The sequence below is a fragment of the Bufo bufo genome, chromosome 4, assembly GCF_905171765.1.
Source record: "Bufo bufo chromosome 4, aBufBuf1.1, whole genome shotgun sequence".
Taxonomy (NCBI): domain Eukaryota; kingdom Metazoa; phylum Chordata; class Amphibia; order Anura; family Bufonidae; genus Bufo; species Bufo bufo.
Genome location: NC_053392.1, coordinates 580,229,469 through 580,777,721, shown reverse-complemented (window position 1 = coordinate 580,777,721; position 548,253 = coordinate 580,229,469). Strand labels below are relative to the sequence as shown.

Here is a 548,253-nt window from a genome sequence, read left to right as displayed (position 1 = left end):
ATGGCAAACTTGACTTAGATTTTTTTTTCATTTTTCATGTCCGTGGATCCTCCAAAAATCAACGAAGACCCACGGAAGAAAAAACGGTCACGGATCACGGACCAACGGAACCCCGTTTTGCGGACCGTGAAAAAATACTGTCGTGTGCAGGAGGCCTTATACTGATGACCTATCCTCAGGATAGGTCATAAGATCTGATTGTGGGGTCCGACACTCAGAACTAGCTGTCTGAGGAGGCGGGAGCGCCGCAGCCTCCTTACAGTTTACCATGCGCAACGCCGTACATTGTATAGCGGATGTGCTTGGTATTGCAGCTCTGCCGCATTTATTTAGGTGGGTCTGAGCTGCGCCAAGGCCATGTGTCTGATTAATTTGACGTCATTGGCCTAGGGTAAGCTGCAAGAAGGCTGCAGTGCTCACAGCAGTATCGCGGCCTCCTCATACAGGGGTGGAGTGGCCATAGACCCTACATGAAAATTTCCTGGTGGGCCGAAGCACCAGGGGGCCGCCTAAATCCTCCTCTCTGCCGCTGGCTGGGTACATAATGAGCTCTCAAAAGTAATTAACGCGTTGAGAATCAGGTACCCAGTCAGCGATGGCGCATGCCCTCCTGAATTCAACTGCTGTGTCCCACATCTCACCTCCTAAGCCTCTTGCTCCATAGACAACTGGAGGAGGACAGAAGATGGCAGCTATTGATGGCCACCACAGAGGGACAGCTTTTGGGGCAGTATATTGTGCTACACTGTGTTATTTGGTTCTGCTGGGACGGTATTTTGCGCTATGGTATTGTTGATCCCGCCTACTTGTGTTGCCCCGCCTTCTGTTAATTTGGACCTTTCTACAAAATCGGGCCACTTTTATTTTTATTTTTTTTTCCAGGGCAACTTTAGGTTCCCAGTCCGCCCCTATCCTCAAACATCTGTTTACTGGGAATGTCGGACCCCTACTGATCAGATACTGATGACCTATCCAGAGGATATAAGGTCATCAGTATAAGGCCTCATTCACACATAGGTCCTGCCGAGTGCACAATCGCTCGGTGTCATTGGTTGCTATGACGCAGTGCGCTTCCTGCCGCCGCCGCTGTACAGTAATACACTGGTATGATCTATACGAGTGTATTACTGTGCGGCGGTGGCACGAAGTGCGCGGCATCATAGCAACCAATGACGCCGTGGACTCGTGCACTCAGCTGGACGGCAGGCTGGGTTGTCACGGACCGTGGTCCGTGAAAATCCACGTTTGTGTGAATGAGGCCTAAGGGCTCATGCACACGACCGTATGACGTCCACGTGCATTCCGTATTTTGCGGAAAGGAACAGCTGTCCCCTAATAGAACAGTCCTATCCTTGTCCATAATGCGGACGATAATAGGACTTGTTCTAATTTTTGCGGAACGGACATGTGGACATATGGAAATGGAATGCACACGGAGGAGCTTCCGTTTTTTTGGGGGGACCCATTGAAATGAAAGGTTCCGCATACGGTCCGCAAAAAAAAAAGGGAACGGACACGGAAAGAAAATATGTTTGTGTGCATGAGCCCTAAAACTGTTGAAAACCCCATATCTGAATCAGGGCCCCCACTGATTTGCCTGTATCAGAGCATCATATCACTGGGGATGGATGCTTTATCCCATGAAAAATATTCTACATTTTTCAAACCAGCACCTGGATGAATGCATTTTGAGCCATTGAGTTATTTTTTTATAAAAGGTATCTGTATAGCGCCACCTGTTGCTCGTTCTTTTCCTTATTTCTCTGTCCACTTCATTAAAATGGCTGAACGCACATGCTCAGTTCTGTCCTTCAGGTGCCATCAGCCAGATCTTCTTTAAGAAGCTGCAGCAAAAACAACACACACCCTGGATTGTGATAGGATGAGAGCTGCAGCAAGAAGGACACGCCTACTGAGAGGTTCCGCCCCCTGAGCTGTGATAGGGAGAAAGCTGTAGCAGAGAGGACACGCCCCCTGAGCTGCCAGCTTGAAATAAATCTAAACAAGCAATTGGAGCAATGAATGGGGAGATCTCTGGATCCATGTGAGGTACAGGGCTGGTTCTAGCTTTCTTAGAAAGAGATTGTTATATACTATATGATGGCTGATTTAAGTTTTTTTGGAACCCATTTAAGGGGAGGTTAGAACTACTACCTTGTAGCATAGCCATTTTCAGAACCATTGCAGTTCATCGGGCTATTCACACAGCCTTTTTTTAATTAAATAAAAAAAAAAAAAATTTAAGTAATTATGTCACAGCACTGGGAGCGTCACGTTCTGCAGCCTCCGGTGTGCAGCAATTATTCCCAGCAAGTGTTTATGGTGAGGTCTTTTTTTTTACTATCTATACTGGGAGCAGTAATGAAGGGCAATATCTGTACTAAGGGCCTTATACTGGAGGCACTGGGAGGGCATTTTATGTCATGGGAGCACTATAAGGGGCATTATATACTGTATACAGAGGGCACTGCAGGGGTTGGAGTAAAAAAACAAACAAACAAAAAAAATGAATACAATGAAATTCATCCATTTTTAACAGACGGGCGAGATTTCCGCGCGGGTGCAATGCGGTAGGTGAACGCATTGCACCCGCACTGAATCCGGATCCATTCATTTCAATGGGGCTGTTCAGATGAGCGATGATTTTCACGCATCACTTGTGCGTTGCGTGAAAATCGCAGCATGCTCTATATTCTGCGTTTTTCACGCAACGCAGGCCCCATAGAAGTGAATGGGGTTGCGTGAAAATCGCAAGCATCCGCAAGCAAGTGCGGATGCGGTGCGATTTTCACGCACGGTTGCTAGGTGACAGTCTATTCACTGTATTATTTTCCCTTATAACATGGTTATAAGGGAAAATAATAGCATTCTGACTACAGAATGCTTAGTAAAATAGCACTGGAGGGGTTAAAAAAATAAACAAATTAACTCACCTTCTCCTCTTGTTCGCGAAGTTCCCGGTATGATGAGTTGTGGGCTAAAGGACCTTTGGTGACGTCAGATCACATGCTCCAATCACATGGTCCATCACCACGGTGATGTACCATGTGATTGGAGCATGTGATCTGACGTCACCAAAGGTCCTTTAGCCCACAACTCATCATACCGGGAACTTCGCGAACAAGAGGAGAAGGTGAGTTAATTTGTTTATTTTTTTAACCCCTCCAGCGCTATTTTACTAAGCATTCTGTATTCAGAATGCTATTATTTTCCCTTATAACCATGTTATAAGGGAAAATAATACAATCTACACTACAACTAACCCAAACCTGAACTTCTGTGAAGAAGTTCGGGTCTGGGTACCACAGTCGGTTTTTTATCACGCGCATGCAGAACACATTGCACCCGCGCGATAAAAACTGAACATCGGAACGCAATCGCAGTCAAAACTGACTGCAATTGCATTCCTACTCGCGCGGGTTTGCCGCAACACACCGGGACGCATCCGGACCTAATCCGGACACGCTCGTGTGAACCCAGCCTAAATTGCTCAGCATGGAGTCAGCATCCACCCTTTTCCCCAGTTAGCATGCACAATGACAGAGTGGGATATATACAAATATCCCAAAGGAGTAGCCAGAGATAAGTTCAAGTCATACCAGTAAGAGTCAGGTGTGTGTAAGCTCCTCGACGTACGTTTCGCCGTTCTGCGTCCTTCTTCACAGAAGTACGGGCTTGGGATCGGTGTTCTGTAGATTATATTATTTCCCCTTATAACATGGTTATAAGGGAAAATAATAGCATTCTGAATACAGAATGCATAGTAAACTAGCGCTGGAGGGGTTAAAAAAAATAAAAAATAATTTATCTCACCTAAGTCCACTTGATCGCAGCCCGGCATCTCCTTCTGTCTCCTTTGCTGAACAGGACCTGTGGTGAGCATTAATTACAGGTAAAGGACCTTTGGTGACGTCACTCCGGTCATCACATGATCCATCACATGATCTTTTACCATGGTGATGGATCATGTGATGACCGGAGTGACGTCACCATAGGTCCTTTACCTGTAATTAATGCTCACCACAGGTCCTGTTCAGCAAAGGAGACAGAAGGAGATGCCGGGCCGCGATCAAGTGGACTAAGGTGAGTTAAATATATATAATTTTTTTTTAACCCCTCCAGCGCTGTTTTACTATAAAGGGAAAATAATAATGATCGGGTCTCCATCCCGATTGTCTCCTAGCAACCGTGCGTGAAAATCGCACCGCATCCGCACTTGCTTGCGGATGCTTGCGATTTTCACGCAGCCCCATTCACTTCTATGGGGCCTGCATTGCGTGAAAAACGCAGAATATACAGCATGCTGCGATTTTCACGCAACACACAAGTGATGAGTGAAAATGACCGCTCATGTGAACAGCCCCATAGAAATGAATGGGTCGGTATTCAGTGCGGGTGCAATGCGTTCACCTCACGCATCGCATCCGCGCGGAATACTCGCCCGTGTGAAAGGGGCCTTACAGTTTAGCTCCCAGCTCCTGACGTGACTGCCTCCTCCCATGGTCGATATGGCAGTGGCATACATGGGAAATTCTGTTCTTTTAAAATTGGCGCTCCTCAGGTACTTCCAGCCCGTGGAACGCACGCCGCGGCCTTACTTCCGGTCTGGTGGAACGCAAACGTCACTTCCGGTTTCGCGATTGACCAGGACACCGGCCTCTAGCGATTGGTAGAGGTAGGGAGACATGATAGCACTTCTTTCAAGCCAAGCAGTGAACAGTTTAACCCCTAATACGCCTCCTACATGGGGGGAGTGGTCCCCCAGTGACTTCTGATGCTATAATTCTATTTATTTATCCAATGATTAGGACATAGGGGGATCCTTGGATCCAGATCCAGATTCATAACAGATCACAATCATCACTCTGGTGACGTCATCTTGTATTTATTTGAGTACTTCCCGCACTCATGACCAATTTTTGAACTATGATTAATGCCTTAAACAGAAGCTTAGGGGGCTTAATCCTCTTTTCAGGGTGATCTTTTGGTTAAGAAATCTTTCTCTAAATTTTTTATATATTATTATTAGCCAATTCCATAGCGTCCATCTAGAATACGGTCCAAAACCTTCAGTCCGACCAATTTCTCTTTTTCACCTGTGGGATTATTTTTATAGACCAAACCTATACTATTCAATAAAGAAGGTAAAAGATAGTCTCTCGTTTAGGCCTAGGGGTGCTTGAGACTTACATCTAAAGATCCAATCCGCTTCTCTTTGGAGGATTTTTTTTATTCCAGTCTCCCTTTCTAGGGGACATGGGTACACACTCCAAAGCAGAACATTTTAGAGCCTTAGCACTTCCTCCATGGAATTTTCCTACACCAACCATCTACCTTCCAATTCCCATTATACACTGTGTAAGGCCTCATGCACACGACCGTTGTGTTCACCCGTGGCCGTTGTTCCGTTTTTCGTGATTTTCTGCGGACCCATTGACTTTCAATGGGTCCATTGAAAACTCGGAAAATGCACCGTTTGTCATCCGCCTCCGTGATCCGTGTATCCTGTCCGTCAAAAAAATATGACCTGTCCTATTTTTTTGACGGACAACGGTTCATGGACCCATTCAAGTCAATGGGTCCGTGAAGAAACACGGATGCACACAAGATTGGCATCCGTGTCCGTGATCCGTGTCCGTAGGCTACTTTCATACAGACGGATCCGAAGATCCGTCTGCATAAAAGCTTTTTCAGAGCTGAGTTTTCACTTCGTGAAAACTCAAATCCGACAGTATATTCTAACACAGAGGCGTTCCCATAGTGATGGGGACGCTTCTAGTTAGAATATACTACGAACTGTGTACATGACTGCCCCCTGCTGCCTGGCAGCACCAGATCTCTTACAGGGGGCTGTGATCCGCACAATTAACCCCTCAGGTGCCGCACCTGAAGGGGTTAATTGTGCATATCATAGCCCCCTGTAAGAGATCAGGGGCTGCCAGGCAGCAGGGGGCAGACCCCCCTCCCCAGCTTTAATTTCACTGGTGGCCAGTGCGGCCCCCCCCCCGGCACCCCCTCCCTCTATTGTATTAATATCATTGGTGGCCAGTGCGGCCCCCCCCCTCCCTTTATTGTATTATCATTGGTAGCCAGTGTGCGGCCCCCTCCCTCCCTCTATTGTATTATCATTGGTGGCCAGTGTGCGCCCCCCCCCGGCCCCCCCTCTATTGTATTAATATCATTGGTGGCCAGTGTGCGGCCAGGTAAGTGACAGATCATTTAGCAATGCGCCGCACAGACCTGTCACTTACCAGTAGGAGGAGCTCCCGGCCGGTCACAGACAGCGCAGCAGGTAAGTATGATGCTTCTAATATTGCTAAGTAACCATGGCAACCAGGACTGCAGTAGCGTCCTGGTTGCCATGGTTACCGATCGGAGCCCCAGCGATTAAACTGGGACTCCGATCGGAACTCTCCGCTGCCACCAAAGATCGGGGGGGGGGGGGAGAGAGGGGAGGCCGCACACTGGCCACCAATGATATTAATACAATAGAGGGGGGGCCAGGGGGGTGCGCACACTGGGCACCAATGATAATACAATAGAGGGAGGGAGGGGGAGCCGCACACTGGCCACCAATGATATTCAAACTGGGGAGGGAGGAGGGTCTGCCCCCTGCTGCCTGGCAGCCCCTGATCTCTTACAGGGGGCTATGATACGCACAATTAACCCCTTCAGGTGCGGCAGACCCACGGACGAAAAAACGGTCACGGATCACGGACCAACGGAACCCCGTTTTGCGGACCGTGAAAAAATACTGTCGTGTGCATGAGGCCTAAGTCTGTATTGTCTGTATGTCATAACTGTGGCGGATGCTATCATACAATAAGAGTAGCCGGCTAGAGGCCTGTACTTTATGTATGACATCAAGCCACCACTAAGGGGCATTTATTTTAAGTATTAACAATAAAAAGTATATTTTAAAAGGGGTCTGCAAATTAACTTTAGAGAGAAAAATATTCCTGAGCAGAACCTGTCCCACTCTGTCTGTGATCTGAGGCTAGGACGGAGGTTCACCTTCCAGCAGGACAATGACCTCAAACACACACGGCTAAAGCAACATTTGAGTGGTTTAAGGGGAAACATGTAAATGTGTTGGAATGGCCGAGTCACAGTCCAGATCTCAATCCAATAGAAAATCTGTGGTCAGACTTAAAGATTGCTGTTCACAAGCGCAAACTTCCAACGTGAAGGAGCTGGAGCAGTTTTGCAAGGAGGAATGGGCAGAAATCCCAGTGGTAAGATGTGGCAAGCTCATAGAGACTTATCCAAAGCGACTTGGAGCTGTGATTGCCGCAAAAGGTGGCTCTACAAAGTATTGACTTTAGGGGGTGAATAGTTATGCACATTGACTTTCTCTGTTATTTTCTCCTATTTGTTGTTTGCTTCACAATAAATAAAAAAACATCTTCCAAGTTGTGGCCATGTTCTGTAAATTAAATGATGCAAATCCTCAAATAATCCATGTTAATTCCAGGTTGTGAGGCACCAAAATGCGAAAAAAGTCAAGAGGGGGGGGGCGGTGAATACTTTTGCAAGGCACTGTACCTGCTCTGCTCCTTCTTCTCCAGGCCTGAGATGCTCTGCTGGGCTCCGTCGATGTCAACATCCAGTTTGATATCGCCGCAGCCAATCACTGGCCATGGTGGATAGCGGATCATCTTGTCATTATGTAAGGGGAGACGTGGACAGTGACTGGCTGCACTGTTTTCAGTCTGTCAATCAATGTGCAGTGGGTGCGGCAGTTGCAGAGAGAGCAGAGCCACTCGGTGTAACTGCAACGCCCCCGTTGCTCCTAGAGGTTCATTTGCATATAGTAAAACCCCATTTTTCTCAGCAATGCGGCACATATGAACATGGACCAACACAGATACCTTCAGCTGCCAAGCGCACATGTAACAGGTCAGCCAGTGTCATAGGGACAAATCTGCCCTTTAATACTTCAGACATTTTGAGATGCCTATGATCTTTATTTTTTATTGTTTATTTTTAATATGGGGAAAGGGGGGGGGATTTGAATTTTGACATTTTTCAAATATTTAAAAAAACAACTTTATTTTTCACTTTTTTTTTTAAAGTCCCCCCTTGAACATGTCTTCTAGGGAATATGTCCCATAGGGGATTTGAACACCTGATGGCGCCATAGCAGGACTCTATAGGAACATCTTTCAATCTCGGCGCCAGTAGCGTGTTCAGGACCAGTGATGGCCAGTTCGCATTGTTCGCCTGCGAACACATGCGTCCTGCCATCTTTTTTCACAAATCCTGCCAGGCACTGGTAAGCCCTTACCTGTGCCTGTGCCGCGAGCCGGTCTGAAAACAAGTGCGGTCAGCGGGAGCAGGCAGTTTCGAGAACAGCCCGATGAAGGCCCCCGGTGGCTGTTCTCGGAACTGCCTGCTCCCGCTGACCGCATTTGTTTTCAGACCGGCTCGCGCACAGACTTGTGAAAAAAGATAGCAGCCCGCATATGTTCGCAGGTGAACAATGCGAACTGGCCATCACTGTTCAGGACCCTGAAGGACAGCGCTCCCAGGGTTTCACTGCACAAAAGCTATGGTCACTATTGACCACAGAATCTAAGGGTTAAATGTACATAATTGGCGGACATTGCCTCTGGGTATCTGATGTGTAAAACAGCAGGCGCCCGGGGCTTCTAAGCAGGAGCCATGTTTAAACCCCGGGCTCCCACCACATATGTATGTCGGTTGTCCTTAAGTGGTTAAAAACTGATGCGAAATGGATGCACGGACAAAAAAAGGATGATGCTAAATGGTCATGGAAAATTGACAGTTTATCCGTCTTTAACAGCCTTTTTTTTTTCCGTGTGAATGTAACCTCAGCGTGTACTTCTAAGTACTACAATCAAGAAGGACATCTGGGCCAAATAGCAGCTTGATTCTGTTCATGTAAGGGTTAAGCCTCATGCACACGACCGTTGTGGTGTTCCGTTCCGCAAAATGGGGTTCCGTTGTTCCGTGATCCGTTTTTGTTTCCGTGTGTCTTCCTTTATTTTTGGAGGATCACCGGACATGTAGGAAAGTAAAAAAAAGTCTAAGTCAAGTTTGCCATGCAAATGATAGGAAAAAAACGGACGCGGACGCGGATGACAATCTTGTGTGCCTCCGCGTTTTTTCACGGTCCCATTGACTTGAATGGGTCCGCGAACCGTTTTCCGTGAAAAAAATAGGACAGGTTATATTTTTTTGACGGACTGGAACCACGGATCACGGACGCGGCTGACAAAGTCAATGGGTCCGCAGAAAATCACGAAAAACTGAGCAACGGACACGGAACACAACAACGGTCGTGTGCATGAGGCCTTAGTGTTGAGCGGGAGGTGCCATACTCGATTTCGACGAAATTCGCGAATATTTGCTACAATATTCGTCTCATATTCGTCGAAATCGAATATTCGTCATTATTCTAGTTATCGCGATTAATATGCGATTTAAATAATCGCGTATTGCGATTTTAACTTTATGCAACTTTCCTATTGGTTTGATGTCTAGAATTAGTGAAGATGACGAATATGGCGAATGTATTCGTCATATTCCTCAAAACGAAGATAACGAAGTATTCTCCATCTTCGTTTTAGCTCCATATTCGTCAACTTTGCTAATTCTAGCAATCAAATAGGAGACAGCTAAGTCTAGCAATGACTATAGAGACAGCTACGTTTTTAATTCGCTATGCGATTATATTACTTTGCTTTTTTTTATAAATAAAATAATTATAATAATTCTATTTATTTTTTAAAAAAAGCAGCAAAGTAATATAATCGCATAGCGAATTAAAAACGTAGCTGTCTCTATAGTCATTGCTAGACTTAGCTGTCTCCTATTTGATTGCTAGAATTAGCGAAGTTGACGAATATGGAGCAAAAACGAAGATGGAGAATACTTCGTTATCTTTGTTTTGAGGAATATGACGAATACATTCGTCATAGTCGTCATCTTCGCTAATTCTACCAAGCCAACCATAGTAAACCAGGTCCAAGTTGAAATCACAATGCGATTAATTCAATTTATATTAATCGCATTGCGATTTCAACGTAATTCTCAAATCCGACAGTACATTCTAGTATGGAGGCAGAAGCGGCAACGGGCACTGACTGGAGCAGCCAGAAATCCTGAGGACAGGTAAGAACTACTTTTGGGAAGTGGGAAAGAAAAAAATATAACAATAAAAAAAAAAAAGAATATTCGAAATATTCGCTAAAAATATTCGCTATTCGAATATTCGCGCTCAACACTAGTAAGGGTACTTTCACACTTGCGTTAAACTTTTACGGTATTGAGTTCCGTCCTAGGGGCACAATCCAGGAAAAGAACTGATCAGTTTTATCCTAATGCATTCTGAATGGAGAGCGATCCGTTCAGGATACATCAGTTCAGTCCCTTTTAAGTTTTTTGGACAGAGAAAATACCGCAGCATGCTGCGGTATTTTCTCCGTATAAAATTCTGGAACACTTGGAACACTTATTTTCCATTGAAATGCATTAATGCCGGCCCCAAGTGTTCCGGAAAAACAAATCCGGTTTTGCGATCTGCGCATGCGCAGACCTTTAAAAATGTGAAAAAGATAAATACCGGATCCGTTTTTTCCGGATGAGAACCGGAGAGATGGATCATTATTTCTTAAGGCCCCTTTCACACGAGCGACTTTTCCGCGCGGGTGCAATGCGCAAAGTGAACGCATTGCACCTGGCACTGAATCCTGACCCATTCATTTCAATGTGTCTGTGTACATGAGCTATTTTTTTCACGCATGAGTTCTGCGTTACGCGAGAATCGCAGCATGTTCTATATTATGCGTTTTTCACGCAGCCCTGGCCCCATAGAAGTGAATGGGGCTTCAGTGAAAAAACGGATGCAATGCTCTTTTCACTGATGGTTGCTAAGAGATGTTGTTTGTAAATCTTCAGGGTTTTTTTTTCACTTGTGAAAAACGCATCATAACTGATTGCACTCGCGTGGAAAGAACTGAAACACTCAACGCAATCGCAGACAAAACTGACTGAACTCGCTTGCAAAATTATATTTTTTTAAACCAATCTGAGTCTGTATTTTGTATTTTTTTTTATACATTGCTTGCCAGAAACCCCCTTTAATTACTGTATAAATGAACAGTTCTACAAGTTTCTAATATACTTTACATTTCATTCCTCACCATTTTCAAAATTGCTGTTTGCTGTCAGTGAATGAGAACACTTTCCTTTAAAGCAGCGGTTCTCAACCTAGGGGTCGCGACCCCTTTGGGGGTCGATCGTCCCTTTCCGGGGGGTCGCCTGAGGCTTCCTATTGTGGGTCGCCCGTACAACGGCAGCGGCCCCTTATCCTCGCGCACAGGAAGTGATGTCCTATCACTGCCTGTGCTTGAAGGAGCCTGACGTCTGGACGGGTAAGTCGGGCCGCCTGTCTGCTGAGGTCCGAGTTTTTTCGTTAATGACACCGCCGCTGAGCACCACTGCCACCAATGATTTAATTGAGCCTGGCTAATTTTATTTTAATTATTTGGCTGAGCAAGGCTTAATTTATTTGGGGGGACATGAAGCACCGCTGATTTATTTATTTGGGGGACCCTGAGCACTTCTGATTTATTTATTTGGGGGTGACTTGAAGCACCACTGATTTATACACCATGCTTTAATACAAAATTTCATTTATTTGTAATTAGAAATAAATATTTGACAATATATAACATTTTGTCTTTGTGATTAATTACTCTGCTTTAATTATGTTCAATTTGTAGCAATAAAAATACATCCTGCATATCAGATATTTACATTACAATTCATAACAGTAGCAAAATTAGTTATGACGTAGCAAGGAAAAAAATGTAATGGTTGGGGGTCACCACAACATGAGGAACTGTATTAAGGGGTCACGGCTTTAGAAAGGTTGAGAACCACTGCTTTAAAGGGAACCTGTCACCAGGATTTTGTGTCTAGAGCTGAGGACATGGGTTGCTAGATGGCCGCTAGCACATCTGCAATACCCAGTCCCCATAGCTCTCTGCGCTTTTATTGTGTAAAAAAACGTTTTGATCCATATGTAAATGACCTGATATGTGTCCTGTGTCCGGAGATGAGTCCAGCGGAAAGGAGCCCAGCACCGCCCCGCGTCCTCCGAATCTCCTCCTTGCCGGCTGACGTCACAAAGCTGGAGCGCCGAAATCTTGCGATGCGCGAGCTAGCGCATGCGCAGTGTCGGCATCATGTTCATTCCCTGTACTGGCATCAGCACAGGGAACGAACTAAGCATGCGCTAGCTCGCGCATCGCGAGATTTCGGCGCTCCAGCTCTGTGACGTCAGCCGGCAAGGAGGAGATTCGGAGGACGCGGGGCGGTGCTGGGCTCCTTTCCGCTGGACTCATCTCCGGATCAGGTCATTTGCATATGGATCAAAACGTTTTTTTTCCACAATAAAAGCACACAGAGCTATGGGGACTGGGTATTGCGGATGTGCTAGTGGCCATCTAGCAGCCCATGTCCCCAGCTCTATGCACAAAATCCCGGTCACAGGTTCCCTTTAAAGGAAAGTGTTCTCATTCACTGACAGCAAACAGCAATTTTGAAAATGGTGAGGAATGAAATGTAAAGTATATTAGAAACTTGTAGAACTGTTCATTTATACAGTAATTAAAGGGGGTTTCTGGCAAACAATGTATAAAAAAAAATGCAAAATACAGATTTAGATTGGTTTAAAAAAATATAATTTTGCAAGCGAGTTCAGTCAGTTTTGTCTGCGATTGCGTTGAGTGTTTCAGTTCTTTCCACGCGGGTGCAATCAGTTATGATGCGTTTTTCACAAGTGAAAAAAAAACCCTGAAGATTTACAAACAACATCTCTTAGCAACCATCAGTGAAAAGAGCATTGCATCCGTGTCCAGTCTAGAAAATACTCTGTGGTCTCCAGACTGATACATTGTAGCGACACTGTAGCTGTGTTTAGCTTGCAGAGCATTGTCCACACTGGATGCACTAATCAGCTGAGAGCAGGACTAGCTATGGACAGGTTTACTGCCTCTGAATAGAAACAGGAGTGTTCTCATTCACTGACAGCAAACTAATATACTGAAAATGGTGAAACCAATAGAATGTTTTCATTTAGGATGAATTCACACAGCCATGACTGTTTTGCGGTCTGCAAACCGTGGATGCGCAAAACACGGATACCGGCTGCGTGCAATCTGCATCATGGTGCGGACCTGTTGACTTCAATGGGTCCCTGATCCGCACGTTGTGACGAACTTTAGGACATGTCCTACCTTTTGTGGAGTGGCCGCAGCATGTTCTATGCCTCACCGCCACCTGCAGACCATGGAACCAGTGAAGTCAGTGGGTCCACATCGTGATGCAGATTTCACACGGCCTTTATCCGTGTTTTGCGGATCCGCGGTTTGCAGACCGCAAAACACTTACGGTCGTGTGAATTCGCCCTTCGACAATAAAAAACAAAAAAGCCCTTTGAAAGGGTTATATCACATGACATCCCCTTTCCACACACCCGATTAGGGCACATGGACGAGCCATGTACATGTGTCAGTTTGACATGAGATCAAATTATGGATGGTGACAAGCATGTTTCCATTGGCTGACAGCAAGCAGAGATGGCGAGGAATTCTAACCACAAGTGAAATCACTGAAACGAACGCTCTTTGTTTCCTGCAGAAACGCTCTGACCGCTGACGCCTTCGCGCTCACGTCTGCCGTTCATTAACTCTGTTTCATGTGTTCTACGGGAAAGCAACAAGAAGTATAAAGAACAAGCGCAAATAACCACATGAAACGCTTTCTGGAAGCTTTCCTTCTCCGGTTGGCACAGATCAAAGCGGAGACCCGGTGCTGTGCCAGGCGTGAGATCAATGCTTCCAGTCTTGACAGTTCTGAAGAAAGTTTGGATGTTTTTAGGGAAAGCTCACGGTATTTGACACGGTGAGCAGAGACAGCCACAGCCGCCCCGCATCCATCGCTTTACAGCACTGACAGCGCAGAAAGTGGTTTTATTCCAGCAAGACAGACAGGCTGGCAAGCTGACAGCACACCGCAGATTAACCGCGGAAGTCTATAGCCCAGTGCACAATAGTAAGAGCGAGGAGGATCAATATAGTCTAAACCAGTCGTATCCCCTAGTGACAATTAGTCGGGTCCCCCGCGGAGCGATCATTGAGAAATGTTGACAAACTATGGCTATTCTCATGTCTCACGTCAGCAGTTCCTTCAGATTTAAGGCTCATGCACACAACCGTTTTTATTTTGCGGTCCGCAAAAAATACAAATGACTTCCGTGTGCCTTCCGTATTTTGCGGAACGGAACAGCTGACCCCTAATAGAACAGTTCTATCATTGTCGTTCCACATACAGTCCTCAAAAAAACGGAACGGACATGTTCGTATGCATGAGCCATTATTGGAAAGAATATTGCAGCATCCAGCGCTAATCTTCCTGCCAAAATGACGAATGCCGCATTTCGACCCATGGTGGATGGCTATCACTTTTAAATTACATACCAAACATACAGGAGAATACAGCACTACATACCTCTTACATCCAGTGATTGTAAACATTCTCTTTCTTCATCTTCTCCATTCAGCCCAGACAGCCATGACAACACCTTTCAGCCACTTTTCTTTTCTCTCCATGCTCCCCACTTTTCCATCATCCACCCCACCTTCTCAACACAAATTTCCCATCCTGATGCCCTCATAGTGTCATCCTGCTGCCCCCCCCCCAATACTGTGCCCGTTGTGCTCCCCGATGCCACCAAATACTATAGAAACAGATAGTCCCCTGAAAATGCTAGTATCACACAGATAGTGTCCTCTTGCCACACAGAGCCTTAGTAGTGTGCCCCATTAGTAGTAGTGTGTTCAATAATAATGCCCCATAATGTAGTAGTAATAATGTTCCCCCAGAATGCCCCATTAGAAGTAGTGCCCTCCATAGTGTGTTCAATAATGATGTCCCCTGTTGTGTCCCAGTAGTAATAATCCTCCTCTAGAATACTTGAATACATTAAAGAAAATCTGTCAATCTCAGGATCACAATCCAGTAGTCTAAGCCTCATGCACATAGAATCCCATGCGGCTAGTACTTTACTTTTGTGGGTCTTTCATTTGGCGCCATCTGGAGGTTTCCCATACAGATTCCGTATAAATCCATGGGAATACTTATTGTGGCATGTCAATCATTTACGTTGGCATTCTCCCCAGTAATTTGCTGTTAACTGATACTCCATGTGAGTCTGCCCCTGAATGTAACTCTGCCATCACCAATAAAGAAGCGTGAACACGGATGGTGAGTGCGATACATCTTTTCAATCTAGTTTTCATTCTCCCCAGTATGGCAGCACATGGAGTGACTGCGACTACGTAATATGCACCTGTAGGTCCACATTACATACTATATATATTACTTAAAGGGGCAGTCCCATGAAGAATATTCTACATTTTTCAAACCAGCACCTGGATCTGAATACTTTTGTAATTGAATTTAATTAAAAATTTATTCCAGCTACTGAGTTATTCACTGAAATCTATCTGTATAGCGCCACCTGCTGTTTGTTCTTTTTCTAATTTCTCTGTCCTGCTCTCTGAGATGGACGTACATGCTCAGTTCCATCCTTCAACTGCCACCAGCTGCAGCAGAAAGGACACACCCCCTGAGAAAAGACACACCTTCTAAGCTGGCAGCTTGAAATAAATCTAGCAGAACAATTGAAGCATTGAATGAGGAGACCTCTGGATCCATGTGAGGTGCTGGGCTGGTTCTAGCTTTGTTAGAAAGAGATTGTCATGGACTAAATTATGTAGGATTTTAATTTTTTACATGAATCATGGGATAACCCCTTTAAAGCCTGCAGACAAGAGTGGCACTGTTTCTGTAAATAAATAATATAGATCCTTTTCACATTTTTTTTTACAATCCCTTTAGAGAGGAAATGGTATTCCCCATCTATTCTGATGACTCTATGCTGTGCCATTCTTTTATTATTCCTACCAGAAGTCATGAATAAAATGCTAGCAGTTGCACAATCTGACACTGGCATCACTGATTGCATAGCGTCAGACTGTGCAGGGACACCCCCCCCCCCCTAACTGGTAACACCCATCTGGACCTTCATTGCAAACTGCTGGGAATTCATTTCTAAAATTCTAGCAGGAATAATGAAGGGATGGCACTACATAGAGTCTTAGGAATAGATGCTCCAGAATTGTTATTACATGAAGAATGCAAGTAGTTACTACAACCAGCCATGTCAGGAGAGGGGACGGGTACTCTTTAACTCTTTCAGGAGGTCTACCCGCAGTCCTCAGGACTGCTATCACCATGACGTGCCGTTTTCTTCCAGGTATTGTTTTCCTGAAGATCCTGGATGTTGGTAAGAGCGTCTTATCTCTCGCTTTGTTTCTGTGATGTTCAGGTATAAGATGCTCCTACTTCTGCCTATTGTGCAAGGCGGCTTAGTGATTGTCTCACCGAGGAGGACGCACTAAGCCTAATGAATGGGAAGGAGAGCGCTGATAACAGCGCAGCCGCCTCCTGGGGACTCAAATCCTCGATTCTATTTACTCAAGAAAAGCCGCCTTCCGTCAAGGCTGGGATTCTACTTTCCGTCTCAGCCGGAGCCTTGTCGGCAGCAGAAGGATGTCACTCCTTTATGTTCTGCATGTAATGAGTGAGGGGGTGGTCTCACCATATGGTTACCCCATGTAACCTCCAGTAGAGGACAGAGTCGGATGGCAGATACACAGGGGAACAATACACAACATTTATTGTATTGTTGTGTCTTTTAGACAGTTTTTATGGCTCAACAGACAATATAAAAAAAGGGCGTGTCCCCTCTCCTGACATGTCTGTGTTAGTATCTACTTGCATTCCATATGTAATAACAATTCTATAGCATCTGTTCCTATTGCTCTATGTTGTGAAATTCCTCTATTATTCCTACTAAGGCCCCTTTCTTCACGAGCGAGTTTTCCGCGCGGATGCGTTGCGGGAGGTGAACGCATTGCATCCGCACGGAATCCTGACCCATTCATTTCTATGGGGCTGTTCACATGAGCGGTGATTTTCACGCATCACTTGTGCGTTGCATGAAAATCGCAGCATGCTCCTCTTTGTGCGTTTTTCACGTAACGCAGGCCCCATAGAAGTGAATGGGGTTGCATGAAAATCGCAAGCATCCACAAGCAAGTGCGGATGCGGTGCGATTTTCACGCACGGTTGCTAGGGGACGATCGGGATGGAGACCCGATCATTATTATTTTCCCTTATAACATGGTTATAAGGGAAAATAATAGCATTCTGAATACAGAATGCAAAGTGAAAAAGCGCTGGAGGGGTTAAAAAAATAAAAAATAAAAATTTAACTCACCTTAATCCACTTGATCGCGGCCCGGCATCTCCTTCTGTCTCCTTTGTTGAACAGGACCTGTGGTGAGCATTAAATACAGTTACAGGACCTTTGATGACGTCACTCCGGTCATCACATGGTACGTCACATGATCTTTTACCATGGTGATGGATCATGTGATGACTGTAGTGACGTCATCAAAGGTCCTTTACCCAGGTCCTAAAGAAAGAATACAGAAGGAGATGCCGGCTGCGCTATCAAGTGGACTAAGGTGAGTTAAAAATGTTTTTAATTTTTTTTAACCCCTCCAGCGCTATTTTACTTTGCATTCTGTATTCAGAATACTATTATTTTCCCTTATAACTATGTTATAAGGGAAAATAATACAATCTACAGAACACCGATCCCATGCCCGAACTTCTGTGAAGAAGTTCGGGTTTGGGTACCAAACATGCGTGATTTTTCTCACGCGAGTGCAAAACGCATTACAATGTTTTGCACTCGCGTGGAAAAATCGCGGGTGTTCCCGCAACGCAGCCGCACATTTTCCCGCAACGCCCGTGTGAAAGAGGCCTAAAAGGATAACTGAGTATTACCAGTTTGGAGTGTGTCTCTTCACAGTTTGACACTGGCAGCACTGACTGGATAGTGTCTGACGGTGACACGCCCTTTCCCAAGCCCCTTGGGCCCATCAGAGGAAATGATTCTGAGGGCCCACGCTGTTTTATTAGGAGTTCATTATTATCAGAGCTTGAGCCCACCGGAGGATCCAGTCCGACACTGCCCCCAAAGCACTCCCCCCTCCCCATCAACCCGCTGCCTTCTGTAGGTAAACCTGGCAGTGAGTATTTAGCTTCTCTGCATCGCCACCACAGGCCAAAAAATGAATTACACTGCTCCCACTCAAGTGAACGGGAGCTTGTCCGCGTAATGCAGGACAAGACAGGTCCTCCAAAGCGAGGGACGCTCTTTGTGATCACTCTGGTCAAGAGATGGAGAACGGAGGCCGCCTCTATTAAAGTGGTAGCTGGGTGTCAGTGATGTGACCACCATTATTCATCACTATGTCCAGCTCCAAAGTCTAAGAGCACTAAAGTTTTTACGACTTACCAGTACCGGGCGGCTTTATTTTCTGGTGAGTTTTATGAGGAAATGTATGAAAAATGTTGACTCTCAGTATTTCTGACATAACACATTTTTACTATGTTACTATGCTTCAGCATGAAAATCTACTTTTGCAATTTACTTTCTGTTACAAAAATGCTCCAGCTGTGAGATATTCTCTCTACTTTCTTTATTATTGGCGCCCCCTGTTGTTTAATCTGTATAGTAATGTGCATGTCCACCTACTGCCCAGACAGAAGAGGGTGCAGAACATCTGGAGTCTTGCCAGGACCAAGGGGTTTGAGGCCGTTTTTCTAACCACCCGGGCATACTTTTTACATCCGCACATTTTACACATTAACGCCAGGACTTAAATGCATCATTGACTATAAAGATTATACCGTCTAGAGCGCTGCATCGTCTGTATCTCCTTAATGTCAGAATGGCAGTACCACAGGCATACCACAAAGTCCATTCCAATACATCTAGATACAAGTCGCCCCTTCTATAAATAATCTAAAGTTCCATTCACTTCCATACAGCATAATAGAATATCAGCAACTGATTATTAAAAAAAGCTATATAGGATTATCTTCCTGAGCTGTGATAGGGAGAGAACTGCAACAGGAAGGACACCCCCCAACCTGTGATCGGGGAAAGGGCTGCAGCAAGGACACACTCCCAGGCAGGTGATAGGAAGAGAGCTGCAGCAGAAAGGCCATGCCTACTGAGCTGCCATCTTGAAATAAATACTGTTAGACACTGTGACTGTTACAGGTAAAAATCTGCAAGTCATAAAGGACCCCCCCCCCCCCCCCCCCCGAGCAGTGATAGGGAGAGAACTGCAGCAGAAAGAACACACACAGAAAGGACATAATCCCTGAGCTGTGATAGGGAGAGAACTGCAGCAGAAAGAACACACCCCCTGAGAAAGGACATACACACTGAGCTGTGATAGGGGAGAGAACTGCAGCAGGAAGGACACCCCCCCTGACCTGTGATAGGGAAAGAGCTGCAGCAGAAAGGACACCCCCCCAGACATGTGCTATGAAGAGTGCTGCTGCAGAAAGGACATGCCTGCCGAGAAAGGACATGCTTACTGAGCTGCCAGCTTGAAACTGTGACAGTTACAGGGAAAAATCTGTAAGCCATAAGGACACCCCCCCGAGCAGTGATAGTGAGAGAAGTGCAGCAGAAAGAACACACCCTCTGAGAAAGGACACGACCCCTGGGCTGTGATAGGGAGATAACTGTAGCAGAAAGGACCCCCCCCATATTGTGATAGAGAAAGAGCTGCAGCAGAAAGTACACGCCCGCCGAGAAAGTACATGCCTACTGAGCTGCCAGCTTGAAATAAATTTAGCCAAGCAATGAATGGGAAGACCTCTAGATCCATGTGAAGTACAGGGCTGGTTCTAGCTTTTTTTAGACATTGTCATTTACTATGTGATGACTGATTTGTTTTTATTTGACATTAATCATGGCATAACCCCTTTAACTTAGAATTCCCTAGTAGGGTGTTTTATATGGGACAGTGTTGTGGTTCTCCGCACAGTGGGTGGCTAGGAGAAATGCTGAAGGGATCTTTCTTCCTGGATTTGCAGGGTCGGACCCCCTCTGATCACCACGCTGTGACCTATCCTATGGATATGTTATATTATTATATGGAAATGCACCTTTACGGTAAACAGATTTCGAGCAGACCTGGATCCATGGCGTTCTAGTCCGGTCCACGGCGTGTAGATTACATACTAAGGACAAGATATAAATGTTGCATCTCCTATTTATAATTTATTGCATTTCTTGCATTTCTGGATTCTTCTACGTTCCGGAAGTGAAATACGAAGATTCAGCAGAAATCACCAGGAGAACAAATGAAGCCGTTCATTATGTAAATGTTGGCGAGGCGGACAGGTCTCCTAGAAAATGAGCGCTGCAGCATTATAGGGGAAATTTTTGCTATACGTTCCACATGGAGTCATCCATTGATACAGCAAATCACGATGGGTGGTGCTGACTGCATAGCATTACACTGGCCATGTCACTATTGGAACATGGGGGGGGGGGGGGGGGGGGTGACAAATGCCTGTGGGCTTGTTAAGTCGAATTCTTAAATGGAACTGGCTAGTAAATTTCCAGTCGGTTTGTAGGACAAGACTGTATGATTCTGTTAAACTGCTGACAACACTTGGTAGGGTCTGGGGAAACCAGTAGAAGCATACTTTTTGTGGAGCTTTTATTATCAGGTGTAGTGTGAATATGAAGTTTTATTCTGCAAGATTTTGCTGCTGCAAGTGCCCAGAGCAAGTCTTTATTATGAAGTGCTCTCTGCAGCTGTTCCACGGCTCCTCCTCTCTACTCTGAGTGACAGCTGTAGCATCCAACCACTACAGCTGTCACTCAAAGCAGAGGGGAGAGACCGTGGAACAACAGCTCACTGCAGAGGGCACTTGCAGGAGCGTAATCTGGCAGAATAAAACTTCATATTGACACTACTCCTGATAATAAAAGCTATTTTTATTCTGCTCTACCGGCAGTCCCATAGAGCAGTAGTGCACATGAGATTGGGAGAAAAGAATGCCCATTCTCGTGATTGGTGAGGTTCTCAGAGGTCGTACCCAGTGGCGTATCTGCAATATAGGCAGACCACGCAACTGCTATGGACCCCGGGGGGGCCCCACACGTAACTTGCGGTTTTCCTCCATGTGTGAAAACACTGCATTTTCACACAGTCACCACTAGCACCTAGATGTATAAATTCCTATTCACTGAGCTCCCCCTAGTGGTGACTGCAGGCAGCTAGCTTTGTAATAGAAGCAGGAGATTGATCAGTGTATTTAGGGCAGTTTTCTGGTGTAAATACATTGATAAATACACTGTTCCGGATCAGCGCCAGATATTTGAAGCGTTTGTTCCACTTTTTCCGACATAAAAGTGGGCAAGGCCAAAGACAACTTTTTTTTTTATTACAGTTTGTATTTAATTAAAATTTCTTCCATTTGATTTGAAAAAACAACAACAACAACAAAAAAAAACTAACATAAATTGGTCATAAATCTGGGGTGTTGCACATTGCATTGCCTGGGGGTGATTGACACATGTTCACTGGGAAACTAGTTGCAGGGGGCAGATACTAAGTTTTGCTATTGGGCGCTATGAGATCTGTGTAAGCCCCTGGTCGGATCCCCAGTGATCATTTAGTTATCCCCTCTGTGCTGTGGATAGGGGGTAACTTCTAAACTTGGCACAACCCCTTTAAACTCTCATTTTACACTTAGCAATGTTTCTAGTTGACACTACATCCATACATAGACAGGGGTGTGGAATTCCTATCGCCCGACGCCCGGGACATGCAGTTCCGGGCGCCGGGCAAGTAGTTTGAACAGTTGTTTAGCCCTGTGCGGGCAAGTAGCAGGGACATGTCGGTTGGGCAGTAATAGGAGCGGTCATATGCTAGCCGCGAGCCGACCGCTCCTACATCTATGTCAGCCTGCCCCTGCATCGTGCATATGAGTACTGTACATACAGGGGCAGACTGACCGGTCGGGCACTTCGGACATGGTCCGAGGGCCCGGCCGGGATGGGGGCCCGCCCCAGAATAACATAACACCGGGCCCCGCTCACTGTAATAGTAATATTCCTATGCAAACAACTTGAAATCCCCTGCGATCCTCTCCCTCTCTGTACTCACAACCTCAGCAGCAGGCAGTGTAATAGGAGCCGACAGTGGAAGCTAGCCCCGCCCCTCCCCGCCCTCCAACCAATCAGAGGCAACCAGCAGTCCAGCACTGACTCACAGCACAGGGGGAGTCGCAGGGAGTCTATTAGTTAAAAGAATCGAATGAGTCAGAGACTGAGTCACCGAGTCCCTGCCAGGCTTCCTGCTCTGCGGCTCCCTGTCTCCTGACAAGGCCGTCGGGGGGGGGGGTGGTATAGTATTGCATGTAGCAGAGCTGTGTGTGTACAGTGTGCTTGCAGCAATGTAGCAGAGCTGTGTGTGTACAGGGTGCTTGCAGCAATGTAGCAGAGCTGTGTGTGTACAGGGTGCTTGCAGCAATGTAGCAGAGCTGTGTGTGTACAGGGTGCTTGCAGCAATGTAGCAGAGCTGTGTGTGTACAGGGTGCTTGCAGCAATGTAGCAGAGCTGTGTGTGTACAGGGTGCTTGCAGCAATGTAGCAGAGCTGTGTGTGTACAGGGTGCTTGCAGCAATGTAGCAGAGCTGTGTGTGTACAGGGTGCTTGCAGCAATGTAGCAGAGCTGTGTGTGTACAGGGTGCTTGCAGCAATGTAGCAGAGCTGTGTGTGTACAGGGTGCTTGCAGCAATGTAGCAGAGCTGTGTGTGTACAGGGTGCTTGCAGCAATGTAGCAGAGCAGGAAGCCTGGCAGGGACTCGGTGACAGGATTATTTTAACTCAAAGAATCAAATAAGTCTCTGACTCATTTGATTCTTTTAACTAATAAACTCTTAGACCATTATCTAAATCCCTGCAATAACTATACAGTGTAATTACATCAGTCTGCTCCACTGCAGCAGAGCTGTGTTTGCCAGGAGCGAGTACCTCCTGACCTTCGGTTCACTTGAGAGCCGACTCAGCAAGTGAACCGAAGATTCGATGAGCTGAGCATGCGCATTGATCTTTAGTTCACTTGCTTCTGCCGGCTCAGGAAGTGAACCGAAGATCCGATTCATGAAAAAGATCCGAACTTCCCATCTCTAAAACTCAGTAGCAGGCAGGTCGGGCGGCAGCGCAACTCACTGACATCACGCGCCTGCTCCGCCTGCTCCACTCATAAAGTGAGTTGCGCTGCCGCCCGGCCTGCTACTGAGGTTGTGAGTACAGAGAGGGAGAGGATCGCAGAGGATTTCAAGTTGTTCACATCGGAATATTAGTATTACAGTGAGCGGGGCCCGGTGTAATAGAATACAGTGACTGCACCGGGCCCCGCTGCCATTACAACACCAGATGCCGGTGTTCCGTTTACTTGACAGTATTATGTCAGTGTTATCCAATACATTCCAGAACTGTAAGGGTTACATAGCATCATAAATCAGTATAATGCTATGTGACCCCAGTCAGCGCTTGCAGGTCAGGCCGGGAGCTGCGATGTGGACAGGCTCCGGGAGGAACGCTCATCTGCAGGGGTGTCAGAAATAAAGGTTGTGCTGTCTGTCTTCTGAGGCTCTGGCCCTGCCTGCAATCTGCACTGCACGTGGCACTTGATAAACTATAACGTCTCCCTGTTGCCCCCATACAGTATAACGTCTCCCTCTTGCCCCCATACAGTATAACGTCACCTTGGGGCTGCCCTAGTGCCCCATACAGTATAACATCACCAAGCGGCTGCCCCCGCACAGTATAACGTCACCCTGTGGCCCCTGCCCCCATACAATATAACGTCTCCCTGTGGCCCCCACCCCCATACAGTATAACATCTCCCTGTGGCCCCCGCCCGATACAGCATAACGTCTCCTTGTGGCCCTGCCCCCATACAGCATAACGTCTCCTTGTGGCCCCCGCCCCATACAGCATAATGTCTCCTTGTGGCCCCCGCCCCATACAGCATAACATTGCCTTGTGGCCCCCGCCCCATACAGTATAACATCGCCTTGTGGCCCCCGCCCCCATACAGTATAACGTTAGTATAAGTTCAGGACAAGTAGATTGAGCCCCCACTTTAGTCCTTCGACAAGTACTTTTTTTTTTATTTCCACACCCCTGCATAGAGAATGGACTAGGGCGTGCCATTCCGCCGTATGCATCCATATGAGATGTACAGAGATCGTGCACCTTTATGGTAGTTTTATTTTGCCTCTGTACAAAGCGGAGCCGTGATATGGCTGTGTGCATGATCCCTCTGGGGTACGCTATCCAGGTGAATATTAGTGAATACTTCAGTATTGAGAGCGATCATCAGATCTTTTCCAGCCGGTTCTTTGTTTCCAGCTTCGTGTGACACTTTCCCGCCGTGTTCTTTACTTAAACAGCCATAAGCCCGTTTTTAATCTCAAGAAACCCCTGATGATTCGGCTTCTGGTGACAGCTGGCGGCAGAATCCGCGCTCAACCTACAGACGTTGTGCGAATGCTAATACCAGTCACTTATGTGTAATCACAGGTCAGGCGCAGAATGCTCAGTGAATATTGTTACCGAATGGAGAAGAACAACACATCGCACACAGCTGCTCCCTTAAAGGGATTGTCCCACGAAAAATATTTTACAGTTTCAAAACCATCAGATGGATCTGAATATTTTGGTAATTGCATGTAACTAAAAATGTTTTATAGTTACTGAGTTATTCAATGAAATCTATCTGTATAGCGCCACCTACTGTTTGTTCTTTTTCTAATTTCTCTGTCCTGCTCACTGAGACGGAAGCACATGCCCAGTTCCATCCTTCAACTGCCACCAACTATAGCAGAAAGGACACGCCCCCTGAGAAAAGGAACATGTCCCTCTCCTAAACTGACAGATTGAACTAAATCTAGCAGAATAATTGGACCAATGAATGGGGAGATGTACTAGATTATAATTTTAATTTTTTACATGAATCCTGGGATAACCTCTTTAAAGTAAGCCTGTCAGCTGAATGTAATGATACCTTTCACTTAGCGATTTGTTGCTTCAGTACTTTTCATTCATTTGCCAATGAGCAGTTAAGTGCACTGAGGGCGGGCCCAAGACACTCTGTGCACCCTTGCTCTTCCTGCTTCCTCTGCCAGCCCCCCCCCCTTTCCTTCATTGGCAGGGCCAGGTTGCCGGGGCCCCTCACAAAGGTTGTACTTACCTTGCTCCCCGGCACCCGCGTCGCTTTCCATACCGGCACAGCGCGGTCGCGCAGATGAAAACATTCAGCATTTGGGGGGCCGGCCAATACGGAGGCTCGTTCCCGTCGCAGCCTGCTATTGGCTCCCCTCCCCTCCTGATGCCGGATATTTTCATCCGCGCGACAGGAAGATGCAGATCGAAAGCGATGCGGGTGTTGGGGAGAGAGGTAAGTACAACCCCTGTGAGGGGCCCGGGCATATGGGGGCGCATTATAGAACTTGGATAACCATTTTGGGAATTTATGGGGTGGTTTCATTGCAGACCAGCTCTTTATTATGAGAGTGGCTGTGAAGGAGAGCTGATCTTGTTTCCAAGATCCCCAGTGATCAACTGATTATGCCGGAGTATATTACAGGTACCTGCTCGTTTTTCCTGCAGCGGCGCCTACAGGTGAAATGTAGTATTACATGCCATATGGCCTTTGAGTTGTAATACATGGATAGACCCGTTCCTTTGTGGCTCATGTAGGGTATAATATGGAAGGGGTTGTCATTGCAAAATAACCTATTTAATGACCAGATATCGTTTGGCCATTTTCTGCTCTTGCTTGTTAAACCGCTATAACCTGCTTTTACTGTACCTTTTAGGCTTTACAACCCTTTTCATGACAGATAGGATTTTATATTTATTTATTTTACATTTTTTACAAATACAATATATGCCTTGGGTGTTGGTGTATTAAAAATAGTAAAACATAATAATAATAATAATAATAAAATGTTTAAAAAAAAAATAGATGCCATTAGATGTGGAGAGATAAAACCACAGACTGGGCGGTACGCTAGATAAATCAATCATACGATGGCCAGTGAGTATCGTGCATGGCTCCCAATAATTAGAATAGGATCTGCTCACAGTACTCTAGGGAGAATATCTCCTTACCTTTAATTTGAGGTCCTGATACTGTGCCTTAATAATATTGCTATGTAATTTATGTATTGTATTTCATGCACTGTGCCTGGTTGTCCAGCAGATGGCAGTGTATCTGGCAGAGAGAGATCTTTAGATAGAATGGAACTTACCATTCCATTCCCCCCCCCCCCCCCCCTTTTGGGCAGAAGTGGGCTAGTCCTGCTTCCTACCAGGGGAGGGGTTGCAGGAAGCGAGTGAGTTGAGTTTTAGAGTCCTAAGGGACCAGACATGGAGGAGTGAGATGCTGCAACTGTAGTAAAGGCTCCAGGCTCGTGTGTATGAGTCCTATAGCTGGGTGTCAATCATATTACCGCCATTATTCATCACTATGTGCTATTCGAAAGTCTAAGAACTCTAAAGGCTGTCATATAACTTTCCAGTACAGGGCGGCTTAATTTCATGATGAAATACATGAAAAAAGATGATTTCGCAGCGGTGTTCTCACAGTATTTCTATGACATAAGACATTTTTCTTTAAATGGGTTGTGCCACCATTAACTTTTATTTTAATATGCTTCAGCATGAAAAACTACCTTTGTAATTTACTTTCTGCTACAAAAATGCTCTAGTTGTGAGATATTCTCTTTGCTTCATTATAATGGTGCACCCTGGTGTCTAGTCTGTACACTAATGTGCATATCCATCTAGTGAGGTGGTCGCACATGCTCAGTTCCATTGTACAACTGCCACCAGCCATATCTGCAGTTAGAAGCTGTGGCAGTTACAAGGAGAGAGCTGCAACAGAAAGGACACACCCCTGAGCTGTGATAAGGATAGAGGTACAGCAGAATGGACACACCCTGTGAGCTGTGATAGTGAGATGTGACAACCCCCTGACATGTGACAGGAAGAGAGCTGAAATAGAGAGGACAAGTCCCCTGAGAAAGGACACACCCCTGATAGCTGCTGCAGAATGGACATGCCCCTGAGCTGCCACTTTTAAATAACAGGAAAATTGGAGCGTTGAATCGAGATTGCTCTGGATTCAATTGAGGTATAGGACTGAGCAGCGAGGCCCTGAGGAGCCAGTGCAGAAGATGGGAGTGGTAGTGGCCCTAATGTGATGTTGTGTCATGGTGTACTCCCTGAGGTCATTGATCACTTGGGTTTGGTGCAATGAAAGGTGATATCAAGGAATCAGGCAGGCATAGGAGAACATCAAATGTTTATCCTTACTGAGTGCAAAAGATAACTTGTGGCACATCCAGCAATAGTACAAGGTGCAGTTTCTGTCACCAGATGATGAGGTATGGTGGATGGTTAGATGGCAATTGATGGCTCTCAGAAGAAAACTAGCTGATAACGTCTCCCTCTCCTAATTCACCTTCACTATGGCTATAAAGCTGGCACCTGTGGCCACTATATAAAGCAGGCTTTCAGGTTTTCATGTCCTGTCCTATGGTGATGGGTGTCTTAACTTGTTATCCCTCACCTTGTAGCTGGTCACTGCTGACTTGCATGGTTTCTACAGCCCTTGGACCTTCCTGGGAAAACATTACAGTAGCATTACAAACCAAACAACTTGCAGATACCCTATCTGGAGTATTGCAGCTGGTTCTAGCTTTGTTAGATAGAGATTGCCATTTACTATATGATGTCTGATTTTCAGTTGTTACATCAGTTATGGCATAACCCCTTTAAAGGGGTTTTTCAGGGCCCAGCAACCCACCTTTATTAAACATAACACAAACATGCAGAAGAAAGTTTGTAATATACTTAACGTTTTGAAGTTTCATGGATCGGCCTCTCTGGTCACATAGCACTCCTTTTCTGACAATCCAGCTTCCGCCGACATTGCATCCATTCCCGGGTTTCCGTTCTGGGCTATGGATGGGACATCTTTTCCACTGAGGAGAGATCCAGAACTTTTCCTCTCCTGGCACTTGCGCAGATCAGGTGGATTTAGGAGTCTGAGCATGCGCCAGGGAGAGAAATAGTTCTGGACCCGTCCACAGCAGAAGGGACGTCCCACCCATGGCCCAGGCCAGAAACCTGGTAAATGATGTAATGCCGGTGGAAGCTGGATTTTCAGAAAAGGAGCCTCATGTGATCGTGATCCTGGCTGATCCAAACAGCCTTAGAATATTAAGTATATTACAAACTTTCTCCTAAAAGTGTGTTCTCTGTAATTAAGGTGGGTTCTGGAAAAATCCTTTAAGGGCCTAATTTGGTAATAAAATACAGCATGAACACAATGCATTAAAATAAGACAAACACAGTATCACATCTATATTCTGTAAAGGTCTGAAAAGGAAATGTTGAAACATTCATCCTATCCCCATGGACAGTATGTATCATCTAGAATATTCATGTGGCTTCTCTATACCTATAAGAGGTGTAAGTAACAGATATATCACATAAGGGAATTAAGTGCATTAGGCCGTGAAATTAAATTTTTCAGGGCAGGACTGATGCAGTGCGACATGCCACCAAAAAATCATGTAATAATCATACCAGGGGCTACAGTAGGATAGGAACATCTGAAGAACGGATGACGTAGGGCTGAATAATGGGAAACTCAGAGGAGAGGGATAGGGAGAGAGCAGTGGTGTAACATGGGGGCCAGACTGCAAGGGGTCTGCCGGCTACAAACTGGATGTTACACATCCCGCCATCACTACTCAATGAATGATTTACTGAATGGCAAGGGCGGGATGCGCGCAGGCTGGCTATGGCCCATGGCCGGCATGTGTGCCACTATCTCAAGGCTTAAAGGGAACCTGTCGTCAACTTTATGCTGCCCGTACTAACAGCAGAATAAAGTAGAGACAGGTGAGATGATTTCAGGGGTCTGTCATTTAAAAGTTAAAAGTAAGTGGTTGCCGAGAACCAACATCACAATTATTGCAGAATTGGCCTGGAAAAGAGTCACGGCCACCTGAGAAGAGTCATGGGTATTCCTGCCCACCTGCTGATGACTGACAGTCTTCTACCTAGTTTTCTCCCTCTCTCTCTTGTAGAGAACTGCCAATCATCAGCATATGGGGAGAGAGCAGGAGATTAGGAATAACCAGGACTCTTCTCAGCTAGATGTGACTCTTTCCAGGCTCAGTCTGCAATGATTATGATGCTGGTTCTCGGCAACCACTTACTTTTAGCTCATGAGTGACACACCGCTGACATCAGCATTTCTGTCACTACTTTATTATGCCCTCAGTGAGATCAGCGTATAGTTGATGACAGGTTCCCTTTAAACCAGGCTGAGAGAAAAAGCGGGATCACACAGTCTCCAAGCACCGGTAAGGGACCTATATAGGGATTGTGACAGACTTAATAATGGAGGATTATTACTGTGGGGGCTTAAGTGCAGCAGCAAGTAGTGCTAGTAAAATCCCGATGGGCCTGCCATGCAGACAGCACTTAGGCCCCCACAGTAAGGGCTGTTTCACATGAGCGAGTACTTTGAGGGAATTGCGCTCCGTGTGTGAGCGTCATCCTCCGTTCTGGACTTGCAGGAGAGCAGGGCATTATCATGATTTATAATACTGTGTGCCTCTACTTGACCTTACTTTATGGGTTATCTGTTCTTTTGAGATGTGGGGGACACTGCGGTAGGACCCCCACTGATCTAATAGTTATCCCCTATCCTGTGTATAGTGGATAACTTTTAACAACCAGAATACCCCTTTAAGCCATTCCGAATCACCATTTAGGCTCCATGCCCCCAGCTAGCCCCCTGGCCGCTGGGAATTTTACTAGTAATATTTTCAGTAAAGCTGGTCAGGTGCATGGAGCCCCAACCAGGTGATGGCGGAATATCCAGTAGCGTGCCCAGGGTGTTTGTCACCCGGGGCGGGTCCTTTCTCTGGCACCGAACCCCCCTCCCCAATACTTGACCACATACCTCTTACATCCAGGGACATCTCCTGTCATGTAGACCTTCTCTTTCCTCTTCTCCTCCGTTAGACCGCCATGACAAATTCTTTCAGCCGCATCTCGTCTCTACTGAGTTTGTAACACAGACACTTTAGATTTCTCAATGTTTCCATCAACCTCCCTATCCTGGTGTCCCCACAGTGTCATCCTGCTGCCACCCCCAATACTGTGCCCATTGTGCCCCCTAATGCCCCAGGTACTATACTGCTGAAAAAATAGCGACATAATTGGGGTCATTTATCTAACTGGTGTAAAGTAGAACTGGATTTCAAAAAGAGCTGTCAAAAATGAAAGGAGGAATCTGATTGGTTACTATGGGCAACTAAGCCAGTTCTACTTTACACCAGTTTGATAAATTACCCCAAATATCCCTCAGGGTGGACATATCGCCGGTGAAGCCGGTTCAGCTGCACAGGGCCCGGCGTGTGAGGGGGCCCATTCATACTAGTGAGCGCTTCTGAAAGCGCTCACTAGTATCATACTGCGGTACGCAGGCCTGCAGGGTATAGCGATGTGAGGTTACGGTTACTTAGGCAAACGAGGGTTGCTATGGGTTACTCACAGTTTGTAGGATGACCCTGGGCAGCGTACAGCAGTGATGGAGAGGCTGGCACAGTAGTCCTCTGGGGCACTCTCTGTATATAGGGACCAGGCCTGATGGTGGATGAGGTGCCCTGGATGTTGCAGATGTTTAATGCGCCTAGGGCAAGGTCCCTTTAGGGTTCGTGACGCCAGTGCCTGTAACGGTGGCACACCAATTTATAGTTGTAATAAGTGAGGAACACAGTGTTGTGGTGAACCAAACTTTTCTTTACTGAAAACAGTTCAAACTTTATACAATTTAGGTTCAGTTCCACTTTGCAGCATTAATCAGTAGCAGGCTCTTACAACAATGGCAGGTAATGTTCTTTGCAAGATACTCAGAGGGTAAAATCAACACTCACAGACCAGGCTGCACTATTTCCTCAGATATCCTGGCTGTCTGTATCCCAAGGCCCGTATGCCCTAACTGCTGGCTTTTATCCTTGGTAGCAATCTTCCTCAGGTATACAGTGGCGTAACTACCGGGGAAGCAGGGGAAGCGGCTGCTTCGGGGCCCGGGCTGACAAGGGGCCCGGCACCCGGGAGCATGCCCCGTCTATCCCTGCAGAGCTCAACATTCACAGACAACATATGGGGGTCCCTCAGCTCCGCACCCCCCCTCCCAGTATACCAGACATAGGGGCTACGTGGCCGTGGCCGTGCCCTGCCGCTCAGTGTAGATGCTAGATCCTTCTAAGCTACAGGACCTTTGATGATGTCATGACCATGTGATAAGTCATGTGGGTGGGAGGAGCCAGGCTGTGGGCTGGTAGCGCCTTTATGATCCATTTCTCATCCGCTCCTGACTTAGGCTTGAACATATGAGGTTAGCACCCTAGGACTTAGAATTCCGGATCCTTAGAGGTTAATGCCGGGTTGTGTAGGTAGAGGACTGTATGGCCTCATTCACACATTGCAGATTTAGTCAAATCTGCAAACAAGATGTACAGCGTATAGCATAGCTGTGTGTGTCTGCCTACCCAGAGCAGCTGTGTGTGGGGTGCATGCAGCAGAGCTGAGGTTGCTTCATGTGTATAATGCAGCAAAGATAGGTGTATAGTGTGAATCCAGCACAGTAGTGTGTGTGGTGTATGTAGCAGAGCTGTATGCGACAGAGGAATGTATAATGTGCACAGCACAGCTGTGTATGTAAAATGTGCAACACAGTGATATATAATGTGCCACTCAGAGCTGTGTGTGTAGCAGAGCTGTGTATGTAAAATGTGCAACACAGTGATATATAATGTGCCACTCAGAGCTGTGTGTGTAGCAGAGCTGTGTATGTAAAATGTGCAACACAGTGATATATAATGTGGCACCCAGAGCGGTGTATGTAAAATGTGCAACACAGTTATATATAATGTGCCACCCAAAGCTATGTGTGTGTGCGCATGTAGCAGAGTTGTGTATGTAAAATGTGCAAAAACCCTGATGCTCTCAAAAAGAGCAAGCAATATAAAACATTGTAGTTTGATACCTTTTACCCCTTAAAGACCGGGCGCATTTTCATTTTAACATTAGCCATAACCTTTTTATTTTTTCATTCACATTTTTTAAATGTCGCCACTTAATTTACCATGTCTTGTATCAGAAAGAAGGAAAAAAAAAAAATCTTTGTGGGTTAAAAAAATAAAATAAAAAACACACACAATTCCGCCAAGGGTTTTGAGGTTTTAACATCACGGCGTTCACTAAAAATGACGTCTTTATTCTGCGGCTCAATACGATACAAAACTTGTATAGTTTTTATTTGGTTTAATTACTTTAAAAAATTACTTTTCTATATTTCGGTCTATGTGAGGGCTTGTTTTTGTGTAACGATTAGTAGTTTTCTTGGGGGGGAGGGGGCCCCATACCAAAATTTTCTGTGGGGCCCAGTCACTTCTAGTTACGCCCCTGCAGGTATATATCCCTTGCTTTAGGTTAATGATCCTTCTGCCCTTCAGCTTACTTGACTAGCTGGAACACTGGCTCTGCTCTGCTCTGGTTAGGGAACTGCAGGTTTCTCCCAGGAGGCAAACTATTCTCTTGGGGTGAATCTTCTGAGGTAACGGAGGCTCAGGAACTTCAGGCAGGCTAGACTCCTTCACTAGCCTCCTGGTGGCAACTAGAAGCCTGGGCTGTCTAGCTGCATGTCAGGAGGAGGCCCTCAGCTTGTCTCTGGCTGGTGCCCTCTCACTTCTGTCTCTCCACAGACTCCTGACTACAGACCAACTCCTCCCTGTCTGGGTCTAAATATATATACAGGGTGTTCTCTAGCTCCCTCTAGTGTCTAGGATGTTAAATTACACCACAATAGGCCTGCTGCACATATCACAGGGAAAATACACATTAAAATGCATTAAAATGTACTGTGAAATACACTGCCACTGTTCCACAGGAGGTGGAGTACGACGTGGCCCAGTTGACCCTTGTGTAGTGCTCATATTTACCTAGTGGGACACTACATAACCCGTTGCTGTGACGTTGCCCGTCCTCGGCGCAACATAAGGGGCCCTGCTTAGCTGGAAACTGCACCTGAAAGACAAAAATACTGCAAAGCAGGAACACACATCTACATTTGCAAATACACCTTTATATATATATCAGGCAGCACCGCTGGCTAAGGAACAAGTCCGGTGAAAAGGGGCGTCGTTCTCTTCTCTCAGGATAGTATAAGGGAACAGGGGGCGCTGACATGGTGCAGCGTATCAGTAATACCAGGATAGTCTATAATAAGATTGAAGCACAGTTGTCCATAATAAAACAGCATCTCAGAGGCCCACATAAATTAGAGTCATCTCTGGGCACATTTTCTTGAAGTATGAGTTGAATATAAAAGTCACAGCACATAAAAAGTCCACATTATTTTAAATGTCGTATAAAATAAGTGCTGTAATGTCCCTTAATCAACCTGAAAAGGGGGTTAAAAGGGTTAAGATGCAAAATCAAAAGGCACAACTTGGCTTTAAGTTCTTGAAGCAGGCAGGAGGTCCTGTAAACAGTATGGCCTTGTAGCATTTGGTATTTTCAGTGGCCTACCACCACCACTGAGCCGTGGGAAACTGGCAGCAGCAACATAGGGCCAAAAACAAAGGACTCCTGTCCTGGAAGGGTTAAATCCTCTTCAATAGGGTCCCTTGGCAAAAGCAATCAGCATGATGGCCTGGCAGGCCTACTCACAGGTGTGTATCAGTTCCACTTTGCACATCAGTGGCACATCCCGGTTCTGCTTGCAAACTGGGCTGGACACGAGGGTCCACATAAGGATGGGCCCACAAAATAGTATTGGGCGGCAGCTGAAGCATGAATGGTCCCTTACTGGTATAGGCCCCATAGGCCTAGGGGTAATTATGGTCGGTGGCTGCATGCGCCTAGGCATGGTTACAGTTGGAGACCCCGCTGGTCTAGGTACAACCGCAGCAGGAGGCTCTGTGGGTTCAGGTGTCACCGATTGCACGCGATGGTGTCTGGCATAGGTAAGTCTCCTTGGCGCCGCAACCGCAGCGGCGGTCACAAAGGATAACCGGCTGGTAGGGATAGGCACCCTTACCTCTGGCTCAGAGATGTCTGAGTCCTTAGTTGCACTTTTTATTTCAAGTGGCGGAGACGGTATCCTGGCGGTGGCAAGCTGGCGCAGGCCTCTCAGTTGGAGCTCAAGTCGCACGATCTGGTCCTCCAGGCTTTCGGACGCTGCGTCGCTGCTGGAATCCTCCGTCGTCACTGCAGGATCAGGTAAGGACTCTGGACTGTCGGGCACGGCCGCTGCAGGTTCCGGCGCCGCGTCTGCCCTCTTTACCTTACGAATATTGTCCAGTGCAGCGTGAAACCGCTCCAGGTTTTCGAGTTCCTTTATGGTCTTCTTGATAGCGGCCTCCCGTACCTCTGCCATCAGTGCCGACCATTGCATAGAGGGCCTGGCAAAATCCTTTCACGAGCCGAAGTAAGGCTCAGGCTGTACTCCTGGCGGCAGGCAGGTGGGTCTCTCCGATCCCGGAGAGTAGGCCGGTGGAGCGTCCTCTTGCTCCATTTTAGCAGAATTCATTTTTAATCCAACAGGTGCGGCCATAAAATTAGAGCAGTCCTCACTCTCCAACATGCTCGATCCTTCTCTGGAGAGCTACAGGGCGGCACTCAGTATCTCGCCTGCGACCTTCCACTGCTCCGGGAGGCCGCCCCCCGGGTACTCCAACATGGGGGAGGCGGAGTCCGTCATAGCAGACATGTAAATTCGTATACAGGCCGGTGGCACGGACATACAGCCTTTCCCGCTCTTTTAGCAGAAGGCGCCAATTTTTCCCGCCAGCAAAGTACAAAGATGACGCAGCAAATAAATCCAGTCAGGTTAAGCGGCCATCTTTGAGCACAAACGCTGTTCATTCACTGACAGCAAGCGGTGGCTTTAAAACAGCAAAACAGTCCATGCAATACAGTTTCACACCGCAAATTTTACAATTCTTTGGCCCAGCAATTTTTCTTCAATAAACAAGTAGGGCTTAGTCACTTTTTGGGCATACAATGGCACACAGTTTTAAATTCCGCAATGGCGTAGGAATAGTCCGTAGATCCTGTTCGTGACGCCAAAATATGCGGTACGCAGGCCTGCAGGGTATAGCGATGTGAGGTCACGGTTACTTAGGCAAACGAGGGTTGCTATAGGTTACTCACAGTTTGTAGGATGACCCTGGGCAGCGTACAGCAGTGATGGAGAGGCTGGCACAGTAGTCCTCTGGTGCACTCTCTGTATATAGGGACCAGGCCTGATGGTGGATGAGGTGCCCTGGATGTTGCAGATGTTTAATGTGCCTAGGGCAAGGTCCCTTTAAGGTTCGTGACGCCAGTGCCTGTAACGGTGGCACACCAATTTATAGTTGTAATAAGTGAGGAACACAGTGTTGTGGTGAACCAAACTTTTCTTTACTGGAAACAGTTCAAACTTTATACAATTTAGGTTCAGTTCCACTTTGCAGCATTAATCAGTAGCAGGCTCTTACAACAATGGCAGGTAATGTTCTTTGCAAGATACTCAGAGGGTAAAATCAACACTCACAGACCAGGCTGCACTATTCCTCAGATATCCTGTCTGTCTGTATCCCAAGGCCCGTATGCCCTAATGCTGGCTTTTATCTTTGGTAGCAATCCTCCTCAGGTATATATCCCTTGCTTTAGGTTAATGATCCTTCTGCCCTTCAGCTTACTTGACTAGCTGGAACACTGGCTCTGCTCTGCTCTGGTTAGGGAACTGCAGGTTTCTCCCAGGAGGCAAACTCTTCTCTTGGGGTGAATCTTCTGAGCTAACAGAGCCTCAGGAACTTCAGGCAGGCTAGACTCCTTCACTAGCCTCCTGGTGGCAACTAGAAGCCTGGGCTGTCTAGCTGCATGTCAGGAGGAGGCCCTCAGCTTGTCTCTGGCTGGTGCCCTCTCACTTCTGTCTCTCCACAGACTCCTGACTACAGACCAACTCCTCCCTGTCTGGGTCTAAATATATATACAGGGTGTTCTCTAGCTCCCTCTAGTGTCTAGGATGTTAAATTACACCACAATAGGCCTGCTGCACATATCACAGGGAAAATACACATTAAAATGCATTAAAATGTACTGTGAAATACACTGCCACTGTTCCACAGGAGGTGGAGTACGATGTGGCCCAGTTGACCCTTGTGTAGTGCCCACATTTAACTAGTGGGACACTACAATACTAGTAAGCACATCCAGAAGCGCTCACTAGTATGCAAGAGATCGGTGCTTGCTTACTTACCCCTCTGGCGCTGGTCTTCTCGAGCCTGACTGCGTACAGCGCGCACTATGACCTGACGATGTACGCAGTTTTTTTAATTTAACATCTTTATTATTGTACAAACAGTACACAAAAATGTAATTAAAAATTGGTATACATTTTTAAAACCCCCCCATTCCCCCCCCCCCCCCCTGAGCCTGATGCATGCACCCCCGCCTCCCCATCCAGCCCCCCTTGAATAAATAGGGAGAAGGGAGGAGAGAAAAGGGGGCAAAAAAATAAAAAAAATTATAATAATAACAATTAGGATAAATTACAGTTGTACAGTCCTAACAGAATTACCAACCGTCCCATATCTTAACCCATTTCTCAATTCCACCCCTCTGCTTATAGAGAATCCGCTCATAATTTTTCACCTTATTCACCAGATTTATCCATTTGTTTACTTCTGGGGCCTGTCGTGCAAACCAACTCCGACTAATCAGGACCCTGGCCAATCGTTAATTTCTAACGATAATTTGTTTTCCCTTAGTCCTAACAGCAGCACAGATGGGGGGGTTAACTGCCCCCCCCCTTCCCCGTGGACTGGTAGGACCGGCAGAATTTTTAATGAGCCCAAAGAATAACCAATAGAAGAACTCCAGCTCCCTTAAACGGAGGGGTTCGCCCCCCAGCCCACCGTGTCTATAACAAGAAAGTACTTTTAGGGTGGGAAATTTGTGTGCTGCTGTTAGGACTAAGGGAAAACAAATTATCGTTAGAAATTAACGATTCCCTTACGTCCTACCAGCAGCACAGATGGGGAGATAGCAAGAAGAATCCCCTAGGGAGGGTCCTCATGCCCGGCAGAAGTAAGAACTGTCTGCCCAAAGGCCGAAAACTCTGATACCTTAGCATCTATCCTATAATGGGAGATGAAGGTGGATTCAGAGCTCCAGGAAGCTGCCTTACAGATCAACTCTAGGGGGAGAAGATCTAAGGATTGGGAGGTGAAAGCTTCCCTAATGGCTTCCTTGACCCAGCGACTAATAGTAGTTTTAGACGCCTTGCGGCCTTTAGACTTACCGGCAAACAGGATAAAGAGATTCTCATCTATCCTGAATTCTTTGGATCTATCCACATAGATCTGGAGGCATCTCGATATATCCAGTGGATGTCGGACTGGAACATCAGAGGAGGAGGTAGAGAATAATACAGGTAGAGAGATTACCTGATTGATATTTTGAAAGGTTGGAACTTTAGGCCTAAAATAAGGTAGAAATTTTAGAAGGACCCTATTCTGTAAGAACATGGTGTATGGGTGTAAAGCGGAGAAAGCTTGCAGCTCCGAAATTCTTTTGGCCGAGGTTATGGCCAGAAGAAAGACCACCTTAAGTGTTAGAAATTTAAAGCTTGCCTCCTCCAAGGGTTCAAAGGGGGGAGATGCTAACTCCCTGAAAACAACTGACAAATCCCATAGAGGAACGGGTTTCAGTATTGTAGGCTTCAATCTTTCCGCTCCCTTAAGGAAGCGTTTGATGAGCGGGTCCCGAGAATATGGCCTGTTGAGACAGGCCGAGATGGCAAAAACTTGGACCTTCAGGGTAGATGGGGAGAGACCTCTGTCTATCCCATCCTGAAGGAATTGTAAGATCGCTGAGAGGGGCGGATCTGCAGACGCCACCTGGTTGGAGCTACACCAAGAGGTGAAGATCCTCATGATCCGGGAGTAGGCCTTCTTGGTAGACTCTGCTCTGGAATGCGACAAAGTTCTCAGGACCGACTCAGAGAGCCCATCCACTCTGGGAAGGGACTGATCAACCTCCAGGCTGTCAGGTTGAATTTGTGCAGATCTGGGCAGAAATGAGTGTCCCACGACACCAGGGTCTGCTCCGGGGGGAGTCTCCAATATGTCCCCGACTCATCTGAATGAGCTGGGTAAACCAGGATCTCCTGGGCCAAAATGGTATGATGGCTATTACCGAGGCCTGATCCTGATGGATTTTCATCAATACCCTCGGAATCATGGAAAAAGGAGGGAAGATGTACGCCAGCCTGAACCTCCACGGTATTGTCAGAGCATCTATCGCCAGGGGGTTGTCCTCCCTGTATAGGGAACAGAACCTCTGTACCTTGGCGTTAAACCTGGCTGCCATGAGATCCACCTCTGGCATACCCCATCTGAGGACTAGCTGTTTGAAGATCTCCAGATGCAGTGACCATTCCATGGTCGGTAAGCCGCGACTTAGGCGGTCCGCGATGATGTTGAGGGAGCCTCGGATGTGAGTGGCGGATAGATGAGATAGGTTCAGCTCTGCCCACCGCAGAATTACCCCAATCTCTGAAAGAAGGGGTAAGGATCTTGTGCCTCCCTGCTTGTTTATGTAAAGCACGGCAGTCATGTTGTCTGACTGGACTTTCACTGCTTTGCCCCGAATCTGAGTGGCGAAGTGAAGGAGGGCTAGCCGGATAGCACGCATCTCGCGGAGATTCGAAGAAAGATGCCGCTCCTGAGGAGACCAAGATCCCCGAACTGGGGATCTGTCTAAATGGGCGCCCCAGCCTACAATGGACGCGTCCGTAGTCAATATGAGCCAAACTGGTTGGGTCATAGACTTCCCTTCTGGTTGATGGAACCACCACCTGAGGGAATTTCGGGTTTGGTTGGATAGGGAGCACAGGGAATCTAGCCCCATAGGGCTGCCGTTCCATTTGTTTAAGACCTCCGACTGAAGAGGTCGGAGGTGCCATAAAGCCCAAGGGACTGCATCCGCAGCCACTGACATGAGCCCCAACATCTTCATGAGGGTCCGTATAGAGACTCGTCGTGGTACGTAAAGGAACCTTGCCAGGTCCTGAATCCGCGTTCTTCTTTCTGGCGTCAACTGGAGGGACATCTCCAGAGAGTCGATTATGAATCCTAGATAATGGATAGAAGTTGAAGGGCTCACGTTCGACTTCTGCCAGTTGATAATCCAGCCTAGGCGGAGCAGAAAGGAAATTGCGACATGAAGATGATGGAAAAGTAGAGGGACTGAAGGGGCTAGAAGAAGCCAGTCGTCCAGGTAAGGGACAATGGTCAGACCCTGGAGTCTCAAAGCTGCTACCACCGATACTACCACTTTGGTGAAGATAAGGGGGGCAGATGAGATTCCGAAGGGAAGGCGGCAAACTGGAAATGCCTGCACACTCCTAAAATCTGGACCGCGATCCTGAGAAATTTCCGGGAGGAAGGATGGATCGGGATGTGGGGGTAAGCATCCTTGAGGTCCAGAGTAGCCATCACATCCCCAGGGCTGAGGAGGTGGCTGACTGACCTTATGGTTTCTATGCGGAACCTGGTTCTCCTTACGAAACGATTGAGAAATCTCAAATCTATGATCATCCGAAGATCTCCTGTCTTTTTGGGTACCAGAAATACTTGAGAATAAATCCCTAGACCCTTCTCCCCTGCCGGTACCTCCTCCAGGGCTCCCTTGGAAAGGTGGATATAGGACTCTATGATCCTTTGCCTGGCCGGCGAAAAACTGTGCATAGCAATGAATCTTCCTGGGGGGAGAGAAACAAGGTCTATTAGATAGCCCGTGGCTACTATACTTTGGACCCAGGGATCTAAGACTTCCTGGGCCCATACGTGTTTGAAAAAGGAAAGACACCCCCATGCAGGGAGGTGAGGGAGGGGTACAGGAAAATCTTCTAGAGGCGTAACGACAGGGGTAGCAGGGTTTATCCAAGAGCCTCTGGGAGGCCCATAGTCAGGAGGGCTTTGCCTCCCTAGTGGGTTTACGGGAGCGTCTAGAGAACTTTCTTGATGGCCCCCCCAGTCCCCACGTCCAGCCTGCTGTCTTGGTCGGCCCCCGCGAGCTTGTCTACCCCTGCCCCGAAAGGGCTGTTGGGGGAGACTCTTTCCCTTTTTATCTGAGAGACCCTCCATGATGGTGTCTAATTCTGATCCGAATAGACGGTTTGGTTTAAAGGGAAGCCCACAGAGGTTGTACTTGGATGCATTATCTGCATTCCAGGGCTTTAGCCACAGAGGTCTCCTAGCTGCAGACACTAGAGCCATTGTTTTGGCCGCCAATTTCAGCTGTAGCTGGGATGTGTCACACAGGAAATCCATGGCCAAATTGACGGATTTGAAGGCGGCAAGGATATCGTCCCGAGACACACTTTGGTCGACATCCGTCTGGATCTGATTCAATCTAGACCTAAGAAAAGAAGAGACCTCTGTGGCTGCAATGGATGTTGAGGCCGCCTAGTAACCCCTTCTTAGGGTACATTCTGCCCTCCTATCTAGAGGGTCCTGCAGACTAGACCCATCGTCTGCAGGAACCAGAGTGCGCCTGGACAACTTGGCTATCGCCATGTCCACCTTAGGAATGGAACCCCATGATTCCACTAAGGGTTTAGCCATCGGAAACATTAACTTAAATTTCCGGGTAAGGACTGGACCTTTCTCCGGCTTTTTCCACTCTGTGCGCATGACAGAGAGAAGGGTCTCATCTGCCTTAAAGACCCGCTGGGTCCGGCAGGCGGGATCGGAAGACTCCCCTACGTCAACATCATGGTCCCCCGACCTGATGGACTTTAGTAGCTTCTGTGTCTTTTCGGGTGGAAAGAAACATGAAGTTGACTCTTCCTCATCAGAGGAAGACGACCCCACAGAAAGGGGCATCGGTCTATCAGTGGGGGCGACCACCTCCATCGGAGTTTGAGAGGGAATCAGTAACCTCTCATTTAGAAGGCGTACGACCCCCTTAATGGAGTCGTCTACGTAAGTCTTGGCCCACTGGTACATGTCTTGCATAGTAGGTTCTGTAGCAGTGGCGGAACGGCAGCTGTCGCACCTGGAAAAGGGGCAACTCTCGTCAAGAGGCATGTGGCACTCGTAACAGGCCAGGTGTTTCCTCTTGGCCGCTGACTTCCGTTGCTGGTCTGACTCTCTAGGAGAAGCCATAGCTGAAACGAAAGAAGAAAAATTAAAAGCATCCCTAAAAGTAAGGGAGAAACATCCATTAATTAGCGGCACGAACCAGAGGAGAAGTCAAGCACAATGATAAAGCTGAAAATAGAATAGCAATCGGATGATAGCAATATCTCTCACTAAACGCAGGAGACTCTGGAGCTAGCTTGTTAAAGCAGCACAGCCAGAGACAGAATGAAGCTATCATGGAGCTTATGTAGGTGAACTGCTCCACCCAGGGGAGGGGGCCTGTTACCAGCCCTCCCCCAGGAGTCCTTGTAAAGCTACTTGTTTTAAAACCTTACAGTGGTAAAGAAAGGCATTTAATTTGCCCTTGTATGGCCCCCACCCCCTGTGGGAACAAACCCTCCGGCTGCCTGACTGATTTGCTTCAAGAAAAAAGAAGCAACAAAATCGGGACCAACCGAAAAACCGGAAGTGACGCCGCCAGTAACCGCGCATCACTTCCGGTCATGGCGGCGCCCATACCACGCCGGATCGGAGAACCGATGCATTCAGGAGGGGAGCCAGTGCACCAAAAGGAACACATCGCCCCCAGGTATCGCTTAGGTAGCTGACTGGGGGAAAAATGGAAAAAAATAAGCGCAGAGACATAAGCGCTAGATGAAAAGTGACAAAAGAAAAAGAGACCAAACAGACATAGTTGATAATGGTCTCCAAATCCCCAAAAAGGGAGAGCTCCGCCAGTCCACCTGTCCAAAGGACAGAAAAAAACACGGTGGGCTGGGGGGCGAACCCCTCCCTTTAAGGGAGCTGGAGTCCACGGGGGGCAGTTAACCCCCCCATCTGTGCTGCTGGTAGGACGTAAGGGAATAGTAATATTCTGCCTATTAGAATCTTTTGGGGTTTATGACTAGTTAGTATCGAGAGATCGTTCAGTAAAAACAATTGTGGCTCAAGAGGAATCTATGTTTTTAGTTTGTATATAAGAACCTTGTTAATATCACTCCAGTATGCCCCGAGTTCTGGGCATGCCCAGATCATATGTATGTAATCCGCACCGGCAGTATCACATCGAGGACAGTTGGAGGAATCTCTTAATCCACACCTATTAAGCCAAGTAGGGGTAACGTATAATCTATGATAAATATTGAACTGTATTAGGACGTGATTAAAGTTGTGAGATAGTACATCTAGGTTAGTAAAAATACTCCCCCACCCTACACTTTGTATATTTGGGCAATCCCTCACCCAAGCCTTTTGCCCTGGTGATTGTGTCTCAGAAAACCGTGAATTAATTAATAATCTATATATATTGGAAATCTTCACTCTTACTGGTGCCTTCTCAAACCTCTCATTAAGCGGGGAGGAATTATCTATTTCTAACAGTGATTTATCATCTAAACTAGCAAGTGCCGAACGAAGCTGAAAATACCTAAACCATGACAAATTCTCTATACTATGTGATAATTCCACAAACGGCATAATTTCTCCATTATTAAAGGGCTTCTGTCACCCCACTAAAGTGATTATTTTTTTTTGGGCTAGTTAAATTAGTTATATTGCGATATATGAAAATATAATGGTGTTACTTACTTTGATCCAGCAGTTTCTTCCAAAAACGACGTTTTATAATATGTAAATTAGGTCTCTACCAGCAAGTAGGGCGTCTACTTGCTGGTAGCAGCTGCAGAAAACCGCCCCCTCGTCGTGTTGATTGACAGGGCCAGCCGGGATCTCCTCCTCCGGCCAGCCCTGTCGGCATTTCAAAAAATCGCGCGCCTGTGTTCATTCGGCGCAGGCGCTCTGAGATGAGGAGGCTCGTCTCCTCAGCACTCCCTCAGTGCGCCTGCGCCGATGACGTCTTCTATTTCGGTGATGTCATCGGTGCAGGTGCACTGAGGGAGTTCTGAGGAGACGAGCCTCCTCATCTCAGAGCGCCTGCGCCGAATGAACACAGGCGTGCGATTTTTGAAACGACGAGGGGGCGTTTTTCTGCAGCAGCTACCAGCAAGTAGCCGCCCTACTTGCTGGTAGAGACCTAATTTACATATTATAAAACTTCGTTTTTGGAAGAAACTGCTAGATCAAAGTAAGTAACACCATTATATTTTCATATATCGCAATATAACTAATTTAACTAGCCCAAAAAAAAAATATCACTTTAGTGGGGTGACAGAAGCCCTTTAACAACCTGTGCCAGGAAAAGAATCCCATTCTTTTGCCAGAATTGATCCTGTGCTATACCATCTAATATCTGTAAGTGAGTGTTGTGCCAAAGAGGCGAGAATGTGAGTGATCCTTTTACTCCCAACCATTCTCTAGTAACAGCCCACATTTTCATTAATAGTTTTATAGTCCCTTTATGCGCCCGGTCCCTATTAGTCAACAACCCCGATTCCAAAAGCGTAAATATATTATTATGTGGAGAGCTTCTTACTAGGCTACTTAAGAAAGTGTTATTTGGCCACTCACTGCACGTCCATAACTGGGCGGCAATGAAATAGCCTTTGAAACATGGGAGGTTTAGACCCCCATGGTCCAAAGGCTTATAAAAGTATTCCAATTTGAGTCTCACACGTTTTCTTCCCCAAATTAAATCGTTGATTATTCTTTCCATTAATTTGAAATATTTTTCCTCTATCCAAATAGGTAAATTCCTAAGAAGATAGAGGAATTAGGGTAGAATTACCATTTTAACTAGTGAAAGTCGATCCGCTCTGGATAAGGGAAGTCTTAGCCAAATCCCTATTTTTGCTCTTATTTTGGTTATCAATGGGGTCAGGTTAAGATGTACCGAGTCTTCCACCTTGGGAGATATCGTCATACCCAGGTATTGAAAGGTGTCAACCCTATCTAGCTGGGTTATCAAGGATTCCTCTTGAGGCACTGAGTCTATTGGCATCAGAATAGTCTTTGACCAGTTTATATCTAGGCCTGATACCCCACCAAATAGTTTAACATTATGAATAATTCTTGGGACGGTTATCTCTGTGTTATCTGCAAAAAAAAGAACATCGTCTGCATATAAGGAAATGCGATCTTCCTCTCCCAGTATTCCAAAGCCTTTAATTTGAGGATCCTGCCTAACAGCCAGAGCCAAGGGCTCAATGTAGATATCGAATAGGAGTGGAGATAATGGGCAACCCTGACGGGTACCTCTGTTTAGATCAAAGCTCAAAGTAAGACTCCCATTGAGACTCAGCCTGGCCGTAGGGGACTTATAAAGTGTGTTAATCATATCTATAAATCTCTCCCCGAAGCCCATCCTCGCCAAAACCTTCCAGAGAAACCGCCACTCCACCCTGTCAAAAGCCTTTGAGGCATCTAGAGACAGGATGGAGCGAGCAGACCCACCGGGGGCCTGTATATTGGCAAAAAGCCGGTGGAGATTATGATGGGTACCTTTGTTTGGAATGAAACCGTTCTGGTCCGGGTGGACAACAGAGGCGATCACCCCAGAAAGCCTTGTGGCCAGAATCCTCACCGGGAGCTTTACATCGGCGTTCAACAGCGAGATCGGTCTGTAGGATCCCATATCTACGGGGTCCTTACCTTTTTTGGGAATTAATATTATTACCGCTTCCATCATTGAACCCGGCAGGTTCCCCTCCTCCACTGATTCAGCAAGGACCTCCAACAATCTAGGAAAAACATCCTCTTTATATCGAACGTAGAATTCGTATGGAAGTCCGTCCGAGCCGGGGGTGGAGTTACCCGCACATAATTCAATTGCGCCCTCCAGCTCCTGGATAGAGAGATCGGCCTCAAGTACCTTCCTTTGGGCTAAAGTAATAGTGGGAAAAGCTATACCATCAAGATAGGAGTCCATCAATTCATCCGTGATCTCACAATCGGCTCTATAAAGGTCTGAGAAGTAATCGAGGAAGGCCCTCTCTATGGAATCATGTCCCCTAACCATCCTCCCATGGGTCAGTCGTATATTATCTATATTTTTTGGGGATTCCTGACTAGAGATCACCCTAGATAAAATTTTCCCTGGGCGGCCTGTTTCAGTAAAGTATTTTTGCCCTTTGAAAAATAGGCTCTGTTGTGCCTTATCCAACAAGAGGTCGGAGTATGCTTGTACACTCTTCTGCATATTTTCCCTATTTTCCTCTGTCCTATTTTTAAAAAAAGATTGCGTAGCTGAGGACGCTTGTTCTTTTAATTTTTTCTCGTTTTTCCCATACTCCTTTCTCAAGTTTGCAATATGACTGACCATTATTCCCCTCATATAGGCCTTAAAAGTGTCCTAAACCACTTGGATTCTAGCTGACCCATAATTAGCTAGCCAAAATTGGTTTATTTCCTTTTGTATTATTTCATGGTCCTTTATTAATGAAAGCCAATAGGGATTTAGTCTAAAAAGAGACCTCCCTATTTGTTTATCCTGGGCCGGGCAGAATTCAAGGAGTATCGGTAGATGATCCGAGAGTGACCTAGACTCATACTTCATTCGTGTTACGTGTCGTACATATTTTTTATTGATCAGTGCATGGTCTATTCTAGACATAGATCTACCTGATTTACTAATACATGAAAAGACCCTTCTCCCTTGGCCCAGACCTTCCCAAACATCCTCAAAACCGGCCTCAAAGCAGAAGTGAGCCAGAGGGGACCCCTGAACAGGGACATCTCCCTCCACGCGCAAAACGACCCTGTCTACTATCGGATTCATAACACAATTGAAATCCCCAATAATCAATGTGGGGCATTCTGGCCATTTGTCAATAAATACTAGCAAGGAATTCAGCACTGAAAACGGGAATGGAGGTGGAATATAAACAAATGCCAGAATGCACATCCTTCAGGCCAACTTGCAGTATAGAAAAACAAATCTTCCCTGGTTGTCAACAGAGGACGCCTCGCAAAGAAATTCAATTGCTTTATGAATAAAAACTGTCACTCCCCTGGAATGACTAGAGAGGGTCGAATGGTAAGTGTGCGTCGCCCATCCCCTGGTGACCATCCTCGAGGTCTCCCCAGTAAGGTGTGTTTCTATCAAGCATACAATTGCTGGAAGATGTGTACGCATCATGTCAAAAACCGCTTGTCTCTTTCTTTTGTCCCCCAGACCCCTAACATTCCAGGTTAAAATTCTGATGGACATTGTCAACTATAGTAAGGAAGAAAAAAAACAAAAAAAAAAACGCATCAGAGCCCGTCCCCCACCCCGCCATACTAGTAATCCACCAGCACAAATTGCAGCAGATTTCTCACCTGTGGCCCTTGCTCCCAACCTCCCCCCCCCCCCTGCTCGGACCTCCCTACTAGGATAGGAAAGAGAAACTATAAACTAACTCTAATAATTATTATTCATCCCAGCCACTCCCTCTATATTTAGATCACATATTATTATGTTCAAGCCAGTCCGCGGCTTTTTCCGAGGTGTCAAAAAACAGAGTGGTATCTGGAAAAATAAGTGAATATTTAATGTCCTTTTCTCTTAGCCTCTTTTTAACAGCCATAAACGAACGTCTCTTTTCCTGAATATCCTTTGAGAAATCAGGAAAGAAAGCCAGTCTATTCCCATCATATAGAACGGGCGAGCATTCCCGCGCCCTTCTTAGTACCATATCTCTGTCCCTTGAGACGAGCATCTTAGCAAGGAGTGTTCGCGGTTGTTGCCCAGGGATTGGTTTCCCACCCGGGACGCGATGGGCTCTTTCCACCATAAACATTGGAGAAAAAAGTCCTTTCCAAAGTTCTCCAAAATCAAGGACTGTATAAATTGGATAGGGTTCTTATCTTCCGCACCTTCTGGGACCCCCAATATTCTCACATTGTATCTTCGTGACCGATCTTCAAGATCCACTACCTTTCTTTTAAGAAGGTTGATATCTAGCTTCAGGGTGGAAACCTCAGTGTTTATTTTTTGGGATTCATTTTGCATTGTTACCAGAGAGCTCTCCACATTAGTAACTCTATCACTGATTTTTTTCAGATCGTCTCTAATCAGTCCCACCTCGGCATGGATTGACCCGAGTTGAGTTGTAATGCCTTGTATTAAGTCCCCATTCTGTTTCACTGCCATTAATATTTATTTTAGTGAAATGGGATCACCCTTAATCGTGTCTTCTCCCTCTGCCACCCCTTCCCCTTGGGGGTACCCAGAGGGTTTTTGTGGTTCTGCCTCCATTACCTCAGTGTTGTCAGTCCTTTTTGAACTAATGTCCTTTTGACCACCTCTGGTGTTGACCCTTGGGGACTTTAGAAATTGGTCTATTTTTATCCCTTCAAAGGGTTTAGTGGCCGGTTTCTGAGCAGAGAGGTCTGTCGACCGCCTGCTAGTTTTTGGAGCCATTCCATATGCCTCTTTTTCTTGCCTGCTTCCCTCTTCTTCTTTTTTTATCCTCTTTCCCCCTTCTTTATTCCCCCCCCCTCTCCTTTATCTCCTTCTTTCTCCCCTCCCCCTTTCCTTCTATTAATTTCTCGTTTATTCTTTTAATTTTATTCTTCAGATTTTTCTTGCTTCTTTTCTTTCCTTTTCTTTTTTCCTTCTTTTTTTTTCTTTTTCTCTCTCCCCCTCTCTTTCTTTCCCCTCTCTTTTCTTTTTTTATCTTTAGATCCTTATCTTCCCTTAGTACTGCTCCATATAGGATATAACTTGGGAGTTCGTTGGTGCCCTTTCAGTTAGCTTTTAATTGCCTTGTTAGCCTTTTTAGCTGCCAGCATAGAGGGAGACCAACCGTGTACAACAGGGGAAAAAAAAGGAACCATCTCACCCGTTTCCACGTGGGGCCAGGAAATCACGGATGCCAGGAGAGGAGCCAGGGGCCGAGGGGAGCCACCAGGAAGCCGGCCAGCCACTCCGGAGACGCCAGCCGAGGATCCCGCCACAGGAAAGTGAAACCGGAGACCCAAGACACAGCCGGAGCAGACCCCACCACAGAGAACAGAGCCGGAGACAGCGGACTCAGCCGGAGCAGACCGCAAGGAGAGAGAGCCAGTCCAAGTACCCAGATGCAGGGTACAGAGAGGATCCAACGAAAGGAGCGCCACACCGGCAGAAGAGAAACGCTCGGAGCGAGCCGATGCCGGAGTTCAGTAGAAGATCCAGGCGGGGGACAAACTTTGAGAGAAGGAGGCTGGAGGTCCGCAACTTACGTGGGGTAAGTGGAGAGGGAGAAGAGGGAGCAGGCTTTGAGGCAGGGGCAGAGGTGAAGTATCAGCGGGGATCGGGCTACGAAGCGGACTCCCCAGATCTAGGTGGAGAGAAGCCGCGGACCGCAGAAACCCTCAGGGAGAGCGGAGGAGGCCAAGCCCCAGGAGGAGGAGGGGAGAGCGTAAGTTTTAATTATTTATTTTAGTCTGATCTGAGGTCTAATATCATGGGGCCTTGGGGTCTGTCACATCATGGGGGGCCTGAAATAAGCATATGGGGGTGCCTGACTCTGGGGGTCCGACTCCTGACTGAGCAAGGGAGAGCCTGAATGAGCATATGGGGGGGGGGGGGGGGGCTGAGCAACTGACATATGGGGGGCTGAATAATTAAATAACTGATATTAGGGGGCCTGAGCAACTGATATATGGAGGGCTGAATAAATAAATAACTGATATTGGGGGGGGGCTGAGCAACTGACATGGGGGGGGGCTGAATAAATAAACAACTGATATTTTGGGGGGTCCCCCTGAGTAACTGATATGGGGAGGGTGTCCTGGGAAACTGACATATGAGGGGGGGGGGGGGGCTGAATAAATAAACAACTGATATTGGGGGGTTCCTCCTGAGTTACTGATATGGGGGGGGGGGGGGTCCTGGGCAACTGGCATATAGGGGGGGTCTGAGCAACTGATATGAGGGCCTATCTGAGCAAGTGACATATGGGGGGCCTGCCTATTTTATATACTGTAATATGCGAAATAACTGTTTTATATACTGGCAGACATGGGGGGCACTATGGAGGGGGAGGAGCACTATGGGGGCCCTTTCTTGTATACTGGCACACATAGGGGGCACTATGGAGGGGGGAGCAATATGGGGGCCCTATCTTATATACTGGAACACATGGGGGGCACTATGGAGAGGGAGGAGCATTATGGGGACCCTATCTTATATACTGGCACACATGGGGGGCACTATGGAGAAGGGGGGAAAGGAGCAATATGGGGGCATCTTCTGGGGCCCTATCTTATATACTGGCAGACATGGGGGGCACAATGGAGGGGAGGAGCACTTTGAGGGTCCTATCTTATATACTGGCACACATGGGGGGCACTATGGAGAAGGGAGGAGAGGAGCACTATTGGGGTCATTATATAGGGAAACTATACTGGCACACATTATATCAGGCACCATGGGGATAAGGGGAGCCAGACTATTGGGGCACGATATAGGAGTATTTTATACTGGCACAAATTATAGGGCACTATGGGGACCTTGTTTCAACTGGGGGCACTAAAAGTTTTTTTGGGCACACAGTAAGGGGCATTGGCACACATTATAAGGGTAATATGGAGACATTGGCTCTACAGGGGGCACGAAGAGGAGGTATTTTTTATACTGCCACACAACAGGGCACTTTTATTTTTACTGTAACACATTATAAAGAGAATTATTACTACCGGGGGCATTATGGTGGGCTTTATTACAGTTGAGGGACTATGAGGAACTTGAATACTAGTATGAGCACTATGGGAGCATTATTACTTCTGGGACACAGTGGGGAAATTATTACTGTAGGGGCACTATTATTACTATGTGCTGTCTGGTCGATAATTATTTCTATTGGTGGGTGGGTATTACTGTGGGGGCACCCTGGCACGGTATCAGCTTAGCACAATTAGTTTTGGGGAACATTATGTTTACACTATTAGTGTCAGGGACTCTGTTTCCTGGGCACAGTTATTTTTTAGGACACTGTGTGCCAATAATTATTGAAGGGGAACTATCTGTGTGTAACCTGTATAGGGAGCACAGCGGGCACAGTATTGGGGGTGGCAGGATGGGGTGTTCAGAAGATGGGAGTATTATGGAAAAGTAGGGAACTAAGATGTCTGTCTTTCAAATTCTGCAGAGAGAAGAGATGGCTGAAAAATCATCATGGTGGTCTGGTCTGAAAGGAGAAGATGAGAACAGAGAACATCTACATCAAAGGAGACGTCACTGGATGGAAGAGGTATGTGGACCTGTATTAGGCTATTTTCACATCTGCGTTAGTGATTCTGGCAGAGAACAGCCTGCTGGAATTCACTGGATCCGGCACTGCCGGATGCAGACAGAATGCCCTCCGGCCCCATTGACTATAATAGGGTACGGCAGAGATCTGGCCAAAATCTGGCAAAAAAATGCAGAGAATAGGCGGGACCGCATGCTGCGGTTTGTGTCCGGCCGATTCCTTGCATTTTCAGCCGGATCAGGTGGCCGGAGCGTAGTGTCGCAGGTGTGAAAGTACCCTTACCCTGTATGTTTTGTATTGCTCTAAGTAATGTTAGGACGGAATAGGTTAAGTTGCGAATTTGGCTTGGGGGGGGGGGGGGGCAGGCACATTCTTTGCACAGGGGCCCTCTGCTGTCTGTGTCCGCCCCTGATGTCCCTATAGTGTCTACAGCAGCTATAATGTCCCCTAGGTAGTCCCCAGTAATAATAACACCCTGTATTGTGCTCCAGGTAATAATGCCTGTATAGTGTCCCCAGAAATAATAGAATTTCCCCTACAGTGCTTCCCCAATAACAACACCCCCCACACTACCCCCATACAGTAGTTTCCCCCACATTGCCCCCCACACAGTAATTTCCCCCACACTGCCCCCACACAGAAAATTCCCCCACACAGTAATTTCCCCCACAATGCCCCCATACAGTAATTTCCCCCACACTGCTCCACACAGTAATTTCCCCCACACTGCTCCATACAGTAATTTCCCCCACACTGCCCCCACAGTAGTTTCCCCCATACAGTAATTTCCCCGACAATGCCCCCACACAGTAATTTCCCCCACACTTCCCCATACAGTAATTTCCCCCCACTGCCCCCAACAGTAATTTCCCCCACTGCCCCCACACAGTAATTTCCCCCACACTGCCCCCATACAGTAGTGTCCCCCACGCAGTAGTTTGCCCTACATTGCCCATATAGTAATTTCCCCCCCACATAGTAATCCCTCCCATAATTATTGCCCCACATAGTAATCCCTCCCATAATTATTGCCCCCACATAGTAATCCCTCCCATGATAATTTGCCCCCACACAGTCTCCCACCATATTTTCCCCCACATGTCCTCCTGTGTGCACCCCCTCATCTCCCCCAAAATTGGCACATAAAATAAAAAAATGTGCCCCCACACAGTGTCCCACCATATTTCCCCCCCTCATGTCCCCCAAAGTTGGCACATAAAATAAAAATAAAAAGCTAAATACTTACCTGCGCTTGCTCGCAGAGTCCCGGCACTGTGCTGCTGACGTCATCGCGTGCGCCTGCGCCAGGATTTCACTACCGCATAGGCCTCAGGCCTACTAGGCCTGAAGCCTATGGCGGTGATCAGCGGCAGGGCAGGGAACTATGCGCTCCGCTCCCGTGCCCCGCCGCAGTATGTGGGTGTCAGCGCTTCAGCAATGAGCGCTTCCATCTGTATTGATGGAAGCGCTCATTGCTTCTGGGCCCTTCAGTGGCTCCCCCGTGAGAGCCGGCACCCGGGGTGGACCGCCCCTCCCCCTGGGCACGTCACTGGGAATATCTAGGAGGGAAGACATTTCATGAAGTGACTTGTGGCCGCAGTGACATCTTATTACAGGACCACACTGGAATTCAGTGAGCTCTTTACAACGAGCCATTCTATCATAAATGTCTGTAAAGGCAGACTGCATGGCTGGATTTTATACAACTGTGGTAATGGCAGACTGCATAGCTTGGGACTAGATTTTATACACCTGCGGTAATGGCAGACTGCATGGCTAGGACCTTGATTTTATACACCTGTGGTAATAGAAGACTGCATGGCTAGGACCTGGATTTTATACACCTGTGTTAATGGAACTAGATGAAACACCTGAATACAAAGATTAAGAGCTGGGGCTCAATCCTTTTTTCCATATAGTGTATCTTGCAAACCTAGAGGTTTAGTTTAGGTAACTGCTCTGAATATTTCGGAACTCCTCATATGGTAAATGTGCTCCGGGAAATGCTGTTAGGATTGATTAATGACGCAATAATGGCTCTTCATCTCTAACAGAGATCTATCAGTGGAGATGTCGCTGCTTTCTGCTGCCAAGTCACTTTATGTTTGCGCCATTAATACTGTGCCTGGCGTTGGTTCAGGAAATAAAATGAAAAGCCGCGGCTCTAGACCTGCTCCGTAGCGGGCCATACAATCAATAATACCGATTCCTGCGCTCGTTGTATTTGTATCTGAGGAATGAAAACATCTGTTCACCTTTGGGATTTGTTTTTAAAATAGGTGAAATGTCCATTAATTCCCTACAGATCTTGTATCTGACTGGAAGAGGATTTTTTTGGAATAGCTTACAGCTTTACGATCTTGGTTATTTCATTCCCATAGGAGAAGTGAAAATAGTGTAGAAGCAGGAATAGGCCAAACTTTCAGCATGGTCTGTTCAGTACGGTAGCTGTCAGGTCCGCCATCAGTCCTGATTCCCCCAGTAATTTCGCACGTCTGGCTCTGCTTTGTAATATCCAATTTATCGTCCAAAGAGAAAAAATGCAGAGCGTTTACTTTCCTTGACATCCATACATTTATCTTCCTCCTTTCCTCAATGGTGCCCTAGGTGGCTGACTTTTCTGCCTATCCCTCAACCCAGGTCTGGTGATCAATATGGCCAGTGTTTGAGTGCATTGGGCACATCCAGGGGAATGATTCTGGGGGCCCACCTTCCATCTATTCCACAGATTTAATGCAAGTGCAGTACCCCAGACCTGGAGGTATCTGCCATGTTTGGTTTGTAAAGCAATGATATGTGTTGCCGTGCTATGTAATGTTTGCACCGTACACCAACAGATGAGGTATGGGTGGCATCAGATATGGGGCTTAACACTCCATTCCTCCCCTCATGGTAGGAGTGGGTTGGTCCTGCTTCCTGTCAAGAGGGGGACTATTGCTATTGCTCCTGTTCATAGGGCCTTAGGGACCAGAGAACCAACTCATCTGTGAGACCACTACTCCAGAGAGACTGAAGGATCCAAAAACTACAGATATCTGAAACACTTCAGCGTATACAGTCAGCAGAGTGACCAGCTATACAAACCCTGCTGCAGGTGAGGGACTACAGCTCAGACAACCATCACCTAGATCACATCCAGGCCGGCTCATAAAAGCCTGTATTTTCACCAAGTGGACTCCTACAGCCACAAATGCCAGCTTACAGCTTTTAGCCAGAAGTTCAGGAGAGAGACATCAGCATGATAGCATACCAGAGGTGCCATTATCTGCTACTTTGCCAGCCACCATACCTCATCACTTGGGGAGAGAAATTGCACTGTATTTAACTACTGCTGGATGTACTACAACTTCTATTTTGCACTAAGTAAAGAGACACTTTGATTCTTCTACATCTGGCCTGATTCCTTATACCACCTTTTCACTGCACCGATCTCCAGGGAGCAACGGCCTGAAGGAGTACACAGTGGTACATCCTCTCATGGCCACCACCACTCCCATCCTCTGCTCTGACTCCTCATGGGCTTGCTGCACAACTACAAGCAAGCCGACTTATAAGTAGCCATCGGTCAGACCGGAAAGTCATAAGGCAGCAGTACCAGGAGGCAGACAAGACAAAGTCACAGACAAAGCCAAAGGATGAGGTCAGTCAACGAAATACAGGAACAGGAACCAAGCCTGCAGATCAGGATTCTGGACCACCAGCAGACACACAGGTAGAGAGTTCTACGAAAAAATTCATAACCTGGTAATCCTATAATAATATATATTCCCAAAGAAATACACAAATCCCAGCACAATCCCATTAATCACCTGGTCGGTGATATTTACAGTGTATGAACACAATCATTTATGGAGACTCCGTCTATAATAACTTTCCTTGTGGTTGATGCATCCCTAAAGAAATCAGCCGAGAATCTTACAGATAAATAATTCATCGGCCACTAATAGACTCTTCACAGCTGGAATTTCTGTTACGTGATTAGATGTTTCCCCAAGAAATTAATATTTCCATAGCTATAGTGAACTAAATTAGAAATTGTGTCTAGTGCAGATATCAGTACCACAGCATGGTGTAACCACGAGGTCTACTAGACATCTATCAACAAGTACTTGTACAGTATTATAGGTAGGAACTACTTGTGCTGATGTATGGGGTCCAAGTACATGGTTTTCTGGAGTCATATAAAATGGTAAAGGGGTTTTTCAGTAAAGACATTGATGGCCTATGCTTAGGTCATTATTATCAGATGGGTGAGGGTCTGATACCACCACCGATTAGCTATTCTGGACAGCCAGAGACACCAAGAACTAGACTGCTGGACAGAAGGCTCCATTCATCATGTCCGGTACTTTCCAGTGGCGTCATACTGCAGCACAGCTTTCTTTCATTCCTTCCACGTAAAGCTTCTGAGACTGATGGCTGCCCGAAACAGCTAATAGGTGGGGGTGTCAGATCTGATATTGATGACCTCTCCTGAGGATAGGCCATTTATATCCAAGTACTGGAAAACCACTTTAAGTACTGTACTTTGGAATCATAGGATCAATAGAGCATAGGTGACTCATCTTAAGTCAAAGAACCATTTCCAGACTGAAAATCTGCAAATTCCAAGCCGGCTGCCTGGTCTGCCGCTTAGGAATATGGCCTACCCTTTCACAACATGCCCCTGTATAACAGTGTACAGTAGTCACACTGCACCATACAGGGCCTGCGGTGACTGGTTGCATTCTCTCAAGGGGTTTCGGGGACACAGGGTCCTGGTGCTAGTGCTAGGTGAAGAGGGGTGAGGTGAGCAGGTATATTAAACACTCTCTGGGGTCTAAAGTTTCTTGTTTTTCTTTGGCCTAAAGTATGAGGAATTAGTGGTCGGGTTTGATGAGCTCAGAGGTCGGTTTTCTAAGGGGTTAGGTCTGTGGTCTGAGGAATTTAGGGGTCTGAGGACCTAAGAGTCTAGTCTGAGAGATTAGGGATATGGTCTAGAACAGGGTTGGACAACCTGTGGCCCTTGATACCATTTTGTGCGGTCCTCAACCATCTGGTAAACAGACATGTATGTCTATGTCTTGTGGCTGCTCACATGTATGTTTCATGTATTCTCTCATTAAATGGGAGTTCTGGGAGTGTAGACATTAATGATATGTACTGTAAGTTCAATATGCCATAAATACAGTATTTCAGTTGGTAACACCATTTTGTTTTATTTTCGGCCCTTGGAATTGGTTTAGTCTGACAATGTGGACCCCAAACAGTAAAAGTTGTGCAACCCTGGTCTAGAGTCTGAGGAAGTTAGGGGACCAGTCTGGGGTTCTGAAGAATTAGGAGTGTGGTCTGTATAAAACTGGTGTCTGACCACTATTTGGTCAATGTATGGTGGTACTATTGATTATATTGGTGATTATATAGTGGTAGCATACACTTGACCACACAGGTGTGCACCCCATCCCTGATCATGTGATTTGGTGTTTCTACACGCCTCAACTTTGAAATTACAACACCAAGAAGGATAAACTGTAAGATTATTGAAATTTAAGAAGTAGCAGGTGTTGCTAAAATCTGCAGATTATAAAATTTTCAAGCACCTAGCTCCATTCTGTGGCATGTGGGAGGGGCATAAAAGCCAGACTCAAAGCAAGTTCTTTAGCCACACGAAACCTTAAAAACTGGATTAAGTTGTGTGGGATGATTGTGTGATGTCTTCTGTTCATTGAAGTGCCAGTTATCACCACTTGTCACAAAATGAGAGGGACAGAATGCATAAACTGAGAGACCTTGGTTTATCACTTCAGCAGATAGTTACCTGCCTAGGCCGAGATGTCAGGACTGTTCAACATTGTGTGTTCTTGTGATTGGGAGAATGATGATCAACTGGAATGACAGCAAGAAGTGCACAGAGGAGAACCTTTGCACGGACGGTTTGTCTGATCAGAAGAAAGGCGCGTAGTGATCCATTCTGTACTGCAAGTGAAACTGGACATCACATCCCAATCCTAGGGCGGCAAACAGTGTCTACACAACCATCAGAAGGCATCTGCACAACACTGGCAGCTACAAGTGTTCCATCGACCTCACTCCACCGCTCTCAAAGACTATCACATTGCACAGCAAGACAGCAGTAGAGGCTGAAATGGAGGTCTATCCTCTTCAGCAATGAGTCCTGCTTTTGTCTTAGACGCAATGATAGCTGTAGATTGGTCTGAAGACCACATGGGAAACTCCATGAAGAGGCCTTCACAAGGAAACATCACACCGGTCCTTCTCCTGGAATTAAAGTGTGGATTGGCATAATGTATGGCAGTTGAACCCCTCTAGTCTTTATTTCAGGTACCCAACAGCTCGCAATTACATTGTTTTAGTTGTGGAACCAGTGGTACGGCCATTTCTCCAAAGTGTCCCAGGAACCGTTTTTTAACAGGACAATGCCAGGCTGCATATTGCTTGTGCTACTGTGAGCAGCCTGCGTGGCCTAAATGTACTACCATGGCCTGCATTTGTCCACCCTTGTCTCCCATCAAGGATGTCATTGGTCGGCAATTGCAAAGGGCTGCCGGCAGAAGATCTTGATGATTTGTGTACTCAAGTGCATTCAACAGGGCAGAACATTCCTCATAAAACCATCAATAACCTCACCGACAGCATGCCAAGGTCTGTAAGTATGTGTATTTCTACACGTGGAGCTCATACACGATACTGAATAAACTGGCTTTCAATATTTTGTTTCCATTTATTTTATCATTTCCATATAATTAGCATTTCTATTGATGTGATTTCCATAATTGCACAACTTTTCCTTCTTGGCGATGGAATTTCAATGTTGAGGCGTATATAGTATGTTCCACTATTAATTTCCTTCTCATGTTTATAGTGTAGTGATGTGACCAAGTAAAGCAATGCTCACCTACGTGTGTGCCACTATTTTCCCGCAATATTAGGGGGAGGCATTGTAGGTGGTCTGGCGTCGTTTTAGTCCTGGTCCGGCCTTGCAACGAACCGAGACGAACCAAGTACATTCTATTTATTTAGTACAAGACTGAACACAAAGTCTATTCTTAGGGAGAAAGAGTACAGCTCCATTTATATCATAAGCCTTTGCAGATTATCTGCTGTGTACCTGGAGCTCGTTATCTGCCAATTACAAGGTCGCTGGAGGCCTCTTCATAGAACATCTACTTCTCAAATATATATACATTGTTTTCATAGAGTCAATGTATGTAAATGTCAGAGATGCAGTCACCAGATTATTGCCTTTTATCACCAACATAAATGTTTCCTGCGCCGCTCGCTGGTTTCTAAAGACTTTTAATAATGGAGGCTTTTCTTGATGGTACTTAATAGAAGAGGCATTTTGCTGATATCTGGAATACTTTGCCTGGTATTGTTAGTAACCTTCATATAATATTCTGCAGCTAATTTTCTGAATGCAATAGAATATTATCTCCTCAGAGGCATTGGTTATGAATCCTGGACGACCCTACTGTATACACATCAGATCTCAATTTACTAAAGGTAATAATTATAACGCATTAACAATATTTATTAATAAAATTTAATTCAATGTTACCACCTTTTAAAATATGTTTAGTAACAAACAATCATTAAAGTGTAAAGGCCATTGAATTTTTTGTTTGTTTTGTAGGGTTCCACATTGGGGCTCTGATCTGAGGTCTGATATACATTGGGTTGCTATCTGAGGTCTAATGAAAAAAAATATGTTTTTCTTATTCTCCTCCTCTAAAACCTAGGTGCGTCTTATGGGCAGATGCGTCTTATATGGTGAAAAATATGGTATATAGACTATACATATATATATATATACAGGTGAAACTCGAAAAATTTGAATATTGTGCAAAGTTCATTTATTTCAGTAATGCTACGTAAAAGGTGAAACTAACATATGAGATGCTGATTACATGCAAAGCGAGATATTTCAAGCCTTTATTTGTTATAATTTGGATGATTATGGTTTACAGCTTATGAAACCCCAAAGTCACAATCTCAGGTCCTCTTTGCTCAAGGGGTATGGATTAATTAGCTGACTAGAGAGTGACACTTTGAGCCTAGAATATTAAACCTTTTCACTAAATTCTAATTTTAAGCTGCATTAATGCAATTCCTTTTAATTTGCATTACTGAAATAAATGGACTTTTGCATGATATTAAAAATTTTCGAGTTTCACCTGTATATATACAGTACAGGCCAAAAGTTTGGACACACCTTCTCATTCAAAGAGTTTTCTTTATTTTCATGACTATGAAAATTGTAGATTCACACTGAAGGCATCAAAACTATGAATTAACACGTGGAATTATATACATAACAAACAAGTGTGAAACAACTGAAAATATGTCATATTCTAGGTTCTTCAAAGTAGCCACCTTTTGCTTTGATTACTGCTTTGCACACTCTTGGCATTCTCTTGATGAGCTTCAAGAGGTAGTCCCCTGAAATGGTTTTCACTTCATAGGTGTGCCCTGTCAGGTTTAATAAGTGGGATTTCTTGCCTTATAAATGGGGTTGGGACCATCAGTGGCGTTGAGGAGAAGTGAGGTGGATACACAGCTGATAGTCCTACTGAATAGACTGTTAGAATTTGTATTATGGCAAGAAAAAAGCAGCTAAGTAAAGAAAAACGAGTGGCCATCATTACTTTAAGAAATAAAGGTCAGTCAGTCAGCCGAAAAATTGGGAAAACTTTGAAAGTAAGGGCTATTTGACCATGAAGGAGAGTGATGGGGTGCTGCGCCAGATGACCTGGCCTCCACAGTCACCGGACCTGAACCCAATAGTGATGGTTTGGGGTGAGCTGGACCGCAGAGTGAAGACAAATGGGCCAACAAGTGCTAAGCATCTCTGGGAACTCCTTCAAGACTGTTGGAAGACCATTTCAGGGGACTACCTCTTGAAGCTCATCAAGAGAATGCCAAGAGTGTGCAAAGCAGTAATCAAAGCAAAAGGTGGCTACTTTGAAGAACCTAGAATATGACATATTTTCAGTTGTTTCACACTTGTTTGTTATGTATATAATTCCACATGTGTTAATTCATAGTTTTGATGCCTTCATAGTCATGAAAATAAAGAAAACTCTTTGAATGAGAAGGTGTGTCCAAACTTTTGGTCTGTACTGTATATATATATATATATATATATATATATATTATATAAGGCCAGTTGTAGGGCTATATAGCATAGGAGAGATCCAGTGGGGGCAGCAGCAGTTCAGTAAACCAAAGATGGGAAGCCCAATGGGCCACTTCAGAGCTATTTTTCTAAAAGAAATGGACTTCAACTACAGGGTGGGCCATTTATATGGATACACCTTTATAAAATGGGAATGGTTGGTGATATTAACTTCCTGTTTGTGGCACATTAGTATATGTGAGGGGGCAGGTTGGTATTAGCAGGAGGTGCTCAAACCCACATGCAGTTGTGCATATATATAGGGGAGCAAATCCTGCACTTGTGGCCCGTTGCTAATGGCAATCCCCAGCAAAATGCATACGGTGGAGGATGCCCGCGGCGAACCACAAGTACCACAATAGACATCCTACACAAGGTAACAAGTGCGGATGTCATAATTAATATAACAATATAACAAAACAATAACAAAAACAGGTGCACTCTGCAGTCTCACTAAACCCTCAAACTGATTTTAAAATTGAGAGATTAGTCAACATGTTCTACGGTGTAGAACATGTCTAAGCCCGGGCACCACGCCAAGGTTTCTCAAGTAGCCAGGGACCTAACACTCTCCTACCTGAGCCGTATGGGCAATACCAGGAGCCAGTGGGCAAATTACAGGAGCATAAGGCCGACTCACAAACAGCTCACCAGTTACCTCCAGCATGTAACCATGCTTGCAATGAAAGGAGGGAGGAGTCTGCGAGTCCCACTCAAGACTGGCTGATATGTCCCAGGCCTCACAGGTGCACCTAAATGTGGCCTGTAGATGGAAAACAGGCACATTTAAATTGGAGTTTATACACTTCCAGGAATCTATAATATATACAAACTAAGAAGACAGGTTGGTATTAGCAGGAGGTGCTCAAACCCACATGCAGTGGTGCATATATATAGGGGAGCAAATCCTGCACTTGTGGCCCGTTGCTAATGGCAATCCCCAGCAAAATGCATACGGTGGAGGATGCCCGCGGCGAACCACAAGTACCACAATAGACATCCTACACAAGGTAACAAGTGCGGATGTCATAATTATTATAACAATATAACAAATCAATAACAAAAACAGGTGCACTCTGCAGTCTCTCTAAACCCTCAAACTGATTTTAAAATTGAGAGATTAGTCAACATGTCCTACGGTGTAGAACATGTCTAAGCCCGGGCACCACGCCAAGGTTTCTCAAGTAGCCCGGGATCTAACACTCTCCTACCTGAGCCGTATGGGCAATACCAGGAGCCAGTGGGCAAATTACAGGAGCATAAGGCCGACTCACAAACAGCTCACCAGTTACCTCCAGCATGTAACCATGCTTGCAATGGGAGGAGGGAGGAGTCTGCGAGTCCCACTCAAGACTGGCTGATATGTCCCAGGCCTCACAGGTGCACCTAAATGTGGCCTGTAGATGGAAAACAGGCACATTTAAATTGGAGTTTATACACCTCCAGGAATATATATATACAAACTAAGAAGACAGGTTGGCATTAGCAGGAGGTGCTCATACCCACATGCAGTTGTGCATATATATAGGGGAGCAAATCCTGCACTTGTGGCCCGTTGCTAATGGCAATCCCCAGCAAAATGCATACGGTGGAGGATGCCCGCGGCGAACCACAAGTGACATCCCACACAAGGTAACAAGTGCGGATGTCATAATTAATATAACAATATAACAAAACAATAACAAAAAAAAAAAAAAAAAAAAAAAACTTGGCGTGGTGCCCGGGCTTAGACATGTTCTACACCGTAGGACATGTTGACTAATCTCTCAATTTTAAAATCTGTTTGAGGGTTTAGTGAGACTGCAGAGTGCACCTGTTTTTGTTATTGTTTTGTTATATTGTTATATGTGAGGGGGGAAACTTTTCAAGATGGGTGGTGACCATGGCGGTCATTTTGAAGTCGGCCATTTTGAATCCAACTTTTGTTTTTTCAATAGGAAGAGGGTCATGTGACACATCAAACTTATTCGGAATTGCACAATAAAAACAATGGTGTGCTTGGTTTTAACGTAACTTTATTCTTTCATGAGTTATTTACAAGTCTCTGACCACTTATAAAATGTGTTCAATGTCCTGCCCATTGTGTTGGATTGTCAATGCAACCCTCTTCTCCCACTCTTCACACACTGATAGCAACACCGCAGGAGAAATGCTAGCACAGGCTTCCAGTATCCGTAGTGCACTTCTCGTATCTTCACAGCATAGACGATTGCCTTCAGATGATACGAGATGTGCAGCACCTGAAACTACGGATACTGGAAGCCTGTGCTAGCATTTCTCCTGCGGTGTTGCTATCAGTGTGTGAAGAGTGGGAGAAGAGGGTTGCATTGACAATCCAACACAATGGGCAGCACATTGAACACATTTTATAAGTGGTCAGAAACTTGTAAATAACTCATGAAAGAATAAAGTTATGTTAAAACCAAGCACACCATTGTTTTTCTTGTGAAATTCCCAATAAGTTTGATGTGTCACATGACCCTCTTCCTACTGAAAAAACAAAAGTTGGATTCAAAATGTCCGACTTCAAAATGGCCGCCATGGTCACCACCCATCTTGAAAAGTTTCCCCCCTCACATATACTAATGTGCCACAAACAGGAAGTTAATATCACCAACCATTCCCATTTTATTAAGGTGTATCCATATAAATGGCCCACCCTGTATATTACAAAAAATGGTCATTATCACTGCCCTTACACATTACAAAAAAATAAATAAATGAATAGCAGCTAGATTTTAAGAACAAGTTAAAAAGATACCAGAGATATTGAGTAGTAATGCAAACCTTTGCTTAAAGGGGTATTCCAGGATTTGGATATTGTTGGCCTGGCCATGAATATCTGATTGGACCACAGCCGATCAGCTCTTTGGTAGTAGCTTTGGAAATATGCATCTTTGTCTATTCTATAGTGGATTCAGTGGGCGCAGCACCAGCTCAGTCTACTACACAATGGATGGAGCGGTAAAAGTTCCGGCACCAACACTTCTACAGTGGGGGTGCAGGGTGTTTGACCCCTGCCAATCCCATATGGATGTTCAATCCTGATGGTAGGTCATCAATATAAAAATCATGGAAACCCTTTTAAGTGCTATATATACCACAGTACTGGCAGGTTAGTGATGCCAATACAATACATAACCACAACGATACTACAATCAAGTAAAAGAGTTCTCTGACTTTTGATATTGATGGTCTATCCTCAGGATTGGTCAACAATATCATATCGGGGGTGGTCTGACAGATACAGTAGTTTTAATGTATTTAAATGGCGATATATTTCTTTTTTCCTGGGGACGTTTTACACTTATTGTAAGTAAGTATCCAGGGACGTACATAGAAGCGACTGGGCCAAAAAGCAAGAACAAATGGCACCTTCTGGTGGAGCCGGTTCATGTCCCTGTCTGGATCTTGTATGTTCCACTTACTCACCTCTTCCAGAACCTCAGGGACTTGCGGTCCAGCGGTCCCACTCCTTTATTTGCTTCAGCAGACTAGAGATGAGCGAAGTTTGCAAAAATTTGATTTCAGCTGCTTCGCCGAAGTTCACAAAGAAATTTGATTAGTGATGAATTACTTTGTCATAAATTGCATTCCATTATATGTAGCGGGCACGGGGGAACGGCAATCGCTCAACTGCCCATCATTGAACCCCTCATATGCCGCATTCAACGCTAATCGCAGCATCTGACTTTCAGAGATTAATCAGGGGTTAACAAAAACAAAAAAACATACCTCATTCATTTGCTCACGGAGAGGCCGCCGCCGCCATTTTGATTGAAGAAAACACGGCTTCAGTGCGAAACGATTTGTTCCTGAAATTCGGAACTAAGTCAATTCGTTTTACTTTGCTTCGCTCAACACTATTCACGACAATAAGAAAATCTTCGTGTGATGGCCGTTTTTTAATGGCCGTTTTCAGAACCACTACAGTCTATGGGGCTATTCACATGACAGTTTTTTTATGTTAAGTGAATAGCGGCCATCAAAAAACAGACCTTTCTTATTTTTCTGGTTTTGTAGCCAAATGTACCCCAATGAAATAAATGGAACTTTAAAAAAAAAAAAAAAAAATCAACCACCTGCACGGTCAGGGACACATCACTGGATGCAGCAGGACCTGCACTTCCAGCCTGACGACGTCACATGATCACGCAGGTCCTGCTGCCTCCAGTGAAGAGTGAGTGTCCCCATTTGTGCAAGTGATTATTTTCTATTTAATCGTTGGCAATCGCTGGGGGCCATTATAATTACTAAAGACACTATGGGGACATATATGCTTCTGGGGGCACAATGGGAGGCCATCATATGTACTGAGGGCACTGCAGGGATAGGGATTTAAAAAAAAGCCAATAAAATTCCTCAGCTAAAAACAGATTCAAAATGGACATAAAAACGAATGCACACACTGATGCAGAATGGCCTTGAAAAGATGACAGCGCATCCGTCTTTAATGGCCGTTTTTTCCCCCGTTGTGTGAATGTATCCACTGTGGAGAGGTTCACATTACCCATGGAGAAGAAGTGGTTTCCAGCCCTCTTCCTTCCTGGGTCCCACAGCAGCTGTCGGCTGCCAAGGCTTGTATGCGCTTGCAATTATAAAACCTTATTACCTTTAATATGGCTTTTTGGGCTACTTTAGGAAATTACCTAGAATTGTATACTGGGTGGGACATACACTATGAGCGCCAAGGTCAACTGGGGGCATTTCTCCAAATTTTTCAGTGTAACCACGAAATATGCAATCACTATTAATGACCCCCAATTACACAGATTCTATACTCCATCACTAGATGGCTGAACACTGGGACCAGGACAATAATACTTCGTTCATCGGGCAATTGCGCTTGGCGGCAGGAGATCGTGCTGTCTAATTACATGGCAAACCACTAGACAGTATGAGGATGATCGATGGCATAGCGATCGCTCCTACCCATGCTGCGGAGGAAATCGCTGCATATAATAGCAGAGGTATCCTCCGTTAGCTAGCAAGCGATTGCGGGACAGAACGCTTCCCTCCAGGCAATCGCTTGCTGATCTGCCTTTCTAATACAGGCTTTAGTAGATGAGACCATAGACTGGAAAACGTAGTACTATAAGCTTTACAACCATCATTACAGCCATGTGGCATGATAGTTGAGGAACATTACATAACTTTATATACTGGAATATTAAAAAGAATATATCATAAACCAGATACTGAAAATATTTTTCCAATCTGTTTTTAGTTTTTGATTGTAGATTTTTTTTTTTATTCTACAGTATTTTATGTATACAATTATGGAGGTTGCCATTTTGCCTGAGCTGCTGCTCTTCTCACAGCGGGTCAGATGTATATACCGCACTTTACACCAACCACATGGACATAATAAACTGGTATCTGGAGATATCTCACTAAATTCTACAGGAGAGTGTTGTGGGCATGCTCTGTGTAGAGGCGGAGGAGGTGCGCTGTGAAGGGTGGATCCCAACAGTCGCGAATTGGACAGAATTGTTCCAAATTTGACAATCCAGACTAATTTGACCTGTCGGATCTGAGATTGGATGGGGCTTATCTGAACCCCACCCAAATGTAGACATTCCGGTGCTGGTTTGAGGGCGTGCCTGTGTGGTGGGGCTTAAATATCCCGAATGTACCAATACAAATGATGTTACCTTTCATTGCAATCATGCCTTTGATGATAATGAGATGTTGCTGAGGAAGTGTCAGAGTATTATGAGGCTCAGTGGTCCGAGTATGCAAGTTTTCTGGATGTGTATGCTGGTGGCTGTTGGGACTTTTACTGGTATTTAAAAAAATAAAAAACAGAATGTACAAAAGCCAAAGCCAATCTAGAAGAAACTTTTAAAACTAATAAAAATGAAATTATTTTATTATAAAAAATAAGAAAAATAAATGCTGTACATCAGTTCAATACTGGTCCCTTGGCCCATCTCCGTCTCTTTGAATATCCAGTGACTTGCACGAGTTATGAAATCCTCACTTGACTGGCGTGGTTCTTGAGCAAAGAGGAAACTTCCCTTTGTATTTAGGGTACAAAAACAGACTCCATTCAATCCCCACCTGGGCGAAGCAGTAAAGGCAGCCAAACATCACGAGCGGGATCCAGGGCCAACCTGCAAAAATCACCGGAGGAGAACTCATCACAATCTGTCAAGTTTCGTTTATCACCAGACTTTTGGAAGAAAAAAGCAGCAACCTGAGTGGCGGCCATAAGCAAGTTCTCATTTTCCCTAATTTTGATAAATCTCCTGCAATGTGTGTTTTTGTTTGTGGATTTTTTGCAGAACACAGCACAGTGGCGGTGTCACTATGTATCAGTGATTTGGGGGGAGGCAAGATCACTGACAGATTCCCTTTAAAAAAGGTTTTATTGTATGTAATAGAACTTGAACTCAGGAACCAGAGTTTACAGGTGATGCACATACCGGCTTACCACTTCACTACACAGCTTTATCTTTTCATTGCTGCAGTTGAAGAGTTGTATTTTTCTGTCCATCAGGGAACTTCAACATTCACTATTCTACTCTCGTATTGCAATGTATTCTGCGCTGACAGGCAGTTTATTAGACCCTGAGTTGAAGGGGGTCACCCCATGATTATTGTAAGAAAAAAATCACAATCAGACATCCTATAGTACATGGCAATCTCTTTCTAACAAAGCTAGAACCGGACCTGTACCTAAGGATCCCTTTACACAGGACGATATTACAGCAGATTGTTCCTTCCTGAGCAGTAGCGGAGGAGACCGCTGCATTTACATGAAGCGATCTCCTCCAGAGTATGGGGGGAGCGATCACTAATACCATCACTTCCCCATAACGACTCGTTTCCCGGCAGCAGATCTTGTCTACACAGCACAATCTGCTGTCGGGAAATTAGGATTTTTGTGTTCCAATTACCAGATGAATGAGTGTTTCGCTCGTTCATAAGGTAATCGGTGGTACATTTACACCGCCCAATCATCGCGTTACTATGAACACTCGTTATCGATGATCTATGCGATTGAGATGCATCCAGAGATTTCCCCATTCATTGCTCTAGTTATCCAGCTAGATTTTTTTCAAGCTGGCAGCTCAGAGAGCGTGTCCTGTCTGCTGCAGCTGATGCAGGATGGAACTGAGCATGTGCTTCCATCTCAGCAAGCAGGACAGAGAAATTAGAAAAATGGCAAACAGCAGGTGGCGCTATACAGATAGATTTCATTGAATAACTCAATAGCTATAATACATTTTTAATTACAAAAGTATTCAAATCCAGGTCCTGGAATATTAGGCTAGTTTCACACTGTCGGCAAGAGATCCGGCAGGCTGTTCCAGCAGAGAACAGCCTGCTTGGGCTCTCTGGATCTGGTACTAGAAGGCCGTTACTGGTCACTACCTGGCAAATGTGCAGAGAATCGGTCAGACAAAAACCGCAGATTTTTTTTATATTTGATCAAAACTTTTAAAAATAAAAGCAGTCATCATCTTTAACTCCCCTGTGGCACGAGTCCGGAGACAAATATATATAAAACTATAATAAATATTTGATGGAGAGTCTCAGGTACATTCAGCCGCGCTCACATTTGTTATAATAATTAAAGATAAATTAATATATGTATTCCCTTGACTTGCACACTATCTTGCATACAAATATCCAGCCCGGGATGGAACGTGACCTCATTTCCACTTGCCCAATATTAAACCTTAATCCTTAAATTGAAATGCAGGTTTTCTTTAACAGTCGTCTCGGAGCTAAGCGCGAGTTACATTATTTAACAGGTTGGTTAAGCTCATTACTCCGTCTTCCCTAAGCAGATGAAAAGTACAAGATTCGGATCCTCCGCCGTCTCAAGGTGACTTCTATGACGAATATCATCGAGTGGCGTAATGTTCGGTATGAATGACTTTCTCCTCCCGGATTAGAATTGATGTCATGGTGCTTAATTATAGAAATTCTGTCCAGATCTGTAGATCATTTCTTTTATTCTGAGAGCGATAATAAAATAAAATCTGACAACTGGAATTTTAGTCTAGTCCAGAGATATCACGTATAAGAGAAGACTAGAATGTATGACCGTCAGTGTTGTATCTGTAGAGGTCATAATGGTTGGAGTTATCAGACTCCACCACCACCACCACCACATAAGGTCCTTCAGGATTTTACCCAGAAGGTCCTCACTAGGCTGGCACCAGAAGCTAGAGGAGCCAGGAGACGTATGCCTATTTTAGTTGAGATTTTTTTCTCTAATCTGGGGTTTGATTTAGAGGTATGGTCTGCAGTAAGGTGTCTATACACTTTCAATAGTTGTCGCTTGCTTAGCCAACACCTATTTGTCTTGATATCTCCATACACATGTACACTTGTCTTAATCAAGTATACATATGTTGTCAATGGTGAGAACGGAGTAAGTCACTGGAAGGGGTTTACCCCAGAAACAGAGGGATCAGGCATATATGAAAATAAAGAAATAGTCGGGAGGCTCCATACATAAGATAGCTGGCTGGTCTCTTTTGAGGTCTGATTTGTGGAAGGGAGGACCTGCTCAGCACTGTCTAGTTATGCCCCGGATGCCCACCCACGAGAACCATAGGACAGTATACACTGATCAGACAGAAGTTGAAATCAACTGACAAGAAAACATTGTCTTGTGACATTGGCACCCATCAAGGGGTGGGATATATTAAGGAGGGTTTACACTGCATGATGTTACAGCCGATTGTCGGGAAGGACGCATTCCTTCCTGACAGTTGGCTGCTCGTTCAGTGATGGAGACCGTGGTATTTACATGCAGCGATCTCCTTCACAGTATCTGGACAAGCGATCGTTATTGCGATCCCATTCTGGGCAGGAGATCGTTATTTAGACGGCACGATCTGCTGCCCAGAAACGATGAAACTACAGGATCACCCGATGAACGAGTGTTTCGCTCGTTCATCGGGTGATCGGAGGCACATTTAGATGGGTGTTTGCAACAATGGCTGTTTCCGAAAATCGGGCAGTCTAAATCCAACTTTAGACACCAAGTGAACACATCATTATGGCAGTGCTCAGGGCCCACCACCGTTCCAACATTCTGGCAGGCAGGGGCGTTGCTAGGTCAAAACATTCGGGGCCTGGGCCCCTGATGTTTTGTCCCAGGCCCCGAATGTACTGCCTGCCTGTTAGATATAACTGTATTGCCATCCTCAGGACGGCAATACAATTGAATATAATGCACTGCAAGAGCTGAAGGACCTGTGATGACCTCACAGGTCATGTGATCAATTCTAAATGCAGTAGCTGAAAAGGACCTGGGATGATGTCATCATCAAGTGACCAGTGCAGGACAGGACGGCTCAGCAGTGAAGAGAAGCCCTGGGAAGAGGCTGAAGTGAGATCTGCTACATGAGGAGAGGTGGGTGAAGATTACTCAGTGTTAGAGGCAGAGCAATGTTGAGAGTTGTAGTTATTTAACTGGGACTGTATGTTAGGGCTTAAGGGGTGGAAGTTATTTACATGCGACAGTGAGGTGGAGTGATGTTAATTATATGGGACTGAAATCTGGAAGTGGCTGGGGTAGGGTGATGTTATTTACATGGGACTGTATGTTGAGGGGTAATGTTATTTATATGGGACTGCATGTTGAAGGCAGCTGTGGGAGGGAGTGATATTATTTACATGGGATTGAATGTTATGGGGTAATGTTATTTACATGGGACTGCATGTTCGAGGTGGCTGGGGAGGGGGTGATTTTATATACATGGGACTATGTTGAAGATGTCTGGGGGAGGGAGTGATGTTATTTATATGGGACTGAATATTAAGGAGGTGATGTTATTTACATGGGACTGTATGTTGAAGACGGCTTGGGAGGGGGTGATGTTATTTACATGGGACTGTATTTTGGAGGGGGCTGTAGATAGAGAGGCATGTTATCTACATGGGACTGTATATTGGAGGGGGTTGGAGAGATGGTGTGATGGTATTTATATGGGACTCTATGGCGGAGGGAGGGAAATAGTGTTATTTACATTGGACTGTATGGCGGAAGTGCTGAGAAATTATAATTTCTGAGGACACTAAAAGGAGGAATATAACTACAGGGGCCACTGCAGGCGGCATTATAAATATTGGGGGCACTTCAGGGCCAGCATTATAACAGTAGGGGGGGGATATAACTACAGGGAGCACTGCAGGCGGCATTATAAATACTTGGGGCGCTTCAGGACGAGCATTATAACAGAAGGGGGCAGTATAAATACTGGGGGCACTGTAGGGGAATTTTAAATCCAGGGGACATTAGGCGTTCTTATTACTACTGGGGGCTCTATAGGAGGGATCCGCATTATTTGTACTAAGAGCACTATGGGGGCCTTATTACTACTGAGGGGTCTGTAGAGAGCTTTATTACCACTGGGGGGAAAATAGGGGGCCTTATTTCTACGGGGGGCTCTGTGAGGGCATTATTAATAATGGAGGGCTCTTCTACTAATGGAGGCACTCTTGTCGTGCGTTATCACTGTTGGGTCCAGTAGGGGGCAGTATCACTAATGGGGGCATTCTAGAAGGGAATTACTATTGGTGGGACTATGAGGAGTACTGTTACTATGGGGGACACTCATTTTTCTTCAGGATAGTATTTGGGGGCACAGAAAAGTAAGGAAGCTAAGATGTCTGTGCGTCACACTCTGCAGAGACGAGGCGGCAGAGAGAAGTGTCCGGACCAAATGGAGAAGATGATGACAGAGAAGATCTACATCAGAGGAGATGTCACCTGGGAGGCCCTGGATGTGACAGATATAGCAAATACAGTAAAATGTCTTCAGTTATAGTGTTTGCGGGGGGGGAATTGAGGTTGTTCAACTTAGGCCTCTTTCACACTTGCGTTGTCCGGATCCGGCGTGTACTCCACTTGCCGGAATTACACGCCAGATCCGGAAAAACGCAAGTGTACTGAAAGCATTTGAAGACGGATCCGTCTTCAAAATGCTTTCAGTGTTACTATGGCAGCCAGGACGCTATTAAAGTCCTGGTTGCCATAGTAGGAGCGGGGAGCGGTATACTTACAGTCCGCGCAGCTCCCGGGGTGCTCCAGAATGACGTCAGAGCGCCCCATGCGCATGTATGACGTGCCATGCGATCACGTGATCCATGCGCTTGGGGCGCCCTGACGTCACTCTGGAGCGCCCCGGGAGCCGCACGGACGGTAAGTATGCTGCTCCCCCGCTCCCCACTACACTTACCATGGCTGCCAGGACTTTAGCGTCCCGGCAGCCATGGTAACCATTCAGAAAAAGCTAAATGTCGGATCCGGCAATGCGCCGAAACGACGTTTAGCTTAAGGCCGGATCCGGATCAATGCCTTTCAATGGGCATTAATTCCGGATCCGGCCTTGTGGCAAGTCTTCAGGATTTTTGGCCGGAGCAAAAAGCGCAGCATGCTGCAGTATTTTCTCCGGCCAAAAAACGTTCCGTTCTGGAACTGAAGACATCCTGATGCATCCTGAACGGATTTCACTCCATTCAGAATGCATTAGGATAAAACTGATCAGGATTCTTCCGGCATAGAGCCCCGACGACGGAACTCTATGCCGGAAGAAAAGAACGCAGGTGTGAAAGAGCCCTTAGAGAATTGGGCCATATGCATTGGTGCTTGGGCCCTGAATCTTTTGAGAACCTAGCAACGCCCCTGCTGGCAGGCATGGGTGCCGCTTTTCTCACTCTCCTGCTGCTGGGGTCCTGAGGGTCCATACCTGCAAGTCCTCCGTAGCTTCCTCTCCCACACAAGGTCCTTCCTGCTGACAAGGTCTCTCCTCACTCTGTGCTTAGCACCCTGATCTGTTCCAGCCTATGGCTTGTCATCTGTGGGTATTTAAGGCACCTTCTCCTGGGTAAGGGTACCTGAGCAATAGGTTGTTCTAGCTGGCTACTTTCTTGCGAAGGTGTGCTATTCTGTGTGTCTATCCGCGTACCGACCTCTGCCTTTTTAGCGACTCTGAACCTCCGCTGTCTGACCTGACTACAGCCTGTTTACCGTATTGACCCTTAGCTGCCTGTCCTCACAGCGGACTTTTTTAATGGATTTGTATAAACTCTGCCTGCCCTGACCTCGGTCTGTTACTAATTATGACTATTGCCTGACCCCCCAGTGCTTTGCACCGGTGCCTCTGAACCCCATGGGTCAGCTGAAGTACTCCAAAAGGTAGCTCCCCTACAGCAAAGTCCAGATTCCTGTATTGGAGTTAACGGGTGAATATCAGGAGACTGCCAAGATAATGTCCTTAGGATTAGTCCTAAGATAAAACGGTTGACGCAGTGGTTCCACACCCACTGCTTGTGACACTGATGTGTTGAAAGCAGGAAATGTGAACAAGCGTAAGGACCTGATCCTGCCACTATTTTACCAGAGCTGCATTCACAATTCTGCAAGCATCAGAGCAGATGGCCGGCTTTAGAGTCAGTCGCACTGCAAATGTTTTTAGAATAAAAAATACTTGATGCTCACTCAATGGTGTCTTCTGATCAAACTGCACAGTACCATATCATCTGTGAAATATTCCATATAGCTTTCTATGGGAGAATAAACAGGGACTTAAGGCTGCTCTGCCACTGCAAGCAAAAGCAAGCACAAAGAGTCAATTGCAGAAGGTAAAAATTTACTACTGTATCATCGCAAATGTACTTCTAATGAACAGATTATTTGGTTATTCTGCACTTTAGAGCTATATAAAGTAAGACTGGACAATAGGGGCGGTGGAGTCAGTAATACAGTTCCGAGTCTGACTCCACAATTTTTCCACACTCTAGCCCAGTTCCAAGTCTAGAGATTGCTGTTAGATATTTATGGCGCCCCCTGGTGTTCTCCTTTAATTTCATATGATAGACTACCTATATACAGTATTATGGCCCTGCCATTCAATAAGACGCAATGTCACCATACGGCGACTATTACATAATGTGTGAAGAAATCACTCCGCTGCCTGCGTACAAGAAGATCCAGGAGGTGGGACTCAGCTTATAAGGGTGAGAGAATCACAGGAAGAGCAGGAGGCGCAATATTTAGACATACAGGCAATTGATAAAATGATTTCTGTGCAAATAAATGTTATGTGTTATGTGACCTAAGGGACAAAGGTAATATTTAACCGCCTCCGGACCGCCTAACGCAGGATCGCGTTCCGGAGGCGGCAGCCCTGCGCACAGTCACGCATATACGCGTCATCTCGCGAGACGCGAGATTTCCTGTGAACGCGCGCACACAGGCGCGCGCGTTCACAGGATCGGAAGGTAAGCGAGTGGATCTCCAGCCTGCCAGTGGCGATCGTTCGCTGGCAGGCTGGAGATGTGATTTTTTTAACCTCTAACAGGTATATTAGACGCTGTTTTGATAACAGCGTCTAATATACCTGCTACCTGGTCCTCTGGTGGTCCCTTTTGTTTGGATCGACCACCAGAGGACACAGGTAGCTCAGTAAAGTAGCACCAAACACCACTACACTACACTACACCCCCCCTGTCACTTATGAACCCCTTATGAACCCCTGATCACCCCATATAGACTCCCTGATCACCCCCCTGTCATTGATCACCCCCCTGTAAGGCTCCATTCAGATGTCCGTATGATTTTTACGGATCCACTGATACATGGATCGGATCCGCAAAACGCATACGGACGTCTGAATGGAGCCTTACAGGGGGGTGATCAATGACGGGGGTGATCACCCCATATAGACTCCCTGATCACCCCCCTGTCATTGATCACTCCCCTGTCATTGATCACCCCCCTGTAAGGCTGCATTCAGATGTCCGTATGTTTTTTACGGATCCACGGATACATGGATCGGATCCGCAAAACACATACAGGCGTCTGAATGGAGCCTTACAGGGGGGTGATCACCCCATATAGACTCCCTGATCACCCCCCTGTCATTGATCACCCCCTTGTAAGGCTGCATTCAGACGTCCATATGATTTTTTCGGATCCACTGATACATGGATCGGATCCGCAAAACACATACGGACATCTGAATGGAGCCTTACAGGGGGGTGATCACCCCATATAGACTCCCTGATCACCCCCCTGTCATTGATCACCCCCCTGTCATTGATCACCCCCCTGTAAGGCTGCATTCAGATGTCCGTATGATTTTTACGGATCCACTGATACATGGATCGGATCCGCAAAACACATACGGACATCTGAATGGAGCCTTATAGGGGGGTGATCAATGACAGGGGGGTGATCACCCCATATAGACTCCCTGATCACCCCCCTGTCATTGATCACCCCCCTGTAAGGCTGCATTCAGATGTCCGTATGATTTTTACGGATCCACTGATACATGGATCGGATCCGCAAAAAACATACGGACATCTGAATCACCCCATATAGACTCCCTGATCACCCCCCTGTCATTGATGACCCCCCTGTCATTGATCACCCCCCTGTCATTGATCACGCCCCTGTCATTGATCACCCCCCTGTCATTGATCACCCCCCTGTAAGGCTGCATTCAGATGTCCGTATGATTTTTAGGGATCCACTGATACATGGATCGGATCCGCAAAACACATACGGACGTCTGAATGGAGCCTTACAGGGGGGTGATCACCCCATATAGACTCCCTCATCACCCCCCTGTCATTGATCACCCCCCTGTCATTGATGACCCCCCTGTAAGGCTCCATTCAGACATTTTTTTGGCCCAAGTTAGCGGAATTTTTTTTTTTTTTTCTTACAAAGTCTCATATTCCACTAACTTGTGTCAAAAAATAAAATCTCACATGAACTCACCATACCCCTCACGGAATCCAAATGCGTAAAAACTTTTAGACATTTATATTCCAGACTGCTTCTCACGCTTTAGGGCCCCTAGAATGCCAGGGCAGTATAAATACCCCACATGTAACCCCATTTCGGAAAGAAGACACCCCAAGGTATTCCGTGAGGGGCATATTGAGTCCATGAAAGATTGAAATTTTTGTCCCAAGTTAGCGGAAAGGGGGACTTTGTGAGAAAAAAAAAAAAAAAACAATTTCCGCTAACTTGTGCCAAAAAAAAAAAAAAATTCTATGAACTCGCCATGCCCCTCATTGAATACCTTGGGGTGTCTTCTTTCCAAAATGGGGTCACATGTGGGGTATTTATACTGCCCTGGCATTCTAGGGGCCCTAAAGCGTGAGAAGAAGTCTGGGATCCAAATGTCTAAAAATGCCCTCATAAAAGGAATGTGGGCCCCTTTGCGCATCTAGGCTGCAAAAAAGTGTCACACATCTGGTATCGCCGTACTCAGGAGAAGTTGGGCAATGTGTTTTGGGGTGTCATTTTACATATACCCATGCTGGGTGAGATAAATATCTTGGTCAAATGCCAACTTTGTATAAAAAATGGGAAAAGTTGTCTTTTGCCGAGATATTTCTCTCACCCAGCATGAGTATATGTAAAAAGACACCCCAAAACACATTGCCCAACTTCTCCTGAATACGGCGATACCACATGTGTGACACTTTTTTGCAGCCTAGGTGGGCAAAGGGGCCCACATTCCAAAGAGCACCTTTCGGATTTCACCGGCCATTTTTTACACATTTTGATTTCAAACTACTTACCACACATTTGGGCCCCTAGAATGCCAGGGCAGTATAACTACCCCACAAGTGACCCCATTTTGGAAAGAAGACACCCCAAGGTATTCGCTGATGGGCATAGAAGTTTTTATTTTTTGTCACAAGTTAGTGGAATATGAGACTTTGTAAGAAAAAAAAAAAATCACCATTTTCCACTAACTTGTGACAAAAAATAAAAAGTTCTATGAACCCACTATGCCCATCAGCGAATACCTTAGGGTGTCTACTTTCCGAAATGGGGTAATTTGTGGGGTGTTTGTACTGTCTGGGCATTGTAGGACCTCAGGAAACATGACAGGTGCTCAGAAAGTCAGAGCTGCTTCAAAAAGTGGAAATTCACATTTTTGTACCATAGTTTGTAAACGCTATAACTTTTACCCAAACCATTTTTTTTTTACCCAAACATTTTTTTTTATCAAAGACATGTAGAACAATAAATTTAGAGAAAAATTTATATATGGATGTTGGTTTTTTTTGCTAAATTTTACACCTGAAAGTGAAAAATGTCATTTTTTTGCAAAAAAATCGTTAAATTTCGATTAATAACAAAAAAAGTAAAAATGTCAGCAGCAATGAAATACCACCAAATGAAAGCTCTATTAGTGAGAAGAAAAGGAGGTAAAATTCATTTGGGTGGTAAGTTGCATGACCGAGCAATAAACGGTGAAAGTACTGTAGGTCAGAAGTGTAAAAAGTGGCCTGGTCATTAAGGGTGTTTAAGCTATAGGGGCTGAGGTGGTTAAAGAGGACGTTTCACCACTCCTGACATGTCTGTTTTAATAGCTACATGCATTCCCCATGTGAAAACAAATCTGGAACATCTATTCTGATGACTCTATGCTGTGCCATTCCTTTATTATTTCTACTAGAAGTTATGAATGAATTGCTAGCAGTCTGCAGTAACGGTACAGAGGGGGAGGTAACCAGTTGGGGGGGGGGGGGGGTGTACCTGCACAGACTTACTCTATTCAATCAGTGTTGCCATTTTCAGACTGTGCAGATACATCCCCCAACTGTTTACCACTCCTCTGTACCCTTACTGCAGACTGCTAGAAATTAATTCATAACTTCTAGTTGAAATAATAAAGAAATGGCACAACAAAGTGCCATGAGAATAGATGATCCAGAATTGTTGTTAAATGGGGAATGCATGAAGCTATTACATACATGTTGTCACGGGTAATGGGGAAGGGGAAAACACCAGATACACATAAAAGAAATAGACAACAGTCTAGGCCTCAAAAGCTAAGGAAGAGGGATGGTGACCTCCAAGTAATCCCTAGGCCTTTCCCTAACTCCTGCCAGTATGAGCAGATCCTGATGGTGAAAATGCCAGATACCTATGCCCTGCTAAAACTGATGATCTCTAGGATAGGTAGCAGGAGACGAGACAGCTGGTTCCTTCGCAGATGAAGAAACCCGCGTCTCCATGAGGTCTAGAACAAAAACACACCAGAGAACAACAAACAGAACAGGCAGCTTGTACTTCGCTTTGAGATGAATGGAGAAGCAGGAGATCCAAGACAAACAAGCTCTAGCAACTCCCAGAGGAAATATCAACCGCATGGTCAGCAGTGTGAGGCGGACCTAAATAGAGCCTCATCACTGATAACAAGCAGAACCTGAGGAGAGGTGAGATCCTGCCAAACAACAACATAGAGGAAAACAGAGAGACCTGTCAGATAGCCTCACGTGCAGCAAGTCTATCTGATCTTCTCACCTCTGTCAGTGGAGGGACCATGACAGTACCCCCCTTTTACGGGTGACCTCCGGACACCCAGGAACGACCTTATCAGGATGCGCCCTGTGAAAGACCTTCACAAGGCGACTGGCATTCGCGTTGGTCGCTGGAACCCACATTCTTTCCTCTGGACCGTAACCCTTCCAGTGTACGAGACATTGAAGAGATCCACGAAGAATACGTGAGTTCACTATCCTGGCAATCTGAAACTCAAGATTACCATCCACCATGATGGGAGGGGGTGGCAGGGAAGACGGTTCAGCAGGTTTGACATATCTTTTAAGCAATGACTTGTGAAACACATTATGAATTTTCAAAGCCTGCGGAAGTTCAAGACGAAAAGCCACCGGATTAATAATGGTAGAGATCTTGCTTGGCCCAATAAACCTTGGCCCCAACTTCCAAGAGGGTACCTTCAACTTAATGTTTCTTGTGGACAGCCACACAGAATCACCCACTCTCAGGTCCGGACCACTCATACGTCTCGTCGGCCATTTGTTTATACTTTTTGCCCATTTTATTTAGATTGTTTTGAATCTTCCGGCAAATAGATGACAACGAAGAGGAGAATCTTTCCTCTTCAGGTATACCAGAAGTCTCAGTACAAGAAAATGTGCCAAACTGCGGATGGAACTCACATGCACCGAAAAACGGCGACTTATCAGTGGACTCCTGTCTACGGTTATTTATGGCAAACTCGGCCAACGACAAAAATGAAGACCACTCTTCTTGATTTTCAGAGACAAAACATCTAAAATAAGTCTCCAGATTCTGTTTAGTGCGCTCAGTCTGTCCGTCCGACTGACGATGAAAGGCAGAAGAGAAGGACATTTGTACCCCCAGACGAGTACAAAACGCCTTCCAGAATCTGCAAACAAATTGAGTCCCTCTATCAGACACCACATCAGAGGGAATGCCGTGTAGTTTCACGATGTTATCGACAAACATTTAAGCGAGAGTTTTGGCATTAGGTAAACCTAATAATGGTATAAATTGCGCCATCTTGCTGAAGCGGTCAACAACCACCAGAATCAAAGCTTTTCCAGAGGAATTAGGCAAATCTGTGATAAAGTCCATGGACAAATGAGTCAAGGGTCGGGATGGGATAGACAAAGGAAGTAGAGATCCTGAAGGCCGAGTATGAGTCACCTTAGCACACGCACAAGTCTTACAGGCTGCCACATAGCCCTCAACACATTTATGTAACCCTGGCCACTAGAATCTCTGGGAAATGGGATCCACTCCCACTGGGATCTACTCCCAAGGTGTCCTGTAAGAACAGTATTGTGATGTTCCTTAAACACCTTGTGTCGTAGTTCCGAAGGGACAAACAACTTCCCTGGAGGACAGGAATCAGGTGCCTCTCCCTCGGCATCCAACACCTCTGCCTCAAGTTCAGGATAAAGGGTGGATACAACCACCCCATCAGCCAATATTGGAGCAGGATCCTCCGAATCAAAGCTAACCAACAAGGCATCCGCTTTGACGTTTTTAATCCCAGGGCGATAAATGACAATGAAATTAAATCTAGTAAGAAACGACCATCTGGCCTGTTTAGCCGACTCCAGGTAAGCCAGATCTTTGTGATCAGTAATTACCGTAATGGGATGAATCGCTCCTTCCAACCAATGACGCCATTCCTTAAAAGCCAATTACCTACATCATCATTTATTTTGGCAGAAGAGAGTTTTTTAGAGAAAAAAGCACAATGGCGCCATTTGCTAGGAGAAGGACCCTGCGACAAGACTGCTCCAACCCCTCAACTTCCACAATGAATGGTTGTGACACATCAGGTTGCACCAGAATAGGAGGAGAAGCAAAACATTTCTTTAACGCTGAAAAAGCATGTAATGCTTCTTCAGACCAAACTGAGAAATCCGCGCCTTTCTTAGTCATATCAGTTAAAGGTTTAACAACAGTTGAGTAAAGTAAGATAAATTTACGGTAGTAGTTGGTGAACCCCAAAAATCGCATGAGAGCCTTCAGATCTTCGGGTCGATCCCAGTCCAACACAGCACAGACTTTTTCCTGATCCATACGAAAACCCAAAGATGAGAGTAGGTACCCCAGAAATTGCAGTTCTGGGACCGCAAACACACACTTCTCCATCTTAGCATACAATTTATTCTCTCTTAGGATCTGTAAGACCTGTCTCACATGATCCTCATGCGTCTCCATATCAGGGAAATAAATTAAAATATCATCCAGATAAACCACCACAAACCTGCCCACCAGATGATGAAAGATATAATTGATGAAGTGTTGAAAAACAGCAGGAGCATTGGTCAAACCAAAAGGTATGATCAGATTCTCAAAATGACCCTTGGGAGTATTAAAGGCCGTTTTCCATTTGTCCCCTTCCTTGACTCTTATCAGATTATATGCCCCCCTCAAATCCAATTTAGAGAACACACCTTGGCGCCGACAATCTGATTTAAAAAATCTAGGATCAAAGGAAGGGGATACAGATCATGGATAGTGATGCGATTAAGCTCACGGAAATCCAGACATGGCCTAATAGTTCCATCCTTTTTTTTTTAACAAAGAAGAACCCTGCAGCCACTGGTGATTTGGATGGTCTTATATGACCTTTAGCCAAACTCTCGGTGATATACTCTCGCATGGCTACTCTGTTGGGTTCAGAAAGATTATACAACCGAGACTTTGGCAATCTAGCTCCAGGAATAAGGTTGAAGGGGCAATCATACTCCTGATGTGGACGTAACTGCTGGTCTCCACTCTTAGAGAATACATCAGAAAAATCCAAAAGTATAGAAGGTAACATTTTAGTAGTTACAACAGAAAGCGACGTGCTGAGACAGTTGTCAATGCAGTAATCACTCCAATCGAGAATCTGTCTCGCTTGCCAATCGATGGTAGGGTTAAGTTTGGTTAATAATGGTACACCTAGCACCTAGCAAGCCCTTCAGCACAAAACATGAAATGGATTCAATATGAGAATCTCCCACCTTTAGGTGAATGTCCTGCACCATTTGAGACAGACACGTTTGAGAGAGAGGGGCAGAATCAATTGCAAACACAGAAATATTTTTGTCTAATGCGCTTGTTGTCAAACCATGCATATGGACAAACTGGCCATCCACTAGATTAACCCCTGCCCCAATGTAAATAAATACTTCCATTTTCACAGTTTTGGAGTCTAGCGTCACCTTGGCAGGCAGGAGAAATTGGGTACTACCGGTAAATGACAAAAGTACATTCTCAGATTCCCCACTGAACTACCAAGAGTGAGAAGAGGACTAAACACATTTGTTTGTTTTTTCTTTTCACCTTGATGTTTAACAAAAGGACATACGTTAACAAAATGTCCTCCTTTACCACAGAAAAACAAAGTCTTTTCTTAACCCTAAAGTTTTTCTCACCTGGTTCAGGAGTGACTTGCCCCAATTGCATTGGCTCCTCACCAGACACGAGCTCGAGTATCTCTTTACCCAGAGTGTTAAAAGAGGCCGCTTCCCCATATGATACTACGTCCCGGGCGAGAGGAACTTTAGATCTCTCCCTCAGGCGTCAATCAATACGCACCGCTAGAGACATCACCGCCTCCAATGATTCTGGATTTTTGTGAAATGCCAAGGCGTCCTTCAGGTTCTCAGACAGCCCTTGACAGAATTGAGTACGCAAGTCTATCCGATTTTCTCACCTCTGTCACGGGAGGGACCGTGACACATGTCAGGAGTGGTGAAAGGTCCTCTTAATTTGTGGGACAATCCATTTACTATTAAAAGGAAACTCTTCATACTTTAAAAAGGCTGCATTTTGAAGGAATTCTAAATTAATAGGACATTAATAGGTTCCTCATTTGAGACTTCTATTAATTAGCAGAAACCCGCACAATTACAGAGTCTCTCTGTCACAGGTGAAGTTGCAGATAGCTGGAACATATAAATAAATGACCGACTGGCTTGATCCCAAACTAAGGAGCATATGGGTGAGCCCTTTAAAACCCTAAGAGCTCTCCCTGACTGCTATGCACATGCAAGGGTCTCAATGGTAGACGATTGCATGCCCACGTACCTAAGACTGTGTGACACCTGAAAACCCTATAATAGTGAGGGGACACGACCACCGGCTCCCTGCACTTAATACGGACGGAGTCAGGGTCACCTAGAATCAAGCCAGCAAGGAAACACAATAAAGGAAAAGACTTATCTGAGCAAACACCAGCAGCAGCCTCCAGCAGTGAACACTTCAGCCAGGAAGTAGTATAAACTGCAAAGTGAGGCAGTATGGGAGGTAATATAAAGGAAGACGACTAGTCTAAATAAGTGACACCTGGCAGAAGAAAAGGAGATGACAAAGTGAAACCGAAACAAAGAACGTCATACAAGAGGTAGAGAAGAACGTCTGTCAGACCTTCTCACAGAACTGGCGGTGACACTCTCTCTCTCTCTTTGGAGGACCCAGCATGCCCATGCTTTATAAATCCATTTTAACAGGCACCATGCAATACTTTGCTTCTCCTGAGGTGGAGCTGCAGGAAAGCTGAACAGTTGCAGTCAGGTTCCTACAGCAATTACAGCTGATCAATGGGGGTCCCAGCAGCAGGAGAACTGTGATTAGTTTATTTTCAACTGACCTTTCTAAGAACTCATGCACACGGCCGTTGTGCGGCCGTTCTGTGCATTGGGGACCGCAATTTGCGGTCCCCAATGCATGGGCAACTTCCGTGTGGCGGTCAGGACGGATCGAGACCCATTCAATTTTTATTGGTCCGTGATCTGTCCGCACTGTAAAAAATAGAACATGTTCAAGTGTTCATGCCGTGTGCATGAGGCCTAACAAAAAGGGATTGTAAAAGGGGCAACCTGTTTTAATTGAAACCTGTCACCTAGTTTGGGGCTACTAAACAACCGGCATGCTGTTACACAGCTGGGATTCAGGTTCCCAAACCAATTCATTCCTGCAAAAGAAAGTGAATGAAATTCAAAAAACATAGAGGTGAATGGAGAGGTACCTGCGCTTGCGCAGTGCACTCTACATTCACTTCTATGGGATCTCCGAAAATAGCCAAGCACTTTCTCTCAGCTCTTTTTGGGACTGCCATAGAAGTGAATGGAGAGCATGCTGCGCATGAGCGGTGTACTCTGCTTCATTTTGGGGGCTCCGTTCGAGAGATAAGTGCAGGTCCCAGAGGAGGGCCCGAATCTCTCTGACATTGATGACATATCCTAGCGATATAGTACAATATTGATGACCTACCCTCAGCACAGGTCATTAAAGGGGTTATCCAACCCCTATGATGCCCCCCAAAATGCCCGTCACCCGCTATGCTAGGGAAGCTCATTCCAGTCGCGGCCTGCTACTGGCTGCGTCCCGTCGCCAGATGTTTTGAGCTGCACGACGGGGAGCTGCAGCGGCGGGCATCAGGAGCGAAGTGGATGTCGGAGAGCAACGTAGGTATAACCTGTGTCTGCCCGGGCATTATAGGGGTTGGATAACCCCTTTAGTATCAGATCGGTATGGGACCGACTCCCATGATGAGCTATTTGAAGAGGCCACGGCTCTCCGTTGAGCGCTGCTGTGTCTTCCTAGGCCAGTGACGTCATGTTCATCGATCACATGACCTATGTGCAGCTCAGGCCCATTCAAGTGAATGGACCTGGGCTGCAGTACAAAGCACGGCCACTATACAATGTACGGCGCCGTACATAGTAAGCTGTGAGGAGGCCGCAGCACTCACCGGAGCACCGCAGCCTTTTCAAATAGGTGATCGTGCGGGGTGCCTTGAGTTGGATACCTACCAATTAGATATTGATGACCTGTCCTGAGGATCGGTCATCAATATTGTACTCCTAGAAAACCCCTTATAGAATTGAGGAATGCCGCTATAACATAGGCAGACCATGCTGACAGTACAGCATAATCTCTTTAGCGGAGTTAATCTGATTTACTGAAAAGACTTATTACGGCTGCGATGTGGACAGCACAGATAAATAGGCTTGGAGTCAGTCAGTTTGATCACCTTGTTTGTGCTCGTGAAGTGACATTTATAGGGGGATAAATCTACTTATTTCTTGATAGGATTAAATCACAAAGTCTAAAGCCTTAGAAAAAAAAGAGATGATTTATTCTGACACCGAATCACGGCCGCGTGGCAACCCGCGGGAGCTCCGGCGGTCAAGTCTGCACCTTCCCGAAGATCTCTCTGTAGTGATGACGAAGACTACGGAGGAAAAAATCCTTCAAGCCTCGTGGAATGATAAATGAGATGCACGGCGTCAAGCAGGATTTAAGATGATCTACTTTAATGAATTCTGAATGAGAACTGACACAGGTCACCATGAGACAGTGATACAAGGCTGAAAGTGAAGACGGTGGTTTAGTTTTGAGATCTAAAGTCAATTTAAGAGCAATTTCCGCCTAGGAACTGCAGGCAAGAACAGAAGGAATGGTCTACAAGAAGTGACAACCGCTCTAGTCGTCACAATTGTCCAGGAGGAGTCAGTTGTCACTGTGTGAGCTCAGCAGGAACGATTTCTTAGGCCACATTCAGAATCGTATGGAGTCGGATTGTGCTGCCGAAGTCATATGGATGATGAATGTGAGGACAATATAATTGTTAATCATTTATATGCCACCATCTTATTCTGTGGCACATAGTACTAGATGGTCCAACAGCAATTCCTAACTGCCCGGCTTTCACATGTGGCTTATCTCTCCTGAGAACAAAGGATCGGGCATGCTGAAACTCAACATACCCAATACTTTCTTCCCCCAAACTATAAATAAATTTTGGGTGAGCAGCTCGGATAAATTAGATGGTTGGCTGGTCAGCAGGTTCAGATGATTTAAGTCTAAAGTGTACGACCAGTATACATACGTGAGTATGGGGGTCTATCCTTACTCTCCCCGCGAGAGGCAGATGTAGGGGGAGATAAGGAGGATCAGTTGAGCATCACCCTTCCAATTCTTTTGCTCTCGAGAAGCCCTTACAGCGGCCTTCTCCCCTCTCCCCATTCACAACAGGCACATGGTGTCAGGCATGTGTATGGGTGGATCAGAAGACATAGCTGTCAACCAAACGAGTATTCTGGAACATTCCGACTAGAAATATCTCATAGGTGCGGTCACCCTTACAAAGAGCCATGCCCATATGAGCTTAAAATCTAAGGCATGGAGCTGTCTGCAATTTATCATACTGAGTTTATTTAACAATTTCTGCCAATGAAGTAATTGGGAAGTCCTATATGGAACTCCACATTTTTTTCAAACAGCCATATAGTTCGATGCTAACATTCTGGTTGTCTGCAGCCTCCACTAGGGGGAGCTTGGGTTATTTCATATGAATTTATGCATTTCCCTTTGAACCTAATTTTAAAGGGGCTCTGTTACCAGAATCAACCCGATTTAACCAGGTGCTGCTTAAAACAATGCCTTTCTTTTGCCTTATGCTAAATAGCTGCAGAGATATCTGCGTTTGTATTCCTATGAAAATGAGAAGTTTGAGCACCAGGAGGCAGGGCTGAATCCTTGGAGCACTGCTTTGTAACAACCCTATGCTCTGCACACTCCCCCCCCTCCCATTGATTGACAGGGCTAGACATGCTGAGGTCAGAGCTGTGTCCTAGCATCTACATATCATATACTCTATGTACTATAGCTTCACCACACTGCTCAGAAAGCTAAAAAAACATATTACTGCTTTATTCACAAGCACAATATATGATTATAAAGACACCAGTAATATGTGTTAGCTGATAAGCATAGAAAAAAAAAACACCTTCTCTATGTGCAAAGGCTACAGCTCAGTGAAAAGTGTTTGGTTTTGCGTGTAGAGACCCTAGAGTCCTGGGAGAAACTTCAAGTTTTTTTTTCCTTCAGATATTATTTTTCTTTCACATTTAATCCATAATAAAAGTCTGCATCCTTATATTGAGAATAATGTTTTTAGGCTTAAAAAGCTAATAAATATTGCTGGTTTCTTTATAATCATATATTGTTCCTGTGAATAAACCAGTAATAGGTTTTGGGTTTCTAAGCAAAAAAACAACAACACAATTCTTGATATAGTAAGGCCTTTTATTGTTATTATATGATTATATACTACACTGAACAAAAATATAAACGCAACACTATTGGTTTTGCTCCCATTTTGCTTGAGCTTAACTCAAATATCTGAAACATTTTCTACATACACAAAAGACCCATTACTCTCAAATATTGTTCACAAATCTGTGCAAATCTGTGTTAGTGAGCGCTTCTCCTTTGCCGAGATAATCCATCCCACCTCACAGGTGTGGCATATCAAGGTGCTGATTAGACAGCATGAATATTGCACAGGTGTGCCTTAGGCTACTTTCACACTAGCGTTCGGGTGTCCGCTCGTGCGCTCCGTTTGAAGGGGCTCACGAGCGGCCCCGAACGCATCTGTCTGGCCCTAATGCATTCTCAGTGGAGGCGGATCCACTGAGAATGCATCCGCCTGCCAGCGTTCAGCCTCCACTCCGCTCAGTGAGCGGACACCTGAACGCTGCTTGCAGCGTTCGGGTGTCCGCCTGGCCGTGCGGAGGCGATCGGATCCGTCCACACTTACAATGTAAGTCAATGGGGACGGATCCGCTTGAAGATGACACTATATGGCTCAATCTTCAAGCGGATCCGTTCCCCATTGACTTTCAATGTAAAGTCTGAACGGATCCGCTCAGACAACTTTCACACTTAGAAAATTTTCTAAGTTTTAATGCAGACGGATCCGTTCTGAACGGATGCGAACGTCTGCATTATCGGAGCGGATCCGTCTGATGAAACATCAGACGGATCCGCTCCGAACGCAAGTGTGAAAGTAGCCTTAGACTGCCCACAATAAAAGACCACTCTGAAATGTGCAGTTTGATCACACAGCACAATGCCACAGATGTCGCAACGTTTGAGGGAGCGTGCAATTGGCATGCTGACTGCAGGAATGTCTACTGTTGCCCGTGCAATGAATGTTCATGTCTCTACCATAAGCCGTCTCCAAAGTTGTTTCAGAGAATTTGGCAGTACATCCAACCGGCCTCACAACCGCAGACCGTCTGTTACAAGTTGTGGCAGTTGCAGAGAGAGAGAGCTGCAGCAGAAAGGATGCGCCCCCTCCCCGAGAAAGAACATGCCCTCTGAGCTGCCAGCCTGAAATAAATCTAGCAGTTGGAGCAATGAGTGTGGAGATCTCTGGATCCTTTGTTAGCTTTGTTACAAAGAGACTTTCATGTAGGTATTATATGATGTCTTATTTTATTTTATTTTTATAAAAGGGGACAGTAACTGTGCATACAGACACATAGAGTGTCAGTTATTAAAACCGGCATTTTAGACGACAGTTTTAATAAGCCCCTGTGCTGGCGGTGGATCTGCCGAAGTTATGTAGAGGCGCCGGCCTCTACCTTACTTCGGCGCATCCACCTTCTAAATCTACGGCAGCTCCCTTGCTGGCGCAGATTTAGACCACTTTCTACGCCTGAAACAGGCATAAAAAATGATGAATGAGATGGGCCTGCCGGCCCATCCCCTTCCCCACCTATGCCATGCCCACTTTCTCAGACCTGGTGTGAGCGGGAAAAGTTGCTGATTGCGACGCAAAGAATCTGCGCCAGAAATACACCTAAGGCTACTTTCACACTAGCGGTTTTTGCGGATCCATAATGGATCTACAAAAACATTTCCGTTACAATAATACAACCGCATGCATGAACGGATCCGTTTGTATTATGTCTTCTATAGCCATGACGGATCCGTCTTGAACACCATTGAAAGTCAAAGGGGGACGGATACATTTTCTATTGTGCCAGATTGTGTCAGAGAAAACGGATCCGTCCCCATTGACTTACATTGTGTGCGGTTTGGCTCCGCTTCATCAGACGGACAGCAAAATGCTGCAGGCAGCGTCTTGGTGTCCGCCTCCAGAGCGGAATGGAGACTGATCGGAGGCAAACTGATGCATTCTGAGCGGATCCTTTTCCATTCAGAATGCATTAGGGCAAAACTGATCCGTTTTGGACCGCTTGTGAGAGCCCTGAATGGATCATACAAACAGAAAGCCAAAACGCTAATGTGAAAGTAGCCTAATATAGACATATTTCTGTTATTAAATAACCCCCATAATGGCTATCAGTTTTTGAATAGTAGGAACACACCTGGTGTGCTTGCTGGCAGCTGCGGCATGTGTGATCTCAGCTCGACAATTGGAGCTCAATGATCACTTAATGACGTAGAAAAGCTCAGCGTCTGGTAGTTGTCCGCGTCATTACTCCTATCCTGTCGTGAAATGGTTATCTCCTTGTACATGGAACTCACCTCTTAAACTAGCTATACGCTGTGATAGATTCTGCATTTACAGCTCTGCAGTGCTATGTATTGCAGCAGGGCTCACAGACCTTGTAAAAGGCAATGACCAAACCGCCAATATATACAGAGGATCCCTGCTATCTTCATCATAGGGCGCAGCGCACTCTGCAGCAAAAGTCTGTACTGATGAAGTGCCTAAAACGATTTCATGGTCAGAGCTCCTCGTCTGTTACAGAGCTCCAAAACCACTGCACAGAAACAGATTGAAAACATATAAGGCTGTCTGCTTACTGCCACCACTAGAGGGAGCTTACTGCATACTGTGCTATAGTTGAGTTCAATGTATAAACTGTATGCAGTTAGCTCCTAAGCTCCCTCTACTGGTGGAACCACAAGAATGCCACCGGCAAGGCATTTTTAGAAGTTGGAAATGAAAGCAGTAAATTAAGTGTTTCAGTTCATCTGCTATTAGCTTTGAGATCCTATATCTTATAAGATAATACATATAAAAACATTTTTAAAAATTATTTTTAATACAAATCTACTGCCTCTTCACAATATGGCTGCACCTATACGGCCTCCATCCTCCCGACACAGCTTCATATAGTAGCCACTAAACCTGCTCATATCGGAGTTTTAAAGGGAAAAATAGTGTACATTTTACAAACCAGCCCCTGGATCTGAATACTTTTGTAATTGCATGTAATTAAACATTTTGTATAGCTACTGAGTTATTCAATAAAATGTATCTGTATAGCGCCACCTACTGTTTGTTCTTTTCCTTCTATTTCTCTCCACCTCAGCAACATTGTAGGGGTTGTCACACATGCTCAGGTCTATCCTGCCAATCCTGTTGCCAGCTGTGTCTACTGCAGAAGCTGTGACATTTACAGGGAGAGAGCTGCAGCAGAAAGAAAACACCCCCTGAGAAAAAAAACATACCCCCTGAGCTGTGATAGGTAGAGAGTCGCAGCTTATAGGACACACCTCCTGAGCTGTGATAGGGAGAGAGCTTCAGCAGAAAGGAAACATCCCTGAAAAAAGACACACCGCCTGAACCGTGATAGGTAGAAAGTTGCATCAGACAGTACACGCCTCCTGAGCTGTTATAGGGAGAGAGCTGCAGCAGAAATGAAACATCCCTGAGAAAAGACATACCCCCTGAGCTGTGATAGGTAGAGAGTTGCAGCTTATAGGACACACCTCCTGAGCGGTGAAAGGGAGAGAGCTGCAGCAGAAAGGACATGCCTGGGAGCTGCCAGACAGAAGTAAATGTAGCACTTGGAGCAATGAATGGGGAGATCTCTGTATCCATTGAGGTACAGGGCTGGTTCTAGCTTTGTTAGAGATTGTCAAATACTGTACTATGTCATAATTTTTTTTCCATTAATCATAGGATAACCCCTTTAATCTAGTAAGCTGTGAACCTAGCCTATGAGGTCATGTGACCACTCTACGGTGCGGTGTAGGATAAAGGGAAGTGAATGTACTGGCGCAGCCGCGTCTTCAGTTTCCTAAGGGTCTTAATTTTGAATGTCAAGATGGGAGGTTTGGTCCTCATAATGTCAGCTGGGCCCAATCTCTCTGCCACTGTCAGTACCATATCCATGGATAAAACCTACCCCTATCCGCATAAAAACGGAAGACCCCCTGGAAATGAAGGGTTGGAGTCCAGGCAACGGATTGGACGGCTGATTAAATAATTTAATATTATCTTGCAGAATTTACTTTTTTAGACATTTCAGTGTCATAAAAATAATGTATAGAAAAGTTGAGCCTCGCGGTAATTAGAAATACATTATTTATTCAACTGTGAGTTATTGCTGCTGAAGCCAGCGCCAAGGATTTATCCTGGACACCGGCCATGAGACAACCTCTGGCCTAGAAGACTTAAAGACTCAAGTTCAATTCTTTAGAAAAGCGTCATAAAACCCCATAAATGGCTAAGAACAATTCACAGCTCCTTCTAATAAAGACAAATATGTAACATGCCCGCAAAAACGAACCCAGTGATAGAAAAATAAATCCGCCGTGCCGAGCGCTAACATCACATTTCAGACCTGTCAATACGGACTCTCATCATTCATAATTGTGTTAATCAAGACAATTAAGCACTCCTTGTCCTAATTAAAACTAAGCAACTCATTACATTTTAATTGAAATAAAGATGTTTGCCAACCTTGTCATCTGCTGCCAGGGAGCAAAGACAAGCTCAAATTTGGATAAATATAGGTAATAAATTGATATTTTCATGTTCAAATATTCAAATATATTATTTTATCACATTTTAAGGGAGCCTGTTGCCAGAAAATTCACTGATAAACCAGGAACGTTGTCTTGTAGGGCTAGCTGACAACTTTCACTTAGCAATCCATTGCTTCATTCTGGAGAAAAAGTACTTTTAATCCATATGCTAATGAGCAGTTAAGTGCACTGAGGGCGGACCCAAGCCACTCTGTGCACTCTTGCTCCTCAAGCTTTCTCTGCCAGCCCCATACGAAATAACCATGCAGGAAACTAGCTCCGCTTCCCAGCAGTGCTGATGACTACTGTGCATGCCCCAGGGGCGTTGCTAGGGTCTCAAAAGATCCAGGGCCCAAGCCCCAATACATATGCGCCATATTCTCAAAGTATCTGCACATATTTTACTTGCAGCATAGGCGCTAACAAACATACAGCGCTATATACCTCTCACATCCAGGGCCTCCCAGGTGATGTCTCCTCTGATGTAGACGTTTTATTTCCCTATCTTCTCCATTCGGGCCAGACAACCTCTTTCAACCGCATCTAGTCTCTGCAGAGTTTACCAAACAGTCATCTTAGGTTCCTCATTTTTCTAATATCATCATCCTCCCCACCCTACTACCCCAACAGTATTATCCTGGTGCTGCCCAGAATACTGTGCCTACTGTGCTCCCCAATGCCCCTAAATACTATACCACAGAAATTATACTGCCATACAGATTAGTCCACCTATAGTAATATAAAAGTCCTACTTATAGCAATAATTCCCTCCCAGAGTGCCCTTCTTAGTAATACTGACCCCCATAATGATACTACTCCCCAAGGGTGCCCTTGTTAGTGATAGTGCCCTCCATATTGTGCCTAATAATAATGGCCACCATAGTGCATCCAGCAGTAATAAGACCCCCCTGTAGTACTTATCCACCATTATAGTGTCCCCAATAGTTATAATGTCCCCTATAAGACCCCCAGTGCTAACTGTTTAATGCCCTCCTGTGGCCAGCCAATAGGTATAATACCCTCCTGTAGTGCCCTAGCAGTAAGAAGGGCCTCCTGGTGCCTCTATAGGAAAAATGCCCTTCTGCAGTGCCCCAGTACTAGTAATGCCCTCCTGTGGTGCCCGCAATAGGTATAATATCCTCCTGTAGTGCCCCAGTAGTAATAAGGCTTTTCTGTGGTGCCCCGTATAGGTATAATCCCCTCCGGTAGTGCCCCAGAAGGTATAATGCCCTTCTGTAGTGCTCTAGTAGTAATAAGTCCCTCCTGTGGTGCCCCCAATAGGTATAATATCCTCCTGTAGTGCCCCGTATAGGTATAATGCCCTCCTGTAGTGCCCTAGTAGTAATAAGTCCCTCCTGTGGTGCCCCCAATAGGTATAATATCCTCCTGTGGTGCCTCATATAGGTATAATGCCCTCCTGTAATGCCCCAGAAGGTATAATGCCCTAGTAGTAATAGGTCCCTCCTGTGGTGCCCCCAATAGGTATAATATCCTCCTGTAGTGCCCCAGTAGTAATAAGGCTTTTCTGTGGTGCCCCGTATAGGTATAATGCCCTCCTGTAGTGCCCCAGAAGTTATAATGCCCCCTGTAGTTCCAGCAATACTTATAGTGCCCCCCAACAGTTATAATGGCCCCCACATAGTGCTCCCATGCAAAATGACCTCTTCAGTGTCCCCAGTACTTGCAAAGGCCCCTTGTAGTTATAACCAATCTCTCAGTGGCTCCAGTAGGTATAATGGCAACATTTAGTGCCCATAGCATTCACAAAGCCCCCACTGTGGACAAGATATAAAAAAATACTCACCTGATTTCCCACCGCCGGAGGTCCAAGTTGCAGGCTTCTGGATTCAGACGAGCATGTTGAAGTCACCTTGCTGTCTGTGTCTTGGCGCAGGCGTGCGCAATGACATCACACCGCCTGAGACCCGACACAGGCAGTTGGTTGGCAACCACCCGCGCCTTTCTACAAGCAAGCGGCCACAGTAATTCAACTGTATCGCCATCCTTAGGTCGGCAAAGCAGAAACTATTGAATCCAACCTCCATAAATGGGAGTCCCTATAATTATCTTGGTTTGGTAGAATCAATAGCCCAAAAATGGAAATTCTCCCTAGACTCTTGTATTTATTTCAAACAATTCCGTGCCAGATTCCTGTCTCAATTTTTACCCGCCTTAGAAGAATCACCACGCGATTTGTTTGGAAGGGCATGAGACCAAGGCTTAGTTATGATCTGCTGACACGCTCTAGGTCCTCAGGAGGAGCAGGCCTACCAAATTTTCTTACTTATTACAGGGCATCTATCACGAATTGCGTCTTTGACCTAGTTCATAACTCTGCCTCGAAGCTCTGGGTGGAAATTGAAAGAGATGTATCTCCTCACTTAATGCCCGGACTCTTTTGGCTTCCGGCAGATTCGCGTAGCCAGATTCCACATTTACATTTATCTCCACTGCTGTCCTCCTTAGCCACACTATGGTATAGATTTGCTCACAAGTTAAAATTGGTCTCAAGGCCTGCACCTCTCATGGTATTGGACATCAGGCACTTCCTGACTCCCTTAAAAATCTGACGAGCTTCGTAACCTCAGCTGTCCACTCGATTACTGTCAAAAATCTTCAAAACGACAGGGGCTTGCTCCCCCTGAATGATTTGTCTCACCTCCTCCCAAACATGCCAGGTAGATGGTTCCTTTATTTTCAACTATGAAATTTCATATGGTCCTTGACACCTGGGTCTCAGTCTAGTACACGACTGACCACATTTGAGAAATTATGTGTCTCTGAGTCAGCCCCAGGTCATGCGGTCTCCTTGATTTATAGTATGATTAATGATGGAGAGATTGAGGATAAGGATCATGGGATACATCCCCAAGGTCTAAAATTGGCTAGGGCTTGGCAGGAAGAAATGGGAGTTACTATTTCCCCAGATCAATGGAAAAGATCTTTATTATTCACACATAAGTCCTCCATATCAATTGGCCTCCAAGAGATTAATTACAAAATCTGGACCAGGTGGTATAGGTCTCCGGTAAAACTACACATGCACTTTGTAATTCACTTGGCTTGAGAAAGGTTCCGTAAGGGGACCGAAACGTCGCTGTGAGATATGTGTGAATAAATACACTTTTTTTCACCATCTACAGAGGAGTGCAGTGGATTATTTTGCATATATACATATTTATATAGCCATTAGGATATATATATATATATATATACACTGCCTGGCCAAAAAAAAAGCCACCTGGATTTAACTAAGCAAATACTGTATATTCCTGCGTATAGACTACTTTTTAACACATGAAAATCTTCTCAAAAGTCGGGGGTCGTCTTATACGCCAGGTATGGCGGGCGCTGCAGTGCCGGGACGCCCGAATTATCAACAGAGAGAGCCCGGGCTATTGCATTGTATCCCCAGCAGCTGAGAGCTGCGATGTAACCCACGGCATATGCCCCCCCGCGCTGTACCTTGTATACCGCCCCCTGCTCTGTACCTTGTATGCTCCTTGTACCGCCATCCTCCCGGCCGCTCGCATCTCGCTCCTACGCATGTGCGAGATTTCATGCGGCGAGCGTGGATACACGGGATCCTCACGGCCGCTCGTATCTCGCTCCTGCGCATGTGCGAGATCTCCGTGCGGCGTATCTAAGTGCGGCGCAGATGTGCATATGTGAATCTGAATATGAAGAATAACATAACAAAAACATGTTCAGGGTATAGGTGGCACATGTTTAGGGTCTGGGAGGCAGGGAGAGAGGACAAGGAAGGTGGTGGGATGCAGGGATGGTGGTGATACCATGGGATGGCGGTGGTACCTAGGGATGGTGGTGGGATGCAGGGATGGCAGTGGTATCTAGGGATGGTGGTGGGATGCAGGGATGGTGGTGGGATGCAGGGATGGCAGTGGTACCAAGGGATAGTGGTGGGATTCAGGGATGGCAGAGGTACCCAGGGATGGTGGTGGGATGCAGTAATGTACTGCTGTGTGTTGAAAAAGGGGTAGTCTTATACGGCGAGTATATCCCAAACTCTATATTTTCAGTGTAAAAGTTGGGGGTCGTCTTATACGCCCAGTCGTCTTATACGCCGGCATATACGGTAGTTATGAACCTCCTGTTGGATAATTACTGCATGGACGATTATCTTTCAGCAGGCAACAAGTTATTTAACCCCAACTGGTGCAATGAGTTGCTTCTGATTTCTTAAACAACCATGTCGAAAGACACATCTCGTGGTCGTGGAAAAGATGTTAGTCTGTTTGAGAAGGGTCAAATCATTGGCAGCATCAAGCAGAGAAAACATCTAAGGAGATTGCAGAAACTACTAAAGTTGGGGACCCATCGTATTCGAATATGTGGCGGGGAAAAAAATCCTGAATAATCGTGATCGCGATCACTTAAACGTTTGGTGAAATAAAATCGAAGAAAAACAACTGTACAACTCAGGGCTATGTTTAATAGTGAAAGTAAGAGCATTTCCACACGCACAATGCGAAGGGAACTTAAGGGATTGGGACTGAACAGCTGTGTAGCCGTAAGAAAACCACTAATCAGTGAGGCAAACCAGAAGGGTAAGAAGAGAGGCAGATGAAGTGATGCACCCATCATGCCTAGTGCCTACTGTACCAGCCTGTGGGGGCAGTGCTATGATCTGGGGTTGCTGCAGTTGGTCAGGTCTAGGTTCAGCAACAGTATGTGCTCCAAGAATGAGGTCAGCCGACTACCTGAACATACTGAATGACCAGGTTATTCCATCAATGGATTTTTTCTTCCCTGATGGCACGGGCATATGATGACAATGCCAGGATTCATCGGGCTCAAATTGTGAAAGAGTGGTTCAGGGAGCATGAGACATCATTTCCACACATGGATTGGCCACCACAGAGTCCAGACTTAACCCCATTGAGAATCTTTGGGATGTGCTGGAGAAGGCTTTGCGCAGCGGTCAGACTCTACCATCATCAATGCAAGATCTTGGTGAAAAATGTATGCAACACTGGATGGAAATAAATCTTGTGACATTGTAGAAGCTTATCGAAACAATGCCACAGCGAATGCGTGTCGTAATCAAAGCTAAAGGCGGTCCAACTAAATATTTTTGTTGGCGACTTTTTTTTTGGAAGGGCAGTGTATATAGCAGTAATAATTGACGGTGAACTGTATACTTGTTTTAATAAATATAGTTTATTGTTAAGATACAGTACATAGAGTCTTTTGTCGCCGCCGTAGTCCAGTGCACGCAGTTCAGGAAAGGTAGAGAAACAGGCAAAGCTAGGAAATAGGCGGAGCCAACAGTAGTTGGTTACACCTATTTATTAATATTAATCTCAAATATTAATAATTAATATTTCCTTTAACACAGCCATTCTGAGCTATTATGTACAACTCTAAGGCCACCCGCACATGATGCAGATTACGTGCGTTTTTTTTCTACGCAGATTATCATGCAGAAAAATTTTGTGGTCCACAAAAAACGGATCCGCTAAAACTACGGATGACGTCCGTGGGCATTCCGTATCTTGCAGAACAGAAGAGCTGGCCCCTAATAGAACAGTACGAACCTTGTCCGTAATGCGGACAATAATAGGACATCTTCTATTTTTTGGCAGAATGGAAATATGGACATACGGAAACGGAACAGTAATAATGTCCCCCATAATGACCCCTGCAGTAATAATGCCCTGCATAGTGGCCCATAATGTTTCCCATAGTGGCCCTCAGAAGGAATAATGTCTCCCATAGTGGCCCCCAACAGTAGTAATGCCCCCACTGGAGGCCCATAATGTGCCCCATAGTGACCCCTGCAATAATAATGCCTCCCATAGTGGCTCCCAGATGTAATGTTTCTATTTAGAAAAAAGAAAAACCTCATCCACTTGCATTCACAGAGGCAGTTGCTCCTCTTGATTAAAAAGGACCTGCGCTCAGTGTGATGAAGTCATTGCGCGCCCAGCATGATCGCGTGGTGACGTGATTGCGATGTTGCGATGAGTACAGGTCCTTCGCCAGGTTCATTTCAGTCAAGAGAGGAGCGACTACCTCTGTGCATGCAAGTGGATGAGGTATTTTTTTTTTTACTTTTTAAACCCCTAAAATGCCATATTGTCTTAGTGTACTTATTTTTAATGGCTGTTAGACGGATGCACTCCTGTCTAAGCGGCCGTTAAAAAATGGTCCCATTGGCTGTGAAAACATGTCCTATTTTTTGACGTCTGCTATTCACTAGCCGCTAAAAAAAAAACAGCTACAGTATGTGAATAGGCTCATAGACTGCAATGATTCTGAAAAAGCCAGTTTTCACTGTCGTGTGCATGTAGCCTCACTCCAAAGCTGATTTGGGTCTACTAAGACCCAGCAGCTCAAGCAGATATACGGTCCCCAGCGTTCACATGGTCGCTAGGAAAAGAGCAGGTGGTGGTATTGCCGCTTCCCGGCCTGTATATACAGCCACCCTCTCATACTGAAAGTTCTTCCAGTAAGGCTGACTGTTTTGTTGTAAGACAACTGTCCCTGTGCCATCTAACTTTTGCAACTCCACATTACAATACTCAGTTAGGAAGATCGGCCTTGGTGGGCTTACAACACAAATGGGGTACCTCATGATTATTTTAAAAATGAAAATCAACAAACAAAACTACAACCAGCCCTGTACCTCACAAGGATCCTGAGATCTCCCCATTCATTGCTCCATTTGTTCTGTTAGATTAATTTCAAGATGGCAGCCCAATGGACATGACCCTTCTCAGGGGGTGTTTCCTTTCTGCTGCATCTCATTCCCTATAACAGTTCAGAGGGCATGTCCTTTCTGCTACAACTCTCCATATCACATCTTCCTGTGTTGCAGTAAGATGTGCCCAATATATTAAGAGGCAAAGACCTCTTAATCAATTAGACGCACCTCTGGCCCGCCATGTGCCAGAAACTTAAATCTATTCCAGCCAGAGGGCTGGCGTAGACTTGAGCTTTAACTTACGCCAGGTTCTGGAGACAGGTTTAAAAGAATCCCAGCTGCTGTGTCTTTGTGAATAAGCTTCTTTTTTATTTTCTCATAAATGTGAAGAGTCCTACAACCAGGACGCGTTTCGGCATGCAAGCCTTTCTCAACAGGTACATCCAAAAAGAAAAATCAAATCATATATAGCATATAGTACCGCCCATCTAGGGACGTCTCCTCCCATTCAACTGGGTGGTATTCAATCAGTAATCAATCAACTAATTAAACAAGGTGAGACAAAGTAACACATAACAGAAAATTTGTATTCGACCTTCTTGAAGAAGCTAAATGTTCTTTTGCCATCATAAGGCTGAGGTCTAGAAAAATGCATAAAAATGCATAAAAAGTTGTATATCAATCATTCATATTAAACGTATTGATCTGTTTATAAGAATCTTACAAATGTGTGACTTCATAGTCCCTGTTTAGACCCCTTGGATGCAGTGTGTCCAAGGTATGTATCCAAAAGGCCTCTCTTCTAAGGAGAAGTCTTTTGACATCACCTCCTCTCCTAGGTCTCTTTATTTGTTCCAACACTTGAAAGCGCAACTGTATGCTTAAATTTTTCAAAGTGATATGGGACCGGTAACATTTTTGTCCTTATATCGGATTTATGTTTACTAATACGATCCCTCACTGCCTGCATCGTCTCGCCCACATAATAAAGGCCACAAGGACATTTGATGAGATATATCACGTTTGCTGAGTCACAGGTAAAAAAAACTTTTACTCCAAAACTTTTCCCAGTATGTGGATGGTGAAATGAGGGGCCTTTGATTATGTGGGAGCACTGTAGACAATGCAGGCAGGGGGATGTACCCATCCGTGGCGTGCATAACCATTGTTGTTTTAATGTAGCTTTAGTACTACCCAAATCCGCTTGTACTATTTTGTCACGATAACTAGGGTTCTTTTTATTACAAATAAGAGGGGGTTGTTTGAATTCATCAACCTGCGGATATGATTTAATTAGCAAATGCCAATGTTTCCTGACTATGTTGTCGATGCCCACATTAAATGGATGGTATTTATGTATCAAAGCAATTCTGGACATTTTAACCCCATCTTTTAGTGTCCTATCTATTTGTATCCCTTCTTTAGCTTCATTGAGAACGGTCAGTGGATAACCACGTTCCTGAAATCTTTCTGTCATTTCTGCTATTCTTGTATTTTGCGTAATAGGATCTGAGACTATTCGTTTAACTCTTTGATATTGGGACCTAGGGAACGCTTTCTTTAGGGATACAGACCTGTCATACATTGGAGGTTGCTCCTTTCCCGTGCAGCATGCAATACCAAGGTGAAGTGCTGACCTGTTTCTTCTATCAGGTTCTGGAGACAGTTATAGTAATTCAGGTGGGTTGAGAAAGGCTCTGTCCCTCCCTCTAAGCCCTGACTCTTTCTCCACCACTTTAGAAAAGTGTCGAGAACCTGGAAAAGTCTTTTTAATTCCACAATGGTGGTGTAAACATAATGTATTTATCCTTTGTCAGAAGGTTAAGAAGTTTTTATCTCGTCTAAGTTTAATGTATGTTTTTATGGAAATATCTCTCTCTCGATAGTTAACATAATGAGTGGACATAAATGGGGGCGGCCGTCGCCCAGTTTTATCTTCATCGGATGTATCCTGCTTGAGCAATAAAGACAGAATTTTAAAGGGGTTTTCAGAGATTTTTTAACTGATGACCTATTCTCAGGATAGGCCATCAGTATGTGATGGTTGGGGGGTCCGACACCTGGGACTCCTGCCAATCAGCTGTTTGAGAAGGTACCGATGCTCAAAATAGCACGCAGCCTTCTCACAGCTTTCCCTAGACCATGTGACATCACGTTCATCGGTCACATGACCTAGGCGCAGCTCAGCCCCATTGGAGTGAATGGGGCTGAGCTGTGATACCAAGCACAACCGCTATACAATGTACGGCGCTGTTCTTGGTGAGCTGAGAGAAGTCTGCGACACTACTGCAAGCACCACTGCCTTCTCAAACAGCTGATCGGTGGGGGTCCCAAGTGCTAAGGTACTTTCACATTAGCGGCAGGGGAGTCCGGCAGGCTGTTCCGGCGGGTGAACAGCCTGTCTGATCCGTCCTGCCGCTAGTTCACGAGTGCCCCCGGACTGCCAATCCGTCCCCATTGACTATAATGGGGGCAGGGGCGGAGTTCCGGCGGCAGCACGGCAGGTCAATGGGGACGGAGCGGCAGTCCGGAGGCACACGGTCACCAGCGGCAGGACGGATCTGCCGGACTCCCCTGCCGCTAGTGTGAAACTAGCCTTAGACCCCCACCAATGAGATACTTATGACCTATCCAGAGGATAGGTCATCAGTTTTAAAATCTTGGAAAAACCCATGTAGCCAGAGGTGAGTGCCATATTTTTTCTTATTATTATTCATCAGGGGATGGAACTGAGCATGTACAACTACCTCAGTGATGTTACTGAAGTGGAGAGAAATAAGGAAAAGAACAAACAGCAGGTGGCGCTATACAGATATGTATTATTGAATAACTCAAAAAGTACAAAACTATTCAGATCCACCGAAGAATATTTTTCAAAGGGGCAACACTACGCAGTTATATAGCAGTTTCCACAAAGATATTTTTTTCTATAGGTCATTTACACAACCAGTACTGAAAATGAAATAAATACTGTATACAAATATTTTAAAACTTCAAGCGCTGCAGACTGGAGTAACCAGACAAATTTATTACTCACTTAAGAAGGGGGAAAAAAATTTAGTTGTAAAACGTAAAAAAAAGGAAAAAGTTAAATGTGGGAAAGTGAAATGACATGTATGAAACATTCTGAGCAGTAGCAGATGTTTCACAGAAGATAAGAATATTTTCAAAACATATCCTGCGTATCAGGTTCTTGATTTGCATGCGAGCAATTGGTGGGTTTAATGAATATATCCAATTTCAATGGAGGAAATCTGGAAAAGGAAAATATTGTTACAGAGGCTGTAAAGCAGAGGTAGATCGAGAGGAAGCTGGAAGAACCAAACACAGAAGGCTGTGTATATACTTCAATGGGATGTAAAAGTGTCTTTATTGATCAGAAGACCCCATCTGTAATAGTCAAAGATATCAGAAATATTAAAGGGATTGTCTTATGGGCAGGTCACGTAATACGACATTTCCCAACGGAACTGCCTGTCTGGTCTCATCAGCTTCTTCTTGCAAAATCAGCTCTTTGCTGAGACAGAAACTGATTGCCCCAGTGACTCTGATGTAACATTCCCTAATTAATTCATCATGAATCTTAGGTATACCCAGCCCAATCTGCCCAATCATATTCTTCTCACTTGGTGGCCCAATCTCATTGTGAAGGCTTGGAACTGCAGGGAGAGTGTATCGCCATGTACATCAAGTGCGGCAAGATTCATAGCTAATCCCTTCTGTTAGCTGTAGATTTACTGTGCGTTAGTATTACAGGTCACTGTTACCGTCAGGTCTAATTGATCACCATGGACTTAATTGTGCAGTGCACGAAGATTCAAGTAGTGGCTCCATGATAGAGTGGGGAGGGTGGCAGCAGCAGTGACAGTAGTGGCTCCATGACAGAGTGGGGAGGGTGGCAGCAGCAGTGACAGTGGTGGCTCTATGACAGAGTGGGGAGGATGGCAGCAGCAGTGACAGTGGTGGCTCTATGACAGAGTGGGGAGGGTGGCAGCAGCAGTGACAGTGGTGGCTCTATGACAGAGTGGGGAGGGTGGCAGCAGTAAGGCTGTGTTCACATCACCGTTTATTTTTCCCTACTTCTGATCTGTCAGAAAAAAATAAAAATAAATGGATCCTGTATTTTGAGCATCCGTAAGGCCTCTATCTCATGGTCAGAATTTCGTCAGTATTTTGCATCAGGATTTGATCAGTATATGTAAGCCAAAAACAGGAGTGGGTCCAAAACAGGGATAGGCCCCATTCACATGTCCGCAATTTTGTTCCTCACTTTGCGCAACGGAATTGTGGACCCATTTATTTCTATGGGGCCGCACAATGTGCGACCCGGATCCGGAAATGCGGACCCGCACTTCCGGGTCTGCATTTCCGTTCCTGAAAAAAATAGAACATGTCCTATACTTGTCTGCAATTGCGGCCAAGAATAGGCATATTCTATTATAGTGCTGGCGATGTGTGGTCCGCAAAATGCGGAACGCACATTGCCGGTGTCTGTGTTTTGCAGATCCGCGTATCCGCAAAACACACACGAATGTGTGAATGGACCCATAAAATGTAATGGAAATATTTGCATGTCTTCTGTGTTTTGGACCCACTCCTGCTTTTGGCTTACAAATATAGATCAAATACTGACCAAATACTAACAGTGTGAAAGCGGTCTTACGAATGCTCAAAATAAAGACAACAGAACGGATTAGCTATGATAAATTTTGCTCCTCTGCAGTTATGTATAGGGCCTTAAATTACACCTATTCGTAATACGGCCTTAGCGTAATGCTACAGCTAACAGAAGAGATTAGCTATGAATGTTGGTGCACTGCACAGTGATGCACACGGCGATATACTGGCTGCACGGCATTATGGGTGATCTTGCGTTCCCTGGCATTTTACTTTTACTTTGTAACACGTGCAGCCGCCATTTTAGGAAAACCTGATTCGTTACCACGAAGCATGAGGACATTCGGCTTCATTGCGAACCAAAGTTTTCCTAAACTTCGGACTGAATTCTGCTTCGAATGCTTTGCTTTGATCAACACTACTTAGGATAGGTCATTCACAGGGCCGTCTTTACCAAGGGGCAAAATGGGCAGCTGCCCCGGGCCCAGTTGCTCCTGGGGGGCCCAAGGCAGTTGCCTCTTGAGCCCTACTAGCCACTGCCCCGGGTGTCAGGCTGTCAGCTACACAGGAGGTGCTGCCATGCCATGCCTGCCGGCACTGAGTCCAGCCAGCGCGTACTGTGAGAGCTCAGCTGTGACAGCCAGCGCGTACTGTGAGAGCACATGGTGACCTTAGATGACATCATCACCATGTGACCAGTAACCTAGCAATATTACTGGTCACATGGCTATGAGGTCATCACAGGTCCTATCAGGAGTGTTGCATCAGAAAAAAGGTGACAGGGCCTGTTATACTAATATACTGTAAACTACTGTATAGTGGGGTGCTGTATAGTGTGGGGGCCTGTATACTGTGGGGGGGCCTGTATACTGTGGGGGCATGTATACTGTGGGGGGGCTGTATACTGTGGGGGGGCTGTATACTGTGGGTGGCCTGTATACTGTGTGGGGGGCTGTATAGTGTGGGGGGCCTGTATAGTGTGGGGGGCCTGTATACTGTGGTGGCCTGTATACTGTGGGGGGCCTGTATACTGTGGGGGCCTGTATACTGTGGGGGTCTGTATACTGTGTGGGGGTCTGTATACTGTGTGGGGGGCTGTATACTGTGTGGGGGGCTGTATACTGTGTGGGGGCCTGTATACTGTGGGGGGCTTGTATACTGTGTGAGGGGCTGTATACTGTGTGGGGGCCTGTATACTGTGAGGGGCTGTATACTGTGTGGGAGCCTGTATACTGTGTGGGGGGCCTGTATAGTGTGGGGGGCCTGTATAGTGTGGAGTGCTATACTGCTGTACTGTATAGTGTGGGGTGCTGTATCGTGTATAGTTTGGGGTGCTGTATACGGTGAGGTGCTATACTGCTCTACTGTATACTGTGAGGTGTTGTATACTGTGGGGTGCTGTATACTGTGGGCTGCTATACTGCTCTACTATATACTGTGGGGTACTGTATAGTGTGGGGTGCTATACTGCATACTGTGTGGTGCTGTATACTATAGGGTGCTATACTGCATACTGTGGGTTGCTGTATACTATAGGGTGCTATACTGCATACTGTGGGGTGCTGGGGTTCACTGTAACACTAAGGTAAGCTGAGCCCTGGTCTCCTTCCTGCAGAGCGGTGCCCACTTCTAGCCTGAGCCCAGCTGCCCAGAGCACTGATCCTGAGCCGCTGGAGTCTTCAGAACTGGAAGTATTTACAGTCATTCACTGTACTCTACCAGGTGTGTGGATTTTTTGTGTGCGTGTTGTGGTGGAGGTGATTGCCTGCTAAGGTGTGGGAAGGCGGGATCCAGGGGGCTCAAGTAAATTTTTGCCGAATGTCCAATCAATATTAAAGACGGCCCTGGTCATTCATTTCAGATCGGCGGGGGTCTGAACTTTGGCACCCCTGCTGATCAACTCTGTTCTCATTTACCTTATCATTGCTTACCTGCCCACCATCAACATTACAGCGGCTGCACAGTGTAACTACAATGGTTCTGACCCATTCTAGTGAAGGTGACAAGGAGGTGAATGGAGAGTGCACCGCCTATACACAACGACCTCTCTATTCACCACTATGGGACTGCTGGAAATTGTGGACATATCCTTAAAAGGGTTGTCCCATGACTAATGTAAATAATGAAAATCAGACATCATATAGTACATGACAATCTCCTTCTAACAAAGCTAGAACCAGCCCTGGACCTCACATGGATCCAGAGATCTCCACATTCATTGCTCTACTAGATTTATATCAAGCTGACCGCTCAAGGGTATTTTTTTGCTGCAGCTAAGGGGGCGTGTCCCAGCTCTCCCTATCACAGCTCAGGAGGCAAGGGCCCTGGTACGGATGGAGATAGCTTCCCCAACGCGTTTCGCTGGCCTTGGGCCAACTCATCAGGGGACTCGCAACAATATATGTCAGCAGTACAATATATGTACCCAAAAATGGTTCCTAAAAAAGATGTTACTGGTGCTTAAAGGCTATGTACACCTTTGGGGGCATTTTTTTTATGATTGCATTTTATTCATTTTAGGATAAAAATCTTTTTTTCAGTTTGTCTTTCTTAAAAATATCAAGCCGTTCTGTCCCAAAGGGTTAACTGCTTTTCTAATTGTGTGTATCCTACTTTCACTTTGTGCTGGTCATCTAATAACCCTTATCTGTAATTTACTAAGAGGTCATAAACACTCATTTAAGCCAAATTGTTATCAGTAAGATAAGAACTGAGCTATAATGGGAGCAGAAATAAGGAGCCTGTCAGCTCCCCAACCGACAGAAAAGACAGAAAATAAAGCATCTCAGCCCTTCGATAAAACAACACACAAACAAAGGGTTTTTCTCCAGTTCCACCCGCACTTACATGGTATGAGTCCTTACGAAATACAAACCGGATTCCAAAAAAGTTGGGACACTATACAAATCGTGAATAAAAACTGAATGCAATGATGTGGAGGTGCCAACTTCTAATATTTTATTCAGAATAGAACATAAATCACGGAACAAAAGTTTAAACTGAGAAAATTTACCATTTTAAGGGAAAAATATGTTGAATCAGAATTTCATGGTGTCAACAAATCCCCAAAAAGTTGGGACAAGGCCATTTTCACCACTGTGTGGCATCTTCCCTTCTTCTTACAACACTCAACAGACGTCTGGGGACCGAGGAGACCAGTTTCTCAAGTTTAGAAATAGGAATGCTCTCCCATTCTTGTCTAATACAGGCCTCTAACTGTTCAATCGTCTTGGGCCTTCTTTGTTGCACCTTCCTCTTTATGATGCGCCAAATGTTCTCTATAGGTGAAAGATCTGGACTGCAGACTGGCCATTTCAGTACCCGGATCCTTCTCCTACGCAGCCATGATGTTGTGATTGATGCAGAATGTGGTCTGGCATTATCTTGTTGAAAAATGCAGGGTCTTCCCTGAAAGAGATGACGTCTGGATGGGAGCATATGTTGTTCTAGAACCTGAATATATTTTTCTGCATTGATGGTGCCTTTCCAGACATGCAAGCTGCCCATGCCACACGCACTCATGCAACCCCATACCATCAGAGATGCAGGCTTCTGAACTGAGCGTTGATAACAACTTGGGTTGTCCTTGTCCTCTTTGGTCCGGATGACATGGCGTCCCAGATTTCCAAAAAGAACTTCGAATCGTGACTCGTCTGACCACAGAACAGTCTTCCATTTTGCCACACTCCATTTTAAATGATCCCTGGCCCAGTGAAAACGCCTGAGCTTGTGGATCTTGCTTAGAAATGGCTTCTTCTTTGCACTGCAGAGTTTCAGCTGGCAACGGCGGATGGCACGGTGGATTGTGTTCACTGACAATGGTTTCTGGAAGTATTCCTGAGCCCATTCTGTGATTTCCTTTACAGTAGCATTCCTGTTTGTGGTGCAGTGTCGTTTAAGGGCCCGGAGATCACGGGCATCCAGTATGGTTTTACGGCCTTGACCCTTACGCACAGAGATTGTTCCAGATTCTCTGAATCTTCGGATGATGTTATGCACAGTTGATGATGATAGATGCAAAGTCTTTGCAATTTTTCACTGGGTAACACCTTTCTGATATTGCTCCACTATCTTTCTGCGCAACATTGTGGGAATTGGTGATCCTCTACCCATCTTGGCTTCTGAGAGACACTGCCACTCTGAGAAGCTCTTTTTATACCCAATCATGTTGCCAATTGACCTAATTAGTGTTAATTGGTCTTCCAGCTCTTCGTTATGCTCAAATTTACTTTTTCCAGCCTCTTATTGCTACTTGTCCCAACTTTTTGGGGATTTGTTGACACCGTGAAAATTGGAATCAACGTATTTTTCCTTTAAAATGATACATTTACTCAGATTAAACGTTTGATCTGTCATCTACGTTCTATTACAAATAAAATATTGACATTTGCCATCTCCACATCATTGCATTCAGTTTTTATTCACAATTTGTTTAGTGTCCCAACTTTTTTGGAATCCAGTTTGTACATCAGTGCCGTGAGAAACCAAAAGTAGGTATATTGGAAATTATGTAACTTTTATGTGTTAATGTTTTTGAAAAGAACCTTGATACTTCAATGCAATACCCAAAAAGTTAAGGACTTTGAGGATGGTCTCAACCCATTCCTGACATATGACGTACTATTACGTCATGGAAGTCAGTGACTTCCCGCATCTTGACGTAATAGCACGTCATGGTGATCGGGCGAGCACCTGAGCGATGTGCGCCCGATCACTGCAGGGGTCCGGCAGTCCCTGATAGCCAGGCCTCTGCTGTATCCTCCGGTATCGCTGTAAAAGCCGATGCCGGCAGATTAACCCCTTCTATGCGGCAGTCAGTGCTGACCGCGACATAGAAGGGGTTTGCTACGGGTGAGGCAGCCCATAGGGTCCCCGCGCTGCTGTGGCGGGGACCCGATGGGTGACAAGGCAACCCGATGCCGTGCAGAGGCTGCCCAATGCCTTGCATGGCATCGAGACCTGCCTTCTACGGGTGTCCAGGAGATCCAGCCTCTGTGTAATACACTAACAAGCAATGCATTACAATACAGATGTATTGTAATGCATTGCAGAGGGGATCAGACCCCCAAAAGTTTAAGTGCCAGAGTGGGACAGAAAAAAAGTAAAAAAAAGTTTTTAATAAAAAAATTTAGTTTCAAGTAAAAAAAGAAAAAAAAGCCCCTTTCCCCAGATTTTATAATAAGAAAAATAGAATAAAAAAAAGAAAAAACACATATTAGATATCATCGCGTTATTAGATATCGTCGCGTCCGTAACGACTGGCTCTATTAATATATCACATGATCCACCCCGTTTGATAAACACCACAAAAAAAAAAAATACAAACTGCTATTGTGCTAAAGAGAAATAAATAAATAAAAAAGTTGACATATTAGGTATTGCCGCATTCATAACAACCTGCTCTATAAAAATATCACATGACCTAACCCCTCAGGTGAACACCGCAAAAAATAAATAAATATAAAAACAGTGCCAAAAAAGCCATTTTTTGTCACCTTACATCACAAAAATTGCAACACCAAGTGATCAAAAAGGCATATGCCCTCTAAAATAGTACCAATCAAACTGTGACCTCATCCCGCAAAAAATGAGAACCTACCTGAGACAATCAGTCAAAAAATTAAAAAAAACTATGACTCTAAGGCAATGGAGACACTAAAATATGTTTTTTTTTTTGCTTCAAAACTGCTATTATTGTGCTAAAGTGAAATAAATAAATAAAAAAGTTTACATATTAGGTATTGCCGCATTCATAACAACCTGCTCTATAAAAATATCACATGACTTAACCCTTCAGGTGAACACCGTAAAAAATAAAAACAGTGCCAAAAAAGCAATTTTTGGTCACCGTACATTACAAAAATTACAACACCAAGCGATCAAAAAGGTGTATGCCCCCCATAATTGTACCAATCAAACTGTCACCTCATCCTGCAAGAAATAAGATCCTACCTGAGACAATCAGTCAAAAAAAAAACTATTACTCTCAGACAATGGAGACACTAAAATATGATTTTTTTTGCTTCAAAACTGCTATTATTGTACTGAAGTGAAATAAATAAATAAGTATATATTAGGTATTGCCGCCTCCGTAACAACCTGTGATCAAAAAGGCCCATGCCCCCCCCCCCCCCAAATAGTACCAATCAAACCGTAACCTCATCCTGCAAAAAATGAGACCCTACCTAAGACAATTGGTCAAAAAATAAAAAAAAGCTATGGCTCTGAGACCATGGAGACACTAAAACATCCTTTCTTTGGTTTCAAAAATGCTATTATTGTGTAAAACTTAAATAAATAAGAAAAAGTATACATATTAGGTATTGCCACATCCGTAAAAATCTGCCCTATAAAAATGTCACATGACCTAACCCCTCAGGTGAACGCTGTAAAAATAAATAAATAAAAACGGTGCCAAAATTACCACTTTTTTGGTCACCTTGCCGCATAAAGTGTAATAATGAATGATCAAAAAATCATATGTACCCAAAAACATCAACTCTTCCTTCAAAAAATGAGCTCTGCATAAGACGATCGAGAGGGAAATAAAAAAAATAAGGCGTTCAGAAAATGCCTTATTATGTAAAACTGAAACAAAGTAAAGTAGACATATTTGATATAATTGCGTCCTTAACAACCTGCTCTATAAAAATAGCACATGATCTACCCTGTCAGATAATTGTTGTAAAAAATAAAAACTGTGCCAAAACCTTGGTTACCTTGCCTCACAAAATACGTAATATAGAGCAATTAAAAATCATATGTACCCCAAAATAGTACCAATAAAACTGGCAACTTATCCCCTAGTTTCCAAAATGGTGTCACTTTTTGGGAGTTTCTACTGTAGGGTGCATGAGGGGGGCTTCAAATGGGACATGGCATCTAAAAACCAGTCCAGCAAAATCTGCCTTCCAAAAACCATATGGCGCTCCTTTTCTTCTGAGCCCTGCCGTATGCCTTTACATTAGTTTACGACCACGTGCGGTGTTTCTGTAAACCGCAGAATCAGGGTAATAAATATTGAGTTTTGTTTGGCTGTTAACCCTCCATGTGTTGAAGAAAAAAATTGATTAAAATGGAAAATCTGACAAAAAAAGTTAAATTTAATCTCCATTTTTCTTTCATTCCTGTGGAACACCTAAAGGGTAAACATAGTTTGTAAAATCAGTTTTGAGTAACTTAAGGGGTGTAGTTTCTACAATGGTGTCATTTATGGAGGTTCCCACTATGTAAGCCCCACAAAGTGACTTCAGAACTAAACTGGTCCTTAAAAAGTGGGTTTTGGATATTTTCTTAAAAATTTCAAAAATTGCTTCTAAAATTCTAAGCCTTCTAATGTCCTAAAAAAATAAAATGACATTTACAAAATGATGCCAACATAAAGTAGACATATTGGGAAATGTTAAGTAATAAATATTTTATGAGGTATCACTTTCTGTTTTAAAAGCAGAGAAATAAAAATGTTGAAAATTTCGAATTTTTCTAAATGTTTGGTAAATTTGGGATTTTTTCATAAATAAAGGTGAAATATATTGATTCAAATGTATGAATATCATGAAGTACAATGTGTCACGAGAAAACAATCTCAGAATGGCTTGGATAAATAAAAGTGTTCCAAAGCTATTACCACATAAAGTGACACATGTCAGATTTGCAAAAAATGGCCTGGGCAGAAGGGCGAAAACTGGCCCTGGGTAGAAGAGGTTAATTAAAAAATCTACTATCGTTTTGTATCTAAATCTCTTATGCAGACCTACTGTATGTGTCTCCATGGTTACAGACTACAAACAAACCTTGTGTACTCAGACCCTGCAGTCATACTCCTTTACATTGGTCTGCTACCAAATGCATGTTACCTAAAAGCAGGGGATCAGCTAGAAGAGAATATAACTGCAGCATCAGACTACACAAGACTTGTTTGCAGTCTGTCACCATGGAGACACAGTTCTGTTTGATCAATATACAGTCAGGTTTATAAATATTGGGACATCAACACAATTCTAACATTTTTGGCTCTATACACCACCACAATGGATTTTTAATGAAACAAACAAGATGTGCTTTAACTGCAGACTGTCAGCTTTAATTTGAGGGTATTTACATCCAAATCAGGTGAACGGTGCAGGAATTACAACAGTTTGCATATGTGCCTCCCACTTGTTAAGGAACCAAAAGTAATGGGACAATTGGCTTCTCAGCTGTTCCATGGCCAGCTGTGTGTTATTCCCCCATTATCCCAATTACAATGAGCAGATAAAAGGTCCAGAGTTCATTTCAAGTGTGCTATTTGCATTTGGAATCTGTAGCTGTCAACTCTCAAGATGAGATCCAAAGAGCTGTCACTATCAGTGAAGCAAGCCATCATTAGGCTGAAAAAACAAAACAAACCCATCACAGAGATAGCAAAAACATTAGGCATGGACAAAACAACTGTTTGGAACATTGTTAAAAAAAAAGGAACGCACCGGTGAGCTCAGCAACATCAAAAGACCCGGGAGACCACGGAAAACAACTATGGTGGATGACCGAAGAATTCTTTCCCTGATGAAGAAAACACCCTTCACAACAGTTGGCCAGATCAAGAACACTCTCCAGGAGGTAGGTGTATGTTTGTCAAAGTCAACAATCAAGAGAAGACTTCACCAGAGTGAATACAGAGGGTTCACCACAAGATGTAAACCATTGGTGAGCCTCAAGAACAGTAAGGCCAGATTAGAGTTTGCCAAACAACATCTAAAAAAGCCTTCACAGTTCTGGAACAACATCCTATGGACAGATGAGACCAAGATCAACTTGTACCAGAGTGATGGGAAGAGAAGATTATGGAGAAGGAAAGGAACTGCTCATGATCCTAAGCATACCACCTCATCAGTGAAGCATGGTGGTGGTAGTGTCATGGCATGGGCATGTATGGCTCCCAATGGAACTGGTTCTCTTGTATTTATTGATGATGTGACTGCTGACAAAAGCAGCAGGATGAATTCTGAAGTGTTTTGGGCAATATTATCTGCTCATATTCAGCCAAATGCTTTAGAACTCATTGGACGGCGCTTCACAGTGCAGATGGACAATGACCCAAGGCATACTGCAAAAGCAACCAAAGAGTTTTTTTAAGGGAAAGAAGTGGAATGTTATGCAATGGCCAAGTCAATCACCTGACCTGAATCCGATTAAGCATGCATTTCACTTGCTGAAGACACAACTGAAGGGAAAATGCCCCAAGAACAAGCAGAAACTAAAGACAGTTGCAGCAGAGGCCTGGCAGAGCATCACCAGGGATGAAACCCAGCGTCTGGTGATGTCTATGCGTTCCAGACTTCAGGCTGTAATTGACTGCAAAGGATTTGCAACCAAGTATTAAAAAGTGAAAGTTAGATTTATGATTATTATTCTGTCCCATTACTTTTGGTTCCTTAACAAGTGGGAGGCACATATGCAAACTGTTGTAATTCCTACACCGTTCACCTGATTTGGATGTAAATACCCTCAAATTAAAGCTGACAGTCTGCAGTTAAAGCACATCTTGTTTGTTTCATTTAAAATCCATTATGGTGGTGTATAGAGCCAAAGATGTTAGAATTGTGTCGATGTCCCAATATTTTTGGACCTGACTGTATATATAACAGTAGAAGATTTTTAATTAAGATTATATGCAAAGTTGTTATGTTTTGTTGTTTTTTTTATATGCATTGGAGCAATAAAAATGGCTGAAAGTAATATTTTGATTGATATTATTATAAAAAATAACATGAACCATACTGACTTTATATACATGAATAGATCTCAGCATAACAGTGTATAAAAAGAAGAAGCAAATGTCAATAACTCATTTCTAGATTTCTATAGGTCTCTGTCTTGGCCGCGTGTTAGAGGTCTCCAGAAAATATGCTATCTTTGTCCCAATAAGCCTTTTCATGACTATTCATCTGCTCGAGAAATTTAATAATTGACGAGTGAAGCCATAAAATGAGATAACAAACCTTGACCTCAACCATCAACTGAGACCAATGAAGGGAGCATAGCTAGAATACCCATAAGGCATTTCTTCTATAGATTCTTATATATATATATATATATATGTGAGGGGTAGTCCGGCTTTATAGTCTCCTATATGGCGGACAGGACAGGCTGAGCCCACATCTAGGATGACGTGATTCATAAATCAAATAACGTCCGCCTATATCAACACGACTGGACAGACGATTACAGAACGAGACCGAAACAGAAAAGATTAATTAGGCGACAGTGGTTAATTACTCATCAACCCAGACAAGTAAATGCAGATTATAATGAGGTTGGGGGATGGGCAAAGAGGTTCTATGTAAAGTAATTTCTTCTCATTTGTAGATTTTTCTGAACTAATTAGGAAAATAACATGAGGATAAATGTGTCAGATCTGAATGGACTTTGTATGTGTGACTGCTGTATCCATACCGCCTGGTGACCCTCGAAGAGAGATTTAAAGGGCGGTTTAAGGGTCAAGTGGTTACAAAAAGTATTCAACCATTTCTCAATTATATCTGTTTATGGAAAAGTTGGAAGTGAACAAATATGGCCCCCGGGCAAAAAACTCACAGCGTATTACAGTACCAGTTATAGGGGTTTCCCAGGCTCTTGATATTGATGGCTTATCCTCAGGATAGGTCATTAATATCCAATCAGTGAGGGTCCGACACCCCACTCCCTTACCAAGAAGCTATTCTTTGCAGCCTCCGATGCTGGAACTAGCACTGTGAATGTAACAGGAAGCACAGCTCCATTCAAAGTGTAGTGGCCGTGCTAGGTACTGCAATTAATTTCCCATAGAAATGAATGGGTGCTAAGCTGCAGTACCCCTGCACAGCCACTACACTTTGAACAGAGCTGTGCTTCCTGTTCCATTCACGGCATTGGAGGCTGCAAGGAACAGATAATTGTGGGGGAGCAGGCTATTGGACCCTCCCTGATCAGATATTAAAGATCTATCTCACCACTTTACGTATGCTATTCCATAAGAAAACTAGGTGGCAGCTCTGATGAGAAGGGATGTCACCCTTAATACAAGAAATTCATGAAATCTGATATATCCATAACGTATTCTGCTGTCTTCACTAGAAGACACAGTACAGCAGGTGTATGAACATGGCAGACCTCATGAGACCAGATAAAAAGAAAGCTAGGCTGCACAGGAACAATGTGCTGTTTTGTGTCATGGTCCCTTTAATATTCCATTAAAGGGGTTGTCCTACATTTTGATATTTACAGATTATCCTCAGGATAGGTCATCAATATCTGAGCAGTGGGGGTGCGACCCCTGGGACTCCCCCGGATCAGCTGTTAGAAGAGGCTGCGGGGCACCCATGAGTGCTGCAACCACCTCACAGCTTACCAAGCATAGCGCCGTACATTGTATAGTGGCTGTGCTTGGTATTGCAGCTCAGGCCCATTCACTTGAATAGGAATGAGCTGGGCATAGGCCACGTGACTGATGTGCGTAATGTTACTGGTCTTCAAATAGCTGATAGACGGGGGTGCCTGGAGTCGGTCCCCCATCAATCAGATATTGATGACCTATCAAAAACTCAGACAACCCCTTTAACCCCATGCATTCCACGTTGTCTTCTACTACAATTTATAAATGGTCTTTTCTTGCCATTCCAGTAAGGGGATCCTATAGCTCCTACAGCCTGATATTGAGTTTTCAGTCTGACTGCTCGTTCCATTAAAATAAACTGAAATCCTAAAATTGCCCTTCCCTTTGAGCTAGTATGCAGAGTAATGAGTGCTGAAGAAAAATGCATACATGGATAAGTTCTGACATGGTTTAGAGAGTCAAGAAGGAATCAAATTGTCCATCTGTGGTGGAGTCATGGAGTCCTGCTGGACATGGCTGAAAGAGGAGAGCAGATAGATGCTGGTAGGAGCAGGATAGCAGTTCTAGACCATGGCAAGGTAATAATTATGAAGGTAATAAATAAATCAAGTTTTTATGTTAAATGTATTTTTTTTTACTATTTTTGATGCTGTCTTTTTCAATTTTTCATATCGTAATAAAAAACCTAAAATCTTGCAGTTTTCCCTGTGACCACAGCCAGGGTTGCAATGACAGCTAACACCTCTATATACACTGTGTGCAGAATTATTAGGCAAACTAGTATTTTGACCACATCATCCTCTTTATGCATGTTGTCTTACTCCAAGCTGTATAGGCTCGAAAGCCTACTACCAATTAAGCATATTAGGTGATGTGCATCTCTGTAATGAGAAGGGGTGTGGTCTAATGACATCAACACCCTATATCAGGTGTGCATAATTATTAGGCAACTTCCTTTCCTTTGGCAAAATGGGTCAAAAGAAGGACTTGACAGGCTCAGAAAAGACAAAAATAGTGAGATATCTTGCAGAGGGATGCAGCACTCTTAAAATTGCAAAGCTTCTGAAGCGTGATCATCGAACAATCAAGCGTTTCATTCAAAATAGTCAACAGGGTCGCAAGAAGCGTGTGGAAAAACCAAGGCGCAAAATAACTGCCCATGAACTGAGAAAAGTCAAGCGTGCAGCTGCCAAGATGCCACTTGCCACCAGTTTGGCCATATTTCAGAGCTGCAACATCACTGGAGTGCCCAAAAGCACAAGGTGTGCAATACTCAGAGACATGGCCAAGGTAAGAAAGGCTGAAAGACGACCACCACTGAACAAGACACACAAGCTGAAACGTCAAGACTGGGCCAAGAAATATCTCAAGACTGATTTTTCTAAGGTTTTATGGACTGATGAAATGACAGTGAGTCTTGATGGGCCAGATGGATGGGCCCGTGGCTGGATTGGTAAAGGGCAGAGAGCTCCAGTCCGACTCAGACGCCAGCAAGGTGGAGGTGGAGTACTGGTTTGGGCTGGTATCATCAAAGATGAGCTTGTGGGGCCTTTTCGGGTTGAGGATGGAGTCAAGCTCAACTCCCAGTCCTACTGCCAGTTTCTGGAAGACACCTTCTTCAAGCAGTGGTACAAGAAGAAGTCTGCATCCTTCAAGAAAAACATGATTTTCATGCAGGACAATGCTCCATCACACGCGTCCAAGTACTCCACAGCGTGGCTGGCAAGAAAGGGTATAAAAGAAGAAAATCTAATGACATGGCCTCCTTGTTCACCTGATCTGAACCCCATTGAGAACCTGTGGTCCATCATCAAATGTGAGATTTACAAGGAGGGAAAACAGTACACCTCTCTGAACAGTGTCTGGGAGGTTGTGGTTGCTGCTGCACGCAATGTTGATGGTGAACAGATCAAAACACTGACAGAATCCATGGATGGCAGGCTTTTGAGTGTCCTTGCAAAGAAAGGTGGCTATATTGGTCACTGATTTGTTTTTGTTTTGTTTTTGAATGTCAGAAATGTATATTTGTGAATGTTGAGATGTTATATTGGTTTCACTGGTAAAAATAAATAATTGAAATGGGTATATATTAGTTTTTTGTTAAGTTGCCTAATAATTATGCACAGTAATAGTCACCTGCACACACAGATATCCCCCTAAAATAGCTAAAACTAAAAACAAACTAAAAACTACTTCCAAAAATATTCAGCTTTGATATTAATGAGTTTTTTGGGTTCATTGAGAACATGGTTGTTGTTCAATAATAAAATTAATCCTCAAAAATACAACTTGCCTAATAATTCTGCACTCCCTGTATAGATAACATAGGATCCACGATTCACAGCAGGTGATGGTCACAGTTCACCTCCTCCCCCTCCCTGCACAATGACTTCTGCACGGATGACAGAGCATGCTCACAACACTTTCCCATAGATATCAATAAACATGTCTAGTCCGGCGGTTGCTATTGTCCATGTGGCGGTTATAAAGCATATTTCTTTTAAAGGGGTATTCCAGGTTTAAATATTGATGGCCTATCCTTGGTGGGGGTCCCACTCCTGGCACCCCCACCGATCAGCTGTGAGAAATGACACTTGGATGAGTGCTGAGACCCTCTTCCTAGGCCAGTGACATCGGGCCACGCGACATCCAGGGGTGACATGGCCTTTGTGCGGCTAAGTCCTATTTAAGTGAAGGGGATTGAGTTGCAATTCCAGGCACAGCCGTTATGCAATGTATGGTTGGTATACTATGAAGAGGCTGCAGTGCTCGTCCACATCTCCGATCAGTGACTTCTCTCCATATCCAGAGCTATTGTAAACCATGGCAGATTGCTCTCCTTGGAAACTGGCTGACCTGTTACATGTGCGCTTGGCAGCTGAAGGCAATTGTGTTGGTCCCATGTTCATATGTGCCCGCATTGCTGAGAATAATTATGGTTTAATATATGCAAATGAGCCTCTAGGAGCAACGGGGGCGTTGCTGTTACACCTAGAGCCTCAGATCTTTCTGCAACTGCTGCGCTCTCTCCACTTTCACTGATAGGGCCAGGTGTTATGATGTTTTCACTGCCTGGCCCTGTCAATTAAAGTGCAGAGGGGGCGGTAGTTGCAGTGAGAGCAGAGCCTCTAGGTATAACGGTAACGCCCCCCCCCCCCGTTGCTCCTAGAGGCTCATTTGCACATATTAAAACATTATTTTTCTCGGCAATGTGGGCACATATGAACATGGGACCAACACAGATGCCTTCAGTTGGCAAGTGCACATGTAACAGGTCAGCCAGTGTCATAGGTACCCTGCCGAGGAGAACAATCTGCCGCGGCCTACGAAAGCTCTGGATATGGAGGGGACACGGTACAATTACATTAGCGCAATCACGCTGATTCAGACAATGTGGTTAAAAAACATAATTAGCTAATCCTTTGTACGATGCGGAAAAAAAAGCTGCTTATCAGAGATGTGGAGAGAATGACAAGTCGCTGCCCGCATTGAAGGTTATCCTTTGCCTTTGTCAAGAGACAGAGATGAAATTGTCCAATGGATATCATATGGGAGATGATTGTCGTCTGGATCACACGCGAGTACTTAACATGCACAGAGTCTCCCGCTGTAAAGCTTTATTCATGCAGTGATTAATTGCAATAAGCAGGCTGATAAAGATATTTCTAAACCAATGGGGTCTCCTGGGGGTAGTAGTAATGATTATTAGCTGATTAGGTGCACCCTCAGGGTTAGCTTTAAGACTTTGAGAATTCCATCAGAAAGGGGTATATTTTTGAAACATTTTTTTTGGGCTGTTTTTCTCTTTTATTTCGGCTGTACTATGCTACTGAAAATGAAACAAAAATAGCGCCCTTCTGCAGGAAAGCACAAATGACCAGACCCCCTATAGAGATAGGTAATGCGATGTCAGCTTACTGCTGCTGTGAGAGGAAGATGTTATCTGAAGGATAATCTTCCTGATAATAGTAGATGTAAAATTGCATTAACAGTATCACAGCTCTAGTGTTTTGTTAATAAGCCTAGATGAAGATGTCCACAGAAGCGCACTGCATTGATTAGTGTAATGTGTGATGCTCTATCTTTCTGGTCTTAGTGATGGTCTGACTGAGAGAGTTAAGACAGGAAGTTAAAGAACCAGGACAGGAAGTAGAATACATGGAGTGATTTGAAAAAATATTATATCCAGAAAACTATCCATCCATTATTTGTAGAAAAAACAACAACATATAATATTCACATATAGGCTGTTAATAAAAATTTGACAAGAGGACTTGTCACCATATCTTCCCCTACTAAGTAAATAAAATATACATGTCCTTTGAGCCAGACAAGATCTTTTCCTTGTTGCCATAGATTGCTGATTGCAGATAGGGGTGTAATTTGAAGTTCCTGGGCATCTACTATATGATCTGTACTCAGATAGATCACTGTGTTATCTGTGGTGTTACATAGGACTGCAGGTTACATCTACTACGTGATCTGTACTCAGAGAGTTATCACTGTGTTATCTATGGTGTTACGTAGGGCTGCAGGTTACCTCTACTACATGATCTGTACTCAGATCGCTGTGTTATCTGTGGTGTTACATAGGACTGCAAGTAACCTCTACTACATTATCTGTACTCAGATAGATCACTGTGTTATCTGTTGTGTTATATAGGGCTGCAGGTTACATCTACTATATGATCTGTACTCAGATAGATCACTGTGTTATCTGTGGTGTTACATAGGACTGCAGGTTACATCTACTACGTGATCTGTACTCAGAGAGTTATCACTGTGTTATCTATGGTGTTACGTAGGGCTGCAGGTTACCTCTACTACATGATCTGTACTCAGATCGCTGTGTTATCTGTGGTGTTACATAGGACTGCAAGTAACCTCTACTACATTATCTGTACTCAGATAGATCACTGTGTTATCTGTTGTGTTATATAGGGCTGCAGGTTACATCTACTATATGATCTGTACTCAGATAGATCACTGTGTTATCTGTGGTGTTACATAGGACTGCAGGTTACATCTACTACGTGATCTGTACTCAGAGAGTTATCACTGTGTTATCTATGGTGTTACGTAGGGCTGCAGGTTACCTCTACTACATGATCTGTACTCAGATCGCTGTGTTATCTGTGGTGTTACATAGGACTGCAAGTAACCTCTACTACATTATCTGTACTCAGATAGATCACTGTGTTATCTGTTGTGTTATATAGGGCTGCAGGTTACATCTACTATATGATCTGTACTCAGATAGATCACTGTGTTATCTGTGGTGTTACATAGGACTGCAGGTTACATCTACTACGTGATCTGTACTCAGAGAGTTATCACTGTGTTATCTATGGTGTTACGTAGGGCTGCAGGTTACCTCTACTACATGATCTGTACTCAGATCGCTGTGTTATCTGTGGTGTTACATAGGACTGCAAGTAACCTCTACTACATTATCTGTACTCAGATAGATCACTGTGTTATCTGTTGTGTTATATAGGGCTGCAGGTTACATCTACTATATGATCTGTACTCAGATAGATCACTGTGTTATCTGTGGTGTTACATAGGACTGCAGGTTACCTCTACTACACTATCTGTAACCATAAAGTTATCATGCATTATTTTTGGTGTTACATAGGAATGGAGGAGATATCTACTACATTGTCTGTACTCATAGAGGTATTGCTGTGTTATCTGTGGTTTTACATAGGACTGCAGGTGACATCTACTACATGATGTGTACTCAGAGAGATCACTGTATTATCTGTGGTGTTACATAGGACTGCAAGTAACCTCTACTACATTATCTGTACTCAGATAGATCACTGTGTTATCTGTTGTGTTATATAGGGCTGCAGGTTACATCTACTATATGATCTGTACTCAGATAGATCACTGTGTTATCTGTGGTGTTACATAGGACTGCAGGTTACCTCTACTACACTATCTGTAACCATAAAGTTATCATGCATTATTTTTGGTGTTACATAGGAATGGAGGAGATATCTACTACATTGTCTGTACTCATAGAGGTATTGCTGTGTTATCTGTGGTTTTACATAGGACTGCAGGTGACATCTACTACATGATGTGTACTCAGAGAGATCACTGTATTATCTGTGGTGTTACATAGGAATGCAGGTAACAACTACACTCACATAGAAGCACTGTTGCATCATGGGGTAGTAGTGCTTGAATTGAACTCCAGCACCTGTGGAAGAGACTGGGATAATACAGGTTGGCCTGATCCTAGGTACCTGTGGCATTGTTATTAGGAGATCGGATGAAGGACCTTTTGTGATTGTGATTGATGGTCATGTCATCCTGATGTCATCAAAAGTCCTTGATTCCTCCTAGCTGTGGAAACTGCACTGATAATGCAGGAATGACATTGTTACTGCAGTTTCTTCTTTGTGTGATGCCCTGAACTGGTGGTGATGACCCACATCTCCTCATACCACACTATTGCAAAATGTGGCCCACTGGGAATCTGCTCGGTAAGGCACATTACCAGTCTGGGCCTGGTCTGACCACAACTCTCTGTCCTTAGGACATAGCTACAACTAAAAGTTGTGGTGTAGTCTGACCTGCCTGTCGGGGAAGGGGGGGGGGGGGGGGGGTGCTCCTCGCAATTTGCATGGTGGTAAAGAGCATCACTGCATGTCCGATAGAACAAAGATAGCTTCCGTGTGCTGTCCATTTTTTTCGAACAAGACTAGACAAGAGAAGAAGCTGCAGCGAGTTTTGTTTTGTTTTGCATCAGGCACACAGATCTGTGAAAAGTGTGTGCATGGCCCTTCTGAGGTGTATAGGTCAATGTGCTATTTTAAAATGGTCGTGTGAGTACCCACTTTGTTTATACCAGAGGTATGACGGATGGGATCAAGGGAAAACCGTAAAAATATCCCAAAATGAACCTTGTTCTTAAAGAGTTAAGCGCTATGACCACCTTTCAAATTATCGTTCCAATGCATCTAAAATACAACTTACACAATTCTGCAAACTGTCTTGATTAAAACTCTTCTACCGTTTTGTGCATACAGGTCCTATGCGTACCTGTGTGTCTCCATGGTTACAGACTACAGACTACAAAGGCTGCAAAATCTGCTTTTTAGATGCACTGCAGCAATAAGAAATTTAATCGCATAGGTGGCTCTTACTTTTTCTCTATGGTGGTGAGATCTGCAGTGAAACATTTTAAATCTGACTGTACTAAGACACTTTTAATATGCAGTAGACACATTCGGCGCGCCGGGGTCAGCTAGTCCTAGTCTGTCATCTCTACTTAGGCCAGAAGATGTAACCGATACGTTTCTCGTGATAGCTTAAATACAAATGTAATTATATGTTGTACATCATGCTGGAAGTCATACAGATCCCGAGGCCACAAATAGACAGTCCCAGCCAGACACCACTGACGGCCATGACCAGTAAATCTTGTCCTTCAGAGAGGCTCTGATTGCTCTCGGCGGTTCAGCTGCATTTACATTGGAGCTTATGAGGTATAATCAGAGATTAATTGAAAAGAGTTGTATATGTAATAGGTGATAATAAACCTTCTGTTTTAATACAATCAACTCTGAGGCTCAGGTTTTAGATGCAGATTTTGAAGCTAAAATCTGGAGTCGATTGAAAAAAAAAAGAGGAGATTTTATATCTGTCCTTTATAAGTTCTCTCCCTTTATGATCCATACAAGGTTTTGGCTTCAAAATGAATCTAAAACCCAATTTTTTAAACCCAGCCTAAAGGGGGTGTACAGGATCAGAAAAAACATGGCTGCCTTCCTTTAAAAACTGTGCCACACCTGTCTACATGCTGTGAGTGGTATATTGCTGATTTGCTCCATTCACTTAAAGTGCCTGTCATTTCATTATTTTTTTTCCGTAAATCAGAAGTACGAAATAAACTAAGAAAAAAACTTTGTAATATATATTATTACAGAAAAATGCCTCTTTTTCCACTTATCAGACTCTCCTGTCTCCCCCCTGCATTGCTTCCTACATTGATCATTCACACTCAATGCACTGCTCAAATCTTTCTCCAGTAAATGTGGGTTAGCAGCTCACTGAGAGGTCAAGTTACATAAAAGTCTGGAGATGGAAGGGGAAGGAGGAGGAGCTTCTGGAGAAAGACAGAGACACACACAAAGATGATGCTACTGCTGGTTAGCAAGTGAATTATTATCTTATGTCACTGTTCAGTTTTCATTTAAACTGCTCAGTACTGCTGTATAATGTCCTCCATGCCATTGCTACTTTTGAGAATGTGCTACATAGAGACAGGGGAGGAGAATCTCCTGTTTTCCATGTGTGTTGTGTATGGGAGATATCATAGCAGCTAGTCCAAAGAAATCTGACAATTAGAGATGAAAATTGCATGGTTATCATATGTTTTTATGTGAAACTGTTCTTTCTGTGGAAATTACTAGAAAAACAGAAAAGTAAGGGGCCACAGGCAGGGTTGGACTGGGATTTCTTGGGCCCACATATAAAAAAGATTCTCAGGACCCAACCCCCATGTAATCAATAACGTTAAATAGGTTTAGAGTCAAAGAAATAGATCCTAGTGGGAAGTTACTGGCTCCAAAGGCAGCTCCAATTTTTTTTCTCAAGACTTTTGAGGTCCACCATGGTATCAAAGCCTGGGCCCACAGGAAGAGCCTCTGGTGGGTCAGTCCGACGCTGGTTACAGAAGTGGCGTTTCATTGTGTGCTACATGCAGAAGTAAGTGTGTAGGCTTTTTTTTAATGCATGCTTGATGAAAAACTCCTGGATCATTGCTTAAAATTGATGGATTTTTGCTTAAAAAGATATTTATTAGGCGCTCAAAACTCAACGCGTTACAAGACTGTAGCAATGTATTCCTCAGGACAATACACTGTACCCTTGTATGTTAGGCATGGTAGGTGGAGGACAGGGTAACGGTTATGGAGTAAAATATATAATATTAAAGAAGGAAAGAATGGAGTGGAAGGACACATCGGAGAGCGGGTAATAAACCTGCATGCAGGTGGGTGAGAGTAGTTGGCTGGCAATAGTTGAAGCTGTATCTGGAGCATATACTGCAATAGAAAGTGTAGCATTCATTATATCTATGCAACTGTATAGTTATCAGGACTCAGTAGTGCGCAGTAGTGTTGAAGAATTGTGTGATTCTCCATTTCCCCTCTGGGGGTGCTGCAGAGAAACTGAACACTGGGTTGCTCCACAGATTAAAGGTGATTGTTGGGGGTCTCTGGAGTGGGACATCTTGTGACCATTTTAATGTCTAGGGAGAATTCTAATAAAAAAGGACTGTCAAAAGCTGACCACCCCTTTGAGGACAAATCTATACATTCGGTTTAGGACTTTAGATGATCTTGTCCCTCAACCCCTTGAAATTTGTTTCCCTAGGATTCTATGAAGTGAAGATATCAGGAGTTCTTCCAGTCTTCCTTTTTTGGGCTACATTTACCAATTAATACACTATATATCATGGAATTATTGTAGGCTCCAGAGTTAATGGGAAACAACGAGACACCTCTCAATTTAATATATTCCACGTACATAAAGTCAAAAAGGATTCACAATGACCATACTTGTCAAAAGTCCAATATTTCATGGAACTGTCCCATAAACTGGACCACAAAAGTGTGATCCAATGTAAGCTGTTGTAATGTCATCAAAGCATGGATGTTGTGTAATGGTAAGACTATAACAACTTATCCCCCTTTTTTTTTTATATCCTCTAAACAAGATGAAGGCTTGGCAATAAAATAAAGTGAAAAAGGCCCGCGAATGTTAATGCGCAGGAGCCAAACAATTCTCAGTCCTCGCTAAAAGCTGGCTGTACACATTTTATTAAAGTCATCCGAACCTACTCATTTTGGTGGGACCAGTTGAGGGGTGGCTTCCTGAATCTCCCCGACGGCAGATGTCAGGGGAAAGAAAGGTCAGGCATGTTGGACGTTAACATACCAAATCCATTTGTTCCCAAGGTAGATAATCCACTAAGGTGACGTGCAGTGGCTTATTGCTCTTTCACCATTAAAAACAAGCACACTCAGCCGAGCCTAGTGTAAATGTGAATGGCAGGGTGAATAGCTTTAGGCCAAATGACAGAAATCTGAAGTATATGTCCATCTAAAGACCAGAGCTCTGATTAGAGGTTGGGGAGAGTCTAGTCTTGGTTACACAGCTTAGCCACATAAGTCTAGTGCAGTCTAGTGCAGACTCTATTGGCATCTGCTGGTTCCACAGGGATCTATGGACCTCTTCTGTCTATGGCAGTGGGAAAAATGTGAAAAATTGCTTGTAATACATGGAAGTGTGCAGGGGCGGACTGTGAACTTAAAGTGGCACTGGAAAAAAAAAATGGCCACATTTTGAAAGTGGGACTAAGTTGATAGAAGACAGGCCAACACAAGTAGGCAGGGACAACAGAAAGTACCGCCCCAGCAGAACCAAATACCACAGGGCAGCACAAAAATACTGCTGTCCTCTCCACAGTATTCAAATGTATCACCGTCATGAGGATGGTAATACAGTTGAGTTCAGGAGGGCAACTGCCGCCGTTGAGCATCAGATCATTATGTACCTGGCCTGTGGCCATCAGAAGAGCTTGGTTGGCCCCCTGGCCATCAACCCACTGGAATTTTCCCTGTAGGGTCTATGGCCAATCCACCACTGTAAGTGTGATACTATGAGCTGCTACTGCATGTGACATCAGCTCCACAATCTGTGTGTGTTCCTCTGTATTCTACTCTCTGGTCCACCAACCAGCATAATGTGACCACAAAAGCCTTGTATATTTCACTGTTTTCTGAGAATTATTCTCACTAAGGTTCGGTTAAAAAGGTGTAAACATAGAGAAATGAATTATTACGAAGGAGCTGCTTGTAAGGTTGTAGGCATCAGAGCCACAGGAGGCGATTTGCATTCATTTCTTGATCAATGTTGCAGGAGCGGGGCTGTGTTTGCAGAGTAAATTTAGCATGCTACACTGCAGGCAATCTCTTATTCTTAGATAAAGCTATGGGCTGTTTTCAGAAGGGTCTTAAAAGCAGCAGAGATCAGCGTTCCACACTGAGCGTCTCTTTTGCAACAATCATATCGACTCTACTACACATGAATTCTTCCAAAATGGAAATTAATCTATACACTGACCAGTACATACGGCGGTTTTCATGCTTGTCATCATTATTCACTGAGAGACTGTAGTAACAGAACATTTTTATGATTGTAATACACAATTATCTATGTCTCCCCACAATGTCCTCAGAAAATAGGAAGCGTGGTGACGTAAACTAACAAAATCTAAGAGTAATGAGTTGTCCTGTTGTTCAATATTTGTCGTGGACTATTGTTGTTGTCTATTTGGGAGGGACGTCCAGGTGAAACGAGGTATGTATTATCAGAAAACGTCAATTTAAAAAAAATATTTGGCAGCGTTTTGGAAAAAAAATTGTGACTATACAGATAAAAATCTAAACGGGCAATAATGCACACACAATGAGATGATATTTCCTGTTTTCTGTAGATTACTTGTTAGCTTTGCTGTATAGACTGGGAGAAGATAAGCAGAGTCATCTCATTAATACTTGAGGGGGGGGAGATTTAATGACAGCTCATTGTGTTGCTGGAAGGCCTAGATAAAGCAGGAATGGAAAGAGGGACTAGAACAGTTCAGAAGGAAAGGTGTAGGGTAAAAAATATACATAAACCTCTTAATTGTATGTATACTAATGCCAGAAGCCTGACTAAAACTGGGAAACTGGAATTAGTGATGTGTGAGGAGGACTATAACATAGTGGGAATAACTGAGACATGGCTGGATGATAGCTATGACTGGGCAGTTCATGTACAAGGTTGCAGTCTGTTTAGAAAGGATCGTCAAAACCGGAGAGGGGGAGGGGTCTGCCTTTATGTAAAGTCTAAAGCCCACACTCCGTGAAGATATAAGTGAGGGACATGAACATGTGGAGTCACTGTGGGTAGAAATACATTGAGGCAAAAACAATAATAAAATACTAATAGGAGTTTATTATAAACCACCTAATATACCAAGTTCTTCAGAAATCCAGCACCAGCGCCGTTCACAAGATTCGCCGGGCTTGCACACTTCATTCCCCATTATGGGCAGAGGCACAAGGCCGGCTAGATATACTGGCTGGCACATGCGCATTAAAGGCTCTTGTGCCTCTGCCCATAATGGGGAATGAAGTGCGCAGGTGTGGCAAATCTTGTGAACGGTGCTGGTGCTGGATTTCCGATGAACCTAGGGTGGGCCAGAGGGGTGAAAGGGGAGGGGTTTCATATGAAAAGCGACGAGGGGCCTGGGCACCGGCCGCTTGATCGCCACCCCTGAGCACCTTCAGAACCTAATTAACATATTGAATAAAAGTGTTTTTTAGCGAAAATAAGCGACGGACAGCTATACGGTAAGTAGCATTCCAATATGGGGACTATAATGCAGATCATGGTGTTAGTGTTCTCTAATGGCCAGTTTAGGTGAAAGACTCCCTTTAAAAGCATCCTAAAATCTAATTGTGAGAGATACATACCTTATGGGAATAAAAGATTAAGGAACAAGAAAAAAACAACGTGGATAAATAGAAATGTAAAAAAAGCAATAAATTACAAAAAGAAAGCAGTTTAAATCACTAAAACAGGAGGGTAGCGAGGAAGCACTGAAAAACTATAAGAAAAAAAATAAGAAATGTAAAAAACGAATAAAAGCAGCCAAACTAGAGACCGAGAGATTAATTGCCAAAGAGAGCAAAACTAACCCTAAAATGTTCTTTCATTATATAAATTGTAAAAAGTATAAATCTAAAAGGTGTCGTCCCTCTACACAGTAATGAGGGGGGAGTCGCAGAGAGAGATGAGGAGAAAGCAAAGCTGTTAAATATTTTTTTCTCCACTAAATTTACTAAGGAAAAAAAACTGCCAGATGATATGCAGAATGTAAAAGTAAATTCCCCATTCCCCCAATCTGTCGTGGGTAAACTGATTGAAGGATTTCTAAGAGATGCTAACGCCATATCAGCATGACTTCATGAGGGATCGGTCATGTCAAACTAATTTAATCAGTTTCTATGAGGAGGCAAGTTCTAGACTTGACAGCAGTGAATCAATGGATGTCGTATATCTGGACTTCTCCAAAGCATTTGACACTGTACCACATACAAGGTTAGTATATAAAATGAAAATGCTCGGACTGGGGGAAAACGTCTGTATGTGGGTAAGTAACTGGCTCAGTGATAGAAAACAGAGGGTGGTTATTATTGGTACACACTCAGATTGGGTCACTGTCACTAGTGGGGTACCTCAGGGGTCAGTATTGGGCCCTATTCTCTTCAATATATTTATTAATGATCTTGTAGAAGGCTTGCACAGTAAAGTATCAATTTTTGCAGAGGACACTAAAAACTGTGTAAAGTAATTTACACTGAAGAGGACAGTATACTACTACAGAGGGATCTGGATAGATTGGAGGCTTGGGCAGATAAGTGGCAGATGAGGTTTAACACTGACAAATGTAAAGTTATGCACATGGGAAGGAATAATGCAAGTCACCCGTACATACTAAATGGTAAAACACTCGGTAACACTGACATGGAAAAGGATCTAGGAATTTTGGTGAACAGCAAACTAAGCTGCAGAAACCAGTGTCAGGCAGCTGCTGCCAAGGCCAAAAAGATAATGGGTTGCATCAAAAGGGGCATAAAAGACGACTGAGGAGAGATCTAATAACTATGTATAAATGTCACGGCCATAGTCATGGTCGTGACTCCTGTAACCGCATGCAGTTGCCTGCGGTCTTGGTGTTGTTGTCAATTACAGGTGAGGGCTATAGTATGTTGCCTCACCTGTGGTTGCCGCTGGCAACATTGTGTATGTGGCAGAAGAGCAGCCTGAGCGGTGCTAGGCAGCTTGCTTCAGTAGGCATGCGGTTGCACCTGGCAACCTCTCTTTATAGGTGTGCCTTTTATCGGTGTGCACGGGGTGTTATATGTGTTGTGTGCACTTCCCCTTTAAGTTGTTGTTTTCCCTTCCCTGGTGTTGGAAGGGTTAACTTCCTTCCTAGTGTGTGTGTGCACTGGGTGTGTCTGACTGTGGGTGTGGCTACTTGGCCCTATAAAGCCTCAGTGGAAGGCAGTAGTCAGAGAGGGTGCTTCAGCCATGCTTGCTGGAGACATCCTCCTGCTTATTTACCATCTGCCAGTGAGGGCCACCCTGGTTGTCATAAACGTTATGTCTGGTGTTAGTTTATGGTTTATCTGTTATTGCAGCATATGGTTTACTGGGTTCCCGTGTGATGTCTGTTGTGTGCTGTGTCCTTTATGTTGGTTGTTGATAGCAGCACTTGCACGTGGGATCCAGGTTGTGTGTCTGTGGCAGGTAAGTGTGGAACTAGTCTCACTTACCTGTCATTGCCATATGTCTGTTTATGTTTCCCCTTTCTATGTAGCTTGGCCAGTGAGACTCCTGTTCCTCCGTGTCTAGGAGGAACGGGTCGTCTTACCCTGCTCCTAGTCCAGGGCCACCCTGAGGGCGAGCAGGAATATCAGGTTCCGGAGTATGAGCCCTCCTACCTTCAGGGTTGGCTCATACGGATAGGAGACAGGGTCAGAGTTAGGGATGTGTAGGTGACCAGCTCCCTAATTCTCTGTCCTGGCCTTGCAGCGACTCCATCTGCTGATACCGCACGGCTGAGGGTTTTCCCCATCCTCAGCCGTGACAATAAATATATCAGGGGTCAGTACAGAGAGCTATCCCATCATCTATTTATCTATCCCCAGGACTGTGACGAGGGGACATCCTCTGCGTCTGGAAGAAAGAAGGTTTGTACACAGACATAGAAGAGGATTCTTTACGGGAAGAGCAGTGAGACTATGGAACTCTCTGCCTGAGGAGGTGGTGATGGTGAGTTCACTAAAACAGCGGTCCCCAATCGCCGGGCCGCGGCCCAGGACCGGGCCGTGGAGGATTGTTAGCCGGGCCGCGGCGATCAGGGCCGTCTTTAACTCTGTACTAATGAAGCGCTTCCATTATGGAAGCGCTTCATTAGTACAGAAGGACCAGGAAGCGGTGAAGGATCTGTACTCACCACTTCCTGGTGCTCGGCTCGGCTATCGGCTGTGCAGGGCTGCACACAGTGTGAGGTCTCTCTGTGACCTCACGCTGTGCGCCGCTATACACAGCCAGCCGACAGCAGAATGAAGAGGATTGTGATGGTGAGGGTGAACAGGAGCAGGAGAGGTAAGTGTTTTTTTTATTTTATTTTATTTGCACTGGGGGCTGATGGCTGACATGGAGCTGACATGAGGGACATGGGGCTGGCATGAGGGACATGGGGCTGACATGAGGGACATGGGGCTGGCATGAGGGACATGGGGCTGGCATGAGGGGGTAATGGGGGGCTTATGGCTGGCATGAGGGGCTAATGGGGGGCTTATGGCTGACATGAAGGGCTAATGGGGGGGGGCTTATGGCTGACATGAGGGGCTAATGGCTGACATGAGGGGCTAATGGGGGGCTTATGGCTGACATGAGGGGCCAATGGGGGGCTTATGGCTGACATGAGGGGCTAATGGGGGCTTATGGCTGACATGAGGGGCTAATGGGGGGCTTATGGCTGACATGAGGGGCTAATAGGGGGCTTATGGCTGAGATGAGGGGCTAATGGGGGGCTTATGGCTAACATGAGGGGCTAATGGGGGCTTATGGCTGACATGAGGGGCTTATGGCTGACATGAAGGGCTAATGGGGGGCTTATGGCTGACATGAGGGGCTAATGGCTGACATGAGGGGCTAATGGGGGCTTATGGCTGACATGAGGGGCTAATAGGGGGCTTATGGCTGACATGAGGGGCTAATGGGGGCTTATGGCTGACATGAGGGGCTAATAGGGGGCTTATGGCTGACATGAGGGGCTAATGGGGGGCTTATGGCTGACATGAGGGGCTAATGGGGGCTTATGGCTGAGATGAAGGGCTAATGGGGGGCTTATGGCTGACATGAGGGGCTAATGGGGGCTTATGGCTGACATGAGGGGCTAATGGGCTTATGGGTGACATTGGGGGCTTATGGCTGACATTGGGGGGCTTATGGCTGACATTGGGGGGCTTATGGCTGACATTGGGGGGGTTTATGGCTTACATTGGGGGGGTTTATGGCTGACATTGGGGGGGTTATGGCTGACATTGGGGGGGGGGTATGGCTGACATTGGGGGCTGATAGATGGCTAAAGATTTGGGGGTTGATCTGAGCCATTGGGGGTCTGATCTGAGGTCTGATTGCTGGTCTGACCTGAGGTGTAATGAAAAATATTTTTTTCTTATTGTTCTCCTCTAAAACTAGGTGCATCTTATAGGGCGAAAAATAAGGACCAGTGCAGCAGAGACCAGTGCAGCAGAGACCATAGTCAGTTTATATAGTCATTATATAGTGTTATATATTTTAATATGCACCTTGTGTTTTGTTATGCGCGTGAATCAGTCAGCCCCGCCCCCCCCCATAAGCCCCGCCCCAAAACCCCCCCCCCCCCCCCCCCCCCCCCCCCCCCCCGGTCCCTGGGAAATTTGTCTTGCATGAAACCGGTCCTTGGTGCAAAAAAGGTTGGGGACCACTGCACTAAAAGAGTCCAAGAGGGGCCTGGATGTATTTCTGGAGTGTAATAATATTACAGGCTATAGCTACTAGAGAGGGGTCGCTGATCCAGGGAGTTATTCTGATTGCCTGATTGGAGTCGGGAAGCAATTTTTTCCCCTTAAGTGGAGAAAATTGGCTTCTACCTCACAGTTTTTTTTTTTTTTGCCTTCCTCTGGATCAACTTGCAGGATAACAGACCGAACTGGATGGACAAATGTCTTTTTTTCAGCCTTATAAACTATGTTGCTACGTTACTATCTTAATAATGCTACACAGATAAGGCTCTGTATGCATCTTCTCTGCTCTCCAGGAGAGGGGACTATGCTCCATTACATTTCTCAGTTTACGGACTCCCATTTATATATTTTTTTTTGCTGTGCTGCCTATACAGACAATGCAGGAAGGAAGTGTGTGCCTCCAATATGGCTGCCTGAGAAAAGTTTTAAAAAATTAAAAATACTTTGACATCAAGTCTATGTCCATAGGTGTGTTTACAATTTACAACATTCGTATAAAGGATTTACATGCTCTGAGGAGCAGCCACTTCCTTCCCGGCAGTCGGCTGCTCATCCAGTAGCGAAGCGCTGCATTTACATACATGCAGTGATCACCTCTGCAGTATAAGGGCTCAAGCACATGAAGTGGCACCGTCCGTGTGCACGCCATTTGAATGAGTCAGCGTTTCACAAGGGATAGTCCACACCACAAAAAAACAGACATCGAATCCGTGTCTCCACTCCACACCGCTCCGTATCTTGCAGATTGCGGACCCATTTAAGTCAATGATACGGAGTGCATAGGGCCGGTGCCCGTATATTGCGAACTCACTGTTTGCGGACCGCAATACAGGTACGGGGCACAAACGTTCATGTGCATGAGGCCTAAGGACGAGCGATCGTTATTGTGACCGCTGGTCATCATACAGCTACACTGTTTCTGGGAATGATCATTTACTTGCCTGCACGAAGGACTGTTTCAACTGATGAATGAGCATATTGCTGGTTTATCAGGTCATCTATGTCACCTTTAGACAGGCAGATTATTGGAATTGAGCATAGGAACATTTACCTCCGATAATCTGCCCGACAATAGGGCAGCGTAAACCCGCCAATACAAATGCTCCCAAAATTGTCACAACCATATGATGAATGTTTACACCTTTTCAATTATCATGTGTCACTCCTTCACCTCTTCCTCCCCTCTCACAGCCTGCCATCTAGCATACACACTGAGAGTTACTGCAGCTGCATTTCCCTCCTCCCCCTCATTTATTCATTGTTTTATATTTGGCATTTTTTTTATTGAGGAGGTATCTAAACTACAGGATGATGGAAAGTAAGAAGGATGCCACTTTCCTCTATAAAGGTGTATATATACAGTAGCATAAATACATTTTTATCTATTCACTTACACTGACATACAAAAAAATAGGTATGAATCTACAAGTGCCTGTTAGGCTCCCTTTAATTTAAACAACATTTTTTATTATTTTACTCACTTATATAGCGCTGGCCAGGGGTGTAGCTAAAGGCTCATGGGCCTTCGTGCAAGAGTTCAGCTTGGGCCCCCCTTCCCTCAGTGTTTGTGGCCAGGGAGCACATAGCCTTCCTGCTGCCTGAGGCGAAACGGCACCTCCTCATGCCCAATTCTTGACCTAACCCCTTCCCTCCAACCAGAGGTGTAACTTGACCAGCACACACTTTCTATAATACCAGTGTCTTATGTGGCACAAGGGTCTTTGGGCCCCATCAGGATCCTGGGCCCATAGCTACGCTCCTTGCGCTGACATATTCCGCATCGCTTTACAAACATTATCGCCACGCTGTCTCCGATGGAGCTCACAGTCTAAGTTCCCTATCAGTATGTGTTCGGAGTATGGGAGGAAATTGGAGACAACCCACACAAACACAGGGAGAATAGGCAAACTCCTTGCAGATGTTGTCCTTGGTTGGATTTGAATCTAGGACCTCAGTGCTGTAAGGCACCAGTGCTACCCATCGTCCGAAGGGTATGAAGTATGATACGGCTTTATTTAAGCCTGATTACAGCTCTGAGGAACGACACCTATGAGCCAATTTAACTAGAGCGTCTTTATTTACCCGAGCGTACTTACTTGTATTTAGATACCGGCTTACGCTAATCTACTTTGCCTCCTTGCTAATTTCAATTAAGATAACACGAATGATAGGAGCTAAATAAACAGTTTACCAGAATGCTCTTATTTGCGTCTTATTAAAACTCCTTGGCAACAGCTCAGAGTCTGCAGTAAGAAATACAGGTGGGATATGTTAAGCTGCCCGTACACAATGCACCCCGGGAGCGGGATCCACGGGCAGATTGTTTCAAACAGCATATACAGGCGTGGCCCGGCAATTCACGGGGATCCACATGTAGAATCTCATGCTGGTGTCACGACTATGGTCATGGTCGTGACTCCTATCCGCATGCTGTTGCCTGCGGTTTGGTTTGGTTGTTTCAACCACAGGTGAGGGCCGCTAGTATGTTGCCTCACTTGTGGTTGCCGCTGGCAACATGTAGTTAGTTTGCAGTTTAGCAGCCTGAGCTGATGCTGGGCAGCTTGCTGCAATGTGCATGCGGTTGCACCTGGCAACCTGTCTTTTAGGTGTGCCTTGTGTTTGTCTGGTGTGCACAGGGTTTTAGTTATATGTGCACTTTCTCCTTTAAGTGGCTGTCTTCCCTTCCCTGGTGTGTGAAGGGTTAATTCCCTTCTGTGTGTGTGTGGCTACTTGGGCCTATATAGCCTCAGTGGAGACCTGAAGCTGAGGGGTACTCCAGCCTTGTTTGTAAGCTGGAGGCACCCTCCTGGTTTATACCATCTGCCACTGAGAGCCACCCTTGTGGTCATAAAACTTATGTTAGACATTATTGTTCTTTTATATTATATGTCTAGTGGTGTCTTTATGTTTATTGCAGCGTATGGTTCCTGGGTTCCTGTGTGATTTTTGGTGTGTGCTGTGTCCGTCTATGTGGTTGTGGACTGCCGCACTTGTGCACGGGTTCCAGGCTGTGTGTCTGTGGCAGGTAGGTGTGATACTAGTTTCAACTACCTGCCATTGCCATATGTCTGTATATGTTTCCCTTCTCCCTTATAGCTTGGCCAGTGAGACTCCTGTTGCTCCGTGTCTAGGAGGAACAGGTCGTCTTACCCTGCTCCTAGTCCAGGGCCACCCTGAGGGCTAGTAGGAATTACAGGTTCCAGTGTATGAGCCCTCCCACCATCAGGGTCGGCTCATACGGCTAGGAGACAGGGTCAGAATTAGGGATGTGATAGGAGGTGACCTGCTCCCTGTCCTGGCCTAACAGCTATGCCTCAGAGAGACATCGCATGGCTGAGGGTTTCCCCCATCCTCAGCCGGGACAGCTGGACCAAATGTTGTATAGGCAGTAAGTAAATAGCCAGTCCTTAAAGTTGATGTGCTGGAAGCAAAATCTGTGCAAATCTAAAAAAAGGGCCACATGGTGATGGCTCTGAAATGGCAGGTCTTGTGGGGTGTTCCCAGTATGTAGTGGGTACAATCTACCAAAAGTGTTCCAAACAAAGACAACCAATCAACCGGGGTCATGAATGAAAAGTTTAAGATGGTTGTGATGGAAAGGTATCAGAATACATAGGGCATTGTAGCTTGCATCATAGCCACAGACCAGTCCAAGTGACCATGCTGACCCCTGTCCACCACCAAAAGTGAACACGTGAGCATCAGAGCTGGCCTATGGTCTAGTGCAGTGGTCGGCAAGCCGCGGCTCGCGAGCCACATGCGGCTCTTTTGATCCTTCACTGCGGCTCTTTGGTTCGGGCTGGCGGGTGGGCGGCCGCGCAGCCATATCGCGCCGCTCAAGCTGCTTGTAAATTGTCCGTCATGCGCCTGCTGCCCCGTCTGTCTGCTCCTTCCACTTTATGAATGAAGCAGGCAGGCGGGGCAGGAGGCGCATGACGGAGGGAGAGATGTCACGCTGCGCACAGCAGCAGAAGGGCGGGCAGCGCGGCTCTAGTTCGGCTGCCCACTGTGAGGAGGGGTGGAGTGGTGAAGAGGTCGCCGCTCAGGAGGAACGAAATGTCCTGCAGCAGAAAGGTAGGAGCTGCCCCCGGTGTGTGCACTGCACCGGCCCCGCCGCAAGTGTCCCTGCCCCCTTCCTTCCCCCCACTAATACATTACTTACTGGAAGGCACTTATGGGGGATATCTGTGGAGGGCACTTATGGGGGATATCTGTGGAGGGCACTTATGGAGGATATCTGTGGAGGGCACTTATGGGGGATATCTGTGGATGACACATATATAGTCGCAAGTGGAGGGCACTTATGGGGAATATCTGTGGAGGGCACTTATGGGGGATATCTGTGGATGACACATATATAGCATCTTATAGCAATGCACGGACACAGACCATGGGGCAGCTGCATGAGGATCGCGGACCCATTCACTTGAATGGGGTTCGCGATCCGCATCCGACTGCCCGCACCGCAAAAAAGTAGCACATGCTGAAGTGAATGGGTCCATGATGCGGGCTGCACACGGTCGTGTGCAGCCCGCATCATGACCCATTCACTTCAATGGGTCCAGGATCCGGGATATGAGTGCTACAGTGTGCTTCCGTGGTGCTTCTGGCTGTGCCTCCGCACCGCAAAAAAGTAGTGCAGTGCATGCGCCCGGATCCTGGACCCATTGAAGTGAATGGGTCCTTGATGCGGGCTGCACACGGCCGTGTGCAGCACGCATCATGGACCCATTCACTTCAGCATGCGCTACTTTTTTGCGGGCACACGGTCGTGTGCATGAGCCTAATAGTCCTCACTGGTACTGTTGATGCAATATTTTAGGTTTTAAAAATGTGGCTCTCGAAAGAAATTCCAATCGTGGTTTTGGCGATATTTGGCTCAGTTGAAAAAAAAGGTTGCCCACCACTGGTCTAGTGGAAGGTCTGATGAGCCATGTTTACATTATGTGGATCGCCGGGTGTGCGCACGTTACTTACCGGGTTAAGAGATGGCACCGGGATGCACTATGGAAAGCTCACAAACAGGTGGAGGCAGTGGGATGCTCTGGGCAATGTTCTGCTGGGAATCCTTGGATGCTGGCATCTTTTATTGGGAAAATTCCCGGCCATGCTGCAAAAATTGTCCAAGAATGGGTTGAGGAACATGATAAATAGTTAATAGTTGACCTGGCCTCCAAATTATCCAGATCTCAATCCATTTGTGGACGCTGCACCGCATAACCTACACTCAGGACTTAAAGGATCTGCTGCTAATGTCTTGGTCGCCCTTGTCTCCATACTGTAGCACCCAATCATTTCTATGAAAGGTTTTTCTTTGGGAATTTTGAATAAAAAAGAAGTTGAGTACATATATGTGGAAGACCCGGTCATCTCTATATTTCACTCTTTACCCAAAATACACAAGGGGGGGGGGGGGGTTTCCACCCTCCATGAGACCTATTGTTGCGGGAATTGGCTCCTATTCCGAAAGACTGTCGGAGTGGGTGGATTCCCTTCTTCAACCCCTAGTTCCTTCCATCCCAGGTTATATTAAGGATACCAGACGAGTCCTGCAGTCATTTACAGATTTTTAATGGAATAGTAACTATATATGGATAACTGCAGATGTGGTGTCCTTGTATACAAATATACCTCATCATCGGGCACTGAAAGCTCTACAATGGTTTCTATTGAAGTACAGTGAATACTCATCGGCTCTCCAGGAGTTTATCTGTCAGTCAGTTGATTTTTTTGTTAAAACACAATTTTTTTTATGTTTAATGGGCAATTTGGTCTACAGATATCTGGAATGTCGATGGGTGCTAAATTTTCTCCGTCCATAGCTAATATTTTTATGGCGTGGTGGGAGAAATATTTTGTGTTGACTGACTCCAATCCATTATTTCAGGACATTAAATGGTATGGGCGTTATATAGCCGACTTGTTGTTTGTTTTGACAGGAGATATAGAACAGATATCCCATTTTTATACTTACATCAATAGTCATCTAGATTCTATCTCCTTCAGCTTACATCATGATACGAGGTCTATTTTTTTTCTGGATTTAAGGTTAGAGGGAGATGCACTAGCTTCGAAAGTGTGTACTTCTACGTACAGGAAAGAAACAGCAGGGAACACCATATTATTGGCAACTTCATGCCATCCGTCACGTCATTCATAATATACCCAAAGGGGAATTAGTGAGAGCCAGACGCAACTGCTCCAGCATGGAAGGTTTCTTGCAGGAAACAGAACAAATTAGCAGCAGATAGCATCAGAGATTTTATGCTGCACAATGTGTACAGGGAGCTAAGAAATGGGCTCGCTCCCTAGATAGGATTTCCCTAGTATTCCCTAATAAGTTTTGTTCAAAAAACAAGAAAGCCATAGCGATCAGGCCTAAAAGTAGGCAGGTCACCTTTTCTACAGGATACAGTGAAGAATATCAAGAAATCTGCAAAATAGTAAAGCGTCATCTGCCGGTACTTGATTTTGACAGAGGGTGGAGTGGAATAGTGACCGCTGGTATTCGATGCATGGCTCGTAGAGCACCTACTTTGGGTCAAATAATTAGTCCTAGTTTATTCCAGGAACATCCAAAAGTTAAACCCCATATGGCTTACATGTAAAGGCAGCTATAAGTGTGGCCACACAAAGTGTATTTGTTGTAATAATATGGTAGTCAGTAAAACTTTTCATTCTTTTGCAAATGACAGAGATTATGATATCAAGAAATATCTGAATTGCAACACAGATCACGTAGTGTATTCAATTACCTGCACGATCTGTCATTTGCAGTATGTAGGCTGCACAACGAACTCTATTAAAACCAGAGTTCGGAAACATCTATCTGATGTGCCGCATTACCGACCCCGTAATGTTTCTGCGGCGAGTTTGCATTTTGCAGTAGTGCACCAAGAGAACACTTCTTCGTTCTCTGTACAGGGAATCGAAAGGGTGTCTCCTCCTGTCAGAGGGGGTGATCATAGACGTAAGCTTCTCAGTCTAGCTTCTCGACTGAGAAGCTTACGTCTATGATCACCCCCTCTGACAGGTAGAGACACCCTTTCGATTCCCTGTACAGAGAACGAAGAAGTGTTCCCTTGGTGCACTACTGCAAAATGCTGGATGTTTGAGCTAGGTACGTGTTTCCCCACAGGACTTAATAAAAAGTATGATCTTATTTTGCAATACCATTGATATGTTGAAGGGAAAGATGTGATATATGCTTCTTGTCTTTATAGTTTACTGTTTTTATAATGGGATAAGATCACAGTGTTTTGTATTTTTTGGCACATGAGGTGTTCATTTTAAGGGAATTTTATCCCAGGTTTTCTCCTGATCCGTGTGAGTCACGTGACTCCGTACTCCTATTGGATTGGCGGGGCGGGGACTCATAAGGTTCAGGAGTTTATGGTAGCATTGTCATGAGTAAGGACCGTGATTGATAGGTCTGAAACGCGCAGACCGCATACCAGTCTTGTTTTTACCGCATGAAATAAAGCACAACTTTTTTAGAAGCTGGACTACAACCCCCTTTTTTTCTACATTTTAAACAGTCGAGTCCAGGCCGTGTTCGCGCTTCTCAAGATGCTGGAAGCGGGTGAGCGCTGCTTTGTTTTCTTCAAGTTGTTAACAGAACCAGCATTGTACAGCCTGCACAGCTGTTTCTGTAACCCCTGCCAGCCAACCATTTAATGTGTATGGGGGTGTCCCAGCTTTCACCCGATGGCTGATGTCAGGGGAATGAAAGATTGGGCTGTTGGCTTCAACATTTCCAATCCTTTTCATCCCAATGGAGATAAGCCACTGCCAGATGTGTCCCCATGTATTTGCCACTCAGAAACCATACATATACATTCTCTGCCAAGGTAAGTGTGCATGTGGGGGGAGAAGTGCATGTGCAGGAAGAAATTATGGACCAAATTGTAACCTGTTAGACTCAAAAAAGGGGTTTTCTGAGATTTTTACAGTGGGAGTCCGACCCATCGGACCCCTGCCGATCAGCTATTTGAGAAGGCACCGGTGCTCCTGTGAGTGCTGCGGCCTTCTTCGTGCTTACCAAGCTCAGCGCCGTACATTGAATAGTGGCTGTACATTCACTTCTATGGGGCTGAGCTGTGTCTAGGCCATGTGACTGATGAACTTGTCATCACCGCGAGCGCCGTGGTCTTCTCGAACAGCTGATCGGCCGGGGTTCCAGGTGTCGGTCCACCAGATGATAGGTCATCAGAATTTAAATCTCGGAAAACTTCTTTAAAGTATTCAAAAGCATCCCCTGGTGAAATGCTCAGCGGACAGCAGTAACGGAGTGTGAACCCAGCCTAAGTTTCAATTTGGTAAATCTCATTATCAAAGTCATTGGGCGCTATGCATAACGTGGAAGCCGCGGATGACTGACTCATTTGAAGAATTGTTCACCTGTATCGTCTCAATCAACGACACACAGGTTTTATGTTTTAAATAGGGCAGAGCGCGCACGTGCCCCTGCTGCTCCGATCGAGAGCGGCTGCAAAAGCAGAGCGGCGGACGAAACGGTTTCACTTGAAGACCTTTACACTGGAGAAACAAGCTGAATAATTAAATAACTTACTGCCGAGTCACCGAAGACAAAGGGAGACGCTTCAACGTGCTGCATTTTACCCTGAAGTAAGCAAATGTTAGGCTTCACGTCCCCCAGTGAACATGGCCGTGATTTGTACGCGGTTCGTTTATAATGTGGAGCTAACAAAAAGTGAGAGAAGGCATAAAACAGATAATTAGATGATTGGTGAAACCGCGAGTGATGACACAGGCGCATTTACTGTATAAAGTCTGGAAATGGCAGGAACAAATGGGAGACAATTACATTTATACTATATTTTGGAAACACACAGATCCTTGGCCTTTGGCAGTAGGCACTTAAAGTATTAGTCCAGAAAGATCTTATGTGGCAGCGGTTGCCATGGAAACATCCCATTAAACTTTTCTAACAACGGCATTTATCGCCAACTACACAAAATTCAAGTAAGGGTTGTGTTAAACTCACGTTATTTTTTTTCCTCCAGTTACTATTTGCAGAAAACTCATAGGCCTAAAGGGTAATGTCCACCTCAGAACAAATTTGGTATTTTTTCATGTAAATGGGTTTAAAATTCTCTGCTGATTATCTTTTTAATATATTTTTATAGGAGCTGAGGCTTTGATTTTCTAATACAGAGCACCAAATCCTCTTCACAGATATAAAGTTAAAAGATGATATGGAGGATCTCTGCAGCTTCCACTAGAGGGAGCTCCGGAGCTTATAAACCAGTCATCAGTAAGCTCCCTTGCTCCCTCTAGTGGTGGCGGCAGGTAATCAGCAGGTTATTTTTTAAATGTCTATGCATAAATGTTGTTCATGTTTTCACAGGACACTGACATTTGTTTTTCTTTTCTATAAAGGGGTTCTCTCAAGACTAATGTAAAAAATGGATACAGTACATGACAACCTCTTTCTAACAAAGCTAGAACCAGCCAAGTACCTCAGATGGATCCAGAGATCTGCTTCAAAAACCTTAAGCTGAAAATTCAGCATTGTATTGAACCCATTGGTTTAAAAAAAAGACACTTAAAAAAATATATATCAAAAACGCATTAAAAAATAAAAAAAAGCATGTTTTTTTTAGAGCTGAAAAAAGACAGGTGGATTCCGCGCTGATTTTTTAAGGGTGTTTTTCAAAATTCAGTTGTGCAAACTGACCCTAAAAGTATGTATATGGCTCGTGGCAGCTGAAGGGTAGAACTGAGCATGTGCAACCACCTCAGTGAGGTGGACAGAGAAATAAGGAAAAGAACAAACAGCAGGAAACTAGCATGCTAGAAATGCTACTGCTCAGGCACCTTCCCACAGCGGACGGTGGTACCCCAAGGTTTCCAGCTTTTGGTGAACTGGTGAGTATTAGGGCCCTTTAAGAGCCAGAGCCAGCAAGCAGGCGGCTAACTGTGTGGAGGGACAGAGCAAACCCAGTGGGTGGGAAGAGGAGGACAGCAGAAGGCAAGTCTAGGCTGCTGGGACAGGTGAGCAGAGCAGCGGAGGCTGCGATCTGCTATGGTAACAGATTGTCTCTAAGCAATGAAGTCCATGGAACAAACCAGCCCATTTTATCAGAACTTGGGTCCATTGGAGGATCTTCTAGTATGTCAACAGGTCAATTTAACCGTGGACTACAGAAGGAGATGTTGAGGGGATCTCGAAATTAGGTAAATACCAAGGCACCAGAATTTGTGAGATGCTTACAATGGAGAGAAAGTCTTGTTTGAATACTTCCAAATAAAAAAAATGTGTTCTTAGAACTAAATGTAAGAAGTTGGAGATGCTGATTAGAATGATCCTACTTTTTAGTAACTTCGAATTGGCTTACCAGATCATCTGCGGCGTCACCACCAGTTCTGTGCACAATACTCCGCTCTGTGTGGGGGAGGCAGTGATTACATGGACAGGATGATAAGGGAATGCAGGGTGTCTATAAAATACACACCATGACCATCGTGACCTTTATTTCTTCCAAGGACAAAATGGTTATTGGCAGAAAAAGCTAATGTCTAGGGCAATAGGAAGACTCTGCCTGATTTGAGGATTGCGAGTCTGTATCTGGAAGCATCACCTACGCAGTTTCTTACTTTTGCATCCAGGTACCTCTCAGTGTGAAGCATCTCTCAATCTGTTTTCTGAAATAAGTTCTGCTTCAAATGTTCCAAACTAACCAAGCATTTTATGACAACTGGTAAGTCAAAGAGAAGGAAAAACACCTTTCTGCCAAGCGCATGATTTAAAGCCCTTGAAATGTGAGAACAGGCACAACTAAAACGAGAAGAGTGTTGTTCCCGAGCCGTAGGAGATATAATGGAAAAAATCAACTTAATGTCTTTGAATCAAAGCCTCGAAGACTCTTGATGAAATTGCTCAATTTAATTCTCGAAGAAGAAAGAAAACTATTGCAAAGACACTTTCGCTTATAAACAGATGAAACGTTGGCTTTTCTGTGGACGCCTGTATTGCACACAAGGGCCGGGGCAATTTTCTGGGGTAAATACCTTGAGAAATATGGTCCAAATGCCAGAGAGGGGTTTTCCGTGACTTAGACATTGATGACCTATCCTCACAATAGGTTATCAATATAGGATCGGTGGGCTCATGCTCAGCACACCCACTGATAAGCTGTTTTGGGCAACCGGTGAATATTACACATGGAATGGAAGGCTTGGTCCACTGTGTAGTTTCCCACACCGTTGTACTGCAATTCAGCTCCCAAAACCCCGGCATGGTCACTACACAGTGGACAGAACATTCTGCTTCGGGCTCCGTTCGCTGTATAGTTTCTGGTGCTGTGAGCTTCCAAAAACTGCAGCACTGTGGGGGCGTTGGGTGCTTAACCCTTACTGATCTAATATTGATGACCTATCTTGAGGATAGATCATAAATATCTACATCCCAGAAAACTCCTTTACTGATGCCTTGTGCAAATTTTTCCAGGAGAATATGGATGTATCAGGCAGAGGCGTAACCTAAAGTCCTAATGAAACAAGGTGTACTCACATAATAAAGAGGATTTTTTGGGCCACTCAGGCTCCAGGGACCAGGTGCAACTGCTACCTCTGCACCCTCTATAGCTAGTCCTTGTGTGGGAAAAAGTGAGAAGGCCTCATTTCGTAATATATTTTGCCACTTTTCTATTCCATCTTGGTCCCCAAGAACTCATGTCCATGCTATGTGTCTCTGCAATATCAAGCACAGTCTGTAGACAATGGTGGCATTTTTTCTAGACAAAAGAAGCAGAACTTTTTTTTTATCTCATACACCCTTTTTAACACACAGTGTATTGATTATTCTCTATGTAATTGACTGTATTATTATTCCCCCCTCACTATTCTGAACACAGGCATGCACGACCGAGCAGAGAGTGCATTTGTATGGGGTTGGATTTAGGCTACTTTCACATCTGCATTTTTGCTGGATCCGTCATGAGTTCAGCAAAAAAGTATCCGGTATATAATACAACCATTTGCATCTGTTCAGAAAGGATCCGGTTGTATTATAACCCAAATGAGCAAGACGGATCCCATCACTAAATTCATTGATGTGTCTGAAAAAACTGATCCGACACCATGGACTTACATTGTGTTGTGTTTCATCAGTAGCGCTTTTGTGTGCGTAATGGGAATGCAACGAAATGGACGCGAATGCATTCTGGTGCACTCCATTTTGTTCAGTTCAGTTTTAACAATTGACAATGAAGGAGAACAAAACTGAAGCGTTTTCCTCCGCTTTTGAGATCCTATGATGGATCTCAATAGCTGAAAGGAAAACGCTGATGTGAAAGTAGCCTTATAGCTGTCAACCAAGTGTTGGACTGAAGTGTACTGCCATATTTAGAGGAAGAAAGGATTCCTGCTCATAAGCTGCTAGCTGAATAAGCAGAATGCAGTGAAATGGAATCTAAGCGTTAAAAAAGGAATAATAAAGCAACCCAAATTCTACGTAAAAGCCAAAGAAACTATATCATTAGATAGGAGGTATAGACTTCTGAAGCTGCTGGCACTTAGATAGGACATCCCTAGGGTATTTTTGAAGGACACAGGCTGCCTGTATGAATGGGATAACCCTGGTAACTGGGTCATCAGGGCTGCATTTTCTTGTATTTATCATTATTACAAACACATAATGTAACTTTGGACTATAAGACACTCTTTTTTAAAAATCACTCTACCGCCAACGACAATTTCCTTAAACTGGTTGTCCAGGATTTTTATATTGATAGCCGCTCCCCATCAATATCTACTCAACAGGGGTCCGACACCTCACCACTGCAGATCCCCTACTGTTTGAGCTGTGTAGTTTTGGCACAGCAGCTACTTCAAGACAAGTGACTGGCAGGCGCGTCGGCTGTCGGATCCTCAACGATTACATATGGTTGGCCTATGCTGAGACTAGGCCATAAATATGAAAATGCTGGATGACCCCTTAATAATCACACTCGCACTCAAATGTAGAAGTGAACTGTATGGCTCTCTGAGGTGTGTGTGCAGTGCAAGAATGGAAGGTGAGTGCAACGCACACTGGGGCAGATTTACTAAAGTGTCTAAAAGAAAAATTGCCTTGTTGTTCATAGCAACCAAATGCAGTGCAGCTTGCAATTTTCAAGAAAAGGATACAAACTGAAAGCTGTGTGAATTGGCTGCTATGGGAAACAAAGACAGCTAAAAAAAACTGTAACTCTACTTCTATCTTAGACCACCATAAAATGTTAACCACTGTTCTACCTACATGAAAACGATTTCACCAAGAAAGGAAGCATTCCCCCAGACCATCATGGAATCAAATATTCATCACCCCAGTAGACTACAGGAGCTGAAGACATTAACTGCTCAACTACCCTAGATCACCAGGGAAGTCTTAGAAATAGATATAGCATGCAATACTGCAGAAGAACCTGATAATAACCAATTGTAATAATTATGGTGGGCCATGGAGTAGGGATAAAGCCTTCTAGTTTCAGCATTTACAGATGAGCAACAGAATAATTACCTGCTGACCTCCTTTTCGTCTTTCAGTTGCAGATCTATGGATTCTCAGGCTCTTCTTCTGTCATTCAAGATGGCAACACTGCTTCTCAGACTACCGAATGCTACTGCGCATTTGGTAGCTACTTTAACGTGAATTCAAAAGATTTGAGAATAAATAGGCTCACACAGGCTAAGTGATAAAAATATTTACTAAGTATGATTAAATCTAAGGTAAAACAAACAAATTTCATACAGAATAAATAATCAATCACCTGGCCTACACAATGGGGGAGCTCCAGTCGCCATGCTACCACACATGGCCAACAAGAGAGAAATCGTGACCTACAACATCCAACCTGGATGATGTTCTCAGCGGAGCTCGGTTATTTTTTCTTTGTGCACAAAGGTTTATACCATTCAGCCTCTCTTCCTAAGGAATGTCCAGTGTGCAGTACCCATGTCTCTGAGATAATCCCTCAGGAATGCAGCCTTCTCAGCACAATGGGGGTTTTGGTATAGGTTATCTAACTATCCTTAACTCACTAAATTAAAGAATATTATTACAAGGAATATAGGAGGTGATATGATAATTAAAGGGGACAGAACAAATCAGTACCAAATTAAGTATTTAAAATACCCTTACAACACAGTAACTTCCTGCTTGTTCAGCCCTGTTCTTTGATTGGCCGACACTGCTCACATGAGGTCAATCTAATGGCAGCAGGAAGTGTCTCTGGCTACCAAAATCACAGTATTTACAGGGTAGTCTGAGAAGGACTGTGGCCATCATGGATAGCAGAAGAGAAGTGTCACGGTGGGGAGTGGGGGGAAACTCCACACCGTACAATATAGGTTGGTGGGATATGCCACTAGGCCTGGAAACAGGAATAAAGGGAGCAGGTCACTTTTAACATATCCTTTAATCTTAGCCCTGACCTCCTAACTGTATGAGCGAACCCTAATGGTGGGACGGCTCATACCTGGAACCTCGGGCCCTACTAACCCTAGAGATCCCTATTAATAATGTCAGGGCTAGGAGATGACCTGTTCATCCACGACACGGATGAACCGGAGTCTCCAGCAGGCCTAGCAACAAGGAAAGGGACAGACAGTAGCATAAACCAGATTGGCAGGTAAGCACCCAGCGCAAACAACACACACTGGAACAACAGCACTCACCTGCCACAACAACTGGATGAAACAACAACTGCTACTGACTAGTGGTTTCCCCTCCGGGAAACCCTGGAGTCCACTTCCGCAGGCAGGTGGTCAACGCTGTTCACCCTCCGAGGAACCCAGGAGCCCTCTCCCAAGAGGCACAACACACAGGGAAACGCCTTGCATACATGCTCGACGAACAACACCAAAACACCAGACATGAAACTACAACAAGACATACACCACACCCTGAACATAAACCCACACCAAACATCAACACAGGTAAGGTAGGGAACATGGAGGATACATAAGGGATGACAATCTATGTCCAACAATGTGGCCCTTAAACTGGACAGATGGTAAGGTCCAGGATGGCAGCATAACTCCAGCTCCACAAGAAGCTGAAGTCCCACTAACCTCAGGATCCAAGTCCAAGTACTATAAGAGCCCACACCCAGCTCCACCTTGCTCACACTTTAACCCCATACCCACCAGAATGGGAAGGGACAACAACCTTAAAGGGAAAGTGTGTAAATATGCTGAAAACTTGCACGGCTAAAGTGTCACGGTCCACTACCACCAGACCATGACACAGCCGTGACAAGAAGCCTTGGAATCAGTGGGTCTACAGCTGAAGAGATGAAACGGAGGGTATCAAGTATAAATTCTATTGACTCCCCAGTTAATGTGGATATTTTTTCTTGTGTGAAATCTTCTCAAGTGGAAGACGTAGGAATATTCAGAAATTGCAGAATAAGAGGAACGTGATGAACCCGTGGTGGGCAGCGACCACACCTCATGTGCGATTTTGTCACAAGTTGGGTGGGGATAATACACCAGGTAGCCAATCAATTGAAGGCAATAAAATCAGCAGTGTGAACTGATCTTGTGATGTCACTCCCCCATCTTTGGTTTAGGACATTCACAGATTTTACAATACTTTCAGAAAAATAAACTTTTAAGTGTTCACCCAGCTCTGATCAATCAAAATCTACATTAACATCAGCTTTCCTCTTGTAATCGCCTTCATTTCTAATTATTTTTATCTTTCAGAATAGATGGCTCCTGTCAGATTTATCTGTCATCTTGTAAGATAACCGATACAGACTCTCCATTATCCCTGCTCTGTACAAAACCTTATGATTTCCCTGTATGTAGTAGTAAAAAGTAGGAGAAGCACTGATTTTAGGACATCATAGGATTTGATATGGGAAGGTGATCACTGAATTAGGATCGGCAAATGTTGGTTTCCACCTTACAGCCTGGCAGCTGCCACAAGACCAAGTTGTCCCAATACAATGGTGAAATCACCACAAGTCATTTATGGTGCCGTCTTTGGGTTATATGAGATGGATCTTCAGTGAAAAAATTATTTTACTAAAGGCCCCCATAACACTAGTGTATTATCGGCTGACCCGCCGTTTTAGATGGGACTGTCCAACAATCTGAAGTGTATGGAGAGCTCCCATTTCTCCAACAACAGATGATGTCGGGAATAAGAAGGATCGAGGGAACTGAACTTTTTTGCCCGATCCTTTTGTTCTCCCGGGAAATAAGCCACCACCAGAGGTGTGAGGCAGTAGCTTTCTCCCTACTAAAAAAATATACGTCTGGCCAAAACGAGAGTGTAAGTGTATGGGGGAGTTGGGAGAGAAATCCTTAAGCCAAACAAGCAGACAGCTATTAAAGGAGTATTGGCACCTTTTAAGTCCCTTTAAGTACAATCTCCAGCCAGTTCTGACATTGGGAGTGGAGAGGAGCTGGTGCATGCTGGGCGGCGCTTAATAGGAGTCCACAATACTTTTCATGCATCATATGGTTGGCTCGACAACTTTACCACCCAGAATGCACTAGTTTTTTTTATTAGCAAGCCCAATTTTAGTAATTGAAGGCACCTTTTTACTAATGCTCACAGAGAATAAGGATAAATAAAGAAGGGGAAAAATCCAGAAAAAATCACAGAAAAGAAATACCCCTAAAATGTAACTTTTACTCGATATGTTTAAGATTAGAACAAAAAACAAAACAAAATCAATTGTAAATGTTTCATCTAAAATCATTAAATCGTGCCCACACTGGGATATAAATGGTGCACGTATGTATCAACAGATGAGCGGAACAACCAGGCGACAGTATCAAGGTAGAAGATACTTAAAACAAAACAGAGCAACAGCATTAGTTGATATCCAGAACTCATGGTTACTTGATATTAAAAGCTACGATCAGCCGGTCTTCAGGGGTAACAGCCAAGATGAGGGGGTAGGGAGGATCATCTGTCCCTAAGGTAACCCTGCCACTTTCCCTGCCTAGACGGGGAGCAGCCACCCAAAGGGGCAACCCCACCTATAGGTAGCTGACACCTGAAGTACCCTGGTTATCCCTCCTGAAATCTTCACTTCCGACGCGTTTCCCCAGGTGGCGGTATCCACGTGGTTCATCAGGGGAATAAGGAAGCAGCAAAGGAGGATACCCAATGCTGCTCACACAGCATACTCTCCCTATCTAGGTGCCCACAATGTAATGTGCTTCTCATCTGATTCTAATGGATTTTTTCACCTTTTTAGTAACTTGCACATAGGAGTCTTCAGAGGACCTGCACTGTACTAGTACAGCACTCTGATTATGCAGATACAATGGCAGTGCCCGAATGATGGAGAGCAAGCTAGCAGCTATTGTCATGCTCTAACAATGGAGATATAAATGAATATAAATGAATCATATACTTGTACACAAAAAATGATGCCAAAAGAAAGAATAACTTTTCCTGCAAAAAACAAAACCTCATTCAAGTACATTGACCTAAAAGAAAAAAAGTTCTGAATGCTGCAATTATCAGGAGCAGTGTCAAAATTAACTTTTATTCTGCTAGGTTCTGCTCCTGTAAGTGCACTGGAGAAGGAACTTCACTGGGAAGTGCTCTCTGTATTAAGCTGCTTGACAGCCCCTTCCCACTGATCTGAATGAGAGATGTAGCATCCAACAGGGATACTACTATAGATGTATCTCCGAGCAGAGGGGAGGGTCTGTGAAGCATCTCAATACAGAGAGCACTTCATGGAGAAGTTCCTTCTCCGATGCACTTGAAGGAGCAGAACCTGGCAGAATAAAGGTTCATTTTCACAGTGTGTGTATGGCGTCCCCATTCAATTCTATGGGACGGCTCTGTCTGTTCAAGTGAATAGGACAGAGCTGTGCCATAGAAGTGAATGGGAATGCCATACTTGTAATTACACCTACTCACCACTGCAATTGCTGCGGCGAGCAGGTAAACAGAGCAGAGAAAGCAGCTCTCATACAAGCACTGCCTTCTCTTCAAACAGCTGATCGGCGGGGGTGCCGGGTATCGGATTGCCGCCAAACTGATATTTATGATCTATCCTAAGGATAGGACATTAATATAAAAAAGCAGCCAACCCCCTTTAATCTGTTAGACCCAAGGTTTTCAACTTCTCATATGTGTACCCCCAAGGCCATGTCATGGCTAGGGAGGTACTCACACTGTGCTTTAAAAAGGCAGCACAATGCATGATCATAAGCTTAGGGATCGTTAAAGAGCAAATGCCAGCAGGATCAACCCCATTAGGCCAGACAGACTGTCCGATAAGGTTCATCCTGCTGGTTAAAATAGTGTTCCTGAGGAAAAAAACATATTAAGCTTTATGTAAATTAGGTCTTCAGGGCCCAGTACTGAAAAGCTGAGATGCATCAAAGCCACCATATGTATAAAGAATAAAATGAATAAAAGTATTTTTTCTTGGAAATGTCGCAACCGATTTTCACAAGACGTGTACAAATTTAATCGGCAGGGTCAACCCTACCTGGCAGTTTGACTGGTTTAATAGGGATGATCCTGCTGATCGATGCTATTCAAGGATGCCCTGGAAACGAAGTGCTTTGTGCCATGCAGGCCTCTGCTGCCCAGACAAAAGCTGCGGCAATTCACAGGAAAACCATGTGCGGTTATCGCCAGCACCACCGCTACATGTACAGGCAGCCGTAGACACTGTGTAAAGCCTCATGCAGACGTCCGTGGAACACGGTCTGTGAGATACCGGACTGGCATTGCATGAGAGCAACCAATGACGCCGTGTGCTCCTGCAATGCCAGTCCGGTATCTCACGGACCGTGTTCCACGGACGTCTGCATGAGGCTTAAGACAATACAGACCAGATGTCACATTGCATTATTTTACTGAAAGTGAAAATCAGCGACGATGTGACGTCAAAATGCTAATCCCAGGCCAGGTCAATGAGTAATTTTTATGAATTGTAACGATTTTGATGCTACCAGCATATGGGAGGTGGATAGTGATCATGTATTGCTGGAGATGAGTAGACAGGATCAGGCATCATTCATTTTAAGTGCATGGATGAAAAAAAAAACTTCCTAATAATCCGGTCCTATAAAGGTGTCTCTGTTAATTCCTGCTGGTGTGGTAATGTAGGACTGGCATAGCACAAGACGGGTCTGAGCCGCGCCATGGGCTCCCCCTCCTGAAGAGTGCGAGGCTGGAAACAGGAGAGATGGTGGGTGAACAGAGAACATCAGAGCAGGAGAGAAACAGATCTGGTAGAATAAGAAGACCTATAAAAAGATGGACCGTAGGACATTACTGGTGAATTAAGGGGGTGGTCTCACTTCCGCAAACGCACCACCGCTACAAGCAGCAGGGTCTCGGTATAAAATAAAGTATGCGCTACATATCGCTGTTAAGGTCAAGGAGAGTATTACAGGTATAGGCATGCTCAACTGCAGCTTCACTCATATGAGGAGACATATCACTCCCATTCTCAAGATCAATGGATATCCCAGCTATCGGACTCCCAACAAAAAGAGTTGTATCCCCTAACCTGTGTATAGAGGATGTTTAACATTTTTCATGAACCCTTTGGCACTAGCACACCGACATGATTAGGCTTCCGTCTCTCTGTGTTATATCAGGGACCCTTCTGCTCGCAGTAGGCATGGCCACCAGGTCACTCACCCACTTCCTGATGCACCTCTGGCGGTCTGTGTCCTCCACTTTTACCACGGCAAGCATGGCGCCGGAGTGCTCTGTCTGGGGTCCTGCCAGGCCTGTACATCCCGTCAGCAGCATCACCAGGTCTTCCTAGAAGGTCTCTTAAAGGGCGAGTGCACACACACCTCCTGTTGCTCCCAGCCTACGGCAGCCTTCCCCAGGGTATTTAAAGGGAATCTGTCAGCTCCGAAACCCCCCCCCCAAACTACAGTAAGAGGTACATAGTGTCAATGAGTCCAATTATGTAATTTTTATCTTTGTAATCACTTGCATTCCGAGACTGTGCTCCCACAAACCAGCAATAAAATGCATGAAGAAGACTCCTGAGCTCTTGCATATCATGGACATGACTCAAGGAGGAGTCCTCTCAATGCACTTTACTGCTGGTTTGTGGGAGCACAGCATCAGAATGCGAGTATGAAGATTAAAATTCCATAATTGGACTCACATACAGTATACACTACTTGCACTTGTTTGGGGGTGTTTTGGAGCTGACAGATTCCGTTTAAGGCATCCCCCCCAATAGAGAAGGTGACTGACCAATAGGCTATAATTTGCTAGAGTTAGCTTCTTTGCCTGCCTGTGCACCGATCTCTGCCTGTTTCTGGATTTGACCTGACCTCTGTCTGTTCCTCGTTTTGACTCTGAGCTGCTCACCCTGACCTTTGGACTGTTAACTGGATTGCATGAACTCTTTCTGCCCTGATCTCACTCAGCCTGTCCCTGACTATGGTTTTGCCTGACCTTTTACTGCTCCGCTATGGTGTCTCTTCACCCCTATGGGCCAGTAGCCACGGAACAGAAACTGCTCAAAGAGGTAGTAAACTGGTGGTTCCCCTGCAGCAAAGTCTAGATCCCTTTACAGAGGTTAAAGGGTGAATACCTGGGGAAGCCACTCAGATAAAGCCCTAAGGAGTAGCCCCTAGTCAAATCTGTTCAGTGGCACAGCAGATCCACATCATCAACACTCGGTACCAATGGTTCTGATAGTTGGACTGGTAATTGCTAATGACTGAGCCGGTGTTACCAGACAAACCTGTGATATTTAAATGCCCTATTGTAACCAATTATACGTACTAGAATTTACATGATAAAGTACATTTGTTTTGATGGCAATATGTCTATGAATGTTCAGAATATTTAGTCATTGCCTCTGGCACAGTAGCTGCCTTTTGGGACTGCGCTGACCTATTATTTTGTTGGTTTTAAAAGCCTTTTTTTGTACTTTTGTGAAAAAGAACAATTTAAGAGTCAAATCTCCAACACAAAAAAGCATTTTATTCTCCTGAAACTCAATCAAATAACTCTTTCTTTCAAGTGACCTGCTTTTAAAAATAGGTTTGCATTATGCGTGGAATTAAGCGCCCTTTATCAATAGTAATCACTATAATGTAGGAGAGAAGGAGCTGAAATGTTCTGCTTTTCTCCTCGGGACCGCAGCACATTTTGTTCTATTTTTGTTCCAAATAAAAAAAAATCCAATTTAAACTACAGTTTGGGCAACTGGAGGCAAAAAGATAATTGCTCTATTTCATCGACAATTAGAAATATATTAAAACATGAAAATGGGACTCTGTTTAGCTGGTAAATTTTCATTACTGAATGACGCAATTTCTTTTTTTTATTTTTTTATTTCAGAATTAACTAGAGTTTAACAAATGACCAGGGTCGTAATGCTGTAATGAATCACTGATCTCCAAAGGGAGTAAACTGCGCATAATTCTTGATGTAATGAAGATCATTACATTATATGCAGTTTAGGCTACTTTCACATCAGCATTTTCCTTTCCGCTATTGAGATCCATCAGAGGATCTCAAAAGCGGAGGAAAACGCTTCCGTTTTGTCCCCCTTCATTGTCAAGGGGGAAAAAACTGAACTGAACAGAACGGAGTCACCAGAAGGCATTCCGTTCCGTTTCGTTCCCATGACGCAAGCAGCGTGTTTGAGTACATCATGAGATACTGATCAAGGTGGATCTGTCATGACTCACAATGTAAGTCAATGGTGACGTATCTGTTTTTTCGGACACAAAGAAAACGGATCCAGTGCCCATTGACTTACAATGGATTTAGTGACGGATCTGTCTTGTTCATTTAGGATATAATACAACCGGATCTGTACTGAACGGATGCAGACGGTTGTATTATATACCGGAAGCGTTTTTTCGGAACCCATGACGCATCCAGCAGATGTGAAAGCATCCTTACTCCCTTTGGAGATCAATGATCTGTTATTTTGTAAAAGATATGATCACGATCAGTGATTTGTAATGCTGTAATGTCCAGCCGACATCGATTATGGAGAGAGGGAAGGTGATTATCTTCTGTGGGGGAAATGATCAGGTATTTTGAAATTTAACACACCCCATCCTTCTTTCCCCCCAACGTGTGCAGTTGGGGAAGACAACACATAAGATACATTCTGTTGGGGATCTTGGGGATTTAGAGGTAAATGCAGGATCGGTACAGGGGTTTTCAAGCATGTTTGTTCCCACATAAAATATGGTAACAAACTGCTGGTAACTCAAAACAGGACATGCACAAGAGATGAGTGTGGTAGGTTGTCTCATGCATCTCTCCATGTATCAGGCAACTATGCTGTTCTGCAGGAGCTCTGGCACCAAAACTACACATCCACTACACAGTTTAGTTACTATAGTATTCAATTGAATAGGAGCAGCACTGCAGTAACCAGCTCTGTCCACTACACAGTAGATGGAGCCGTGTGGTTCCAGAGCCAGAGGTACTATAGAACAGCGGAGCGGCAGAGGTGGCGGGAGTCGGGCCACTATCACTCTGTCAATACTGATGACTAATCCTAAGGAAAAGCCATGGATATAAAAAGTCCCAGAGGACCCCTTTACAACATCTCATGTAACACAATTGCTGTATTTTCTGTGATGCCTCCTTCTGCCCAAAATGATGTCCTCCTGTCTGCATCTGTCAATAAAATGTCCATCTCGGTGACCTGTGAGCCCCGTCTTTCTACATACCTAACTGTAGGGGTCTCAGACAAATTTCAATAACTTAAAAGCTGACCTGGGAGAGAACATGATGTGGAGTCTTCATTTACAAGGCCAGAAACAAAAGAAGTTATGGAAGACGGTTGCTAATCCTGGCAGAGATGGAGAGGCGCTATCCTGGCAGAGATCGAGACGCACTATTCTGGCAGAGATGGAGAGGCGCTATTCTGGCAGAGATGGAGAGGCGCTATCCTGACAGAGATCGAGAGGCGCTATCCTGGCAGAGATCGAGAGGCACTATTCTGGCAGAGATCGAGACGCACTATTCTGGCAGAGATGGAGAGGTGCTGTCCTGGCAGAGATGGAGAGGCGCTATCCTGGCAGAGATCGAGAGGCGTTATTCTGGCGGGGATGGAGAGGTGCTATTCTGGCAGAGATGGAGAGGTGCTATTCTGGAAGAGATGGAGAGGCGCTATTCAGGCAGAGACGGAGAGGCGTTATTCTGGCAGAGATGAAGAGGTGCTATTCTGGCAGAGATGGAGAGGCGCTATCCTGGCAGAGATGGAGAGGCGCTATCCTGTCAGAGAAGGTGAGGCGCTATCCTGGCAGAGATGGAGAGGAGTTATCACTTTTTTTTTAAGGGAGAACACCTTTATGTTTGTTCAGATTATTTGAATCAAGGGATCTCCTTATTAGCAGTAGCAAATTTGAATTATTGGCTTGTAAATCATTTTTACTCCCATCTTCTTTGGTTAAAAATCTCCTACTGTTTTGTGCGTATATAGCTGCTATGTAGATCTATGGGTCTCCATGGTTACAGACTACAAACAAATCCAGTGTAGTCTTGTAGTTATACCCTTTTCATCTGTCCACTAATTATTGCTAACAAAAGGTTTTCCCTGGGTTCTTCAGTATGATGTTAGCCACAGTGTAATAGGGATTATGAACCCCACTAGGGACAAGGACTAATGCGAGAGATGAAGATCTTTGTACAGAGCCTAGGAATGGGTTAGTGCTTGGTGCTATATAGGCAAAAGGAAATAAATACATTGAAATAACTGGGGAAGATTTCCTAAGCAAAATGCACAAGATTCCTTATTGTGCCAAAAAAGTGCCTGTGCAACATATTTATTAGCTACTAGAAGAAGGACCCGGCTTCGCACGGGTATTTCATCAATTTCATTTAATGTTTGTGTGTGTCGTTAAAAGATATCCACAGTATCCACTATAACAGTGACATCTACAGTACTCCGCCCCTTTAACAGTGACCTCCACAGTGGCCTGCCCCCTTAACAGTAACATCCACAGTGCCCTCCCCTTTATTAGTGACCTCCACAGTACCCCGTTTCGTTAACAGTGATTTCCACAATAACCCGCCCCCTTAACAGTGACCTCTACAGAGCTCTGTTCCCTTAAAATGTGACCTCCACAACAACACGCCCCCTTAACAGTGACCTTTACAGCACCCCACCCCTTTACACTGACCCCCATAGCAGACCGTCCCATTAAATGTGACCTCCACAGTTCCCTGTCCCCTTAACAGAGACCTCCACAGTGCCCGCCCCTTTACTAGTGACCTTGACAGCATCCCGCCCCCTTAACAGTGACCTTGACAGCAACCTGCCCCTTTAACAGTGACCTCCACAGCAGCCTGCCCCTTTAACAGTGATCTCCACAGCGGCCGCCCCTTTATTAGTGACCTCCACAGTACCCCATCTCCTTAACAGTGATTTCAACAACACCCCGTCCCCTCTACAGCAATCTGCCCCTTAAAGGGGTTGTCCAGGTTCAGAGCTGAACCCGGACATACGCATATTTTCACCCAGGCAGCCTACCTGATGTTAGCATTGGAGCATCTCATGCTCCGATGCACTCCCTTGCCCTGCACTAGATCGCGCAGGGCAAGGGCTCTTTTGTTTACAATAACACACTGCCGGGCGGAGGCTTCCACCCGGCAGTGTGTTCGGTGATGTCACCGGCTCTGATGGTGGTGCTTTAGCGCTGCCTTAGTCGTTTTACTGGCTACGGCAGCGCTAAAGCCCGCCCATCAGTGCCAGTGACGTCACCGGGCTTCCTGGCAGCCCCATGGAGATCCCGGTTCGTCACCGGAACTCCTAAAAATGCCTTTGGCCGGCGCGATTTAGCGCAGGGCAAAGGAGAGCATCGGAGCATAAACTGCTCTGATGCTCAGGTCAGGTGTGCTGCCTGGGTGAAAATGGAGGTATGTCTGGGTTCAGCTCTTAACCCGGAGAACCCCTTTAACACTGACCTCCATAGCAGACCGTCCCCTTAACTGTGACCTCCACAGCAGCCTGCCCCTAGGGTGGCCAGAGGTCCGGTTTTAGGCCGGACAGTCCGGCTTTCAGACTCCCTGTCCTCACAGGGATGACACAGGGATGTTCTTTTGAACAGCTCACTCTCAGACAGCAGCACTGTGCTGTCTGAGCGTGAGCTGCAGGGAGAAAGTCACCCTCCCTCCTACCCCTGCAGCTGACAGAAGTTGATTTTTACCTTCATTTTTTCAATCCCCGTCGGCTGCGGAGTGGGTGTGGATTAGCGGGGCCTGGGGTGGGATTTTTAAGTCCGTCTTTTGAGGGTGTCCTGAATGGCCACCCTACTTGCCCCTGAACTGTGACCTCCACAGTACTCCGCTCCCTTAACAGTGTCATCCACAGCCCCCTGCCCCTTTAAAGCTGACCTACAGCAGTGAAGAAAAATAGCTGGGTTGTTATGGAAACCTGGTGTAAAATTGTGTGTATGTGTAGACTAAGGACAGGCGAGCTTCTACTGGCTGATAAGGGACATGTGACCGTGAATATGGCAGTTGGGCAATGAAGAGAAAGACCTGCCGGCTTTTATTGGCTAATGTAGGTCATGTGATGTGCCATATTTGCATTTTTTGGGAATATCTCAGGAACAGTACATCCTACAGAGCTGAGACTCTTACTAATTGTAAATACGACGGCGGTGTAGATTCCTTTAGCGGACACACACACATACTGTACATACACTCAGCTTTATATATTTTATATATTAGATTTAAATAATTTTTCTGCCTCACTGACCAGTTGGGGTGTGGCTAAAAGGTGGGGTAAAATGTGCTTATTAATGGCGTTTGCCATCATTTTGGCACAAAATATTGTTCCAATGTAACCCAGCCAGCCAAGAGATGGTGTAAGGAAAAAAACAATAGGGCAGCTGTACTTATCCAGTAGAGTGCATAAACAAGGACAGGCAGTTCAAAGCTACGCCAAATTTATCACAGTGGCTCATTCTGATAATTTTCCCACATATCTAGTGCCTAACCAGTGCACGGCTGTTCAAGGTGGGTTACAATGCCGGCCAGCTAAGCCCAGGCTGGTCAATGTGTCTGCAAGCCTGGACACCAAGCCAATTGGATTTCTAGCTCCCCCTTTCCTGTTTAGCTATGCCCCTTAGCAAGCTATATGCAGTGAATTTTGTAAAATTAGATGCACCAAACTGCACTAAGTACTAAGTTTCGGAACATTTTACCAAAATGTCTAGGGGCAAAATCACATTAGTAAATTTAGGCCAGTGTGTAACCTGTCTACCACGATGTGCATCATTATGGCATGGTTTTTGGCTGCCTGGTGTGATTATGAAATCACTTTCATAGATCAAATTTCCCATATAACTTTGTTTTGCTTTTTTTTGATGGTCTGGAAATCTTCTTTAACTATTTACTGTATTTTTCAGACTATAACACACACTTTTTCCCCCGAAAAAAATGGAAAGTGGTCATTAGCATGCGGGAGGCTCTGCAGTGGCTGTACTTACCTCCCCTTTTTTTTTTTAAATGTCTGATCTGAGGTCTGATGGGGGCTGGGGGGTGTGATCTGAGGCTGAGTGGGGCTGGGGGGTCCAATCAGAGGTTGATATGATCTGATTGGAGATCTGATCTGAGTCTGTAGGAGGTTGGGGGGGGGGTCTGAGGGTGGCTGGGGGTCTGATTTAAGGCTGAGTGGGGCTGGGGGGGGTCTGATCTGAGGCTGATAGGGTCTGATTGGGGGTCTGATCTGAGGCTGATGGTGGCTGTGGGTTCATCTAAGGCTGATTGGGGCTGGGGGCCCGATCTGAGGCTGATTAGGGGTCTGATCTGAATCTGATGGGGGCTGAGAGGTCTGATCTGAGGCTGATAGAGGCTGGGGGGTCTGATGGGAGGTTGATCTGAGGCTAATAGAGGCTGGGTGGTCTGATGGGAGTCTGATGAAGGCTGGGGGGGACTGATCTGAGGCTGATGGAGGTGGAGGGGTCTGACTGAGGCTGATGGAGCTTGGGGGTATGATTTTGTGGTCTGCTCTGAGGTCTGATGGAAAATATTTTTTATTCTGCTCTAAATCCTCAGTGCGTCTTATAGTCCAAAAAATACAGCAATTCTGCTTTTGGTTTCACGTTAACCAACATAATCAGCCTCTCCATGCCAAGCGCAAAGATGTGCACAAGATGGCAAAGACGCCTGCATGCATGTACCTTTCTAAACTGTGGCTCACAATGGCCCAAAAAAAATTGGATTTTTAACTTCCAACCTAATGCAATGAGGCGCACAATGTGTGCAGGAAACCAAGCGTTTAATCCCTTACAGCGATCACATAATGGGCTTTCTGTCTGAAAATAAACATTAGAGAAACACATAAAGAGAGTATGCGCTTCCTAAGACTCCCATAAAAGACAAAATTGGAAGATGAAGCACAAAAGAAGCAGTGTCATATGTTTGCCAATCTCATGCAATATGCTTAGCTGTAAATAAAATCTGGCTGAGAAAACAGCTTTATAATTCCTTTTGCTGTATTAATACGGCTGATGAGGGGTTTAAATGTGAGCCAAGTAAACTAACTTTAATAGGTTTTAATTAGTTTTCTCCAAGAAAAACATAAAGAAATGATAAACTGAGAAGTGATTCATATTATGTAAATGCCATACAGTAGAAATTGATTTAGGAAATCCATTAACACATACCATTTTGGGTAATTCTAAGTTCACAGAGTGGATGGTTCCCATTTAGGACCCTTGTATATAATTTACAGTAGCTACAAAGAGCATCTCTCACCCTGGATGACCCAGCTCATCCATACATTAAACAGACTACCCTTTCATTTCAATGTTAGCAGTACAACGTTTCATTTCTCCTGTAGTGGCGCCACAGGGAAATTAAACACTTGGTGATGGATTTTACCACATACCGTGAACAACTGATCAGTGAAAGATTATCCAAAGTGGTCATCCAATTTAAAAGAAGACTCGCTATATTCTATATCTTTGCCTTCTGTAGTGGAGCCTAGCCGTTTCACAACTGTGTGAATCTGCAACACGCTACTTAGGTAATGATGGGAAAATAACATAAGGGGTTGAATGTGACTCATATTTGGTCAGCAGGAAAATAGAAGTCAAAGTGAAACAGCTAAAAGCTAGTACAATGTAATAGAAGTGTAACAGAATACAAGAAACACAAAGACTTTGTAGTTTCTATATCTCATGCATAAAACACTATCTTGCAGCTTGATAATCATAAGGTAACTCGTGTAGGTGTGATATATAGACCACCTAGCCAAGTCAAAGAATTAGATGATCTACTAGTTGAGGAAATAGCTAAAATTACATTGAAGGGGGAAGTTATCATTATGGGAGACTTCAATCTTCCTGATGTAAACTGGAAAACCAAAATAGCTAGTTCTGCCAGGAGTACAGATATTCTAAATTCCCTACTGGGATTATCCCTACAGGAAGTAGTTGAGGAGCCAACCCGGAAGGAGGCCATTTTAGATTTAGTATTCACAAATGGGAATTTGGTATATGATATTACTGTAGGGGAAAGCTTGGGATCTAGTGATCACCAGTCAGTGTGGTTCACTATAAGTACAGTGACTGAGTCACACCACACAAAAACAAAAGTTTGAGATTTTAGAAAAACTGACTTTTCAAAAATTAGATTAGTGGTATACAAGTCCCTATCAGATTGGAACAGTTTCATTGGAGTCCAGGAGAAATGGGACTACTTAAAAGTGGCACTATTGAAGGCAACAGAAAATTGCATTAGGCTTGTCAGTAAAAGCAAAAAAAGGAAGAGACCACTGTGGTACTCAGCAGAAGTGGCCAAAATCATTAAAAACAAAAAGATAGCATTTAGGAATTATAAAAAAAAAAATGAAAAAAAAAAGAGGATGACAGGCAAATTTATAAGATTAGGCAGAGAGAGGCTAAACAAGTTATAAGAGCTTCCAAAGCACAGGCAGAAGAGAAATTAGCTCAGTCAGGGAAAAAAGGCGATAAGACATTCTTCAGATACATAAATGAAAAAAGGAAACTAAAACAAGGAATTACAAAATTAAAAACAAAAGAAGGAAGGTATATGGAAGAAGATAAAGAACTAGCTGACTGCCTCAATGAATACTTCTGTTCAGTTTTTACAAAGGAAAATGAAGGGAAAGGACCTCAGTTAGGAAAGAAGACTAATGAATCTTTTGATGCATGTGTCTTTACAGAGGAAGAGGTTCTAAGTCAGCTGTCTAAAATTAATACAAATAAGTCACAGGGGCCTGATGGGATACACCCAAAGCTATTAAAAGAGCTCAGCGGTGAACTAGCAAAACCATTAACAGATTTTTTTAACCAATCACTGGCAACAGGAGTCGTCCCAGAAGATTGGAAATTGGCAAATGTTGTGCCCATTCACAAGAAAGGTAGTAGGGAGGAATCGGGCAACTATAGACCAGTAAGCCTGACATCAATAGTGGGGAAATTAATGGAAACCATACTTAAGGAGAGGATTGTGGAACATCTAAAATCCCATGGATTGAAAGATGAAAAACAGCATGGGTTTACTTCAGGGAGATCATGTCAAACTAATCTTATTGATTTTTTTGATTGGGTGACTAAAATAATAGATGGCGGAGGTGCAGTAGACATTGCTTATCTAGACTTTGGTAAGGCTTTTTATACTGTCCCACATAGAAGGCTTATCTATAAATTGCAGTCTTTGGGCTTGGACTCCCATATTGTTGAATGGATTAGGCAGTGGCTGAGGGACAGACAACAGAGGCTTGTAGTCAATGGAGTATATTCAGACCATGGTCTTGTTACTAGTGGGGTACCTCAGGGATCTGTTCTGGGACCCATATTGTTTAATATCTTTATCAACGAAATTGCAGAAGGCCTCGATGGTAAGGTGTGTCTTTTTGCTGATGACACAAAGATTTGTAACAGGGTTGATGTTCCTGGAGGGATACACCAAATGGAAAAGGGTTTAGGAAAACTAGAGGAATGGTCAAAAATCTGGCAACTAAAATTTTATGTTGATAAGTGCAAGATAATGCACCTGGGGCGTAAAAACCCAAGAGCAGAATATAAAATCAGTGATACAGTCCTAACCTCAGTATCTGAGGAAAGGGATTTAGGGGTCATTATTTCAGAAGACTTAAAGGTAGGCAGACAATGTCATAGAGCAGCAGGAAATGCTAGCAGAATGCTTGGGTGTATAGGGAGAGGCATTACCAGTAGAAAGAGGGAGGTGCTCATGCCGCTCTACAGAGCACTAGTGAGACCTCATCTGGAGTATTGTGCGCAGTACTGGAGACCATATCTCCAGAAGGATATTGATACTTTGGAGAGAGTTCAGAGAAGAGCTACTAAACTAGTACATGGATTGCAGGATAAAACTTACCAGGAAAGATTAAAGGACCTTAACATGTATAGCTTGGAAGAAAGACGAGACAGAGGGGATATGATAGAAACTGCTAAATACATAAAGGGAATCAACAAGGTAAAAGAGGAAAGAATATTTAAAAGAAGAAAAACTGCTACAAGAGGACATCGTTTTAAATTAGAGGGGCAAAGGTTTAAAAGTAATATCAGGAAGTATTACTTTACTGAGAGAGTAGTGGATGCATAGAATAGCCTTCCTGCAGAAGTGGTAGCTGCAAATACAGTGAAGGAGTTTAAGCATGCATGGGATAGGCATAAGGCCATCCTTTATATAAGATAGGGCCAGGGGCTATCCATAGTACTCAGTATATTGGGCAGACTAGATGGGCCAAATGGTTCTTATCTGCCGACACATTCTGTGTTTCTATGAAATTTTAGATCTGAGAAATAATTAAAAGAGGCTCTGATAGGTCTCTCTGAATAGGGCAGCATATGATAGAGGAGGAAAGGCTGACCCCAGGGTTATAACATATACAGTTTTATAAGATCTAATTCCATAATATAATGTAAAAAGCTGTTTAATTTCTCCCAGGACTCTGAAAAAGCCTGCAAGTTCAGTTTCCCCAGCCCACTCATAAAGAAAGTCTATGAGTCCTGCTTCTTCATTTATACAGAAATCCTGTGAGTTCAGCTCCTCCAGCCAACTGGAGAAAGCCTGTGTGTCCTGCTCCTCCAGCCAACTATAGAGAAAGCCTGTGTGTCCTGCTCCTCCAGCCAACTATAGAGAAAGCCTGTGTGTCCTGTTCCTCCAGCCAAGTATAGAGAAAGCCTGTGTGTCCTGCTCTTCCAGCCAACTATAGAAAAAGCCTGTGTGTCCTGCTCCTCCAGCCAACTGGAGAAAGCCTGTGTGTCCTGCTCCTCCAGCCAACTATAGAGAAAGCCTGTGTGTCCTGCTCCTCCAGCCAACTATAGAGAAAGCCTGTGTGTCCTGCTCCTCCAGCCAACTATAGAGAAAGCCTGTGTGTCCTGCTCCTCCAGCCAACTATAGAGAAAGCCTGTGTGTCCTGCTCCTCCAGCCAACTTCTTCAACCCACTCATACCGAAATCCCGAGAGTCCTGCTTCTTTCACCACCTCATAGAGAAAGCCTGTGAGTCCCGCTTCTTCCACCCACTCATAGAGAAATATTTTCAGTCCTGATTTCCCTCCCACTCATAGAGAAAGACTGAGTCCTATTCCTCCAGCCAAGCATAAAAAAAAACTGTGACTTCTGCTCCTCCACCCATAAAGAGTGAGTTTGTTTGCAGGGAAAGCTGTCCATCATACAGTAAGGGTGGGAATTACAGACCTACAGGCTTTTCAATAGTTGGGCATGGAAAGAAAGACTCACAGGCTTTCACTATTAGCCCTGGATGCATTATAAAGCTTTATACATAAAAATACTGAATCAAATACTAGAAAACTACTTATCCCCAACCTCAGTGCCCCCCCCCCCCCCACCTTCCCCTCAGATAGGTCTACTGAATAGTTTGCAAATATAAATAAGCTGAATGAAGGAAAGCCAAGTAATGATATAACTAGTGATACCCTCGGGAAGACCTAAGTTATTATTACAATTATCTCATATTTCTAAACTCCCAACATGTTACAGTTTTAATTAAATACTTGGAATAACCCCGCACCAAAAGCCCATTGGCTCTGTACCAAGGAATAAGCCAGACAAAAGTAGGGCAGTCTGTATCGCCTGGGGTGGAACAAATATAATCATGTAAAGTGACTTCCCTTTCAAATAGCAACTTTCCTCAGAGTGAAAAACAACCCTAGAAACGTGGTTTTTACTTTTGAGAATCCTAAAGCCTTGAAATATTCATACTGCTAATCCTGATGTTCCAGGAAAAGTAGGAAAACTGACCAAATATGTGCAGGCAGGTGTAACTAACTGATTGTAACATGAACAAGGGTATACACAGATCTCGTAGGGCCCCATAGCAAAACTTAGTATGGACCCTCCTGCACCACTAATTTCCCAGTATGCTTGCATCAAACATTCCCAGGTAATGCAGAAGGCAACATGCAATGCCCCAAATTTCAGATAAATTTAAGATCTTCTTTATAAAGTAGAAGAAATTTAATTATAAAAATGTTAACAAAAAAAGTTGCCCTCGGTCTCCCCCACTTCTATGTAGGAAAAAGTGTAACGGGTGCTTCAAAACTATAGCTCTCATTCTGAACACCACTTTTCAATGTATTTATACCAGACAACTGATATAATAATACACTGATAAATCTACTTCACTTCACATATTACAAAGCTGTCTGCCTGCAGGCACCACTAGGGGGAGCTCTGGTACCACTGTCTGTAATGGAAGCTGTAATCAACTCTTCGCACTGAGCTTCCCTTGGTGGCCCCTACATGAATACACATTTTTTTTCTAATCAGGGACAGAAAAAGGAGTTCAGTCCTGGACCCCTCCTCGTCCGGGCCCCATAGAGGGGGAAGTACCTTTATTGAAGGTATGCCACTGCGCAGGAATAACTATTCACGACTTAAAATGAATTTGTCACCTGCAAAATCAATTTCAATGTAAACCTACTGCCACGTGCCCCTAAACATAACCATACCCTTCCAGTGAAAATTTTGTCTCGAAAATGGGTCCACCGTAGGTAGCTGCTGTGGTTCCATTATGGAAAGAAGCCATGATGTTACCTGGGTTCTACATATGCATGAGCACAGAGAACCAACAATTAAGCACAACATATTAGTTTTTTCTTAGCAACAATGTTTTCCACGTAAGATCTGTGTCATATCTCGAGTCTTAAACCTAATGGAACAAAGCTTTAAACCACCTGGCCTTCATCAAGACAAAGTATCAACTTCAAGACCATTCTGAAATCCCTAAAGCCACAAAGCTATAAAAGAATAAACATTTGTGCTCATTCGATCGGCTGTAGCTTTTTTTTTTCTTTTAAGTGTCATAAATTGCAGTATTCCAAAGCTTTAAATGAAGTCAATCCAGCACAAGTTGACGGTAGGCCGGCCGTCACTGAAGGCAGCCATTAGATATTACTAAAACCTGCTCTGACCAATGGCTCCTAGCCTGCTGGGGCCACCGCACTACAGGAAAATAGGGAGATAAAAATAACAGAAAATCCAAGTATACTGTATATTGAGAACTCAGACTCATAAAAAAATAGGAAAAGATTCCAAATGCATCATTGTGCCGGCTTTATAGTTCTTCATAAATATTCAACATAAGCACTGAGGGGGTCATTTATTAACCTGAAATAAGCCTATATTAATCGTATCTCAGGCGCCGTAATCTGTGACTTTTCCCCGCTCACACCAGGTTTAAAAAGTGGCCATAAAGTGGGCAGGGAGGCGGACAGGCTGGCAGGCCCGTCTGATTCATTAATTTCGAAAACGCCGGTCTTAATAAATAACCCCCTGAGTGTCATACTGGACAGCCCAGAACTAACAATAATCACTCAATTATCAGGTTTTATATATACAAAATATATTTAAATAAAAATATGAAAACACCAGTTCATGTTTCCAAATTGTTACCAAAAAAAAATAAAGTTTGCACACTGTGTACTCATAAATTGGTATAGGTAAGTTCGACTTTCGAGGTGGATGACTACCAATGAAATAGCGCATCAATATTCACCACCTTATTAGCTACTGATACAAAGTGCACAGAATAAAGTCCTGAGTATTATACGGTACATCACAAGCACCAGCGCAGGTGAAGAATCAGCAGCTTTGAATCTATGCCATAGATTGATGCACTCTCCCAGGGAATGTCAGCAGAAAATGACATATTGTTTAAATCACATTTCTATGTCAATCATATTTTGAAAGAATTTTTGATGATGTTATGTTTAATTTTCCATGTCAATAACTGTATGTAAACAAAAACCATAGTTTTTACACTGGTCACTAAGCCTAAAAAACAGGCATCACTTCTTGGTCTGTAGAGATCACTTTACTGCAGTTATCTGCTCATCTGTCATTCTAATCCTGCATGTAATGATATCACCTCTGTGTATAGATAAGACAGGATCCAGCATTCACAATACGGGATTGTCAAATCTATTCTTCCTTGTACAATAACCTCTGCACAGGTCACAGAGCATGCCTAGAAGACTTTCCTATGTAAGTCAATAAGGTCCTCTCCTCACCATTGTGTCTATGGCCCATGGGGCTGCCGTAAAGCAATTTTCTCAAGGTTTTGTAAAGGCAGTTAAGAACAGTTCAGACAAAATGGCCGCCCCCATAATCATGTTCAAGAAATAAAATAAAAAAATTCTACAACCAGAAAATAAAAACAGATTAGAAAAAAAGGAGATGTGTTACTAGCTGCATTTCATTTAGGGTTCATGCACAGGGCCGTGCCTATATTGCGGCCCGCAAACAGCAGGTCCGAAATATACAGGCCCCGGCCGTTTGCACCCCGCATCACTCATGTGGACCCATTCACTTGAATGGGTGCGCAATCCAGAAGGTGCGGTGCGGACGGATGATGGACCCATTCAAGTTGAATGGGTCTGGATCCGTCTGTGGAATCCGCATCGATGTTGCCCATGCATTGTGGTCTTCAATGCAAAGAACAGCTAAGCAACGGCAGTGTGCATGAGCTCCTAAAGGCAGTGTGCCACGAGGAAATTCACTAATAAACCGGGAGCGATACCTTGTAGGGCTAGAACAGCTGAATGTAATGATACCTTTCACTTAGTGATCCATTGCTTCATTCTATGCACTCTTGCTCCTCCTGTATATTTGCCAGCCCCCACACTCTACTTCTTGATTGACAGGGCCAGGTTCTTGCATAGTCATCCTGCCTGGCCGTGTCACTCAAGAAGAAGAGCTGATTAGATGTTTGAAGAGGCCATGGTGCTTCGATGAGTGCTCCACCCTCTTCCTAGACCAGTGATGTCATGATCATCAGTCTCGTGACCAAGATGCAGTTTAGCTGCATTCAAGTGAATGGGCCTGAACTGCAATATCAAGTACAGCCACTATACAATGGATGGCGCTGCGCTTGGTAAGCTGTGAGAAGGCCACGGCGCTCACTGGAGCACCACAACCTCTTCAAACTGCTAATCGATGGTGGTACCGGTTGTCGGACCCTCACCAATCAGATATTGATGACCTATTCTGAGAACAGGTCAACAATAATCTACTCCCAGAAAACCCCTTCAAGTCACTGGAATAAAAGTCATGTAAAAAAATGCATATATATATTTATTTCATTTATTGTATATACAGTGATCCCTCAAGATACAATATTTTCAACTTACAATGGTCTTTCCTGGGCCATCATAACTTGAAACTAGACCCAACATACAATGCCCCAGGCTAAAACCCAACCAATCAATATAGCCATTTCCCCGGTACAGTACGGTACTACATGTCCTGTACTGCCCTCTGTCTGTACCAGGATTAGCGCCTTCTTTGGACATCAGGTGATGGTGGCTCCGTTTTATTTTTCTGGTACCGTGTGTGCTATACAGGTCCCTGAAGAAGCTCCTGTCCTCATCATAGAAAGTTATTTACAGCTTCCAGCATCTATTCCTGACTGTACAATGTAAGAACTTGCTTTATCTGTCTTAGTTATCTGCTTATTTTTCTTAAATTTTCATTTTCTCTTATCTTGGGATGACCTATTGGGGCTTTGGAACCAATTACTTGTTTTCCATAGAGTTATGGACTCAAGTTACAATGGTTTCAACATACAAAGATCGCCTTTGAACCAATTATTATTGAAGGTTGAGGGGCCACTATATACCAGTTGAACAGCCATTCATGTGAATGTACAGGATCAATCGCTGGTTTGCCGTTGATCACATCTTTGATTTGAACATATAAAATATGTATTTGGTTGGTAGAACTTGGCACCAAGTTCTCGTTACGAGAAGATTATCTGCCTGTGTAAATAGGGTCTTAGTAGCTTTAAAAAAAACTATGGAGCATATCCTCTTCACATACTATAGTATTATGTCATTTCCCATTTTAGCTGAAAAGACACCCGGCTGGCCCCTACAAAAGTACCTCTTTATAAACAATGAAATTATTCTAAAAACTGATTTCGGATGGTTTGCTGGTCATTTTTGTAGGCTTGGCAACCCTGTATATCCCTGATAAACATTCTCTCAGGTATCAGTTTAACTTTAAAAGTTAAACTCCACTTTTGGCAATTTTTTTTTTATTTGACTTTGTTGCCACTGGTTTATTTAGTCTGCATTGTTGACGGCATTATTTATACAATGCATTCGGGAAGGCATCAGACCCTTTCACTTTTTTTTTTTACATTTCATAATAAAATAAAACAATTAAAAATGAATAAAAAAGTGGAAAAAAAACAAAAACAGAAAATAAGACAAAAATTTGGTATGGGCATAAGTATGTTGTTATCACACTTTAAATTTAGCTCTATGTGCCTACCATTTCTCTTGATCATCTTTGAGAAGTTTCTACACCTTGATTAGAGTCCACCTGTGGTAAATTCAGTGGATAGGACATGATTTGGAAGGACACAGCCCTGTTATATAAGGTCTCACAGCTGACAATGCACATCAGAGCAAAAGCCAAGCTGTGAGGAGGAAAGAACTGCCTGTAGAGCTTATAGACAGGATTGTGTGGAGGCACAGATCTGGAGAAGTAGACCAAAAAAATCCAGCTTCACTGAATATTCCCGAGATCACAATAGCCTCCATAATTCTTAAATGGAAGAGGTTTGGGAAAAAGAGGACTCTTCCTCAAGTAGGCCGCCCACCAAACTAAGCAATCGGGAGAAATGGGCCTTGGTAAGAGAGGTGACCAAGAATCCAATGTCTGAGCTCCAGATGAGAGAAATTTCCAGAAGGTCAACCGTTACTGTAGCACTCCACCAATCTGGGATTTATGGCAGACTGGCCATGAAGAAGCCTCTCTTTAGTAAAAGACACATGAAAGCCACCTGTAGTTTGAAAAAAAGCACCTAAAGGACTCTCAGACAGTGAGAAACAAGATTCTCTAGTTTGATGAAACCAAGATTGAAGTTTTCAGTCTTAATTCTAAGTGCCATATCTGGAGGAAACCAGACACTGCTCATCACTTGCCCAATACCACCCCTACAGTGAAGCATGGTGTTGGAAGCATCATGCTGTGGGGGTGTTTTTCAGCAGCTGGGACAGTCTGATCAGGGTTGAGGGAAAGCTGAAAAGAGCAAAGTACAGAGATATCCTTAATTAAAACCCGATTCAGAGTGCTCTGGACCTCAGACTGGGACAACAGTTCACCTTCTAACAAGACAATGACCCTTAAGCACACACCCAAGACAACACAGGAGTGGTTTAGGGACATGTCCTTGAGTGGCCCAGCCAGAACCCTAACTCGAACATCTCTGGAGAGACTTGAAAATGGCTGTCCACTGACCATGTCCATCCAACCTGACAGAGCTTGAGAGTAAAAATCCCAGCACCACCACCGATCATTTGTTCTTCAGTAACTCCAACGCTGGAACTACACGGCTCCGGAGCTGAAGTTCTGATCTGATACTGATGATCTATCCTAAGCATAAGCTATCAATGTAAAAGTCCTGGACAAACCCTTAAAGATGCTTGGGGAAAGCAAAGCAGACAAAAATCTGTTTTACATGCCCTACACAAAGATTTTTTTCTGAGGCTGAAACAGGAACCAGGGTTCCTTTGGAATTGGATCTGAACCGTATTTCAGGGGGTTCTGCATGGTAATAAGGTTGATAATCACTACCATGTGGTATGTATACCCATTATAATTCAGAATCAATAGCTACAAACCACCCCAAAAATGAGAAAGATGTTGGAAATTTTTGGCCAACATGATTACACCACAATGTTTTTCTACATGTTCCTGTGTGCACAGAAAAGGCAACGGGCGATGACGGGTATCTCTTATCAAGAACAAAACCTTCTGAAACAAAAGTAATTCACGCATGAGTTGCCGCCGCTGAACCAGCACTGATGCCCTTTCATTTATATTTCCGTTTGTTTCCAATACTGATCTGCAATTATAGAAAATGAGCCACATGGTAGGAAATGTGCTCTCTTTTCTTCTTCTTCCCAAAACAAACACATCTAAGATCCTCAAACAACCCAGCTGTCCCCATCTTCTGAGAATTACATAAAACAAGCGATGGCGAGCGCGAGGTCTGTGTTGCGGTGATAAGTCCCTGTCTGTCGAGCGCTGACTTATGTTCTCTATCACAGAACATTTCGACTGTGGCCTTCATTCATCTTCTCCCATTTATCAGTGTTAACCTGGCCTGTGCTTTTGGGAGGTTATTTCAGCTGTTTTATAAAAATTCTGACTAGTTTGACATGTAAACATGATGCGCATCCTTAGCCGCTGCAAAGTCTGTAAATGTGTTGGGCAACACAGCTCGGTTGTAATGACCCTTTGTCCCAAAATGGGCAAGCGGCCTAGCCCATCACTTTGACAGTCCGCTAAAAAAATGATGTTGCGAGAACAGCGCCACTAAATGCCCACAGGCTGCATCTGGCATTGCAGCTCAGGCCAATTCACTAAAACCTAGCAGCCTACAGCAAGTCACAAGAAGAATACATTGTAGATTAAACATTTTATATTTTGCAATATAATGATTTCTGTTGCCCTATCTGAGAAAGGGAAGCTGAACTGTCATATATAGGTGCATATGATTTGCAGCCGAATTTATGAGTAAAAAGCTAAGAAAATCCCGTCAGGACTAGAAGACAGAAAGAGTCCAGATAACTTCACCCACTCACGACGATTGAATGTTTTTAACAATGTTTTAAACAGACTTCCCAGTCCTTCTGATGTTAATCTATCCCAGTTTTATTGTATTTTGATAAATGGAGCAGCTTTTGTGCAAATTTCCCTTGCCCCTTTTTGGGTGTGTTTGGCGCAAATTTTAAAAACATAATACATGTATATAGATGCGTTTGATCCCCGCTACAAGTATGCCCTGTATTTGAGAAAAGAGCAGGTCCCCGAAACGCGTCATTTGGACATTTCACTCTGTCTTTTGCACCAATAAAAGAAGTTTGAATAGGAAAGTGCTGGTCCAGGATCCTTTTTTGTTTTCTTCACTCATGATGACTGACAGCAGAGGTGAGCGAATTTGATTTGGCTGCATTTCTTTGTAAGTAGCGGGTGCAATGACAGGGATCGGCGATTGCACCGCTCTCCGTCATTGTACCCTCTCAGATGCCGCGTTCAAAGCTGATCGTGGCATCTGATATAAATACAAGTCTGTAAGATTTAAAAAATAAAATATTATAAATTATACTTACCTGATCGATTTGCTTGCGACGGGCCGGCCGGGGCCATCTTGCTTGAAAATTTGGCTGGTTACGTCATAAATCACTGTGCATAGGATTTCGTGTGCAATCTTCAAGTAAGATGGTGGTGGCCGGCCCACTGCAAGCAAATTGATCAAGTACAGTCATGTGAAAAAATTAGGACACCCTTTGAAAGCATGTGGTTTTTTGTAACATTTTTAATAAATGGTTATTTCATCTCCGTTTCAACAATACAGAGAGATTAAAGTAATCCAACTAAACAAAGAAAACTGAAGAAAAGTCTTTTCAAGATCTTCTGTAAATGTCATTCTACAAAAATGCCTATTCTAACTGAGGAAAAAGATAGGACACCCTCACATGTATTCCCTCTTAAATTGGCTCAGATCTCACACAGGTATATCACACCAGGTGCACATAATTAGTAGATCGTTACTCTGCATGTTGAATGAGGCTTGCCCTATTTAAACCTCAGACATTTAGTTTGGTGTGCTCCTGACTGTTGAAGTGAGAGTGAGCACCATGGTGAGAGCAAAAGAGCTGTCAGAGGACTTCAGAAAAAAGATTGTAGCAGCCTATGAGTCTGGGAAGGGATTTAAAAAGATCTCAAAAGATTTTGAAATCAGCCATTCCACTGTCCGGAAGATAGTCTACAAGTGGAGGGCTTTCAAAACAACTGCCAACATGCCCAGGACTGGTCGCCCCAGCAAGTTCACCCCAAGAGCAGACCGCAAGATGCTAAAAGAGGTATCAAAAAACCCTAAAGTGTCATCTCGAGAACTACAGCAGGCTCTGGCTACTGTTGATGTAGAAGTACATGCCTCTACAATCAGAAAGAGACTGTACAAGTTTAACTTGCATGGGAGGTGTGCAAGGAGGAAACCTTTGCTTTCCAAGAGAAACATCGAGGCCAGACTGACATTTGCCAGCGATAAAGTTGACAAAGACCAGGACTTCTGGAATAATGTTCTTTGGACAGATGAGTCCAAAATTGAATTATTTGGACACAACAGCAGAGGACATGTTTGGCGTAAACCAAACACAGCATTCCAAGAAAAGAACCTCATACCAACTGTGAAGCATGGAGGTGGAAGTGTCATGGTTTGGGGCTGCTTTGCTGCAGCAGGACCTGGTCAGCTCACCATCATAGAATCCACGATGAATTCTACTGTGTATCAGAAGGTGCTTGAAGAACATGTGAGACCATCAGTTAGAAAATTAAAGCTGAAGCGGAACTGGACCATGCAACATGACAATGACCCAAAACATACTAGTAAATCAACCAAAGATTGGCTGAAAAAGAAGAAATGGAGAGTCCTGGAATGGCCAAGTCAAAGTCCAGATTTGAATCCCATTGAGATGCTGTGGGGTGACTTGAAAAGGGCTGTACGTGCAAGAAACCCCTCAAACATCTCACAGCTGAAAAAGTTCTGCATTGAGGAGTGGGGTAAAATTTCCTCAGACCGATGTCGAAGACTGGTAGATGGCTACAAGAACCGTCTCACTGCAGTTATTTCAGCCAAAGGAGGTAACACTCGCTATTAGGGGCAAGGGTGTCCTATCTTTTTCCTCAGTTAGAATAGGCATTTTTGTAGAATGACATTTACAGAAGATCTTGAAAAGACTTTTCTTCAGTTTTCTTTGTTTAGTCGGATTACTTTAATCTCTCTGTATTGTTGAAACGGAGATGAAATAACCATTTATTAAAAATGTGAACAGAACAAGACAAAGAAATACCATACAATGGCCGCACCTCAAAAATACAATTTATTGAAATATATAAAGATTAAAAACAAACAACATGTACATGGGGCAAACCCCAAGGATGGTACAATTGGAGTATGACAGTATATATATCTTTGTGGTGATGTGCCACAGAGAGAGCTATGCAAGAACGGGTGAACAATGTAATCCCTGAAACAACTCCCTCAGTCCTGTAGTGGTGGCACAAACATAATGGTATCACACAAGGCATACAAAACCCATCCAAGAGGAGTGCACTTGAAGCCTGACGCGTATCGCTAGTGCCTCGACTAGCTTCCTCAGAGGTCCATGTGCATTTGAGTCCTAGGAACTCATCCTATATAGTCAGTAAAGTCAGATATCACAATTAATATATAAGCATCAGCTGTGGTCATACCTATTAAAAACTCATTTGGTGAAGAGGTCAGGCGAGAAAACGTAGATAGGTATCACCTGGATGTGTCCCAGTGCATGGTCCGTGCGCCCCTGCAGACGCCAGCGAACCGGCGTGTTGACTAAGCAGGCGCGCATGCGCAAGATGGCTCCCGGAACAGACATCGACGCCACGATGCGTTCCAAACAGCGGAAGCACAGTGGAGCGTCAGACGTCATATCCGGGAGCCACACTGCAGCTGAATCCCGGTGGAGCGCAAAATGTAAATAAATGTGAATACAAGCGGGCACACCAAAATTAGATATTTGATCATAGGATACGCATGGTTATGCATAGTCAATTACATGACTATTGCATACCACAAAAAATACAAAAAATACATACATACACAGTTATACAATTACAATATAGTGCAGTTGCAAATACAATAAAACCTCTTGAACACACAGTTCATCTCCAATATGCAATATAGTTTATAAATCCTACGAATAAACCTTCTCATGCATGATCAAGGGGGAATCAAGATTCATATGCATAATAGCAATAATAGTGTACATGATTATTGCATACCACAATAAAATAATGAAAAATAATAATGAAAAATATATGTATATATATACACATTACAGTGTCATACAATTGCGGATACAATATAACCTCTTAAACACAAAATTCATGTCTGCTGTACAATGGAATTAAAAATGTGCCCTCACATACATGATCAAAAAGGGATCAAAAAGCACATAGCGTAATATCCCTTGACATAGTCTACTAAAGTGCTAGATCAGTGCTTTCTTGAAAAATGAAAATAATACATAATAATAATATATGCGAATAAAGTATACCATAGTAAAAAAGACAATAAATTTGTTTCAATAACACCTAAAAAGTCCTCCACTCACCACTTAACATGGTGAATGCATAGACAATCTTATACTAGAAAAGTGGTCACATATACATTTTGCAAACCACGGGATGTGGACCATGCACCGGGACAGGCGACCAGAGAGCGCAGGCGCAAATTCAAAGAAGAGAACGTCCAAGAATACATACTTGATTAGAGATTATTAGATCCTATATTTGTCCATGAAAACCATTCTCAGACAAACAGTGATCTAGCAAGAGTGAACCAAAACATACATATAAATAAATGGTTAAGTGATGGTACGGTGAACTCCTCAGAAGAGGGGAATGTGAGGTAAGCCAGAGGAAAGGGCCATGAGAAAAGAAGGTGCTATAAGTATTCATATTCATGACCCGGGGTCATTGGAGTCACATGATCAAAGTCATACCAAGTCCAATCACCCGAGGTCAGTGAAGGTACAGAAAGTGCCAATAAATTATTCCTATGCTTATAGTAGTGAAGACGAAAAGGATCCAGGAGGGGGAGATCCGTGATGCGGTAGGTCCTGTATCCCAGTGGACAACATTCCTGTGATCCTAAAAAATATAAAAATGCGATAAGCATGTGCTAATGTGGAGAAAAAAGGAAAACAAAAAAGGTGAGGAAAAACAAACAGTGTAATACATAGGCGCATGGAATTAGCAATGGGCCTACATATAGAAACCAGTGAAAGTGAGTTCCTCATTCAGACCCCCTGGGGATTGTGAACCAAGATTGAATATCCATCTTGATTCAGAACGGAGCAAGCACCTGGAGATATGCATGCCCCTGATGTTGCTCCGGACCAAATCCAATCCAACCACCCTTAGGTCATCGTACCTGCCATTATGATAATCCAAAAAATGAACTGCCACTGATGTAAGTGGTTTTTCCTTGCTTCTATCTCTTGCTGCCAACCGAATGTTTGATGTATGCTGCTGGACTCTCTTCCTCAGCTCCTGCATGGTCTGGCCCACATAGATCTTCTCACAGGGGCACAGAAGGGCATATACTACATTCCTGGAACGGCAGTTAATGTAGTGTTTTAAGTACAATCTAGAATTCTCACCATGCGAGAAAGTGTTGGAATTCAACATAAATTGACATATGTTGCAGTCCCCACAAGAATATGTACCTTTAAGGGCCACGCCCCTGCCCGTAGATGTACCCGGGCGTTGAAAATGACTGCATACTAAGGTATCTTTTAGGTTAGTTGCCCTTCGTGCTATAATCTTGGGTTTGTTATCAACGTATGCTACCAATTTGCCATCTGATTGAAGTAAAAACCAGTGGGTATTCAAGATTTTATAAAGATCCGGCCATTGGTTATTGTATTTGGTAATCAACCGTACTTTAGTATCCCTTGGTTTGGGCCTGGGTACAAATAAATCATCCCGTATGGATTCCTTCGCATTCTCAAACGCCCGTGATATGACTTTTTTAGGGTAGCCCCTCTCATGCAGTCTCGTTGATAAATCTTCTGAGGCCGCCCTAAAGTCACACATTTCCGTACAGTTGCGTCGTAGCCGCAGGAACTGGCCTCTGGGTATGCCCGTCTTCAGATGTTTTGGATGGAAACTTGAAAAATGAAGTATGTTATTAGTTGCTGTGTGTTTTCGGAAAAGGGATGTCACTAACCTGCCGTTATTTACCTTGATTTTGAGATCCAGGAAATCAACCTCCGAATCGGAGATGTTAGATGTCAAGGTTATGTTATGTTGGTTCTGATTAAGCTGACTGATGAAATCTTCACATTCTTGTCTCGAGCCCTGCCAAAAAAAACAAAATATCGTCTATAAAACGGTACCAACCCACCACATGGTCCCTAAAGCAGTCCAATGGGTGCACCCGTGTGGCCTCCCACCAACCTAAGAATAGGTTGGCGTAAGAGGGCGCACACCGTGCCCCCATGGCTGTGCCCGAGACCTGCCTGTAAAAGATGCGATCGAAAACAAAATAATTGTGTGAGAGGACAAATTCCAGTAAACTCACCAGGAAAGTGTGGTGGGCTGGATCACCTGCAGTAGAACCGGACAGGAAGAACTCAACAGCAATAATCCCATGATTATGGGCAATGTTGGAGTATAATGACTCGACATCACATGTGACCAATAATGTGTCAGGTGGCAAGGTGATATCCTTAAGTTGTTGAATGAGGTGCATGGAATCACGAATGTAAGATTCTAGGCCCAAAACGAACGGCTGTAAAAAGAAATCTAAATAAATGCATGCCTGTTCGCAAAGGCCCCCTATCCCAGCCACAATTGGCCGACCTGGTGGATCCTCCAAGTTTTTATGCACCTTCGGTAGCATGTAAAAAGTTGGTGTAATAGGGCAACTCACCTCCAAAAATTGGAGTTCCCGTTTCGTGATGATCCTCAAATTAAGGGCCCTTTTCAGGAGTTGGTCCAATTTTTTCTTGAAAGTGGTTGTGTGGGATCTGCTGGAATTGGAGTGTAAAAGATCTTATTGCCTAACTGTCGTTTGGCCTCATTTAAATATTTTCCCATGTCCCACAACACTACATTCCCACCTTTGTCGGCTTCCTTTATGACAAAGGAGCTGTTTTGTTGCAATTGTTTGATGATGATGGATTCAGTTGCGGCCATATTTCTTCCCCTGGTGGTATTCCTTTGGAGTTTCCGGACTTCTTGGAGAACAGCTTGAAAAAACAAATTAATATTAGGAAAGAGACTTAATGATGGTGTAATTGTGGATGGTTTCGATAAATTAAAGGGTCTCCTACCTAGGTCACTCTCGCTCTCCTTCAAGAGATCCATTAAGTCAAGAAAGACACCACGTTCATCCTCCATGAGTTCTGTCACAAGTGTTGGTTGAGCATAAAGTAGTTTGAAACATAACTGTCTGCAAAATAAATAAATATCTTTCACAAACTCAAACTTATCCAGTGTATTCATGGGGGAGAAGGACAGTCCCTTTTGCAGGACAAGTCTTTCTTGCTCAGATAATATATGAGAGGAAAGATTAATGACCTGTAGAGACCCACTAGCCTGTAAATGACTAGTTTCTACATCCGTTTCTTGTATGGTTGACTGTTGCCCCTGCGTAACTGAGGTCCCTTTCTTCTGGGATTTTCGTAGTCCCCTCCGAGTTCGCTGTCTTCGCTGTTTTCGGATAAAAAATCCGCTTCACTATGCGTTCCAGGGGTCGCTTGTTTAACAATTGCATTATTTGTTTGATAACCCCTAGAGGGTGCCCGTGTGTTACCATTATGTTTCCACCTAAAGGCCTGTTTCCTCTCAAAATCACCTTTGTCACGTTGGAATTTTGTTTTTTTACCTATCATAATCTCTTTATCAAAGCTTTCCAATATTTCTTTCAGTCTCACCTGAAATGACGCAACCTTATCCTTGTCATGTTGGTCCAATTTAGATTCTAACTCCATAAGCCTTAATCTAGTCCGTTGTAACAATTCCTTATCATGTGTAATCAACATGTCCATCAAAATTTTGGAACATTGTAGGAGTCCCTGTTCCCAGGTCTCCTTAAATTCCACAGTGACCTCCCATGCGGGAAATTTTTGCACCCTCAGGCCCCTAGGGATGATGGAGCACTTGAGGTATTCCTCAAGGCTTTTGATATTCCACCAAACCCTTGTATAGAGCTTATGGGTGTCAATGATCTCAGACGTTAATGTTCTGAGGTCACCCCCTGTGTCGGTGACCCCATCTTCGTGGAACAACGCAGAAGCCTGCGAAGTCCATGCTGCTTCCCTCGCCTCCAAATTAAATGCCATGATATGACCACAGTATAGGGTGCCACAACCCCAGAAAAGGCAAGAGGGAACCCGTCCCTAGCCGTACACACAAATCTACAATACTAAAACACGGGGGGCACACCAATAATGATAAAGCAGAGTGCTGGCCTGGTATATGTAGCAAGTATGAACAGAACAAGACAAAGAAATACCATACAATGGCCGCACCTCAAAAATACAATTTATTGAAATATATAAAGATTAAAAACAAACAACATGTACATGGGGCAAACCCCAAGGATGGTACAATTGGAGTATGACAGTATATATATCTTTGTGGTGATGTGCCACAGAGAGAGCTATGCAAGAGCGGGTGAACAATGTAATCCCTGAAACAACTCCCTCAGTCCTGTAGTGGTGGCACAAACATAATGGTATCACACAAGGCATACAAAACCCATCCAAGAGGAGTGCACTTGAAGCCTGACGCGTATCGCTAGTGCCTCGACTAGCTTCCTCAGAGGTCCATGTGCATTTGAGTCCTAGGAACTCATCCTATATAGTCAGTAAAGTCAGATATCACAATTAATATATAAGCATCAGCTGTGGTCATACCTATTAAAAACTCATTTGGTGAAGAGGTCAGGCGAGAAAACGTAGATAGGTATCACCTGGATGTGTCCCAGTGCATGGTCCGTGCGCCCCTGCAGACGCCAGCGAACCGGCGTGTTGACTAAGCAGGCGCGCATGCGCAAGATGGCTCCCGGAACAGACATCGACGCCACGATGCGTTCCAAACAGCGGAAGCACAGTGGAGCGTCAGACGTCATATCCGGGAGCCACACTGCAGCTGAATCCCGGTGGAGCGCAAAATGTAAATAAATGTGAATACAAGCGGGCACACCAAAATTAGATATTTGATCATAGGATACGCATGGTTATGCATAGTCAATTACATGACTATTGCATACCACAAAAAATACAAAAAATACATACATACACAGTTATACAATTACAATATAGTGCAGTTGCAAATACAATAAAACCTCTTGAACACACAGTTCATCTCCAATATGCAATATAGTTTATAAATCCTACGAATAAACCTTCTCATGCATGATCAAGGGGGAATCAAGATTCATATGCATAATAGCAATAATAGTGTACATGATTATTGCATACCACAATAAAATAATGAAAAATAATAATGAAAAATATATGTATATATATACACATTACAGTGTCATACAATTGCGGATACAATATAACCTCTTAAACACAAAATTCATGTCTGCTGTACAATGGAATTAAAAATGTGCCCTCACATACATGATCAAAAAGGGATCAAAAAGCACATAGCGTAATATCCCTTGACATAGTCTACTAAAGTGCTAGATCAGTGCTTTCTTGAAAAATGAAAATAATACATAATAATAATATATGCGAATAAAGTATACCATAGTAAAAAAGACAATAAATTTGTTTCAATAACACCTAAAAAGTCCTCCACTCACCACTTAACATGGTGAATGCATAGACAATCTTATACTAGAAAAGTGGTCACATATACATTTTGCAAACCACGGGATGTGGACCATGCACCGGGACAGGCGACCAGAGAGCGCAGGCGCAAATTCAAAGAAGAGAACGTCCAAGAATACATACTTGATTAGAGATTATTAGATCCTATATTTGTCCATGAAAACCATTCTCAGACAAACAGTGATCTAGCAAGAGTGAACCAAAACATACATATAAATAAATGGTTAAGTGATGGTACGGTGAACTCCTCAGAAGAGGGGAATGTGAGGTAAGCCAGAGGAAAGGGCCATGAGAAAAGAAGGTGCTATAAGTATTCATATTCATGACCCGGGGTCATTGGAGTCACATGATCAAAGTCATACCAAGTCCAATCACCCGAGGTCAGTGAAGGTACAGAAAGTGCCAATAAATTATTCCTATGCTTATAGTAGTGAAGACGAAAAGGATCCAGGAGGGGGAGATCCGTGATGCGGTAGGTCCTGTATCCCAGTGGACAACATTCCTGTGATCCTAAAAAATATATAAAAATGCGATAAGCATGTGCTAATGTGGAGAAAAAAGGAAAACAAAAAAGGTGAGGAAAAACAAACAGTGTAATACATAGGCGCATGGAATTAGCAATGGGCCTACATATAGAAACCAGTGAAAGTGAGTTCCTCATTCAGACCCCCTGGGGATTGTGAACCAAGATTGAATATCCATCTTGATTCAGAACGGAGCAAGCACCTGGAGATATGCATGCCCCTGATGTTGCTCCGGACCAAATCCAATCCAACCACCCTTAGGTCATCGTACCTGCCATTATGATAATCCAAAAAATGAACTGCCACTGATGTAAGTGGTTTTTCCTTGCTTCTATCTCTTGCTGCCAACCGAATGTTTGATGTATGCTGCTGGACTCTCTTCCTCAGCTCCTGCATGGTCTGGCCCACATAGATCTTCTCACAGGGGCACAGAAGGGCATACACTACATTCCTGGAACGGCAGTTAATGTAGTGTTTTAAGTACAATCTAGAATTCTCACCATGCGAGAAAGTGTTGGAATTCAACATAAATTGACATATGTTGCAGTCCCCACAAGAATATGTACCTTTAAGGGCCACGCCCCTGCCCGTAGATGTACCCGGGCGTTGAAAATGACTGCATACTAAGGTATCTTTTAGGTTAGTTGCCCTTCGTGCTATAATCTTGGGTTTGTTATCAACGTATGCTGCCAATTTGCCATCTGATTGAAGTAAAAACCAGTGGGTATTCAAGATTTTATAAAGATCCGGCCATTGGTTATTGTATTTGGTAATCAACCGTACTTTAGTATCCCTTGGTTTGGGCCTGGGTACAAATAAATCATCCCGTATGGATTCCTTCGCATTCTCAAACGCCCGTGATATGACTTTTTTAGGGTAGCCCCTCTCATGCAGTCTCGTTGATAAATCTTCTGAGGCCGCCCTAAAGTCACACATTTCCGTACAGTTGCGTCGTAGCCGCAGGAACTGGCCTCTGGGTATGCCCGTCTTCAGATGTTTTGGATGGAAACTTGAAAAATGAAGTATGTTATTAGTTGCTGTGTGTTTTCGGAAAAGGGATGTCACTAACCTGCCGTTATTTACCTTGATTTTGAGATCCAGGAAATCAACCTCCGAATCGGAGATGTTAGATGTCAAGGTTATGTTATGTTGGTTCTGATTAAGCTGACTGATGAAATCTTCACATTCTTGTCTCGAGCCCTGCCAAAAAACTTTCCTGGGCTCGAGACAAGAATGTGAAGATTTCATCAGTCAGCTTAATCAGAACCAACATAACATAACCTTGACATCTAACATCTCCGATTCGGAGGTTGATTTCCTGGATCTCAAAATCAAGGTAAATAACGGCAGGTTAGTGACATCCCTTTTCCGAAAACACACAGCAACTAATAACATACTTCATTTTTCAAGTTTCCATCCAAAACATCTGAAGACGGGCATACCCAGAGGCCAGTTCCTGCGGCTACGACGCAACTGTACGGAAATGTGTGACTTTAGGGCGGCCTCAGAAGATTTATCAACGAGACTGCATGAGAGGGGCTACCCTAAAAAAGTCATATCACGGGCGTTTGAGAATGCGAAGGAATCCATACGGGATGATTTATTTGTACCCAGGCCCAAACCAAGGGATACTAAAGTACGGTTGATTACCAAATACAATAACCAATGGCCGGATCTTTATAAAATCTTGAATACCCACTGGTTTTTACTTCAATCAGATGGCAAATTGGCAGCATACGTTGATAACAAACCCAAGATTATAGCACGAAGGGCAACTAACCTAAAAGATACCTTAGTATGCAGTCATTTTCAACGCCCGGGTACATCTACGGGCAGGGGCGTGGCCCTTAAAGGTACATATTCTTGTGGGGACTGCAACATATGTCAATTTATGTTGAATTCCAACACTTTCTCGCATGGTGAGAATTCTAGATTGTACTTAAAACACTACATTAACTGCCGTTCCAGGAATGTAGTATATGCCCTTCTGTGCCCCTGTGAGAAGATCTATGTGGGCCAGACCATGCAGGAGCTGAGGAAGAGAGTCCAGCAGCATACATCAAACATTCGGTTGGCAGCAAGAGATAGAAGCAAGGAAAAACCACTTACATCAGTGGCAGTTCATTTTTTGGATTATCATAATGGCAGGTACGATGACCTAAGGGTGGTTGGATTGGATTTGGTCCGGAGCAACATCAGGGGCATGCATATCTCCAGGTGCTTGCTCCGTTCTGAATCAAGATGGATATTCAATCTTGGTTCACAATCCCCAGGGGGTCTGAATGAGGAACTCACTTTCACTGGTTTCTATATGTAGGCCCATTGCTAATTCCATGCGCCTATGTATTACACTGTTTGTTTTTCCTCACCTTTTTTGTTTTCCTTTTTTCTCCACATTAGCACATGCTTATCGCATTTTTATATTTTTTAGGATCACAGGAATGTTGTCCACTGGGATACAGGACCTACCGCATCACGGATCTCCCCCTCCTGGATCCTTTTCGTCTTCACTACTATAAGCATAGGAATAATTTATTGGCACTTTCTGTACCTTCACTGACCTCGGGTGATTGGACTTGGTATGACTTTGATCATGTGACTCCAATGACCCCGGGTCATGAATATGAATACTTATAGCACCTTCTTTTCTCATGGCCCTTTCCTCTGGCTTACCTCACATTCCCCTCTTCTGAGGAGTTCACCGTACCATCACTTAACCATTTATTTATATGTATGTTTTGGTTCACTCTTGCTAGATCACTGTTTGTCTGAGAATGGTTTTCATGGACAAATATAGGATCTAATAATCTCTAATCAAGTATGTATTCTTGGACGTTCTCTTCTTTGAATTTGCGCCTGCGCTCTCTGGTCGCCTGTCCCGGTGCATGGTCCACATCCCGTGGTTTGCAAAATGTATATGTGACCACTTTTCTAGTATAAGATTGTCTATGCATTCACCATGTTAAGTGGTGAGTGGAGGACTTTTTAGGTGTTATTGAAACAAATTTATTGTCTTTTTTACTATGGTATACTTTATTCGCATATATTATTATTATGTATTATTTTCATTTTTCAAGAAAGCACTGATCTAGCACTTTAGTAGACTATGTCAAGGGATATTACGCTATGTGCTTTTTGATCCCTTTTTGATCATGTATGTGAGGGCACATTTTTAATTCCATTGTACAGCAGACATGAATTTTGTGTTTAAGAGGTTATATTGTATCCGCAATTGTATGACACTGTAATGTGTATATATATACATATATTTTTCATTATTATTTTTCATTATTTTATTGTGGTATGCAATAATCATGTACACTATTATTGCTATTATGCATATGAATCTTGATTCCCCCTTGATCATGCATGAGAAGGTTTATTCGTAGGATTTATAAACTATATTGCATATTGGAGATGAACTGTGTGTTCAAGAGGTTTTATTGTATTTGCAACTGCACTATATTGTAATTGTATAACTGTGTATGTATGTATTTTTTGTATTTTTTGTGGTATGCAATAGTCATGTAATTGACTATGCATAACCATGCGTATCCTATGATCAAATATCTAATTTTGGTGTGCCCGCTTGTATTCACATTTATTTACATTTTGCGCTCCACCGGGATTCAGCTGCAGTGTGGCTCCCGGATATGACGTCTGACGCTCCACTGTGCTTCCGCTGTTTGGAACGCATCGTGGCGTCGATGTCTGTTCCGGGAGCCATCTTGCGCATGCGCGCCTGCTTAGTCAACACGCCGGTTCGCTGGCGTCTGCAGGGGCGCACGGACCATGCACTGGGACACATCCAGGTGATACCTATCTACGTTTTCTCGCCTGACCTCTTCACCAAATGAGTTTTTAATAGGTATGACCACAGCTGATGCTTATATATTAATTGTGATATCTGACTTTACTGACTATATAGGATGAGTTCCTAGGACTCAAATGCACATGGACCTCTGAGGAAGCTAGTCGAGGCACTAGCGATACGCGTCAGGCTTCAAGTGCACTCCTCTTGGATGGGTTTTGTATGCCTTGTGTGATACCATTATGTTTGTGCCACCACTACAGGACTGAGGGAGTTGTTTCAGGGATTACATTGTTCACCCGCTCTTGCATAGCTCTCTCTGTGGCACATCACCACAAAGATATATATACTGTCATACTCCAATTGTACCATCCTTGGGGTTTGCCCCATGTACATGTTGTTTGTTTTTAATCTTTATATATTTCAATAAATTGTATTTTTGAGGTGCGGCCATTGTATGGTATTTCTTTGTCTTGTTCTGTTCATACTTGCTACATATACCAGGCCAGCACTCTGCTTTATCATTATTGGTGTGCCCCCCGTGTTTTAGTATTGTAGATTTGTGTGTACGGCTAGGGACGGGTTCCCTCTTGCCTTTTCTGGGGTTGTGGCACCCTATACTGTGGTCATATCATGGCATTTAATTTGGAGGCGAGGGAAGCAGCATGGACTTCGCAGGCTTCTGCGTTGTTCCACGAAGATGGGGTCACCGACACAGGGGGTGACCTCAGAACATTAACGTCTGAGATCATTGACACCCATAAGCTCTATACAAGGGTTTGGTGGAATATCAAAAGCCTTGAGGAATACCTCAAGTGCTCCATCATCCCTAGGGGCCTGAGGGTGCAAAAATTTCCCGCATGGGAGGTCACTGTGGAATTTAAGGAGACCTGGGAACAGGGACTCCTACAATGTTCCAAAATTTTGATGGACATGTTGATTACACATGATAAGGAATTGTTACAACGGACTAGATTAAGGCTTATGGAGTTAGAATCTAAATTGGACCAACATGACAAGGATAAGGTTGCGTCATTTCAGGTGAGACTGAAAGAAATATTGGAAAGCTTTGATAAAGAGATTATGATAGGTAAAAAAACAAAATTCCAACGTGACAAAGGTGATTTTGAGAGGAAACAGGCCTTTAGGTGGAAACATAATGGTAACACACGGGCACCCTCTAGGGGTTATCAAACAAATAATGCAATTGTTAAACAAGCGACCCCTGGAACGCATAGTGAAGCGGATTTTTTATCCGAAAACAGCGAAGACAGCGAACTCGGAGGGGACTACGAAAATCCCAGAAGAAAGGGACCTCAGTTACGCAGGGGCAACAGTCAACCATACAAGAAACGGATGTAGAAACTAGTCATTTACAGGCTAGTGGGTCTCTACAGGTCATTAATCTTTCCTCTCATATATTATCTGAGCAAGAAAGACTTGTCCTGCAAAAGGGACTGTCCTTCTCCCCCATGAATACACTGGATAAGTTTGAGTTTGTGAAAGATATTTATTTATTTTGCAGACAGTTATGTTTCAAACTACTTTATGCTCAACCAACACTTGTGACAGAACTCATGGAGGATGAACGTGGTGTCTTTCTTGACTTAATGGATCTCTTGAAGGAGAGCGAGAGTGACCTAGGTAGGAGACCCTTTAATTTATCGAAACCATCCACAATTACACCATCATTAAGTCTCTTTCCTAATATTAATTTGTTTTTTCAAGCTGTTCTCCAAGAAGTCCGGAAACTCCAAAGGAATACCACCAGGGGAAGAAATATGGCCGCAACTGAATCCATCATCATCAAACAATTGCAACAAAACAGCTCCTTTGTCATAAAGGAAGCCGACAAAGGTGGGAATGTAGTGTTGTGGGACATGGGAAAATATTTAAATGAGGCCAAACGACAGTTAGGCAATAAGATCTTTTACACTCCAATTCCAGCAGATCCCACACAACCACTTTCAAGAAAAAATTGGACCAACTCCTGAAAAGGGCCCTTAATTTGAGGATCATCACGAAACGGGAACTCCAATTTTTGGAGGTGAGTTGCCCTATTACACCAACTTTTTACATGCTACCGAAGGTGCATAAAAACTTGGAGGATCCACCAGGTCGGCCAATTGTGGCTGGGATAGGGGGCCTTTGCGAACAGGCATGCATTTATTTAGATTTCTTTTTACAGCCGTTCGTTTTGGGCCTAGAATCTTACATTCGTGATTCCATGCACCTCATTCAACAACTTAAGGATATCACCTTGCCACCTGACACATTATTGGTCACATGTGATGTCGAGTCATTATACTCCAACATTGCCCATAATCATGGGATTATTGCTGTTGAGTTCTTCCTGTCCGGTTCTACTGCAGGTGATCCAGCCCACCACACTTTCCTGGTGAGTTTACTGGAATTTGTCCTCTCACACAATTATTTTGTTTTCGATCGCATCTTTTACAGGCAGGTCTCGGGCACAGCCATGGGGGCACGGTGTGCGCCCTCTTACGCCAACCTATTCTTAGGTTGGTGGGAGGCCACACGGGTGCACCCATTGGACTGCTTTAGGGACCATGTGGTGGGTTGGTACCGTTTTATAGACGATATTTTGTTTTTTTTGGCAGGGCTCGAGACAAGAATGTGAAGATTTCATCAGTCAGCTTAATCAGAACCAACATAACATAACCTTGACATCTAACATCTCCGATTCGGAGGTTGATTTCCTGGATCTCAAAATCAAGGTAAATAACGGCAGGTTAGTGACATCCCTTTTCCGAAAACACACAGCAACTAATAACATACTTCATTTTTCAAGTTTCCATCCAAAACATCTGAAGACGGGCATACCCAGAGGCCAGTTCCTGCGGCTACGACGCAACTGTACGGAAATGTGTGACTTTAGGGCGGCCTCAGAAGATTTATCAACGAGACTGCATGAGAGGGGCTACCCTAAAAAAGTCATATCACGGGCGTTTGAGAATGCGAAGGAATCCATACGGGATGATTTATTTGTACCCAGGCCCAAACCAAGGGATACTAAAGTACGGTTGATTACCAAATACAATAACCAATGGCCGGATCTTTATAAAATCTTGAATACCCACTGGTTTTTACTTCAATCAGATGGCAAATTGGCAGCATACGTTGATAACAAACCCAAGATTATAGCACGAAGGGCAACTAACCTAAAAGATACCTTAGTATGCAGTCATTTTCAACGCCCGGGTACATCTACGGGCAGGGGCGTGGCCCTTAAAGGTACATATTCTTGTGGGGACTGCAACATATGTCAATTTATGTTGAATTCCAACACTTTCTCGCATGGTGAGAATTCTAGATTGTACTTAAAACACTACATTAACTGCCGTTCCAGGAATGTAGTATATGCCCTTCTGTGCCCCTGTGAGAAGATCTATGTGGGCCAGACCATGCAGGAGCTGAGGAAGAGAGTCCAGCAGCATACATCAAACATTCGGTTGGCAGCAAGAGATAGAAGCAAGGAAAAACCACTTACATCAGTGGCAGTTCATTTTTTGGATTATCATAATGGCAGGTACGATGACCTAAGGGTGGTTGGATTGGATTTGGTCCGGAGCAACATCAGGGGCATGCATATCTCCAGGTGCTTGCTCCGTTCTGAATCAAGATGGATATTCAATCTTGGTTCACAATCCCCAGGGGGTCTGAATGAGGAACTCACTTTCACTGGTTTCTATATGTAGGCCCATTGCTAATTCCATGCGCCTATGTATTACACTGTTTGTTTTTCCTCACCTTTTTTGTTTTCCTTTTTTCTCCACATTAGCACATGCTTATCGCATTTTTATATTTTTTAGGATCACAGGAATGTTGTCCACTGGGATACAGGACCTACCGCATCACGGATCTCCCCCTCCTGGATCCTTTTCGTCTTCACTACTATAAGCATAGGAATAATTTATTGGCACTTTCTGTACCTTCACTGACCTCGGGTGATTGGACTTGGTATGACTTTGATCATGTGACTCCAATGACCCCGGGTCATGAATATGAATACTTATAGCACCTTCTTTTCTCATGGCCCTTTCCTCTGGCTTACCTCACATTCCCCTCTTCTGAGGAGTTCACCGTACCATCACTTAACCATTTATTTATATGTATGTTTTGGTTCACTCTTGCTAGATCACTGTTTGTCTGAGAATGGTTTTCATGGACAAATATAGGATCTAATAATCTCTAATCAAGTATGTATTCTTGGACGTTCTCTTCTTTGAATTTGCGCCTGCGCTCTCTGGTCGCCTGTCCCGGTGCATGGTCCACATCCCGTGGTTTGCAAAATGTATATGTGACCACTTTTCTAGTATAAGATTGTCTATGCATTCACCATGTTAAGTGGTGAGTGGAGGACTTTTTAGGTGTTATTGAAACAAATTTATTGTCTTTTTTACTATGGTATACTTTATTCGCATATATTATTATTATGTATTATTTTCATTTTTCAAGAAAGCACTGATCTAGCACTTTAGTAGACTATGTCAAGGGATATTACGCTATGTGCTTTTTGATCCCTTTTTGATCATGTATGTGAGGGCACATTTTTAATTCCATTGTACAGCAGACATGAATTTTGTGTTTAAGAGGTTATATTGTATCCGCAATTGTATGACACTGTAATGTGTATATATATACATATATTTTTCATTATTATTTTTCATTATTTTATTGTGGTATGCAATAATCATGTACACTATTATTGCTATTATGCATATGAATCTTGATTCCCCCTTGATCATGCATGAGAAGGTTTATTCGTAGGATTTATAAACTATATTGCATATTGGAGATGAACTGTGTGTTCAAGAGGTTTTATTGTATTTGCAACTGCACTATATTGTAATTGTATAACTGTGTATGTATGTATTTTTTGTGGTATGCAATAGTCATGTAATTGACTATGCATAACCATGCGTATCCTATGATCAAATATCTAATTTTGGTGTGCCCGCTTGTATTCACATTTATTTACATTTTGCGCTCCACCGGGATTCAGCTGCAGTGTGGCTCCCGGATATGACGTCTGACGCTCCACTGTGCTTCCGCTGTTTGGAACGCATCGTGGCGTCGATGTCTGTTCCGGGAGCCATCTTGCGCATGCGCGCCTGCTTAGTCAACACGCCGGTTCGCTGGCGTCTGCAGGGGCGCACGGACCATGCACTGGGACACATCCAGGTGATACCTATCTACGTTTTCTCGCCTGACCTCTTCACCAAATGAGTTTTTAATAGGTATGACCACAGCTGATGCTTATATATTAATTGTGATATCTGACTTTACTGACTATATAGGATGAGTTCCTAGGACTCAAATGCACATGGACCTCTGAGGAAGCTAGTCGAGGCACTAGCGATACGCGTCAGGCTTCAAGTGCACTCCTCTTGGATGGGTTTTGTATGCCTTGTGTGATACCATTATGTTTGTGCCACCACTACAGGACTGAGGGAGTTGTTTCAGGGATTACATTGTTCACCCGTTCTTGCATAGCTCTCTCTGTGGCACATCACCACAAAGATATATATACTGTCATACTCCAATTGTACCATCCTTGGGGTTTGCCCCATGTACATGTTGTTTGTTTTTAATCTTTATATATTTCAATAAATTGTATTTTTGAGGTGCGGCCATTGTATGGTATTTCTTTGTCTTGTTCTGTTCATACTTGCTACATATACCAGGCCAGCACTCTGCTTTATCATTATTGGTGTGCCCCCCGTGTTTTAGTATTGTACATTTATTAAAAATGTTACAAAAAACCACATGCTTTCAAAGGGTGTCCTAATTTTTTCACATGACTGTAAGTATGATTTTTTTTTTTTTTTTTAAACTATTTCAGGTTAAATCGATTCGCTACCATAAAGCACGAGGAAATTCAGCTTCGCGGCAAATCAAATTTATCCTGAAATTCGGATTGAAGTTCACTTCATGGACTTTGTTTTGCTCAACGCTAATTGACAGCCTTCTGTGTACACACATGGATGCAGGAAAAAATATCAATCATCTTGTGTGGGTGGGGTAATCAGAAATCTCACTGTCTCTCTGTGCTGATAAATCTTTTAACATATCTTTAAAGGGTTCAGAGCTCAGTTTTAGTTTTTTATACAGCATTCCAAATCCAGTCCATATGACCTATTAGGGTATATGGAACATCACTGTGTAAGAATAGATACCATATAACACTATACTTTCGTAGCAATGGCTGCTGCAGGAGAAATTACTGCTTAGATGTATTCTCCCCCAGTAGAATCAGCTGTTTATGTGGGATGCTGTGATAAGAAAACCTCTTTTAATAATGAAATTTTGACTGCCTGCAGCCACCACTAGAGGGAGTGTAAGAGCTGTCTGCATACTGTGTTATTATGGAACTCAATGTATAAACAGTTTGCAGTTAGCTCACATGCTCCCCCTAGTGGTGGCAGCAGTCAAGCTGAATTTTATGAGTTGACTATAGCTATACTGGGGATTTGAAGATCTGCATGAGAAAAATGAAGCTCTGACTGATATATTATAAAAACAACAAAGAATTGTGAACCTATTTAGGGAGACTAGCTGAACAGTCAATTTAAAGTTTTCAGTACTTGGTTTATTTATCCAACAATTACATTAAGGGTCCATTCACACGTCCGTAGGTGTTTTGCGGATCTGCAAAACATGGACACCGGCAATGTGCGTTCCACATTTCGCAGACTGCACATCGCCGGCACTATAATAGAAAATGCCTTTTCTTGTCTGCAGTTGCGGACAAGAAAAGGAGTTGTTCTATTTTTTTTTCCGGAACGGATCCGGAAAGGCGGATGCGGACAGCACAAAGCATCCGTTCCGGCCCCATTAAAAATGAATGGGTCTGCAAAATCCGGAACGGATCCGGAAAAAAATTGCAGACATGTGAATGGTCCCTAAACTTGCAGCAATTTTGCGGCTTCAAGTTCTACAAGAGTAAATAAACAGTTTCTAAGATTCCCACTTCTGTCTCGTCTACTCACACGAACAAAAAAGCTGATTAAATACAACAAAAAAAGACTGTAAAAGTGCACATGAAGAAGTACGACTGTCAAACCAAAGAAACTTTTGCTTTTGAAAGTCGTAATTATGATGTTGAGCTCACATTAAGGTGACAAAAGTGTTAACAATTGCTAAATTATAGCTTGAGTAACACTGGCAGTCATCCGCCCAGGAAAAAGACCACAAAGAGAGTCCAAATAAACAAGAACAAGAGTTGATCTGGCACAATCCGCTGGAACAACAGTTAGCACTTGCTGAGCCCTGATTTTGCAAAGTGGCTCAGAAGCTTGCCAAGACTGCACCTGGCAGGAGCTGACGACGCACTGGAAACCGGCAGCAACAAAGCAAAGAAAGTGAGGCGTGCAGAGTGATAAGGAACATTTTTTAACCTGGATAATATAATATAATAAGATTGTTGACCTGGTCTACTCCTATGATAAATCAACTGTCCAAGAACTGAGATTTCAAGCAGCATGTATGAACCATTTGTGATGCTAAGCCTGCAAGGCCAGCCAGGATAAGTATTGTTTGGTCTGATAAGGATTTAAGATACTAAAACTTTTTGAAAACAAATTATTTGTATTTCTCATGGATGAAAATAGTCAACCGAGCCAACGGTGTTCCAAAATCGATCATTTCAGAGTAAGGTTCCTTGGGATCATCAGAGAAAGTGATCCTGAGCCTCCATCTATACAGAACCTGGGCAATTCCATGTTTAGTTGCAGTTATCTTTGTACACACAAGACATCTCGTTCATAAGATCTAATAGGTTATTTGTGACTCATCCCATGAAAAAAATGCTCTAGTGGTCAAAGAAAGCAATGTCAATAATGGCCTACGAAATGCAGCAAGAAGGCCACGGTGCTCATAGGAGAGCTGCTGCCTTCTCGAAGAGCTGATTGGAGTATGTCTTGTGTGTCAGACCCCCACCGATCAGATACTGATGACCTATCCTGAGGATAGGTTATCAGCAAATGTCGTACTACATTTTTTCAAAGAAGAGTAAAAATACTTCTCTTACAATTATGAAGAGTATTTTTAGCCGAGGAGTATGAATTTTGCAGTAATTCATATATATAAAACATAGGCCCACATAATGTTATGAGGCTGCTATTTATTACCAGTCACCTCTATAATGTCTTCTGTGCAGAAACAGCAAATGTAAAAATTTCACATTTATCCAACATCATACACTAAATATAATACCACTGCCGTCATAATGCTGCCATATACAGTGCCTCCATAACGCTGCCATATACAGTGCCTCCATAATGCTGCCATATACAGTGCCTCCATAATGCTGCCATATACAGTGCCTCCATAATGCTGCCATATACAGTGCTGCCATAATGCTGCCATACACAGTGTCCACATACACAGTGCTTCCATATGCAGTTGCTCCATGTGATGATTTCGTATGTAGTGCCATAAACAGCGTTCCCAAGACTATTCTGTAATTATTTGGCTATAACTGCCCAGGTACTATAACAGACCCAGTCACCCCACCAGGGCTTATAAATCTACCAGTACCCACACTGCCCACAGTACCTGTGGCTGCTTACCACACCAGACTGCCACTCCACTAACAGTATTGGTGAAGATGGCGGCGCCACTTCACACTCCATAGAGTGGCACAGCAAATGGCCTGGCAGCCCACCCAAATTGACAAATCAGCAGCCTCCTTACCAATAACAAGGTTCAATGTGTAGCTCTGCTACATATCGAGCATATACAGAGTTCTACTACATGATTATGACACACAGAGCTCTGCCACATGGTGCCCATGGCACATACAGCGCTGCCGCATGGTGCTCATTGCACACATAGCTGTGCCACATTGTGCTCATTGCACACACAGTTTTGCCACATGGTGCCCATTGCACACACAGCTCTGCCACATGGTGCCCATTGCACACACAGCTCTGCCACATGGTGCCCATTGGACGCACAGCTCTGCCAAATGGAGCACACTGCACACACAGCTCTGCCACATGGTGCCCATTGCACACACAGAGTCTTTTTTCAGGGAGTAAAATAGCCTGAACAGGCATCTATGACGCTTGTACAGGCGTTACTGCGACCTCTAATTATCAGTAAAAAAAATCTCGGAAAACCCCTTTAATAAGATCATTTACAGCAATAAAATAGTTGGTACATGTAGCCTTGCATTTATAAACCGATATCATTTTTTCTTTCCCTTATTCAAAACCAGGCAAGAGAGGAGAGGTATCATACAGAAAACAGGAAGAGCAAAATATCTGCACAATACAAGAATCTAAAGCTTCAGACAAAAGTGAATTTTGAAGGACCCTGTACACGGGGGTTGAGCGTGCTGTCAATGGACTTATTTGAGGCCAGATAGCACAAGGAGAGGTATCATACAGGGTAGGTTCCTATCTAAAAGAGGTCACCTTGCCGTGGTGGATGGGCACAAATTATTTTTATCAAAATATATTTGCTAAGTACTTTATATTCATTTTAAATAGTTATATTGCATTAGCCCATATATTCTATGTTTTCAGAGTGCTGTTGCATTGTGTTTGCTTTTAATATTGTTGTTTCAGCCATGGCGAAGCACACCTGCGCATTTACTTCATTTTGCTGGAGGTGCAGACTAAGTTTTGTCTTTGCAATATGCATCTGGATCTGTGGCTGTCTCCATTTTAGTGGTGCACTCCTAACTAACCCATCCTTTCCACAGGCTGTTTTTAATTAGTACAGTATATATAGCTGTAGTCTTCTTTCCCTAAATTGAGAGGCCTGCTGGCACAGAGAGAGGTAACAAATGGAGCAGACATAGTATACATGTGCAGCCTGCTTACCCTGAATTAAGGCTGGCACAGAGAGAGTATCGTGGAGTAGGTTCCCATCCAGACTGAGGTCACTTTGCTGTGGTGGGTGGGCACAAATGATTTTGATCAAAATATATTTGATAACTACCGCATATTTATTTTATATAGTGAATATACCATTACTTCATATATTCCATGTTGGCAGAGTGCTGTTGTATTGTGTTTGCTTTTACTTTTGTTCTTTTAGCCATGGTGATGCGCATTTGGTGAATTGTGACTCACGCGTTCTAAATATCGTTTAAATGTACTATATGGTTCCTGCTAGTTTGGGTACAGAATTAGTGGAGCAAGATGACCAGCTTTAAAAAAGCTGATCATCTCGCAATAGTCATCTCAGGATATCTTGAGCCATATGTAGATACCCAGTTACCCAAATATCTTCTACCTTATAGTTTAGAATGCTTAGGGTCAAGATTGGAACAGTTTCTGAGAGCCCACCATCAGTGTATTCAGACATGGGCATGTAAACGGTTATCTCCATCCCAAATAACATTGTTGATGGTTTAGGTTTCAAATCTAAAATTGAAAAGAGTTGGGGGGTACTATCTCTCCTTGGGAAGACTAAGGAGACTTATAGGTCATACATGCTCCTCTCAAATTCTGGAAAGAAAGGGATGCAAATGAGCTTTTAACAAGCTCTGCCTTTAATACCACCAGATGTAAGGCAGCTATCCTATAAGTCAATGTTCGACCCTTTAAATAGGCCTTGAGACATGAAGAGCTCATTGGCATCTTTTTCTTCCTAAAATGGAAAAGACACAGTTCTTCAGCCAGCGTACTTCCTTGGAATAATATTTTTGAATGATATATAATAATGCGTTTCAGGACCAATTGACCTGATGAAAGGACAGGGAGGCTCCTAAAAAGCACAGTCACATCTCAATAACAAAAATATTATGTCTTTGTCTTTTCCATGTTCAAGTTGGTGTCCAGATGACCTATAATTATCCAACATAAATGATAGTTGTAGTCCAGATACTAGTGATCAAACATCGGTCCACAGTTGCAGTCCAGCAGAGAGAGCCATCCACACAATTGTGCTCATACCTGTATCTATAACAGCGTTGTGCCTATTCATGCACAACAATGTGAGCTGATATCTTTTGGTACCTGAGTAGATATCGAAGAGTTGTGCCATTTTTTTCTCTTTTCTATAATAATTTATGCCATTAACATTGTGTGCACAGGTCACAGTAATAAATTATAACAGGTTACTTGTGAATCCATATGAAATAGACCCTAGTGGCAAGCGATTGGCTCCAAATCAGCTTCAAACAAGGTTGTCTTCTGATGGACCTTTTGGTCCATCTTCTTATTAATGGCTGGGCACCCTGGATGATACTCTAGTGGGGAATCTGACCCTGTTTTTGGATCCTTAGTTAAATTCTTAACACCTTGAAGCTTTCATAACATGTTCATAACCTGTTCATGTCAAGCCTTAGCACCTATTATAATAGAAAGAACGCATAAAAGAAATATAACCGGAAATGTTGAAATCAGTCCTGAAATAACGACAAAGGGTCTCGTCTACACTGGGCTTTAAATCTGCAGGTTAACTAGTAACAAATAACCTGTTTCTGGCTCCTAAGTGATGGATAAAAACTAATTACAAGAAGGCAATAAGAGTATTCTGGCTGATGATACTTATTACAAAAGCGTTGGCAGATGTCTCCTGGAATTGGCTTTGCACATGTTTGTTTATCTGGATTTGCCGGGATTTAGGAGTCATCTAGCAGCTGTCTGATGAATAATGTGTAGAGTGTATTAGACATGAGTGTAAATATGGGCGACTTCTGGAGTCTGGAGGTAAAACACTAGCGTTAAACAATGAGTACTTAATACAGCACCGAGTATACATTATTGTCAATCGAATGTGCCAATTTTGGTGGGACTGGCCACCATCTAATGTGCATGGGGGTGTCCTGACTTTCCCAAGACAGCACATGTTGGACAAGTAAGGCCTCTTTCACACGAGCATGTCCGGATTAGGTCTGGATGCGTCCCGGTGCATTGCGGCAAACCCGCGCGAGTAGGTACGCAATTGCAGTCAGTTTTTATCTCGCGGGTGCAATGTGTTTTGCACGCGCGTGATAAAAAACCGTCTGTGGTACCCAGACCTGAACTTCTTCACAGAAGTTCAGGTTTGGGTTCAAGGTTGTGTAGATTGTATTATTTTCCCTTATAACATGGTTATAAGAGATAATAATATTATTCTGAATACAGAATGCTTAGTAAAATAGGGCTGGAGGGGTTAAAAAAATAAAAAATATTTTAACTCACCTTAATCCACTTGTTCGCGCAGCCGGCATCTCTTCTGTCTCCTTTCTTCAGGACCTGGGTAAAGGACCTGTGGTAACGTCACTACGCTCATCACATGGTCATTCACATGATCCATCACCATGGTGATGGATGATGTGATGGACCATTTGATGAGCGCAGTGACGTCACCACAGGTCCTTTACCCAGGTACTGAAGAAAAAAGACAGAAGAGATGCCGGCTGCGCGAACAAGTGGATTAAGGTGAGTTAAAATATATATATATTTTTTAACCCCTCCAGCCCTATTTTACTAAGCATTATGTATTCAGAATGCTATTATTTTCCCTTATAACCATGTTATAAGGGAAAATAATAATGATCGGGTCCCCATCCCGATCGTCACCTAGCAACTGTGCGTGAAAATCGCACCGCATTCGCACTTGCTTGCGGATGCTTGCGATTTTCACGCAACCCCATTTATTTCTATGGGGCCTGCGTTGCGTGAAAAACGCACAAAGAGGCTCTATTCACACATCCGCAATTCCATTCCGCATTTTGCGGAACGGAATTGTGGACCCATACATTTCTATGGGGCCGCATGACGTGCGGCCCCGATCTGGAATTGCGGACCCGCACTTCCAGGTCCGCAATTCCGATCCTGAAAAAAATAGAACATGTCCTATTCTTGTCCGCAATAGCGGACAAGAATAGGCATATTCTCTTAGTGCCGGCAATGTGCGGTCCGCAAAATAAGGAACGCACATTGCCGCTGTCCGTGTTTTGCGGATCCGCAAAACACACACGGATGCGTGAATGGACCCAGAGGAGCATGCTGCGATTTTCACGCAACGCAACAAGTGATGCGTGAAAATCACCGCTCATGTGCACAGCCCCATAGAAATGAATGGGTTCGGATTCAGTGCGGGTGCAATGCGTTCACCTCACGCATTGCACCCGCGCGGAAATCTCGCCCGTGTGAAAGAGGCCTAAGAGTCAGGCAGTTGGGTTTCCACTTTCAAGAAGTGTCTGGCAGCGGCTTTGTCCCCTCTTAGCCGAGCTCTGCTTGCATGTATGTGTTATGGATAGCTGTCGATAGCTGTTGGAAGTATATGGCCAGATTCAATTTAAAGGATAATCGCATTTTTTGTGTTTCGTTGCACTCTACATTACCTATACAGCTGGTATATATGGACATATACATATAACATATACTACAGAAACAGATTTTCCAAGTACTGCATAAATGGTGACAACCAGTTCATTCCAGGAATAGGTCGTTGACACACCCCATGACCCCGTTCATTCATTTGAAGAGCAGCTGTCACAGATGGACAATGTGCAGGTAGGTTCACATGAAGAACTTTGACCGCGGCAAAATCTGCCGTGTATCCCACGGTAGAAACCACTGTGCTGTGCTGTAGGTTCTGCCGTGGGTTTTCATGCATACCTGCTATAGGTTTAGCTCCACTGAATGCAGCTAAACCATGCTGTGGCTTTATGAGGTGTCAGCGCAGTAACGGCACCACAAATGGATCAGTACATTCTTGGCATAGCCTTGAAAAATGCGTGGCAAAAACCCTCGGCTGCATGAAGTGCAAAGTCTGAAAATAGCCTAAGACAGAGCTTCCTTATCCAATCACAGTAAGTGATTGGCACCAAAGTCGGCACCAAATGTCTGCTGGACCTTAAAGAGCAGCTGGGTCAAACCTATTAAACCAGGCGTACTGCCAGTTAGGGTTGATGCTGCTGATTAAAATGAAATCCGTTTTATGAAAATCATCGGTTGCGGTGTTCCTAAGGAAAAAGTCTTTTATTCTCTATGCAAATGAGGGCCTCGGTGCACCGAAGGGCAGAGCCTAGCCCTTATGTGCTCCTCAGTTTTCCAGTGATGGCCACGCCCCCTCAGTACACTGAAACCCTAATTTGCGCAAAGAATAAAGATCTTTTTACTCTGTAACTCTGCAACCGATTTTCACAAGACAGGTATCATTTTAATCAGCATGATCAACCCTACCAGTGATTGGTTGCTATCATTTAACATGGGGGGGGGAGAATTGTGAGAAGATGAAATAAACCCACATATCAATAGGTAGAACATCCAATCTTGATAACTTGTGCTTTGGCTAGAATCAAACCCTGGACCCTAGAGTTGTAAGGCAGTAGTGGTATTAGCAAAATGACAGCTCATCACCTATCTCTAGGATAGAAGACTAGACGTGTCTGATCTGAGGTGTCCTGACTGCTGGGATGTCCACTGACCACAGGAACGGGTCACCCATTCGAGTGGACAAGCTATTTATTTTTCACTCCCAAAATCTTACCTCCTTCTGGCCACCAATGCCCGATTCTTGACCATCTAACGCCTAATCATGAGCTTCAACAGACAAACAGACCTGGAGCTTTTACATGAATATTACCCAGAATATTTTCTAATCTTATTGCTTGAAAAATCAATGGACTATGAAGAATTAATACAAAGGAAATTTATGTTTCGCTCTCTGTTCTTTATTGGCTTTTGTGAAATAAAAATGTTCTAACCTTTAACAGATTAGTGAGCGTAGCTCAAGGATAAAAACTGAATGTGAATGAGTAGCTACCACATTGTGAATATTTTAGATTTTAATTGGCGTCATGTCCGTTACTCACTAAGTATAGGAGAAGGAAAGAATGCATTTTAACATAAACCCTGGTAATTAAGTCATGCCTTATTACACAACTGAAGCTGATTTTGTGCTATAAATGTGACATCTAAGCAAACGAGTGTGTTATCAAAGCCGCTAGTAAATGAGTGTCATGAAAGAAGTCACATTCAGGTTCAAGAAGTCAACGTCTACCTGAAGCACCAGGTTCTCAAGATTATGACTATACTGCAGGAAAATTTTAGTTCACACAAGAATATTTACTGGAAAAACTGTACTGGTTTTCAGTAACATTTAACTTATGTTTGTCAAGTCTCCTGAAACGTTTAGGAGGGTCCCAGAAAAAGGAGACACCTCCCGGACTACTAGAAGACTTGGAAATTCTCCCAGGCGCTGAATGGAGGGCTGCTTTCTCTTGCAAAGCAGCCCTCCAAGAAGTTCAATTATCATCAGACTCAGTCCTGGTGCTCAAACAGTGCATCAAAGTGTCTGAGGTACGGCATAGAGAGGAGGGTGGCCACCTATAAAGAGGCATGGTGGTGGTGGGGAGAATGTATCATGTTCTGCACTCCAGAATTCTGGCTCAGAAAAGTCACAACCTAGGGGCTTTGGGACTTTTTGGGTCCATTGTGCAAAAATTTAGCAACTTTTTAGATTTATATACCCCTCACTCCAGTTTTGAAAAGTGGGTGGTAAAGTTGTTAATGTGTTTTACTACAGATTTATCCATGAGACTTTCTAAAAAAAAAAAAAAAAAAAACAACGGCACAAACACACTCCAGTACAAGGGTGGTGTAGGGCAACTGGAGTAATATTTCTAGACAGAAGATGCACCAGATTCAGATTTAACAAACACCATGTGACATTTGATAAATTTGGTACAAAGTACTCCAACGCAGAACTCAAGAAAAACTGAAAAATATTACCCTCATGATCAATTCCCCCCATAGTCTGCTGAAAAGGGACATCTGGAAGACATTCTGGAGAAGTATGGCAAGAATGATCTAACTTTCCATTGCAGAGTCAGCCCACCATACTACAATAGTTATAACTGGTACCAGAGAAGAACATTATCTACATTGTTACATACACTATTGTCACCGCCAGATCTCTGAGAAGTTCTGACAGACGTTCTTCAGTACCTCTTGCATGATGTTCTTTTGTTTTGGTTTTGTTTTGTCTTCTCTCCTCCCTCTCCCAGCTGTCATCTATTAGCAGTGATCACCTCCCTTTATATCCCCTCCCATACTGCTTCAATTTTTGCAGTTTATACCACTTCCTGGATTGTGCTCACTGCTAGATGATGCAACTGCTGGTTCCTCAGATAAGTCTATTCCTTTATTTGTGTTTTCCTGTTGGCTTGATTCTAGGTGACCCTGACTCCCTCCGTATTGAGTGCAGGGAGCCGGTGGTCGTGTCCGCTCACTATTATAGGGTTTTCCGGTGTCACTCAGTCTAGGTACGGGGCAAATTTCTATCATAAAGATCTTTGCATGGGCTGAGCAATCAGGGAGAGCTCTAGGGCTTTTGTAGGGCTCACCCATTTGTTCCTTAGTTTGGGATCAAGTCAGTTGGATCTTTATTTGTGACTTCTAGTTTTCTGCATAACCATCCGTGACAACTATATGGACAAAAGTATTGGGTTCCAATACGCTTTAATGACATTATTATGGAGTTGGTCTCCCCTTTGGTCTTCTGGGAAGGCTTTCTACAAGATTTTGGAGGGTGTCTGTGGGAATTTTTGCCCATTCATCCACAAAAGAATTTGTGAGGTCAGAAACTGATGTAGGATGAGAGGGACTGGCCCACAATCTCTGTTCTAATTGATCCTAAAGGTTTCGGATGGGGTTGAGGTTAGGACTTTGGGCGACAAGTTAGGTTCTTCCACACCAGACTCTCCCAAGCATGCCTTTATGGACCTTGCTTTGTGCACTGGAACAGAAAAGTGCCTTCCTCAAACTGTTTCCACAAAGCTGAAAGCCTACAATTGTCCATAATGTCTCGGTATGCTGAACCATTAAGATTTCCCTTCACTGGAGGTAAGGGGCCAAGGCCAACCCATGAAAAACAACCACATAAAAATATCCCTTCTCCACCAGACTTTACAGTTGGCACCAAACAGTCAGGCAGGTGATGTTCTCCAAGTATTCACCAAACCCAGACTCACCAAATCGGACCGCCAGATAGAGAAGCGTAATTTCTCACATGTTTCCACTAATCCAAGTTCTAGTGGCAGCCTGCGTTACCTCACTCCATCCAAAGCTTGGCATTGTGTTTGGTGATGTAAAACTTCCATGCAGTCGATCGGCCATGGAAGATCCTGGTGGGTCGTTCTGTCAGGGGGGCCACCGTACATAATTAGACATGAACTGCACTAATGGTTCAGTATGCATCAGGATGTCTTCAGTTCAGTCACTGTACAGTTGCTGCGGTATTTTCTCTGTCCAAAATTCCAGAACACTTGCCGGAATGCCGAATCCGGCATCATTTTACATTAAAATGCATTAATGCCGGATCTGGCCCTAAGTGTTCCGGTATAAACGGATCCGGTTTTGTGGTCTGCGCATGTGCAAACCTTTAAAAATGTAAAAAAAGATAAATACCGGATCCGTTTTTCTGGATGACAACCGGAGAGACGGACCCGGTATTGCAATACATTTGTGAGACGGATCCGCATCAGTCTACAAATGATATCCGTTTGCATACAGATTGACGCTGGTGTGAAAGTACCCTAAAGCCTCATGCACACGTCCGTGGAACACGGACCGTGAGATACCGGCCTGGATTCCTGCTCAGTGCAGGAGCGCACGGCATCATTGGTTGCTATGACGCCGTGCGCTTCGTGCCGCTGCTGCTGTACAGTAATTAGTTTAGATCATATGAGTGTATGAACAGCAGCGGCGGCACGAAGCGCACAGCGTCATAGCAACCAAAGACGCCGTACGCTCCTGCACTCAGCAGGAATCCAGGCCAGTATCTCACGGTCTGTGTTCCAAGGAAGTGTGCATGAGGCTTAACTAAGATAGTTTTTCTTTGCACCAGTTTTGATAAATCAGGGCCAATATCTTGTAAGCTTTAGATGCAGCTGACTGGCACTGTATGGTAAATGTCTGCTTCTGGCTGCTAATCACATCTTCAGTTCTTCTCCGTCTAAGTTACACAGTACAGCGCTGTGAAAAATACACATTTCCCTTGATTTCTGCATAGTTGTCACACTTTGGCTTCCCTCACATATAGGAGGAGATTTATCAAACTGGTGTGACGTAGAATTGGCTGAGTTGCCCATAGCAACCAATCAGATTCCACCTTTCATTTTCATAAGGAGCTCTGAAAAATGAAAGGTGGAATCTGATTGGTTGCGATGGACAACTAAGCCAGTTCTACTTTACACCCGTTTTGATACTGTAAATCTAACCCATAGTTCTTTTTATTGAAGTTTTTAGGCTTTTTAAAACCTTTACTACCCCTTAAATAATATTATAAATGTACAAACCGGATTCCAAAAAAGTTGGGACACTAAACAAATTGTGAATAAAAACTGAATGCAATGATGTGGAGATGGCAAATGTCAATATTTTATTTGTAATAGAACGTAGATGACAGATCAAACGTTTAATCTGAGTAAATGTATCATTTTAAAGGAAAAATACGTTGATTCAAAATTTCACGGTGTCAACAAATCCCCAAAAAGTTGGGACAAGTAGCAATAAGAGGCTGGAAAAAGTAAACGAAGAGCTGGAAGACCAATTAACACTAATTAGGTCAATTGGCAACATGATTGGGTATAAAAAGAGCTTCTCAGAGTGGCAGTGTCTCTCAGAAGCCAAGATGGGTAGAGGATCACCAATTCCCACAATGTTGCGCAGAAAGATAGTGGAGCAATATCAGAAAGGTGTTACCCAGCGAAAAATTGCAAAGACTTTGCATCTATCATCATCAACTGTGCATAACATCATCCGAAGATTCAGAGAATCTGGAACAATCTCTGTGCGTAAGGGTCAAGGCCGTAAAACCATACTGGATGCCCGTGATCTCCGGGCCCTTAAACGACACTGCACCACAAACAGGAATGCTACTGTAAAGGAAATCACAGAATGGGCTCAGGAATACTTCCAGAAACCATTGTCAGTGAACACAATCCACCGTGCCATCCGCCGTTGCCAGCTGAAACTCTACAGTGCAAAGAAGAAGCCATTTCTAAGCAAGATCCACAAGCTCAGGCGTTTTCACTGGGCCAGGGATCATTTAAAATGGAGTGTGGCAAAATGGAAGTTCTTTTTGGAAATCTGGGACGCCATGTCATCCGGACCAAAGAGGACAAGGACAACCCAAGTTGTTATCAACGCTCAGTTCAGAAGCCGGCATCTCTGATGGTATGGGGTTGCATGAATGCGTGTGGCATGGGCAGCTTGCATGTCTGGAAAGGCACCATCAATGCAGAAAAATATATTCAGGTTCTAGAACAACATATGCTACCATCCAGACGTCATCTCTTTCAGGGAAGACCCTGCATTTTTCAACAAGATAATGCCAGACCACATTCTGCATCAATCACAACATCATGGCTGCGTAGGAGAAGGATCCGGGTACTGAAATGGCTAGTCTGCAGTCCAGATCTTTCACCTATAGAGAACATTTGGCGCATCATAAAGAGGAAGGTGCAACAAAGAAGGCCCAAGACGATTGAACAGTTAGAGGCCTGTATTAGACAAGAATGGGAGAGCATTCCTATTTCTAAACTTGAGAAACTGGTCTCCTCGGTCCCCAGACGTCTGTTGAGTGTTGTAGGAAGAAGGGGAGATGCCACACAGTGGTGAAAATGGCCTTGTCCCAACTTTTTGGGGATTTGTTGACACCATGAAATTCTGATTCAACATATTTTCCCCTTAAAATGGTACATTTTCTCAGTTTAAACTTTTGTTCCGTGATTTATGTTCTATTCTGAATAAAATATTAGAAGTTGGCACCTCCACATCATTGCATTCAGTTTTTATTCACGATTTGTATAGTGTCCCAACTTTTTTGGAATCCGGTTTGTAATATAAGACAACCTGAGAAATCACAAAATCGAGAGAAGGGCGAATACCTTTTTGGCGGTAAAACTATACATAACCTTACTTTTCTCAAGGCTGAACGCCATCCATCTGCCAGCTTTCTGCCCATTCAGCCAGTTTATCCACCGCTCATGCTGTCTTTTATGCAAATCAGGGCACAGCTAACGATTATGTCAGCAAAACAAAGGGCAACCAAGCAATGTATAACAGTAATGTATTCACAGGAGTCAATGCAGAGTCCTGTCCCAAATGTATGAAATGCCAGCAACCATCATAAATAAGAAAACCTAAGCGTTACCATGAAATACGGACGCTGCCTTTACATGAGCTATAAAGGTTTAGTAAGATGGTAACAGACTACAAACAAAACGTGTCCTGCAGTCATACTCCATACTTCAACCCTTTATTAAAGGGGTCCTCTCAATTCAGCAAAAGGCATTTATCATGTAGAGAAAATTAACACAAGGCACTTACTAATGTATAGTGATTGTCCATGTTGCTTCCTTTGCTGGCTGGATTCATTTTTCCATCACATTATACACTGCTTGTTTCCATGGTTACGACCACCCTGCAATCCATCAGTGTTGGTCGTGCTTGCACACCAGAGGAAAAAAATGCCGGCTTCTCTAGTGGCTGGGACCGTGGGAGCGCACATAGGCTGGTGCTTTTTTTCTATGGTGTGCAAACACGACCGCCGCTGCTGGATTGCAGGGTGGTCGTAACCATGGAAACGAGCAGTGTATAATGGGATGGAAAAATAAATCCAGCCAGCAAAGGAGGCAACATGGACAATCACAATACATTAGTAAGTGCCTTGTATTAACTTTCTCTACATGATAAAGGCCATTTGCTGAAGTGAGAGGACCCCTTTAACATTTGGTCAGTTAGCAAGAAGTAGAGGACTGATAAAAGTGCATAGGACGGCAAAATCAGACTACACAGGGTTTGTAAGAAGTCTGTTACCATGGAAAGGCTTGGTTTGCACTGGAGCTGTCTACAGAAGACGGTAGGAGACTTTAATGGATGAGGTATTTTATTTTTATTTTTTATGACAGCACTAGCAGGGATCGGAGGGGGGCATTATATATGGAGACACAACTGGGGGCCATTTTATTTATATATATATATATATATATATATATATATATATATATATAGGGTACAAAGAGGTGCATTATTTATACTGAGGCACTATGAGGGGGCATTATATATACTGAGTACACTGCAGGGGTTGGAGCAAAACCCAATGAAAATCATCCGTTTTTAATAGCCTTTTTTCACAGTCGTTAAAAATGGATGCAGAAAGGCCATTAATGACGGCCAGAAAACGGATGCACAAATGGTTGAAAAATGGCCATGAAAAACTGTAGCCTGTGGGGGATTAGGTCAGCACAACCTGTATGTAGGTGCACATCATGCACAACATGTGTGTGGCTGTCATGGCCCATAAACAGGTAGGAACTAGTGTTAGGGACCACTCAATAGAGGCGACCTTGACGTGGTGAGTGGCTTATTACGCTTTGGCCAAAATGTACACCAATGCCTCATCCAGCATGGAGGCAGGGCAGAATGCTGGATGTAGAGTGCTATCACATTTGTATTTTCCGTTAAAAACTGTAGCCTGACTGTCAGTAATGTATCGAGGCTTCTTTTATAATATCGTTACAGAGTGGAAGAGAAGCCCATGAAATAAAACTCCTATAAAAACTCTGTTAAACTATTTTTTACAGGTAAGAAAATGCAAGAGGGCTTTTATCACAGTCCAGTACCCGACTGATTTATTGGAAATGTCAGCTGATGCGACTCGCGCTAGTCCTGACATTGTAACGTGGTTAGAAAAGACATTGCTCAGGATAGTAAGAAAACGTATGCGCAGCCATTCCTAAAACTGCTTAGACAGCGATTCTGCTCATTTCCTGCACTGAGAGAAGCATCTGAATAGAAATGATTACAGTTATGAGCCACTTACCTTGTACAAACAGTCGTTCCCAGTATATCTTTCCAACCTGCTCCCCTCCAAGGAACACGAGGTTGGTAAGAATCAGCAGAGCGGTGGAAACAGATGCCAGAGCAGCGTGAAGTCGGCGATACGTCTTCGGTGACAAACCTTGATCCTGTTAATACATAGGAAGGATGAAGCAGGATACGAGCTGTTATCTGGAGCCGTGGCTTTTTTACGTCTCGAGAGGTAAATAGACGGGATAGGATCTGTGCGATAATGCATGAGGCATGCAGGAAATGGTTGAAAAACTGGATAGAGAGCTATGACGAGTGAATAACGGTTAGTGCAACATGGCTGCAGCGGGCTTAAAGTGAGTCTTCACCATTAACACCGTGCCATCTTATAGCAGTTGGAGTTCTCCGATACAGAGCTCCAGATCCTTTACATAGATATAATGAAAAAGTAATCTGACTGTCACCACTAGGGGGAGCTTACTGCAGACTGTTCTATTCCGTTCAATGTATAACAGTGTGCAGCTCATAAGCTCCCCCTAGAGGTCACTGCAGGCAACATGTTACCATTTAGCCCTATATCTATGCAGTGGATTTGGAGCTCTGTATCAGAATAAAAGAGTTCTGCTAGCTACTCTCTGACTATATATGAAGAATTTTTAAACCATTTACTTTGAAAAAAAATAAAAATATGAAGCTAGACATCCACATAAGCTCATACAGTTTTCAAATTTTTCCTTGCATATCTAGCTGTGCAATTTGTTATTTATGAAGGAGTCACTTAAATCATCGACTATTGCTCCACCTGTAGTATACCGCGACCTGATTCAGAACCGCACTCAGGCTCCACAATTATATCCACATAATCCATTCAGTCCTATTAGTCTTATTCAAAAAGTTATTCTTGAGGTATAAAGAATACTCACTCTTTTGAAGCTTTAAATAAATCACTATAATGCATAGTAGTCCTGAGAGCGCTGAACTGATTGCTACACCATGCTGCGCTCTCGGCTCTGTCCACTGTTTACTTGTCATTGCTGGTGGCTGCCAAAAACAGCTGATCGGTGTGCCAGGTGTCGGACCCTCACTGATCTGATATTGATGGAATATCCTGAAGATACCGTATTTTTCGGCTCATAAGATGCACTTTTTTTACCCCCAAACTGGGGGGGAAATGCCCCTGCGTCTTATGGGGCGAATACTAATGAGCGCTTCTATTATGGAAGCGCTCATTAGTACCGGAGGACCAGGAATCGGTGAAGGCTCTGTACTCACTGCTTCCTGGTCCTCGGCTGTCGGCTGTGCAGTGGCTGCGCACAGCGTGAGGGCGCTCTGTGACCTCACGCTGTGCGCGCCAGTTCACAGCACAGCCGAAAACAGGAGGAAGAGGATCGCGCTGGAGGAGAGGAGCGGCGGCGTCCAGGAGCAGGAGAGGTAAGTGGTTTATTTATTTTGTGATCTGAGGCTGGGGGCTGCTGAATAATGGCTGGGGGCTGATTATATGACTGGGGGCTGATTACATATGGCTGGGGGCTGATTACATATGGCTGAGTGCTGATTACATATGGCTATGGGCTGATCACATATGGTTGGTGGCTGATATGAGGCATGGAGGACTGTGAGCTGAGGTCTGATTAATATTGGGGGTCTGATTGGTGGTCTAACCTGAGGTGTAATGAAAAATATTTATTTCTTATTGTCCTCCTCTAAAACCTCAATGCGTCTTATGGGCCGGTGTGTCTAATAGGGCGAAAAATATGGTGTGGAAGATCCCTTTAAGGGACTATATGGGTATGGCATCTGGAAAAATGCAGCATTTCACTTTAAAGGGGTTGTCTCATCTCAGATAATGGGGGCATATTGCTAGGATATGTTCCCATTGTCTTATAGGTGGAGGGCACACTGCGCAACCACAGCCGCCCTCCATTCATTTTCTATGGGGCTGCCGAAAATAGACGAGCGCTGGCTCTGCAATTTCCGTCGGGCCCATAGAAGTAAATGGGAGCGGTGGCCGGTCACGCGCAATGTGCTCCCATTCACTTCTATGGGGAGAGCGCTTGGTGGTGGCCGGACCAGAGTCCTCCAGCCCCCACCTTGCGGGGCTCAGTTGCCAATATAGGTGCATTTCCCAGCAGTGGGACCCACACCTATAAGGCAATGGGGGCATATCCTAGCAAAATACCCCCATTGTCTGAGATTAGACAACCCCCTTAACATTCATAAGATATCTTAAAGGGGTTGTCCTTATTTATTTATTTTTTATTCCTCTCCCCAGCTCAGCAGAGCCTATGAAGAGATCTATACTAACCTAGCAGGTAAGTATATCGTACTGTTGGGGAAGAGAGGAATAAAAAAATAAAATAAAACATCTTGGACAACGCCTTTAAGAATAGATTGCGATGCTGCTCCTTCAAGTAAATTATAAACATATTTACTTTATATTACGGATAATTTATATCCATTCCATCTTTATTGTTGCTTCTTTATATGGCCAGAAACTCTAGTTGGTTCCTTCATTCTTATTCTTATGCTTTTAGTTGAACGATGGAACTGAGCATGTTCGTCCACCTCAGCCAGGTGGATAGCAAAATAGGAAAAAGAACAAACAGCAGATGGCGCTATTCAGATACATTTTATTAAATAAGTCAGTGGCTATACTAAATTTTTAATTACATGCAATTACAAAAGTATTCAGATCCTGGTGCTGGTTTGAAAAGTGGCGAATATTTTTTGTGGGACAACCCCTTTAATGAGGCAATTTCATCACAGCTTCAATACTGTAAACAGGCCACGTGAAGAAAGTAAGTGTATTATATTATCATGCTAATGTCTTTATCCCGCTGACCTGGGAATGTACAATTTGTCTCTGCACTACTCAGGAAGTGTCTTATCTGTACGGTGATTATGAAGTCAGGCAGATCTGACCGGTCTCTCCTGTACTCTACATAAAGAAGCTAATTAAACACTTTTTATTGGGACGGTGAGTGACGTGCATGGAACAAACAGCCATAATCAGACAGGGGCTGCTAAGCCACAAGATAATTGAACACCACCTCTACATACAATATGGAGTAAGGCCCCTTTCACACGAGCGATACGGATTGGCTCCGGATGCGTTCAGTGAAACTCGCACCATTTTGCAAGCAAGTTCAGTCAGTTTTGTCTGCGATCGCGCTCAGTTGTTCCGTTTTTTTCCGCGCGGGTGCAATGCGTTTTGATGCGTTTTTCACGCGCGTGATAAAAAAACTGAAGGTTTACAAACAACATCTCTTAGCAACCATCAGTGAAAAACGCATTGTATACACGCTTGCGGATGCAATGCGTTTTTCACTGAAGCCCCATTCACTTCTATGGGGCCAGGGCTGCGTGAAAAACGCAGAATATAAAACATGCTGCGTTTTTCAGGCAACGCAGAACTCATGCGTGAAAAAAAAAAACGCTCATGTACACAGCCCCATTGAAATGAATGGGTTCGGATTCAGTGCGGGTGCTATGCGTTCACATCACACATTGCACCCGCGTGGAAAACTCGCTTGTGTGAAAGGGGCCTAAGGCCTCTTTCACACGGGCGAGATTTCTGCGCGGGTGCAATGCGTGAGGTAAACGCATTGCAACCGCACTGAATACGGACCCATTAATTTCGATGGGGCTGTGCACATGAGCAGTGATTTTCACGCATCACTTTTGCGTTGCATGAAAATCGCTGCATTTTCTATATTGTGCGTATTTCACGCAACGCAGGTCCCATAGAAGTGAATGGGGCTGCGTGAAAATCACAAGCATCCGCAAGCAAGTGCGGATGTGGTGCGATTTTCCCACACGGTTGCTAGGAGACGATCGGGATGGGGACCCGATCTTTATTATTTTCCCTTATAACATGGTTAGAAGGGAAAATAATAGCATTCTGAATACAGAATGCATAGTACAATAGGGCTGGAGGGGTTAAAAAAAATAAAGAAATAATTTTACTCACCTTAATCCACTTGTTCGCGCAGCCGGCATCTCTTCTGTTTTCTTCTTTGAAGAATAGGACCTTTGATGACGTCACTACGCACATGACATGGTCCGTCACATGATCCATCACCATGGTAAAAGATCATGTGATGGACCATGTGACGAGCGCAGTGACGTCATCAAAGGTCCTATTCCTCAAAGAAGAAGACAGAAGAGATGCCGGCTGCGCGAACAAGTGGATTAAGGTGAGTTAAATTAGTTTTTATTTATTTTTTAACCCCTCCAGCCCTATTTTACTATGCATTCTGTATTCAGAATGCTATTATTTTCCCTTATAACCATGTTATAAGGGGAAATAATACAATCTACACAACACCGATCTCAAACCCGAACTTCTGTGAAGAAGTTCGGGTCTGGGTACCACATTCAGTTTTTTATCACGCGCGTGCAAAACACATTGCACCCGCGCGATAAAAACTGAACAACGGCATGCAATCGCAGTCAAAACTGACTGCAATTGGGTACCTACTCGCGCGGGTTTGCCGCAATGCATCCGGACCTTATCCGGACACGCTCGTGTGAAAGAGGCCTATGGGTGCAAGTATTAGTCTTGACTTATCTTCCACTGATCTTGGCTTATATCGAGTCTGATTATCGAGTCACATCCAGAGAAGCCGGCTTCCCAAGATACAGAACCTAATGTTTCCTGGACACCCCCTGCTGATTTAATGTCTGCAGAGTTGTTTTCCTTCACCCAAGGCAATGAATGATCAGAGAGGTGTAACTTGAAGTTCCTGGGCCCTAATGTAAAATCTATAACACCTATTGCATGCCATTTATTATCCAGGTGCCTTCTTATGTGGTAGAGGGGTCTCAAGTCCCCTGTTGCACCAAGCCTATGGCACCCATGCCACCTACTGCTCCACTATCTATCACTACTTCTATAGTTTTCCCCTGGAAAAAATGACATTTGTTTCTCTAGTCCTGACTGCAGGAGAGTGGCTTGTTAGTGTCCCTCTGGCACCCAACATCCGGGACACCAGCACCCCTAGCTATGATCTTGAGTATTTGCACCCGAGTGGTACACTTTGGAAAATATGGGAGAGAATTCTTGATTTCGTTAGCATTGATGTCAGATTATTAAGAGGTGAACGTTTCTTCATAATTCTGGCAGGCCTGTCTTTGTACCACAATCTGAAATCTGCACCAGCTAGGAGCTGGCAGAAAACTGGCGCAAGTAATGGTCAATGTATCAGGCTGCTAAAGTCCCACCCCTTTGCAAAAGTCGCAAATGTTTGCTCGAAACAGGGCTTGCACAAAAATGTGAGACATTTTGATGCCACAAGTCAGGCACTGGGGCTGGATAAATCTCCCAGACTGTGTCAAAAACGAACGAATTTGAGAGTAAAAAAAAAAAGGGTTTGCCTACTTTCCTGAAACAGTGCCACCCTTATCCAAGGGCTGTATCTGGTACTGCAGTTATGCCCAGTTTGAATTTGAAGCCCATTGCCAAAAGTAGTGCTGTCACTTTTTTTTATAATCTCAGACAACCCTTTGAAAGTAGAGGATGCACTTGAAGTCACATTTAGATGAGCACCAGCTGGCACTGGCACAGCATGGCACGATTATGGAGGATGCAAAGAAAAAAAATGCAGCACAGACTGCACAGGGACCTCTAGAGATTGGATCCAGCTCTCATGTTAATGTCTTACAACATACAGCAAACATTTCTCGAGGCCCCAGATCAATAGCAAATGTTTGATCTCCAATGTTAACCTTAGAAAGTCCATTTGTAGCCTCGCTGGCCTGCTGCCTTTATATGTCACTCTGCTGCTACAGAAAACAATTACAAGATCTTTCATCTGTAGTCTTACAGCTACAATATACATCAGAAAGATGTCTAAACCCCCACAACAAGAAGCGGCAGTATATTGAACGTGGTCGGTTGTACGTTCACTGGTTCGTGACTTCACCCATCTTCTGCACAACTATCAATAACCAAGACAAATTCTAAGTAATCCTCCACTTCTTGTACCAGGAGATTATGTGGCTCCAGTAAATACGAGGATTCATTTACAAATCAATAGGATTTACAAATGTACATTCAATTCTACTCATTCTCATTGAAGAGCTCCAAAAGTGTATGGAGACGTAGAAGCAATGCTCCTTGGGGAAAAAAAAGTATGCAAATTAACTCTCCTCCAGAAGGGAGAATATTAACTCCTCCCAGCCAAACGAAAAACTCCTGGTACTGCTCAGTGAATGTGGACACCCTCTACAAACTAACTGCTTTGGATTGGGCTAAACCGTAAGGGTGTTATTCCGGCACTCCCCTGGTATTCACCATTTAAAGCAGAGATGCTCAACCTGCGGCCCTCCAGCTGTTGCAAAACTACAACTCCCAGCATGTCTTAATATCTGATCCAGGCATGCTGGGAGTTGTAGTTTTTCAACAGCTGGAGGGCAGAAGGTTTGGCAAGCCAGCTTTAAAGGCTATGTACTGTACACCCTTGGGGCAATTTTTTTTTTATTATTGCATTGTAATCATTTTGAACTAAAAAACATTTTTTCAATTGGCCTTTAAAAATGTTGAGCCCCTTTCTCTGTACAGCCTTGAGATTCCCTAGTAGCCTTCTATAGATTTTCTCTCTTTTCCGTCAATTGGGGAGCTGAGGGGCTCCTTATCTCTGCTTTCTGACATCACAAACACTCATTATAGCTCCGGTCTTATCTTACTAATAGGAATGTGGCTTAAATAAGTGCTTATGACTCCTCAGCAGTTTAGAGATAAGGTTTAATAGATGATTAGAGATGAGTGAATTTCAAATTCCGTTATGCATTCCGTCATAGAATTGCGTTATGGTCCGTGGTAACGGAATCCATAACGCATTTCACCTTTTACCAACAAACGAAGTGTGAACGAATTTCATAAGCGGAAATTCGCTCATCTCTATAGATGATGGCACAAAGTGCAAGTACTAGTCACACAGTTAAAAAAACAGTTTACCCTTTGTGACAGAACGGTTAAATATTTTTAATAAAGGCCAACTGAAAATATGATTTTTTAGCCATAAATGAGTAAAATGCAATCATAAACAAAAATTGCCTCCGAAGGTGTACATAGCCTTTAATCTCTGTACAGGGATCTGGACTTTATTGCAGAGGAGCAATTAGACCGCTACCACTTGTGATAGTCCCAGTTATAGTTGGCAGCTGAACCACTGGGGTCAGAGACTATGTTGCAAGCACCAGAAGCTCTAGGCACAAAAAACGCACCAAAACACTTACACTGATTATGTGGTTTTTGACAGAGCCTGATTGTAGGACACTTGGCTGGATGGAAGACTTAGGGAAATCGAAAATTTCAGGAAAGACCAACTAGAGCAGCTGAACTTTATTTGGGGTTAATCAGAGGCACTTTACATGATGGCCGGTGTATGCTGACTCCTATTTAACAGGATTGTGAATGTGATTGCTTAATTCTGAACACAGCTACATCCCCAGTTATAAGAGGGTGTGCACACTTATGCAACCACTTTATTTTATTTTATTTTTTTCTTCCCTCTACCTAAAAGATTTCAGTTTGTTTTTCAATTGAGTTGTACAGTTTATAGGTCACATTAAAGGTGGAAAAAGTTCTGAAATGATTTATCTTTGTCAAATTTTTTTTACATTACAGAAACCTGACATTTTAACAGGGGTGTGTAGACTTTTTATATCTACTGTATATTAGAGCCCACAGGTGCTGCGGCATCTTTCCGTTTGCTTGCTTTTGCAAACAAGCTCCCCCTGGTGGTGGCTGCAGGAAGCCAGAATTTCATCATTCAACTCTCTCTCTCTGTGCAGAAGTTTTGGAGCTCTGTAGGAGCTGTATGAGATGTATTAAGAAACTAATCGGCACAAAGTTTTACAATCCTGGAGTGGAGCCTTACACACCAGGTGTTTCGCAGGCGAAAGGCTCAGAGCTATAAACCTGTTACTGCCTGGAATATCAACGTGATACAAATCCTATCTGCTGTCTCAATATCATTTACACTTACCTGAGTGACAGCTTTAATATTCTTCTGCTTTGTCTACTAGAAGTCTTCCATCAAATGCATCATTTCCATTTTAACAACTCTCAGAAGAAGCAGCGATGCATAGAAAGCTGACTAAGTTTGTAGTGTATTCTTTCTATAGTTTTATATATTACTCAGACTTTTCAGTTACAAGGGTTCTACAGGATTTTTATGTTGATGGCCTATCCTCAGAATAGGTCATCAATATGAGAACGATGGGAATCCAACACCTGGCATCCTGGCCGAGGAAGCTACTGCCCTCATCAGAGCGACGTGATCTCCTGACAGCTTACCAAGCACAACGCCAAACATTGGATAGTAGTAGTGCTTGGTGTTGCAGACCCATTCACTTGGATGGAACTCAGTTGCTCCTGTGATTAATGAACGTGATGTCATCAGCCTAGGGTGGGGTTGATGACATCACGTTAGCACAGAGGCATCTCCATACAGCTGATCAGCAGTGATGCTGGGAGTTGGACCTCACCAATCTGATATCAATGAACAATCCTGAGGATAGGGCAACAGTATCAAAATCCCAGAGAACCCCTTTAATAAACATTATAATCATGTTATACATGAAATAATATACTAAACAATGAAAAGTAACAAGGAGACTATTTAAAGGGTTTGTGTGGTTTTTGTACATCTTCCAAATGTGTGGCCGTCGGAAGGTGCCGCATCTTTACATACATTCGTCTATACGGATGTGGCACACCCCACCCACTTCAAGGACAGACCTCCAACAATGGTGGCCAAAGCTTGGCCACGTGCGTTCGTCAGCACCGTGTTGTCCTCCCCTAACGGAATTTATAACTCACTGGCATCTCAATAAGTCTGTATACAGTGAGCTCCCCCTAGTGGGGGAGAGGCCAGGAAATATCTGGAATCCCTCTCACTACGCATAGTCCACTGCTCCGATGGATGCAGCCCTGACCTTCACTCCCAGTTCTCTAATACTTACAATTCTGCCTTGAAGAGATGGTAAAGCAAGGAGCTTTTTCAGTCCATATTCCACAGTGATTCCAGTCCAGTTGAGTACTGCCCAGTACCAGAGATATTCATGGCCTCCATGCCAGTAGCTTACAAATATAAAGGTAGATGCAGTGGAGAGCAGCATTCCTCCAAGCCCTGAGTGGGAGCCTCCCATTGGGATGTAAATGTACCTGCCGAAAGACATGATGGGGTCATTCCTTCTAGTAAGACAAATTCAAATTTCAGGTTTTAAAAAAATCTTTTTATTCCTGAATTCAGTGCAGCAGGTCTGAAAAGGGAACCTGTCGCACTGAACATGGAGTCTGAGCTGCGGGCAGCATGTTATAGACCCGGAGGAGCTGAGCAGATTGATATTTTGTTTTATAGGAAATGATTCCGTAGAACTTTTTATTCATAAATTTTTTTTATTTTTTAAATATTTTATTTTCTTCAATAATAATTACAAAAAAGCTATTAGACAGAGCGGAAAAATAAGCCAAAAACACAAAAAAACGAAAAACTTATACAAATATGACAGAGATAATGATATAATTTCAACATTATCATAGACAATAACGTTCAATTCAACACTGTAAACTCAAGCCTAATATCTTTAAGCCCCGCTATTCCCTTAGCTGCTGTCGCTGATAGCCCGAACCCCGTACCCCCCCCCGTACCCGTCCATATAGTCCACCCTTCAAGCTGAGCTAGTCAGTTCACCTCACTTCTGCAGAGCAGCATAATAACGCGTACCTCACCTACTTCGCCTCTCAACCTCCTCATACAGCTTTATTTGGGACATGATCCGTCTCCACTCCTCAAGTAACGGGGAAATGGGGGAACCCCATCTCTTGACTATCAGAACCTTTGCTATCAAACAGCCCTTCAGCCAGGCTAATTGATGTACGGAAGGGTTAGGACTGTCAGGTATATAAGAGCCCAAAATTACAGAAATCATATCTGGTACACAAGATTGGGGAAAATCCCCCCGCAGTGCTATAAATACCTGCTCCCAAAAGCGCTTTATCGCACTGCATTCCCATAAAAGATGGATATATCCAACATTGGGTCTGCCTCGGTTATTAGCAAACTTAGCCTGCATTTGCAGTGTATAGCATAGCCTATGTAAAATCTTAAACTGGATCAATCTATAGCTGGCTGCCAATACTACCTTTTTTATATTTTTAAAAATCCGTGGCCAGGGAAGGGGGGAGATTTTAAATTCCTGCTCCCATTTAAGTATACTTTTAAGAGGAAACACCGTGGACAGTGAATCTTGCATTTTTCGAGGAAATCTGTGCCATTTTAATCTTTTTCCCTGCGTGAGAAAAACAATAAACCAAAAAATAAATGTTGTTCAGTAATCATATATGTTTTATTAAGTCTAACGTCGCAGGCGTGTTTTAAGCGTGCGTACATAAATTGATCCAAAAAAGTGTTTGTGAAGTTAAAGTCCCCTATAACTTTAAAATGATCTGCAACAAACAAATGGGCCACTCTAGCGATGCCCCTACAACTCCAGTAAGTGTAATCAGTTATTTTCAAAAATTCCCCTAAATTCCGATTCTCCCACAACGGGGTAAAATGAAAAACGTGTGTCACCTGCAAAATCGTTTCCAATGTGTCCCAGACCCTCTGTAGTGTTCTCGCAATTGAACATCTAGTGTCCAAAGTGCCAAAATGTGCAAATTCGAAGTGCGTAAAAATATTATCAAATGACCTACCTGATACCCTAATTAAGTACTGCCCTAGTGCATTCTCGCCGGCATTACAGCATCTTTGTATCTGCGCAGAAAAAAAATAGCCTTGAAAGAAAGGGAGTGATAGTCCCCCATCTGACTCAGCCAGCCACAGATACCTCTGCTTTATGCGGACCCTCTTCCTCCCCCAAATTAGGTCATTTATTAAAACTTCCAATCTATAGAAAAAGGCATCCTCTATCCAGATGGGGGAAGCACAGATCGGACAAAGAACCAGCGGTAATATGATCATTTTTACTAATGTCAGACGATCAGTTTGCGATATTACCAATTTTTGCCAGGCTCTAATTTTCCCCTTTTATTGATTTAAATTGCTGCTCATTCTGGGCTTAAGGGGTCCAGTGGGCGGTCCTACCAGTGACTGACAGCTGTCAATCACTGATAGGCCCACCTCTTTGAGGCATGTAAATGAATATAATACAGGTTCTACTGAGTCTTTTCCCATAAAACTATATATCAGGCTGCTCAGCTCCTCCTGCTCTATAACATGCTGCAGGTGCCAGGTCCCCATACACTTTAAGGATGCTGGATGGACCGCTATTCTGCCCGATTCCCTCATACACAAGGGCCCTCATCTCACCAAAGTGTGTATGAGTAATGGTAGAAGTCTCTGGCAGCAGCTTATGTTCCTTGAGTACAAAAAAATTGGGTGTTGACATGTAGCATGCCCACATGATGTCCGGAGAGAGTTGGCACACCGCCATGACAGTCATCCAGTTCCTGCAAAACTGTCGTATTTGGCTGACTTTTCTCTTACGTTTATAGGCACCTCTAGCCAAGCTGTAAGGGTCGTGTCTGTCACCACTGCGCTGACTGATACCAAGTAGCAACCAGACAAAGTACTTTGAAAGAGAAGAAATGGAGAGTAAGGCCCCATGAACACAACCGCATCCGTTTTGCAATCCGTAAATTGCAGACCCACAAAATACAGATGTGGTCCATGTGCCGTCCGTACTTTATTCGAGGACCTATTGTTTTCAATGTTTGTGTTCCACATAATCATCTTTATGCAGAACGGACATATGGATGCAGAAAACAAATGGATGATCCATGTGCAGTCCGCATCTGTATGTCCATGCCGCAAAAAGATAAAACAAGTCTTGTACTTGTCCATTGGGTCTGCAAAAAACGCGGATGCAACACGAACCGCATCTGTATTTTGCGGATCATGAAAACGCTTTGTATCCGGCCATAAAAACTGAAGAAAACGGATTCGGCACTGAAAATATTGAGAAATCAGTTTTTTTAGGAGCCTAAGAAACCCGTCACCCATTGACTTTCAATGTATTTAGTGATTGATCCGATTTTTCTATTTTGATTTCACACAACCGCATCCTAATGGAACGAATGCATCCTGATGTGCAAAATCAAAACAGCTTAGTTTAATTCCGGTATTGAGATCCTCTGCCGGATATCAATACCGGAATTAACAACGCAAGTGTGAAAGTAGCCTAACGCTAACATAAAGTGCCCATATAATACTACCATGTAGTGCTTACATATTTTTGAATCTGCTCTAACACCTCTGGCACGTCGCGTGCCATGATTTGTATGTTTGCTTTACAATTCTGAACCTGGAGAGTAGTGTTGATCGAGCATGCTCGGCCGAATACCGCATGTGTTCGAGCACAATGCTCGAGTCTCCTCCCCGCACGTTTGCTGGCTGCTACGCAGGTAAGTACTGCCCTTCACTGTAATGCCGTAGCCATGTTGGTTACTGGCATTACAGTGATTGGCTGGCCGGAACACGTCATCGGGTGCTATATAGACAGGGAGAGCTGTGCTGAAGAAGGGAAAGATAGTGTAGGGAGTGAAATTATTATTATTTTTTCAGTAGAAAAACTTATCAGAGACCCAAAAGTCCTTTTAAGGACTATTGTTGTGTGTGGCAGCAGCAATATATATTTTTAGCGCAACCTGCGCTTAATAGTGTGCAATAGTTAGGCCGCTGCAGACAGCGACATTATCTGCGCTACATCTCCTGTGTAACGTGTGCGCATCCAAAAAAACTATGCCGACTATGCCATACCTAGCACTGGGCCCCACCAACCCGCCAGAAAAACAGCACAGTGGCATCTACTGTGTAACGTGTGCACAACTGCACATCCAAAAAATATCTGTGACATCCAGTGTACTTTTTCCGTAGACGGTGTCCGCTACGGACAGTGACATTAGCTGCGCTACATCTCATGTGTAACATAGGTGCATCCCAAAAATATCTGTGACATCCAGTGTACTTTTTCCGTAGACGGTGTCCGCTACGGACAGTGACATTAGCTGCGCTACATCCCATGTGTAACGTGTGCACATCCAAAAAATATGAGTGACATCCAGTGTACTTTTTCTGTAGACGGTGTAAGCTGCGGACAGTGACATTATCTGCGGTATTTCTCCTGTGTAACGTTTCCACATCCAAAATACCTGTGACATTCCCTGTAATTTTATATTAGCTGCTGCTGACATCAGCGACATTATCTGCGGTATTTCTCCTGTGTAACATGTGCGCATCACAAATACCTTTTTTTAATTTTTTTGCGCATACACTTACAAATCCTACGCTACTGTACGTATGACATACTTTCAAGCATACAGTATATAACATTTAATATGAAGAAGGTGAGCAGTAAGGGACAGGGAAGTGATGCTGATGGTGCACGCAGAGGCCGTGGCCCTGGGCGCATTGAAACTGTGCCTGCTGCCAGAGCACAAGAAAAACAATCATCCACGATACCTAGCTTCATGTCCCAGTTTGCAGGGTAGCGCAGGACAACGCTCTCGAAGTCAGACCAGTGCGACCAGGTGGTCGGTTGGATTGCAGCAGATAATGCTTCCAGTCGGTTAAGCACCACCCTGTCTTCCACCAAGTCCAGTCTCAGTAGCCAAGAGTCTGGTCAGCACAATCCTCACCCTGATCCTACTTCCTTCCACCATGGAGAGTCTTGCCAAACAAGTGATCCCACACTCGGAAATTCCAAGGAGCTCTTTTCAGCGCCATTTCTTTCATTTGGGCCACTCAACGTGCCCGCTTGAAGAGGGACATGAGATCTTGTGCCCTGATTCCCAAACTCTTGAGCATCCACAGTCACAAGAAGATGACGGTGGGGAAAGGCAATTAGTTTTTTTTTTACGAGGTGGATGCTGATGATGAGACACAGTTGCCAATAATTCATCGGCAATTAGTGCCTCAAGAGGCTGATGATGAGGATGAAACATAGTTGTCAATAACTGAGGTTGTTGTTAGGTCAACAAGTCAGGAGGATGAGCAGATTGAGGTAGGGGAAGAGGAGGTGGTTGACGATGAAGTCACTGACCCAATCTGGGAAGATGGCAAGCCGAGCGAGGACAGCAGTACAGAGGGGGAGGGATCCACAGCACCGCTACAGGCTGGAAGAGGCAGTGGGGTGGCAAAAGGGAGAAGGCAGGCCACACCAAACAGGCCCACAACTGTTCCCCAGAGCACACCCTTGCGGAAATCTACCTTGCCAAAGGGTAGGTGTTCTGCAGTCTGGCGCTTTTTTGAGGAAGGTGCAGACGACAAAAGAATTGTAATTTGCAACCTGTGCCATACAAAAATGAGCAGGGGCGTGAACACTAGCAACCTCACCATCACCAGTATGATCCACCACATGGCATCAAAGTACTGTATTAGGTGGGCCGAACGACTGGGTCCACAATCTGTGTTTGCGGGTCACACCACTGCCTCCTCTTCCCCTGTGTTACGTGCTGGCCAATCCCCTGTCGAAGGCGCTGGCCCGGATGCCTCCCGCCCTGCACCTGGACCTTCGCAAGCACCATCAGCGACCAAATCCACTTCCGTGTCCCAGCGCAGCGTACAAATGTCCTTACCCAAGGCATGTGAACGCAAGCGCAAATACCCAGCCACCCACCCACAGGCCATAGCACTAAATGCACAACTTTCCAAATTACTGGCCCTGGAAATGTTGCCATTTAGGCTTGTGGACACTGAGGCCTTCCGCAGCCTGATGTCGGCGGCCTTCCCTCGTTACACAGTCCCCAGCCGCCACTATTTTTATCAGTGTACCGTGCCCGCCTTAAACCAGCATGTGTCCTATAACATCAACAGTGCCCTGACCAACGCAGTTACTGGGAAGGTCCACTTAACCACTGACACATGGACAAGTGCTTGTGGCCAGGGACGCTACACACTGGGTGAACGTTGTAGAGGCCGGCAGCGAGTCGTACCCTGGGATGGCACAGGTGCTACCGACGCCAAGCATTGCGGGCCCTAATTCCATCAGGGTTTCCGCCACCACCTACGTTAATGGCTCCTCCACTTCTCCTCCTCCTCCACTTCCACCTCAGAATTATCCTCTTGCAGCACCAGTCAGCCATCAGTCGTTAGCTGGAAGCAGTAACATGCTGTGCTTAAACTGATCTGCTTAGGTGACAAACAGCACACCACCGCAGAGCTGTGGCAGGGGATAAGGGACCAGACTGAGCTGTGGCTCTCGCCACTCAACCTAGAACCAGGCATGGTTTTGTCTGATAATGGCCGTAACTTTGTGGCGGCTTTGGAGCTCGGGAAGCTCCCACACATCCCATGCCTTGCCCACGTCTTCAACTTAGTGGTTCAGCAGTTTCTCAAAACCTACCCTAATTTGCCTGAGCTACTGCTGAAGGTGCACCGCGTGTGTGCCCATTCCGCAAGTCATCGCAGCAGTGCTTACAATTGCCAGCTCACCGACTGTTGTGCGACGTGAGCATGCGCTGGAACTCGACGTTCCACATGTTGGCCAGGCTTTGTGAGCAGCAGTAGTGAAATACCAGCTGCAACATGGTCGTCTCCTTTGCAGTCAGCTTTCGCTGTTTACAAGTGAGGAGTGGGCATGGATTTATGACCTCTGTGAGGTTTTAATAAACTTTGAGTAATCAACACAGATGGTGAGCGGCGATAACGCTATTATCAGCGTCTACTCAAACGCTCGCTGGTCACAATTAAGGCCAACACTTTGCATGTGGAAGAGGTAGAAATGGGGGAAGACATTACACAGGGTGATAGCAAGAGCACCCTCAGTTCGTCTTCTCAGCGCAAATTCGATGATGAGGAAGAGGAGCAGGAGACGGTTGCCTCCGCTACAGAGGGTAGTACCCATGGAAGTTTAATTCCATCTGTTCAGAGTGGATGGGCAGAAGAGGAGGAAGAGGATGAGGAGATTGAGAGTCATCCTCCTGATGACGACAGCGAACTCTTGCCTACTGGGACTTTGGCACACATGGCTGACTTTATGTTAGGCTACCTTTCCCATGACCCATGCGTTTTACAAGAGAACTTCTCATCTCTTATTCCTGTGGTGGAGAGGACGAGCAAAATGGTGCAATACCAGAAGGTCCTTGTGGAAAAATTGCTCCAGAAATTTCCAGCTGACAACGCTGGCAGCAGAGTACGTAGTACCTTGGGCAACAGAGGAGGGGAGACGAGGGGAGCACACAGTAGTTCCAACAGAGGCAAGGCAACAATCTCGAAGGCCCGGAACAGTTTCATGACACCCCGCCAGCACCCTCACCCTAATGCCCGGCCTAGTGTCACAAGGAGAGAAAAGTTTTGAAAGATAGTGAAGGAGTACGTAGAAGACCGTGTCCAAGCTGGACACGTGGCACAAACTGTCTCTCTACGCCTTAAAGGTGCTGGCCTGCCCTGCCGCCAGCGTTTTGTCAGAGCAGGTATTTAGTGCTGTTGGGGGAATAATAACTGATAAGAGCATCCGCCTGTCAACTGAAAATGCTGACAGGTTGGCTCTTATAAAAATGAACAAGGCCTGGATTGCCCCTGACTTCTCTACTCCACCAGAGGAAAGCGGCTGAACATAAAGGCACTTTAACTGTGTTTTTTATAATGTACTGAATACACTGTATTCCCATGCACCCCATCCACCACAAAAAAGGGTATATGGTTCAATCTTCCTTTTCTCGTCCTCCTACTCTTCCATCATATCAACATGGTTATTAGTCTGCCCTCGCTTCTAATGTTGTAGAGGGTCAGCTCACCAACAGGCTCTCGCATATAACGTTTTAGAGGGTCAGCTCACCAGCAGGCCCTCGCATATAATGTTTTACAGGGTCAGCTCACCAGCTATGCCCTCACCTACAATCTTTTAGAGGGTCAGCTCACCTGCAGGCCCTTGCATGTAATGCTTTAGAGGGTCAGCTCACCAGCAGGCCATCGCATGTAATGTTTTAGAGGGTCAACTCACCAGCAGGCCCTCAACGATAATGTTTTACAGGGTCAGCTCACCAGCAGGCCCTCGCCCATAATTTTTTCAATGGTCAGCTCACCTGCAGGTCCTCTCGTGTAATGTTTTAGAGGGTCAGCTCACCTGCAGGCCCTCACAAATAATGTTTTAGAGGGTCAGCTCACCAGCAGGCTCTCACCTACAATCTTTTAGAGGGTCATCTCACCTGCAGGCCCTCGAATATAATGTTTTAGAGGGTCAGCTCACCAGCAGGCCCTCGCATATAATGGTTTAGAGGGTCAGCTCACCAGCGTGCCCTCACCTACATTCTTTTAGAGGGTCATCTCACCTGCAGGCCCTCGCATGTAATGTTTTAGAGGGTCAGCTCACCAGCGTGCCCTCACCTACAATCTTTTAGAGGGTCAGCTCACCTGTAGGCCTTCGCATGTAATGTTTTAGATGATCAGCTCACCAGCAGGCCCTCACCTACAATCTTTTAGAGCGTCAGCTCACCTGCAGGCCCTCGCATATAATGTTTTAGAGGGTCAGCTCACCAGCAGGCCCTCACCTACAATCTTTTAGATGGTCAGCTCACCTGTAGGCCCTCGCATGTAATGTTTTAGATGATCAGCTCACCAGCAGGCCCTCATCTACAATCTTTTAGAGGGTCAGCTCACCTGCAGGCCCTCGCATATAATGTTTTAGATGATCAGCTCACCAGCAGGCCCTCACCTACAATCCTTTAGAGGGTCAGCTCACCAGCAGGCCCTCACCTACAATCTTTTAGAGGGTCAGCTCACCTGTAGGCCCTCGCATGTAATGTTTTAGATGATCAGCTCACCAGCAGGCCCTCACCTACAATCTTTTAGAGGGTCAGCTCACCTGCAGGCCCTCGCATATAATGTTTTAGATGATCAGCTCACCAGCAGGCCCTCACCTACAATCTTTTAGAGGGTCAGCTCACCTGCAGGTCCTCACATGTAATGTTTTAGAGGGTCAGCTCACCAGTGTGCCCTCACCTATAATCTTTTAGAGAGTCAGATCACCTGCAGGCCCTCGCATATAATGTTTTAGAGGGTCAGCTCACCGGAAGGCCCTCGTATACAGGGAGTGCAGAATTATTAGGCAAGTTGTATTTTTGAGGATTAATTTTATTATTGAACAACAACCATGTTCTCAATGAACCCAAAAAACTCATTAATATCAAAGCTGAATATTTTTGGAAGTAGTTTTTAGTTTGTTTTTAGTTTTAGCTATTTTAGGGGGATATCTGTGTGTGCAGGTGACTATTACTGTGCATAATTATTAGGCAACTTAACAAAAAACAAATATATACCCATTTCAATTATTTATTTTTACCAGTGAAACCAATATAACATCTCAACATTCACAAATATACATTTCTGACATTCAAAAACAAAACAAAAACAAATCAGTGACCAATATAGCCACCTTTCTTTGCAAGGACACTCAAAAGCCTGCCATCCATGGATTCTGTCAGTGTTTTGATCTGTTCACCATCAACATTGCGTGCAGCAGCAACCACAGCCTCCCAGACACTGTTCAGAGAGGTGTACTGTTTTCCCTCCTTGTAAATCTCACATTTGATGATGGACCACAGGTTCTCAATGGGGTTCAGATCAGGTGAACAAGGAGGCCATGTCATTAGATTTTCTTCTTTTATACCCTTTCTTGCCAGCCACGCTGTGGAGTACTTGGACGCGTGTGATGGAGCATTGTCCTGCATGAAAATCATATTTTTCTTGAAGGATGCAGACTTCTTCCTGTACCACTGCTTTAAGAAGGTGTCTTCCAGAAACTGGCAGTAGGACTGGGAGTTGAGCTTGACTCCATCCTCAACCCGAAAAGGCCCCACAAGCTCATCTTTGATGATACCAGCCCAAACCAGTACTCCACCTCCACCTTGCTGGCGTCTGAGTCGGACTGGAGCTCTCTGCCCTTTACCAATCCAGCCACGGGCCCATCCATCTGGCCCATCAAGACTCACTCTCATTTCATCAGTCCATAAAACCTTAGAAAAATCAGTCTTGAGATATTTCTTGGCCCAGTCTTGACGTTTCAGCTTGTGTGTCTTGTTCAGTGGTGGTCGTCTTTCAGCCTTTCTTACCTTGGCCATGTCTCTGAGTATTGCACACCTTGTGCTTTTGGGCACTCCAGTGATGTTGCAGCTCTGAAATATGGCCAAACTGGTGGCAAGTGGCATCTTGGCAGCTGCACGCTTGACTTTTCTCAGTTCATGGGCAGTTATTTTGCGCCTTGGTTTTTCCACACGCTTCTTGCGACCCTGTTGACTATTTTGAATGAAACGCTTGATTGTTCGATGATCACGCTTCAGAAGCTTTGCAATTTTAAGAGTGCTGCATCCCTCTGCAAGATATCTCACTATTTTTGACTTTTCTGAGCCTGTCAAGTCCTTCTTTTGACCCATTTTGCCAAAGGAAAGGAAGTTGCCTAATAATTATGCACACCTAATATAGGGTGTTGATGTCATTAGACCACACCCCTTCTCATTACAGAGATGCACATCACCTAATATGCTTAATTGGTAGTAGGCTTTCGAGCCTATACAGCTTGGAGTAAGACAACATGCATAAAGAGGATGATGTGGCCAAAATACTAATTTGCCTAATAATTCTGCACGCAGTGTATAATGTTTTAGAGGGTCAGCTCATCTGCAGGCCCTCGCATATAATGTTTTTGAGTGTCAGCTAACCAGCAGGCCCTCACCTACAATCTTTTAGAGGGTCAGCCCACCAGCAGGCCCTCAACCATAATGTTTTACAGGGTCAGATCACCAGCAGGCACTCGCCCATAATTTTTTCAATGGTTAGCTCAGCAGCAGGCACTCGCCCATAATTTTTTTGATGCTCAGATCAGCAGCAGGCACTCGCCCCTAATGTTTTAGAGAGTCAGCTCTGCAGCAGACCCTCACTCCTAATGTTTTACACGGTCAGCTCAGCAGCAGGCCCTTGCTTGTAATGTTTTAGAGGGTCACCAGCAGGCCATCAATCATAATTTTTCAAGGGTGTTTGATGTCCTCCTTTATGTGTAATAAAGGGTGTATTGGAGTGCCAGTTCCTTGTCATTTTTGGAAGCCCTTTCACTTAGTGCATAGGCTTTATGAGTGTAGGAGTCACACTACCTGAACAATTGTACCACAATGTGAATGAGGCTCTCCTTTATTTGATATACAGGTTGTATCGGAGTGCCTCTTCCTTGTAATTTTTGGCAGCACTTGCACTTTAAATACAAGTAAATATACAGGAAAGAATGTTTCCTAACAATTTTTCCTCTAAAATCGATTTTATCTTCGGTTTTGTGTGTATTAGTGTCAGTCTATAAAAGTGGCGTACTACTCGGACAACATCGTTCCAAGCAGCGACCTGGGAGTCCAAGATGCATCCAGACATCCTCCCCATGCTGTTCATGAACCATTTCGGTGGTGTTTCCATCAATTTCTGACCTTTTCCTATGAACCAGACACCCTCCCCCCCCTCTTCAGAGCAGGGGGTGCCTGTCTTAATGCTCAGGTTCTGCCATTGACTTCCATTGTGCTCGGGTGCTCGGTAGAGCACCCGAGCATCCCGAGGTGTTCGACCCGAGCCCTTCGGAGCTCAATCAACACTACTGGAGAGACACCAGTTTATGAAGTAATCGTATGTCATGTCCCTTATGTAAAGCTTCAAGTTTGATCTTCTTGAACATCCTTCTATGACAAAACACAATAGAATTAAAAAAAAAGTAAAGTAAAAAGTGGAAAAATATCCCAAACTAATGAGCATTGCTTATAAATTGCTTGATTACATTTCCCACGAAACTTGACCCTCAATGAGAGACAGCACAGATTATTGTGATTAGATTTTAATAACCCGGTACACCGCCGAGTGCTCGGGGAAATGGAGTATTCAGCCGCTGTCTATTATTTGTTGTTTCCGCCCGCTATACTCCCCAGTTTTGGAATCTGTTTCTGAAGAGCCTCTGTAAAATCTGCATTTCCCTGTGCACCCGCCAGCTTCTAATTAAATGCACCGAACTTAATTCTCATTAAAAGATGAACTTGTCTTCTGCTGAACTTCTCTATCTTGCTCCAACGTAAAAATTTCCATTTTTTTTAAATTGTTTTTCGGAAATGGTCTTTCTTTAGAACTCCTGAACTATGGGGGGGGGGGGGGGGGGCAAACAAATACATCAGAATGAAGTGGGTACAGCAACATAAACCCATTATTGTAAAGGTTGCCGCTAGTCCTGGGCCGCCATTATGATAGATTTCCGGCCAAAGGAAAATACTACTATATAGTGCCCGGTAACACTGCCATATAATATGGACACACAAACATAGGGGCTCATTTATCAATCTGATGCAAAGTAGAACTGGCTTGGTTGCCCTTAGCAGTCAATCAGATTCCAACTTTCATTTTTCAGCGATTCTTTGGAAAATGAAAGGTGGAATCTGATTGTTATGGGCAACTAAGCCAGTTTTCCGTTACACCAGTTTGATACATTTTTCCCCATAATTTTGATACACTGGCCTTATGCATTCTGTGCTGTTCCGATCTATGTATGTAGTATCCTACATAGGACAGTCATGTGATCTTAGAGGGCAACTGACATATGGCACTTGGACGATTTGGCCCTGTGTCATGCAGCAGCGATTAGCTGCAAAGAATAAATTTGGTATGATAAGTACCGTATATATCACAAATTTGACAGTTTCTGCTGGGTGGCAGCTCTGCTCTCTCCTGCCCTGGGATAGTTGCAGCTAGGTGGCAGCTTTGCTCTCCTCTGTCCTGGGACAGTTGCTGCTGGGTGGCAGCTCGGCTCTCCTCCACCCTGGGACTGTTGCTGCTGGGTGGCATCTTGGCCCTCCTAAACCCTGGGACTGTTGCTGCTGGGTGGCATCTTGGCTCTCCTAAACCCTGGGACTGTTGCTGCTGGGTGGCAGCTTGGCTCTCCTCCGTCCTGGCATCGTTTCTGCTGGATGGCAGCTCTGCTCTCTCCTGCCCTGGAATAGTTGCAGCTGGGTGGCAGCTCTGCTCTCCCCTGCCCTGGGGTAGTTGCAGCTGGGTGGCAGCTCTGCTCTCCCCTGCCCTGGGACAGTTGCTGCTGGGTGGCAGCTCTGCTCTCCTCCGTCCTGGAACAGTTGCTGCTGGGTGGCAGCTCTGCTCTCCTCCGTCCTGGAACAGTTGCTGCTGGGTGGCAGCTCTGCTCTCCACCCTGGGATAGTTGCTCCTGGGAAGCAGCTCTGCTCTCCTCCACTCTGGGAAAGTTGCTGCTGGGTGGCAGCTCTGCTCTCCTCCACCCTGGCACAGTTGCTGCTGAGTGGCAGCTCTGCTCTCCTCCACCCTGGGACTGTTGCTGCTGGGTGGCAGCTTGGCTCTCCTCCGTCCTGGGACCGTTGCTGCTGGGTGGCAGCTCTGCTCTCTCCTGCCCTGGGATAGTTGCAGCTAGGTGGCAGCTTTGCGCTCCTCTGTCCTGGGACAGTTGCTGCTGGGTGGCAGCTCGGCTCTCCTCCACCCTGGGACTGTTGCTGCTGGGTGGCAGCTTGGCCCTCCTAAACCCTGGGACTGTTGCTGCTGGGTGGCATCTTGGCTGTCCTAAACCCTGGAATAGTTGCAGCTGGGTGGCAGCTCTGCTCTCCCCTGCCCTGGGATAGTTGCAGCTGGGTGGCAGCTCTGCTCTCCCCTTCCCTGGGACAGTTGCTGCTGGGTGGCAGCTCTGCTCTCCTCCGTCCTGGAACAGTTGCTGCTGGGTGGCAGCTCTGCTCTCCACCCTGGGATAGTTGCTCCTGGGAAGCAGCTCTGCTCTCCTCCACTCTGGGAAAGTTGCTGCTGGGTGGCAGCTCTGCTCTCCTCCACCCTGGCACAGTTGCTGCTGAGTGGCAGCTCTGCTCTCTTCCACCCTGGGATAGTTGCTGTTGGGTGGCAGCTCTGCTCTCCTCCATCCTAGGACAGTTGCTGCTGGGTGGCAGCTCTGCTCTCCTCCATTCTAGGACAGTTGCTGCTGGGTGGCAGCTCTGCTCTCCTCCATCCTAGGACAGTTGCTGCTGGGTGGCAGCTCTGCTCTCCTCCATCCTAGGACAGTTGCTGCTGGGTGGAAGCTCTGCTCTCCTCCAGTCTTGGATAGTTGCTGCTGGGTGGCAGCTCTGCTCTTCTCCCCTCTATTAAGTCAGTCTACTGCCTATATAGTAACTACCACCAGTATTTCTAAACTTTATTAATAACTCCTGCTGTCAGGACCTTGGCCCCCTCCTCCTCCACCAGATACACAGTTGCTGGTGGAAATTAAATAAACATATACACCTATTTCACCACGTGCTGCTACTTCCAGCTCTGCTGCTCCTGTAGCCATGACATCATCCGCTGCAGCAGTGACGTGCATTTATACCCGAGACACCCCTGCAGCCAGTTACCGGTCTGAGCAGTATATGGCACACGACCATTGAGGCCAGTGATTGGCTGCAGTGGTCACGTGGAGTACGCTGGCACGTCATTGACAAAGCCTGGCGGGAAAGATGAGGTGAGAGATAAAATAGGTGAGTATATATTTTATTTTATGACCAAGAGAGTTTCCAACCCCAAAAATAGCAAAAATTCTGCATCACCCTGTGCCGCCACTCAAACATAGTGCTGGATGACTTATCACTGCGTTGTGCCGCCAGTAGACAAGTTGACTTTTAGGGGTCAGAAAGGTCCTCGACAATGGAGTAGTGTGATGATTTGAGTGTGGACTCCTGCTGGGAGTCGTAGTTATTAGATGCAACATGTACATAAAACCCGAGCTGCCTGTTTCCAAACTGGGTACCGCCAACCACACTTGCACTCCAATGGATGTACAGTAGCAGCTTAGCATTTGTTTGCTCTCGTCCCTGGTGATATTTCTAGTATGGAAATCCTCTCATCGGCAGCCATGATGTAAAAAAGGATAATCCCATCAAAATGCTTGCGGGAGCTTTGAGAGTCGTAATGAAAAATAATTAAGAAGGAAAAATTCCAATCAATACTAATCTGACTCAGCTGCTGCGTCTCCCTTCACCGTGCTCCTATAATACGATCTAGTCTATTGTGCGACAGACGGGAGTCAGCGCAGGCGCACTGAGGCGAGCGGCCTAATGAAGCAGACAACACAAGTAATTAGTTTTGTCACGGCTCCAAACAGAATTCGCACTGCCACAATTTCTATTTCTTCGACAATTATGCTAGATTAATCTGCGTCCAAATATGAAAAGCAGAAGAGTGCGGGGCATATTAACGAGTCTGCGGAGACACAGCAGGGTGAGACACGAGCACGGCGCAGGACGCCAAGCAGCGCCGTTTATTGTGGTGCCAGCTTGTGCTATATTTTATAAGTAGTAATCCAGAAACCGATGATTTTGTACTAATGTTATTGTACTGTATTATGTCACATCAGTCTCTGTTTTGGGCAGTGGAAGTGATTTTTTTAATCTGTAAATAGGTACAATGCAGAAATTTACTGGGTCCAAATTCTGAATGTGTCAATGTATAGAAATGTAAAGGATAATTGTCATGTTTTCATAAAATTTTTTATTATAGCATATGTTAGGCTACTTTCACACTTGCGACAGAGGATTCCGGCCGGATCCGTCAAAGCGTATGCCAACTGATGGCATTTGTAAGACTGATCAGGATCCTGAGCCGTCTTACAATTGCATTAAAATGCCAGATCCGTCTAATACATTCCTATCGAAAAAAATGCTGGATCCGGCATTCAGGCAAGTTTTTTTGGCTGGAGATAAAACCGTAGCATGACTGAACTGAAGACATCCTGATGCATCCTGAATGGATTGCTCTCCATTCAGAATGCATGGGGATAAAACTGATCAGTTATTTTCCAGTATAGAGCCCCTAGGACGGAACTCTATGCCGGAAAAGAAAATGCAAGTGTGAAAGTACCCTTACTTCTGCTGCAGCATTATGCATGAAGCAATCTTTAGTTTCTTCATGGCTGTTTTAATTCCTACAATATGAGGATCTTCTCAAGATGGTTCCTCTGCCAGTTCTCTGAGGACAAAACTGCTTTCCCTCACTTCACATACATACTTTCTTTATCCAGCAGCTTTCTGCCAGCCAATCAGATTGGATTACTGAGAGACACGCCTCCTCACTCTGTCTTGTGTTTACACTTAAAGGGGTTGTCTTACTGCAGTAAGTTGCATTTATCATGTAGAGAAAGTTAGTACAAGCCACTTACTAATGTACTATTATTATTCATATTGCTTCCTTTGCTGGCTGGATTCATTTTTCCATCACATTAGGGCTGTTTCACACGAGCGAGTCCATTGTGGGAATCACGCTCTGTGTGTGAGTGTGATCCTCCGCTCTGGACTTGCAGGAGCGCACGGCATTATCATGATTTATAATGCTATGTGCCTCTGCTTGACCTTATTTCTACAGAATCATACTGACAGCTTTATGTCACCATGATTTTGTGGAAAAAAGGCCATGCAGAGACACATCGCATTATAAATCATGATAATGCCGTGCGCTCCTGCAAGTCCAGAGCGGAGGATCACACTCACACACCGAGTGTGATTCTCGCAATGGACTCGCTCGTGTGAAACAGCCCTTATACACTATCGCGAATATTCTAATCGAGAATTTTTATCGAGAATATCGGCACTCTCCCGGTATTCTGCCACAGATGTACCTTAGAGAAGTCTCTGACATATAGAAGTCAAAACGAAATGCTCTCACCAGCTCTAAGTCTGCTGCAGAAGAAAGCACACAGGAACAGAACAAACAGGATATGATGTCACTGAAAGGGAGGAGTATAACAGAGAGCAAAGGCAATGGGATTTACATAATACATTCCAGAAAACCTATAACAAGAATGACTACAGGGTGGCAGCATTACATAACATGGTAATGATATGATAACAGAAATACAGCAATTTATCTTAGGGTACTTTCACACTAGCGTTATTCTTTTCCGGTATTGAGTACCGTCCTAGGGGCTCAATACCGGAAAAAAACTGATCAGTTTAATCCTAATGCATTCTGAATGGAGACCATTCCATTCAGTATGCATCAGGATGCATCAGTTCAGTCCCTCTTACGGTATTTGGCCGGAGAAAACACCAGAGCATGCTGCGGTATTTTCTCCGTCCAAAATTCCGGAACACCTGCCGGTATGCCGGATCCAAATTGCTGCATTAACGCATCCGGTCTTGCGGTCTGCACATGTGCAGACCTTTGAAAATGTGAAAATAATAAATACTGGATCCGTTTGTCCAGATTACACCGGAGAGACGGATCCGGTATTTCAATGCATTTGTCAGACGGATACGCATCCGGATCCATCTACAAATGATATCCGTTTGCATATGGATTTCCGGATCATCACTGCATGCCGGATCCTCACAACGCAAGTGTGAAAGTACCATTAAATGGAAGAAATAAATGCTAGGACAGCACACTCCCCGTCTGAAATCCTAGGATTTCACACTATATACTAAACATGAATGTCCATATGATGTTCAATGAAAATACTGGAACCTGAAAGCGAAAGGCAATAAAGAAAACACAGTAAACTAGAATGGGTGGACAGGAACAGTCCAATGTCTGGAATTTTAGGAATAGTCCGGAGATGGACGACTAAATGGAAGAAAAGTTCTTAAAAAGTTCTTCAAGTTAGAAGAAATCATTTCTCAATGGGTAAGAGGAGAACAATCTCAGATGCAGGCCTGATGAAGGACTTGGGATCGCCTTGTTTTGCGATGGTCACTCCCACCTTACGGACCTTGCAATCGTGTGAACGAGCCTTGACCATCTGGAGAAGCGTTCAAAGCTATGACAGCCCAAGTCAGCCCTCTTTTCAGACTTGGCGACAAGGGTACTAACTTCAGGGCGAATCTCTGGATCTTCATGAGGGTTTTGGAGACTGAAGGTGTCTTGAGCAGGAGTTTCTTTACTCTGGTTCAGCAAAAACTCTGGGCCTGTTAACCAAGAAGAATTTGCAGAGACTCTACCAGATGCTGGCCTGGTGGCGCAATCTGCGGAATTGAGATGAGCTGGAACATAGTGCCACTGTTCAGGTTTAGAGGACCTTCTAATCCTTTCAATGCGGTAACTGACATAGACGTAGAAGCGTTTCGACTGGTTGTATATATAACCCAGGACAACCTTACTGTCTGTGTAAAATTGAATGTCATCCACATGAATATCTAGCTCACGCTGTATAAAGTCTGCAATCTATACAGCTAGTACCGTCCCACAAAGTTCAAGCCTAGGAATGGTGTGCTCAGGTTTCGGAGCAAATTTATTCTTTCCAAACAGAAATCCAACATGAACTTCATTACAATAGTCTATTACCTTCAAATAAGCAACAGCTGCAATAGCTTCAGTAGATGCATCTGAGAAGATGTGGATTTCTTTCCTCCATGTGAATCCTGTCTAATGCATGAAGGCATTCCTTCCAAAACTCCCACTTTTGCTGTTTGTCAGAGGGCAGTGGAGCATCCCAATCCGAAATAGACTCTGAACAGGAATTTGCCTTGTACAGTCAAAGGTGCTACAAATCCCAGGGGATCATATAGGCTGTTCACCACTGAGAGAACTCCCAATTTAGTAAATGGTTTATCTGCACAGCTAACTTGAAACCCAAGGGAGTCATTTGATAAGTCCCACCTCAAACCCAGACTTCAATGTACTGGTGGATTATCTATCCCTAGATTCAAGTCTCTGAAGTCTGTGGCATAATCACTGGGGTGGAAGGTTTTCATTACAGCAGCACAGTTAGAGGCGATTTTATGTAACCTCAGACAAGATTTTAAATGGATACCTTGTGTCCTTTTGAGTAGATCTATGGCTTCCTCCACTGTGGGCAAGGATTTGAGCGCGTTGTCCACGTAGAAGTCTCTTTCAACGAAGTTTCGGGCATTTTCCCCAAACTCTGATTCACCATCAGAGGCAGTCCTACGTAAGTCATATTTAGCAACAGCAGGTGAAGGACTGTTACCGAACACGTGCACCTTCATGCGGTGTTCAACCATTTCCTTGCCTTGTGTCATTGTCTCTGTGCCAAACCTAAGATAATTTCTGTGGTCTTGCCGTACGATAAAGTAGTGGAACATTTGTTCAATGTCTGCAATAATGGCAATGGTCTCCTTTCGGAATCTCATAAGTACTCCTACCAGATTATTGGTCAGTTTTGGACCGGTGAGAAGGACGTCGTTCAGAGATACGCCATTAGGTTTGGCACTTGAGGTGAATACTACTCTTATCTGGTTTGGTTTCCGTGGGTGATATACTCCAAAGGAGTGAAGGTACCAGAATTCTTCATGCTCTTGCAAAGGTGGAGCTGGCTCTGCATGGTCATTGTGAAATATCTTTTCCATGAAGGCCACAAGATGATTTTTTTTTAACGTACATTGCAAGGAGATGAATATGGATAGTGTCTGTTCCCGGTTATCAGGAAGTCTGGCTCTTACAGCACAGAAAGGTAAAGGTGCAACCCAGTGGTTAGATGTATCTCTGAAGAATCCATTGTCCATTATTTTGATAAACTCTTTATCATCCCTGGACAAGGCCAATTTGTTGTGTTCTGGTGTCGAACAAAACACTGATCTTCCTAAGTTGTCATAAAGGGTAGGAATGATGTCTGGTGCCTTAAGGAGGTTAGAAAGCTTTTCCTTTACCTCATAATGATGAACACATGGCTTAAAGTGAGTTGTGCAACCATTTTTGAGCACAAAAGTTTTGAAGGAGTTCACTTGAGATGGTTTGTGGCTCTTATTTATACATACATCGCCCACAATCACCCAGCCTAAGTCGAGTCTCTGTGCATATGGGGCGTTGTCAGGACCGTTGCATTCTTGGTGCACCTTGTGGACTCAAAATGTCTCTCCCAAGTAAGAGTAGGACGTCAGCATTCATGTCCATAGGAGGAATCTCACTAGCTAGATGTTTCAAGTGGGAATGATGATATGCAACTTCTAGAGTAGGAATTGCATCTCTTTCATCAGGTATCTGGTCGCATTCAATTAATGTTGGCAAAGGTATATGAACGTTCCCTTTAATGGAGGAGATAAGGTATTCAGTGGCTCTTCTGCCATAAGTCTCTACACGACCAGAACAAGTGTTGAGGGTGTATGGTGTTGCTTCCCCCGTTATGCCAAAGATCTCAAAGAATTTAGGTTTCGGCAGAAACCTATTGCTTTGTTCATCTACAGGGTGGGCCATTTATATGGATACACCTTAATAAAATGGGAACGGTTGGTGATATTAACTTCCTGTTTGTGGCACATTAGTATATGTGCGGGGGGAAACTTTTCAAGATGGGTGGTGACCATGGCGGCCATTTTGAAGTCGGCCATTTTAAATCCAACTTTAGTTTTGTCATAGGAAAAGGGTCATGTGACACATCAAACTTATTGGGAATTTCACAAGAAAAACAATGGTGTGCTTGGTTTTAACGTAACTTTATTCTTTCATGAGTTATTTACAAGTTTCTGACCACTTATAAAATGTGTTCAATGTGCTGCCCATTGTGTTGGATTGTCAATGCAACCCTCTTCTCCCACTCTTCACACATGATAGCAACACCGCAGGAGAAATGGTAGCACAGGCTTCCAGTATCCGTAGATTCAGGTGCGGAAAATCTCGTATCTTCACAGCATAGACAATTGCCTTCAGATGACCCCAAAGAGAAAAGTCTAAGGGGGTCAGATCGGGAGACCTTGGGGGCCATTCAACTGGCCCACGACAACCAATCCACTTTCCAGGAAACTGTTCATCTAGGAATGCTCAGACCTGACACCCATAATGTGGTGGTGGGTGCACCATCTTGCTGGAAAAACTCAGGGAACGTGCCAGCTTCAGTGCATAAAGAGGGAAACACATCATCATGTAGCAATTTAGCATATCCAGTGACCCCCTTAGACTTTTATCTTTGGGGTCATCTGAAGGCAATTGTCTATGCTGTGAAGATACGAGATGTGCAGCACCTGAAACTACGGATACTGGAAGCCTGTGCTAGCATTTCTCCTGCGGTGTTGCTATCAGTGTGTGAAGAGTGGGAGAAGAGGGTTGCATTGACAATCCAACACAATGGGCAGCACATTGAACACATTTTATAAGTGGTCAGAAACTTGTAAATAACTCATGAAAGAATAAAGTTACGTTAAAACCAAGCACACCATTGTTTTTCTTGTGAAATTCCCAATAAGTTTGATGTGTCACATGACCCTCTTCCTATTGAAAAAACAAAAGTTGAATTCAAAATGGCTGACTTCAAAATGTCCGCCATGGTCACCGCCCATTTTGAAAAGTTTCCCCCCTCACATATACTAATGTGCCACAAACAGGAAGTTAATATCACCAACCATTCCCATTTTATTAAGGTGTATCCATATAAATGGCCCACCCTGTATAATGGCGTACATTCTGGTGGCCTTTTCAGATTGCCCTTCTGGGTAGACGCTGACCAAACACACTTTTGCACAGCACTTGGAACCAGTCTCCTTGCCACATATCTCCATGCAGGAAGAGGAGACAGTCGTTGTAGCTAGCTCTTGAGCCGGTGGCTCCCCACCATGAAGTGTGACGGTGGTGGTTGCGGCATGAGATGGTGCATTGTCTGGAGGCAAAGTAGGATGCAATAATGTAACATGCTTGTTACTGCTGCATTCTGCACACCTGATGATAGCTTTACAGTCTTTTGCCATATGATTTGACGAAGCACAACACTTGTAACACACTCCAAGCTCTTTGAGTGTCTCTTTGCCTTCTTGCAAAGTCTTTGCCCTGAGCCCACGACATTCTTTTAAAGGATGAGGTCTTTTGTGGATAGGGCACATGCAATTAGGTCCTTTTCTTTAAGGACGGGGGTATCCTTCCTAGTAGTGGAGGTTGCAATAAGTGGGATGTTTGTTTTCCTAACAGATACTGTTCCCCTTAAGTCTCTACGTTCACTTGTGTTGTCATACATTGAGCATGAGGATAAAGCAGGTAGAGTGGATTCTGTGAAGTCAAAACTGGGACCATTCTTCTTCCGAGCTTGGTCACTGATGAATCTGGAAAAATAAGAGAAAGAGGGAAAAGACACATTATGTTCTCTCTTGTATCTGGAGCCCTGGTCTGCCCGTTTTTCTTGCATGCCGTTCGGTAGTTTCAACACAATTGGATTGACACCATGGTCAGTATCAAGGTAACTCAGTCCTGGCAGACGTAGGTCCATTTTAGCCAATTCTAATTCTTTTAGTAGGTCGCTCAGATCCTGGAGCTTGCGATTGTCCTTGCCAGTTATCTTTGGGAAGGCTTAAAGTCTCCTGAATAAGGCGCTTTCTATAGCTTCAGAACTGCCATAGGTCTGTTCAAGTCTCTCCCATGCTGCAGCGAGTCCTTCCTCTGAGTGGCCTGCATGAAATGCTCTTAATGTCTTTACGCGTTCTGCAGATTCTGGGCCTAACCAGTTGACAAGCAAGTCAAGTTCTTCCTTGGCAGTGAGGTTAAGATCACTGATTACTGCTTTAAAGGTCGATTTACAGGCTCTGTAGTTTTCAGCATGGTCATCATACTTTGAGACACTAATGTTTATCAGCTCCCTGCGCATCATGTATCTGGCAAAGTCAGACATGTCTGATCTCCCATTGCTTGTTGCTGGATTGCACTGTGGTGTCTCTGGGGCATGTAGACGCTCTGGCATATAAGCCTGAGATTGATCAGGACAGTATGATGTGGCATAAGGATTAAGCTGTGGTTTAGTCTTTGGAGGATCAGTTGGCTCGAAGCTAGAAATTACCTTGTTATCGTGGGTGACGATATCTGGTGCTCTGTGGGTTCACCCTGTTAGTGATTTAGAAGTGGCGTTGGTACATGCGATTTAGCAGGAGGAGCAGGCGATTATTGCCTTAGCACATATCTGGCAGTACGGTCAGCTGGGTCTTCCACTTCTCCTGGGATGAAACAGTCTAGGTCGGTACCTTAGCCTAATGCTTGCTCGAAGACCTTCAGTTTAGCTAAGGTAGCTGCTTCTTCCCGTTCTGTTTGTAGAATTTTTAGTTGGGCTTCTTCCACTGCCTCCATCTGCGCCATTTCTGCCTCCTTCTTTGCGCTCTCAGCCTCCATTTCTGCTCTCTTCTTTGCCATTTCTGCCTCATTCTTAGCAAAGGAACTTCTTACACTGGCTTCCTCTGATTCTGCCCGGATATCTATAATCTTGTCATGTAACGCCGACCTTCCGGAACGAGAGGTTTTAGAAGATGAAAGCGTATATTTGGTTGAAATTGATCGATGGGATCTTACTTCATGCAAGTATGTGATGCAGAGTTCTGCCTTACTCTTAGTGTCTTGTACTAAGGCATCCTTCTCTTGGAAGAGATCCTTTCTCTCTCTCAACTCCTCTGAGGCATCATCAAAATCGGAATCGTTCAGAAAGGTGATGTACTTTGCAGACAGTCGCTGATAGCGGACATAGGCGTTAGTTAAACGATTCAACGCTGTGATTAACTTTGGTGCATCATTGTTATAGCGTGAAAGAGCTGCTATATAGTGTTCAGTTCTTTGCCATTAATCATTTAAATTGTCACTGAACTCTTCATTGGTTGCCTCAAAGTTCTCTCTAATCTTTTGTGTTGGCTTTATAACACGTTTAGATTGTACGATGGCGGACAGCTTGAAGCTTGCTTGCTTGCAGACTGCGTGTAGACATGCAAAGACTGTAGATTTAAGCTTCATTTTGACTATTCTGCCACAGATGTACATTAGAGAAGTCTCTGACTGGTTGTGAGTGGTCATCTCTGTACAAGCAGTGGTAGACAGCTGAACTCACTAATAGCCCTAGGTCGTGGTACCAGTTGCATGCAGTGGCGGATCCAGAGCCTGGTCTCGGGAGGGGCACCTTCCTCTGCATCCATCATACAGTGGGCACACGTCCGGTGCCCGTATATTGCTGGCCACAATACAGGCACGGCCATGTGCATGAGCCCTTACACATGATAAGCTTAGATATGTGGTTCAGCAAGCAGTATTACATATGGTAAGCTTAGATATGTGGTTCAGCAGGCAGTATTACACATGGTAAGCTTAGATATGTGGTTCAGCAGGCAGTATTACACATGGTAAGCTTAGATATGTGGTTCAGCAGGCAGTATTACACATGATAAGCTTAGATGCAGTAGCTCAGCAGGCAGTATTACACATGATAAGCTTAGATACAGTGGTTCAGCCGGCAGTATTACACATGATAAGCTTAGATATGTGGTTCAGCAGGCAGTATTACACATGATAGGCTTAGATATGTGGTTCAGCAGGCAGTATTACACATGGTAAGCTTAGATATGTGGTTCAGCAGGCAGTATTACACATGATAAGCTTAGATATGTGGTTCAGCAGGCAGTATTACACATGATAAGCTTAGATATGTGGTTCAGCAGGCAGTATAACACATGATAAGCTTAGATACAGTGGTTCAGCAGGCAGTATTACACATGATAAGCTTAGATATGTGGTTCAGCAGGCAGTATAACACATGATAAGCTTAGATACAGTGGTTCAGCCGGCAGTATTACACATGATAAGCTTAGATACAGTGGTTCAGCAGGCAGTATTACACATGATAAGCTTAGATATGTGGTTCAGCAGGCAGTATTACACATGATAAGCTTAGATATGTGGTTCAGCAGGCAGTATTACACATGATAAGCTTAGATATGTGGTTCAGCAGGCAGTATAACACATGATAAGCTTAGATACAGTGGTTCAGCAGGCAGTATTACACATGATAAGCTTAGATATGTGGTTCAGCAGGCAGTATAACACATGATAAGCTTAGATACAGTGGTTCAGCCGGCAGTATTACACATGATAAGCTTAGATACAGTGGTTCAGCAGGCAGTATTACACATGATAAGCTTAGATATGTGGTTCAGCAGGCAGTATTACACATGATAAGCTTAGATATGTGGTTCACAAGGCAGTATTACACATGATAAGCTTAGATATGTGGTTCAGCAGGCAGTATAACACATGATAAGCTTAGATATAGTGGTTCAGCAAGCAGTATTACACATGATAAGCTTAGATATGTGGTTCAGCAGGCAGTATAACACATGATAAGCTTAGATGCAGTAGCTCAGCAGGCAGTATTACACATGATAAGCTTAGATACAGTGGTTCAGCAGGCAGTATAACACATGATAAGCTTAGATATGTGGTTCAGCAGGCAGTATTACACATGATAAGCTTAGATACAGTGGTTCAGCAGGGAGTATTACACATGATAAGCTTAGATACAGTGGTTCAGCCGGCAGTATCATACACAGCCTTTGGCTGCTATCAGTAATATTTTCCTTCCTACCACTGCATTTCCAGTAACAGCCTTCCCAGCACACGGTGACATCACACAGATATGCTATTATGACCTTCTCATCATGGCCGATCTTTGCAGACAGGTTTAGCTTGGCAGGAAGTAGCCGCTAAGCCTGCCGGTCTATCAACCACCTAGAACATGACGTTACTTTCTGCTGCTGCTGTTGAGATGCCAGTCACGGTGTCCGTGGGCGGGGCATAGTGGAATGGGTGGAGGTCAGGGGCATTGCTAGGGTCAAAAAAGATCCGGGGCACAAGCCTCAATGAATATGGCCCAATTCTCTAAGTCCCCCCCCTCCCCCCATACCGCATTTTGCTGTACTTGCTATACAGCCCTACATACCTCTTACATCCAATGATGTCTCCTTTGATGTAGATGTTCTCTTTACTCATCTTTTCCTTGATGACTTCTTCCTGGCCAGTATCGTACAGAGCCACGAACGCGCACGCCGGCTCTGTACTATACAGGCCAGGAATAAGTCACCATGGCGCATGCGCGGCGGTGTGCGCGATGAAGACAGCGCGCAGCCCGGCCGGGGGAAGACATCAATCAAGCTGACTGAGCCCGCCCAGCCGAATCCAGGAAGTGAATGTCGCGCTCGCCGCAGGTAAGTATGAAAACTGTTGATGGGAATACACCTTTAAGGCGTTGTCCCACAAAAAAATATTCATTTTTCAAACAAGCACCTGGATCTGAATACTTTTGTAATTCCATGTTATTTACTGAAATCTATCTGTATAGCGCCACCTGCTGTTTCCATTTGTCTCTAATTTCTCTGTCCTGCTGACTGAGATGAAAGCACATGCACCCTTCAACTGCTACCAGCTGCAGTATAAAAGACATGCCCCCTGAGCTGTCAGCTTGAAATAAATCTAGCAGAGCAATTGGAGCAATGAATGGGAAGATCTCTGGATCCACGTGAGATACAGGGCTGGTTCTAGCTTTGTTAGAAAGAGACTCATGCACCATATGATGTCTGCTTTTTTATTTTTTATATTAATCATGGGATAATCCCTTTAACACGCTAATCCAATTTTATTTTTTTAGGCCTCACCAGTCAGACCATAGTGACCTCCGAGACTCTCTCCAGTGGTCAGATGTCCAGGCGCTTGCTCTCCAGGACGCTGTCTGCGTTAGCCAACCATGTCCACAGGATATAATGGACACTCAATGATATATTCACATTGACTTGCATGAAATCAAAGTTTTGATAAACGGATTAAGAAAATTGATTGAAGTCACCAGGCCTTTTTTGTCTGAACAGAGGTAAAGAGAGACCTCAAAGTGCATTTGATGCTGATTGTAGTGGTTGATACAGAATATCGGTCGTAATTTGCACTGTGGCTCCCTCCAGTGGTCGACATCCATAGAGAAAATCCACACTGTTATAAATTGCATTAAAAATATATCATGAGAACATGCCAAATGGATGGTCACAGCAAAGTCGGTCTACGAGTTTCAACCTGAAAGTTCTTAATCGTGTCGGTCATGATTAGAAACTTTCAGTTCAAAACGCGTAGACCAAGTTTGCAGTGACCATTTTTAACGCAATTCATTACAGTATAGATTTTATCTGGAGATTTCCAAGTGCTGGGTTTTCCTCTTTGCAACATTTGTGGCCTGCTCCGGGATCTGTACACAGACTTTCTAGTTAGTTATTTTTTGTCTGATCTAAGGTCTGGTCTGATATTGGGGGTCTAATCTGAGGTCTGATATTGGAATCTGACATGGGGGTCTGATCCAAGGTCTGATCCGAGGTATGATATGGATGTCTGATCTTAAGGTCTGATATGGGGGTCTGTTCTGAGGTCTGATATGGGGGTCTGATCTGAGGTCTGATATGGAGGTCTATTCAGAAGTATGATATGGGGGTCTGATCTGAGGATCTGATATGGGTGTCTGAGGTCTGATATGGGGGTCTGATCTGAGGTCTGATATGGGTGTCTGAGGTCTGATATGGGGGTCCGATCTGAGGTCTGATATGGGGGTCTGATCTGAGGTCTGATATGGGGGTCTGATCTGAAGATTGGGGATCTTTAAAAACAATTAACAGCCCCAACATAGAGAACCTCTTAAAGAGGGCGCCAACAGCTTAGTATTTAATGCAGTGTTCTCCTCTACATGTGTGAACAATGGGCCTTTGGGGGGTAAGTGGCTTTTGTTTGTGTCTTCTGAACCCTGACTGTTATAGAAAAACATAACATAACAGTAAAGCTCTAAAAAGCTCTAAATGCAAAATCCATATATAGACTAATAACACATTTGATATGATAAGTAAATGTGAGGTTCTTAGCAAATACATTTTGATCAAAAATATCTGAACCCTGACTGTTCCAGGAAGTCTGCCCCCTACTGTCCTCCTTTACATCACTGAGCACAGATATCGGCTCTCGCAGCAGCTTGCAGCATAGTTTCGTTGAGTCCTTCATTTCTATCACAGCAAGATATAGACTGATTGATCCCTACTGGATCTTTAGTTACATTCTGCTTTTGTTATTACAATTTTAATGACAGAATATGTATTATAGTATTATAAGAAACTTCCCATAACTGCGCACAGTCCCTTCCAGATTTACTGTATGTCTTATGAATGACTGAGATTTAATGTTTTATGGTTGCTTACTTATCATGTCATTGGCTAAAAAACATCGCCGCCTGGGGCGCCTACAAGTATAATTTGCACTGACAGCAGGAAGAGTACAGGGCTCTGATCTCTATAGAGAACTGTATAAAATTAAGATAACCCCTGGTACTGGAGGAGAAGACCCCCCTCAATGCTTATAGAGACAGGTGCACTGTATTCTCCCCAGTGCCCCCCTTGTAATGGACAGTGAAGAACAAAGTCAAGGACATTAGCATTTTGTAGTTGTGGAATCACATAGACCAGCGGTCCCCAACCACGGGGCCAGTACCGGGCAGAGGATCACCTGGTACTGGTCCACGGGAAGCGCTGGAGTTGAATGGTGGGGACAGGAACTATTGGCTCCTGCGCACTGCCGTTTCGCCTCATTGGGGGGCACTTTATGTAATGACGTCCCTACTGGGGCTACTATTTTTATTTATTTTACTCACTTCTATAGCGCTGACATATTCCACAGCGCTTTATAAACATTATCATCACTCGCTTTCCCCAATGGGGCTCACAATCTATTTTCCCTATCAGTATGTCATTGGAGTGGGGGAGGAAACACAGGGAGAACACACAAACTCCATGCAGATGTTGTCCTTGGTTGGATTTGAACCTAGGACCCCAGTTGTCCACCACTTTATGTGAAGAGGGCACTACTGTGGGGGCATCATAAATAAAGAGGGCACTACTGAAGGAGCATTATATGTAGAGAGGCTGCTACTGAGGTACATTATATTTGAAGAGGGCACTACTGGGGGGCATTATATGTACATAGGGCACTACTGGGGGGGGGGGGGGGCATTATATCTACTGGGGCCTGAATGGGGATGATTACTAAGTAGGGGCATAAAAGAAGGCATTAATACTAAATAGGTATGTTCAATTATGCAGAAAGAAGTTGTGGTCAGGAGACATCATCATAGTGAGCTATGCAAAACTGAGAAAAAAGGAACGAGTCGGGAAGGAAGCGTTCCTTTCCGGCAATCGTCTGCTCGCTGGTGGAGGAGACCGTTGGGCTACGGGAAAATTATTTTGCTTGGAAGCAGTCCCTGGTACAAAAAAGGTTGGGGACCACTGATATAGACTACAGAACCTATATCAATGACTAATGGTAATTACAGACCAGCTAAGAGTCTGTTCCCATCATGCTATATAAGGATGCTAAGTGCCCCAACACAGCCTAGAGGAGGTACAGGCTTTCCTTTTAAAACCAGGCATACTGCCTAGTATGGGTTGGTTATGGTGAGTGCAACATGTCCTTTCTTGCTTCAAATGGATGTTCCACTGCAGAGAAACTCACACTCCTAATATGTTAATGGATGTTCTCAAAGCACAAAGGGGCTAGCCAAGACCCTCAGAGCACCACTTCACCTACTCCTCCGCCCCAATGATTCACTGGACCAGGCATCCATGCCTGGTCCTGAAATCCTACGCATGTACCAGAGACTATATTTTCAGTGCATGTGCAGTTCAGATCTTATTGGCAGTTCCTGGTGTGAGATCTAAACTGTACATGCCCCTATTGTACTGTCACCGGTGCATGTGCAAGATTTCAGGACCTGGTATAGGAGCAGTGAGGAGGAGGAGGTGATTCAGTGCTCCTAGATGCTAGTCCAGCCCCTCGGTGCTCAGATCACCTAATTTGCATATTAATAAAAGTATGAATTTGTTTGCAAAAGAACAGCTGATTGCAGCAAGAGATGGGTTGTTGCACTCACTATGATAAACCCTACCAGGCAGTATGCCTGGTTTAATAGGTGACAGATGCTCTTCAAGGAGACTCAGAGCCAACGCTCCATGGGAAAAAAATATGTAAAGAGGTGTCTCCCAGAAAAAGAGGACTAGTCTCACTAGTGCCAATTTCTGGAAGTGGCTCCCTATGAGTCAACTACCCTTGGGACAGGGTGTTTGCTCCTCATCAGTATGGAGTAGGAGTCCGGCAAGCCCCAGCACCAAAGCCAAAAACTGTTCCCACTCAACACCATCCTCTCTCGAGACTTTCCCCACGCTGCACACAGAATCTGGGACTTTCCTGCAGGATATATGACACTAGGAAGGTATGTAATCAATTATATGTTCTAGAACTTTACTAGGCTGCCAAAAGGTGTATGACCAGTGGTAGAGTATCCACCCGGCTAAGTGACAATTCAGTCCTTATTGCCCAAAAGTTGTAAGACAAAAAAAACAGAAGGGCTTCTCTGAGGTGACCATGGCATACGGAAATATAGTCAAAGATACTGTAGGCCATTTTTGGAAATGTTGGTGACAGATTAGGGCCTCGTGCACTTGGCTGTATCCAATTTTCAGTCCGCAAAAACAGATCTTTGAAAAACAGTTCACATCTCTGTGTTTTTTTCTATTTTCCATCAATAGAAAGCCCGATCCCCATCCCAGAAAAAGCACAAGAATAGGACCTGCGCTTAGATTCTTGGATCCGTGGAAGCAACGGATTGGTGAATAGCTACATTGACTTGTATGGGTCAGCGTGCTATCATTTAAAAACAGGGACAACACATGGTCGCGTTCATGAAGTCTATGTCCAATAAATAAAAGATCCATGTGGTCATGACTACATGAAGTCCAGTCAGGCTACAGTGATTGTGATACATAGGGCCAGAGCTACAAATCCTTCAGTTCAATATCTGCTCATCTGCAATCTTAGATACACAGTAATCACTGTTTATATACCGATAACACAGTGGTTCCGGGGACATGTGTGACTTTCCCAGGACAATCACTCCCAGGAAAACTGAACAAGAATCATTAGAGGCTGTAAATGCTTCTCAATAAGGACAATATGAAGAACAGCACACCAGATATGACCACTCGAGTAAACATCGTATGTCATTTTACAAAGTCGAAGGCCAGGAACTAACAGTCGCTGAATGGATGAAAATCAGAGAGAATCTTCTCAGATATTAAAGTGGTTGTCAGGTCGGAAAATGTTCTTTTTGTGTGAGTCTATTATCCCATCGTCGAAGGCTTTTTTTTGTGTTTTTTGCATATTCTACATTTGGGGGGATAACAGGGCACCTTGTGCTGCATATTTATTAGGATTTCAGCGGTGACCCTCTGTTTTTTTCCTCTTTGAAGGGCATCTGTCAGCAGATTTGTACCTATGACACTGTCTGACCTGTTACATGTGCACTTGGCAGCTGAAGGCATCTGTGTTGGTCCCATGTTCATATGTGCCCGCACTGCCGAGAAAGAGGATGTTTTACTATATACAAATGAGCCTCTAGGAGGAACGGGGGCGTAACCATTACACTTGGAGGCTCTGCTCTCTCTGCAACTGCCGTGCCCTCCGCACATTGATTGACAGGGCCAAGTGGAGAGCACGCGGCAGCTGCAGACAGAGCAGAGTCTCTAGGTGTTAGGCCCCTTTCACACGAGCGAGTTTTCCGCGCGGGTGCAATGCGTGATGTGAACGCATAGCACCCGCACTGAATCCTGATCCGTTCATTTCAAGGGGTCTGTGTACATGAGCGTTGTTTTTCACGCATCAGTTCTGCGTTGCGTGAAAATGGCAGCATGTTCTATATTCTGCGTTTTTCACGCAGCCCTGGCCCCATAGAAGTGAATGGGGCTGCGTGAAAAACGAATTGCATCCGCAAGCAAGTTCGGGTGCGATGCGTTTTTCACTGATGGTTGCTAAGAGATGTTGTTTGTAAACCTTCAGTTTTTTATCACGCGCATTGCACCCGCGGGGAAAAAAACTGAACAACTGAACGCAATCGCTGACAAAACTGATGAACTTGCTTGCAAAATAGTGCGAGTTTCACTGAACGCACCCTGAACGCATCCGGACCTAATCCATCACGCTCGTGTGAAAGGGGCCTAACTGCTCCCAGAGGCTCATTTGCCTATAGTTTTAACTTTTGGATAAAAAATGATGTTTTATTTGCCTTTTCCCCCGCAAAGAAGGCGCTTCAATTGGAGAGAAAGAAAATCTCTGCAAACTCTTTTTAGTGCCTTGTTTGCAGAGACCACGGAACTCGGGAGACCTCCATAGTCTCATCCTTGGCCTGTGACTTCACATCCTTTGGTCACATGACCTTTGTGCAGTTGAGTCCCATTCAGGTGAATGAGACCGAGCTTCAATACCAAGCGCAGCCACTATAGAATGTACGGCGCTGTGCCTGGTATACAATAAAGCTTGTCCAAGTGCTGCTGTCCCTTCAAACTGAGGATAGGCACAGGGATGTCGGGAGTCGGATCCCCACCAATCAGATACTGGTGACCTATCCTGAGGATAGGTCCTCAATATTCAAATCCAAGCCATTTAGGATCTACCCTGGAGTCATGGGAAAACGGGCTAATTGGTTTAACTATTTCTCAGTCACAGAACTGAACTGTTTCCAAACACTCCGCATATAAACAGCACATAAGTGAGACATCAGATTCAAAAATATAAAAAACAAAGTCCCTCCACTAATCATAATGATATATTCTGACAGAATTTTTTGTTTCAATAAACATAAAATATCATTTTCGGAAGAAATTCTAAGAGAAAGAGGGAAGGGGAGGGTAATGTCTCCTCTGTGGGAAAGGAGCGGGAGCAGGAAATGTCATGTGTGCTATCTGATCACAGCACATTCAGTCAACATAGAGACACGAGTCACAGTAATTAGAGCCCCGACGTTTTATCTTGTTTATCGCTGAGAAGCCGAGCCGTGATTCTTCTTTACTGAACGGGGGACTAATCCGAAACTGATACTACTTTTTAAAGTCTCTTTGAGAAGAGGGAATCCGAGGAAGTGAAATGCGTTAGTCACGGCTGTGATAGAGATACATACAAACAGGGGAAATTATACGAGCACCACCGCTGCTGCCTGTAAATTAAGGCTGCTACTTATAAAGTATGGGCTCGGTTCTACTAACCAAGGGGGATTTTTTAGGATATTGGGTTGATTGGTTAAAGGAGCCTTTTCACTATACGCCATAGGAGTGTGGCGGTGCTACTGCAGCTTAACCACCCTCATGTGCAGTAGCAGGACCAACCACACTTGTCCAAATGTAGCTACACCGATACTGCAGTGCAGGGGTGGTCCAGCAAGCAGTGCAGCCTAAGTTCTGGTGGGACACCTGACAAAGCGGCTTTTAATTAAAGCCTTTAAGATACACTCTGGTGCTCCGAATCAAAGTACCCCCCAGGGGTTAATATCCACGCGTGGCTGAGAGACTAGACGCTGACACATAGATGGTCAATGCAATCTCTACTTTATTACAGAAAGTAAGCGGTATATACATCTTCAGAAAAGGGCAGTACTTTCTGAGGCCCAGGCATTATTTCATTGGCTCAAAAGGAAGAAGAATGGCAACTTGAGGGGAGGAAATGAAAACAAAGTTGCGGCACTCACCGAAGTGTATCAAAGGTGTTCTTTTATTGTGGCTTCCTTAGCAGGTAGCAGAAAGGATCCGGGGCGGGCACATAGTTGCAAGCAGCGACGGCCGTTTCGCGCGCTAGGACGCGCTTCCTCAGGCCACTGATTACGTCATTGCGCATACGTGCGCTTTATGCGAAATGGGTGGGGGACGGCCGACGTCGTCAGCAAGTATCTCACTCCCACGGATGTGACGTGATAAAATTACATACAAAACAACAGGTATAAATGCAATCCAATGGTTAATTGACACGGTCCTGAGTAGAAGCAATAAGAGTGCGGTTTTTATTGATTTTGTCCACAAGGCATTAGACCTTGTTTTGTCCAACAATGTTTTCCAATTTGATGGACAGTGGTACCGCCAGGTACTAGGTACGGCTATGGGCACACCCGTCTCGTGCACATTCGCCAACCTGTACCTGGCGGTATTTGAGGAGACGTATATTTTCGCGGTGGATAACCCCTATGTGAGCCACATTAGTCTATTCTTAAGAATATGTGGATGACATTTTTCTGGTCTGGTCGGGGAGCGAGGAGTCGTGTCGTGCATTTGTCGACCATCTTAATGTATGTAACCGCATGAACATGAAGTTCACCATCAATTTTGGTGGTGAAATTTTGGATTTTCTAGATGTACATGTCACGGTAAAAGATGGAGCGATACACACTTGTGGCTACCGTAAACCGACAGCGACAAACTCGCTCCTCCACCAGACCAGCTTCCACCCAGCTTCAGTCATACGTGCAGTCCCATACGGGCAGTTCGTCCGTTTGCGAAGAATAAACGACACGGACGAAGGTTTTCTTCGTCAAGCTGGAGAGCTTAGAACTAGGCTCATTAATAGGGGCTACCCACCGCGAGAAGTCTCCGCAGCCCTTTCAAAAGCGTCTGCACTTGAACGCAATTCTTTGCTCACTGAGCGAAGCAACAGTACTAAACCGCCCCGTTTTGCTTTTGCTTTTCAATATAGTCCGGTTGCCGAAATGGTTCGGCAGATCATAAATCGAAATTGGGACCTCCTCAAGGGAGACCCCACTCTTAATAGCTTCACTGAAAACAGACCACTGGTCACATTTAAAAGGTGCCCTACAATTAAAGACAAATTAGTTAGAAGTGTCTTTTCTTCACCCAGAGATGGAATTTGGTTGAAAAAACCGACGGGCAATTTTAGATGTGGCCACTGTTCCTTTTGCGCACTCAATGTCTGCTCTAGGCATCTACAAATAGGCAGTGTATCACACACAGTGCGGGACTTCATTAATTGCCGCACGTCCTATGTTGTATATGTGGTTTTTTGTCCCTGTAGACGCTTCTACATTGGAAAGACAATTCGCCCCCTCTTTGAGCGCATTCGCGAACATGTCGGCTCTATTCGATCAGGTAAAGGCAGTCCACGCCTCATTGAACATGTCCGCACGGCCCATGACGCGTATCCACGTTGCCTCTCCTTTGCGGGTATAGAGCATGTCCGCCCCATCCCTCGAGGTGGTGACCGGCATCGCCTGCTCCTGCAGAGGGAGGCAAGGTGGATCATGCGCACAGAGGCCATGCATGCGATAGGAATGAACGACAGAAACGATATGTCTGTATTTTTGTGAAATTACATGCGCTCATATTTGACGGACTTTTTGCGATTTGTCTTTCCCGTGTAGAAGCAGGGTTCCTCCCTCTGCCCCTTTACAAAAAATATCTTGCCTGCCTGATTAGGCCTTATACATATATTGAGGACCTTGATTTATATCAAGGAATTCTAAATCATTACCGTAGTCCAAACCAGCTATTCCATCTTTATCTCGTCACAGAGTTGTGACTTTGCCGCTAGCCCTATATGTATTATGTAATACCTGTCCCTTATCTATATGTTTTCTCTATTATTTTTTTCATTTCCGGCTCAATTAACCATTGGATTGCATTTATACCTGTTGTTTTGTATGTAATTTTATCACGTCACATCCGTGGGAGTGAGATACTTGCTGACGACGTCGGCCGTCCCCCACCCATTTCGCATAAAGCGCACGTATGCGCAATGACGTAATCAGTGGCCTGAGGAAGCGCGTCCTAGCGCGCGAAACGGCCGTCGCTGCTTGCAACTATGTGTCCGCCCCGGATCCTTTCTGCTACCTGCTAAGGAAGCCACAATAAAAGAACACCTTTGATACACTTCGGTGAGTGCCGCAACTTTGTTTTCATTTCCTCCCCTCAAGTTGCCATTCGTCTACTACACATTATTCTCTGCAGAGCACCACGTGGAGAAGTGTTTCCTACTGCACCTGGCTCGGTCTAAACATGGCGTGATCAGTGTATGCAGTGCCGCCTGACTACTTTCCACGTCTCCCTCTATTCAAAAGGAAGAAGAGATAAGAGAAGAAGAGATAACACTCTAGCATCTGCGCACTGTGCACTACTTTGGAATGTGAACTAATCTAAACATCTGGTTATCGTCGCCATGTTGTAATGGCGTCTATCCTAACAATAATACTGCACACGTCATATATGACACTTCAAAGAGGTGTTCTTCTATAGGCAGTGAGTAATATGTATGTATCATATTCATCCAGCCAAGGGATTGGATTTGGCATCCTTTCACACTGCCCACAGCACAGTTCTCTGCTCCCCCCCTTCTCCTCATAGCATTGCATAGACAGAGCTCGACTAACAGCAGAAAGGGGAGGGGGGAGGCTCCTGAGATAAGAAGAAGTTTATGACAACTTAAAATTAACCAGTTACATTCCTAGAGATACAAAAAATATAGAATAAAATTCACACATCTCTAACACACCCAATGAACGTACATTGATGGTCTATCCTAAATAATATCCAAATTAAACATATAAACTATTAAAGAGATAGTTCAGGATAAGAAAAACATGGAAGATTTCTTTCAAAACAAGTGCCATACCTGACCACAGGTTGTGTGTGGTACTGCAGCTCAGCCATGGACAGGTACGGTGCTGTTTTAGGACGAAAGCAGCCAGCACCTCCATAAATCTATAAACCGGGGCTACATTCATGAAAATCCATACATAAGTGGTTGCCTAGGCGTTTTGGACAGCTTCTGTGTCCTGACTCAGGGCAGTACCATGAATGAGGAGTGCCACGAGTAAGGACACGGAAGCTGTCTGGACGCGTAGGCATTGTTTGGATCTTTTTGCAACCAAGCGTTATGGATTTTCATGAATATTTTTGGATTCTGAGATGCTGGACTATTTGCTACTTTAGTTTTCTGCTTTTACATGTGGAGTCCGTGCAGCACAGATCCTGGGAGCAGGAGGAAGTGTGAGTGGGCTACAAACTCAATATCAATATCGTTATACTTTTTCATTTAATGGGGACACTATTATCAAAATGATTTAATTGCATATTAACAGCCTATATGTGAATATTCAGTATTTTTATTTATTTTTTTACAAAAAATGGATGGATGTTTTTTGGGAAATTATTTTTTGAAGTCACTCCAAGTATTCTACTACATGTCCTGGCTCTTTCACTTCCTCCTTTATTTGAAGCACAGCCAAGCACAGCCAACTGCCTTGCTAGACTTTCTCAGTCAGACCATTCACTGAGACCAGAGAGGGAAGGAAGATGAGTGACTCCATTAGAGCATCACACGTTACACTAATCAATACAATGTTCTTCTGTAGTAAGAACAATAGAGCTGTCACACTGTTATTCTACACCTACTATTCTTGTAACGGTCGCGTACACACACACACAGGGGGAAGGGAAGTGACCACTGCGCTCCACCCTTACCCCAGGCCCTGCCTACTTGCCTCGCGAGTCCTAATGACAGGGGACAACTGGACGGCAATCCCTAACTTGGAGTAAGTGCAGGGATGACAGACAGACAAACAACAGGACGTGAACGGACCGAGTCAATACCAGGAAAGCTGCAAAGTACAAATGGAGCAAGCAGAGAATTGTCAGGAGAAGCCGGGGTCATAAATACCAGGAGAGCAGAGAAGTACAAGAGGAGTCCTAAGAGAGTAGTCAGGTGGGAGCCGAGGTCACAATACCAGGACGGATGCGCAGTACAGGAGGATCAGGCAAAAGGATGGTCAAGGAACAGGATCAGGTAAGTATTCAGCAGTCCAACAAATACCAGGAAACTAGAAATTAACAGGCAACCTGTAGCCAGCAGGCTGCCTGTATTTATAGTGGGGAGTGAGGGTCATGTGACGTGGCCAGCGTCACATGACCGACAGACCAACCAGTCGAGCACCGAGTGATCAGCTCGGCGCTCAAGGCAGACTTAGGAGCAAGGAGCCACCCAGCTAGTAAAGCCGCCCTGGGAATGAGGTCAAACACAGAACCTCATTCCAAAAGCTAAGCAACAGTTCTGCGGGCAATGGGAGACCGAGTGCACCTTCGGAACCCCGTGACAATTCTAATGAGGATTACCCTTCAGAAAACATCTTCCCCTCACAGCAGCAGTAAACCGACAATGGAATCCCTATCAATATAGGAGCTTTATCTCTCTGTGCTCACTGCTACAGAAGGACCACATTTTGTATTTAATTTGCAATGGCATAGTAATGTAGTAATGCCGGAATGAAAAAGAAAAAAAAAAAAAAGCCAAAAATTCTATTAAAAAAACCTGTATATTGAGTTTAAAAAAATATATTAGATGATGGCACAAAGTGAAAGTGAAAGTACCAGTCATACAGCTAGAAAAACAGTTAACCCTTTTTGACAGAATAGCTCAATATTTTCATAAAGACCAACTGAAAAAAATTATTTTTAGCCCAAAATGAGTAAAATGCAATCATAAAAAATAAAAAAAATTGCCTCCGAACGTTTACGACCTCTAACCCCTTCTGAAATGTCTGTCCCTTTTCTCTTTTATTCTTGCTAGAAATGTATGAAAAAATTAACTGGGTTTCACTATTCTACTTATCATAGGGGTGTGTCAGTAGGGTTAGTCTGTAGGGACATGTCCCCATCTGGAAAAATTCAGCTGCCAATTTACTGATAAATTTCTAGCAGGTTTAACAGAGGGTCGGCATAATGCATAGTCTTAAGAAAAGAAGATCCAGAATTGTTATTTCAAGGAGAATACAAGTATTTACTATAACATACATCAATAGAAGTTAGGCTACTTTCACACTTGCGTTTTGTGCGGATCCGTCATGGACGGAGCCGTTCAGATAATACAACCGTCCGCATCCGCTAAGAACGGATCCGCTTGTATTATCTTTAACATAGCCAAGACGGATCCGTCTTGAACACCATTGAAAGTCAATGGAGGACGGATCTGTTTTCTATTGTGCCAGATTGTGTCAGTGAAAACGGATCCGTCCCCATTGACTTACATTGTGTGCCAGGACGCATCCGTTTGGCTCAGTTTCATCAGACGGACACAAAAACGCTGCAAGCAGCATTCTGGTGTCCGTCTCCAAAGCGGAATGGAGACTGAACGGAGGCAGACTGATGCATTCTGAGCGGATCCTTTTCCATTCAGAATGCATTAGAATGCAAACTGATCTGTTTTGGACCGCATGTGAGAGCCCTGAACGGATCTCACAAATGGAAAGCCAAAATGCCAGTGTGAAAGTAGCCTTACTCCTTGCACCTCACCACACTTTCTTCCTCCCCAGGTACTAAGTTTTGCTTTTTGTACCCCTCCGTTTTGGCACTGTCTATATTTTGGACCACTTATAGCATATAAGATACATCCTTTGGCACCATGCCCATCCTCTTGAGCACAAACAAGCTAGTTAGCCATGAGACCTCCATTCCTCATAGCAACCTCCTGCTCCTCGATGTTCTCCCTACATCAAATATAAGGATACAAAATAGTCTTAGAAGAAAAGTAATGCAGGCACAAAAGAATACAGAAATCTTCACTTCTTGTGGTGACAAATTATTTTCCATGGCACCAGAATATTATCTTCTAGTTTGCACTTGCATGATTTTCCACAAGCAGGGCTCTAATTACTGCACTTTGTATAGGAAATTGAATTAGTTTCCACTGGGTTCATAAGATTTCTAATTTTAGATGTTAAATAATGCTCTTGGTTCCTTACGTAAGCCACACAAGCATCTTCAGGTCATCCTTCTTCTGCATTATCGTCTCTGAAGAAGTCGGGGCTGTAAAAATGATACTACAAAAAGGACTTAGTAATTATAGTTCTTATGGAGTTGCTCAGGCCGATAGTTCAGAGGGGGGAGATGGGAAGACGCACAAAAAATATAACAAATATATTACAGAACGTCTTCTTTTTATACTAGACATATTAAAATTTAGCTTCAATTTAACAAGAGCTTGATATCTACATTGTGCTGGGGCTTTCAAATCTACAGACCATAAGAACATAGGCATATGTATCATACAGGTAAACCATACAGCTACTATGGGGTTCCTGGAGTCTCCTGGCGGCCCCCTGGTTAATAAGAAGCTCAATGAGAAGAGGAGTCCACTGTGGAGATCACTACTCAATATGTCTCCACCTGCCACCTGAGAGGAAGATGAGATACCATGGGCTGTTATGCCCCAATATTGTCCCTACAACCCCACCCCCTTACTGCCCACTATATGTTGAGACACCATGGACTATTATACTGCTATACTGCCCCTTTAATTCCCACATCAAACCCCTCCTCCACAATACCTATTATTCTCTTTTGCTTTGGCAATGCTAAATGGTTTACTTCGATGTGCCAAAAAAGCTTTTTTAAATTTGAATTTGACTTCCCTAGATAGAGGAATACTGGTCCAAGAGCCATGAAAAGTGTGAGAAGAGGGGAAACAAACATCAGATCCTTCGGCACCATAAAACTAGCATTCACCTTGCCTGGCTTCAGCGTCGTGTCCCGACAAGTGGTGAACTGGACACCTCCACTGCCATTACCAATCTTGGCCGTGTCCTCCCTGTGCCCAACTGTGATCCTTTTGTCTATTGGCAGCATTGCATTGCCAGGCAACCAGCGTCTGCCGATGACATCAGGCCCAGGGCAACAAGCTTCCTTGCCTGCTGATTCAGGTTCATTACTAGTTCTGTCTCTCGTTCTCTGTGTTATTGTTCCTGATTAAGACTTCTTATTGACTCTGATCCCGACCTCATCCTCGATCTTGGATTTCACTCCTACCCTTCAGACTGCTCACCTAGTACCTGTTGTTCTACTCCTGGCTCTGACTCTTGCGTCTCTTCCTGATCTCGTCCTTTGGCCTGCCTCCCCTTGAACCTTCTCCTTGTGATGACCCTTGGCTCCGTTCCTGACTATGCCACCACTGCTTCAGCAATGCTACCACCAATCCATGACTATTCTGAGGATCGTGGCCTGAAAATCCTCCTGCAGCAAAGTCCATTCCTACATGTGGAGTAGAGATGAGTGAATTATTCAAAAATTCGATTAGGCTGCTTCGCCGAATTAATAATTTTTTTTTGCTTTGTGACTAATTACTTTGTCAAGAAGCGCATTTTTTTGTAAGTAGTGGGTACAATCACAGGGAGCGGCAATTTCACAGCTCCCCATCATTGTACCCTTCAGATGCTGCTTTCATACATGATTGCAGTATCTTATATAACCAACAGTGTAAAATTAAAAAAATTTAAATAAAAATCATACTTACCTCATTCATTTGCTCGCGACGGGCGGGCCACCACGATCTTGCTGAAGATCTGGCACGAAATCTCGCGGGCCCCTGGTGACGTCATACATCAACACGCACCGGATTTCATGCGAGATCTTCAAGCAAGATGGCGGCGGCCAACCCGTCACAAAATGGATGAGGTAAGTATGATTGTTTTGGATTTTTTACACTATTTCAGGCAAAATCGTTTCGCTACCACGAAGCATGTGGAAATTCAGCTTCGCATTTATTCGAATTTATCCTGGAATTCGCATCGAAGTCCACTTTGTGGACTTTGATTCGCTCAATGCTAATGTGGAGGTTAAAGGTGAAGAGCAGGAGATCTCTAGACTTTGCATCCCAGACTAGCCAGTGCCAAATGGATTATGGCGTTGAAAATCCAGATCTCTGGTACACAACTAACACAATGAGACAAAAAAAGACATGCCCCTGCCCACAAAAGCTTACAATCTAATTAAAATAGGAGAAGTGACACAATAGGTGCATGGAATGAATTTTAACCACCCTGTTTGTGGAATTTCCTATGCTATTGTTTATTGGTTGAAATGTGGATGGAAAAGACACCGTCCATCTAACGGCCGTTTCTATTAGTGTGGCGGAACTTAATTGCAAAAAACTAATAAAAAAATAAAAACTGTCCTGAATTTTTCCTACACCAAACACCTTAAACTCTTCTGGTATGAAATATAGTAATTAACACCAATTTCACGATTCCATTACAGGAGATTGCAGACCTGCTGATATCTGCACAGGAAAGGCAATTCTCAGACATCCAGCTGATGTGGGCATTAAAATAACAGTCTCATCCTTTAAAGTACTCTGCTGGTGCGACAAATGCGATGACTACCGGGGGGAAGAGAAAACACAATGAACCCCAGAGCGCCTGATGATATGGTACCTCTCTAAGTTCTCAGCTTATAGTCAAAGGGCAACATAAATTGAGCCTTTAATCTGACATGATTCCTTCCTTTGCCTATTCTATTAGTAGAGGAAGTACAAGTACTCCAGAAAATGATCTAAATAACAGTGTACTATGCCGTGTACCAGACACCCCATGCTGCTGTGATCACACACATGTACAAGACACCCCAGGCTGCTGTCAGCACCCACATGTACTAGACAACACCTATCCTGCTGTAATGCACCCAACAAAGAACCAGACAACCCATGCTGCTGTGAGCACCCACATGTACCAGACACCCCATGCTGCTGTGATCACACACATGTACAAGACACCCCAGGCTGCTGTCAGCACCCACATGTACTAGACAACACCTATCCTGCTGTAATGCACCCAACAAAGAACCAGACAACCCATGCTGCTGTGAGCACCCACATGTACCAGACACCCCATGCTGCTGTGAGCACCCACATTAACCAAAAAACCCGATGCTGCTGGGAGCACCCACACGTACCAGAAAACCCGTGCTGCTGTGAGCACACACATCTACTATACATCTCATCCTGCTGTAAGCAACCACATGTATCAGACACCCCATGCGGCTGTGAACACCCACATGTACCAGACACACTATGCGTCTGTGAGCACATACATGTACAAGACACTCCATGCTGCTGTCAGCACCCACATGTACCAGACACCGCTTACCCTCCTGTAATACACCCACAAGGTACCAGACAACCCATGCTGCTGTGAGCACCCACATGTACCAGAAAACCCATGCTGCTGTGAGCACCCACATGCACCAGACAAATGCGATGACTACCGGCAGGAAGAGAAAACACAATGAACCCCAGAGCGCCTGATAATATGGTACCTCTGTAAGTTCTCAGCTTATAAACAAACGCAGCATAAATCAAGCCTCAGACATGATTCCTTCCTGTGCCTGTTCTCCAGAAAATGATCTAGACAGCATTGTACTGTGCCACCCAATGCATATGTCATTAGACGGATGCACGTTAACCAGAACAAGTACCATACACCCCAAGTCTGGTTCTTGGAGCCCACACCAATCAGCCAACCATGATGAAATACTCTGCTGGACACTGCTGAATGTGGGACGTGCACAGAGTTCAAATGGCCTTAAAGAAAAATATTAATGGACCCCGCTTACCAATGAGAGCTCTGCCAAAGGTACTATGTCTTCGTTTCCGAGACTTTTATACTCATGACCCATCATCTGGATAGGTAATCAATATCTGATCGTGGGGGTCCGACACCCGAGACACCCGCCAATCAGCTGTTTGAGAAGGCAGTGGTGCTTGCAGTAGTGCCGCGGCCTTCTTCCAGCTTTTCCTAGGCCATGTGACATCACGTTCATCGGTCACATGGCCTAGGCGCAGCTCAGCTCCATTGAGGTGAATGGGTCTGAGCTGTGATATCAAGCACATCTGTTATCCAATGTACGGCGCTGTTCTTGGTGAGCAGAGAGAAGGACGCAGCCGATCAGATACTGATGATCTATCCTGAGGATAGGTCAGTATAAAAGTCTTGGAAAACCCCATTAAGAGAATATTCGGGTTACATTGTTATTCCCTATCCACAGGATAGGCAATAACTATTAGAATAGCGAGGGTCCAATGGCTATGACCCCCACTGATCACAAGAGCATAGCCACTAGTCCCTGTGGAAACACTGAGATGAACGGAGCGGCAAGATGAGCAGGCACACTGCAGCGCCATACATCTCTACAGGACTGTTGGAAAAAGCCGAGCACTTTCCCTTTAAGTTTAATCTCCTCCATTTTCAGGTCCATGATATTCTGCTTAATTCCAGAATATATCTTTACGTGGAAACCTATTTTTTCTGACTTGATAAATTATATAATTCTGCCTGCCTGCAGCCACCACTAGGGGGAGCTAACTGCATACAGATTTATATAGATAGAATTGAATTAAATGGCAGCTATATAAATCTGTATTGCAGGGAGCTGACTGCTGGTCATCCTCTCGTTACAGGCCCCATAGACATGTACTCTGCCTGGATGGTAGCTTTGGTCTAAGGTCACAGACTGGTTACGATGCTCTCACAGTCCATCAGCACAAGATGAGATATGGCATGCCTTTCTTCTTCCACCCACTGACTGGTCAGCTTCCCTGGATACCACAGATTAAAGGGGTATTTCCAACTCAGACACTACTGTTCTAAAACTGTCAATGTAGGTGAAGAAACGGTCTAAAACATGTCACGAATTTGGCCTTATTTATGACTGAATTCTGACAGATGTCTTGCATGTGCTTTCTGCTTCCGTTCCGCAAACTATAGAACATGTCCTATCCTTGGACGCAAATGCGGCCCACGGACCCATGCAAGTCAACGGGTCTGCAGAAAAACGGATGCAACGCGTCACATGGGCGTCATCCATATACGGTCGTGTAAATGCCCCCTCAGGCAGTGCTTTCCTTTCCAACAAACTGAAGGCAGGAGAAGTGTGTTGACATATGAGAATTTTGTGCAGCAATCCGTATCCTATTGTGTTCAATGCAAAGCTGCGCTGAAGTTCATGTGGAATTTTTCCTTGCAGATTTCAGGTCCACGTCAAGAAATCACATGTCATTTCTGGATGCAGATTCCATGCAGAAACCACAGTGGGTTTACCAGACATGTCCGGACCTGGTGCAATTCAAACTGCAAATCCGGATTTCTGCTGCATATTTTGCGTCGGATATTCCCACACAATGGATAAAGTCACCCGAACACATTGCACATTTTTCGGGAGGAATTGTATGCAGCATGAAACATCGCCGGCTACGTAGAGGACATAAAAATAAAAAAATCTCATCTGCAGTTTGTGAAGATTTTCCATCAGTAAATTGATCCACGGTGCAGATTTCGATATCCACAGCGTGTTAATTCTTTTGGCGAATTTTCATCCTGCACAAGGCAAAGGGTGATGTCTGGGACAGATCCGCAGCCAAATCAAAGGAAACATTTGCATGAAACACAAAAAGATATTGCTGTGAATTTCTTGCAGAAATGCAGTAAAATCTGTGTGAATATCAGAATAAAACTGCTGTGTGCATGAGGCCTGAGAGAATAAACTGTGCAGAAAAAAGACCGTAGGATACCAGCGTACATGTACAGCGCTGAAAAGTGGGTCAGAAATCCCGGTACGGCGCTGTGTACACCCGGTCCCTGAGCGAAATCGCTCTGCACCGCAGGCAGCCATCTTTCCTACGGGCACAGGGAGGTTTTTCCGCCCACTGCAGCCCCGATAGCTGCGATTTGCCGGTTTCTGCTGACCGGCCAATCGCAGCTCCGGATCATTCATGGAGCTGCAGGGGTGTGGTACAGGGGTTGTACAGGTCAGGCAGGGGACACTGGTGTTTGGGGTCCCCTGCCAGCGCTGCGATTGGCTGGAACAACGCTCCAGCCAATGGCAGCGCTATAGCTGCACAGGAAAGGGCTGAACCTGTCTGCAGGCAACAATTCTAGCTGGTGACTGCGTGCAGAGAGGTTCTGTCCTTTTCTGCTGTTGGCTTGCTGGGACTTGTGGTGCACCACCACTGCGATTAAACCCTTTCCAGCTGAAAGAAGAACATCTGGCCTGATTTTTTTCATTTGCAGCAGTTCCAGATCCCTAAACCACCCTCTGTCCGTGTCCCTTCCTGCTAACCCCCCACCTCCCCCCATTTGGTCCGTGGAATTTTTTTGTTCTTTTTTTATTTAATTTTTTTTATTTCCCAGCTCTGCACCACTTTTTCTGCGTGCGAGCTGTGACCGCCAAGTGCTGTTCAGTGCATACGTGCCTGATCAGCACCTGGGGATTCTTTTTTGCACTTTTTTTTTTTCTTTTTCCACACTTGTGTTGATTTTTTTTTGCCAATCTTCCTTTTTTTTTTTTTTTAAAAGAAGAAATTGTAGTTAGGGCTTTATATAACTATATATAGAGCTCTATATTTCTGTATATATATATATATAGATATAAGTTCATTTTTAGCCAGTGTTCACTTTTTTAACACTGTAGTGAATTTTTATACCACAGTTTTTGCACGGTCTGTGTGCATCAGTAGTGTGCTCATTTGCATCTGCACATTTTTGAGTTTGTTTTTTTTTTACATTTTTTTGTGTGTGAAAAAAGACCTACAGTTAGTGGTAGTTAGATATATATATAAATTTCAGTTAGTGTCAGTTTAGATTTTTGCACGAACGCACCGTCTTCGTACGTGCATTTTGCAACCACTGAGCAATGATCAGTAGTGTCCATTACTGATCGCATCTACTCAGTTTGCACTGCAAGTTTTTTTTTGTGTGCAGAAGGCTTTTTTATTTGCAGAATTTTTTATTTATTTTTTTACAAATTTTTCTCCTTTTTTCTCCTGAATTTAATTAAAAATGTATTACAAGCTCCTTCACGTGTCAAAACACAACACACACACCCCTCACACTAAATAAAGGTTTACACATTTCACACGTCACACCCTAATAAAATAAAAATGGCCAGTCCACCCCAACGAGCATACTCAGCTGAAGAGGCATACGCCATGCTTGCCTCCGATACGGAGTCTGCCAGTGAGGGAGAAGAGGATGCCACTTTCCTCTACCCCTCTACCCCCCTCAAAATCATCATCTGCCTCTAGGAGGCGCCCCAGGGTAGCAGCGGAGGCAGCCCCCCAGAGTAAGCCCACATGGACCCCACCCCCTGAGAATTATCAGCCCCAAATTCCTGAGTTTGTGGTCAACTCAGGAATTCAGATAGATTTCTCTGAAGATTTGATAAATTTAATGGTAACCGAAACAAATTTATACGCCCAGCAATTTATTTCCCTGCACCCTACATTGCCATACGCTAGACCCCAAGGTTGGACCCCAGTAAATGCAGCAGAGATGATGACCTTTTGGGGGCTATTGCTGCATATGGGCGTTATTAAAAAAACTAACATTAATCGGATATCTTGTACTACACTCCAATATACAGTAATACCATGGCCCGTAATCGATTCCAATCAATACTGAAGTTTTTGCATTACAACGATAATGCACAGTGCCCACCCCAGAATGACTCCACATTTGACCGTCTGTTCAAAATTAGGCCCGTTCTTGACCACTTCAACGCAAAGTTTTCAGAAGTGTACACCCCAGAACAAAATGTCTGCATAGACAAATCCCTATTACTTGTCAAAGGCAGGGTAAGATTCCGCCAGTACCTGCCCAGCAAGCGGGCAAGGTATGGCATAAAAACTGTATAAAGTCTGTGAGAATAGCTCTGGGTACACTCACAAGTTCCGGGTTTATGAAGGTAGGGACACCCGGACTGAACCCCCAGAATGCCCCCCCGTCCTAGGAGTTAGTGGGAAGATAGTGTGGCACCCACTGCTGGATAAGGGTTACCATCTCTACGTGGATAAATACTACACCAGTCTACCACTGTTCCGGTCACTAAGTTCCAGAGGTACTGTGGTGTGCGGCACAGTACGCAAAAATCATAGAGGCCTCCCTAGATCCCTGGTAGGGCCGTGCTCTCCTCAATGAGAACATGTTGATGGTTAAGTACAAGGACAAGAGGGATGTCCATTTACTGACCACCATTCACAGTAACACCAGCTCCCCTGCCGCTGTACGTTCAGATCAAGTTCTGAAGCCCTACAGTGCCACCCGAAAAACAAAAGTGTGGTACAAAAAGATGTCTGTGAGCTGTACAATACATACATTCAAGAGGTGGTGATAAAGGCCCAAATTCTTCCAAACCAAGCAATGGAGGGTCCCAGTACTTCTGCAAGTTACGGTGCCCGAGTTGTACCAGGGCAACATTTCCCTGGTGAAGTCCCCCAAACAGGGAGGAAGGGAAGGACCCAAAAAAGATGCAGGGTGTGTTCCAATAGGTGGATAAGGAAAGACATAATTTACCATTACGAAACCTGCCCTGAAAAACCTGGCCTGTGCATCAAAGATTGTTTCAGAATCTACCACTCATCCATGGAGCCTTAATTTAATTTCATCCTTGATGTACCCTGTAGTTTTACCACCTTATATCTCTGATTTAGTTCGCATAACTTAGGCCCCTTTCACACGGGCGAGATTTCCGCGCGGGTGCAATGCGTGAGGTTAACGCATTGCACCCGCACTGAATCCGGACCCATTCATTTCTATGGGGCTGTGCACATAAGCGGTGATTTTCACGCATCACTTGTGCGTTGCGTGAAAATCGCATCATGCTCCTCTTTGTGCGTTTTTCACGTAACGCAGGCCCCATAGAAATGAATGGGGTTGTGTGAAAATCGCAAGCATCCGCAAGCAAGTGCGGATGCAGTGCGATTTTCACGCACGGTTGCTAGGTGACAATCGGGATGGGGACCCGATCTTTATTATTTTCCCTTATAACATGGTTATAAGGGAAAATAATAGCATTCTGAATACAGAATGCATAGTACAATAGGGCTGAAGGGGTTAAAAAAAATTAAAAAAATTTTTAACTCACCTTAATCCACTTGTTCGCACAGCCGGCATCTCTTCTGTCTTCTTTTGTGAAGAATAGGACCTTTGATGACGTCACTACGTTCATCACATGGTCAGTCAGATGATCCATCACCATAGTGATGGATCATGTGACGGACCATGTGATGAGCGTAGTGACGTCATCAAAGGTCCTATTCCTCACAGAACAAGACAGAAGAGATGCCGGCTGCGCGAAAAAGTGGATTAAGGTGAGTTAAATTATTTTTATTTTTTTTTTAACCCCTCCAGCCCTATTGTACTATACATTCTGTATTCAGAATGCTAATATTTTCCCTTATAACCATGTTATAAGGGAAAATAATACAATCTACACTACAACTAACCCAAACCTGAACTTCTGTGAAGAAGTTCGTGTCTGGGTACCACAGTCAGTTTTTTATCACGCGCGTGCAAAACACATTGCACCCGCGCAATAAAAACTGAACATCGGAACGCAATCGCAGTCAAAACTGACTGCAATTGTGTTCCTACTCGCGCGGGTTTGCCGCAATGCACCGGGACGCATCCGGACCCTATCCGGACACGCTCGTCTGCAAGGGGCCTTAGAGATCCACTTTTCTCCAACCACTACATATTCATTTCTGTGAAACACCTGTTAGGTCAAAAGTGCCCTTTCCACCCCATAAAATGTTCGTACTGGAGTGCTCTTTCCAAAATGGGGTCACTTCTTGGGGGTTTTTAATTTCTGGGGACCTCAGGAATTTTTTAACATGCGACATGGCACCTAAAATCCATGTCTACTTATGCAGCCCTGCAAAAAACATATTTTGCAGTTTGCTTCTGGAGCCCTGCTGTGCGCCAATACAGCAGGCTACAAGCGCATATGGGGTGTTTCCTGAATGGGGAGAAAATGGGGAACATATACTGGGGTGCTTTTCCTCCTTTAACTACTCGTGAAAGTGAAATATTGGGGTCTGCTAGTAATTTTTCTTTTTCACAAATGTGTGCTTTGAAATCCTTTCTCTAGTATTTCTGCCTTCTGTGAGACACCTGTTTGCTGAAAAAAAAAAATTTCCACTACTTAAAATGTTCGCACGGTGGTGCACTTTCCAAAATGGGGTCACTTCTTGGGGTTTTTAATTTCTGGGGACCTCAGGAATTTTTAAAACATGCGACATGGCACCTAAAATCCATGTCTGTTTATTCAAGCCTGCAAAAACCATATTTTGCTCTTTGCCTCTAGAGCCCTGCTGTGCGCCCATACAGCAGGCTACAAGCACATATGGGGTGTTCAGGGAGAAATGGGGTGCATTTTGTCCTGTTACCCTTTGTGAAATTGACAAAATGTGGGTGTAAATCAACTGTTTCTGGAAAAAAAATTAATTTTTCATTTTCACAGCCAAGTGTTTCCTAATTCTGTGAAACGCCTGATGGGTCAAAGTGCAAAGTCCTGATGGGTCCCAAAAGTCAATCCTGCAAAATCTGTCCTCCAAAAGCCCTATGGCGCTCCTTCCCTTTTGAACCCTGCCATGCGCTCATGCATCCGTTTTTGAGCACATGTGGGGTGTTGCCATATTCAGAGGGAGGTGGGTAACAAAATGTGGGGTGCATTCTGTCCTGTAACAACATGTGAAAGTGAAAAATGTGGGTGTAAATCAACTTTTTCCAGAAAAAAAATTAATTTTTCATTTTCACAGCCAAGTGTTTGAGCACTTTGTGGGGGTTTCCACTGTAGGGCCACCTCAGGATGTCGTAATATGCGACATAGCTCCCAAAAGCCAATCCTGCAAAATCTGTCCTCCAAAAGCCCTATGGCTATCCTTCCCTTTTGAACCCTGCCATGCACTCATGCATCCGTTTTTGAGCACATTTTTGGGGGCGGTTTGTAAACTGAAGAATCAGGGTAATAAATAATGAGGTTTAATTTTCTTTTAACACTTGCTATGTTACAGCAAAAATGGAAGATCTGAAAAAAAAAATGAAATTTAGAAATTTTACCTCAATTTCCAGTTAATTCTTGTGGAATAACTCAAGGGTTAACAAAGTTTGTAACATCAGTTTTGAATAATTTGAGGGGTGTAGTTTCTAAAATGAGGTCATTTATGGGTGGTTTCCATTACATAAGCCCCTGAAAATCACTTTATAACTGAATTGGTGCTTAAAAAAATTGTTTTGGAAATTTTGTTGAAAATTTTAAAAATAGCTTCTAAACTTCTAAGCCTTCTAACGTCCTAAAAAAATAAAATGACATTTACAAAATTATGCCAACATAAAGCAGACATATGGGGAATGTTGATTGATAACAATTTTATGAGGTATTACTATCTGTCTTAAAAGTAGAGAAATTAAAATTTTGAAAATTGTGAATAGTAAAATTTGGATTATTTTATAAATAAAGGTGAAATATATCCACTCAAATTTACCACTGTCATGAAGTACAATGTGTCACGAGAAAACAATCTCAGAATGACTTGGATAAGTAAAAGCTTTCCAAAATTATTACCACGTAAAGTGATACATGTCAGATTTGCAAAAATGGGCCAGGGATTTAAGGTGAAAAGTGGCTCGGTAGTGAAGGGGTTAAAGGGGTCCTCTCACTTCAGCAAATGCCATTTATCATGTAGATACAGTTAATACAAGGCACTTACTAATGTACTGTGATTGTCCATATTGCTTCCTTTGCTGGCTGGATTCATTTTTCCATCACATTATACAGTGCTTGTTTCCAGGGGTTACGACCACCGCTGCAGCACAGATATGAGGTGGTCGGGACGGGAGCTGCTGCGCATGCGTGCCTATGTGCGCTCCCACGTTCCCAGCCACCAGAGAAGCCGGCACTTTTTCCTATATTGTGCAAGCATGACCACCACTGCTGGATTGTAGGGTGGTCGGAAATCCTGGATATGAAGCCATGTATAATGTATAGGAAAAATGAATCCAGCCAGCAACGGAAGCAATATGGACAATCACAATACATTAGTAAGTGCCTTGTATTCACTTTCTCTACATGATAAATGCCACTTGCTGAAGTGAGAGGACCCCTTTAACGGTGCACCACTCCACATGCCGTGAATTTCATTGGTAGGAAAGCCCTTGCAATTGGCCACAAATCATCCCCAGCAGCTGCCGGCTGCAGATATGTAAAGTATCTACTGAGGGAATCCATGAAGTGGCTTCATAAAAAGAAATCAGTCTAGTGGTGTGAATCGTAGCGTGCGCTAATTCCTGACTAGACAAAGAGACCCGATCCATATTCATGCGCTGCGCCGGCGCCGCGGCTCTGTTGTCGAGGTGTGTGATGACAATTAGACAGTGATCGTTCGGCGATACATTTTTACTTTGGAGTTTGGCATCAGACGGTGACTGCTGCTTGGCAAATCATACACTAAGGAGATTATCTGTTTCATTGTGTCGGCGCACAGAGTGAGGCAGGAGCCCGTTTCCTGCAGTCAGTTTATCAAGTCAGGTCCATTTAAAGGGCCCTGGGCCCTAAAAATAAAAGGATCGAAAGACGTTCTTGAGATAGCTTCTTGCTTTCAGACCCTGCTGCCTGCAATTACCTGGTTATAACTTGTCAGCAACCAAGCCGCCATCGTAGCCGCGCAGGGGAGGTCACCCAGATTTGTCTAGTTATATAGCAACGCAGGATCGGGAGATGTATCAGCCCATTGACCTTTCTGCCCAACCTGCCGTGAATTCATGGCAAAATCTATGAAGATGATCTGCAGCAAAAACCGCACTGAAGCAATCTCCGTAATATTATACAAGGACGGCCATTCATCGGAACGGCTGCCGTGTCATTCTACATCTACTCTACAGAGGGGATGCCTGGTGGGCCACGGTTTCCCCAGACAGAATCAGCTGCGGGACCCCAGTGGATCAGCTGATCGCCACATTCTGAAAGGTGCTGTCTGTGGCTGCATTGGTAAGATATGACCTAATGTAAACAGTGCACGTTTCTATTCATTGACAGCAAACAGTTGAACTGCAAATCATAGGAGGAATTCAAACTGCAGATGTTCTGTGTGGATTTGCACAGGAAAATCTCCAGCACTGGCCACGTGGAAGAGATTTTAACGAATATTTGCTACTGTGGAGCATGCCCTGCAGAAACTGATCCATGGTAGGCTACTTTCACATCTGCGCTTTCAATTTCCGTTATTGAGATCCGTCCTAGGATCCTGATAGCGGGGGAAGGGGGGAAACTAGGACATCATGCACCAAAAATGTGCTGCACTTTATAGGTAAAATAGATAAACTAAGCCAATAGGTGGTGCAGACGTAGGCTAGACAGTTATTATCCAGCATCAGCCACTGTCAAAAATCTGGTGCAGTTTAAAGAGGACCAGTCACCTCTCCTGACTTAAAAGAATGAAAGAAAACCGGCACTCCCAAAAATCTTTGCTGGTGATAGATTTATTGGTCACTCATATGACGCGCAGCGTTTCGGCACTCACAGGTGCCTTTTTCAAACAAGAAGTGAGCTGCTGCTCACTTCTTGTTTGAAAAAGGCACCTGTGAGTGCCGAAACGCTGCGCGTCATATGAGTGACCAATAAATCTATCACCAGCAAAGATTTTTGGGAGTGCCGGTTTTCTTTCATTCTTCTGATTTTGGGATTACCTCCACACAAACCGAGCACCCCTCAACCAGTACGCTGTGCCGCCTGACTTCATTACACACCTCTCCTGACTTGTCTGCTTTAGAGACTACTGGTATTCCCCATGTAATTATAACTCTGAACTGTCTATTCCTATGACTCTATGTTGTGTCATTCTCTCCTATTCCTCCTAGAAGGAATAACAGAGGAATGGAAAAGGAATAGATGCTCCAGAATGGTTATTACATGGGGGGTGCAAATAGTTACTAAAACAGACATGTCAGGAGAGGGTACGGGTCCTCTTTAATACGAGCAGATCCCGTGCGTGGAATTCGCTGCGTGAAAGAGAGCCAAGCCCCGTTCTGGACAGCAGAGACACGGACACATGACTGATAATGCTCCGTGCCTCTCTGTGACCTTTTTACTACAAAATCACAGTGACAACTTTATCTCACGGTGATTTTGTAGTAAAAAGATCACAGAGAGGCACAGAGCATTATTAATCATGTTAGTGCTCCGTGTCTCCGCTGTCCGGAACGGGGCTTGGCTCTCTTTCACGCAGCGGATTACCCGCACGGGATCTGCTCGTGTGGAAGAGCCCTAAAGGGAACCTGTCACATTAAAAATTCAATTCAATCTGTAGGCGGCAGGTTATAGAACAGAAGGAGCTGAGCAAATATATATATATATATATATATATACATATATATATATACAAATGAAAGACAGAGCAGCACTCCAGTATAGTGAAAAAAGAAAGCTGTTCATTCACCCAGTGGTGACGCGACGTTTCGGCTCCAACATGAAGCCTTTCTCAAGCAATGTAACAATGCAAACTGAACATACTTATAGTGTGAGGAAATGACATCATCAAACATAATTAGCATTAACCCATGCCTGTACAAGTGACAATTGAAAAAATAAAGTGAAATACATGTGTATACATTTGTAAATCTGGTGAACACAGTGCTTGGTCATAAAATAGAACCGTGATACGATTGCATATCATAATACATTGTCTGAATAAATGCAAAATTCATGTCTATAAAGTGCACTTGTGCAATATCCCAGATAACAACTGGTTAAAATAAGGAGCTATTACCACACATCCATCATGGGGAGTGGTCGGGTCACATGACTATGAACACGGATACATCCATACAATCAAACAACCGACAGATTCCCGGTGTGACTCCATTGCCAAACTCAGCGTCTAAGAATCTCGGATGCGTGTGTGTCCGATGAATACGTCATCCGACAGACCAACACGTGTGCGGTCAAGTGCGTATGCGCCAAAGCCCGAAGGCATTCACGTCATCCGAAAAACAAAGTACGCGCATGGCTGGATAATCGCGTCATGTCAGTGTCATCACAAAGCCTTGCGATAGTTTAGTGTTCGCAAGCGCCCAGTACTCCTACACAATCCGCCATCTTGGAAAAGGTAAAGCCAGGTCAGGCGCATAAGCAACCGCGTCATGACCTGTGCCAACCATTGACCAATGTACTGTGCATGCATACCGCAAACACATCGTTACTGTTTTGGTCTACTGTGTCCAAATGTAAGCGCCATCAGGCACCACCGGTTGACACATACAGTACAGACCAAAAGTTTGGACACACCTTCTCATTCAAAGATTTTTCTTTATTTTCATGACTATGAAGGCATCAAAACTTTGAATTAACACATGTGGAATTATATACATAACAAACAAGTGTGAAACAACTGAAAATATGTCATATTCTAGGTTCTTCAAAGTAGCCACCTTTTGCTTTGATTACTGCTTTGCACTCTTGGCATTCTCTTGATGAGCTTCAAGAGGTAGTCCCCTGAAATGGTCTTCCAACAGTCTTGAAGGAGTTCCCAGAGATGCTTAGCACTTGTTGGCCCTTTTGCCTTCACTCTGCGGTCCGGCTCACCCCAAACCATCTCGATTGGGTTCAGGTCCGGTGACTGTGGAGGCCAGGTCATCTGGCGCAGCACCCCATCACTCTCCTTCATGGTCAAATAGCCCTTACTTTCAAAGTTTTCCCAATTTTTCCTGCTGACTGACCTTAATTTCTTAAAGTAATGATGGCCACTCGTTTTTCTTTACTTAGCTGCTTTTTTCTTGCCATAATACAAATTCTAACAGTCTATTCAGTAGGACTATCAGCTGTGTATCCACCCGACTTCTCCTCAACGCCACTGATGGTCCAAACCCCATTTATAAGGCAAGAAATCCTACTTATTAAACCTGACAGGGGACACCTGTGAAGTGAAAACCATTTCAGGGGACTACCTCTTCAAGCTCATCAAGAGAATGCCAAGAGTGTGCAAAGCAGTAATCAAAGCAAAAGGTGGCTACTTTGAAGAACCTAGAATATGACATATTTTCAGTTGTTTCACACTTGTTATGTATATAATTCCACATGTGTTAATTCATAGCTTTGATGCCGTCAGTGTGAATCTACAATTTTCATAGTCATGAAAATAAAGAAAACTCTTTGAATGAGAAGGTGTGTCCAAACTTTTGGTCTGTACTGTATATAGGGAACATCACATGGGCAAGACCACATTAGCAGCTTCCCCATATGTTATCCATCTCAAAGACCTCCTAACACTGAGGGATCTCCTCCACACATTCATACTCAGGAGACTGAAATTATGTAGCACTGTAGGCGATGTACATTTGAGCAAAAAGTGTCCAGTCTAAAATTATTCATACCCTTCTCAATAATCAATAGAAAAGCCTTTATTGGCTATTACAGCAATCAAACGCTTCCTATAATTGCAGACCAGCTTTTCTATGTCTCCACAGGTATTTTTGCCCATTCATCTTTAGCAATGAACTCCAAATCTTTCAGGTTGGAGGGTCTTCTTGCCATCACCCTGATCTTTAGCTCCCTCCACAGATTCTTAATTGGATTCCAGTCTGGACTCTGGCTGGGCCACTCCAAAACGTTAATGTTGTTGGCTGCTAACCATTTCTTCACCACTTTTGCTGTGTGTTTTGGGTCAATGTCATGCTGAAATGTCCACTGGTGCCCAAGGCCAAGTTTCTCTACAGACTGCCTGATGTTGTCGTTGAGAATCCTCATGTATTGCTCTTTTTTCATGGTGCCGTTTACTGTGATTAGGTTCCCTCGTCCATTGGCTGAAGAACACCCCCAAAGCATTAGGTTCCCACCACCATGTTTGACAGTGGGGATGGTGTTCTTTGGGTTGAAGGCGTCTCCTATTTTACGCAACTGGACACTTTTTGCTCAAATGTAAATAAAAGCTGAGAAATGTTTTTTTTTTCCACAATAATGCCTCTTGTACATCGTCTTATTATCTTTTGGGAGACACCTATGTCATTTCCAGTCCAAAAATTACTTGCTGGGGTATGAATAATTATGGGCAGCACTGTATATATACACACTACTCACAAAAAGTTAAGGAAATTTGGCTTTCCGGTGAAATTTATGGAAAGTGTTCACACTGCAGTGATATTATATCATGAAAGGAGGGCATTTAAGTAGAAGTAATGGGTATATCCCCACCAAATAGTAAATGTCTCAATAACTTGTCATGTGGACTTGAGCATCAATTACAGCTTGACAACGACGTCTCCTGCTGTTCACAATACGACTTGATTGTCTGCTGAGGCGTGGCATCCCACTCTTCTTGAAGAGTGGCCCTCAGGTCATTGAGGTTCTGGGGTACAGAGTTTTACGAGCCTCTACACGGCGACTCAGCTGATCCTATAGGTTTTCAATGGGATTCAGGTCTGGTGAAAGTGCAGGCCACTCCATTTGAGGTGCCCCAGTCTCCAGCAGCCGTTCCCTAATGATGTGACCTCGATGAGCTGGCGCATTGTCATCCATGAATATGAAATTAGGTGTATTGTTCATGTAGAGGCACAATGACTGGATTAATTATATTATTCAAGTAGTATGGGCTTGTAACTGTACCATTCACAATGTGTAGGGCAGTTCTGTATTGACTAGACACACCTGTTCACACTGTAACACCACCACCACCACCAAAGGCTCGTCTGGTGACAACAGTGGCTGATGTATAGCGCTCTTCTTGACGTCTCCAGCATTGTTGGCGGCCATCAGCGTGAATCAACTGTCATCAGTGAACAGCACTGAGGCCCACTGGTCCCTCGTCCAGTGTAGATGCTCCTGTCCCATGCAAGACGATGACGCCTGTGCCTGATGCTGCGGTCAGGTACCCTGGCAGGTCATCTAGCATGCAGACCATGCTGATGTAAATGGTGTCAAATGGTCTGACGGGACAATTGGTGCCTCTCACCTCCCTTAAATGTGCCTGGAGTTGTGTGGCATTCATCATCCGATTCCGCAGGGCATTGTCCACAATGAAGCATTCATCAGTGTGGGATGTGGCCGAATGACATCCACTTCTATGCCTTTCTGTGACTCTTCCAGTCTGGCCTCATGCACATGACAGTATTTTTTCACGGTCCGCAAAACGGGGTTCCGTTGGTCCGTGATCCGTGACCGTTTTTTCGTCCGTGGGTCTTCCTTGATTTTTGGAGGATCCACGGACATGAAAAAAAAGTCGTTTTGGTGTCCGCCTGGCCGTGCAGAGCCAAACTGATCAGTCCTGACTTACAATGCAAGTCAATGAGGACGGATCCGTTTGACGTTGACACAATATGGTGCAATTGCAAACGGATCCGTCCCCCATTGACTTTCAATGTAAATCAGGAGTTAATATACCATAGGATCGGAGTTTTCTCCAATCCAATGGTATATTTTAACTCGAAGCGTCCCAATCACCATGGGAACGCCTCTATGTTAGAATATACCATCGGATTTGAGTTAGATCGTGAAACTCATATCCGACAGTATATTCTAACACAGAGGCGTTGCCATAGTGATGGGGACGCTTCAAGTTAGAATATCCTACGAACTGTGTACATGACTGCCCCCTGCTGCCTGGCAGCACCCGATCTTTTACAGAGGGCTGTGATCCGCACAATTAACCCCTCAGGTGCCGCACCTAAAGGGTTAATTGTGGTTATCATAGCCCCCTGTAAGAGATCAGGTGCTGCCAGGCAGGAGGGGGCAGACCCCCTCCCTCCTCAATATTATATTCATTGGTGGCCAGTGCGGCCTCACCTCTCCCCCCCCGCCCCCCTTGGGCCGGGCGCTCCTCCTACTGGTAAGTGAAAGGTCTGTGCGGCGCATTGCTTATAGCACAGACCTGTCACTTACCAGTAGGAGGAGCTCCCGGCCGGTCACAGACATCGCAACTCGCAGGTAACTATAATGCTTCTAAAAATTGCTAAGTAACCATGGCAACCAGGACTGCAGTAGCGTCCTGGTTGCCATGGTTACAGATCGGAGCCCCAGCGATTAAACTGGGACTCCGATCGGAACTCTCCACTGCCACCAATGATGGGGGAACGTGATTTTAAGGCCGCACTGGCAACCAATGAGGCCGCACTGGCAACCAACGATGGAGGATTCGAAACGTGATTTTAACTAGGGAGGGGGGGGGGAGATGTGAGGCCGCACTGGCCACCAATGATGGGGGATTTGAAACGTGATTTTAACTGGGGGGGGAGATGTGAGGCCGCACTGGCCACCAATGATGGGGGATTCGGAACGTGATTTTAACAAGGGGGAAGGGGAGATATGAGGCCGCACTGGCCACCAATGATGAGGGATTCGGAACGTGATTTTAACTAAGGGGGGGCGGGGAGATGTGAGGCCGCACTGGCCACCAATAATGGGGGATTCGGATTTGATTTTAACAAGGATGGGGGGGGGAGATGTGAGGCCGCACTGGCCACCAATGATGGGGGATTCGAAACGTGATTTTAACTGGGGGGGAGAGAGGGGGGGCACAATGGCCACCAATGAATATAATATTGGGGAGGGAGGTGGTCATGTACACAGTTCTCAGTATATTCTAACTTGAAGCGTCCCCATCACTATGGGAACTCCTCTGTGTTAGAATATACTGTCGGAAAACTCATATCTGAAAAAGCTTTTATGCAGACGGATCTGCGACCCGTCTGTGTGAAAGTTGCCAACGGCCACGGATCACGGACGCGGATGCCAATCTTGTGTGCATCCATGTTTTTTCACGGACCCATTGACTTGAATGGGTCTGTGAACCGTTGTCCGTCAAAAAAATAGGACAGGTCCTATTTTTTTTGACGGACAAGAAACACGGATCACGGCCGCGGATGAACAACGGTGCATTTTCCGAGTTTTCAACGGACCCATTGAAAGTTAATGGGTCCGCAGAAAATCACGGAAAACGGAACAACGGCCACGGATGAACACAACGGTCGTGTGCATGAGGCCTCTCTCTGTATCTCTGATACAACCTGCTGATGACACTCTGTGACACTCTAAGCTCAGCAGCCACTTCCGTCTGAGAACATCCAGCTTCACGCCTCACAATGGCGAAGTACTTTTGATTAATTGTTAGGTGTCGTCTTGGTCTCATGATGTTAAAATGTGAACAGCATGGTGAGGAGGACTGTTTAAATACCAATTCTAATTGTACCAGGAAATGTATTGGGTGATTCATGGATCAAACACCTGTTGTGAATTTTGCCAATAAGCTCCTTGTTAGAGTACAGCAAGTTGTGCAAAAAGTACTGAAACATTGAACAGTGAGACATGTGCATTCCGAAGTTTACAGAAGGTCACATTAAGTTCAGCTGTAAAGGTTAGAGTGCATTTTAGGTTCATCCTAAAATTTCACCAACAAGCAAAATATCCCTAACTTTTTGTGAGTGTATATTTATTGAGTAAAAGTTTCAGTATAACTTGTATTTCATTGACTGATATTTCTACTCATTTTGGGCTTAGGAGTCCAGTGGGCGGTCCTAATCAGTGATCTACAGACTCCCATGTATGATGATACGTAGAGAAATACTGTAACTTTCAACCACTGTATCTGTATTTCTTACTTTAGGCTTACCTCACGAGAAAACGGTGAAGTCCGACATCGAAACACCTGTAAATAAAAAGAATAAGAAAATGAGCATCAGGATCAAACAAAGTTGTCATAGACATAAAGAAACCAACACGGAAAATACATAAAGCCGAAAAGCAAAACTGATCCATGCGTCGGAAAATGGACACAGTATACTTTATACAGAAGAATACAGGAATCTCATTTTAGGATTTACTGGAAGTCTTAATTTTGGTGGGAAAGACACCCAGTGGTCTCCAAGCAAGTCACAGGTTGGAAACCACTGTTCGGCTAACTACACGCATTGCACTTTCTGCATATTTTTTTCGCAAGGATTCTCTTGCAACAAAGTGTATGAGATTTCACAAATCTTATGTACACTTTGCTTCTTCATTCCAGAGGGCAGGTCATCAGTTAAAAAATCTCTGAAAACTCTTTTAGCCTGCTCTCAGATTGCCCTACTGCCACCTGCCCTGACTTCATACTTGTGTTTCGTATACGTTAGTACGCTGCTTGTCCTGACTTCAGCCTGTCTCCTGACTATGGATATTGCCTGACCCCTCGGGGTCTCGGTATACTGGAACTACCCCAAGAGGTAACAGTCTGGTTGGTTCCCTGCAGCAAAGTCCAAACCTGCTATAGAGGTTAGAGGGTGAATACGAGGAGACCACCAGGACAATGTCCTTAGCTTTATCCCAAAGCCAAACCAGTTACTTGGTACAATGGATCCACACTCACTGTCTGTAACAGTATTCATGAAGTAATGGAATTCAAACATTCCTTGTTCACACCTTGTAATATAATGGTTGACCTTTTGCTGTCCACAAGACAAATAAAAAGTGATACCAGCTGCATAATAGTGACTATGTACAACAGGCCCAGACTTATAGCAGTGCCCATGCCCACGAGATTAAAACAGATTGTAGTCGAGAGACGGCTCACTTTAGCAGGTTGTCAGATTAAAGGACCCGTAATCTGACAACCTGACTAGCTGATTGTTGACTGGCAGATGAAGCAGTAGAGTATCTACTGAAATAATGAGAACCATTCTTTCTTAATCCCTAGAACTCCTGGCAATTTTTACCTTAAATATAGGTATAGATCAGGGATCAGCAACCTCCGGCACTCCAGATGTTTGTATGCTGGGAGTTGTCGTTTTACAGCAGTTGGAGTGCCTAAGATTGCTGATCCCTTGTATAGATCATGTCACAGGGAATCCTCGTGGCATGTTCGAAGGTGGGTCCTTCCTTTGCATTTCCACTATATCCTGCCACCCGCTTTCATCACGGCATGCAAAGCACTAGGCGGCAGAAATGAGAGGTTTCTCTCATTTTTGGCGTTACAGCAGAACCGCAACTGTGTCTCACAGTTATGGTCCTGCTTCTGATTGCCCAGTCACAGTGGCAGTGTTCACCTGATCAGGGTACCATAACACACCTTAGGCCCCCTACTGTCTATGCTCTACTATTACATCACAGGTCTTTAAATGATTAATGGACTCACATGGTCCCATCAGCATTGAGGGTAATATGATCTCGCTAACTAAAAGAGGTACCAAGAAAGAATCCCAATCTACATTTACATTTTGCCCAAACCATTGGCCTTCTGTACTCTATTGTCTCTCTGGATGAGTCTCCCGCACATTTAGTCCATGTACTTGTCCCTAAATGTCTGGTAGATAAAACAGACGAGTTTGATACATGATAAATGAGGATAGGAAGAAGTATATTAGCTGGAGTACATGATAACGTTACTGGCAGTGACAAATGATGAGCGGGAATGAGAAATAGGTTTGTGATGATATGTCACCATGTCATGTTTCATATATCCTTATATACATTTTTAATGGAGCAAAAATAAAAATAAAAATGGGAAAAACGCCTTATATACTCATTGACAAAGACAATAAGACACCAAGATCTAGTTGAATATAATTAAACTTTCTAGTATACAGAATATGTATGTAATGATGATATGTAAGTGATTACAATATTAGTGAAACGATAAACTGTACAGTTGAAATGAGGCTCTAAGACTCTGTTGGTCACCTACAGCCTCGATACAAGTTGAGATACAGCCTTTAGCCTGGATACAAGATGAGATACGGCCTCTAGCCTGGATGCCAGAGGAGATACAGCCTCTAGCCTGGACACAAGAGGAGATACGGTCTCTAGCCTGGATACAAGATGAGATATAGCCTCTAGCCTGGATACAAGAGGAGATACGGCCTCTAGCCTGGATACAAGATGATATATAGCCTCTAGCCTGGACACAAGAGGAGATACAGCCTCTAGCCTGGATACAAGATGAGATATAGCCTCTAGCCTGGATACAAGATGAGATACGGCCTCTAGTCTGGATTCAAGATGAGATACGGCCTCTAGCCTGGATACAGGATGAGATACAGCCTCTAGGCTGGATACAAGATGATATACGGCCTCTAGCCCGGATACAAGATGAGATACAGACTCTAGGCTGGATACAAGATGAGATATAGCCTCTAGCCTGGATACAAGATGAGATACGCCCTCTAGCCTGGATACAAGATGAGATACAGCCTCTAGGCTGAATACAAGATGAGATACAGCCTCTAGCCTGGATACAAGATGGGATACAACCTCTAGCCTGGATACAAGATGAGATACAGTAGAGTATGTAGGTATACAGGTTCAATATGGTATCCTGCGGTACATTTGTCCACTGATGTTACAGCTGGGCCTGTAGATCCTGCAAACTCATAGGTTGCTGAAGCTGGCGTCCAGCTGCTCCCATAAATGCTGGATTGGTGATAAATCTGGTGACTGGGCAGCCAAGGAAGTGTTGCAATCTGGTGGAGGCTTTTCTGGGAAACCCTTGCTGGGTGCGGGCGAACATTATCCTGCTGAAAAAAGCCATTTGGAGGCCCTGCCATGAGAGGACCACATGTGGCCGCAGGGTGTCCTGCACATATCGCTGAGCTCTTAAGAGTCCCTCGCATCACTACTAGGGGTCACCGACTGTTGTATGCGATGGCTCCCCAGATCATCACACCAACATTTGGTGCAGTTTGTCCCTCCACAGCAAAGGCAGGGTTGAAGCTTTCACCACCAAGCCTCCATACTCGAATCTGATCATCGTCAGATCCCAACAGATCCTGGATTTGTTGCTAAAGACAATACAGTTCCAGTCAATAGCAGTCCAAGGAGACGTTGGCTGGCTATCAATGGCAGGACGTGTAATGGGCACCAGGACACCAAATCTCCTTCTGCTAAGTGCCTGGAAATGGTCTGGGCAGAGATAGAGGTGTGTAATGAAGGTGCCCCTGTGTCTGCATGGTGGCAATGAAACTGTGGGAGCTGCTTGTGCTTGTTGGCGGATCAAACAATCCTCTCTACAGGTGGTCTGTCTGGAGGCTGTTAGCTGTGTGTGCTTTCTCTCATGTAACCACTGCTCCCAACACCACCTAATAGCTAGATGGTGGACAGTTCATCAAAACGGCCATCCTGCTTCTTTCCGTCCAATGATGCACCCCCTCTCAAAGTCTGCTAACTGGACAAAATGTCTTTGAGTACATTGTAGAGGCATGTCTAACAATCAGCGATCTCTCAACCTGAGGTACACTACCCAAAAGTAGCCTCTGAGAGCCTTTAGATAGAGCAGCAGGGGAAGCACTTTTACGCCCTCTTGTGGCAAGACCCAGTATCTATTCAGACCACACCTGTAATTCTTTACACATCTGCCTGAGACTGCATGCCGACATTTCTATCTGGGTGCATAATTGTTTTTATTTTTTTACTTTTCTCAATGAGCGTATATTAGGCTAGAGCTACACACTGCTATTTGTTTTGTAGCACTAAACATCTGTCTCGATGGACAGGAATATACAATATAGGCGGTTGGTATAGGCCTTTTATGGAGTGAAATTTCACATGCTGAGTTTTTTCTTGTTCTCTGTCTGAACCTTTGACTGCGTGCGCCATAAGCCCGTAACCCGGAGCCTTGTCTGATGAGCCACTGATTTACCATTATGCTTCATGGATTTCACTCTCTGATATACAAGCCCTCAAGAAATGCTCCAAGGTGAAGCTTATTCACTATTCCATAGAAGTCTTATTGTACTCAATAGAGGTAAACAGAAGTCACATACAGTATAATGATAAATGAATGTAATCTCCACTGAAGACTAGGAGTTGGCCAATATTTATTGAACCGGAAAAAGTCCACGCATTTCAATCTCTTTAAACTCCCATACACATTAGTGTATTGTTGGCCAAAACTACCAAGAATGGTGTTTTAAGCCAATTCTCCAATATGTATGGAGAGAAAAATGTTAAAGGGGTTGTCCATTTTTCAAACCAGCACCTGGATCTGATTTATTTTGTAATTTAATTAATTAAAAATTTAACATAGCCACTGAGTTATTCAATAAAATCTATCTGTATAGTGCCATCTGCTGTTTGTTTCTTTTCTTATTTCTTGTCCGGCTCATTGAGATGGCCGCACATGCTCAGTTTCATCCTTCAACTGCCTCCTGAGCTGTGATAGGGAGAGCATGGACACGCCCCCTGAGCTGCAGCAGGAAAGACACTCCCCTTGAGCTGTCAATGTGATATAAATCTATGAATGGGGAGATCTCTGGATCCATGTAAGGTACAGAGCTGGTTCTAGCTTTGTTAGAAAGAGATAATCTCTGATTTTCATTGTGTACATTAGTGCTGGGATAACCCCTTTAAGGAAGAGAGAAATCGGGCAAACTTTTCCTTTTGTTCTCCTAGGAGATAATAGTTTATCTCCTTTATAGTTTTAGGATTTATAGTTTAGCTCTGTTAGGGCAGAGCTATGATCTGTGACTACAGTTTAGCAACAGTGCCTACAGGGAGTCTGAGGTAGTCTGAGACACACCTCCTGCCTCATCCTGCACTCTCCTCCCCCTGCAGCTCTGCCTCCTCTGATTGGCTGCTGTGTATATACAAAAGTCCATTACAGGCTCACCAGTGAGTCAGTGTACGGAGAGCTGATTTCCATTACAGGCAAGAGCAGAATGATTAAAAATTACATATTACTAAATCACCAGAGTGAAAAGTGTCATCAGGTAATTGCAACACACAGACGAAAGCAAAAGAGCTTTAGTAATGAGCCAGGAGGGTAATTTTCATTAAATTACTTATCCTCTGACATCCCATACAGAAGATTCTGATCTGTGAGCTGGAACTCCCAAATATCCCAAGAATTAAAGGGCCCTGATAAAATACAAAAAGAAAAACTCTTTTGAGATTCTAAAACATATAAAGCTTTGACCAGCAAAAAGGAGTAACCTGTTCAGTTTAGGAACTGGATTCCTAAATCACCAATTTTATAAAATAAAAAAGTGCAAGTCTTGTTTTTACGTAGTCAAAAAAGGGGCCAATTTGCACTTAATCTACTCCAAATGAAATAGCTGGAGGGGAAGGGAATAGATAATGGGCTGATACTTGGCTTGTCTGATAACCCACTGCAAACAGAGCAGAGGAGGATTTTGCTACATCAAGCTGCCTTCTCAGCCTGGGACTGGTCTGATGTGAAGAGAATACAGAACAGGCATATATAGATTTTTATAGCCTTAAAGGGCTCTGGTAACATAATTACATTTTTTTTAATTGCCCAGTGTACCCCAAGCATTGCATATTTTTTCCCAAATACCTGTCTTTCATGTCAGAACTTTCCTTCCCTGGTTCTCAGCATCACTGCATCCTGGCAGGATGTTAACATGCAGAACTTCCTGTTAGGTTTGCTAACCAATCCCAGCATGCTTTGCTCTGAAATGCCTCCTAACCTCCCCTTTACATGTCAGCTAGGTAGAACAAACCCAGTGAAAATGACTTGTCAGGAAGCAGATGAAAACAGGAAGTTCTGCATGTAAACATCCTGCCAAGATGCAGTCATGCCGAGAACAGGGGAAGGAAAGTGCTGACATGGAAAACAGGTATATGAGTCGAAAATATGCAGGATTTGGGAGACTTAGGGCAGATAAAAAATGTTGAAATGATTGGAAAAACCCTTTAAGATTATTAATTTGCATAGAATAGGGTCAAATAAGAAGAAAAAACTGGATTTGTTAACATTAGATTGTTTTTTGTTTGTTTTTTAAATACATGTATTGTCCCTTTAAATAGATGTCTCATTTAAGGAATCTTTTGCCTTTTCATAATTTCTGCATTAAAAATAGATTTCTAGCATTTTTTTTTAACTTCAATTAGTATGAACGAGAGTTGAATTCTCAGTTCCCTGGCTTGGAAGCTTCAACATAAAAGATATATCAACCTGCCAATTACTTAAGACCACCAGAGGAATAACAGCAAGGTGGAGGCTAGTGGAGGGTGAAATAGGATGTATGAAACAAGAAGCCCTCAGAAACTGGAGTCACATAATTGTGCACCTTCAGGTCTATCTGTATTTCACACACTTCTGTGACATTTATTAAAATGATAAGACATAACCCCAGGCAACCAACCTTTCCTCCAATAGGAGGCCAACTCTGGACCTCAATTGTGCCCTGTTTGGTAGAATATATTTGGGATTTTTAAAACATATGATTTCTCTATATGTTGTTAAAGGGGTTGTCTCACCTCAGACAATGGGGGCATATCGCTAGAAATTCCCCCATTGTATTATAGGTGCCGATTCCACCTGTGGGACCTGCAACTATATCGTGAACGGAGCCTCGCAAGATGGTGGCTGGAGGACTCCGGTCCGGCCTCCACCAAGCGCTCTCCCCACATCGGGCATGACCAGCTACCGCTCCCATTCACTTCTATGGGCCCGACGGAAATAGCCAAGTAAGCGCTTGGCTATTTTCGGCAGCCGAATAGAAAATGAATGGAAAGCAGCTGCGCATGCGCAGTGCGGTCTCCACCGCTTCCAAGGCTCCGTTCTCGATATAGGTGCGGGTTCCAGCGGTGGGACCCGCACCTATCAGACAATGGGGGCATAATCGTCTGTGATGAGACAACCCCTTTAACAAAAAATGTTCTTACAGGGAGTGCAGAATTATTAGGCAAGTTGTATTTTTGAGGATTAATTTTATTATTGAACAACAACCATGTTCTCAATGAACCCAAAAAACTCATTAATATCAAAGCTGAATATTTTTGGAAGTAGTTTTTAGTTTGTTTTTAGTTTTAGCTATTTTAGGGGGATATCTGTGTGTGCAGGTGACTATTACTGTGCATAATTATTAGGCAACTTAACAAAAAACAAAAATATACCCATTTCAATTATTTCTTTTTACCAGTGAAACCAATATAACATCTCAACATTCACAAATATACATTTCTGACATTCAAAAACAAAACAAAAACAAATCAGTGACCAATATAGCCACCTTTCTTTGCAAGGACACTCAAAAGCCTACCATCCATGGATTCTGTCAGTGTTTTGATCTGTTCACCATCAACATTGCGTGCAGCAGCAACCACAGCCTCCCAGACACTGTTCAGAGAGGTGTACTGTTTTCCCTCCTTGTAAATCTCACATTTGATGATGGACCACAGGTTCTCAATGGGGTTCAGATCAGGTGAACAAGGAGGCCATGTCATTAGATTTTCTTCTTTTATACCCTTTCTTGCCAGCCACGCTGTGGAGTACTTGGACGCGTGTGATGGAGCATTGTCCTGCATGAAAATCATGTTTTTCTTGAAGGATGCAGACTTCTTCCTGTACCACTGCTTGAAAAAGGTGTCTTCCAGAAACTGGCAGTAGGACTGGGAGTTGAGCTTGACTCCATCCTCAACCCAAAAAGGCCCCACAAGCTCATCTTTGATGATACCAGCCCAAACCAGTACTCCACCTCCACCTTGCTGGCGTCTGAGTCGGACTGGAGCTCTCTGCCCTTTACCAATTCAGCCATCCATCTGGCCCATCAAGACTCACTCTCATTTCATCAGTCCATAAAACCTTAGAAAAATCAGTCTTGAGATATTTCTTGGCCCAGTCTTGACGTTTCAGCTTGTGTGTCTTGTTCAGTGGTGGTCGTCTTTCAGCCTTTCTTACCTTGGCCATGTCTCTGAGTATTGCACACCTTGTGCTTTTGGGCACTCCAGTGATGTTGCAGCTCTGAAATATGGCCAAACTGGTGGCAAGTGGCATCTTGGCAGCTGCACGCTTGACTTTTCTCAGTTCATGGGCAGTTATTTTGCGCCTTGGTTTTTCCACACGCTTCTTGCGACCCTGTTGACTATTTTGAATGAAATGCTTGATTGTTCGATGATCACGCTTCAGAAGCTTTGCAATTTTAAGAGTGCTGCATACCTCTGCAAGATATCTCACTATTTTTGACTTTTCTGAGCCTGTCAAGTCCTTCTTTTGACCCATTTTGCCAAAGGAAAGGAAAGTTGCCTAATAATTATGCACACCTAATATAGGGTGTTGATGTCATTAGACCACACCCCTTCTCATTACAGAGATGCACATCACCTAATATGCTTAATTGGTAGTAGGCTTTCGAGCCTATACAGCTTGGAGTAAGACAACATGCATAAAGAGGATGATGTGGTCAAAATACTCATTTGCCTAATAATTCTGCACGCAGTGTATAATCTGTAAGGCTCCAAAAATAATGCAGGACTGCAGGAGAAAAGGGCGAGCAGATAAACCATGTTTTGGCCAGAGTGGACAGTGGGTACAAAGGGCATCTCTCGCTCTGGAAGACTTCCCCTATGCTATATTGAACACACAACACATTGATTTCAATGATAACTATGTAATGCTTTATTTTCCCTGTGGTGGCGCTGCAGGGAGATTGAACACTTACTGACAGGCTTCCCCAGAGATCACAGCTGATCGCTGGGGTCTCAGCAGGAGAACACTTTGTGAATATCTTATTGTCAAGGGACCCTTCCGTCAAATAGAGATTGTCCATGGTGGAGAAAACAATCACAGGTCCATCTAGTTCGACCTGCTACTGATTCAGGGAAAGGAAAATAACCCAAAGTACCTAGTGAATATATATAATATTTGGGTGAAGGATCTGGTCTGTCCGATACAGGCCTGTGAGTGACCATATGACAGTGATTCAGACCATTGAGTAAGTCATGGGAGCTATGATGGTTGACTGCTGTAGACAGCTACTTCCTGTTGAAGAAACAAGGTGGTATCTCCCAGGGGTTTTCCTGGGTAGCAAGGTCCCTGCAGTAAGCTTGACTCAGGTGCCACCGGCCAATCCAACCGCCCTAGTAAAGGTCACATCTCATGTAATATCAGTTGCTTACGCTATCAGTAAAGGAACTTTAAATAGACTGGGGAAAATATGAGTCAAAAGGTCCAGAATTACATAGAACGGTGCCTAGTTCAATATCTTCTGTGCTATAAATCATGGTGCTCAAATAACAGTGCCATACGGAGATCCTATAACACTTCTATGCAGTTGCCTAAATGACAATGAGGTCCCTGAAGACCTCTTAAATTTATATTAAGAATCATGGGGGTCACAAGAGTCCAGTGCCGGGCCATCTGAGGCACCTCTTTAAAGGGTATGTGTCATAAAAAAAATGGCCTATAGTTTAATCCACGCTTTTATGAAGGGTTTTTTAGAATTTTAGGTGAGTTTATTTACATTTTTCCATGTCACTATGTTTAAAAAAATGTATATAATCCTGCAGTTTTCACACTGGCCACTAGGCCTAAAATAGGTTAATATTTCCTGTCTTTTGAAAGCAGCTACATGGGCCATAGACACAATGAACCCTAGGCTTCTTCTGTCACCAATGCAGGAGGAAGTATATAGGCTAATTTCACACTTGCGTTTGGGGTTCCGCTTGTGAGATCCGTTTGAGGGCTCTCACAAGCGGCCCTGAACTGATCCGTTTATCCCCAATGCATTCTGAATGGATAAGGATCCGTTCAGAATGCATCAGTTTGGCTCCGTTCCGCCTCCATTCTGCTCTGGAGGCGGACACCAAAACGCTGCTTGCAGCATTTTGGTGTTCGCCTGGCCGTGCGGAGCCAAACGGATCTGTCCTGACTAAAAATGGGGACGGATCCGTTTGACGTTGACACAATATGGTGCAATTGCAAACTGATCCGTCCCCCATTGACTTTCAATGTAAAGTCAGGAGTCCCTATTAATAGTTTTCTCCAATCCAATGGTATATTTTAACTTGAAGCGTCCCCATCACCATGGGAACGCCTCTATGTTAGAATATAGCATCGGATTTGAGTTAGATCATGAAAACTCAGATCCGACAGTATATTCTAACACAGAGGCGTTCCCATAGTGATGGGGACGCTTCAAGTTAGAATATACTAAGAACTGTGTACATAACTGCCCCCTGCTGCCTGGCAGCACCCAATCTCCTACAGGGGGCTGTGATCCGCACAATTAACCCCTCAGGTGCCACCAGACCCCCCTCCCTCCCCAGTATTAAAAGCATTGGTGGCCAGTGCGGCCCCCCCCTCCCTCCCTCCCCAGTATTAAAAGCATTGGTGGCCAGTGCGGCCCCCCCCCCATCATTGGTGGCAGCGGAGCGGCATTTCCGATCGGAGTCCCAGTTTAATCGATGGGGCTCCGATCGGTTACCATGGCAGCCAGGACGCTACTGCAGTCCTGGCTGCCATGGTTACTTAGCTTATACTTACATTGCTGTCAGTGGCCGGCCGGCGCTCCTCCTACTGGTAATTAACAGGTCTGTGCAGCGCTGGCCACCAATGCTTTTAATACTAGTGAGGGAGGGAGGGGGGGCCGCACTGGCCACCAATGCTTTTAATACTGGGAGGGAGGGAGGGGGGGCCGCACTGGCCACCAATGAATTTAAAACTGGGGAGGGAGGGTGATCTGGCCCCTGCTGCCTGGCAGCACCCGATCAGGGGGCTGAGATCCGCACAATTAACCCCTCAGGTGCGGCACCTGAGGGGTTAATTGTGCAGATCACAGCCCCCTGTAAGAGATCGGGTGCTGCCAGGCAGCAGTTATGTACACAGTTCTTAGTATAGTCTAACTTGAAGCGTCCCCATCACCATGGGAACGCCTCTGTGTTAGAATATACTGTCGGATCTGAGTTTTCACGATCGTGAAAACTCAGATCTGAAAAAGCTGTTATGCAGACGGATCCGCACTGAATGGATACCATCGTTTGCATTTATAGGTGCGGATCCGTCTGTGCAGATACCAGACGGATCCGCACCTAACGCAAGTGTAAAAGTAGCCTGTGATATCACCCATTGTGAATGGTGGATCCTGAGTTTTCTATGCAGAGGTGATATCTGTCATTGTAATTCTGCATGGCTACTGAACAGTAACCGGCAGAGAGCAGAAAATCATGACCTATTATTAGGCTTAGTGGGCAGTGAGAACATTGCAGGATTAGTGTACATTTTTTTTTAAATATAGTGACCTGGAAAAAAAAGTTACAAAAAGTTCTAAAAAGAATGTGTTTAACATAAAAACATGATTTAAAGGGGTCACAAAATTTAATATAGGGCACTTACCAAATATATTACTTTTTCAGAAGTGCCTCATTTTCCTGTTAGGTCTCCTCTCTCCCCTATTATTTTACTGCTTGTTTTCAGGGGTTACACAGTGGTGGCCATGCTTATGATGATTTCTCCCTAGTCTAGTGGCCAGGAACGTGGGAGTGTGCATAATCGCAATGCTCTGCAGTGCCTCAGATCTCGCCGTTCACTCCAGCGATGCAGATAATAGTGTGCATTAAGAGCACGCACACACAGGCAAGCGGTGCCATGACATTACCGCAGTGCCACTTTTCTGTCAATCAAATAAAAGTTTACTGCCCACAGAGGAGACAGGAAGCCGGGGAGGTAAAAGACGGAGATAAGACAACCCCTATAAACAACAGGTCATTTTCTGGTGACACATTCGCTTTAAATGGGTTATCAACACTTTACGTGATTAAGCACTTTAATGCTGAAAATATTCCTACCAGGCCAGCACTGAGCTCCCCGGTGTAAATAGGTTGCGACAACTTCCTGGATCACGGGCAGTACATTTGGCATGTGATCCTAGCCCCGTTACAACCTGTAATGTACATGTCAGGCAGCCTTGGGTGCTGTGAACGAGGATGTCTGACTGCACAGAAACAACCCACGTACAACGCCAGTCGTTACCTGGGCTAGGATCACATGCCGAATGTACGGAGCGCAATCCAGGAAGTTGTCGCAACCTATTTACACCGGTGAGCTCAGCGCTGGCCCAGTAGGAATATTTTCAGCATTATAACTGTTAAAGGGCATCTGTCAGCAGATTTGTACCTATGACACTGGCTGACCTGTTACATGTGCGCTTGGCAGCTGAAGGCATCTGTGTTGGTCCCATGTTAATATGTGCCCGCATTGCTGAGAAAAATGATGTTTTAATATATGCAAATGAGCCTCTACGAGCAACGGGGGCGTTACCATTACACCTAGAGGTCCTGCTCTCTCTGCAACTGCCACGCCCCCTGCACTTTGATTGACAGGGTCAGGCGTTTACGCTTACACTATCTCGCCCTGTCAATCAAATTGCAGAGGGCGCGACCGTTGTAAAGAGAGCAGAGCCTCTAGGTGTAATGGTAACGCCCCCGTTGCTCCTAGAGGCTCATTTGCATATATTAAAACATCATCTTTCTCAGCAATGCGGGCACATATGAAGATGGGACCAACACAGGTGCCTTCAGCTGCCAAGCGCACATGTAACAGGTCAGCCAGTGTCATAGGTAAAAATCTGCTGACAGATGCCACAGGAAGGGAGGGGCATTAGAAAACAAAATTGTGGATAACTGTAATCACCGGCGTCACGCACAGGGAGGGAAAAGGGAAAGCCCTGCCCAAGGGAGAGGGAAAGGTGGTGACCCCTGACTCACCTTGCGGCTGGAACCTGACTGCCCTGACGTCCCTAGACGGGTTCCTCACCCGTGCTGCGATCACGTGCCTAAACCCTGGCTTTCCCTAAAATGAGCCCTAGATAGTGAACGGGCCGGTGGGATCGCTAGTCCGCACCACTGACACTAAGAGGGAAACACCAGGGAGAGGACAGACAATACAGACAAACACATACACCCAGGTGGGCGACCACAGCAGACCACAAAGGTCCAACAGGGATCCGGAGGGTAACGTTCTGGACCAACAACCAGAGAACGCAGCAACACAGCTCCAGAGGGTCAGTATAGAAGTCCAGGCAGGAAGCTCTATATTTGGCAACCAGAGAAATGTGAGAGGGTAATATAAGGAGGTTGGGAGTGCTGGACAAGGAACAGCTGAGGAGAAGGAGCTACGGATCCCTGAGTGAGCCAAAAAGGGTTGCAAAGCAAACCCAGAAAGCAGCCCTATCTACATAGAGCGCACAGCCAACCACTGCGACTTCCTGACCCCGGGTATAACGGAGTCAGGCGTGGTTCTTGACACCCTCGTGACAGTACCCCCCTCTCTACGAGGGGCCTCCGGACACTCAGGACCAGGTCTCTCAGGATGAGAGGCATGAAAAGCCCAAACTAGCCTGTCGGCGTTTACCTCAGACGCAGGAACCCACATTCTTTCCTCGGGACCGTAACCTCTCCACTGCACCAGATATTGAAGAGAGCGGCGGACCCGACGAGAATTAACAATTTTGGATATCTGAAACTCTAGATTACCATCCACAACAACAGGAGGGGGTGGCAGCGGTGACGGTTCTAGAGGTGGAACATACTTCTTGAGTAATGACTTAAGGAAGACGTTATGGATTTTAAAAGTCTGAGGTAGCTCCAGGCGAAAAGCCACGGGGTTGATGATGGCTACAATTTTGTAAGGGCCAATGAACCTAGGACCCAGTTTCCAAGAGGGAACCTTTAATTTAATATTCCTAGTAGACAACCACACATAGTCATTCACTCCTAGGTCCGGACCTGGCGACCGTCTCTTATCAGCCATGCATTTGTATTTACCTCCCATATTTTTCAAGTTAGCTTGCACCTTCTGCCATACCGATGAAAGAGATGACGAAAACCGTTCCTCTTCGGGAACCCCAGAAGACCCCCCCTCTTTGAAAGTACAGAATTGGGGATGAAAACCATATGCACCAAGAAATGGTGACTTGCCAGTGGATTCCTGAAGACGATTATTTATGGCAAACTCAGCTAACGGTAAATATGATGACCACAACTCTTGGTTTTCAGACACAAAACATCTTAGATATGTCTCAAGGTTTTGGTTGGTACGCTCAGTCTGTCCATTCGACTGAGGATGGAAAGCTGAGGAAAAGGACAAGTGTACCCCCAAACGGGAACAAAAAGCTTTCCAAAATTTAGAAATAAACTGGGTACCCCAATCCGAAACAACATCGGAAGGGACCCCGTGAAGCTTCACGATTTCACTGACGAATACCTGAGCAAGAGTCTTAGCATTAGGTAGTGCGGGTAACGCAATGAAGTGTACCATTTTGCTAAACCTGTCCACTACTACCAAAATAACTGTTTTACCCGCAGACAAAGGTAAGTCAGTGATAAAATCCATTGACAGATGTGTCCATGGTCTATTGGGAATGACGAGTGGTAATAGAGACCCTGCAGGACGTGCATGCGAAACTTTTGCGCGCACACAGGTAGAACAAGAAGACACAAAATCCAATACATCCTGACGCAACCTTGGCCACCAAAAACGACGAGACAATAGCTCCAAGGTTGCTTTACTACCCGGGTGCCCAGCAAGTGCCGAATTATGATGTTCCTTTAAAAATTCGAAACGCAGGTTCAACGGTACAAACAATTTCTCTGAGGGGCAAGAGACCGGGGCGTCCCCCTGGGCCTCTAACACCTTCCCCTCCAGAGCAGAGTGTACCGCAGAAACAACCACTCCTCTTTGAAGAATGGGTACCGGATCACTCACATTACCCCCTCCAGGGAAACAACGAGATAGTGCATCAGCCTTGGTATTCTTTGCCCCAGGACGATAGGTAATAACAAAGTTAAACCTGGTAAAAAATAGCGACCACCTAGCTTGTCTAGGGGTGAGACGCTTAGCTGATTCGAGGTACAGAAGATTTTTGTGGTCCGTAATCACAGTGACGGGGTGGACTGCCCCCTCTAAAAAGTGACGCCATTCTTCAAACGCTAATTTAATAGCTAATAGTTCCCTATTGCCAATATCGTAGTTCTTTTCTGCTGCAGATAGTTTTTAGAAAAGAAAGCACAAGGACGCCATTTGCCAGGAGACGGACCCTGAGACAGCACCGCCCCCACTCCCACCTCTGACGCATCGACTTCAACAATAAAAGGCTGAGAGACATCAGGTTGGACTAGTACAGGTGCCGAGGTAAAACTCTCTTTTAGAGAGGAAAAAGCAACTTTAGCGGCGTCAGACCATTTAGAAAAATCAGTCCCCTTCCTAGGCATGTCAGTAAGGGGTTTTACAATAACTGAATAATTTTTAATGAATTTCCTATAGAAATTCGCGAAGCCCAAGAACCGTTGCAGTGCTTTGAGGTGCTCAGGAAGATCCCAATCTAAAATTGCCTGGACCTTCCTAGGATCCATACGGAAACCTGAAGCAGATAAAAAATAACCTAGGAATTGTATCTCCTGAACGGCGAAGACACACTTTTCAATTTTAGCATATAATTTATTCGTCCGTAGGACCTGCAGTACTTGTCTGACATGCACCTCATGTGTTCTCAGATCAGACGAATAAATTAAAATATCATCTAGGTATATTACCACAAACCTGCCGATTAGATGACTAAAAATGTCATTAACGAAATGTTGAAAGACGGCAGGAGCATTGGTCAGACCGAAAGGCATAACTAGATTTTCATAATGCCCCTCAGGGGTGTTAAAAGCTGTCTTCCACTCATCCGATACGAATCAGATTGTAGGCCCCCCTAAGATCAAGTTTGGAGAACCACCTAGCACCCGCAATCTGGTTAAACAGGTCAGGATTGAGAGGAAGAGGGTATGGGTCTCGGATGGTTATCCGATTTAATTCGCGAAAATCTAGGCAAGGACGCAGGCCCCCATCTTTCTTTTTAACGAAGAAAAACCCTGCAGCCACGGGTGAAGAAGAGGGTCTGATGTGTCCCTTAGCCAAGCTCTCGGAGATATAATCTTTCATGGCTTGTCTCTCTGGACCCGAAAGATTATATAATCTGGTCTTGGGTAATTTTGCGCCGGGAATAAGGTTAACCGGGCAATCATAAGGACGGTGAGGTGGTAACTTCTGACAACCCTTTTCAGAAAAAACGTCCTCAAAATCCGAAATAAATGTAGGTAGGGTAGTTATGGAGGCGACTAAGCAATTGCTATTTAAGCAATTTTCTCTGCACTGCTCACTCCACTCCGATATCTCCCTGGCCTGCCAATCCACCACTGGATTGTGCGCTATCAACCAGGGAAGGCCCAGCACTACCGGAGTGGGAAGCCCCTCCAGAACATAACCTGAAAGCATCTCGTTATGGTGGTCCCCTACCCGAAGGTGTAAATTATGAACAATGTGGGTGAGGTTTCTCTGAGACAGAGGAGCAGAATCAATAGCGAATATGGGAATAGGTCTCTGTAGCGTACAGAGAGACAAAACCATAGTGCGGGCAAAATGGGCATCTATCAAATTTACCCCTGCTCCACTGTCTAGAAAGAAAGAAATAGTCTACGTCTTAACACCAAAAACAATAACCGCTGGCAACACAAATTGCGATGTACGTATGGAGGAAACGTATACCCCCCGGCTGACATCCTCCACACAGCCTGGGGTTAGTAGTTTTCCGACGGTCTTTTGTTTCTGAGGAAAGAAGGACAGACATTAATGAAATGACCCCTCTCCCCACAAAAAAAACAAACCCCACGCCTACGGCGAGCCTCAGGAGGACGGACCTGACGAGTAGTTCCTCCTAGCTGCATAGGCTCGTCTAAGTCCGTACAGACTAACTGCTGCTTGGGAGGGGTTACCAATTGCTCTGGTGTTTTCACCCTGTCCCTAAGGCGTCTATCTATTTGGATAGAAAGGGACATAACCGCATCAAGGGAAAAGGGGGTCTCATATAATGCAAGCGCATCCTTAACCCTTTCGGATAACCCAGAGCAGAACTGACTCCTGAGAGCCGGGTTGTTCCATTGGGTATCCGTAGCCCACCTACGGAAGTCAGAGCAATACTCCTCTACCGGCCGCTCTCCTTGTAGGAGTCTCCGTAATCTTGATTCAGCCAGTGCGACTCGGTCAGGGTCGTCATATATGAGACCCAAGGCCCCGAAAAACTCATCCACTGACCGAAGAGCCTGGGAATCAGTGGTTAAGGAGAACGCCCAGGACTGCGGGTCCCCCTGCAGCAGGGAAATAACAACCCCCACCCGCTGTTCTTCATTACCAGAGGAGTAAGGGCGCAGCTTAAAATATAATTTACAGGCCTCACGGAATGTCAAAAACTTGTCCCTTCCCCCAGAAAATCTGTCAGGGAGAGGGACCTTGGGTTCCGCAACAACCTGTTTACCAGTAGCAACCGCTGGGCTTGCGGTCAGTTGTAATTGCTGCTGTTGCTGGAGGACCGACGCCTTCAATCCTGCCACCTCCAAAGACAGGCCATGAAATTGTTTGGACAGAGCAGCAATTGGATCCATACTGGATTCTAAGTAGGTAAAAAAAAATAAAAAAAATGTTTTATTTTTTTTTACCTACACAAAATAAGGGCCAGATATAATGTAATGACCGGCGTCACGCACAGGGAGGGAAAGGGGAAAGCCACAGCAGACCACAAAGGTCCAACAGGGATCCGGAGGGTAACGTTCTGGACCAACAACCAGAGAACGCAGCAACACAGCTCCAGAGGGTCAGTATAGAAGTCTAGGCAGGAAGCTCTATATCTGGCAACCAGAGAAGTGTGAGAGGGGAATATAAGGAGGTTGGGAGTGCTGGACAAGGAACAGCTGAGGAGAAGGAGCTACGGATCCCTGAGTGAGCCAAAAAGGGTTGCAAAGCAAACCCAGAAAGCTACTACAAGGAAACAGCCCTATCTACATAGAGCGCGCAGCCAACCGCTGCGACTTCCTGACCCCGGGTATAACTGAGTCAGGCGTGGTTCCTGACACCCTCGTGACAATAACCCCTTTAAGCCTGGGCCTAATGAGATGCTCTTCTAAGTAACTCAATCAGCGTATCATCTAGTGATCCCCCAGCAGAGACGCTCCAGTGTCATCCATGCAGAAGACGCTCAACACTCTACTTAAACAATGTCTTTTCTTCCTCTGCTTTCACGGAGAAAGCAATGAGACTCATCTCAGTAAATATTATCTGCCAGAAGAATCCAAGTAAATTGATTTTCCGAATGATGCACATCATTGAAAGATTTTACTTTCATTTGCAAACAGCCACGGAATAAATATTTCATCCAGGGAAATCCGTAATCTTGTTATCAGAGGCTTCTTAACCCTGATACAAATCTGCCTTTCAGAGACGAGAAAACCTCATTGAAAATTCAATTGATTTTCATTGATTCAATAAAATCTCCAAATTCCGACTGTAAGAACAGCAGAGAGTTCATCGTACACATTTGTTTTATCACTTTCATAACGTCTCCAGTCAATGCCAAAAATGGTTTCCAGCTCAAGCGGAGGAGCAGGGCTGCTCTCTGCGTCCTCATGTTTTATTCTGAAATTGGGTGATAATAGCCCGTAATGCTGCCCGACACTGTGCTCCCAACAATACAAATAATGCACCGGATCTGAGGTGTACACTGCGCTCTAAAAGGTAAGCTTATGCAAACAGGGACCAGGAGAAAGCACTTGGATCAGGAAAAGTTTTTGCACTGGAGAAAAAAAAATTATGAAAATGCAAAAATGTGTGTACATGTTCGGAATAAATGAAGTGTGGACATCAGAATAATTTCCCATGGAGGGTCCAAGGAAACCTACTGTAGTCTGTCTGGGTAAATATGTAGTAACCAGTTTGCCAACTAACAGAATCACATGGTTAGACAGGTCACTGTCTTCCACAAGAACAGCACACTCTTCTTCTGCTGTTGTTCCACTCAAATGATTGGCTACATGCACCTCTGTCTCTACTACCGTAATGGAAAGTGGTCACTGCGTTATATATAAGTTTACATAACACATCTCCTGCCGTTGTCAATCTTGTGATCGGACTATAAGGATATATAGTGTAGTATTCCCTCCCACATCATTCAGCCCTCTCCTATAATAATTATATGAGTGAACTGGTCACTGCCTCCCACAGGATAAGCACACTCTTCTCATGCTGGTATTATTCCTTTGATCTGATTCGATACACAGTGGGGAAGATTTCCTAAGCCATAATTCTGGCACAAGTTGTACTTAAAAGGTGGAGAACATGTTGTGCCTTAAGCTTATCATGTGTCTTGGAAACTTTTTGGTGTTGATAAGCTTTGAAAGGTGAAAAAAAGGGATGTGAGTGAAAGTACTGGTAAAATGCAGCAGTTTTTGAGCAAACGTTTGGTGTAACATAGTCCAACTATGAGGTTGAAGAGAAAACAGTCTAACAAGTCTAGAAAGTGGTAGCAAATCTATAATACTGCATGCACCATTTTAATAAATTTGGGACCTTTTCAGCCATTTTCGCCAGGCAAAATGACACAAAAATACAGAAAAATTGTCCCCAGTGTTCTGCTTAACACTAAACAATTGAGTTCACTAATGAAATCTGTCGAGTACACAGGTCACTGTCTCCTGTAAGATCAGCACACTCCTCTCCTGCTGCTGTCCTCAGACCTATGAACTGAATGGCTAAAGGGTGTTCTGTTCCCGCCATGAAATTGGTCCTTTTACATACAGCCCTGCCCTAACATGAGAGGGCAGGTCAGTGCTTTCTACAAGGTCGGCACACTCCTCTCCTGCTGCTGTAATCATCCCTATGAACTGAATGGCTAAAAGGTGTTCTGTTCCCAGAACTTCCCACCATGAAATTGTCAATTTAATATACAGCCCTGCCCTAACATGAGAGGGCAGGTCACTGCTTTCTACAAGGTCAGCACACTCCTCTCCTGCTGCTGCCATCATCCCTAGGATCTGAGTGGCTTAAGGGTGTTCTGATCCCGCCATGAAATTGACCGTTTTATATACAGCACTGCCCTAACACAAGAGGACAAGGTCACTGCTTTCTAAAAGATGAGCACACTCCTCTCCTGCTGCTGTTCTCACACCTATGATCTCAATGTCTAAAGGGTGCTTTATACTCAATCAATTCCTGACAACATCGCTATCACATCTGCCCTGGCCTCATTAACATAGCATAATCTCATAAGAGGACGGGTCGGTCACTGCCTCCCACAAGATCAGCACACTCCTCTCCTGCTGCTGTAACCTTTCTCTTCATGTTGGACAAACAAAAATGCTGAAATATTCAATACCAGGGATTCGTAGACATTATAATGGACGATCTCCATGAAGAATGTCCGAGGAGATGACCGTCAGTGTGAGTTACTGCTTAATGTAACAAGTGAACTAGGAAAACTGATCAGATCTCAAACGCAAACAAAATAAGTCACTCGAAGAATGACAGGAGCGGATAAACATGTCTTCAGGGCGACGTTCAGTGGTCAAGAACATGCAATCTTTTCTGTAGAGATCTTTCTTACAAGAAATGCTGATGTCCGCCTGTATCATCAGTCTTATATCACTATTTTTTATCTAGCCAAGCTTGATATACAGATGAAACTCGAAAAATTTGAATATTGTGCAAAGTTTATTTATTTCAGTAATGCAACTTAAAAGGTGAAACTAACATATGAGATAGACTCATTACAGGAAAAGCGAGATACTTCCAGCCTTTATTTGTTATCATTTGGATGATTATGGCTTACAGCTTATGAAACCCCGAAGTCACCATCTCAGGTACCTTTTGCTCAGGAGGTATGGACTAATTAGCTGACAAGAGTGTGACACTTTGAGCCTAGAATATTGAACCTTTTCCCAAAATTCTAATTTTAAGTTGCATTAATACATCTCCTTTTAAGTTGCATTACTGAAATCAATGAACTTTTGCACGATATTCAAATTTTTCGAGTTTCACCTGTACACATCTTTGGTAGATAATGAGAATCTGGTCAGGTTTCCATCCCAGACACTCACATTCCACCAGCAGAACTTTTCACTGGGCTCCTGAGATGCCGGCGCCATCTTTTCCAGCTTCAGGTGGACAGGTTTCACCCAGATCTCACCTTTTTGTTCCAGAACTGACCCATCTGCCTTGGTATATAAGACTGCCCATATGAATGAGATAAATTCCGACCTCCTGACTGCTGGTAGCTAATATCAGGAGAAATGGGAAATGGTTGAGTTGGATTTCAACATACATGAGCATTTTGTCAGGAGTCACATAAAACAGAGACTACTCCAAGAGGTAGCAGCCTGGTGGTTCCCCTGCAGTGAATTCCAAATCCCTGCATAGGGGTTAAAGGGTAAAGACCAGAGGAAGGGGGCACTTAGATAATGTCCTTAGGACTAGCCGTAAGCCAAATCTATTCAAGTGACACAGCAGATCCACTTCTTTAGCAGATCTTATCTTTCACATGATCTGACAGGGTAATTCAATACTTTTTTGGGAGATCATCCCATGATGTCTTTACTTGCAATACCACACTTGGCCACATGGCTTGCAATTAAGGGAAAACATGACTGAATAACAGAGTTAAAAATTCTTTCATTCAGGTGCACAAAATACAAGTGCCATCTAGTGGGTGAAATGTTTAGTGCACTAATTCATCTATTTTTTGCTTTCAGCAAATATCCTAGCACAGGGATCAGCAACCTCCGGCACTCCAGCTGTTTTGAAACTACAATTCCCAGAATCCTCCTTTTACTTCTATGGGAGTTACAAGGACAGCCAAATAAGTGTGCATGCTAGGAGTTGTAGTTTCACAGCAGCTGGAGTGCCGAAGGTTGAGGATCCCTGTCCCAGCAGGTGACATCCACAAAAAAAAACAACAATCAGCTATTGGCCACTCACTCTGCACTGGGCCCTAATCCAAAAATGGTAACAAGGCTCCCAACTTACTACCAAATTTCTACACTTGTATCATGCTGGAGCACTAATCCTCTCTTCCACCGATGTACCAGTACAATAAATGGCACATGGTGTGTGGGCCCTGTTATGTGCCAATAACTAGGGGCAATTGTCAGTCAGCCCAATTCTGCTCTTCTTTATAGGAATGAGTGCTGGCCTCCTCATTTATGACACTGGTGTCTTACAGCAGTTCTGAGCAGGGTAGCTGTGAATCCAGTCCCGGGATGATACAGAATACTTATCAAAGCCAGAAGCAGTGTCTTTGTGTGTCTGTGCCTCTGTCTTACTATAGCAGCTCACTCTTCATAGACCTTTATAGGCAGCATGTCACCTGATTTGTCACTGAGCCGATAATCCACCTCATTTCTCAAGATGGATTTGAGCAGTGGACTGAGGGTGAAGGATTATATCAGAAGGTGGGAAGGAGAAGACGGTCATAACTGGAGAAAGAGGCATTTTCTCAAAAAATATATATTACAAAGTTTCTTCGCTTGTACTATTGATTGACGCATAGTTTGTTCAGTCGATGAAGCATAGTTAAAGAAAGTCAACAAGAGAAGTAAGGGGTGCCTCAGCTTGTGCATAAGGAGCATAGGCACATAAACTTGCCAGTTGTAGTTGTGTATAGCACATCATAAATTTATACCTAAGCGCGCTTACAGCTTATTGTTTTACGGAATGATGGTTCATTATGATAATCAGTAAGCCCTGTAATCAATCACTGTATTAAACTTGAAGCTCCAGATCTCATTAGGTTAATAACGATCAATTAAAAGGCTTTGGATTTTAAATCTGTTGGTGGAATATGATATAACATGATTAGAGGAAAACCGGCGGAGTGAAGCCCATCCTCTATACGGTCTTCTTCATCTCAAGCTTTATGTATCCAGATACAAATTGTACTTTATTTTTGTAATTAAGCAGAGCTCGTTCCGAGGTACCGCTCATTAATATTTCAGCTTTAAAGAGAAGAGAGTAGAAGGATAGTTTACAGATTCTGCAGGAGAACATGAATGAGCATTTGAAGCCAGGCATCTGTGCCATACTATGTGTCTGCCAATGGACTCCAGCAAGAACAGATGGTTCGGGAGAATGATTACCGCCACTGCTAGTTATGGAACCAAAATATAATTCAATTATGCTGTCCAATATAAGACAATAGGAATCACATTCTAATGGAGAGAAGAGCTATACTGTATTATAACAAAAATACCTTATGATACCAACGATGACTAGAAAATATACTGTTTATAACCAGCAGATACTGTAGACCTATATATTAGGCAGGATCCTTCCCCATCCCATTGCTTTTAGAAAAGTGTATTATATGGGTATTTTTAAGTAATCATTGGTTCTGTCACTTTAATTCTGTTCCCTTTTATTAATATCTGTGTAATGATGTGCCTTGTAAATGTAGTACTCATCCCCCATTGTGCTGATAAGAACACATTCCTGAGTGATCTCAAAGACATGTGTGATGTACACTGGAGGAGGGGCTGATGGGAATAACTGTGGTCTGCACTAACAATTAATTGGGATTCCACCAGGCACTTCATCATAGGTACGATGTAACTACTGATTTGCCCTATCTCTTGTACACCCTGGGGTGTTGGTCATGTGTTATAACTTGGTAGACAGCCATGTGTTATAGCATGACCGACCAGATCCATACCCCATAATTAGGCTATTGATGTTTATTTACTTTTTATTATTCAGTATGTATTTGTTTGTTATTGTATATTTAATCACACTTAGTAAATATATTTATTCACTTAGCCTGCGTAAGTTTATTCATTTTCAAATCTTTTGAATTCACGTTACATTACAAAGAGTCTAATTTCTCAACGGCCTGGTCTTATAAAGATACAGGAGATGACTATGGTCCATTTTACTGACATGGTAACATCCTGCAATTGGTACACCTCATCATTCCTGCTGAAGTTCTCTCACTGTAGCACATCATTAAAGTGCTGTATTGGGTTGAGATCTGGGAATTTTGGAGGCATTAAAATACAGTTAAGTCACCATCATGTTCATGGAGTCAGCTTGAGATCAAATGCACTTGGAACATTAGACTGGGAAACCCAAGGTGATCAAGGGATACAAAACTAAGGTTGGTGGTGGCAGCTCCTTAGTTGATATTACGGGGCCACCACTATCAGTTTGAACTTTTGGCACATGATATGGTAGATCCATGGATTTATAAAGTTTATTCCAAATTCTGACTATTAGTTTGGTGTAGTGGAAATTCGAGATTTGACAAGATAGGTAATGTAACTTCATGTCCTGTTTTTCATGTTGGTGAGCTTGTGGCCAGTCCCACATAAGTAGGACAAAGTTTGAACTTCTGCTGATATAGATCATCTACTTTAAAAGGGTTCTTTTGAGATCTGGATAGGTTATCATTATCTGATAGGTGGGAGTCCAACACCCAGGATCCCCGCTGATCAGTTTTGTGAGAAGGCAAAGGCACTATAAGGGTCCATTCACACGTCCGCAAAATGGGTCCGCAGCTGTTCCGCAATTTTGCGGAACGGGTGCAGATCCATAGATTTTCAATGGGGCCGGAATGTGATGTCCGCATCCGCATTTGCGGCCCCGCTCTTCCGCATCTGTGCTTCCGTAAAAAAATAGAACATGTCCCATTCTTGTCCGCAATTGCGGACAAGATTAGGCATTTTCTATTATAGTGTCGGCGATGTGCAGTCCGCAAATTGCGGAATGCACATTGCCAGTGTCCGTGATTTGCGGATCCGCAGAACACTTACGGACGTGTGAATAGACCCTAAGTGCCTTCCCGCATCTTTGTCTAAGCCATGTAATGTCACATTCATCGCTCACATTGAAGTGAATGAGACTGAGTGCGCTACCAAGCACAGCCGCTATACAATGTACTGCATTGTGTTTGGAGAGAAGGCTGCGGCCCTACTGTGAGTAGCAGTGCCTTCTCAAACAACTGATCGGAGGGGGTCCCAGGTGTCGGACCCCCACCGATCAGATACTGATGACCTATCCAGAAAATAGGGCATCAGTTAAAAAAAATCTCTAAAAACTCCTTTGAGCTTTGATGTAGACTCCACTGGAAATGTTTAAGCTAGAAACCTAGTATAATACTCGCAGAGGGGTCCACCTAGTAAAATGCACCAATTAAAATGTGATCTGTGTCAGGTTAATCAAGGAGATCATCATACCACACGTGCTCAGAACTTGAAAAACCTTCTTAACATGACTTGTGATGCATGTAACCTGATTCACTGGCCCCTAATGCAACATCTGTAACAGAGTCTTCCACTATCACTAGTTTGTACTTATGTAGCTTAGAAGGTTTAGGGCCCCCTCAGGCACCAGGATTCGGATTGGACTGCTACCCTGTATAGAACACAACAACTTTCCGGACAGAAGAGAAATGTAATGGTTTGTATGGAGTTAAGGGTGCAAAGTGACGCGAAAGTATGTATATTGGGATATGTCTCGGAGCTCGCAACTACTGAATTTCCTAAAATTGCTATAGGTAGACTGTTGTATGTTGCCAGGAAATTAGTGGCGCTACATTGGATTCAGAGTAACCCACCGGCACTAGGCGAATTTGTAAGGAAGGTTCATGATATGTTGATGGCAGAGAAGAGAGTTTTCACTAAGGCTACTTTCACACTTGCGGCAGGACGGATCCGACATTCTATTCACCATGTCGGATCCGACCTGCGGCTATTTCGCCGTGCCGCCGCTCCGTCCCCATTGACTATAATGGGGACGGGGGCGGAGCTCCGGCGCAGCACGGCGAAAGCCGCTGGACTAAAAAGCCTGACATGCAGTCATTTTAGTCCGGTGGCCTTTCGCCGTGCACCGTCGTGCTGCGCCGGAGCTCCGCCCCCGTCCCCATTATAGTCAATGGGGACGGAGCGGCGGTCCGGCGGCATGGCGAAATAGCCGCAGGACAGATCCGACATGGTGAACAGCATGTCGGATCCGTCCTGCCGCAAGTGTGAAAGTACTCTAAGAGAGGATGCCCTCAAAAGTTCGATAAAATTTGGGGCGATTGGCTGGCGCATAGCCCGATAGTTGTGTGATTTTTTAAGAAACTTGAATGAGCAACAACCAGGCATTCCAGTTAATTATATGTTTGGGTGGGTTAGGATGGGGGGGGGAGGGGTTACTGGAGTTTTCTTACTTGCCTTTTGGAATAATATGTCCACATGTAATAGAGATATTTTTATGTCTTTATGCTACCATGTAATTTTACGCTGTAGTGTAATTGTATGATCTGGAAACAGACAAAGTCATGTGAATATTGTTTCATAACTTTACCTTACATGTAACAATAAAAAAGATTTGATTATAGAAATGTAATGGTTTGGACATAAGTATGCTTTTACATAGGTACACGGAACTTCGATACATAGATCATTTACAATCATTTAGTTGCTCGATGAATGCACACATGAGAGAGAGGTCAAAATTAGATTGTTTCTTTACTTTGGATTTTCTTTACTTTCTTCAACAGTAAGCAGGTTGCTAAAGACCACCCTGGCTGACCCCCACCAATCCGATAGAAACTGTCGGTAAACCTGGCAGCGCCACCACAGGGGAAAGTAAGCATTACACAGTGTCCATTCAAATCAGTGGGTGATCTGTGTAGTACAGGACAGGTCCTCCAGAGCGAGAGACGCTCTTTGTAGCTGCTCTCCATTCTGATGAAGAGATGAGGACCCTTTATTAAGGGCTCATGCACACAGCCGTTGGCGTTGTTGCGGTCCGTAAATTGGGGATCTGCGAAACACAGACACCGGCCGTGTGTGTTCCACATATTGCGGGAACGGAATGTCCGGCCATCTATAAAACTGCCCTATCCTTGTCCTTAAAACGGACAAGAATAGGAATTGTTCTATTTTTTGGTGGGCCTGTGGAACAGACATAGAGATGTGGACAGCACAGGGGTGTGCTGTCCGCATGTTTTGCGGCCCCACTGAAGTGAATGGGTCTGCATTCCACCAGCAAAAAACGCGGATCGGATGTGGACCAAACATACATTCGTGTGCATGAGCCCTAACTCAGAATGTATGCTATAAAGTTGACAAACTCTTTCAATTGGAAATGACTTTAGTAAAACTAAAGTGCAGCTTAATTCCTCAGGATACAGAAAGAGTGACAGGGACAAAACGCAGAATTTGTATGGTCATCACAGGACACATCGGCTGCGCACTATCCACAGAGCATTAATAAATCATAGCTCTTAATAATTTAGGATTAAAATGTATCAGGGCACATATATTTTAATGCTAAATTATTAAGGCCCATTATTTATTCACAAGCAGTTGGGCTGGTGGGTTCATCATTGGCCTTCCGTCAGGACTTTATGAGTTTTTGGCTTAGATGGGACAAAACTTTGCGTTAAGTTAATGGGAAGCCAGGTCTCGCTGTGAGGAAAGTGGGACCTAGACGAATGTGGTAGATGAAAACAGGGTGCTAACTACCTTGCTCATCACAGTGGCCTTATGGTACGTTTCGTAGGGACAACATAAAGCCACCTCTTCCCACATATTGTCATGGTGACTCTTCACCCCAGTCTGCTACTGGTGAAGCCATCAGTATTTCTGTTTAAACTGGCTGGTTTGAGATTTCCAGAACTATGGTCAAAAGGTTCATTTCAGTTTTTTGGTGTGGGTACATGATCCCTCTTGGCATGTCTTCTATGTAAGGGGTCTTTCAAACATGAGTAAATCTTAGCAGCGAGAAGGGCCCTTGGCCAGAAAGAACGTCATGAGGGTTCGCTCAGACAGCTTGGCATCAAGTGCCCATATTGACTTACGGCACTGATGGTTTTTTGCCCCCGATTGGAAGTATCGATCTTATAAATGCCAGAAAATAAAGAACCCTGGCTTATAACAGATTCTCTTTAAAGGGAACCTGTCACTATAAAAATAACTTTTAAACCAGGTAGACATCTTGCAGCGCTAGTTCAGTTGAATGTAATGATACCTTACACCTAGCGATCCGTTGCTTCATTCTGGAGAAAAAGTACTTTTAATCCTTATGCAAATGAGAAGTTAAGTGCACCGAGGGCGGGCCCGAGCCACTCCTGCTTCCTCTGCCAGCCCTTCTCCCTCTCTTCCTTGATTGACAAGGCCAGGCAAGATCGACTATGCAAGAACCTGGCCCTGGTACACTGAAACAGCAGGGTTCTGCACGTAATTGTGAAGTCGGGCAGCATAACAAAGGGTAACTCAGCAGCATTTTGAATACAAATCTAGGAGTGACTGGCGTATAAAGAGTGTATTAGACTGCCGTATTTTCTGCCCGATAATTGCTAATGAGCGTTCCTATAAAGGCTCGTTAGCAATCATCTGGCAGTCTAATACTGCCTCTAAATGCTCGTTCATGCTGAGAGATCTGGATTTGCCAGCGGCAGATCGTGCCGTCTAATAGCGATCTGGCGCCGGCACACTGCTGTCCTGCATGGGGCCGAGCGATGGCATAGCGATCACTCCTCCCCATGTTGCGGAGGACATGGCTGCATGCAATAGCAGCTGTGTCCTCTGTTAGTGAGCAGGCGATTGCAGGGACAGGAAGCTTCCCTCCCGACAATCGCGAACAGCATCGGGCTGTCTAATACACCTTTAACACACAATGTCATGTAAATCAGGAACCAGCTCATTGTAAACCTGTCCAGGTCTTCCAGGCAGCAGAAGGAAAATTTATCTTTTGTCCAGATGGCATTTTTCTTGTTTACTGTACTTTTACCATCTCGCTAAGGATCATTTTCGCCCGTGCCAGCATTTCTTTTAAAAGGCTTAGGTGCATTGCATTTTACATTGTAATTTATTTCTGCATACACAAACTGTGTCACATTATAAATGGAGATACAAATGTGACTGTCAACATGGTGCATTAATAAACGGGTTTATGGACGAGGTGCTCGCTGTTCGGCGGCCGGAGGAAAGGGACTCTCTGAACGCTGCTCCTGAATTAAGGACAACTGTATAGGCAAGGTAGATCTGTAGATTTACGGGAGCCATGGAGACAGACAATACCTGCTGATTTTAATTATAGAAAAGGAAAAAGCTACATGGAAACGAGTGCTCTGTGATAATGACAATTTGTCACTTCTTTATCTCTTCCTGTAAAAAAAAAAAAAAACACACACACAATGCAGTAAACTTCTGTAAGGCTCTGAAAGTGACCTTCAATATCAAATCCTATCTATACCTCAAAGGACCCGGCCTTAAGAATAAGACCTGGATAGGAAGAAGAACAAGTTCCATCCATATGTCCTATTACAGCATATGGATGTCCTCAACTTGGAATCCCCTCTATGAGCCACAGTCACTTAAAAGGGTTATCCCATGATTAATGTAAAAAATTAAAATCAGACATCATATAATATGTTAGGCCAGCGTTCCGTGCCACCGCTGGTTCCTAGAAGCCTTCCGCGGGGTGTTCGACGAGCCAGGACGCACCACCTCAGCTGCATCCGCTATACTGCGGTTGCGTCAAGGAAGCCAATCCATGGGCCAGTATGCAGTCCAGTTCCATACGCTGGCCTCTGAACTAGGCTGAAATAATGAGGCACTCGTGACTACCTTTTGGGAAGGTCTCTGTAGGAAAATTAAGGACAAGCTGGCCGGGATGTTCCTTCTACCTTGGATAACCTTAGCTCCCTGGCTACTCAAATTGATTTGCGGCTCCAGGAACGAGACAGAGAAGTGGCACATGAGGGGAGACCTTTTCACCTGGCATCCTCCCTTCAGCATTCCTACCCCTCAGCCTTCCATGTTATCTGCAGCTCCAGAGCCCATGCAGGTCGAACAAGTCAGGCTGACTGAACAGGAACATATCTGTAAAGAATAAATCAAGGCAACTGGACTTACTGTAGATTTCTTGAAAACGTTTCACTCGTTCTTCCAACGAGCTTTCTCAATTCTGAGTGACTGTACAATAATTCTCTGGGAATAAAGATGTAACTGAACAGGAACATGATCACCGCCGTGCTAAAGGACTTTGTTTCTATTGTGGTGGTTCTGATCATTTTCTTTGTGCTTGTCTCCTGAAGCCGGAAAACACTCGAGCCTAGGGTCTGTTGGAGAGGCAGCCCTAGGTGAAGATAATTCCTCTCTACCCCTGACTCTGCCAGCAACTTTGTCGTTTCGATGATAATCTGTTCACAGAGACAGCTCTTCTGGATTCCAGATTGGCAGGAAACTTCCTGCAGCAAGCCATAGTGGATCGATATCGTATTCCAGTCCGACGCTTGCAGAGACAATTGATGGTGTCATGTGTCGATGGAAGGGCTCTATCCGACTACGTACAAATTTGTACTAAACCTGTGAAACTACAGGTGGGAGCTCTCCATACGGAAGAAATTTTGTTCTTGATTCTTCTAAGTCTGTCTTGTCCTCTCCTTTTGAGGCTACCATGGCTCCGTATCCTTGAACCTGTTCTTGATTGGAAGTCCGGAAAGGTGCTTCATTGGGGACAGTCCTGCTTTGGAAAATGTCTTTCTAATGTTCAGTCTTCGATAGAAGGAGGCTGAGATGTTACCTCCACACAGGCCCTATGATTGTCCTATTGACCTGGTTACTGGTTCTTCACCTCCCCGTGGTTGTATTTATCCCCTGTCGCCAGCAGAGAAACAAGCCAAGTCTGATTATATTAAATAAAATCTTGATAGAGGATTTATCTGGAAATCATATTCTCCAGCTGGCGCTGGCTTTTTCTTTGTGAAGAAAAAAGACGGTTCTCTCCGGCCATGCATCGATTATAGGGGTCTAAATAAGATCACAGTCAAGAACAAATACCCTCTTCCCCTTATTCCAGAGTTGTTTGACCGCCTCAGAGGAGCTAAGATCTTCTCCAAATTAGATCTGCGTGGGGCCTACAACTTGATCTGAAGTCGTCAAGGGGATGAGTGGAAGACCGCCTTTAACACACGTGACGGTCACTATGAATATCTGGTGATACCCTTCGGGTTAAGCAATGCCCTGGAATTCGTCAATGATATCTTCAGAGACTTACTCTATTCCAGTGTTGTGGTCTATCTTGACAATATTCTAATCTTCTCTCCCGATTTGGCTCACTGGAGGCAGGTTCGTCTGGTTCTTCAAAGGCTACGGGAGAATAATCTATGCGCCAAGTTTGAAAAATGTATCTTCAAACAATCCTCGCTTCCATTTTTGGGATAATATCTGATACTGGCCTGCAGATGGATCCTGAGAAGCTGTCTGCGTGTCATGGCGCGGTGTGGGTGGTAAACTCCACACCAAACACAGGAGGTAAGGGAAGAGGTACTAGGCCTGGAAACTAGGGAAAGGTCACCACCTAGTGAATCCCTAAACTTAGCCCCGACTACTATCAGTATGAACAGACCTTGATGGTAGGAATGTTCATACGCAGGAATCAGTATCTTAGATCTTCTGACCCCTGTCACAGGAGAGACCGTGACATTGCCCCCTCTTCTACTGGTGGCATCCAGCCACCCAGGACCGACTTTATCCGGGTGAGCTCTGTGAAAGGCTTTCACCAGACGACTAGCATTAAGGTAGGCTGCTGGAACCCACATCCTCTCCTCTGTTCCATAACCCTTCCAGTGAACGAGATACTGGAGGGATCTACGGAGAATTCGGGAGTCCACTATCCTGGCGATCTGAAATTCCAGATTACCGTCCACCATGACAGGAGCAGGAGGCAAGGAGGACGATTCAACTGGTTCGACATATCTCTTCAACAACGACTTTTGGAACACATTATGAATCTTCAAAGCCTGAGGAAGTTCAAGACGAAAGGCTACGGGGTTAATAATGGCAGTGATCTTATATGGACCAATAAACTTTGGACCCAACTTCCAAGAAGGTACTTTCAACTTAATGTTTCTTGTGGACAGCCACACAGAATCACCCACTCTCAGGTCCGGACCATTCATACGTCTCTTGTCAGCCATACATTTATATTTGTTGACCATTTTCTGTAGATTACTTTGAATTTTTCGCCAAATAGATGACAAAGAAGAGGAAAATCGTTCCTCTTCTGGCATACCAGAAGTCTCCGTACCAGAAAATGTACCAAATTGTGGGTGCCCCAAAAAACGGCGACTTATCAGTGGACTCCTGTCTACGGTTATTTATGGCACACTCAGCTAAAGACAAAAATGAAGACCACTCCTCCTGGTTTTCCGAGACAAAACATCTCAAATAAGTCTCCAAATTCTGATTAGTGTGTTCAGTCTGTCCATTCGACTGAGGATGAAAGGCTGAAGAAAATGACAATTGTACCACCAGACGAGTACAGAACGCCTTCCAGAATTTGGAAACAAACTGAGTCCCCCTATAAGACACAACATCAGAAGGAATACCATGTAATTTCACGATGTTATCGACAAACACTTGTGCAAGAGTTTTAGCATTAGGTAGACCTGGCAATGCTATAAAGTGTGCCATCTTACTAAAGCGATGAACAACCACCAGAATAACAGTTTTTCCTGAAGAATTAGGTAAATCTGTGATAAAGCAAAGATCCGGAAGAACGAGTATGTATAATCTTAGCATGTGCACAAGTACTACAAGCAGACACATAGTCCTTAACACACTTACACAACCCCGGCCACCAAAATCTACGAGAGAGGAGATCAGCAGTGGATCTGCTCCCAGGATGTCCTGTGAGAACCGTACAGTAATATTCCTTGAACACCTTGTGACGTAATTCAGAAGGAACAAACAACTTCCCCGGAGGATAAGAATCCGGTGCATCTCCTTGGGCCTCCAACACATCTGCCTCAAGTTCGGTATATAGGGTGGATATAACTACCCCTTCAGACAATATCGGACCAGGATATTCAGAATCGCCGAACCCCCTTCCCCCAGGAAAGCTACGCGAAAAAGCATCAGCCTTGACTTTCTTAACCACCGGGCCGTAGGTGACGATGAAATTAAATCTTGTAAAAAACAACAACCATCTGGCCTGCCTTGGGTTCAGTCGTTTAGCCGACTCCAGGTAAGCCAGGTTTTTGTGATCAGTAAGCACAGTAATAGGATGGATTGCTCCTTCCAACCAATGACGTCACTCCTCAAAAGCCAACTTAATGGCCAGCAACTCTCTATTACCCACATCATAATTCCTTTCTGCAGTCAAGAGTTTCTTAGAGAAGAATGCACATGGGCGCCATTTACTAGGTGAAGGACCCTGCGACAAGACTGCTCATACCCCTACCTCAGATGCGTCAACCTCCACAATGAATGGCTGTGACACATCTGGTTGCACCAGTATAGGAGCAGAAGCAAAACATTCCTTCACCGCAGAAAAAGCTTGTAATGCCGCATCAGACCAGACTGAGACATCCGAACCATTCCTAGTCATGTCCGTTAAAGGTTTAACCACAGTCGAGTAGTTGAAAATGAATTTACGATAGTAGTTGGTAAACCACAAAAACCGCATAAGCGCTTTTAGATTTTCGAGTCGATCCCAGTCCAACACAGCAAGGACCTTCTCTGGATCCATACGTAAACCTGAAGATGAGAGTAGGTAACCCAGGAATTGCACTTCCAGAACTGCAAATACACACTTCTCCATCTTAGCATACAATGTATTCTCTCTTAGGACCTGTAACACCTGTCTCCTATGATCCTGATGAGTCTCCATATCTGGAGAATAAATTAGTATGTCATCTAGATACACAACAACAAACCTCCCCACCAGATGATGAAAGATATCATAAAAAAAATTCTGGAAAACCACAGGAGCATTAGTTAACCCAAACGGCATGACCAGACTCTCAAATGACCCTCAGGGGTATTAAATGTTGTTGTCTTCCATTCATCCCCTTCCTTGATCCTGACCAGATTATATGCCCCCCTAAGGTCCAACTTGGATAACACCTTGGCCCCAACAATTTGGTTAAACAAGTCAGGAATCAAAGGAAGGGGCTACGGATCACGGACCATAATCCGTTTGAGCTCACGGAAGTCCAGACATGGCCTAAGAGTTCCGTCTTTCTTGTTTACAAAGAAAAACCCTGCTGCTACTGGGGACTTGGAAGGTCTAATATGTCCCTTAGCCAAACCCTCGACAATATACTCTTGCATGGCCGCTCTTTCGGGTTCAGAAAGATTATATAACCTAGATTTAGGCAACTTTTCTCCAGGAATAAGATTGATAGGACAATTATATTCCCGGTGTGGGGGTAAACCCTGGCAACCACTCTCAGAAAATACATCAGAAAAATCAGAGATGAAAGAGGGAATCGCTTTAGTGGTCAAGACAGAAAGAGATGTATTAAGACAGTTGTCCATGCAATAATTGCTCCAATTGAGAATCTGTCTCGCTTGCCAGTCAATGGTAGGATTATGTTTGCTCAACCATGGTAAATTCAGAACCAACGCAGCAGGCAGACCCTCCAGCACAAAACACAAAACCGATTCCTGATGAAAATCACCCACTCTTAAACGTCCTGCACCATCTGTGACAAACATTTCTGAGTAAGTGGTGCGGAGTCTATTGTGAACACCGAAATATTTTTCTCTGAAGCACTTATTGTCAACCTAACGGACGAACTGATCATCAACTATGTTAACCCCTGCCCCACTGTCAATAAACACCTCAATTCCCAGTTTTGGACTCTAGCGCCACCTCAGCAGACAGGAGAAATAGGGTACTACCAGAAATTGACAAAAGTAAGTTCTTCGACTCCCCACCCACACCACCAAGAGTAAGATGGGAATTAAACGTTTTTTGTTTTGTTTTCACCTTGACGCTGAACGTAAGGACAAACATTAAGAAAATGTTCCCTTTTTCCACAGAATAAAGATACTCCCTTCCTATGACTAAAACTCTTGCAAGCAGGCCTAGGGGTATCTCCCCCTAACTGCATAGGTTCATCACCAGGCATAAACTCAGGAGTCTCTCCACCCAAGGTGTCGGAGAAAGCCGCCATGTTATATGATAGTTTGTCCCGAGAGTGAGGGATCTTAGATCTCTCTCTTAGGCGTCTATCCATATGGACAGCAAGGGACATAGCCGCTTCCAATGACTCCAGCCAACGCGTCCTTTAGCCTCTCAGATAAACCTTAACAGAATTGACTACGGAGAGCTGGATCATTTCACTCCGTATCCGTAGCCCATCTCCTTAATTCAGAGCAATAGGTCTCAGCGCTCTGCCTGCTGTAAACAACGTAACTTGGTCTCGGCCAGGAAGATCCGATCCGGGTCATCGTAGATAAGACCAAGAGCTCTGAAAAATTAATCTACCGACCGGAGGGACTGTGATCCGGACAGTAGAGAAAAAGCCCAAGACTGAGCGTCCCCTTTAAGCAACTATATGATAATACCCATTCTTTGACTTTCATCCCCAGACGAGAACAGACGTAACTTAAAGTACAATTTACACGATTCTCTGAACGAGCAGGAACTCAGAGGAGAACCAAACACCAGCGCTTCCACAACCAGAAGGAGCTATCAACCGCAAAGCATGATGGGCGAGACCAGACTAAATAGAGGAGTGGGAATGACCACTTAGGCTAAACCTGAGACAAGAGGTGTGGTCATAGTCAGCAACAACACAGAAACAAGTGTAACCAAAGAAGCTGTCAGATCACATAACGTGCAGCCAGTCTCTTAGTCCTTCTGACCCCTGTAATGGGAGAGACCATGACACTGCGATTTTTAAGTGGCCTCGTCCTTCTGGCTTAAAGGCAATTCAACGTTTCCTAGGGTTCCCCAACTACTACCGCCAGTTTGTGCCACGCTTCTCTTCTTTGACAGCTCCCACTGACTCGGGGACTGCTCTGGAGTGTCACCTGGCAACTACCCTAACGGCCCAAGCCTATCCTCACCATCAGAGGCTCTAGTGACGACCAGGTAGTTGCTTAGTCACGCCCCTCCAGAGTATAGCCAGTCAGTGGCGCAGTAGGTTCACACCCACTTGCATAACATAATAAATGACAATCTCTTACTAACAAAGCAAGAACCAGCCCTGTACCTCACATGGATCCACAGATCTCCCTATTTATTGCTCTGCTAGATTTATATCAAGCTGACAGCTCAATGGGAGTGTCCTTTCTGCTTCAGCTCTCTCCCTATAACAGCTCAAGAGGCAGTTGAAGGATGAAATTGAGTATGTGCAGCTTTCTCAGTGAGTCAGATAAAAAAATAACAAATACAAACAGCAGGTGGCGCTATACAGATACATTTTATTGTATAACTCACTGGCTATACTACATTTTAATTACATCCAATTACAAAACAATTCAGATCCAGGTGCTGGTTTAAAGAACAAAGGATATTTTTTGTGGGACGGCCCCTTTATCAAGCTGCGGACCTCATTCTGCCCAGCAACGTATTACATAGACAGCCATTCATCTAAATGGTCGCCATATGATACTACATGTATTGAGAAAAGAATAGTCAGCCGCATCATCCAACAGCTGTTCGTTTAGGGTCTTGCAAAACCTGTGATAAGACAATTCCTTAAAGGGGTATTCCCGTCATAGACAATGGGGGCATATCGCTAGCCTATGCCCCCATTGCCTGATAGGTGTGGGTCCCACCGCTGGTACACGCACCTATATCGAGAACGGAGCGGGGAGCGCTGTGGCTGGAGGACCCCAGATTTCCCGTAGTCCGTCCACCACCAAGCGCTAATCCCCGCCTCTCCCATAGTTGTGAATGGGAGCGTACCGCGCATGCGCGGCCCATGCTCCCATTCATTTCTATGAGGCCGACGAAAATAGCCGAGCCAGGGCTCGGCTATTTTCGGCGGCCCCATAGAAATGAATGGATGGCGGCTGCACATGTGCAGTGCGCCCCCATTCACTTTCAGGGCTCTGTTCTCGATATAGGTGCGGGTCCCTAGCGATATGCCCCCATTGACTGAGATGGGAAAACCCCTTTAACCACTTAACTGTTTTGTCACTCACTGTTTTGTCGCTTGGGCAGTGGGAAAAGTAGCTAACTGGAGGGGGAGGGCTGCTTTAGATGCTGCTATCTCCTGAATGGTAGCAGCTAGAAACAACACTGGTCTTGTTTGAAAGCTGACATTCCAGGCTTTCATACAAGACCAAAATGACAGCAATACGTTCAGGAAGGGGAAGATATCACTGATAGAAATTGGGATGCTGCGAATGCAGCTGAAAGTAAAAGTAACAGCAGGTTTTACCCGCAGTTATTCCCAACTCGATTTCTAACAGTGATTTCTCAGTGAATAACTGCGGGTAAAAACTGCTGTTACTTTCACTTTCAGCTGCATTCACAGCATCCTGACTTCTATCAGTGATATCTTCCCCTTCCCTAAACGTATTGCTGTCATTCTGGTATTGTCTGAAAGCTTGGAATGTCAGGTCTGCTACCATTCACGAGATAGCAGCATCTAAAGCAGCCCTCCCGTCTCCAGTTAGCCACTTTTCCCACTGGAATCCGGCAAAACAGTTAGGTGGTTAAAGTGTTGTCCTGGATTTTACACGTCATGGACTATCCTCAGGGCAGCACCCAGAGTTCCTCTCTGCAATACACATTGGAGGCCACGGGCAGCCCTGCTGCTCGGTCATTATGACAGCACAATAGTGGCAGCAGCGGCCTGCAATGTGTATTGAGGAGAGATCTCCAGCCCTGCTGCGCTATTATTATATGTATAAAGTGAGGCCGGGTGCCAGAGACCCATCAGAGTCTGCAACCTATAATGTGTACTGCAGAGAGTTCCGGGCCGCCGGCAGTGCTGCACTGTCATTATAATGCCATGTTTAAGGGAAAAAATGAAAATAAGACATTATATAGTACATGACGTCTTTCTAACAAAGCTAGAACCAATCCTGTACCTCATATAGATCCAGAGATCGCTCCATTCATTGCTCTGCTAGATTTATATCAAGCTGGCAGCTCAAGGGGCGTGTCTTTCTCCTGCAGCTCAGGGGGCGTGTCTTTCTCCTGCAGCTCTCTCCCTATCACAGCTCAGGAAGCAGTTCAAAGATGAAATTGAGCATGTGCGACCTTCTCAGTAAGTAGGACAAAGAAATAATAAATTAAAAAACAGAAGGTGGCGCTATACAGATACATTTTATTGAATAACTCAGTGGCTGTACTAAATGTTTAATTACATGCAGATCCAGGGGCAGGTTTTAAAACTGTAGACTATTTTTCATGGGACAACCCCTCTAATTACAAGTTTATCCTCCGGGTGCCAAAGGACCTGAGTCACCTGACACTGTAAAAGGTTCAGGCACGCAGCGCAGTTGTGTTGCGGTTGCAATGCTGCCACGCTCTGGTCAAGTTCCTCGTGACCGTACAGGCTCTAATTAAACTAATGAAGACAGCACACTGTATAGTCAGTCTGCATTGTTAATGGCCACGCGGTATTAAAGATGCAATGCAGATTGACAAATCATAGCGGTCATCATTAGTGCAATTAAAGCCCGCTGAGGCCCGCACAGTACAAGTTACGTAAATAGCATAGCGTGGGCCCATTGACTGTGCTGGTGCTTAGTCTTATCTCACCGTGGAAACCCCTTTAACACTGTATATGTCACCAGTGCCACCAGTGTCTCACCTCCACAGTAGGGATCATACTGGTTTTAGTCTCTTAGTGACCGCCAATGTGCCTTTTCAATACGCCTTCATTTAATACATGGCAAAGTCCTCTCAAATAAAACGAGCCCAGCAGTAGTTAAATGTTACATCAGATTAAATTGGTTGTCAGCGATTCTTCCAAGGATATCAAAGTTAATTTGGTAATTTAGGAACCTGAGGCTGATGAAATGTAAAACTGTAGCAAACAGGTTAATTAAGCAGATTTATGACTTACTGTAGGCTGATCAATACATAAGATGGTGACACATCCATGAGGTCCACACAGTACACCCAGCCGTCATAATGCTGCACTATAGTAACGTAAGGAGAAGCAGCGACTGTGGGGCTACAGTACTAACCTCTGACAAAACTGTGTCACGAGCTGACCAAACCATGAAGGGGAGCTCTCATCCAAAACAAAGCTAGAACCAGCCCTGTACCTCAAATGGACCCAGACCTACCCCCAATTCATTTCTCCACTTGTACTGCTAGATTCCCTTCAGGCTGGCAGCTCAGGGGTGTGTCCCTTTCTCAAGGGGCATGTCATTTCTGCTGCAACAATTACCCTGTAACTGTAACATATGGCTGGTGGCAGTTAAAGATTTAAACTGAGCATGTGCGACCAACTCAGTGAGGTGGACAAGAAATAAGAAAAAGAACAAACAGCAGGTGGCGCTATACAGATACATTTTATTGGATAACTCAGTGGATATACCAAATTTTACATGCAAATTACAAAAGTATGACACCTTCAGGAGTTGTGCCTATCGGGAGAATAACATGGCCGGCAGCGGATGCATATCGCCTCAGATTGACACAAGCTTGCTCAGTGCTACCCATAGCTCCTATTGAGTTCAATGGAGAGATCCTCACATGCTACAGTCTGTGGCCGGATATGCCTGCCTCAACAGGTAGACAACATGTGGAAGCCAAACATGTCTAAGACCAGAATACACTTTTCAGTACCCTCTCAGTCATCAACTTTAAAGGTACTGTCTCATCTCAGACAATGGGAGCATATTGTTAGGGTATGCCCCCATTTTCTTATTGGTGCCGGTCCCACCGCTGGGATCCGCACCTATATCAGAAACGGAGCCCCGCAAAGTCGTGGCTGGAGGACTCCGGTCCGGCCACCACCAAGCGCTCTCCCTATAGAAGTGAATGGGAGCCCACCGCGCATAACCGGCCACCGCTCCTATTTACTTCTATGAGCCTGACGGAAATCGTGCTCGGCTATTTTCAGAAAATGACTGGTGGGTGGCTGCGCATGCGCAGTGCGCCCTCCACCACTTTCGGGGCTCCGTTCTCAATATAGCGATATGTCCTCATTCTCTGAGATGACACAACCCCTTTAAAGGCTACGGGCTCCTTTGGGGGCAATTGTTTTATCACTATCATCCTTGATGGCCCTTTAAATCTTTATAAAAGCTTCTGTGTTGACACTTGTGATGAGGCAGAAGAAGATGAGAGACAGATAGGACCCATGGGAAGGAGATGGAAGCTCCAAGTAAGCAATCACACTGTCAAAACTGATTGTCTTAAAATGAATCTTACCTGATAAAGCAATGATATTAATGAGTTGGTTGACTAGTTAAGAAAATCCATTTTCACATACCCTATTGGACATCTTGGCCAGAGTGGCTCTCCATCTGGAGGACCTGTCCTGTCCTCCTTTACACAGAGCCCATAGATTTGAATAGAAAGTGTGCAATGCTTTATTCCCCCTGTGGTGGCGCTGCAGGGAAAATGAACACTTACTTCCAGGTTTAACCACAGATTACAGCTGATCGCTGGGGGTCCAAGCAGGGGGGGCACTTTGTGAACAACCTCCTTCAATACTTGCTCCCAAAGACAGAGAGTTCTTGCTAAAATGCTCTCTAACCCAATACATCAGAGTCTCCAGCTCCTCGGTGTCTATGAAAAGTTGTCCATAGATAGGGATGCGTAATCCCGCTGACAGGTCCACTTTAAAAAGAAAGTGTCAATTTTGCACGGGGTTTAAAGGGCTCGTGCACTGTTTGTACATGCGAGTGCTGCGTCCTCTTCAATACTTAGATGAACGCCATCTCCCTTGTAGACGTGGAGCAGCCCTGTACCTCACATGGACCCAGAGCTCCCCTTTCAGGCTGGCAGCTCAGGGGTGTGTCCTTTCTCAGAGGACATGTCCCTTCTGCTGCAGCTCTTACCCTGTAACTGACACAGCTTCTAACAGAACATATGGCTGGTGGCAGTGGAAGATTTAAACCGAGCATGTGCGACCACCTCAGCGAGGTGGACAAGATATAAGAAAAAGAGCAGGAGGCACTATACAAATACATGTTATCGAATAACTTAGTGCCTATACTAAATTTTTAATGACATGCAATTACACAAGTATTCACATCCTGGTGTTGGTTTGAAAAATGTAGAACATGTTTTGTGGCACAACCCTTTAAGGATTTTATATATATAAAAAAGAAATACCATAGAAAAACATGCTTCATGCCGGGTTTTCTAATCAATCTGTTTTTGCTCTGTATTGTTTGACAGGGCTTGCTCCGCCTGGACAACTTGGAGAGGGGATATGTAGGGGGCGTGAAAACTACAGAGGGAACAGTGTGGCAGGCGGGGAAAGCCCTGTGAAACATTAAAGAGTAAAGCATGCTGGGATTGGTTAGCAGGAAGCTGATAAAAACAGGAAGTTCTGCTTGTAAACATCCTGCCAGGATGCACTGATGCTGAGAACAGGGGAAGGGAAGTGCTGACAAGAAAAACAGGTATATGGGGCAAGAAGTATCTGAGGTACTCTGGGCAAATGAAAAATAAACCATTTTGTAACTGGAGTACTCCTTTAAGCACACTGCAATTAAAAGAGTTGTCTCACTTCAGCAAAGTTAATACAAGGCACTTACTAATATCTTGTGATTGTCCTTACTGCCTCCTTTGCTGGCTTCATTCATTTTTCCATTGCATTACATTGCTTGTTTCCATGGTTACGGCCACCACTCCAGCGCAGATATGAGGTGGCCGGGACGGGAGATACTGCTCATAGATGCCTATGCACGCTCCCATGTTCCCGGCTACTATAGAGGCCGGTACTTTTTTCTATAGTGTGCAAGCATGACCACCGCTGCTGGATTGTAGGGTGGTCGTAACCTGTGTAAGCACGGCCACCGCTGCTGGATTGTAGGGTGGTCGTAACCATCAATACGAGCCGTGTATAATGTAATGGAAAAATGAATCCACCCAGCAAAGGAAGCAATATGGATAATAACAATACATTAGTAAGTGTATTGTATTAACTTTATTTATACGATAAATGCCATTTGCTGAAGTGACACAACCCCCTTAAGAAGCACTATACACCTGGTCCCTGGGTATGGTGAACACATATAACACAAGGGTATGGTCTCTCACAATTCAGATCCCAGTGGGCCTTTATTATTATAAGCAGTTCAGGACACTGATGGCAAATGTACTGTCTAATGTATAATTTATAATCATTCACTCACTGCTGTTTACTGCTTCGGTAAAAGGCTTTTTGCTGGAATAAAAATTACCAAACTGTAGTACTGTGCAGCTACGGTAAACGGCTTCATCGTGTGTAAAAATCCACCCGTTAATTATTTAGGAATAATACCGCAAGTCTTGTAAAACAGGAGGCTTTTAAACAGTAAAAGGTTAAGGAGGAGATGTCGGTTCTCCTTAGATGTCTGTTCTAGTAAATATCAATATTCCCAAAAAATAACAATGCCGCAGCATCTTTTCTTATAACTCAGCATTGTGCCGTTTCTCCTGCAAATGTATGAATAAATTACAAGGCTTTCTGACCTTACACAGCAATACAGAAAAGCATTTCATTGTATAAACAATGTTCAACAAGAAGCAATTATTTTAAAATTGTATAATCTTGATCAGCTCTACGCAGCACAGTTGTTTTCATGCTGGCAGGGCTTGCTGTGGGATTGTTAATGTAAATGACAGCAGATTGTGCCACCTTCTCACAGATATTTCCTCTCTCTTTACCGCCTACATGCTCCTTTATTACAAAATAAGGCAGCCCTATCATTTCTTCCCGTCTTCGCAGGCCAAACACCTTCTACTACTGAGACTGCATGATCTGCTGCCCAGCATGTGAAACACTCCCCAGGGAGCCATGGAGGTAGTAGACAGAGAGGAGGACAGGATGTGTGACATCCCACACTACATGGAAGGAGAGAGAGTGGAGACACATGATCGGAGTACTCGATGTCCCACATGCAGAAGATACACAGCAGAAGCATGGGGATGTGACTACATATGGCACTGGCTACACAATGTACATTAGTAAGTGACTAATCATACTGCTTGTAAACCAGTGTTTAAGAATTGGGAAACCCCTTTAATAACTGGGGGTTACCACTCCCTTTTGTCACTGGATCATGTCCCTACACATACTTTGACACCGGCTAGTCAGGGCGGACATTGCAGACTGTGGGGGAACATGGCCCTCTAACAAGAGGTATGGGTAAAATTTGCTTGCATGGATGTTTAGCGGAGACTACTGCCAGGTGGAAGCTTTCCAAAAGGGGGTCTTTCAGGTTGCATTCAGGGGCAGACGCGGAACTTAAAGTGGTCCTGGAAAAACCTAAATGTGGCTTCATGTTGTAGGTGGATTCAAACTGATAGAAGGCAGGGCCAAAACTAGTAGGCAGAGACAACAGAAGTAGGCGGGCCAGCAATACAGTAGTGCAGCACAAAATGCCGCCCAAGCAGAACCAAATACCACAGTGCAGCACTGTATTGCTGTCCTCCAGCTAAATTCAGGAGGACACCAGTAGCCTCCAGCTGAAGCTTCTAGCATTAATTAATGTTAAGAGCATCAAATCATTAAATACCGGGCCAGCAGCAGTGAGGAGGGCTCCGGCAGCCCCCTGGGCGTCAGCCCACCAGGAAATTTCCTTGTAGGGCCTATGGCCAGTCCACCTCTGGATGCTTTTGTGCATATACATATATAAGTTCAATAGTGTAGAGATGCATTTTAGAGGAATATTATGGAGGAGGCAGAGAAGATGGTCCCAAGAGGACCACGTGTGCTCAGATATCAGGAGATTAAGGCAGACATGTATAGATGGAACTGTCAGTGTACAGTCTTTCTCTATAATTATGCATCTTTATCCTATAAACTTCTTCCATGAGTTCTTCAAGTTTCTGAGTGTAGCCTTTTTCATCCTCCTTTTTTTTAAATCAAGGAGTTATCCAGGATTAGAAAAACTTTCTAATAGCGCCACATTTTCCTGCAGGTTGTATGTGGTTCTGCAGCTCAGTCCAATTCACTATAATGGAGCTGAGCTGCAAAACCAGAAACAACCCACAGGTAGGTGTGGTGCTATTTCTGGAAAAGAGCAGGTGGTCAGGCTTTTTACAGATTTCCATGGTCATTCAAAAATTTGGTAACTAGGCAAGGTCCGTTCAAGAAGCATTAATGGCATATTACTGTCACTAGGGAGTAGTAGTATTATTTTCTCTGCTATAGGATGTTGGCTACTTATCATCACAGCATTTCTATGTTTTTTACCGCTTTTTAATCCGATTTTTGCAAAAAATACATTTACGTGCAGAATGAGTGCTATCCATTAGTCATTTATTTGAAAAATAATTACAGATTGATAGATTACAGTACTTTCCTCATCCGCTCTGGGGTTTAATGCCAATTTCCCTGCTGTGAATCATCACAATTCTATCACACACTGGAGATGGCAATCTAATGCTGATGACCTTGATAAATGACACAATTATTAATAATGTAGACATAAGTGGGATACTTAAAGGCAAGACTTCGAATAATCAGTCAATGTTTACCACTTTGGGGTTTTTTCATTAAGATAGGCCATCAATATCACATCTGTGGGGTTTCGACTCTTGCCTCCCCACTGATCACTGATTGCAACGTCTCCTTTTCATGGTTTATCAGGCACAGCGCCATACCTTTGCTAGTTGCTGTGCCTGGTATTACATCGCTATTGAATGGGAAAGAGCTGCTGGGATCTGCAATACCAGGCACAGCCACTAACAAAGGTATGGCGCTGTGGCTAGTAAGCGATAAAGAGGACGCTACACTCAGTGATAAGTGGGGGTATCGGGAGTTGTACAATCTGCATAGAGAAAAAAAAGCACAAGGTCTCTATGATAGGGCAAGATCACCAGAGCAAGAGATAAGGGCACCAGCAGTGCAAAAGACAGAGGATTACATCAGTTGGTTGTCCAAACCAGGCACAACTCTAGAAAAAGTGCATTACAGGTAGGAAGTAGCAGATGCCAACTCCGGAACTGCAATTCAAGACTTCCGCGTAAGCAATGGAGGAGAGGCGAAAAAATGCAGGAGCGCTTGCAGGATGGGAAGTACAAGCCTGTAATGCACGTTTAATAGGTGACGGAAAGGACTTTATTTGGCCATGTTTTGTCTGGTCTGACACTGTTCCAGTGATGAAACTGTCACGGCTGTATGTGAGCAACAAGAGCATACACAGTTAATAGAGCTAATGACCGGACCCAAACTAGGGAGGATAAAGGGTGACCCCTGTCAGACCCTCCCTATGCTGCTAAAGCACATGCCCGGATCCAAATGGTGGAACGGGGCATGCCCACGTACCTAAGACTGATGACCACTGTAACCCCTACAACAGTGGAAGGGGCACGGCCACCGGTGCCCTGCTCAGTATATGGAGGGAACCGTGGCCGCCTCAGATCCAGTCAGAAAATAAACAGGTACACAACAATGTCTGCACACTTAGCTGAAGGGGCTGCAGCCGCAGAGAAGACGGATCCAAAGACAGCTGGCAATATCCGGAGTGCTTGCTGCAGCAGAACACAGGTCCAGTGAAATGAAAGCTAACAAGTGAAGATACTCAAGCAAGAGCTACAACTCAAATGAGAACTATAATCCACAGCCTAGAAAGGAGGAGGGGTGATTTAAAGGCAGGGAAATCAAACGCAGGAGGAACAGCTGGGAGGACTCCTCCAAGCTCTAGTAGTGACATCATCACAGGGGTGGAGAAACAGAGCTGTGAGAACGTCTCAAAACTCTGGTAGTGACAGTACCCCCCCTCTACGGGTGGACTCCGGACACCCAGAAACCCACATTCTCAGGATGAGCCCTATGAAATGCCCTGATGAGGCGAGTGGCTTTAATGTCCGACACCGGAACCCACATCCTCTCCTCAGGACCATAACCCTTCCAATGAACGAGGTACTGAAGAGAACCGCGGACAAGCGAGAGTCCACAATTCTGGAAACCTCAAACTCCAGATTGCCAACAACCAAAATCGGAGGAGGAGGCAAAGAGGAGGGTACCGTGGGCTGGACATATGGTTTTAAGAGAGATCTGTGAAATACATTATGTATCTTCCAAACCCGTCGAAGATCAAGACGGAAGGCAACAGGATTGATGACTGACAAGATTTTATAAGGCCCAATAAACTTGGGACCCAATTTCCAGGAGGGAACCTTCAGTTTATTATTTCTTGTAGACAACCACACCAGATCACCCACATTCAGGTCCGGACCAGGCACACGTCTCTTATCAGCCACACGCTTATACTTCTCACTCATCTTTCTAAGATTACTCTGAATCTTTTGCCAAATGGTAGACAAAGAAAAGGAAAATCTCTCCTCCTCAGGTAAACCAGAAAGAGCCCCTCCCGAGAATGTCCCAAACTGCGGATGGAACCCATATGCACCAAAGAATGGTGACTTATCAGAAGATTCCTGACGACGGTTGTTCAGAGCAAACTCAGCAAGAGGGAGAAATGAACACCAATTCTCCTGGTTCTCTGCCACAAAACAGCGCAAATATGTCTCCAGATTCTGATTGAGGCGCTCAGTCTGACCATTCGACTGCGGGTGAAAAGCAGAAGAGAAGGACAGCCGAACCCCCAGGCGAGAACAGAAAGCCTTCCAGAACCTGGACACAAACTGCGTGCCTCTATCGGAAACAATATCAGAGGGAATGCCGTGCAATTTAACAATATGGTCAACAAAAGCTTGCGCCAACGTTTTAGCATTGGGTAAACCAGGGAAAGGTACGAAATGAGCCATCTTGCTAAAACGGTCCACCACCACCAGGATCACCGACTTCCCTGAGGAACGAGGAAGATCCGTGATAAAGTCCATGGACAGGTGTGTCCAAGGACGGGAAGGTATGGGTAACGGGAGAAGGGAACCTGAAGGCCGTGAACGAGGGACCTTAGCGCGAGCGCACGTCTCACAAGCAGCCACAAAACCCTCCACCGTCTTACGAAGAACCGGCCACCAAAATCTCAGAGCAATGAGATCTACCGTGGCTCTACTCCCGGGGTGACCAGCAAGAACAGTATCATGATGCTCCTTGAAGAGTTTGTGACGTAGCTCAGGAGGCACAAACAACTTCCCAGAAGGACAACGGGCAGGTGCCTCAGTCTGGGCAGCCTGGACCTCGGCCTCCAAATCGGAATATAGAGCAGAAACAACTACCCCCTCCGCCAAAATGGGACCCGGGTCCTCTGAGTTTCCTCCTCCCGGAAAACAGCGAGAGAGAGCATCAGCCTTCACATTTTTTATCCCAGGGCGGAATGTAACGACAAAATTGAATCTGGAGAAGAACAGAGACCATCTGGCCTGTCTCGGATTCATACGCCTGGCCGACTCCAAGTATGCCAGATTCTTATAGTCAGTAAAAACGGTGATAGGGTGCCTGGCCCCCTCCAACCAATGGCGCCATTCCTCGAAAGCCAACTTGATGGCCAACAACTCCCTATCTCCCACATCATAGTTTCTCTCTGCCGGGGAGAGTTTTTTAGAGAAAAAGGCACAGGGTCGCCATTTGGCAGGAGAAGGGCCCTGGGACAAAACCGCACCCACACCCACCTCGGAAGCATCCACCTCAACAATAAAAGGTAAGGAAACATCGGGATGGACCAAGACGGGAGCAGACGCAAAACTCTCTTTAATCTTAGAAAAAGCTGCAAGCGCCTCCTCCGACCAAGAGGAAAAATCCGCCCCCTTTTTTGTCATGTCAGTAAGGGGTTTGACAACAGAGGAATAATTCAAAATGAACTTTCTGTAATAGTTCGCAAAACCCAGAAAGCGCATCAATGCCTTCTGATTCTCAGGAAGCTCCCACTCAAGTACAGCACGGACCTTCTCCGGATCCATGCGAAAACCAGAAGCAGAGAGGAGAAAACCCAGAAATTGAATCTCCGATACCATAAAAAGACATTTCTCCAGCTTGGCGTACAATTTATTTTCCCGCAGACTCTGCAGAACCTGAAAAAGATGATCCTGATGGGTCTGAACATCAGGGGAAAAAATCTAAATATCATCAAGATACACCAATACAAATTTCCCCATTAAATGGTAGAAAATACTATTAACAAAATGCTGAAAGACGGCCGGAGCATTCATCAGGCCGAAAGGCATAACGAGATTCTTGAAATGCCCGTTAGGAGTATTAAAGGCCGTTTTCCATTCATCCCCCTCTCTGACCCTGACCAGGTTGTACGCGCCTCTCAAATCCAATTTGGAAAAAACCTTGGCCCCAACAATTTGGTTGAAGAGGTCCGGGATCAGAGGAAGGGGATAGGGATCGCGAATCGTGATACGGTTCAGCTCCCTAAAATCTAGGCAAGGTCTCAGAGAGCCATCTTTTTTTTTTAAGAAAAACAAACCCGCGGCAACAGGTGATTTTGAGGGACGAATATGCCCCTTATCGAGACTCTCGGAGATATAGGTTCGCATTGCGATTCTTTCCGGTTGTGAGGGATTGTAGAGGCGTGCTTTTGGCAGCTTGGCGCCGGGAATGAGGTTAATGGGACAGTCAAACTCCCGGTGAGGAGGTAGCTCCTGAACACCGCTCTCGGAAAACACGTCCGAGAAATCAGAGAGAAATGATGGCACAGTTTTAGTAGACACCTCTGCAAAAGTCGCTGTGAGACAATTTTCTCTACAAAAGTCACTCCACTCATTTATTTGCCTTCCTTGCCAATCAATAGTGGGGTTATGTCTAGTGAGCCAGGGTAACCCCAAAACTAGAGGAGAAGGCAATCCGTTAAGGACAAAACAAGATATATCCTCCACATGAGTGTCACCTACAGCTAGCCGGATATTGTGAACCATGCCCTTCAGGGATCTCTGTGAGAGTGGAGCAGAGTCAATAGCAAAAACAGGTATATCCTTTTCTAATGTGCAAACCTGAAAACCATGCATGGCTACAAATTGAGTGTCAATAAGATTGACGGCCGCTCCACTATCGACAAAAGTCTCACAAGAAATGACTTTGCTCTCTAGCGCCACCCTGGCAGACAGGAGAAAACGGGAACTGCAGGTCAGAGGAAAAGCATCAATTCCTACATCAACTTTGCCCAAAGTAGCAGATGAAGCAGAACTTGATGATTTACCTTTTGAGGTATTTCTCTTATTATTGCTCTTAGTACAGTTCAAGAATCTCCTAGACGGACAAACATTTGCCAAATGAGCTATGCCCCCACAACAAAAACACACCATACTCTGAGGACTAAATCCTCTTTTATCAGGGGCAAGTCGACCTAGCTGCAAGGGCTCCTCCTCAGAGGGGAGCGAGACAGGATGAGGCCCCTGCACACTGAATGAGTCCGCACCACTGCCCCTAGACTGACAATGGCTGGACAGAGAGGTCTCGTTTCTTTCTCTTAGACGCCTGTCAAGGCGTACCGCCAATGACATGGCAGACTCTAAGGACGTTGGTCTCTCATGGAAAGCAAACGCATCTTTCAATCTCTCTGAGAGACCATGACAGAACTGACTCCGGAGTGCAGCATCATTCCAACCTGAATCAGCTGCCCATCTCCGAAATTCAGAACAATAAAGCTCCGCAGACAGTTTGTTCTGGCATAAAACACGTAAGTTAGATTCGGCCAGAGCAACACGATCCGGGTCATCATATATCTGCCCCAGAGCCACAAAAAATCTTTCCACGGATCGAAGGGAGGGATCCCCTGATGGCAGCGAAAAAGCCCAAGTCTGAGCATTACCCCTGAGCATCACCCTCTGTCTGAGCATCACCCTCTGCTCCTCCTTACCAGAGGAGTGGGGACACAAGCAAAAATGGAGTTTGCATGCCTCTCTGAAGCGAACAAAATTCTCACTGCCCCCGGAGAACGTTTCCGGAAGTGAGACCTTTGGCTCGCAACAGACTCCATGAGCCGGAGCAGAGCCCAATGCTTGAAGCTGAGACATAGATTGACGGAGATCCGCTACTTCCAAAGAAAGACCCTGCATGCGGTCAACCAGGCCAGAAAGCGGATCCATGTCAAAAAGGACGGTTTTGGTGGATTATAATGTCACGGCTGTATGTGAGCAACAAGAGCATACACAGTTAATAGAGCTACTGACCGGACCCAAACTAGGGAGGATAAAGGGTGAACCCTGTCAGACCCTCAAAGCTCTCCCTATGCTGCTAAAGCACATGCCCGGATCCAAATGGTGGAACGGGGCATGCCCACGTACCTAAGACTGATGACCACTGTAACCCCTACAATAGTGGAAGGGGCACGGCCACCGGTGCCCTGCTCAGTATATGGAGGGAACCGTGGCCGCCTCAGATCCAGTCAGAAAATAAACAGGTACACAACAATGTCTGCACACTTAGCTGAAGGGGCTGCAGCCGCAGAGAAGACGGATCCAAAGACAGCTGGCAATATCCGGAGTGCTTGCTGCAGCAGAACACAGGTCCAGTGAAATGAAAGCTAACAAGTGAAGATACTCAAGCAAGAGCTACAACTCAAATGAGAACTATAATCCACAGCCTAGAAAGGAGGAGGGGTGATTTAAAGGCAGGGAAATCAAACGCAGGAGGAACAGCTGGGAGGACTCCTCCAAGCTCTAGTAGTGACATCATCACAGGGGTGGAGAAACAGAGCTGTGAGAACGTCTCAAAACTCTGGTAGTGACAGAAACACGTTGCCAAATAAAGTCAATTCACTCGCCTATTAACATGTGTATTATTGGCTTGTACTTCCTATCCGGCATGCGCCCCTGCTTCTGCATATTTTTGCCTCTCTTCCATTACTCACACAGGAGTGCTTCAATGCTTCAATAAATTATATATCCTTTTGGTATCATGAGCTCTGTTTTCTTTGTTTCTGCTATTTAACTCGGGAGCTTTTTGCCGAGTCTTATCTTTGCGTGTCCCTATCTGGGGTATATTGGGTGGACACTGTCCCTCCGCCCCTCCCCCCCCCTTTTCTTGGGACACCTTGGGTTTATTCTTTGTTTCGGAGTTATACAATAGCTTCCTTTCTGTAACGTAGTATTTTAGACACCGGTCTTAACAAACACTGCGCTGGCGGTGGATCCGCCAAAGTTATGTAGAGACGACGGCCTCTACATAATTTCTGCGCATCCACCGCTGGTCTCAATTTACGCCAACTTCTTTGCTGGCGTAGATTTAGAACATTTTCTACGCCTAAAACAGGTGTAGAAAACAATAAATGAGACGGGCCGCCTTCCCTGCCCCCTTTTATTAGACTTGGCGCAAGTGGGGAAAAGTTGCACTGCAATCTGCGACAGATATACGCCAGAAAACTAGCATATATCAGCTGAAAAATCACCCCCAAAAAGTCTAATAGGCATTTAAAATATCTGGAACGTTTGGATTTTTTTTTTACGACAGCACAGGATGGACATCCCATGTTGACAATGTAAACCGCGTAATCAAATAGAAAGCACTGTGTCTTCAAGATCCCTTGAGAAATGCAAAGACTGACAGTTAAACGGCGTCCTCCGGGATATACTACTTTGCATTTCATGTTTATTGACAATGATGCCTTGGTCTGGCTGAGCTGTCCATTGTCCCTTGACAGTTTTGTCAGACGTGCACCATCAAAACAAAACCGGAAAAGTGAGACCTTGTCCAAACTTCAGCAGTAGGCAACAAGGAGAGACGGGTTTTGTTTACAGATGTCCGGGGTAAACTTCAGGCCAATGAGAGAAGAAAGCAAAAATATTCAAATTTTTTATTAATTTTTGTTTGTTTTTGTTACAATATAAAACACTAAATAGATCTGGCAAATGATTTCTAAATGATAAGAGCTTGCCAACACAATTTCTTCCTCGATCTTCCCTGAAATTTTTAGGCCCCATGTGTTTTGTGTTCCGCAAACCTTGGATCCTCAAAACACGGATCCCTGGACTGTGCACGCTGCCATTTTTTTTAACTCCTGTAGAAATGTCCTATCCTTGTCCACAAAACGGACAAGAATAGGACATGTTCAATATTTTATGAGGGCCGACGGAATGGACAAACGGATGCGGACAGCACACAGTGTGCTGTCTGCATCTTTTGCAGCCCCACTGAAATAAAAAGATATGGATACGATCCTCAAAAGATGCGGATAGGACGTGGACCGAAAATACGTTCATGTGCATGGGGCCTTAGACTTCTCTTTATTTTACAGGTGAGGTCTAGCACTGGGATATAGTGAGGGGTGAATATAAAGATCTACTCTTTCCAGTATGGATTAAAGAGGCCAAAAATACTGATACAAAGTCAATTCAACATCTTAAGACTGTATCAGATTAGCAGAGGTCCAACTCTGGGCACCTCTACTGATCAATTGATGAAGGGGTCCACGGCATTTGGGCTAGGGCCACATCTTCTTCATTGACCTGTGATGTCACATCCATTGGTCACATGGCCTTTTTGCAGCTCAGTCCTATTTAAGAAAATTTAATTGGGCTGCAATACCGATCACAGACACTATAAAACGCACTGTGCTGTGCTTGGTATCATACCAAGAGATAGCAGCCCTCGTCCAAGTGCCATGGCCCCTTCAAACAGCGGATCGACTGTGTCGACTGGAGTTTGCCCCCACGACCAATCTGATATTTATGACCTATCTTGAGGCTATGGCATCAAAACTTAACTCCCGGATTTCCAGGAAGGTGATGGGACCAGAATCTAAAACATATGATTGCCCTACTGTTTGCAGGACAGAGGTCTGCCAACCTCTGATCAATGCCAAGATTTACCCAAAAACAACACATATCCCTTATCCCCAGTACTGGGGATCTAATCTCTGCGATCTGCACTGATTTCGAAAATGGGTGTCCTATTGTTCTTTTATTTAAATGGAAAGGTGGTCTTCCATGTTGGTTGCTGTTCCACTTGAAGGGGGTTATCCCATGATTAACGTAAAAACTGAACATCATACATAATCTAGTACATGACAACCTCTTTCTAAGAAAGCTAGAACCAGCCCTGTACCTCACATGGATCCAGAGATCTCCCCATTCATTGCTCTGCTAAATTTTTTTCAAGTTGGCAGTACAGGGGGTGTGCACTTCCTCAGGGGGTGTGTCCTTTCTACTGCAGCTGGTGGCAGTTGAAGGATGAAACTGAGCATGTGCTTCCATCTCAGTGAGCAGGACAGAGAAATTAGAAAAAAACAGCAAACAGCAGGTGGCGCTATACAAATAGATTTCATTGAATAACTCAGTGGCTATACTGAATTTCTAATTACTTGCAATCACAAAAGTATTCAGATCCAGGTGCTGGTTTAAAAAATGTAGAATATTTTTGTAGGACAATCCCACTTTAACTCTGTAAGGCTAACGGAGATACACAAGTACAGACACAATAAAACAAAATGGTGTTCATGGTTGGCTATTGCTTTAAGGCAACTGAATAAAAGTTCCCTTTGTGACTTTCTCTCCTCACACTTCTAGACCTTTCTTTAAACATAACCCTCCATCCTGTCTCTTACTCAATTGTTTCTCCAGCATATGACAAAGTTCCAATACGAGACCAAAGCCCCTTGAGGTGGAGGTGATTCATGAGTTGAAATCACGAGCAGGCGGCCATCATAATTCAGGAGGTGCAGGGGCTGAAGATGTGCAAGTATTTCAAGATAATTGAATTTGACCTATCATTCTCTACTTGCCATGGGGGATTTCTATTACTTCAATGGATCCTCCAAGCAAGAAGTCAAATCAGAAGAAGTTAAATATTATTCCACAAAGAGAACTATTATTCCCACCTGCATAGAAATTAATAAGTGCGAGACTCGAGCGCTCGCTAAGTGAAAGCAGGATGAGGTCTTAATATGCATAAGAGGGGAGCGGGTAAACACATACATAATAATGATCATACTGTCATACAAGAAGCGTTTGTGTCCGATCTTAAGCCTTGCAAGAACATAACCATCATACCTAACGGTGGACGCCTGGATCTTCAGATATTTGAATGTATACTCAGGGGAACCTTATTGATTTTAAAATTTTAGGCGAAATGGAGCATATTAAAATGGATTGTCCTACAAAGGATATTCAGCCCCTATCCACAGGATATTTAGTCCCTATAGCTGATCGTTGGAAGTCCCACCACTGGGCCCCCATCAATGACGAGAACGGGGCTCTTAAGCCCCCATTCCACCTTACTGCATGGCCGCAGTACAGAGGAGACTGAATGGAGCAGCGGGCACACATGCACATACAGTGCCTTGAAATTTTATTCATACTCCTTGTGTGAAGTGAAAAGAAAATGATACATGGTTTTCAAATCTGAAAAGTGAGGAGTGCATTTGTATTCAGCCCCACTGTACTCTGACACCCCTAAAAAATTCCAGTGTGACCAATTGCCTTCAGAAGTCACATAATTAGCAAATAGTCCACCTGTGTGTAATTTATTCTCAGTATAACTACAGCTGTTCTGTGAATACCTCAGAGGTTTGTTAGGGAACAACAGTGATCAAACAGCGTCATGAAAACCACGGAACACACCAAACAGGCCAGGGATAAAGTTGTGGAGAAGGTAAAGCAGGGTTAGGTTATAAAAAATATCCCAAGCTATGAACATCTCACAGAGCACTGTTCAATCCATTATCCGAAAATGGAAGGAGTATGGAACAACTGCAAACCTACAAAGACATGGCTGTCCACCTAAACTGACAGCCCAGACAAGGAGAGCAAAAATTAGAGAAGCAGCCAAGTGGCCCATGGTCACTCTGGAGGAGCTGCAGAAATCCACATCTCAGGTGGGAGAATCTGTTCAAAGAACAACTATTAGTCATCTACCCCACAAATCTGGCCTTTATGGAAGAGTGGCAAGACAAAAACTAATTGCAGTTTGCAATAAGCCATGTAGGGAACACAGCAAACTGGCAGAAGGTGCTCTGGTCAGATGACACCAAAGTTGGACTTTTTGGCCTTAATGCAAAACGCTATTTGTGGCAGAAAACTAACATTGCACATCACCCTGAACTTACCATCTACGTGAAACATGGTGGTGGCAGCATCATGCTGTGGGGATGCTTTTCTTGAATAGGCACAGGGAAGTTACTCAGAGTTGATGGAAAGATGGATGGAGCTTACCTGGTAGAGGATGCAAAAGACTTGAGACTGGGGTGGAGGTTCACCTTCCAGTAGAACAACAACCCTAAACACACAGTCAGAGCTACAATGGAATGGTTTAGATCAAAGCATATTCATGTTTTAGAATGGCCCAGTCAAAGTCCAGACCTAAATCTCATTGAGAATCTGTGGCAAGGCTTGAAAATTGCTATTCACATATGCTCTCCATCAAATCTGACTGAGCGCGAGCTATTTTGCAAGAAAGAATGGGCAAAAATTTTAGCCTCTAGATGTGCAAAGCTTGTAGAGACATACCCCAAAAGACTTGCATCTGTAATTGCAGCAAAAAAGTGGTCCTACAAAGTATTGACTCAGGGGGGCTGAATAAAAATGCAAGCCACACTTTCCAGATTTCTATTTATTAAAATTTTTTAAAACCATGTATCATTTTATTTTCCAGTCACACATACTTTCTCCTTTGTGTTGGTATATCACATAAAATCTGAATAAAATACATTTAAAGGGGTTTTACCATTACATACAATGGGGGCATATCGCTAGGATATGCCCCCATTGTCTGATAGGTGCGGGTCCCACCTCTGAAACCCGCACCTACAACAAGAGCGGGGAAATGAATCGAGGACACACTGCACATGCGCAGCCGCCCTCCATTCATTTCAATGGGGCTGCCAAAAATAACCGGGGTTCTCCAGCCACAGCTCTCCCCGCATTGTTCTCCTTGTAGGTGCGGGTCCCAGAGGTGGGACCCGCACATATCAGACAAGGATGGCATATCCTAGCGATATGCCCCCATTGTATGTGATGGGAATACCTCTTTAAGTTTGTGGGTGCAACATGAAAAAATGTGGAAACGTTCAAGGAATATGAATTCTATTCCAAGGGACTGTACATCTCCATTCAATGTTTGTGCAGCTGAAAGAAAACAGCCAAGTACTGTTCTCCACTGTCAGTCCCATAGCATTACCACTACTCCATTTAAACTCCTCCTCACTATGCTCATAAACTCTTTCTCACTGCGCTCATAAACCCCTCCTTAGGGTCCATTCACACGTCCGTTTTTTCTTTCCTGATCTGTTCCGTTTTTTCTGGAACAGATCTGGACCAGATCTGGACCCATTCATTTTCAATGGGTCCTGGAAAAAAACGGACAGCACAATGTGTGCTGTCCGTTTCCGTTGTTCCATTCCGCATGTCCGTTTAAATATAAAACATGTCCTATTCTTTTCCTGAAAAATCGGATCCTGGTACAATACAAAGTCAATGGATCCGCAAAAAACGGAAGACATTCGGATGTCATTACGTATGTCATCTGTTTTATACGGAATCCGTTCCTGGAAATTACATTTTAATTTTTTTATTTTTTTTTTTAAAAGAAATCCAAACAACTTTATTTGCTTATTGAAATTTATACATGTTTCCGTTTTTTGCGGATCCGCAAAAAACGGATGACATACGGAAACATTTTCAGGAACAACAGATCCGCAAAAAACGGACAGAAAATCGGATTTTAGAAAAATACTGACGTGTGAATGTAGCCTTAGTATGCTCATCCTCACTGTGCCGATAAACTCCTCACTGCACTTCTAAACTCTTCCTCACTGCACTCATAACATGTTCTCATTGCGGTCATAAACTCCTCCTCACTGCACTCATACTTCCCTGTACTCAAACTCCTCCTCATAGAGCTCAAGTTCCTTCTTACTGTGCCCATGAACTCCTCTTCACTGAACTCATGAACTCTTCCTCATTGCGCTTATAAAATCCTCCTCACTGCACTCATAATGTCACTTAGGGTTGGCGAACAGTGCAGCCTTGTACTTCACCCGCACCACTGTCCCTACCTACTTAGACAATCTGTCCTAAATGGCAGCCCCCAACATGGTGACAGTCCTTAACTTGACTAAGTGCATGGGCCTAAACCTAGTGGTATAAAAGAGTAGTCAGACAGAAAGAGGTCAGAACTAAATAGGCAAAACCAGAATCCAAAAGCTAAGTCAAAATCAGGTCAGAGTCCAAACCAGAGGGATATGCCAGAACCAATACACAGAGTCAAATACCAGATGGGATTAGTGCCAGGAGATAATCTCAGAGGAACTGACTTTGGCTTGTCTCTGGATTAGCCCCTTGTCTACTGATTTGGCTGCACTTGTCTCTCCCAGTTTTGAGCCTGCTTGAGGACTACTCTTTATAACTCCCTGGTCGTTCTAGTAGGTCTACTTCTATTAAGCACAGACCTGTTTTCTGCTACTTTACTCCACAGGCATAACCTAGGTCCTTAGCTCCAAGTCCATCAAGCCTTGTTTCAGGACCTGGTGAAGAACATAACCTTAGTTCCTAGTAACTAGTGTTGATAAGAAAGACTCATAGCAGTTTTTGAGTTTACTTGCTGTGGTTCCAGAAGGTGACCTGAGTACTTCCCTACACATAACATAGGGACAAGACCCTTATGCTCACTGGGGCCAACATAACTTACATATTTTAGGACTTATCAAACCAAAAAATAAGCGGTTACCAAGGCTATATCAATTTATTGTCTGCCTTCAGAAAGAACCCATGATGTATATTCACAGCGCAGCAGAGAGGAAGCAGACAGGAATGAAGTCCTTAGATGGAAAGATCTTCTCATTGAATACACAAGCTGCCTTGTGAAATATTTAACATTTGCATAGCTTTGAACATTTATCAGCCATGTGTATATTATTAAAACGCTTGTCAAAGCTCCACGCAACATCAATTTTAAATTAAACCCAAGTATCAAATGTAGTCTCTGAAAAGAGAAAGATAGTTCAGTCCGAAAGAGGAATTTTTCTTTTTTGTGAGTGACTGAATGTAAAGTTATAACACAATTTAAACTGCTAAAGTTCCTTCCCTTAAAAAAACATCCAGGTTTTTTTTCTTTTGCGTATATACACTGCTCAAAAAAATAAAGGGAACACTTAAACAACACAATGTAACTCCAAGTCAATCACACTTCTGTGAAATCAAACTGTCCACTTAGGAAGCAACACTGAGTGACAATCAATTTCACATGCTGTTGTGCAAATGGGATAGACAACAGGTGGAAATTATAGGCAATTAGCAAGACACCCCCAATAAAGGAGTGGTTCTGCAGGTGGTGACCACAGATCACTTCTCAGTTCCTATGCTTCCTGGCTGATGTTTTGGTCACTTTTGAATGCTGGCGGTGCTTTCACTCTAGTGGTAGCATGAGACGGGGTCTACAAGCCATACAAGTGGCTCAGGTATTGCAGCTTATCCAGGATGGCACATCAATGCGAGCTGTGGCAAGAAGGTTTGCTGTGTCTGTCAGCGTAGTGTCCAGAGCATGGAGGCGCTACCAGGAGACAGGCCAGTACATCAGGAGACGTGGAGGAGGCCGTAGGAGGGCAACAACCCAGCAGGACCGCTACCTCCGCCTTTGTGCAAGGAGGAACAGGAGGAGCACTACCAGAGCCCGGCAAAATGACCTCCAGCAGGGCACAAATGTGCATGTGTCTGCTCAAACGGTCAGAAACAGACTCCATGAGGGTGATATGAGGGCCCGACGTCCACAGGTGGGGGTTGTGCTTACAGCCCAACACCGTGCAGGACGTTTGGCATTTTCCAGAGAACACCAATATTGGCAAATTCGCCACTGGCGCCCTGTGCTCTTTACAGAAGAAAGCAGGTTCACACTGAGCACATGTGACAGACGTGACAGAGTCTTGAGACGCCGTGGAGAACGTTCTGCTGCCTGCAACATCCTCCAGCATGACCGGTTTGGCATTGGGTCAGTAATGGTGTGGGGTGGCATTTCTTTGGAGGGCCGCACAGCCCTCCATGTGCTCGCCAGAGGTAGCCTGACTGCCATTAGGTACCGAGATGAGATCCTCAGACCCCTTGTGAGACCATATGCTGGTGCGGTTGGCCCTGGGTTCCTCCTAATGCAAGACAATGCTAGACCTCATGTGGCTGGAGTGTGTCAGCAGTTCCTGCAAGACGAAGGCATTGCTGCTATGGACTGGCCCGCCCGTTCCCCAGACCTGACTCCAATTGAGCACATCTGGGACATCATGTCTCGCTCTATCCACCAACGTCACAGACTGTCCAGGAGTTGGCAGATGCTTTAGTCCAGGTCTGGGAAGAGATCCCTCAGGAGACCGTCCGCCACCTCATCAGGAGCATGCACAGGCGTTGTAGGGAGGTCATACAGGCACGTGGAGGCCACACACACTACTGAGCCTCATTTTGACTTGTTTTAACTTGTTTTAAGGACATTACATCAAAGTTGGATCAGCCTGTAGTGTGTTTTTCCACTTTAAGTTTGAGGGTGACTCCAAATCCAGACCTTAATGGGTTGAAAAATTTGATTTCCATTTTTTAATTTTTGTGTGATTTTGTTGTCAGCACATTCAACTATGTAAAGAACAAAGTATTTCAGAAGAATATTTAATTAATTCAGATCTAGGATGTGTTATTTTTGTGTTCCCTTTATTTTTTTGAGCAGTGTAGTACAGAATAGGCCATTATTAAAGAATAATATATAAGCTTTTGTGTATGCCTTCTCTATACCTGCTGCATTTGATGTGTCATTTGTGGATTGTCAGACATCTTGACTCCTTCTCCCCTCAGATATGGTTTTCTTAATGAATCCTACATTTTGCATCATTCTTGGCTTTGCAGAGGCAGAGGAGGTGGAGTTTTATTACACTGCACTGCTCTGAGTCCTCTAAGGGCAGCCATAACAGACCAGGCCTTCCGTCTCTGCATTGTCATCTCTTTCCCCTGTCAGCTGTTAAATGCAGGAGGGACCAGTGTGAAACAACATCCTATAAAACTACACTGGATAGTCAGCACACACAGATTGTACAGGCAGTGGGGTTTATATAACTGCAGCTAATCACTGTATACACTGACTTACTATATATCTGCATTGCTGGTCCTTTAGATTGGAGACTGATTATATCATCGGCAGAATACAGGGATATACAAAAGAACATGGAGTGTGGGAAGGGGCCTGAGACCTGCCAGGAGATATATGATAGGTGATAATGTCATCCTGTAGGTCACTAACCCCTCACTGATACCTGTCCACACCCTATATAGAAACATAGAATGTGTCGGCAGATAAGAACCATTTGGCCCATCTAGTCTGCCCAACTATAGAAAAAGATTGTTGTCCCAGAAAAATTGGAAAGATCAAAGTCCCCAAATAATTGGAGAAATCACAATCCCAACACTGCGTTTCCCCAGTAAAACTGATTCCTGAGGGGTAAAATGTTTAAGATATTCGGTAACAAAGAGTAAAAGCAGTCTTACAGTATCGGCCGCCAAACTAAAAGTCACCTCAAAAGAAGGGCCCTATGATGTAGGCTATCCAGGGCCTATGATATATGCCTTCTATCCAGTAGCCTACATCTGAGCTCAGTGCTTCTTATATATTCCCTCGTCATAGGGCCCTTCTTTTGAGGTGACCTTTAGTTTGGTGGCCAATACTGTAGGACTGCTTTTACTCTTTGTTACCAGATATCTTAAACATTTGTCCCCTGAGGAACCAGTTGTTTTACTGGGGAAACGAAGGGTCGGGACTTTGATTTCTCCAATTTTTTGGGGACTTTGGTCTTTCCAATTTTTCTGGGACAACATTCTGTTATATAGAGTGTGGACAGGTATCAGTGAGGGGTAAGCCCCTGAGAGGTGGGGTCGTCCCTTTCGGGGCGGGTGCTCTGCCTGTAGTCAGGTTGAGTCTTAGGGACATAGTAGGGACAGTAATGTGGGTCCCACAATCCTGGACATGTAATCTGAACTTTCAAGACACACGTATCACCAAACCGTGAGTAAGAAGGACAATTAGAGTCCCGCCTCGTGATAACCTGTTCACCTTCTGATTGTTATTGTTTTTTACTATCAAGGTATACTATATCAAATGTGCATATTATAGTAGGGTTACTCTAATCCTTTTAGATATTGAAATAAAAGTTATATTTTAACATAGGGAGGGATATCCTATTGTTGTTTAGGTTTAGTCTTTCACACTCCCTTAGAGATTTATATATGGTAAAGTTTAGCATCCTGTAGGTCACAAGAAGTCAGCCACATGGGAGAGACCGAGGCCCTGTTTACACATTAGGGCAAGCTCTGGGTTGGTGGTCAGATTTGAGATGAAATGATCAAGTTCCTATAAAAAAAAAAAAGGTTCAAAATGTATGGATGCAGCAAATTACAATGCTAGAATACTGGTGGCAAGTTAGCTATGTATGTAAAAATAAAATAAAAAACGGGTGTTATGGAGCGGACTCCTGCATAACGGAAACCAGACGGATCAGTTATGCGGCCCATAGACTTCCATTATGACGGAATGCTAAATGGAATGACTGTTAAAGGCCTTCCGTTATGCATTCAGTCATAGAATTCCATTATGGCCCCTGGAATTCATCACGGAATTGTAATAAAACCCGAACCCCGAACTTGAAAAACACAAGTTCTCCCTACTTATAAGCTAACACATATTACTGGTGTCTGTATGATCATACATTGTGTCTGTGAATAAAGAAGTTATATGTAGATGAGCTTTCTGAGTAGATCCCAGGGTGGTGAATCTATAGTACATAGAGTATATGATATGTAGATGCTAGGACACAGCTCTGCCCTCAGCATGTCTAACCTGTCAATCAATGGGAGAGGAAAGTGTGGAGAGCATAGGGTTGTTAAAAAGCAGTGCTCCAAGGATTCAGCCCTGCCTCTTGGTGCTCAAACTTATCATTTGCATATGAATAAAAACACTGATTTCTCTACAGCTGTTTAGCATACAGACAAAAGAAAGACATTGTTTTAATCAGTATGATGAGCCCTACCAGGCAGTATGCCTGGTTTAATAGGGTTGATCCTGGTGACAGAGCCGCTTTAAAAAAAATTGCTCTAAAAGGTGTCCATAGCCTTTAATGACAGGCAGCGACACTGAGTATTCTTGGTCAAAATGCCCAAAATAATTCATTTATTGATCCGGTAGATTAGGTGAAAGGTGAACAATATTAATCTTTACCAGCGAAAAGACGCCACATCTATGAAACCAATTTCAAATATTGTATTGTATTTTATAATATGTATTTTTAATATCTAGTATATGACTCGTCCCTAGACACCGTCTCACTGGATTTTTTTGCTTTCTGGGTGGACAGTATTTTTCGGGTATTTGATAGTCAAAGGGGAAGGTGGATCAGGTCCAGTAGGTGGTATGAGGAAACAAGGCCGGGTACAGGTCAGAGGTCAGCACACAGATAAATAGGATCAAGCAAGTCGAGACAACGCTGAGTCACACACCAGAAAATCACAGGGAAACACATGCACAAACAGCCGGAAACTCACCACTGGGGCTGATCATCAAACAATTCCTTAAAAGTGTAGTGCTCTTTTAAAGTGCTGCAATTGCTCACCCTCTGCTGACCATTAGCAGCAGTGAAGCAACTGCTCGCCCTCTGCTGGCCATAAGCACTAGTGTGGCCACATCTGCCCACACTCAGATGACCATTAGCAGCAGTACAGCTACTACTCCTCACCCTCTAGTGACTATTAGTAGAAATGTGGCCACGCCTGCCCTCTGCTGGTCATTAGCAGCAGTGCAGCCACATCTGCCTACACTGAGTTGGCCATTAGCAGTAATGCACTCCCTTTGGTGTCTATACCAGTGGTGAAGCCGTGACTGTTTGCCCCCTGATGGCCATTAGTGGCAGTGCAATAAAAAATACCCTCCCTCTACTCGCCATTAGTGACAGTGTAATCAAGACTACCTGCCTTCGGCTGGCCATTAGCGGCAGTGTGGTCCACACACATAAGGCACATCCACAGAGATCTACACACATTTACCATGCCTATGACCAGTGGTGTAACTACCATAGCGGCAGACCATGCGACTGCTATGGGGCCCAGGGCACGAGGGGGCCCAGTCTTAGTTGGCATTATCTCCTCTTCTACTGGAGAAGAAAACTTGGTCAGGACTCTACCCTCTAACGGAACAACTTTTAGCAAATGAACCAGCGGGAAAAAGGGTCATTGAAAGGTGTTTAGGCAGAAACCCTTCTGTTCTGTGTGGGGGGCCTAGTTTGATCCTCGCTATTGGGGCCCTTACGTCTCTATGTACGCCACTGTCTATGACCTAAATAAACACTGCCCTTCCCCCATCGATGGTGCTGCGGGGGCAGTCCTCTGTCTTTACGCCCGTAGTTCACACATCTAATGGTGATCCAGGATATCTTCATAAATGGGACATATTACACCATGCCATTACTTGGTGAATGCACGGTACAGCCAGAATCCCAGATATCTCATGATCAATGCTTAGTAATATTTTGGTGGAGATCACGTAGATTAGCACCAAAGGAAGTCCAGGTCTGCTACATCTCTTACATCCCAGTCTGAGCATCGCATTGGCTGCAACATTTCATGAGCGTTTTTTTTTTTTAGGATTTCCAGCTCTTGGACATTGATACTTCTTGACTACTTTCCAGCAGATGACCGGGAAATAACCAAGATCCCATTTTGTTATGATGTTTTTGTTCCAGATGCAATGACCTCCATCGTGTTACTCTTCCAAGGATGACTATGTATGATCCCAGGGATGCAAGCTGAAAGCTGTGATGCTGACGATAACTGACTGACGCACGTCCTACAACGTGAATTTCTAGCCAGTACCTTGAACCAGCATCCAGGTACCCATGTGACGTGGCGCAATTAGTGATAATCCCCACTTCTACATTTTATTTGGAGACGTACAGTACAGCACAGCAGCTCGCGCAGTCATCACCGGCTTTTCATTCTCTGCGTCTTTGCCGTCTCTGTGTGGGAGTTGACGCTCATTTGAGTCAGTCCCATGAAAATTTTAGGTTCCCATCTAGCACAGCTGGAGAACGCCACTTGCAATTTCCGAAGCTTTTTGAAAGTGCGGTCCTTCCAAACAAACGCAGCCTTCACCTCATGTTTGCTGGAGCATTCATAAAGCCTATTCATAAAGTAGCAGTGTGGGCAGAGAATCAAAGCTCACAGAACAGCACATCGCCTGGAAACGAAAGACGTTCCATGTAATTGTCGAAAACTAAGGGGTTACGTCGATTTATACGGAGTGCTGAAGAGACGAGTTTCTGCATAAGTCCTCTACAGTGGCGTACATAGAGAAGTAAGGGCCCCATAGTAAGGATAAAACCAGGCCCCCATACAGGACAGAAGGGTTTCCGCCTAAACCCTTTTCAATGACCCTTGGGCCATTTTTCCACTGCGTCATTTGCTAAAAGTTGTTCCTTTAGAGGGTAGAGTCCTGACCAAGCTTTCACCTCCAGTAGAAGAGGAGATAATCCCAACTAAGACTGGGCCCCCTCGTGCCCTGGGCCCCATAGCAGTCGCATGGTCTGCCACTATGGTAGTTACGCCCCTGGTCCTCTACAGTTAAAGGGGGTTTCTGGGAGCCAATGACCCAATTTAATTACGGTTGCGTGGATCGGCCTGGTCACTTCTAAAAATCCTGCTTCCAGCGGTGCTACTTCCCTTATCAGGTTTGCGGCCTGGGCTATGGACGGGACAACACTTCCTCTGTGGACAGGAACAGAACTATTGCTCTCCTTGGCGCATGTGCGCAAACTACTGAATCCACACCTTCACTGCGCATGCAACAGGGAGAGGAATAGTTCTGGCTCCTAGCCAAAGTGGAAGGGACATCCTGGCTATAGCCCAGGCGGACACATGCTACAGGACGTGACATCAGCAGGATTTTCAGAAGAGGAGTGCCACGTGACTACATTCCCAGAAGGCCGATACACAGAACTTTTAGTATATTACAAAGTTTTAAGGGGTTCTAAAAGCATTTTGTTTCATTACGTATGGTGGTAACATGTGGAAGAAAGCTCTTGTACTTTCCCTCACTCCCTCCGATGCCACCGTTTACGCTGCCCTGGGGCCCCCTGCATGCTCTTGCGCCAGAGTCCCGACCGGATGTAGCCACTTCTTTTCCTGTTCAGCTGCATTATTGTCAATGCAGCCAAACAGGAAAAGAAATGGCCACATCCAGTCGGGACTTTGGACGAAGAAGACACAGAGCTAGCCAGGGAAGCGGAGACGGTGGCATCCGAGGAGGAAGGTAAGTGCTATGTAAAGGAGCTGCCTCCACAGGTTAGAACCATATGGTAATTAAACAGAATGCCCAGAGAACCCCTTTAAGGTTGCTTTATGGGACTCGTTGGGTCTTTGGAAAACTCTTGAACAACTATTAAAGGGGTATTCCATACCATATCCCATATTGGGGTCTGACTATCGAAATGCCTGCCGATTAGCACACATTGTAGTGGCAATCCTTGTGGTTGACAACCCTCGTGGTCCCTTAAAATGGAGTCAGAAAGCATACTACTTATACATTGAATTCCATAAAAACACAGTATGCAGTGAGCTCATAAGCTCCCCCTAGTGGTGGATGCAGACAGGCAGCATTTTCTCAGTTAATTCTACGTCAACGCAGAGGATTTAGAGCTGGGAGTCAGCAAAAACGAATAACTTAATGCTACATATCAAGAAACAATCAGTACAGATTTGTAGCCCTATTTAGTTTGTTATCCAGCTTTTATATCTACGTTATTGAATTAATACCTGATGAAATAACTGCAGAAATCCCCATGCTGACTTGCTATTATGCATGCAGACCGTGCAGCTTACAGGATTATTATGCACGCTCATGATATCCCATGAAAGGCAACAAGAACATACACAACACGTCATCTGTCAATGTCTCTACCAGCACGGCGCAGCCCTCTCACCCAAACATCACCCCTCACCTCCCTATAGGAAGCACGCCATGTTGCGCCATGTACTTAATTGGACGCGTGTGACGCGAACCTCCAATGTCAATGAAGGTCGGGCAGCAACAAGCGTCTCCGTCTATTAGAACAAAGCAGCTGGAGAGTTTGTTGACTAATGAGTTCTCATAATCAAAATGACTTTGAATTCTAATAGAGTAGATCTACTTGTAAAAGTCACGTTCTGGCACAGGTATCGGCTCACGCTCATAGAAACCCTCTGTGGATGAAAGCCAGAACCTACTGAAATACGGACCAGATCAAGAATAAGAGAATAATGTGTCAGCGCCAATTTTCAATCAATTATCTCCAAGGAACGACAGGATACTCTCAGAAAAGGTCAACATATGCATGGTGGAAAGACAGCATTTAAAGGGGTTTTCCAGGAATGTGATATTGATGACCTATCCTTACGATCGGTGGGGGTCCGACTCCCAGTACCCATGCGGATCAGGCACAGTAACAGGCTGCTGAGCTCCAGAACAGGCACCTGAAACACACAGCGCCATACACCGGGTAGTGGCCAGGAATGGTACTGCAAGCATTAAAATGAATGGGAGTGTCAAGCCGTGTCCAGCCGTGATATGGCATCAGCAGAGTCGTCGCCCTGTGGCTACGGCAACTAGCCCCACTAACAGTGGCGCTGCTCAACCTATCAGGGAGCTAGGACGCCGGACCAATCAGGCTCTGTGCTGGTGTCACATGCTCCTGCTGGCCACAGGTGCCTGTGATTGATATTCTAAGCCTCACTAGCTAGCTGTGTGTTTGCTACTCTGGATCATTGACTGCTGTCTTTGACATTGCTTCTGATCACTGATTCTGCCTCTGCGGTGACCTCCAAGTATTTGACTCTGCCAGCTTGTGACCTCGCCTTTGTCAGCTGACTTCATCTCTGACGTTTTTCTCCTGGTTTCACTTTGCAGTGTATTTTTATATTATTTTGGATTCTGATCCGGTCCTGGTTTAGCCTGTCTCACTAGTATTTTCCAGTTTTGGTTTGGGCCCCTGCATTTAGCTAAGAAGGGACTGTCGTCCAGTTGTGGGCCATCACTTAGGATGGATCGTGCAAATACAGTAAGTAGGGACAGTGGTGCGGGTAGAGCACAGGCCTGCACTGTTCCCTACCCTTTTAGGACAGGAAGCAGCACTGCAGTACCCTTTACAGACAGGATAGGTCATCAACATTACAGTCCTGGAACACTACTTTAAAGGAAATGTGTCATGAGAAAATGACCTATTGTTTAACTCGTTTTTACATAGCACCTATTTTTTTTTTAGAATTCTTTGTGTGTTTTTTAAATTTGTGAATATAGATTTAAAGAAATTACAAAATCCTGCAGTTTCCACATTGAGCCTAATAACACGTCAAGAATTCCTGTCCTGAACAGATCACCTCTCAGAAGTCATTTCATTTTCATCACAGGCAGGATTACAACAGCAGGTAACACAGATAAAAAGATAGCACAGAATCCACCATTCACTGGGTGATGGACGCTGCTCATCTCCTCCCCCTCTCTGTACAATGACCTCTGCACAGGTCACAGACCATGGCCACATCACTCTCCCATACAGCAGTTAACACAGTAAAACTTACACACATCCACAATGGGCGATGGCCACTGCTCGCCTCGTCCCCCTCCCTGTACAATGACCTCTGAACAGGTCACAAAGCATGCCCACAATACTGATGGCATGTGTCTATGGCCCATGGTGGCTGCTGCAAAGGAGCTCTCTAAACGCTGTTAACAATAGCCCAGACAAGATGGCAGCCCTCATAATCATGGTCAGGAAATAGAATAAAAAAATAAATGATTAGAAAAAAAGAAAATGTATTACTATCTGGTTTTAACTGGCAGATAAAAAGTTAGGTGATAAATTCACTTTAAAGATATTGGTATCAAACATGCAAAGGTGTAAAGACTAGAAGAAAATAATGATACAAAATGCAATAAAAAAAAATAAAAAAAACACATAAAGGTATTCTGTATGAATCGGCCACAACAATCCATTGTGTGCCGATTCTGGAATTCTAATAATGAGTCTGACCCAGGGACATTCTCATTACTGTGCTTAGGTTTCTTGAGCATAATAGAGTGAGATAAGAAGGCGAGGATGCATCAGTTCTGGCATTCCTCTCTCTGGACTGGGTTGCGCTCATCTATGGTCATTCTCACACAGTGTCTACAGAGTGAGATTGACCTGAGGACCAGAGTAAACTCACAGCCGAAGACTTGGGATCTCCGGTCTAAAATTCTTTTTGGACTTGAGTTATTTGTGGGGGGGTCTGAATAGTGGTGTATGAGGCCTGAATTAACCCCTTTATGCACCTGGACCTAACTGTCACGATGAGAGAGTATTTATTGCATTGGTGTATATACTATATACTGAGGTGGAATGACAATTTTGCAGTTTTTTTTTTCTTCTCCCATTTTTCACTCACACTTTTGTACCCATATAATGATATCTAAAACATAAGAACCTTGTGACAATCTGTCACCATTGCCCCAGACGATAATAAGAAGAAGTGGTGCCGAGCTAGCACCAAGTGCCCTCGTAGGTGACAATAAGATGGCAAGCTCAGCGGACAGGGATATTATTTCGCATCCTGTACAAACTCCATATAATACTCTGCTACACGGAAGAAGCAATGAACAATGAGAAAAGACACTGACCTCCAAATACCGGTGAAGCTGTACATGGTGCTGACGCAGCGCGGTAATGCGGGGGCAGTCACACCATCCAACTGTGCAATAAGCGCTGGGAAGCCGTACAGGACCAGGTACTTCACGTAAAAAAACAGAACCTGCGCCAAGGCGAGACCACCTGGAAGACAAAATAATTTTATTATTAATAATACTATTACTTGAATTTATTTTACTATTATATTTATTTAGATATATTTACATATCACCATCATATTCTGTAGCTCTGTACTGGGTCCCTGTGCACTCACATCAGTCCCAGTCCCCATTGGAGATTACAATCTAAATTCCAAATCAGTATACTTTGAGAGTGTTGGTGGAAAGCTGTGAACCCAGAGGAGGAGGTGCACCGGGGAATAGGCTCCGCCCACTCGGTGCACTAAAGCCTTCATTTGCATAAAGAATTATCAGGAACACTGCAAGTTATTTTCACAAGACAAACAGGATCAACCCTAGCAGAGAGTATGTCTGGTTCAATAGGGCCGATCCCACCGACAGGATTCCTTTTAGAAATTATGAAAGAATTGACAGCAGTTAAGAATGATGGTCGAGCTGGGTGTTACCAGTTGGGGCTGTATCGCTGCACAGACTGAGCTGGGACCACCCCCCAGTTGGTAATATCCAGCTGGAGCGTCATTGTAAACTGCTGGCAATTCATTCAAAATTTCTAGAAGGAATAATAGAGGAATGGCTCGACACAGAGTCATAAAATTGTTGTTACTAAAATGTTAGGAGAGGAGACGGGTCCTCTTTTAGGCCTCCATACACATTAGTGTATTGTCGGCCTTGTGTACGGGGATCTCCTCTAAAGTGAATGTTTTGCCCAATCTTTTTGTTCTCACTTGTATCTACGCGGCCAAACCAAGCATGCAGGTGTATGACGGAGTCCAGAGAAATTGTTGCCAGAAGAATGGTCGTTTCACCGACAGCTATTCAAGGTATATGGGGGCCTTTAGGCATCTATTACCAGCGCCATGTTGTGCAGTGTCAGAGTACCCTTAGTACTTTGGGTACCCATAGTGTACATATACAGTGCCTTCCAAAAGTATTCACCCCCCCCCCCTTGACTTTTTATTTGTGTTTTGGTGCCTCACAACCTGGAATTAACATGGATTGTTTGAGGATTTGCATCATTTAATTGACAGAACATGCCCACAACTTAAAGGACTTCTGTCACCCCATTAAACCGTTTTTTTTTTTTTCTTTACTAATAATCCCTACACTGCGATCTCAGCATACATAAGCTAATTAATGATTTTCGTTCAGTAGAATTTGTTAAAAATCGATTTTTATAATATGTAAATTACCTTGCTACCAGCAAGAAGGGCGGCTACTTGCTGGTAGCAGCCGCATCCTCCGATGGTAATGACGCCCCCTCTGCTCACTCGGCCGCTCGCTCCTCAATGCGCCTGCGTCGGGTGTAGATATGACGTCATCGGCGCAGGCGCATTGAGGATGAAGCGGCCGAGTGAGTGGCCGCCTCTCAGTGCGCCTGCGCAGATTGAAGAGAGGTACGGCCGCGGCGCAGGCGCCAGATATTGAATGAAAACAGGCAGGGCCAGCACAGAACGATTCCGTTCCCTGGCCCTGTCAATCAACAAGCAGAGGGGGCGTCATTACCATCGGAGGATGCGGCTGCTACCAGCAAGTAGCCGCCCTACTTGCTGGTAGCAAGGTAATTTACATATTATAAAAATCGATTTTTAACAAATTCTACTGAACGAAAATCATTAATTAGCTTATGTATGCTGAGATCGCAGTGTAGGGATTATTAGTAAAGAAAAAAAAAAACGGTTTAATGGGGTGACAGAAGCCCCTTTAAAAAAAAAATTTTATTTTTTTTTTTTATTGTGAAGCAAACAACAAATAGGAGAAAATAACAGAAAAAGTCAATGTGCAGAACTATTCACCTCCATAAAGTCAATAGTTTGTGGAGCCGCCTTTTGCGGCAATCACAGCTCCAAGTCGCTTTGGATAAGTCTCTATGAGCAGTTGCCACTTCTTACCACTGGGATTTTTGCCCATTCCTCCTTGCAAAACTGCTCCAGCTCCTTCACGTTGGATGTTTGCGCGTGTGAACAGCAATCTTTAGGTCTGACCACAGATTTTCTATTAGATTGAGATCTGGACTGTGACTCGGCCATTCCAACACATTTACATGTTTCCCCTTAAACCACTCAAATGTTGCTTTAGGGCACTTTCACACTTGCGTTTTTCTTTTCCGGCGCTGAGTTCCGTCACAGGGGCTCTATACCGGAAAAGAACTGATCAGGCATATCCCCATGCATTCTGAATGGAGAGTAATCCGTTCAGGATGCATCAGTATGTCTTCAGTTCAGTCATTTTGACTGATCAGGCAAAAGAGAAAACCGCAGCATGCTACGGTTTTATCTCCAGCGAAAAAAACCTGAAGACTTGCCTGAATGCCAGATCCGGCATTTTGTTCTAGTGCCGGATCCGGCATTCAAAATACCAGAATGCCGGATCCGTCCTCCCAGTCTGCACATGCATAGACCGAAAAAAAGGTGAAAAAACTTTTTATCTGCCAGTTAAAACCAGATAGTAATACATTTTCTTTTTTTCTAATCATTTATTTTTTTATTCTATTTCCTGACCATGATTATGAGGGCTGCGATCTTGTCTGGTCTATTGTTAACAGCGTTTAGAGAGCTCCTTTGCAGCAGCCACCATGGGCCATAGACACAATAGACTGGAGGGGACTCATGCCATCTATGGGACAGTATTGTGGGCATGCTTTGTGACCTTGTTCAGAGGTCATTGTACAGGGAGGGGGACGAGGCGAGCAGTGGCCATCGCCTATTGTGGATGTGTGTAAGTTTTACCATGCAAAGGTTGTTTCGCTTGAATCGCATGGAATCTGACAGAAAAATAATTTTAGCAAGTTCCATCAGATGCCATATTACAATGTTCCATCTGCAGTGGCATTATATGGCGGCACATGGGGATATTATGACCCGTGATACAGAACTGCAGGCACTCCCTGTGACATATAAGCTCTGTGATGCGATAAGACTGAAGCAGAAAAGCAGCATAAAAACTCTGTATAGCTGTATATGGAACTGAATACTAAACATGCAATAAGCTCCCCCTAGTGGTGGTTATCGGTAGCCAGAATTTTATCATTGATCTCTCGAGGCAGGAGAGCTGTCTCAAAAATACGTATATGAATTTATCACAATGCTTCAAGAAAAAGAGGAGTCGAGTCTGACGTGGATATCGGAACGGACAAAAAAAATAATTGTTACGACTGCTGAGGTTACAATATAAACATATGCACGGCCCGCATACATGAAGAGCGATACTATTTGCTTGACAATAGGCGTCAGTGGATCTTCCCCAAGGGAAATTACGCTTTTACCTTCAGTGTACGTGGCACAATGAGGCTCATTTCAAGGAATGGAAAAGACATTCTAAACAGCATAATAAACTGCAAGACTGTGACTGCCGGGCGAGCCGCTAACACAGCATTATGGAGGCAATCATCTGCCTGCCCAGGTAATATCTGTCTTCGGCAGCCACAATTGGCGCTGCGCTCTCTGTGAAATGCCATTAGCTTGGCTGATTTGTGTTTTTCGCAGCGTATCAGATTCCTAACATTTTATTATTTTTTCATCATAATGAGGCAGGATAGGGAGAAAAAAAAAATCACAAACTGATGACTTGTTTTTCATTACCATTTAGATCGATACTCAGGATACATATTCATAGAGGAAAAAAATGGCTCGTTACAGTAGTCGCCCTCATGATTCCCATCAAATAGGAGGATATAAAGCAAGGTTTGCAGTTAGAGGAGCTGCAGACCCTTCTCCCCGCCTGCAGGCTCTGCGGTTCTTCCACGGTCCCTAAAAACAGGTCTACAGTAAATTATAGACAGAGAAGGGGTATTCAGCTGCAGCTTCTCTCTCTCCTTTTGCTGTGAGACTGCATGCTGTGAAAGGGGAGAGGGAGCACAAGTGACATCTGATCTCCATGGGATGTGTATATCCCAAACTAAGGAAAATGTCCCCTACTTTGCCCAAGTCAACGTCCTAAATAGCATGGAAAATTTTCCAGTTCAGATACTGCCAGAATATTTCATTGTGCTTCTCCTATAAAACTCGAAAAATCTAGTAATAAAAAAATTGTTGTAGAAACAGATTCTGTGCTAACCTCTTAAATTTAGGCTTTGTTTTGGGAAAACCTGTACCAGTATGTGTGTTCGTCAGATCACCTGGAATAAACAGGAACCAAAAGGTTCCACAAATGCAGAATTAAACTCATTCACTGGTATTACTAATTTCACCTAACCTTCAACTAGCAAATTGTGGAAAATTTTTAAAACAGCAGTCCCCAAAAAAAAATCTTTATTCTCTGCCCCATTAGAAAGTTATGTACTTGATGTAATCTGTAGTGAAGGTAATCTTCTTACAATTGGCTGAATTTGTGCATTATAACCTCCCTTCTGATCCTCAGCTGTGTCATGTGACCAGCACTCTGATCTCCAACTGACAAGGGACAGGAAGTCAGTTACTTTTCATTCCAGTTACGGTAGACTGACATTGAGGATCCCATAGGAATACAGAGAACTGGCTTCCTGGCTACACATAAGATGCTGTGTTATTTGTTGAGTCAGAGTAGCTGAGGATCAGAAGGGAGGTTATAACTCACAAATACAGTCACCAGTAAGAAGATTCCCTTCACTACAGTTTACATTTTGTACCTTTCTAAGAGGTCAAAGACTACATTTTTTGTGGGAGTGCTTCTTTAAGACCCCTTAGAACACCCCTGGACTGCACCGAAATAATAACTTTGATGGAAGTCTCCATAAGCCATGCCTATTTAGGGTCCCTGTCCTGCTAAAAATATAAATAATATAAAATAAATAATAATGAATTAAATAATATACTAGAATAATATATTGCCTGGAATTGTGGAAATGCAGAGAGGGAGGATTGTAAGGAAATGTAAAATTATGCAAGAAGAAGCTCATGGATCCAGATGTGGTACTTCTCAAGTTAGTTCAGCTGTTTGTACGACAGACTTCTCCTACCTTCAGTTCCTGGGGAGAAAGTAACTGATAACTACCATAGTCAGCCATTAGCTGACAATTAGTGACTAATCCTTAGTTACACAAACACCATGGTACAGATTTTAGTTATACTCCCTATCCCCCCCACACCTTTCTAAACCACAGTGCTAAACCAAAGTTAATTTAGTGCCCTCTTCTGGGGTCTGAAATTATTAAAGGGGTTGTTCACCCTCTGTGAATTGTTTTTCAGACTCACGGTGGAAATCATAATTACATGATCCCCGCCGCTGTGTCCTGGATCCATCGCTGACCTGTCGGCTTTGCATGTTCCAGATCTTCACGTGTCAACATCCGTTTTGATGCGAGTCAAGTGACCCCTGTAGCCAATACCCGGCCGTTGCGGTGACATGTCATTCATGTGGCACGTCAGTCACATGCCGAATGAGAGACATGTCACCGCTGTATCAGTCACATGACCCCCGTCAAAACGAAGCTGACGGGGCAGCGATAGAGATCAGTTAAGTTTCCCGTAATCCACCATCGGTGGTCGTGCTAGCACACTATAGGACAAAGCACCGGCTTGTCTGGTGGCCGGGACCGTGGGAGTGCGCATAGACACACATGCGCAGCAGATCCCGTCCCAGACACCTCATATCTGCGCTGCAATGGTGGTGGTCGTAACCCCTGGATACGAGCAGTGTATAATGTGATGGAAAAATGAATCCAGCCAGCGAAGGAAGCAATATGGATAATACATTAGTAAGTGCCTTGTAGTAATTTTCTGTCACAATCTCTCCCGTGACAGGGGTCAGAAGATCTAAGAGACTGGCTGCACATGATGTGATCTGACAGCCTGTATGGTTTCACTTGTTTCTGTGTTGTTGCTGGTGATGACTACACCTCTCTTCTAAGGTGTAGACAAAGTGGTCATTCCAACTCCTCTGTTTAGTCTGGTCTCACCCATCATGCTATGCGGTTGATAGTATCTTTCTGGTTGTGGAAGTGCTGGTGATCGATTCTCCATTGAGTTCCTGCTCGTCCACGTACTTTGGAGTTAAGTGCCTTTTTCTTATTTCTACCTTGTTGTTTCCCCTTATCTTTTGGTATTAGGCCTGAGAGGGTCTCCTGTTCCTTCAACTGGGAAGGAACAGGTCATCTTTTCCCCTGACACTATTCCCAGGGCCCTTTAGGGTCAGATAGGGCTCTAGGTTCCAGCGTATGAACATTCCTAACTTTGAGGTCTGCTCATATTGTTAGTAGTCAGGGCTCGGTTTAGGAATTCACTAGGTGGTGACCTTTCCCCCTTTCCCTAGTTCCCAGGTCTAGTACCTATTCCCTTCTCTCCTGTGTTCGGTGTGGAGTTTGCCTCCCACACCGCGCCATGACACTTTCCCTACATGATAAATGCCACTTGCTGAAGTAAGAGGATCCCTTTAATTTCTGCAAAACAAAGGCACCAACTTACTAAATAAAAACAGTTATATTCATGAGAACAAACCTATCGGTCTGTGGCTTTATTATCCATCCGGATGACAGACTCCCTTTAAAATGAATAGGTCTCATTCACTGAGCGGGATTAATAATGTCATATTTTGATGAACTTTTATGGACACAGCAATACTAATGAAAATCATTTTTATTGTTTCGTTTTTTTATGTAGTAAATAAGGAAAGTGTTTTTCTTAAATTTGAATATTTGGTATTTTTTATATATTTTTAAAAGTTTTCTTAAACTTAAAAAAAAAATGTTTTAAGTAGGGGACTTGAACCTACAATCACTTAATCAATACACTGAATTGCTTCTCTGCTGCAGTGTACAAGTTCCCCGACTTCCATGATAACCACTCAGCACCCTACAGTTGTAGGGGTGGAGATCGCGTGAAACAGGAATCCCTTCATCCTAAAGGGGTTGTCTCATCTCAGACATTAGGGGCATATCGCTAGGATATGCCCCCAATGTCTGATGGATGCGGGTCCCACCTCTAGGTGTAACAGCAACGCCCCCGTTGCTCCTAGACACTCATTTGCATATACTGTATTAAAACATCATCTTTCTCAGTAATGCGGGCACATATAAACATAGGACCAACACAGATGTCTTCAGCTGCCAACCGCACATGTAACAGGTCAGCCAGTGTCATAGGTGCAAAACTGCTGACAGTAATTTCATACAGAACTGCAGTAACCAGCCCTGACCACTACACAATGGACAGTGGATTGGCAGGGTGGTGGAAGTTGGACCCCCACCAAACTGATACTGATGACCAATCTTTAAAGGCTATGAACACCTTTGTGCTGAATTTTTAATTACTCAATTTTACTAATTTTGGGCTAAAATAATTTTTTTCCAAAATTAAAAATGTTCAACCGTTTTTGTTCTGCAGGGTTAAAGGGGTTGTCCGGGCTTTTGACCTATCCTCAGGGTAACTCATCAATATCAGATCAGCGGGGGTCTGACACCCAGCACCTCCGCTGATCAGCTGTATGAGGAGACAGCGCATGCAGTGCGCACGTGTCGTCTCCCTTTTCTCTTCCTGTTCAGGCAGAGAGACAGGAGACGGCACATGCGCCGTCTCCTCATACAGCTGATCGTGGGGGTCCGACACTGATCTGATCTTGATGACCTATCCTAAAGATAGGTCATCAATAGTAAAAGCCCGGACAACCCCTTTAAGTTTTTAAGCTTCTGTCTATCTGCAAAGTGTCTTGCTTTCAGTCTCACATTGTACCTTCAGGCTGCTGCTCTGACAGCTCGATTTATAGCCCTCATCTCTGAACTCCTCACAGCTCATAAACGCTCATTTAGGCCATACTGTTATCAGTTTGATAAGAATCTAGCTACAATAAGTGTTTATTAGCTGTCAGGAATTCAGAGATCAGAGCTATACATCCGGACGGTTTAGTGTGAAACTGAAGGCAAGACGTTCTGCAAGTAGGCTGCAATTTCATCTTGTAGAACAGGAATCTGGAAGGAATTTTTTCCCCCTAAAATGAGTAAAATTGGCTTACACCTCATGTGTTTTTTTTGCCTTCCTCTGGATCAACTTGAGGGTTAACAGGCAGAACTGGCTGGACGATGTATTTTTTAAGCCTTATAAACTATATTACTATGTACAGTGCTGCCCATAATTATTCATACCCAAATTTTGACTTGAAGTTACTTTTATTCAACCAGCAAGTAATTTTTTGACGGGAAATGACATAGGTGTCTCTCAAATGTAAATAAAAGCTGAGAAATGTTTTTTTTCCACAATAATGCCTCTTGTACATCGTCTTATTATCTTTTGGGAGACACCTATGTCATTTCCCGTCAAGAAATTACTTGCTGGTTGAATAAAATTAACTTTAAATCAAAATTTGCCAGGGGTAGGAATAATTATGGGCAGCACTGTATGTTACTATGTAAAAACTGTTGAACATTTTTAATAAAGCACAAGCGCACATCTAAAAAGTCATTTACATTACTATGGAGGCATATGGTGACAGATTCCCTTTAAAATGTTTTTCAGACATTTTAATCCTCTAGATCAGTGATGCCCAACCTACGACCCGCGAAGCTGTGTCATGCGGCCCGTGCGACTCCCTGGAAAAAGTCTAAGGCGTACCGCACATTCATCAGTGAGCGCTGTGAACGGCACAGGCAGCGCAGAGATGCTGCCTGTGCCTTAAATAACCAATAGCAAAGCTCCATACAGCAAGGAGCTTTGTTATTGGTTGGTATAAGCACGCACCGCAGAGATACAGGTCCTGCAGCAGGGGAAGCTGGCGGGAGCTGGAAGAAGGAGGGGCCATCTCCAGGGGTGGCTGTTGTAAGGAGAGCGGGATCCCGCTGCCTGAGGACCTTGGGAAAAATGACAGGGCCGCTGGAGAGGTAAGGAGCCGCGGACTCCTGTGACTGGTCCCCGGTGACCCTGCTCCCCCCTCCTCCTGTCACCCCACAAGTGACCCTGCTCCCCCCTCCTCCTGTCACCCCACAAGTGACCCTGCTCCCCCCTCCTCCTGTCACCCCACTAGTGACCCTGCTCCCCCCTCCTCCTGTCACCCCACAAGTGACCCTGCTCCCCCCTCCTCCTGTCACCCCACTAGTGACCCTGCTCCCCCCTCCTCCTGTCACCCCACTAGTGACCCTGCTCCCCCATCCTCCTGTCACCCCACTAGTGACCCTGCTCCCCCATCCTCCTGTCACCCCACTAGTTACCCTGCTCCCCCCACCTCTGTCACCTCACTAGTGACCCTGCTTCCCCTCCTCCTGTCACCCCACTAGTAACACTGCTTCCCCCTCCTCCTGTCACCCCACTAGTGACCCTGCCCCCTTCCTCCTGTCACCCCACTAGTGACCCTGCTCCCTCCTCCTCCTGTCACCTCACTAGTGACCCTGCTCCCCCCTCCTCCTGTCACCCCACTAGTGACCCTGCACCCCCCTCCTCCTGTCACCCCACTAGTGACCCTGCTCCCCCCGCCTCCTGTCACCCCACTAGTGACCCTGCTTCCCCCTCCTCCTGTCACCCCACTAGTGACCCTGCACCCCCCTCCTCCTGTCACCCCACTAGTGACCCTGCACCCCCCTCCTCCTGTCACCCCACTAGTGACCCTGCCCCCTTCCTCCTGTCACCCCACAAGTGACCCTGCTCCCCCCTCCTCCTGTCACCCCACTAGTGACCCTGCTTCCCCCTCCTCCTGTCACCTCACTAGTGACCCTGCTTCCCCCTCCTCCTGTCACCTCACTAGTGACCCTGCTTCCCCCTCCTCCTGTCACCCCACTAGTGACCCTGAACCCACCTCCTCCTGTCACCCCACTAGTTACCCTGCTCCCTCCACCTTCTGTCACCTCACTAGTGACCCTGCTCCCCCCTCCTCCTGTCACCCCACTAGTGACCCTGCTCTCCCCCTCCTCCTGTCACCCCACTAGTGACCCTGCACCCCCCTCCTCCTGTCACCCCACTAGTGACCCTGCTCCCCCCTCCTCCTGTCACCCCACTAGTGACCCTGCTCTCCCCCTCCTCCTGTCACCCCACTAGTGACCCTGCTCTCCCCCTCCTCCTGTCACCCCACTAGTGACCCTGCACCCCCCTCCTCCTCCTGTCACCCCACTAGGGACCCTGCACCCCCCTCCTCCTGTCACCCCACTAGTGACCCTGCTCCCCCCTCCTCCTGTCACCCCACTAGTGACCCTGCTCCCCCCTCCTCCTGTCACCCCACTAGTGACCCTGCTCTCCCCCTCCTCCTGTCACCCCACTAGTGACCCTGCACTCCCCTCCTCCTGTCACCCCACTAGTGACCCTGCTCCCCCCTCCTCCTGTCACCCCACTAGTGACCCTGCACCCCTCTCCTCCTGTCACCCCACCTGTGACCCTGCTCCCCCCTCCTCCTTCTGTCACCCCACTAGTGACCCTGCTCTCCCCCTCCTCCTGTCACCCCACTAGTGACCCTGCTCTCCCCCTCCTCCTGTCACCCCACTAGTGACCCTGCACCCCCCTCCTCCTGTCACCCCACTAGTGACCCTGCTCCCCCCTCCTCCTCCTGTCACCCCACTAGGGACCCTGCACCCCCCTCCTCCTGTCACCCCACTAGTGATCCTGCTCCCGCCTCCTCCTGTCACCCCACTAGTGACCCTGCACCCCCCTCCTCCTGTCACCCCACTAGTGACCCTGCTCTCCCCCTCCTCCTGTCACCCCACTAGGGACCCTGCACCCCCCTCCTCCTGTCACCCCACTAGTGACCCTGCTCCCCCTCCTCCTGTCACCCCATTAGTGACCCTGCTCCTCCCTCCTCCTGTCACCCCATTAGTGACTCTGCTCCCCCCTCCTCTTCCTGTCACCCCACTAGGGACCCTGCACCCCCCTCCTCCTGTCACCCCACTAGTGATCCTGCTCCCCCCTCCTCTTGTCACCCCACTAGTGATCCTGCTCCCCCCTCCTCCTGTCACCCCACTAGTGACCCTGCTCTCCCCTCCTCCTGTCACCCCACTAGTGACCCTGCTCCCCCCTCCTCCTCCTGTCACCCCACTAGGGACCATGCACCCCCCTCCTCCTGTCACCCCACTAGTGATCCTGCTCCCCCCTCCTCTTGTCACCCCACTAGTGATCCTGCTCCCCCCTGCTCCTGTCACCCCACTAGTGACCCTGCTCCCCCTCCTCCTGTCCCCTCACTAGTGACCCTGCTCTCCCCTCCTCCTGTCACTCCACTAGTGACCCTGCTCCCCCCTCCTCCTGTCACCTCACTAGTGACCCTGCTCTCCCCTCCTCCTGTCATCCCACTAGTGACCCTGCTCCCCCTCCTCCTGTCACCCCACTAGTGACCCTGCTCCCCCTCCTCCTGTCACCCCACTAGTGACCCTGCTCCACCCTCCTCCTGTCACCCCACTAGTGACCCTGCTCCCCCCTCCTCCTGTCACCCCACTAGTGACCCTGCTCCCCCCTCCTCCTGTCACCCCACTAGTGACCCTGCTCCACCCTCCTCCTGTCACCCCACAAGTGACCCTGCTCCCCCCTCCTCCTGTCACCCCACTAGTGACCCTGCTCCCCCCTCCTCCTGTCACCTCACAGCTGAACAGACTCAACCGACTATGATGGGATCCGTTCAGTTTCGGTTCGGGATCCTGTCTTTTTACCGGACACAAAAGTGCTGCATACAAGGCTTTTTTGTCTGATCTTTCGACATAATCTGCGACAGAGGCTCCAAACGCAGCCTCCAACGCAGATTTGAAGGCCTACGTATTATATAATTTAGTAATGCTCACACGTGCCCCCTCACAATGTTTGCATTTCTTTCTGGCAAAGCTACCTGGTTCTGGCCCGCAAAATTTATACCATATCTAGTGCGGCCCTCAGACGAAAAATCTTTGGGCACCACTGCTCTAGATAGGCCATCAGTATCTGACACCCCGGACGCCCGCCAATCAGCTGTTTTGAGAAGGCACCGGCACAAACACTTGTTCATCGAGCAATTGGAATCTTGGTGGAATGGTGCTGTCGAATCATGATCTGCTGCCGGCAAACAAAGATTCAGTTTGGGGACGGGCGATGGCATTACCGATCGCTCCTCTCTATACAGTGGAGGAGATCTCTGCATGTAATAGCAGCGGTCTTATCTGCTGACGAGCAGGCAATTCCCGGGGAGGAACGCTTCTCTCGCGACAATCGCCTGTGTGTTCTGCCCGTCTAATATAAGCCTAAAAGAGATGCAGATTGGTTGGAGAGACGCCCTCTCTCCACATCTCCCAGAGTCAGATCTATGTCCAATTTACATTCTTGTCTCCTTTTACAGTCTTTCAAATCTAAGCAGTACTATGTAAAGAAATGGGAGAGCGAGCTCAACGGGCACTTCTCCTATACTGAATTATGTTTTCTAGATCTTCTCTAGGTACGTGAAGATCCAAGAGAACCCCTTCAGATTGCTCAATAGGTACAGGATGCCGGCGTTTCACAAAGAGCTAATTTATGTGATTCTGGGGAATGTTGGAGATGTCCTATTCAGGCTTTCATCTAATGATTTTAAGACATCAAAACGTCTGATTTTGTGGCTCATACAGGCTGCCAAACTGTTGGTTCCACTGAAGTGAAGGGACACGAAGCCTCCCTCTTTCCAACAATGGAGGGATAGGGTTAATCAACCTTATAGTTGGGAGTCCATCTAGTTTCTAAATATGTGGAACTGTTCCTGACGAAGAGCTCACTGTATATTGAGTTATTTATGGGTGCTGTACATATCTGTATCCAGTGAGCTCCCTCTAGTGGCAGCTCTAGGAAGGCATAATTTTGTCATTTACATGAGTCGAATAGGTGTCATTTTTTTCTTCTCTTTTTTTTTTCCCTTTCCTTTATTTTCATTTTTGCCTTATTTCCTTCAGTTTTTTTTTCTCATCCCTTTCACACTTCTTGGCCGAGATGTAGGATTCATCTAATTTATTTGACTTATAGCTTCATAGGTAATCAATATCTGATTAAAGGTGTTTTCCAGAAGTAGAATATTGATGGCTTATCCTCAAAATAGGTCATCAATATCTGGTTGGTGGAGCTCGACAGCACTGCCACAGATTACCTTTGTTTGAAAAGGTGCTGCATCCTCCTCCCAGCATACCAATCACAGTGCTTGGTATTGCAAGCCTGTCCCATTCACCTGAATAGGACTGAGCTGCGCTTGGCCATGAAACCGATGAATGTTACGTCACTGGCATAGGAAGAGGCTGCATTGCTCACTGCAGTGCCAAAGCCCCTTCAAACAGCAGGTCCGCGAGGATGCAGGGAGTCGGACCCTACAGATCAGATTTTGATGACCTATCCTTGGGATAGGTCATCAATATTTGACTCCCGGAAGACCCCTTTCACTGGATGTTCGTCTAAAGGAAAAGATTTAGAGCTCTCTATAAAAAAATAGAACTCCAATTCCTGTAAAGAATTCTGGACCTATTTAGATTTAAAGTATCAGTATACTTTCCTGTCCAATACCTACATCACCAAGCTCTTCTGCACCCTGGACCGTATAATAATTGATATAATGAACAGTAGATAGCAGGTAAAATCAGTTGCTTGCTGGGGGTATCGGGAGCTGGTGTTTTTCATATTAAGGGGCTGCCTATGATGAGAAAACCCCTTTATAGACCAACTCCAAAAATGAAATATAATATAAAACTGATATAAAATGATTGAGAAAACTGTAACACCTCTACACTATTACTGTAGATAAGCAATTGCGACTACAGATACTAAATATTCACCAGGCAGCTGCTGAGAAATATATAATATATTCTTACAGAAACTTGGATCAGAGAGGAAATATCCGTGCTGCAAAGCCAGTTAGGTCTTTGCTCTGAAGATACAGAGTTGACCAATTCAATATCTTCAGCGAAGCATAGCCGTACAATAGGATATACATAACCAGCTACTGCCCCCTAATGGGCGACCAAGAAATGCAACGCAAAGAGCTGAATTATTACATGGAAAAAATGGCTCTTTTCAATTTTTCTTCAGCAGGTAAATTAAAAAGCTCATGAGATCATATGAGATTTATACTAACAAAGATAAGGGGAGCAATAATGCCAACCCCAAATACTCCATAAATATATTACCCACAGGCATAATTTGAAGATCCTACTCATCAGACAGATTACATGTTAAAATGGGTAGAAGCATTACTTACCTCATTGATCCCCATTCCCGTTCCCACGCTTACCGGTTCTCGCTAGTCTCCGGTTCTGGTCTTGACACGCAGGAAATGCTTTGAGATACCAGCTTAGCCAATCACAGGCTGAGGCGGGTCATTACTGCGACCCGTGAATGGCTGAGCAGGCATCTCCTGCCATTTCCTTGTGTTGAGACTTGACAGGAAGTGTAGACCAGTTGGGCCCCAGTATGTGTTGGAACAGCAGAAGTGAGGTATCGGTGAGGTAAAAGCTGGTGTAATCCCTTTAAGAATTCTAACACCAGCTCCGACCACAACCCTCTCTATGTCTCTCTATTTACACCCTGTTATTATCATTCAAAGGCTATAAATGCTTTCGGGGCAATTTTTTTATGATTGTATTATACTCATTTTGCACTAAAATATTTTATTGATTTGGTCTTTATTAAAAATCTTCAGCAGTAGTTATCCTACATGGTTAAGTTTCAGCCTAGCTGCAGAGTATGTAGAGCCCTTTGTTGCGGAGCTTCAAGGTATACCATTAATATCTCCACTTAACTCCCCTTGTAGCTGAAGAAGCAGGTCAATATCCAAGAGACAATTTCCCCAGTAACTGGACGACACACAGTTTGGGAGTCAACTGACTTTACTAGGCATGCGCACCTGGTCCCTGTCCCTGGGACACCGCCCTGATCTTGGGAAACAATGGAACAGGAAAGTGGGGAAGGGGAAAGGGGTTATACAGACAGTGGAACATAAAATAATATAAAAGGGTCCATCTGTTACACTGCTCCCCCTTAACCACAAGCCAGCATACACAGTCTGATCCCCCATCGGATCGGCTTGGGGATGTCTGGGAAGTACTCACGAATCACTTTTCCAGTTCAGTTTGTCGTGATAACCTGTCAGCATTGCCATTCTGTTTTCCGGGGCAGTAGTGAATTGTAAAATCATATGGTTGTAACGCCAAGCTCCACCGCAACAACCGGGCATTGTCCCCTGCCACACGATTTAGCCATACTAACGGGTTGTGATCCGTGAGTAATGTGAACTGCTGTCCATACAAGTAGGGTTGAAGCTTCTTTAGGGCCCACACCACAGCCAGGCATTCCTTCTCTATGGCGGCGTAGCTCACTTCCCTGGGTAGAAGCTTCCGACTCAAGTACACCACGGGATGTTCACCGCCATCTTCTCCAACTTGGCTCAGTACCGCTCCCAATCCAAACATTGAAGCATCTGTGTGAACGAGGAATCTTTTAGATGGATTGGGAGCAGCGAGTACAGGACTGTTAACAAGGGCCTGCTTGAGCTGTTGGAATGCCTGCTCACACTCTGGGGCCCAGACTACTTGGCGGGGACGGTTCTTTTTGGTGAGGTCAATGAGTGGTTTGGCCAGGGTACTATAGTTTGGGACAAATTTCCGATAATAGCCCGCGGTCCCTAGGAAGGCTAACACCTGCGTTTTGGTACGGGGGGTTGGCCACTGGGCTACTGCCTCTACTTTAGCGGGCTCAGGCTTTTGCTTCCCACAACCCACCCGGTGTCCTAGGTATGGTACCTCTGCCATCCCAATATGGCACTTGCTGGGCTTTAGGGTTAGGCCAGCCTCTCTGATGCGGTCTATCACGGCACTTATGTGTCTCAGATGCGCTTCCCAAGTTTCACTATAAATAGCAATGTCATCCAAGTATGCACATGCATAATCTTGGAAGCCATCAAGCAGCCGGTCCACCATACGTTGGAACGTGGCTGGGGCATTTTTCATCCCAAATGGCATGTCCTTAAATTGGTAGAGACCAAACGGGGTGATAAAAGCCGACTTGGGAATGGCATCTGGCGCTAAGGGAATTTGCCAATAGCCCTTACATAAGTCGATGGTCGTGAGGTATTGACCTCTAGCCATCCTATCTAAGAGCTCGTCTATCCTGGGCATAGGGTAGGCATCAGAGACTGTTTTATCATTGAGTCTCCGGTAATCTACACAAAAGCGGGTCGTGCCATCCCGCTTTGGTACTAGAACTACCGGAGAGGCCAAGGGCTATCCGATGCTTCTATGACCCCTAAGTGGAGCATTTCCTGAATTTCCTGTCTCATGTGCTCCCTGACAGCCTCAGGAATTCTGTAGGGCGTCTGTTTAAGGGGTTGTTGATCGGCCGTGTCTACCCTATGGGTAGCTAGCGTAGTGTAGCCAGGTGCGTTAGAGAATGTGGTGCCCTTTGTGGCTAACAGTTGTCGCACATGGATACGCTCTTGGGGACTTAGTCTCTCCCCTAGTTGAATGCCATCTAGGGTCCCTAGTTTATCATGCTCCCCTAGAAGATCCGGTAGGGGAAGATTCTCAAAGTCGTCAGAGGCGGGCGTAGGGTTGAGCGATATACCGGTATCACGATATACCGCGGTATTAAAAAAACGGCGATATGGCGATATCGCCGTTTTGTAAATACCGCGGTATTTCGTGACGTCATAGGAGCGGTCATGTACGCTGACCGCTTCTAAATCTGCGGCCGCCCGCCCCAGCATGAACCGATACGGGACATTTGCAGAGTACTTCTACTCGTGCAAATGTCCCCGATACCTGCTGGCCGCTTGCGGCGGCGCTCTTAGCAGTTCGGCCGGCGTGGGGGAGAGAAGGAATTCTGTCACTCGCATTTCCTGCACCCGACCTCTGAGAGGACGCTGTGATCCGCGCAATTAACCCCTCAGGTGATCACAGCGTCCTCTCAGAGGTCGGGTGCCGGGAATGTGGGCAGTGCCCCCCTCCTCCCTCCCTCCCCAGTATTAATCATTGAGGCCACAGGGTCGTCCCCCCATCATTGGTGGCAGTGGGCCCCCCCTCCTCTCTCCCTCCCCAGTATTAATCATTGGAGGCCACAGGGTCGTCGTCCTCCTCCTCCCCCCATCATTGGTGGCAGTTTGCAGTTCCGATCGGAGTCCCAGCAGTGTAATGCTGGGGCTCCGATCGGTTACCATGGTAGCCAGGACGCTACTGAAGCCCTGGCTGCCATGGTATGTTAGTGAGCAGCATTATACTCACGTGCGTCGTGGCCGCCGGGCGCTCCTTCTTCTCATAGGTCTGTGCGGCGCATTGCTAATGCTATAAGCCTTAGCAATGCGCCGCACAGACAGAAGAAGGAGCGACCGGCGGCCACGACGCACGTGAGTATAATGCTGCTCACTAACATACCATGGCAGCCAGGGCTTCAGTAGCGTCCTGGCTACCATGGTAACCGATCGGAGCCCCAGCATTACACTGCTGGGACTCCGATCGGACCTGCAAACTGGCACCAAAGATGGGGGGAGGAGGAGGACGACGACCCTGTGGCCTCCAATGATTAATACTGGGGAGGGAGGGAGGGAGGGAGGAGGGGGGGCCCACTGCCACCAATGATGGGGGGACGACCCTGTGGCCTCCAATGATTAATACTGGGGAGGGAGGGAGGGAGGGAGGAGGGGGGCACTGCCCACATCCACCAATGATGGGGACGACGACCCTGTGGCCTCCAATGATTAATTCTGGGGAGGGAGGAGGGGGGGCCGACTGCCACCGATGATCGGGGGGGAAGACCCTGTGGCTTCCAATGATTAATACTGGGGAAGGAGGGGGGGCCCACTGCCACCAATGATGGGGGGATGACCCTGTGGCCTCCAATGATTAATACTGGGGAGGGGGGGGGGGGCCCACTGCCACCAATGATGGGAGGGGCACCCTGTGGCCACTGCCACCAATGATTAATACTGGGGGGGGGGGGTGCACTGCCCACTGCCACCAATGATGGGGGGGGGAGACCCGGTGGCGACTGCCAGCAATGATTAATACTGGGGGGAAGGGGCACTGCCACCAATGATGGGGAGGGGGACCCTGTGGCCACTGCCACCAATGATTAATACTAGGGGGGGGGTTACCAGAGGGGGCTGATAAGAGGGAGAGGCTGGGGGGGGCTGATCAGAGGCTGGGGAACTGCCCGTCTGCCCCCATACAGTATAACGTCTCCTTGTAGCTGCCCCCATACAGTGTAACGTCTCCTTGTGGCTGCCCCCATACAGTGTAACGTCTCCTTGTGGCTGCCCCCATACAGTATAACGTCTCCTTGTGGCTGCCCCCATACAGTGTAACGTCTCCTTGTGGCTGCCCCCATACAGTGTAACGTCTCCTTGTGGCTGCCCCCATACAGTATAACGTCTCCTTGTGGCTGCCCCCATACAGTGTAACGTCTCCTTGTGGCTGCCCCCATACAGTGTAACGTCTCCTTGTGGCTGCCCGGCTGCCCCCATACAGTATAACGTCTCCTTGTGGCTGCCCCCATACAGTATAACGTCTCCTTGTGGCTGCCCCATACAGTGTACATCTCCTTGTGGCTGCCCCCATACAGTATAACGTCTCCTTGTGGCTGCCCCATACAGTGTAACGTCTCCTTGTGCCCCCCCCCCCATACAGTGTAACGTCTTCTTGTTGCCCCCCATACAGTGTAACGTCTCCTTGTGGCTACCCCATACAGTATAACGTCTCCTTGTGGCTGCCCCCATACAGTATAATGTCTCCTTGTGGCCCCAAGTGTTTTTTTCTTCTAAATGGGCATTTATCGCGATATATATCGTTATCGCGATAAATTTCTTAATATCGTTATCGTGGGAATATTTTTGATATCGTCCAACCCTAGGCGGGCGCACATATGGCGGCCACATCCTCTGTTCTCTCATAGTAGGGTTTGAGCATATTCACGTGAAGCATGCGTCTCCCCCCACTACCAGAGCACGGGCCGATCACGTAAGTGGTGTCGCACCTCTGCTCCACCACTTGGTATGGGCCCTGCCAGGCGGCTTGGAGCTTGTCATGGCGCACAGGTTTCAAAATCAACACCTTTTGGCCAATCCGAAAGCTCCGGTCCCTGGCACCTCTGTCATACCATCGGCGCTGACGGGTCTGCGCCGCCTGGAGGTTAGTATGCACTTTCAGAGTCAATTCCTCCAAGAGGTCACGGAACTCCAGCACATAGGGTATGACAGTGGTACCATCCTCACCTACTGCTCCCTCCCAGTGTTCCCGGATTAAATCTAGGGGACCTCTAACTCTCCGTCTGAACAGTAGTTCGAACGGCGAAAACCCTGTCGATTCCTGAGGCACTTCCCTGTAAGCAAAAAGGAGGTGGGGTAGGAATTTTTCCCAGTCCCGACGGGTGTCAGTAAAGGTGCTAAGCATCTGTTTTAAGGTGCCATTAAATCTTTCACACAAGCCATTCGTCTGCGGGTGGTAAGGTGAACTAACGATGGATTTGATGCCGCACAGTTTCCACAGCTGTTGGGTAACTTCTGCAGTGAACTGAGTGCCCTGATCCGAGACGATCTCTCTGGGAAAACCCATCCGAGAGAAGACTTGCATCAATGCCTCCGCCACCGTCTCTGCCTGAATATTAGTCAGAGCCACAGCTTCTGGATACCGTGTTGCATAATCCACTATAGTTAAAATATACCTTTTGCCTGACGGGCTGGGTTTGGCCCACGGTCCTATAATATCTACCGCTACCCGTCCGAACGGTTCTTCGATGATGGGTAGAGGTTGCAACTTAGCTTTGTGGCGATCCCCTCTTTACCTACTCGTTGGCATGTGTCGCATGTTTGACAGTACTGCCTAACATCTTTAGAGATGCAAGGCCAAAAAAAAGTGTGGGTAAGCCTGTATCTGGTGCGGCTGACCCCTAAGTGTCCTGCCAGGGGGATATCATGCGCGATCTGTAATAACCCCCTCCTGTACTTCTGTGGGACTACTAGCTGTCGGGTGGAGATAGGTGGGGACCCTGCTGTGACCCTTTCAGAGTCCCGGTACAATAACCCCTGCTGCCAAAAATATCTCTCTCCTTCTATTCCGGTCTGGGCCTGGTTTACTTTATCCCTATAAACCTGCAACGTAGGGTCACTAAGGGTTTCTTGCCCAAATGCTGCGGGGGTATCCTGGGGATAGGGTGAACGTTTTGGGGAAGGGTTCTTCCCTGGACCTCAGAGTGTGCCGGGTTGTTCAGGGAGTGGGACTGTGACCTGGTGGTAACAGGATAGGTCTCGTTGGTACCCTGGGAAGGTACAAAAGCGGAAGTCATCGGGCCAAGATCATTTCCCAGCAAAACATTAGCGGGTAGGTCTTTTATCAACCCAACATTAACCATTCCCGCCCCCACACCCTAATGTAGATGTACCCTGGCTGTGGGTAATTTGTGGATGGTCCCTCCCGCCACCCGTACAGCTACAGAACCCCCAGTGCGGTCGTTGTCTGGAACAAGATGTCGTCGCACCAGGGTGAGGGTGGCACCAGAATCGCGCAGCCCCTGGGTCTCCTTGCCGTTGAGGATAACCATCTGCCTGTGATGCTGTCGATTATCAGTCTCCGCCTGTATTGGGTCTGCCTCGTGTAGAACACCCCAGTGTTCCTCTGGATCCTCTGCTCTGATGTTAAGCGGGACAGCCTCTGTATGGTAGTAGTGGGCGGCTGCCCGCGCTGGAGAAGGTGGACCTGGACGGATCCATGCAGCCTGGTTTCGGTTATGGGTACAGTCCCTCTGATAATGCCCAAACTTTTTGCAGGCATGGCACTGTATGGTGCTGCGATTAGGGTATCTGTTCGCTGGGATACTAGGCAGGAGCCCTGTGCATTGTGGTGCTGGTGGCCCAGGGGGTATTGGTCTGGTATTGGGTCTGAAGCTTATCCTGTATTGTCTGCGGGCATCCTGGTAGTTATCTGCCTGTCCCGCTGCATCGGATAGAGTGGTAGGTTTCCGGTCCCTTACCCACTCCTGCACTTCTGGATTTAGTCCATTGAAAAATTGTTCCAGTAGAACCAGCTGAGTAATTTCCTCTGCTGAAAAAGCTTGGCTTGCCTGTAGCCAGGCTACGGCTGCCCTCTGCATGCGGCAGGCCCACTCTTTGTATGAGTATTTTTCCAGTTTTTTTGTGTCCCTGAATCGTCTCCTGTATGCTTCTGGGGTGATGGCATATCTTGCCAAAATTACCTTTCACCCGGGTTATAGTCTGCAATCTCCTCGTCAGGTACAGCTCTATATGCCTCTGCTGCACGGCCAGTTAGCTTACCAGCGAGGATCCGTACCCAGTCTGCTGGGGGTACCTGGTGTAGCCTCCACTGCCGTTCAAAGTCTTGCAGGAAGCCATCGATCTCATCCTCGGCTTCCACAAATTTTTTAAATGCATCATGCGGTACTTTGACTTTCGGTTCAGGAACCGGAGTACTAGTTAGCGATCTTTCCAATGCCCACTGCTCTGCTTTCCGGAGTTGGTTCTCTCTCTCTCCCCTTGCAGTGATCAAGCTATCCACCTGGTTCATGGTGGCCTGTACCAGCTCTATGGAGGGATTCTTCACCTCTCTGTTGAACTCTGACTCTCTGGTTTCTGTAGCCATACTGCGTGCCCGGTCTCCCTCGGTCAGTTCAGCAATTAGTACGGCCTTCGTTTTATTGCTGGCTATCTGCCCTCTCGCTTCCAGCAATTCCTTTAATGTTGTCCGTTTTAATCCAGCATAGTTCGTCTCCATTCACAGTTCCATTAAACGACCTGTTATCTGCACGAACCGCTGCTGCTTTCTTCTGCTGCAAGGCTTGTATCCCGCTGCTTGCCACCAATTGCTGCGGAGCTTCAAGGTATACCATTAATATCTCCACTTAAATCCCCTTGTAGCTGAAGAAGCAGGTCAATATCCAAGAGACAATTTCCCCAGTAACTGGACGACACACAGTTTGGGAGTCAACTGACTTTACTAGGCATGTGCACCTGGTTTCAAACCCCCAACAGCCTCATTTACATACAATACATAGATTACTATGGTGCAAGGAAAGGTGGGGTCAGACAATAGTAAGGGATGATGGGAGGTTGAGGGGGGACACTGCAGCTAGTTTAAACAGGGTTGTCAGTGTCCCTGGGACACCGCCCTGATCTTGGGAAACAATGGAACAGGAAAGTGGGGAAGGGGAAAGGGGTTATACAGACAGTGGAACATAAAATAATATAAAAGGGTCCATCTGTTACACCCTTATCTCTGAATTCCTGACAGTTCATAACCATTTGTTTAAGTCATACTGTTATCAGTTTCATAAGAATTTAGATATAATGAGTGTTTATGAGCTGTCAGGAATTCAGAGAGAATATTAAGAGCTATACTAAGATATTCTGCAGCTGGGCTGAAACTTAACCCTTTGGGAGAAAAACTGCAGAAATTTAAAAGTATAATAAAATACGTTAATTAAAAAAGAATAAAGTAAATCATTAAAAAAATTCCCCTGAAGGTGTTCTTAGCCTTTAAAGCCCCTTTTTCTTTTTAAATAGTAAGTTTACATTATTTTTGTACTGTTTTCTACACTTTACTTTTTGAAATATTATCCAAACCAATCAAGTAAACGTTCTGCCCGGGGAAACAGCAATTTATTAACATTTTACACTCCAGCTCCTTGAACTCAGTAAATTAAGTAGATTTAATTAAATTTTGCTTCAAACTGAAAAAAAAAAAAACAATAACTCAAAATCAATAAAAGAATAAAAGCATAAGTGTGGCTTGTTTGCAACCTGAATGGTGATACAGAGTCCCTATGGTTCCATACTATGGAAGCACTTCGCTAGCCACAGTATGATGCCTCTGTAGGGTAACATGTTTTGGCGATACTGTCCTCAAAAAGCAATGCATACCTCATAATTTGGCAGCAATTTTTGTTATGGATACGGAGGAGCAGGCAGTTGTTGGGGCCAGGTTATAGTTCGATAAAGCTTGGAGGTTGTACCAAGCCCTTCTACGTCTGTGGGCATTAGGCCTGAAGCAACATATGTACAAAGTTACTGAAAGAGCCTGGCCACTCTGGACAATGCCTACTAGGTCCCAAAGCGGTTCTCTTCTGGGACCCCAGCGATCAGCTGTAATCTGTGGTGGAACTTATTTCCCTGGCTGCAGCATCTTTCGGGTGACCAGTGTAGCCTTAGTCTTACTATATCAAAGGTCAGTACAGAGATCTCTCTAATCACCTATTTATACCCAGGACTGTGACAAGGGGACAGTGGTTGCGCGCCACAGGTTGAGAGGGTACACTTGTTGTTAGGGACTCTCAGTATTCATTGCTGGTTGGTAGGTCTTGCCACCATCAGGACACAGGCGGTGCGATGATGTAATTATCATTGTGCCACCTGAGGCGGACTGGAAAAGACTTGTGTACTGCGCCAGATCGCAGACTGCGACATGGAGGTGAGTATTTGGGTTTCTTATTTTGACTGGGGGAGCACTAGTGGGACAATCTAAGGGGGGGGGGGGCATTATTATAACTGGGGAGTGCTTTGAGGACATTAGTACTACAAGGGGCAGGATAAGGGGCATTTTTTTATGACATTATCAGGGCTTTATTGGGGGTACTATAGAGGAGCATTTTTCGACTCGGACACATTATAGAGTCTTTATTAATACTAAAGATATTATAGGGAGCATTAGTAATACTGGGGGCACGATAAACAGGCATTATTCCTATGGGGGCTTTATTACTACAGTGGGCACTATGGTCGTGTCATTATTACAGGGGTCAATTTATGGGGGGATTAGGATAAGTACTACTGGGGACATTATAAAAGAGCATATTTACTACTAAGGCACACTGTGGGGGGTTTAATACTGCTGGACGCATTATGGCAGGCTTTAGTACTACTGGGCCAATATGGTGGGCTTTAATACTACTGAAGTACTATATGGGGGCATAATACTGGGGTACACTGTAGGGGCATTAATACTACTGGGGGCACTGCGGTGGACTTTATTACTAATGGGGCACTATAGGTGGGCTTTATTCCTTATGGGGGCATTATCACTAAGAGGGCATTATGGTGGGACCTACTTCTACTGGGGGCAATATAGAGGGAATTATTACTATAGGGGGGAAATATAGTTAGCTTTATTACCACTGGGGGACTACGGGGAACATTACTCATATGGGTACTATGGGGCATTATTAATTCTGGGGCACATTGGGAGACATTATTACTATTGGGGGAACTATTACTGATAAGTGCACTCTGGCAGAGAATTGTTACTAGAAGCACTATTACTGTGGGGGGCACCCTGGCACAGCAGCTTAGCACAATTATTTTTGGGGGGCACTATATTTATGGCACTATTACTGTTAGGGGCACTATTTGCTGAGTGTAGTCATTTTTGTGAGCACTGTGATGCAATAATTATTGAAGGGGGCACTATGTGTGTCATACTAGTATTTTCAGGGGGAACTATATGTTTCTGCAGTATAGTAATGGGCAGCACAGTGGGCACAGTATTGCAGGTGGCAGGATAGGCTGTTCAGAAGGTGGGAGGATGATGAAAAAGTAGGAAACTAAGAAGTGTGGCAACTCTGCAGAGACTAGAAGTCATCATGGCGGTCTGGGACAAATGGCGAACATGAGGAAACAGAACCGTATATCATAAGAGATGTCACTGGATATAATAGGTATGTGGTGCTGTCTTCTCCTGTATGTTTGGTAGCACTGAATTAACATTTATCACTGTTCTCTTCAATGGGGGTACTCAGTTCGAAGTTGATGTCACCAAGGGGTACTTGGTGTGAAAAGGTTGAGAACCACTGGTCTAGAGGAAAGAAGGTTTGTACACAAACATAGAAGAGGATTCTTTACGGTAAGAGCAGTGAGACTATGGAGCTCTCTGCCTGAGGAGGTGGTGATGGTGGAGTCACTAAAAGAGCTCAAGAGGGGCCTGGATGTATTTCTGGAGTGTAATAATATTACAGGTTATAGTTATTAGATTTCTGGAGAGGATGTTGATCCAGGTAGTTATTCTGATTGCCTGATTGGAGTCGAGAAGGACATTTTCTCCCTACAGTGAGAAAAAACTGTCTTCTTGAAACTTGTGTTTTTGTTGGTCTTACTCTGGATCAACAAGATAATAGGCTGAACTGGATGGACGAATGTGTTCTTTCAGTCTTACAAACTACCGTATGTAAGGCTAGGTTGACATATGCGTCCAAATTCCGGCATAGGAACAGAATACCGTAACCTCAGGATTCGGGATACTGCTGGCACCTGATGGATCCCCTTCACTATAATAGGGTCTGTAAGATTTCCAGAATAAATACCGGCATTCTGTGGGACTAAAAAACCACTACGTGCTGGGGCATTTTGTCCTTTTTTTTTGCCAGAACCTCGGCCGCTGATGTGAACTTAGCCTTATTAAGATAGTAAGTGCTAAAGATAACTGGTAAAAGCAAGCAATTGGTCTACCAAAGGGTTTTTCCAATGACGTCATCTCCTGATATGCTAAGTATGCCAGAAGGTCACACCCGTGAGGTCCTGTATGTTTCTACAACTTTCACTGATTTCAATGGAGAGTTGGCTGTGCACACATGGTCACCTTGCCATTAAAAGGGTATTCCGGTAATAAAGAGTTGTAAGCATCCTCTGGATAGGTGATAAGTACTAGATCAGTGGGCCCAATGACTGGGACCCCCACCGACCGTCAGAATGCTCCATTCAAAGTCTATTGGACAGACAAAGATAGTAGAGCACTGCTCTCTGCTACTTCCATCAGTCCCACAGTGCACATGCTTGACCGCCACTCCACTCAAACGGGGAATACAGGACCCTCATTATGGTGATCAGTGGGGGTCCCAGTAGTCAGATCCACACCAATCTTGCAGTTATCACCTATCTAGTGAATAGATGAATGTTACTTATAATTCTTTATAAAGGGAATACCTCTTTAAAGAGAACTATGAGGAGGCCACCTAGAATCGGAAGTGGACATCTCTCTTCAGGTGACAGGTCCTACGGAATTCCTAAATGTAATCCTGTCTCACTAAGAAAGGCTAAACCATTAATTACTGTGAAATAAAATGCCAGCGATTCATCTCCTTGCCAGCGCTTTACTTCTGTAATTCACGAAATTAATCAATGCTGCATATTTCTGCTTGAAATGTCAGGCTGGTTCTTCTTGCTCTCCAGCCAATGGCTCTTGATGGAGTATTCGTGTAAGTGATGGGTACAGACGTATTACTTCCCCGCGACAAAATAATCAGCAGCTTATGGGCTATTCATTTTAGAGGAGTTTGCTTGATTGAGAAAATTAACAGTCCTGCTGCACAAACAATTGAACCCATCATATTCACAAATTGCTATTCTTTAATCTGCACATAGCAGGAAGCCGTTTTCTACAAATTATTGAAACAGGTTGTCTGGTATGGACTCATTTTTGAATTCTGAACACATTTTAGTGATCAGGTTCCTGGATAATGATATAAGTGCAGGAGTTGTGGAGGTTCCTCTTGCTGGGTCCCTTGGCATTCAGCTGAATGTTTATTTACCCTGCAGTGACACCGCAGGTGGATTGAGGAATTACACAACACCCGCCAACATCAACCAGCCACTGATTTCATTGTATACTGGTGGTCCTCCGGGGTCAAGCTGTTCCCTGTTTCTCGTTTCCAGCTCATTGAGACCACAGTTCTCTTCAGAGCAATTTGTTACATGCCGCTTGGGGGACAAGCCACCCCCTGTCCTTTCTGGAAGTTTACATGCAGGGACTGAAGCGTGGCGAAGAGAGCGGTAGACTAAAGGAATCGGAACTGAGTAACAAGGAGCAGGGAAATATGCTTGATGGCCTCGTCACAGTATACCTAGCACAGCGCCGTACATTGCATAGTGGCTGTGCTTGGTATTGCAGTCCAGGCCCATTCACTTAAACAGGACTGGGCTGCACATAGACCATGAGACCGATGGATGTGATGTCACTGGCCTCAGAGGAGGCCAAAGCACTCACCATAAGGGTCCATTCACACATCCGTGTGTGTTTTGCGAATCCACGAATCCGCAAAACACGGACACCGGCAATGTGCGTTCTGCATTTTGCGGACCGCACATCGCCGGCACTTAATAAAAGATGCCTATTCTTGTCCGCAATTGCGGACAAGAATAGGACATGTTCTATTTTTTTCGGGATCGGAATTGCGGACGTGTGAATGGAGCCTAAAGCTGCAGCCTCTTCAAACAGCTGATCAGCAGGGGGGCTGGATGTCAGACCTCACCCATCAGATATTGATGACCTATGCTGAGGACGGACCATCAATATTGTACACCTGGAAAAAAACAAAACTTTAAATCTGGGGCAGGTCAATGCATGTCCAAGTCAAAATAAGTCTGCAATGAAAGACGCTGCTGCTGATTACAGAGCCAGAGCGATATCTACAACTGCAAGATTTCATGCCCAAAGGGAGTCATTCACTAAAGACTGGAATTTCACATGAAAGGTGGAATCTGATTGGTTGCTACGGGCAACTAAGCCAGTTCTACTTTACACCAGTTTGATAAATGACCCCCACTGACCTTTTTACTTCTTTTTGTACCAGAGTCCATGAGAAAATCCACAATAGCAAACCTGCCACACATCGGCACGAACCGTTGTGGATTTCCCTGAGGACTCGTGTGGATTTGCTGCAGACATCTTCTAGCGTGATCCATCATGTTACTCACCAAGGGTCCAGTATGAGACGTCCTCCAGAACGGCATAGCTGCTGTACATTGCATGCATGTACATGGTGCGAATCATCAGCTCTGCCAGCAACCACCACAGAACAAGGCGAGATATATCTGCCAGCAGCCCGGAAAGATGAACATTCGGCCGTCTAGTGTCCTGTGCATATATCTAGCAATAACAATAAAAAAAAAAAAAAAAAAAAAACATTCACTGCCAGTATGCTAGACAGATATGAGATAGATAGATAGATAGATAGATAGATAGATAGATAGATAGATAGATAGATAGATAGAGGGTCGGACTGGCCCACCAGAGTACCAGAGGATCCTCCGGTGGGCCCAAGCTCTGACAATAATGGACCTCAAAAAAAAAAATAGGCCTTTATGCCCCTTTCATTTTTTAGGGGGCGAGTGTACAACTTTTTGATCACTCTTTACTTAATTTTTAGTGGCAGGAGAAACGACCAAAAAATGGCAAATCGGCAATTTTTTCATTTTCTTTTACCCATTTTTTCCATAAGGGATTACGGTAATACTTTTATATTTTGATAGTACGGGCGTTTTCGCACGCGGTGAAACCCATGATGTGTATTTTTTTTTTTTCATTTTTATTCTCATTTTGGGGAAACGAGGGTGATTTGAACATTTATATTTTTTTAACATTTTTTTATTTGTAAAAACCTTATAAATTTTTTTGTTTACACTTTTTTTTTATAGTTCCCATAGGGAACAATAACAGGCATTCTCATGCACTAGCATTGGAGTCTATGAAGGTTTTACTATTTTCCTATGGAGACCTATTACAGACAGGGGCTCCATAGGAAGGACTGTGCCGCAGCCTCCTGTCGTTCACTATGACAGGGGCGGCCGCACACAAGCCCCGGCTCCTCCGATTGCCGCACGGGGGAGCCGGAGCATAACCGGAAGCATGCGCTTTCGGTTTTCAGCTCGCTCAGATGGCGGGGTCAGGTTTGACCACGGCATCTGAGAGGTTGGCCTAGTTGCTATAGCGGAGCGGGCGCCGTCTTTAAAGACCCGACATGTAACTGCAGCATCCTCTGTTATGATGCTTTTTGAGTGTTGGGTGCTGAGGGAGTCACCGCCGGGTCACTCTGTCTTGACCAGGGTATACAGATACAGCTCCATGGCAGAAAAAGAAGGCTGTGTTCGCAGAATTAAAGGAAAATGGCCGACCTCCACAATGTCAAGACTGTACAGTCCTAAACTGGGAAAGGTGCAAGAAAATCAACAATTTATCCTAAATGATCAATCCTAGTGTGACTTAGTCAAGACTGGGGCTCCTTTGGTATATGCACCACAAGCCTGAGCTACTGTATCAAATCACACAGCCCCGCACCCCGTGGTATCTGAAGTAATATAACCGCTATAACCGTTCTCACCTATGCTGAATACATTACTAATGTCACATTAGTCATAGCAGAACGTCTAGAAAACGGGCACAGACTTATCATTTAGGTGGTACAGGGGGGCAGCACCCGTGTGAAGGGTTCAGATTGGTAACAGGCTGGCAGATCTTTGCACTGACATGAAATCGGAGGCGTAGCTGGAAACCCAACACCGGGGTCCCCCGACTGTCACGTGCAATGACTTCATGCTGTATTTTATATATATAGGGGCAGATTTATCAAAACTGGTGGCTTAGGCAGGGTGCTGAACCTCCTTAACGAGACCAGTCCTGTATGGAGACTTATTGTCAATGTTCCATAGGAAATGATTCTGCAAAGAGGTATCTCCCAAGAAAGAGAACCATCTCGCCAGCGCCACCTATTGGAAGTGGCTCCCTATGAGTTAAGATCCGACTTTCCAACAAGCCTTGGGATTTGACATGGGAATATACAGTAGCCAGGCCAGATATCCATCCGTAGACGGCTGTTTCGGGGTGCCTGCCCCTCGTCAGTACGGAGTAGGATCCTGGCCGGCTCAGTGCAATGTCTCAGAAGCAGTTTAAAGGGGTTGTGTCACTTCAGCAAATGCCATTTTTTATGTAGAGGAAGTTAATACAAGGCGCTTACTAATGTATTGTGATTGTCCATATTGCCTCCTTCGCTGGCTGGATTTATTTTTCCATCACATTATACACTGATTGTTTTCATGGCTATGACCACCCTGCAATCCAGCAGCGGTGGTCGTGCTTGCACACTATAGAAAAAAAGCACCAGCCTATGTGTGGTCCAGAGAGGGTGACACTTTTTCCTATAGTTTGCAAGCACGACCACCACTGCTGGATTGCAGGGTGGTCTGTAACCATGGAAACCAGCAGTGTATAATGTGATGGAAAAATGAATCCAGCCAGCAAAGAAGGCAACATGGACAATCACAATACATTAGTAAGTGCCTGGTAGTAACTTTCACTACATGATAAATGACCCTTGTTGAAGTGACACAACCCCTTTAAGCAGGAAGATGAATCTCCTTAAAGAAACCAGTCCTGTATACATGGCCTATATTCCCTTGTCCCCGTGCACATCATTGAGCCTTGGGTGCCCATGACCATGTCGAAGGTTTACCAGTTGTCCTTCCTTGGACCACTTTTGGCAGGTACTAACCACTGCATACTGGGGACACCCCATAATATCTCCCCTTTTGACCAAGTTGCTCAGATCCTTCTGCTTGCCCGTTTTAATACCTCTAACTGGTCATTTCTAGTACTTCTGAAGGCTTTAGATCTCAATAAGCTTCAGGACCACTGAATATCTGGAAATTCAAAATGTTGGATCTCAAATGTGCAGAATCAAGGTAATTCAATATTTTTTCCTAAATAGCATTGCCAAAGAACCTGTCTATTGAGAGAATGGAGGTCTGGACGCCACTCAGCATGCCAAGGAGGCCGCCAGCAACCATGTATAGTGTAGGTAAGTAATTATCCTCTGCCTATGGCATCACTCAAGGACATATAAATGTTTTGGTTCTGATCCAATTGCTTCCTGTAGATTGTATGATACATCCAGACGACACTTACCTGTTTAGCGAATTCATCGTAGGTGATAATGGGACCGTTGTGAAAGAGCGGGTAATAAAAAACATAGAGCATCAGTGACGGTAAGGAGAAGGTGGTGTCGTCGCTTGCTTGGAGACTGCTGTATTCCAGACAGTAACTTGTGTAGAACAGGGAGCGCACGGTGAGCGTGAACTGCAGGAGGTAGAACTCGTTCTCACTGCCGTACCAAGACCGCTGGAAAGGAGAAGACATGAAGGTCAGGCTACAAACATGGGTTAAAAGCTGAGGTGGTATATGGAAAGTCCAAATGAATCCTTATTTTTTTAAGTTTATTTATTATTTTTTGTTTGTTTTATATATATTTCAATATTTATTTTCTCCTCCAATCACATCCAAAGGTAAAGTCGCAATTCTGCAGATTTCCTATTAACAGCGAGCAGGACATTGTGGGAGCATAGAAGACTCAGGGCAGAGATAAACCGCTGTATGTTTCCAACCAGCAGGATTTTAAAAGCAGCGCTGGATGTGAAACGATGACACAGTGTGGAATATTAAAGGGGCTGAGTGACATGTCTGCCTGCTGGGAGACTCTGCAGCATGTTGTATGTGTAGGACTACAAGTCCCAGCTGAATAATGACACTGCTAAGGGAGTGGATACAAGAGCTGCCATGAGTGCTGGGAGAATCAACAGCAACTTGTAAGTGTAGAACTACAAGTCCCAGCTGTATAATGACACTGCTAATACACACAGGATCTTCCCCTACCTTCTTGTGCAATGCTCTCTCTAGTCTGTCAGCTCCTGTGCCCAGAATTGTCACTGCCTGCTGCTACCCAGTCTGTGCAGCTGAAGGGGTTAAGAATCCTAGGAGAGAGCAGACAGCCCGGTGTTCCGTTATATTTCCCTACCCGTGAGATTTCCCTACCCTCGTCACTTCCAGCCGCAACGGACATGATGTGAGGAGGTGTGCCGGAGGTGTGGCGCGCCGGGCAGGCGCACAACGACGGGGTAGGGAAATTTCACAGCAGAATTAGCTGGACACCAGCCGACTCTGCGCATGCGCTGGGAGCCTCACCAGCGGTTAGGGTAGGGAAAAATTATGGGCCAGTGCGGAGGCACGGTGATCGGATGGATGTTCTCAGCTGGACACCGGCCGACACTGCACATGCGCTGGGAGCCTCATCCTTACCCCGTCGTTGTCCGGTGCGGCCGGAAGTGACGAGGGAAGGGAAATCTCACAAGGTAGGGAAATATAACAAAACACTGGCAGTGAAGGGGGGCGTGGCCAGCACAGTGACAGTGAAGGGGGCGTGGCCAGCACAGTGACATCTCGTTTACAGGCTTGTAAACGAACTTCATCAGAGCAGGGAGAGAAGCTGACATCACAGGTCATGTGACCCTCAGTCAAATCTGATAAACCAGGCACTGCAGATAAAGTGAGTTAATTGGAAAGTTGTTATATTTGCCCAGTTAGGAACATAGAAAGAACAAAAAAATAACTCGGACAACCCCTTTAATACTATGACAAGATGGTGAATGCAGAGCTACACATGTGGTACACACTTCATAATAGGGCAACACATATTACATGGGCAATTAGTGTATATCTGCAAGGAACAGAACCGGTGTAGCGCAGATGGCATAAAACAAGATAAAAGACGGTAAGGATGTAAGGAAAGAAAGAGAAGGAAAGGAATGAATAAGTAAGGGTCGCATTAAAAACGGTGAAGGGATAAGCAGGAGTTAGACAGGAATATGGAAGAAAGAATGAAAAGGAAAGGGAGAAAGAACGGAACAGAAAGACAATGTTAAAAAAGACAAGTAAGCCACATGCACATGACTGTGTACGTATTGCGGTCTGCAAAATACGGACACATTTCGTGTGCATTCTGGAAGTTTCTCAATTCCCTTACTACAAATTACTATTACTGCACAATACTGACAAGAATAGGACATGTTCTATAATCTGCTGAACGGACACACAGATGCGGTCAGAACATGGATGACATCTGGGAGCTGTCTGGTTTTTTTTTCCGGACCCATAGAAATGCATCCACAAAAAATGCGGATTGGACACGGATACAAAAAACGGCACATGATTTTCGGAGATAAAACTTACCAGAAAATACCTTCCACTCTCCCTTGTTCTTTCCCCTACTGATGTGTATGGTTTTTATGTTTCCGTATCCATATCCTGTATTGTAATTCTGAATATTCTTCATGCATCCTATGAATATTCTACTCTTTGAAATTTTAAAATGTATAAAATGATGTACTGTTAGGCTACTTTCACACCCGTCATTTTGGGATATTTTTCAATAAAAGAATTTGAACAACAAAATACGGCACATGGGGCCTAAAAGTAGGAAAGAAAGGAAAGGAGAGGAAAGAAAAGAAAAAAAGATAAAGTAAACTGGAAAGGGAGAAAGAAGGGAAGGGTAAGGCTGATAGGAAAGAAAGGGAGGGAAACAAAAGAAACAAAGGTAAAAGAAAAAGAGAAGGAAGATAAGGGAGTAAGATGGAAAGGGACGAGAGAAAGGAAGTAAAGGAAAAGGAAAAAAAGGAAAAAAAGGAAAGGAAAGGAAGAAAGGGAAGAGATGGGAAAAAAAGAAGAAAAATACATGGAAAAAGGAAGGAAAAGGAGAAAGATGGAAATGAAAGAGATATAAGAAGGAAAGGATAGGAAAGAAAATGAAAAGGAAAAAGGAAGGAAGGTAAACGAAAGGCAGAAAGAAGGGAAGGGTAATGCTGATAGGAAAGAAACAAAGGAAAATGAAAAAGAGAAGGAAGGAAGAAATGGGAGAAAGATGGAAAGGGACAAGAGAAAGGAAGAAAAGGAAAGCAAAAAAAGAAAGAGAAGGGAAGTTAAGAAAAGAGAGAAAAGAAGACAAATAAATGGAGAATGGAAGGAAAAGGAAGAAAGAAGGAAACAAAGGAAAAAAGTAAAATAATAAAAAAGTGTAAGGAAGGAGGGCAGGGAGGAAAGAAAAGGAGAGGAATGGAAAGAACGGACGAGAAGAGGGAAGGCCACAGGACGAAGCTGCTTTAAATCAGGACTCTATCAGTGTACCGTTGATCATAATACACAAAATCTTCTCTCTGCCAAGTTTAAAATAAACCAGGGACATTTTCCAGGACCTTGTCATTGCTTTTTGTGTTGCTAGAAAACTGTAGACCAGTGATGGCTAACCTCCGGCACTCCAGCTGTGGTGAAACTACAACTCCCAGCATGCTCCAATCATTTCTATGGAGTTCCGAGAACAGCCAAGCAAGTGTGCATCTTAGGAGTTGTAGTTTTCCACAGCTGGAGTGCCGGAGGTTAGTCATCACTGCTGTAGACCATCATCGTCTGCACCAGAAGCTGTACAGGGACGAGGTATGGACAGTTCCAGGAAGAGGAAACTAACAGGACTACAGAATCTCAATAAAATATCAGCAAACCACACAAGAGGAACCCAAACTACACTGCTCAAAAAAATAAAGGGAACACAAAAATACCACATCCTAGATCTGAGTTAATTAAATATTCTTCTGAAATACTTTGTTCTTTACATAGTTGAATGTGCTGACAACAAAATCACACAAAAATTAAAAAATCGAAATCAAATTTTTCAACCCATGGAGGTCTGGATTTGGAGTCACACTCAAAATTAAAGTGGAAAAAACACACTAACAGGCTGATCCAAACTTGAATGTAATGTCCTTAAAACAAGTCAAAATGAGGCTCAGTAGTGTGTGTGGCCTCCACGTGCCTGTATGACCTCCCTACAATGCCTGTGCATGCTCCTGATGAGGTGGCGGACGGTCTCCTGAGGGATCTCCTTCCAGACCTGGACTAAAGCATCTGCCAACTCCTGGACAGTCTGTGGTGCAACGTCACGTTGGTGGATAGAGCGAGACATGATGTCCCAGATGTGCTCAATTGGATTCAGGTCTGGGGAACGGGTGGGCCAGTCCATAGCATCAATGCCTTCGTCTTGCAGGAACTGCTGACACACTCCAGCCACATGAGGTCTAGCATTGTCTTGCATTAGGAGGAACCCAGGGCCAACCGCACCAGCATATGGTCTCACAAGGGGTCTGAGGATCTCATCTCAGTACCTAATGGCAGTCAGGCTATCTCTGGCGAGCACATGGAGGGCTGTGCGGCCCTCCAAAGAAATGCCACCCCACACCATTACTGACCCAATGCCAAACCGGTCATGCTGGAGGATGTTGCAGGCAGCAGAACGTTCTCCACGGCGTCTCCAGACTCTGTCACGTCTGTCACATGTGCTCAGTGTGAACCTGCTTTCCTCTGTGAAGAGCACAGGGCGCCAGTGGCGAATTGCCTATCTTGGTGTTCTCTGGCAAATGCCCAAACGTCCTGCACGGTGTTGGGCTGTAAGCACAACCCCCACCTGTGGACGTCGGGCCCTCATATCACCCTCATGGAGTCTGTTTATGACCGTTTGAGCAGACACATGCACATTTGTGGCCTGCTGGAGGTCATTTTGCAGGCCTCTGGCAGTGCTCCTCCTGTTCCTCCTTGCACAAAGGCTGAGGTAGCGGTCCTGCTGCTGGGTTGTTGCCCTCCTACGGCCTCCTCCACGTCTCCTGATGTACTGGTCTGTCTCCTGGTAGCGCCTCCATGCTCTGGACACTATGCTGACAGACACAGCAAACCTTCTTGCCACAGCTCGCATTGATGTGCCATCCTGGATAAGCTGCACTACCTGAGCCACTTGTGTGGGTTGTAGACTCCGTCTCATGCTACCACTAGAGTGAAAGCACCGCCAGCATTCAAAAGTGACCAAAACATCAGCCAGGAAGCATAGGAACTGAGAAGTGATCTGTGGTCACCACCTGCAGAAATACTCCTTTATTGGGGGTGTCTTGCTAATTGCCTATAATTTCCACCTGTTGTCTATTTCATTTGTACAACAGCATGTGAAATTGATTGTCACTCAGTGTTGCTTCCTAAGTGGACAGTTTGATTTCACAGAAGTGTGATTGACTTGGAGTTACATTGTGTTGTTTAAGTGTTCCCTTTATTTTTTTGAGCAGTGTATAAGGAACAGCACAAACGGATGAGGAGTTATACATATTTAGCAGGAAAAAGCTGAATTATTATTTCTTCTTATAACGTTAATAAAGTCATAATTTAGAAAAAAAAAAATTGCTGGCCCTGGAGCCCTTATGGCAATCTATAGGGGCCAGCTGGCTATTGATTTCTATTATAATATCCTTGGAAAGTTATGTATCCGATCATATGCAGTATTTTAGGTAGTCTGGAAGCCTGCATGACCAGCTAAACACATTGATAGGGGTGCAGAGATAACAGTCGCACCCGGGACCCGTGTGCCGGACAGAACTCAAAGGTTCTCCACCAGTACTGGCAGGTAAGGGCCTTGTTACAGATTTTGCACTGGAATCAAGGAGCTCCGAATTTATGCCTTGGTCTCCAAAAATCTTCAACATGAACAGTTTTTGCTGAAAATATTGTGAGAAGCTGGAAAAGGAGGCAATTGGTAGAATAGCACATTGTAACCTGTAGGCTAAGGGCTCATGCATACGAACGTATATTATTTCCATGTCCATTCCAGTTTTTTTGCAGACTGTATAAGATGGGTCCGCAAAAAAAACGGAAGTTACTTCATGTGCATTCCGTTTCCATATGTCCGTATTCCGTTCCTTAAAATAATAAACATTACGGACAAGGATAGTACTGTTCTATCAGGGACCAGCTGTTCCATTCTGCAAAATACGGAATGCACACGGACGTCATCCATATTTTTTTCGGATCCGTTTTTTGCAGACCGCAAAATACATACGGTCGTGTGCATGAGGCCTAAGGCAGTGCGGCTGATCTCAGCTTTAGTAAATTGCCAGGAAGATTGCCTTTTCTACTGCAAGCTATGGGACTGCGAGAACACAGCCTCGGCTTCCATAAGAGCGGCTTCCTACCTAGATCTGATAGGCATTAGCGTTCCATTTGCCCGTCTCTTCACAATGCGCGATTAGAAGCAGCAGCGTTCATGGGGGAAGCATTAACGGTCATTATGGGGCATCGCAGGGAGCCAAGCAGGAACAAGCTTTACAGGACAAAGGAAAATAGCCTGATTTTCAGCAAATACTGTATCCAACACTACACCTACATAAATACTGTATATACAGTGGATATAAAAAGTCTACACACCCCTGTTAAAATGTCAGGTTTCTGTGCTGTAAAAAAATTAGACAAAGATAAATCATTTCAGAAATTTTTCCACCTTTAATGTGACCTATAAACTGTACCACTTAATTGAAAAACAAACTGAAATCTTTTAGGTGGAGGGAAGAAAACAAAGAAAACTAAAATAATGTGGTTGTATAAGTGTGCACACCCTCTTATAACTGCGGATGTAGCTGTGTTCAGAATTAAGCAATCACATTCACAATCCTGTTAAATAGGAGTCAGCATACACCGGCCATCATGTAAAGTGCCTTTGATTAACCCCAAATAAAGTTCAGCTGCTCTAGTTGGTCTTTTCTGAAATTTTCTTAGTCGCATCTCACAGCAAAAGCCATGGTCCACAGAGAGCTTCCAAAGCATCAGAGGGACCTCATTGTTAAAAGGAATCAGTCAGGAGAAGGGGACAAAAGAATTTCCAAGGCATTAGATATACCATGGAACACAGTGAAGACCGTCATCATCAAGGGGAGAAAATATGGCACAACAGTGACATTACCAAGAACTGGACGTCCCTCCAAAATTGATGAAAAGACGAGAAGATAACTGTCTGGGAGGCTACCAAGAGGCCTACAGCAACCATTATGGAGCTGCAGGAATATCTGACAAGTACTGGCTGTGTGGTACATGTGACAACAATCTCCCGTATTCTTCATATGTCTGGGCTATGGGGTAGAGGGCAAGACGAAAGCCTTTTCTTACGAAGAAAAACATCCAAGCCAGGCTACATTTTGCAAAAACACATCTGAAGTCTCCCAAAAGCATGTGCGGAAAGGTGCTCTGGTCTGATGAAACCAAGGTTGAACTTTTTGGCCATAATTCCAAAAGATATATTTGGCCCAAAAACAACACTGCACATCACCAAAAGAACACCATCCCCACAGTGAAGCATGGTGGTGGCAGCATCATGCCAAGGGGCTGTTTTTCTTCAGCTGGAACTGGGGCCTTAGTTAAGCTAGAGGGAATTATGAACAGTTCCAAATACCAGTCAATATTGGCACAAACCTTCAGGCTTCTGCTAGAAAGCTGAACATGAAGAGGAACTTCATCTTTCAGCATGACAACGACCCAAAGCATACATCCAAATCAACAAAGGAATGGCTTCACCAGAAGAAGATTAAAGTTTTGGAATGGCCCAGCTAGAGCCCAGACCTGAATCCGATTGAACTGTGGGGTGATCTGAAGAGGGCTGTGCACAGGAGATGCCCTCGCAATCTGACAGATTTGGAGTGTTTTTGCAAAGAAGAGTGGGCAAATCTTGCCAAGTCAAAATGTGCCATGCTGATAGACTCATACCCAAAAGACTGAGTGCTGTAATAAATCAAAAGGTGCTTCAACAAAGTATTAGTTTAAGGGTGTGCACACTTATGCAACCATATTATTTTATTTATTTTTTCTTCCCTCTACCTAAAAGATTTCAGTTTGTTTTTCAATTGAGTTGTACAGTTTATAGGTCACATTAAAGGTGGAAAAAGTTCTGAAATGATTTATCTTTGTCTCATTTTTTTTTACATCACAGGAAACCTGACATTTAACAGCGGTGTGTAGAATTTCTTATCCACTGTATTTATAAAACCTACATATACATAATAAAGACAACATACATAATCAGCACTGGGTAATTTCATGGTAGCGAAAAATATGCACAAAGGGGTCTTTACAGGGTTACAGTAGGTGAATAAAGTTGAATACAGAGAAATAAAAAACTAAATGTCGTGGACAGAGTAAAGCTACGGCAGAATTTTTTCCATTTCTCTTTTTCTATTCCATTTAACGGAACAGAATTTTTTTTAAAAAAAAAGCCGTTCCGGGTATATGACGGAAATGAATGGCGCCCATTGGGGAAAGCGAGTGATGATGTTGTCTGTAAAGCGCTGCGGAATATGTCAAGTGAGTAAAATATTACAAATAGCTAAGTCCAGAAAACGTCCGCTCCTATGATTACTATTTCACAGTAATAAAAAAATAAAAAAACTTTGACATAAATGGTCGCGTACGATACATATACAGTACAGACCAAAAGTTTGGACACACCTTCTCATTCAAAGAGTTTTCTTTATTTTCATGACTATGAAGGCATCAAAACTATGAATAACACATGTGGAATTATATACATAACAAACAAGTGTGAAACAACTGAAAATATGTCATATTCTAGGTTCTTCAAAGTAGCCACCTTTTGCTTTGATTACTGCTTTGCACACTCTTGGCATTCTCTTGATGAGCTTCAAGAGGTAGTCCCCTGAAATGGTTTTCACTTCATAGGTGTGCCCTGTCAGGTTTAATAAGTGGGATTTCTTGCCTTATAAATGGGGTGGGATCATCAGTTGCGTTGAAGAGAAGTCAGGTGGATACACAGCTGATAGTCCTACTGAATAGACTGTTAGAATTTGTATTATGGCAAGAAAAAAGCAGCTAAGTAAAGAAAAACGAGTGGCCATCATTACTTTAAGAAATGAAGGTCAGTCAGCTGAAAAATTGGGAAAACTTTGAAAGTAAGGGCTATTTGACCATGAAGGAGAGTGATGGGGTGCTGCGCCAGATGACCTGGCCTCCACAGTCACCGGACCTGAACCCAATCGAGATGGTTTGGGGTGAGCTGGACCACAGAGTGAAGGTAAAAGGGCCAACAAGTGCTAAGCATCTCTGGGAACTCCTTCAAGACGGTTGGAAGACCATTTCAGGGGGACTACCTCTTGAAGCTCAACAACAGAATGCCAAGAGTGTGCAAAGCAGTAATCAAAGCAAAAGGTAGCTACTTTGAAGAACCTAGAATATGACATATTTTCAGTTGTTTCACACTTGTTTGTTATGTATATAATTCCACATGTGTTAATTCATAGTTTTGATGCCTTCATAGTCATGAAAATAAAGAAAACTCTTTGAATGATGAAGGTGTGTCCAAACTTTTGGTCTGTACTGTATACTGCTGATATTTTAGTTTACGGCTAACGGTATGGCCACCAGATGCACAGTAATATGCAGCACTCTTCTCTTCTGTATACCTGTATGCTCTCTTACCTGGATATCCTCCAACGATTCATTGTGCAGTAACAAAAGCATAAACCCTGAGCTCAACCAGGTAACGATGGGAGTCCTCATCTGCGCCGTGACGTAGAATACAAGTGTATTCAGGAATATGGTCGCCAGGCCCTTAATACCCAGCACCAGCCAACATGCCACCATGCCATATACCATCAGGAGCCAAGGGTGATACTGGAATAGAAAGGCTGTATTAACTGAAAGGGCTAAGTAATAAATAGTAAAGATAAATCATACCTCTAATAAAGTAAAATTCAGAGAACTGTAAATCCAAACCACTGTACATGAAGGTTTACATATCGATCGGACTAAATAGATAGAAAGATGAAAATTTACAAAATAGCAGCACTCTCCATGAAACACAAACCTAAAGGGGGTCATTACGAACAGATATACGCCACTTTTGTGGCAACATATGTGGCGCGGATTCTGTTGCACGCCATGTTGCAGCAGAATCAACGACAGGTCTAAAAAAGTGGGCGAGGTGGGGGCAGGAAAGGGGGCAGGCCCGCCTCATTCATCATTTTCTACACCTGTTTCAGTTGTAGAAGAAGGTCTAAATGTAAGACAGCAAGGAAGCGGTCTTACATTTAGAAGCAGCCGTGCATCTGCTGAAGTTATGCAGAGGTCGGTACCTCTGCATAACTTCAGCAGATGCACGGCCAACAATGGGGCTTATTAAAGGGTAACTGTCATAATATTATTTTTTTTATGTTATTGGATTGGTCTGACTAAGTTTACCTTAGTTACCTAGTTAAGACTTTTGTCTAGGTAGTGAATTACCTAGTAATTGCAGCATGTTCTTTCCTCCCCCAGGCTTTCAGTGGTGCGGCTAAACAGCGTTGCTAGGTGTCCTCCGTCCTCCTATCTTCAATATACAGAAGACGGAGGACGTAGTAGTGGGCAGTCCTGAACACTGCGTGCGTGCTCCCGTCGGACCGCGCTAGTGCCGATATTCACGATAAAAATTTGTGATTAGAATATTCGCGATCAACTGCTCAGGATGAAGAGGGCGTGTTTAAGTCTGGAGAAAGTCGATTGGTTGGGGTGAGGTTGCGCGTTCCCGAGATGAGCCGAATGAATTGTGGGTAGTTAGGGAGGGAGGTCTTAGCCTCAGGGTAAGGGCATCGGCGGCCATCGTGAGAAGATAGTCAGAAAGAAGTCTTGTGAGGAGCAGTTGCTATGGACGGAATCTTATTAAACAAGTGGTATGTGAGCACAATAATTAGTGATTATGGATTATCACCACAGCAGTATCCTTTAAGACCTAAAGTTCTTTTATTCACCAAAAATGGTTGCAATGTTTGCCCCGATTCTCCTGGTCTTTGGGTATGATAGTTCCTCTCAGTGTACGTTGGGTATAAAAAATACTAAACAGGGGATATTGAAAAAAAATTTGTATAAAGGCAGTATTTATTAATATTATGTTTTGTCTTTTTGGCAATCTATTCAGGATCCAGGAGGATCAGGACAAACATGGCTGAAACTATGATAAAGTGTATGGAGCTGTAGAAGGTCAAATACAGTGAGGATTTAAAGGGGTTCTCCGAGACCCACAAAAAAAATCTTAACCAAAGCTTATATTCACCTGCTCAATCCGCAGCTGTTACAGCGCCAATACTCCTGTGGTCTTTATTTCTGGCACTGCATCATGATTACACTGACTATTCCACATGATCGGTACATCAGTGGTCACGCGATTATACCAGGTTGGTGACATCATTGTTTGCAGCGCCAGGTACAAAGACTGCTGGAACCCACCTGAGTATTGAGCCTTATTCTTTTCTTTTAGATCGTTCCCAGCCTTGGTCCTGGAAAGTGTACAACATGAATAGAGATGAGGCGAATTTTATATTTTGAAATTTGTTCACACTTCGTTTGGTGTTAAAAGCGGAATTGCGTTATGGATTTCCGTTACCATGGACTCCCTGCATAACGGAAACGGGACGGATACGTTTTGCAGCCCATAGATTTCTTTTATGACGAAATGCCTCTAAAAGGCATTCCGTTGTGCATTCCGTCATAGAATGGCGTTTTGGTCCCTGGTAACGGAAAATCCATAACGCAATTCTGCTTTTACCACCAAACGAAGCGTGTGAACGAATTTCAAAATATGAAATTCGCTCATCTCTAAACAAACTTTTTTGAAAAACAGTCAATAACTGCAACTTATTTGAGAATTTCTCCGATCCAGGGTTCCCCTTCTGACCGCTCCATACAGAGCACCATCAAGATGCTCTCTTAAAGAGATTATCCTCATAGACAGCACAAAAGCCAGGGTGTGATTGAAGCCCTATAAACGCGCCTTCCAGCTATAGCTTTAAAAGCAAATCCACCTGTGCAGTGGGAAAAGAGAAAAGTAAAGACTCTGTCCTCAATGTACGGGTACGTCTCACCGAACCATCGTAAAACACGCGGCGGGGAAGTTATTTGGCCCGTTCACTGCTAAGTGTTCATTACAATACATTTGCGTCATTTACAGAAACTTCTTCTTTAAAGCCTGGCTGCTTCACTATGGGAATTCCTTCATTGTGTCTGCTGATTTTTGAAAATGGGTTTCAACCCCAAATTTCCCCAGAAAAACAATAATAATTACATTAGTTTTTCCATCAATTGTCGCTCCTGCACATTGAATTTTTCATATCTTCCAGTGAGATACCCAGCATATCGAATTTGCATCAAATCAGAATCTGTATTTTTGGTGATTCGATTCGGGCCAATGAGAGAGAGAGAGAGAGAGAGAGCGAGAGAGCGAGGCCAACTAGAGCACCTAATCGAATTGGTTGACCAATTTGGCCAAATCTAACCAAAAGTGAATTCTGGAGTGATTCGCTCACACCAGTCCCCGGCCGCTGCAATTCCGATGCTTACCGGTTTCCCCCGCTGCTCCTATTTCCTGTTCCTGCTGCATACACAGGAAATTCCTGCTCAGCCTGCACGGTCATCCACCTCAGATCGTGACTGACCGAGGCAAGCATCTTCAGGCATTTCTTTCGTGTTCAACTGGGACCACGAAAAGAAGAGTGGCAGAGACCTGGTAAGAATCGGATGGCAGCAGAGGGGAATCCGTAAGGTGAGTAATGCTTCTTTCTGTCTCACCCATTCTTCCCATATACATATAACATCTGCTGCCTGGGAAAGGAGGATAGGGAATATTGAGTGTCACAACGCCCAATTTTTTTGGCCTGGTGGCTAAGCGGCCCCAGATGAGTCTGGAAGCAAATTATACCCCTTTCACTATGCAAAAACTTTACTGAACGTCAAAAAACGTCTCTAAAGGGGTATTTCCATCTCAGAATACGTCGCCAGAGGTGGTCGAGATTACGGAAAGCTATAAAACTGCATGGCACATTCCCACTTGGCTGGTTTCTCCATTACATTATACACGCTCATTTCAATGGTTTACGACCACCCTACAATCATCAGCGGTGGTCGTGCTTGCATAACTATCAGAAAAACTGACGGCCTCTCTGGTGACCGGGACTGTGGGAGCTTACATAGTCTGGTGCTTTTTTTTTTTATAGTATTCAAGCCACAACCACTCTGATGGATTGCAGGGTGGTCGTAACCATGGAACGAGCCGTGTATAATGGATGGAAAATGAATCCAGCCAGCATAGGAGACAATATGGATAATACAATACATTAGAAAGTGCCTTGTATTAACTTTCTCTACTAATAAATACTACTTGCTGAAGTGACAAAATCCCCTTTAATTTAGAATTGCACAAAGTATATCAAGTATATTATAATAGCATTAAAAAGGGAGTAGTGTTTGTTGGCCAGCTCTCTGTCTTGCACTCTCCGATTGACAGGTCTCTCCCTATATGCAAATAGGGAGAAAGCCGTTAACTATGCTGAGACAGGTAAAAACTGGTGGACTTTTCTCCCTGTCCCCCGACTCTTTCTCTGAAACGCTGCAGTAGAGCGAAGTTCAGTATTTCCTGCCTCCTGTGATTAGGTCAGAATGAATCAACTGAGAGATTCCCTTAGTACGTAAAACCAGGGCTCCTCGAACCTCAATGTCTGACTCAACAAAAAGCCGATGAAATCTAATGGACATTGCAACAAAGGAAAAATGATCCAAGGTTTTTCCAAACCATCACCAAGTGAGAATTCACCTGAGAAGTAAGTGGAACCTTGGTGCTGCTATCTACCATACATTTCTTTATGTCTTAAAATAATCTGGAGAATATCGACTTGAGCCTTCCTCTTCAGAAGGTCTTCACTCACATAACATAGGCCTACAGTAATAAATCTTACATCAGGAAGATCTGCTGATCGGAAAAGTTCACGACACATTGATTTGATGGGAGTGCAACACTGTCCCCTCGGCAGTCAAGACGTTTCAAGCAGTTCTGCACTAGATACGTAACACACTTCATTAACAAGAAGCACATAAAAACTAATCTATCTAGTGCTGTAATTCATTAGATGGAAGCCAGGTTGTCCTTTCCTCCAGAGGGAGAAGACAGAGGTCAGGACCTTCATTGGAGGAGAACTTCTGAGGGGACATACAGTAAGAACATCAGGTGCTTCCAATTCTAGTCTTGCTCTAATGGTGGAGGAAAGTGAAAGTCATAATAACACAGCTTATGAACCACCATCATCCGCCACGTAGTAATGCCATTCCCTTAACGGGAACACTAAACCGCCATCGTTCCATAGATGATTAGTTCAGAAATTATGTACGCAGAGAGGACTCCAGGGCGTGCTAACATGTTTTCTTTTTCCCCTTCTAATAATGTCCTCTGTAATAATTACTTTGTCTTCCACTTGTTCGGCTTTTTGAATTGGTTTTTCTTGTTTTCAATTAACCTTTAACCTTCCGTTCCGCACTCGGTTTTGGCCATTCATGTGATTTCAGCTGCTGGGTACAACACACGGCTTCATAAAACGATACTGAAATCACCTCCTAATTCTTAACGAGAATTGTATGCGTTCAAGCTACGAGATGTTGGGTCAACGTGCGATAAATCAGCAGAATGGAAATGAGGGCTTGATTTGCGATCTCTATCTATCTACCTACGCCAAATAATCATTACAACGCTCATTATATTGTGTATCTCATCAGGGGACTTGATGGAGGCTTTGCATTTTTTGTTTATAAAATGAAATTCTTAAACCTTTTGGTCTAAAGAGGTTTTCACTTTAAAGTCATCCCTGCTCACACACCATAAAAACGAGTAGTCAAATAATAACATTGATGGAGTCCACTGCAGCAAGATTAAAAGTCTGCAATCGGTGTTATTGCCAGTCGCAGACATTAGCACCGAGCCGTCTGCACCCCTCCTTCCACCGTACATGTACAGCATTGGGGTTTTCCAATAAAGAATACTTATCCCCTATTTACAGGATAGTATCTGATTTGCAGGGGCCCCACTTATCATGAGAACGGGGACTGTACTTGACTATATCTGACAGTCCAATAGAGTTGAATGGAGCAGCAGCAGACATGCGTGTCCTAGGATGAAAATCATTAATCAGTGCTTCCTTTTCTGCCGGAATTAATCTATAACACTTCACATTTCAACGCATCATATGAGCCGCTCCAGAGACGAAGAAAACACTGGAAGTAAAAGACAACTTCGTAATGACAGGTGGATGCTACCTCACCCCAATTGAATGGCTCTTCCAAATTCCCAACAGGTAGTCACGGAAAGGGTAACATACAGTATGCTACAGGTGTACCTCTTGGGTATCTGGCCAAAACAGGTCATGTCAACAGCTCCATGACCACCGTACCATACAGTCTTGTCTTCTGTGGGACAGTCCAACCAACTGGGCCATAAAACAGGTAAAGAGGGCAGTGATAAGGGGCTTTTGTGACCACGTGGGGCATTCCCTGGAAAATTAGGGTGTGCCTCACATTGTGAATATATTTTGATCAAAACACATCTGTGCCACCTACCCAGCGCCACGGTGGTCTCAGTTAGGTAGGTCCTACTTAGTATGGGGGTATAAGCCGTGCCGCAGAGCAAGGGATCAACAGACACATGACTATGACATGAGACTTTTCTCTTGGATGGACACCACAACAGAATTTAAATGGACGCCGATGTGGTCCGTCATGTGAGCTCGGCCTGTGTTGTCAGCAGTTTTATATAGTGTTGTAACTGGATCGTGTCTCTTGTAGATATTTCACAGAAGACGGTAGGTAAGTACTGTAATCCTAGGATATCAGTATTCCTCTACAACAGGCTGTGAATCTAGATCAGTGTAATATCCGCTGCCAACTTAATATAAAATACTGCAAGAAAGCCGCAGCCTCATATAAAGATGAGAAACGGTGGGAGAGAAAAGGCGCAGTAAGATTGGGCTTGCTGTAAAAACGCTTTTACTACGCAGTGTTTCCTTGATAAGCTCCACTTTTATACACTTGTATAAGCGTGAATTCTAAGTGAATGACCACAGGATGTTAGAAGATACGACGTGCCTGATTATATATCTGAATAAGGCCTCTTGCACAGGCCGTATGCCTTCCGAGACATACGGTCCGTCAGTGGGCCATATGTCCCGGAGCGGCATTGATCGTGCGCACAGCATCATAAATTAAATGATGCTGTGCACGTCGGGCCGCCCGTGGGACTATGAGGGATCTTATGAGTGGCGGGACAATAGCCCCGCGGGCGGGCCCGATGTGCACAGCATCATTGTAATCTATGATGCTGTGCGCTCCCATGCGCACGATCAATGCCGGCTCCGGGACATATGGCCCGCTCACGGACTGTATGTCTCGGAGGGCATATGGTCGTATGCAAGAGGCCTAATACACAGCGGTTAGAGGGACTGAAAGGACATCAGATGCAAGACATTTCCAGTTTTTAAAGGGGTTACGATTGATGTCAAAAATTAAAACCAGACATCACATAGTGCATGGAAATACCCTTCTAACAAAGCTAGAACCAGCCCTGGACCCTCACATGGATCCAGAGATCTCCACATTCATTGTTCCATTGCTCTGCTAGATTATCTTCAGACTAGCAGTTGGGGGTGTCCTTTCTGCTGCAGCTCTCTCCCTGTAATTGTTACAGCTTCTAACAGAACATAAGGCTGGTGACAGTTGAAAATTTAAACTGAGCACGTTCGACCAGCTCAGTGAGATGGACAAAGAATAAGGAAAAGAGCAAACAGCAGGTGGCGCTGTACAGATAGATTTTATTGATAACTCAGTGGCTGTAAAAAATTTGACATGCAATTACAAAAGTATTCAGATCCAGGTGCTAGTTTGAAAAATGTGGAATCTGTTTTCTGACACAACAACCCCTTTAAGTGCAAGAAAATACTGTTATCAGGAAAGTATAAACTGGGTCACAAATGTAGCAAAGCTGAGTTTGTCATTTGGAAAATCATATCCCGATGTGTAATTTATGTTTTACTAAGGACAACCTTCTATAACTAAGGCCTCTTTCAACACGGGCATCATGTTTTTCTTGCCGGATAAGATGCGGGTGCGTTGCGGGGAAAATGCACGATTTTTCCGCGCAAGTGCAAAACATTTGGTACCTAAACCTGAACCCGGACTTCTTCACAGAAGTTCGGGTTTGGGTTAGGTGTTGTGTAGATTTTATTATTTTCCCTTATAACATGGTAATAAAAGGGAAAATAATAGCATTCTTAATACAGAAAATTAGAGATGGAGGGGTTAAAAAATAAAATAAAATTTTACTCACCTTAATCCACTTGTTCGCCGCAGCCCGGCTTCTCTTCTGTCTTCATCTTGCTGTGCACAGTATTAGGACCTTTGATGACGTCACTGCGCTCATCACGTGGTCCATCAAATGATCCATCACCATGGTGATGGATCATGTGACGGACCCATGTGATGAGCGCAGGTGACGTCACCACAGGTCCTTTTCCTGTGCACAGCAAAGATGAAGACAGTAGAGATGCCGAGCTTGCGCGAACAAGTGGATTAAGGTGAGTCAAATTTTTTATTTTTTTTTTAACCCCTCCATCTCTAATTTACTTAGCATTCTGTAATAATGAATGCTATTATTTTCCCTTATAACCATGTTATAAGGGAAAATAATAATGATCGAGCCCCATCCCGATCATCTCCTAGCAACCGTGCGTGAAAATCACACCGCATCCGCACTTGCTTGCGGATGCTTGCGATTTTCACGCAGCCCCATTCACTTCTATGGGGCCTGCGTTACGTGAAAAACGCACAAAGAGGAGCATGCTGCGATTTTCATGCAACGCACAAGTGATGCGTGTAAATCACCGCTCATGTGCACAGCCCCTATAGAAATGAATGGGTTCACCTCACGCATCGCACCCGTGCGGAAATCTCGCCCGTCTGAAAGAGGCCTAAGAAAGTAAAAAAAAAACATTAAAGGAACGAACAGAACACTTACCTGGTGACCTCCTTTTCAGCTGCAGATCTACAGATTCTCAGTCTTTTCTTCCACCATCCAAGATGGCCACAAGGCTTCTCAGACCATCTGAGTGCACACTATGGTAGTCCAAGACACTTGCTGCTGGCCCCAAATTGGCCAGCACCGTTCACATAAGCCGTGCTGGCCAATCTAAGAGCAGGGCTGGTCGCGCAGGAGGTGTCTTGGACTACTGATGTGCAGTGTGTACCAGAAGTCTGAGAAGCGGTGTGGCCATCTTGGATGGCGGAAGAGGAGCCCTGGATCGGTGGATCTGCAGGTGTAAAGGAGGCCAACACAGATGTGTTTTGTTTGTTCCCCAGTTAACCCCTTCACTACTGAGCCACTTTTCACCTTAAATCCCAGGCCATTCTAAGACTGTTTTCTCGTCACATATTGTACTTCATGTCAGGGGTAAAATTGAGTCAAAAAATGTCATTTTTATTTATAAAAAAAAATACCAAATTTACGAAACATTTGGAAAAATTAGTAAATTTCCAAATTTCTATTTCTCTACTTTTATAATATATTATATAATAACTCCAAAAATAGTTACTACTTTACATTCCCCATATGTCTACTTTATGTTTGGATAATTTTGTGAATGCCATTTTATTTTTTGGGAACGTTAGAAGGCTTAGAAGTTTAGAAGCAAAACCCACTTTTTAAGGACCAGTTCAGGTCTGAAGTCACTTTGTGAGGCTTACATAATAGAAACCACCCAAAAATGACCCCATTCTATAAACTACACCCCTCAAGGTATTCAAAACAGATTTTACAAACTTTGTTAACCCTTTAGGTGTTCCACAAGAATTAATGTGTGGAAAATGGAGAAAAAATTTCAGAATTTCACTTTTTTGGCAGATTTTCCATTTTAATCAATTTTTTCCACTAACAAAGCAAGGGTTAACAGCCAAACAAAACTCAGTATTTATTGCCCTGATTCTGTAGTTTACAGAAACACCCCATATGTGGTTGTGAAAAGCTGTACCGGCACACGGCAGGGCGCAGAAGGAAAGGAACACCATATGGATTTTGGAAAGCAGATTTCACTGGGATAATTTTAAGCTGCCATGTCACATTTGAAGCCCCCTGATGCACCCCTAGAGTAAAAACTCCAAAAAAATTACCCCATTTTGGAAACTACGGGATAAGGTGTCAGTTTTGTTGGTACTATTTTAGGGTACATATGATATTTGGTTGCTCTACCGTTGTTTTCAAAATTATTCAACCCCCACTGAAATTGAGTGTTTTGGCCAGTAGTTTGACATTGATTTTGATCATTTCCGTCATCTTGTTTACAATTAAATCAAAGAGGCCCTTGTAAGTCAGACAAATATAACATAACATTTATAATGAAATAACCACAAATGTCTTTTCTGTGCTCACATCATTATGTTTTATTCAACCCCCAAGTGACATTCAATCTTAGTACTTAGTACAACATCCTTTTCCAGTTATAACAGCTTTTAAACGTGAGGCATAGCTTGACACAAGTGTCTTGCAGCGATCTACGGTATCTTCGCCCATTCTTCATGGGCAAAAGCCTCCAGTTCAGTCACATTCTTAGGCTTGCGCGCTGCAACTGCTTTCTTTAAGTCCCACCAGAGGTTCTCAATCGGATTTAAGTCTGGTGACAGCGATGGCCACTTCAAAATGTTCCAGCCTTTAATCTGCAACCATGCTCTAGTGGACTTGGAGGTATACTTGGGATCATTGTCCTGTTGAAAGGTCCAACATCTCCCAAGCCTCAGGTTTGTGACGGATTGCATCACATTTTCATCCAATATCTCCTGGTACTGAAGAGAATTCATGGTACCTTGCACACGCTGAAGCTTCCCTGTACCTGTAGAAGCAAAACAGCCCCAAAGCATGATTGACCCCCCGCCATGCTTCACAGTAGGCAAGGTGTTCTTTTCTTCATAGGCCTTGTTCTTCCTCCCGCGTTGATCCATGGGCCCAAACAGTTCTAATTTTGTTTCATCAGTCCACAGAACATTATCCCAAAACTTTTGTGGTTTGTCCACATGACTTTTGGCATACTGCAGTCGACTCTTCTTATTCTTTGGAGACAGCAAGGGGGTGCGCCTGGGAGTTCTGGCATGGAGGCCTTCATTACGCAGTGTGCGCCTTATTGTCTGAGCTGAAACTTCAGTATACCCGCATCTGACACATCTTTTTTCAGTTCCTCAGCAGTCACACGGGGGACTTTTCTCCACTTTTGCGCTTCAGGTAGCGCACAGCAGTCGAAGTCAACATCTTCTTTCTGCCACGACCAGGTAGCGTTTCAACAGTGCCCTTTGCCTTGAATTTGCGAATGATGCTTCCTATGGTGTCTCTTGATATGTTTAACATCTTTGCAATCTTCTTACAGCCATTGCCCTTCCTGTGAAGATAAATCACCTCTTCTCTTGTCTTTCTGGACCATTCTCTTGACTTCACCATGTTTGTAAACACACCAGTAAATGTCTAGAAGGAGCTGAGTATCACAGTCCTTTTAAATCTGCCTAATTGGTGCTTATTATGCTTGATTGCTGCTCCTTGACATCCACAGGTGTTTTCATACCTGATCGAAAACACTTGAATGAACCTCTGTTCTTAAGAGTGGTAGTCTTTAAGGGGTTGAATAATTGTGTCAATGAAGAAATCCCCAAAAAAACATTTTATACTGTATTACAAAAACAATTGATGTCATTTTAGTTGCATTTGGTTCTTTAAAAAGTCCTTGTAAGATTTCATTCTGAACACAATTACAAATGTACACTAAATTCCCTAAAACCCTTTACAGCATTGGGGGTTGAATAATTTGGAACACAACTGTATGTCCCTATAATTCTCAGCTCATTGTCCTGTTGTCTGTCAGTTTTGGGGCGTAATAATTGTGTACGATTTGAACTCAGAGAGTGGTGGTAAGCCTGTTTGATAATGTCTTGCGGATAACCCTGTTTAGTAAACTGGGTACACCACTGAGGAAGGGACGATACACAGTCCCGAAACGCGTTTGGTACCACCGCCCCCCAATCTTGAGCAAGGAGGACTTCGAATTAGGCCTCATGCACACGACCGTGCCGTTTTTTGCGATCTGCAAGAAACGGAAGCCGCCCGTGTTGCCTTCCGCAATTTGCGGAACGGAATGGGCGCCGGCAATATAAATGCCTAATCTTGTTCGCAAAGCGCGGACAAGAATAGGACATGTTATATTTTTTTTGCGGGGCCGAGGAACGGAGCAACGGATGCGGACAGCACACGGAGTGCTGTCCGCATCTTTTGCAGCCCCATTGAAATGAATGGGTCCGCATCCGAGCCGCCAAAACGGCGTCTCGGATGCAGACCCAAACAACAGTCGTGTGCATGAGGCTTTACAGAATTGGATTTTATATCGTCTTTTACACCACGCAAATTTCTACTAAGGAAACAATACAGGGTTACAACTAACTACAAGCCGTAAGCCGTGAAAGAGTGAACCACCCGCCCGCCCATGTGAGGACGTCATCAGTCTCAAGGTCTAACCGACATCGATACAAGTCTGCAGGTCAGCGTGTGATGCGAATTATTGCGGTATAATCGAAGGGTGTAATCGCGGACACGTAAGCGTATTTATTACCATTACAGCACTAGTGTCTCAGGACTAATGGCTATATACGGCACATCTATATCCCTGTAAGATCGCTGTGGTTGCAATTGACTTTGGACATGATTTTTTGGGCCTGTGTAGCGGGACGCCGCACACGTGCCATGAGTTTGGTCCTCAAATCATCAGAAGAGAGACTATTTGGAATAATGTTTTAGCTCAGGACGATTTTTCCAACGATATTTATCCATTTTATCGCATGGTATCGATTTTATTGATTGACACAGATTCTATTGTATGGAGTTTTTATTTGTGTTCTTTGTTCATTGCACATTAAATTTAATTGTTTGGTTCCAAGTATAAGTGAGTGCCCAGCTTCCTGTATGCCATTTTATTTTATTTTTTAGTATAGCGGGTGAGTCTATATCAGCTGTGAGCACCACTGCTCTATGGTCTGACACTTTTGTGCAGCCTTACTACACTTTATATTAAAAATATTAAACCGTTCTGTCACAAAGGGTTAACTTTTTCTAGCTGTGTGAATCATACTTTTTACCTTCACTTTGTGCCCTCATCTAATAACCCTTATCTCTAATTTACTAAAAGGTCATAAACACTTATTTAAGCCACATTCCTATCAGTAAGATAAGGATTGAGCTATAATAATGAGTGTTTATAATGTCAGAGACCAGCGATAAGGAGCCGTCAGGTGAGCTGGCTGACGGAGCAGAGAGAAAATTCAGATCCCTCTATTAGAGCATCTCAGCCATGTAGAGAAAAAAGGGCTCCATATTTGTAATAAAGACCAATTTCAAAATGATTTTAAGATTCAAATCAGTACATTGCACTAATTAAAAAAAAATAATTGCCCCCAAAGGTGTACATAGCCTTTAAATCCTCTTTCCCCCACCCAGCAGTACCTGTGAAGAGATCTATACTGGCTCCCGGGCTGTCTCCACCTGTACACTTCCACAAGGACAGGGTCACATGTGCTGCTGCAGCCATTGATTGGCCTCAGGGGTGACAGGCTCCCATGTGGCACGTGTCCCAGCAGTGACAGTGATGTGCTGCTTGGGCACACATCATCGCTGAGGCCAGTTATTGGCTGCAGCGGCAGCTGTCCCCGTCAGCGTTGAAGGCGGGGGACTGGAAGTCCAGTGAAGACAGCCAAGGAACCACTGAGCCGGAATGGAGGCGGGGGACAGGGGAAGCAGGTAACGCCTTAGAAAGAACAGGGCTGAAGGACAGCGTAAATAAAAAAAATTGTGCTACAGCTTTAAGAACTTCATATCATTAAGCAGCTGATTGGTCAGTCATATCACCTTATATACAGTATTAAATTTGCAGGTCTAACTTTTAGGGCCCATTCACACCGCGGAATTTGCCATCGGAAATTTGGTGCGGACACCGTGCCATAATTCCGGAGGCGGCCATGTGGTGTCTGCTTCCCATTGTTTTCAATGGGAGGCATTGCTGCAGTTCGCTGGCCAGCAGTTTAAAGGGGGTTATCTCGGAATGTAATATTAATGGTCTATCTTCAGGATCGGTAGGGGTCCAACTCCCAGGACCCCCATCAATCAGATGTTTAAAGACTCCATGGTGCTCTGTGAACACTTAGATACATCGGTCACATGGCCTAGGCACAGCTATGTTACATTCAGGTGAATGGGTCTGAGGTGCGATACCAAGCACAGCCACTATACAATGCACGGCGCTGTGCCTGCTATAACTGTGAAGGGGCCACTCACTGGAGCTCTAGTGAGTACACCAACCTCTTCAAACAGCGGACACCCGGAGTGCTGCCCGCATCTTTTTTTCGTCTTCATTGAAGTGTATGGGTCAGCATCCGTGCCACAGAAAATGAGGCTCGGATGCAGATCACAATAACGGTCGTGTGAACGAGGCCTAAAGCTGAGACTGTGCCACGAAGGTACATGTCCCTTCTTATCGCGGTGTCCCACGCGGTGGTGGGTGTCCCACTTTCGGTTTAGCTCCACTCAATTGAGCTAAGCCACAAGTGGGTCCGTGGCATTCAAAATTGGCAACACAGCAGTTTCTGCCATGGAGTATGCGGCAGATTTTGCCAGTGTCAAAATCCACAGTGTGAACGTACCCTTAGACTCATTCAGACACTTACAGCACTGACAAACTCCTTCGCCTGGAAGCAAAAGTAACAACAGAGACATGAAAAAACTAAACTCCATTCAACGGAATGTCCACAAGGGAACATAAATCATAAAGTAATACATATCACAGCTCAAAAACTGCAGACAGATTCAGACGATGTGGACAGGGATCATAACGAGGGAGTCCAAAACCCAAACACGGTCTAACTTATGGATATGGCCCCATAGATAGTTGAAAGTATAACCGCCACATACCTTCCTGAAGAAAATTCGGGCAAATTGGGAAAGTAGAGCGTGTCCCAGGCATCAGCCAAACAAGGTGTGAGCGCGCCCCACTCCATCCAGAAGCTCCATTCGAAATCGCTTACGTCCTATAGAGAAAAGCAGAGGCGGCGATTATTATCAGGTCGCCAACGAAACTCTTCACCGTGAACATGCGCCGCAATCTGTAAGAGGAGCAGATTTTAAAACCTCTGCTCGTTCTATGCCAGGAGTCCTGCGGGATTTATTTTTCACCAAGTGTTTTCTACAATCGTATTAGTCTAGATGTTGCGTGAGCAAAACAGTCCGGACTCCAAGGCTTGGAGCATTTCGTCGAAGATTTGCCGCGGTATACCTCCGACATACGTCATTGTATAGGTGTACCGTGGCACGCGTCGCTCATTGACTCCAGTTGTACAGAAATTAACAGTTTGCGGTATGCTTTTTTTAATCTACTGGCCCTTGGTATAGGAAAGATCGGCAGCGCTGTCCTACACAGTAGAATAAACGGTATGGCGGCGCAGAGCAGCCGATGCCGACGGGACACTCTTTTGGCTTCCATTGGGTGACTGGAGGCCTATGGCTACGTCTGAAGAGCTCCCGGCGTAAGTGTCAAGCACAGGGCTCCAATGGGGTCTGCACAAAGCCTGGACCCTCAGAACAGAGATGCAGCTTGTATCTCTGCTCACTGATGACTGTGTAGACTGGATACAGGTGTAGCAGACTCATCCGTGAGAAATATTATGCCACGGCCGCATGTAGCGAAAAGTGCACTGCGGCAGCAAAGTGAACGAGATCTTCACAAATCTAAGGCTGTTTCACACTTGCGTTGTTGTTTTATCCGAGTTCTGGCAGAGGAAAAAACGTTTCCGTTTAGCCCTCATGCATTCTGAATGGAAAGAGATCCGTTCAGGATGCATCAGGATGTCTTCTGCAGCTGCGGTTTTATGTCCGGTCATAAAAACGTAAAAAAAGGGATCCGTCACCCCATTGACTTTCAATGTATGTAGTTATAAAGACCAGCACTCCGTGATTCCAATGATGAAAAAAAGTTTTCTTTTTATTCGTCACCCATGTGTGACGCGCGTTTCGACACTAATTTGTGTCTTTATCAAAGTACAGGTGATAACAGCTCATCGTAGTTTACAAATGGCATCATTATATACAATTCAAATAACCCGCCTCTTGACCACGTAAGCAGTCACATGGCGAGGGGCGGACTGAGCCGTCCCCGGCCATGTGACCAGTCACGGGGCCAGAGCGTCATACTGCTAGGCAACCCAACCAAACAAACTAGTCAAGAGTGGAGTGCGGTAAGATAAGTATCTAATCCATATGTTCTTATTTTATCAAGGCAATTTTAGATCCCTTACACATCTCATATATATACTCCATGGATAGCGATACATTATAATTCGAACATCACCCCCTCATACAAAAACAAATATATGGTCACGGAGACAATGATGTCAGTCACACGATACATCATATGACATAGCACCGCTGTCTCAGTTACAGAAAATGTTATAAAAGTATATTACATATCACGGGAAATAGGTTGTGCTGCAGTATTCAAAAAGATTCATGTCAGGTTCAAACATATGTAGAGAACCGCGGTATCAATATTTGATTACAGAACAATAGCATGCATAAATACAAAGTGACAGACCACAATTATCTATCACACACATATTGGATCAGAGAAAACAATAAGTGAATATTCCTTATTTAAACCTTTGGGCGCAAGCGTCTCAAGTCGATGGATCCAATATGCTTCACGCTGGTGGAGCATCTGGATCCGATTTCCTCCACGTCGAGGTAAGGTTACTTCTTCTAGAATTTGAAAACGCAATTGTGAGATGCGGTGATTTTTTTCTTTAAAATGTTGGGGAATAGGTAGCAAAATATTTTCATTCCTAATTGTGGCCTTATGTTTTGCTATCCGGTCCTTCATACGCATTGTCGTTTCCCCAACATAGCACAACCCACAGGGACATTTAAGTAGATAAATCACAAAACTGCTATCACATGTGAAGTGACCCCGAATGGGGATTTGCTGTCCTGTCTGTGGGTGTGCTATGTTGGAGCCTTTAATCACATTGGAGCAGTGAACACAGTTAAGACAGGGAAATGTTCCCTTCCTAACTGTAGAGAAAGTGAGCTGTCGCTGAGGCATCCTGTCACTCCCCACATCTGCTCGGACAATCATGTCCCTAATATTTTTATTACGCTTGGAACACATCATGGGACGGTCCCTAAATTCCTGAATCTCAGGATATGATTTTTGTAAGATGTTCCAGTGTTTATAGATGACAGCCTTAACTCGGTCCATCCAAGGATGGTATTTTACCACTAACGGTATTCTTTGTCCCTTGTCTTTCCTTTCTGGGGATTTTTTTATCTTATCAGCTGCTGATGTAATAGATAGGGCGGATAGCCTCTGTCTATAAATTTCTCAGTCATCTCCCGTAACCTGAGGTCACGTGTGTCCTGATCCATGACAATATTGGCCACTCTTCTGTATTGCGAGTATGGCAGAGATTTTTTAACAGTAGATGGGTGATTACTTTGGAACGACAAGAGACTATTTCTGTCAGTTTTTTTGACATACAAGTCAGTGGTAATTCTATTGTCAGTTCCCCTAATCACCCATGTGTCAAGGAAGGAGACACGTTGTGTATCTTGGTGCAGGGTAAATTTCAGCTCTGGTCTTATGTTGTTAATATAATCCACAAAGGTCATAAGGGTCTCAATGCTGCACCGCCATATGCAAAAAACGTCATCTATAAAACGTTTCCAAAATATGCAATGATTTTGATACAGCTCACTTGGGTAAACATATTCTCTCTCAAAGTGTGCCATATAGCAATTTGCATATGGCGGTGCAGCATTGGACCCCATCGCGGTCCCCGCACCGCTGCTGGAAAAAAGTGTCTGAAATAAAAAATAATTTCGACGTAAGACAATGGACAGTAAGGAAATAAAGAATTCTTTTTCATGTACCGAGTATAGGCTGTCATCCAGTAACTTCTGGACAGATTCCAGACCTTTTTCATGCGTTATACTAGTATATAAACTGCAGACGTCTAGAGTGACCAGGATGCAATCATGCGACAGCTCAATTTCCCGTACTGCCTCCAAAAAATGTTGAGTATCCCTCAGGTAGGAAGGAGCCTTTTTTGTAAGTGGAGTCAACACTTTGTCGAGAAATATTGCAGGGGGAGATAGGACTGAATCACTAGCTGCAACAATGGGGCGACCCGGAGGCTTATCCAGGGATTTATGCACTTTTGGTAGTGTATAAAATACGGGTGTCACAGGGTGTTGGTTGATCAAGAACTCCGCTAATTTTTTATCAATAACATGGTGTAATACATTTTGATCAACCAAAGTCTGTAGCTCCCGTTTTATTGTCCAGACCGGATCCCCCTGCAATATTTCATAGACATTGTGGTCAGATAATTGTTCCTGAATCTCCCTAACATAATAATCTTTATCAAGTATAACAAGGGCACCGCCTTTGTCCGCAGGCTTAAAGACCAGGGAGTCATCATCAGTCAGGTGATTGACCACCTGCCCTCTCCTCCGCGGACAAATTATGGTGGATATAGTAATCACCTTTCTTAAAAATTTGCAAGCAATGTGGCAATATCACGTTGTACAAGATGTATATACGTTTCACTAGGGTGGTAAACCTTTGGGGGCATATAATGGCTCTTAAGCCTTAAGCCAAATTGCTGCAAATTTAATGAAGGTTGTAAATTTACAATAGGGACCGGATCATGCATAGGAACTTTTGAAAAATGGCTTTTAAGCCGTATGCTCCGAAAAAAGCGGTTTTAAATCCATGTCCAGTCCAAATGTATCCAGACTCGTGGTCGGACTGAAGGATAGTCCCTTTTCGAGAAGTCCAATTTGGAGTGGAGAGAGATTCTTAGAGGATAGGTTTAACACTAAGGTGGCTGAGTACCTGTGACCGGGTTAGACGTGGGGCTTCGGCGTCCCCGATGATGGTGTCGACCTGAGCGCCGGGTATTGGCCTTCTTTGGCGTCTGCGTGCTCCTAAAAAATTGCGCTGACCTGTTGTGGAGTCGCTCCCAGAGTCGGATGAAGCTGTACCCGCTCTGCGGCCGGGTCGACGCGGTGGTTGAGATGTAGCAGTGCCGGCCTTGTCCTGCCATCTGTAGACTTGATTTCTTTGGTAGTCTTCCATATCCCGGATATATTTTGTGCGCTTTATACTCTGTATAGAGCTTTGTAATTCGGCACATTGTTTATCAATCTTGTCTTTCAGGATATCAAAATCCTCCTTTTTGAGACAGTCTCTTAATTGGGACTCAATAGTACTGATGCCTTCTTGGCACTCGGCAATAGCGTTGGTCAGGTGTTCAATCGTCAGAACTATAATGTCCAAGGAACACTTATTTAAAATACTGGCGAAGCGGGCACAGTATTCAACGCTTTCACGGAAAAAAGTTGGTCGGAGGTTCACTCGTAATCCACGTGGGATGCGTTTAGAGCGGTGATACTCCGCTAGTGTGGTGGCATGCAATTGTAGTGATACCAAATGCTTGGAGGTTCTCTCAAAATCACGGCTTCTCAGTTCACCTGGGGGTATTCTCAGGAACTCTGCCGATGAATCAATTCGTGCTACTATTGCACGAGCTTCCTCCTCATCATAGCCGTAGGTGCTCATCTGTACGTTTGAGCTCGACTGCACGTGCACGCTCCAAAAAGTCAAGGAAATCAATGAAATAAATGAATGGGCGGCACTGCGCATCAGTCGCAGTCCAGGTGCGCGGTCAAGAGGTAGATACCCGAATATTTGCAGTATAAAGACCAGCACTCCGTGATTCCAATGATGAAAAAAAAGTTTTCTTTTTATTCGTCACCCATGTGTGACGCGCGTTTCGACACTAATTTGTGTCTTTATCAAAGTACAGGTGATAACAGCTCATCGTAGTTTACAAATGGCATCATTATATACAATTCAAATAACCCGCCTCTTGACCACGTAAGCAGTCACATGGCGAGGGGCGGACTGAGCCGTCCCCCGGCCATGTGACCAGTCACGGGGCCAGAGCGTCATACTGCTAGGCAACCCAACCAAACAAACTAGTCAAGAGTGGAGTGCGGTAAGATAAGTATCTAATCCATATGTTATTATTTTATCAAGGCAATTTTAGATCCCTTACACATCTCATATATATACTCCATGGATAGCGATACATTATAATTCGAACATCACCCCCTCATACAAAAACAAATATATGGTCACGGAGACAATGATGTCAGTCACACGACGTGGAGGAAATCGGATCCAGATGCTCCACCAGCGTGAAGCATATTGGATCCATCGACTTGAGACGCTTGCGCCCAAAGGTTTAAATAAGGAATATTCACTTAATTGTTTTCTCTGATCCAATATGTGTGTGATAGATAATTGTGGTCTGTCACTTTGTATTTATGCATGCTATTGTTCTGTAATCAAATATTGATACCGCGGTTCTCTACATATGTTTGAACCTGACATGAATCTTTTTTGAATACTGCAGCACAACCTATTTCCCGTGATATGTAATATACTTTTATAACATTTTCTGTAACTGAGACAGCGGTGCTATGTCATATGATGTATCGTGTGACTGACATCATTGTCTCCGTGACCATATATTTGTTTTTGTATGAGGGGGTGATGTTCGAATTATAATGTATCGCTATCCATGGAGTATATATATGAGATGTGTAAGGGATCTAAAATTGCCTTGATAAAATAATAACATATGGATTAGATACTTATCTTACCGCACTCCACTCTTGACTAGTTTGTTTGGTTGGGTTGCCTAGCAGTATGACGCTCTGGCCCCGTGACTGGTCACATGGCCGGGGACGGCTCAGTCCGCCCCTCGCCATGTGACTGCTTACGTGGTCAAGAGGCGGGTTATTTGAATTGTATATAATGATGCCATTTGTAAACTACGATGAGCTGTTATCACCTGTACTTTGATAAAGACACAAATTAGTGTCGAAACGCGCGTCACACATGGGTGACGAATAAAAGAAAACTTTTTTTTCATCATTGGAATCACGGAGTGCTGGTCTTTATACTGCAAATATTCGGGTATCTACCCTCTTGACCGCGCACCTGGACTGCGACTGATGCGCAGTGCCGCCCATTCATTTATTTCATTGATTTCCTTGACTTTTTGGAGCGTGCACGTGCAGTCGAGCTCAAACGTACAGATGAGCACCTACGGCTATGATGAGGAGGAAGCTCGTGCAATAGTAGCACGAATTGATTCATCGGCAGAGTTCCTGAGAATACCCCAGGTGAACTGAGAAGCCGTGATTTTGAGAGAACCTCCAAGCATTTGGTATCACTACAATTGCATGCCACCACACTAGCGGAGTATCACCGCTCTAAACGCATCCCACGTGGATTACGAGTGAACCTCCGACCAACTTTTTTCCGTGAAAGCGTTGAATACTGTGCCCGCTTCGCCAGTATTTTAAATAAGTGTTCCTTGGACATTTATAGTTCTGACGATTGAACACCTGACCAACGCTATTGCCGAGTGCCAAGAAGGCATCAGTACTATTGAGTCCCAATTAAGAGACTGTCTCAAAAAGGGAGGATTTTGATATCCTGAAAGACAAGATTGATAAACAATGTGCCGAATTACAAAGCTCTATACAGAGTATAAAGCGCACAAAATATATCCGGGATATGGAAGACTACCAAAGAAATCAAGTCTACAGATGGCAGGACAAGGCCGGCACTGCTACATCTCAACCACCGCGTCGACCCGGCCGCAGAGCGGGTACAGCTTCATCCGACTCTGGGAGCGACTCCACAACAGGTCAGCGCAATTTTTTAGGAGCACGCAGACGCCAAAGAAGGCCAATACCCGGCGCTCAGGTCGACACCATCATCGGGGACGCCGAAGCCCCACGTCTAACCCGGTCACAGGTACTCAGCCCACCTTAGTGTTAAACCTATCCTCTAAGAATCTCTCTCCACTCCAAATTGGACTTCTCGAAAAGGGACTATCCTTCAGTCCGACCACGAGTCTGGATACATTTGGACTGGACATGGATTTAAACCGCTTTTTTCGGAGCATACGGCTTAAAAGCCATTTTTCAAAAGTTCCTATGCATGATCCGGTCCCTATTGTAAATTTACAACCTTCATTAAATTTGCAGCAATTTGGCTTAAGGCTTAAGAGCCATTATATGCCCCCAAAGGTTTACCACCCTAGTGAAACGTATATACATCTTGTACAACGTGATATTGCCACATTGCTTGCAAATTTTAAGAAAGGTGATTACTATATCCACCATAATTTGTCCGCGGAGGAGAGGCAGGTGGTCAATCACCTGACTGATGATGACTCCCTGGTCTTTAAGCCTGCGGACAAAGGCGGTGCCCTTGTTATACTTGATAAAGATTATTATGTTAGGGAGATTCAGGAACAATTATCTGACCACAATGTCTATGAAATATTGCAGGGGGATCCGGTCTGGACAATAAAACGGGAGCTACAGACTTTGGTTGATCAAAATGTATTACACCATGTTATTGATAAAAAATTAGCGGAGTTCTTGATCAACCAACACCCTGTGACACCCGTATTTTATACACTACCAAAAGTGCATAAATCCCTGGATAAGCCTCCGGGTCGCCCCATTGTTGCAGCTAGTGATTCAGTCCTATCTCCCCCTGCAATATTTCTCGACAAAGTGTTGACTCCACTTACAAAAAAGGCTCCTTCCTACCTGAGGGATACTCAACATTTTTTGGAGGCAGTACGGGAAATTGAGCTGTCGCATGATTGCATCCTGGTCACTCTAGACGTCTGCAGTTTATATACTAGTATAACGCATGAAAAAGGTCTGGAATCTGTCCAGAAGTTACTGGATGACAGCCTATACTCGGTACATGAAAAAGAATTCTTTATTTCCTTACTGTCCATTGTCTTACGTCGAAATTATTTTTTATTTCAGGACACTTTTTTCCAGCAGCGGTGCGGGACCGCGATGGGGTCCAATGCTGCACCGCCATATGCAAATTGCTATATGGCACACTTTGAGAGAGAATATGTTTACCCAAGTGAGCTGTATCAAAATCATTGCATATTTTGGAAACGTTTTATAGATGACGTTTTTTGCATATGGCGGTGCAGCATTGAGACCCTTATGACCTTTGTGGATTATATTAACAACATAAGACCAGAGCTGAAATTTACCCTGCACCAAGATACACAACGTGTCTCCTTCCTTGACACATGGGTGATTAGGGGAACTGACAATAGAATTACCACTGACTTGTATGTCAAAAAAACTGACAGAAATAGTCTCTTGTCGTTCCAAAGTAATCACCCATCTACTGTTAAAAAATCTCTGCCATACTCGCAATACAGAAGAGTGGCCAATATTGTCATGGATCAGGACACACGTGACCTCAGGTTACGGGAGATGACTGAGAAATTTATAGACAGAGGCTATCCGCCCTATCTATTACATCAGCAGCTGGATAAGATAAAAAATCCCACAGAAAGGAAAGACAAGGGACAAAGAATACCGTTAGTGGTAAAATACCATCCTTGGATGGACCGAGTTAAGGCTGTCATCTATAAACACTGGAACATCTTACAAAAATCATATCCTGAGATTCAGGAATTTAGGGACCGTCCCATGATGTGTTTCAAGCGTAATAAAAATATTAGGGACATGATTGTCCGAGCAGATGTGGGGAGTGACAGGATGCCTCAGCGACAGCTCACTTTCTCTACAGTTAGGAAGGGAACATTTCCCTGTCTTAACTGTGTTCACTGCTCCAATGTGATTAAAGGCTCCAACATAGCACACCCACAGACAGGACAGCAAATCCCCATTCGGGGTCACTTCACATGTGATAGCAGTTTTGTGATTTATCTACTTAAATGTCCCTGTGGGTTGTGCTATGTTGGGGAAACGACAATGCGTATGAAGGACCGGATAGCAAAACATAAGTCCACAATTAGGAATGAAAATATTTTGCTACCTATTCCCCAACATTTTAAAGAAAAAAATCACCGCATCTCACAATTGCGTTTTCAAATTCTAGAAGAAGTAACCTTACCTCGACGTGGAGGAAATCGGATCCAGATGCTCCACCAGCGTGAAGCATATTGGATCCATCGACTTGAGACGCTTGCGCCCAAAGGTTTAAATAAGGAATATTCACTTAATTGTTTTCTCTGATCCAATATGTGTGTGATAGATAATTGTGGTCTGTCACTTTGTATTTATGCATGCTATTGTTCTGTAATCAAATATTGATACCGCGGTTCTCTACATATGTTTGAACCTGACATGAATCTTTTTGAATACTGCAGCACAACCTATTTCCCGTGATATGTAATATACTTTTATAACATTTTCTGTAACTGAGACAGCGGTGCTATGTCATATGATGTATCGTGTGACTGACATCATTGTCTCCGTGACCATATATTTGTTTTTGTATGAGGGGGTGATGTTCGAATTATAATGTATCGCTATCCATGGAGTATATATATGAGATGTGTAAGGGATCTAAAATTGCCTTGATAAAATAAGAACATATGGATTAGATACTTATCTTACCGCACTCCACTCTTGACTAGTTTGTTTGGTTGGGTTGCCTAGCAGTATGACGCTCTGGCCCCGTGACTGGTCACATGGCCGGGGACGGCTCAGTCCGCCCCTCGCCATGTGACTGCTTACGTGGTCAAGAGGCGGGTTATTTGAATTGTATATAATGATGCCATTTGTAAACTACGATGAGCTGTTATCACCTGTACTTTGATAAAGACACAAATTAGTGTCGAAACGCGCGTCACACATGGGTGACGAATAAAAAGAAAACTTTTTTTTCATCATTGGAATCACGGAGTGCTGGTCTTTATACTGCAAATATTCGGGTATCTACCTCTTGACCGCGCACCTGGACTGCGACTGATGCGCAGTGCCGCCCATTCATTTATTTCAATGTATGTAGTGACGGATCTGTTTTTTTTCCCGTTTTGATTTCACACAACCGCATCCCAACGGAACGGATGCATCCTGATGTGCAAAATCAAAGCTGATCCGTTTAATTACGGTATTAAGATCCTCTGCCGGATCTCAATCCTGGAATTTACAACGTGTGAAAGTAGCCTAATGCACAAGCTGCGGACCTTTTCTGCAAAACATCTGCCCACAATCTGATGTGCAGTGCAGATGTGAAGTCTACAGCGTGTCAATGTCTTTTATGTTTGCGGATATCTCCTGTGGTTCTTACCCTCTGCAATGCAGAGTCTGAGATCTGCAGAGATTCTGCCAACGGAGGCAGAACCTGCACAATTTGGTGCGGTTTTTGCAGCTGCGGAAAATCAGCAGATGCATTGCGGATTCCACTATACCGTATACCCTTAGGGTGCTGTTACATGGACGTTAACTCCTTCCCGACTGCCCACTGTGTATATACGTCCTATCTGCACATGCCCCGTGCAGATAGCATGTACAGTGGATATAAAAAGTCTACACACCCCTGTTAACTCCTTAAGGACACAGCCTTATTTCACCTTAAGGACCAGGCCATTTTTTGCAAATCTGACCAGTATCACTTTATGTGGTGATAACTTTAAAACACTTTGACTTATCCAGGCCATTCTGAGATTGTTTTTTCGAAACATATTGTACTTCATGACACTGGTAAAATGAAGCAAAAAAAATTCATTTTTATTTATAAAAAAAAATACCAAATTTACCAAAAATTTGTAAAAAAAATTGCAAATTTCCAAGTTTCAATTTCTCTATTTTTATAATACATACAGTCCTGATCAAAAGTTTAAGACCACTTGAAAAATGGCAAAAAATCCTATTTAGCATGGCTGGATCTTAACAAGGTTCCAAGTAGAGCTTCAACATGCAACAAGAAGAAATAGGAGTGAGACTAAACATTTTTTGAGCATTCAATTTAATGAAAACAACGGATAAACTGAAACAGGCTGTTTTTCAGCTGATCAAAAGTTTAGGACCACACCTCCAAAAAAACACTAAACCCCCCCCAAAACAGAAATCCAACTTCCAAACATGAACTCAGTAATGAGTAGCTCCGCCGTTATTGTTTATCACTTCAAAAATTTGTTTCGGCATGCTTGATGCAAGCTTTTCCATGAGATGAGTGGGAACATTTCTCCAAGTGGTGAAGACGGCCGCACGAAGGCCAACTACTGTCTGGAACTGTTGTCCATTATTTTTGTAAACTTCCCTTGCCATCCATCCCCAAAGGTTCTCAATTGGATTTAGATCAGGGGAACACGCAGGATGGGCCAAAAAGGAGATTTTTTGTGAAAATCACCAGTAAAATCTTTTTCTTGTCTTTTCCATTGGGGGACACAGACCATGGGTATAGCTTAGGCCATTACTAGGAGGAGACACTATGCAAATAATAAAAAACAGCTCCTCCTCCACTGGCTATACCCCCATGCTCCAACAGGAGGACCTTAGTGCGTGCAAAAGCAGTAGGAGATCAGAAACCAAATATTAACAAAGAAAAGCAGAACCAAGGAACACCGCCATCGGGCCGTGAACCATAAGGTCCCACTAGAATAGAACCAACCCCTCCTGCAACAGACAAGAATGGGTGGGAGCTGTGTCCCCCAATGGAAAAGACAAGAAAAAGATTTTACAGGTGAGTTTCACAAAAAAAATCTCCTTTTCTCGCCCATTCCATTGGGGGACACAGACCATGGGACGTCCTAGAGCAGTCCATGGGGTGGGAAGACCAGCACCTCCAGAGGGAAAACGTCCAACGGTTAAACGGGAACCACAGCCTACAATACCTTGCGCCCTAGGGCAGCATCAGCCGACGCCAAAGAGTGCAGCTGGTAGAACTTTGTAAAGGTATGTAAGGACGACCAGGTGGCCGCCTTACAAAGTTGTGATGTAGAGGCTCGATTGCGCCTAGCCCAGGAGGCCCCCACCGCCCTTGTGGAGTGCGCGGTAACCCCCGCTGGGGAACCCTACCCCGGGACCGATAGGCCATGGCAATAGTCGACCGAATCCACCGAGCCACAGTGACCTTCGAGGCCGCCAGACCCTTAAGAGGCCCCTCGGGAACCACAAAAAAGGGAGTCCGAGTGGCGAAATGGGGCAGTAACCGACAGGTACACCCTAAAGCACGGACAACCTCCAGAGAATGGAGAGCGCGCCCCTTGGGGTTTGCCGGGCGGGGCAAAAGAATGGCAGGACTATGTCCTCATTAGGGTGGAAGGCGGAAACCACCTTGGGCAAAAAGGAAGGGACAGGGCGCAGTACCACCTTGTCCTTGTGGAAGACCAAAAAGGGCTCTTTAGAGGAAAGGGCGGCCAGCTCCGATACCCTCCTGATAGAGGTGATGGCCACCAAAAAGACCACCTTCCAGGTGAGAAAGCTCAGGGAAATATTCCTCAGGGGCTCAAAAGAAGCCGCCTGGAGAGAAGACAGAACCAGGTTCAGATCCCAGGGGGGCAGAGGAGGGACATACGGAGGGACCAAATGCGCCACCCCCTGCAGGAAGGTCCTCAGCAGACCTAGCAGAGCCAGAGAGCGCTGAAAGAAAATGGCCAGAGCGGAGACCTGACCCTTCAGAGAGCTCAGGGACATTCCCATCTCAAGACCCGACTGGAGAAAGGGGAGAAATGAAGGGGAAAAACGCCTATCTTCTCACAAAAGGCAAGAAAGGCCTTCCAGGTACGATAGTATATCCAGGAGGAAGCTGGTTTCCTGGCTTTGATCATGGTCTTCACGACAGAGTCCGAGAAGCCCCTCTTCTTCAAGATGGTGGTCCCAACAGCCACGCCGTTAAACAAAGTGGTTGTAAATTCTGGAAGAGAGGTCCTTGAGACAGCAGGTCCTCCCTGAGAGGAAGAGGCCACGGAACGTCCGCCAGCATCCGAGTGACCTCCGAGAACTAGGCCAATCGGGAGCGATGAGGATGGTCGGAATTCCTTCTGCCGCGGCCCTGCGAAGAACCTTTGGGGGTAGAGGCAGTGGTGGGAAGACATAGAGGAGTGTGAAGTCTTGCCACGGAGACACCAGAGCGTCCACCCCGTACGGCTCCGGATCCCGAGCTCGGGCCAGGAACGTGGGAACCTCGTTGTTGAGCCTGGACGCCATCAAGTCCACGTCCGGACGGCCCCAACCGCGACAGACGTCCTCGAATACGTCCGGATGCAGAGACCACTCTCCCGGATCCACCTTGTTGCGGCTGAGAAAGTCCGCCGTCCAGTCCTCGACCCCTGGGATGTACACTGCAGACAATATTGGAACGTGAGCCTCCGCCCACTGGAGGATCCTCTTCACCTCCTGCATCACCAACAGGCTGCGGGTTGCGCCTTGATGACTGATGTAGGCCTAGGCCACGGCTGTGGCATTGTCCGACTGGATCCTTACCGGGAGACCCGTTAGGAGGGGGGTCCAATGAGACAGAGAGAGGAAAATTGCTCTGAGCTCCAATATGTTGATCGGAAGGCGGGCTTCCACTTCTGACCACACCCCCTGAACCATCCGAGCCCGGAGAACACCGCACCAACCCAGGAGACTGGTATCGGTGGTGACGACTGTCCAGGAGATTGGGAGGAAGGATTTCCCTGAAGTCAGATTCTGAGGGGACAGCCACCACGGGAGGTTCATGCGAACCCGAGGAGAAATGCGGATCCGAGAGTCCAGACCCTTCGATGTCCTGTCCCAGAAAGACAGGATCGCCTGCTGCAGAGGCCGAGTGTGAAACTGGGCAAAGGGGACTGCCTCGAAGGAGGCCACAATAAGCCTCAGAACCTGCATGCACTCCCGTATGGAGAGACACGGGGAAGGCGAGACACCGACTCCCGTATCCGTGAGAACTTGCAATCCAGGAGGAATACCCGGGCTGCAGTAGTGTCCATAATCATCCCCAGGAAGGTCACCCTCTGGGAAGGTTGGAGAGAGGACTTCAGGAAGTTGATCAGCCAGCCGAACTGTTGCAGAGTCTGAACAGTGATCCTGACGCTGTCTTCGGCCTGGGGACGAGAGGGAACCTTTATCAGAATGTCGACCAGGTAGGGCAGCAGAGATACGTCCCTGGTACGGAGAAGCGCCATGATCGGCGCCAAGATCTTTGTGAATACCCGCGGGGCTGTCGCCAGCCCAAAGGGAAGGGCGACGAACTGATAATGACGGTCGCCAATGGCGAAGCGCAGGAACCTGTGGTGAGATTCTGCGATAGGGACATGCAGATAGGCGTCCCGGATGTCCACCGACGCGAGGAACTCCCCCCGCACCCGCAGGGACTTGTTTAACAGCTTCAGGTCCAGGACCGGACGCACTGATCCCTCTTTCTTTTGAGGAAAGAAACGTTCCGGAGGTCTGGAAACTAATTCTATCTTGTAACCGGGAGTTACAATTTTCAGGGCTCAGGCGTCTTGAACGTGAGCCCTCCAGACATGCTGAAAGGAGAGCAGATGGCCCCCCACCGCGCGCCCCATTCAGGCGGAGGACTGCTTGGGAACCGCGGGGCGGGCCGAACTCCCCTGGAACTGTGCCCGCGGGCGCCAGGAAGGTTGAGGCTTAAAGGAAGGCTTCTTGCGGGAGTCCTGAGAGCCGCCGGAAGAGGGGGCTGTCGCAGACCTGGAGGAAGAGAAGCGCCGAAAGGACTGGTTTTTAGAGCCAGAGGGGCGAGCTCTGAAGGCGCGCTTGGGGCAGGTGTGTACTCTTGCCCCCCGTAGCGTCAGAGATAATCTCATCCAGCTTACCACCGAAGAGCCTGGAGCCCGCAAAGGGGAGGTTAGTGAGGGAGCGCTTGGAGGAAGCGTCGGCGTCCCAGACCTTCAACCAGACCTCCCTGCGCTGCGTGACCGAGAGGGCCGAAATCCGCGCAAAGAGAGTGCTGACGTCCAATGAGGCCTCACAGAGGAATGTTGTCGCCTGGGACATCTGGAGGATGAAGTTTAGGGGGTCTGCAGAGGCATCCTGCTCCGCGAGGTCCTGATGATGGCGCTGCAACCACACCGAAAGCGCCCTGGCTACCCAGGCCGAGGCGAACTCGGGCCGCAGACCTGTGCCCGCCAGAGAGAATCTGGCTTTGGAAAGAGAGTCCAAACGCCTGTCAACGGAGTCCTATAGGGAGGTCCCGTCCAGGACTGGTATTGCAGTATTCTTAGCCAATCTGGCCACCGGCGGGTCGACCTTAGGAGGAGAAGACCACTGCTGCACGTTATCTGTCGGGAAAGGATAAAGAGTATCCATACGCCTCGTAGCAGAAAAACGGTGATTAGGGCGTTCCCAAGCCTTAGAAAGGACCTTGGCGAACACGCCATGAATGGGGAATGTGACTGCCTCCGGTTTTCTGGAATGGAAGAGGGGGAATTCCTGACTACTAGTAGAAGGAGGTTCCCCCTGGATGTCAAAGGTGTCACGTGCTGCCGTGACCAAGTCTGCCACCATGGTGGAGAGCTTAGGTGAGGGTTCCGGCTCTGTGTCCACATCCGAGCCGGACCTTTCCCCTTCAGACCTGTAATCCCTGCGAGAGGGAGAGGCTGAACAAGCCTCCAGGCGAGGGGGGGAAGCAGAGTCATCCGAGGAGGGATGCTGCTGTGTACGCTGCCTCTTAACGGTCGAGCGTCCTCTGTGGGGGGCATCGGGATGTGGAGCGGTGCTAACCACAGGCACCACAGGCGGTGGATCAGTGGCCGCCATGTGTTCCATAAAGGCTATGGCCACGCGCAAGACTTGGGCCAAGTCCGCGGCCGCACTAGCTATGGCAGAGGCCCAGGAGGGCTCAGCGGGCTCCGAAGGGGCGGAGGAGGGACTGGGCTGGTTTGGTGGAGGGGGAGGAGGAGGTGGATGATCCTGTCCCGGGGACAAGGCAAGAGTCACAGGAGCCTGTAACCGATAGTGGCAAGCAGCAGACCCTACAGGATCCCAGTGGGACCTGAGGTGTCGCTTTAGATTTTTTGGGGGGCCCCAGGTCTTGGCATGATGGCGGCAATCCCGGAGTCAGGGTCTCCCACAGCTTTGCGGAACACTATCTGTCCTACCGTGACCTGTGAGGAGCTGGAGTAGCATTCAAGCGTAGAGAGCTGACGCGATAGGCTCCGCCCCCTAGTCACGTCACAGATCGCGCGAAAAAAATCGCAGTAAAAAATTGCACGCGGGAACTATGACAAAAGGCAGACCCCCGGCTCCAAAAATGGCGCCCACCGCCAGAATGCAGGGAACAAGAAGGAAAACCCTCCTCCCTCTCAACCAGCCGGCCCTCCCAGATCCACAGGTAAGCCCTAAAGAACCGTGTCACAGTCCCTTGTCCTGCGGACATTGTGTACTGTAGCGTTGTCCTGTTGAAAAACCCAGTCGTTACCACACAGAAGAGGGCTCTCAGCCATGAGGAACGCTCTCTGCAACATCTGGACATAGCCAGCGGCCGTTTGACGCCCCTGCACTTCCTGAAGCTCCATTGTTCCACTGAAGGAAAAAGCACCCCAGACCATTATGGCGCCCCCTCCACTGTGGCGCGTAGAAAACATCTCAGGCGGGATCTGCTTGTCATGCCAGTAACGTTGGAAACCATCAAGACCAAGGTTAAATTTCTTCTCATCAGAGAATAAAACTTTCTTCCACCTTTGAATGTCCCATGTTTGGTGCTCTCTTGCAAAGTCCAAACGAGCAGTTCTGTGGCGTTCAAGGAGACGAGGTCTTTGAAGACGTTTTTTGTTTTTGAAGCCCTTCAGTCTCAGATGCCGTCTGATGGTTATGGGCCTGCAGTCAGCACCAGTAAGGGCCTTAATTTGGGTTGAGGATCGTCCAGTGTCTTGACGGACAGCCAACTGGATCCTCCGTCTAAGTGCTGATGACATTTTTTTGGGTCTTCCACTTGACTTTTTTGTTCCATAACCCTCAGGATCATTTAAGAAATTCCAAATGACTGTCTTACTGCGTCCCACCTCAGCAGCGATGGCGCGCTGTGAGAGACCCTGCTTATGCAGTTCAACAACCCGACCACGTTCAAAAAGGGAGAGTTTTTGTGCCTTTGCCATCACAACGTGTGACTACCTGACAGAAAATGACAATGAATCCACATCTTTGCACAGATTTGGCCTTTTAAAGGCATGTGGTTTTAAAATTTTGATCAGCTGAAAAACAGCCTGTTTCAGTTTAATCGTTATTTTCATTAAATTGAATGCTCAAAAAATGTTTAGTCTCACTCTCATTTCTTCTTGTTGCATGTTGACGCTTTACTTGGAACCTTGTTAAGATCCAGCCATGCTAAATATGATTTTTTGCCATTTTTAAAGTGGTCTTAAACTTTTGATCAGGACTGTAGTAATACCTATAAAATAGTTATTACTTTACATTCCCCATATGTCTACTTCATGTTTGGATCAATTTGGGAATGATATTTTATTTTTGGGGGATGTTACAAGGCTTAGAAGTTTAGAAGCAAATCTCAAAAATCCACTTTTTAGAGACCAGTTCAGGTCTGAAGTCACTTTGTGAGGTTTACATAATAGAAACCACCTAAAAATGACCCCATTCTATAAACTACACCCCTCAAGGTATTCAAAACTGATTTTACAAATGTTGTTAACCCTTTAGGTGTTCCACAAGAGTTAATGGCAAATAGTGATAACATTTCAGAATTTAGATTTTTAGGCAAAATTTTCCATTTTAATCCATTTTTTCCAGTAACAAAGCAAGGGTTAACAGCCAAACAAAATGCTATATTTATTGCCCCGATTCTGTAGTTTGCAGAAACACCCCATATATGGCCGTAAACTACTGTACGGGCACACAGTAGGGCGTAGAGGGAAAGGTGCGCCGTATGGTTTTTGGAAGGCAGATTTTGCTGGACTGGTTTATTTACACCATGTCCCATTTGAAGCCCCCCTGATGCACCCCTAGAGTAGAAACTGCATAAAAGTGACCCCACCTAAGAAACTACACCCCTCAAGGTATTCAAAACTGATTTTACAAACTTTGTTAACCCTTTAGGTGTTCTACAAGAATTAATGGAAAATAGAGATACAATTTCAAAATTTCACTTTTTTGGCAGATTTTCCATTTTAATAATTTTTTTCCAGTTACAAAGCAAGGGTTAACAGCCAAACAAAACTCAATATTTATGGCTCGGCAGGGCGCAGAAGGAAAGGAATGCCATACGGTTTTGGAAGGCAGATTTTGCTGGACCGGTTTTTTGACACCATGTCACATTTGAAGCCCCCCTGATGCACCCCTAGAGTAGAAACTCCAAAAAAGTGACCCCATTTTAGAAACTACGGGATAGGGTGGCAGTTTTGTTGGTACTAGTTTAGGGTACATATGATTTTTGGTTGCTCTATATTACACTTTTTGTGAGGCAAGGTAACAAGAAATAGTTGTTTTGGCACCGTTTTTATTTTTTGTTATTTACAACATTCATCTGACAGGTTAGATCATGTAATATTTTTATAGAGCAGGTTGTCACGGATGCGGCGATACCTAATATGTATACAATTATTATTTTTTATTACACAATTTTTTCATTTTTGAAACAAAAAAAATCATGTTTTAGTGTCTCCATATTCTGAGAGCTATAGTTTTTTCAGTTTTTGGGCGATTATCTTAGGTAGGGTCTAATTTTTTGCGGGATGAGGTGACGGTTTGATTGGTACTATTTTGACGATTTTTTTTTATCACTTTTATTACCTTTTTTGGGAAGTGAGGTGGGCAATAATTTTTTTTTTTTATGGCGTTCACTGTGCGGGTAAAGTAACATAACCGTTTTATAGATCCGGTCGTTACGGACGCGGTGATATCAAACATGTGTAGCGAATTTTATTTTTTTCATTTTTAATCAGTGATAAATGTGTTTTTTGATTTTTACATTTTTTTTTCACTTTTTTTTTTTTACATTTTTTTGACCCAGACCCACTTGGTTCTTGAAGATCCAGTGGGTCTGATGTCTGTATAATACAGTACACTATATAGTGTACTGTACTGTATTTTCACTTTACAAAGTCTGATAAGACTTCTGCCTTTAGCAGAAGTCTAATCAGTACCATGGACAGCCTCTGATCAGTACCATGGAAAGCCGGACGCCTGTGAAGGCGTCCGGTTGCCATGGTAACCACCACTCGCTGCCACAGCAGAGCGGTGGGTGATGGGGAGGGAGGGGGGCCCCCTCCCTCTCCCATCGGGGGCTGAAAAGGCACAGCAGCCCCCGATGGGAGAGGGAGGGAGCTCCCTCCCTCTTAACCTCTTCCATACAGCGGTCCCTACGGACCGCGGCATGGAAGGGGTTAAACGCCTGCCATCTGTGCCAGCACAGATGTCAGGCGTTTCAAGCAGAGTGTCAGCAATGTGCTGACACTCTGCAAACCGCTCGGCTATCCTGAGAGAGGGGGTGGGCGGATGATCGCATGCCTGCCCGCCCTCCCAAGCTCCGCCCGCACTCCCCCCCCCCCACCCCCGATGGCAGATAACAAAGAGGGCAGCAGGGGGGGGTTAAACATTAAAATAAAGGTTATTTGAAGTTTCTGACCGCGGGGATCACAAACTTCCGAAACCGCAGGTCTGAATTGACCTGCGGATTGCTGCGATCGCCGACATGGGGGGGGTCACAGGACCCCCCGGCACATTTAGCCAAGGTGCCTGCTCAATGATTTGAGCAGGCACCGGGTTCTGATCACCGCCCGCCAGGCGGCGGTGATCGGAAGTATACATGACGTACCGGTACGTCATGTGTACTTAAGTACCAGGACAACATGCCGTACCGGTACGTTATGTGCCCTGAAGAGGTTAAAATGTCAGGTTTCTGTGATGTAAAAAAATGAGACAAAGATAAATAATTTCATAACTTTTTCCACCTTTAATGTGACCTATAAACTGTACAACTCAATTGAAAAACAAACTTAAATCTTGCACACCCTTAAACTAATACTTTGTTGAAGCACCTTTTGATTTTATTACAGCACAGTCTTTTGGGTATGAGTCTTTTGGGTATGAGTCTATCAGCATGGCACATTATGACTTGGCAAGATTTGCCCACTCTTCTTTGCAAAAACACTCCAAATCTGTCAGATTGCGAGGGCATCTCCTGGGCACAGCCCTCTTCAGATCACCCCACAGATTTTCAATCGGATTCAGGTCTGGGCTCTGGCTGGGCCATTCCAAAACTTTAATCTTCTTCTGGTGAAGCCATTCCTTAGTTGATTTGGATGTATGCTTTGGGTCGTTGTCATGCGGAAAGATGAAGTTCCTCTTCATGTTCAGCTTTCTAGCAGAAGCCTGAAGGTTTTGTGCCAATATTGACTGGTATTTGGAACTGTTCATAATTCCCTCTAGCTTAACTAAGGCCCTAGTTCCAGCTGAAGAAAAACAGCCCCTCGGCATGATGCTGCCACCACCATGCTTCACTGTGGGTATAGTGCTCTTTTGGTGATGTGCAGTGTTGTTTTTGCGCCAAACATATCTTTTGGAAATATGGCCAAAAAGTTCAACCTTGGTTTCATCAGACCATAACACCTTTCCGCACATGCTTTTGGGAGACTTCAGATGTGTTTTTGCAAAATGTAGCCTGGCTTCGTCTTGCCACTCTACCCCATAGCCCAGACATATGAAGAATACGGGAGATTGTTGTCACATGTACCACACAGCCAGTACTTGCCAGATATTCCTGCAGCTCCTTTAATGTTGCTGGAGGCCTCTTGGTAGCCTCCCAGACCAGTTTTCTTCTCGTCTTTTCATAATTTTTGGAGGGACGTCCAGTTCTTGGTAATGTCACTGTTGTGCCATATTTTCTCCACTTGATGATGACTGTCTTCACTGTGTTCCGTGGTATATCTAATGCCTTGGAAATTCTTTTGTACCCTTCTCCTGACTGATACCTTCTAACAATGAGATCCCTCTGATGCTTTGGAAGCTCTCTGTGGACCATGGCTTTTGCTGTGAGATGCGACTAAGAAACTTTCAGGAAAGACCAACTAGAGCAGCTGAACTTTATTTGGGGTTATTTAGAGGCACTTTACATGATGGCCGGTGTATGCTGACTCCTATTTTACAGGATTGTGAATGTGATTGCTTAATTCTGAACACAGCTACATCCCCAGTTATAAGAGGGTGTGCACACTTATGCAACTACATTATTTTAGTTTTTTTTGTTTTCTTCCCTCTACCTAAAAGATTTCAGTTTGTTTTTCAATTGAGTTGTACAGTTTATAGGTCACATTAAAGGTGGAAAAAGTTCTGAAATGATTTATCTTTGTCTCATTTTTTTACAGCACAGAAACCTGACATTTTAACAGGGGTGTGTAGACTTTTTGTATCCACATTATATACACGTGCAGGCAGCGCTTTAATCCCAGCGCTGATCAGCGCTGGGATTAAAGCTCCTGCAATCTAGCAGGAGCAGGTCAGGTCCCGGCTGACAGACACAGCAGGGACCCTGAGGAGAAGACAGGAGTGATTTATTACTGCTTCTGCCTTCTCCTGTGCCGGCAGGAGAGCGCTGTACAAGCACGTGGTGGAGGAAGCAGGAAGCGGTAGAGCCGCTTCCTCTGTTAGTCCTGGCGGTCACGTAACCACTGGGGGTGCCTGGGGCAGGAGCAGCGCTGCAGGGTCTAAGGAGACCCTGATCAGCTCTGACTGTGTGTGATGCCCCCACAGGGGACTGTTTTCCCCTGTAACTGGGGCTTGTGTGGATGCCCCAGTTACTGTGGAAATAGTGAAAAAATAAAGTCAGTGTCCTCCAGAGGTCATTTAATGACCTCCTGGGGGACATATTATGTGCCAAAAAGAAATTAATATCTAAGTAAAAAAAATATTATTTTAAATGCAGTCGCTAACAGAAACCGTCACCATAGTCGCCCCGTTCTCTCACGCCTACACATGTTATATATGAAAACGATTGTCACAAAATAGGGAACCCATTGTAATAATTAATTTTTGTATCAGTTTTAATATTTAAGAAATAAAAAGATTTAATTTAAAAAAATTACTTTTTAATAATAATTAGCGGTTTTCCTCCAGATTAAACCTAAAAAAATAAAAAATAAAAACATTCTAATAAAAAGTGTCAAGTAAAAAATAAAATACAAAATAAAACAAATAAAAAAGCTACGGTCACTAAACCACCACGTGCACAAAATCACAAAAAGTTGCCTGGACATTCAGGTCTTTTTCGGGCCTGGTCATGAAAGAGTTAAAGGTGTATTCCCATCTGGTACACTGGTGGAATACCACTAGGATATGCTAACAATGTCAGACAGGTGCGGGTCCCACCCCTAAAGAAAAAAGGGAGAGCAGGTGCGCATTCGCTGCTTGCTCTCCATTCACTGCTATAGAACTTCCAAAATTAGCTGGGTGAGTGCGCTCGCTTACATTCAGAAGTCCCACAGCACTGAATAGAGAGCAAGCTGTGCAAGCGCGGCCACCTCTCCATTCACTGAACTCCCATAGCACATGCGCAGCTTCTCTCCCCTCACTTTCAGGCAGGGGTGCACCACCAATGAGGCCAGGTGAGGCGATCGCCTCAGGCAGCACCAGGTAGGGGCAAAAGGGCGGGCAGCCGAAGGGCCATGGGCTGAAGGGAAGGGGAGGTGCACCCCTGCTTTCAGGGCCTTGTTCAGGAGATAGGAGCAGGTCCCAGAGGTGGGATCTGCACCTATCTGACGTGATACGCCATCAATGTCCCAGATGGAAATACTTTACGGCCACTTTATAGCAAGGCCAGGTACAGCCGGTAATATAGCGGTAAATTACTCTTCGGTAGTGTTGGATTGCGCTGTGCTCAGTAATACGTGATGACAGCTTCGGCTTTAGTTCTGTCTTCTGTCTTCAGCCTGGAAGCTGATTACTGAGAACAGCGCGGCTGACATGTAACCCGCCTAATGAGCTCTCCTGGACCGTGCCGCCACCTTAATGTCATTAGCGGAACCAATAAAACTTAGTAACCTGCAACCTTCAGGGGGACAAAAACCACATGCCGTGTGTCATCGCGGTCCCACAAGTTACCTTTTTTAAACCCAAAATCGAAGTATCTCTTTCCAGACCGACTTCTTGCTCAATAATCTCTTCCTGATCTGCAGAAAAGAGAAACAGACCGGTTCCATCAAAGAGCGAAAATGACAGACATTGAAGAAAAGTGATAGATAATCAAGTATCCAAAAGTATCCAAACCAACATACTGTATCTATATGTAATAAGGAGCCCTTTATAACGGCAGTCACAACGCTACCCCAGATCTGTCATATGAACCCAGCCGTACAGCCTCCATTCAGGAGGTTGATCAGGAAGGCTATGGATGCAAGCTGTGGATTCTCTATATTCAAGCCATGAAATAAGACAAAACTGAAGAAGGAGGATCCGACCGCAGTGTGAGTCTTAAAACTCATGCACACTAATGTATTTTGTTTCCGTTTCCGTTCCGGGTTTTTTTGCGGCCCGTATGCGGTACTATTCACTTCAATGTGCATTCTGTTTTCGTATGTCCGTTCCGTAAAAAAATAATGCCCTAATATTGTCCGCATTACAGACAAGGATAGTACTGTTCTAATAGGGGCCAGCTGTTCCGTTCCGCAAAATACGGAATGCACACGGACATCATCCATATTTTTTAGGGATCCGTGTTTTGTGGACTGCAAAATACATACGCTCATGAGCCCTTATGCAGCATTTATTATTAGCATTTTTCTCACTTAAAGGCTATGGACATTGTTGAAAAGAAATATAGATTTTTGCATATGTTGGCATTTACCTTGAGTAAAACAAAGTTGCACTAAGTTTCAGTCTGCCATCTTCATTCCCTGATGTCACTTGCAGTAATACATTCTGGATCTGTGTGTCTAGGATGCTGCTGCCCTCACCATGCAAACTGCCTTGTGTGTGCTTTCCCCCATATCTACAGCCACACTCTGATCTGCTGGGTACAACCTCCTCCCCCTCTCCGCTGCTAACACTGAGCAAAGTAGGGTAACGCGATGCATTAAAATGTCAATACTAAGCAGGTCACACTGAAAGAATGTAGCATCCACACTACCCAATGCACGCCATATTCTATCAGCGCCCACTTACTGCTCTAGCTTTCTTCAGATGCTCCTCCTTTGGTCTGCAGTAATAATACTTGTGCGAGCGGCAGGGACTGAAGGCAGTACATAGACTCCAGATCACCGCGTGGGTATGACGCTGACTGAAGTCGGGCTCCTGCTGTAACAGCTACCATCGGCGTTAACTCTGATGCTGGTTGCATAACTCCCAAACTGCTGTGGTCAATAGCGACTGCGGCATCTAGGCAGTTAGAGGGACAGAGCTCCCTCTGCCACAATCACAAATGGCAGCTGGGGGCCTAACAAAGGCCTCCAGGCCTGCCATGACTGTATGTCTACATGTATGATATCACACCGTGTTTGCCGCAACCTTTATAATAAAGGTAGCGTGTTATTTAAACTGCACCGTGAAAAACATAAAAATTACTAAATTATTTTTTCCTATTTATCTCCACCCTCCCATCTACCTGAAAAAAAATATATATGGTACCAATAAAAATGATATGTGCCCGTACAAAAATCAAGCTTAAGTACAACAGAGCAAAAATGATTGAGTTATGGCTCTGACGTATTATTATTGTGCAAAAGTAGTAAAAAACACATAGAAGTGCACATATTTGGTATCACCATATTCATACAGAATAACAGTAACACGCTGTTTTATGGGTGAAACATATAATAAATTAGAATATTCAACTAAGGCTACTTTCACACCTGCGTTAGGTGCGGATCCGTCTGGTATCTGCACAGACGGATCCGCACCTATAAATGCAAACGCTGCATAACTTCGTCAAAAGAAAATCTGTCTAAGTGGAAGTCAAACGGATCCGTTCTGACTTTACATTGAAAGTCAATGGGGGACGGATCCATTTACAATTGCACCATATTTGTGTCAACGTAAACGGATCCGCCCCCATTGACTTACATTGTGAGTCAGGACGGATCTGAATGGCTCTGCATCGCCAGGCGGACACCAAAACGCTGCAAGCAGCGTTTTGGTGTCCGCCTCCAGAGCGGAACGGAGCCAAACTGATGCATTCTGAACGGATCCGCATCCATTTAGAATGCATTGGGGCTGAACTTATCCGTTTGGGGCCGCTTGTGAGAGCTTGAAACGGATCTCACAAACGGACCCAGAAACGCCAGTGTGAAAGTAGCCTAATGGGAGGACTTGTATTGTTTTGGCATCGAGATTCTGCACTTGGTATCTGTAGCGAAGTCCAAATTCTGGTATCTGTTCTCCTCCTTTTAGAGAAAAGGGACGAGGAGAGCGGAGGTAGGAGAAGAGATGTGATGGATTGAGGTCAGATTCAGCAGCACCACCAGCTAGGTGGAGGACTTACACATACTTTGCAGAAGCCAAATGGTTGGAAATGTTTAATGAAGACGATTTAGAAAAATGCTTGATTCTCTATTTAGGAAGCAAATCAACAATAGAACAATTCAGTGCAAAGGTGTCCACGGGCTTAAATTTGTGTCCAGGTAAATATGTGCACACCCGTGTCACGTGACCTCGGCCTCATAATCTTCATACATTTTATTTTGTGACAATTTTACCTTTGGAAGACAAGTAAACTTTATAAAATGAATAGAAGTGGATCCCCAGCGACAGCATCAGGTAGGTGTAGTATTCAGATTTTGGCAGCGGGTCATGTTTCATGGTGTTGTGCGAAGCCGCCTGAAAATAAAACTTCAGCATTAAAGAGTCTTTCCAGGGTCAAGATATTGACAGATGCCCAAAACAGCTGATCGGCGGGGTGGCATTTTTTTCATTTTTTACTCCATAACTTTTTTACATTCCACAAAAAAATGTTTCTTTGCATTGCCATATTCTGACAAACAGTACTTTTTTTATATTTACGTCTAAGGAGCCATGTTAGGGCTCATTTTTCGAGGGGAAATCTGTATTTTTCCTCAAATTCTGTATTCTTTTTGGCATTTATATATTTAGAAAAACTTTACTTCTACCTTTATTTTTTTAGATCCCCCCCTTCCCCCTCCCAATACATGACTTGAACATGTGATCATTAGATCGCTTATACCATAGACTGCAAAGGTTTACCACTGCAGTCTATGGGAAAATCAATGTGTTGTAAAAAGCTTTACTATGGCCGGCCTGGGAGCCTTCAGAAGGCCCGAGACTTCCCTGGCAGCCATACGGCACCATCCATCTTGCAGCTCTCCCAGTACATAACCGCCCAGATGCCATGGCCACAACTGAACATGGCATCCAAGGGGTTAAAGGTCTGTGATCGCAGTTGTCTCCGATCCTAGACTCTGCCACTGGGAGTTTGCTGTCTAAAACAGCAGACATCCGCTCAGCGTCTGAGTAGGCGCCATGTTTAAAGAGCCGACATTCTCCGTTCGTGTGCAGCAGATCTCAGGAAGAGGTTAAGGTTACGTTCACAAACAGGAATTTTTTGGATATTCCCTACATGTTCCATACATCTGCAGAAACAACCCCATTCATAAACTATTAACGCACCGCCAATCATTACAGCACAGACTAGGACACCATCTACAGAATACACGGTTGCACCCCGGGGATGGCGCCCGCAGGGAGGCTCCTGTATGAACCTCTCCCATCTGTACATGATATTAGGAAATGAATACATATGCAGCATGTGGAGCTTCACGTCGATATAGCTGAAAAAGACCCAACCGGGGCCCCTAATCTAAATGTTTAAAACTAGGGAGCCCCAAATGGTGCCAATAATTGGAAGCCATATTGTCACCCAGCTTTCCCTGAATCAGCTATAACTAAGCAGTGTCTTTAACGGGTGTTCCCATGTTCAGAAGGATGTGCCATCCCTTGGGGGTCCGACCTCTGGAACCCTGAGAATGAAGGGCGCCGCCGTGATGATTGGCTGCGGGCCCTCATTCTCAGGATTGGTGGAGGTTCCCGAGGCCACAGCCACACCAATCAGAGTGATCCTAGCAGTCACTTTACAAGAAGGGAATGGCCCTTAACCGTTATCCAAATGCATCCCAAAAACCCCTTTAAAAAAAACGTGCATAATCCGCTGCAGAAAATTGACACAAAAACCGCGCACGTATCATCTACACCATCCACCGACCCATGGACTAGGCATATAAAGGGCAGTCAAACAATCACTGTGGGGGTTATACTTCTATAGATACGTCTTCATCCACACTGTGTCTGCGTCACGTGGCGCCGAGGTATTAAATCCAGTGCGAGATGGGAGCATTGTTAGATTTATCCTGCAGGATGGAAAATAGGTGGAAGGAGCCGAGAGGGGGGGGGCAGCGGAAAAGTGTGTAGGTGTGGGAGAGAATGGAGCGGTGAGTGGGACGGAGCCGCGGGAGACTGGGGGGCAGGAAACACAATGCAGCAGGTGATCTTCAAAATACACAGCGCCATTGACAAGGAGATAATCCCGACAGCTCTGCCGAGCGACACAATCCCTCCTGCTGCTGCATTCTGCACAGGGGGAGCCTCCATACAGCGTGTTCCTGGGAAAGCTGGGTACCATTACAGTCCTTACAGAATGTCTGCCTACCTATGGAGGGATTCAGGAGCAGGAGATTTATCACTGCATAAGGGCTCATGCACACGACCATGTGTATTTTGCGGAACGGAACAGCTGGCCCTTAATAGAACAGTCCTATCCTTGTCCGTTATGCCTGTAAGTGCCCCATTCACCTGCTGGATGAGTGCAATGGATTTTCTGCTGCAGTCTGACCTCTGGGACCCCCACAGTTTCTGAGAATAAAGGGGCAGTAATAATACTACTTTCATGCTGCACCTCCTTCACTGATTTTCCCTACACAGCAGCGCTCCTGGCGGCCCACTTTCAGGGGGATTGCAACCTGCCCTAATCAAGCGACTGTTGGCCGGGAAGACTAAGAAGGGGTCAAGCACCAAATCAGAGTTGCAGCAGACAAAGGTGGCACTCTGAGGCCTCTTTCACACGGGCGTTGCGGGAAAAGGTGTGGGTGCGTTGCGGGAACATGCGCGATTTTTCCTCACGAGTGCAAAACATTGTAATGCGTTTTGCACTCGCGTGAGAAAAATCTGCATGTTTGGTACCCAAACCCGAACTTCTTCACAGAAGTTCGGGCTTGGGATCGGTGTTCTGTAGATTGTATTATTTTCCCTTATAACATGGTTATAAGGGAAAATAATAGCATTCTGAATACAGAATGCATAGTACAATAGGGCTGGAGGGGTTAAAACATAAAAATAATTAAACTCACCTTAATCCACTTGATCGCGCAGCCCGGCTTCTCTTCTGTCTTCTTTTTTGCTGTGTGCAGGAAAAGGACCTGTGGTGACATCACTCCGGTCATCACATGGTCCATCACATGATCCATCACCATGGTAAAAGATCATGTGATGGTTCATGTGATGACCGGAGTGACATCACCCCAGGTCCTTTTCCTGCACACAGCTAAGATGAAGACAGAAGAGAAGTCGGGCTGCGCGAGCAAGTGGATTAAGGTGAGTTTAATAAAAAATTTTAACCCCTCCAGCACTATTGTACTATATATTCTGTATTCAGAATGCTATTGTTTTCCCTTATAACCATGTTATAAGGAAAAATAATAATGATCGGATCTCCATCCCGATCGTCTCCTAGCAACCGTGCGTGAAAATCGCACCGCATCCGCACTTGCTTGCGGATGCTTGCGATTTTCCCGCAACCCCATTCATTTCTATGGGGCCTGCGTTACGTGAAAAACGCACAAAGAGGAGCATGCTGCGATTTTCACGCAACGCACAAGTGATGCGTGAAAATCACCGCTCATGTGAACAGCCCCATAGAAATGAATGGGTCAGGATTCAGTGCGGGTGCAATGCGTTCAACTCGCCCATGTGAAAGGGGCCTTAAGGTATGTTCACACGGCGCAGTTTCTGGTGCTCAAATATGTTTCAAGAACGCTCAAAAGGGTTCTCCGAGAATTATCAGTTTTTAGCAAGTGTCTGCAGCCTGCCTCTCTAAACGGAAGATTCCTACTTACCTGCTCCAGTCCTCCGCATTGGCTCCGGTGTGTACTTGTTCCGGTCCCCGCAGTGTTGACACCCGGCGCTGCACGGGCGTGATTACATCTCCGCTGCAGCCAATGACTGGCTTCAGAGGTGATATGCTAACTGTGACCACATCACTGCTGAAGCCAGACACTGGCTGCAGTGGAGATGTGACCATGTCCATGCGGCATCAGATGCCACCTCTGGGACCCACGTCTATCTCTTGAACAGGGCCCCCAAAGCAAGCTTTCCATTCACTTCTATGAAGGTCCCTGAAATAGCCAAACTAGCGCTCGGCTATTTTCAGCACTCCCGTAGAAATGGAGGATGGTCGCGCTTGCACGGTGCACCCTTGTTCACCTTGGGGACCCAGTTCTAGAGATAGAGGTGGGACCCGCAACTATCAGACATTGGTGGCATATCGAATTTATGAGATTGGCCAACCCCTTTAACAATGCACTCAACTAGTTTAATTACAGCCGGCTGCGGCCTCTACGGCTGTGCGGTACTGGAACACAACGCGGCCGTGTCGCAACCGCCATATGACCGCGCCGTGTGGTCGTACCTTTGCACCGTTCTATCCAGCTACTGTCCTTCCTTTTCACACTCCAGCTCAGTAATACATATTACGTCGGCTGGTTCGTGAGATCAGCGGTCCGGCCGGGATCAGGCTGTAATAATGTCTGGGATTCCGCTCATCTCTACCTGTATTACTGTCACTAGAAGGAATCGCTGCGTCTCTCTAGCTCCACCTAGTGGACATTCTGCAACATGTTGCTCACACTCCAGTTCTAATTCTCAGTTACGGTAATCATTTCTTTCTTTCTTTTCGTTGTATTGTATATTATGGATCGGCGTTTTATGTGCTTTTATTTAACTAATAATTTGCAAGACTGTCATTCATTCTCAGATTGCTGTAAACTTAGGTGTTGGCATGATGCTTCTGGGCTCCAATGTAAAATTTGTACTAGGGCCCCCGACGACCATGTCTTGTTATGTGGTAGAGGGTGGGGTTGGGCTAGGGTTGCAGCAAACAATTATTTTAGCAATCGAGTATTCTACCGATTATTTTTACGATTAATCGAGTATTCTAATAAGAAAAATGAATTAATAGACTGTTTTCCTTTATAAAAACTCATCAGTCCCCAACACCCTTTGTTCCCCACTGTGCCATCAGCCCAAGTGCATTAGTCCCCCCAGTGCCATCAGCTCCGTTCCCCCCAGTGCCATCAGCTCCGTTCCCCCCAGTGCCATCAGTTCCACTATCCCCCAGTGCCATCAGCTCCCCCCCCCCCCGTGCCATCAGCTCCTTCCCCCAGTGCCATCAGCTCCGTTCCCCCCAGTGCCATCAGTTCCACTATCCCCCAGTGCCATCAGCTCCCCCCCCCCGTGCCATCAGCTCCTTCCCCCAGTGCCATCAGCCCGTCCATGCCATCCATTGCCATGTCCCCCACTCCCCCAGGCCATCCATTGCCATGTGATATCCCCCACTGCCATCAGATCAGCCCCTCCATGCCATGTCCCCCACTCCCCCAGTTCCAACTGCCCCTCCATGCCATACATTGCCATGTCCCCTCCCCAGTGCCTCCACTGCCATCTGTCCCCCTCCCCCAGTGCCTCCATGCCATCCACCATGTCCCCCACTCCCCCAGTGCCATCAGATCAGCCCCTCCATGCCATGTCCCCCACTCCCCCAGTTCCAACTGCCCCTCCATGCCATCATTGCCATGTCCTCCTCCGCCAGTGCCTCCATGCCATCCATTGTCATGTCCTCCTCCCCCAGTGCCTCCATGCCATCCATTGCCATGTCCCCTCCCCAGTGCCTCCACTGCCATCTGTCCCCCTCACCCAGTGCCTCCATGCCATCCACCATGTCCCCCACTCCCCCAGTGCCATCAGATCAGCCCCTCCATGCCATGTCCCCCAACGCCATCAGCCCCTTCAAATCACAGGTACCCCCAACCCCCTTCCACTCATAGATGCACCGAGGAAGACAAGGTTGCAGGTATGGCAGAGAACTTAGTTTTGAACTTGTCCTAAGGCCTCTTTCATACGGGCGAGTTTTCCGCACGGGTGCGATGCGTGAGGTGAACGCATTGCATCCGCACTGAATCCGGACCCATTCATTTCTATGGGGCTGTGCACATGAGCGGTGATTTTCACGCATCACTTGTGCGTCGCGTGAAAATCGCGGCATGCTCTATATTGTGCGTTTTTCATGCAACGCAGGCCCCATAGAAGTGAATGGGGCTGCGTGAAAATCGCAATCATCCGCAAGCAAGTGCGGATGCGGTGCGATTTTCACGCACGGTTGCTAGGTGACGATCGGGATGGGGACCCGATCATTATTATTTTCTCTTATAACATGGTTATAAGGGAAAATAATAGCATTCTGAATACAGAATGCATAGTAAAATAGACCTGGAGGGGTTAAAAAAAATGAAACTCACCTCATCCACTTGTTCGCGCTGCCTGGCTCGTCTTCTTTCTTCTTCTTTGAGGACCTGGGAGGAAAAGGACCTTTGGTGATGTCACTGCGCTCATCACATGGTCCATCACCATGGTGATGGACCATGTGACGGACCATGTGATGAGCACAGTGGCGTCACCAAAGGTCCTTTTCCTCCCAGGTCCTCAAAGAAGAAGAAAGAAGAGAAGTCGGGCTGTGCGAACAAGTGAATGAGGTGAGTTAGATTTTTTTATTTATTTTTTTAACCCCTCCAGCCCTATTGTACTATGCATTCTGTATTAAGAATGCTATTATTTTCCCTTATAACCATGTTTTAAGGGAAAATAATAAAATCTACACAACCCCTAACCCAAACCCGAACTTCTGTGAAGAAGTCCGGGGTTCGGGTCTGGGTACCAAACATGCCGATATTTCTCACGCGCGTGCAAAATGCATTAAAACGCTTTGCACTCGCGCATTTTCCCGCGATGCACCCGCATCCTATCCGGCCCTCACACGCGTTGCCCGTGTGAAAGAGGCCTAAGAATTTGAGTCCAGCACAGATGAACTTGTTAAAAAAGGGTTTATCCTTTTCTGGACACCTTCGCTCTGGACATGGACTCGCAGCGCTTTTATCCTAATATACGTTTGAAAGCGCATTTCTCTAATGTCCAGCAGGTTTCTCAACTGGGCGATGGTCCTGCCATCCATAGATTGACTGCTCAAGAGTTTAATCTGAAATCCAAAAGCACCTTTACACCGCCGAAATGATATCACCCAGTCGAGACCTTTATCAGTCTGGTTCAACGAGATGTCGATGATACATTGTTGCATCAATGTAAACCGGGAGAGTTTCGTTTATATATCACAACTTAACGGCAGAAGAAAAACATGCCCTAGACCAGCTGACAGGGAATATTAGATATCTGAAATGTTGGGACAATTGGGAGACATCGACACATGTCAGATACCACAAGCTGACCCTGTATATCGCATTAAAGAAATGCTCCGGACCATTGTGGACACGGCTAGAGAGAATGGAGTCAGCGGATTTTTGATTAATCATCATCCCATCACCCCCGTATTTTAGACGTTACCTGAGGTGCATAAATCCATTACTCAACCACCTGGTCGCCCAAATGTGGCATCAACCGACTCTATTCTCTCCCCGCCAGCAATTTCTCTCGGGGAGAGAATGGTTATAAGGGAAAATAATAGCATTCTTAATACAGAATGCATAGTACAACAGCGCTGGAGGGGTTAAAAAAATAAATAAAAAAAATTTAACTCACCTTAATCCACTTGATCGCGCAGCCCGGCATCTCTTCTGTCTTCATCTTTGCTGTGCACAGGAAAAGGACCTTCGATGACGTCACTTCGCTCATCACATGGTCCGTCACATGATCCATCGCCGTGGTAAACGATCATGTGATGGGCCATGTGATGAGCGCAGTGACGTCATCAAAGGTCCTATTTCTCAAAGAACAAGACAGAAGAGATGCCGGCTGCGCGATCAAGTGGATTAAGGCGAGTTAAATTTTTTATATTTTTTTTTAACCCCTCCAGCGCTGTTTTACTATGCATTCTGTATTCAGAATGCTATTATTTTCCCTTATAACCATGTTATAAGGGAAAATAATTAAATCTACACAACACCGAACCCAAACTTCTGTGAAGGAGCCCGGGTTCGGGTCTGGGTACCAAACATGCCGATTTTTCTCACGCGCATGCAAAACGCATTACAATGTTTTGCACCCGCGTGGAAAAAACGCAAACATGGAAAGCAATCGCAGTGAAAACTGACTTGTTTTAGTGTCAAAATCGCACCATTTTCCCTGAACGCATCCGGCCCCAATCCGCAACGCCCGTGTGAAAGAGGCCTTACTAGTAACCATCCAGCGTCCACTAAGAAGTCTCTCCCCTACTCCCAATATCAAAGGGTTAAGCGCATTGTGAGTGACGCAGAGACTCGTGCGATGACGAAACGACGACAAAATACAAGGATAGAGGTTATCCCATACATCTATTGCAGGAACAGAAGAATAGGGTTGAGACTGCACAGGAAGATAAACCTAAGGCCTCTTGCACACGAAGGTTGTTTTTTTTTTTGCGTTCTGTATACGGACCGTACACGGAACCATTTATTTGAATGGATCCGCAAAAAAAACGGAAGGTACTCCGTATGCCTTCCGTTTCCGTATTTCTGTTCAAAGATAGCACATGTCCTATTATTGTCCGCATAATGGACAAGGATAGGACTGTTCTATTATGGCCAAGCTGTTCCGTTCCGCAAAAAGCAAAATGCACACGGACGTTATCTGTATTTTTTGAGGATCCGTTTTTTGTGGATCGCAAAATACTGAAAAAGCCATATGGTCGTGTGCAGGAGGCATAACTAAAAGATCCACGCATCCCATCGGTTGTGAAATATCATCCCTGGACTCGTTAGTAAACACTGGCGCGTCATCTCCCGATCACAGATAACGGAGCTCAACCAACCACCTGTGATGTGCTACAAGAGAGCAGAGTATGTTCTCCCCGGGTTCTCCAGGTTCCTCCCACACCCCAAAGACCTACTGATAGGGACCTTAGATTGTGAGCTCGACTCGGGACAGTTGGATAATAAAGTCTGTAGAGCGCTGCGGGATATAGTAGCGCTATACAAGTGTGTAAATAAAGAAATAGTCAGGGCCGCCATTGGTAGCTGCGGCAGAGCGCATGGTCTCCTCCTGGACAGGGAACCTTCCCGTGTTTGAATTGTGTAAAGTGCTCGGCACGCATTTCACCCATCCATACTCAGGCGGTACGAGGCGTGTTCACGTGCGGTATTTGTGGTTTACATATTGTACGTAGGGGAGACCTCAATGAGACTGAAAGACAGGTCTACTACTATAAGAAAGGGCAATTTACTGCTCCCCACACCAGACCATTTTCACCAGCGGACACCTGCTATAGCACAATTACGTGTCTCACTACCTCGCCGGATCCGCCGGTTGCATACGATGGAACCAAGAGGCCTCAACCGTGATGACAACGTCTGTGGTTCCTAACACTGCTCCATACATCTCCCCCCTCGTCTCCATCTCCCACCCTACTCCTGCTCTCCGTTCTGTTAGCGACCTAAGATTAACAACCTCCAGAATTCGTACCTCTCACTCCCGTCTTCAAGACTTTTCTGGAGCTGCACCTACTCTCTGGATTGCTCTGCCCCGGAATATCAGGTCAATTCCCAACTTCTCCACCTTGAAATGTGCCCTAAAAACACATCTTTTCAGGTAGGGGCTTATCAAGCTTCCTAAGGTTCCATTCACACGTCCGCAAAATGGGTCCGCATCCTTTCCGCAATTTTGCGGAATGGGTGCGGACCCATTCATTCTCTATGGGGACGGAATGGATGCGGACAGCACACAGTGTGCTGTCTGCAGCCGCAATTGCGGAGCGCGGCCCCGATTTTGGGTCCGCAGCTCCGCAAAAAGATAGAGCATGTCCTATTCTTGTCCGCAGCTTGCGGACAAGAATAGGCATTTCTATGGGGGTGACGGGCTGGTGTGTTGCGGACCCGCAATTTGCGGGTCCGCAACACACCACGGACGTGTGAATGTAGCCTAAACTGACTACTCCCCGACTAAACCTTCCCCCACCAACTCCTCCGGCCTGAACTCTATCCTCTAACAGTCCCAAACCCAAAGCAGATCGGTCAGTGTTCCATTAGATTTCCCTACCCTCGTCACTTCCGGCCTCACCGGACATGACGTGAGGAGGTGTGCCGCGCAGGCGCACGACGGCGGGGTAGGGAAATATCACAGCAGAGTTAGCTGGACACCGGCCAACACTGCGCATGCGCCGGAAGCCTCACCAGCAGTTAGGATAGGGAAAAGTTACGGGCCAGGGCGCAGGCGCGGTGATCGGATGTATGTTCTCAGCTGGACACCGGCCGACACTGCGCATGCGCTGTTAGGGTAGGGAAAAAGCACTGGCCCATAATTTTTCCCTTCCCGGGGCATGCGCAGTGTCGGCGGGTGTCCAGCTAACTCTGCTGTGAAATTTCCCTACCCCATCGTTGTGCGCCTGCGCGGCACACCTCCTCACGTCATGTCCGGAAGTGACGAGGGTAGGGAAATCTAACGGAACACCAGCACCACTCCTGTCAGCCCCAATTCCTCATAGGTTGTAAGCTCTTGCGAGCAGGGCCCTGACTCCTAGTGTTTCAGTTGCAGATAAGGCTACTTTCACACTAGCGTTGTTTAAATCCGGCGTTCAATTCCGACACCGGAACTGCCCGCCGGATCCGGAAAAACGTGTGAAAACGGATTACATTTGGATCCTGATCAGGATTTTGATCACAATGAAAAAATGCATTGGAAAAAACGGATCCGCCATTTATGGACTTTTTTTTCACATTTTTCGGGTTTAACATGCAAAAGCCGTTCAGTCAAAGTGTTCCGGATTTTTGGCCGGAGGTAAAAATACAACATGCTACGGTTTTCTGAAAAGCCTGATCAGTCAAAAAGACAGAACTGAAGACATCCTGATGCATCCTGATCGGATTTCTCTCCATTCAGAATACATGGGGATAAAACTGATCAGTTCTTCTCCGGATTTGAGCCCCTAGGACGGAACTCAGCGCCGGAAAAGAAAAACGCTAGTGTGAAAGTAGCCTAAGGGCTCTTTCACACTTGCGTTGTCCGGATCTGTTGTGTACTCCATTTGCCGGAATTACACGCCGGATCCGGAAAAACGCAAGTGAACTGAAAGCATTTGAAGACGGATCAGTCTTCAAAATGCGTTCAGTGTTACTATGGCACCCAGGACGCTATTAAAGTCCTGGCTGCCATAGTAGTAGTGGGGAGCGGGGGAGCAGTATACTTACAGTCCGTGCGGCTCCCGGGGCGCTCCAGAATGACGTCAGAGCGCCCCATGCGCATGGATGACGTCACTCTGAAGCGCCCGGGGAGCCGCACGGACGGTAAGTATACTGCTCCCCCGCTCCCAACTACACTTACCATGGCTGCCAGGACTTTAGCGTCCCGGCAGCCATGGTAACCATTCAGAAAAAGCTAAACGTCGGATCCGGCAATGCGCCGAAACGACGTTTAGCTTAAGGCCGGATCCGGATCAATGCCTTTCAATGGGCATTAATTCCGGATCCGGCCTTGCGGCAAGTGTTCAGGATTTTTGACCGGAGCAAAAAGCGTAGCATGCTGCAGTATTTTCTCCGGCCAAAAAACGTTCCGGTCCGGAACTGAAGACATCCTGATGCATCCTGAACGGATTTCTCTCCATTCAGAATGCATTAGGATAAAACTGATCAGGATTCTTCCGGCATAGAGCCCCGACGACGGAACTGTATGCCGGAAGAAAAGAACGCAAGTGTGAAAGAGCCCTAAGCCGGTTATGTTTGTTTTGTACATGAACTGCTACGGAATATGTTGGCGCTATATAAATAAAGGTTATTATTATTATTGCTCTATATGCTTCTCTTTTAGCGGAGCTGAAGCACAATATTACTATGAATCCAGCCGCGTGCGTCTCCGTATGTCTGTATCCATGCAATTGTTTCCTATAGTTTCACTTGGGGGGCGGGGCTTCTTCAATGACATCACTTCCTTTGTATGTTGGCGGTCTATTTAAAGGAATGTTTAGTACGTACGTACAGTCTGATGAAGGCACGCTCAGTGATGATATGTGAGCAATAAATTCAGCATTCAAAAAGCTACTACGGGCCAGTGCCGGTCCTTTCTATATCGTCATATGTAGTTTGCAGTCCGCAAAAAATACGGATGACGTCCGGGTGCATTCTGTATTTTGCGGAACAGAACAGACGGCCCCTGATAGAACAGTCCTGTCCTTGTCCGTAATGCGGACAATAATAGGACATGTTCTATTTTTTTGCAGAACATACATACGGAAACGGGATGCACGCGGAGGAGCTTCAGTTTTTTTTTGTGGACCCATTGTAATTAAGGGTTCGGCATATGGTCCGCAGAAAAAAACCGCAACGGACACAGAAAGAAAACACGTTAGTGTGCAGGAGCCCTGACTCAAACCGTAACCACACCCACTTGGCGGAGGCGATGAACGCGGTAATTCTTTATTGGCGCAGTTTAGGGGCCCCTAGTGCTGATACATCCCTCTGTCTACGGCCCAGGGCCATCTCCAGATCCTCCTGCCGGGGGCGCCGGTCAGTCCCAGGACAAGGACATTGCGGAATTGCTATTTATGCAATTGCCTATGAAAACATATTAACACTGGAGGAAAGGAGACACACAACTCCCAGCATGCACTGCTAGGCAAAGCATGCTGGCACCTGTAGTACCTCAGCAGCCTGGAGCCCCCTCCGCTGAGCGCCCACTCCCCGCCGTCACCACCTACCTGGCCCCTGCCATTCATTGATAAACACACAGGCTAACCGGGGGCGGAGCTCCAGAGGTCGGCGTCATGTGATCAGTCACGTGATGGGAGGGGTTTACTGCACACAGGACGTCTGTGTGTGCGACCTGTGCATAGCAATTTTGAGTGTGTGATGTGCAGATAGCAGGGCTGAGTGTGTGATGTGCAGATAGCAGGGCTGAGTGTGTGATGTGCATATAGCAGGGCTGAGTGTGTGATGTGCATATAGCAGAGCTGTGTGTGTGATATGCATATAGCAGAGCTGTGTGTGTGATGTGCAGATAGCAGAGCTGAGTGTGTGATGTGCAGATAGCAGAGCTGAGTGTGTGATGTGCAGATAGCAGAGCTGAGTGTGTGATGTGCAGATAGCAGGGCTGGGTGTGTGATGTGCAGATAGAAGGGCTGTGTGTGTGATGTGCAGATAGTAGAGCTGTGTGTGTGATGTGCAGATAGCAGAGCTGTGTGTGTGATGTGCAGATAGCAGGGCTGGGTGTGTGATGTGCAGATAGCAGGGCTGGGTGTGTGATGTTCAGATAGCAGAGCTGAGTGTGTGATGTGCAGATAGCAGAGCTGAGTGTGTGTGATATGCATATAGCAGAGCTGAGTGTGTGATGTGCAGATAGCAGGGCTGTGTGTGTGATGTGCAGATAGTAGAGCTGTGTGTGTGTGACGTGCAGATAGCAGAGCTGTGTGTGTGTGATGTGCAGATAGTAGAGCTGTGTGTGTGATGTGCAGATAGCAGGGCTGGGTGTGTGATGTGCAGATAGCAGGGCTGGGTGTGTGATGTGCAGATAGCAGAGCTGTGTGTGTGATGTGCAGATAGCAGGGCTGAGTGTGTGATGTGCAGATAGCAGGGCTGTGTGTGTGATGTGCAGATAGTAGAGCTGTGTGTGTGATGTGCAGATAGCAGAGCTGTGTGTGTGATGTGCAGATACAGAGCTGTGTGTGTGTGTGATGTGCAGATAGCAGAGCTGTGTGTGTGTGACATGCAGATAGCAGTGCTGAGTGTGTGATGTGCAGATAGCAGAGCTGTGTGTGACGTGCATATAGTAGTGCTGTGTGTGTGACATGCAGATAGCAGAGCTGAGTGTGTGATGTGCAGATAGCAGAGCTGTGTGTGTGTGACATGCAGATAGCAGTGCTGAGTGTGTGATGTGCAGATAGTAGAGCTGTGTGTGACGTGCATATAGTAGTGCTGTGTGTGTGCGTGTGACATATACAGATAGCAGAGCTGTGTGTGTGTGTGTGTGTGTGTGTGTGACATGCAGATAGCAGAGCTGAGTGTGTGATGTGCATATAGCAGTGCTGTGAGTGTGTGATATGCAGATAGCAGAGCTGAGTGTGTGATGTGCATATAGCAATGCTGTGTGTATGTGATGTGCAGATAGCAGAGCTGTGTGTGTGACGTGTATATAGCAGTGCTGTGTGTGTGTGACATTCAGATAGCAGAGCTGTGTGTGTGACGTGTATATAGCAGAGCTGAGTGTGTGTGACGTGCAGATAGCAGAGCTGAGTGTGTGATGTGCATATAGCAGAGCTGTGTGTGTGTGACGTGCAGATAGCAGAGCTGAGTGTGTGATGTGCATATAGCAGAGCTGTGTGTGTGTGTGACATGCAGGCAGAAAAGCTGTGTGTGTGTGTGTGACATTCAGGCAGCAGAGCTGTGTGTGTGCAGGGGTGTATCTATCTCGAGGCAAACAAGGCAGTTGCTAGGGCGACACTTGCCAATGGGGCGGCAGCATGAGAGGAGGATGTCGCGCCCAGTACATGCGACGCTCCCTGTTCTCACCATAGAGACGACGTCACCTCTTCCTGTCACATGACCCCTCCCTGTCAAAGACCTCCAGACTCGCCGCCGTCGCCCTGTGAGACACGGACGCAGCGCAGCATGGACACTCGGCAGCGGCGGAATGAAGGCGGGCCGGAGCCGGTGTCCGCAGAGCTGGCGGAGCGGAGGAGGGAGGCTCGGGGCTGCCTGCGGACCCTGTCCCAGCACTCCTACTGGTTCGACATCTGGGTCTTCCTCCTGTTTGACCTGATCCTGTTCGCGTTCATCTACCTGCTGCCCTGAGTCGGTGAGTGGGGGCTGTAATGCCCTGTCTGCCCCCGCAGTGTATGGGCCACATAGGTGGGTGCCCCTACATTACAGCGGACCATGCCCTGTCTGCCCCCGCAGTGTATGGGCCACATAGGTGGGTGCCCCTACATTACTGTGAACCATGCCCTGTCTGCCCCCTGCAGTGTATGGGCCACATAGGTGGGTGCCCCTACATTACTGTGAACCATGCCCTGTCTGCCCCCGCAGTGTATGGGCCACATAGGTGGGTGCCCCTACATTACTGTGAATCATGCCCTGTCTGCCCCTGCAGTGTATGGACCACATAGGTGGGTGCCCCTACATTACAGTGGATCTTTAGATATTTTTTTATTCATATACAGATTGTGTAATACCGCCCCTCACCCCCCTCCAACCAACACAGAAATGAGCACAAATACATTAAATAAAATGCCTGTATCATTATTCTAAAAATTAAAAAAGCGCAACTTCTAACACAAATGTATTGTAAAGAGGAAGGGGTGGGTCAAATTTATATTAGGGGGGTGCCCGAGTTTAGTCTCGCCTAGGGCAGCACAAAACCAAGATACACCACTGTGTGTGTGTGTGTGTGTGTGACGTGCATATAGCAGAGCTGTGTGTGTGTGTGACGTGCAGGCAGCAGAGCTGTGTGTGTGTGTGACGTGCAGGCAGCAGAGCTGTGTGTGTGTGTGACGTGCAGGCAGCAGAGCTGTGTGTGTGTGTGACGTGCAGGCAGCAGGGCTGTGTGTGTGTGTGATGTGCAGGCAGCAGAGCTGTGTGTGTGTGACGTGCAGGCAGCAGAGCTGTGTGTGTGTGACGTGCAGGCAGCAGAGCTGTGTGTGTGTGACGTGCAGGCAGCAGAGCTGTGTGGGTGTGACGTGCAGGCAGCAGAGCTGTGTGGGTGTGACGTGCAGGCAGCAGAGCTGTGTGGGTGTGACGTGCAGGCAGCAGAGCTGTGTGGGTGTGACGTGCAGGCAGCAGAGCTGTGGGTGTGACGTGCAGGCAGCAGAGTTCTGTCTATCAGGGTTGCCTTCTGTCTGGTAATCCCTGGATGTTGTGCAGGGCCATTGATTTCTGTCATTATCCTTCTCCAGGTCACAGTAGATGCCGCTCCGGGTCGTAGCTGAGATGTAGACGTGTAATATTATTACTAATCATGGAAACGTCTTAAGCAGTTGTGGAAAAAATGCTGCAAAGTGAGAATGTTTTCAAAAATTAACAAAATGCAAAGTGAATGAAGAAGAAAGGAATGTGAACCCGATCAGTTCGGGGTGATCGGCCTCTGCCTCCATCCTGACTTCTTGTAGGGACACTCGCACAGACATGCTCCAGACATCTTGGAGAACTAGCCACCGATCTTCTGTGGATGTAGGCTTGTTCATATCCTTCTCTTCATGTAATCCCAGACAGACTGGATGATGTTGAGATCACGGCTCTGTAGGGGTCATGTCATCACCTCCAGGATTCCTTGTTCTTCTTTATGCTGAAGATGACACTGGATGGATATTTGGGGTTGTTGTCCTGCTGCAGAATAAATATGGAGCCAAGCAGACGCCTCCCTGAGATGAGTGATAGAAATTACATATTTTACTGCGTCTATGCATTTAAGTCCCGGACTTAAAGGGGTTGTCCCACCAAAAAAAAAAAAATTCTACAGTTTTCAAACCAGCTTCTGGATCTGAATACTTTTGTAATTGCATGTAATTAAAAAAAAAAAAAAACATTTTTTTGTATAGTCACTGAGTTATTCAATAAAATGTATCTGTATAGCGCCACCTGCTGTTTGTTCTTTTGCCTATTTCTTTGTCCTGCTCACTGAGAAGGCCGCACATGCTCAGTTTCATCCTTCAACTGCCTCCTGAGCTGTGATAGGAAGAGCATGGACACGCCCCCTGAGCTGTGATGGGGAGAGCATGGACACGCCCCCTGAGCTGTGATAGGAAGAGCATGGACATGCCCCCTGAGCTGTGATAGGAAGAGCATGGACACGCCCCCTGAGCTGTGATGGGGAGAGCTGAGACACACCCTCTGAGCTGTGATAGGGAGAATTGAGACACGCCTCCTTACCTGCAGCAGAAAAGACACGCCCCCTGAGCTGTCAGCTTGATATAATCTAGCAGAGCAATGAATGGGGAGATCTCTGGATCCATGGGAGGTGCAGGGCTGGTTCTAGCTTTGTTAGGCTACTTTCACGTTCGCGTCTCGTGCGGATCCGTTCAGATAATACAACCTCATGCATCCGTTCAGAACGGATCCGTTTGTATCATCTTTAACACAGCCTAGACGGATCCGTATTTGAACACCATTGAAAGTCAAGGAGGACGGATGCGTTTTCTGTTGTGTCAGTGAGAACGGATCCGTCCCCGTCCGTTTGGCTCAGTTTCATCAGACGGACACAAAAACGCTGCAAGCAGAATGGAGACTGAACTGATAAAAACGGATGCATTCTGAGCGGATCCTTTTCCATTCATAATGCATTAGAATGCAAACTGATCCGTTTTGGACCGCATGTGAGAGCCCTGAACGGATCTCAGATATCTCAGAGATTGTCGTGTACTATATGATGTCTGATATTCATTTTTTTATATTAGTCATGGGAGAACCCCTTTAACCATTAGCGTACTAGTGACAGGTGAATTAGTTAATGGTAGTGAAGTGGGCAGTAACAAAAGGTATATAATATACATAACACACCTGCAGGAGGAAGGAACAGTTACATAAAGGAGTCAAGCACATCCATGGAAAATGAGAAATATATACGGTATATGTATAAAAAGAGAAGACGCTGCATGTGCGGAGTGTGCACTCACCCTATGGAATTGTGTAAGTAGAGGGACAACACTCGTAATCACTTTTCTGGCAATTGTCCCTAGAGCTGCATTAAATGGCATAGAATTAAAACCCCAAGATTATTTTTAGATGAAAAGATCAATATAATACCGCTACAAAGAAACATACGTAAATTCTATATTGTGTGTGTGTGTGTGTGTATATAGCATAGTTTCTGCTTTATAAGATGCACAGTTTTTACCCCCAAAAGTGAGGGAAAATGTCAGTGCGTCTTAGGCTACATGCACAGGAGCGTGCCGTTTTTTGCGGTCCGCGGATCCGCAAAAAACGGAAGCCGCCCCCCGTGTGCCTTCAGCAATTTGCGGAACGGAAAGGGCGGCCCATTGTAGACCTGCCTATTCTTGTCCGCAAAACGGGTGCTGTCCGCCTCTTTTGCGGCCCCATTGAAGTGAATGGGTCCGCATCCGAGCCGCAAAAACGGCCGTGTGCATGAGGCCTTATAAAGCGAATACTTATGAGAGCTTTCATTATGGAAGCGCTCACTAGAATGCAGGAGGCATGAGGAGCGGTGACTAGTGCTGCTAGAAATCGCTGTACTCGCCGCTCCCTGGTCCTTCTCCAGACTCCGCACTTCACTGTCCTGACGGCGTATAGTGTCAGGAGGTAATGCGTGTACTATGACTTGACGTATGCAGCCAGGTGACAGCGCAGCGGGGGCCCAAAGAAGAGCAGGGAGCACTGACTGCAGGAGAGAATGCTGGGGGTCTGATTTGAAGTCTGATGAAAAATATTTTTGTTTCTTATTTGAATCCTCTAAAACCTAAGTGCGTCTTATAAAGTGAAAAATATGGTAGTTAAAATCAACGTAATTCATAATGTTCTGTATTTCAAACCTATAAGGCACCTCAATATCTCCTGTTTGAGACAACAATATAAGGCCTCATGCACATGACTGGATGTATTTTGCGATCTTGCAGATTGCGGATCCTGCTTGTGTTGCATCTGCATTTAGAAGGACCTTGTTTTTCTACTCTGCAGAGAGAACAATGGGCCTGTGAGGGGTCTCAGCTGTTTTCTTGTTATTCTACAGAACAACCACTAGATGTCGTTATACCACCTTTTGAACCTCAGTTACTAAATAATACTAAAACAGTACAATGCTGATGCAGGACAAATTTCCCACCTTTAGTGCTTACTCCATCACCTCTCTCCTGTGGGGCACAGCCGCTGGCGTCATCAGCTTTCCCTCTGCTCCAGCTTGTCTTCTGCTATAAGCCATCAATACCTGCTGTTCACTACCTTAAGGCCTCTTTCAGACGGGCAATGCGGGAAAATGTGCGGGTGCGTTGCGGGAACACGCGCGATTTTTCCGCGCGAGAGCAAAACATTGTAATGTGTTTTGCACTCGCGTGAGAAAAATCGCGCATGTTTTGTACCCAAACCCGAACTTCTTCACAGAAGTTCGGGCTTGGGATCGGTGTTCTGTAGATTGTATTATTTTCCCTTATAACATGGTTATAAGGGAAAATAATAGCATTCTGAATACAGACTGCATAGTAAAATAGGGCTGGAGGGGTTAAAAAAATATTTAAAATAATTTAACTCACCTTAGTCCACTTGATCGCGCTGCCGGCATCTCCTTCGGTCTTCTTCTTAGCTCTGTGCAGCAACAGGACCTGTGGTGACGTCACTCCGGTCATCACATGATCCATCACCATGGTAAAAGATCATGTGACGGACCATGTGATGACCGGAGTGACGTCACCACAGGTCCTGTTGCTGCACAGAGCTAAGAAGGAGACAGAAGGAGATGCCGGCTGCGCGATCAAGTGGACTAAGGTGAGTTAAATTATTATATATTTTTTTTTAACCCCTCCAGCGCTATTTTACTATGCATTCTGTATTCACCATGTTATACCATGTTATAAGGGAAAATAATAATAATGATCGGGTCTCCATCCCGATCGTCTCCTAGCAACCGTGCGTGAAAATTGCACCGCATCCGCACTTGCTTGCGGATGCTTGCGATTTTCACGCAACCCCATTCATTTCTATGGGGCCTGCGTTACGTGAAAAACACACAAAATAGAGCATGCCGCGATTTTCACTCAACGCACAAGTGATGCGTGAAAATCACCGCTCATGTGCACAGCCCCATTGAAATGAATGGGTCGGTATTCAGTGCGGGTGCAATGCGTTCAACTCACGTATCGCATCCGCGCGGAATACTCGCCCGTGTGAAAGGGGCCTAAGGCACTCGCACACTCTTCTGGCACTTAACCCTTTAAGGACTGGACCAAATTTTTTTTTTCTTCACTTTAGCTTTTTCCTTTCTGCCTTCCCGGAGCCATAACGTTTCAAATTTCCCATTCACATACCCACGAGGGTTTTTTTTTTTTGAAGGACGAGTTGTATTTTTAAATGGCAACATTTAAGTTACCATAGCTTGTATTGGAAATACGTGCCTGGGCTATAGGTTTCTAGTTTGTCTAATCCTTTGAAGGTGTGTATTGTATTGTCCTGACCTGCCTTGCCTATTTACTGTTCCTGTTCTGACATCTGCTTGTTTACCGGATTGACCCCGTGCTGCCTGTCCTGACCTTTTGCCTGTTTACTGTTTCGCACCAAATGTAGTCATACTCACCTTAGCCTGTCTATTGTCTACGCTCTTGCCTGTCCCCTTGGTGCCATGCAGTGGTGTCCCTTAACCCTCCCGGGTCAGCGGTCTCTGAATAGAGACTACTCCTAGAGGTAGCGGCTTGTTGTCCCTGCAGCGAAGTCCAGACAGATACACCTTGACAGTGCCCTCAGGAGTAGCCCCAAGCCAAATCTGTTCACTCCTTCCTCAACCCTGAATTGCACATGCCCATCACTGACTTCTGTGCTGAAGACTTGGCCACTTATTTTAAAGATAAGATTGATAACATCTGGAAGGAACTAAACTCCCGGTCTGCAACCAGCATCAGTTCTCCTCCTTCCTGCACTTCCCATTGTTTTCTCTCCTCATTTGACCCAGTCACAGAAGACATCTCCAGGCTCCTCACTTCTTCTTGCCAACTACCTGCAGTAGTGATCCTAGTCCCTCACATCTCTTCTCCCTGGCTGTTATCTGTCACCTAACTGAAATATTTCACCTCCCTCTCTTATGGCACCGTTCCGTCCTTTTTCAAACATGTTATAACCCCACTACTAAAAAAAATCCCATCTCTTGACCTGACATGGGCTACCTGTCTCTAATCTCCCCTTCATCTCTAAGCTTCTGGAACGCCTGGTCTACTCTCGCCTCATCAGCTATATCTCTGCTAACTCTCCTTGACCCCTTACAATCTGATTTCCACAAAACTGACCTCTAATGATCTCCTGACAGCTCAAAGTAATGGTGACTGTAGAACCTGCTGAGTTTATGGGGTGCCAGTTAATAGTAAATTAACAACAGCTACTGGATCTTCAGAGAGTGATGGGTGCCGGAGGCAATTAAACCTTTACACATGCAGTAAAGTCTTTTGCCATAAACGAGCGGTACCTTACTGTCTGTATCCAGCACAGCCTTGGTTCCCTAGCTTCCATAAAAGTCTGGGGTCTTTCTCTCAGCGGTAGACTTTTGGTTCAGTTGATCTCTGACAGATTTTGGTCTTAGGGGTGAGAATTCCCTGGACCAGGTTTCTCTTTTGACCTACTTCCCAGTCGTTCACACGTGTACGTCTTGCCTCTAGCTTTTTTGACTAGGCAAGCCAGGGAGGCAGGTCCATCCTGTTTCCTGGCATCCTAACTAGGACTGCCAGTGCAAACTATATGTTGCCCATACATAACCACATGTGGTATTCACAATGCATCAGTGAAAAGAGAACGCTTTAGCATAAGAGTGCATAGACAATAAATCACAACATTTAACTCTTTAGCAGTAATCTTCTGGGTCACTGCAAGGGCAGGCCTGGGGGCCTTTTTTTAAGCTTCTTGGTGATCATAGCAGTCTTCGGTCCCCTGACGCTGCATCACAGGGGCAACAATTAGCTTACAGAGGTAACCCCCTCCTTATGGAGACCCACTTAGGTGTCATGAGGTGTCATTAGAAGAAGACATTCTGCACGGGAGTACGCAGGCCTCTCCCTCACAATTCACAGGATTTTTACTTGGAGGAGGACTGGATAAGCCATTATGTACACCCTTTCACAGCACATTTGATGAATCCTTAGTTTGTACTTCACTACTCAATCTCTTATTGTATACTTCTGAGTCGTCACTTTAAAGGGGTTTTCCAGCTTTTTAACACGTTTTGGTTCCCCGATAGACCTGTTCTGAAACTCAGTTCTGGCTCCTTGTCCATCGATGTATTTACCATGCTATGGACCATGCATGTAAGCTTCAAGCACGGATGGGGGTCATGTGTGCTGCTGCAGTAAATGACCACAGCGGTGATGTGTCTCCCAAGTGGCATGTGACCCAGTGGCCTACTGCTGCAGGGACATGTCACCGCTGTGGCCAGTCATTGGTTGCAGTGGCCCATGTGAACCCTGTCTGCAAAGAGGTTTGCAAGCGGGCACCAGACCGTAGCGAACACAGCAATGGACCAAAGGAGCCAGGACTGAGCAATGGAGAGCAGATAAGTATGCTTCCCTTCACAGGTCTGACAAGGAGGGGGGAGCCAAAAAGTGGTAAAAAGCTGGAAGGACACTTTCAGGGCTTTATGTATTTAAAGTGGATCATCCTCATGACATGTACAGTCGTGGCCAAAAGTTTTGAGAATGACACAAATATTAGTTTTCACAAAGTTTGCTGCTAAACTGCTCTTAGATCTTTGTTTCAGTTGTTTCTGTGATGTAGTGAAATATAATTACACGCACTTCATACGTTTTCAAAGGCTTTTATCGACAATTACATGACATTTAGGCAAAGAGTCAGTATTTGCAGTGTTGGCCCTTCTTTTTCAGGACCTCTGCAATCCGACTGGGCATGCTCTCAATCAACTTCTGGGCCAATTCCTGACTGATAGCAACAAATTCTTTCATAATCACTTCTTGGAGTTTGTCAGAATTAGTGGGGTTTTGTTTGTCCACCCGCCTCTTGAGGATTGACCACAAGTTCTCAATGGGATTAAGATCTGGGGAGTTTCCAGGCCATGGACCCAAAATGTCAACGTTTTGGTCCCCGAGCCACTTAGTTATCACTTTTGCCTTATGGCACGGTGCTCCATCGTGCTGGAAAATGCATTGTTCTTCACCAAACTGTTGTTGGATTGTTGGAAGAAGTTGTTGTTGGAGGGTGTTTTGGTACCATTCTTTATTCATGGCTGTGTTTTTGGGCAAAATTGTGAGTGAGCCCACTCCCTTGGATGAGAAGCAACCCCACACATGAATGGTCTCAGGATGCTTTACTGTTGGCATGACACAGGACTGATGGTAGCGCTCACCTTTTCTTCTCCGGACAAGCCTTTTTCCAGATGCCCCAAACAATCGGAAAGAGGCTTCATCGGAGAATATGACTTTGCCCCAGTCCTCAGCAGTCCATTCACCATACTTTCTGCAGAAGATCAATCTGTCCCTGATGTTTTTTTTTTGGAGAGAAGTGGCTTCTTTGCTGCCCTTCTTGACACCAGGCCATCTTCCAAAAGTCTTCGCCTCACTGTGCGTGCAGATGCGCTCACACCTGCCTGCTGCCATTCCTGAGCAAGCTCTGCACTGGTGGAGCTCCGATCCCGCAGCTGAATCCTCTTTAGGAGACGATCCTGGCGCTTGCAGGACTTTCTTGGACGCCCTGAAGCCTTCTTAACAAGAATTGAACCTCTTTCCTTGAAGTTCTTGATGATCCTATAAATTGTTGATTGAGGTGCAATCTTAGTAGCCACAATATCCTTGCCTGTGAAGCCATTTTTATGCAACGCAATGATGGCTGCACGCGTTTCTTTGCAGGTCACCATGGTTAACAATGGAAGAACAATGATTTCAAGCATCACCCTCCTTTTAACATGTCAAGTCTGCCATTTTAACCCAATCAGCCTGACATAATGATCTCCAGCCTTGTGCTCGTCAACATTCTCACCTGAGTTAACAAGACGATTACTGAAATTATCTCAGCAGGTCCTTTAATGACAGCAATGAAATGCAGTGGAAAGGTTTTTTTGGGATTAAGTTAATTTTCATGGCAAAGAAGAACGATGCAATTCATCTGATCACTCTTCATAACATTCTGGAGTATATGCAAATTGCTATTATAATAACTTAAGCAGCAACTTTTCCAATTTCCAATATTTATGTAATTCTCAAAACTTTTGGCCACGACTATACTCAAATACCAATTTTAACCACCTCAGCCCCCATGGCTTAAACACCCTGAAAGACCAGGCCACTTTTTACACTTCTGACCTACACTACTTTCACCGTTTATTGCTCGGTCATGCAACTTACCACCCAAATGAATTTTACCTCCTTTTCTTCTCACTAATAGAGCTTTCATTTGGTGGTATTTCATTGCTGCTGCCATTTTTACTTTTTTTGTTATTAATCGAAATTTAACGATTTTTTTGCAAAAAAATGACATTTTTCACTTTCAGTTGTAAAATTTTGCAAAAAAAACGAGATCCATATAGAAATTTTGCTCTAAATTTATTGTACTACATGTCTTTGATAAAAAAAAAATGTTTGGGTAAAAAAAAAATGGTTTGGGTAAAAGTTATAGCGTTTACAAACTATGGTACAAAAATGTGAATTTCCGCTTTTTGAAGCAGCTCTGACTTTCTGAGCACCTGTCATGTTTCCTGAGGTTCTACGATGGCCAGACAGTACAAACACCCCACAAATGACCCCATTTCGGAAAGTACACACCCTAAGGTATTCGCTGATGGGCATAGTGAGTTCATAGAACTTTTTATTTTTTGTCACAAGTTAGCGGAAAATGATGATTTTTTTATTTTTTTTTTCTTTTCTTACAAAGTCTCATATTCCACTAACTTGTGACAAAAAATAAAAAATTCTAGGAACTCGCCATGCCCCTCACGGAATACCTTGGGGTGTCTTCTTTCCAAAATGGGGTCACTTGTGGGGTAGTTATACTGCCCTGGCATTTTCCAGGGGCCCTAATGTGTGGTAAGTAGGTAAATGACCTGTGAAATCCTAAAGGTGCTCTTTGGAATATGGGCCCCTTTGCCCACCTAGGCTGCAAAAAAGTGTCACACATGTGGTATCGCCGTATTCAGGAGAAGGTGGGGAATGTGTTTTGGGGTGTCATTTTACATATACCCTTGCTGGGTGAGAGAAATATCTTGGCAAAAGACAACTTTTCCCATTTTTTTATACAAAGTTGGCATTTGACCAAGATATTTCTCTCACCCAGCATGGGTATATGTAAAATGACACCCCAAAACACATTCCCCAACTTCTCCTGAGTACGGCGATACCAGATGTGTGACACTTTTTTGCAGCCTAGATGCGCAAAGGTGCCCAAATTCCTTTTAGGAGGGCATTTTTAGACATTTGGATACCAGACTTCTTCTCACGCTTTGGGGCCCCTAGAATGCCAGGGCAGTATAAATACCCCACATGTGACCCCATTTTGGAAAGAAGACACCCCAAGGTATTCAATGAGGGGCATGGCGAGTTCATAGAAATTTTTTTTTTTGGCACAAGTTAGCGGAAATTGATATTTTTAATTTTTTTCTCACAAAGTCTCCCTTTCCGCTAACTTGGGACAAAAATTTCAATCTTTCATGGACTCAATATGCCCCTCACGGAATACCTGGGGGTGTCTTCTTTCCGAAATGGGGTCACATGTGGGGTATTTATACTGCCCTGGCATTCTAGGGGCCCTAAAGCGTGAGAAGAAGTCTGGAATATAAATGTCTAAAAAATTTTACGCATTTGGTTTCCGTGAGGGGTAGGGTGAGTTCATGTGAGGATTTTATTTTTTGACACAAGTTAGTGGAATATGAGACTTTGTAAGAAAAAAAAAAAATAATTCCGCTAACTTGGGCCAAAAAAATGTCTGAATGGAGCCTTACAGGGGGGTGATCAATGACAGGGGGGTGATCAATGACAGGGGGGTGATCAATGACAGGGGGGTGATCAGGGAGTCTATATGGGGTGATAACCACAGTCATTGATCACGCCCGTGTAAGGCTTCATTCAGACGTCCGGATGCGTTTTGCGGATCCGATCCATCTATCAGTGGATCCGTAAAAATCATGCGGACGTCTGAATTGAGCTTTACAGGGGGGTGATCAATGACAGGGGGGTGATCAGGGAGTCTATATGGGGTGATCACCACAGTCATTGATCACGCCCCTGTAAGGCTTCATTCAGACGTCCAGATGCGTTTTGCGGATCCGATCCATCTATCAGTGCATCCGTTAAAAATCATGCGGACATCTGAATGGAGCTTTACAGGGGGGTGATCAATGACAGGGGGGTGATCAGGGAGTCTATATGGGGTGATCACCACAGTCATTGATCACGCCCCTGTAAGGCTTCATTCAGACGTCCGGATGCGTTTTGCGGATCCGATCCATCTATCAGTGCATCCGTAAAAATCATGCGGACATCTGAATGGAGCTTTACAGGGGGGTGATCAATGACAGGGGGGTAATCATTGACAGGGGGGTGATCAGGGAGTCTATATGGGGTGATCACCACAGTCATTGATCATGCCCCTGTAAGGCTTCATTCAGACGTCCGGATGCGTTTTGCGGATCCGATCCATCTATCAGTGCATCCGTAAAAATCATGCGGACATCTGAATGGAGCTTTACAGGGGGGTGATCAGGGAGTCTATATGGGGTGATCACCACAGTCATTGATCACGCCCCTGTAAGGCTTCATTCAGACGTCCGGATGCGTTTTGCGGATCCGATCCATCTATCAGTGGATCCGTAAAAATCATGCGGACGTCTGAATGGAGCTTTACAGGGGGGTAATCAATGACAGGGGGGTAATCAATGACAGGGGGGTGATCAGGGAGTCTATATGGGGTGATCACCACAGTCATTGATCACGCCCCTGTAAGGCTTCATTCAGACGTCCGGATGCGTTTTGCGGATCCGATCCATCTATCAGTGGATCCGTAAAAATCATGCGGATGTCTGAATGGAGCTTTACAGGGGGTTGATCAATGACAGGGGGTAATCAATGACAGGGGGGGGATCAGGGAGTCTATATGGGGTGATCAGGGGCTAATAAGGGGTTAATAAGTGACGGGGGGGGGGGTGTAGTGTAGTGGTGCTTGGTGCTACTTTACTGAGCTACCTGTGTCCTCTGGTGGTCGATCCAAACAAAGGGGACCACCAGAGGACCAGGTAGCAGGTATATTAGACGCTGTTATCAAAACAGCGTCTAATATACCTGTTAGGGGTTAAAAAAAACACATCTCCAGCCTGCCAGCGAACAATCGCCGCTGGCAGGCTGGAGATCAACTCTCTTACCTTCCGTTCCTGTGAGCGCGCGCGCCTGTGTGCGCGCGTTCACAGAAAATCTCGCGTCTCGCGAGATGACGCATATATGCGTGACTGTGCGCAGCGCTGCCACCTCCGGAACGCGATCCTGCGTTAGGCGGTCCGGAGGTGGTTAAAAAAAGGTATCTTAATCTCATGTATGCTAGGTAAATGACATAAACCTTTCTTAAAGGGATTGTCCAAGATAATTAAAAACAGGGTGGATAAAAATCAATGATTTAAAAAAAAAAAAAGATCCAAAAAATTAGATTTTTTTAATTTTAATTGGATTTTTTTCATATAAAATGCTTTTTGAGGAAAATATATTACCATCCAAAGGTTATTTCATCATGAAATAAAGATTCGTTTTTTTTAATTATGTAGAATAAGGCTGTATATGTTTAATTTTTGGGGTAAATAAATTCCATTAATCCATTCACAATGGGAGGGAAGAAATGCAAATGAGCTCTTAAAAAACTTTGCCTCTAATGCCACCAGATGTAAGGCAGCTATCCTAGAAGTCAATATTCAGCTCTTAAAATAAGCCTTGAGACATGACTTGGATATTAAATAAGTCAGCATCTCATCTGCAGACATCTCATCTCATCAGTGCAGAGCAGAGAGTACTGGCTTAACTGGGTAGGAGGCCTGTGTCCGAAACAGCTGTCTGCAGATGAGGTGCTGGCTTATTTAATATGCAAGTCATGTCTCAAGGCTTATTTTAAGAGCTGAATATTGACTTCTAGGATAGCTGCCTTACATCTGGTGGCACTAGAGGCAAAGCTTGCTAAGAGCTCATTTGCATTTCTACCCTCCCAGAATTCCAGAGGAGCATGTATGGCCTATACATCTCCTCACACTGATTAGGGTGCTCTCTCCCTAAGGAGAGTTAGTTCCCCCCTTTGTCCATTCACAATGTCATGCTCTTCCAGAGGTTTTTGTAAGATTATTGGGCAGTTTCTCTGCCTACAAGATATTATCACAGATGCTTGGTTTACTTTTGCAGTTCTCAAAACTGAATTTGACTCAGCAGAGATCACATGCCTCCTCTTCACAGTAAACATGTTATAACATGAACAGAGTTGAGAAAAAGACCTTAAAGAGGACCTTTCACTTGTATAAACTATGGTAACTAAGTATGCTGCCATATAGAGCGGCGCCCGGGGATCTCACTGCACCTACTATTATCCCCGGGCGCCGCTCCGTTCTCCCGTTATAGGCTCCGGTACCTTTGCTTCTTAAGTTATAGTAGGCGGTGTCTTCCCTTGTCCTGTGGGCGTCTCCTTCTCCTAGGCTGCAGCTCTGGCCAATCGCAGCGCACAGCTCACAGCCTGGGAGAAAAAAACCTCCCAGGCTGTGAGCTGTGCGCTGCGATTGGCCAGCGCTGCAGCCTAGGAGAAGGAGACGCCCACAGGACAAGGGAAGACACCGCCTACTATAACTTAAGAAGCAAAGGTACCGGAGCCTATAACGGGAGAACGGAGCGGCGCCCGGGGATAATAGTAAGTGCAGTGAGATCCCCGTGCGCCGCTCTACATGGCAGCATACTCAGTTACCATAGTTTATACAGGTGAAAGGTCCTCTTTAATCCTAACTTCTACAAACCTATGAATACAGAATCAACCTAATCAAACTAATAGGAAAAGTTGTTGGTCTAAAAATCTTCATCTACTTGCATATTATAAGTTATACCAGCAAGATTTAGTCTTTATGTAGAAAACTATGATTTAAATCAGCCAATCACTGACCTCAGCGTTCCTCCACTTGCGGACAGGGATTGGCTGCAGTGGCGATGTCCCGTATCCTGGCACCTCACAGTTGGCACGCCGTTTGCCGCCTCTCCTGTCTCTAAGCATACACCAGGGAGCTTGTTGAACTTTACTGTGGTCATAAATCATCTTAGAAAATCTTTCAGGAGAGGAGAGAGGGGATAGAGCTGTTAGACGAGTTCTCGGACAGATCTGACTGTGAATGGCATTCTGCAGCTTTCTATGTAACATGAGGCATAGAAGATGCAGAGACTAAACAAAGCAACATTTTTAATAAAACCCCATTACAAAAATGATTTCAGGAAAAAATGCCTATTTAATTCTCCACATCCTTTAATTAGACTGATGCAATGATATATCATTATGTCAGTTATTTGCTATTGGATTCTGGTATTACTACTTTAATGTATCATTACTGCACATGTAATATAATCTACTCAAGTGGCTCAAGAACTGGTGTAGGAAGGAGGGGTTTGGGTTCCTGGAGAACTGGGCCGACTTCTCTCTCGACTGCAGGCTCTATCGTAGGAACGGGCTGCACCTCAATGGGGAAGGGGCAGCTGTGCTGGGGGAGAGGATGGCTAGAAGGTTGGAGGAGTGTTTAAACTAGGGACTGGGGGGGGGGAGGGTAATTACACTATAGAAGGGGAAGATAGTGCAGATAGAGACCGGGGGCAAGGTAGTGGGACTGGGGGAGGAATGGAAGGAGGGACTAGAACAGTTCAGAAGGAAAGGTGTAGGGTAAAAAATATACATAAACCTCTCAAATGTATGTATACTAATGTCAGAAGCCTGACTAATAAAACTGGGGAACTGGAATTAGTGATGTGTGAGGAGGACTATGACATAGTGGGAATAACTGAGACATGGCTGGATGATAGCTATGACAGTGGGAATAACTGAGACATGGCTGGATGAAAGCTATGACTGGGCAGTTAATGTACAAGGTTACAGTCTGTTTAGAAAGGATCGTCAAAACCGGAGAGGGGGAGGGGTCTGCCTTTATGTAAAGTCCTGTCTAAAGCCCACATTCCGTGAAGATATAAGTGAGGGACATGAACATGTGGAGTCACCGTGGGTAGAGATACATGGAGCTAAAAACAATAATAAATTACTAATAGGAGTTTATTATAAACCACCTAATATACCAGAGTCCACAGAAAATCTACTACTAAACGAGATAGACAAGGCGGCAAATCATAATGAGGTGGTTATTATGGGGGACTTCAACTACCCAGATATAGACTGGGAAACTGAAACTTGTATATCTCATAAAGGAAACAGATTCTTGGCAATAACCAAAGACAATTACCTTTCCCAACTGGTTCAGGACCCGACTAGAGGGACGGCCATACTGGACTTAGTATTAACCAATAGGCCTGACAGAACAGATGTGCAGGTCGGGGGACACCTGGGAAATAGTGACCATAAAGTAATAACCTTCCAATTATCATTTAAAAGAGCGTTTCTACAGGAAGGAACAAAAATACCAAACTTCAAAAAAGCTAAATTTAGCCAACTAAGAGAGGCCATAGGCCTAACTAACTGGGACAAAGTCCTCAAAAATAAAAATACTGCCACAAAATGGGATATCTTTAAAAGCATCCTAAAATCTCATTGTGAGAGGTACATACCGTATGGGAATAAAAGGTTAAGGAACAAAAAGAAACCAATGTGGATAAACAGAACTGTAAAGAAAGCAATAAATGACAAAAAGAAAGCATATAAATCACTAAAACAGGAGGGTAGGGCGGAAGCACTGAAAAACTATAAGGAAAAAAATAGAACATGTAAAAAACAAATAAAAGCGGCCAAACTAGAGACAGAGAGATTAATTGCCAAAGAGAGCAAAACTAACCCTAAAATGTTCTTCAATTATATAAATGTTAAAAAGTATAAATCTGAAGGTGTTGGCCCTTTAAAGAGTAATGAGGGGGGAGTCGCAGAGAGCGACGAGGAGAAAGCAAAGCTGTTAAATATTTTTTTCTCCAATGTATTCACTGAGGAAAATAAACTGTCAGATGAAATGCTGAATGTAAAAGTAAATTCCCCATTAAAAGTGTCCTGTCTGACCCAGGAAGAAGTACATCAGCGACTTAAAAATATTAAAATAGATAAATCGCTAGGACCGGATGGCATACACCCTCGTATCCTAAGGCCTCATGCACACGTTTTTTTTATGGTCTGCAAAAACGGGGTCCGTGATCCGTGACCGTTTTTTCGTCCGTGGGTCTTCCTTGATTTTTGGAGGATCCACGGACATGAAAAAAAAAGTCGTTTTGGTGTCCGCCAGGCCGTGCGGAGCCAAACGGATCGGTCCTGAATTACAATGCAAGTCAATGGGGACGGAACCGTTTGACGTTGACACAATATGGTGCAATTGCAAACGGATCGGTCCCCCATTGACTTTCAATGTAAAGTCAGGAGTCCCTTTTATACCATCGGATCAGAGTTTTCTCCAATCCGATGGTATATTTTAACTTGAAGCGTCCCCATCACCGGATATGAGTTAGATCGTGAAACTCAAATCCGACAGTATATTCTAACAGAGAGGCGTTCCCATGGTGATGGGGACGCTTCAGGTTAGAATATACTAAAAGAACTGTGTACATGACTGCCAGGCAGCAGGGGGCAGACCCCCCCCCCCCCTGTTTTTAACTCATTGGTGGCCAGTGCGGCCGGCCCCCCTCCCCCCCCCTGTAGTTAACTCTTTGTTGTCCAGTGCGGCCGGCCCCCCTCCCTCCCCTGTAGTTAACTCTGTTGTCCAGTGCGGCCGGCCCCCGCTCCCTCCCCTGTAGTTAACTTGTTGGTGGCCAGTGCGGCCAAACAGTTAACTACAGGGGAGGGAGGGCCCACTGGCCACCAACGACTTAACTACAGGGGAGGGAGGGGGGGCCGGCCGCACTGGACAACAAAGAGTTAACTACAGGGGAGGGAGGGGGGCCCACTGGCTACCAATGTGTTAACTACAGGGGGGGGCTGCTGCCTGGCAGCACCTGCCAGGCAGCAGGGGGCAGTCATGTACACAGTTCTGTTAGTATATTCTAACCTGAAGCGTCCCCTTCACCATGGGAACGCCTCTGTGTTAGAATATACTGTCGGATCTGAGTTTTCACGAAGTGAAAACTCAGCTCTGAAAAAGCTTTTATGCAGACGGATCCGTCTGTATGAAAGTAACCTACGGCCACGGATCACGGACGCGGATGCCAATCTTGTGTGCATCCGTGTTCTTTCACGGACCCATTGACTTGAATGGGTCCGTGAACCGTTGTCCGTCAAAAAAATAGGACAGGTCATATTTTTTTGACGGACAGGATACACGGATCACGGTCTCGGCTGCAAAACGGTGCATTTTCCGATTTTTCCACGGACCCATTGAAAGTCAATGGGTCCGCGAAAAAAAACGGAAAACGGCACAACGGCCACGGATGCACACAACGGTCGTGTGCATGAGGCCTTAGGGAATTAAGTAATGTCATAGCCAGACCCTTATTTCTGATATTTGCAGACTCTATACTGACAGGGAATGTCCCACAGGATTGGCGCATGGCAAATGTGGTGCCAATATTCAAAAAGGGTCCAAAAACAGAGCCCGGAAACTATAGGCCGGTAAGTTTAACATCTGTTGTGGGTAAACTTTTTGAAGATTTTCTAAGAGATCCTATGTTAGAGCATCTCAACGGAAATAAGAAAATAACGCCATATCAGCATGGCTTCGTGAGGGATCGGTCATGTCAAACTAATTTAATCAGTTTCTATGAGGAGGTAAGTTCTAGACTTGACAGCGGCGAATCAATGGATGTCGTATATCTGGACTTCTCCAAAGCATTTGACACTGTACCACATAAAAGGTTAGTATATAAAATGAGAATGCTCGGACTGGGAGAAAACGTCTGTATGTGGGTAAGTAACTGGCTGAGGGATAGAAAACAGAGGGTGGTTATTAACGGTACACACTCAGATTGGGTCACTGTCACTAGTGGGGTACCTCAGGGATCAGTATTGGGCCCTATTCTCTTCAATATATTTATTAATGATCTTGTAGAGGGGCTGCACAGTAAAATATAAATTTTCGCAGAGGACACTAAACTGTGTAAAGTAATTAACACTGAAGAGGACAGTATACTACTACAGAGGGATCTGGATAGATTGGAGGCTTGGGCAGATAAGTGGAAGATGAGGGTAACATACAAACATAGAATGTGTCGGCAGATAAGAACCATTTGGCCCATCTAGTCTGCCCAATATACTGAGTACTATGGATAGCCCCTGGCCCTATCTTATATGAAGGATAGCCTTATGCCTATCCCATGCATGCTTAAACTCCTCCACTGTATTTGCAGCTACCACTTCTGCAGGAAGGCTATTCCATGCATCCACTACTCTCTCAGTAAAGTAATACTTCCTGATATTACTTTTAAACCTTTGCCCCTCTAATTTAAAACTATGTCCTCTTGTAGCAGTTTTTATTCTTTTAAATATTCTCTCCTCTTTTACCTTGTTGATTCCCTTTATGTATTTAGCAGTTTCTATCATATCCCCTCTGTCTCGTCTTTCTTCCAAGCTATACATGTTAAGGTCCTTTAACCTTTTCTGGTAAGTTTTATCCTGCAATCCATGTACTAGTTTAGTAGCTCCTCTCTGAACTCTCTCCAAAGTATCAATATCCTTCTGGAGATATGGTCTCCAGTACTGAGCACAATACTCCAAATGAGGTCTCGCTAGTGCTCTGTAGAGCGGCATGAGCGCCTCCCTCTTTCTACTGGTAATGCCTCTCCCTATGCACCCAAGCATTCTGCTAGCATTTCCTGCTGCTCTATGACATTGTCTGCCTACCTTTAAGTCTTCTGAAATAATGACCCCTAAATCCCTTTCCTCAGATACTGAGGTTAGGACTGTATCACTGATTTTATATTCTGCTCTTGGGTTACACTGACAAATGTAAAGTTATGCACATGGGAAGGAATAATGCAAGTCACCCGTACATACTAAATGGTGGCAGCTGCTGCCAAGGCCAATAAGATAATGGGTTGCATCAAAAGGGGCATAGATGCCCGTGATAAGAACATAGTCCTACTACTTTACAAATCACTAGTCAGACCACACATGGAGTACTGTGTACAGTTCTGGGCTCCTGTGAACAAGGCAGACATAGCAGAGCTGGAGAGGGTCCAGAGGAGGGCAACTAAAGTAATAACTGGAATGGGGCAACTACAGTACCCTGAAAGATTATCAAAATTAGGGTTATTCACTTTCGAAAAAAGACGACTGAGGGGAGATCTAATTACTATGTATAAATATATCAGGGGTCAGTACAGAGATCTATCCCATCATCTATTTATCCCCAGGACTGTGACTGTGACGAGGGGACATCCTCTGCGTCTGGAGGATAGAAGGTTTGTACACAAACATAGAAGAGGATTCTTTACGGTAAGAGCAGTGAGACTATGGAACTCTCTGCCTGAGGAGGTGGTGATGGTGAGTACAATAAAGGAATTCAAGAGGGGCCTGGATGTATTTCTGGAGTGTAATAATATTACAGGCTATAGCTACTAGAGAGGGGTCGTTGATCCAGGGAGTTATTCTGATGCATGATTGGAGTCGGGAAGGAATTTTTTCCCCTTAAGTGGGGAAAATTGGCTTCTACCTCAAAGGTTTATTTTTTTTTTTTGCCTTCCTCTGGATTAACTTGCAGGATAACAGGCCGAACTGGATGGACAAATGTTTTTCGGCCTTATATACCAGGTTACTATGTTACTCCATAACTTTTAGTTTAGAGTATTTCTTTCCCTAAAACTTTCAGCGGTTCTACCATTTATCTTTAGCTGCATTCTACCAAAGCAACACTAGAGGGCAGCAGAGGCTGTTAAATGGTGTATGTGGTGAATCCATTGCCCTTTAGATAGTCTAACAAGCAGTCCTACAACGATGCCTTATTCACACGTCAGTGTTCGGTCAGTGATTTCCATCAGTGATTTTGGGCCAAAACCAGATGCGGCTCTAAACACAGAACAGGAGCAGATCTTTCCCTTATACGTGCAGACTCCAATCCTGGTTTTGGCTCACAATCACTAATGTGTAAATAAGGCAGGATGAGTATTTTTTTTTATATCAATGCCCAGGTATGTTACAGGCAATATCGACACTCCAATATAACATCAATGATAAAGAAAACGGAAAAAAATAATAATTTAAAAACAAGTCCAATAAAATGTAGGTATCATAGATGCAGGGGCGGACTGGCCATAGACTCAACTGGAAGCTTCCCTTTCGGCCGATGCACAGAGGGCAGCCGGGTAAATAACGATCTGACGCTTTTAGCATTAACGCTTTTAGCGTCACAGATTTATGTATTTATTTATAATTTTATTTTATGCACTAATATAGCGCTACTGTATTCTGCAGCGCTTTACAGACATTATTGTCCCCAATGGGGTTCACAATCTAAGTTGCCTATCAACATGTCTTTGGAGTGTGGGGGGAGACCGGAAAACCCGGAGGAAACCCACGCAAACACAGGAGAACATACAAACTCCATGCAGATCATGAGAGGTTGTCCTTGGTCGGATTTATACCTAGGACTCCAGCGCTGCAAGGCACCAGTGCTAACCACTGAGCCACCGTGCTGCCCGCACCAGGCTGGCGGACGCAAGTGCCCTCTTGAATTCAACAATACAGATTCAGTTTAATTCTGCTGCTGGGAACTGGAGCTGACAGCTCCCTGCCCCGCTCTGCACCATTATAGGCCACAAGCCACTAGGCCTGAGACATATGAGGCAGTAGGATGACGCAGATGGTCACAAAGCCACAACGTCACCACAAGCGTGACGCACGACAACGGCCAGGGGTCCCTTAAAGAGGACCTTTCACCGATTATTACACTATGAACTAACTATACAGACATGGAGAGCGGCGCCCGGGAATCTCACTGCACTTACTATTATCCCCGGGCACCGCTCCGTTCTCCCGCTATGCCCTCTGGTATCTCCGTTCACTAAGTTATGGTAGGCGGAGTCTGCCCTTGTTCTGCTGTAGCGCTGGCCAATCGCATTGCAGAGCTCACAGCCTGGGAGAAAATAACCTCCCAGGCTGTCAGCTCTGCGCTGCGATTGGCCAGCGCTAGAGCAGAACAAGGGCAGACTCCGCCTACCATAACTTAGTGACTGGAATCTCCGCCTACTATAACTTAGTGAGCGGAGATACCGGAGGGCATAGCAGGAGAACGGAGCGGCGCCCGGGGATAATAGTAAGTGCAGTGAGATCCCCGGGTGCCGCTCTACATGTCTGTATAGTTAGTTCATAGTGTAATAATCGGTGAAAGGTCCTCTTTAAAGTAAAAAAAAATTGTGACGCCAGTTGCAGTGAAGCAACAAGGGCACAGGGCCCCTTTTTAGTGATACTGTTGAAGATAGTTCCCCGGTGTAGGAATGCCAGAGTGGTGTAGGATAGCCTATAATGTCCCTTAATGTTTTGTGCACGTGTCACAGTGCTCCTACATGGATACGCTGGATCCCAGGCGTTGTCATCCGAAGCAGAGCAAATAGGGTGAATCATTAAGGGATTTGAAGAAATAAATTGAGTCCAGACCTTGAGATGAAGTTCAAAAACGGCTTTACTTGAATAAACGTTTCTCCAACAGATTCAGGCTTTGTCTTGGTTCCCAGCAGGTTTTAGCACTAACTCTGGCAGGCAAACAAACTCAACTCTGCTACATCAGTTGCTCTCTGGCTCTGCTGTGCTGACAGGCTGACTAAATAACTTTGCTTTAACTGTATGCTGCAACTTTTCTCTGTAGAATTACTCTAGATTTGTTCAGAGGCTTCAAGCTGTGGTCTTCATATCGAGAAGAGCTGTAGGTGCTCTAGCTGGCTTAGGTTCCATTCTCTTTAACTGTAGCTCTGCCATACTTGCTGCCACCTTCTGGTGAACCAGGTAAATTACATGAACAATAACAGTTACAAGAAATAAATATGCACAGTGTTTAGGATGTGAAATAAATACATAGATGACATGTCATTAGACCATAGGAGATAGTACCGGGGTGCGGAAGTGGTAATGGCACTCTGGGACATTACACAAGCACCTGCACCTGGGTGCAGGGATCTCTGGCCACATGATCGCAGCACAGAACAGAACTGAGTATTCAATTTTTTTTTTTTTTTTACTTGGCCTTTTGGGGAGCAGAAAGAGCACTCTAGGGGGCATTGATTTGGTCCCTAGGAGCATTTTTATTACTGTCAGCACTACAGAGACACTGGGGTCATTTTTCATACTGAGACACTTTAGGAGGAATTACTGGGGTCATTTTAATACTGGCATAGTTGCTAACTGTCTCGAATTTGGCAGAACTGTCCCTGCAAATTTGCACTGTCCTGGGCAAAAAAAAAAAAAAAAAACGCCCATAAGTGGGTTTTCCCAGGTTGAGGTGGGGGCATTCCCAGGGGTGGGGCTTAGATGCCCCATTTTGACCAACTGTAACGTTGGTAAGTATTTACTAGTACACTTTTAATACTGGGACACATTAGGGATTGTGTCACTTTAGTAAGTGGCATTTATCATGTAGAGAAAGGTAATACAAGGCACTTACTAATGTATTGTTTTTATCCATATTGCTTCCTTCGTTGGCTGGATTCATTTTTAAATCACATTATACACTGCTTGTTTTCAGGGGTTACGACCACCCGGCAATCCATTAGTGGTGGTCCTGCTTGTACAATATAGGAAAAAGCATCAGCTTCTCTGGTGGCTGGGACTGTGGGGGAACATATAAGCTGGTACCTTTTCCTATAATGTGCAAGCACGACCACCACTGATGGATTGCAGGGTGGTCGTAACCATGGAAACGAGCAGTGTATAATGTGATGGACAAAGGAGCCAGCAAAAGAGGCAATATGGACAATCACAATACATTAGTAAGTGTCTTGTATTAACTTTCTCTACATGATAAATGTGACTTACTGAAGTGAGAGGACCCCTTTAATACTGGAAGCACTATAGGAGGCATTGCTGGGGGCACGATGGTGGCATGTTTAATACTGACACGATTTTGGGTACATTACCGGGCACTATAGTGGACATTAATATTACAAGGAGCATTATAATTGCTGGAGACACTATAGCGGCCATTATTACTGGCGACACTATAGGGGCATTATTACAGTATGTTGTCTGCAGTATAGTATTAGGGGGCACTACAGGCTCCGTATGGGAGTGACAACACGATGTGAAGTGACAACCTCTGCAGAGACAAGACGTGGCAAAAAGAAATGGTCATGGTGGTCTTGTCTGGTGTGAATAGAGGAGAACTATATCGGAGAAGACGTGGCTGCATGTATTAGGTATGTAGTGCTGTATTCTCCTGTTGAAGGTAGGCCTGGCTCTGTGTGGTGGCCACGTCTCCACCTCCTTTTCTGTATCTTAGAGACAACTGGAGGAGGAGGATAGAATGTGCCACCACATAGGGACAGATTCTGTGGAGGTATCTCCTGTTGCTCGGGAATTATATTATGCTGCACTGCAAGAGCAATATTCCCTCTTCACAGCAGCAAAGTCTTTCTGCCATAAACGAGCACAATACCTTGCTGTCTGAATCTCATGCACGGCCTTGTTGGTTCTGGACCTTCTAAGATGTCTATCTCCTTCGCTAAGTGATACCCTGTTGGTGAGGTATCCTTTCTGGCAGCTGTAGTCTGAGAGATAAGGATTCTCTGGACTTGGGCCTGGTCTGCAGGAACTCTGTCACATGTTCTTCCTGTAGCTCGGCCCAGTCCATCACCCTGGAAACCTAACTAAGCTGCCAATAACCATATGTTGCCCATACATTGCCATTAAGTATACAAAGTACATAGAACCATAAGTGTTTTAACATTCAATCACAATATTTCACTTAGTAATGCGAAATGAACCATTTGCAGTAGTCCACTAGGGCACTGCATATGCGCGTCTCCTGAAAACATGGTTGCATCAAGTCGACAAGAGTGAGAGCCACTTCGCTATGTCTCATACAGGGGGCAAGAGAGGACATAGTGGGGTCTCCTTTTTGTAATGTCAGTATATCCTTGTGGCCTTGAAAGGGGTTGTGTCACTTCTGCAAGTGGCATTTTTCATGTAGAGAAAGTGAATACAAGGCACTTACTAATGTATTGTTTTTATCCATATTGCTTCCTTCGTTGGCTGGATTCATTTTTCCATCACATTAGACACTGCTCGTTTCCATGGTTACGACCACTCTGCAATGCAGCAGTGGTGGTCGTGCTTGGACACTATAGGGAAAACCCCTGGCCTCTCTGGTGGCCGGTACCGTGGGAGCACACATAGGCTGGTGCTTTTTTTCTATAGTGTGCAAGTACGACCACCGCTGATGGATTGCAGGGTGGTCTGTAACCATGGAAACGAGCAGTGTCTAATGTGATGGAAAAATGAATCCAGCCAGCGAAGGAGGCAATATGAAGAATCACAATACATTAGTAAGTGCCTTGTATTAACTTCCTCTATTTGATGTAGTGACACAACCCCTTTAAGGTCGCTCCATTGACTTACAGCACATAATAACTTCAGACAAGACATAAAAAATATTCAAAATACAACTCCTAGGCAGACCTATGTGTCTCCATGGTAACAGACTGCAAACAAAGTGTAGAAAATTGCAGCACACTGTGTGCTGCAATTTTCTACTACTTGATCACGACTGCACAAGTCCTTGCTGGCGCCAGCAATTAACGGTGCGCGGTACTCCAAATTTAACAGATTGAATGGTGAATTCTGTACGCGTTCTGTACGCGTTTCGAGAATATCTTGAATAAATGCTCCTTTGACATAATCCTTCTCACCTTAGAACAACTACAAAAGTCAATAGAAGAATTGTCCAAGAAGATTGAAACCACAGAAACTACCCTCACCGCATCAGCACCTGAAGAGGACTGGAAAAGAGCTAAAGAGAGGATTGACAAACAACTGAGCGAATATAGAAAAATCACAGAACAGAATAAGCGACTGAAATTTATACGTGACGCAGAAGACTACCGCTTGGATAACGTCTACTGGTTCCTCATCGGATAGTGATCGATCAGGAGGCTACAGACGTCTGGCTCGTTTTTTAGGCAAACGAAGGAGAAGAGGCAGACCAGGACTAGGCGCACTGGGAGGCGGGAGGAAACGGTCAAGGAAGTCACATACAAACAAGATCCCAGGTAAGGAGAACAACTTAGTTGTTAATATCTCCTCCACCAACCTATCCCCAGCACAGACTTATATTCTACAGAAGGGACTATCCTTCTGCCCAACACCAAGCCTAAACACATTTACCCCGGAACAAGAGCTCCAGAAGTTTTACCGGACCTTAAGACTTAAAGTACACTTCAGCGAGATGGAACCAGGACCAGTAATCACCACTGATTCACCTAGCGCCTTATCTTTGGAATCACTAGGCCTCAGGAACAAGAGCTCATTTATGCCGCCACGCAATAAACACCCAGTAGAAACTTTTATCTCCTTTACCCAAAAGACTATACAGGAAATCTTAAAAGATAATACACAAGGTCATTACAAACATACCAATAATCTAACAGCAGAGGAAAGGATGGCCCTAGATTCATTACAAACACAAAGTGATATTATCATTAAACCAGCCGACAAAGGTGGTGCCCTAGTTATAATGGACAAAACAAAATACAGGAGTGAGATCAGGAGACAATTAAGTGATGATACAACATATGAGGCCCTGCGGCAGGATCCAACAAGACAAGTCCAAGAATTAATATCCAACATCCTTACTACATATACTAGTTTAGAGATAATTGATTCCAAAACAGCCACATTCCTTACCAAACAAGATCCTATCACACCGGTATTTTACACTTTACCTAAGATTCATAAAAACCTACAAGATCCCCCCAGGACGCCCCATTGTGGCCTCCACGGATTCTGTATTCTCTCCACTAGCCATTTATCTTGAAAAAATCCTCACCCCATTGATCAAGACGTACAGATCTTTTCTTCTTGACACAACAGACTTTATTTCTAAACTACAACAATCAGATAAAACACTGAACAGTACTCTGGTTACACTAGACGTCAATAGTCTTTACACATCTATCGAACATGACAAGGGGATTCAGGCCACAGCCAGACTCCTATATATGCATTCCGAATTACACCTGATACAACAGGAATTCTGTATCGAGTTATTAAAAACCATACAAAAAAAATAATAATCATGTTCGGCGATACATATTATGGCCTGAAAAGGGGTACCGCCATGGGGTCCAATGTGGCCCCTCCATATGCAAATGCCTATATGATAGTTTTCGAAGAAGACCACGTATACACACACCCTCTATTCCACCAATTCTCGGTGATGTGGCTTCGCTTTATTGATGACATCTTTTGCATATGGAGGGGCCCCATTGTCACCATTGAGAATTTTGTTCAGGACCTTAACACAATTTTTCCGGAATTGTGCTTCACCATGCAGACTAGCCAGGAAGAAATAAGCTTCCTGGACACGATGGTCAAACTTGACCCAATGGGCAACATAACGTTAGATCTTTTCAACAAACCAACAGACCGCAATAGTCTCCTCCATTATAATAGTTGCCATCCCAGGGCCACCAAAAATTCTCTCCCCAAATCACAATTCATAAAAGTCAACCGCATCGTCTCTGATAACGACGTGAAAAAAACTAGACTTAAAGAAATGACAGAAAAATTCCAGACAAGAGGGTATCCACAAGCTCTCCTTGACTCCACAAAAAATAACATGAGTGATATAACTCCACCATGGAGGACTGAGCCTAAACGATTAGCCTGCGTAACAACGTATCATCCCCTTGTTCCCAAAATTCATCAGGCGTTGAGGAAGCACTGGTCAGTATTAACAAAGGCCTACCCCAATATCGTAGAGTTCAGCCAACCCCTGCTCACTTGCTACGAAAGACCCCATAACGTTAGAGACAAACTAGTTAAGGCCGACATAGGGAGCTTCACCAAATCACCCAAACAGACATTCTTGAAGAGCCAACGACAAGGGACAGTCCCTTGTCTACACTGTGCACAATGCTCTAGTGTCATCAGAGGTGAACATGTCACTCACCCAAGAACAGGACGATTATACCCGATTAAGGGATTCTACACGTGTGATTCCAGTTTTGTAATTTATATACTGAAGTGCCCATGCGACCTGGCATACGTGGGAGAGACAACACAGCATGTCTGCGATCGAGTTAGCAAACATAAATCCACCATCAGACTTGGACACACCTTGCTACCTGTCCCATATCACTTCAGTGAAAAAAACCACCGGGTCTCGCAATAACGCTTTCAAGTATTGGAGCAAGTTGATTCCCCAAGACGCGGCGGTAACCGGATTTTACGCTTAAAACAAAGAGAGGCATACTGGATCCACACGCTGGGGACTCTTTCACCGCATGGCCTCAACCGGGAATGCGATTTTTCCATCAATGTTTAATGTGACTGTAAAAATTATTGACTTTATGAAACTAATATGTTTTTTATTTTCCTTTTCAGACCCGTTAAAAACCTCTTCCCCCCCCCCCCTTTCCCATGTCCTTTTCCCACCCTCCCCTTCCTATCCTTCCATCCACTCTACCCACTATACTTAAAATCAGGGATATGATGTATTTATTATTTTCTGTATCAACGAGTCGGGGAATATCATCAATTGTTCAATAACTATTGTTTAATAACTATATTGTTCCTAGAGATATACTAATTACTCCTTCTTCTGTCATTTAATTCACCATTTTATTCTAAAATGTCTGTTTATTCTATCTATCTTTATATGCGCTTCTCTGGAGGTCACTATATATTGCCCATGGTGGCATTACCGATTCTGTCATGCCGAGACACCTGTATATTGTTCATATATGACATGCCACTAATAACGTCCTTATGTTCTATATATAGTCTGCCCTTATAATTCATCCTACTTGGCACACCGGCTAGAATATGAACAGACCCTCCCCCGAGACATGTGATAACATCACATGACTCGGCATTCTCCGCCTCCCAGACAGCGCCGGCACACGTCCGGCCTGAGCGCTTGACACGCAGGTGGAACTCACGTCGGCTCCGCCCCTGTCACGTGACTCACGCCGGACGTGACCAGCAAGCCTGGCGTCCCTCGCTGCTTTAAAGGGCGCGCTTTCAGTGTCCAGCGCGACACCCCACAGGGGCACAGCTACAGGTAAATACTGATGGGACCTTAACTCTTTGCCACCTTCCTAACAGTGGTGAATGTATAAATATTTGCATGAATGTCCAATAATGTTGCCTATGCTATATGTTTACCTTGTTGCTGCTCCAGTTAGTGCTGTCTAGTCCAATATACGTCTACTGGCCATATAGATATACACAGGTATATATACTATTTATACTGGCCAAAAAGATCCTGTGACCCACCATGAGAACAACAGACCGCATTTATGTATATCATTATTGCAACTTCCGTACCATAGGTGGCGGTACGATTCTGTTTACTCCTAGACTTTAACAAACTGTCTCTTGTTTTTAATTCCTCCATATATAGATATATATACAGTACAGACCAAAAGTTTGGACACACCTTCTCATTCAAAGAGTTTTCTTTATTTTCATGACTATGAAGGCATCAAAACTATGAATTAACACATGTGAAATTATATACATAACAAACAAGTGTGAAACAACTGAAAATATGTCATATTCTAGGTTCTTCAAAGTAGCCACCTTTTGCTTTGATTACTGCTTTGCACACTCTTGGCATTCTCTTGATGAGCTTCAAGAGGTAGTCCCCTGAAATGGTCTTCCAACAGTCTTGTAGGAGTTCCCAGAGATGCTTATCACTTGTTGGCCATTTTGTCTTCACTCTGCGGTCCAGCTCACCCCAAACCATCTCGATTGGGTTCAGGTCCAGTGACTGTGGAGGCCAGGTCATCTGGCGCAGCACCCTATCACTCTCCTTCATGGTCAAATAGCCCTTACTTTCAAAGTTTTCCCAATTTTTCGGCTGACTGACTGACCTTCATTTCTTAAAGTAATGATGGCCACTTGTTTTTCTTTACTTAGCTGCTTTTTTCTTGCCATAATACAAATTCTAACAGTCTATTCAGTAGGACTATCAGCTGTGTATCCACCTGACTTCTCCTCAACGCCACTGATGGTCCCAACCCCATTTATAAGGCAAGAAATCCCACTTATTAAACCTGACAGGGCACACCTGTGAAGTGAAAACCATTTCAGGGGACTACCTCTTGAAACTCATCAAGAGAATGCCAAGAGTGTGCAAAGCAGTAATCAAAGCAAAAGGTGGCTACTTTGAAGAACCTAGAATATGACATATTTTCAGTTGTTTCACACTTGTTTGTTATGTATATAATTCCACATGTGTTAATTCATAGTTTTGATGCCTTCAGTGTGAATCTACAATTTTCATAGTCATGAAAATAAAGAAAACTCTTTGAATGAGAAGGTGTGTCCAAACTTTTGGTCTGTACTGTATATATTTTTCAATATGTTTTGATTTCGTGTTCTATATATAAAAAACCTTTCTTTATCATTTTTCATCAATTTGGATCTCTATGCCTGTACCCCATTGTTTACGGAAGTACGTATTGCTCTGTTTTAGATTAAGACCGCTGAAGAAGGCCCTGACAGACCGAAACGTCCGGTCGCCATACTGATTTACACTTTCCCGTCCTATATACCCTGTAATTGCACTGGATCATGATCATATGATGATTCAAATTTAACAAGCAAAGAAAAAAAACTAAAAAAAAACTGTGTGCTGCAATTTTCTACTACTTGATCACGACTACACAAGTCCTTGCTGGCACCAGCAATTAACGGTGTGCGGTACTCCAAATTTAACAGAGTGCAAACAAAGTGTAGTCATAAATTGCAGCCATGTGTGACTTTTTGGAGGATTTTGTCAGGAGGCAAAGACAGATGTTGAGGGAAACAAGAATCTACTACGTCTCAGAGAAGCTTTACTTAGGGACTAGCCCGGGTCCTAGGGACACTGTAGATAGTACCGTGACTTGCACTGCTGTATTTTTGGGGTCTCTGGGGTTTGGTGCTCTTTAGGGGCCCTATAGTTGGCACTGTTATAGGAGCACTTAGTATTAAGTCAAATTAATAAAATATTCTGCAAGATTCCTTTGTGTCGTCTCCACCTTGTTTGGTAATTTGAATTGGAAAAGAAAACATTATTACCCGGTGATAACACTGAGTACTTAGCAGCTGGAAGGTGATAATATGGTGCGATAGCAGAAGCCTGACATGTGCAGAGCGGCTTCACGTGTAAGAGGAGGCTCAGCAACAACCTGCATGAACATCCCCGGCTGTACGTAGAGATCTGTGCTCTCGTCTATCCACAGATGCACTACAAGTTCACACTTTCAGGATCCGATGAGCATTTAGGCACAGATCGCTGCAGTATGAAATCCTTGAGGTGAGTAATGCTTTTTTTAAATATTTTTTTAAAGGTGTTTTGCAGGACTTAGATACTCATAACCTAAACTCAGCATCAATAGTAACGAGCAAATCAATTCTTATAAATCGAATGCATAAAATAAAATAAAATCAGCCTGCTTGAGCAGCGAGGGGGACTTGACCTGATGCTCAAAAGACTCCTCTTGCACCAGAGCGGTTGCTCCAAGTAGCAGTGCAAGCGCAGAGGCTGCTACCTGGACAGCTCAGATGACGACTGCATGTGTGCCATCACTCCAGACGTGAGTGAGATGTCTAGCCCCGTCCATCAAGAGGGAAAGTCTTGAGCAGCGGGGCCAGCCCCTCACTGCTCAAGCAGGCTGTTTTTTTGAATGAATTTAATTAGTACGAATTGATCCGGTCATCAATATCAGATCAGCGTCAGACTGTGGTCCCTTGGGCCCACCAGAGGAAATTACTCTTAGGGACCAAACCCCCTCTTATCAATAAAGTCTAATTGATTCAAGACATAGACACCAGCGGACAGTGATTAGCTAAAGAGGAAAGTTTAGAGACAATTTTTCTCTTCTTGGGCATTTAGGACCCATTATGGCTCCATAGACTGGACCCACCGGAGAATTCTCTGGTGGGCAGGTCCCACCCTGCTCGGCACTCCCACCGATCAGTGGATGGAGACAGAAGCAGAAGGCTCCGTCCACCGTACAATTTCTGCCACCAGCGTACTGCAGCTCACTTGACAACTACTACACAGTGGATGGAGCCGTCAGCTTCCGACTCCATCCACTGATTAGTTCTCGGTGCTCACAGCTGCCCGAAGCAGCCAATTGTAGAGGTGTGGGTAGTTGGACTCCCACCGATCTGATATTGATGGCTAGAGATGGCCTTGTGGTTCGCCCGGCGGTCGTTTCGTGACGAGCTTTGCTTGTTCGCTGTCCGCCGAACAGGCGAACATATGGCCATGTCCGCCGGCGCCATATTCTTTGCATAGTGCAGAACTTTGACCCATAACACATCCATCAGGTGGTACAGGACAGCAAATTGAGACGTTTCAGCACATGTAAATACCCCCTACCTTATAAATAAACCCGATCTGGCCGCCATTTTACATTCAGTCTTTTGCCAGTGTAGGAGAGGTTGCTGTGTGGAGCAGGGACAGACTGTTAGGGACACCAAACGCTAGCTAATAGGGCCACAAAAGTACTTTTAAGGACTGGTATAGATGTGCTATCGATAGGTGTGACTTACAGAGGGGTGCGATGTACTTATAATATACTTTCTAAAATAGAAAGTATATTATAGTGCATTTGTATTGTGCAGTAGTTGTTCTGCTGAGATACCGCAGCTATACAGAGGGACAAACGCCATTGGAACAACTAATTGCAACTGGTGTGATTTACCAGTTGCCCCCCCAAAAAACTGAATGAGGCCTGCGATATACCTGCTTCCACAAATACTGCTCTTCTATAGGGACTTTTGTCACAGGGTCATTTTGAAAATGACAGGCAGAGGAAGAGGCAGGCCATTCCGCAGGGGTGGTAGGGGTTGAGCAGGTGCACCAGGCCGGAGCCTAAGTGGGAAGTTGGAGAAGGTGCGTGCGATTACATCAAAGGGCGCACCAGAGTTGGTTAAGTGGCTCACTTAGCCTTCCGCTTCTGCACCCTCCTCATCCTCTGTATCAGCACCCTCCTCCCTCTCTGCTGTGTGCACCCCCAAAGACACCACCACCACCACAGCCCCTCCACTCGAGTCAGAGGAATTATTTTCCCATCCATTCCCAGACCTTACCGATGCGCAGCCATTCTTGGCATCGGATGAGAAAGAGGAGGTAGCAACGGCCGCCACCCAGAAGTCTGACGACAGTACCCAGATCGGCCCAAGGAGGGTGGTCCCCGCTGTTGCTGCCTACTCCGAGATCTCTAATGTCAGAGGTGGTGAAGGTGACGATGATGACGTGTCGATGGACATCACGTGGGTGCCCACAAGAGAGGAAGAGGAGGGGAGTTCAGAGGGAGAAGAGGAGAAGCAGGCAGAACTCGCAGTGCACAGGAGGCAAAAAGAAGACTGCAAATATATCTGGAACGAGCCATCCGCCATGCGCGGTCACATGTTGCACTCTCAGGATGCCAGCACATGGCTCCGCAGTGTGGGCTTTGTTTTTACTTGGCAGCTGCTGACAATAGTGTTGCCATCTGCAGCCTGTGCTGTCAACGCATAAGTCGCGGTAAGCCCAAAACTCACCTAGAGACGACCGCCTTAAGAAGGCACCTGGCCTCCCATCACTGAGCCCAGTAGGAGCAACGTCGTCAGAACCCACAAAGCCACACTCCCGGAGCTCCACGTCCTGCCTCTTCTCCTTTTCCTCTCTCCTCCCATTTGTCCTCCACTCCACCTTCCACAGTGCCGTTGTCGCGTTTATCTGGCACAAGGCAGACTTCCGTGGCCGAAATGTTCAAGCGTAAAAAAAATTATGATGTCGGATAATCATCTTGCCCAACGGCTGACCGCTGGCTTGTCGGAACTGCTAGCCCGCCAACTACTGCCATATACAGTAAACTGGTGTACTCGGAGGCCTTTAGAAAATTTGTGGCCATTGGCACATCACAATGGAAGGTCCCCGGGAGGATATATTTTTACCAGAAGGGAATCCCGGAGCTATATGGCCACGTTCAGCAGCAAGTGAATGTATCTCTGGCACACAGTGTCGGTGCCAAGATACATATGACCACAGACACGTGGTCTAGCAAACACGGGCAGGGAAGGTACATAACTTTTACTGCCCACTGGGTGAACCTTCTGACGGCCGTCAAGCATGTAACCCGTGTGGATTTGGTGTTACCGCCACGGATTGCATGCAGGCCTGCCTTTTCTTCTCCTCCTACTCCATCCTCCGTCTCCTCCTCGGCTGACTCCTTTTTCCACTGCTACCGCCTCTTCTGCTGCGCCCCCCAAGCTCCCCAGAACCGATTCGACGTGCCAGGTGAGACATTGCCATGCTGTGCTGCGGCTGTTGTGCCTGGAAGCCAAGAGCCACACCGTTCCTGCACTGCTTTCAGCTCTGCGGTCACAGGCCGATCAGTGGCTAACCCCGCTCAATTTGACAGTTGGTAAAGTCGTGAACGACAACGGTGCCAATCTGCTGAGTGCGCTGAAACAGGGCAAAATGACATAAGTGCCATGCATGGTACACGTCCTGAACATAGTCGTGCAGCGATTCATTGCCAAATACCCCAGGGTCCAGGACGTCTTGCAGCAGGCCAGGATAATCTTTGGCCATTTTAGAGGATCTTACACGGCCATGGCTCGCCTTGCTGATGTTCAGCGGCGACACCACCTGCCCGTCAGACGTCTGATTTGTGACAGCCCGACGCTCTGGAACTCCACCTTGTATATGTTTGATAGGCTGCTTCAGCAGCAACGTGCCATTAACGACTACCTGTACGAACTCTGCAGCAGGACAGGTTCTGGGGAGCTTGGTTTCTTATCACCAGTGACTGCTCATGCGCAACACATGCAGACTTCTGCAGCCATTTGATGAGATCACCAAACTGGTCAGTCGCAGCCAGGGCACCATCAGTGACATCGTACCTTACGCCTCCTTTCTAGAGCGTGCATTGCATCGTGTCATTGATCAAGCCGCCGAGGAGCAGGAGCTGGAAGATGAGGAAGCCGCAATGCTGAATGAAATCCCGGGGGAGGCTACTCCATCTGAGACAAGTCAGCAGGAGTCTGAAGAGGAGTCAGAGGAGGATGGTGGCTGGGGGGAGGAGGAGGAGCAAGAAGAGAAGGCTTTAAACTTTTTGGGCATCCCTGGTGCTGTCCGTGGCTGGGGGGAGGAGACCGAGGACGAAATTATCCTGGACGATGAGCAGGAGCCAGGCCGCTCCACCGCTTCCAATTTAGTGCAAATAGGGGCCTTCATGCTCCAGTGTTTGAAGAGGGGCCCCCGTATAAAAAGCATAAAGGGAAAGGACCTGTACTCGGTGGCAAAGTACTTAGACCCCGGGTACAAACACAAAATGGCGGACATATTACCAGCATCACAGAGGGCTGTCAGAATGCAGCATTTCCAGGCCTTGCTGCGAGAGATGCTGCATTATGCTGTTGCAGGTGCTGGTAGAGGAATTTACACCCACAAATAAACAGTTGCGAGTACCAATCCTCCAGCGCATGCAAGAAAAGGGCGGTTTGAAGATGTGTTGGTCACTTCAGATATGAGATCATTCTTGCAGCCAACCCATTGACAGCCGCCCTCCAGATCCAGCCTCAGGGAATGCCTAGACCGACAGGTGTCCTACTACATCGGGTTAACGGCCGATGTGGACACTCTGAGAAGCGAGGAACCCCTGGACTACTGGGTGTGCAGGCTTGACCTGTAGCCAGAGCTGGCACAATTTGCCATGGAACTCTTGGCTTGCCCCTCGTCGAGTGTCCTGTCCGAAAGGATGTTCAGCGCAGCAGGGGAAAACGTGACCGATAAGCGTACTCGCCTAGCTCACGACAGTGTGGACTACCTCACATTTCTAAAAATGAATAAGGCATGGATCTCGGAGGAATTCAACACCTGTGACGACCACATTTAATTAAATTTCCTCATGACAGCCCACAAATATCCACCACCACCCAGAACAAATAATGGTCCCTGTCTTAGGTAAATACAGCGGCATAAAAGGCCTTTTCTGTCCGGTGAATGCCTAATGTTTGGGACCTTGGAGGAATTCAACACCTGTGACAACCACGTGTTAGCGAATTTAAACTATTATCATTAGGGGGGCTTTCGTTAGCCACGTTTTTAATCCAATTTTATATTTTTGTTCTTTTAAACATATGTATTTGACATCTATTTGTACTGGCCTGCAGTAAAATTTATATCTAATTACCGTCTAATATACCTCCAGCCACATAATTACTTGTTCTTTTCTGTCCGGTGAGTGCCTAATGTTTGGGGCCTGTACTACACTGGCCTGCAGTAAAATTGATATTGAATGTCCGTCTAAGGCTTGGTTCACACCTGAGCGTTTTACAGCGCGTTCCTACGCGCTGTAAAACGCTCAACAGGCAAAAACCAATGTTTCCCTATGGGCATGGTTCTCACCTGAGCGTTTTACAGTGCGTACGAACGCGCTGTAAAACGCCCTACGCCCTGAAGAAGTACAGGAGCTTCTTTGGGGCGTATTGTCGCGCGTATTGTGGCAGTTTTTCATTGGATTAATCACACAAACGCACGTACTAGGCGCGTTTCCAAAATACAAAAACGCCCCCAAATACGCCTCAAAAACGCCTGTAAAAACCGCTTATCGAATACGCTCAGGTGTGAACCCAGCCTAATGTACCTCCAGCCACATAATCACTTGATCATTTATGTACGGTGAATGCATATTTTTTGGGGCCTGTAATCTAACTGGCAAACAGTTACATTTTTATACGGTGACCGCCTAATATACCTCCAGCTACATTATCAATTGTGCTTTTCTGTCCGGTGAATGAATAATTTTTGGGGGCTGTAGTCCACAGGCCTGCTGTAAAATTGATATCCATTGACCGTCTAATATACCTCCAGCCACATAATCACTTAATCATTTATGTACGTTGAATGCATAATTTTTGGGGCCTGTAATCTAACTGGCCAACAGTAAAATTGTTATACGGTGACCTTGTAATATACCTCCAGCCACATAATCACTTGTCCTTTTCTGTCCGGTGAATGCCTAATGTTTGGGACCTCTGAGGAATTCAACACCTGTTGACGACGACCACGTGTTATCGAATTTCAACTATTATCATTTGTTTGTTTTTTCAAGAGGGGGGATTTCGTTAGCCATGTTTTTAATCCAATTTTATATTTTTTGTTCTTTTAAACATATGTATTTGACATCTATTTGTACTGGCCTTCAGTAAAATTGATATCCAATGACCGTCTAATATACCTCCAGCCACATAATCATTTGATGTTTTCCAGTGATGTCTCTAGCTTTCAAATTTTGGGGGGGCACACTGGGGGCCAGGACAAAAGTAGGGGGGGCAGCTATAACAACGATACGTTTACACAAGTACGTTTAGAAATGCTGCGATACTTTACCCAATACCTAAAACCGCAACAGGGAAGAAAAGTCCTGCTGTCTATGGTTTAAAAAAAGAAATAAAAAAATCACTCAGATTTCAACATGTCCTAGTTGCCTGTGGATGACACTTTTATAGGGAGGGGGATCTGTGGATGACACTGCTATGGGGGGGATCTGTGCATGACACATACCGTATATAGCATCTTATGCTATATGTGTCATCCACAGATCCACCCCATGACAGTGTCATCCCCATTTCCCCCTCCATAACAGTGTCATCCACAGATCTCCCTCCCCGCCTCTCACAGGAGTGTACATTTGACATTTCTAAACTGTAATCCATATCCTGCAGTAACTTTAACTTTAAATCAGGATTAAGCGTCCGCTCATCTCTACTAGTACCTTAACCTTACACCACTCGGCTAGCTTCGGTAACAGGGCCAGGCTACAGCCTACAGCCACTGCCTGTTAGTTGTTACCGAGCGAGGGCTGATTTCTGCAGGTCAGAGCATACGGATTACAGTTTAGAAGAAATGTAGACTCCTGTATGCGCGGTCCAGACCAGTGGCGGATCCAGAGCCTGGTCTCGGGAGGGGCACTTCCAGATTATTTTCTGTCCGCCGCCACAGAACAATGGTGCTTATAGAACAGACTACACAGTGTAGAGGTATACTGTACATTGTGTGGCACAGTGTAGAGGTATACTGTATATTGTGTGGCACAGTATAGCGGTATACTGTATATTGTGTGGCACAGTGTAGAGGTATATTGTGTGGCACAGTGTAGCGGTATACTGTACATTGTGTGGCACAGTGTAGAGGTATACTGTACATTGTGTGGCACAGTGTAGCGGTATACTGTATATTGTGTGGCACAGTGCAGAGGTATATTGTGTGGCACAGTGTAGAGGTATACTGTACATTGTGTGGCACAGTGTAGAGGTATACTGTACATTGTGTGGCACAGTGTAGAGGTATACTGTATATTGTGTGGCACAGTGTAGCGGTATACTGTATATTGTGTGGCACAGTGTAGCGGTATACTGTACATTGTGTGGCACAGTGTAGAGGTATACTGTACATTGTGTGGCACAGTGTAGAGGTATACTGTATATTGTGTGGCACAGTGTAGCGGTATACTGTATATTGTGTGGCACAGTGTAGAGGTATACTGTATATTGTGTGGCACAGTGTAGAGGTATACTGTACATTGTGTGGCACAGTGTAGAGGTATACTGTACATTGTGTGGCACAGTGTAGAGGTATACTGTATATTGTGAGGCACAGTGGATGCTATATGTGTATAACATAAACATATTTCACATGAAAACTTACAATTACTTGGCTTGGCCCTTGGGGATCTCGGACACCACTTCAAAGCTTTGGCTGGGGGGCTCGGCGGAGCTGATGTTGTGTTTTATCCTAATGAGAAAGATTTCATAATAAGGATTTGGAGAAGGGGCAGAGGGATAGCAGAGCAGGGAGATGCTGGTGCTGCTACTAGGGGTTCATATCATGGGGGAGTAATAAAGCCCACTATAATGCCCCCCCCCCAGTAGAAATAATTATCTTTATGATGTGACAGTGCAAAAAATACCCCCTTGTAATGCCCCAGTTGAGCTAATGTCCCCCATAATGTGCCAGTATAAAATACCCCTATATAGTGCCCCAGTAAATGCCCCCATACTGCTCCTCTCCCCCCTTCCTCCTAGTGCCCCCCATAATGTACCAGTATAAAATGCTCCATATATCGTGCCCCAGTAGATGCCCTCAGTGTCCCCCATAATTTGCAAGTATAAAATACCCCTTCTTAGTGCCCCCCGTAGATGACTCCATAGTACTCCTCTCCCCCCTTCCCCATAGTACCCACCATAATGTGTCCCAGTATAAAATGCTACTGTACAGAGCCCCCCATATAAAATACCCCTTCTTTGTGGCCTCAGTAGATGCCCCTATAGTGTCCACCAATAATGTTCCAGTAATAAGTGCCCTCAATAACATGCCAGTAATAAGTGCCCCCAATAACGTGCCAGTAATAAGTGCCCCCAATAATGTGCCAGTAATAAGTGCCCCCAATAATGTGCCAGTAATAAGTGCCCCCCCATCACGTGCCAGTAACAAGAGCCCCCCAATGTGCCAGTAATAAGAGCCCAGCCCCCCATCACGTGCCAGTAATAAGAGCCCCCCCAATGTTCCAGTAACAAGAGCCCCCCATCATGTGCCAGTAATAAGCCCCCATCATGTGCCAGTAATAAGCCCCCCCATCATGTGCCAGTAATAAGCCCCCCCCCATCATGTGCCAGTAATAAGCCCCCATCACGTGCCAGTAATAAGCCCCCCATCACGTGCCAGTAATAAGCCCCCATCATGTGCCAGTAATAAGCTCCCATCACGTGCCAGTAATAAGCCCCCATCACGTGCCAGTAATAAGCCCCCATCACGTGCCAGTAATAAGCCCCCATCACGTGCCAGTAATAAGCCCCCCATCATGTGCCAGTAATAAGCTCCCCCATCATGTGCCAGTATTGTAATAAGCCCCCCATCATGTGCCAGTAATAAGCCCCCATCATGTGCCAGTAATAAGCCCCCCATCATGTGCCAGTAATAAGCCCCCCATCATGTGCCAGTAATAAGCCCCCCCAATGTGCCAGTAACAAGAGCCCCCGAAATGTGCCTGTAAAACTATTGTAAAAAAAAACAAAAACACTTATACTTACCTCCATGTCAGCGATGCGATGCAGGCCTCTTCCGGCCTGTGTCCCGCGCTGCATGGCTCAGGCGGCGCGATGACGTCATCGCGCCGCCTGCGCCGGCCTCTGATAGGCTGCAGGCACTAGGCCGGCAGCCTATCAGATGAAGGGGAAGGGACACGCCTCTCCTGCCCCGCAGCAGCACAGGCAGATGACTATGGAGATAAGCACAATGTAAGCGCTCATCTCCCTGTGCCCGACTGCGGCGGCTCACTTGGGGGGGCATTTTAGTTGGGGGGCACAGTGTGATGTAGGGGGGGCCGTGGCCCCCTTTGGCCCCCCTGGCGACGCCACTGATGTTTTCTGTCAGATAAATGCCTAAATTTTGGCCTAAAATAAAAAATGTCTAGGCTCCAGCAAGCCAAATTTTTGACAGTTTCCCTTTAAGACGCATAAAAATGGCCCCTGATTAAAATGCATATTTTTGGGGGGAATTTTTTGCTATTGATCCCCCTCTGGTATGTCACTGTCCATGTTGTGGGACGATTTGTGCACTTCTAGTAAGTATTTGGTGGCTGCAAATATGAGCTGTGACGACCACGTGTTATCGAATTTCAACTATTATCATTTGGGGTTTTTCAAGAGGGGGGATTTCGTTAGCCATCTTTTAAATCCAATTTTATATTTTTTGTTCTTTTAAACATGTATTTGACCTGTATTTGTACTGGCCTGCAGTAAAATTTATATCCATTGACCATGTAATATACCTCCGGCCACATAATCACTTGATCTTTTATGTACGGTGAATGCATAATTTTTGGGGCCTGTAATCTAACTGGCCAAAAGTAAAATTGTTATACGGTGACCTCCTAATGTACCTCCAGCCGCATTATCCATTGTTCTTTTCTGTACAGTGAATGAATAATTTTTGGGGCCTGTAGTCCACTGGCCTGCAGTAAAATTGATATCCAATGACCGTCTAATATACCTCCAGCCACATAATTACTTGTTCTTTTCTGTCCGGTGAATGCCTAATGTTTGGGGCCTGTACTCCACTGGCCTGCAGTAAAATTGTTATCCATTGACCGCATAATGTACCTCCAGCCGCATAAACACAATTTCTTTTATGCCAGGTGAATGCCTAATTATTAAGGACCATACTCCCGGGGCCTAAAATAAAATTCTTCTACGCTCCAGCAGGGCACAGAGAATTTCCCTTTAAGACGCATAAAAATGGCCCCTGATTAAAATACATATTTTTTGGGGGGAATTTTTGCCATTGATTACACCGTTATATATACAAACAATAAAGCTAAGAAATGGGGGTCATTCTAGATAAAAGTGGTACAATACCGACTATAAATGAGTATAAATGAATAATGGAAGCTCTTAGCGCACATACGTGCCACCTTGACGCCTGGTAGATGGGCCCGACACGTATGTGCACTAAGAGCTTCCATTATTCATTTATACTCATTTATAGTCGGTATTGTACCACTTTTATTTAGAATGACCCCCATTTCTTAGCTCTATTGTTTGTATATATAACGGTGTGCAGCCATTTTATTTTTTGAATTTAATAGAAACAGTTCACATTTTTTCCATGCCTCATGTGGTTTGTGGTTTTTTTTTATGGTGTTTTTAGCAGTGTGTTTTTTTATGAACAACTGTGCGGACCATGTTTTTTTCAGGAATTTTTCCCTATACAAAATGCCAGAAGTTTCAACATACTGCTTTGTTAAAAAAAAAAAAAAAAACTATGGACGCAAAAGGTGCCTCCTAATTAACAAAATTGTCAAGAGAAAAAAAAATGGTTTGTGTGTCCTGCGTTTCATATTTCCCATATATTTTCATCTACGATTTAGACCTGGCTTTTTTACCATAAAAAATGGTGCAAAAACACTACTAAAATCACAAAAGTGCACAAAACCTCTGTTAAAAACCTACGTGTGAACCCACCCTAATGTCAAATGGTATAAAACACAATAAAAAGAAGTGGTGGAATGGTCATGCTTGAGGTGCCATCTGCAAATGGCTTGTATTTCGTATAAAATCACTGGCCTTTTCACAAGCCACAAAAATGGCAGTGACAAACAAAACCCATTAGGTGTGGTCAGCCATCCGTAATATAAACCAAGGATAGTGTTACACATGGCAGAGTACACTGATGTCATAGGCCCAGTGCAGAAGAAAACTGCCTTGTTTATAGTAGCTACATATACTGATATACAGATAGAGGGGTCCCTCTGTGTGATGTAGTCGTAGTCAGATTGTAGCCCCCTCTGCTCAGTTTTGCTCACTCATCGCCTTAAAAATTCTTTCATCATGGGTTTGATTCACTAAGCGTGACCAGGAATGCAAATTGGTAGCATAAGGTCCATAATAGAGAAGGCCACTGAATCTGGAAGGTGAACACAAGGGCTCCAGATGATCTTAACTTCCGCACGGATCTTATGTATTTCTACTAGGAGATATACCTGAGAATTATGTCTACCTGTATATATATTAGATTGAAGTATTTCTTGTAGATATTTTTTATATAGACATGAGGTTCACCATTACTTGTGTGAACAGGCTTTGAGATTAAAGCTAGGGCTACGCGGCGAGATGTGTCACACAACAATAAGTCGCGCAATAAAAAGGGAACAACTACACTGCGACATTTTTTATAATGATAGTCAATGGTGTCACACTGCGACATACTGCGACGCGACAGTCGCATGAAAATACAACTTGGATGGATTTTTTGCAACTGTGATGTTGCGCGACACATGCCGTAGCCTTAGCCTAAAAGCCAGGTCCACCACTAATGGTTCTTCACTATACACCTGTGTTCACAAACTCCACCTTGCTGGAAGGGATTCTGGAGGAGAGACATTTAAGGGATTATTTACATGTGAACTCACATGCCATGAGGAAGGATGCTTTACTACATTCGAAACGTGTACATTTTTTGCCTATTTTTGTAACTCTTTGATGTTTTTAAAACGCTAACATTAAAAACAATGGCGTTTTAAACGAGGATTTATCTACAGTACCTCACATAGCTCTAGAAGATCTGCCCATTCATTGCTCCAATTGCTCTGCTAGATTAATTTCAGGCTGGCATCTCGGTGGCCATGTCCTTTCTGCTGCATCTCTCTTCCTATCACAGCTCAGGGGGTGCGTCCTTTCTCCTGCAGCTCTCCTCCTATCACAGCTCAGGGGGTGTGTCCTTTCTCCTGCAGCTCTCTTCCTATCACAGCTCAGGGGTGCGTCCTTTCTCCTGCAGCTCTCTTCCTATCACAGCTCAGGGGTGCGTCCTTTCTCCTGCAGCTCTCTTCCTATCACAGCTCAGGGGTGCGTCCTTTCTCCTGCAGCTCTTTTCCTATCACATCTCAGGGGTGTGTCCTTTCTCCTGCAGCTCTCTTCCTATCACAGCTCAGGGGGTGCGTCCTTTCTCCTGCAGCTCTCCTCCTATCACAGCTCAGGGGGTGTGTCCTTTCTCCTGCAGCTCTCTTCCTATCACAGCTCAGGGGTGCGTCCTTTCTCCTGCAGCTCTCTTCCTATCACAGCTCAGGGGTGCGTCCTTTCTCCTGCAGCTCTCTTCCTATCACAGCTCAGGGGTGCGTCCTTTCTCCTGCAGCTCTCTTCCTATCACAGCTCAGGGGGTGCGTCCTTTCTCCTGCAGCTCTTTTCCTATCACATCTCAGGGGGTGCGTCCTTTCTCCTGCAGCTCTCTTCCTATCACAGCTCAGGGGGTGCGTCCTTTCTCCTGCAGCTCTCTTCCTATCACAGCTCAGGGGGTGCGTCCTTTCTCCTGCAGCTCTCTTCCTATCACAGCTCAGTAGGGTTGCCACCCGTACGGGAATGACCCGGACAGTCCGGGTTTGTAATCCTGTGCCCGGGTACAAACCTTTCTCAGACCCGGGCACAGCGATCTCTTTACTCTCCGGACTTCTGTAGCAGGCAGCCAATGAGCAGCGCTGCTGGTGGTGACGTCTAATCATACTGCCAGCTCTGCGGTCCGGCACTCAGCAGCCTGAAGACATCATAAGAAGACTCCTCCTCCCAGCCTGCTCCTGATCAGAGGAGCCACATTGCAGTAAGAACTGCTGGTCACTGCCCCCTTCCCCTTGGCTAGCTGGTGCCCTGTTAACCCTTACCCTCTTATTTACACAGCTACTGGTGTTCAACCAGTTGCCGCAACTGTAACGCCGAAAGGCGTCATCGCGGCGGCTCCCCCAGGCTACGCTAACGCCGATTGGCGTCATCTCGCGCGAGCCAAGATTTCCTGTGAACGCGCGCACACAGGCGCGCGCGCTCACAGGAACGGAAGGTAAGAGAGTGGATCTCCAGCCTGCCAGCGGCGATCGTTCACTGCCAGGCTGGAGATGTGATTTTTTTAACCCCTAACAGGTATTTTAGACGCTGTTTTGATAACAGCGTCTAATATACCTGCTACCTGGTCCTCTGGTGGTCCCTTTTGTTTCGATCGACCACCAGAGGACACAGGTAGCTCAGTAAAGTAGCACCAAACACCACTACACTACACTACACCCCCCCCCCGTCACTTATTAACCCCTTATTAGCCCCTGATCACCCCATATAGACTCCCTGATCACCCCCTGTCATTGATTACCCCCCTGTCATTGATTACCCCCCTGTCATTGATCACCCCCCTGTAAAGCTCCATTCAGACGTCCGCATGATTTTTACGGATCCACTGATAGATGGATCGGATCCGCAAAACGCATACGGACGTCTGAATGGAGCCTTACAGGGGCTTGATCAATGACTGTGGTGATCACCCCATATAGACTCCCTGATCACCCCCCTGTCATTGATTACCCCCCTGTCATTGATCACCTCCCTGTAAAGCTCCATTCAGACGTCCGCATGATTTTTACGGATCCACTGATAGATGGATCGGATCTGCAAAACGCATACGGACGTCTGAATGGAGCCTTACAGGGGCGTGATCAATGACTGTGGTGATCACCCCATATAGACTCCCTGATCACCCCCCTGTCATTGATTACCCCCCTGTCATTGATCACCCCCCTGTAAAGTTCCATTCAGATGTCCGCATGATTTTTACGGATCCACTGATAGATGGATCGGATCCGCAAAACGCATACGGACGTCTGAATGGAGCCTTACAGGGGCGTGATCAATGACTGTGGTGATCACCCCATATAGACTCCCTGATCACCCCCCTGTCATTGATTACCCCCCTGTCATTGATCACCCCCCTGTAAAGCTCCATTCAGACGTCCGCATGATTTTTACGGATCCACTGATAGATGGATCGGATCCTCAAAACGCATACGGACGTCTGAATGGAGCCTTACAGGGGCGTGATCAATGACTGTGGTGATCACCCCATATAGACTCCCTGATCACCCCCCTGTCATTGATTACCCCCCTGTCATTGATCACCCCCCTGTAAAGCTCAATTCAGACGTCCGCATGATTTTTACGGATCCACTGATAGATGGATCGGATCCGCATAACGCATACGGACGTCTGAATGGAGCCTTACAGGGGCGTGATCAATGACTGTGGTGATCACCCCATATAGACTCCCTGATCACCCCCCTGTCATTGATTACCCCCCTGTCATTGATCACCCCCCTGTAAAGCTCCATTCAGACGTCCGCATGATTTTTACGGATCCACTGATAGATGGATCGGATCCGCAAAACGCATACGGACGTCTGAATGGAGCCTTACAGGGGCGTGATCAATGACTGTGGTGATCACCCCATATAGACTCCCTTTTCACCCCCCTGTCATTGATTACCCCCCTGTCATTGATCACCCCCCTGTAAAGCTCCATTCAGACGTCCGCATGATTTTTACGGATCCACTGATAGATGGATCGGATCCGCAAAACGCATACGGAGTCTGAATGCAACCTTACAGGGGCGTGATCAATGACTGTGGTGATCACCCCATATAGACTCCCTGATCACCCCCCTGTCATTGATTACCCCCCTGTCATTGATCACCCCCCTGTAAAGCTCCATTCAGACATCCGCATGATTTTTACGGATCCACTGATAGATGGATCGGATCCGCAAAACACATACAGGCGTCTCCCTGGAGCCTTCCAGGGGGGGTGATCACCCCATATAGACTCCCTGATCACCCCCCTGTCATTGATCACCCCCCCCCCCCCCCCCCCTGTCAGGCTGCATTCAGATGTCCGTATGATTTTTACGGATCCACGGATACATGGATCGGATCCGCAAAACACATACGGACATCTGAATGGAGCCTTATAGGGGGGTGATCAATGACAGGGGGGTGATCACCCCATATAGACTCCCTGATCACCCCCCTGTCATTGATCACCCCCCTGTCATTGATCACCCCCCTGTCATTGATCATCCCTCTGTCATTGATCATCCCTCTGTAAGGCTCCATTCAGACATTTTTTTGGCCCAAGTTAGCGGAAATGATTATTTTTTTCTTACAAAGTCTCATATTCCACTAACTTGTGTCAAAAAATTAAATCTCACATGAACTCACCATACCCCTCACGGAATCCAAATGCGTAAAAATTTTTTGACATTTATATTCCAGACTTCTTCTCACGCTTTAGGGCCCCTAGAATGCCAGGGCAGTATAAATACCCCACATGTGACCCCATTTCGGAAAGAAGACACCCCCAGGTATTCCGTGAGGGGCATATTGAGTCCATGAAAGATTGAAATTTTTGTCCCAAGTTAGCGGAAAGGGAGACTTTGTGAGAAAAAAATTAATAAAATCAATTTCCGCTAACTTGTGCCAAAAAAAAAAATTTCGATGAACTCGCCATGCCCCTAATTGAATACCTTGGGATGTCTTCTTTCCAAAATGGGGTCACATGTGGGGTATTTATACTGCCCTGGCATTTTAGGGGCCCTAAAGCGTGAGAAGAAGTCTGGGATCCAAATGTCTAAAAATGCCCTCATAAAAGGAATGTGGGCCCCTTTGCGCATCTAGGCTGCAAAAAAGTGCCGTACTCAGGAGAAGTTGGGCAATGTGTTTTGGGGTGTCATTTTACATATACCCATGCTAGGTGAGATAAATATCTTGGTCAAATGCCAACTTTGTATAAAAAAATGGGAAAAGTTGTCTTTTGCCGAGATATTTCTCTCACCCAGCATGAGTATATGTAAAAAGACACCCCAAAACACATTGCCCAACTTCTCCTGAATACGGCGATACCACATGTGTGACACTTTTTTGCAGCCTAGGTGGGCAAAGGGGCCCACATTCCAAAGAGCACCTTTAGGATTTCACAGGTCATTTACCTACTTACCACACTTTAGGGCCCCTGGAAAATGCCAGGGCAGTATAACTACCCCACAAGTGACCCCATTTTGGAAAGAAGACACCCCAAGGTATTCCGTGAGGGGCATGGCGAGTTCCTAGAATTTTTTATTTTTTGTCACAAGTTAGCGGAAAATGATGATTTTTTTTTTTTTTTCCCTTACAAAGTCTCATATTCCACTAACTTGTGACAAAAAATAAAAACTTCCATGAACTCACTATGCCCATCACGAAATACCTGGGGGTGTCTTCTTTCCAAAATGGGGTCACTTGTGGGGTAGTTATACTGCCCTGGCATTCTAGGGGCCCAAATGTGTGGTAAGAAGTTTGAAATCAAAATGTGTAAAAAATGACTGTGAAATCCGAAAAGGTGCTCTTTGGAATATGGGCCCTTTTGCCCACCTAGGCTGCAAAAAAGTGTCACACATCTGGTATCTCCGTACTCAGGAGAAGTTGGGGAATGTGTTTTGGGGTGTCATTTTACATATACCCATGCTGGGTGAGAGAAATATCTTGGCAAAAGACAACTTTTCCTATTTTTTTATACAAAGTTGGCATTTGACCAAGATATTTATCTCACCCAGCATGGGTATATGTAAAATGACACCCCAAAACACATTCCCCAACTTCTCCTGAGTACGGAGATACCACATGTGTGGCACTTTTTTGCAGCCTAGGTGGGCAAAGGGGCCCACATTCCAAAGAGCACCTTTCGGATTTCACCGGTCATTTTTTACACATTTTGATTTCAAACTACTTACCACACATTTGGGCCCCTAGAATGCCAGGGCAGTATAACTACCCCACAAGTGACCCCATTTTGGAAAGAAGACACCCCAAGGTATACGCTGATGGGCATAGTGAGTTCATAGAAGTTTTTATTTTTTGTCACAAGTTAGTGGAATATGAGACTTTGTAAGAAAAAAAAATCAAAAAAAAAAATCATCATTTTCCACTAACTTGTGACAAAAAATAAAAAGTTCTATGAACTCACTATGCCCATCAGCGAATACCTTAGGGTGTCTACTTTCCGAAATGGGGTCATTTGTGGGGTGTTTGTACTGACTGGCCATTGTAGAACCTCAGGAAACATGACAGGTGCTCAGAAAGTCAGAGCTGCTTCAAAAAGCGGAAATTCACATTTTTGTACCATAGTTTGTAAACGCTATACCTTTTACCCAAACCATTTTTTTTAAATCAAAGACATGTAGAACAATAAATTTAGAGAGAAATTTATATATGGATGTCGTTTTTTTTGCTAAATTTTGCAACTGAAAGTGAAAAATGTCATTTTTTTGCAAAAAAATCGTTAAATTTCGATTAATAACAAAAAAAGTAAAAATGTCAGCAGCAATGAAATACCACCAAATGAAAGCTCTATTAGTGAGAAGAAAAGGAGGTAAAATTCATTTGAGTGGTAAGTTGCATGACCGAGCAATAAACCGCTAAAGTTGTGGAGTGCCGATTTGTAAAAAAGGGCCTGGTCTTTAGGGGGGTATAAACCTGTGGTCCTTAAGTGGTTAAACAGCCAAAGCTGGTGTAAATGATGCAGCTATGTAGTCTGGACAGAGGTCGAAGGGGGAGGGTTGTCAGGAGAGGCAGTGTTACTAGCTGTAGGACTGCCCTTCCACTGCATGATGGAGCCCCAGGAATCCTGCATAAAAGTGAGGGCATATGTGATCTGTACTATGTGTCTGCATGTAATAACATGTGTGATGTGTACTATGTGCCTGTATGTAATAACATGTGTGATGTGTACTATGTGTCTGCATGTAATAACATGTGTGATGTGTACTATGTGCCTGTATGTAATAACATGTGTGATGTGCAGTATGTGTCTGTATGTAATAACATGTGTGATGTGTACTATGTGCCTGTATGTAATAACATGTGTGATGTGCAGTATGTGTCTGTATGTAATAACATGTGTGATGTGTACTATGTGCCTGTATGTAATAACATGTGTGATGTGCAGTATGTGTCTGTATGTAATAACATGTGTGATGTGTACTATGTGCCTGTATGTAATAACATGTGTGATGTGTACTATGTGTCTGTATGTAATAACATGTGTGATGTGTACTATGTGTCTGTATGTAATAACATGTGTGATGTGTACTATGTGCCTGTATGTAATAACATGTGTGATGTGTACTATGTGTCTGTATGTAATAACATGTGTGATGTGCAGTATGTGTCTGTATGTAATAACATGTGTGATGTGTACTATGTGCCTGTATGTAATAACATGTGTGATGTGCAGTATGTGCATGTAAGTATTTTCTTTTTTTTTTATTCCTGGAGAACCCCTATTAAACACCATGCTGGATTCAGGATGAATGTTCCTAGTTTTATTTTAGTTGCAGCCTATGGAGAGTATCCCCGGCGTCTGGTAACTTGTAGGCCATAGTGATGTCCAGTACATCCTGGCCCCGGATTCTGTGCTTAGCATCTGAATAATTGCACACCATGGATGTTCCTGGTATCATTATACTGAGAGTTCTTTCTATCCTCCACCTAGTAAGATTGTTACGATCTTCCAGTTTATTAAATGTCTGTTATGCCATAATAGAGCTTGCCCGGCTCACTTCAGCCTTGGAGGCCTGCTCTTGGAAGATAGCGACTTCAGAAATCTCCAGCAGCAGGTTCTCAGATCCTGTGAGGGGCACATATCTGGGCATAAGTACTGTAAGGGGGCACATATCTGGGCATAACTACTGTGAGGGGGCACATATCTGGGCATAATTACAGCGAGGGGGCACAAAAGTAGGCATAACTACTGTGAGGGGGACATATCTGGGCATAAGTACTGTGAGGGGCACATATCTGGGCATAATTACTTTGAGGGGGCACATATCTGGGCATAACTACAGCAAGGGGGCACATATCTGGCTATAACTACTGTGAGGGGGCACATATCTGGCATAACTACTGTGCGGGGGCACATATCTGGGCATAACTACAGTGAGGCGGCACATATCTGGGCATAACTACAGCGAGGGGGCACATTCCTGGGCATAACTACAGCGAGGGGGCACATTCCTGGGCATAACTACAGCGAGGGGGCACATTCCTGGGCATAACTACAGCGAGGGGGCACATTCCTGGGCATAACTACAGCGAGGGGGCACATTCCTGGGCATAACTACAGCGAGGGGGCACATATCTTGCATAACTACAGCAACAGTTATGCCCATAACTACAACTACAGGGGCACAAAAGTAGGCATAACTACTGTGACAGGAACAAAGGTGGGCATAACTGCTGTGAGGGGCCACAAGGAGGACATAACTATTTTGAAGGGACCACAAGATGGGCATTGTCCTAGGGGAAATGTCCTAGATTACCCTGCTATACATTGGCATGGCTCAGTCTTACAGGCCAGCACAGCGCCCCCTGCTGGTGATTTCACAGGGGCAGTCACCATCCCTTCCTTATGTGATTATTCTTTTTTTCTCTATCACCACAGGGACCTTGTTCTGGATCCAGCGGACATCACGCCAACGCCAGCGACACCCTGGATGAGGTAGGACCAGATTTTATTAGGACTGGGTGAGTGTAGCCATGCACTGGGCTTAGGGCTCTTTAACACGAGCGGATCCTGTGCAGGTAATCCACTGCGTGAAAGAGACAGCAGAAAACGGAGCACTAACATGATTGATAATGCTCCGTGCCTCTCTGTTATCTTTTTACTACAAAATTACTGTGGCAACTTTATCTCACTGAGATTTTGTAGTAAAAAGATCACAGGGAGGCAAAGAGCGTTATCAATCATGTTAGTTCTGCGTGTCTCTGCTTTCCGGAACGGGGCTTGGCTCTCTTTCACTCAGCAGATTACCCAAACGGCTCCACTTGTGTGTAAGAGCCCTTAGTGTAAAGAAAATCTGACACCTCTTTGTAAAAATGGGGGGGCATTCCAAAGTTTGCACTGGGGCCCAGTCAGTTCTAGTTACGCCCCTGGACACGCCCACCCTCTCTCCCTTCTGTTCGGGTTTGGCTTTAAGAAAAGGTGGCAACCCTACAGCTCAGGGGGTGTGTCCTTTCTCCTGCAGCTCTCTTCCTATCACAGCTCAGAGGGTGCGTCCTTTCTCCTGCAGCTCTCCTCCTATCACAGCTCAGGGGGTGCGTCCTTTCTCCTGCAGCTCTCTTCCCATCACAGCTCAGGGGGTGCGTCCTTTCTCCTGCAGCTCTTTCCTTATCACAGCTCACGGCGCATGTCCTTTCTGCTGCAACTCTCTCCCTATGGGTACTTTCATACTAGCGTTTTTCTTTTCTGATATTGTATTCCGTCCTAGGGGCTCAATACCGGAAAAAACTGATCAGTTTTAGGCCGAATGCAATAAGTCATACGAGTGTATTACTGTAGTGCAGTGGCGGCATGAATCCTTATCCTAATGCATTCTGAATGGAGAGCAATCCGTTCAGGATGCATCAGGATGTCTTCAGTTCAGTCACTGTACGGTTTTTGGACGGAGAAAATACCGCACAATGCGGATCTGGTTTTGCGCAGACCTTTAAAAATGTGAAAAAGATAAATACCGGATCCGTTTTTTCCGGATGACAACCAGAGATTGGTATCCGATTGCATACAGATTCCAGTTCTGCCAATTGCCGGGATCCAGCGACGCTAGTGTGAAAGTACCCTATCACAGTTCAGGGGGAGTGTCCTTTCTCCTGCCGCTCTCTACCTGTAACTGTCACAGCTTCTATCAGTAGATACGACTGGTGATAATTTAAGGATGGAACTGATTCTGCGACCACTTCAGTGATGTTACTGAGGTCGTCAGACAAATAAAAAGAACAAACAGCAGGTGGCGCAATACAGATACATTTTATTGAATAACTCACTGGCTATACTAAATTTTTTATCACGTGCAATTACAAAAGTATTTTGATCCAGGTGCTGGGGAAAGAAGTCCGAGGGCTGGGCCCACAGATACAGAGGCTACACGATGTCAAACAGAAACAGACAATGGTTCTTTCCCAGCAGTTGAGTTTACTGAACAGTGTAGTGAACAAGAAGCTGAGAATATATAAAACAGATTGGTACACAGAAAGTAAACCAACAATGAATTTAACACAGCCTAACAATAAACCAGTAAATGTGATGGTTTCCCCAAAGTCCATTAAGTAGCCTAGCTCCACTTGTATGTTCCTGGATGAGTTCCTCGTTGGGGGTGCATCCTAAGTATTGCGGAATACTATTTGTAATCCACAGGTAAATGATGTCTGTCATTTGACTGCAGCTGTATTCCTTACTCCAGCTCCCAGTATATAACCCTCTATGAGCAGCCCAAACCTGGGGTTGTCACTGCAAACCTCCCCTTTGTTCTGTCGCCAGTCTCCACTGTGAGCTGGTCCATTCCCTTCCAGAATCTGCAGAGAAGATCTCTTCTGGTCTCCAGCAGCACCAAGCACAACCTCCGTCTGCTCACTTCCTGCTCCTTCCGGCCCCTCCTCCCCTTCACAGGGAGAGAGTGTAATGCAATAAGTCATTTGCTAAGTGCCATGTCAAACCTGCAAATACAGCCTGCTATTACGCTTGTAGGGGTACACAGCCATAAACTAGCTAATTACCAACTTTGCAAACAAAACAGGTTATAATTATTATTCTTATAGGCAGCTCATGTAGACTTTTAGCATGTTATCCTTTGCTGCCATCTACTGTCCAAAGTGAGACATAGCAGTAATTATACAATTTACACATGCAGTCCGTTGCCCACATCCTTACACTGGTTTGAAAAATGTAGTATATTTTAACCCTCTAATCCCTGGTAAAGTGTTTAAAGGGGTATTCCCATCACATACAATGAGATCATATCGCTAGGATATGCCCTCATAGCCTGATAGGTGCGTGTCCCACTTCTGGGACCCGCACCTACAACGAGAACGGAGCAGGGAGCAGGTTCCGGCCACCACCAAGTGCTGCTCCCATACAAGTGAATGGGAGCGCACCGCGCATGCGCGGCCCTTGCTCCCATTCATTTCTATGGAGCCGACGGAAATAGCTCGGCTATTTTCGGCAGCCCCATACAAATGAATGGAGAGCGGCTGCGCATGTGCAGTGCACCCTCCACTACTTTCCCTGCTCCGTTCTCCGTATAGCTGCGGGTCCCAGAGGTGTGACCCTCACCTATCAGACAATGGGGGAATGTCCTAACGATATGCCCCCTGTGTCTGTGATAGCAAAACCCCTTTAATGCTGATCTCCGGTGGTAAAGGGTTTAGTGGTTATAACCTTGGTCTAGGATAGTCAAGTCTGTGTAGAGGTGTTTGTGGCTCCTTTAGGTAGAGTCACAGTGGGAGGCCTGCCCCTGAGAATAGTAAAAAGAGTTAATGGCGATATCTCGGATGATCTAGATGGGTTACATTTTGAAAAGGCTAATTGTAATATTCCTTGTGTTAAAGGATTAAAGGGGTTGTCTCAGATTACAAGAAAATACCGTCCCATTTCCTTCACTGTTTATAAACTACAAAACCAGACACAAGCCATGTACAGATGGAGCTCTTCTGGATAAAGAGACCCCTTTGTCCTAAAATTGGGCAAATCATTTAAAGAGGAGCTGTCACCTCTCCAGGGGCGTAGCTAGAAATGACTGGGCCCCATAGCAAAAAAAAATTATGCCCCCCCCCGGATCTCACACCCCCACATACCTCTCGGACCTCGCCGCCACATCCGCAGCTCCTCATGCACTTGCGACGGTTATACGTAGGACTGCAACGCATTTGTGCCAGTGTAGGAAATGTATGAATCTAAATGTCTGTGTATTAAAGAAGATTGTCAAATTGTACAGGGGTCTGTAACACAAGAAGGTGAAAGTACATATTGTGGGGTGTGTATGTGTATTAGACAGAAGGTAGAGATATGTATCTTGTGTAGTTTGGGTATTAGGGAGCGTAAGGGGTATATATCTAGCGCTGATACACGTGTAGGTGAAGAGCTGCTCTGACATAATTCGTCTCTTTCATATTATAAGCCCCCCTTATATATAATTTACTTACAGTTCTGAAGACTCAGGGGTGCTGGCAGGCTTGGCCTCAGGGGTGCTGACAGGCTTGGCCTCAGGGGTGCTGACAGGCTTGGCCTCAGGGGTGCTGACAGGCTTGGCCTCAGGGGTGCTGACAGGCTTGGCCTCAGGGGTGCTGACAGGCTTGGCCTCAGGGGTGCTGACAGGCTTGGCCTCAGGGGTGCTGACAGGCTTGGCCTCAGGGATGCTGACAGGCTTGGCCGGGCAGAAGGAGTGTGGGAGACTGTGAGGCCTTTTTTCTCCAAGCTGCTACGGAAAAAAAAAAAATGTCATTACACCTCAGGTCAGACCACCAATCAGACCCCCAATGTTAATTAGACCTCAGCTAACAGCCCCAATAAGATCCCCAATGTTAATAAGACCTCAGATCACACCTCAGCTCAGACCCCAATATGAATGACCCCCAATCAGACCTCAGATAAGAGCCCCATGCCTCATAGAAGTCCTCAGTAGCCTCATAGCAGCCCCCAGTAGCGTCATAGCAGCCCCCAGTAGCCTCTCCATCAGCCCCCAGTGCCTCTCCATCAGTCCCCCAGTGCCTCTCCATCAGTCCCCCAGTGCCTCTCCATCAGCCCCCAGTGCCTCTCACCAGTTCCCAGTGCCTCTCGATCAGCCCCCAGTGCCTCTCATCAGCCCCCAGTGCCTGTCCATCAGCCCCCAGCGCACCGCCATTTGAATATTTTTTTTTAATCCTCAGCCGGCAGCCCGGGCCCCCAGTGGCGTAGGGCCCCATAGCCATTGCTATGGCTGCTATGGCGATCCCTATGCCACTGCACCTCTCCTATACAGCAAACCAAGAAGAGCGGAAGGCTGATGGGGGTGGTAGTGTACTCAGGCAATCCTCACACTGGCACTTCCTAGAGCCATGCAGTGATAGGAGGGAACACTCTTTCTTCCCTCAGGGAGCATAATGGAATTGGGGCTCCTGTCTGGTGGTAGCTGGGGTGCCCATGATGTTGGGTGTTAGTCTGGATGCAAGGCAGGAGAGCAGGTGCAATGTCTGGCAAATGGTGGAGTCTGTGACCAGGCCAGTTGGTGTAAATACTGTAAATTAGTCTCTCTTTACTAAAGTGCAGAATAGAGGTAGTAGTACATCCTACAGCATCAAGGCACAGTTACAAGTAGATCACAGTGCAAATTCTCCCCAATAGCAAGTATGAACAACAACAATGATGGAGGTTGTAGTACTTCTTCTCTCTGTCTCTCGATTTAACCATAGACAGCAATAAGGTTCTTGTCAACTGTTTGTGCAGTTCCTGGGCTGAGGGATGTAGATATAAGATACGGCTGGCCGACCCGTCTCAAAGTGTGGAAGGGTAGGTTAGCAATGTTCCCCCTCACAGCAGCAAAGTCTCCCGGCCATAAACACGTTCTACACCTTGCTGACTGACTCCAATGCACGACCTTGTAGATTCTGGACTTTCTGAACTTTCTTTTCTGTGGAGCACTAGGATGGTAAAGTTGCTTCATTTGCTTTAGTAATCTCAGAGGTGAAGGTCTTCTTAAGCTCGGGCCTAGCTCTAAGAGGTGAAGGTCCTCTTAAGCTTGGGCCAAGCTCTAGCGAGCTTGCACAAGTTGGTCCTCACTGTTCCTCAGGCAGAACTAGACTCTGACTACACTGACTAAACTAACCAAGTCCACTGTCTGGCTACGTAAGAGGATCATCCAAGGTGGTTAACCCTAAACTGTCCATACAATGCTATTAGGTATACAAATACAATAAATCAGGACATTTCACTTAAAAAATATAACATCATAATAATAACCATTTTGCGGTAACCCTGTTCTGGGGTACTGCACTCTAATACCCCTGATAGAAGTTAAGAATTAATTTGTAGCAGTTTGCAGTGAAGGTGCAGATGGGTGTTACCAGTTGGGGTGCGTCCCTGCACAGTCTGACATTATCCAATCAGTTCTGCCAATGTCAGATTGTGCAGAGACACACCCCCAACTGGTAACACCCATCCAGACCTTCATTGCAAACTGGTAGTAATTCATTCATAACTTTTAGTAGGAATAATAAAGGAATAGCACAACATAAAGTCATAAGAAAAGATGTTCCAGAATTGCATGTGGAATGCGAGTAGTTACTGAAACAGGCATGTCAGGTGCTCTTTATAGGTGTTTTTCCAGGGAAATCCATAAAAAGGGGGGGGAGGGGGTAGAAACAGAAAGATTGGGTATACATGTTTCGCCTGCACAAGCAGCTGAAACCCCATCCGCTCGTGGTGGTCAGTGGCCGGTAAAGCCGCGTTCTATCGTGTGGCTATTGGATGCCTTGAGTGAACAGGGTTTCAGTCACAGGTGTAAACCATGGTGGTCCTGGTTTGTGAAGGGGTTCGCTGTTCACTTGGTGACCAGACTCTCACCAGTCCTTACTTCCGGAGCAGCCGGAAGCGGGTGGTCATGTTGTTCATCCTTAGTTCTATGGAGGCCATTGTGGTCGTCCACCATCCTTATTGGGAAACTGAATTTCTCATTTTAGTTATCTGAACACATACGGACTGTTTCCTAGCGAGAAGTGTAGCCTGAAGTGACCTCCAGAAACGTCCACCTTAGTCATCGGTCAGTCCCCAGAAATGTATGTGGTGCAGGAAGGACGTTTTCCCATCCAGGTTACTTACGGCCTCTTGTTCTACAGGTGACAGTAACACCTGGCGGATCTTTTTTTTTTTTTTCAGGATTCTTCTGGAAACGAACCGGTAATTATTATCTCTGGCGTCATGCTGGCGGTTAAATCAAGAACTTCTTCCTTGCGCTCAGTAGGCCGCATTACAATCCCTTTATTTCCGTGTTATAGATGGGATTAGACACATACAATCACAATGGAAATAATTGATGCTTAGCAATCAGCGCGCCAACTACACCGCCTTTCTGCGCAGCATGCAACGTTTGTCTGCTGTCCTGTGGAGGAAGCCATGTCTAGTGATAGGAGCCCGTGACCCGCAGTGGAAAATCAGTACCAAATAGTGAGAATTCTGCTGCGGATTTCTGTGTTTGAATGCGCCAATGCAATGCTAGGGAGGTGCGTTCCCGTCGCGGCCTGCTATTGGCTACCCATCCCCCACGCCTCGCCGGACGCTTGGAAATGAAAGGCAGCCGTGCGGGCATCAGAAGCGACGCGGGTGCCGGCGAGTGATCTGTGTGAGGGGCCGGGGCATTTGGGGGGCATTTTAGGGGTTGGATAACCCCTTTAATGTGACTTCCCAGGTAGTTTTTGCAGATGAAACTTGTAAATTAAAAGCCACATTTTATGATGCAGTTTTTCCACAACATATCCGCCTTATCTTAAAGGGATTGTGCGGCTGGTATATATTGATGACCTATCCTCAGCATAGTTCATCAATATATGATCGTCGAGGTGTCCAACACCCGGCACCCCCGCCAATCAGCTGTTTGAAGAGGAGGTGGCAATTACACTGCCCATAGTCTCCCTTGCAGCGGCGGCGCAGTACAATTACAAGCAGTGATGGTCAGTTCGCAGTGTTCGCCAGCAAACACATGCGGGCTGCCATCTTTAGTAAGGTAGACTCACCCGTCCGGCGATGTACAGGTAAGCCCTTACCTGTGCCGCGAGCCGGTCTGAAATCAAATGCGGTCATCAGGAGCAGGCAGTTCCGAGAACAGCCCGATGAAGGCCCCCGGCGGCTGTTCTCGGAACTGCCTGCTCCCGGTGACTGCATTTGATTTCAGACCGGGAGCAGGCACAGGCACAGGTAAGGGCTTACCTGTACATCGCCGGACGGGTGAGTCTACCTTACTAAAGATGGCAGCCCGCATGTGTTCGCTGGCGAACTGACCATCACTGATTACAAGTACTGGCTCTATTCAAGTGAGTAGATTGTCGTTACACTGCAGCACCAAGACTTCCGAGATGACAGGCAGTGTAATGAGGAGGAAGCAGCTATTCGCATGGAGGCCCACCCAATAGGAAATAAGTCCAGAATGTCAGGGTCTGCAGTAAACCAGTGTGCTTCTTTACTGAAGGAACTCAAGTGCAAAACAATACAGGCGAGGCATTGGGCTGTCTTCTCCAGTCTCCTCCCTGGCAGAAGAAGGTTTGATGTTAAGCAAAGGCCTGAGCTAGTTGTCCATCTCTCTCTCAGAAGGCTGGTACAGTGGCCTGAGGCTGGTGGCCCAGGGTCTGTGGCTCAGTTGTTCGGCTGGCTTTCTGGTCAAAGGGCTGGTGACCCGGCTTCTGTGGCAGATTATCCCTATCTCAGCATCTTCTTCTGGTTATTTGTCCAGTCTGGCAGAGTCTCTTCTACTAAAACAACTGCTCTCCTTATAAACAGTATATAACTGAACTAGAACCTTCTAATGGGTGGGCTGAGTGGAGGAGCATGACCTAAACAGAAACAATGTTGCAATTTCAGTCTGCCATAGACTTGTATAGAGTTTCAATGCAAGTCTATAGGAATGACTAAGCAGTTTTTCCAGACATAAACAAGTCTTCAGGGTAAACAACAGAATTAAACCTAGACTGTCAAAAGGTCAGCGTGTCTGGGGAGGGTTTCCCTCCATATATTTTCATAGTCCTTTATAGTAACTTTGGAAGATTTCAAACTTTTCAGTGCATAAACATAAAGTCAAAAAGTCTCTCAGTATTAGCTGGCTGTGCATTAATCTCTTCCACAGTACAGTACAGATATAGTGCAATAGCAGCGCTTATGACAGTGGCGTACCTCCAATAGAGGCAGACCACACAGCTGTTATGGGGCCACTGGTGGAAAGGGGCCCGCAGTGGAGGATAGGCCCCACCCACTAATTACAGTTCTATAGCTACCTGTGAAAAGATAATGTAAGAGGTGATAAAGGACCTTTGGTGATGTCATCAACCATGTGACCAGTGCAGGAAGCCAAGGAAAAGCAGAGCAGTAGAAATCTGAAGGATCTTTGGTGATGTCATCATCATGTGACCAGTGCAGAGGACTGGTGAAAGCCCTGTGTGGATGTGGCTGTGAGGGGGTGGAGCTTCTGTGTGGTGCCTGATGGAGCAGAGGTTTGTCCTGGGATAACCCATATAGCATCCTATAAAAGCTGGGAGTTGTAGTTCTGTCCTGTCCATGTAATTTCAACTTATGCCCTAGTACAGTCTGGTAATGCTGGGAGTTGTAGTTCACTCATACTTCCTCTCTGTAATGTATACTGATGCCACATAATAAGTCTGGGAAGGAGAAAAGAAAAAACACAGCGCCTCATGTGCGGTACCGCCTTATATAAAATATAAAATTATGGTGCGTATTGCGCTTACCGGATTTTGTTGTGAATAGTCACAACAGCTGGATGTGCCTTAGCTGGTATATTTCCCCACCAGCATTAGGGGATGCCGTGCTGCTGCCTGGGTCTTTTCCTGTCCAAAGGTTCCAAGGAAATAGGTATGTAGAGATTCTTAAAAATATCAGACCACTATCCGGCGCTGCAGGCATAGAAATCAGTCCTTGAGGTAAGTAAGATTCTTTTTATTATAGTCAACGCGTTTCAAGGGCAAAAGGCCCCCTTCGTCAGGACAATATACAGAATCCTGACGAAGGGGGCCTGTATATTGTCCTGACGAAGGGGGCCTTTTGCCCTTGAAACGCGTTGACTATAATAAAAAGAATCTTACTTACCTCAAGGACTGATTTCTATGCCTGCAGCGCCGGATAGTGGTCTGATATTTTTAAGAATCTCTACATAATAAGTCTGGCCATACTGGAGGTTATAGTTATTTCCTTTAAAAGTTCTCACCTAGTACAACTGGATGATGTCCTATAATAATCTGGACATGTTGGGAGTGTTAGTTCTCTCCTTAGGCTGGGTTCACATCACCGTTTAGTTCTCCATTTTGCGTGCACACTTTTTTCCGTCTAAAATAACGGATCTCAGGCGGAAATGGCTGAAACGGATGCCGAATGTGCAGAACTGATGCTTGAAATACAGGATCTGTTTTTTCCTTTATTTTTCTGTTCTTTTGACGGATCACTAAACAGTAATGTGAACCCGGCCTAATACTCTCTCTGTGTAATATCCACTTGTATCCAATAACAACAGCCTAGGCATGCTGGGAGTTGTAGTTCTCTCCGCTTTTACCTCTCCCTCTGCTGCCCCCTAATTTCCAATAATAACAATCTGGTGATGATGAGGCTTGTGGTTCTCTTGTCACTATTATAATCTTCTGCAGCAGCTGAGGTGTGTATTAGGCTTTGTTCACATCTGTGCTGGTGACGTTCGCTGTTCTGCCGTCATACCGTAGGAGCACAACAACGAAAATCACCGCAATTCCGGATCTGGCACTTCTGACAACTCCTGATGGATCCCGCTGACTATAATGAGATCTGACGGTTTCCATCTGCAGGTAAAATTGTGTCCAGCATTTATGATCTGATCTGCGAATGATGCTCCTAACATAGATGTGGTCAAAGCCTTATATGTTCTCTAGCATCATTATGATGTTCTGCAGCAGCTAAGGTGTGTATTATGAAGTTCTGCAGCAGCTGAGGTGTGTATTAGGAGGTTCTGCAGCAGCTGAGGTGTGTATTATGTAGTTCTGCAGCAGCTGAGGTGTGTATTAGGAGGTTCTGCAGCAGCTGAGGTGTGTATTATGAAGTTCTGCAGCAGCTGTGTGTATTATGAGGTTCTGCAGCAGCTGAGGTGTGTATTAGGAGATTCTGAAGCAGCTGATGTGTGTATTATGAAGTTCTGCAGCAGCTGAGGTGTATTATGAAGTTCTGCAGCAGCTGAGGTGTGTTTTATGACGTTCTGCAGCAGCTGAGGTGTGTTTTAGGAGGTTCTGCAGCAGCTGATGTGTGTATTAGGAGGTTCTGCAGCAGCTAAGGTGTGTATTATGAAGTTCTGCAGCAGCTGAGGTGTGTATTAGGAGGTTCTGCAGCAGCTAAGGTGTGTATTATGACGTTCTGCAGCAGCTGATGTGTGTATTATGAAGTTCTGCAGCAGCTGAGGTGTGTATTAGGAGGTTCTGCAGCAGCTAAGGTGTGTATTATGACGTTCTGCAGCAGCTGATGTGTGTATTATGAAGTTCTGCAGCAGCTGAGGTGTGTATTAGGAGGTTCTGCAGCAGCTAAGGTGTGTATTATGATGTTCTGCAGCAGCTGATGTGTGTATTATGAAGTTCTGCAGCAGCTGAGGTGTGTATTAGGAGGTTCTGCAGCAGCTAAGGTGTGTATTATGACGTTCTGCAGCAGCTGATGTGTGTATTATGAAGTTCTGCAGCAGCTGAGGTGTGTATTAGGAGGTTCTGCAGCAGCTAAGGTGTGTATTATGACGTTCTGCAGCAGCTGATGTGTGTATTATGAAGTTCTGCAGCAGCTGAGGTGTGTATTAGGAGGTTCTGCAGCAGCTAAGGTGTGTATTATGACGTTCTGCAGCAGCTGATGTGTGTATTATGAAGTTCTGCAGCAGCTGAGGTGTGTATTAGGAGGTTCTGCAGCAGCTAAGGTGTGTATTATGATGTTCTGCAGCAGCTGATGTGTGTATTATGAAGTTCTGCAGCAGCTGAGGTGTGTTTTAGGAGGTTCTGCAGCAGCTGATGTGTGTATTATGAAGTTCTGCAGCAGCTGAGGTGTGTATTATGAAGTTCTGCAGCAGCTAAGGTGTGTATTAGGAGGTTCTGCAGCAGTCAGAGAAATATAAGTTGTGACTGGATTAAAACAAAAAAAATGATGGATGGAGTATTAAGAATTTATAGATAATGGCGCTCCCACTAGCAATTTAATGAACAAATAGAGAATTTGGGAGAGCTTAAAATATAACTTTTACTAATAGTTTATATAAAATACATAGCGCCACAAACAGATACTTGAAATATGACTAGAATGTATGGAACAGACTTACCATTCAGACGCCCCCTGATAGGGATCAGCCTAGCGTGGTGGAAATAATACCGCGTCTGGGCCGAGGGTTAGATGTAGTCGTAGGTAAATTCAGGTTGTAGACTGGTACAGGGAACCGTTGTCCCTATTATGTGTGGCGAAACCAACCTCGCCACTGGGTTTTGGAGAGGACTGGCTGCTGGCCTCTTGCCCCAGGATTATGGGCCATATACTAACTTTTAAACCCCTGAACCGATTCAAGTGAATTTTGGATAGGTTTGTCCCCACGTTATACTGTTTGAATTAATGTAAGTTATATGTATGGCCAATGTAAACTCACAAAGTTGTAACAATCTATAATAATTGTAACTTGTCAGCTTGGGAGGAAAATGCTGGGTGTGTTTCTATTGTGCCATTGTCCCATTGTGTGTTTAAATGGTGATGTCTGTCCTGTTGTATCTACATGTGTATTAGCGATCTCCCTTTGTTCTGAGAGATAATTGGATTGCTCCTCAGGTTGTCTCCAGACAGAGGGGAGGAGACCATGATGCATTGTGGGGATATGTTGTCCTATGTCCCAGTCTTCATTCTGGTCCTCTGGGGGCGTGAACGATTGGTTGCTGTAGTTGCATTGTATGTGTTGTTAATTACTGATTGGTTGTATTTCAAACCCCTGTGGGCAGTACTATGTTTTTGGTTTGTGAATAAAAGAGGCTGTACGTGAAGTACAGTCAGTTCCTGTTTCACCTTCAACATAGAGCCTCGTCTCATGTGTGTGGGGATTGCTATACGTGTATACTCCCCTGGCTATAACTACTAGCTCTTTTAAGGGCTGTTCCTGATCTCTGGTTTTAGGAGAGGTCCACCCACTGGAGCCTGGAGCCTTGTCGTAGGTCCAGGGTGGGTAGGAGACGGTGAGACCTCAACCAAGCTTCGGCGGTTCGTGGGGTCTGCAGTGCGTACGGCGTCAAGTGGAGTGCTTGGAGTCCTCGGAAAGCACTAGGAGCATTCATTCAACGGAGGTACCCGGTCGGGGTGCCAGGTGATCCGTTACATTGGTGGCAAGCAGTGGGATGGCGTCCTAGTGTGAGGAGAAGCAGCTCGGAGACACCGTTCGTGGATTTACTAAATTGAGGGTAACGCTAGTATCCGTACAGCGCCCCTGGCTACAGCAGGATGGAATCGGCTAGTCTTCAAACAGCGTTCCACTACGAGGATGAGGATGACCCGGACTGGAGGGATGCAGTCCGGAAAGGCGTCTGGTATGATGCCCTGGAAAATGCCCAGCGGCGGCGGGGCGAGTGTCTCCCCAGTGAGGAACAGCAGTTGCGGATGCGAGTGGCCCTGCGAATGCCCCTTCTGGGAGAGAAGCCCCTGAATGAGTGGGTGACAGAACTGGAGAGCCTGGTATGGAAGGAGCTTTGGCTAGATGACGCCTACCAGGCACTCTGGTGGTATGTGATTCGGCACTCCCCCTGGATGGCTGAGCACGACAGACCCGAGGGTGAGAATTCTGATGGCCCTGGCCTGTTGTTTGAGGCCTTCGCAGAACCGGAGTTCGGAGATGCTGGAGCGTCCCGGTTCTGGGATATCTATGACTACAGGGAGGCTATGCATGATTGGGCTACAGCGAGAGAGGTGAGACAAGACCTGGCATCTCTAGTGACAAAGGAGTGGGAGCTGGAGCAGGACTACCAATACTTCTTCAGCTCAATTCGGTCCCAATATACACTGCCAGAGAGCTGGGTGGCAGTCCCAGACCTACAACCCTACAGCTGGGAAGACCCGACTGAAGTATCCCCTGCTTCAGTACCAGCTACAGAGGTAGATGTCCTCATAAACTGGTCCTGTGAGGAACCACAACAGGCAGGGGGAGACGGGACCGAGGTCTCTCCACCGGGATGCTGGGCAGCTGGCCCAGACCCTCAACAGCAGCCGGAGTTGCCAGGTGTGGACGCAGGTGGTCCTTACTCGCAAATGTTGAGGGACCTCACGGACTGGTCCTGGGAGGACCCACAGATGGCAGGTGGAGATGGGACCGAGGTCTCTCTACCAGTCCTACAGAGATGCTGGACGGTCGGTCCAGATCTCCAGCCATCTCCGCAGGCATACCAGGAGGAGGAGGGGGACAGCACCCCTAACTCCGATGGTGCAGATGGGACCGCGGTCTCTGCACCAGGCCTACCGGGATGCTGGACGGCCGGTTCAGATCCCCCACCAACCCTGCAGGAATGCCAGGAGGAGGAGGTAAGCGATTCCTCCTCTCCACAGCTGATCTGCAACAAGGTCCTGGGGATAGGATTCCCTGACCACATCCCAGTGGAAGAGCTGGCATCTGGGCAGAGCGCAGTCGGCCTCTGCCCTCCCCTATCCTCTTCTCCAGAGGCTGACTTTCCACAGGCTACCCCAGTGGAAGCGCTGGCATCTGGGCAGAGCGCAGTCGGCCTCTGCCCTCCCCTATCCTCTTCTCCAGAGCCGGACTTCCCACAGGCTACCCCAGCGGAAGCGCTGGCATCTGGGCAGAGCGCAGTCGGCCTCTGCCCTCCTCTATCCTCTTCTCCAGAGCCGGACTTCCCACAGGCTACCCCAGCGGAAGAGCTGGCATCTGGGCAGAGCGCAGTCGGCCTCTGCCCACCAAGTACCTACAGCTCCAAGCTGGAGAACCACAAGGAAGCGAGGAGTAGCAGATGCCCACTCAACAGCTGGGGACATACAGAACAGAGCCAGGCCCAAAGATTCAACAGGTCCAGTATTGGGTTGTGGTTGGACTGCCAGACTAACTCCGGTACTGACCGTGAGGTCAGGTATCTGGTTAGTCTTCCCTGGGAGGGGGAGATGTGTGGCGAAACCAACCTCGCCACTGGGTTTTGGAGAGGACTGGCTGCTGGCCTCTTGCCCCAGGATTATGGGCCATATACTAACTTTTAAACCCCTGAACCGATTCAAGTGAATTTTGGATAGGTTTGTCCCCACGTTATACTGTTTGAATTAATGTAAGTTATATGTATGGCCAATGTAAACTCACAAAGTTGTAACAATCTATAATAATTGTAACTTGTCAGCTTGGGAGGAAAATGCTGGGTGTGTTTCTATTGTGCCATTGTCCCATTGTGTGTTTAAATGGTGATGTCTGTCCTGTTGTATCTACATGTGTATTAGCGATCTCCCTTTGTTCTGAGAGATAATTGGATTGCTCCTCAGGTTGTCTCCAGACAGAGGGGAGGAGACCATGATGCATTGTGGGGATATGTTGTCCTATGTCCCAGTCTTCATTCTGGTCCTCTGGGGGCGTGAACGATTGGTTGCTGTAGTTGCATTGTATGTGTTGTTAATTACTGATTGGTTGTATTTCAAACCCCTGTGGGCAGTACTATGTTTTTGGTTTGTGAATAAAAGAGGCTGTACGTGAAGTACAGTCAGTTCCTGTTTCACCTTCAACATAGAGCCTCGTCTCATGTGTGTGGGGATTGCTATACGTGTATACTCCCCTGGCTATAACTACTAGCTCTTTTAAGGGCTGTTCCTGATCTCTGGTTTTAGGAGAGGTCCACCCACTGGAGCCTGGAGCCTTGTCGTAGGTCCAGGGTGGGTAGGAGACGGTGAGACCTCAACCAAGCTTCGGCGGTTCGTGGGGTCTGCAGTGCGTACGGCGTCAAGTGGAGTGCTTGGAGTCCTCGGAAAGCACTAGGAGCATTCATTCAACGGAGGTACCCGGTCGGTGTACCAGGTGATCCGTTACAAAGCCCTGATAGGGGAGGGGGCAGCGCTGCTGTTCAGCTGCCTAATTGGGAACCATCCTATAGGGCAACATTAGGGATACCCGCCTTATCTAGGGTAAGGTATCCGGACAGGGCCGCTCCTTGCGGGGTAGGAACTCTGTGTAGATAGGCAGGTGAACAGCAGCGCTGCCCCCTCCCCTATCAGGACCTGGGTCATGGAGAAGATATATTACAATAAACATATAAAATGCAGTTCAACAATATAAAACAGTATAAGTGTAAACAGCGGCATAAATCATAGTTCAAGTTAACCCTTCCAAATGCGTTAAAGTAGGCAGCTGATGGCTTTGTATAGTAGCAATAGGGGGCAAATATCCACAAACCTCCATAGTCCAAAGTACCCTTTGCTCCAGGGCACTACAATTGTACTTATACATATGCAGCAATCCTCATCTTCGTTCTTAACGTGTTAAATAAACAATGGCAAGAAAATGAAAATGTCGGGAGATATCACTGTGGTGTGTGTTACCGCAGTCCCTTTTAGTTCTGCTAGATTTGCATCCATAGATATACTGAACAGCTACAAGAGGGAGGAGGGAGATGATGCTGCAGTCTTTTTGCTTCTGTTTGAGACTCATGCTGTGAGAGGGGGGAGAGAGCAGTGGGTGAACAGCACCGCACACATCCACCACAAAAATGTAAAAGAACACTTAGAGAAATGATGTTAAGGGAAAGAAAATACATAAAATATGCCAATTCCATGCAACATTTCTTCTGCGCTTGTTGAACTTTCCTGTCTTTTTTTACCCCGCGATTCACGTCCCGGCCATAAAAAGTGCAATGTATTTATATCGTGGGGTAATTTCTCTGTGTGCGAGGATCCAATCAGCTTTGTGTCGCTTCCATCCATCCATCTGTAGAACAGCAATAGGACATAATTGTTGATGTCTGCGGCTGCCATCAGCCTTCTTGTAGTAGAAATACTTGTCAGCGAGGTACTGTATTGTGCAATCATCCGGCATTGTTCACACATTAACGTGGTTAAAAATAAAAGTAGTTTGGGCTAATAATTGTCAGCAATATCTGTGAGAGATGAAAATCCTGGCTCAGTGCCATCATCTTCTTTTAACCAGTCCCCTACACATAGTGATGGATCCTCGATGGGGCTAATCCCTGTCCAGTTAGTGCTGACAGTGCCAGACTTTGTCAGGAAATAGTTCACACATTTTTTAGGAGGAATAATAGAGGACCTAACATATTTCGGAACCAAGCTTGGGTCTCTTACACTCCTTTTGTGACTTCAGTTGTCTACTTGGAGATACCCAGTCTCACCATTGATGATCAGATTGGGCTTCCCTTTCGTGCAACACGCAAAGAAAGAAAGATGGCGCTAGTTCCCTTTCGACTAGTTGTAGCATTTTGTGACATTCTGAGGCCGTCCTTCATTTATACATTTATACAACTTTTTTGGTGGTTTATGCCACACTCGACGTTCTTCTAAAAAGTGAGCGGCTGTTATGAGCGACAGGGTCGCCGTTGCCTTATACCTAGGGTGACCACTTTCATAACCCCCATAAGGAGGACACCATACTCGGGACAATCCGAAGTCGGGTTTAGTACAGAGGACACTGTTTTTTTTCCCCCTCTTATTTCTTGTCCTGCTCACTGAGATGGCCGCACATGCTCAGTTTCATCCTTCAACTGCCCCCTGAGCTGTGATAGGGAGAGCATGGACACGCCCCCTGAGCTGTGATAGGGAGAGCATGGACACGCCCCCTGAGCTGTGATAGGGAGAGCATGGACAAGTCCTCTAAGCTGAAGCAGAATAGACACGACCCCTGTGCTGTGATATATATATATTTATTTAACAGAAAATATGCCCATGAGATCTCCCTACCCCCACACTGCGCAGGCGCGGAGATCGGATGGATGTTCTGGAGTTAGTAATTAGTCCAGATTAGTAAGTAGGGTAGTAAGTAGGGTAATGTAACGTTACACCGGTACCAGTAAAAGGGATGTGTAAATTGCCTTTTCCAGCCCAGCAGCAACCAGTGCCAGTGTGAAGAAGCACAGAGAAGTGCAAGCAATGCGGGGAAGCTACATGTAGGTCCACTTGCATCCATGTCTGTTTATGGGCCCATCAGTGTGTTACACTATAAGCTGCTTCTAGGAGCTGTGCACATATACTGTATACTGTGGTTGGAGGAGCTGTGCAGGTACTGTATACTGTGGGTGGAGGAGCTGTGCATATACTGTATACTGTGGTTGGAGGAGCTGTGCACATATACTGTATACTGTGGGTGGAGGAGCTGTGCAGATACTGTATACTGTGGGTGGAGGAGCTGTGCAGATACTGTATACTGTGGGTGGAGGAGCTGTGCACATATACTGTATACTGTGGGTGGAGGAGCTGTGCACATATACTGTATACTGTGGGTGGAGGAGCTGTGCAGATACTGTATACTGTGGGTGGAGGAGCTGTGCAGATACTGTATACTGTGGGTGGAGGAGCTGTGCACATATACTGTATACTGTGGGTGGGAGAGTTGTGCAGATACTGTATACTGTGGGTGGAGGAGCTGTGCACATATACTGTATACTGTGGGTGGAGGAGCTGTGCAAATACTGTATACTGTTGGTGGAGGAGCTGTGCATATACTGTATACTGTGGGTGGGAGAGTTGTGCAGATACTGTATACTGTGGGTGGAGGAGCTGTGCACGTATACTGTATACTGTGGGTGGAGGAGCTGTGCACATATACTGTATACTGTGCGCGGAGGAGCTGTGCAGATACTGTATACTGTGGGTGGAGGAGCTGTGCACATATACTGTATACTGTGGGTGGAGGAGCTGTGCACATATACTGTATACTGTGGGTGGAGGAGCTGTGCAGATACTGTATACTGTGCGCGGAGGAGCTGTGCAGATACTGTATACTGTGGGTGGAGGAGCTGTGCACATATACTATACTGTATACTGTGGGTGGAGGAGCTGTGCACATATACTGTATACTGTGGGTGGAGGAGCTGTGCACATATACTGTATACTGTGGGTGGGAGAGCTGTGCACATATACTGTATACTGTGGGTGGAGGAGCTGTGCACATATACTGTATACTGTGGGTGGAGGAGCTGTGCATATACTGTATACTGTGGTTGGAGGAGCTGTGCATATACTGTATACTGTGGGTGGAGGAGCTGTGCACATATACTGTATACTGTGGGTGGAGGAGCTATGCAGACACTGTATATTGTGGGTGGGAGAGCTGTGCACATATACTGTATACTGTGGGTGGAGGAGCTGTGCACATATACTGTATACTGTGGGTGGAGGAGCTGTGCACATATATTGTATACTGTGGGTGGAGGAGCTGTGCATATATACTGTATACTGTGGTTGGAGGAGCTGTGCACATATACTGTATACTGTGGTTGGAGGAGCTGTGCACATATACTGTATACTGTGGGTGGAGGAGCTGTGCAGATACTGTATACTGTGGGTGGAGGAGCTGTGCATATACTGTATACTGTGGGTGGAGGAGCTGTGCAGATACTGTATACTGTGGGTGGAGGAGCTGTGCATATACTGTATACTGTGGGTGGAGTAGCTGTGCACATATACTGTATACTGTGGGTGGAGTAGCTGTGCACATATACGGTATACTGTGGGTGGAGGAGCTGTGCACATATACTGTATACTGTGGGTGGAGGAGCTGTGCAGATACTGTATACTGTGGGTGGAGGAGCTGTGCATATACTGTATACTGTGGGTGGAGGAGCTGTGCACATATACTGTATACTGTGGGTGGAGGAGCTGTGCATATACTGTATACTGTGGGTGGAGGAGCTGTGCATATACTGTATACTGTGGGTGGAGGAGCTGTGCACATATACTGTATACTGTGGGTGGAGGAGCTGTGCACGTATACTGTATACTGTGGGTGGGAGAGCTGTGCACATATACTGTATACTGTGGGTGGAGGAGCTGTGCAGATACTGTATACTGTGGGTGGAGGAGCTGTGCATATACTGTATATTGTGGGTGGGAGAGCTGTGCACATATACTGTATACTGTGGGTGGAGGAGCTGTGCAGATACTGTATACTGTGGGTGGAGGAGCTGTGCATATATACTGTATACTGTGGGTGGGGGCGCTGTGCACATATACTGTATACTGTGGGTGGGAGAGTTGTGCATATATACTGTATACTGTGGGTGGGGGCGCTGTGCATATAGACTGTGAGTGGAGGAGCTCAGTTTTGAGTAGGGGGGGGGGGGGGGGGTGGGGGTAGACATATGGGCTTGTGCCCCTGATGTTTTTAGACCCTAGCAACACCCCTGCCCTCTAATCCTGGTTATGTCATGGAGACGGCAGACAGCGCATACTACACTGTACCTGTAATGTTCTCTTCTCTTTCAGGAGCTGAGATGGTTAATGCGCCAAAAAAGAGAAGAAAAAAAATTTACCCAGGAGAAAAGAAATCTGCAATGAAAGTAAACATATGAGAGCAGTGGAAAATACTAGCGCGGTCTCAGATTCGCAAGATGTGGAGGTTATGTAAGTGCATTTTTAAAGAGGAATCTAACTCCTTTTCCCATTATGTCCCTGTGGTCTGGCTTTTATTCGGTCTCAGTGGGGACTGGGGAAGTAGCGTGGCTCTGGCAGGAGACCAGAACGCTGGCCCAGGATCTGATTTCTGTGATATGCCCCCAGCTGGAGGCGGCCAGCTCCCTGGGTGGCTGCTGGATGCTTTAGACTAACAGTAATTCTCCTTAGGGGGGGATTTTAATTTATTTTTTGGCTAAATGTACTTGTAGGTATACTATATACCGTATGTGTATCAGTTCATTTACATCTATATATCCTATTGCCTATTTATTTTTGCAAATAGGTCATAGTGTGTCGCATAGTGGAAACCTCTGCAGTTCAGCGCTGTATACAGCACAGTATGGCGGTATTATATCCCAGTAATTATCCTCTAAGCCTGTTCTGGGAGGAGAAGAAAGGATGATGGATCTCCTTAGCAATAGTATGATGTGAGCCCTCAGTGGTGCTCATAATTCAAGAAAAAAAGGTTAGGCTTCATGCACACGGCCTTGTCTGTATTTCAGTCCGCAAACCACAGATCCACAAAATACAGACATCTTCCGTGTGCGCTCCGCATTTTTCTCACTCCCATCAATAGAAATGACTATTCTCATCCACAATTCAGAACAGAATAGGGCATGTTCTATAATTTGCAGAACGGCCGCACAGATCCCCCCCAAAAAACGGATGCACGCGTAGCCCCATACAAATGAATGGGTCAGTGTGCTATCTGCAAAAAAAATCCAGATGTGTGCATAACCCCACAGAAATGAATGGGTCAGTGTGAGATCCGTAGAAAAAAACACCAATACCGCGCGGATAAAAAATATGGTTGTGTTCATGGGGCGTTATTTCTAGTATGATAAAAGTTATACCATTTTCTGACATGCTTTCTGTATCTATTTCTCGTGGTTTTCATGATCTCTGCTTGCTGTGGTTGAATGGAGACCCGTATTGTTTACATTCAGAGATGGTTGTCTTGTAATGAGCCTTCCACTGGTGTGGTCATCACATGAACAGGACACCTAGGGTATTACATGCATGCCTGTAAAAGAATGGGCGACCATGTAAATGGAAGGCGGCAGCTGCGATTTGCATCATCTCCCTACTCAGGCTAATGGGGGTAACCAAGTGGCGTAAATTGTATATGGTCTACTCTAGGGCATAACTATTACTGCTGACGCCATCGACATTGTCTCCCCCCCCCAATCCAGTTCATATGCCTCGTTATCAAAGGGCAATTAAAGGGGAGGTCTCATCATGGACAGTGGGGGCATATCGCCAGAATATGCCCCCATTGTCTTATACAGGTGGGCGGGTGGGGTCCTAGGGCCACCCCTTGGACCCGCACCTATATCGATAACGGAGCCCCGCAAGGTGGTGGCTGGAGGACTCCGGTCCGGCCACCACCAAGCCGGCTCCCCATAGAAGTGAATAGGAGCATACCACACAAGTGCGACCCCCGCTCATATTCATTTCTATGTGGCCAACGGAAATAGCTGAGCCAGCACTCGGCTATTTTCGCCGGCCCCCTAGAAAATGAATGGAGGGCGGCTGCGCATGCGCAGTGCGCCCTCCTTCACTTGCGAGGCTCCGTTCTCGATATAGGTGCGGGTCCCAGCGGTGGGACTAGCACCTATAGGACAATGGGGGCATTTCCTAGAGATATGCCCCCATTGTCCATGATGAGACAACCCCTTTAATGTTTATTATCAAAATCCTGTGGGAGAAATGAATTACATGTTTAGCACCCTGGAGCAAGGGTACTTTGGACTATGAACATTTGTGGACATTTGACCCTATCACTATGATGAAAAAGACATCAACTCCATACTTTATTGCACTTTTGCTAATTTGCACTAATTTTTGAGTTATGCTGTTGAGTGCACTGCTTTATATTGTTGAACTGCAATATGTTTATTGTAATATTTCCTGTTAATTGGCACTGTTATTACACTATAGCTGCACTGCAGTGTGGAAAGGGTTAAGGCACAGCCAGATAATATTGAGAGACTTTGGGACTTTCTTTTTATGCAAAGTTTTGGAGGGAAAAAACAGACACACTGACCTTCTGGTTTAACTCTGTTGTTTAGGTCTGGAAAAACTGCATATTCATTCCCATAGACTTGCGTTGAAACTCTATACAAGTCTATGATAGACAGAAATTGTAACATTGTTTCTATTTAGGTTGTGCTTCTCCACTCAAACCTTCCCACTAGAAGGTTCTAGTTCAGCTAGAAACTGTATTTAAGGTGAGCAGTCAGAGCCCCTGGTGGTCTGCCAATAGGAACTGGTGCTTGGTATGAGAGACTCTGCCAGTCTGCAGATAGGGACTAGTGATTAGTAGAAGAGAATGCTGAGATGTGGATGCTGAGCCACAGACCCAAAGTTACCAGCCCATTGACCAGGGAGCCAGCCGAACAACTGAGCCACAGACCCTGGTCCCCTAGACTTTGGCCAGGGTAGCAACCTTCTGAGAGAGAGAGGGACAGCTAGCTCAGGCGTTTCCTCAGCCTGAAACCTTCTTCTTCCAGGAAGAAGACTGGAGATTCCAGCTCAGTGCATTGCCTGTACTGTTTTGCACTTAAATTCCTCCAGTAAAGAAGTACACTGATTTACTGCAGACCTTGACTCTCTGGACTTATTTCCCATTGGGGTGCACCACGCCTTACAATACTTTCTGGAGAGCAACAACTTGAGGTAACACTTCAACAGTGTCTGGGGGAACCCAGTGTAGCACTGGGGCCAACCCAAAACAGGCCACTGCAAATGGTCAAGAGGTACTTTGGTAGGTTGATGGTTTCATTGAATATTACCTATGAAGCTTAAGCCTACATTTTTGAGGAGCAAACAAAGGCTCATTTAAAGATGTCCCCATGTAAAGTTTTATCCTTCTGCTTCCAGAACTATTCCTTCCCCGGAGGCAATAGCTCCGTATGGCAGAACAGTTCATGACTATTGTGCAAGAAAGCTCAGATCATGTTGAACAATAATCCCCTCGCCCTGTAATAGCTTTTCATTATTGACTGTCTTGTACTTTCTCCTCGCAGATCATTTCCAAACATGGTGTTTATCTCTCTGTTTGTAAACTGCAGATCGTCCCTTTTTCCAGTAAAACACATGAAGTAGTGAATTACCATTAGGCATCTGGAAAATCATTCCGGGTCTGTAATGTCTTGGCTAGAAATCACCCTAGTAATGGTTTTATATATAAAAAGTCACTTAACAGAGAGAGAGTCTGGAAAGTGGATTCAGATTCAAAAAGAAAAATAGTAATGAAAAAGAACCGATGAATGGAAGGTTAGATAGATAGATAGATAGATAGATAGATAGATAGATAGAGATATACCCCAGCAGCCCAGGAGTAAGCAGCACTGAACATGAGCTCCCTTGTTTTCATCACTTTATACCTTGTAATGAGCACATTTTAAAACAAAATATGGGAAATATCGACTCCATGGGATACACAAGCGAGCAGGACTAAAGCTCTTCATGAAAAAGGAGAAATTTATGGATTTTAAAAGACAAAACAAGATTTTTGCTTAGAGGACAGACAGCAATTAACAGGACAGACTACAAACAAGTACCATCATCATCCAGAGTCCAGAGAACTGACGAACCACAGGTAAGAGCTCCTGCTCCAACACCAAACCCCCCACAACCTCACTAGAAACTGCTAGAGACCAAGCTCCATAGAAATAAGGATATCATTTAAGAAATGGAAAACCACAATCTGGAACAAGGAATGTCCAGCAATGTAGATGAGGAAAAGACAAAAGCCTCAGCCAGCAGGGGGTCAGACATCCCTGAGATAACATACTCAGAAGGGCCGAGGAGCACTCAAGAAAGGAAAGCTGTAAAAGATGCAACCATTAGACAGAGTCCATAGACCCTCTACGCTGATTTCACTTATAAGAAGCCACAGAGGAGGAAAACAGACGTATTGTTCTTCACTGAGAAGCCGTCTGCCTGGCACACAGCCTTCTGCAGACATTATATTAACGTATCAAAGTGCGGCATCAACAGGGGCCGACAGATCAGGATAAAGGAAACAGGGGATGAGGAGGACACGGTACTCACCATAAATCTATACAATACCGGCACCATCATGATACAAGTCAATGAGGACAACTTAACACAGTTTGAAAGAACCTTTCCTCATATCAAAAACCTGGCCCAAAAATACAAGTCAGAAGAAAAACCAGAGACAACCCCCAAAGAGCCCCCTGAGGCTCTAGGTGAGGATGCTTCCCACCCAACACCCGGCATTCTCAGATACTGTTTATCTCAATTAGAAAGAGACTTCGTTCAATTCAAGGAAGAACTTCAAAGAAACCGAAGTGACAAAAATGCAAATGACAAAGCAGTTATTGAAATAAACAAACTGAAATGTGAATTTACAGCAGTTCTTGGAGAAATGCAATGTAAACTGCATGCCCTACAACAAGAAAATAGAAAGCTACAACAAGAGATAACACATCTAAAGACGCAGATACAGAATCAGGAAGGGGGGGTCGGGGAAGAGCACAGACACAATGACAACCAGCATCCAGAACTTTATACCAAAGATACGTAACACATTAACAACACCAGAAATTAATGTAACCACACCAACCAATAGCGGATTGCTACACATGGAGACAGAGCCAACAATTATTAGAACCCCAAGCACAAACCAACATGAAGACCCAGTAACAGGACCGAACAGCACCCAGGAAACCTTCACCAAACAGCAAGCGGCCCGTTAGCCCCAATGTCCGGATACAGTACTAATCATAGACTCCAATGGGAAATACCTAAACATGAGGTGGATTTTCCCAAAAGACAGGATTAAAGAAATTAATTGTGCAACGATCAAACAAGTCACAGCAGTTATCAACGAACCACACTTCACCAATCCAACCAATATCATCATACATATGGGTACAAACAACCTTCAAGACCATCAGCAGCAGATCGAGGAACAGCTGGCAAAAACTGCACAATAGAAGTTCCCGGCCACTAAAATAATAGTGTCATCCTTGCTGCCTAGAAAGGATGTGCCTAACGATATCATCCAAACCAGCAAACATCACCCTGGCACAACACCCCGCCATCAACCGCCTTTATCTATATGACAGCAAACACCTCAATAAGCAAGGAGTCAGCCTCCTGGCCAAAGAAATCAAGGACATTGTACTAAACAGAACCCCCCGGCCTAGACCCTACACAGGCCAATTTGAAGACAACAGGGAAAGTCCACCGACAACACAAAGACCTCAAGTATCAAACGCCACACCACAAACAGGAAACAACACTGTGTACCCCAACGTGGGCCACCAGAGGCAAAAACCATGGAGGAAACCACCCGCCTCACACAGAGAAATACAGAGCAGAGACCTAGACAAGATAAAAAAAACCTGCTCAGAACTTTATGTAGAACATTCAAGTGACTGGACAACACAAGCCTTATCTATCATACCAGAACCAGTCAGACCCCTAGCTTGGCCTATGAAACCCGCTCATTACAAGGTATAAGGACCCACTATGACATCCTTTATAATCAGCAGCTGGAACATCCAAGGTCTGAACGCGTCAGCCTTTGGATGTAAAGTAAATGATCCAGACTTCACCCAGAGTTTGAGAAACATTGACATTCAGATCCTTCTAGAAACATGGACTAAGGCAGAGAGCGAGTCCCTGGTGCCCACTGGATACAGGGAAATCTCTGTCCCGGCCCTGAAAAATAAAACCACCAAACTTGGCCGCTGTTCGGGAGGAATTGTCACGTACCGGCAGGACAGGTAGTGGATCCTCTGGACCAGAGAGGCGATGGCGCGGGTTGTACTAGAGGACCGGTTCTAAGCAGTTACTGGTCTTCACCAGAGCCCGCCGCAAAGCGGGATGGATTTGCTGCGGCGGTAACTACCAGGTCGTGTCCCCTAGTAACAACTCGACCTCTCTGGCTGGTGATATGGCGTGATACACAGGGAGAAGGCAAGAGCGAAGTCGGACGTAGCAGCGGTCAGGGCAGGCGGCAAAGGTTCAAAGGCGAGTGGACGGTAGCAACGGGTACGGCAACAGGTAAGGCAAACTAACATGGAAAGGAACGCTTTCTCTGAGGCACAAGGCACAAAGATCCGGCAGAAAGCTGTGGGAGGAGAAGGTATAAATGGGCAGTGCACAGGTGCAGCCTAATTAAGTCAGCACTGCCTCTCACAACCTTAACCCTTAATAACCCCTTTGGACCAGGCACCAATCACCTGTGCACTGGTCCTTTGAATCTAAGAGTCCCGGCGCGCGCGCCCCCTAGAGAGCGAGGACGCACACGCCGAGACGCTGGAGTGCTGCCTGGGGGCATACGCTGTGAGCGCTCCGAGGCCAGCAGGGGACCCGGAGCGCTCAGCGTAACAGTACCTCCCCCCCCTTTGGTCTCTCTCCCTTTTTGGTACCGAAGAATTTGCGGATGAGACTGCGGTCCAGGATGTTCTCCTCCGGCTCCCATGACCTCTCCTCAGGACCGCAGTCCTCCCAGTCGACCAAAAAAAATCTTTTCCCCTGGGAGATCTTGGTCGCCAAGATCTCCTTGACAGAGAATATATCGGAGGTACCGCCGACAGGGGTGGGAGAAACAAGCTTGGGAGAAAAACGGTTAAAGACAGCAGGTTTAAGAAGGGAGACATGGAAGGAGTTATGGATTCGGAGGGAGGGAGGAAGATGGAGCTGATAAGAAACTTGATTGATACGACTCTTGATTTTATAGGGTTCCAAGAAACGAGGGCCCAACTTGTAACTTGGGACCCTAAATCGGATGTACCTAGAGGAGAGCCACACCTTGTCACCCGGGCAAAATTCCGGTGGAGATCTGCGTCTCTTGTCAGCTTGAACCTTCATACGGGCGGAAGCCCTGAGGAGAGCAGCATGGGTTTCTCGCCAGATGGAGGAAAAATCCTGTACAAGACTGTCAACGGCAGGTACAGAAGAAGGAGTGGGAGACTTCGGCAGAGGTGGAAGAGGATGACGGCCGAAAACTACAAAGAAAGGAGACTTGTTAGAGGAAGAGGATTGTTTGTAGTTGTAGGAGAACTCCGCCCAGGGAAGTAGATCAGCCCAGTCGTCATGGCGTGAGGATACAAAGTGACGCAGATAGTCACCCAAAATCTGGTTCACCCGTTCTACTTGGCCGTTAGACTGAGGATGGTACGAAGAAGAAAAGTCCAATTTGATCCCGAGCTGAGCACATAGAGCCCTCCGGAATTTGGAGACGAATTGTACCCCACGATCCGAGACAATATGTTTGGGAAGGCCATGGAGACGGAAGATGTGTTGGAAAAATTGTTTGGCCAACATGGGTGCAGAGGGTAGACCGGGCAGGGGTACAAAGTGAGCCATCTTGGAGAAGCGATCCACCACGACCCAAATAACGGACTTGCCATGGGAGGAGGGAAGATCTGTAATAAAGTCCATGGCGATGTGAGACCAGGGAACTTCAGGAACAGGTAGAGGCAAGAGGAGACCCGCTGGTTTCTGGCGAGGCGATTTATCCCGGGGTCAAATCATACAGGCCTGGACGAAGTCCGAGACATCTTTCTCCAGAGAAGGCCACCAGTACCTTTGGGAGATTAGTTGGAGAGACTTTAGCACCCCTGGATGACCGGCAAAAGGGGAGGCGTGGCCCCACTTGAGGATTCGCAGCCGCTGACATGGAGGTACGTAGGATTTGCCAGGAGGAAGAAGGCGCAGGTCCACGGGAGCGACTGTAATAAGGCGTTCTGGAGGGATAATATATCGAGGTGTTAACTCGTCGCCCACCACATCAGAGGAGCGAGACAGAGCATCTGCCCTAATGTTCTTACAAGCCGGACGGAAATGGATCTCAAAGTTAAAGCGGGCGAAGAACAGAGACCAACGAGCCTGACGGGGATTTAATCTCTGAGCAGACTGGAGATAAGCCAGGTTCTTGTGGTCCGTGAAGATGTACACAGGATGTGTGGCCCCCTCGAGTAAATGTCTCCATTCCTCCAGTGCCAATTTAATAGCCAGAAGTTCCCTGTCCCCAATGGAGTAATTTCTCTCTGCGGAAGAGAATGTTTTTGAAAAGAAGCCACAAGTTGAAGTTTTGCCCCGGGAAGACTTCTGGGTGAGGACAGCTCCGGCTCCCACCGAGGAGGCATCCACTTCAAGAGAGAAGGGCTTGGTGGAATCTGGTCTAGAGAGAACCGGTGCAGAGGCAAAGGCGGATTTCAGGGACTGGAAGGCTTCCTCGGCTTGGGAAGGCCAGGATTTGGGGTTAGCTCCTTTTCTAGTGAGAGCCACGATAGGAGCTACCAGAGTGGAATAGTGAGGGATGAATTGCCTGTAGTAATTCGCAAAGCCCAGAAATCTTTGTATGGCTCGGAGGCCAGAGGGACGTGGCCAATCCAGAACCGCCGAGAGTTTGGCTGGGTCCATTTGAAGTCCTTGGGCTGAGATAATGTATCCCAGGAAAGGCAGGGAGGTCTGTTCAAAAAGACATTTTTCAAGTTTGGCGTACAGGCGATTTCTCCTAAGACGAGTAAGAACTTGTTGCACATGGACCCGGTGTTGATCCAAATTGGAGGAAAAGATGAGGATATCATCCAGGTATACGACCACGCAGGTGTAAAGTAAGTCCCTGAAAATGTCATTGACAAATTCCTGGAAGACAGCAGGTGCGTTGCAGAGGCCGAAGGGCATCACCAAATTCTCAAAATAGCCGTCCCTTGTGTTAAAGGTGGTCTTCCATTCGTCTCCCTCACGGATCAGATTATAGGCCCCTCGAAGGTCCAATTTAGTGAAGATCTTAGCCCCTCGGAGACGATCAAATAGCTCAGAGATTAGAGGCAGAGGGTAACGGTTCTTGATGGTAATTTTATTAAGACCTCTGTAGTCAATGCAGGGGCGGAGGGAGCCGTCTTTTTTTGTCACGAAGAAAAAACCGGCCCCAGCAGGAGAAGAAGATTTTCTTATGAATCCTCTCTGTAGGTTCTCACGTATATAGTCGGACATGGCAAGAGTCTCAGGAGGAGAGTGAGGATAAATTCTGCCCCGGGGTGGAGTAGAACCGGGTATCAGGTCGATCGGGCAATCATAGGATCGGTGAGGAGGAAGAACCTCAGCTTGTTTCTTGCAGAAGACATCCGTGAAGGAATGGTATGGCTTGGGCAGCCCAGAAGGCGGAGAAACTTGCGGGTTCTGTTTGACCAGAGCAGGCTTGAGACAGCGGTCCGAACAGGAGGAGCCCCAACGCAGGATCTCACCGGTGGACTAATTCAGGACAGGACTATGACGTTGAAGCCACAGCAGACCCAGGAGGAGTTCGGAGGAACAAAAGGGAAGTACAAAGAACTCTAAAGTCTCGGTATGAAATATTCTGATGTCCATCTGCAGAGGCTGGGTACGGAACTGCACGGTGGCAGAGAGTCTCTCACCGTTAACAGTAGAGATGAAAAACGGCTTGGGTAGATGGATTACTTGAATACGGTACTTGTCAACCAAGGAGGCGTGAATGAAGTTGCCAGCTGAACCGGAATCCAAGAAGGCGGCTGCGGAGAAAGAGGACTTGGAAGAGATGATCAGCTGCACGGGTATGATGAGACGTGGAGAGGAAGAATCCACACCTAGCAACGCCTCTCCCACGCTTACTAGGTGCGAGCGTTTCCCGAACGCGGTTGACGGAGAGGACAATCTCTAAGGAAGTGCTCGGTACTGGCACAGTACAGACACAGGTTCTCGTTTCTGCGGCGGCTTCGTTCTTGCGTAGTCAAGCGTGACCGATCCACCTGCATGGCTTCCGCGGCGGAAAACCCAGTAGCGGGTTGAGGTGGATGCGGAAAAACGGGAGCCAGACGAGAAAAGCGTCTAGGACGAGTTTTTTCCTTTTCAAGGAGGAGTTCCTCTTGTCTTTCGGCGAAACGTTTGTCTATCCTAGTGGCCAGCAAGATGAGGTCACTAAGAGTGGAAGGAAGCTCACGTGCAGCCAGAACGTCCTTTACTTCACTGTTAAGTCCTTTCTTGAAGGTGGCGCAAAGGGCTTCATTGTTCCAGTTCAGCTCAGAGGCCAGGGTGCGGAACTGAATGGCATAGTCACCCACGGAAGAACCTCCTTGGGTCAAATTTAGCAAGGCAGTCTCTGCGGAGGTAACCCGGGCAGGCTCCTCAAAAACATTCCGGAACTCTAGGCAGAAGCTCTGGACGGAAGTGGTGGCAGGATCTGCGCGGTCCCATAGTGGTGTAGCCCAGGCCAGGGCCTTCCCGGACAGTAAACTGAGAATAAAGGCTACCTTGGCTCGCTCAGAAGGAAACTGGTCGGACAGGAGCTCGAGGTGGAGAGAGCACTGCGACAAGAACCCACGGCACTGCTTAGGATCTCCGTCATATTTGTCTGGTAGGGACAAACGGATTCTGGAACCGGTGGTAACTGCAGGCGGAGGTGATGCAGCAGGAGCAGACGGAGGAGCTGGCTGTCGCAGAGAAGGCAGGATCTGCTGCAACATAGCGGTCAACTGGGCCAGTTGTTGACCCTGCTGGGCCACAATGGTGGTGAGGTCCTCCAGGCTTGGCAGGGGAACATCACCGGGATCCATGGCCGGATCTTACTGTCACGTACCGGCAGGACAGGTAGTGGATCCTCTGGACCAGAGAGGCGATGGCGCGGGTTGTACTAGAGGACCGGTTCTAAGCAGTTACTGGTCTTCACCAGAGCCCGCCGCAAAGCGGGATGGATTTGCTGCGGCGGTAACTACCAGGTCGTGTCCCCTAGTAACAACTCGACCTCTCTGGCTGGTGATATGGCGTGGTACACAGGGAGAAGGCAAGAGCGAAGTCGGACGTAGCAGCGGTCAGGGCAGGCGGCAAAGGTTCAAAGGCGAGTGGACGGTAGCAACAGGTACGGCAACAGGTAAGGCAAACTAACATGGAAAGGAACGCTTTCTCTGAGGCACAAGGCACAAAGATCCGGCAGAAAGCTGTGGGAGGAGAAGGTATAAATGGGCAGTGCACAGGTGCAGCCTAATTAAGTCAGCACTGCCTCTCACAACCTTAACCCTTAATAACCCCTTTGGACCAGGCACCAATCACCTGTGCACTGGTCCTTTGAATCTAAGAGTCCCGGCGCGCGCGCCCCCTAGAGAGCGAGGACGCACACGCCGAGACGCTGGAGTGCTGCCTGGGGGCATACGCTGTGAGCGCTCCGAGGCCAGCAGGGGACCCGGAGCGCTCAGCGTAACAGGAATACTAGTGTGGTATAAAGTGGAGCTCCATGAGCAGATTAGACCAGTGAAACGGGGAAACAGTCACATCTGGATCAGAATAGAACGCTCCATCCTCACCTTCCACTCCGACATCTACCTCTGTGCGGCCTACATACATACCACCACCTGAGTCCCACTACTACAACTCAGAATGCTTTGAGATCCTGCAAAGGGAAGCCGCCCACTATCAAACCCTGGGCAAAGTCCTTATCATGGGAGACCTCAATGCCAGAACAGGCAGGGAAAGAGACTACCTGACCACAGATGGAAACATCTATATATATATGGAGCACAGACCGACAGCGACGGTTTACGACAGCACGATAAATAAAAGCAAAAAATTGTTGAATCTTTGCCGAAGCCTAGGACTTCACATACTCAACAGTCACACCAAGGGAGACTCTCTAGGAAAGCCTACATTAAACGCCCATGTGGGTAGCAGCATAGCGGACTACGCCATCACAGACATGGACCCCGCAAACTTTGGGGCCTTCATAGTCAGCCCACAATCGCGCTTGTTTGATCACAACCAAACATCCCTATATATTAAGTCCACAAACAAACCACCAGGACAAATACCTCAAGGTGCACAATAAACCAGAAATCCAAGGGAACCTCTACTACTTCAACAACAAGGTATTTGAGATAAACCCAGAAGGAGTCAATCAAGCTGTAATATATTTATTAATAATATATTTTACACCACGGCAGAAATGGCTGACCTGAAAAAGTATAGCCACCTGAAGCAAAAAGAAGATAACCCCAACACTTGGTTTGATGAGGAGTGCAGAGCTGTAAGGAAGACCTCAAATAAAAAGCATAGAGATCCCAACGACACCAACCTGCAGGAAGTCTAAGACACAACGCAGAGGCAATACAAAACCCTCCTCAGAAGGAAAAAGCAAGAATATACCTTAACCAAACTTACACAGCTTCAAGATGCCCTCCAAGATAACTCCTTCTGGGAACTATGAAACCACCTGGGCACAAATGAGAAGAAAAACAACTTCCATATTCAGGACGGCAACATCTGGCTCCAGTATTTCAGAGACCTCTACAGAGACATCCCAAAAGAAGAACGTAACCCAGGCCAAGAACAAATGAGGTCAAAACTGAAGAGCATGGAAGAGATATTTAAAGAACTCCAAAAACCTGCTCGACTCACCCATAACACTGCAGGAGATATCAGAGAGAATATTAACCATAAGAGGTAAGAAAGCCAGCGGCACAGATGGCATCCCACCTGAAATGAATAAGTACAGCCCACCAGCAATACAGGCAGCCATAGCAAAACTGTACAACATTGTGCTAATCGCTGGTTACTTCCCCCAAGCCTGGAACCAAGGTGTCATAACCCAACTACCGAGGGATATGTGTCAGCAGCAATGTGGGGAAAACTATTTAACAGCATCCTGAACCATAGAATCCTCGGCTTTCTGACCCAGCACAATGTACTCAGTAAAAGCCAAGCAGGGTTCATGCCAAACCACCGTACCACAGACCGCGTCTACACTCCGTACCACTGCACCGCCTCATCCAGAGCCATGTCCACAACACAAAGCAGGAAAAGATATACGCTTGTTTCGTGGACTTCAAAAAGGCCTTTGACTCTGTGTGGCACCCAGAATTGCTTATGAAGCTATTGGAGAGCGGAATAGGAGGAAAGACATACAACGTCATCAAAAGCTCCTACACCGAGAACCGATGCAGCGTGAAGTTAAATGGGAAAAGAACGGCTTACTTCCAGCAGAGCCGAGGAGTCAGACAGGGCTGCAGCCTCAGTCCAACTCTCTTTAACATTTACATCAACAAGCTGGCAGTGGCTCTGGAGTCCTCCTCAACACCAGGTCTCATCCTCCATGACACTGAGGTGAAATTTCTCCGGTATGCGGATGACCTTTCCCTACTACCACCAACTGAGAAAGGTCTCCAAGACCAGGTAGTCATTCTGGAGAAATTCAGCACCACATGGGCCCTTCCAATCAATTTAAAAAAGACCAACACTGTGGTGTTCCAGAGAAGGAAAACAAAGTCAGCCAGGTCCCTACCTTCACCCTACACAACCACCCTCTTACAGTCACCAACAGGTACACCTACCTGGGCCTGATAATTGACCAAACTGGGAGCTTCAAATCAGCCCATGAGGAGCTGAAAGACAAAGCATGCAAGACCTTCTACGACATCAGAAGACGACTGTACCACCTCAAAGCACTCGTGAGGGTCTGGCTTAAAATCTTTGACTCCATAATTGCACCAATCCTCCTGTATGGCAGTGAAGTCTGGGGCCCTCACACGTACCCCGACTGGTCAAGATGGGATTCCAGCCCAACAGAAATATTCCACCTGGAATTCTGTAAGCATCTCCTCCAGGTCCATTGGAGCAGTGCCTGTTGAGGGGAGCTGGGCAGATTCCCTCTGCACTTTACAATCCAGAAGAGGGCGCTAACATTCTGGGGCCATCTACATGGTAGTAGTGAAGGCTCCAATCACCATAAAGCCTTGCTACACCAAAGGGATCCCAGGCAAGGCAAAGCCCCAAAATCAACTTACTGAAACTCAGCCCGACCAGAAAATCACCCCACACTACCTCACAAAAGCTGGGATCAGGAACACAGTAAACAAAAGACATGAGGAATACGTCAGTGAATGGAGGAAGGAGGTGAGAGCATCCCAAAAACTGACGGTGTACAGAGCCTGCAGAGACACTACAAACTGGCCCCATATCTGGAGAAACTAGGGAACCCCAGAGACCGGAAAATCCTGAGCTGCTACAAACTGAGCGCCCACAGCCTGGCGAATCCGGACGGCATAGACAGAGCTACATGCCTAGAAAAAAGAAGACTGTGCCAGCAGTGCCACCTGGAGGCGGTGGAGGATGATGCCCACTTCCTGATACACTGTCCCAAATACTCAACAGTGAGGGACATCCACTTTAGGAGACTCTCTGATATACTCCCAGACTTCAGCTCCATGAAGGAGGAAGAGAAACTGCCCATCCTGCTGTGAGAGCAAGAGACCACTGTGGACATACAGCACAATATATCAGTGCCTGCCACAGACTGAGAGGAGCCTGATATGCCATGGACTCCGATACCCTGACCTGGAGTGTGTCCCCATTTCTCAACCCCATATTTCCCACATGCTTTGGCAATACTAATATATAATTTTTAGACCTGCCACTAAAGCTTTATTCATTGATTGATTGATATTAGATAGATAGAGCATAGATAGATAGATAGATAGATAGAGAGTAGATAGCTAGCTAGATAGATAGATGTCCCAGTAAGAGGACTGAAACGTCGCTTTGGTGATTAAAGAACACTACTTTTGATTCACATCCCTGAAAGATAGATAGATAGATAGATAGATAGATAGATATTTGTACGGTTATACTGAATTCTTCATATAGTACTAGTAAATATTGGTTTGTGCATCTGGTAATGTATCTGATTCTGCTCTATACAAAGTGTCAGCTTCAATCATAAAAGACATATGTAAAGTTGACAAGTGAATTCAGGAATTATTAGATTGTTTTTTTAATTGAAGCATACATAGTTAATGTGATTGTATGCAAATATACACTGCTCAAAAAAATAAAGGGAACACTTAAACAACACAATGTAACTCCAAGTCAATCACACTTCTGTGAAATCCAACTGTCCACTTAGGAAGCAACACTGAGTGACAATCAATTTCACATGCTGTTGTGCAAATGGGATAGACAACAGGTGGAAATTATAGGCAATTAGCTAGACACCCCCAATAAAGGAGTGGTTCTGCAGGTGGTGACTACAGACCACTTCTCAGTTCCTATGCTTCCTGGCTGATGTTTTGGTCACTTTTGAATGCTGGCGGTGCTTTCACTCTAGTGGTAGCATGAGACGGAGTCTACAACCCACACAAGTGGCTCAGGTAGTGCAGCTTATCCAGGATGGCACATCAATGCGAGCTGTGGCAAGAAGGTTTGCTGTGTCTGTCAGCGTAGTGTCCAGAGCATGGAGGCACTACCAGGAGACAGGCCAGTACATCAGGAGATGTGGAGGAGGCTGTAGGAGGGCAACAACCCAGCAGCAGGACCGCTACCTCCACCTTTGTGCAAGGAGGAGCAGGAGGAGCACTGCCAGAGCCCTGCAAAATGACGTCCAGCAGGCCACAAATGTGCATGTGTCTGCTCAAACAGTCAGAAACAGACTCCATGAGGGTGATATGAGGGCCCGACGTCCACAGGTGGGGGTTGTGCTTACAGCCCAGGACGTTTGGCATTTGCCAGAGAACACCAAGATTGGCAAATTCGACAATGGCGCCCTGTGCACTTCACAGATGAAAGCAGGTTCACACTGAGCACATGTGACAGACGTGACAGAGTCTGGAGACGCCGTGGAGAGCATTCTGCTGCCTTCAACATCCTCCAGCATGACCGGTTTGGCATTGGGTCAGTAAAATGGTGTGGGGTGGCATTTCTTTGGAGGGCCGCACAGCCCTCCATGTGCTCGCCAGAGGTAGCCTGACTGCCATTAGGTACCGAGATGAGATCCTTAGACCCCTTGTGAGACCATATGCTGGTGCGGTTGGCCCTGGGTTCCTCCTAATGCAAGACAATGCTAGACCTCATGTGGCTGGAGTGTGTCAGCAGTTCCTGCAAGACGAAGGCATTGATGCTATGGACTGGCCCGCCCGTTCCCCAGACCTGAATCCAATTGAGCACATCTGGGACATCATGTCTCGCTCTATCCACCAACGTCACGTTGCACCACAGACTGTCCAGGAGTTGGCAGATGCTTTAGTCCAGGTCTGGGAGGATATCCCTCAGGAGACCGTCCGCCACCTCATCAGGAGCATGCACAGGCGTTGTAGGGAGGTCATACAGGCACGTGGAGGCCACACACACTACTGAGCCTCATTTTGACTTGTTTTAAGGACATTACATCAAAGTTAGATCAGCCTGTAGTGTGTTTTTCCACTTTAATTTTGAGTGTGACTCCAAATCCAGACCTCCATGGGTTGAAAAATTTGATTTCCATTTTTTTATTTCTGTGTGATTTTGTTGTCTGCACATTCAACTATGTAAAGAACAAAGTATTTCAGAAGAATATTTAATTAACTCAGATCTAGGATGTGTTATTTTTGTGTTCCCTTTATTTTTTTGAGCAGTGTACTTTATTAGGGGAAAGTGGCATGGTATTTTCTTTTTCAGCAGCCTGTATTCCCCCCTTCCCTTCCTGTAGGCTCTCCTCAGAAACCTCCTTGGTCCCCCAAAATATTCATACAAAGTAAGTAGACAACAGAGAGGAGGGAAGAGGGGGGGTGCAGCTGCAGTTTCTCAAATCAGTGTTTTAGGGAAATAGTGTGAAGGGTAGTATGGGGGCAGAGCAACAGGGGATACATTTCATTGGCGAGCAGTACACAGGTTACATCAGGAAGAGCCCACCCAACTCAGAAAGCTAACGAGAGAGAAAATGTACATTTTACAGAAACTAGCAATTTTACAGCACAATTTTCAGATGTTCAGCTGCTCTACACCTAGTACACAAATATAGCTGCCTAAGAATTGTATGGGTTTATTTTCTAATGATAGGTAAAATGTAAAGATTGCCTTATATGCAAAATATGATTATAAATGGATTAATTCCAAGAAAACTGTCTCTGTTTGATTCTGCCCTGAGATCATTGGAACTCATTTACATTCTATTAGAAGCATTTACCCAAGATAAGATTGGGTTAAAATATAACATTCTCTACCCATCACTAGAGGGAGCTCAGGAACTTTCTGTTCCTCCCCTCTTGGCAGGTGTGGGCTAGTCCAAGTCCAACTTCCTGTCTGGAGGGGGAGTTTTAGTCTAGTGAGTGAGGAGAGAAGAAGAAAGTCCATGTGTTCCTTCTCCTTAGGCCTCAGCATCCAGAGATTAAGAGATCTCTGTAAGTTACTGCTTCTGCTACAGAAAGAAATAAGAGCAAGAGAAAGAAATAAAAACAAGAACTAAGAGTCTGCATGTCCAAGCATAGGAGTCAGCGAGTTAACCAGACTTTTATGCTTGTGAGGGACTATAGTTAAGACACCCGTCACACTAAACCACGTCCTGGCCAGACGTGCCTCTAAAACCTTTAGACTTTAGCAAGTTAGCATATCAAGAATGACATTACTTGCCACTTTGCATACCTCCATAGCCTGCAATCTGGGAAAACTGACAAGGTATGGAGGGTGTACTATACCTCTTATTTTGCACGCAAGTACAAAAAAAAAAGACGTCTTTTTTTCTACCTTTGGCCTGGTTACTGACTCCTACTACACCATACACTAGCCATTGCACCCTGGCCAGGCACCCATGCAACCACCAACATCAAGGGCACCCCAAACAAAACTGAGCAAGCTGAACCTGCTGCAACACAACTGTACTATCTACCACGAATCTTGCGACCAAAACTTTCTGATTCCAAAATGGGTCCTAAAAAGAGAAACCTACTACACTGTGAGATGGCGAGAACCCAAGAGAACTGCACACAAGTCCGGAGTGATATCAACAACGGTTTATCTGCTGCCTCAACTCCCTCACAGCCGCCTACAACCTAGTTCATCTGAATTGATCCTACATGACATGCCGAATAGTGATTACTCTATAGATACTGCATCATACACTCCAGAGCCACCACCAGATGTGGAACTCCTTTTCATGAAAGACCAAGGGGCTATCCTTTATCTCTGCCCTCTGGTCTGGTTTCCTGACTCCTACTACATCATATGAGGGCCAATGCACTACTACAGCTTCTGCAGGCACCCATGCGAATACCAACATCCATGGCACCACAAACTACTATCAGGCAGAAGCCCCAACTACAGAGAGTGTCCCAAGGAAAGGAAAGGTGCACCCTCCTCTCACTGCACTAGTCCTAGGGAGCAACGGCTTGGGTGAAACCACCCCAAAACATCCTATAGTCAGAGCCACTACCACTCCCATCCTCCGCTCCCACTTCTCAAGTGCTCGCTGCAGAATTGACCCGAACAGTATGTCTGTGCAGGGGTGCTCACTTGAAGACTCTTATTAAAGAATTCTCATTACAAATAATAACCAAGCCATTAAACTACAGTGAAATCAAGTGAGAGGTTACAATGGTGGACATAACGCCACAGCTCTGCTACGTGGGATCCTGCGCAGCATTGGGTTGCTAGAACAACTAGCATCCAAAGATGACATGAGACCTGGGGGCCTACTTAAAGGGAAATCTTCATTCTTTGCCTGGTCCATTCCTGTCCTGGCTGTTGTTCCTGTTTCTGATTTCACTCCTGATTGATTCGAATCCTCACCTGGAATAGTTCCTGACCTTGTTCTTGCCTTGTCCTTCATATTGTCTAGTTGCTACCATTAGTTCTTCTGCTTCTGGCCCTTACATACATTACTGACTACCTTCCCATCTCTTTCTCCGGTTTCTTGCATTTCTGATTGCTCTGCTGTTGATAACCCTTGGTTATGCTCCTCACTATGCTACCGATGTATCAGCACTACTGCTGCCAGTCCTGGACTACAGTATTCTGTGGACCATGACCTGATGATCTGCATTTAGCAAAGTCCATACATTCTGGCATTGCTTAAAATTGAAGACCAGGGGATCTATTAGACTTCACATCCCAGTCTAGCCAGAGCCAAACAGATTGCAGTTTAGGGAGTCCACATTCCAGTACGTGATCGTAACAGCTGCTCCTCAATACACACTTCATAAGTGACCTCCAGGGACTACATTGCTCCTTGCTCTGGGCCCCATAACTTCTGGCAAATATTATAAAGTTTAAGCTTATTAGAAAAATGCCAAAGACCTGTTCTGGAACACGATGCATCTGGTAGATGGTGATTTATAGAGTGAGGCAGGTTCTTGCTCCTTAACCTATTCAATGATGGATGGATGTTACTCCAAGCCAAAACAATAAGAAGAGATGGAAAATTTCAGATGACCATCTGAAGTCCTACCATACCGTCATAGATGCCACAGTTTATGGCTTCAGTTCACTTTCCAGAAGCTTTCTGAAGGCCATGTTCGAGTGTCTATACCTGTGGTCTTCCAGCTGTTGTACGCTGGGAGTCGTAGTTACACAACAGCCTCAGCTTGGAGACCATTAGAGGCACTCATTGGAGTTCACACCAGCTCTGGCGCTGAAAGGGTTTTCAAGCCGTTTTTGCTTCATCTTTTTCTCATTTAGGTCCTCAGATTGCAAAATGTAATCCAGATGCAAGGTTTTGGGAACCACTAGAGCTTGTCTTCATTCGAACATGTGTTTGGTATTAGGTATGTAGAGTGGTGACAGGAAATGTGATATGTATGCCCTTGGAAAAGGATAAAAGCTAATTCTATTACCACTTTCCAAGGTAGCTTGTTATACTCACATAGGTAAACTGGTTTTAATTATACTGCCATAATTGTGGTTTAAAGGGGAGGCAATAGATTTCTAAAAAAAAACAAAAAACAGGTTTGACTCGATGTTTTTTTAAATATTTTTTTATTTTATTTAGATATTCGGTATATCTAACAAAAACAATCAAAACGTTATAGTCCGTGCTCCAGTCCTGTTTAGAAAATTCATGTTCATGTAACCCTATTAAAAAAATTTTGAGTCTTTTATTCTTACATCTGAATCACAGACCGCACATGTATCCATTTTTGTGTGTTTATTCATGAATGCCTAATCTGTCCTGGGGTGGTGCTGCAGACAAATCAAACACTGCCGAACTTCTCTACAGATTGCACCTGATCGCTGAGGTTCCAGCTGTTGGACTCTTTTTGATCTGCTTAGGATCCCTTTAAACGGGCCAGGCCAGTTTAATCCTGGAATAAACACTGGAGGACGGTCATTGCTGTTTTTACATGGGATAATGTTTGGTGAATGAGCGTTCTTATGATCAGTCATTTGGGCCGATCATCGACCCATGTAATAGAGCACTTATGGTCAAGGGGTCCTTCTAATAATCAGATCTCCTCAGCTAGTCATATTGCTTTTTAGATGTTTATAACTGGAATCGATTAAAACTGCGGTGTAATTATAGGGGATGCAGACCCAAACTATGATGCCTGGTCCTTAGGGCCCTTCTACATATTTTGCAATGGGGCCTTAGACTACAAAGCCTGCCTCTATATTTATGAAACCTGTGTGAACCTATTGTGAAACAGGAGGAACCTCACTGTGGTCTAATTGGTCGCTCATTTTTGTATCAGCTCCTGGGTCTACTGTAGGATCCTCTGGTGGACCAGTCTTGGAAGGTACGGGTCCCTTTAAATGTACGTAATTGCTTGCAGTGCAGTTTGGCCAAAAAATTTCTTCTTTGCAATCAGCCCGGACTTTACAGGAACATGTGAAATATGTCAATCCTTGAGCGTGACCGTCCGGCAGCTGCAGGAACCGGAGGAAAGGTAAAGCAAAAAATAATCAGATTTATAAATGGTTTTCAGCTATTCCATTGTCTCTGCTGAATGCAAAGCAGTTGTTAGTCTAATCCCACAGACCGAACGTAATGAAACATCAGGTCTGTTACTGAATCTGTTGAATCTATTTCTCGCTGGCTGCGGTCATATTTCGGGAGTTCACTGTGAAACAGTAGCTGCATAGAAAATTCAAAGATAATTTTTCATGGTGTCTAACACGTTATGAGCCGTTAATACATGTCTGAAGCTGTGAGTCTGCAATATTAAGGAGTTATCCCAGGCCCGGGCCCTGTTTCAGGGTCAAGTCTTCTTAGATCAAATATATGTTATGGGCTCCACAAAGGAATTGGAGATCCCCATTCTCCACTTTGGAAAGTCTGAAGCTCGGCTGGACTACTTTTCTACAAAGAATTGAAAATGCTTGAAAACAAGGGTGGGACTGGTCTAAGGGTCAGGCTACCATTTTTCCCTATAGGAGGTCAAAAGAGGAAGAGAAGGTGAATAAGCAGTAAGCAGGTGTGAACTGAAGAACATCTCTGGTTTGGAGCAGTGCCCAAGGCTCAACTTCCTGAGAAGACCGACAGCCTGTATCATATGCATTAAAGGGTTTTTCTGAGAGTTTTTTACTGATGACCTATCTACTGGATAGGTCATCATTATCTGATTGGTTGGGTTCGACACCCAAGACCCCTGCCGATCAGCTGTTTGAGAAGGCTCTGGCGCTCGCAGTAGCCCTGGAGCCTTCTCTCAGCTCACCAAACACAGCGTCGTACGTTGTATAGCGGCTGTGCTTGGTATCGCAACTCAACCCCATTAACTTCTATGGGACTGAGCTGCTACTAGGCCAAGTGATGGATGGACGTGACGTCACATGGCCTAGGCAAAGCTGGAGAAGGCCGCGGCACTTCTGCGAGCATCGGTACCTTCTTAAACAGCTGATTGGCCGGGGTTCCTGGTGTCAGACCCCCACTGATCACATATCCTGAGGATAGGTCATCAGTAAAATAAAACTCTCAGAAACTCTCATCTTCATGAGTCCCACAGTAGAGAATGTAGCGGTGGTCAAACATGTGCACCATCACTACATTCACATAGGTGACTTAGGGAGCAAGGAATTCTCCCTCGGTAAGGATAACATAAATTACACTATATATCTTATTTATGTTCCTCAGATTGTAGTTGTTGCTGTATCTAAATAATGACTGGAGACACCAAAATCCATCGGCCCCATGACCATGACTTCCACCCTCTTGTCTACTTTGTTCACCTGGTTGTTGTAAAACTAGAGATATCTCTCACAATCACAACCAAAATGTTGATTCAGGCTCCATAGAGACTTACCTGGTTTCACGTTGTAACATCCCAACCTAATGAAAGTGAATGTGGTCAACGCCAATTACCGTGACGTGCTAATCACCAGAAATCCAAACCTGACGGTCACGTGACGAAAGTGCGCCATGTAGCCCTAGCCTTAATGTCCTAGAACTGGTTAATTCAAAGAGTAAAGTTTACACAATCCAGGAGGACAGAATCAGTTGCTCACAGACCACAGGAATGTTCCACCACGCCCTGCTGCTTTGGGCCAGATGGAACAAGCTCATCTTGGGTTCTCGGAGCATCAAGTCCAGCGTAGGATTTGGTTTCATTTAGTGAACTTAACCTTTTCAGGGCTGATGACTTACTTGCTTAAAACTACTCTATATTTATTATGTGTTTTATATATTCCAGAAGAAAGTCTGCTAAAGCTCTGTTCATATCTACATTGTGGTTTCCTTTCATAACCAGGATGCAAGTTCTAAGACGATTCCTGTTGGACTCCATCAACTTAACATTGGGGTTTCCATTCTGGTGTCCATTATCTTGACTGGAAAGAATAGCTAAGCAAATGGCATGGGACTTTTGACTGACCGCATTGAACACCTGGTAGCTCTTACACTAGATCTGGAAAGCACAGGTTCTTGTCCATAGCTTCAAATTTTTCACCAGCCATTTTAGTATAGAGGTAGGACTCTCGGGACTCTAGGCTTGAACAGATGATTCCTAGTCTTGGTCCAGACCTAGTTTGGCTGTGAACCATGCGATCAGTAAGTTGTTAAGCTGACTATACACATTAGATAATAAATGTTAGCCAAATCCACCTATTACAGTTGGACCCGGAGACCAATCATCTAATGTGTATGGTGATGTCTTGACTGTTTCCCAGTAAGGGTGCCTTCACAAGAGGCAGATTTGTTTGCAGAAAATTCCAAAATTACGCAACTGAAAATCCATTAATTTGAATGGGGCAGCAAGCACATGGACTTCTGCAAGCTCCATTAAGGTAAATGGAACTGATTTTCAGTCACCGAATTTTCTGCTAGAAAATCTGCTGCATGTGAAGGCACCCTTAACAGATGACTGACAGTGGCTTAATCTCCTTGGAGAGGTTGGAAGGAGTAGTTTAGTTTCCACCAAATAAGACTTTGGGGTACAGTTACCAAAAATGTAATGTCAGCCTAATAGACGATCTAATGTGAGGTGTAGGTCACAGGGCGTTTCTTAGAACGGGTGCGACCTCCATTAACTGTACGAACCAGGGACAGCCAGAGTGAGGACTACTATTGTAAACTGAGTAGTACTACCAGCATCATAACCACTACCACTCCTCCCATACTTACCTCCACTCTAGGTTGCTGCATGTTCTTTCCATGTTTAACCAACTTCTTACACTGCATTGGTAAGACAGGCAGGTTGCGGCGTTGCAGCATATACCCCTCTACCCTGGGGCCCTAAAGTTAGTTTGTTGTCAGATGGATTGTCATTGATTTAAAGGGGTTGTCCCACAAAAAAAATATCCTGCACTTTTCAAACCAGGACTTGGATCTTAATACTTTTGTAATTGCATGTAATTCAAAATTTAGTACAGTCAGTGAGCTATTCAATAATATGTATCTGTATAGTCCCACCTGTTGTATGTTCTATTTCTCTGCCCACCTCAGTGAGGTGGACGCACATGCTCAGTTCCATTATTCAACTGCCTCCTGAGCTCTAATAGGGAGAGAGCTGCAGCCCAAAGGACACGGACCCTGAGCTTCAGCAGAAATGACCTTCCCCCTCAGCTGATGGTTTGATAAATGTAGCAGATAAACAGGAGAAATGAAGGGGGGAGTTCTGGATCCATGTGAGATACACGGCTGGTTGTTGCTCTCTTGCACTGTATGATATTGGATTTTCATTTTTTTACATAAATCATGAGATAACCCCCTTGTTGTGTTCCTTGGTGATCCTTTTTTCCCACCAATTCACACCCCTTCATTCCCACCATCCATATGCTCTTCACACCTGTGCAGTTTTGAATCGACTGGTTGTCCATCACTAAGGCACTGATATCTAGAACCACCATGCCCCGCTGTCTGTAACCAGTCCAATCGGATGCTCCAAAAAATGGAAAAAGGCAAGGGACATTGTTTTTTAATAATTTTTTTGAACTCCACAAATCGTTACCATCCCTGAGTGCCACCTTAGACCATTGCCTATTCCACTTATCCGTCGTTCCACCACGCGGACAAAGAGGGAAGCAGCTCCCGGGAATGGCATCTATCCTGCAGTACCGCTCACAGACACTAGCTGGTGTATATAGCTGTACTGTTCCGATGCTGATTGGCATGGAGAGTCAGATTCCCAACCAATCTCACATCGATGACCTATCCTAAAGGTAGGTCATCAATATTACCGCCCCGGGAAATCTCTTTAAGTTTATCGAATCATACATTGAAAATGTAAATGTCCTTGGTTACCTGCCCTATTTGTCTGTATGCGTGTATACAATAGACAATTCACGGTTTCCTTTGTAACACTTTCCCCATAGGATGTACATTGGGTTTTGTGTTTCCCAGGGTTGACAGAGCAGCACAATTCGGAGAATTCTGTGAATTGCTGAGGATATTAAGCACGCCGTATAAGATTACGCCTGAACAATGGAGGCCATTTTGAGCCATACTTTCTCACAGCGCTAACTTCCATGACGTCCAGCTGCTTGTTTTTGATTTCAGACTGTGACTCAGAGGTCGGAAAGTTGGACTAAAGAGTGGGCAGGCATGAAATTTGGCAGCAGAAATGATTGAAACCTAATTTAACCTTTGCAGATACTTAAAGGAACGGTTAGCAATTTTGTTTTGTGTTGGGCTTAACCCGAACGTCTGAACAAAGTGTTCTTTTTTATGAGAGCCCAAATTTCTATTTTATTGTGTTTCTATGGATTGAGGTACAAGGTGATACAAAGGAGCAGTGTCAGACTGGGCTGCCTAGGTTCCACCAGTAAAATTTATGGCAGCTTTCCTCTGTACCTCGAAGTCATCTCAGCTCTGATCGTGTCTATAATAATAAACTGGGGAGTTTCTTTAATAATCTATCAGGTGTTTTATATGAACATAGGTTGGTGGAGGTGCTGTACATTGAATATATGTATGTAGTGCAGTAAGTCTACAGGGTGGGCCAATGGTTGGTGATATTAACTTCCTGTTTGTGGCACATTAGTATATGTGAGGGGGGAAACTTTTCAAGATGGGTGGGGACCATGGCTGCCAATTTGAAGTCGGCCATTTTGAATCCAACTTTTGTTTTTTCAATAGGAAGAGGGTCATGTGACACATCAAACTTATTGGGAATTTCACAAGAAAAACAATGGTGTGCTTGGTTTTAAGGTAACTTTATTCTTTCTTGAGTTATTTACAAGTTTCTGACCACTTATAAAATGTGTTCAATGTGCTGCCCATTGTGTTGGATTGTCAATGCAACCCTCTTCTCCCACTCTTCACACACTGATAGCAACACCGCAGGAGAAATGCTAGCACAGCCTTCCAGTATCCGGAGTTTCAGGTGCTGCACATCTCGTATCTTCACAGCATAGACGATTGCCTTCAGATGATACGAGATGTGCAGCATCATACTGGAAGCCTATGCTAGCATTTCTCCTGCGGTGTTGCTATCAGTGTGTGAAGAGTGGGAGAAAAGGGTTGCATTGACAATCCAACACAATGGGCAGCACATTGAACATATTTTGTAAGTGGTCAGAAACTTGTAAATAACTCATGAAAGAATAAAGTTACGTTAAAACCAAGCACACCATTGTTTTTCTTGTGAACCTTACTCTGTTCTGATCAGGAGCGACAACTTACACGTTGAGGGTCCTTCTCCTTTTGGAGACAGTTTGAGATGGATCGCATCCTTGTGAGCCCTTTTTAATGGCATTTGGGTGATGGGAAAAAAAAACCCTCTGCATCCAGTATACAACACCACAACTGGCAAAATATGCTATACTTGAGGACTGGTTAGCATAATCACTAGTGTTGAGCGAATTGAAGTCCACGAAGTGGACTTTGATCTGAATTTCACCACGAATCCGAATTTCCTCATGCTTCGTGGTAGCTAATTGAAATATTGCAAAAAGCAAAAAAAAATCACACCTACGGTACCTGATCCAGTTGCTCGCCATCTTGCTTGAAGATCTCACACGAAATTCCTTGGAAATAATAAGATGACACAACAACATTGTATTTATATTTCAAAAAGGGGCACAAATTTCTTTTATTATACCTGCCATTGGATGCTGACTTATACAGTATGTGTATATGTAGTACACTGTGTTATACTTTTTCAATAAAAACTATCTTGATTTTAAAAAAATGATGGAGGCGGCTGGCATGTTGCGAGCAAATGGATCAGGTAAGTATTTACTTTTATTTATATCAGATGCCTTGATCACAAATGAACGCAACATTTGAGGGGTACAATGGCAGGCAGCAGAGCAATCGCCGCTCCCAGTCATTGCATCCACTTTTTTTTTTGGGGCGAAGCAGCCAAATCGAATTTTTGTATAATTCGCTCATCTCTAATATTCACCAACAGTGGAATTAGAGCCAATTCATCTTTTTCTACAACAGGACATTATTCATGAAGCTGGAAAAACAGGAAATGGCAAGAGATGCCCGCTTAGTCAATCAATGTCCACACGGTGACCTGCCTCAACCAGTGATTGGATGAGCAGGCCACGAATTTCCTGTGTCTTGAGAGCAGACCAGGAAGTGAAGACTAACATAGACCCGGTAGGCATCAGAACGGCAGCAACCAGGGATCGATGAGGTCAGTAATGCTTCTTTTATCCATTTTCACCTATTCTACGTCGGGAGCTCCCCATACACTTTAAACTTTCGGCTGAATCCGCTGTTCTCGGCAGGTTCAGGTGACAATACACTAATGTGTATGGGGGCCTTATCCCTTATGGAGCCATAACGGTAGCCATATTACATTTTATCCATCTTTATCTTTAACAAATAGAACGAAGAAATGGCAGATTGCAATCTGAGCGGAGATATGTATTTGTGATGGGAAGATTATTTTTAGGACACATGGAGCCCACATGGTTATGATTACAGCGCCTCAGGCTTGGTTCGTGCGGTATTTTAATTGTTTATGTTTGAGTATGGGAATATGTCCTGATGTGCATCAAACATTGCACTCGCTCGGCTATTTTCGGAATTCCCATAGCAATCAATAAAGAGCAAGCTGTGCATGGGCAGTGTGCTGTCCTTCACTTAGAGGGCCCTGTTCTCTTTGGGAGCTGGTTCCACATTTCGCTGGTCCCAGTGGAGCATCTCAGGCCTGGGGGAGAATAAACGGGGAACCAGCTAAGTAATATTTCCTTTACAGGTCCGTCCAAGTGTGTGTTGGGGGGGGAGGGGCATAAACCCCTCCCCCCCCCATTTTTGCACAACTCTTTTAAGCCTATAAAGGACAAGTCCCTTCTAAACCAATATATGCAAAATGCAGAATAAAAAAATAAAAAATATAATAAGAAATAAAAAATATAATAAACTGATGATAGTAAAATTAAAGATACTATAACTAATAAATGATAAAAAAGAAAATAAGACCGTATAATCTAAAAAAATTGCAATAAAATATAATGTAAAAAATAATACAGCATATTTTAAAAAAACAAACATAAAAAGCAATGCAATAAAATATAAAATAAAAAATAACAATAAAATATAATATAAAACATAGTAAAAAAAAATTTACAGCTAGGAAGCAATGCGAGCTCTCTCCGCTTGCATCAGCATCCCGGGTTTATTCTCCACCTTAAAGGCTGCTAGCATTCTAACCATCTACACAGAAAGCAGAGCGGGGAACTCCTCCAACTATAACACAGAAAGGTCTCGCCTTAAGACCCTGGACTTCCTTTCTGGCGTTTTCAAAGAATGATTATACAGTTGAGATTTGCTTCTTGTCCAGCAGATGTGGGACGTGTCTGCGGTTTTCCCTCCACAGTAACCTTATTGTTCAGTGACTGCAGCCAATTTATGAAAAGAGAAAAAATGTTTATGTAACTTGTAACGCACTTCGCCTTAGACGGATTTTTCTTTTTTTCTTTTTTTTTATGGAAAGAGGCCAGTCCAAACATAGCTTTTCTTCCCCTCTAGACGCAGATGTTGTGAAGAGGAAAAAAAAAGTCTAGATACTTGAGCTAACAGCTTTTCCATTTATAGAAGTTGTTTGCAATTATGTAGGTCAATGATGTAGGCCAGAGCAGCCTATGATTACATTTTATGAGCTCGGATAGCACTTATTTTCAACCCTCTGCATAGCCCAAGGAGTCTTATTTACTGTCAAGAGGCTATAGGAGATGTGCACCATAATGACGGCAAATTAGGAATTGTGTTTGCACAATTCTGCTCTGTGTTGGCGCAGGCCGCCGTCCCGCTGGGATTGTTTCTTTTTTTGTACCGTATTGCTGTTTCCTTTATAGGGATAGGTCAGCTTTGACATTCACAAGTATACAGGCATGAGATCGGTGAACCGGAATGCTTAGTTTTTTTTTCAGTAATTGTCTTTTTGGAATATCGCACTCAAAATCTACTTCTTCGGGGTAACTTGTTTTTCTGTCCTCTCCACACACATCCTGGCAGTCTCATCAGCGTTAAACTGTTTAGCAGAACCTAAGTCAATGAGAAAAGAGAAAACTTTTGAAAAAGTTCATCACATACATTGTTGGGGGTCCAGGCAGCTGTGGTGATCACCAGTACTCTGATCAAAGGGGTTTTAGTAAATGGCCAGAACCCGTTAAAGGTTAAAATTTAAAAGGGTTGTCCAAGGATAGGTCATCAATATCAGATCGGCGGGGTCTACAACCTGGCACCCCCACGATCAGTTGGATGAAGAGAAGGTGCTCGCCTTGCCATCGCTGCCTTCTCTTCATTGTTTACCTGCTCGTTGTCACAACCGCAGCAGTGAGCAGTGTAATTACAAAAAGCCATCCCATTTACTTCAATGGGACGGCTCGTTCCTATACACCCCTAGTAGTGATAAGAGGGACACTAACACCTCAGAGATATGTGCGGGACACCCTGCAGCCACATGTGCTCCTCTCATTGCAGGGCCTCCAACTGGCATTTTTCGGCAGGATAATGCTCGCCTACACACAACAAGGGTTTCCCAGGAATGTCTCCACCAGATTACAGCACTTCCTTGGCTGCTCAGTCACCAGATTTATCACTAATCCAGCATTTATTGGACCAGCTGGGACACCACCTTCAGCAGCCTATGAGTGTGCAGGATCTACAGGCCCAGCTGTAACATCAGTGGGCAAATGTACCGCAGGATACCATACAGAATCTGTATGCCTCCATGCCCAACCGTATCTCATCTTGTATCCAGGCTAGAGGCCGTATCTCATCTTGTATCCAGGCTAGAGGCTGTATCTCATCTTATATCCAGGCTAGAGGCCGTATCTAATCTTGTATTCAGGCTAGACGATGTATCTCAGCTTGTATCCAGGCTAGAGGTGGGCACCAGGGTCCTAGAGCCTCCTTTCAACTGTACAGTTTTTCCCAATAACTGTCTCCTTTCGCTCTAATATTGTAATCACTTACATAAATCATCATTACAGAAAGTTTCATCCGATTCCAACAACTCTCTTGGTGTGTAATTTTTTTTGTCAATGAGTGTATTTCAGTTTGGACTTTTCTGACCCGTTTTCAGCCTTGTACACCGATCCCTCTGGTTTGTTTCCATTCTGTATGAAGCACTTCCTGTTCCTGTATCCAACCAAACCCATGGTGCACTTCTTCCTCTGCAATAGGAGCAATAAAGGTAAAAGAAATACATTACAAAATGTCAGCGACTATCATATATGATTTTATTAAAGGATTTTGATGCAAACAGGAAAACCCCTTTAGAGGCATAGTATCATCAGTCATACGGTATCGTCATGGTCATTATTCAACACAAATGAATGACATCAATGATCCACATTAAAGAATTTGTGTGTTCATATTGTCTGATGTCTTGTGATCTTGTAACTAGTAGATAAAAATATTTCCATAGCAACACAATCATCTGACAGACACATAGTGACATCTACTAATATATAATTTAACCCCTTCCCGACATGTGACGTACTATTACGTCATGAAAGTCAGTGACTTCCCACATTTTGACATAATAGTACGTCATGGTGATCGGGCGGGCACCGGAGTGGTGCGGAGCCGATCACTGCAGGGGTCTGGCAGTCCCTGATAGCCAGGCCCCTGCTGTATCCGCCGACATCGCTGTTTACAGCGATTCCGGCGGATTAACCCCTTCTGTGCCGCGGTCAGTGCTGACTGCGACATAGAGGGGGTTTGCTGCTGGTGAGGGACCCCATCGAGTCCCCGCGCTGCTGTGGCGGGGACCTGATGGGTGACAAAGCAGCCCGATGCCGTGCAGAGGCTGCCCAATGCCTTGCACGGCATCAGGACCTGCCTTCTACGGGTGCCCAGGAGTTCCAGCCTCAGGCTGGGTCTTCTAGGCAACCTGTTAGTGTATGACTCACTGTAGTACACGAACAGGCAATGCATTACAATACAGATATATTGTAAAGCATTGCAGAGGGGATCAGACCCCCTAAAGTTGAATTCCCGACACCTCATCCCGCAAATAAAGAGACCCTACATAAGAAAATCGTTAAAAAAATAAAAAAGCTATAGCTTTCAGAACATGGAGACATTAAAAAATCATTTTTTTCTTTCAAATATGTTATTATTGTGTTAAAGTGAAATAATAAAAAAAAAACAACCAGCTCTATAAAAATATAACATGACCTAACCCCTGTCACCTTACATCACAAAAAGTTTAACACCAAGCGAACAAAAAGGCGTATGTCCCCCAAAATGGTACCAATCAAACTGTCACCTCATCCCGCAAAAAATGAGATCCTACCTAAGACAATCGGTCAAAAAATAAAAAAGCTATGGCTCTCAGACTATGGAGACACTAAAACATCATTTTTTGGTTTAAAAAATGCTATTATTGTGTAAAACTTAAATACATAACAAAAAGTATACATATTAGGTATTGCCACATCCATAACGATCTGCTGTATAAAAATATCACATGACCTAACCCCTCAGATGAACGCTGTAAAAATAAATAAATAAAAACTTTGTCAAAATTAAAAGATTTTTGGTCACCTTGCCCCATAAAGTGTAATAATGAATGATCAAAAAATCATATGTACCCAAAAATGGTACCAATAAAACTGGCACCTTATCCCCTAATTTCCAAAATGGGGTCACTTTTTGTGAGTTTCTACTGTAAGGGTGCATCAGGGTGGCTTCAAATGGGACATGGCATCTAAAAACCAGTCCAGCAAAATCTGCTTTCCAAAAAACATACGGCGCTCCTTTCCTTCTGCGCCCTTCCGTGTGCCTTTACATCAGTTTACGACCACATGTGGGGTGTTTCTGTAAACCGCAGAATTAGGGTAATAAATATTGAGTTTTGTTTGGCTGTTAACCCTTGATGTATTAAAGAAAAAAATGGATTAAAAGTGAAAATCTGCTAAAAAAGTGAAATTTAGAAATTTAATCTCCATTTTCCTTTAATTCTTGTGGAACACCTAAAGGGTTAACAAAGTTTGTAAAATCAGTTTTGAGTAACTTGAGAGGTGTAGTTTCTACAATGGGGTCATTTATGGGGGTTTATACTATTTATTCCTCACAAAGTGACTTCAGACCTGAAATGGTCCTTAAAAAGTGGGTTTTGGAAATTGTCTTAAAAATTTTAAGAATTGTTTCTAAAACTTCTAAGCCTTCTAAAAAAAGACATTTACAAAAGGATACCAACATAAAGTAGACATATGGGGAATGTTGAGTAATAAATATGTTATGAGGTATCACTTTCTGTTTTAAAAGGAGAGAAATTGAAATTTTGGGATTTTTTCAAAAATAAAGGTGAAATATATTGACTCAAATTTATGACTATCATGAAATATAATGTGGGGGGTTCAGTCAGCACAACCCTGTATGCAGGTGCACATCGCTATGGCGAAATACACATACAAACGCAGAAACACAAATGCAATAGCACTCTGCAACCAGCACTCTGCCCTGCCTCTATGCTGGATGTTGAATAAGGCATTGGTGTAGATTTTGGCCAAAGTGTAATAAGCCACTCACCACGTCAAGGTCGCCTCTATGAGTGGTCCCTAACACTAGTTCCTACCTGTTATGGGCCATGATAGCCACACAAAGTCCAGGGAGCGCAGGCACAGCATGCATGCCAGGCACACTCTGCTTTTAACCCCGTCCGGTGCCGTGACAGCTTTCATCAGATCCAGGGATGCAAGTACCAACATGCATGCTGAGCCCACTATGTGCTTTTCCTGGAGCCAAATGGCTACTGGTAGGCGCTGTAAAAGCAGACTCAGTTTTATACTGACTTTAAAACCAGCCTCCAGGGCAGACTAACTGGTCAGGTGTGCATGACTGCATGGAGATCGCCACGCCTCCAATATATACTACAAAGAAAAAAATGTGGGGGGTTCAGTCAGCACAACCCTATATGCAGGTGCACATCGCTATGGCGAAATACACATACAAACGCAGAAACACAAATGCAGTAGCACTCTGCAACCAGCACTCTGCCCTGCCTCTATGCTGGATGTTGAATGAGGCATTGGTGTACATTTTGGCCAAAGCATAATAAGCCACTCACCACGTCAAGGTCGCCTCTATGAGTGGTCCCTAACACTAGTTCCTACCTGTTATGGGCCATGATAGCCACACAAAGTCCAGGGAGCGCAGCACAGCATGCACGCCAGGCACACTCTGCTTTTAACCCCGTCCGGTGCCGTGACAGCTTTCATCAGATCCAGGGATGCAAGTACCAACATGCATGCTGAGCCCACTATGTGCTCAGATTCGGAGGACGCGGGGCGGTGCTGGGCTCCTTTCCGCTTGACTCATCTCCGGATACAGGACACATATCAGGTCATTTGCATATTGATCAAAACTGTTTTTTAACACAATAAAAGCGCAGAGAGCTATGGGGACTGGGTATTGCAGATGTGCTAGCGGCCATCTAGCAGCCCATGTCCCCAGCTCTATGCACAAAATCCTGGTGACAGGTTTCCTTTAAACAACCATGTTGAAAGACACATCTCGTGGTCGTGGAAAAGATGTTAGTCTGTTTGAGAAGGGTCAAATCATTGGCACCATCAAGCAGAGAAAACATCTGAGGAGATTGCAGAAACTACTAAAATTGGGTTAAGAACTGTCAAACGCATTATTAAAAACTAGACTACCATCTGCATGCCATCAGTGGGTACCATTGTCATCTACATAGCAGACAGGATTCCCTGCACTAAGTCCATACCCTGGGAGGAGTGTTTTAAAGGAATATTGGGACCTCGGACTACTAGAATTAGCTTCCTGCACACGATCGTATCCATTTTTGCGGTCCACAAAACACGGATACCGGCCATGTACATCCCGCATTTTCCCTTCTGCTGGTCCTACCCTATGTTAAAAATGTCTATTCTTGTCCGCAAAACAATAGGACATGTTCTATTTTTTTTGCAGGGCCATGGAACAGAAATACGGATAGAACATGGCGTGCCGTCCGCATCTTTTACGGCTCCATTGAAATGAATGGGTCCGCATCCGATTCACAAAAAATGCGGATCAGATGTGGACAGAAACTACGGTCATGTGCATGAGGCCTTATGGAAACAGCAGAACACCAACCACTCGGCCATTTCTGTCCCTCCACCGAGCCCCCAGTTGACGCTTACTGTTGTTATTCCCATCTCAACCATAAAAGGCCAAGATGGGAATGACCCTATAAGGAAAATCCTTTAGGATATGTTCACACATGGCAGATATGCTGCTGCCAGGGGCTGACTGGGAACTTAAAGTGGTCCTGGAAAAAAAAAAAAGTAAAAGTGGCCCCAGGTTGTAAGTGTGGACAAACTGCAATATTGTAGTGCCGCACAAAATACCGCCCCAGCAGAACGAAATACCACAATTGAGCGCAAAATACTGCTACCCCCGCCACAGTATGCAACCGTATCACCATCCTAAGGACGGTGAGACAATTGAGTTCAGGAGGACATCTGTGACCGTTGCCAAAGTGCATAAGTACTTATTAATTCATGCTAAGAGCATCGGATCATTTTGTATACAGCCAGCGGCCTGAGGAGGGCTGTGGCGGCCTGTCTGGGCATTGGCCTGCTGGTAAATTTCCTTGCAGGGCCTATGGCCAGTCCACCCCTGGCTGTGGCGTATTACAATTTGGTACCATCTAAGTGGATGAGACTTTGCAAACTCTAATCCAATCATTGGAGAAAATTCGGATGCATATGTAAGCTTGTCATGGCCTTTGGTTTGCGCTGTTACACTGTTGCCACACTTGCGGTTGCCCATGGCAATGTGTTGCTGTGACACCGCACGGTAGGGGGTTTCCCCCACTCCCCACCGTGACAAAGGTATGTCAAAATCAGGTACCTGTCACGGATGGTGTTGCAGAAAACTGGAAGTTATAAATAAACATCCGACTGACTTGATCCCAAATTAAGGAACATATGGGTGAGCCGTATAAAACCCCTAGAGCTCTCCCTGACTGCTATGCCCATGCAAAGGTTTTTATGATAGACGATGGCAAGCCCTCGTACCTAGACTATGTGACACCTGAAAACCCTATAATAGTGAGGGGACACGACCACCGGCTCCCTGCACTTAATACGGAGGGAGTCAGGGTCACCTAGAATCAAGCCAGCACGGAAACACAAATAAAGGAAAAATACTTATCTGAGGAATCAGCAGTTGCAGCATCCAGCAGTGAACACAATCCAGGAAGTAGTATAAACCGCAAAGTGAGGCAGTATGGGAGGGACTATAAAGGGAGGCAATCAGTATAAATAGGTGACAGCTGAGAGAAGGACCAGTACAAATCTCCCCATTAAATGATAAAAAATGCTGTTCACAAAATGTTGGAAGACGGCTGGAGCATTCATCAAACCAAAAAGCATAACCAATCTCGAAATGGCCCTCAGGGGTATTGAAGGCCGTCTTCCATTCGTCCCCTTCCCTGACCCTGACTAGGTTGTATGTCCCTCTTAAATCCAACTTAGAAAAAACTTTAGCCCCAACAATCTGGTTAAACAGGTCCGGGATCAGAGAAAGCGGATAAGAGTCACGAATTGTGATACAGTTCAGCTCCTGAAATCCAGACATGGTCTTAAAGAACCATCTTTTTTCTTAACAAAAAAAAACCCAGCGGCAACAGGTGACTTCGAGGGTCGGATGTGTCCCTTTCTCAGGCTCTCAGAGATATAAGTACGCATAGCGACTCTTTCAGGTTGGGAGAGATTATATAAACGTGATTTTGGCAGCTTGGCGCCTGGGATGAGATTAATAGGGCAATCGTACTCCCGGTGAGGAGGCAGCTCCTGGACACCACTCTCTGAAAACACATCCGAAAAGTCAGAGAGAAAAGATGGTACAGTCTTGGTAGAAACCTCTGAAAGAGACGCATAAGGCAATTCTCTCTGCAAAAGTTACTCCAACCATTTATTTGCCTTGCTTGCCAATCAATGGTGGGGTTATGTTTAGTGAGCCAGGGTAGCCCCACTAGTGGAGTAGGTAATCCGCTTAGGACGAAACATGACATATCCTCAACATGAGCATCAGCCACAGTCAAACGGATATTGTGAACTATGCCCTTTAACGATTTTTGAGAAAGTGGAGTGGAATCGATAGCAAAAACAGGAATATCCTATCCCAAAGTGCATACCTGGAAACCATGTGTTATAGCAAATTGATTATCAATGAGATTGACAGCTGCTCCACTATCTACAAAAATTCACAAACAATGTTCTTGAAATCTAACGCCACCCTGGCAGGTAGGACAAAACGGGAACTACAATCAAACGGAAAACCTTCAATTTCCGCATCAATCTTGCCAATAGTAACAGATGGAAAGTTTTTAGAGGGTTTTTTTCTTTTTGTTTCTTTATTACCCTCAGAAAACTCCCTGAATCTCCTAGAGGGGCAAACATTTGCCAAATGATTTATACCCCCACAACAGAAACAAACCCTCCTCTGAGAGCTAAATCCTCTACTATCAGAGGCAAGCCAACCCAGCTGCATGGCCTCCTCCTCAGAGGGGATTGAGAGAGACTGAGGCCCCTGCGCACTGAATGAGACCGCCCCACTGTCCTTGGACTGAATATGACAGGAAAGAGTGGTCTCTCCTCTCTCTCTAAGACGCCTGTCAATACGAACAGCTAGAGACATGGCAGACTCTAACGAGGCAGGTCTCTCATGAAAGGCAAATGCATCTTTCAATCCCTCCGAAAGACCATGGCAAAATTGACTTCGGAGTGCAGCATCATTCCAACCAGTATCAGCTGCCCATCTCCGAAATTCTGAACAATATATCTCTGCGGACTGTTTACCCTGGCATAAAAGACGCAGTTTAGATTCAGCCAGAGCAATACGATCCGGGTCATCATATATCTGCCCCAGGGCTACAAAAAATTCATCCACCGATCGGAGGGGCTGTGCCCCCACCGGCAGCATAAAGGCCCAAGACTGAGCGTTATCCCTGAGCAGTGAGATGATGATCCCCCCCTCTGCTCCTCATCACCAGAGGAATGGGGAAGTAGGCGAAAATGGAGTTTGCAAGCCTCTCTAAAGCGAACTAAATTCTCACTACCCCCGGAGAACGTATCCGGAAGCGAGATTTTAGACTCGGAACAAACTCCATGAACGCAAGCAGAACTGGTCACCTGAAACTGAGACACAGTTTTACGGAGATCTGCTACCTCCAGTGAAAGACCCTGCATGTGGTCAATCAAGGCTGAAACCGGATCCATGCTTAAGACAGTAATGGCGGTTTATAATGTCACGAATGGTGTTGCAGAAAACTGGAAGTTATAAATAAACATCCGACTGACTTGATCCCAAATTAAGGAACATATGGGTGAGCCCTATAAAACCCCTAGAGCTCTCCCTGACTGCTATGCCCATGCAAAGGTCTTTATGATAGACGATGGCATGCCCTCGTACCTAGACTGTGTGACACCTGAAAACCCTATAATAGTGAGGGGACACGACCACCGGCTCCCTGCACTTAATACGGAGGGAATCAGGGTCACCTAGAATCAAGCCAGCACGGAAACAAAAATAAAGGAAAAAGACTTATCTGAGGAATCAGCAGTAGCAGAATCCAGCAGTGAACACAATCCAGGAAGTAGTATAAACCGCAAAGTGAGGCAGTATGGGAGGGAATATAAAGGGAGGCAATCAGTGTAAATAGGTGACAGCTGAGAGAAGGAAAAGAGATGACAAAGTGAAACCAAAACAAAGAACATCATGCAAGAGGTACAGAAGAACGTCTGTCAGACCTTCTCAGAGAGCTGGCGGTGACAGTACCCCATAAAAAATAAACTAATACATATTACATTCCCAGCTTCAGCAATCCAGGAGTATAGCTGTGGTAATAGAAAAGTCAAACTTACGGCATTTCTATTAAATTACCAGTAGATGGCAGCAGAGTGTTTAAAGCATGAATGACGAGCAAAGTTTCATCTAACAATGCTAAATGTAGGTAGAACTAAAAGACGGATCTTTTGTTCCTGGGGGACAGAATACGCAGTTGCTCTTCTGCCTACCTGACTGAAGGTCATACTTGTCATTGCAGGTAAGAAAACACATATTTAGGGCAATAAACAGGGCAAAAGTGATTTAACCACTTAAGGACCACAGGTTTATACCCCCCTAAAGACCAGGCCCTTTTTTACAAATCGGCACTACACTACTTTCACCGTTTATTGCTCGGTCATGCAACTTACCACCCAAATGAATTTTACCTCCTTTTCTTCTCACTAATAGAGCTTTCATTTGGTGGTATTTCATTGCTGCTGACATTTTTACTTTTTTTGTTATTAATCGAAATTTAACGATTTTTTTGCAAAAAAATGACATTTTTCACTTTCAGTTGTAAAATTTTGCAAAAAAAACGAGATCCATATAGAAATTTTGCTCTAAATTTATAGTTCTACATGTCTTTGATAAAAAAAAAATGTTTGGGTAAAAAAAAAATGGTTTGGGTAAAAGTTATAGCGTTTACAAACTATGGTACAAAAATGTGAATTTCCGCTTTTTGAAGCAGCTCTGACTTTCTGAGCACCTGTCATGTTTCCTGAGGTTCTACAATGCCCAGACAGTACAAACACCCCACAAATGACCCCATTTAGGAAAGTACACACCCTAAGGTATTCGCTGATGGGCATAGTGAGTTCATAGAACTTTTTATTTTTTGTCACAAGTTAGCGGAAAATGATGATTTTTTTTTATTTTATTTTTTTTCATACAAAGTCTCATATTCCACTAACTTGTGACAAAAAATAAAAACTTCTATGAACTCACTATGCCCATCACGAAATACCTTGGGGTCTCTTCTTTCCAAAATGGGGTCACTTGTGGGGTAGTTATACTGCCCTGGCATTCTAGGGGCCCAAATGTGTGGTAAGGAGTTTGAAATCAAATTCTGTAAAAAATGACCAGTGAAATCCGAAAGGTGCTTTTGGAATGTGGGCCCCTTTGCCCACCTAGGCTGCAAAAAAGTGTCACACATCTGGTATCTACGTACTCAGGAGAAGTTGAGGAATGTGTTTTGGGGTGTCATTTTACATATACCCATGCTGGGTGAGATAAATATCTTGGTCAAATGCCAACTTTGTATAAAAAAATGGGAAAAGTTGTCTTTTGCCAAGATATTTCTCTCACCCAGCATGGGTATATGTAAAATGACACCCCAAAACACATTCCCCACCTTCTCCTGAGTACGGCAATACCAGATGTGTGACACTTTTTTGCAGCCTAGGTGGGCAAAGGGGCCCATATTCCAAAGAGCACCTTTCGGATTTCACAGGTCATTTTTTACAGAATTTGATTTCAAACTCCTTACCACACATTCGGGCCCCTAGAATGCCAGGGCAGTATAACTACCCCACAAGTGACCCCATTTTGGAAAGAAGAGACCCCAAGGTATTCCGTGAGGGGCATGGCAAGTTCCTAGAATTTTTTATTTTTTGTCACAAGTTAGTGGAAAATGAGACTTTGTATGAAAAAAAAAAAAAATCATCATTTTCCACTAACTTGTGACAAAAAATTCTAGGAACTTGCCATGCCCCTCACGGAATACCTTGGGGTGTCTTCTTTCCAAAATGGGGTCACTTGTGGGGTAGTTATACTGCCCTGGCATTTTCCAGGGGCCCTAATGTGTGGTAAGTAGGTAAATGACCTGTGAAATCCTAAAGGTGCTCTTTGGAATATGGGCCCCTTTGCCCACCTAGGCTGCAAAAAAGTGTCACACATGTGGTATCGCCGTATTCAGGAGAAGTTGGGGAATGTGTTTTGGGGTGTCATTTTACATATACCCTTGCTGGGTGAGAGAAATATCTTGGCAAAAGACAACTTTTACCATTTTTTTATACAAAGTTGGCATTTGACCAAGATATTTCTCTCACCCAGCATGGGTATATGTAAAATGACACCCCAAAACACATTCCCCAACTTCTCCTGAGTACGGCGATACCAGATGTGTGACACTTTATTGCAGCCTAGATGCGCAAAGGTGCCCAAATTCCTTTTAGGAGGGCATTTTTATACATTTGGATACCAGACTTCTTCTCACGCTTTGGGGCCCCTAGAATGCCAGGGCAGTATAAATACCCCACATGTGACCCCATTTTGGAAAGAAGACACCCCAAGGTATTCAATGAGGGGCATGGCGAGTTCATAGAAATTTTTTTTTTTTGGCACAAGTTAGCGGAAATTGATATTTTTAATTTTTTTTCTCACAAAGTCTCCCGTTCCGCTAACTTGGGACAAAAATTTCAATCTTTCATGGACTCAATATGCCCCTCACGGAATACCTGGGGGTGTCTTCTTTCCGAAATGGGGTCACATGTGGGGTATTTATACTGCCCTGGCATTCTAGGGGCCCTAAAGCGTGAGAAGAAGTCTGGAATATAAATGTCTAAAAAATTTTACGCATTTGGTTTCCGTGAGGGGTATGGTGAGTTCATGTGAGATTTTATTTTTTGACACAAGTTAGTGGAATATGAGACTTTGTAAGAAAAAAATAATAATAATTCCGCTAACTTGGGCCAAAAAAATGTCTGGAGCCTTACAGAGGGGTGATCAATGACAGGGGGGGTGATCAATGACAGGGGGGGTGATCAATGACAGGGGGGGTGATCAATGACAGGGGGGGTGATCAATGACAGGGGGGTGATCAGGGAGTCTATATGGGGTGATCACCACAGTCATTGATCATGCCCCTGTAAGGCTTCATTCAGACGTCCGGATGCGTTTTGCGGATCCGATCCATCTATCAGTGGATCCGTAAAAATCATGCGGACGTCTGAATGGAGCTTTACAGGGGGGTAATCAATGACAGGGGGGTAATCAATGACAGGGGGGTGATCAGGGAGTCTATATGGGGTGATCACCACAGTCATTGATCATGCCCCTGTAAGGCTTCATTCAGACGTCCGGATGCGTTTTGCGGATCCGATCCATCTATCAGTGCATCCGTAAAAATCATGCGGACATCTGAATGGAGCTTTACAGGGGGGTAATCAATGACAGGGGGGTGATCACCACAGTCATTGATCATGCCCCTGTAAGGCTTCATTCAGACGTCCGGATGCGTTTTGCGGATCCGATCCATCTATCAGTGCATCCGTAAAAATCATGCGGACATCTGAATGGAGCTTTACAGGGGGGTGATCAATGACAGGGGTGTAATCAATGACAGGGGGGTGATCAGGGAGTCTATATGGGGTGATCACCACAATCATTGATCATGCCCCTGTAAGGCTTCATTCAGACGTCCGGATGCGTTTTGCGGATCCGATCCATCTATCAGTGCATCCGTAAAAATCATGCGGACATCTGAATGGAGCTTTACAGGGGGGTGATCAGGGAGTCTATATGGGGTGATCACCACAGTCATTGATCATGCCCCTGTAAGGCTTCATTCAGACGTCCGGATGCGTTTTGCGGATCCGATCCATCTATCAGTGGATCCGTAAAAATCATGCGGACGTCTGAATGGAGCTTTACAGGGGGGTAATCAATGACAGGGGGGTAATCAATGACAGGGGGGTGATCAGGGAGTCTATATGGGGTGATCACCACAGTCATTGATCACGCCCCTGTAAGGCTTCATTCAGACGTCCAGATGCGTTTTGCGGATCCGATCCATCTATCAGTGGATCCGTAAAAATCATGCGGACGTCTGAATGGAGCTTTACAGGGGGGTGATCAATGACAGGGGGGTGATCAATGACAGGGGGGTGATCAGGGAGTCTATATGGGGTGATCAGGGGTGATCAGGGGCTAATAAGGGGTTAATAAGTGACGGGGGGGGGGTGTAGTGTAGTGTAGTGGTGCTTGGTGCTACTTTACTGAGCTACCTGTGTCCTCTGGTGGTCGATCCAAACAAAGGGGACCACCAGAGGACCAGGTAGCAGGTATATTAGACGCTGTTATCAAAACAGCGTCTAATATACCTGTTAGGGGTTAAAAAAAACACATCTCCAGCCTGCCAGCGAACGATCGCCGCTGGCAGGCTGGAGATCAACTCTCTTACCTTCCGTTCCTGTGAGCGCGCGCGCCTGTGTGCGCGCGTTCACAGGAAATCTCGGCTCACGCGAGATGACGCCTATTGGCGTTAGCGTAGCCTGGGGGAGCCGCCGCAATGACGCCTTTCGGCGTTACAGTTGCGGGAAGTGGTTAATCCACATCCCTGTAAACAGCAAAGGCTGCTGGTGATGCTGTGTGAGTAAATAACACACTGCACAAATGTTAGTGGAGTACACGTGTCACATGGTGCCAGTGTATGGTGAATGTGATTGTTATAGGATCTTATGTTAATATATGATATTATACTGCACTATTTGCCTACTGTGATGCAGATTAAGTAATAATAGATCTGCAGATGGTTTATTGTTTATTATTTTATATAAGAACGTTATACCTGTATATGAGAATGTTATTAAATAGATAGTTGTGTATTAATCTGTATGGACAGAATACGCAGTTGCTCTTCTGCCTACCTCACTGAAGGTCATGCTTGTCATTGCAGAACATGTTTCAATAAAAGCACTTCCGGTTTCACCCAGCCCTCTCCCTTCGCACATTGGAATTATTGACCATACTTTCAGCATATGTGCAATAAAATTGGTGGCCCGTACGAGGAACTGGGTGAACAAGACGCAAAGTGATAAAGAAGTGAAAAAGAGCGGTTATGCGAAGTTGAGAGGAGATTTGGATATTAACCCTTGCAGCACGGCAAGCGAACACGGATGGATCTAGAGAGCCTGCAGGATGAAATCAGTGGACACCTGATCTACTTGTCAGTGGGTGATCTCATCGAGGTTTGCCAATTTATCAAAGCCTCTGACGCCAGCATGGCGAAGGGAAAAACCTGGCGCCATTATATGCAGATTGTTAATGGGGTAATGGATGAACTGGTCGAAGTTGAAAGTGAGGAGACGGTGACACAATTTCTGCAAGCAACAAAAAGATTCATTAGCGAGCTAGAGAAGAAGAGGGACAATGCAGAAGTCCCAAGCTTCAGTGAGAAAGACCCCCAACCCCACACTATGCAGGAGAAGTTCCAGGAAACGTCCAGTATAATTGAGGAACAGATTAAAGAGCTGAGTACAAAAAGTAATGACTCGAGTGGCAGTCAGCCAAAACGAGAGCCAGCTCCGCTTACTCAGAGATTACACCTTGGTAGCTTGCCAGAGGTGACAATCAGAAAAGACTTCAAGATCCCACGCCAGATTGGAGAAAAAAAACAGAAGGATAAGCTGTCCTACACCAATCTGATGCACCAAATCGACCTAAGACTACAGAAAGGGTATCCTGAGACTGAGATCGTCGAAGCAGTGGTCAAAGCTATTAGCCCTGGTCTAAGCCTCAGAGGTATGCTGGAGATGAAAAATGGACTGACTCTAGTGCAACTTAGACGAATCTTGAAAAGTCACTACAAGGAGGAGAACACCTCCGAACTGTACCAGCAACTCCTCAACATTTCCCAGAAGAGTAATGAAACTCCACAGAATTTCCTGTTCAGAGCGATTAAATTGAAAGATCAGTTGTTATTTGTCTCCCAAGTGGAAGGCTCGGAAGAACATTTCGGGACTGAGCTGATACAGAAGAAATTTCTAAGATCAGTGGGTACTGGACTGAGAAATGATCACATCAAATTCCAATTAAAGCAATATTTAGACGACCCTTCCATTCCAGATGAGGTGCTCATAGAGAAAACGAATGAAGCTGCTAATATAGAGATGGAAAGGGAACAGAAGCAAAAGAAATCTCAGCACAGCAGTTCAACAAAAAGGAAATAATGTCAGTCTTATGCCTTACAGTGTCCTCAAGAACCAAGTGTCCTGACAATGACTGCCGACACAACACCTTGGTTCTCACCACAGGCAAGTAGCCCAACGATTCAACAGCTGTCTAAGAGCAACTCTGAACTGGAAAAGCTGATGCTACAGATGCAAAAAGAGATGATAGAGATGAAGACACTTCTCCGAGATTCGAGAACCCGACGAGACCGTGAATTCCGAGTGCCTCAGGTAACAGTGGGTACGAGCAATGGATGTTGTCAATCCTGTAAGAGGACCGTTTAGAAAAGTGCCTGCGATCATTGCTTCAACTGTGGACGATCTGAACATAGAGCAAGATATTGCCAAATGCCCAGTTAAACGGGAGAGGGTTGCTGTCAAGGGACCGACAGTAACCTGTCCTAGGACTAACCCTGTGTCCCAAAGTGCAACTCTTGTCGGTAGCAAACCAGCAAGTTCCAAAACCACCATCAGTGCCACAGCTGTTAGGGGAAATCCAAACTCCTTTCAGAGAGTGCTCAACTGCTATAACCAAAGATCCCTCCAGATGGCTGAGCAAGTACCAACTCACGTGGACGGTGTTACTATGAGACAAAACAGCAAGTTACTGAGTCTCATTAGAAAAAAATGCATGGTGAACTGAAATAGACAATACTCCTATCCAAGCACTATGGGACACCAGCTCTCAGGTAAGCATCATCAATGAGAGCTGGAGACAGTGGGTTCTGCCACATACAGTGCTCCAATCTTTTGAATAATTGCTGGGGACAGGAGTCCTCCTTGGGAAGGCAGCCAACGAGACTGAAATTCCTTTCTCCGGGTGGATTGAGGTTGTTTTTCAACTAACAGCGGGAAGTAACAACACCAAACAGCTAGTAGTGCCACTTGTGGTATCAGCAGATGAGAAAGTCACAGATACGCCAATCATCGGGTATAATGTCGTAGAAGATCTCTTCAAAGAGACAGCTGTCAAGGGAAGGAGAACCACTACAGGGTTCGTGGACCTACTAGGAACCGCCTTGCAATTGCCAACCCCCAAAGCTGAAGTCCTGGTGAGGCAACTACGAGCCAGCCTGAAAGACACTGGTGGTACTGCACTAAAGACTGGTACCAAGAGCCAAAGAATTCCGGCAAACACTGTGACGTATCTCAGATGTAGGGCTCACGCCAAACCAGCCTTGCAAGATCAGACGGTCTTGTTTACACCTGATGAGACTCATGAAGGAGAAGGACTGTATATCGGGGAGATGTTAGTGTCCCTCCAAAAGGGACAGTTTTCCA

General features: G+C 45.1%; 1 protein-coding gene and 2 long non-coding RNA genes across 3 annotated transcripts; 2 read left to right on the top strand and 1 right to left on the bottom strand.

The window, feature by feature from the left end:
* Window positions 1-65,478: 65,478 nt before the first annotated feature.
* Window positions 65,479-432,105, bottom strand: HHAT (hedgehog acyltransferase). The gene is given in 13 exon segments (XM_040430369.1): window positions 65,479-65,689; window positions 202,743-202,887; window positions 211,700-211,901; window positions 271,501-271,536; window positions 339,800-339,950; window positions 367,475-367,646; window positions 370,458-370,670; window positions 379,668-379,862; window positions 394,018-394,070; window positions 394,073-394,133; window positions 417,034-417,101; window positions 419,622-419,742; window positions 431,876-432,105. Coding segments are annotated over 13 exon segments (1,572 nt in total). The 5' UTR covers window positions 431,894-432,105; the 3' UTR covers window positions 65,479-65,552.
* LOC120999471 lies at window positions 231,765-249,804 on the top strand. Its single transcript, XR_005778533.1, has 3 exons — window positions 231,765-231,777; window positions 242,846-242,850; window positions 249,678-249,804. It is a non-coding gene; the product is annotated as an uncharacterized LOC120999471 (long non-coding RNA).
* Window positions 432,106-433,734: 1,629 nt separating the features above from the next.
* On the top strand, window positions 433,735-435,179 carry LOC120999470. The gene is made up of 2 exons (XR_005778532.1): window positions 433,735-433,968; window positions 435,065-435,179. It is a non-coding gene; the product is annotated as an uncharacterized LOC120999470 (long non-coding RNA).
* The last annotated feature ends 113,074 nt before the right edge of the window (window positions 435,180-548,253 follow it).